Source organism: Phyllostomus hastatus, unplaced genomic scaffold (genome assembly GCF_019186645.2).
Source record: "Phyllostomus hastatus isolate PE091 unplaced genomic scaffold, TTU_PhHast_1.1 phas_contig_118, whole genome shotgun sequence".
Lineage (NCBI taxonomy): Eukaryota > Metazoa > Chordata > Mammalia > Chiroptera > Phyllostomidae > Phyllostomus > Phyllostomus hastatus.
The window spans coordinates 6,317,676-6,894,391 of record NW_025333543.1 but is presented as its reverse complement, the minus strand read 5'-3'; the positions used below and the strand labels follow the sequence as shown (position 1 = coordinate 6,894,391).

Sequence of the window (576,716 nt, the reverse complement as noted above, 5' to 3'; positions counted from 1 at the left end):
GTTGCTCACTTATTCAGGTTTTCTGATTCTTCTTGGTTGAGTTTTGGAAGAGTGTAGTTTCTCAGAATTTGTTGGCATATAGTTGTCCATAGTACTTTCTTACAGTTCTTTGTGTTTCTGTCATGTCAGTTGTTACTTCATCTCTTTTATTTGTAATTTTATTTATTTAACTCCTCTCTCTATATTTCTTTCAAACAGGTTTTTGATTCCTTGATCTCTCTCTTCTCCTTCTGGCCCCTTATGATGCAGATGTTGTTATGTTTCAAGTTGTTTCAAACTATCCTCATGTTTTTTAATTTTTTCTTTTTGCTGCTCTGATTGAGTGATTTTTTTCTACCTTATCTTCTAATTCACTGATTCAATTCTTTGCTTCATCCAGCCTACTGTTTATTCCTTCCAGTGCATTCTTCATTTCAAATATGTTATTCTCCATTTATGACTGATTGTTTTTCATGTTTTCTATGTCCTTTTTCATGTTGCTAAGCATCCTTATAGCCATTACTTTGAATTCTGCTTCTGATAAATTGCTAGCCTCCATTTCATTTAGCTCTGTTTCTGGATAGTCCTTCTGTTTTTTTCATTTGGGGCCTGTTTTTTTTTTTTATTATCTCCCCATTTTGGCTGTCTTTTTGTGTTTGTTTCTATATATTAAATAGACTGCTATGACTTCCACACTTGGTGGGGTGGCCTTCTGTTGTAGGTGTCCTGTGAGACTCAGCAGTGCAGTCTCACTGATCTCCTGAGCTGGGTGCTCTAGGAATAATTCTTGTGTGGGTTATGTTGGCCCTACTGTTGTAATTTGGTCTTGATTGCTATTGTCCCATTCATGGTGGGCTAAACCCTCAGGCTAGCTGACTGTGAAGCACAACCCAGACCACATCATGCCAACTGTTGCACAGGTGCTGACAGAACAAAATAAGACAAACCAAAACTGAAAACAGCACACACGAAAAACAAACATACCAACAAAAAAATAAGAATAAAAAAAGACAAAAAAAGAATAATAAAAGACAAGAGACAAAAAGAATTGGAGAAAAAAGAAACGAAAGAGAGAATATGAAAGGAAAGAAGGAAGAGAAAAAGAGAAATACTAATAATAAAAATAAATATATAAATAAAAATAAAATAAAGAGTAGGAAAAGAAAAATGGAAATGATAAGAAAAGAGAAAAATTAAACAAGAAAAGGAAAGAGAAAAAAGAGGTATGAAAGAGAAAATGTAATAGAAGAGAAAAAATTAAGAAAAATTAAAAAATGAAAAAGTGGGCTTTGCCCCAGCAGAGTTTAGTACCTGCTGCAATCACCCTGTGGACATGCTGTTTGGGAAGCTGTTAACTCCCGTTCAAATGTTGTCTAAAGCTGGCCATGTGGTATACAGGTCTCACGGGGATTTCTCTGGTACAAGCCAACATCAGACACTGTCCCTACCAAGCTCCTAGCAACTAGTCAGAAGCTCTGCCGGTGAAGCCCCTAGTAGTTTGGTAGGTCAGGTCTCTGGAGCCCAGAGGTTGGGTGTGCCTCAGGTCTTGCACTTTGAATATCCTTGCTCTGAGCTGCTCTCCCTTTCCCTAGGGACCTGCACTCAGTAGGGGGTATCCAGTACCTGGAAAGGGTAATTCAAACAGTCTTGGGGGTGATGACCACAACCTGATAGGGGTGGGCCCTTCCTCTCTTTCCTGGGGCTTCCAGACTGAACTCACTAGGGAGCTCAAATCTGCTTCCTGGTAGGTAACACAGCTGCAGAGCCCAGCACACACTTGTCTGACTCTTAGGCTGAAGCCCACTTGAGAAGACATAATCACAAAATCTCAGCTCTGTGTGGCTCCCTGGCACCTCTGTACCACCTAACCAAGATGGAGGAGATAAAAAAAATCAGCCCCACTTGGCACTCCAATCTCTTCACATAGCAGCCACAGCAGGGTACAAATGAGCCAAATGTCCCACTCCCCTACACTGTCTAACCAAGCAGGGCAGGCCCAAATTTCCAGTACAGTGCCATAGCCTTTTGCCTTGGAACACAGCAGGACAGGGAGACCAAAAAATTCAGCAGGTTAGGGGAAGTGGCGCCACCCATGCAGTGCAGGTAGACAAGACAGATCCTCTTTCCCAAGCCACACAGACTGGACTCCAATTGGCTGTCTGCCCAAAGTCCTTCCAGAGAATAGAGGGTCCCTCAAAGTCACTCCTGGCTATATACCAAGCAAACCCTTTCACTGCCCCAAACTGCCTAGTTGCCCCTACAGCAGTCACAGACCTGAGGGAACTTCCCAGGCTGGTGTTGTAACAATGGGATTGTTCTTTCCCTGGGATGGTGTGGTCTGAGTCTCGCAGATGTATAGAATCCCCACTGATTGCCACCACCCGATGCAACTCAGGCTCCCCTTCTCACCTCTGTGGCTCTGGATTGGGGATCTCTGCATGAGGCTGACACCCCACACTCCCAGGAGGAGGGAGCTCCACTGCTGTTATATCCCTCTAGCTTCCTAGCTGCTGCACCTGCATGAGGGGGCTCACCTTCTCTGTGTCACCTCCTGCCTTCCCCCATGCTCCTGTTTATAAATTTTCAGATTAGCTGCACTTCAACGGGTTTTTCAAGCTGATTGCTCTGCAGTTTAGCTGCAAGTCCTGTCTGGGGCGGGGAGCAAGGGAGTGAAGATTCCAGCTACTCTACAGCCATCTTGAAATTGATCTGTATACAATTTAGACTTACAATAAATTCTTCTGAGTTGGTCCATGCTAACCACTGCCTGGGCCCCCATATCAGTCCGCATTACACACCCAAAATGCAAGATGCTTCACCTCAGTGAAGCCATTGCCTTGATTTACAATGTTTAGTCTGGCATCAGTATGAGTTTCGCAACTTTTTAGTATAGTCTTTGTTATTTTTTCACTAAAATTAACAACAATAAATTTAGCTTAAGCAAAAATAAACTTTGTTAAGTAGACTATTAGAATGTTACAGGGTTTACACATCTTAAATTATATGTTTTCAAGTAATTTTTTCTTTCTTTTGCACTCATTACCACCTCTTCAAGAGAAGTAAAGGTGACCCTGGCTGGTATGGCTCAGTGGATTGAGTGCCAGCCTGTGAACCAAAGGTTCCTCGTTTCAATTCCCAGTTAGGGCATGCTTGGGTTGCAGGCCAGGTCCCTAGTTGGGGGTATGCAAGAGGCAACCATATATTAATGTTTCTCTCCCTCTCTTTCTCCCTCCATTTCTCTGAAAGTAAATAAATAAAAACCTTTTTAAAGAAAGAGAAGTAAAGAAACCCAAGAGTTCTTTTTTGGTCTAGGAAAGGATGACTAGGGTTCAAGAGAACATTAAACTTGATTAAAATGTGTCCTGTAATTTCATACATTTCTTTAGCCTATCTTTATCTCTCATGAGTATTAGATTTCATCAGGAGGCTCATTATTCTATGAATTACTTTAACAAAATTGTACCAGAAAAGGAAAGAATTATCAGAGTTATACTACTTTAAGGAATAGGTCATGTCTGTGATTTGAAAGGGGGGGGGCTATATAATTATTACCAAAAATAAAAATTGGTAATCATTTATCAATAAAAAAATTTTACATATACTGTATTAGGTAGAGTTCTCCAGACACATAGCACCAATAGAATACACACACACACACACACACACACATATATAGCAGGAGAGCAAAAGGGAGACATAAGTAAGCTCATGTGGTTATGAAAGCCAAGAAATCCCATGATATGCCATTTGCAAGCTAGAGAACCAGGAAAGCTGCTGGTGGAATTCAGTTCCAACTCGTGAGAAAGGTGTGGGACAAGTCTAAATGCTCAAGAATCAGGAACACCAGTGTCCAAGAGCAGAAGAAAATGGATGTGTCGGCTCAATTAGAAAGTGAATTCACCCTTTATCCACCTTTTTCTCTATTCAGGCCCTCAAAACAGATTGGATGATGCTCATTTACATTGACAAGGAAGATCTCTTTTACTCAGGTTACTGACTCAAATGTTAATCTCTTCCAGAGAAGCTTCATGGACACACCCAGAAATATTATTTTACCAGCTATCTGGCCAGAGAAAGGTACCTAAGAACATAGGTAATATGGAATGAGATTTTTTGTCATAATCTTTCATTATTATTATTTGAAATATTGTGAGAATTACCAAAACATTACACAAAGACATGAAGTGAGCAAATACTGTTGGAAAAATGGCAGCGGTAACTTGCTTGATCCAGGGTTGCCACAAATATTCCATTTATAAAATATGCAATATCTGTGTTCCTCCCTTCACCCAGCAGAGATGACAGGTACAAGAAAGAGAATCAGATTCTCTTTCATGTAAGCTTGAACTGGAGACGCAGGGAATAGTTAACCAGTGGGATTAGGAGAGAGCAAAATTCTCAGGGACGTGGAGGAGACCAGTTGAATGGCACTTACCTTCTTCCAACCACTACTCTGGTTTATCTTTTTTTCTTTTTTAAATACAAAATTTGCTATTTTGTTTCATTTTATGTTTTTAATTAAGGTATAATTGACAGATAACAATATATTAGTTTCAGGTATATAAGATCATGATTTAATATTTGCATATATTGCAAAATGATTACCACAATAAGTGTAGTTAACATTCATCAGCACACATAGTTAACAAAATTTTTTCTGTGATGAGAACTTTAAAGATTTATTCCCTTAGCAACTTTCAAATATACAATAGAGTATTCTTAACTACAGTCATCATGATGTATGTACATTATATCCCCAGGACTTACTTATTTTACAACTGGACGTTTGTATCTTTTGACCCTATTGACCTATTTTACCCACCTCCCTCTCCCGCTTCCGGCAACCATCATCAGTCTGTTCTCTGTATCTACAAGTTGGGGGAGGGGTCATGGTTTTGTTACTGTTTTAGATTCCATATATGGGAGTGGGCAAAAGTACATTTACAGTTGTGAGTACACAAAACACAGAGTTTATTCTTATATTATTTTATTTCTATGTGAACAACTGTGAACCCACTTTTGCCCACCCCTGTATAAATGACATCATCAGCATTTGTCTTTGACCTATTTTAATAGCATAATGCCCTCCATGTCCATCCATGTTGTTGCAAATGTCAAGATGTCCTTTTTTATGGCTAAATAATATTTCATTGTGTATGTATGTCAAGTTTTCTGTATCTATCTATTCATCTGTTAATAAACACTTGTGTTGTTCTCATATCTTGGTTATTATAAATAATGGTGCCACAAACATGAAAGTGCAGGTATCTTTTCAGGTTATTCGTTTTCTTCAGATAAGTATTGAGAAGTAGAATTGCTGAACCATATAGTAGTTCTATTTTTAATTTTTTGAGGAAACTTCATAATAGTTTTCATGGTGGCTGTACCAGTTTTCATTTCCACTAACAGTGTACAGGGGTTCCCTATTGATTGGATGTATGTGTTGCTATTTTATTGTTTTCCAGATATTTCATGATTACTCTTTTCCATTTTTCTTCTCTAGCTCTGTTTCTTTGTGATGTGATAATTTTCTATAGTGATGTGCTTAGATTTTTTATCTTTATCTTTTGTTTATTTACTATAGGGTTTTGCTTTGTAGTTTTCATGAGGTTTACATAAGAGAGTTTATATTTAAGCTGATAACAACTTAACTGAAAACTCATACTAAACTCTACATTTTTACTTCCTCTAGACCATTTTATGTTTTTGATGTCACAGTTTACATCTTTTTACCTTGTGTATTTATTAATAAATCATTATAGTTATGGTCATTTTTAATATTTTTGTCTTTTAACCTTTATACCAGATTTATAAGTGATTTACTCACCAATATTAAACATTAAAGTATCTCGAATAACTATATACAATATTTACATTTACCTATGAGATTTATACTTTCATATGTTGTCCTTTTACTAATTAGCATCCTTTTGTTTGGCTTGAAGAAATCTCTAATATTTATTTTTTGTGTATATTTTTTGTATTTTTCAATTCACTTGGCATACAATATTATGTTAGTTTCAGGTTTGCAAAACAGTGATTAGACATTCATATAACTTATGAAGTAATCACCTGGGTAAGACTAGTACCCAGCTAACACCATATATAGTCATTACAATATTATTGACTATATTCCTTATGCTGTATTTTACATCCTTGTGACTATTTTTATAACTGCTAATTTGTACTTCTTAATCCATTCACCTTTTTCATCTGCCACTCAACCTCTCTCCCATCTGGCAACTCTCAATTTGTTTTCTGTTACCATTAGTTTGTTTTTCTTTGTTTGTTCATTCATTTCATTTTTAGATTCTACAAAAAAGTAATACACACACACACACACACACACACACACACACATATGGCATTTGTCTGACTTCTCTCACTTAGCATAAAACACTTTAGGTCCATTCATGCTTTCACAAATGGCAAATTTCATTCTTCTTTTATAACTTAGAAATATTCTGTTGTATATAGGTATCACTTTTTTTTCTTTTTCTTTTTTTCCACTGTGAAACCTACTACAGTGCTTGCAGTCTACAGGTAGAGGCCAGGCAATAGTTCAAGGCCACAGTTTGCTCTGGCATGGGGCACTATTAGAGACCCAGGGATATACCTCTTCTTTCGTATCCACTTGCCTATTGATGAACACTTGGGTTGCTTCCATATCTTCGATATTATAAACAATGCTGCAATGAACATAGTGGTGCCTATATCTTTTCAAATTAGTTTTTTTTTTAATTTCTTCATATATATACCAAAAAGTGGAATTGTTAGGTCATAAGGTAGTTCTATTTTTAATTTTTTGAGGAGACTTCATAATTTTTCTATAGTGGCTGCACCAATTTGAAATCCCATCAACAGTGGCAGAATTCAAAGACAGAGAGAATCTTAAAGGCAGCAAGGGAGAAACAGGAAATAACATACAAGGGTACTCCTATAAGGCTAACAGCTGACTTATTGATGGAAAGACTACAAGCCAGAAGGGAATGGAAAGAAATATTCCATGTAATCAAAAGCAAGACTATTCTACCCAGCAAGGCTCTCAGTTAACATGGAAGGTGAGATAAGGAGTTTCTCAGACAAAAGAAGGCTAAAAGAATACACCTCCACCAAACCAGCATTGCAAGATATGCTAAAGGGACTGCTGTAAGATGATGGGAAAAAAAACAGCAAAAGAGAAAGTAACACATGTAAAAAGGGGGAAAATGAATTAAGTACCAATCAACAATAAGCTTAAATGTAAATGGATCAAATGCTGCAGTCAAAAGACACAGGGTAGCTGAATGGATAAAAAATCATGACCCACACATATGCTGCCTACAAGAGACCCACCGCAGAACAAAACATCTACAAAGACTGAAAGTGAATGGTTGGAAAAAAAATATTCTAAGCAAATAGACAGGGAGAAAAAGCCAGGGTAATATTAGACAAGTATCAGACAATATCAGACAAAATAGATTTCAAAACAAAGGCCATAAAAAGAGATACAGAAGGATGCTTCATAATACTTAAGGGAAGAATCCATCAAGAAAACATAAACATTATAAACATATATGCACCCAACATAGGAGCATCCAAATATACAGGAAAATCTTAGAGGGCTTCAAGAAGGATACAGACAGCAACACACTTATAGTAGGGGACTTTAACACCACACTGTCAACAATGGGTAGATCTTCAAAAGAAAATATCAGCAAGGATATTATAGAACTGAACCACACATTAGATTATATGGACCTAACTGACATACGTAGTACCTTTCATCCCAAAGAAGCAAAATACACATTCTTTTCAAATGCACATGAAACATTTTCAAAGATAGACTACATGAAGGACACAAAATAAATCTCAACAAATTCAAGAAAATTGAAATATCAAGGATTTTCTCAGACCAAAAGTGCTTGAAACTAGAAACCAACCTCAAGGAAAAAACTCAAAAACATCCAAAGTCATGGAGACTGAATAGCATGCTATTAAACAATGAATAGGTTAACAAGGAATTCAAGAAAGAAATCAAAAAGTTCCTGGAAACAAATGAAAATGAATACACAACAGTACAAAACCTATGGGGTACAGCCAAGGCAGTCCTGAGAGGGAAGTTCATAGGAATATAGGCCTACCTTAAAAAGATAGAAACTTTTCAAATGAACAGCCTAACCCTACATCTACTAGAACTGGAGGAACAACAACAAACAAAGCCCAGAGGGAAGTGTATAGAGGGAAGGAAAGAATCAAGATCAGAGCAGAATTAAATTATATAGAGACTAAAAGAATAATTCAAAGGATTGATAAATCCAGGAGCTTGTTCTTCGAAAAGATAAACAAAATCAACAAGCCTTTAACCAGACTCATCAAGAAAAAAAGTAGAGGACTTCCAGCCAAGATGGAGGTGTAGGTAGACACACTGTGCCTCCTCGCAGAACCAAAACTAAGGACAACAAAAATTTACAAACAAAAAAAACAACCAGAACAGAGAGCAAAGAACTGAACGAAAGTCTAACAACCATTCATCCAGACCGGTAAGGAGGGGCGGAGTCAGAGGCCTACAGAGAGGGTCAAGGGGTCTCGGTGGCTGGCAGACACGGGTGCGCAGGGCGCAGGCAGCAGTTGGTGGACCCCAGAAGCACAGGGGCAGCTGACAGACCCAGTAGCAGACCCTGGTTGCAGGAGGCAACAAGCAGACCCAGTAAGGGGCACAAGGCAGCTGGCTATCCACAGTCACACATTTGCGTGCAGATAAACTAGGTGAAAACAGGGAGCGACACACACTGCACAACCCAGGGACCCAGCGCCAGGAAACAAAGCCTAAAAGCACTGATTGAAAATACCTGTGGGGGTTGAGGCCAGGAGAATCTCTCAGCCTCACAGGAGAGCTCCTTGGGGAGACCCACAGAGTCCTAGAAAGTACACAAGCCCATCCACCCAGGAGCCAACACCAGGGGGCCCAATCTGCTTGTGGGAAGCGGCAGAGGGGACTGAAGTCCTAGAGAGAGCGGAGCAGGCACCATTGTTCCCTCTCGGACACTGCCCCCACATACAACCCAGCAACTGAGGTGCCCTGCCCTGGTGAATACCTAAGGCTCCACCCCTCATACATAACAAGCACGACCAGACCAAAGGTGGGTGGGGGGAAGGTGGCTCAAACAGAATTAAAAGCCCCTCAGCCAGTACTTTTAAGCAAATGAGAGATTGCCAACCTATCAGATGCACAGTTCAAAGCACTGGTGATCAGGATGCTCACAGAATTGGTTGATTTTGGTCGCAAATTAGATGAACAAATGAAGGCTGCAATAAATGAAATGAAGAACAATGCACACGGAACCAATAGTGATGGAAAGAAAACTGAGTTTCAAATCAATGGAATGGACCGGAATGAAGACAGGAACAACCAAACAGAAAAGAATGAAGAAACAAGAATTCAAAAAAAATGAGGAGAGGCTTACGAACCTCTGGGACATCTTTAAACATTCCAACATCCAAATTATAGGGGTACCAGAAGGGGAAGAGGAAAAACAAGTGGAAAAGTTATTTGAACAAATAATAAAGGAGTACTTACCCAATCTGTCAAGGGAAATAGACTTCCAGGAAGTCCAGGAAGCTCAGAGAGTCCCAAAGAGGTTGGACCCAAGGAGGAACACACCAAGGCACATCATAATTACATTAGCCAAGGTAAAAATGAAAGAGAGAATTCTAGAAGGAACAAGAGATAAGGGGACAGTTACCTACAAAGGAGATCCCATCAGAACGTCAGCTGATTTCTCAAAAGAGACCTTACAGGCAAGAAGGGGCTGGAAAGAAGTATTCCAAGTCATGAAAAGCAAGGACCTACATCCAAGATTGTTCTATCCAGCTAAGCTTTCATTTAGAATGGAGGGGAAGATAAAGTGTTTCTCAGATAAGGACAAGTTAAAGGAGTCATCTTCACCAAGCCCTTATTTTATGAAATGTTAAAGGGACTTATCTAAGAAAAAGAAGATAAAAAATGTGAACACTAAAAAGACAGCATCTCACACTTATTAACAACCACACCTAAAACAAAAGCAAACTAAGCAAACAACTAGAACAGGAACAGAACCACAGAAATAGAGCTCACATGGAGGGTTCGCAACAGGGGAGTGAGAGGAGGAGAGGGGGGAAAGGTATGGATAATAAGTAGCATAGATGGTAGGTAAAAAATAGGGGGAGGGCAAGAATAGTATGGGAAATGTAGAAGCTAAAGAACTTATGACACATGGACATGAACTAAAGTGGGGGGATGTGGGTGGGAGGGGGTGGGCAGGGTGGAGGGGAGTGAAGGGGGAAAATGGGACAACTGTAATAGCATAATCAATAAAATATATTAAAGAAATAAAAATAATAAAAGAGTAAAAGGACCCAAATTAATAAAATCAGAAATGAAAGAGGACAAATTACAACTGAGACAACAGAAATACAAAGATTTGTAAGAAATTACTAAAAACAACTATATGCCAGGAAATTTGAAAACCTAGGTAAAATGGACAAATTTCTAGAAACACATAATCTTCCAAAAATTAATCAAGAAGCAGAAAGCCTGAACTGACTGATAACACCTAGTGAAATTAAAGTAGTAATCAAAAAACTCCCGGTAGAGAACAGCCATGGACTGGGTGGTTTCACAGGACAATTTTACAAAACATTTAAGGAAGAGCTAACCCCTATTCTTCTCAAACTATTCCAAAAAATCCAAGAAGAAAGATGACTCCCAAACTGTTTTTTATGAGGCCAGCATCATCCTAATCCCAAAACCAGATAAAGATACAACAAAGAAAGAAAATACAAACCAATATCGCTGATGAACATAGATGCTAAAACCCTCAACAAAATATTGGCAAACCACATCCAGCAATATATTAAAGGGATCATACACCATGATCAAGTGGGATTCATCCCAGGGATGCAAGGATGGTACAATATTCACAAATCAGTAAACACAACACACCATGTAAACAAAAGGAAAGATAAAAGTCACATGATCATATTAATAATGCAGAAATGGATTTGATGAGGTACAACACCCATTTATGATAAAAACACTCAGCAAAGTGGAAATATGTTGAGGGAACATTCCTCAACATAATAAAGGCCACATATGAGAAACCTGTAGCCAACATCATACTTAACAGGCAAAAGTAAAAAGCTTTCCAACTAAGATCAGGAACAAGACTAAGGTTTCTGCTTTAACCACTCCTATTAAACATAATATTGGAAGTTCTAGCTACAGCAATCAGACAAGAAAAAAAGATAAAAGGCATCCAAGTTGGAAAGGAGGAAGCAAAACTATCATTGTTTGCAGATGATATGATAGTGTACATAGAAAATCCTATAGACTCCACCAAAAAACTAATCAACCTAATTAGTGAATTTGGCAAAACAGCAGGATACAAAGTCAATGTTCAAAATTGAGGGCATTGGTGTACACCAACAATGAAATGTCAGAAACAGAATTCAGGGGAAAAAAATCCCATTTGATACAGCAACAACAACAACAAATTAAGTACCTAGGAATAAACCTAACCAAGGAGGTAAAAGATCTATACTCAGAAAACCACACAACTGTAAAAAAAGAAATTAAGGAAGACACAAACAAATGCAAGCATATATCATGCTCATGGATTGGAAGAATTAACGTCATCAAAATGTCCATACTACCCAAAACAATTTACAGATTCAATGCAATCTTTATTAAAATACTAATGACATATTTCACTGATATAGAACAACCATTTCAAAAATGTATATGGAACCATAAATGACCCTGAATAGCCTCAGAAATTTTGAGAAAGAAGAACAAAGTAGGAGGGATCACAATACCTGACATCAAGCTATATTACAAGGCAACAGTAATCAGAACAGTCTGGTACTGGCATAGGAACAGACACATAGATCAATGGAACAGAATAGAGAGCTCAGAAATAAACCCAAGTCTCTATGGTCAATTAATATTTAACAAAGGGGGCAGAAGCATAAAATGCAGTAAAAATCACCTCTTTAACAAATGGTGTTGGGAAATCTGGATAGCTACATGCAAAAAAATGAAACTCAACCACCAACTTACATCATACACAAAAATAAACTCAAGATGGGATTTAGATACAAGTCACAATGCCATAAAGTCCTAGAGGAGAACATAGGGAAGAAAATCTCAGATATTGCACACAAAATTTCAATGACATGTCCCCTAGAGCAAGGGACACAAAGGAAAGAATAAACAAGTAGAACTTCATCAAATTAAAAAGCTTCTGCACAGCTAAAGAAAATATCAGCAAAATGAAAAGGGAACCAACCATATGGGATAATATATTTGTAAATAATACCTCCAACAAGGGTTTCATCTCCCAAATATATAGAAAAACTCACAGGACTCCACATCAGGAAAACAAAAAATCCAATGAAAAAATGGGCAAAGAACCTGAACAGACACTTCACCAAGGAGGATATACTTAGGCCCCAAAGAAATATGAAAGTATACTTGGCATCACTAGCTATCAAAGAGATGCAAATCAAAACCACAATGAGATACCACTTCACACCCATCAGAATGGCCATCATAAACAAACCAGCAAACAGTGCTGATGAGGATGTGGGGATAAGGGAACCCTAGTGCACTGTTGGTGGGAATGCATACTGGTGCAGCCACTGTGGAAAACAGTATGGAATTTATCAAAAAAATAAAAATGGATCTGCCTTTTGACCTAGCAATTTCACTGCTGAGATTATACCCTAACAATCTTGAAACACCAATTCAAAAGAACCTATGCACCTCAATGTTCATATTGGTGCGATTTACAGTAGCCAACTGCTGAAACAGCTTAAGTGCCCATCAGTAAATGCACTCATTTATCAAAAACTATGGTACATTTACACAATGGTTTAAATAATTAGGAACCTCCAAAATTCTAGCCAAACAGAAGCTCTACAAGTAAGGATATACAGAAGCCATGTGAAGACTGGTAGGAGGGTTGGAGATGCAGAATGGGCTGGTCCCCACCCATGTGTGGCCATTACAAATTGGGAGGGATAACTCATGTCCCTCTACCAGGCTGCCCAGCCCATGGTTCCAGTTCTGGGAAGAGAAGTCCCCATAACTTCAGGCTATAAAAACTAGTGGAGATTGTGGCTGACTGAGATGAGGGTTCTGGAATTCCAAGAGTTTCACTTAAAGGGCCAGCATGGACTTACTCAAACTCCCTCACTCTGAGCTCCAACATGGGTGGGGCAGCAATTCAAAAGGTACCAGAACATATGAGGATGAACTGAATTGTCTGGCTTCAAAATGAGGGCTGGATGGGTGGCTTTTTCCCAAACAGAAATGCAGGCAGAAGCCATTGTTCCATTGCTGAGCCCTCCCCCACAGAACTGGGAGGTGAGTGTCATAGCTGAATCTCTATCAACCTGGCTAACTGTTCACTCCACCCTGGTGATTCTCTGAGACTTTGTGCCACCCAATTTGCAGGCATACCCAAGCCATTTCCAGTGGCTTTTCCATATAAATGGCCTGTCTTGGCTCATGCTATGGACCTTCCTAAAATTTCTTAGATACTCAAATATCAAGCAGGCAGTATCTGGCCTTGACATGCCCCATACCTCTAGATAAGTTACTCCAAGCCTAGCACTAGCAGCAGCCAACCTTGGTTTGTAGCTTGGCCTCTCCCAGATACCACCAAGCCCAGCACAAGTAGCAGCCATCTGCAGGGCACTTTGTAGCTCATTCCAGGTGGCCCCAGGAAAAGCACAGGCATCAGCGCTTAGCCTGTACTCTCTGGGAGGCCCCAGAGCCAGCACACCTGTTGGACAGCCTCATACTACTCCAGACACCACACAACCACCTCCACAAGTGACATACTCAAGGGATGAACACACCAAAGCCCTGATGAAGGTAGTCCTGCCCAGGGGGTTCAGCCCGAGCACAACAGATCCTCCACTGTGGTCATGGAGGACTAGGTCCTTGAAATCCATCAACCTGGAAGTAAATCCCTTGCACAGATGTACCAATATCAATCAAGGCCCAACTACAACAGGAGAGTGTACACAGACCCACAAGGGGAGTGTGCACTAAGAGTACTCAGTTTGGATTGCCAGGGAGGCTGTGCCACTGGCTACTGCAAAACACTCACTACATAAAACCACTCTACTAAGACCAGGACACATAGCAGCTGTATGTAAAACATAGAAATAAGTACAGGTAGCCAGTCAAAATGAGGAGACAAAGAAACATGTCCCAAATGAAAGAACAGAACAAAATTTCAGAAAAATAACTAAACAAAATGGACACAAGCAATCTACCAGACACAGATTTCAAAACACTGGTTATAAGAATGCTCAATGAACTGAGGAGAAGAACAGATGAACTGAGTGAGAACTTCATCAAAGAGATTGGAAACATAATAATTGAGGTAGAAAGCATAGAAAAGAACCAGTCAGAAATGAAGAATATACTAACTGAAATGAAGAATATGTTATAGGGAATCAACAGTAGAGTAGATGAAGCAGAGGATCAAATAAGCAATTTGGAAGATAGAGAAGAAGAAAACACCCAATCAGAAGAGCAAAAAGAGAAATATATCAAAAAACAAGGGTAGTTTAAGGAGCCTGTGGGAACTCACATTATGAAAGATAAGAGAGAAAGCAAAAGATTAAAAATCTATTTGAAAAAATAATGATGGAAAACATTCCCAAACTGGTGAAGGAAATAGACATACAAGTGCAGGAAGCACAGAGAGTCCCAAATAAGATGAACCCAGAGACCCGCACTAAGACACATCATAATTAAAATGCCAAAGGTTAAAGGCAAAAATAACCTTAAAAACAGAAAGAGAAAAGCAGTTAGTTACCTATACGGGAGCTCCCATGAGAATGTCAGCTGATTTGTCAATAGAAACTTGCAGGCCAGAAGGGAGTGGCATGAAACATTCAAAGTGGTAAAAAGGAAGGACAGAGAACCTAGATTACTCTACCCAGCAGGGCTGTCTCTTAGAATCAAATGACATATAAAGAGCTTCCCAGACAAGAAAAAGCTGAAGGAGTTCATCACCACCAAACCAGTATAGCAAGAAATGTTAAAGGGTCTTCTTTAAGGAGAATTAGAAGAAAAATAAAAGATAAAAAAATGAATTATAAAGTGGCAGTAAATACACATCTATGAACAATTATTTTAAATGAATATGTATTAAACACTCCAATCAAAAGACATATGATTGCTGAAGGGATAACAAAATAAGAAACTTACATATTCTCTCTACAAGAAACTAACTTCAGATAAAAAGACAAACACAGACGGAAAGTAAAAGGATGGAGAAGACATTTCATGAAAATGGATACAAACAAATAACAAAGCTACAACAGTGATACTTTTATTGGACCAAATAGACTTTAAAACCAGAGACAAAGAAGGACCCAGCAATTTCACTTCTGGGTATCTATCTGAAGAAAACACTAAATTGAAACACTAAATTGAAAAGATATATATCTATATGTTCATCACAACTTTATTTACAATAGCCAAGATATGTAAATAACCTAAGTGTCCATCAATAGATGAATGAATTAAACTAAATAGTGCAAATATACAATGGAATATGACTCAGCCATATAAAAGAATGAAATGTTGCCATTTGCAACATGGATAAATTTAAAAGGTATTGTGAGAGTGAAATAAGTCATACAGAGAAAGACTAATGCCATATGATTTTACATAATATGGAATCTAAAAAACGAAAACAAAATAAATGAACAAGCAGAATAGAAACAGACTCATTGATACACAGTACACTTTGACAATTGCGAGGAGTGAAAAAGGTGAAGGGATTAAGTACAAATTGGTGGTTACAGAATAGTCAGGAGGATGTAAAGTACAGTAGAGAAAATGTAGTAAAAAATATTGTTAACTGTATATGGTTCCAGGTGGGTACTAGATTTATTGGGTTAATTACTTTGTAAGTTTTATAAATGTCCGATCACTGGATTATACACCTGAAACTAATATAATATTGTAGGTCAACTATAATTGAAACATAGAAAATTATTTTAAGTGTTTTGTTTTAATATAAAAAACAATATAAAAGAAAGAAATATAAAATAGCTTATGGAGCTAAGAGAGTCCATCATGGGGATTTCACCTGGTCAGAAGACAGAAGAAAAAACTGAATAGAGATGTAAAGGGAAAAAGGAGGTTATAAGCAGAGTACATTGCATATCCATAGGCCCAGTAGAAGAGTGCTCGTGGGGCTTTCAAAGAAACAAAATAAAGCCTGTGTGGTGAAGCTGAGAGAATAAAAGAAGTGCGGCAAGAGGTCAGCTGGAAATGCCAAAACATGCAGGGCTGAGGTAAATGAATTTAAGACCTTAGGAACTGTGCATATAATATGTGAAAGGACAAGGGGGAGTGGCAGAACATATGGTAAAAAGGAAATTATAAACCTTGCTTATAGGCATTCAAATTTAATTTGAATTTGAAACAAGATATGTGCTGCAAAAACATATGTATTTCACCATAAGCTTGTGCCCCCTATTATAGCCTTAAAAATTATGCTTGAGAATTTTGTCTCATCTAAAAGCTATGTAGGAAGCTACTGAAATTGGAGTCATGTGAGGATAGTGACATTCATAGATTTGTATTTTTAAAATTACAGCATTTTGGAAAATTAAAAAGGAAAACAAAAATAAAACTATAAATTATCACTTGACAAGATACTGCATCCATGAAACAAAAACAGGATCTCCTTCCATATGCAATATTTCAAGTGAATTATAGGTTCTAGCTAAACTTGTTGAAGGGAACACATGTATCTAATTTTCCTCCCTCACAAAACCCCACTAAATTTTTTTAAATTAATAAACACAAAACAATGGGGAAAAGGAGACAACAGCACCAGAAATTGTTGAAGATTGTTGAAAATTGTTGAGATAAGAAAGCAGATGGAAGTCCCAGCAGACTTATTGGTCCAAAAAAGCCAAATTCTAAACTAGTGGTGGTGTAAGCCCAGAGTCAGCCTCATTTGTAACCACAGAATTTTCAGGAGTCTGTGATTTGATAGTATCAAGTACTTCTGGACCTGAGGGTGAAGCAGTGCCCCCAGTCATCAGGACCAGATGCAGGCTGTGTGTGATGCAGGTAGTCCTTAGCTTCCCACTGCTACTGTGTGCTGCTCAGCCACTCCCCTATCCTCCACCCCAGGCAGAAGTCTAGAATTTTATTATCTGAGGATAGCAAAGTAAAGGGATTGAGGACTGGTAGATAGCAAGCACAGTGGAGGGTGAAGATATCGCACCAAATGTAGGGATTAAAGGAATATCTGGATGGTGAATACTGAGACATCCAGCCTTCTTCCTGTATTTGGCTTCTAAAATATTATTAGCAGGCCTTTCCTCTTCTGGCAAGAGATTAGTAGAGTATTCTCTGAGGATCCTGACAAAAAAATGAGAATCATAAAATGTCCCAATCAGATATTCCTAAAGTAAAAGTTAACTAATTATTCAAACATTCATACACATGAGCAGATAACAAATAACAGGAAAAACTCAGTAGATTAGTCAAGGCTATTATTACTTGAAAAGTAGGAGAAAAAAATATGTGAATATAGGAAAGAAAATATTTTTATAAAATAGAGTATCAACCCAGAAGGCAGAGCATATTAATAACTGGAGTAGCAGAAAGAAAGTGCAGGGAAACTGGAAGAATGAAAATAGTCAATGAAATAATTTAAGAAACTTTCTCAGAACTGACGGACCCAATTTTCCAGATTGGAAGGACCCATAAGGCTCAATAAAATCAGTGAAAATAGACCCACAAAAGTAACTTTATTTTGAAATTTTGGAATACTGAGGACAAAAAGGTCACACATAGAATAAAATCCTAAGACAGTGGAACAATGCCTACAAAATTCTGAATGAATATTCATTCCAATCGAGGATTTTAATATACCCAACCTATCAATCAAAAATGAGGGTCAAATAGATGTCTTCAGATATGTACAGTTGCAAAAATTTACCTCTCAGATACCTTTTCTCAAGAAGCTTCTGGATAATATATTCCACAAATACAAGAGTAAATAAAAAAGAGGAAGTTGTTGGATTAAAAAAATAGGAAATCTAACACAAAACAGTAGATCTCAAACAGATTCAACACAGAGTGCAAAAGGCAGCTCCAGGAGAATTATAAAGGGAGACACCAAAATGAAACCTATGAACCTAGCAAATAGGGTAACTTGTCCAGATTGGAACATAGCATGCATCAAGAAATAGGACATGTTGAGAGCCATCAAGATAAAAAATGCCTGCTGCCCTTTTATGGTCTTTGTAATGGAAGAGCTGAGCACCAAAGTGAGCCTGGCTCAGGTCTGTGTCTCTACTTGGCTTGTTTCAACCATATGTGGATGAAATTCTGCTCTTTCCTCCATGCCTATGAAGCAAGAAACATCTGCCTAGACCATCTGAGGATATCCATCTCCCCCCCCACAGAAGTACTGCTTCAGCCTAATCCTGAGAGTGGGTGGTTGGCCATTGAGAACCTTGGAAGAGAACATACAAAGCAGCAAATCCCCTTCTTTAACTTACTCCTTTAATATGTCTGAAACCTAACCTAGATTTTAGACCCAACTGTCATGACTGAGTGTTTTCAGGACTCACTCATTGCCGTGCCACCTGGCTTCCTTTGACAGAGCACTTGTAAATTCACCGAAATGCTGAAGACAGATTATAACCCAGAAGCAGTTTAATATTCTCCAGGAAGCCCTCATTGTCATTGGCAATATTGTCCTGTCCTTACACAGTGAGATATGTACTTGGTTAACAAGTACATTGTACATCCATTTACATGTAAACTGCTGTTGATAAAATTAAATATTTTATTGAAGAAATAAGCAGTATAGACTAATACTGAATTCATGGTAGTGTTCACCTCTGAGAAGGGAAGGATAGGCAGAAGACGAGATGAGAAAGGAAGACACAGGGAGTCTCAACTGTATGTGTAACTCTTTATTCATAAATATCAGATCTAAAGCAAATATGTCACAATGCTAGTTAATGTTTGACAAAACTTGACTGTGGATGTGTAGATATTTATATATCAATCTTTATTCTTATCTGCATATTTGAAGCATTTTGTAGTAAAATAAAATTTATTTTTTAAGATGAATTAGAGGAAGGTTAGACTGGAGGCTTCAATGTCACTTCTTAGGCCCTGGATGTGTAGCTCAGTTGGAAAGAGCATTGTCCAGATATTCCAAGGTTGCATGTTCAATCCCTGGTCAGAACACACACAAGAAACAACAAATGACAAGTTGAGGATGCACAAGAGGCAACCACATATTGATGTTTCTATCCCTGTCTTCCTCCTTTCCCTTTTCTCTTAAAAATAAATAAATACAATGTTTTTTAAAATTTTTTAAATAATAATTTTTAAAAAAAGAAAACTAGAACCTTTTATAGTGGACAGTAAACAAGCCTGTGCTTTGCTCTGGAGGGAGACACTATCTCCCAAGGCTGCTTGCTATGCAAACCTTATTTTACTTTTTTTAAAAATTAAATTTATTGGGGTGACATTTGTTAATAAAATTATATAGGTTTTGAGTGCATAATTCTATGCTACATCATCTGAATATTGCATTGCATGCCCACCACCCAAAGTCAATCTCCTTCTGTCACCATACACTCAACTGCCTGTATCCTTCACTACCCTTTTATCTCCCTTTCCTTCTGGTAACCACTGTGCAGTTGTCTGTGTCTATGAGTTTTTGTTTGTTTGTTTGTCTTGTTTGTTAATTTGTTGCTTTCATTCACATATGAGAGAATCATATGGTTCTTGACTTTTTTCAATCTGATTTACTTTGCTTAGCATGATATTCTCAAGATCCATCCATGTTGTTGCAAATGGTAGTATTTCATCTTTCTTATGACTGAGTAGTATTCCATTGTATATATGTACTATATCTTCTTTATTCAATCAAGTGACAATAATCAAAACATCATGATATGGGCAGAACAGGCACACAGGCCAATGGAATAGAGTTGAGAGCCCAGAAATAAACCGAGATGTATATGAGCAAATGATTTTTGTCAAAGGAGCCAAAACATACAACAGAGAAAAGAAATCCTCTTCAGTAAATTGTGTTGGGAAAATTGGAAAGCCACATGCAAAAGAATGGAACTAGACTGCTGTTTGGACCCATATACAAAAAATTATCTCAAAATGCATCAAAGATGTAAACATAAGACCCAAAACAATAAATCACGTAGATGAAAACATAGGCACTAAACTTACGGACCTTGATCTTAAAGAAGATTTCATGAATTTAACCCCGAAGACAGGGAAATAAAAGCAAAAATAAATGAATGTGACTATATCAAACTAAAAATCTTATGCACAGCAAAAGGAATACCAATAAAATAAAAAGGCAATCAACTAAATGGGAAAATATATTTGCAAACAACAACTCTGACAAGGGGTTAATATCCAAAATATATAAAGAATTCACACAACTCAACACCAAACAAACAATCCAATTGAGAAATGGGCAGAATACCTGAACAGACACTTCTCCCAAGAATACCTACAAATGTCCAGCAGATATATAAAAAGATGCACATCTTCACTAATGCAAATCAAAACTACAAGGAGATGCTACCTCATATCTGTTAGAATGGCTATTATCAACAGATATTTAATAACAAGTGTGTGGAGAAAAACAAACCCTCATTTTGTGAGAATATAAACTGAATTAAAAGGAATTTTTTAAATTCTGAAAATTAAGAATAGTTACTATATGACCCAGGAATCCCTCTTACAGGTATCCACATGAAAAATTTAAAAACATTGATTCACAAAGATATATGCACCCCTATGCAGCATTATTCATGGTGACCAAGACACAAAACAACTGAAGTGTTTTCAATAGATGCAATGTCTCTTAAAAGATAATCCAAAACAAAGTCTAGTCAGCTCTCAAGATGTGCGGGTATGTGAAAGACCCATTGAGAATGATCTCTCACTTGTAAACTCAAATCACAGTGCACATTCTCTATATTCCACATATCACAATTGTAATTACATTGTTATTTGAGTGATTATTTGTTTACTATGTGTTTCTTCTTTAATGAGCTCCATGAAAGCAGGGACCATGTCTCGTTTGTTAATTGCTACATCTTTAATGACTAGTAGAGCACTGATACATAAAGAAGCCCAAAAATGTTTTTAGAGAACTGCTTATGGATTCTTAGACTTGAGTACATTAGAGACACAAGTAGAAGAAAAATGAATGACAAGTTACTGGTGTCACAAGGTGCACGGTACTTTAATGATATTGCTTTACATTCACTTAGCACTTTTTATTTTAGGAAACACCCTTTCACACATAATTTTAAGCAAGCTTCACAATAAATTTTTTAATTAGAAATTAGATGGAGATGTTAAGAAACCTGTCCAAGATCATTGGACTTCTTAAGTGAAAAAAAAAAGGCCTGAAATTGGTTATTCTAAGCCAATACTCTTTCCTATATTTCAGAAGGCCTCTTTATCCACCACAATTACAAGGTAGAACAATGTCAAAACAAACTGGGGAAAACATTTTCAAAATGTTCCAGTTAAATGAAAAGTTAAAGATTTGTGGAAATATTTTATATATTCATTACAGTTACTAAAGTGAAGATGAATGATGGAATTCTGTTTCCATCAGACAGTGAATTACAATGCTTTATATATTTTAAAAAGTGTGCAACATTGATACTTCATTTTTTCTCACAAAACACATAAGGTAAATATCACCATTGTTTCCCTTTTAATGAGTAATTAAATTGAGGCTCAGAATGATTACACTTATTTGCAGAAATCATACAGCTAATTCTCCCATAAGTTAAAAATACAGAAATTTTCTAATGAAAACATGATACTTTCTCATAGAAAGAAGTTACTCCCATAATGCATATATCCATTTCTGCAATACCATTAAAAGCAGTTTATGTAATATGTTCTGCTACATATTAATTTTTTACATTGTCCTACTATGTCAAATATTGGGAAATCAAAAAACTGTTTCCTAAAATTAGACAAATTATCTAAGAAGCAGTAAGTACATCAACTCATAGAAGCAATCACATATACATTTATCTTTAGGATCTAGATTTTCTTTGTAAATATTATGATTAAAAATAAACATTAATAATTTAACATTGTAATGCACTTTAAATTCATACTTCAGTCATGAGATAGACAGCATAGCAGACTAAGAAATGCATAAGAGGAATAGAATTTAAAAGTCTATATTTCTTCCTTTTATCCACTGTTTCAGTATTATTTATATCTTTATGATTAAAATCAAAAACAAAAGGAGAATGACATTAAAAATTCCCTGAGCAGATAAAACCAATTCAGTCATATAAGCATAGCTTAACTTAGCTTATTTTGCGAAGCTAACTTGACTTGGATCATCTCCTGCTTATGCTGGAAATGATGAACAAAACTTGAAATGTTTCCTCAAGTAGATATCATTTAAGAAAATTCTAACATAACCAATCACTGAGAAGAGTAAACACATAAGGTTGCCACTTTTCACTATATCAACTGCTTTGTGACAGTACACCCCAGAACCTCAGCCTATGTTTTGGTCTGAGTGCTCCCAGTTTACAAAGAGTCCTTTTGATGTGTGTACAATAAACCTTTACTAATTACTACTTCAGTAATTCATTGGTTTTACCTCTACTATTTCTGTTCTTTTGACACACTCTATTTCATATGTATAAACATTTCTCATTTGTGCCATTTATTTTGCACTTAACTCATACTGCTTTGTACAGATATCTTTCCAGCCTTTCATAACCAAAATGTAATGTCCTAAAGTTAGGATGTGGATCACGTCCTATAGTTTAAAATTCTCTTTGTTTCACTTCTCTGCTTTGCACAGTGTCCAGCTCAATTTGGGTGAGTTCCTGCCTCTGCTTGCTCTATTCCTCTCCACATTGAAAATCACCTGCAAAATTAGCCCTACTCTATTCCCTGGGCTGATCGTACTGAAGCAAGAGTAGATTAATGTCCTTCCAAATCAATACTTGGGGGCTTAACCTCAAGGCTAGTTCAATCTGATGTTTGATAACTGGCTTCTTACTTGAATTTGGAGCACCAAAGCTCTGTCATGTGCAAAACCTACCATCTATTCTACCACTGTTCTCGGGTTCCTACTCTGAGAATTTTTCATGTATCAATCACTCCCAGGAAAGAGGGGAAAAGCAAATTGAGATTGGCCTGTCTTGGGGAAATCTGGAATGTAAATTACACCTTAGAGTTGTTCTAACACAAGGCTAGGAAGATGGGATTTCCTACCCCATCTCCATGCTTGTTAGCTAAGCAGCCCTAGTAACACAACAGCAAGGAATAATTGTAGGTTCCATGATGCAGACACAAAAAGCACTAACTCACAGATATAGTCAAAATGATCTGAGGGCCCCTGATCAGAGCACTTACAGTGTCTGCTATAGCTATATTCATCAGGAGCAGCAGAGAAGAAAAAGTGAAGAAAATCGCCTGGTTCACCCCACAGCCTGGGACATGGCCCAGGATCCTCCAGCCCCTACCTGCAATAGATGCAGCTAAAGTCACAATAACATTAGATTACAGGATCACTGAACCATATGTGCCATGGTGGGAACATTAGGAAAGATAGTAGAGCCACAACATTGGGAGAGATCTAATGAGATGTAGGGTAGCAGACATGATACAGGCCATTACCAAAGGACAAAGGAAGATGGTAATATAAACATCTCTGCACATGACTCACTGTTACACTCCTAAAGAACAAAGAGAAAGGAATTTGGGCAGGTACTTCTGCAATTCATTGGATTAGACTTGAGTTAGAGAAACAAAATTTTATTAGGTTGGTGTGGCTTGGGGAAACACAAACGACAAATTTCCTTCTATATTGCTATTTTTCTATTAATGAGTATAAATGAGAGCTAAAAATATTATCACATATTAAAGGTAAAAAATTAAAGATACTGACTCTAAATCTGTTCATTGTGTTGCTTCATTTTTCCAAGCCAAGAGTCTGACAATTTTTTATTCATGCTCCATAATTATATTGACATCAGTACTTTTTTTAAAGTAAGAATCTTATCTTTTCTATTTATGTTGTCTTCAAGACTATGCAAAGAAATCATACTCATTAATTCATTCCATAAATACTTTTTGAATTAAGTACCACATTAAAGGGATTTAAAAAAACAGTTTGCGTTGAAGAAGAAAGAGAATGATGAACACCAGATTCAGGTTAGTGGTTACCCATGAAAAGAAGGAAAGGGAATGGTACCTAGAAGAGGTGAACTAAGACACATTCACATATGACATATTGTGTAAAAATAGTTCACATAAATTAACGGAAATAAATAGAAGCTTTAGACTTTCCTTGCTTAACCCTGAAGAATCACTTTAGGCACTCTCTCTGACCTGTGCTTCACTGGGGACATAGTGTGGCAATGCTAAAATCTTGACTTTACAATGATTGAGAAATTAAAGAGCAGGAAATTAATTAGAGAGATATGTAAATTGTGGCTGAATGTGGAGTAGGAAAGAGTAGGAGTATTTGTATGATTTGAGGTTTTCTGGGGAAAGTGTTTATTCTCCTATTCTGGAAACCAAGAACCACACTTTAGGACAATCTCTAAACTCCATATGGTGGCTAGCTCAATTTTTCAGCTCCCATTTAAGGATGTAAAATCAAAGAACCATTCAATCATTATGCATTTCAATAAAGCTTTGTAGGCAGGAAAAGGGGGAAGGGTCTTCAGGAACAGCTATAAAGGACACATGGACAAAACCAGAGGATCAGGGGAGGGAGGTGGGGGTGGCTGGGGTGGGGGGGAGTGGTGGGGGGAAAATACAGACAACTGTACTTGAACAACAATAAAAAAAAAGCATTTATGAGCCAAAACTCTGTATTTGTCAGACAGCTAAGACATAGTCAAAGAGTAGATTGGTATTATAATATGATGATAATAGCTAACATTTATTGAGACCTTTGCTAAGGCCTGTGCTGAACACTTTATCGGCACTATCTCATTAAATCCTCACAACAGTCCTTTATGAGGGAGCTATCATTATTATTCCCAATGTATAGATGAAGAAGCCAAAGTTTCCAGAGCACATTGTCCAAGTTAACTGGAGCTGGAACTAAGATCAGAACCCAGGACTCACTGATTATAAAATCTGTACCCCTTACCACTATGGCAAAAACCCATGGAAAACTTTCTGTGGGAATCAAGATGAAATTACCAACTTTAGCTAGAGAATTCAATGCAGATTTCATACAAAAAGAAATAACTGTGAATGGTTCTCCATGGATGATTCAGCAGGCCGCAACTATGGGCAACTGGTGATTGGCAGCTTCATCATGACAATGTGTCCTCTCATGCATCATGTCTCATGCAGAGATTTTCGGTGAAACATCAAATCACCCAGGTGACTCAGCCCCCCTACAGCCCAAATTTGGTGCCCTGTAACTTCTGGCTTTTCCCAAAACTAAAATCACCTTTGAAAGGGAAGAGATTTCAGACCATCAATGAGATTCAGTAAAATATGATGGGGCAGCTGATGGCAACTGGGAGAACTGTGTGAGGTCCCAAGGTTCCTACTTTGAAGGGGACTGAAGTGTCATTGTCATATGTACAATGTTTCTTGTATTTTCTTCAATAAATGTCTCTATTTTTCATAGTACATGGCTGAATACCTTCTGGACAGGCCTCATATATAAAGCAAGTTGATAATGGCCATAAAAGAGCCACAAATAAAGGACCATGAGAAGTTATGAAAGGGAATGGCAACTTTTCCTTAAGGAATCTGAGAAGGCTTCTTAGAGGGAGTGGTCAAATTCTAACTTGGAAATTTAAAAATAAATATGTAAAAGTTCCCAATTGTATACTGAATTGCATTTTTTCACATTATCTTTAAGATTTTAATACCTAATGCAACAAAGTGAATAAATAACATCTAAAAATACTAAACTAGGAGGTGGGCGTGAAGAGTGGGGAGAAAATAATATAGACAACTGTAATTGAACAATAATACAATCATTTAAATTAAAAATAACAATAATAATAAATAATACTAAACTAATAATAATGTCAAAAGAGATAAATATTGACTAATGATGATGGGTTTACAATATTCAAAAATTTTACAGTCAGTTAAAAACATGTTGTTTTGTAACTTAAAAAAGAGAAATAACTGAACTGAATTTTAAAGGATAGGTAGCAAAACATTTCAGATAGAGTTTTGACAGAAGCTTGAGAAAATGTGATACATAAATAAGTAGCTTTGTGTGTTTCAGTGATGTGTGCATTTGGAGCTGAGACAGAGATGAATTTGGTAAGGTCGATAAGAATGAAATTATAGCATATTCAGGTGGGAGGAGGAATTGGAAAACAAGCTTCTTTAATAATACCTTAGTAGCTCTAGAGAGATACCTGTTGGCCTTCTCCAGGGCTGCCTCCTGTGTGAACCTTTTAGAATCTAGCTGAGGAAATGGACTACATGTAGGACACACTTAACTACAAGTAACCAGTAGTTTAGGCAATTATTTGATATAAAAAGATGACTGCTTTGCCCTGGCTGGTGTGGCTCAGCGGTTGAGTGCCAGCCTGCAAATCAGAGGGTCACCAGTTCGATTCCCAGACAGGGCACATGCCTTGGTTGCAGGCCAGGTCCCCAGTAGGGGGTATGCGAGAGGCAACCACACATTGTTGTTTCTCTCCCTCTCTTTCTCCCTCCCTTCCCCTCTGTCTAAAAATAAATAAATAAAATCTTAATAAATAAATAAATAAAAAGACAACTATTTTTAAAATACACATGGTTTTTGACACTTTTCTAAGGCCATAAAGAACATTATTGGAAACCAGTTATATTCACTTAACATGAGACAATAACAAACAAACAAAAAAGCACTTTTCTAATACTATTAGTTTTTCTCAGAAGTAAGGTAAGCTGTACTTCTAAACTACATTACTAGTTTTCCAGTATGGAAATACTTAAATATGTCATGTGGATGAGATATCTACATATGTATGTTATACGTATGTATACATGTATATACAACATATCATACAAAGAATCAGACATGAACCTGACCATCAAGATACTTAGGTTCTAAAATAATATCAACTAGATGTGTAATTTTTACCAAGTCATTTGATTTATTTAAGGCTCAACTTACCTGCAAGATGTTAGTCTGGCACTAAATAGACCCTAAGATTGTTATTCTCTGAAATTCTATGACCTTGACAAGCTTAAAAAATCCAATTGAGGACATACATCATATCCACAGGAAAACAGATTTAAAAGCATATGAGTAACTGAAAAACTAACACTATAGAGGGGAACGTCAAACTCATTTTCACCGGGACCACATCAACCTCTTGGTTGCCTTCAAAGGGCCAAATGTAACTCTAGGGCTGTATAAATGTAACTACTCCTTAACTAGGGGCAAGGAGCTCGGCACTGCTGCTGGGTAGAAACAAAGTGCTGGGCCAGATAAAACAAGGTGGAGGGCCGGATTTGGCCTGTGGGCCTTGTGTTTGCCACCTGGGCTATAAAGGGAAAAACTTAAAATTCAGGTTCTGGTCTGTTGCGCGTGGGTCACCGGCCAGCAGTGACCACGGAACGCTGTGGATGGCTCGACGATAAACACGCGAGAAATAACAACATGCACAGAGACAGACTAGTTTCTGTGGGGAAGTAGGGACGAAATGGCCACCCCCCCTAGTGGGGAGCGCGCTGATTTACCGTCCATACCTGCTTTTATTGGGCTCATTTTGCATAATAATTCAGGTAAAGTACAGTACTCATTAGGGGAAGTAAGGAACTATAGAAAACAAAGAACTCTGCCGGTCTATTGAGTTGGGGGGTCAAAGAGCTGTAAGACTGAGGAACAAACTAACTTCCTCCTAAGACCCTTCTCATTCAACTGAGAGCATTCCAAACAAAGAAGGTTTCACAGTAATTTACATGTTCTTTCTTAGGCCTGATCACCCCGGGAAATCCGCACTTCTCAGTACCGAGCTGTACCACCCTGTCATTGTTTCAGGCTTAGGTGGAACAAGGGAACTAGGTAACCAAGAGATAAGGAGATTTTCTCCCAGACGATGAGAACTCAGACTTTACCAAAGCCGAGGAGCGAGGGTCCATCACCCCCCTTTTGCTGCAGCCCCCCCAAGTCCTTCTTTTGGGGGGGGGGCCTCCCAAAAGTGATCGTGCCTGGCTTAGGTCGTTCCCCGTGGGGAATCTTACCCGTCTTTGGCTAACCGACCAAGCTTTTGGGGGTTCAGTCATGAATAAAGCAGCAGAAGCAGCATTCCGGCCAGGAAGATAAGCTTTTATCTCCTTGCCGGCTTACGGTTCCAAGGGCTTTCCCTTAGCCTTAGCTAGGCGGGGGTTTCAGCCTCTGATACCAGTCAGGGCGGTTCCCAACACTGGTCCAGTTAATTGGAAAGGTCAAAATTACAATACTAGTAAGCAGAAGAAAAGCAAGTTTAGAAATTAAATGAGAAAGGGGTAGAAATGTTCACATAGTAGTTAAAGTTGTCTGTGGGAGGAATATTTTGTTTCTCTTAATCATAAAAAACCTGATTATCAACAATACCAGTACCACATTTCTACTTGCATTCATATGATGATCATTCCATATTGATACCTATTTTGTGCAATGCCTTAAAATCTCCCCACAATTCCTACCTTACATGAATTATAGAATTCTGTGTAACTATAGTGTTACCAACCTCAAGAAGTTTGCCACTTGGTGTGCTCTACCAAAGAAACAGACATGATTGTAGCAAGGTAGTTTCATTTAACTTGCAGCAAGTAAAGGAGACAGGATACTTATATCCAAAGCTCTCTCTCCCTGAAGGGAGGCTTAGCCACTACTTGTATACACTATTTTGGTCAATTACACCTTGATTTCTTCTTTGCAGTTGGTTACATTTATCCTGTTCAAAGTTCCTGTCAGGCTCATCCTCATTCTGTTTACCACTGAATCTGTAAAACACTGTGTTCTATATTAACAATTAGTGAGAATAACATTTAGTAATAACATTTAGCACTACCCAGACCTTGAGACCTTTGTCCTATCTAACAGTATAAGAGAGTGGTATTGGCAAAATTTTGAAAGGATTATCAGAAATTGTACATAATTACTGGTTGTGTCACTATGGGAAGCCACATGTAATGTATCACCAAGGTTACCATTATAAGCAAAGTCTGACTCAAGTTATTGCAAAACATTACCAGATTTGGGTGAAGTTTCTAAAGGTTTCCAGAGGGCAGCCAATTAGTCAAGCAACAAATGTTTACTGAGTACCCACTGTATACAGATTATTGATATTTGATGTTGCTAAGGAAACAGAAACCCAAATGCTGAAGAAAAGAGGAAGGGGAAGGGAGGGAGGGAGGAAGAAAGGAAGAAAAGAAAGTCCAATTGATGCAGCAACATCTAGTGGTGAACAGAATTGATGGGATAGGAGAGTGGTTGTATTCATTAAGTTTTATTTGGTGGAGAGTGACTAGAATTTAGAGAGAAAGATCTCAAAGTGGGAAGAACATACCTACAGAATTAGATGCCTGGGTTCTACTTCCAACTCAGTCACTTGGGAGCTATGTAACCTTGAACAAATATTTAGTCTTAGTTTTGTCTCCTGTAGAATGGGTATAATAATGCTGCTAAAGACTTCATGAGGTTGTAGAGAGAACAATGAAGTAATGAGTTATAAACTGTAAATGATTAAAAATGTTACTGATTTATATCCACTGAGGTCCTTGGCCAAATTTTGTGGTTTATTCTCTGCCATGTCTTCTCTGCACTATTTATCCTCAACAGGATACCTGCTGTCCACTCTCCTGGCATAGCTCATGTGCTAGAGTCAAGGTGGAGGACTAGCACCAGGGCCCTGCCCCTGTGGAATTGTGGATGACCACAGTGGGGCCTTCGCGATGGGCACCATGTGTGGTAGTGGTATCTTTCAAGCAGTCAAAGGGGTTTTTTTAATTGCCCAATGGGAGTAAACCACAAACTAAGAGGCAATTTGACAGCTATTAAAACGAGGGCTCTGCAGTTGGGAGGTAGCTTTGCAGTTTGGGAAGGTCTGTTTTCCAGGATGAACTGCAGCATGGTTCAAATCAGAGAGAAGGAGGACCCCTGGACCTCCATCAGCGGTGGAGCCCTAACAGAAGCCATCCTGGCAGCAAGAAGTCCTCAGTTTGTTGAAGACCCCTCTTCAGACCAGTTACCATCCTACCTTTCAGAGACTGTTGACGATATCAATAGGACTTCTTCAAAAGAATGAGTTGCAGTTCAAGAAAGGATCTCAGAACATCAAGTTGCAATCTGTTTTAAAAACCATAGGTGGGACAACTTTGGCCAAATAGGCTACTGAAGAGACATTTGGCACTTTTTCTATTTAAAGCAACATGGAGGAGGAGGTGATGTTAAAAGATAATCCATTAATCTCTTCAAAAGAGATTAATCCATCTATTCACTCCTTCCTCTTGAGAAATTCCTCCTGTTCAAGCCTGCCGCTTCCCACAGTGGCCTGGCTTCTTCCACCGCCAAATGCTCCAGCCAGACCAGTGACTGTGGGGGTCCGGACTTGCTGCGCGACCCAGCCTCTCTGGTGTCCACAGCCTCCAACAGTGCTCACAGCCCCCGTGTGTTTGCCAGCACCTGGATTCCTCCCAGTGCCGCTCAGGCCTTGTTTGGCTGGGGAGGGAGCAGTTGTCCTGGCTCTCTCCCAAGGACTCTGTGGCAAACCCAGCAGCGGGCCCTGGGCCTGGGGCTGCAGCTCCCAGACCACACGCTGGTCCCCAGGACCCTACCTTGTTGCAGCACTCTTCTTAGGGTCCGGTTTTTCGGTTCTGCCACAATCCTTGGTCCCCTATTTTCAAAAATGCTGAAGTATGTTGGTTGCTTGCTTCTCTACTCCATAGATCGGTCAGGATTTTCTCCCCTGAGCAGAGGGAAGCCGAACCTGCTCCTTCCTACTCTGACGCCATCTTAGCCCCCTGCATTTCTATGCCTTTCATTACTTCTTTTCCTAACCTAATGTGAAGTTTTAAACTTTAGTGTAACAGGGTGCAGCCAAGAGGGGAGCCCCAAATACGGATTTGTAATAGGGTCCAGAAGAGCTTGGAGATAATTGGCTCCACACCACAGGGCCACACCGGCCCAGAATGCGGGCCCGCTGTGCCCAATTGTGAGAGGAGCCGGAAATAGGGCTGCAGAGGAAGATTAACGCTGGAATTTAAACGGAGGCACAACAGTCATTGGGTGTCTCTCTTTTTGGGACCATGTGTCTGTTTAGGACCACGCAGCTTTGGTGTCTTGGTTGGGACCATGAGGCTTGGGTGAGAGTCAGGACCATGAGGCTTTGAAAGGCTCCCTTTTGCCATGTGGAGGGTGCTGGGAGGACTGTGTGCATTTGTGGGGAACTTTAGTTTTGTTATTTCAAATGAATGATAAATTCCTTTCCTTTTCACTGATCTCTGGTATTAACAGACATCTTTCCTCAGGCGGTAGGCAAAACGAACAGATAGATGGGGAGGAACCCCTTATAGACCATAACATTAGGAACCTCAATTTCTTTTCAAAACAGAAAGAAAACAAAAACCCAAAGCAAAGACAGAGTTTCAAAAAGAAAAAGATAAGAAGGGACTAAAACTAATCTTAGAATCTTGTCTCCCATCAACCATTCACACTACCCAGTCACACAGATGACCTTTCCTAGGTCCAATTCACACAAAGCCCAAATGGCAGAGACGTGTTCTCACTTCAGCTAGATTCTACCCAGCACCAATGGCACGAAGCCCCAATGGTACAGACATTCTCTTGTCTACCCATACATCCACTGGTCTCCTGGCAGAGACATGAGCACTCACCAACTGGTCTCATGGCAGAGACATGCTCTGCCCCAAACGGCTCTAACTGACATGAACTTTCTTAGGTCCAAATGCCACAAAGCCTCAAATGGCAGAGACAGAGGATTCCCAGCACAAACAAAGCAGTTAAGTTCCCCAACCCCTGAAAAGATCAGAAAGAAAGAAACAAAACCAAACCTAAAGCAAAGAATAACTCAATCCAAGCACTGAGGATTCTTTCTTTTCAAGAAATAAATTTTGCACCCTTCTATGGCCTCTACAACCTTCACAATTCACCTCCCTTTTTTTCAGCTTTCTATATGCCTCACAACTTTCTACACACCTTCTGCAACCTTCATAGACTTTCTTACTCACTCAGGATTAACCATTTATCAGTTTTGATCCTTTTCCTTTTTAATGATGGAATGGACAACACTCAAACTCAGTATCCGGCAGCTAAAAATTCCTAAATCTGGAAACACATAAATGCAGTAAAGGAACATTGTCACTTTGCACTGGGGCCCACTCTCTTCTGAAATAGAAATTTCAGATCTCCTTCAAGAGTACAGGTACAGCTTTTCTTTTCAGCATCAACCACAGCAGCAGGGTTCAAATTCTCCTCAGCTGGTGCCCATTTTATTTGTGTGTGGTGGATACAAGCTTTAAATCCTGCAAACTTCAGAGAAGAAAATACTGTCAGTAGGACATCATAGGAACCAATCCATTGCTTGGCTAATGGCTGTTCAGTTCCTGGAGTCTTCCAAGTCTTTACTAAGACTCAGTCCCCCAGTGGAATGGGTGTACGAGCTCATCAGATGGGTAGGTAGACCTGCAATGAACAAACTCAGGCAGAATTTTCAGTGTTTTCCCTAAATGTTGTACATATTGCTTAATTTTCTATTCATGCTCCAAATCTGGGGGTGAGATGCGGGAGCATTCCCAGAACAGAGATTTGGAAGGGTCACCCATAAACTATTTCAAAAGGGCTTAAATCCACTTCTGGGTGCTACCTTAATCTGGAGCAAAGCAATAGGAAGTTCCTGGACCCATTTCAAATGTGTTTCCTGGCATAGTTTTGCAAGGGTCTTCTTTATTGTGTGAGTCATTTTCTCAGTCTTTCCCATAGATTGAGGTATCCAAGATGCATGTGGTTTCTACTTTATTTGCAGTGTCTGTCCAACATTCTGGGATATCTCTGAAGTGAATGATGGTCCACTGTCACTCTGAATGTTGTGAGGAAGTCCAAACCTGGAAATTATTTCTTTAAGTAAAAGTTTCACTACCTCAGTTACCTTCTCAGTTTTGTTGACACAGTAAAAGTGTCCACAAAAACTAATAAAAATTTGAAATTCCTTCTGGTTTTTGGCATTTCTATAAAGTCTACTTGTCAGCCCTCTAATGGGCATAACTCTTTATATTGTACTCCCTTTTTCACTGGGGTTCGTTCTGCCTTAGGATTGTTTTTGACGCATATCTGACAGGTTTGGATAATCCTCCGAACAGTCTTTTGCAAATGGGGGGTCATTCAAATGCAGCCTAATGAAGTCCATCAAAGCATCCCTTCCATAATGGATGTTCATGTAGGTGTTTGAGGATGGAATATACTAGAGCCTTGGAAAGTAAGATCCTTCCATGGGTGTTGATCTTCCATATGGAACTGGGATCAGTGTTAGTGAATCCCCATTCATGGGCCTGTTCCTCATCTCATTCTGTGCAATGAGGTTTAAATTTTGACAAGTCTGAGCAGGAGATCAAAATCCTTAAATGTGGTGGCTCTCCAGCTGCCTGTCTTGCTGCCTCATCAGCAGTTTGGTTTCCCTGGCTTGTTTAAGAACCATCCCTTCAGTGTCCTGGGCAGTGCATAATGGCAACCTGTAGATTCACTGCCACAAGCAATTGTAAAATCTCCTTTGCATGTTTAACATCCTTTCTTCCTAAGGTTAAGAGCACTCTCTCCTTCCATATTGCTCCATGGGCATGGACTACCATGAAGGCATATTTAGAATTCATGCAGATGTTAATCTTCTCTTCCTGGGATGGTACTAAGGCTCTCCTGAGGGTGATCAGTTCAGTCTTTAGTGCTGAGATTCCTGCTGCAAAGGCTTGGGCTTCTGTTTCCTTGTCTTTGATGACTACCACATATCTGGCTCATTGTTGGCTGTTGTCCATGAAGCTGCTCCTGTCTGTGCACAGCTCCCAGTCTGGTGCTACCAGCAGCAGGTCCAGTAGATCTAGCCTGTTAGAATAAGCTTAGTCAATTATTTCTAAGCAGTCATGCTGGAAGGCTGAGTTTCCCTCTGTGTCTGGGATAGACCAGCTGGATTCAAAGTTGTAGTAGTCTGCAAGGTAATATTTATGTTGTCCAACAACAGAATGGCCTAATATTTCCCCATGCACTTTTCCATCAGTCAATATGCTCCTTTCTGTTCCAATAGAGTTAGGACCTGGTGTGGCACCAGTACTGTAGTAGAGGGTCCCAAACTGAACAGCTTCCTATAAGATGTCACAGGTAGCTGCCACTGCTCAAAGGTATGGTGACAATCCCTTTGTCATGTGATCCAACTTCTTTGAAGGATAGGCTATGGGTGTGGAGAGGTTTTCAAGAGTTTGGGTTAGTAAGCCCAGTCCAATCCCTTGCTTTTCATGAATGTATAACTTGAAAGGCTTCTGTAAATTGGACAATCCTAGCATGGGAGCCAAAAACAGCTTTTCTTTCAAGGTATCAAATGCTACCTAACAATCCCTTGTCCATTCTAATGTTTCAGAGTCCAGTCCTTTCAAGGAATTGTTTCACTATGACTGCAAAGTTTGGAATTCAAATTCAGGAGAACTCTGTAATCCTAAGAACCCACAAAGTTTCAGTTTTCTGGGATTTTTGTGTAGCAATGGCTTGCTCTCTATCTACCATCAAGCTCCTAGTGTCCTGTTTCCATTGTAATCCCAGCTATGCGACCTCATGCTTGCAAATCTGGGCCTTGTAAGGTAATACCTTATATCCCTTTTTGCCAAATGATTTGGGACTGTGCTGGTGTTGAATGAGGAGTCCTGATAGGTGCTGCTAGTTATCAATATGTCATCTACATATTGCAGAAGAACTCCTGATTTCAGTTGAATGTGTCTTAAGTCCTTGGTAATATTTATTAAACAAAATCTGGGAGTTCTTGAACACTTGTTGTAGCACAGTTCAGCATTAGAGCATGGCTTTTGTTTCTGGGTCCCATCATTCAAAGCTGAAGAGTAGTTGAGCCTATTCATCTATTGGGATGCAGAAAAAGGCAGCCTTTAAGTCTAGGACTGAGAACCATTTGCTATCTCCATGCACCATGGTCAACAGAGTACAGGGGTTGGGCATCATAGGATGAACATCCAGAACAATATCATTTATGACTCTAAGATCTGGTGCAAATTGATACTTATCAGAGTGAGGCTATTTGACTGGCAAAATAGGAGTGTTATAAGGAGACTGGCATGACCAAGTTAGTCCCCATTTTAAGAATTTCTGCAATACTGGCTGAATCCCCTCTAAAGTCTCTTTCTATTTTGAAAGGATCATGTTTCTTCCATGGGATCCATGCCCCCTCTTTTAGATTAACTTTTATGTGTTGGACATTGATTGCTTTACCTGGGGCTCCATCATCCCAAATGGTTTGGTCAACCTGTTCACAGATCTCAGGTGGGAAGACTTCACCTCCTGGACCTTCCAGGCAAGTCAGGAGCACCTGGAGCTGGAGAGCATGTTCCAGTGGGTCCTCTATACATAGTTGCTGCTTTTCAGGAGGAAAGTTATTTGTGTACACAATTTGCAAAGTAAATCTCAGCCTGGCAATAGTGCAGCCAATGTGCAGAGGAAACTATGTACAATCTTTTGATTCCCAACCTGGCATTCTAGGTGTTGAAGGAATGCCTGTTTTTATAGTTGTCTAGTCACTCCAATAACCGTTACTGTATCCAAAGTTCCTTGGTTACTCTTGTATTCAGCACTGAGTATGTAGCTCCCACTCTCTACTAGAAACTCTATTAGCTTGTTCACCACCATCAACTCATGTACCCATGGCTCCTTTGGGGAGATGTCCAAGGGACATCATAGATAGATCCTGGACATCATTCCTCATCAGATATCCCTCACCTTTTTAGCATTTCTCAGTGAAGGTTTCCATTCCTACTTCCTCTTTTGAATTGTGGGCATTTCTTTCTCCAATGGCCCTCCTCCTTGCAATGGGCAGGTTGATTGGTGCCTAGTGGGCCTTTCTTTTTTTCTTTAGGGTCCTGCCTCTTCTTCTGGTCTCACCACCCTGTTTCTAAGAACATCGTGGCCTACTTTATCTTCCTTGCTTCCCTGGCCATTGTAGATTTTAAAAGCTATGTCCACCAGCTGAGAGGGATTCATTCCCAATGCCCCATGTAAACTCTGGAGTTTCTTTCTGATATCCAAGGCACTTTACCCAGTAGTAGTCATGTTCACCGTCTGCACATTCTCTGGTGCCTGTGGATCAGCACCAGTGTGCCTTCTACACTGGTGGATCCTCTCTAAAAATTCAGAAGGGTCCTTATCTGGCTTTTGCTGATAGGCCTGTATCATATTCAGGCTCTTTTTTCTTGGGCACCCCTTTCTTAAGCCCTTCTAGTGTGTACTTTCTGCAATGTTCCAGGAAGGCTAGGACCCCACCATTTGGGTTGCAGTCAAGGCTCTGTCAAGGGATTTGCCCCAGCTGGGCAGGGGTCCCATTGGGATTCTCTTGGTGGAAGTGTTGGGCCTATTCATTAGCCATATTTGTAACCAACTATCTCTCATCTGCTGTTAACAAGATATTAAGGAGAGCTATACATCTGCCCATGTTGGATGATGAGTGGCAAAAATAGAAGCAATAAGATATGCTATTCTTTGAGGATCCTCCCTACATGAGGGGTTGGAATTCTTCCAATTCGATAAGTCTGACATGGAGAATGGAGTGTGGGCCCAGTAGTAACCATTGGGCTGACCTTCCTGATTTGCTCTGCCTATCAAAGCAAATTGCCTCAAAGGAAACTGCCTTGATCCAGATAGGGAGGCTCCCTGGCCAAAATGGGTGCCCTGATGAATCTTCAAGGGGAGACTCATCCTTTGTCATAGAGGGGTAGGGCTGTTGCCTCTTTGAGCTCTATTTCAGGAGTAGGTTGTGGTAGGGGTGATGATGGAGGGGGTCCTCCTGCTATGAACCTTGTGTCCCTTGAGTTCAAGGCATTAATGTGGCCTATTACCTCATTCTCCTTCTCTTCCTGTGTACTATCAGGAAGAGGTTTCAAGGCCCCTTGCCTTCTCTGCACCATCACGTGGATCTTCATCTAATAGGTGAAATCCTATTATGCAATGACATGAATGCCTTGACATGACAGATTTCATCCCATTCATGTAACTGTTGGCAATATTGTTCCAGTTACATAATAGTACAGTAATCTAGGGAACCATCCATGGGCCCCCTTTACCCACAATCCAAAATGTACATAGCCCACACAGTATTACAGTAATAAACCAATTCTTCCTTAGACCTTGGATAATGGCTATTCATACCTGAGTCTAAAATTCTACTTAAATTCTGCTAAAATTCTACCCAATGGGCCAGGAACCAACACAGAACAGCTCCCATCGGCCTAGATGTACAAGCCTAAGGCTATGACCAAAGAATGCAGTCAAACTGGGAACATATGGGTCAAATTTGAACCCACGACTCCATTATCCCCAAGAGTACTCACAAGCAAGCTTTCTATCAATCTTACAATCAGTGAACCCAAACAATGGCCTCCCCCAAAACAGCTAGCTGTCACCTGGACCCCAGTTTGCAGCCCTAAATCTCAGGAGATCCTTCCTCCTTCCCAGACCCATTTCCTTTCCACCTGCCAGGTGCATTTAAAGGGCCAATGCCCCTAGCAGGTGTGCAGAGAAATTCTCAGCAACTGGGAAGCCCTATAGTCCCACTCCTCAGTGGGTGTTGACCTGCCACAAGCAGCTAGGGCCCCACATTGGGTGCCACTGCTGTAACCAAACTAGCAGGGTTCCACCAGCTGTTGCCCATAGGCAATAACTCTGTAGAGTCTGGCAAAAAGGAAAATGGAATTTGTATTTACTTACAGATAAACATAGTAGATTTCGTGATGCCACCCCTACCTCCACCACCAGAGGAGTGAGCAGGCTGCTGGTGGGTGGCTGCTGCAGCTGTTTCCCATGGTTTTGCACACAGGGAAGGGGTGCAGGGCTTATTACCTGGCCTCACCGCATCCTGGGACCTGCCTCCGGGGACCTGCCAGCCCAAATCTCCTCTCCCCTCCCTGAGGCGCCCTTCTTACTGGCCTTGCTCCTAGCACCTGCAGTCCTCCTGGGAAGGCCCGAAGCACTCAGGGAGGATCACCGCAGACTGACCCTCACTGGTTGCACTGGGACCATAGTCAACTGGCCCGCACTGCTGTGGGCCATGGGTGGACAGCAGCCACCACGGCTCACCGCCTGGGAAGAGGTGGGGGCTTGCTGGCCTGAGCCCACTGGCCTGAGCCTCTGCCCACCCCACCCCACCCTCCTACATGAAACCTGCTGTGCTCTGGGACAGGCAGGTCCCCGAGAGCTATGGCGCAGATACCGGAAATCCCCAGCCACACCAGTTAGGTTCCCAGCTCAGGAAACTCAGCCCCCAGCTTCAGACCCACCAGCCAGAGCAAGGGGGAAGGACAAAGCAAGGTGTCTGCCTGTGCTCTGCCTTTTCAAGACCCTTCCCATAATCCCCCACAGGGGGGAAATAGATGGGAGGGTATGTCCCTCCTATCCAGTCATCTTCCTGGTTTTTGGCACCAGTCTCGTGCACCTTTTTTTCTGTCATGTGTGCATTTTCCTGGTTGCTGGAGCAATGCACACATGTGCCTTCTTCGGCGATTCCCATTTCTGGCTGAAGTTTCCCTGTTACATTCTCACATGTGTCATCTACATGATGCAGCTGTCAGATCCATTTTGAGGACATATTTATGATGATGTTATGTCACTGTTCAAAGTTGTCAATTTTCTACTCAAGTCTTTTTAATACATATCTGTACTGACACATAACACTGTATTACTTTTAATGTAGAACATGATGATTTAAGTCTTAACTCCTATGTAAATTATAAGGCCTTGTGGGAGTTTGTTAGAAATGCAGATTCTCCAGCCCCATCCTAGACCTACTGAGTCAGCAAATCCCTAGCCAAGTCTTTGACCACATCATGGTTCTCTCGCTAACCTTGAAGCTTCAGAAGTAGGGTTGGCAGATTTAGCAAATAAAAATGGTGGATGTCCAATAAAATTTGAAAACAATGGATAATTTTTTAGTATAAATACCTCTCAAATGCTTCATGGGACATAATTATACTTAAAATATGTATTCATTATTTATCTGAAATCCAAATTTTACTGGGCGTTCTGTACTTAATTCAGAATAGGATCCACGTCTAACTTAACTTTGTATTTCCCTGCATTAGCACAGTCCTTCCCCAACTGATCAATGTATGTTTGAAAACAGGTTTCTCTGTTTTGGGTTTTGTTTTTTTTTTGCTTAACATTGTATATTCCCAGAGACTAACACATTTTCTGGCACACAATAAAGGACCAATACGTATTCTTTCATGAGTAAATGAATATATCTAGAGCAGTCTTCCAACTGTACACTAGGCTGTGTGTGTGTATTGTAATGAAACCTGAATTATTTTTCTAGAAATTTTTTGGGGGGAAAAAAAACAATGTTTTAAAAGATTCTATTCATACTGTTTTTCACACTTTAGCTGGCAGAGTTCAGGGCTTAATGGGAACATAATCAAGGGCGCAGAATGTACTTGTCGCTGACTGGGTCCATATGGTCAGTTGTGGGGAAAAACTCCCAGGCTCAGGAGGATGACAAGCCTGCAGCAGGCAGTGGCTGGCAACTGCTCCTCTCCCTCCTCCCCTCTCCCCGCTCCTCCTCCCCTCTCCCCGCTCCTCCTCCCCTCTCCCCGCTCCTCCTCCCCTCTCCCCATCCCCACGCCTCCCCAGCCCCCCTCCTCCTCCTCTCCTCCTTCCCCCCTCCTCCTCCCCCGACCCCCGCACACGCGCACTGCCGAGCTCCGCCCCGTGGGCGGGGCTCCAGGGGCGCCTGCGCGGTGGCCTGGGCTGCTGGCCCCTCCCTTGGCGGGGGCGCGCGGTGTTAAGGACCGCACAGAGAGGGGGAAGTCAGGTGGCCGCTTCTGCCTCCGCCGTTACCGCCGTATTTTGTCGCCAGAAGGAAAATGGCGGATCTGGAGGAGCAGTTGTCTGATGAGGAGAAGGTAAGAGCCACGGGGGTGGCGGAGCCCGTTGGTCCGGGAGCCAGTAGAGCCCCGGCGTATCAGCCCGCAGTCCGGCAGCCGAGGAAGGGCTTTGGTCTGTGCCCTCCGTTGCCCTTCCTTCTCTGCGCCCAAGTGCCTGCCCCTGTCAGTCACCCGAGGCCCCGCGCCGGGGCAGGTCTCCGCCTGGCCTGTTCGCTCAGCTCCTTGTAGGGCGTGTGCTCCGAAAATAGGAAGCGGGAGCGGCGCGACAGGCGTGGGCACGGCGGGCGGCAGCGCCGCCGCAGACCTTGCCCCTCCGCCTGGGCCGCGGGCCCGCGCCCGCTGGGCACTGCGGTGTAGTCCCGGCCTGAAAGAGGCTCCGGGGCACTGCCCAGTGGGCCGGCCTGGTCCGAGTGTAACCGGAGTGAGGGTTAAGGGGAAAACCCGCTTAGCAAACAGACCTTCACTTCTGTCTTCTAATTCTTCCTTCCAGAAGCAAAATGCTTTTTTTTCCTCTGGCACTTGGGGCTTTTCCTCCCTCTTTTTCTTTTTTTGTTTTTAGCTCTAAGGTGTGTAGGTCCCGTTATTAGCGGGAGTTGCGCGCTTGCACACACACACACACACACACACACACACACTCTCATCCTCACCCTCACCCTCACCCAAAACCCTACCTAGAAGTAGTTTCCTGCCCAGGTGGGCAATAGCCCTCGTTGGGGCTGATTTGGTGCCGCCCCATCATCCTGACAGGAATTTTTCTGAAGAGGGGAGGTTGTGCAACTCTTTTTATTCTATCTTGAATTCTGACAGCATTGGAACCAAATGAACGACTTAAGTTCTCAGGCATTTAAAATAAGAAATCTGTTCGTTTAACTAGTTCCCTCTTTTCGCCGTTTCTTTGGCTATGGTGAGGCCCCATTCCCCCGTGTCTGGGGAACCCTACTAATTTTGAGCTGTTCCCTGGAAATAAGATGGTCGCAGGTTTCAAAGTGTCTTCTCTTAATTGAACAGTCTTATTTTTTTGAGTTCCAAAGCAGTTACAGCCATGTAGGAATTAGAAACAAACTCATCATGATGTTTTAAGAAGGCCTAGGGTAAGCCTAAGGATACTTTCTGTTGCATCTCTCCACTCCAGGTGTTTGTTTATTTATTTATCTTTTATTCTCACCCGAGGGTATGTTTATTGATTTGAGAAAGAGAGAACGAACGGAAGGGAGGGAAAGAGAGAAACACCAACAAGAGAGAAACATCCGTCCATTGCCTCTCCGGCTCCCTGATCAGGGATCAACCACAACCTTTTGGTGCAGGGGAAAAGCTCCTACCAACAGAACCACCCGGCCAGGGCTGCTCCAAGTGTTCTTATATCCTGTGTTCTTGCCCCCAAATGTAATGTTCCATTTACTTCTTCATGTCAATGTGCAGATCATAATCATCTTACGTTTTGAAAATCTTTTTTCTCTGTGCTTTTTGCTGAAAGTGATAATCAACAAAATAGGGACAGCAACAAGGTTCCCCATAACCAGAATCTGGTAGGCAGATAGATCCCTTTATACAAAAAGTTGCTTTGCAGTTTTCACATGTGTAATATTGGTAAATAACTATAAGCTGGTAACTGAAAATGTATACTGATGTACACACGTTTAAAATTAAGTAGTGCTGAAAAGTTTCTTAAGTAGTGATTACTAAGTAGCACATTCAGCTAGAAATCTAGCTGAAGAGAGTACTCAGTGGGAGAGTTAATATAGACCTGCCAAGTGTTGTAAAGACCTAAAGTAGCAAAGTTCTTTTCAAAATTAGATAACAAGATTGCTTATAATGGGGCACTTGGCATTTGCATAAAGAAGGTGGGGTATGTCTTTAAGCTTGCTGAACACAATGTTTTAAGAATAAAGGAATGAGAACTCTAATTTGAAGGACTTTGGTGTTGTTTTTATGTCATTTTTTAAACATGTAAATTACATTAATATATTTAGTAATTTAAGAAAAATACTAACCAAACTGTTGAATTAAATTCAAGTAACTAATGCCATGGAATTCTAACACTCTTGTCACTTTAGTTGTCTAAATATTCTTTTAATCTTTTGGGAAGAGGATGTTTAGTATGGAATCAGACATAGAATTTAAAGGTGACATTTTAAAACGAATATTTATGTCATGTCACTCTTTCTGCTATTATGTCTTTAATTTTCAAAAATATGCTTTTAATACTTTTAAACTCTTGGAACTTTCATTATTGATTGCAGATCTAAGGAAGGGAAGCTATTAAGGCATACATAGTACCATACTCTTTTAAGCTTTTACAATTTTTGTTAACTCCTGGTATAATTTAATATCTGATTTTATAGACATCATCCTATAGTGAACATGTCTAATAAGTAAAAAATTTGACATGCCAGTCATTATTTTCTGCAGACTAAGCAGTAACTATTCCATAGAGCTACAGGTAATGAATGACATATACTTACTTCCTCAGAGTTTTCATACAAACCATGCTGTTTATCAAACTATCTCTCTTAATATTTAATACAGTAGAGTTAGTGTTGTAATATAATATATTCAAGAAAAAGAGCAAAGGGTAAAATGAACATGACAGATTACTAAAGGAAAGTAAAGGTAAAAAGGGGAAAGTGAAGTGTCACTGGACATTTGTTTAGAAGGAAACAGATCATCTGTGGATTTCACAAATCAAAAGGTTGTAAATTCATTGCATACAAATACATTACATCCTTTTGAATGTGAAAGCCAAGTTGAGATTAAAAGGTCTATAAACTTTAGGCCTTAAATACTACGAGTTCTTCTGATCAAAGAAGGCCACAACATTTAAGACTGTATTGCTTGATTTTATTTTACACTGGGTGGTGGGCACAAAGCAGTTGTCCTTAATAACGTTCACAGTGAGCTTTATTTTTTTTAAAGATTTTATTTATTTATTTGTTTTTTAGAGAGGGAAGGGAGGGAAAAAGAGAGAGAGAGAAACACCAATGTGCAGTTGCTGGGGGCCATGGCCTGCAACCCAGGCATGTGCCCTGACTGGGAATTGAACCTGTGATACTTTGGTTCGCAGCCTGCACTCAATCCACTGAGCTACGCGACCCAGGGCCACAGTGAGCTTTATTCAAAACATTTTTAATGCACATTTTAAAACACATATTGTTACAAATTGTTGTACAATCCAAATCATACACAGTAGCTTGGAAAACAACGTTTAGAAAACAAGCCAATGTAAAAAGACAGATTAAAGCGACCGGAACAGTACAAAGTTTACATGGCGCTGATTTTATTTTTTATTTATTTACTTTTTTACTGCATCATCAATGTCAGAAATCTGTTTCTTAGCTGGCTCCATTGCTCAAGATTTAAAGAAGTACCTTTTCTTCCTGGTTTTATCTCACCTTCTGGATCCATCCAATATTCTCTAATATCAAATAGAACTTTCTCTTTAATGCCCAAAACACTGACATACCTCATTTTCCCAGTCTGAAACATTTTAGCATCTCCGCTGCTGCTCTGCTTGGAAGATGAAAGAGGTTTTGAAGTTTCACCAGTGTTTTGCTTCTTTACAGTTTTTTTCTGAAGTAATTTGCTTTTTCCTCTTTAACTTTTTGTCAACCTTACTGTCAGAATCAGTGGCAGAAGAGCCCGAAGAAACAGGTTCCTTTGATGTAGGCATTACTTGGCTCCTGCTTCCTAACAGCCCTTGCTCACTTGCTCACAACTGTAGTACCACACTTTGTATGCACCTGGCTCAGTTAGACCATACATTCATTAATTTATTGTAAGTTGGAGATATGTTTTATTATTATCATTTCACAGATAACTAAAATAAGGTTGCAAAAGTTTTAAGTAATTCTTCCAAGGAAACCTAAGAAGGAAGTGGCAAAGGTGGTATTTAATCCCAAGTTTGTCTGACTCCAAAGTTGATGCTCTTGTGACCTTATGCTCCCTTAAGCATTTGATGATGAGACCCTTTTCTGGGTTTATATCTCTTTGTTTTTTAAAAAGTACAACCAGTAGTTCTTTTTGTTTTTAATAAAAATTGTAAATACTAAACATTAAATAGTGTTGGGTTCTAAATTTAATTTGTGTTTTGATCATTTTAGAACAAAGTATATTTAACACATTTAACAGTTACATTCTACTGGTATAGTTTCATGTGTGCTTTATTGTAGGAAGCATTTTAGAAATTAATGTACAATTAAGTCTTTGCTTTTTTAAGTCATGTGAAATTGTTCTTCAGCCACACAGTGTTAATAAGAAATAAATTATCAGTGATGTTCCTTTTAATTTTTTTCTTTAAAATCCACACCCAAGGACATTTTTTTATTGCTTTTGAGAGAGAGAGAGAGAGAGAGAGAGAGAGAGAGAGAGAAAGAAAGAAAGGGAGGGAGAGGGAGGAAGAGGCAGGCAGGCATGGGATGATGCTCTAACCCAGCTACGCTGGCCAGAGCAGCACAGTGATTTTCTTTAAAGTTGTTCATTTGCCTAGTAGTGTGTCCCACAGACTCTTTTACATAAAGAACCTCTAAGCCAAAAACAGTTTTGCTTTACTGTACAGTAAAGCATTTTTGTGAATTTGAAATTATATGAAATTGTGGCTCAAATGAAAAGAACCATTCTCAAACCCCTCTCCAGGTGAGAAAATCTAAGAAGTCACTCCAAGCTCCAGAAGGAAGACAGTATTGCTTGAAAGGGATCTTTTTTTCTTTCTGTAAACCCTCCTACCTTCCCCCAGTGATTAGAGTGATCCACTCCCATAGCTTCAACTTTTATATCTTTGTTGATGTGTGTCAGGTGCATAACTCAGCCCCAATTTCTCTCCTGAGCAATGGACATATTTTTTTATCTACTGGTCCTATTCTCAGGAGATGGTTAATGAAATGTGTTTAAATGGAAACTACGTAAAAGTAAATTTGTAAACTCCTCTCTCCCTCTACACAGAGAGGAGCAAAAATCTGTCTTCTCTTTTTTTAAAAAAATTAGGAGTGTTGGTAGGCTGAGGAATGGTTCAGAAGAGAGGAAGAAATAGAAAATGTAAGATAAATAATAGCTTATATAAGTTTTTCAGTTAATGATAGTACCTTTGAATTTGTGAGTTTCTTACAGTATTTAAAAAACAATAAAAACATATTTTAAAAAATTAATGTTGACTTCAGAAGATTACCTAGTGTAAAATGGGCTGTTTTTAATTATCATTTGAAATAAGTATAAAGAAAAAAATTCTTAAGGAAAACTTACTAGAACAGATTACCACTCTTAAGTATACTCAAAATAAATTAGTCTATAACACAGACATGCAGTAGTGATCATTTGATCATAAACTAAATGTGATACAGTTTTTAAAAGTGTTTTTCTGTTGTAACTCTCAAAAAAGCATAGGCAATTTTTACAGACTTACAGGGAAACGGTATCAAATAATTCTTATTATTGAAGTGGGAAAGTGCTTCCTCGAAATGCTTACTCTAGTGGGTGAACGCTAGCTCTTTACCATCCTTACTACCTCTTTTCAGTATCATATTCCTTAAATCCTATGGTTCTTTTCTTCATAAAAACCAAACACCTCAAATTATACATCTGCATACAGCCCCTTGTAGGGCAGTGTGTATAATACCTGGCCACCCATCAGAATCACCGGGACAGTTTCTAAAATACAGATTTCTAGGTCTTAATCTTCTGAAGATTGATTCAGTACGTCAGGAATGGGACGTAGGAATCTGCTTGGGGTGTTTTGTTTTTAAAGCTTTCCTATGCATGTAGCAGACATCCAGATTTCGGACATCTCTACCTTAATGTCTCTGCCTTGATCAAGGAGATAACTATGTGGGATAATGTCCAACATATGGAAATTAGAGGTGTGGTTGGCTGAGTTCGCAGCTAAAATTCCTGGTTAAATTTGATTTAAGATGAATTACATATGTTTTTAGTTTACTGTGCATGCAGTATGCTTTTGGATGACTTTAGAGTGCAGGACTGTTTAGTTCTAGGTAGCTACTTTTTGGGGGGATATATATGTCTGCTTTTTATAACTTTCTTTTTTTTAAGATTTTTTAAAATTTTTATTTATTTTTAGAGAGAGGGGAAAGGAGGGAGAAAGAGAGGTAGATAATCATCAGTGTGTGGTTGCCTCTCGCACTGCCCACCAGGGACTGGGCCTGCAACCAGGCATGTGCACTGACTGGGAATCGAACTGTCAACCTTTTGGTTCATAGGCTGACACTCAATTCACTGAGCCATGCCAGCCAGGACTGCTTTTTATAACTTTAATCTCCTCTCTTTTATTCAGTTGCTCAAGGCTTTAAAATTTTTTTTTTAATTTTTGTCAGCTTACTGTATTTATAGCTCTGTTGGTGAAGACTCCCATTTCCTGCTAAAAAATCAAAGTTTTTTTTTTTTTCAGATCGTTTTAATATCTAGAACTAAAGTTTTACCTTAATGTTTGCAAAAATCTTGAGAATTTTCAGTGCCCAGCAAAAGCATCAGAAAAATCTTGAGAATACATAGACACAGGTAGTTGAAGTAACATTAGTTTTACTAATAATTTACATAAATTGGTGGCAACAATTAACTGACAACCTACAATGAACTTTCCCACCCTGTTGTTCCTTCATGTTCTAGGTAGCAGTCATGAAGTTGAAGTAGCACTGCCAGATGCTCACCTTTTCCAGTAATAGACACATTTTAAAGAGGGAACATAGGCTTCTAATTACTTCTACCTCTGGCATTTCACCATGAAGCTTGGCTTTACTAAGAAAGGTGCCTTCTGCAGCACCAGTGCAGATAGTGACAGAATCAAGGACTGCAAGGCAGAACTACATATTGGAGTTCCTGAGCATCTGACCCTCCTTCCTTTGTTTTCCTTCCCTGAGAAGTTTTTCAATCTTAGCAGTGTAGGTTTAAGATAAGGTTATACATTTTCAAATTCTGTGATCTAGGTAACAGGATAGTAAAAACTTGATGTGTTGTACTAACTGATTTTTCTGGGGGATCACCCAAGACCAAGAGCAACAATTCCAATACTCTGTTGATATTTGGATCATCAGTTCATGCCATAATGACACCAAGAATTTTGATCACAGCTTCTTATACCAAATGTGCCTTATCTTCCATTTATATCTGTTGCAACACTGAAAGAACCAAGGAGTTGGAACTTTTAAGAAAAATAAAGCCCACTGCTCCACAGGATTTAGCCCTAAGTAGTTGTCTTTCTGAGTCTTGTGGCTAATGTCTTCCTATCAGTGAGATAAAAGTTTGGCTTCTTCAGATGTTTGTTCAACATAGGTGCAGATGCCACACAACCTGTCATTATAATTTGCTTATCGTCTGGAGACACTGATTTTGGTCTGTAGGCTCAGGGTGCAGGCATGGTTTACATAGTATGAGGGGCATCCTGTCTCTTGTCTGTAGTACATGAGGAACAACTGCGTGGCAGGCAACAGCATAATCCTGCATTATGCTAATCCTGTTATTTGATCACACAGTAGAGTTGCCAGTAGGTCTGAAGGTTTTGAAATGTTTAATCTACATCATCTCATAATTCAAAATCATAATTATTTTCATCTGAAAAGGTTATTAATGTAAGCTTGTACTTATTCTTAAATAACAGTTCATATACTATGAATTTTAGAGCTCTGTTTTCAAGAAGATTGTTTAGTTTTTGAATCTCAGGACTTGATTTGTAATTTTTTTTTGTTTGCTTGTTCGTTCTTATAAAGGAACGTTGTTTCCTGCAGCCTTTGTCAGGTAGGCTGAGATTCTTCCCTTTTTACAGTGTAATTATTAATCTATTCCGTCTTCCCTTCAAATCCACTGGAGGATAGAAAACTAGATAACCACACCTGCAAATTTATACCAGAAATAAAAATAACAAAGATCTGTGAAGAATCTTTCTCACATACATACACATTTATTTATTTGTTTGTTTGCTTACCTGAGTTCACTGCTTCTAATTCCCAATTACATATCTTAAATTCAAGCTTTCCCTATAAGTTTGATTTTTTTTTGTTTGCCTCCTCTTCATTCTGTTGGTAAGGGAGGTGTTCCTGCCATAGGGCTATAGGGATGGCTGAATACACACACCTGACACTGGGTAGAGGAAATGAACAGCAGTTTATTAATCACATATGCTCAACAGTCCAGGACACGCAATGCAGCATGCAGTGCAGGGCCATGTGGGGTTTGCACTCAGGAACAGAATGAATAAGCAGAGGCCATTGGGAAGCAAGGCAAGTGTCATAGTATCAAGAGGCTATAGTGATTCCTGGTTCCTGCCAGAGAATGTGATTGACTTGTTTTAATAATCCTGAAGGCTGCTACTCAAGGATAAGCAGGAATTGTGCCTGTTCCCTGTGATAAAGAGGGCTGTCTAGTTAGGGGAACCTTATCTGCAGGAGCAGAGTGAGAAGGGGAACTTACTGTTAGGCCATTCAAGTCTTTCCCAGTTTTCCCCAGATGTCAACACACACATAATATTGGCCCTTAATTTTAGGTTTTTATGTCACAGGTCTCAAAAGTATTAATCCTTTATAATTAAAGTGTTTACTAGTGACTGCTATACTAAAGAGTACGTTAAGAAGTTTTTACTAGCATAATTTGATCTTAGAGTTTTCCTTTCTGTATGAACTTCTGACAGTTTGCTAAGTTTAAGATATTTTGCTGCTGTGTACAATTTCACCACAAATAAAAATGGCCAGATCATACATGTGCAGATAAAAATGGCCAGATCATACATCTATTAACCTGAAAGACGAGAGTTCTTGTAGGAGAGACTAAACGAAGTGGTGAGGCTTCAGGACTGTGTATATGTGGAATAAGAAGAGTGGATAGGTTGTAGGAGCTAGAAAGTTGCAAAAAGATTGAAAAGGTTAATAGCTGTTATCTGAGTACTTTGTGTCTAGCCATTTATCTAAATGTCTTATTTCATTTACTGCAAGTAAGGAAACTGAATTTGTTTGCTTGTGGTAGTACAGGTAGTGGGCAATGGAGCTGTAGTCTGAATCCATAGTCTTGTTTAAGAGTTTATGTTGTTAACAATTACATTTTATAGCTTTCAGATATGGAAAATCCTTACATGTCATACTAATGACTTGGGACTTCATCTTGTTGGCAATAGGAGACCGTTAGGTGATTTTACACAGGGAAAAAATTAGAATTTAAATAGAAAAACATCAGTCTAGTGACAGGGTGGAAAATGAATTTTAATCCTTGCCCAAGGATCTGTTTTATTGATTTTAGAGAGAGAGAGGGAGGGAGGGAGTTGGGGGAGAGAAACATCGATGTCAGAAACGTGAATTGGTTGCCTCCTGTATGCTCCCAACTGGGGATCGTACCTACGTATGTGCCCTGACTGGGGATTGAACCTGAAACCTTATGCTGTATGGGACAGATGTTCCAAACAATGAGCCACCCTGCGAGGGCTGGAAAATGAACTTTAGAGAAAGGTGTGACTACAGGCAGGACAGCTGTTGTCACAACCTAGGAACAAAATCACCGATTCTGAATGGAGTGGAATCAAAGAAAAGGGAATTGGATTTGTGCAAGAGAGACAGACACTCATTATTCATGTGACTGACTGGGAAGGGGGAAAGGTGTGGAATGATTTCTAGGTGGTGCCAATATTATCAATAACAGAAGGGAATGTTGGTTTAGGTGAGAAGAGTCTCTTAGGTATCTTCGAAGCATTGTAATAGAGATTTCTAATAGGTAAGTTATAGTCAGAAAAATGGATCTTGATTGATCTTGAGAGAGGATGCAATCCATAGGAGGTATTATAGATTGAGAACTATTGTGTGGGGGTAATAGGAGCAGTGTGGGTAGATGACTATACTCAGGGTTTTCTTTGGGTCCCATGCTATCTTCTGGAAAGCCACTCTGAAAAACCTTGGACTTCTTAATTCAAATCCCCCTTCTGGATCTCTGTTTTCTCTCTCAGAGAGTAATTGTAGATAAGATTTTATCTAACAAAAGGCAAAGGTTTTAGAAAGTTAAGAAATAATGATATATTTCATCTCCTTTAGTTTACCTATTAAAAACAGGCATATAGAAGTTAAAAAATTAAAACTTGCACACTGGGTATTTGTTGGCTTTGTTGGCTTAAATAAAAACCCAGATTTTTAACTGCACATTGCCACTGTGCAGCTAGGAATCTAGTTTTTCTCCTGTGTTGCTATTACTAGGTTTTGAGGTGAACTTTCCAAGTGTGGAGAAAGAAGTTTGGTGTGTGGGAAGTGAATGCACTGCAACAACACAAATGGGTGGGCATAAGCCGCCTTGTACCACTCACTATAGGGCACCAAAATACTAACATGTAATGTGAAAATGTCTACTTCAGAGCTGTTTTGAAGAATACTGGAATGATACTAGTGCAAGTATACCTATTGTCTACTATTATTATTGCTAATATTATTATTGATAATAGTTAATACTATTATTATTAACCCAAGTTCACATAGCTAATGAATAGTGGAGATGAAAATCCAACCCAATCTGACTGGCTCCAAGAGATCATGCTTTACATTAGCATAAGTGTTTTGTGATTTTGAATATATCAACAGCTTACATATAAAAAGCCTACATATAAAATTGCAGCCTGCATATAAAATTGCATTAGCAGTAACTCTTAGAATAGTCATTTCATTGAAATACTACATCCCTGATTGTTCTAAATAAATGAGAGTTTATTCTTATAAATTTATTAAAGGCATGGTAGCTGTGTACTAAGTGAGGAGTTTAGGGCAGACACAACAGGGATCCCAGGGAGATTAAATGTTTATTTATTCAACAAATATTTAGGAACCTTCTATTTGCCAGGCATGATTGATTCTAAGCACTTAAATATAGCAGTATATAGGAAAAGTCTCTTTCCCCTTCTGATTTCTTTTTCTTTTCCCTCTTCATTTTTTTTTCCTTCCCAGTCCTAGACATTGAGGATTTTAGAAGCTGAGGGGATGGAAATTTAGCTAATTTTTTTAAAAAGTTAATTTGATAGGAAATTTTAATATAATTTTCTGAAAACAAATTTTAACATATTTGCTTATAAAATGATAAATACAATTATAGTATATTTACAGGGATTTTGTTTTGTGTTACTCTTTCAGCTGTATTTTAATAAAACATAAAATAGCGTTTTTACCTCAAATTTTATAGTTTAGTTCAGTGATTTAGAGCTGAAGTGTAAGGATTTTTTTACTCATGCATTATATTGCTTACTTGGTCTGCAGTCTTCCATAGAACATCATACTTCAATGATCAGCTAAATCTTCCCAGCAAACAGAAGCTAGTTGATGAAAACTCTGTAAGAGTTCAAAATGTACAAATGTCATTACTGTGAGATTTCTTAGGAAAATGACTTATGGAATGGTCAGCTTCAGTTTATTCAGTGTAAGCCTGAAATTTCCTTCTGATAAATTGTACACTGATAAAGGAAATAGTAAGTAGAGTAAAAACATTATCTGACCAGAGTCCTCAATTTAAGCAAAAAATGTCCCAATATTTTTTAAGGAGACCAAAGCAGATGTTCTACAAAGGAAGATTTATGCCAGCATACTACTTACTGTAATTCAGAACGAAAGTCTAAGGTCCATAATTTTTTAAGTGTATTTTATTGATTATGCTATTACAGTTGTCCCATTTTTTTCTCCCCTTTATCCCCCTCTACCCTGCACCTGGCCTTCCACCCCCTTCCTTAGTTTACATCCATGGGTCATAACGTATAAGTTCTTTGGCTTCTCCTTTTCCGATACTATTCTTAACCTCCCCCTGTCTATTTTGTGCCTACCATTTATGCTTCTTATTCTCTGTACCTTTTCCCCATTCTCCAACCCCCCCATAACCCTCCATGTGATGTCCATTTCTGTGATTCCATTCCTGTTCTAGTTGTTTGCTTAGTTTGTTTTTGTTTTTTAGGTTCAGTTGTTGATAGTTGTAAGTTTGTTGTCATTTTACTGTTAATAGTTTTGATCTTCTTCTTTTCCTATGATAAATCCCTTTAACATTTCATATAGTAAGGGCTTGGTGATGATGAATCCCTAACTTTGCCTTATTTGGAAAGCTCTTTATCTGCCCTTCCATTCTAAATGATAGTTTTGCTAAATAGAATAATCTTGAATGTATATCTTCCCTTTCGTGACTTTGAATACTTCTTTCTAGGCCCTTCCTGCCTTAAAGTTACTTTTGAGAAATCAGCTGATAGTCTTATGGGACCTCCTTTGTAAGTTAACTCCTTTTCTCTTGCTGCTTTCGAGGTTCTCTCTTTATCTTTAATCTTGGGTAATTTAATTATGATATGTCTTAGCATGTTTCTCCTTGGGTCCAATTTCTTTGGGACGCTGAGCTTCCTGGACTTCCTAGAAGTCTTAGTTCCTTTGCCAAGTTGGGGAAATTTTCCTTCATTATTTTTTCAAATTCATTTTCTCAATTTCTTGCTCTTGACTTTCTCCTTCTGCCACCTCTATAATTCAGATGTTGGAACATTTAAAGTTGTTCCATAGGTTCCTAAGCCTCTCCTCATTTTTTTGAATTCTTGTTTCTTCTGTTCCAGTTGAGTATTTTTTTCTCCCTTCTGGTTCAAAGCATTGATTTGAATCCCAGTTTCCTCCCGTTCACTGTTGGTTCCCTGTACATTTTCCTTTGTTTCACTACACATAGCCTTCACTTCTTCGTCTGTTTTGCATCCATACTCAGACATTTCTCTGAGCATCCTGATTACCAGTGTTTTGAACTGTGCATCTGATAGATTGGCTATCTCCTCATCACTTCTTTTTTTTGGAGTTTTGATCAATTCTTTCATTTGGAGCGTATTTCTTTGTCTTGGTGCAAATGTTGTATTGTAAGGGGCAGAGCTTTAGGTATTCACCAGGGCAGGGGGGCCCATTTCACTGCTTTGTGGTGCTATATGTGGAGGAGGAGTCAGAGAGGGAAGGAACTGTGGGACTTGCTCAGCTCTCACCCCACTTTCAGTCACTTCCCCCGCCACCCACAAGCAAATTGGGCCCTTCTGGTGCCGATTCCTGGGTGGGTGGGTTTGTATATGTTCTAGGATCCCATGGGTCTCTCCAGTGAACTGTTCTGTGAGGCTGGGAGTTTCTCCTGCTGTCTCAACCCCCACAGGATTTTATAGCCAGAGGTTTTTGAGGCTTTAGTTTCCTTCACTGAAACCTTGGATTGTGCAGTCTGTCTGGCTCTCCAGTAGTTTCTCCTGGTTTATCCGCATACAAATGTGGGACAGCCTGAACCACCATCCATTGCCTCGCCTGCCCAGTCCATTGCCTTGTTGCATGTCCTGTCATCTCCAGCTGCCCGTCTCTGCCCCTCCTACCTGTCTCGATGAATGTTTCTTTTTTAGCTCCTTGGTTGTCAGACTCTATACAGTTTGATTTTCTGTCACTTCTTTTCTTTTTTTTTTTTAATTTGTTGTCTTTCTTTTGGTTGTGCAATGAAGCACAGCATGTCTATCTTACACCTCCATCTTGGCCGAAAGTCATAAGGTCCTATATTTTGTTTCTTTAACATTTTACCTTTAATTTTTTTACTGTGTTTTTCATTAGAAAATCAAGGGTTGGATAAATACACTTTGTGAATTTTTAGCAATAAAAATTAATGTCAAAAGGCTTGTGAATAATTGTTTATTAGAAAACAAGCTAACAATATTTAATTCCTTAATTAGCATGGTTACCAAGTTTTTTAATTAATAAACATTTATACATAATAAGAAATAAGATACACTATCTTATATTTGAGAGAGTTGTTTTGCATTTTTTAAGTTAAGGTATAATTTGTCTGCTATACAGTGCACACATCTTAAATGTTCAGGTCAGTGGATTTTCAGAATTATATAAACCTGTGCAACCACACCATTTACTCAAAATAAGATGAAAATTTTCTGTCACCTCAGAAAGTCCCCTCATTCCTCTTTCTGATCAATCCCCACACCCTTTTCCAAACCATATTCTTTCTCACCATAGATTAGTTTTCCCTCATTTGGGATGTCATATAAATGGACTCATACAGTATATGGCTTTGTGTATGTCTGGTTCCTTTCCACTCAGTATGTTATGTTTCTTTTTTTTTCGTCTACTTGATTTTTAGGAAGAGACAGAGAGTGATTTATTGTTCCACTTATTTATGCATTCACTGGTTGATTCATGTATGTGCCATTACCAGGGATCGAAACCGTAACCTTGGTTTATCAAAATGATGCTCTAACCAACTGACCTTCCTGACCAGGGCCTCAGCATGTTTTTGAGATTCGTGAATGGCATTACTTGTATCAGTACCCCAGTTTACTTAGCCATTTTTTTCTTGATGTACATTTGGGGTAAGGCTGCTATGAAATCTTGTGCAATTTTTTTATGGACATATGCATTATTTCTATTATGTAAATATCTAGTTATAAAATTGCTGGGTCAAAAGAGAGAACTTTTGAAGTTAACAGTTTTGGTAGAGTATATAGAAAGAAGTTTTTTTGTCATGAAAATTTGTATTAAACAGTTACAGCCCTCCTCAGGCACAATTTGTGTAGTTGTTTAATGATAATTTAAAGTGAAGTTAAATATTGTTAGCCATAGAAGAGGCACCAAAAAAAATCAGCCATTCACTTTATTTTTATAAAGTCTAAACTAGAACAATTTGATTTTGGGTCTTGAAACTAATGAGTTGGTTCAAACAGTTATAAACAAACAAAAATGGTAGATATGATCATATCTTAATTAGAACTCAAGTAATTAGAATCTTCTGTTTACCCCAGAATTGCTTAACTTGATTTTAAAGAGACAATAGCTTATGGGGGAACTGCAACAGTGCTTAAATAGCCCTACTAGAATTTTTGCATGGAAAAATGAATTATTCATTACTTCCAGAGATAACCATTGGAAATCTTTAAACAAATTAAGTTGTTTATGAGAAGAAATGGAATATTAATTTAATGTCACATTATTTAACATTGGTATTTTCTTAGTGTTAGCTAGTACCTTTGTGATAACTGGGTAGTTATCTCTTCTTGCTGTCTACTGTTGTTATTGAATATTCAGAAGTTTCTTGAGCAAGTTACATCTTGCAATTACTTCCTGAATGATGACAGCTAAATTCACTAGACATTTTTTCAGAAGCATTTTTGGAATTTTAAAAAACGTATTTCATGTCCCCTGGCTGGTATGGCTCAGTGGATTGAATGCTGGCCTGTGGACCAAAGGGTTGCTGGTTCGATTCTCAGTCAGGGCACATGCCTGGGTTGCAGGCCAGGTCCCCAGTAGGGGACGTGCAAGAAGCAACCACACATTGATGTTTCTCTCACTCTCTTTCTCCCTCCCTTCCCCTCTCTCTAAAAATAAATAGTCTTTTAAAAACCATGTGTTTTGTATATCCTTGACTTTTATAGTCACTTGTGGTATCTGCTCTTTTATAAGCACAATATAATGGAACATAGTTTTTGTGCTATTTCTCTTTTGTGTATGTTATACAAAATGTTTAGATCCAAGAGAAAGAAAAGAAAAAAATACAACTCTTTCAGTTTTTAGCCAAGGTTAATACATTAAGCTCTAATTAATAGGTTAACTTTTCAAAACTATACTTCTTGGTCTAACTGTTATGAGGTACACCTGTCAGCTGCTGGTAACTAACATGAATAAGAGTTAACCTCCCATCTAGCCATCTTCCCAACAAAACCAAGGCACCCCCACCCCCAATCTAGAATTGCAGTTCAGAAATTCAGTAAAAGTAACAGGCTGTCTCCCCTGTCTTGGTTCTTGTTTTGCCCGCAAGACACGAATTCAAGTGAGAGACAAAGATGTATAGTGGAAATGAGATAGCAAGTTTATTTATGAAACACAGAGCACAAAGCTACAAGCAGGCACTCATAAAAGTTGTTAGTAAGCTTGTTAATAAGGTATTACTATACACTTGAGCCAAGGCCACTGGTGGGTACTTAGGTAATCTAAGTACCTTGACTATTGGGGTTCAGGGGTTATATACCTCAGTCCGCTTTTAGGTGCCCCCTCCTTCTCCTCTTGTAAATAATACACAGTTACAAAGGCTTTCTTTCACAGTAAAGGTTCTTTGTCTTAGTGAAATTGTTACAGAGGCCCCCTTCCCCCCTCATAGGCTCCCTCTTTCTCCTGTGTAATCCCATACTCAGTAATCTTAGTAAGATTGTTACAGAAGCCCCTTTTCTCAGCCCAGTCTCAAGGACTCTCCCCTCCCCTGCACTGTTTTTGCTCCTAATGCTTGGGACACCTAGCAGTCTTATCAAACCAAGTTCAGGACTGCTGAGTTAATTGGTTAGACATGGCTTCCTTTTGCTTCTAACCTCCTGTATTAAGTTCTTTGTTAGATTTTAATGTTGAGGGTCCTGTCGTTATTTCCTGTCTGGCTGCTCATTCCTACCTGCTACTTAACAACTCTTTGTTGAATCTGACTCCAATTTAGAAGGATTTGATTTCAAATAATATCATATGGAAGAAGATGGTTAATGCAGAAGATTCAGCAGTGGACCTAGGAATGTATCTCATAATTCACTGGGCTCTAACAGGGAAGAAAAAAAAAAAACCTATAATATTCCCAGGGGTAGATAAAGTATAATTCCATGTGTGGTAGAGAGAAAATATGTTTTGTTATTTTCAGAAATTCATTCTAGGACCTCTCATATGACCTTTTTTCTTCCTTGGGTTTAGAAATGCGATTAAGTAATTTTTGAAATTAAAAATGTTAGCTAGGAACAATGGATGTTGGGGAATGTTGCGTCTATAGCAGTATTTAGAAAATACCTTGGTAATTAAACAGTTTTTTAGGAAGCCATTGGTATACCAGACATGATTTTTTTCTCTAGCACATGAAAAATCCAGAAATCAAATTCTTTTTAGCTGGTGAAATTCGGAGAGACCAGATTTTAGGCATAGCTGTTACAATCCAAGTTGGTTTGAAAAAATCAACTAGAATTTTTAAAGTTCAACAGCTAATCACATCACTAAATATGCTATGTATGTGTGTGTATACATATATATACATATATATTGCTTACTACCAATACTTTGCCAGTTTTATAAGTAATGTGTAAGTTAATTAAGAGTTTTCAAAAATATTTGATAAAAATTGTTGTAACCTGCTGATGAATGTCTGTTGCCTGTGGTAATGATTAAGATTTTCTTTTAAACGTTTTCTAACAACAACTTACCTCAGTTAAAAGGGGAGGGAATTAAGAAGTTTACATAATAATAGATTCCAGTCTATGTTTTTTAGCATGCACTATCTTCCATACCATACATACTCCGCCCTTGACTATTTAAAATTCTTTATATTTTGCCTTCTGATTTTAGTAGTCCTATTAAATATTTTAAAAAATAATTTGAATAAATGTATTTTAATTAGAATATAGTAAGAGAACACCCCCCTTTTTATAATGACTTGCAGCCATGTATAGATTCATGTAAGCACTACCAAAATCTAGCTGTCATGCAATTGCATCATCCCCAAAATTTCCTTGTTTTCTTACTTCCCCTAATTTCTCCCTTTGGAGAAATTAAGTATTTACATAAGAGAAAAGAAACTCAGAAGAGATGGAGATTAACTCTTACCCTCCCCACCCCACTGCCCAGCTCCTGGAAACAGTTGATGTGTTCTCCATTGCTATAATATTGTTTATTTGAGAATGTCATATAAATGGAACATAGTAATTATTACTATGTAACTTTTTGAAACTGGTTTCTTTCATTCAGCTTAAGGCTCTTGAGATTTGTCCACATCATTGCATATATTTGTAATATGTTCCTTTCTATTGAGTAGTATTCTGCTGTGTGAACACACCATCGTTTATTTATTCATATACCCATTTGTGGACGTTTGGGTTGTGCATTATGTTGAGCAATTGTGAATAGATTTTTGTGTGAACATAGATTTGCATTTATTTAGGGCACATAACTAGGAGTGGGATTGTTGTGTCATATTGTGTGTGAGTAACTTTATAAGAAATTGTCAAGCTATTCCCTGCTGGGTTAGCAGTGAGCCTTGGAACGTATCTAGTAATTCACTGGACTATTCAGATTGTTTTGCATCTTCATTAGCACTTGGTATTATCACTCTTTATTTTAGCCATTCTATTACGTATGTAGTAGTATTTCATGATGTCAGTATTCATTTTCCTAATCATTAACAATATTGCACATCCTTTTGTGCACTTGTCTATCTTCTGCATATCCTCTTGGATGTGTCTGTTCTAGTCTTTTGTTTGCTATTTTCTGAACTTTCGGTTTTTACATATTTTGGATACAAGTCCTTTGTTGGACATGTGGATTCAACTTACTGATTTTTTTTTATTGAGGATTGCTTCATCCATGTTCTTGTGAGATTTGGATCTGTGAGTTGTGCTAACCTAAAAATCAAAAATATAACCAAAGTGAGAGTCACCAAGCATTATCTTAGATGAAAGAAAAATAGCTATTTTGGAAGCACTGATTCAGGCAGAAATCCAGACAGTGTTGCAATTAGGAGACAAAAGTTATTTATGGGAAAGGGAAGGGGAACAATTAACATCAGTAGAAGGAGGCATTTCTATTGGTGCAGATAAGCTAACGTAACAATGCTAACTCTAAACAATGTTTTTAATTTTCAGTTCCTGTAGCCATAATACCTGCTTTCTTGTTTTCTTTGCAAATAGTTGTTTGGGACAGTCCAGAGGTTATTTTGCCCAGTTTTAACATTCCAAATGAGGCATAATACCTCCAAGGCAATTCAGTTCCTCTGAATGGCAGCTCCAGTTCCATCTTAAATTGGCTCCGTTTATTTAGTCTTTGGTAGAGAGTCGTTCTATTCTCTTAAAATGATTTGGAAGGTATTTACTTATGTTTTCTGGAGTAAAATGTGTATAATTGGTATTTTCTGTAATGCTAGGTGTAAGAAAACCCAGAGTTTTATTTGTTGGAAGGCTTTTAACGACAAATTCAACTTTTAAAATAGGTTTAGGACCATTCAGAACTTTGGTTTTTGTGTCTTTCAAGAAATTTGTGTTTCACTCATGCTATTATTAACATTTTAAATAACAAAAAAAAATGTTTATATTTGGGCAGTTGTTTGGTGGCTATACTGTTACATTCTGCCTTGTTTGGTTTTGGCTGGCTGGATTGTACTCATTCTACCAAAACTTTTGTATCTGAGAAGCAGCATAATGTAAATAAAAGTGTATATTCAGGAATCAGACTGACAGTTACCATATTTTGCCATGTATAACATGCGCTTTTTTTGTCCAAATTTTTGAGGGCACATTTAGGTGCACATTATACATGGGTACTACTTGAAATATCTTGTATCTGTTCTTGTGTTTTATATTTGTTACATGAAATTTCTTGTACCATAATATGTTCAAAAAAATGATAAAATTCCTTTATAGTACAAAAAAACACGAAACTGAACAAATATAAAAATGAGTTAAAAGATTAAAACAAAAGATTTTTTCCTGAAAATTAGAACCAAAAACATGGGTACACAGTATACCTGGGAGTGCACTATACTCAGCAAAATACAGTACTTCTCCTGTTTCAGATACTTTATCTAAAAGTGTGCAAATATAATAGTAACTACTTCATAGGGTTGTTGTGAAGAATATATGACATAATCCATGTAAAGCGCTTGGTAAGCACTAACTAGAGCATCCTAATTTTGTTAAGATCCTCATCATTGTTAATTGCTGGTGCTATCGAACAATACTGATTTTGCTTCAAATTTTTTAATGCTCCAGACTATAAAGGCTTCCATTTTTTTAAATTGACATTTTCTCACCTCTTGAAGGCCTTGTCACATATGTGGCATCTAACTAGGAACATCTTCATTCTAGCCATATGTGCTCCTTCTTCATCTGTCTCTTCTGAAAACTTAGATGTGTGCACACACACACACAACATATATGAGGTCTGTCCAGAAGGTATCTAGCCATGTAATATGAAAAATAGAGACAATTTTTGAAGAAGATGCAAGGTACAAGAAATATTGTACACAGGACAATGACGCCTCAGTCCCCTTCAAAGTAGGTGCGTGGGGACCTAACACAGTTCTCCCAATCGCCATCAGCCATCCCACTGTATTTTCCTGAATCTCATCGATGATCTGAATTCTCTTCCCTTTCAAAGGTGACTTTAGTTTTGGGAAAAGCCAGAAATCACAGGGTGCCAAATCTAGGCTATGAGGGGCTGAGTCACCTGTGTGATTTGATGTTTTGCCAAAAAACTCTGCGTGAGAGTTTTTTGCATGAACAGGAGTGTTGTAATGAAGCTGTCAATCACCATTTGCCCATAGCTTGATCTTCTGAATCATCTGAATAGTTTCCATGGAGGAATGTTCAAACTTAACGCAAAATTTGATGCGTATTTATTGCTCTGCTCGCACAGTCATTTTGAATGTGATGGCCTTACAGTACACATGCTCACACAAGGCATCTACTGCCCCCACTGACTAGTACAGTGAAGTCATCATTGTCCATCCATGTGCATTCCAGTCCGCTTTCCTTGGCTGCCAGGTTACATCAGTGTTGGGCAAACCATTCTTGTTATTAACAATGGCTGGACTTCTTCTGGACAGCCTTCGTATGTACAAAGCTAAATATTTTCTATTCTTACCGTTATTTTTAGTTCGCACCTCAAATAAATCACAATGCTAGTAAAGTGGGAAATAAGAAAATAAGCCAAGGCTTTTGTTTTTGCCAAGGATGGTCCCTTAATTCAGTAAATACTTGAATGTGCATTAAAAAGTCACCTGGAAAGCTTGTTTAAATAGTGTTTCCTGGGCCTCATTTCCAGAGTCTAATTAAGTTGGTCAGGTTGGTACTCATGAATGCACATTTCAAACATAATCACTGGTGCTGCTGCTGCTACTGCTCCTGCAGCAGCTTGTTCAAAGACTGCACTTTCAGGAATACTGACTCATCTAAGTCAGAGATGACTGTGTAGTGATGGAAAAACTTATAAATGCTCGACTTCTTCACTCAACTGTAATATTGGACATGTCATTTAACCTCTCAGATATATTTTTGTTAGTGATTGATGATGTCTTTATCAAACACAGTCGTTATTCTGTTAAAATATGCCTGTCAGTATAGCAGTTGATATTTTCTGTCTCACTTATCTTTCAGCTAAAGTTTCCTAAGATCCAGTCAGATCTAGCCATTCTCCCCCTTTCTATATTTTTCACTAATTTATGACTTTATAAACACATAATTATGTCATCTTCATCATACCTAAGTGTATCTTATTTCTTCACACATAACATTCTCTTGATAATTTTTTTCATTTTAGTTTAAAAGAAAAATTTGCTTATAAGAAACTGTTTATGTTAGGCCACTTTGAATCATTAAATTGTTACATTACATATGTATATATTTTTTCTTTTTTTAAATTTTCCTCCTACCTCCCCTTTAACCCCAAACTCTGATAACCACCAATCTGTTCTCCATATCTATGAATTTGGAAACTTGAGGGTTTTTTCTTGTTTGGTTAGTTAGTTGGTTTAGACCCCACATATAAAAGCGATCATAAAGTATTTGTCTTTCTCTAATTTATTTCATTTAGCACAATGTCCTGAGGCCTATCCATATTGTCGCAGATGGGAAGATTTCACCTGTTTGATAGCCGAATAATATTTTCATTCATTTATTCATTCACTCATCATTGGATACTTAAGTCATTTTCCTGCCATAGCTATTGTAAATAATGCTGCAGTGAATATAGGGATGCAGATATCTTTTTGAGTTAGTGTTCTCAATTTATTTGGATAAATACCCGGAAGGGAAATTGCTGAACTTTATATGTTAGTTCTATTTTTAATTTTTTGATGAACCCCTACATTGTTTTCTATAGTAGCTGACCAATTTATATACAACCAACAGTGTACAAGGATTTCCTTTTCTCCCCATCCTCGCCAACAGTTATTTCTTGTCCTTTTGATAGTAGCTATTCTAATGGGTCTGAGACGATATCTCATTGTGGTTCTGATTTACATTTCCCTGATGGTCAGTGATGTAGATAGCATCTTTTCATGTTAGCCATTTTCATTATATCCTTTTTGGGGAAAATGGACATAATAAAGATATTCTGCCCATTTTATAATCAGATAATTTGGGGGGTTTTTTTGCTATTCAGTTGTTAGGAGTTCTTTTATGTATTTTGGATATTAGCCCTTTATCAGATTTGCAAATATTTATTCCTATTCAGTAGGTTGTCTTTTCATTTTGTTGATGATACCCTTTGCATGTTAGTTTGATGTAGTCTTTGCTTTTGTTGCCTTTGGGGGGGGTCAGATTTAAAAAGTCATCTCGAAGACGTGTGTCATGGAGCTTGCTGTCTGTCTTTTCTTCTAGGAGTTTTATGGTTTCGGGTCTTACATTCAAGTCTGTAATTCACTTTGAGTTAATTTTTGTGTGTAGTATAAGGTAGTAGTCAAGTTTCATTCTTTGGCATGTGACTGTCCAGTTTTCTCAACACTATTTATGGAAAAAACTGTCCTTTCCCCATTGTGTATTCTTGCCTCCTTTGTCTTAATTAACCATACCTGTGGGTTTATTTCCAGGATCTCTGTTCTGTTCCATTCATTTATATATGTCTCTTTATTATGCTAATACCATACTACTTTATTACCATAGCTTTGTAATATAATTTGAAATTAGGGAGTGTGATGCCTCTAGCTTTGTTCTTCCTTCTCAAGATTGTTTTGGCTATTCAGGATCTTTCGTAGTTCCATACAAATTTTAGGATTATTATTTTATTTCTGTGAAAAATGTCATTGAAAGTTTGATACCTTATAAGGGGATTACATTGAATAGATTGTTTTGGGTCATATGGACATTTTAACAATATTGATTCTTCCTATACATAAGCATGGAATATCTCCATTTATTTGCTATATTTTTCAATTTCTTTCATTAATCTCTTGCAGTTTTCAATATACAGGTCTTTTACTTCTTTAGTTAAATTTATTCCTGGGTATTTTATTCTTTTTGTTGTTTTAAACTGGGTTGTTTCTTACCTTTCTATTTCTGACAATTCATTATTAGTGTATAGCAGTGATTTTCAATTGGTATGCCAAAAGAATTTTTAAAACATGCCATACCTGTTTAGTCAGGGGCACTGACCTCTCTCTTACATTGTCAAGTAAAGAATGACAACAGCCAACACAATAGCTGTTTGGTGTGAATGCATCAGAATTATACCTGTTTTTTGTCACATCAGCAAAAAATATAATACATATTTTGGTGTGCCGTGACATTTTAGTAATTAGTTTGTGTGTGCCAGGAGATGAAAAAGGTTGAAAATTGCTGGTGTATAGAAATGCATCTGATTTTTGGGGTATGATTTTGTATCCTGCAATTTTATGGAATCGATTATTTGTTCTAACTGGTGTGTGTGATTGCTTCTCTATTCTACCATTAGACGACTATACCTAAAAGATGTCACATTATTGTAATCTTTTTTGTTTGTTTTATTGAATTTATTGGCATGACATTGGTTAATAAAAGTATGTAGGTCTCCAGGATATATTTTTTTCTGATGGAATCTTTAGGGTTTTATCTGCAAATAGTGGTGGTTTTACTTATTTGTTTCCAGTTTGGATACCTTTTATTTCTTGTCTAATTGCTATGGCTGGGACTTCCAATGCTGTGTGAACAAAAGTGGTAAGAGTGGGCATCCTTGTGTTTTTCCTGCTCTCTTAGGGAATGTTTTCAGCTTCTTCCTTTGAGTATGATATTAGCTGTGGTCTTGTCATACAGATTTTATTTTATTGGTGTATGTTCTCTCTGTATCTGCTTTGTTGAGAATTTTAATCATAAATGGATGTTGAATTTTGTCAAATACCTTTCCTGCATCTGTTGAAATGATCATACGTTTATCCTTCATTTTGTTAATGTGTTATACCATGGTGATTTACAGATGTTGAATCATCTGTGTTTACATGCCTAGAATAAATCCCACTTGATAATGGTATATGATCCTTTTAATGTATTATTGAATTCTGTTTGCTAATATTTTGTTGAGGATTTTTACATCTATGATTACCATGGATATTGGCCTGTAATTTTCTTCTCTTGTGGTGTCCTTGTCTGGTCCCAGTATCAGGTTAATGCTGGCCATTTAAAAGTTTGAAAGACTTTCCTCTCCTATTTTTTTTTGAAAGAGTTTGAGAAGGACTGGTATTAATTATTCTTAGAACATTTGGTAGAATTCGCCAGTGAGGCTGTCTGGTCCTGAACTTTTTGTCTGTTGGAAGGTTCTTGATTACTGATTTAATCTCCTTACTCGTTATTGGTCTATTCATATTTTCTATTTCATTATGACTCAGTCTTAACAGGTTTTATGTTTTTAGGAATTACCAATTTCTTTTAGGTTGTCCAATTTGTTGGCTTACAGTTGTTCATAATAGTCCCTTATGATCCTTTGTATTTCTGTATCATTTATAACAGTCCCACTTTCATTTCTGATTTTATTTATAAATCTTCTCCTTTTTTCTTTTTAAGTCTAGCTAAATGGTCTTGTCAGTTTTGTTTATCTCTTCAAAAAAACCAGGTCTTAGTTTTCTTGATCTTCTCTATTGTCTCTGTATCATTTATTTCTGCTCTAGTTTTTTATATTTCTTCTTCCTACTAACTATGGGCTTTATTTGTTCTTTTTCTTCTTCAAGATGTAAAGTTAGGTTGTTGATTACAGACATATATTTTATTTATATTTACCCTATACATTGTGATATAATAGTAAATGATTAAAACAGTAATAAACTTTAGGTGTTTAAGTGTCACTATCTTTACATGTTTCTTAAGCCATTTTCTATAAAACTTTAAAAAGTATAATTTTTCTTTTTTTTTCTTTTTGCTATTTTGTTAGAGGCCTATATAATGGGACATTTATATCTTCATTTCTATTTTAGGTACGTATTGCAGCAAAATTCATCATTCATGCCCCTCCTGGAGAATTTAATGAGGTGTTTAATGGTAAGTGTTTAATTCATAACACTAAGACTTGATATACCAAGCACTCTTTTTTAAAAGAGTGAATGATGTAACCAAAATAACCAAGCTAAGGGGGAGTATGTAGGAGAAAATACTGTGAAAATTTTTGTCAATATGGATTTTGTAATGGGTAGAATATAATGTATTTGATATACATGGTAATTGTTTGAATAAATCCTCTTAAAAGAAAAGTTATTTTAAAAGACAAGAACTTTTTAATTTTAACTATTTTTTGGAATTGGAAAATTCATTTTTGTATTTCTTGTAAAGAAAAACATACTAGATTAAGATAAACAGCAGCAGAGTGGGGAGGGGAACATTGTTTCATTATACTTAGATGACAGCGCATGTAAAAACATTTGTTATTTAAATTATATCTCATATATTAGTTTACAGTATGCTTTTCCATAAACCTCATTGACAAAACATTTTTATAATTATTCACCTGTAGATCAAATTTTAAACTCTTGTATAAATTTACAGCAACTTCTGGTTGCTATAAAAACTGTTGCAACAGCTCCTCTTGAACACTAAGAATGGTGCATTTGAAACAGTGGCCAGGAAATTGGCCTGTAGTGATCTTTTTTACAGAACTTTTCTTAAGCATTTTAAAGAATAAGCTGCCACAAACACTTTAAATGTGCTATTTCTAATTCATGTATATTTGGCCTGTACCGTGTTTTAAATTAAAATAGATTTATAGTGGGTTTTTCTGTTTTCTTTTTTAAACATTCTAACCTGGGGTAAACTATTTAAACATGTTTTTTAAGAAGTTTAATCGGTAATGTTTATTCAGAGTGTAAGATAGTGATTTTTAACCACTGTGCCACAAGAATTTGTAAAATATTCAATACCTGATTATTTAGTAAGAGATGCTGACCTCTTTTCCTTAGATTGTCAAATTAAAAAAATGACAATAGCCAACACAATAGTAGACAACTGGTGTGAATGAATCAAAATTATACCTATTTTTTGTCTAATCAGCAAAAAATACAATATCTATTTTGGTGTGCCACAGAATTTTAGTAATTTGTGTGTCATGAGATGGAAAAGATTGAAAATCGCTGGTGTAAGTTATAATGAAAACTTGCCTCAAAAAAGATTGGGTTTGAGATGCCAAAATTGTTCTTTAAAAATACCCTTGAAAATCTCTTAAATTATTCACAAACTATAATATGTGATTTAGTTTATGCAGTCACATATACTACTACTTATGCATTGAAAACTTAACCACTTGTGGTACACTTAGAGAAAGAATGGCAAGTCTACATAGTAACAAACTTCTGGAAATTAAAATAATTTTGCCTTTTAGGATAGCTGTAAAATCTGTAGTAGTGAATTTAGAATTTGGAGAGAATTCAGAAGTATTTCTTCTTTCTGTAGTTTTTAATTTGTTTTAATATTCAGCTTCTATAACCTAAATATACATTAATACATCTGATTGTTGGGGCATTAAAGAAGATAAAGAAAATAGATACAGTCTCTTCTTCTGAGGTTTAGAAGTTGACATTTACAATAACTTAATTAATGGTTAAACAGCCCTAAAATCAATGGTTATCAGACTTCTGTACAACTCACAGAGCAAAGAATAAATTATGATTCTAAGCAAGTTTTTCTTACTTTTTCCCCTAAATTAAATGCCCTACAAATTTGTTACTCAGAAAGGGCCTAAAAGAATGTATGAGTCCTAGAAATTGCTTTTCTAAGTCTCATTGGAAATTGATAATGAATTGATCTGTGTTTGAGATACAGTAAATTTGGGCATTTTGGTTGAGCCATTCAGAAGGTCTGGGATGGAGAGGGAGCTATGGAATAAAAGTGGAATATAAGATACTATAAAAGTTTTAACTGAGGGGTTATTTTAGAGTTAAAAAGTAATTAAATATTTGAGGGGCAATGTCATATCAATTCAATTATTTTCATTTTATCTTAGTTGATAACATTGGCATCAGAATGATTTCAAGCCCTGGCTGGGCATAGCTCAGTGGATTGAGCTCGGGCTGCCAACCAAAGCATCGCAGGTTAGATTCCCAGTCAGGGCACATGCCTGGGTTGCAGGCCACAGCCCCAGCAACCGCACATTCATGTTTCTCTCTCTCTCTCTTTCTCCCTCCTTTCCCTCTCTAAAAATAAATAAATAAATAAATAAATAAATAAATCTTTAAAAAAAAGAATGATTTCAAGAGAAGCCACAAATTTTAGAATTGCAGTCATAAAATCTTGTCAGTTCAGTGGTTCCCAAATTCTGTTTCCCAGACCAGCTACATTAGGGCCATTGAAACAGATTTTTGTTCTTCATTCTCAAAAACTGAAGTAGTAAATCTGGGCTGGGACTCTGAAATATGCACTTTTTTTTTTAAGCTGCCCATCTACTACCCTATAGCCTAGCCTGGAACTACAGCCTAAAATCCCTTCTTTAAGAATAGTATTTTATTCAAATACTCTATTTTTTCCACTGTACTCTGCTTATGTTAAAAGCATGGTCTGCCCCAGCTGGTGTGGCTCAGTGGACTGAGTGCCAGGCTGGAACCAAGGGGTCATGGGTTTGATTCCCAGTCAGGTCATGTGCCTGGGTTGTAGGCCAGGTTACTAGTAGGGGGCATGTGAGAGGCAACCACACATTGACATTTCTTTCCCTCTCTTTCTTACTTCCTTGCCCCCTCTCTAAAGATAAATAAAATAAAATCCTAAAAATAAAAGCATGTCTTATTTTTCAGAATAAAGCTACTTGATCAAATAGATTCTACTTTTAAATTATTTTTTCATCTAAAACTGGAAAAGATACACCAGCCTGCAATTTCACATTTAATGATTATGCTTTAAATATTGAAGATGAAAGAATTATACTACTCAAAGAGAACTTCCCAGTCTGCTTTGTGAGATAGAAATAACTATAATTGGTAAGGTTTGTGTTAAGCAGAAGCTTCTGTTGTTTGAAATCAGTTAATTTAAAAATCAAATTAGTATAATTTAGTGGTTAGCAGAAGAGATTGTTTTTAAATCAAGTCCTACTACTAAAAAAAGGTATGTGAATAGGAAATATTTTTCTTTTTGGAATAGCTTTGTTATTTTTGTAAAACTCATTCCATTGTAAAGTACTCCCCCAAAAAACTTCTAAAAATCACACAAAATTCTACCCTCTAGTTCTCCACCGTTTAAATGAAATTTCTAATGTCTCTCAATTTAGATAACACACATAACATTACATAAATATGATAGTAATGTATGTGTTGAGTTTCCCCCTTCCTGTTTGTTATAGTATGGATGTTTTTCATTGTTGTTAAATACATATCTATATTACTTTTAATGGCTACCTAATTTCACATTTGTTTATAAGAACTATAGTACATTTATATATTATTAAACCAGTTTCTTAATGGGAGATACTTAGGTTACTTGTGTTATTTTCATTTAATGAAAAATTAGGATGCATTGTTCTGTGTACTTTATGGTAGCAACAATGTAAAACAGCCAAGGTCATAGGAAAAATAATGGAAAAAATATATATGAAGATGAGTAGAAATTTGGTTGTTTTTGGTGAAATTGTGATTTTTTTTCTTTATGATTTCCATAGTGCTTGGATTTTCTAATAAGAATTATTTTAAAGTTATGTTTTAATGATTAATAGATAAATGTCTATGTAATAATTAGCACAGAATTAAGAATTGATAACCAAAATGAGATTGCTGAATCAAATAAAGCACCTACCATGTCCAACTAAATATATTCATCTTTTGTTTGAGGACAGAAATGCATACTTCTGCACTCTGTTCACAAGTGTTTCTTATTTAATCAATTTTCTATAGGGCGAGTTCATTCAAAACTCATGATAGTATTGTCAAACTAGAAACATTGTGATAAGTCTGCAGATGTTATAACACCATCTTTTTTGTTGTAGCTTATCTTCAGTTTCTTTGGAGATACATTACAGTCTGCTTGCATAACTATTAAGGGTATAAAATAAGTTGTATTTCTATTTCATTTCCTCTTCTGTTTCCTAACAAATTTTTAAATTAATACCATGATACGTTTTTGTGCTTACTTTGGTTGTCAGAGTGATATTTTGATCTTGCTTACATCTTGGGCCAGGGGTGGGGGGATGTTAAAACGTGACCAAAATAACTGCATTTATTGCATAGAAATTTCAAACATAGAAAAATAATAACATAGAAAACAATATTTATTTTACAGATGTTCGGTTACTACTTAACAATGATAATCTTCTCAGGGAAGGAGCAGCCCAGTAAGTATTCTATATTATTATAATAACATAATGAAAGTGAGTTAGGAAAAATGTTTTAAAAGTGGTTTTTAAGCACTAATCCCTGGAATAGATATTGGCACAACAAGTTCAAATATATAGAATCATACATATGTACTAGGCTAGAAGAGAAATTATCACAGAGAGAAATAAGGACATATAACATGGAATTCTCTACCCATTTTATGTTTAGCAGTGGCTTTTATACACATTGCAACATTTTGACTTTTGCAAAGTTGGATAAAATTATTTTAGAAACTTATATATTTAAAATTATGATTACTATTATTACATGCAGGTTTTACTTTTTATTATATGTTTGACTTTAATAAGAATTTTGATGGTTATGAGATTTTATTCATCCATAAAAACCTAACATAGTATCTGACACATAATTACTTACAAATATTTACCAGATTTGTGAATAATTCAGAGAACTAAGCAATTCTAAATCCCAGTACACATCTTGGAACTAATGACCACAATCATTACTTTGCCACAACTATCTTAGGATTTCAAAGAAATTACTGATTCTCTTCCCACAGCCATCTTCCAAAATAAGATCTGAAGACCCATATTGTAGGCTAACCAACTTTATTACTCACTTGAAAATGGTGAAATTGAACAGATTTTTAGGTACCTTACAAAGAGTGTTTAGTATCTGTTTAACTATTTTTATCCTATTACACTATCCAACGTGTGAAATCCTAACTAATGAAGGAAATTTGCTCTGATTCTGTGTTTATAGCATTTGAAGGCTTTATCAATCAGATTTCACTTTTGATTAAATTCCTGTTATTTTCTTTTTTTAATATATTTTATTGATTATGCTATTACAGTTGTCCCATTTTCCCCCCTTCACTCCCCTCCACCCTGTACACCCTCTCCCACCCATATCCCCCCTTTAGTCATGTCCATGTGTCATACTTACAAGTTCTTTAGCTTCTACATTTCCCATACTATTCTTACCCTCCCCCTATCTATTTTCAACCTACATTCTATGCTACTTATTCTCCATACCTTCCCCCCTTTCTCCTCCTCCCACTCCCCTGTTGCTAACCCTCCATGTGATCTCCATTTCTGTGGTTCTGTTCCTGTTCTAGTTGTTTGCTTAGTTTCTTTTGGTTTTGCTTTAGGTGTGGTTGTTAATAATTGTGAGTGTGCTGTCCTTTTACTATACATGTTTTTTCTTTATCTTTTCTTAGATAAGTCCCTTTAACATTTCATAAAATAAGGGCTTGGTGATGATGAACTCCTTCAATTTGACCTTATCTGAGAAGCACTTTATCTGCCCTTCCATTCTAAATGAGAGCTTTGCTGGATAGAGCAATCTGTTTCTTTCCAGCCCCTTCTTGCCTGTAAGGTCTCTTTTGAGAAATCAGCTGACAGTCTGATGGGAACTCCTTTGTAGGTTACTGTCCCCTTACCTCTTGCTGCTTCTAGGATTCTCTCCTTCATTTTTACCTTGGCTAATGTAATTATGATGTGCCTTGGTGTGTTTCTTCTTGGGTCCAACTTCTTTGGGGCTCTCTGAGCTTCCTAGATTTCTTGGAAATCTATCTCCTTTGCAAGAGTGGGGAAGTTCTCCTTTATTATTTGTTCAAGTACGTGCTCAATCTGTTGCTTTTTCCCTTCCCCTTCTGGTACCCCTATAATTCAGATGTTGGAACGTTTAAAGATGTCCTGGAGGTTCCTAAGCTTCTCCTCGTTTTTTTGAATTCTTATTTCTTCATTCTTTCCTGCTTGATTGTTTTTTTCTTCCTTCTTGTCCACTCTATTGTTTTGAGTCCCAGTTTCCTTCCCTTCACTTTTGGTTCTCCATGTATCTTCTTTCATCTCTTTTATGGTAACCTGCATTTTTTCATGTAATTTGCACCCAAAATGAACCAATTCCGTGACCTTTCTGATCACCAGTGTTTTGAACTGTGCATCTGATAGATTGGCTATTTCTTGGTCGTTCAGATTGGCTATTTCTTGGTCGTTCAAAATGATGAGTCCTGCGGGACTGATCTGTTCTTCTGTTGGACACATGTCTCTCTCTCTCTCTCTCTTTTCGGTCTGGTTGCTCTTGTTACGGTGAGAGGCAGAGCCTTAGGTGTTCCCCTGGGCTGGGCACCCCAGTCGCTAGATTGTGACGTTGTATGTGGGGATGGGGGGGGGGGGGGGGGTGGGGGGGGCGGGGCGGGGGCGGGAGGGAACAATGGCAGTAGCTCAGTTCTCCTGGGATCTTGGTCCCTTCCCTGGGATCCTGGGTTGCACGCTCTGCCCTGGTCCACAATGCCGCCTCACTGGGTCCGCCAGCCGCCACTTGCATACTCAGGGCCCACCGCTGCGTCCCGGAAGGCTTACCCGCTGGCTCCCGGTTGCCTTATGCGCCCAGTTCTCCCCGATCTCTGTGCGCCGCGACCGCGCCTGCTCCTCCCTCTCAGCCTCCTACCAGTCTGGATGAACGAGTCTACTTCAACTTCTTGGCTGTCCAACTTCCATTCAGATGAATTCTCTATCAGTTCTGGGTGTTATTCTGGCTCTAAATTGTTGTTGTTCTAATCTTGGTTGTGTGTGGAGGTACGGTGCGTCCACCTATGTCTCCATCTTGCCGGAAGTCCCAAATTCCTGTTATTTTCAATAGCAGTTTTTACTTACTATGTTTTTACTGTGGGAAAAATCTATATAATATAAAGTTTACCTTTTTTAATTTTATTTTTCAATTACAGCTCACATTATTATTTTAGTTTAGTTTCAGGTGTACAGAGAAATGGTCAATCATATAAGTCACAAAGTGGTCCCCTCTATATTTTCTAGGACCTGCCTGGGCACTACACATACTTATTACAATATTATTCACTATATTCTATCTGTTGTACTTCTTCATGACTATTTTGTAACTACCAACAAAATTTATCTTTTTAATCACTGTTAGGTGTACAGTTCTGTGGCATTGAGTACATTCACATTGATTGTTGTATAATCATTACCACCATCTATCTCCAGAACATTTTTCATTATCCCATATCAAAACTCCTTACCATTAAATAATAATTTCCCATTCTCACCTTCCCCAAGCCCCTTAGCAACCACTATTCTATTTTCTGTGTCTATGAATTTGACTTCTCCAGGCACCTTATAAGTGGAATCATACAGCATTTGTCATTTTGAAACTAGTTTATTCTATTTAGCATAATGTCTTAAAGACTTTGCTGTGGTGTAGCATGTGTCAGAATTTCCTTTTTAATACCTAATATGTATATTAGTACATCACATTTTGTTTATTCATCTATCAATGGAAACTTGGGTTGTTTCCACCCCTGTTAATTATTACACTAAAATGCTCTATAGAAATCAGTTTACTTTATATCTTTGATTTTGGTTGGTAGCTTCTGAGTAAATAGCCACTTCTAAGTTTTAATAAACTTTACTTAAATTATTTTGTATATTCAAGTAAAATTAATTTTCTAAAACCATATAGCATGTTAACAAGTTTTAGGAAAGTAAAGAAATATACACTATTTATGAGCTTTTAATGTTTAGAATAAACTTCGATTTCTCTGTGATAAATTAATTTGAGGGCTGTTTCAGCTAGCTGTAAAAATTAGTAGGGTTTGTTTGTTTGTTTGTTTGTTTTAAGAAAATGAGAAACTCAGCTTTTTGAAAGACGAGTTTTTCCCATGGCAGAATATAATTTAATGAAGATCAGATAAATATTCATAATTATGTAAGTAGTATGAAATAGTCATATATTTTATTGAAAAATATTGAATTTTATTTGTCCAAAGAAGTATTTACCTGATGATGATTGTTACACTTAAACTAAATAACTTGGATTTGTTCTGAAAAGCAATTGGGATGTGAATTACATTTTTTCTTGTGTTGTATTATGAACCAGATTTCAGGGACAGTAGTGGTTGGTCCACATTTCAAAGGTATACGAGGTCTGTCCAGAAAGTATCCAGCCATGCAATATAAAAAATAAAGGCATTTATTAAGAAAGATAATAAGAAAGATTATATATAGGACAATGATACCTCAGTCCCCTTCAGAATAGGCACCTTGGGACCTCACATAGTTGTCCCAGTCACCATCAGATGCCCTGTTGTATTTTCCTGAATCTCGACAGTCTGAAAGCTCTTTTCCTTTCAAATGTAATTTTAGTTTTGGGAAAAGCCAGAATTCACAGGATCCCAAATACAGGCTGAAGGGGGGCTAAGTCACCTGAGTGATTTGATGTGTCCCAAAAAGTCTGCACAAGATGTGATGCATGAGTGGGCACATTGTCATGATGGAGCTGCCAGTCACCAGTTGTCCATAGCTGTGGCCTGAATCATATGAATAGTTTCCCTGGAGCAATCAGTATTCAAGCTTAACACAAAATTTGATGCAGATTCGTTGCTATACTTGCTCAGTCATTTTGAATGTGATGGCCACACAGTATACATGCTCACACAAGGCATCTACTGCCCCACTGACTAGTACAGTAAAGGCATCATTGCTCACATGTGTGCATTCCAGTCCACTCTCCTTGGCTGCGAGGTTACATTGATGTCAGACAAACAGTTCTCATTATATTAACAGTGGCTGGAATTTTTCCAGACAGGCCTCATATACATTGAAATACTTGATATTCTGATTTTTTTTTAAAGAAATGAGTCTGTGAAGAAATAAGTAACTAATAATAAAATGTTTTAGGATAAACCCAAGAAAAAATATTTTAATCTTCAGTAGAAACTTCAGATTTTCTTACATGTTTTTATATTCTCTTAAATGATTGCTAACCAGTTGAACAAATTGAGAAAATATTGATGATTTTTTTTTGACTTCAGTAGTATTCTTGGCACAGAATTTCTTAAAAGTAAATGTTCATTTGAGTTCATTTTGTAGATATCTAATAGTAACTGTGAAGTGCAGAAATACATAATACTATAAATCAGTGTTTTTCAACCTTTTTCATTTCATGGCACACATAAACTGAAATCCTGACAACAAAAGCAGGTATAATTTTGATTCATTCACACTGGATGGCATTTGTTGTGTTGGCTGTTGTCATTGTTTTTTATTTGACAGTCTAAAGGAAAAGAGGTCAGTGCCCCTGACTAAAGAGTCAAGTATTGCTTGTTGTTGTTGTTTTTAAAGATTTTATTTATTTATTTATTTTTAGAGAGGGGAAGGGAGGGAGAGAGAGAGAGAGAATCAATGTGTGGTTGCCTCTCACATGGCCGCCACTGGGGACCTTGCCTGCAATCCAGGCATGTGCCCTGACTGGGAATCGAACCTGCGATTCTTTGGTTCGTAGCCCATGCTCAATCCACTGAGCTTCGCCAGCCAGGGCAGGTATTGCTTGTTTTAAAAGGTTTTGCAGCACACTGGAAAGTAAAAATAGTGATATCCTCATTGTTCACTAGACTTGTTTCTGAATTACTTTTCAACATCCTCAAACCTGGTTTCATATTCAAAGGATAATTTATCACCTATCACTGAAGCTGTGCAAAACTACATAAGCTTGGAAGGCATCACAAAACCAGTTTGCTATAGAATGTGTCCTAGTGGCAGTTTCACCAGAGTAAAGGGATAGCCATGGTTCCCTTCTTCAAGTGCATTTTTTTGATACTGAATTTCTTTTATACAAGTGCTTCTCTTTCTCACATAAATGTACTTCTTTTACTCCCTTTTCCTACCTTTTCCCTGTTGCTTTAAATCTTCTAGTCTTTTTTTTCTACCTTGCAAGAGGGAAAAAACATTTAAGAGTGATTCTAATTGGACATCTTGACTAAATGACACAAACTCAGTATGTTGTAGTAAAATTAGACATTGAAAAATTGGTATTCTCGGTTCTAGCATACTTAGAAACATTCAGAAGTAGCCTTTATTCAACAGACATGAATGCCAGACTTCACTGTGATGATGAGATAAATAAGGCTCTTAGAGATTTTTACAGTGGTGACTCATACATGTTCAATAACAGGCCAAAGGAAATAAAATACTATCATAACAAAGGTCATTGGAAGAAATTTTTAATTTCAGTTTAGAGTTGGTTTTTGAGCTCAGTTTAAATCATGAATAGGATTTGAATAGTAAATAAGTGAAATGATGAGGCTAACCTGAAGGAAATACATGGTGAAAAGTGTAAAACGTGATTGGAGAATGACGAATAGTAAAGGGTATAAAAGTCTAAATACAGGAACAGGTGACTTAGAAATGAATGGTTGGGCTACAAAACTCTATAAGGGCAGAGAAATAATTGTTTCATTATGTCTAATAGAGTGCTTTACACCTTAATATTTGCACAGGGGGAGGGTTAGGTGAGTGGATGATGAACTGGAAAGGACTTTGGAAGTCATTTAGTCCAAATCTCTCTTTTTATAGATGAGGTAAATAGGACCCATTGTAGCTAGTAACAGGTTTTGAACAAAACATAGGTATTCTATATTCTGATTCCTAAGTTAGTGAGTACCTTCCTGAGTCTCCTGCATAACTGTCACCTACCTGAACATTTAAGATAAAATGTTATCTGTTTTGTAGTCATTGTCTCCTTTTCAGATTTCCTATTATTTACCTACTCCCAAATTATAGAGAGATGGAGTTTGTTATTATGGGCAGTAGAAGGCCTTGGACCAAATTAATATATAAATTTATTATTTAAATATGTCTTTTGCTGGAAAATTAATACTAAATTCTAAATGATTTAGAATACAGTCATGCGCCACTTAGCAAAAGACATTTTCTGAGGTATGTGTCATTAAGCCATTTCATCATTGTACAAAAGTATACTTACACAAGCCTAGATAGTATAGCCTACTACCCACCTGGGCTATATGGTACAGCCTATTGTTCCTAGGCTACAAACATGAGAGTACAGCATGTTATTAAACAAAACAACACAAGATTAAATCAAGCACAAAACAAAATGATGCAGTCAAGAGATGTGATAAACCAGATGTGTGTGGCTGCTGGCATAACATGACATGGGTTTTATAAGTAGAAAGAGTATACTCTAAAATAATGATTAAAAGTATAGCAAGTAAGTATGTAAATGAGTAACATGTTTATTGTAACATTGTGTACTGTACATAAATACATGTTATGCTTTTATAAGACTAGAGCACAGTAGGTTTGTTTACACCAGCATCACTGCATTGCATTAGACATCACTAGACAACAGGAAATTTTCTGTTCCGTTATAACATGGGACTATCATCATATATATAATTCATCCTTGACCAAAACATCCTTACACAGTGCATAACTGTCCTTTAATCGTAAACATACTTTTGAGATAAATTCATTTAAGGGTTAGTTAGTGCCTGGCTGTGTTGAGGCTATTCCCAGGAAAATTAGAGTTTTAATGAATTAAGAAAATCAGAAGTGAATAGATATTCTTTCTCCATTCCCATTCATGCATTTCTATAACCTCTCCCCCCGCCCCCGTTTTTTTTTTTTAATGCAGTATCAGGAATTTGATGGCTGGTAATTTAATTCAACTTTGTTATTTTTACATTTACTAGTCTCCTGTTAACTCATCAATATTGCTTTGGTCAACAAAACATTCCTTTCTAAGAGTAGCTAAAACCTGAAAATGCAGTGGATGTGTTGCCATCCAGAGTAATCTGAAAAGTTTCCAAGTAGATTAGATTGGATATATTCCTAAATTTTAAAATTCTCAATACCTTTTCTGTTAAGTGGAAGAAAATTCTCAGGTTATAGATCTAATAAAACACAGTATGATCTTTATATATTTCTTGATAATTACTTGTACTAAGAGGTTTTCCTACTCTTATGTGTTATATAATTACATAATACATTATTACTCAAGTGAGAATAGAGAAAGGCTTTATTCTTGAAATTATCCTGTAACCATTTTCTAGTCCAAACTCAGCAGTTCTGGCAGTAGTTGTTTCATTGCCCTATTTGTCATACATACCGTTGCCAGATTAATCTTCTTTAGATGTAGTTTTACATTGTCCTTTTTTCAGAAAACTTCTGTGACTACTCTTTGCCTCCCAAATGAAGAAATTATGCCATCATTCAAGCTTTTCAGGTCAATTCAGTAAATACAGCCAAACACCTGTGATGTGCCAGTCATTGAGCTTGGTACTTTCTCTGATGTTGGACCTAACCTATCTTCCTGTGTATTTTGTTCATCCTGGTCCCTCTAATTGAAATATTCTTTTTTCCCCTCATCCCTCCAATTTCTGCAAGACCAGAGAGCCTACCCAGTATTTCAAGGCCATTTCTCAGTATCATCACATCCATTAGGAAATCACCCCTAATTCTCTTCTTTACCCTTCAGCAGAATCTACTTTTTAAAAATATATATTCTCCATGGTGCTTTTTGGTCATTCTCTTATGTACCTTTTATAGTACTTCATTTATATTTATGTTTATCTGTTATCTTCTATTCAACTGCATAAGCTCTTTGATCATAGGATCAGTCTGATTACTCTTTGCTCTCACAGCACTTGCCTGATTTCCTGGTATGTGGTATACTAAATATATGCCTGAATAATTTGATATGAATTTCACAGAAGTCTAACCTATATTTTCAGAGTTTTGAATGAAAAGACTAATATATTAACTAATTTAATTTTCTTTTGTTAAACATTGAAAGCTGGATATCTTCATCCATTTTAAAAGTATAAGATCAGTAATGGAGACTTACAGTTTTATTTAACTTGCTGTGTGACTTTCATTGACAGATGAGCTGTTTGTGATTTTTAAGGGTATTAAGTAATTTTAAGTAATTGCTCTTTTCTTTTTTAGTGCATTTGCACAGTATAACTTGGACCAGTTTACTCCAGTAAAAATTGATGGTTATGAAGATCAGGTATGTTTCATATAAACACAGGATCTGGCTGTTTTTGTTTTTGTTTTTTGTTTTTTGTTTTTCCATTTTAATGGCTAATGTTATCCTGCAAGAATTTGAAGTGGTATAAAAAATGTTCTTAAGATTTTAGAAAATAATTGCTTTAAACCTACTTTCTTGGTTTTTGTAGAAAAAAATCAATCCTATATTAATCCAAAATCTAGTATATTTAGTAGTAAGATTTATACGTAATTTGGTTGCTCGGAAATTCTACAGTTCTTCATGTGAATAACTTAGCATTTAGTAATCATTCTATCTTTTTTTCCTGAAGTGCAAGTTAGAATTGCTAAGCTAAGAAAGGCCACAAAAGATAACTAGCATTCTTTTAATTTTTTTAGTTTACAGTTACTAATAATTGAACCATGATTGTATCAATTAATATTGTGCTTATGTGAAGAACAGTTTATATAAAACAACATTGCTGACTTACACAATAAAAGTGAGTATGTTGGTTCATAAACCACAGAGTCCAAAGGAACTGGTAGGTAGAACATGAGAGAGTGTAACGATTAGTTCTTAATGGCTAGTTATATTAAAGCTTATATTTGGCATTACTGTGTAATATGTAGTGTTGTAGTTTCAGGGGAAAAGGAGAGGCTAGGCATAACTGAAGGGAAAACATAGCTTAAGTATAGAACTGTGTGTGTGCATACACACACACACACATAAAAAGCTATGCAGTGTTTCATTTTATTAATCTCCTAAACTTATTTTTTTCTCTCTAACAAGATTTTGGGGTTTTATTTTTATTTTTTAGTTTGTTTTTTAATATTACAAACAGAGCTGTATTGAACATCTTTGTACCTCCAGGCACATTGACTACTGTTTTCTTAAGGTAAATCACTAAAAAATTTGTTAGGTCCAGATATGCATCTTTTCAAAATGTTGGATAGCTTCCAAACTCATTTCATAAACCTAGCATAATTTTAATATTTCAATCTAATAAAGATAAAACAAAGAAAAAGCAAACTCTGCAGTAATCTTACATGTGGCTATAGGTTTTAAAACTTTTAAAAAGAAATTAACAAATAGAATTCAGGAAAAGGAGGGGGGACCCCCCCCCCCAAGAAAAAAAAACAAAGTATCTTTTGGAGGGCAGGCCATTTGTGGTATAGGCTTCCCCCACTAGGTGAGTGTTCTGGGGAACCCATCTATAGCAGCTGGTATTGTTGAGAGAGGCTGCATTCAGCTTCAGTGAATTTTTTTTGAAGACTCTTTCAATAAGTTTGCCCATTTCAGAATGGGTGATTTACAGTGCACCTGCCCACACTGTGTTGAGTGTTCAGTTTTAGGCCCAAAATGGCATGACCCCCATGCCCCACCTTCTCTATTCACCTAATCTCACCCCAGCAACCTTTTTTGTTTCCCTGGATGAAAAAAGTCAAAGGGAAACATTTTGCTGATGTGGATGTGGTGAAACAAAAAACAGCAGAAGCACTAAGAAACATCAAAATCGAGGAGTTCAAAAACTGTTTTGAGCATTGGGAAAAAAGTCTTGATAGGTATATTGCATCAGCTAACGAGTACTTTGAAGGTGACTGAAGTTTAAACATGTAAGAATAAATATACAATTTTTTATAAATAAATTCTTTTATTTTGGGTCCCTCCTTGTATATAAAAAAAGTAATATGCCATGACTAAACAAAACTTATTTACTGGAATGGAAGAGTGTTTCCATGAAAGGCAATGTATTGGTCTTTTTTTTTCCTCAGTGGTCCCAATTTAGCCTGCTGGCCATTAGTTTGCAATTTTGCGTCTGCATCTGAAACCTCTTTACTACATCATAAACTTTGTGAAAGTTTGTATACTTTAACTCTTTGTCACACTCGCTGATTATGTGTTGTTAATTCAGAATTTTCCAGCTCTTGGAAGGCATGTATTTCTAGAGTCTACATGGATTTGCAATGTACTTACAGAGTACTGCATGGATTTACATAAGTACATCCCAGATGTACTTAAAACCCTGCCTTAGAGGACCTATTTTTTTCTCCCAGAACTGATTTTTGCAGAGTGCATTATCACAGATAACAATTGAATTTAAATGTTTTGCGTACTAGAGCCAGTTCTTACTTGTACTAAACGGGTACTAAAACCCTTCCCAAAACAAACTACTGTCTTAGAGTCACTGCACATATATAAGGAACAATTTGTGATTACAGGAGTTCTTTTAACAATCACATTTATAATCGCAAAACCAACAGTTTTGTTTTCTGAACTGTGTTCACATACTGATCAAATCAACCAGTGACTGTTTATTGACCAGCAAATCAAAGAGAAAACCTTATGACATTATGACATATCAATAGGCAGTGAAAAGGAATTTGAAAAATCCAGCAGCTAGTTCATTACAAAAACTATTACAGTAAAATATGGATATAAAAATATCTCTTAAATGTAATAGATTATCTAACAGAAACCAAGAGTAAATATCATAAATTGCAAACACAGATAATATTAGTTAAAATAGAAAATTACTAATAAGTGGAGATGTAGCAAATATGACAAGAGAATGAGAACTTTTAAAGCTTTAGAAGAGAAAAACTCACAGGTGATATGATTTGTATATTTGAAAATACTGAGAGACTTTAATAAAATTAACCACACATCCAGAAACTACTAGGTTTAAAATAATTCCCTGAGGTAGCTAAATTTTAAGGTAAGTATTCAAAACTCATTAGCTTTCTTCTATTATAGCAAATATTCGAAACTAGAAATGATTGGAGGGGGTCTAGTTCCATTTTAAATAGTGGTGAAATTACACATTAATCTAGGAATAATCTTGACAAAAAATAGGTTTATGGAAAAAGTGGCTGTTTCTTGAAACATAAAAAATAGGATCTGAACAGTAGAAAGGCACACCACATTTCATTTGGAGATAGAAAGTTAAATTATTTAAAAATTAAAATATGAATGTAATGCAGTTCAATTATAGTCCTAATAGTTTTTTTTTCTATTGGTCAGAATTTTTATAATGTTTGCCTGAAAAAATAAATGCTTAAGAAAATATATAAGAAGAACAATAAGAATAATGAAAGAGAATTGCCTTACTAGATAGCTCAAGCTCTTTTACAACCATTGTATGAGGTCTGTCTGGAAAAAGTCCAGCGATTGTTAATATAATGAGAACCATTTGCACGATATCAATGTAACCTGGCAGCCAGGTAGAGTAGACTAGAATCTGTGTGCATGAACAATGATGACTTCACTGTACTAGTCAGTGGGGGCAGTAGGTGCTATTGAATGAGCATGTGTATTGTGGGGCCATCACATTCAAAATGAGTGAGTAGAGCAACAAATACACATCAAGTTTTGCATTAAGGTTGAACATTCCTCCATGGAAACTATTCAGATGATTCAGAAGGCCACAGCTGTGGGAAACTGGTGATTGGCAGCTTCATCACAACAACTTGGCTCCTATTCATGCATCATGTCTCCTGCAGAGTTTTTTGGCAAAACATCAAATCATCTAGGTGACTTAGCCCCTCTATAACCCAGATTTGGCACCCTGCGATTTCTGGCTTTTCCCGAAATTTAAGTCCCCTTTAAAATTAAAGAGATTTCAAACCATTGATGAGATTTTTAGAAAATACAATAAGGCAGCCAATGGTGATTGGGAGAACTGTGTGAGGTCCCAAGACCTACTCTGAAGGGGACTGAGGCATCATTGTCCTATGTACAATGTTTCTTGTATCTTCAATAAATGTCTCTATTTTTCATATTCCATGGCTGGATACCTTCTGGACAGACCTGTGTACTTAAATAAGGGTGGTATTATATAGAGTAGACAAATCAGAGCAGCATATTTAGTCCCAAAATACATGAAAATTTTTATGCATGGCAAGTCTATAATTTAAACAGAAATATAATGAAAGATGTTTTTTAATTTTTTAATTGATTTTTAGAGAGAGAGAAACATTGATCTGTTCTTCCACTGATTTATGCATTCATTGATTAATTCTTGTATGTGCCCAGACTAGAGATTGAAACCTCCACTTTGGCATATCAGGATGATGCTCTAACCACCTGAGCTACCTGGCCACAGCTAATAAAAGATATTGATACAACTGGTTTCTATCAAGAAAACGTTAAGTTTATCCTCTGTTTCATACAATATAGAGAAATAAATTTCAGGTGGATTAAAAATTTATAAAATCAACCAAAATTTTAGAAAACAACTCTGGCTGTTGTGGCTCAGTGTGTTGAGCATTGACCTATGAACCAAAGGTTTGCTGGGCTCAATTCCTCATCCAGGCACGTGCTTAAGTGGAGAGCCAGGACCCCAGTGGGGTGTGAGAGAGCCAACCAACCAGTCAGTGTTTCTCTCACACATCAATGTTTCTCTCCCTTTCTTTGTCCCTCTCTTCCTCCTTCTCTAAAAAAACAAATTAAATATTTTGAATAAATAAATAAATAAAAACATGTACAAGATAGGGTTTATATTTTTGGTTTATATTTTTGTAAAAGAATCTTGCCCTATTCCTTGTTTGTGTGTGATTGACTAAGAGCAATCTAAAAATAATATGAGACCATCTTAAATAAGACTGAAAACCCAAAAACTATAAAAGATGTATATTTTGCTAATAATAATTACTTTAACTGTAGAATTAAATACTTTAAATAAAGCACTCCTTAACAAGAAAAAAATAAGCAGGAGAAAAATATTAAGGAATATTTGTAGGATTATTGACTAAAAGAAATTTAAAAGGATACATTCTTTGTTTTTATGATTTATATCAGAGAATGGGGAAGTTCTGTCATAGTGGGGAGAGTTAAAGGGAAGGAAAAGGGTAATTTTAGAAATAAAATTTTAAAAGCACAAAATGTTGAATTTATGCATGTGTAATATAAATGCACTTAAATGAATAAATTATATTTCAAAAAATTAGGAAGTCATTGAAAATAACTGTCAATGATTAGCTTATAAAAACAGGAGGGAGGCACTTCACAGTGGTGAGGTTGTGTCCCCAGCAGCAGTGTAGGACACACCAAAGAGGAGTTTTGCTGGATTAAAATCGTTCCTGCAAATGTCCTCATTGAAGGTGGTTATTAGTTCCTTAGGTTTGTGGAGTAGTGTACTAATAACAGAAATAGTAAGCTGTTCGTGGTTCTTAAAAAAACTGACTCCCACAATGTGTAAGAGGTATTTTTTCCACTACAAGCTGGAAGTTACTTGTTAGATCCAGATCCAGTGATCAAGCTGAATGAGAGTAGCCTCATTGTCTCTATAGTCTACCATTTGAAGTATTGTAGTTATGCCTTACGTTGAACCCATTGTTTGAAGTAGGCTTATTTTTAATTTTAAGTAGAGAGTTTAAGTGGATGTGTATTAATATATATCAGTATTTAAATGCTATTTTATATACTTTTTTCCAAAAACAATTGAAGGTATTAATAACAGAACATGGTGACGTGGGAAATGGAAAGTTTTTGGATCCAAAAAACAGAATCTGTTTCAAATTTGATCACTTAAGAAAGGAAGCAACAGATCCAAGACCATATGAAGCAGAGAATGCAATTGAATCATGGAGAACCTCAGTAGAAACTGCCTTACGAGCTTACGTAAAAGAACATTATCCAAATGGGGTCTGCACTGTAAGTCATCAGTGTGTACTTTTTTCTTCTCCTTTATGTAAATACTACAGTGTTTTTATGATCTGAAATTAACAGTAACTTGCAGAACTGACATTTTATAATTTGCCATTCTTTTTTGTCTCGCAGTAAATATTTTTAATAATGTTTACTATTTTTTTCAAGAAATTCTAAATAGTAAATATATTATGATAACCCCAAATAGAAAATTTTTGTACCTTGAATTAAATTCAAGTAGGAATTCTCATATTGAGGAGCATGATTATTATGTGGTTCTTTAATCTCATGTGTATGACTAAACTTAGATCAAACTTTTTATTAAATTACAAAACCTTAGAACAAATTAAACTATTTGAGATTATGTCCTCATGTGTTTTATAATAAAATTTCTTATTTCTTTCATGTTCTTTCATAGGTTTAAGCTATTTTTTTTTTTTTTCAGGATGAAATATGTTAGACACTATGAGGGCTTTCTTTTTTCTTTCATAAGATTGTTTGCACTCAGATGGGCTTTTTAGTCCCCCACAGTTTGTCTTTGCTTCTATGATCTCCATAGCTGGAGTAATCCTTTGAAATGCCAATCAGATCCTGAAAATCTCCTGCTTAAAATCTTCACTGATACCCCATTGCACTTAGTATAGAAACTAGACTTCTGAACATGGCCTTCAAGGCCCTATGGACCTGGCCTCTGCCTACCTCTCCAACCTAAGGTGACCATTTATACCTGCTGTCCTAACATAATTGTTAATATTACCAACAGAACTCTATTTTACTCAGAAGTTTCCTAGTTAAAACAAAAACTCATATGGTACTCTTTAAGTATCTACTTTTCAATAATTATTTGAGAAATAGAGTGGCATAACCTAAAATACCTTAAAATTCTTTGAATTATAACTTGGTTGATTAGGATTCTTTTGGAAGAATAACTCAAAAAATACAGCGATTAGGTTGAGTTGGAGTGTCCATATCTCTTGCTGGGGGATTGAAAGGCACAATTTAATCATTACTTTTAAAGCAGTAGGCAAGAGATAAAATAACATCATCATAGCATCATAGGCATTTTCTTAAAAACCTTTCTTAGTTATAAGTAAATTAACTTTATCCAGATGCTTTTTTAAATGACCGGAGAAATTGCAATGCCTAAGATTGTGAAATAAACAAAGATGATCACAATCTAGGTCCAGTTTTTACTTGCATGGAAACAGCCAGATTGGTGTCTATATATTTACTTATCATGACACTTGTGTTTGGAATGAGAAATATGGCATGTCTAGAATGTTTATGACTACTTTAGAGTACAATCAGTTTTACTCAATAAATTGTATTTTATTGTGAGTTTTTTTATGATCAGCTAAGAATCTGTGATTAAGTGTACACATTTGAGTATTATATGTTCCTGCTAAAGTGCTTACAATTTTCAGTATTTTGTAGATGTTTAAAGTTGGACTTTCTGTGACCCTAAATTCACTCTTAATGTTTGTTTTCTTTGCTATCAAGGTATATGGTAAAAAAATAGATGGACAGCAAACCATTATTGCATGCATAGAAAGCCATCAATTCCAAGCAAAAAATTTTTGGTAAGTTAAAATTTTTGTGTATTGGGGACTTTTGACATGGTTTATATTTTTGTAAAAGATTCTTGCCCTATTCCTTGTTTGTGTGTGATTGACTAAGAGCAATCTAAACGTAATATAAAACTTCAGCGTTTTTATGACCCAGAGATTTCACTTCTGCATATCTGAAGAAATCCAAAACACTGATTTGAAAAAAAATACATGCACCTCTTTGTTCATTGTAGAGTTATTTACAATAGCCAAGATATAGAAGTCCCCCAAGTGCTCATCAGTAGACGAGTGGATAAAAAAGCTGTGGTACATATATGCAATGAAACATTACTCAGCCATAAAAAAGAGTGGAATCTTACCTTTTGTGACAGCATGGTGGACCAGGAGGGTATTATGCTCAGCACAATTAGTCAGGGAAAGACAAATAAGAGGAGGTACCCCCCCCCTCAAAAACGGGAACTATCTTCTGGAGGGCAGGCCCCTTATACAGAGACCCATCTGTATCAGTGTACCAGCTGAGGTTGTGAGAGGCTGTATTCGGCTTCAGTGAGGTTTTTTCTTTGTTTGTTTGTTTGTTTGTTTGTTTGTTTGAAAATTCTTTCAACACATTTGCCCATTTCATGATGGGTGATTTATGAGTGCATTTGCCCTTGCTGTGCTGTGTGTTCAGCAGTTTTTGACCAAAAACAGCATGATAACCCCCTTGCCTCATTCTCCCTATTCACTCAATCTTGCTCTAAGCCACTGTGTTTTGTCTCCCCTGATGGAAAAAAAATCCTCAAAGGGAACTGTTTTGTCGATGTGGAAGAGGTGAAACAAATAACAGCAGAGGCACTAAAAGGCATCAAAATTGATGAGTTCAAAACCTGTTCTAAGCAGTGGAAAAAAGTCTCAATAAGTGTAGTGCATCAAATGGAGAGTATTTTGAAGGTGGCTGAAATTTAAACAAGGATAAATACATAGTATATTATCAATAAACTCAGGGGTTTGTTTGGGTCCACCCTCATACCATACAATTTCACGTATTTGTGAAATCTAAAGAAAAAACATGGAACAAACAAAATTGAAACAGACTCATAGACACAGAAAGCTAATTGGTGGTTGCCAGAATGGAAGGGTATTGGGGGACTGGATGAAAGAGGTGAAAGGAGTAAGAAGTACAGATTTGTAGTTACAAAGTAGTCATGGGGATGTAAGTAACGCATAGGGAATATAGTCAATAATATTTCAATAACTATATATGGTGCCAGTTGGCATACTGGAAATATCAAGGGGAGCACACTGTATATAAAGCATATATGATTGTCCAACCACTAAGCTGTACATTTGAAACCCATACAAAATAAAATGTGGGTAGGGGGATCTTAAGCCTTTTGATACAAGAACAATATCTGCTTTATGACTATCTATTTAAAGGTAGAAGTAAATCCATTGACAATGAAAATAGCATGGGAAGAGTGTGGGGTGTTTTTAGAGACTAGCAAGCAGCAGCATCTTAAGGGAACATGTATGCCTGCAAGCAGACCAGTGGGAGGCCCATTTGCTCATCCTGAGAAGGGGTTGTTTCTGAATGAGACTTATATGAGGGAGGAGAACAGAGGTAGTTATAGAGTGAAGATTTATGATTCTTTTTGTGAACTTCAGAGGCTCTGAATTAGGTAATTTTCATGTGGATTGGCTTGTGCCTGGTTGGCCAATGTGAGGGAGTAATGGCATATTTTATTATGCAATGAGGCATATTACAATCATGCCTTACAAGTTGTGTACAAATCAGTCAGTTATTCCTTTTAAAAGTCTAGTCCCCCAAAGCAGTGACTTTCCCTGTTAATCTTTGATATCTGACAAGTTATTGGGCCTTTTTATTTTTAGATAAGACTATTTCTGAGGTATCTTCTCTTAAAAAATTCTGAGGCTCTCCAAGACTTTATAAGTTCCTTACCTTTATATACCTTACCTTTATATACCCCTTTTTAGTTAATATATGCTATGGTTATCAAAGTAAGTATGGTCGTAATATTTAGTTTTTAAGTATATTAGTCTTTGACTTGTTAGCCAAGTTGGCTGGTAGTGCTCCTGAGGTATCAGTAACCCCTGTGGACCACTTTGGTCTGTGGCCCAAGTTTGCTTCATTACTTAACCATCTCAGAAATAAATGCAAGGTTACAAGGTTAAACAGGAACATTTGGAAGAATGCAGATACATTATCACTGAGGGAAAATCAATTTCATATGTAAAAATAGGTGTTAATGACAAGCTACAGTCACTTAAAGATTCTGGTGTACAAAGTTACTTTTATTGACTTAATGTAAAGGTGATTTCTCCATTTTAGGCTTAAGAACTTGCACCATTATTAATCTACCAATATACTAAAGAAATAGATTTGTATAAAATCATTATTAATTTATACTCTTTGTGCAAGGATATATATAATAAAATCAATCTCATTGAAATCAAACTACTTAAGGGAAAAATTCTAAGTTTTACCTTAAAGTATACTGGAGATATTATAGTAAATTAACTACAGTATTTTGCCATATGTAATACACTCCCTTGTATAATGCGCACCCATGTTTTTGGCACAAACTTTTGGGAAAAAAAATCTCATTTTAATTTTTTAATTCAACTTTTTATTTATTTGTATTTAGAAACAAAACCAATTATTGTATTCTAGGGTATTATTGTGCATATGGATATCATTATTGCTTCCTAGAGTTATGCTTTTAATGTACAAGCATAAGTGAAAATTAAAAACACTTATGTAAATACATAATTAGTGCTACCCATGTATAATGAGCATCCTTATTTTAAAATGTGGGCAAAAATTGCACATTATGCACAGCAAAATACAGTAATTAATTTTAAAAACAATTCATTTGAGCTTTAGCATATGTAAAATGAAGATGTCTGTTCTTGAGTTTTATGTTCTCATTATTTCACTTTGCATGTCTGAATATTTTTTTTCTAAACCACCACTATGAATATTATATCATTGAAGTTAAAAATGATTTCTACCTTTTGGAAAAGAGAAAATGTATGATATCCCAAAATGCTAAGCATACATATCACAGTGATCTCAGTAAAACAATAAAATCTCAATATTTTGGTACATAGAAATATACTTTAATTCACCAAAAGAACAAAAATCAGAAAAAACTAGTCATGGATGTTCTATAGATTTCCCTAGGGACCTTCTCTTCTTGGTCTCTACTGTTTCCCTAATGTCTAGCAGTATTGGAGACTTAATAAAGGTTTTTTGAATGAACACATTTGTAATTACAGCATTAATTGAAGGGAAGGGAAGAATATAATGAGAGGCTAGAACATCTTGACTGCTTACACTGTTGATGAAAGGGTACTGTCTGCTCGGCATCATTTACCACTGTTATATAATAATGTCTTGGGAACGTCCTTTGAAATAGTTCTTAGTATTGGCCAGTGTGGCTCAGTAGGTTGGAGCACCATCCCGTAAACCAAAAGGTTGTGGGTTCTATTCCAGTCAAACCAAATGCTTAGGTTGTGGTTTGATCCCTGGTAAGGGCACGTGCAAGAGGCAACCCATTGATGTCTCTCTCCCTCTCTTCCTCCTTCCCCCTCTCTAAAATCAATAAGCACGTCCTCAGATGAGGATAATGAATGAATGAATGAATCAATCAATCAATCAATCAAATAAATAAATAAATAAATAAAATTTAAAAATGAAATAGTTCTCAAATTGGTCCCATTGCTTGATTTGGAATTTATTCCTTTTCACAGTCAGTAATGTATGCATATTATCATAATAAATCAGAAATGTATATGCTTAGAACTCACTAGTGCTTGACACTAATACATAAATAAAAGGAATAACTTCTTTTGGAATCATGAAATAAAATGAAGAGACCTAGATTCCAATTGAGCTGCTGTGGATAATTTTGGATACGTCACTAAAAGTCAAGATATGTTACACAATTCTCTTTTATTTTGTACAACATATACATTGTTCTAATAATAGCACTTTTCAGATGTTAAGTGTTAACTTGGGGTATGAGAGTATCATCATTCTACAGATTTTCACGATTGGTTTGACTGCAAGAATATTTAAAAGAATCCATAAATAATTTTTATACCAAAGCCAGTAGAGTGCTCTATTAGCCCTGTGATTATTTTAGGAATGTATAATGTTCAAAAAAAAGTTAAGAGTTACAGATTTGCATATCAGAGTATCTTTACCATGCAGAGAGCAAGTAAAGGTCAAAAGTAAAGGTGTTGCTATGGAAAGGCCATTAAGAAAAAAAAGGATCAATTCAATTCATTTTGTGGGAGACAAAATGACTAACATACCTGTTGCTTGTTTGTAACACCACAATTTCCTACCATAATGAATATCTATTAATTTGTATACCGAAAATCATTTCAAGGAGTAGGAGGAGGATGTGCCTTTTATGTGAAAATTTTAAACCTAACATTGGAAAAGGTGGCAGGAGGGACTCTGATGTTTATAATTCTTTATAGCTCTTCTTTTTCCAAACTTCAAAACCTCCTTAAAAATGTTGTTGTACTATCCATCTTTTTAAATTATTTGTTACGTGTATTACTCAATGGATATTAAACTGTGTTGATTGTATTTGCAAAAGCCCCTGATAATCTGAACATTTATTCATTTTACTCTTAATTAAAACATAAGTGAGTCAATTGAAGAAGTAGCTTAAAATTTTTCTCCAAAAGTATCACATGTTTTAGTATAATGAATGTCCACCATCCATCCCAGACATTCTCTCATACTATAACATTAAATTTAAATCTGGAACTTAAAATTTATTCAAATTATTTTTCCTACCTATTTACAGCTGCTGTTTTTATTTTTAAGGAATGGGCGTTGGAGGTCAGAGTGGAAGTTTACAATCACTCCTTCAACTGCTCAGGTGGTTGGCATTTTGAAAATTCAGGTATGAAATAAAAAGAATTTGTTTATTGATCTTTTAATGATTCTGAATAGAAAACAACTGATTCATAAGTTTGAATTTTCATGATACATAATAACCATTTCTTTTCTTCACATCTTCATGTTGAGGTAATGGGAAAAACAAGTAGTGCTGATTTCATCTTTTTAATAACCTTGTAGTTTATTCTCTATATTCATCAAAAATCTGCAAGGATAGCCAACAGAGTCTAAAAAGACAACTAAAATTAGGTGCTATTACTTGGTCTGCTCTTTATATAATTTGTTCATATAAGCATCTTCTGTTTCTTGAGTAGAGTAGGGTGAAGTATGATATTAATATATGCATGTTTAGATCTGTAAGTATATGTATTACATGTGTATATTAATATATGTACACAATACATATATAAGTATTTTCTATACTTATAGTTGGCTTCTTGTGTGAAACCCATTAGAATGGAATTCTTTGACTTTTAATGTAAGCTCAAATGTTTATAAAAAAGGATATTTGATAACTAAGACCAAATATTTCAATATAGGTAGTACTAAATAAGTTAAAGGAAAATACTAACCTTTTTCTATCTTGATTCATGCATTTGTTGATTCAACACGTGATTCAACACATTTGTTGATCAGCTATCATGAAAGGTACTGTGCCAAGAGCCATAAAAGAATAAAGATGAATTAGATGCTGCTGCTTTATCATCTGGCTCCAATATACATTTCTAATTCCTAGTCTTACATCCTAATACTTTTATGTTTTAGTGACCATCCCTTAGGGCACAGGTGGCAAACACAAGGCCCGCAGACCAAATCCGGCTCTCCACTGTGTTTTATCCGCCCTGGCACCTTGTTTCTACCTGGTGGCAGCACTGAGCTCCTGCCTCTAGTTAAGGAGTAGTTACATTTATGGTCATAAAATTACATTCAGCCCTTTGGCCTTTGAAGGCAACCTTGAGGCTGACGTGGTCCTCTGCCTTAGGGGCTAGAGAAATGAGATCAAGAGCATGGATTTTGAAATCAGACTGCCAGAGTTTGAATCCCAGTTCTGCTAGTTATTAGTTGTATGATATTAAAAAGTCATTTAAGCTTTATGTTTCGTTCCTCATTAGCTTAAAAAAAACTCATGTGACCATTTAAAGATTTGTTTATATGGATAAAATGGTTACAATTGAGGCAGACATAAAGTGCTTAATGAGTGGTAGCCATTTTTGTTGACATTCTTCCCTTTGGTTAGACCTCAGCAGCTCTTAGTTGAATAATTTGTCAAATGCTGTGCCTGTTGGACCAAAGCTTGTTGAGAGCCAGGATTGACTGGTTCACAGTTCTGCCTTCAGCACTTAGCATCACGCCTGACATGTAATTGTTTCTTTATTTTGTTTGAATTGCTGAAGCTTTTTCCGTTCCCTAATCTATTCTTTTTCCACACTGCCATCAAAAAAGATGATTTTTTAAATTTAAATCTGGATGTTACTTACCTGTTTGCTACCATTTTAGCAGTACAGTTTGAACTACTACATAGTCCAGGCATATTTAAGTGGCATTCAGACCCAGAGTTAACTTGTTCCCTACCTATTGCATCCACTAGTATCTCCAAGCCTTGCTGAACTATGCTGTTGCCTTAAGTTCAGTTTCCTTATCTTCCCTGATTAGTCAGTCATTTTGCTAAATTTGAGTGCAGTGTTGCTTCTTCTCTGAAGTCCTTTTTTAATGCTTATAGATAGAGTCTGGAGTATTATTAATGTATTGTGTACATTTTTTTATGTTGTATTGAAATATGAGTTTAGGAACTGTCCTTTTAAAAGCTATGTATCCCACTCTAGCTGGTCGTGGCTCAGTGGACTGAGCACCAGCTGAGAACCAAAGGATAACTGGTTTGATTCCCAGTGAGGGCACATGCCTAGGTTGTGGGCCATGTCCCCAGTAGGGGCCACACAAGAGGCAACCACACATTGATATTACTCTCCCTCTCTTTCTCCCTCCCTTCCCCTCTCTCTAAAAATAACTAAATAAAATATTTTTTAAAATTATAGCCTAAACTTCCAGCCAAGTAGAGGCATAGGTAGACACACTGCACCTCCTCGCACAACCAAGATAGAGACAACAATAATTTAGAAACAGAATAACAACCAGAACTGACAGAAAATTGATCTGAATGGAAATCAGACAACCAAGAAGTTAAAATAGACACTTCATCCAGACCAGTAGGAGGGGTGGAGTCGGGCAGCAGAGAGCAGAGACTGGGTGCGTAAGGCGTCCAGGGCACGCAAGACCGCAGTGGGTGGACCCTGAGCTTGCAAGTGGCAGCTGGCAGACCCCGGCCGAGGGGTGGCAAACACCAGACCCAGCAAGGTGGGAATTGTGAAGCAAGGCACTGCGCGCAACCCAGGATCCCAGCGCTGGAAAATTGAGCCTCGGGATACTGATTAAAAACACCTGTGGGGGTTGAGGCACAGGGAGAGACTCCCAGCCTCACAGGAGAGGTCCTTGGATAGTCCCATAGCATGCACAAACCCACCCACACAGGAATTGGCACCAGAGGGGCCCAATTTGCTCAGGGGATGTGGCGGAAGGGACTGAGGTCCAACAGAGAACAGAGCCAGCACCATTGTTCCCTCTCGGACCCCACCCCCACATACATCACAACCCAACCACTGGGGTGCCCTGCCCTGGTGAATACCTAAGGCTCTGTCCCTCATACATAACAGATGTGACCAGACCAAAGGGGTGGGGGGTAAGATGGCTCAAACAGAACTGAAAGCTCCAGAACCAGTACTTTTAAGTGACCGAGAGATAGCCAACCTATCAGATGCACAGTTCAAAGTACTGGTGATCAGGATGCTCACAGAATTGGTTGATTTTGGTAACAAATGATGAAAAAAATGAAGGCTACAATAAGTGAAATGAAGAAAAATGCACAGGGAACCAATAGTGATGGAATGAAAGCTGTGTCTCACATCAGTGGAGTGGATCAGAAGGAAGAAAAAAACATACAATCAGAAAAGAATGAAGAAATAAGAATTCAAAAAAAGGAGGAGAGGCTTAGGAACCTTCAGGACATCTTTAAACATTCCAACATCCGAATTATAGGGGTACCAGAAGGAGAAGAGGAAGAGCAACACGTGAAAACTTAATTGAACAAATAATAAAGGAGCCCCTGGCTGGCGTAGCTCAATGGATTGAGCGCAGGCTGGGAACCAAAGTGTCCCAGGTTCGATTCCCAGCCAGGGTACATTCCTGGGTTGCAGGCCATAACCCCCAGCAACCGCACATTGATGTCTCTCTCTCTCTCTCTCTATCTCCTTCACTTCCATCTCTAAAAATAAATAAATAAAATATTTTAAAAAATAAAATAAAATACTAAAGGAGAACTTCTCCAATCTGGCAAGGGAAATAGACTTCTGGGAAGTCCAAGAAGCTCAGAGAGTCCCAAAGAGGTTGGACCCAAGGAGGAACACACCAAGGCACATCATAACTACATTAGCCAAGGTAAAAATGAAGGAGAGAATTCTAGAAGCAGCAAGAGATAAGGGGACAGTTACCTACAAAGGAGTTCCCATCAGGATATCAGCTGACTTCTCAAAAGAGACCTTATAGGCAAGAAGGGGCTGGAAAGAAGTATTCAAAGTCATGAAAGGCAAGGACCTATATCCAAGATTACTCTATCCAGCAAAGCTTTCATTTAGAATGGAAGGGCAGATAAAGTGCTTCTCAGATAAGGTCAAATTAAAGGAGTTCATCATCACCAAGCCCTTATTTTATGAAATGTTAAAAGGACTTATCTAAGAAAAAGATAAAAAACATGTATAGTAAAAGGACAGCAAACTTACAATTATTAACAACCACATCTAAAGCAAAAACCAAAAGAAACTAAGCAAACAACTAGAACAGGAACAAAACCACAGAAATGGAGATTACGTGGAGGGTTAGCAACAGGGGAGTGGGAGGAAGAAAGGGGGAAAAGGTATGGAGAATACTTAGCATAGATGGTAGTAGAAAATAGACAGGGAAAGCAAGAATAGTATGGGAAATGTAGAAGCTAAAGAACTTCTGACACATGGACATGAACTAAAGGGAGGGAATGTGGGTGGGAGAGGTGCAGGGTGGAGGGGAATAAAGGGGGGTAATGGGACAACTGTAATAGCATAATCAATAAAATATATTTACAAATAAATAATTGTAGCCTAAATAAATAAATAAATAAATAGATGCAATGCATCCCTTGAACTTCTTAATGGGAGGCATATGTAGTGATTATTCAATTAATGTTTAGTGAATAAATTCATGTCTTTGAATTTGAGAAGTTGCATGGTTGGTAGAAGTACACAAAAGAGGAGCAGTGTTTAGGAGGGAGTATTATGAGCTCAATTTTGGAAATCTTGGGTTTAGGTACTAGCAGAATATCTGAGATAAAAATGTCCAGCAGTTATGTCAACGGAGGGCTTGCCTGAGTAATTACCAGAACTGCTAACTAGTCTTCTCACTAGATTGAGGGCAGGAAGTCTTGCTGAGGTTTGAAAAGTCAGGAGCTTATCAAAGAAGTCTAGGCTAAAGCTGGAATTGATAATCATCTACAATTGATGTTACTGTTGAAGCCATGTGGATTTTGATGGTTCTTGCCTATAATAAGGTATCTGTAATTTCTTTTTTAATAGGTCCATTATTATGAAGATGGTAATGTTCAGCTAGTGAGTCATAAAGATATACAAGATTCCCTTACAGTGTCTGTAAGTAATTAATTGTAAAATAAATTTTAAACAACCTAATACTATAAAACCAGAACGGTTTTGGAAGTAACATTTTAAGTAATATTTCTGCTTTAGATTAAGTGTTTTCAAATAGATTAAAGATGGGTAAGTAATGGAAATTGATGCCTAACCTTTTTTAACAGCTTTATTGAGATATAACTCACATACCATTCAGTTCACCCAGTTAAAGTGTAAAATGCAGTGTTTTTTAGTATATTAAGAGGATTGTACAGTCATCAACATAGTCTAATTTAGAGCATTTTTGTCCTCTAGAAATCCAGTACCCATTATCTGTTGCTCCCATTTCCCACTCCCCATACTACTCTCAGGCCTGGGCAACCACAAATTGATTTTCTGACTGTGAATTTGCCTATTCTTGGCCTTTCATATGGAACCCTACAATACATGGTCTTTTGTGACTTGCTAGTTTCACTTAGTTTAATGTTTTCAGGGTTTGTCCTTGTTGGAGCATATATCAGTATTCCATGCTTTTTTATTGCCAACTAATATTCCATACACCACATTTTATTTAGCCATTTATTAGTTGCTGGGCATTTGTGTTATTTTCTATTTTTTGTTGCTGTAAACCTTCTCCTGCAGGCATTTGTTATAATTTCTCTCTCGTATATATGTGACAGTGGAATTGTGGGGTCACGTGGTAGTTCTACATTTAACCTTTTGAAAAACTGCCAGACAGTGTTTCCAAAGTGGCTGCACCATTTTACATTGCCATCAGTTGTAAATGAGGGTTCCAGTTTTCCACATCCTCACCAAAATTTATGTCTGTCTTTTCAGTTATAGCCATCCTAGTTGGTATGAACTGGTATCTCATTATGGTTTTTATTTACATATTCCTGACAGATAATGATAATGAGCATCTTCTTACGTATTTATGGGTCACTTTCATATTAAATATTTCTATTCAGATCCTTTGCGTATTTTGTGATTGGTAATTTGTGCTTTTATTGTTGAGTTGTGGTTGTTGCTTATATATTTTAGATTCAAATCCTGTGTCAGAAAAATGATTTGCAAATACTGTCTCCCACTCTCTATTTCTTTTCTCTTGCTTACTAGTGTCGTTTGCAAAACAAAAGACTTCAGTTTTGATGTAGTCGTTCTTGGGTTGTTGTTTTTTTTTTCATTATTTACATTTTTGATATATTAATAGAAGCCTTTGCCTAACCCATGGTCATGAAGTGTTTTCTAAGAATTTTGTAGCTTTAGCTCTTAAATTCACATCTCTGATCCTCAACTTAACCCTTATGTTTGTATTGTTTGCTTTTTTTAACCCTCTGTTGAGATTATGATTTAATGAAGTTTTTCTAAAGTTCAGCTTTCAAATTCAAGAAACTCTTAACTTAGTTTTATTTCCCTGTACTTTGTCACACATTTTTTCCATTGCATGTGTAGCCATTTCATGGTAGAATTGCTTTGCCTCAAGAATGTTAATAAAATGTTAGCATGAGGTTTTCCCATGAACATTTGTGTTATGTACCTGAAAGTACCATTCAGTATAATTTAAACATCAACTGCTGATACACAAAATTAGCTGTTTTACAAATACTAAGGAAAATTTCATTTTCAATATAAGAAAGCATTTAGCATTAAGAAACATATCTGAATGTGTTAAGCCAAATGCTACCTGAGAAAAGAAGAAAGCTGTTTTTTTTTCTAAGTTTTCATGAGTACTTAGGTGATTTCAGCTTTTTTTTGCTAAGTGGTACTCTTTTTTGCAAAATTTGCCAGTAAAAGCAACTTACAAATGTCTGTTTTTCCATGAGACATTATATTCGGTATAGTTCTATATCATGAGTATGCATATAATATTATTTGCTTAACAGGATACTTGGTTATTATCTTCTTTTGGGAACTTGACATTGGGCAGAGATTCTTCCTGAAAGACATTTGTCCACATTTATAGACTGGAGTTGTGAGAGGTGGTTACTATAGTAAACTAATGTGTCAATTTGTGCTGAGTTTTTTAGGAATGTGTTTTTCACTTTATCAGTTGTTTTATTGTTTTTAGATAGAGGAAAATGGACCCATTATAGATACATAAATGTGTATGTGCAGATATATTGGGTTGGCCAAAATGTCCATTTAGGGTTTTTTTTTGTTTTTGTTTTTTGTTGTCGTAAAATAAAATACTCACTTTTCATCTTTCACCAATAACTATTGATTTGGATATTTTGAGTATGTTGGCTATTTCCCATGTGGTGTAATATTGATTGTTCTCGATGTCTCAATTTGATCGCTATCAACTTCAACTGGTCTACCTGACCATTGAGCATTGTCCATTGAGAAATCTCCAGCATGAAACTTCACAGACCACTTTTGACACACTCTCAGTCAGTCAAAGCACCTTCTTCATACACTGCAAAAATCTTTTTTTGCATTTCAGCTTTGTTTTTACCTTTCTTGAAATAATAAAGCATGATATGCCAAAAATGTTGTATATTTCCATCTTCAGTGTTAAAATGGCAACCCAGAAATTTGCCAGTTTTGATACTTTAAAAAAAATACACACTGATATGACAGCAGTCAAAATACAACCTAACAAAATTGTTTCAAATGAAGTTAAAGACATCTAAGTGTACTAGTGCCATCTTATAGAAAAAAATCAAGTGAACTTTTTGGTCAACCCAATGTATAGTTGACTCTTAAACAATGTGGAGATTAGGGGTATTGAACTTCACAGTTGAGGTGTGCATGTAACTTTTTACTCCCCCATAACTTAACTACTAATAGCCTGCTCTGGACCAGAAGCCTTACCAATAACATAAATAATTAACACATATTGTATATTTATTACATACTGTATTTTACAGTGAACTAGAGAAAACATTAAAATCATAAAGAGAAAATACATTCACAATATTGTGTGTATTTATTGAAAAAAATCCAAATGTAAGTAGATCCACACAATTTCAAACCTTGTTCAAGAGTCAATTATAAATAATAATACATGAAGTAGTATTTGAGAATTTTATATTAATACTATCTTATACTGCAAAAGTCTAAATTTCCATTAAATTTACTGTTAGCAAAACAAAACCCATATATTAGAAGATTATTTTTAACTTTCAGAAAATATTTAAATACTGCAATAAATTCACCTTAAACTTTAACACATACTTTTCCTAATTGGTAAATATTGTTAAATTTAGTTGTAGTCGTTAATTATGAATCTATGGCTAAATTCTTACCTATAAAGATTGCCTATTAGAATACATGTTGAGCGTTATAATTGCATTTTTCAGCACTGTGTATTATTAAAATTTTCCTTTCATTAGTCATTGAAACACTGAGACCAGCCTCATTCTATAGACTTAAAATATTTTTGCCTAGATCCCCTTGGATTTAGAATATTTCTCTTGTAGTATTTTCCCTTTATTATAATTTACATCTGTTATATATTAAATTATATAAATTATTAGCCATACATATATTGGCATACCTATTTAAAAATAATAGTGGTATAGTTTTAAATTAATATTTTATTGTTTTGTTTTGTTTTTTAATTCAGAATGAGGTGCAAACAGCAAAAGAATTTATAAAGATTGTAGAAACTGCAGAAAATGAGTATCAGGTATGATTTTTACACTTCTTTTATATATATTTGCTTATAAATAATGACACTGAGATTTTAATTCTAGTCATAATCCTGAATTTTTTTCATTGTTTCACTATAATGAGATGTAATCCTTCTGTGTGTATGTGTTTGCACTTGTTTGTTTTTAGTTGAAGGGCAAACTTGTGAAAATGTAGACAAAACTCAGAGTGTTGGTCAAAATATGCCAAGGTTTTAAATGGTTATTTTGTTTCTGATCAGAAATTTTAACATAGGTATTTCCCAAAGCATTTGGATTATATGTAGTCTATTTAGATAATATTTTATTTTGCACTCTGTTTTTTACATTATCTATCAGCTTCTAAACTAGACTTCTGAACATAAGCTCTTAATTTGTGGGTTGAACAAGTCTTCTGAACATAAGCTCTTAATTTGTGGGTTGAACAAGTTTTCACTCCTTACAAACAGTAATTTATGAAATTTTTCTGAGTCAATAATAATATATCGAAAATGAGGGTGTACACATGTTAACTCTTATTTACAATTTCATTTTCTGGTTTTTAATTATTCAAAATTATTATGTTTTTTCTTTTAGCTGCTTTTAAATAACTTTTAAAACCATATTTAGTTTTTTATTTGACTTTTAAAAGCAATGAAACAGGCTGCTTAAATATACATTTTTCCTAAATCATCTATGTGTTTTAGAAATTGTTGTTCTTTTATTTCTTTAAATTTTTAACTACTGTTTTTCATAGACTGCCATCAGTGAAAATTATCAGACAATGTCGGACACTACTTTCAAAGCCTTACGTCGACAGTTGCCAGTTACACGCACTAAGATTGATTGGAACAAGATTCTTAGCTACAAGATTGGCAAGGAGATGCAGAATGCATAAGATGAACATTGCATGATTGGATCATTTTAGTGTCTTTGCATTTTTTAAAAAATCATTGCAAATGTATTCAGAACTGTCAAGCTACCCAGTCAGATGGGCTGTTGCCATTTAAAAATCACTGTAATTAGTTTGGTTAGAACACAAAGCTTAGCTAATCAACCATTATTTTTCATTTCTTTTGTTCAAAGAGGATTGAAAATCATTTTAGTTTAAATGTCTTTCACTTTGTTTTATGCCTTTCTTAACAATGAGGAGATGATTCCTCTAGTTTAACATTAAAAGTTTTTGAAGTGTTTCAAAAATATTTTCCTTACCATAACCCTAAAAATTGTTGTCTTTTGGTTTATGAAGTGTGTAATTTTTGATATTTGTCCAGTTCTTTTTAATGGGGTCAATAATGGACATTCTCATTTAAGGTAGTTGATGGATTTAGCTATATATGCTGCTAAAGAAATTGTCTGCCTTTTTCTGAACCCTCGAGGAAAAGCATTTTCTATATCAATTGTGTTTAAAGCTTTCAAGAAGGTTATTTAGCTAGCTTAAGTGTTTAACTAAACTTTTTTAAACAAGGCCAAGGTCTAATGTAATGCAGTTTTGAGATTCTGGAATTAAATGAAAAAACATTTGAGAAATGCTTTTAATGCTTTTTTCTTGTGACAGTTACGCAAATTAGCTTGAATCCATATGTCCCTGAGTTATTTTTATCATAAAGCCACAAATGTATTATAACAAGGCAAATTGTAATATATATAATCCTAAACTCATGATTATGTCTCAGTTGATTTTTTTTTCTTGTATTGAAAAGTACTGAAATTCAGTGTGACATTAAAATGAAAATTTTCATATTTACTTGAGTAGAAAACCACTTATCAATGAGTCATATATTATTTTAAAATACTTTCTTTAAATATTGTGATTCTTAACTGGTTATAAGTTAGAAAAACTGGGAATACATAAATGTGCAGTTACAGTCTCAATTTATTCTTTCTGGGCATCATATGCATGTTTGTAATATTTTTAAAAATACATTTACTGATGCTACAGGAATTTCAAGCCTGTTTTGAATGTTAGTATTTACTATTGGGAGTGGGGTGGGTTATAGTTTCATCAAATGAGTATTGCTCATTATACTCCAGTGGAATTCTTTCCTCACATACTCCCGCAGATGTCTGGACCTGAAAATGTTTTTTTTAAAAGCACCACTTTTATTATGTACAATAAAATATTTCATTAGCTTGAATTGTATAGATTTTTAAAAATTTCTCAATGAAAGCATGTTATTTAATTTCTTTTTAAAAATCACTGTTGGGCTTTGAGTACATTGAAAATATAATATGAAATTATGAAAATTTTTTATTAAATTGTTTTCTCTAGTTTAGTATTTCTAAAGAAAGTGAATTGGCAAATTTAAGACATTTTCAGTAGTCTGAGGATGATTCTTTAATTAGCTCAGTTGTATCAGTTGGGCTATCATGGAATTCAATTCCTTTGGGTCTGTTTTATGATCTAAAATGCTTTCTTGAAAATACACCCTATTATTTGTAAGGTATTATGCATGTGAAAGGTAATATTTATCAAAATAATTCAGAACATACTTTGAAATTGTGCGATAGAGTAGTCTTTTATGGTCTGAGATTATTAGCATTTTATTAAGTACAAGAATGGAAACCCAGCATAACTGCAAGCTCAGGGATGTAGTTTTACTAGGACACAATGTTGGTGTTGAATAGCCTGAAGTGTGGAAGCAAGGGCAGTATCAGGGAGGACAATTAGAAGGCTATTTCAGTAATCTAGTTGAGAAAATGTTGCCTTGGCCTGAAGTCGCATAGCTGTAGGCTGTGGAGATGGTGACTTCTGGATATGTGTTAAAGGTATAATCAAGATTTGCCAAAAGACTGGTTATGGAATGTAAGATAAAGACAATGCCAAGGATTTGGGGGTTGAAAAATTAGGGAAGATTGGGGTGGGAGGGACTGGTCAGAAGCTCAGTTTAAGATTACAAGGGGAAATACCACGTAACAGTTGTATGCTGGAGGCTTTGGGTAGAGGAGTGCTCTGAGTTAGAATGAAAAACAGTTTGAAAGACAGGCAGAATGAAAGAGTCCTCAAGGTTAGTGATAAGGAATTTGTTGTGAGACCAGTTAAGTATGGCTATTTTTCTTCAGGCATATGAAGTTTTTTGGGTACAGTCATAGAGTAGATTGAATTTAACCAAGGTAGTAGTTTTGCCAAGAGAGTATGACTGACTGTATGGGAAAGAGGGCAAGGTTATAATGATAGTCTGGTGGAATTTAAGTCAGTTAAGCAGAGAAGTGAAGGCTTGACAGGAGGGGAAAGACAGTGAAAATTGTGGCACAATCCGTAGATTGTCAGCATAAGAAATGCCTAAACCTGTAAATTTTTGTAAGATTTTATTTGAACCAAACTTAAGACAATCCTCCAGAAAATGATAGTTTGCAGTTACTTTTATGTATTTGAGATTAAGGAGGGAACTTGAAGAAAAATTACATGAAGGCAGGGAAAAAAGCAGGGCAGGATGATTGGATTATAGGCTAGTTAAGATCTCTTGAGGATGTTTATTATTTCTGGTATTTCAAAGGTATATTAACCTAGATGGACAAGGAAAATGGACAGGGCTTGTTTAAGAACCTCACTAAAGAAGTTATAGGCCTGGGTGTGACCACCACCATGACCTGCCCAGTTAGAAAGGAATGATCTAGACATGTAGAAAGTGGTAGCTAGAGTGGTGTGTGCCTCAAAATGAGATTTTGAGGAGTTAAAGTTATTAGTAATGTCAAGTATGACCAAGGGGGCAATTGGCTTAATTGAAGAGAGGAGAGGGGTTCAAGCAACTATGGAGCTGGAGCCTTGGGTTGCTGAGGATACTGAAATCAAGGATTATGATTAGCATTAAGTTTATGTAGACTATACCTGGATATATATGTTTATAATACATTTGTATGAATTAGATAAATATGTGATACAGATACTCATGAGACTTTTCCTCATTCAGGATTTTGGAAACCAAAGTGAAAACAGGAACATTCAGTGAAAGGTGCCCTAGAAGTTCTGGCTCATTACAAATGTTTCTTTTTTTATTTTAGAGAGTGAAAAACATTGATTTGTTCCACTTAACACACTCATTTACAGATGTTTTTGAAAAGTGAAGTTCTTAGGGAAGTAAATAAGGACAACTGTAGATAATTCTATGAAGTATTTGGGTGGCCCTTTCTGTGGTTAAAATCATTTTAAAGTTGATAATCACACCAAGATCCTTTGAAAAGATCTTTCATACTGATAATCAGTTTGTGCCTTTGCCAGCTAGTGGGTATAAAATACTAAGTCATATTTTGCCAGCAGTTAACATGGGTGTTTTGTGTAATGCATGCATGTTATGAAACATCCTGAGAAGAATGAGTATTTTTGTTCACTTCTCTATGGTAGATTATTTAAAAGCAGAGTGACAATGTACTTACATTCCTAAATTGTAGTACTTTTGGCCTTGAAACAAATCTTTTAAAGGCAAACCTTTTTGTATAGGCATTTTCAAATTTGACATTGTATTATGTAAAAGCTACTGGAGAATATGCAAAATATTCACCAATTAAATAACCAGTTAAATTTTTAAGGTCTAATTGGTATTAAAAACTAATGTCAGGTCATTTGAGATTAATCACACTGTGTTCAGAGGATTACTCAGGCATTGTGGAGTCAGGGAAATATAAAATTGTTTCTTAAAGGTGCCTACAAAGAACTCATGGGACTACATAGCAGTGTTTTCCAAACCTTTACACATTACAACATGACATTTCACATTACAAAATGGCATTTGTGAGGCACTCTAGGAGGGCTGGATTGAGGCATGATAGTGAGAAGCTATGAAAATTGCCTGGCAAGTGGAATAGAGAAACTGAGACAGTTGAATGCAATGGCCAAGCAATTTATAGCCAGGTGCAGATGGTCACCAGGGCAGAAGGCCTCACAAGTGAGGGCAGGGTACAAAACTGGGAAAACAAGGACCTCATCCCCAGTATAACCTCTTCTCCACTGGCCTTTCCTCTCTGGAGAGAACATCTAGGGGAGAACATCTAGGCCTCAGTTGTGTTTCAGCTCCAGGCCAGAAAACAGCAAAACCAGGTGGGTGATACCAGAACCAGCTGCAGCAACTAAAGACCTGCTCTGTCACACTGACCATGATCCTGAAAGGGAACATCTGGAGAACTGATGAACATTCTGAAATCCTCCCCTGTGACCTCCCAAGATTCCTGCCTGCAAGAGAGAAAGAAAAGCCCCAAGACAAAGGACCCAGGGTGTACATGCTCCCCCACTGGGGAGCAGCCAGTACCATTACCTTCCTTCTTACCACCTACTTCTTTCTTCACAGTCACAGGTCTCCTAAACTCGAAGGCAATGGGCAGCTGACAGCTTGTTCCAGGCTGATTCCCTGAACCTGTCCCCAAAGCTCCCTTTTCTCTGACTTCCCAGTGAGCTAAGGCAACCTGGCCTAGGCCCTCCTGTTGCTGCTTCTATGCTAAGCCCTTCCTTGTTTTACTGTCCCCAGCTTTAATAAATGTATCCTCATAGGCACCTGAGCTCATGTGAAATCTTCCCTACACAAAGCCAAGAACCCACACACTACAGCTGACTCTAGGCAGCCCTGCTCAGGGCCTAGAACCTGTCCCATAACAAGATGCGGCTGCTTTCCAAGTACCCAACTGGTTGAGGGGGATCAGTGTCTAGGTACACCTTGAGCCTATTTAGCAAGGTGTCCCATGGAGAACACACATATAAAGGACTTGAAGATTGTTTATAAGTTAATTGAAAGCCTAACTTATTTAAGGTAGCTTTTAAAGTGATGTCAGGCAAAGTAAGTTTTCCTAAAAAGGATGAGTTAAACTCGAATACAACACACTAATATTTTTGTAAGTGTGTATGCATGCAGCTGGTAGAAAATTCTGTTGTATCTCGAAGCATCAAAGGTTTCTGGTACAGCTCCTTCAGATGCATCATGGTTCAAAAGTATTATTCAGTTGAAAACTAAATTTAACTTAAAAATACATGTCAATACAAAATGAAGTCACATATAACACTAAATCATTTTTGCTAGTTTTGGTATAACCTAAGAAATGTGTGCTTGTTAGTTTTAAATACACAATGTTAAAAACTATCGATTTTCACTGCAGTGTGACTATCACTAACTAAAAAGCATATATATCACATGTTACATCAGCCACTCATTCTAATAAGTCAGCACACATTAGCTTGTAGGACTCCATGAAGTTAAAGCTCATTGCATTAATAGAAGACTTAAGGAAACAAAGTTGGTATTCCTGAGATGACTTCTTGGGGAAATTTGTAAAATGCCCAGCTCTTAAACCAAATAAATATCCAAGGAGTTCTCTTACTAAAAGGATACCAACCCAACCCACCAAAGTCTTGTTGACTAAACAGTAAAAATCACTACTTCCTCTTTGCTTCAAGTTTTGTGCTAACCTGCTGACTTAGTAGAACCTAAACACTAAGCCAGTTCTCATCAGACTACCTGAAAATGAGGGCTAGCTGCTTTTCTCCCAAACGTATACTAAAGAAAAATACCAAGAATGTGTAGATCTCTGAAGTATAACTTAAACACTTAGGGAAGACTAATTCTTTTAGAATGCACAGAAAAATACAGGAGATCAGTGTTCCAAGACACTGAAAAGATCTTGAAGAAAAAGCAAAATTTTTTAAAAAAATCAAGCTCATGTTCATTTTCCCCTTTGGGGCTTTATGGCAGGGAAAGACAAAAATGTCGATTTCATGCCAGAGAATTGTCATGTGAAAACGCTAAAGCAATCTAAATATCCATCAACAGAATGAATCACAGATACTGTAGTTTAACACTGGGATAGCATGCAGCTTTTAAAAACTCATGAGCTGGAGCTTTATATAACAACATACTATAAATGTTGAGAGAAAAGTTGCAGAAAAGTAAACAGTATATTTTGAGTAAATTTTAATAATAGCAAGTGTATACGATGTGCAGTGGAATTTTTAGAAAATCAGGATAGTATATGAGGGGAGGAACATAGAAGAATGGGATTGGGGAGCAGAGGGATTCCGTTGTATCTGTAAGACTATATTTCTTAAAATAGGTGGTAGACACACAGGTATTTGTTAAAACATTCAGGTTTCTTTAATATCAGATATATTCTGCAAATTAAAATATACAACTTAGGCAGACATGTTTGTGAACTGAGAAGGAAGTAATATACAAAAAGTCATTAGACCCATATTTTATAGTGAATATTTTCAAACTTTCCATATACACACTATTTCTGTTACAGAAATTATCCTAGATGGTAGAAAAAGATGGTAGAAAAATCTATTATATGAAATTAGCATAACCTTTCAGAATAGCACCAAAGAAGGAAAACTTGAAAATTCCCTGTAAAATTAAGAGCAAAAATTCTTACTACAGTAATAACCAAAATAAATTATATTACCAAGTAGAATTTATCACAAATACAATAAAGGAGAGAAACATGTAATTCTCAGTGAATAACCATTAAAGCATTTCATAATTTTATACTGTTCTGATTTTAAACAAGCATCTCAAAAATCAGTAGGTTAAATGCACAGGAAAATGTAGGAGATCTGTGTTCTAGGACACTGGACTTACTCTACAAACAGTGTTGGGAAAACAGGGTAGCCAGCTGCAGAAAAAAGTTAAGCTGGACCCATATCTCACATCTACACCAAGTTAAAATTAGATCCAAGGTTTAATGGTATAAAGCTCTTGAAGAAATGATGGTAACAATTTTTAAAGAGTATTAGAAGACCTTTCTAAGACAAAACCCTCAGATTCCATACAATAAAGATTAATGTAGTTAATGTCACAAAAATCAAAATTTTCTATATGGCTTAGACTGCTCTAAGCAAAGACAGATCCCCCACAGAAGAAAAATGCAACTTACTTGAAAAATGGTTCATGTTCCTAAAGTCCAATTGATAGAGGAACTCAAGAGTTAAAGATTTTAGCCTTAATTGATAGGCTTAGGTGACTAATGCCTGTGGAAAGCTGTTATTCCAGGAACTGGAATGCTTGGGCAGTGACTCCAGGAGACCACCAGCAGTTCAACCTTTGTGCCCAGGAGGTCTGCAAGCAACGAAGATGGTATTTAAGCCATTGTGTTCCAGGGAGGGAAGACCCTAAGAATTGTTGACCAACAGTAAAGAAGGACTAGAAAAGTACTTCAGGACTGCAACTCTTAATTAATCTTTTCCCCAAACCCCCTACCTACCCTTTCTTCTTACAAAAAGGTCGGCTTGAAATGAGATGTTACGATGGTTTTGGAGGACACATAACCCACTGTCTTCTCAGACTGCCAGCCATCTGAATAAAGTATCCATAAAGATTCATTCCTGGTCTCTACTTACTGGTTCAGGTAGTAACAGGAAGCATGAACACAAGAGTTTTCTGGTTTCATGTTGAGCACCTACAACACAGTCATTAAGATTCTAATAGAAAATTGAAAAGCAGATCTTATGAAGTCTGAGCCCTTAATAATATGGAGAACCTTACCAGTCTTGAACTGCCTAATCAAACTCGGAGAAATAAACTTGTATCTTGTTTAAGCCACTGCTGTTTTGCCCAGTTCTGCCCCCCACCCCCTTTTAGATCTCTCTCACTTTTGCCTCATCCTACATAGAATTTGGTATCAGAGATGGAGTCCTAAGAGTACTGAGACCTAAAATGTTGCATTGGCTAAAGGCAACACACATTAACAGGAATTCCACTGACATTGGAGTAAGATACAATGTGTAAACTTTGCTCTCTATAGTATATTTATCACTTCTGCCTCAAGGCACCAGATACCAATGGCAACACCTAATCCTTGTGACAATCAAAACCCCGTAAAGGAAAGGAGTCCACTGGTTAGACCAGGGCATTGAAATTCTTGCCTCTAATACCTTAGAGAGTAGGGTGCCTTGGCTTTAACAATAGGAAAGATAACCTGTGTCTTTAGGCTGAAGATAGCTAATCTGAAAGATGAGCTGGAAGGAAGCAGTTAATACCTGTACTTAATCCTTTCCATGTCTGGGATGATTGAAGAGACATGAACCCAGTTGAACTTTCAACATCAATTCTCAAGTATTGCCGTGTACTAACTAATTTCCTGTCTAAAACTGTTCCAAAGTCACAGTGGTATTTAATAAATAATAATGATAGGTAATTTCTATTTTGTTTTATTTCTGAGCTGGGATTATTCTGGTCCTACATCTACATTTTATATTGAGTGTTTTGGGGTGGATAACATCCTTTATTTATACTTTGCTGTACAATGAGGAGATAGCATTTGATCCTGGTGAAGAGAACTACACATTCATCCAGCTGTCTTGGACTTTGAGCTGACTGCAATGAAGGGAGAGGTGTTTGGTGTATGGCAAGAAGGGTACCCTTGCAGAGGCTATAGGATCATCTGTAGCAGAAATTGCTAGTTGCCCCCTATGTCCATTTTTAGCTACTCATCTGCTCTTGAAGAACAAAGACTAAGTTTCCCAGCTTTCCTTAAAGCCAGGAGTGACTATCAGACTAAGTTCTGGCTAATTGGATAAGCAAAAGTGTTGTGGGGTAAATTGAGAACTTTCCTGTGGTTTCAATCCTGTGTGCTACCTTGTTTCCCTTTTTCCTGCTGCCAGGAACTTGGATGCCACTTTCTTTGACCATTAGGTTCAGGGACATATGGTTCGTGAACACATGGTTCATGAACCCTACTCTTCACTCTTACGGGCATCCAACCTCCTTGAACTTGAACTATCTACCTGGATTTCTGCTTGAGAAACCTCTATCCTGGTTAAGCCACTGCTATTTTGTTTCTTGTCGCCTACAACTTAATCCTAAAAGATAGAAAGAACCCCACTCCTTACCCCATTCCATCTAATTACAAAAAAAGAGAGAAAAATCCAAACAGGCTAAAAATCTAGCCAAACTAAACAGTGAATATTTTTGGAACTAACAATCTTGAATTTAAAAACAAACAAACAAAAAAACACCTCCCTAAAAAACAAACTCATAAGTCATAAAGAAAAAGATTGACAGATCTCTCCTCCCAAAGCATTTAACATATTTGACCACAGAAGGAACTGTCGGTAGTAGTTACAAACATTTTTCTCTTCAGCATTGTTTTATTTGTTCTTCAAGAAATGTTTAATGAGGTAGACAACATACTTTTTGAACATGTATTTTTGTATCACTGAAACTAAAAACATCCTGCGCTTAGGCATATTTATGTTAGGCATCTTTTGTGGTCAGAAATGTTATCACTATGTGTGTCGCTGAGCACGTCAAGATTCTGCTGAAAGGAAAAGCAGTTTGTGTTTCTGAGCATGTTTGAGTGGGATGACATTTCTGAAATTTTTACCAGAGAAATGGTTCACGTGGCAGTACCTGAGAGAAGCCAGCAGGTGTCACTGTTTTCATTTAAGGCTTGTGGCAGTTCCAGACACACTGAAAGGCTGAAATAAGGCCACCATTTGCTGTGTCTGACCACGTGGAGCACCTGGGCTTGTTGTGACTTGGCGTTTGGTTACTCGGCAGAAGGACACTGTTGGTTCTCTGGGGAAAAATTTCATAGCACCCTAGAAAAGAGCCCTTATGATGTGGAAATTTACTCTCTCTCGGAAATATTTAGCAATAAATTAGGGTAGTGCCCACCAACACTTGTAGAAAAATTTAGGTATATTCAAGCCAATAATACAGTATTTCTTAACAATCTTTGAAGTCAAGGGGTCATTTGAAAATCTGAAGAATGCTATGATCCTTCTTAGAAAAATGCGTGTGTGTCAGCACACACCTACCTACCAATCTCTGTCAACACACACATAATTCTTCATACAGTTTAAGGGAGTTCACGGTTCCTATAACGTAGTATCTCATGATCTAGGTAATGTCCATATGTATTTAATAGAAAAAGTATTTTGCAGAACCTTGCTGTTAGGGTTAAATGATTCTTTTAGAAGATTTATTTACTTATTTGTTTGTTTGTTTTTAGAGAGAAGGTAAAGGAGGGAGAAAGAGAGGAAGAGAAACATCAATTGGTTGCCTCTTGCACACCCCCAACTGGGGACCTGGTCTGCAACCCAGGCATGTGCCCTGCCTGGGAATTGAACTGGCAACCTTTTGGTTCGTGCAGGCCAGCACTCAAACCAGAGTCACACCAGCCAGGGCAAATTACTTTTAAATCATTTTTATTATTTTTAAATCAGAATTTTATTTATTTTAAAAGTTTTCCTCCAACTCCTCCCAGTGCCAGACACTGTTTTAGGCACTTAGAAGTGTGGCTGTAAATCAGAGAGTGAAAGTCCTTACTTGCTAGCGAAAAGACAGGCACTCCACAAGTCAACAACAACAACAACAAAAATGCCAGATAGGGAAACAATGGAAAAGGCCTCTCTGAAGAGAAGGTGTGTAAACTAGTAAGAGAGACAGCATAGGGACTTAGGCCCTAAAATAGAAAATACAAGGTGGTCTGAAGGAACTCAGGCAAAATGTCACACCCGTGTCCCCACCACTGCCTACTCAAAAATTAGAGGTAGCTGATTTTATCTCCCTTTTGCCTGATTGAACTACTGACCTGCATGCGCAGTTTATCAAGGTCTGACTGCTATCGTGTTTTAGGGTGGTGGTAATGAACGGTCTGCCATCTTGCCCCCCATCTCAGGCACAAACACAGTTACCAGGCAACACAGCTGGAAAAGGAAGTCTCCAGACCCTAAAATGGAGAAGTCCACAAAGTTGCCAAGCAGAGCCAGCCCCACCCCACCCCTCAAACCTTTTTGGAGGATCCAGCTTTCTTCTATGCTGCCTCCCTTGTACTTGAGCATAAGCTTAGTACAATCTGTCTGGAAATTTCTCTGGGGTTTCTCCTCAATTCCTATCTTGGGGAATCCAAGAACGCCAATGCTGGTAACAGAAGGAGTCGAAAACACTCAGGTAAGAAAATTTGTAGCAAGGGAACAGCTCCTGCAAAGTCCCTAGTATGGAATGAACTTGGCTGGATGTCCAAGTCCAGTGGACAAGAGCCATGCCCATTTCCCTCAGTTTCCCCCCCACACACACACACACATACCCAGCTGACAGCAAGCCTTGCCAATTTGATTTCCAAAATATACCTTAAGTCCAATTCTGTCTGCCACAGAGTCATTGCCCTAATACAAAACACCTAGACTATGGAAACTGCTTTTCTGCTTCCAATCTTGTTCTTTCCAATTCATTTCCTAGGATCACAGTGGAGTGATCTTTTTACACTGCATACCTTGTCATTTCCTTTCCCTACTTAAAAGTTTTCAACTCCCCTTGTTAACAAGGCCTCTGGCTGCCCAAGTCTCACATCATCCCCCTCTTTTTTTCCCCTTTTAGCTTCTGGGCTCTAGCCTCCTTTCTGTTCCTGGAAGACATTAACTGCTCTCTACCGCAGGGCATTGTACATGCTGCTCCCTCCCTCTTCCCAGATTCCCCTCTAAACCCACTTCCCCACGTCACTTTTCACATGACTTGCATTTCCTATTCTTAAGGTCTCAAATCAAATATCAGCTCCTGAGGTCTTTCCCAAATGATCTATCTCAAGTAGTCTTCCCTGTCCCCTCACCCAAGTTATTTCCTAGCCAGTCAAGCAATTTATTCCATTCATATTACTTACAACAATCTCTCATTATCTTGTATATTTCTTTGGTGAGATGATATATGAAGTATTGATTACTTTGTTTCTTCATGTTTCTTCACCCCTCCTTCCCAAATCTTACTCAGACCAGAAGACAGAAAGCAGCAACTGCCTAAGGAGGAAGAGAGCAAACTGGGAACAAGGACAAATAAAGTCTTGGATTTTACATTCCAAGCCTGGATCTCAGAGTTGTAAGACAACAGCAAATATATTGAAAGAATATTGGGTGTACCAGTTCTTCATCCTGCCCTCAATACCAAATAAGACCTGTAACCTGTAAATTCTGTGTGTGTGTGTGTGTGTGTGTGTGTGTGTGTGTAGGGGGATGTTGGTGAGGACAAACCAGTGGAGGCAGACAGAAAGACAAGTGTAAATAAAACAAGAATTAAATGCTATGTGGAAAATCCTGCACCCTGTTCCTTACCATTTTACAGTGAATCATGCTTTCAGCAGCAAGTCACCTAACACAGTAGCTCAAACCAGGGGTCCACACACTATGACCATGGCCCAGATCCAGCCCATTGCCAGGTCTTGTACAGCAGGACAGCTGAGTTTCTACATTATTAAATGGTTAGAAAAAATAAAAAGATAACATATAACACATGTGTAAAAGTATGCCACACACTGCTCCAAGTCTCTGCACTTGTTAGCTTATTTAACTGTTATAACAACCCTGTTTAGTAGGCATTATTATTCGTGTTATAGATGAAAAAACTGAAGCTTCTGGATGGATTCAGCAATCAAAGATCATACAGGTAATGGTAGTTCAGTTGGAAGTCAAACCCAAGAGGCCTGTGTTGCACTTAGCAGTTATACAGGATCTGGCACAAATAACGCACCCTTTTTATTACAAAATCATAAGCATCTAATACTGTAACAGAACAATATCACATTCAAGCACACCGTATGACAGTTTAGGTGTAATAAATAATTACACAAATATTAATACCCTACCAACCACACTTGAGCAAGTGTTAATTCTGTCAGATCCTATATTTTGAATTTTGTCAGTAAAAAAAAAATTGTGAAATTTTGTTTTTTCCTTCATACATAAATACTTACAAAATACCTTTTATTTTGCCTCTCATCCTGCAAAGCTACAATATTTACTGCCTGGTCCCTTACATAAAATGTCTGTGGAACCCTGATTTACACCATAAAGACACTTACTGTTTATTTAAGAGTTCCAGAAATAGGTGATTCCAGGGTTAGATCAACAACTCAGGGAGGATGTCAAGGACACAGCCTTTTTCTGTTTCTTTGCTCCATCATTTGCATTTGCATGCAGTTTTGTGTTGTTGTTGTTGTTGGTGGTGGTGGTGGTGGTTGGTTGGTTTTCTCATGATCACAAAATGATAGGTGCACCTCCAAGCTTTGCAGCTGATAAGGAGAAATAAATTTAGACTATGCATTTAAAAATGAGATACCTCTGCTAGTGTGGAATAGATGCTGATGGCAAAAGACCAGGATTAGACAATTGCACAGTGCTGCCAAAGCCCGTACAGACCAGATAGAAACTGAGAGGTAGATAAGACCTCCTCACATAATAGTAAAGCACAGCATAATCCTGGGGCTTAGAATTAATGCTAATGAAAAACAAGAGGCAGATAACAGGTTACTATTGTATATGTAAAGAACCCTAAAGATTCCACCAAAAAACTACTAGAACTGATAAATGAATTCAGTAAAGTAGTAGGATATATAACCAATATTCAGAAATTGATTACATTCTTATATAACAATAATGAACTATCAGAATGGAAACTAAGAAAACAATCCCATGTACAATGGCATAAAAAAGTACCTAGGAGTAAATTTAACTCAGAAAAATCATAAGGCACTGAAGAAACTGAGCAAGATATAAATTAATGGAAACATACACCATGCTCATGTATAGGGAGAATTAACATCATGAAAATGTTCATACTACTCTCTGTAGATTGAAGGCAATTCCTATGCAAAATACTAATGGAGTTTTACACAGAACTAGAACATGTAAAACTTATATGGAACCATAAAAGACTTTGAATAACACAGCAATCTTGAGAAAAAAGAACAAAGTTGGAGGTATCACACTCCCTGACATCAAACTATACTATAAGATTACAGCTATCAAAACAGCAGGTACTGGCATGAAAAACAGACACAGAAATGAATGGAATAGAATAGAGAGCCCAGAAATAAACTCACATCTATATGGTCAATTCATATATGACAATGAAGGCAAGAATATACAATGGAGTAAAGACAGTCTATTTAATAAGTGGTGTTGGGGAAATTGGACAGATACATGCAAAAAAATTAAACTAGACCTTCTTATACCATATATAAGAATAATCATAAATTGGATTAAAGACTTAAATATAAGACTCAAAACCACAAAACTCCTAGAAGAAAATATACGCAGTTAACTCACATTTCTCTTAGCAATATTTATTTTTATGTATGTCCTTGGGAAAAGAAAACAAAACTACAGAAACAAACAAAAAACACAAATGACCCCTGGCTGGGTAGCTCAGTTGGTTAGAGCATCGTCTCAATATGCCAAGGTTGTAAGTTTGATCCTTGGTCAGGGCACATATAAGGATCAAGTAATTCATGGGAAAGCAGAGCAACAAATTGATGTTTCTCTATCTATCTTTCTCTTTCTAAAACTGCATAAATAAAATAGTGTTTTAAATACATAAATGGGGCTATACCAAGCTAAAAAGTTTTTGCACAGCAAAGGAAACCAACAATAAAACAAAAAAACCTACTGATTGGGAAAAGAAATTTGCCAATGATACATCCAATAATATCTAAAATTTATACAGAACTCATATGACTCAACACCAAAACAACAAGCAATCCAATTAAAAATGGTGAAAAGACCTGAGCAGACACTTCTCCAAAGACATACAGATGACCCATAGACATATAAAAAGATGCTCAAGGTCACTAATTATCAGAGAGATGCAAATTAAAACCACAGTGAGATACCACCTCACACCTGTCAGAATGGCCATCACCAGTAAATCAACAAACAAGTATTGATGAGGATGTAGAGAGAAAGGAACCCTTGTGAATTTCTGGTAGAGTGCAAAGTAGTGCAGTCACTGTGGAAAGCAGTATGGAGGTTCCTCAAAAAATTAAAAAATGAAACTGCCTTATGACTCAGTGGTCCCACTTTTGGAAATACCCTACCTGAAAAACCCACAACACTAATTTGAAAGAATTTGTACACCTCTATGTTCATTTCAGCGTTACTTAAGTAGCCAAGTTCTGGAAGCCCCAGGTGTTTATCAGTGGACAAGTGGACAAAAAAATTGTGATACATATATACAACAAAATATTACTTGACCACAGAAAAGAATGAAATCTTACCATTTGTGACAATATGGATGGACCTAAACAGAGGCTATTATTCTCAGTGGGAAAAGTCAGAGAAAAACAAATACAATATTACTTATATTTAGAATCTAAAGAGCAAAATGAACAAAATTGAAACAGACTCACAGACACAGAGAACAGACTAGACTGATGATTGCTAAAGGGGAAAAGAGTTGGGGGGCTGAGTGAGAAAGGAAAGTTAGAATAGGGAATGGAGGCCTCAAGCTCTGTCCCTCCCCTTTTCCATCTTGGCAAATGGAACATTGCAGATGCAACCTTCACTGGCTACCTGCCCCCTGCTCCCCCCTACCCAATTTCCTTTAATTGATATGATCAAAAAAGAAAAGAAAAACTAAAAAATGAAACTGCCTTTTGACCCTGCAATCCCACTGTTTGGATTATACCCTAAGAATCCTGTAACACCAATTCAAAAGAACCTATGCACACCAACATTCATAACAGCACAATTTACAATAGCCACCTGCTGGAAGCAACCTAAGTGCCCATCAGTACATGAGTGGATCAAAAAACTATGGTACATTTACATGATGGAATTCTATGCAGCAGAAAGGAAGAAGGAACTCCTACCCTTCGCAACAGCATGGATGGAACTGGAGAGCATTAGGCTAAGTGAAGTAGGCCAGATGGTGAAAGACAAATACCACATGATCTCTCCTTGAAGTGGAACCTAATCAACAAAACATACAAGCAAGCAAAATATAACCAGAGACATTGAAAAAGAACTAACTGACAGTAACCAGAGGGGAGGAGGGAGAGGGATAATGGTGAAAGAAAGGGGAAGGCTCATCAAGGAACATGTATAAAGGACCCATGGACAAACCCAAAGGGGGGAAGGATTGAGGGTAAGAGGTGGGGGTGGTTGGAGCAGTGGAAAGTAGTGGCAGGAAAATGGAGACAACTGTAGTTGAACAACAATAATAAATAAAGTTCTTGCATTATAAAAAAATTTTTTTCAAAAAGAAAACTTCTGAAAGTGACAAAATTAATCTGAACATCACTAGAAATTAATCTGGATGTAATAGAAATTAAGTTGTCAATGATAATAAAGTCAGCTGCATGGGGGCAGATATTTGTCTTGTTCACTACTGTGGCAGACACTGATTGCCAACTCAAAATGCTTCCTTTCTTTCCCCTCCTTCCTTCTCTTTTTACAATCTTTTGTCTTTTCCTCCCTCCCTCCCTTCCTTTTTTTTTTCTAAAAAAATCACTGAAGTATGCTGGAAATGGCAATATGCCTGGTTAAAATACACATTTACCCAGTTTCCTTTGCAGCCAGGGCTGCCCATGTGATGAGATGTAAACAGAAATAGCTGGGGCTTTAAGAAATGGTCTTTTTTAAAATTTTATTTTATTTTAATCATTGTTCAAGTACAGTTTTCTCCTCTTTAAAAGAAACAAGCTTCTGATTTGCTCTCTTTGGACTTTTGTCCTCTGCCCTTCTTCCTCCCAGGAATGTAGACCTGTGTCTTGGAGATGTGGCTTCCATCTCACGGCCATGGGAGTAAAAGCTGCTCAGTGTACCAGAAGCAGAGCAGAGCACCTTGCAAAAGGAACCTGGAGTTGGGTATCTTCCTTGAGCAGCTGCATGAATCCTAGATGCTAAACTTCTTTTATGTGAAAGAAGAGTTCCCCTCCAACCTGCTGTATGGTTAAACTAGTTTATTTAGATTTTCTTTTATATTAGCTGAACACAGTCTTAATGAAAATCTGAATCCCCAGCTCCAAAAATGGGACTGCTGTTGAGGGTTCCCAATTATTATTCATAGAATGAATGAATCAAATACAAAAGCCTTATGCCATAAGGCTTATAGCAATAGATGATTTTGTAGAAGGCAGTTAGGTAGGCCCAGGGCAGAGGGTTACTAGGGCAAGAAGCCCTCAGTGCCTAGAAACAGGCAAAACTACAAGTCCTTGTATGACGACCCCCTTAAGCATTAACCTCTGGAAATGACATTTGGGTCTCAGCTGTGTTCCAGCTCCAGGCCCAGAGAAGCAGCAAAATCAGTTGGACCAGCTGCATTGGCTGATGACCCCCTGCCCTTGCACTGATCAATCAGTGGAGACCACAACCCTGAGTGGGCACACCTGAAAAGCTGATGAATATTCTATTGAGATCTTCTCCTGAGATGTCTAGATTAATGCCCTTATGACAGAGACCCCACACATACTCTCTCTGGTTTTTTTTTTTTCAGAGTACACCTGTGTCTTTCCTCCCTGTTTCATCTCTCAAGGCATTTCTCTCTCTCCTTCTCCCTCTCTCTCCCCCTCCCCCACCCCCAAGCTCCAAAAGCCCTTCTTTTGCCTCTGCAATTCCTTTCCTGAGCCCATTTCTTCTACAACTCAGTTCTTCCATCTCTGTGACTTTCTAAATAAACTTTCTCTTATAGTTTGAGTGTTGGCTCTGAAATCTTTCTTAGTCAGAACTCAAGTACTGAGGTTGCTGAACTGAGTCTAACACCTGGTGCCCTTTCACTGCCAACAGTTTTAAGATGATGACAAGAACCAGAGAACTCCTTGCCATCTTTGTGAGCAGCTCTCCTGGAGTACAAATTAGCACAGTATGAATACCACCTCAGAAATTATGCATCATGGAGCACTGTCTAGATCATCCCAAATGTATGTACCTTGGTTTTTCATGATTATCACATGAATGAAAAAACATAATTCAAAAGTTCTCCTAAAATTTCTTTAAAAGCTCACAGGTCTCCAAGAATATTTTACTCTAAGATATAATGTCCAGAAGGGCAATGTGGCTCCAACATTCTCCATCACAAAGAGGTGGCCACATAACCCATGAAAGGCAGGAGCCTCCTTTGAGTACTCTTTATTCGTTGCCATGAGCATTGTTTGCTATCATCTAGTTGTATAACTAGAGACAGGAAAAAAATGTCTACGTGTGCCTCCTCTTACTAAATGTTTAGCAACTTCCAGGTTAGATGCCAGCAAAGTTCAGTGCACAGGATGGAACCACACTTTTGTTTCAGTTACAGCATACCTACTAATTAGCACAACAGATTTCTTCACTCGTAAAGCCCTTTTCATCTACAGTCTAAGGTAAAACTGTTTTGGAATTCTAAATAGGCATACGAGTATTACAGCTTATTTTTATTAGGTACTCTTTAAAAGCAGCCCTTCCTCCCTGGCTGGGTAACTCAGTTGGTTGGAATGTTGTCCTGTGCACCAAAATGTTGCTGGTGTGATTCCTAGAACACATTCCTAGGTTGTCAGTTTGAACACTATTTGAGGTGTGTATGAGAGGAAACCAATCAATGTTTCTTTCTCCCTCTCTTGCTTTATTTCCCTTTCTCTATCTTTAAAGTCAGTAGAAGTATCTTTGGGTGAGGATTTAAAAAAATTTTGTTAAAGCACCACTTGCTACCTTCTTAGGGCATCTATGAATATCTACAAAAAACAAGCTGATATACAAGTCATTCAGCAAATAAACCATTTATCATAAAGAGTTTAGTGAAAGAAATATGGGGATTTCCTTTAAAATGATGGTGTGTAGAAAGAGTATAAGTATATAATTCTTGTTTATTGTCTTCCACCCATCCTGCCCTCCTGCAGCCCACCTGTCCTAGGATGTAAGCTCTGTAGGGGCAGGGGTCTATGTTTGGTTTAATGAAGCCCACACACCTAGAACATAGACCAGCACTTAATAAATACTTAGTGATGAAAGAACGAACAAACTGGAACAGAAGGCCGTGTAATTGCGTATTGCACAGCCAGCAGTCCCTAAATGTTTGGTGTTTGAAGTATATATAAGATTACATGATTTCATCCATAGAATACTATCTATTCTAAATTGTGAAATATATAGAAATATTCCTAGAAGCATTTTCATAAAACTATCCATACTGTAAGGCCCACTTTCACCCATACTTATCCCTTTGCCTTGTTTTGTTTTTTTTCCTCTACCTGTATGACTGTCTCGAGTGAGGCAGGAGACAGCATGGGAAGAACTCTGAGACTGCACTGCTGTTACTGACCAGCTTCTAGTACCCTGGTTGCCAGGAAACACCTTTTACCAATTAGGTAGAATAAATAAGTAAACTGAGGCAGGAAGGAGACAAGTCTCACGTGCTAACTCAGCAGTCCTAAGCCTGGTCTGCTAATATTGCCAGGTGTTCCAACATCACAAGAAACACTATGTTAGCAAGAAAGAGGGAAAGTCCTTGAAATTCTATGTAACATTTCCACTATCTGGGAAAGAAAGCCTTGAAACTGTGCTTTCATCCCAAGGCCTGAATGTGGGAGAGGGTCCACGGTGCCCAAAGAAAGAGCCCATAAAACAACTTTGGTTAATTGCCTACCTCTGGTCACTATCTGTTTTATGAGGGAGTCCCTGATGCTTACAGAAAGAGCCCATAAATAACTCTGGAAAGTGCCCCAATTTTAATTAACTGCCTCCTGTCACGTATCTGTTTTTCAACAAGATGACCAAATGGAGTCTGGAGCAAGATAAGGCTTCAGGCTAACAGACCCCCACACACGCCTAACTTTGGGTAGTCACATTCCCCCAGAAAAGCTGGAGCCACATTTGCCTGTTAATCAATATGTAACTTTTTTCTCCTATCCCACCAAGTATATAAGTCCACAAAACAAAGGACTCGCTCTCTGTTTTGGGGGCTTGGGACGCTCTTGGCACTCGAGGCTCTCTGGCCACTGGGCCTCTAGCCACCCGGCCTCAGGCCACCCAGGGGCTTGCCATCCTGGTCTTTAGCCGCTCTTACTTTTGCCGCCCTGCTTTGCCCTGAAACTTTGCCTTTCACCCTTCACACTAGCTAGTCTCATTTTCTTCCATGTGAATGGATCACTAATAAACTGATTACACACTAATAGATTTGCTGACCTGTAATTCTTTACATGCATCAGCTAGAAGAACCAGGTCTCTCCCATCAACACAAGCAATACTCTAACTTTATGAGTATACATGCTATAGTCTTTCCTATAAGCCAGCCTCTGGCTTGTAGGAAAAAGGCAGACCTATAGGCAGCACCGGCACCAAGGAATAACAGTGAGTCAACACAGGTGCTATGCTATTCACTCAGCTTTTATTAATGCAGGCTCAGTCCAAATCTATTATAACCCAATAGCAATAATAATCACTCAGAAATAATCAGCAATAATCACACAAGAGAACTGAGGAATAACAAACCCAAGTCCCAAGAGTCCAGGTCAAGTCCAGGTCTGGGAAGTAGCTGGTGAGCATCTTGCAAAGCAGAGTCTACAGCGGCTGCAGAATCAGCTAGAGCAGGGTTGATCAGAGCAGTGGAGCACCTTCAGCAATCTCAGCTCCTCTCAGCTATCTCAGCTATCTGTTCGAAATCTTTTGCTTTCATACTTTCATATGATGCTGTGTTGCATCAGCCTTTGATTAACACACATTGTTTTGTGCCACCTTGATAAGCATGTGTTTATTATGTCCCTCTACTGCGCATGCTCTGAGAGGGTGGTGTAACCCTTCAGATGAGCACATATTGTCTACCATGTTGTACTGCGCAAGTTCAAAGGGTTGCATCATCCTTCTCAGTCATTGTTATACTGTGCATGCTCTAAACATGGCTTCTTAGTTGATGGGATTGATGCCATCTTAGTTCAGTCTGCTCTCCACAATCCCCTTTCTGTAAGTCTAAATTCACCCATACCTTAAGGATTAACTCAAGGGATAGACTCTCTAAAAAAGCCTTTTGCAAACTGATTTCTCTCTCTTTTTGAATCCTTACGATACTTAATCTGTATTTCTCTTAAAAAGACTCATTCTATTATAAATTTTTTACAGTTATTTGGGGGCATCTTAATGGACTGTAAATCCATTTACCCTCACCCCCAAAACAACAAAATGAACAAAATATATGAAACAACAATTTCCAAGACACTGGACATAAGGCAATAAAGGACAATGATTCCCTAAGGGTTGAGAATCAAATGAAATGAGCCCTACAGTTGTTCCAGGCTACTGCTTGGAGAGAGTTTCCAAAATACAGTGCATGGAAGGCAGACTGGGGCAGAGCCTGACAGTCTGAACTGAGGAGATATTACTGAGAATGTGGGAAAACCAAGACAGCTAGAATTCATGGAAAAGAGTGCTGGAGAGGAGAGAACTACACATTGAAACCACTGGAGTTCTGCAGAGGAGCCTTCTCATGTATTTGGCTGAGTACTGATCAGTGTATGTGTGAGGAAACTATGAAATGCTGGAGAAAGGCACCCTAACCTAAGGGTTAGATGAACTAATTAATACCTAGTGCTGACAAAGGGCTAGAATATTGCCTGTTCCCATCAGTCAAACTGGAAGACCTCATAATTCACAGAGCATTGGGTAGACAATTCAGAAGAGTCTTTCCTCAGTACTGGGGAATAATTAGCCCTCCACTAAGCACAGCTCTGCTCCTACTTAACAAATCTTAAAAACAAGACCCAAAAAGATTGAACTGTTTTCGAGTAGCTTCACTATATCCCGAAACAAAGCTCAAGAATACAAAAGTACCCAGCATCCAAGAAAGTAAAATTTGCTATATCTGGTATCCAATAAAAATTTATTAGGCATAAAAAGAAGCAGGAAAATGACACAACCACTGGCCTGCAGTGACTGCGGAATGCTGCGGGTGGCTCATAGAAACACGAGAAAAATATACACAGAGACAACCAGGTCCTGTGGGGAAATAGGGATGGAACAGCCACTCTCTCTAGTGGAAAGCTCCTCGGCCACCCTCCCTAGGGAAGAGCGCCCGTACTCCCACCCGAGCAGGCTTTTACTGGGTTCGTTTACACAGGAATTCAGGTAAAGCTCATTAAACATTGCCAGGAAGTAAGGATCAAACAATAGATAACAAAGAACTCTTAGGGCCTATTTTGAGTCAGGGTCAGATAGCTAAAGAGCTGTAAAACTTTGAGAAACAAACTTACTTCTTGCTTGGACCCTTATCAGTTAACTGAGAGCATTCTAAACAAAGCAGGTTTCACAGGATTTTACATATTCTTTCTTAGGTCTGATCACCTGGGGAACCTGCCCTTCCCATCACAGGGCTGCACCACCCTCTGTCACTGTTTCAGGCTTAGGTGGAGCAAGGGAAGTAAGGCAGCTAAGAGATTAGGAGATTTTCTCGAAGACAATGAGGACTCAGGCTGTGTCAAAGCCGAGGGGCGAGGGTCCATCCCCCCCTTTTGCTGTAGCCCCCAAAGTCCTTCCTTGGGGGCCTCCCACGTGATTGTGCCTCTCTTAGGTCGTCCCCCCTGGGGGAATCTTACCCGTCATTGGTTAACCAACCAAGCATTGAGGGCCAGGCAGGGTGAAGTAAAAGGAGCAAAAGCAGCACTCCTGCAGGGAGATAAGCTTTTGTCTCTTTGCTGGCTTACGGTCCAAGGTCATTCCCTCAGCCTTAGCCTTGGCGGGGGTTACAGCTTCTGATACTAGGCAGGGCAGTTCCCAACAAAAAAATGTGACCCATAATGAGGATTAAGGTAAATCAATAAAACAGACCTGAAACTGACCCATATGTTAGAAAAACAAACACTTTAGAATAAAATTTTAATAAAATTGTTACAAGTATACTCCATATGCCCTCACTGCTGTAGCTCAGTGGGTTGGGTGTTGTCCTGCAAACCAAAAATTGTTGGTTCAATTCCCTGTCAGGGCACATGCCTGGGTTGTGGGTCAGGTCCCCAGTTTGGGGAGTGAAAGAAGTAACTGATTAATATTTCTCTTGCACATTGATGTTTTCTACCCTCTTAAAGTAAGTAAATAAAATCTTTAAAAAACCCTATACTCCATATGGTGAAAAGATTAATCAAAGACATAGCACATTTGGCCCTGGTCAGTGTGGCTCAGTTGGGAGCATTGTACTGAGTATCAACATGTTACTGGTTTGATTACTGGTCAGGGCACATCCCTAGGCTGCAGGTTCAGTCTCAGTCAGGGCACATTTGGGAGGAAACTGAAAAAAATTCTAAAAAAAAAGACATGGCATATCTGATAAAGAGACAAATCAAACTCTAGAGATTAAAACTATAGTGTCTAAAATGAAAAATACACTGGAAAGACCAATCAACTTGAAGACATAGGTGTAAAAACTATCCAAAATGGAACTGAGTGGAACTATGGGATAACTTCAAGTGGCCAAAGGAAAGACAAAAACAGAAATAATGTTTGAGGAAATAATGACCAAATATTTTCTAAATGATGAAAACCATAAATTCTTAATTCAAAAAATTTTAATGAACGCCAAGTACAAGAAACATAAAGAAAACTATACCAAGTCACATATAACCAAATTTCTTAAAACCGACAAAGAGAGAAAATCTTAAAAGTAGCCAAAGAACAAAGATATGGATGACATGTGATTTTTCACTGGAAACAGTACAAGTGAGAAGTCAGTGGAGAAACATCTTTAAAATATTGAAAGAAAAATCTGTCAGCCCACATTTCTGTATATCTAGTACAAATATCTTTCAAAAATTTAAATAAAATTAGAATTTCTTCAGACATAAAAAGCCAAAGGCATTTATCATCCGTCAGTCTGCAGTACAAGAAATGTTAAAGGACTTTCTTCAGGCAGAAGGAAAATTGATGCAGGCACAGGCCCGCGCATCATTATGGATGAAATGAGACATTCACACAGACTACTGAGTCCTGTGGAGGAAAAGGGACTACATGACTTTTCTCTCCAGGGGAGCAAAAGCCTTGGCCCTTGCCGTGACCGGCCTTTATTGGGTTTCTCAGCACATTACATGATGGTCCTCATTTACTATGCACAGGTTTGCTTTAGGTGGTTACCTTTTACAGAAAACAAAAGAGCCAATGCTGCTAATCACATCACAGAAGAGGGATATTTGCAAATGAAAAGGCAAAAGTGGTTGAACCAGTTATACTCATCCTTGGAAGGTTTAGCGTGGATTTTAGGAAGTTACTTTGCAGTAAATGTCCTCAGTTCAGGGTGAGGGAGTTTTTTAGCAAGAGAAAGACTCAAAGTGGCCTAGACACATTGCAGGCCTGATTCCCCATGCAAGAACTTATCCCTGGGCGTGTGTCCTGTGCATCTCCGAGTAGAAGCTGGGCCCATGCCATGCAGAATGGTCTACTACAAAAATGGTGCTAGTTGAGAATACAGGTCTGCAGAAAGGGATGGAGAGCACTGGAAGCAGTAGCTATGTAGATCAATACACAAGGGCTTTTGTTCTTTTCTTATTATTTAGATATCTTTAAAAGATAATTGACTATTTCGACCAAAATAACAATATATTATGGGGGGTCTATAACATTTATAACTTATATCAAGTAAAATATATGACATGGATAGCATGAAGACTAAGATGAGAAAAATGTAAGTGCACTGTTCTAAGATCTTTATTCTTTTATAGGTATTTTTGTACCTGAATTATCTTTCCTAATAGTCTGAGAGTATAATTCCTTTATGCTAGGATTCTGTTTATTCATTTTTAATAGCATTCTTAATTTACTGTTATTATTTTTTAAATCCTCACCTGAGGATATGTATTTTGTTGCTTTCAAAGAGAGAGAAAAAGAGACAGGGAAACTTCAGTGTGAGAGAGAAATATTGATTGGTTGCGTTCTGTAGAAACTGGCAGTCTAAGTATGTGCCTTGATGGGGAATAAAACCCACAACCTTTTGGTGTATGTAATGATGCTCCAACCAAGTGAGCCACCCATCTAGGGCCCTGGTTTTTCATCTTTTAAATTATGTGTTGTGAAGTTCCAGCCAAGATGGAGGTGTAGGTAGAAACTTTTTGCTTCCTTGTACAACCAAAAGGAGGATAACCACCAATCTAAATTCAACAAACAACCAGAAGTGCCATAAAATCAAACTACATTAAACTCTGACAACCAAAAAATTAAAGAAACAGTCAACCAGAACAACCAGACTGGTAAGACAGGCCAGATGGAGAGAACCCGAGACAAGGCATCAGACCATGTGGGTGGGGCTGGCTGAACGGAATACTGAGACTCAGAGCTGACTGTGGACTGCAGCGTTTGCCACGGTGGGAGAAACTGCCAGTATCACACAAGAGAGTTCTTTAGAAAATGGGCTAGAGATGATCAGGGGAGCTGCATTGTTCCCTCTCTGGTGCCTCTCCCACAGGCAGAGCAGGAAGGAGGGTTGCCCTGCCCTGGTGAATACCTAAGGCCCCACCCCCTTACAACTTAACAAATGTGCCGAGACAGAGAAATGGGGCCAAATGAAAGAACAGAGCAAAACCTCAGAAACAGAACTAAGTGATGAGGAGATACCCAACCTATCTGATGGAGAGTTTAAAGCTCTGGTAATCAAAATGCTCACAGAACTGATTGAGCTTTGTCAAAAAATGAAAGATACCCAAAATGAAGTAAACCAAAATATTCACAGAACTAACAGTGACAAGAAGGAAACCAGGACATGGATCACCAATTTGGAACAAAAGGAAGAAATAATCATCCAAACGGAACAGAATGAAGAAACAAGAATTCAAAAAACTGAAGAGAGACTTAGGAACCTCTGGGGAAACTTGAAATGTTCCAATATCCAAATCCTAGGGGTGCCAGAAGGAGAAGAACAACAGCAAGAAACTGAAAACTTATTTGAACAAATGATGAAGGAAAACTTCCCAGATCTGGTGAGGGAAATAGACTTCCAAGAAGCTCAGAGAGTCCCAAAGAACTTGGACCCAAAGAGGAACACATCAAGGCACATCATTATTAAGTTACCCAAGATTAAAAACAAAGAATCTTTTTTTTAAAGATTTTATTTATTTTATTTTTGGAGAGGGAAGGGAGGGAGAAAGAGAGAGAGAAACATCAATGTGCGGTTGCTGGGGGTTATGGCCTGCAACCCAGGCATGTACGCTGACTGGGAATCGAACCTGCGACACTTTGGTTCACAACCCGTGCTTAATCCACTGAGCTACGCCAGCCAGGGCAAAGACAAAGAATCTTAAAAGCAGCAAAATGAATGGAAAGAGTTACCTACAAAGGAGTGCCCATAAGACTATCATCTGATTTCTCAAAAGAAACCTTACAAGCAAAAAGGGTCTGGAAAGAAGTATTTGAAATCATGAAAAATCAAGACCTACATCCAAGATTACTCTACCCAGCAAAGCTATCCTTTAGAATGGAAGGGCAGATAAAATGCTTCCTAGACAAGGTAAATTTAAAGGAGTTCATCATCACCAAGTTCTTATTGTATGAAATGTTAAAGGGACTTGTCTAAGAAATTGAAGATCAAAAACTATGAACAGTAAAATGATAACAAACTCACAACTATCAACAAATGAACCTAAAAAAAGAAAAATAATGGAAGCAATAACTAAGCAAACAACAATTACAGGAACAAAATCAGAGAAATGGACATCACATTGGAGGGATTTCAGTGGGGAGGGGGAAAGGAGGAATAGCGGGAAAGGTGCAGGGAAGAAGCATAATTAGTAGGCATAAAATAGATGGGGAGAGGCCAAAAATGGTATAGGAAACAGAGAATTCAAAGAACTTGTATGTACAACCCATGGACATGAACTAAGGGGGGGCACGATGCTGGAGGGTTGAAGGGTACAGGGCAGAGGGCAGATAAAGGGGGGAAATGGGACAACTGTAATAGCATAATCAATAAAATATACTTAAAAATAAATAAATTATGTGTTGTAAAATAGTGTAATATACAATGAATTAGCCTTTGCTTATGAGTCCTTTTTTCCTGTTTGCCTTCCAGGTGAGTAATGGGAAGGGAGAGGAAGAAAGGGCTGACTAGATGGCAGATGGCTTTGCATGTCCCCCAAGAATTACTGGGAAAGCTTTTTCACAAGTATCTGCTTTGAGCCAATGAACACCCTATTTCCTTGCCTAGGTCTGTTACTTACCTTTAGGCTAAACTGCATTAATGATAGCCCTGGCAAACTCACAATCTGAAACCGTGAAAATAAAAAACAGCAGAAAAAATATGTTAAAAAAGTCTTAAGTCAACTAATAAGGACCAAGAGAACTGTTAGGCAGTATAGATGGCAAACCAAGGCAGGAATGAGGAAGAAGATGTGCCTCACCCCTTACTCGCAGTTCTAAGCCTGGTCAGATGATTAACTCACATCTTACCCATAAATTCAGCATTCCTCAGCTTGGTCAGATAAGATTGTCAGATGTTCCAAAGGTCACAAGAAAGACCCTGATAAGTGCAGGAGGCAGGAGCCTTTGAAATACTGTGTGCATTGTTTCCACTATTTGGGAAAGGAAGCCTTTGAAGCTCTATGTTAATCCCAGGGCCAGGAGGAGGAGGGGTCGCCTGGAGGCTGGTTGCAGACATATAACCCCTAAAACTCCAATGTGTGGAGCCCTCAGACTAGCTGGGTGTCCATTTGCAGCTTTGTGCTCAAGTGTATTTCATAAATAAAATTGCTACCTTATTTCCACTATACTTTTTTGTCTCTCACCTGAATTCCTTGTAAGCGAGATAAGAAACGAAGAGGGGAAGCCCCCCAACTTGGGTCTTCCCAGTAACATCTTTCCTGGTGTTACAGAACAAACAAGGGGGGCCTGGGACGATATACTATTATTGAAAGAAGGCCCCGGGTCCGTTATGTCCGCTGCCCGAGGAAAGATGTCTCTCAATGCCAGAGATTCGTGAAGAGGAAAGGAAATGTTTATTTAATGCTATACAAACTTCAAGTAGTGACCTAATGTCTTTATCAAAAATCCTAAAATCCCTAAAAACACCCACAAACAGACACAGTCCTTCCTTCCTTCCTTCCCTCCTTCCCCTTTGCCCAGTCCAGAGTACCGTATCTCAGGAAAGGAAATAGAAGTCCATGGCTCAGGCAGTCCTCTGGTTCTTCCCAGTTAGGACTCCATCTCGACTGAGAGACCTCCCTGGGTTCCCGGCACCCTCCGCTGAGTTGCCAGGATCTCTGCTAAAACCAGGTGGTGGTTCCCCCTTCTAAAGCTGCGGGGGTCCCCACTCTGGCAAAGGCACGTGGCCCTCTCTCCCAGGGCCACAGGAGTCCCCACTCTGCCAGAGCCGCGTGGTTCTCTCTCTCAGGGCTGCGTGAGTCTCCACTCTATCAAGGCCGCGTGGTTCTCTCTCTCTCTCAGGGATGCCGCATGGTTCCCTCTTTCAGGGCAGCGCATGGTTCTCCTTCCTAAAGCAGCATGGTTCTCCTTCTCAATGGCTGCTGCCTCTGGGTTTTAAATCCCCGTGCCTGCCTTCCTCTGCAGCCCCATTTCCAACTCCTCCCACACTTGGCTTCACATGCCAGAACTCATATCCTTCCAGCTTTACTGGGCTGCCATCATGAGTCTGGGCAGGTGTGGCCCCATGTCCTGGAGCCAATCATCTCCAAGCTCCCACGCAGGTGCTGTAACTCGGGGGATCTGCCCCCCAGTCCCATCTTGGGGGAGATCCCTTTCCATCCCCCTGGCTCAGAGCATGGCCACAGCTATTTAACATATCTAAGCGACCAGCCAAAGGCTATAGATATGTTAAATGACCACACCAGAGGTTAGCTGCAAGGCTGTTGCTATGCAAAACAGCTCTCAATGTCCCTGCTCCATTTGTCCCCTCCCCCAACCCACACCCTTGGTGGGGGGGGGGGTGGTGAAGACATCCTAAAATCTCCTAGATACCTTGAGTTCTGGACCCCATTTTAAAATGCCCACTTGGGGTCCCCACCCTTGGCTGCACCCTGTAACACTGGTGCCATTGCTGCTCACACTTTGTCTCCAGCTGTTCTGAATGCAGTGAGTTCAGTTCCTCTGGGGATGTTTTGTTTGTTTGTTTTTGTCTATTTCACCTTCAGAGTTGAATAGGGGGTTGCAGCACTGTAGGAGGGGGATTATTCGAACATACTAGGCTTCTGTTTGGAGGCAGAAACAAGGATATGATCTAAAATGAGCCTTGGCTGGTGTGGCTCAGTGGACTGAGTCCCAGCCTGCAAATCAAAAGGTTGCTGGTTCAATTCCCAGTCAGGGCACATGCCTGGATTGTGGGCCAGGTGCCCATTTGGGGACAGGGAGAGGCAACTGATGGATATATCTCTCTCACATAATGTTTCTCTCTCTTTCTCCCTCCCTTCCCTTCTCTCTAAATAAAATAACCAACCTTCAAAGATTGAAGAGGCATGTCCAAGTATCCCTATGTAAATAGGGGCCTGGTGGAGATGGCGGAGATGTCTGGGGTTTAATTGTAATATAAATTCAGCTCTTCTGTGGATGTCCAAAATAAGGGTTGGTCACTCAGCACTCTGAGCTCCTGGGTTTTCTTATAGCCAGGGAGAAACCAATGGATGCACTTAAGACAGTTGGGACTAAGACAGTTGGGGATGAACAAAGGTGTAATGGCCTTTGGGAGCCCCATTCACAAATAGCACACTCAGACCCACTACACAAATTCCCTAGTCTTTTCTCCCTCTAAAACATGTCTGGGGTGGTGGGCAGGGGTGGGGGGGATAAGTTTAAATCATCAGCCTATTGTAAGTTTGCTGCACCTCCCCACTCCAGATTACTTCTGGCAACTCTATTTGCATCTGTATTGCCCTTGTAAAAGCTGCAAAGAGGAGAAATGTTGTGTATGTTAGGCAGCAAAAAAGAAAAATAGCTGGGTACCCCGCAAATTTCAGAGATACTGTCCGAAAAGCCAGAGGAGTTCCGCCCGTAGGTTGCCTTTGTAAGCATTGTCAGGAAAGGCATTGGTCAGAGGTCATCAGTGCATCTGTGGTAAAAGTCTGTGGACAGAACATCCCAGGAAGATTTTGATGGGGCAAATAGAGGGGAAGGTTTTAAAGCTTTTCTTAGGTTGTTTAGGGCCTCTCACTCTACCCCATTAACCCAGAAACTGGTCCCCCATCTGCTATAGAACAAGTGGGATCAGGGTATTTTTTTATGTACCTCCTAAGAGCCCTTATCCCAAATTATAGCACACATTTATGATTTATTTAATATATAGAAAAAGTTGATATAAAAAACTGTTACAGAACACAACAAGGGGGGCCTGGGACAATATACTATTATTGAAAGAAGGCCCCGGGTCCGTTATGTCCGCCGCCAGAGGAAAGACGTCTCTCAATGCCAGAGATTCGTGAAAAGGAAAGGAAATGTTTATTTAATGCTATACAAACTTCAAGTAGTGACCTAATGTCTTTATCAAAAATCCCAAAGTCCCTTAAAACACCCACAAACACAGTCACAGTCCTTCCTTCCTTCCCCCTTTGCCCAGTCCAGAGTACTGTATCTCAGGAAAGGAAAACGAAGCCCATGGCTCAGGCAGTCCTCTGGTTCTTAGTTAGTCCTCCATCTCGACTGGGAGACCTCCCTGGGTACCCGGCACCCTCGGCTGAGTCGCCAGGATCTCTGCTAAAACCAGGTGGTGGTTCCCCCTTCTAAAGCTGCGGGGGGGTCCCCACTCTGTCCAGGCCTCATGGTTCTCCCTCTCAGGGCTGCGGGAAGGGGAGAGTCCCCACTCTGCCAAAGCCGCGTGGTTCTCTCTCTCTCAGGGCTGCGCATGGCTCTCCTCCTCAGGGCTGTTCATGGTTCTCTCTCAATGGCCGCCAAGTCTGGGTTTTAAATCCCCGCGGCCAATCTTCCTCTGCAGCCTCATTTCCGACTCCTCCCACACTCGGCTTCACATGCCAGAACTCATATCCTTCCAGCTTTACTGGGCTGCCATCATGAGTCTGGGCAGGTGTGGCCCCATGTCCTGGAGCCAATCTTCTCCGAGCTCCCACGCAGGCGCTATAGCTTGGGGGATCTGCCCCCAGTGGCATCTTGGTGGGGAAGTTACTTCCATTCCCCTGGCTCAGAAATGATCACAGCTATTTAACATATCTAAGCGACCAGCCAAAGGCTATAGATATGTTAAATGACTACGCCAGAGGGTAGCTGCAAGGCTGTTGCTATGCAAAACAGCTCTCAATGGCCCTGCTCCATTTGTCCCTTCCCCCAACCCACACCCTGGGTTGGGGGTATGGAGACATCTTGAAATCTCCTGGACACCTTAAGTTCTGGACCCCATTTCAAATGCCCACTTGGGGTCCCCCCTCTTGGCTGCACCCTGTAACATAAGCAAAATGCCAACTTTGCACACACAAGTTTTGTAGGGGCTCTACACAAATTTGGGGAACTAGTGTAAATGCCCCTCTGGATGTAGACCAAGAAGGGAATACTACAACTATTCAAACATCAACCACATTTAGTCCCTCAAGGCCCACAACATTGGGAAGTGGCCAGACACTGCCAGGTGTTTAGGATCCAACCAGTTTTTCTAACAGAGGGCAATATCCCATAAATTCAGAGACCAGAGAAGGACTACAGCAAATTGTCACTACAGTTCTACATCATGGATTGTTAGTAGCTTATAATTCTCCCTGTAACACTCCCATTTGACCTATTAAGAAGATGGGACCTGTAGATTAGTTCAAAACCTAAGTGTAGGAGGGTGCAGCCAGAGGGTCCCAAAAGAAGGATTTGTAATGGGATCCAGAACTCAAGGTGTCCAGATTTTAGGATGTCCTCACCGCCATCCCCCAGGTGTGGGTTGGGGGAAGGAACAAATGGAGCAGAGCCATTGAGAGCTGTTTCCCATAGCAACAGCCTTGCAGCTACCCTCTGGCGTGGCCATTTAACGTATCTATAGCCTTTGGCTGGTTAAGTAGATATGTTAAATGGCTGTGGCCACTCTTTGAGCCAGGGGAATGGAAGTAACTTCCCCCAGTTACAGTGCCTGGGAGGCAACTCCCCCTAGTTACAGCGCCTGCACCTGCCTGAGAACTTGGAGATGATTGGTTCCACGACATGGGGCCACACCTGCTCAGACCCACAATGGCAGCCCAGTAAAGCTGGAAAGATATAAGTTCTGGCATGTGAGGCCGAGTGTGGGAGGAGTTGGAAATGGGGCTGCAGAGGAAGATTTGCGCGGGGATTTAAACCCAGACAGGGCAGCCCTTGAGAAGAGAACCACGCAGCTTTAGCAGAGTGGGGACTCCCGCAGCCCTTCGAGAAAGAACCATGTGGTTTTGGCTGAGTGGAGACTCCTGTAGCCATGCAAGGAGAGGGACCATGCGGCTGTGGCAGTGAGGAGAACCACGTGCTTTGGCCATAGTAGGGGGCTGGCATGGACAGGACGGGAGTCTCCGCAGCCCCCCGCCCGGCAGCAGCCCACAACCACCACCCACTATGCAGCTGCCTGCAGCTCCTCTACCACCTGGCTCTGAGCCCCAGCCAGCTCTGTAGCAGAAGCTGCAAGAAGGGGCCACCAGTAAGTGACTTGGGAGCACCGGGTCACTGCCCAGCTGCCACAGCCACCGCCAGGCCTCCTCACGCTGCACCCACGTTCTCACCGCTCGGCCTCTCAGAGCCTCAGCCAACCTCTCAGCCACCTGCTCTAGGCCCGGGTCCAGGACATGATGAGCTCTTTGCTTGCCCTCTCGGCGCTGCTGCCATCGCTCTCCCAGAAAGGGGGACCCCCCGCCCCCGGAGCCATGAAAAGAATCACCACACTTTAGCTGAAGATCCCGGCCACACAGCTGATGGTGCTAAGAACCGAGGGAGGCCTACCAGCTGAGCATGGGTTGCTGGGAAGAACCGGGAGCTGCCTGAGCCACGGACTGCTATTTCTTTTCCTGAGATATGGTACCCCAGACTGGGCAAAGTGGGGAAGGAAGGACTGTGTGTGTTTGTGGGTATTTTAAGGGACTTTGGGATTTTGACGAAGACATTAAGTCATTACTTTTAGTCTGTATAACTTGAATAAATAATTCCTTTCTTTTTCACCAATCTCTAACATGGAGAGCTATAATTCTCTGGCTTAGGGAAAGGTGAACCTAGTACAGGGGGACCCCAGGAGAAACAAGGGTCAATTCAGTAGCATTGTGGGACCCTCTTCCCTGGTGGACAATCGGGGAGGATCATGGGAGACCACAGGCACAGTAGCTTTAAAGTAATACAACTACTTGTACACGCGCAGTAAAGCCCACCAAAACTAGCCAGGAAGGATCCGCCCTATAAGAATAAAGTCCCTCCAGCCCATGAGGTCAATCTCTGCTTGGAGTTGGCCTGCTCCCATGTTCTCTGCTATAAACTCTGGGTGTTCGGTTCAATTCTTTGTCCTGATCACTAAGAACCTGGTTACCTATGCCCACCTGTGACATAAGGACAGCTAATGAGTCTGCCATCCTTATATATCCAGTGGTGCCTAACGCTTATACTTTCCTAGGACAAATTTCCTTCCCAAACCCAGTAGTTTTATGTGCTGGATTTAAAAGATATCTTTTTCTGCTTTCCCTTGGGCCCAGCTTCTCAATTTCTATTTGCTTCAGAATGGACAGATTCACTGGGACATAAACAACAACTAACCTGGACTGTCATCCCTGAAGGATTTGGGAATAGCTCTCATTTATTTAGACAGACATTGGCAGAACACTTAAGGGTCCTATCAGTTGAGGGGAATGGGCAGGTAATACAAAATATAGATGACCTATTAATCTGTTCCCCTACATAGGAACTGGGCCATAAAAATGTAATACAGACCCCAAATTTTCTGGCAGCTGGAGTATAACAGATCCAAGGATAAGGCTTAGAAACTGTAATAGAAAGTAGAATATTTAGGCCTTATGTTAACCCCTGGAAAAAGAATGCTACCCTCTAGGATACAGGCCATTTTAGGCCTCCTTGAATTCATCACTTGAAAACAGCTCTAAACATTCTTAGGATTGATTGGATATTGCATGTTAATAGATTTTAGAATCTGGACAAAAGGCCAGACCCCTCTAGAAAGCTTAAAAGAAAGTACTCGACAAAAGCCAACTAACTTGATTGGAAAAGTAAACAACAAAGGGCTCTTGCATAACTACAAGAGGCTATTACATAGGCACCAGCGCTAATTCCACCAGATTTGGATAAATCTTTCCAACTATATGTTAATGAAAAACAGGGAATAGTATTAGGGTGCTTGACTCAGACCTTAGGACCCACTAAGAGGCCTGTAGGTTATAATTCAAAAGAATTAGATGCTGTGGGCTGAGGCTGACCACACTGCCTGAGGGTAATAGCAGAAGCAGCTTTACTTCTAGTAGAAGCACTTAAAATATCATAGGACAAGATATAACTCTATATACTTTCCATCAAACTGGCCCATCACTCAATACTATAGGACCTCACTGGCTTCCCTACTTCTCTTACTCCTTTTTGGACCTTCTATTTTTAATAACCTAGTCCATTTTGTGTTTTCCAGGCTAGGAACAATTTGCCTACAAATGGCCTTCTGATCAGAATATTCAAGCATACCTCTTAAAGTCCTAGATCAGTTGGTTACAAAACCCTAACAGTTACCTGCCCAGAAAAGGAACAAGTGATACTGTCCCAGAACCAGTTCTGCAAGCCTAATTAGCATGAAGTTGATGTGGAAGACTGACCTTTGGCATCCCAAAGGCACTTGGATGGCGTCACTTTAGGGAGAAATGTTAGGCAGGATAGATAGCCAACCAAGGCAGGAATGGGGAGGAAGACATGCCTTACCCATTAACTCAGCATTCCTCAGCTTGGTCAGATAAGATTGTCAGATGTTCCAAAGATCACAAGAAAGACCCTGATAAGTGCAGGAGGCAGGAGCCTTTGAAATACTGTGTGCATTGTTTCCACTATTTGGGAAAGGAAGCCTTTGAATCTCTATGTTAATCCCAGGGCCAGGAGGAGGAGGGGGAGCCTGGAGGCTGGTTGCAGACATATAACCCCTAAAACCCCAATGTGTGGGGCACTCAGACTAGCTGGATGTCCACTTGTAGCTTTGTGCTCAAGTGTATTTCATAAATAAAATTGCTACCTTATTTCCACTATACGTTTTGTCTCTTGCCTGAATTCCTTCCTATGAGCAAAACAAGAACTGAAGAGGGGAAGTCCCCCCAACTTGGGTTTTCCTAGTAATAGAACCAGCTTCTCAGGAATGAAGAAGAAACTAACACTTTAGCTACTGTTAGAAGCTTTACATGGGGAACTCATTCAATTCTGTGAATGATGCATTATTTCAACTGACAGATGAAGAAATGGAGATTCAGATAAATAAAGTAGCTTGTCTAATATCACACAGCAGATAACTTCAGAGTTCTACCCACTGAAACTATCCTTAGAATTTTCAGATAATATAAAAGTCAAAGGCAGTATTTTTAAGTTAGGTATTCTAAATTTTATTTAAAAGTCTACCATGAGAAATTACCTCAAATGTGTTTTTTATATAGAATGTACAAATAAAATTATAAGATGTTTAAAAATTCTCAAATTTTATACAAATATACACATTTTTTACAACTTAAGCTTTAATGTCAGAGAGAGTTATCCTAAGCACATAAGTGTTTTTCTCTTTTTCTTGGCAAAAGTTTTTTGAAGTCACAAATTCTTTCACTTATACTTAAAAGGAAAACTCAAGGGAAATATCAGGAATAATAGAATGAAAATAATTGCACAGCAAATAGCATTGCATCATATTTCACTACTAATCTGAAATGCACACTTTATGAATGCTGAAGATTTGAAGAACTTTTCAAAGCTCCAAAGTGGAAAATCTCAATTGGTTCTTTATTATAATAACCTAATTTCTTTAGTTGCCATAAGGTTAAGCCAAGATAATAGCTTTTTATTATAAACAGATTCCACATCTTGAGACTGTTGTTCATGATTAAATTGGATGATATAATTGGTTAAATGGTGACCCCCAAAGGGTATGTTCACATTAAATCCCTAGAATCTGTGAATATTAATTAATTTATGATAAATAATAGTAATAATAACCTGTGTAATAATATTTATAATAATAATAGTCTTTACAGATGTAATTAAGTTAAGGATCTTGAAATTAGATAATCCTGAATTCTCTGAGTGGGCCCTAAATACAATGACAAGTAGTGTTAGAAGTAGAAGACAGAATGGGATTTGACACAAACAGAGGAGAAGATACAGAGAAGGCCATGTGCAGATTGAGGCAGAAATTGAAGTTATTCTGCCACAAACCAAGAAGGGCAACAAGAAGATGGAAGAGGCAAGGAAGGATTCTCCCTTAGATCCTTTGGAAGGAGCCTAATCATGCTGTCACCTTGATTTCAAGTTTCTGGCCTCCAGAACTATAAGAAAAGAGAATCATTTGACCTACCAAGTTTGTGGTCACTTGTTAAAGCAGTTCTAGAAAATTAATACAGACAGTGTATGCAGTTTAACCAATCTGTTAAGGGTTGCTCCTCCGAGTGAATCTTCATTGACTCTTTCCTAGGCAATGAATAGATGAAGACTCTTGAGAGTAAAACATAGTTTCCAAAGGGGATGATGTGTCATTTTGATGACTCAAGGTTAAGTGTTGCTTGCAGTGTACAGTGATTTAAGTTTTCAAATTTGGAATTTTTCTAATGATTGATAGAGGATAACTATTGTTCATTGAGGATTAAATTATTTTCTATTGTAGTTTGAAAAACTTAGAAGGGAAACTTTTTCATTTTATCAAATCTATAGTCAAATTCCCACATATTTTACTCACAATATCAATTATGTAGCTTTGATTAAATAAATGGAAAAGACCCTGGCTGGTGTAGCTCAGTGGATTGAGTGCGGACTGCAAGCCAAAGTATTGCAGGTTCGATTCCCAGTCAGGGTACATGCCTGAGTTGCAAGCCATGACCCCCGAGCAACCACACATTGATGTTTCTCTCTCTCTCTCTCTCTCTCTCCCTCCCTTCCCTCTCTAAAAGATAAAATAAACAAAATCTTTAAAAAAAATAAAATAAATGGAAAAGAAAATTATTTACAGTAAAGTTAGGCATCTATCTCACCAGCAGGACTACTTGTGCCACAGATCTGATTTAGCTGAATCACAGGGCAAAACTCCTAATACATGTTGCACAATCATTTTCAAACATGCTGTAACTTCAAGTTGTGATTATTTAGGATTTTATATAGTCAGGATGAGTGGAGTTTTTAAGAAGTGTTTTTGAAGAGCATCAGGGCCACATGTGTGAAGGAACTTTAAAATGTTCTTAACTTTGGAGACAAATAAAGATGGAGGTGTAGGTAAACAAGACTCACCTCCTCACACAACCACATCAAAATTACAACTAAACTATGGAACAACCATCATTTAGGATCATCAGACAGCAAGCTGAATGGAAGTCTTACAACTATACAATTAAAGAAGAAACTACATCTAGACTGGTAGGAGGAGTAGAGAAGTGGAACAGAAGTGACTGTGGCAGATAAAAATTGGGAGGGTATCTCAGGAGTAAAGAGTCCCAGCCCCACACCAGGACTCCAGTCCAGGGTTCCAGTGCCAGGAAAAGATGTCCCCATATCTTCTGGCTGTAAAAACAAGTGGGGATTGAAACTGTCAAAGACAGAAACTGCTGGACAGACTTACTTAGACATTCCCTCTTGCTTCAGCGTGGGGGCAGCAGATTGAAAGGCATCAGAGGCATAATGGGAAGAACTGAATTATCCAACATCAGGGTGAGATCTGGGAGGCAGCTTTCTCCTAGACAGAAGTGTTGGCAGAGGTCACTGGTCCTTTGCTGAGCCTTCCCCACACAGAGCTGGCTGGTGGGTGAATCTCCATCAACCTGGCTCACAATGTTTGCCCAATCCTGGTAATTCCCTGAGGCCTTGACCCCCCCACCAACTTTGCAGCCCACCCAAACTGTTTCCAGGGGCTTTTCCATGCTAATGGCTTATCTTGGCCCATGTTTCAGATTTTCCTAAATTCTCTCAAACTAGAAACATCTGGCTTCGGCGAGCCCCATACTTCTCACTAAGTTGCTCCAGACCAGGCACTAACAGCAGCCAGCCTTTCTTCACAGCTTGGTCTTGCCTGGGAACATCCAAGCCCAGCACAAGTAGCAGCCATCTGCAGATCACTTTGTAGCTTATGCTGTGTGACCCCAACAGAATATAAGCAGTGGGGAACCTTGGACATGCCAACATCAATCAAGGCTTAATTACAACAGGAGGGTGTACACAGCCCACACAGTGAGTGCACCTCAAGTACCCAGCTTGGTTAATATGGAAGGCTGTGCCACTAGACTCTACAGGACACATACTGCAGTAGGCCACTCTACCAAGCCTGGGAAACATAGCACTTCTACCTAATAAATAGAAACAAACAGAGGGAGGCTGCCAAAATGAAGAGACAAAAAAACATGGTCCAAATGAAAGAACAGAACAAAACTCCAGAAAAAGAACTAAACAAAATGTAGACAAGCAGTCTACTAGGTGAAGAGTTCAAAACAATGGTTATAAGGATGCTCAAGGAACTTAGTGAGAACTTCAACAGTATGAAAAAGGACATGGAAACATTAAAAAAAAATCAGTCAGAAGTGAAGGATACCTAACTGAAATGAAGACTAATTTACAGGGAATCAACAGTAGAATGGATAAAGCTGAAAATCAAATTGGTGATTTGGAATATAAGGAAGCAAAAAGCAACCAATCAGGACAGCAAGAAGAAAAACGAATCCAAAAAAAATGAGGATACTGTAAGGAATTTCTGGGACCAGACCAACAGTCCCATCATGGGGGTCCTGGAAGGAGAAGAGAGAGAGAGCAAAAAATTGGATATCTATTTGAAAAAATAATTACAGAAAACTTCCCTAACCTTGTGATGGAAATAGACATACAAGTCCAGGAAGCGCAGAAAGTTCCACACAAGATGAACTCAAAGAGGTACACTCAAAGACATGTCATAATTAAATTGCCAAAGTTTAACAACAGAGAATCTTAAATGCAGCAAGAAAAAAGCAGTTAATTACCTATAATGGAGCTCCTATAAGACTGTCAGATGATTTCCTAACATGAAATTTTCAGGATAAAAGGGATTGGCAAGAAATATTCAAAGTGATGAAAAGCAAGGACCTCCAACAAAGATTACTCTACCCAGTAGAGCCATCATTTAGAATTGCAAGGCAGACAAAGAGTTTCCCAGACAAGAAAAAGCTGAAGAAGTTCATTATCACCAAACCATTATTATATGAAATGTTAAAGGAACTTATTTAAGAAAAAAGAGAACATCAAAACCGTGAATAATAACATAACAATAAATACATATTAATCAACAATTGATCTAAAAAACAAAATAAGCAAACAACCAGAACAGAAACAGAATCATAAATACAGAGAACATTTTGATGGTAACCAGAATGGAGGGGAGCATCAGGAGGATGGGTGAAAAGGGTGAAGGGATTACAAAGTACAAATTGGTAGTTACAGAATAGTCATGGGTATGTAAAGTACAGTATCGAAAGTAGAGCAGACAAAGAACTATATGTTTGACTAATGGATATGGACAATGGTGTGTGGATTGCTTGAGGGAGTGGGGAGGGGTGTTTGGTGGAGAGGGTCAAAGGGGAGAAAATTGGGACAATTATAAATAGCATAATGGATAAAAAGTAATAAAAAATAAGTAAAGTGCTCTTAACTGTGACCACCAAATCCACTTCTGTATATCTATCCCAATAAAATAATCATAAATTTAAAAATGAAAAGTTATAAATGCAGTGTATTCATTATGGAATTATTTAAAATGGCAAAATATTAGTGTAGTCACAAAATGATTTTAAAATTTCATATCCTATGGAACTAAATATGATGCTTTTGAAGACTATATAGGATTAAGGAAGATGTTGGAGGAGTGAATGGAAGTCACACTGACCTCCTCCCAGGACCAATCTGGAATTACAACTCAGTTGTGGGGAAACCACCTGGAGCAAACAACTGAGCAATAACCAGAAAGACACATATAACTTTGGACATACGGAACCAGCTTTGGCACAACTGGTCTGGTAAGGAGTCTGGTAGAGACCCAAGAAGCCTAGCTGGGCACCCACAGGCAGCAGTGCTAGTGGGATAATTGAGCGGCCAGTTGGATCCCCTAGAGAAGATTGGGATCTAAACCCCAAGCTAGAAATTCCCAGCCTAGGATGCCAGAGCCCCCAAAGTCCACACATAACAACCAGCAGCGAAAGCAGCGAAAGCAGCAGGTTGCTCTCTGCCAGAGGCAGACTGTTGGAGACGAAAGGGCAGTTTAAACAGCCAACATACAAATTTTCATTTCAACCACTGACCCAGGGCTCCGGCAAAGGTGTGGGCAGAAGGGGCTGGAAGCACTTGAGGAGAGATGGGGGATGGAAGCCTTGGGGAGAGAACTGAGAGAGTAGCCGCTGGGATCCCAGTGCTAATTCATCCCCCAGATGGCAGCAGGCTTTGTGCACAGGCAGACCATTCCTCTCTGAGTGGCAGTAGCCTGAGGGGAAACAATATCGCCAAACCCAGGAGGGTCTCTGCCCCAGCCCTTTGGTGCTTAAGCCTAACTGCTGAGTCCTAGTGACCATATAACTGAAGGAGATGGCCAGAAACAGTAGATCACTGGCAAAAGCAGGGCAGAGTGGGCTAGAGAAACTTGAGGAAAGACTGGGTATGGGGGCTTTTGAAGAGAGCAGTGAGAAAGTAGCCACGAGGATCTGGTGCTGAGCCAACTGCCATAGCAGCATCCATCCTGCTCACACAAGCCAATGCCCTCCAAGCAGCAATAGCTTGAAGGGAAACAATAGCCCCCACTCCAGGACAGATTCAGCCTCACCCTACTGTGCTTAAACCTGACTGCTAAGTGAAGAGTGACCAGATTAACAATTGAAGGAGACTACCTGTGACAGCAGATCACTGGAAGTATTGAACAGGATGCCTAAGGTCAGAGGAACTCAACATCTGACATCATCAGAGGCAGATCCAGAAATAAAAAAAACAGTGGTAAATACAAGAGGCTACCAAGACGAAAGCCACTGTGGTCTTCATGATTTGTGATATTTTCTTTCCATAGTTTTTTAACATTCATTTCTTGTCCAGCAAGTTTGTATATAAGTCACTAGATTTTCTACTATAATGTATTTCAATTAACATATTTTGTCCCTCCCTCTCTTAACCCATTTAACCTTCCTCTTTCCTTGAAATATTCTCATTTCAAATTTGGTTTTCTCTCTAGCTACAACTTGTTTCCATTCCACACTCTTACTGTTTCTCCCCTATCCAGACACTCAAAATGAATTTTCTTGTCAAGGATCATTTCACATCCTTTTGCCCAGTTCTTGAAATACTTGAGTTCTCTCTATACCTATAACAAACTTTTCAGGTTGGTTGTGGGTAGGGTAGTTGTTGTTGCATTGTTTTTTCAAGATTATCTTTAGAGCTTCACTAACTCTGTAATTTTGTTATTTCAAATAACAAATTTTACTGGACCCCCTCTCCTACTCTTTTTTTTTCTTGACTCAAATTTTAATTCTGTCATCTAAGCCTGTTTTTTTCTTTTTCTTTTTTGTCTTTCTTCTATTTCTCTTTCATCCTGCCCTTTATCTTTCTTTATTCTCTTTTTTTCTTTTCCTTTACATCCCAAATTTTAATTTTTCCCTCACATAGTCTGTTTTTTTTCCTCACTCTTAGTATTTCCTCTCCCTCTATTATTACAAAATCATTTCCCATTCCTCTAAATGTCTCTTAGACTTTTTTTGTTTCTTTTTTTCCTTCTTATTGCCATAGTACCTATATTAATTTTAGCTTATTTGTTGTTGATGATACTGTGGTGGATCCTTCTCTTCAATATGGCTCCTATATTTTTATTAATTATTTAATATTTTCCTTCCATTTTCTTTCTCTCTCACTTTATTTTATTTTATACTATTTTAATTTCTGTTTAAGCCTAATATTATATGCTTCCCTTCTCATACTCCATTCCACACTCTTCATTCCCTTTCTTTATTCATGAGGTAAACTTTACCTTCTTTCCTTCCATTGCTCCAAATCCCAACTCTTATTAGTGCTCCTCCCTCTACTCTCTCAAAATAATTTCTCTTTCCATAGGTCATCTCATATCCACTGTCTTTTCTTATAATAGTCTTAATCTCATTACACCCTTATTACTACTGGTTCATTTCCTATTGAGAGTGGAATTGTGGGGGGGGCGGGTTATATGTGTGGGTGTGAGTTTGTTTCTTGGGCTTTGTGATTTTGTTCAGGCAGTGCCTGCACAACAGCACACAAAACATCGTGGGTGAACTGATCCCCAGACAACCAGCTGCAGGGAAGGACCCACAAAAGAACAATCCAACAACAATCAAAATCCAATTAAATCCAGAAAACCAACATATAAGGCATAAAAGACATCCCAAGAACATCAAGTTCAGGTGATTGAGGAGACTGCACCATGGTATCTCAAAGGCCTCTCAGCATAGAAGTTCATACCACAAACTCAAGGAGTCAAAACAGAGCAATTTAAGAAACAGAAGCAAACAAGAATAGTCCCAAAAATTATGGGAAGACAAAGAAACAACCCTCAACCTAAAGGAAAGGAGGAATCCTCAGAAAAAATGCTAAGTGAAATAGACTCAAGTCAGCTATCAGATATTGAGTTCAAAACGATGGTTATAAGGAAGTTCAATGAACTCAGTGCAAACTAGCAAAAACTACAAGGAAATTACAAGGAACTTACTACAAACTATATCAGCATAAAGAAGGACATAAAAACAATCAACAAGGACCAAGAAGAAATGAAGAATACAATTTCTGAATTAAAGAACACAGTAGAAGCAATCAAAAGCAGGCTTGATGAAGCAGAGGATAGAATCAGTGAGTGGCAGGACAAAGTAGAAAAAACCTCCCAAAAAGAGCAAGAAAAAGAAAAAAGAATGAAAAAGAATGAAGAGGGGTTAAGAGAACTGCAGGACAACATGAAACAAAATAATATCCATATAATAGGGATACAAGAAGGAGAAGAGGAGGAGCAAGGGATAGAAAACCAGTTTGAAAAAGTAATGATGGAAAATGTCCCTAATCTGATGAGAGAAGAAATCATACAAGTCTAGGAAGCTGAGAGGGTCCCAATCAAAAGGAACTCACAGAGGCCCACTGAAAGACATATCATAAATAAACTGGCAAAATTTAAACGCAAAGAGGGAATCCTAAAGGCATCAAGGGAGAAACAGGAAGTAATATACAAGGGAGCCCCGATAGGGCTAGCAACTGACTTCTCTACAGAAACATTACAAGCCAGAAGAGAATGGCAAGAAATATTCCAAGTAATGAAAAACAAAGGCCTGCAACCAAGGCTACTCTATCCATTAAGGCTCTCAATTAAAATGGAAGGCCAAATAAGGAGTTTCTTGGACAAAAGAAGGCTACCAGAATATACCTCCACCAAACCAGCATTGCAAGATATGCTAAAAAGACTGCTTTAAGAGGAGGAAGAAAAACTGAGAGAGAAAGGAACAAAGGTACAAAGGGAGTAAAATGGCAATGAGTAAATACTTATCAATAATAACATTAAATGTAAATGGGTTAAATGCTCCAATCAAAAGACAGAGAATAGCTGAATAGATAAGAAATGATGACCCACACATATGCTGTCTACAAGAGACCCACCTCAGAACAAAAGGCCTACACAGACTGAAAGTGAAGGGATGGAAACAAATATTCCATGCAAATAGACAGGAATAAAAAGCTGGGGTAGTATTACTTATATCCAACAAAATACACTTCAAAATGAAGGCCATAAAAAGGAACCCAGAAGGTCACTTCATAATACTCCAGGGAAGAATCCATCAAGAAAACATAAACATTATAAACATATATACACTGAACATAGGAGCACCCAAATACATAAAGAAAATTTTGGAGCACTTCAAGAAAGATATGGGGAGACACACTTATACTAGGGGATTTTAACACCCCACTGTCAAAAATGGACAGATCTTCCAAACAAAATATCAACAAGGACAAGGATACTGGGACATTGAACAAAGCACTAGATGAAATGGACTTAACTGGTATATATAGAGCCCTTCATCCCAAAGAAGCACAATACATATTCTTTTCAAATGCATATGGAACATTTTCAAAGATAGACCACATGATAGGACACAAAGCAAGCCTCAACAAATTCAAGAAAATTGAAATCATACCAAGCATTTTCTCAGACCACAAGGGACTGAAACTAGAAACCATCCCCAAGGGAAAAAACCCGAAACACTCAAAATCATGGAGATTGAATATCATGCTATTAAACAATGAATGGGTCAAGAATGAAATTAGGGAAGAAATCAAAAAGTTTCTGGAAACAAACGAAAATGAACACACAACAACCCACAACTTATGGGATACAGCCAAGGCAGTCCTGAAAGGGAAGTTCATAGCGATACAGGCCTACCCAAAAAAACATAGAAACATTTCAAACACACAACCTAACCCTATGACTACAAGAACTCGAGGAACAACAACAAAGACAGCCCAGAGCAAGTAGAAGGAAGGAAATAATCAAGATCAAGTCAGAATTAAACAACATAAAGACTAAAAGCACAATTCTAAGGATCAATAAATACAGGAGCTGGTTCTTTGTAAAGATAAACAAAATTAACAAGCTTTTAACCATACTCATCAAGAAAAAAAGAGAGAAGACCCAAATAAACACAATCAGAAATGAAAGAGGAGAAATCACAATGGACACTACAAAAATACAAAGGATTGTAAGAAATTACTACAAAGAACTATATGCCAAGAAATTTGAAAACCTAGGTGAAATAGATAAATTTCTAGAAAAATATAATCTTCCAAAATTGAATGAAGAAGCAGAAAGCCTGAACAGGCCAATAACAGCAGATGAAATTGAAGTAGTAGTCAAAAAGCTTCCAACACACAAAATGCATGGACCAGATGGTTTCACGGGAGAACTTTACAAAGCATTTAAGGAAGAGCTAACCCCCATCCTTCACACCTTATTCCAAAAAATTCAAGAAGATGAAAGAGTCCCAAACTCTTTTTATGAAGCCAGCATCATCCCAATCCCCAACCCAGATAAAGACATAACAAAGAAAGAAAACTTCAGGCCAATATCGCTGATGAACATAGGTGCTAAAATCCCCAACCAAATATTGGCAGACCGCATCCAGCAATACATTAAAATGATCATACACCATGATGAAGTGGGATTCATACCAGGGATGCAAGAACGGTACAAGATTCACAAATCAATAAACACAATACATCACATAAACAAAACGAAAGACAAAAATTACATGATCATATCAATAGATGTGGAAGGGTACATTTGATAAGGTACAGCACCCATTTATAATAAAACACTCAGCAAAGTGGGATTAGAGGGAGCATTCCTCAATATAATAAAGAAAATATGTGAGAGACCTACCGCCAACATCATACTCAATGGGCAAAAACTAAAATCTTTTGCACTAAGGTGAAGAAGAAGGATGCCTGCTTTCACCACTCCTATTCAACATAGTATTGGAAGTCCTAGCCACAGCAATAAGACAAGAAAAAGAAATAAAGATCATCTAAACTGGAAAGGAGGAAGCAAAACTGTCATTGTTTGCAGATGATATGATAGTGTAAATAGAAAATCCTATAGACTCCACCAAAAAACTGCTCATCTTAATAAGTGAATTTGGCAAAACAGCGGGCTACAAAGTCAACATTCAGAAATCAAAGGCATTTTTGTATACCAACAATGAAATATCAGAAATGGAAATCAGGAAAAAAATCCCATTGATATAGCAACAAGAAAAATAAAATATCTAGGAATAAACCTAACCAAGGAGGTAAAACACCTGTACTCAAAACACTACACAACACTGAAGAAAGAAATTAAGGAAAACATAAGCAAATGAAAGCATGTACCATGCTCATGGATTGGAAAAATTAGCATCATCAAAATGTCCATAGTATCCAAAGCAATTTATAGATTCAATGCAATCCTTATTAGAGCACCAATGACATATTTCACAGATATAGAACAAACATTTCAGAAATTTACATGGAACCATAAATGACCCCAAAGAGCTACAGCAATTTTGAGAAAGAAGAACAAGGTAAGAGGGATCATAATACCTGATATCAAACTGTATTACAATACCATGGTAATCAAAAACAGCCTGGTACTGGCATAAGAACAGACACATAGACCAATGGAACAGAACAGAGAGCCCAGAAATAAACCCAAATCTCTATGGTCAATTAATATTTGACAAAGGGGGCAGAAGCATAAAATGTAGTAAAAATAGCCTCTTCAACAAATGGTATTGGGAGAACTGGACAACTACATGCAAAAAAAATGAAACTCAACCACCAACTTACACCATAGACAAAAATAAACTCAAGATGGGTAAAAAGACTTAAATATAAGGTGTGATACCATAAAAGTCCTAGAGGAGAAGATAGGCAGGAAAATCTCAGATATTCCACTCAGCAATATTTTCATTGATATGTCCCCTAGAGCACAGGATATGAAGGAAAGAATAAACAAATTGGACTTCCTCAAAATAAAAAGCTTCTGCATGGCTAAAGAAAACATTAGCAAAATGAAAAGGGAACCAACCATATGGGAAAACATATTTGTCAGTGATATCTTAGACAAGGGTTTCTTCATCAAAATATACAAAGAACTCACATGACTCCACACCAGAAAGACAAACAATCCAATTAAAAACTGGGCAAAAGACTTGAACAGACACTTTTCCAAGGAGGACATACAGAGGGCCCATAGACACATGAAAAAATGCTCAGCATCACTAGCCATCAGAGAGATGCAAGTTAAAACCACAGTGAGACACCACTTCACACTGCTGAGAATGGACATCATAAAGAAATCTACAAATAGTGAGGGCTGGTAGGGCTGTGAAGAAAAGTGAACCGTAGTGCACAGTTGGTGGGAATGCAGACTGGTGCAGCCTCTGTGGAAAACAGTGTGGAATTTCCTCAGGAAACTGAAAATGGAATTGCCTTTTGACCTTGCAATTCCACTGCTGGGAAATACCCTAAGAATCCTGAAACAGTAATTCAAAGGAATGTATGCATCCCAGTGTTCGTAGCAGCACAATTTACAACACCCAAGAGTTGGAAGCAGCCTAGATGCCCATCAGTAAATGAATGGATCAATAAACTGTGGTACATTTACACAATGGAATACTACGCAGAGGAAAGAAAGTAGGAGCTCCTACCCTTCGAGAAAACATATATGGAACTGGAGAGCATTACGCTAAGTGAAGTAAGTCAAGCAGTGAAAGACAAATACTGTATGATCTCACCTATAAGTGGAACTTAACAAAACAAAAAAGCAAGCAAAATATAACCAGAGACATTGAAATTAACAACAAACTGACAGTAACCAGAGGGGAGGGGAGAGGAAATAACATGGGAAAGAAGGGAAAGGGTCATCAACAAACATGTATAAAGGACCCATTGACAAAGCCAAAGGGGGGTTGGATTGAGGGTGGCAAGTGTGGGTGAGTAGTGCGGGGGAAAGTGGTGGTGGGAAAATGGAGACAACAGCATTCAACCATCAATAATAACAAAAAGACTATATAGTATCGTGGAAATTATTTTAATAATAATATGTAAGAACAATTTGCAAGTGTGAACATAGAGAATGATTAAAACAATGTAAACATTATGCATGGAAAAACTAAAGGGACATATACTAAGACATTAACTAACAGAAGATTTATAGGGTCATAGTTTTTCTTTATTTTTATCTAATTTTTCTTATTTTCCAAATATTATTGCGATTGTTTAGGCCCAAGTTGTGACCTGACCAAAGCTAAATGGGCCCTGTGCAACCATTGCCTTCTTTTTTGAAAGGTGGGAGATTGATATTAATAGCTATGAAGAGTTATATGTAGCTGTAGGTCTTCTCCCCCTCCTTTTCTTGTAGCCTCTACATTCTAGCTACCAGATAATATCTTAAACTGAGAGCAAGTCTCAGACCAAAATTCTGACATGCATTAGAAATATAACTTGTAAGCTAGATGAAGTCTCCACTTTTTGAAATTTTTGGTTCTCTGCCACCCTTACATGAAAAAACTGCCTGGAAATAAAGGATTCAGTTAACTATATAGTTGGCATGAAGTTACAAAAAAGAAACAATAAAAAAAACCCCTCCAACTACCAACTGGTCCCATAATTGTTTAGAAATAATATTTTTTGCACCATCCTTCCCATTTTGCTTCTTTCTGGTATCCTGGAGCACGTATGTGTGTTTAAATATTTTAGACAGTCTCATATCTTGACTGCCACTAGTTTTATAAATGAAAACTCATTTTTAACCACCCCACACAGCCTACCAGAGGAACAAGGAAATCCTCTCTAGTAGACCACAATGTCATCTGGAGCAGCCTTTATAATTCTTTCTTTTTCTTCTTCTTTTTTTACCAGACTCTTTTTTAAAATATATTTTATTGATTATGCTATTACAGTTGTCCCATTTTCCTCCCTTCACTCCCCTCCACCCTGTACACCCTCTCCCACCCATATCCCCCTCTTTAGTCATGTCCATGTGTCACACTTATAAGTTCTTTAGCTTCTATATTTCCCATACTATTCTTGCCCTCCCCCTGTCTATTTTCAACCTACATTCTATGCTACTTATTCTCTGTACCTTTCCCCACTCTCTCCTCCTCCCACTCCTCTGTTGCTAACCCTCCATGTCATCTCTATTTCTGTGGTTCTGTTCCTGTTCTAGTTGTTTGCTTAGTTTCTTTTGGTTTTGCTTTAGGTGTGGTTGTTAATAATTGTGAGTTTGCTGTCATTTTATTAAACATTTTTTTAAAAATCTCCTTTTCTTAGATAAGTCCCTTTAACATTTCATAAAATAAGGGCTTGGTGATGATGAACTCCCTTAACTTGACCTTATCTGAGAAGCACTTTATCTACCCTTCCATTCTAAATGAAAGCTTTGCTGGATAGAGTAGTCTGGGATGTAGGTCCTTGTCTTTCATGACTTGAAATACTTCTTTCCAGCCCCTTCTTGCCTGTAAGGTCTTTTTTGAGAAATCAGCTGACAGCCTGATGGGAACTCCTTTGTAGGTTACTGTCCCCTTATCTCCTGCTGCTCTAGGATTCTCTCCTTCATTTTTACCTTGGCTAATGTAATTATGATGTGCCTTGGTGTGTTTCTTCTTGGGTCCAACTTCTCTGGGGCTCTCTGAGCTTCCTGGATTTCCTGGGAGTCTATTTCCTTTGCCAGAATGGGGAAGTTCTCCTTTATTATATGTTCAAATACGTTTTCAATCGGTTGCTCTACCTCTTCTTCTGGTACCCCTATAATTTGGATGTTGGAACGTTTAAAGATGTCCTGGAGGTTCCTAAGCTTCTCCTCGTTTTTTTGAATTCTTATTTCTTCATGCTTTCCTGCTTGGTTGTTTCTTGCTTCCTTCTGGTCCACTCTATTGTTTTGAGTCCCAGTTTCCTTCCCATCATATTGGTTCCCTGTGCATTTGCCTTCATTTCTTTTATGGTAACCTGCATTTTTTCATGTAATTTGCGCCCCAAATCAACCAATTCTGTGAGCTTCCTGATCACCAGTGTTTTGAACTGTACATCTGATAGGTTAGCTATCTCTTGGTCACTCAAAAGGATGAGTTCTGGGGCACTGATTTGTTTTTCTGTTTGAGCCATCTCTCTCTCTCTCTCTCTCTCTCTTTTTGGTCTGGTCGCTCCAGTTACGGTGAGGGGAGGAGCCTTAGGTGTTCACCAGGACTGGGCACCCCAGTCACTAGATTGTGACGTTGTATGTGGGGGCGGAGTTGAGAGGGAACAATGGCGGTAGCTCTGTACTCCGTGGGACCTCAGTCCCTTTCCTGGGATCCTTGGCTGAGCACTCTGCTCTGCTCCACAATCGCTGCCTCACTGGCTCTGCCAGCTGTTGCTGGCGAACTCAGGGTCCACCTGCTACAATCTTGCACCCCAGATGCCTTACATGCTCCTGGTTGCCTTATGCGCCCAATTCTCCATGTTCTCCACGTCGCAGTCGCGCCCGACCTGAGCCCGGCTGCATGTCTCCGCCCCTCCTACCAGTTTGGATGAACGGGTCTATTTCAACTTCTTGGCTGTCCACTTACATTCAGGTAAATTTTCTATCAGTTCTCGGTGTTATTCTACCTCTAAATTGTTGTTGTTCCAATCTTGGTTCTGTGTGGAGATACGGTGCATCCACCTCTGCCTCCATCTTGCTGGAAGTCCTCCTGTTATCTATTTTCATCCACTAATTTATATATGTGCTAAGGAAACTTCTAGAAATGTACAGCCTCAGTGGAGGTTCAGACATAAAAAGTCATATACTGATGAAATGGGCCATTGCAAGAAATCTGTGTAGTCGGGATGAGGCTTAGGTGACAATGATACTGCTTGGGTCACTCAGATGAGTCAGCAAAAGAGATCTCCATCCAAACTCATTGAAGAATTAGCTGTGGTAGGCAGCAATGTTATGTGATTTAAGGGAACCAGCCATAATGAAGAAATAGTCAAAATATTACTTCTTCAAACTCCTGATCCTTACAGTGGGGTGCAAGCAGTACAGAGATACATAGATATCCAATGAGTTTAAAGAAGGAAATACTAAAGCATATTTATATTCACCCCACCTTTGAAATGCCTATGTACTTATTTTTATTGTGTACATAGTATATAGGTATTGTGGAATATACTAATTTATTAATAGATATACACAGTTTGGGGTGAGTTTAGATTTTTTTAAAGTATATTTGATTGATTATACTATTACAGTTGTCCCATGTTTTTCTTCCCTTTATTCCCTTCTGCCCTGTATACCCCTCCGACCAGTATTCCCCAACCCTTACTTCATGTCCATGGATCATACATTTAAGTTCTTTGGCTTCTCCATTTCCTATACATTTTTAACTTCCCTCATCTATTTTGTTCGTATAATTTATGCTTCTTAATCCCTGCACCTTGTCCCCCATTTTCTCCCTGTCCCCTCCCAACTGATAACCCTCCATGTGATGTCCATTTCTGTGAATCTGTTCCTGTTCTAGTTGTTTGCTTAGTTTTTTTTTTAATTTCAGTTGTTGATAGTTGTGAGTTTGTTATAATTTTACTATTCATAATTTAGATCTCCTTTTTCTTTCTTTTTTTTTTTTAAAGATTTTATTTATTCATTTTTAGAGAGGGAAGGGAGGGGGAGGGGGGGAGAGAGAGAGAAACATCCATGTGCGGTTGCTGGGGGCCATGGCCTGCAACCCTTCCATGTACCCTGACTGGGAATCGAACCTGCGACGCTTTGGTTTGCAGCCCGCGCTCTATCCACTGAGCTACGCCAGCCAGGGCTGGATCTCCTTTTTCTTAAATAAGTCCCTTCAAAATTTCATATAATAAAGCCTTGGTGACAATGAACTCTTTTAACCTGACCTTAGCTGGGAAGCACTTTATCTGCCCTTCCATTCTAAATGAAAGCTTTGCTAGATAGAGTAATTTTGGATGTAGGCCCTTGCTTTTCATGACTTGGAATACTTCTTTCCAGCCCCTTCTTGCCTGCAAGTTTTCTTTTGAGAAATCAGCTGATAGTCTTATGGGAATTCCTTGGTAAGTAACTTTCTCCTTTTCCCTTGCTGCTTTCAAGATTCTCTCCTTGTCTTTCATCTTGGGTAATGTAATTATGATGTGCCCCTGTGTGTACTTCCTTGGGTCCAACTCCTTTGGGACTCTCTGAGCTCCTGGGACTTCCCAGAAGTCTATTTCCTTTGCCAGATTGGGGAAGTTGTCCTTCATTATTCTTTCAAGTAAATTTTCAACTTTTCTTCCTCTTCTCCTTCTGGCACCGCTGTGATTTGGATGTTGGAACATATAAAGTTGTCTGGGAGATTTAAAATTTTCCTCAGCCTCTCATTTCCTTCCTTCCTTCCTTCCTTCCTTCCTTCCTTCCTTCCTTCCTTCCTTCCTTCCTTCCTTCCTTTCTTTCTTTCTTTCTTTTTTTTTTGGTATCTTATGTCTTCATTCTGTTCTGGTTGGATGTTTATTTCTTCCTTTTGTTCTAAATTGTTGATTTGAGTCCTAGTTTCCTCCCTTCACTGCTCATTTCCTCTCTCTCTTCTTTTAAATTTCATTTTGTATAGCCTTCATTTCTTCCTTCATTTTCTGGCTGAATGCATTCATTTCTGTGAACATCCTGATTACCAGTGTTTTGAACTCTGCATCTGACAGGTTGTCTATCTCCTCGTCGCTTAGTTTGTTTTGTGTAGTTTAGATCTGTTGTTTCATTTGGGGCATTTATCTCTGTGTGGATACAACAGTTATGCTGTAAGGGGTGGGGTGTTAGATATTCTCCAGGGAGGGGAAATCCACTTGTTTGCTTGTGGTGCTGTTTGTTGGTGAAGGGTCAGAGAGGGAACTATGCCACTTGTTCGCCTGGTCAGCTCTCCCCCCACTCTTCATCTCGTCCCTCATTTCCCACAAATGGATTGTGGCCTTTCAGCTGCTGACTCCCAGGTGGGTGGGTTTGTATATATTCTAGGATCTCATGGGTCTCTCCAACAGACTCTCTTGTGAAACTAAGAGTTTCTCCTGCCATTGCAACCCCCACAGGTTTTTATAGCCAGAGGTTTTGAGTCTTTAGTTTCCCAGGCTGAAACCCTGGGTTGCAAGGTCTGTCTTGCTACCCAGCTGTTCCTCCGCATTGATCTGCACACAAATGTGGGACTGCCCTGTCCACCAGCTGCCACTTCGCCCTCCCAGGCTGCTGTCCTGCCAGGTGTCCTCTCTGTCCTAGGTGATAGTCTCCGCCCCTCCTACCAATCCGGATGGGTTTTTAAAATTGTTGGTTGTCAGACTTCCATGCAGTTTGATTTTCTGGAAGTTTTGGTTGTTTTTGTTTTTAAATTGGTTGTTATCTTTCTTTTTGGTTGTGTGAAGAAGTGAAGTGTTTCTACCTATGCCTACATCTTGGCCTGAACTTCTCAATTTCTCATATTGAGGCAGGAGACAGCATAGGAAAAACTCTGAGACTGCAATACTGTCAGTGACGAGCATTTAGTACCCTGGTTGCCAGGAAACACCTTTTACCAATTAGGTAGAATAAATAAGTAAACTGAGGCAGGAAGGAGGAAGGAGACAAGTCTCACATGCTAACTCAGTAGTCCTGAGCCTGGGCTGATAATACTGCCAGGTGTTCCAACATCACAAGAAACACTATGTTAGCAAAAAGGAGGGAAAGTCCTTGAAATTCTATGTAACATTTCCACTATCTGGGAAAGAAAGCCTTGAAACTGTACTTTCATCCCAAGGCCTGAATGTGGGAGAGGGTCCACGGTGCCCAAAGAAAGAGCCCATAAAACAACTTTGGTTAATTGCCTACCTCTGGTCACTATCTGTTTTATGAGGGAGTCCCTGATGCTTACAGAAAGAGCCCATAAATAACTCTGGAAAGTGCCCCAATTTTAATTAACTGCCTCCTGTCACGTATCTGTTTTTCAACAAGATGACCAAATGGAGTCTGGAGCAAGATAAGGCTTCAGGCTAACAGACTCCCACACATGCCTAACTTTGGGTAGTCACATTCTTCCAGAAAAGCTGGAGCCACATCTGCCTGTTAATCAATATGTAACCTTTTTCCCTCCTATCCCACCAACTATATAAGCCCTGAGAACAAAGGACTCACTCTCTCTCTCTGGGCCTCAGGATGTTGTTGGCTTTTGGGCTACAGGGCTTCTGGCCACCTGGCTTCAGGCTACCCAGGGGCTTGCCACCTTGATCAGCTCTTACTTTTGCCGCCCTGCTTTGCCCTGAAACTTTGCCTTTCACCCTCTACTCTACCCAGTCCTGTTCTCTTCCATGGGAATGGACCACTAATAAACTGATTACATACTACTAGATTTGCTGATCTGTAATTCTTTACATGTGTCAGCAAGAAGAACCAGGTCGCTCCTGTCAACAATATTACTTGCTTTAAAAAATAGAAGAAAAAAGAAAAAAGAGAAACCAATAGCTGTGGGGTTGGAATTAGTGAAAATATGAGAATAGTTCTATTATGTATGCCATGATTAAGTCCTACATGTAAAGTTAAAGGAGCTTGTTTTATTCTGAAGGAAACTACAAGTAAGCTAAGCAAAATGTAATAAAATAAAATAAAATATTCTGCTGAATACTCAGAATTCTAAAAGTCTTGGCTGTAGATGGGATAACCTGCAATTGCTTCATTACCATCTAATACATAGAAAGTAAAATTATTTATAGACAGAAACAGACTTTACATTTCTATTTGGTAAAGGCAACATTTTATTTAGCACTGACAAAAAAAATCTATGGGTTATTTCTTGTTTAAAGTAGCCAGTTCAGAATAAGCCAAAATTATCTCAGAGAATTGTTTATATTAAAAACAGGCTAAGAGTTGTTTGAACTGTGATTGCCCCCAAAATTGGAGGATAAATAAACATTCTTTGAAGACATTTCTTTGGGAAACCCCGTGGTGATTCAAGGAAGCCAAAGCAAAGGTAAACCATGTGTGCAACCCAAATCTTGACTTAGATTTCTCTTCAGGCATACCAGCCTGTGGCAGGAGCACATACATCTTTTTCTAGTTGCCCATGGTTTGTTCATCCCCCTGAGCCTGAATTCTGAGAGAAAGAAACAGAGTGAAGGGTTTAGGACCTCTGCCCTGGCATCTGTCATATTGCAACTGAATTCTGCCCCAAGTTAAAGGTAAACTAGTCAATCGCGTTGTGCCTCAGTTTCCCTATCTATATAGTGGGGGGTCATTGAAGGATTAAATGACATTATACAGAGCTGTTCCTCACATTCGATAAGTCCTCAACATTTGTTATTATCTCGAGTTTCCCTCAGTGCCCCCTCGAACTATCTAAATATGTGCATATTAAATATAGATGGCATCAGACTGTGAGGGGGCAGGGGCCACGTGATCCTTCCACAAAAGCCATTTTTACAGGCTTCTGAAAATTAGCAATAAGGCTGGAAAAGGGAAGGCAAAACCGCCTGTAGCCGGAGGGCGATTTCCCGCCGTGCCTGCTACCCAGGCAGCAGGCGGGCGGGCAGGCTCCGGGCGTGCAGGGGCCGAGGCTGCGTGAGCGGCGCCTCGGGGCGGGTGAATCATTCCGGCAGACAGCGGCAGCAGAGAGCAGTGCTGAAAAATGGCTGAAGCGGGCACAGGCTTTCTGGAGCAGCTCAAATCCTACATAGTTTCGTCTTGGACTTATCTCTGGGCCGTGTGGTTCTTCATTGTTATCTTCCTAGTCTACATCCTGCGCGTGCCCTTGAAAATTGACAACTGGAGCACAGGTAAGGCCGGGGTAGCCGGGCCTCCGGGGCTCGCCCCTCCCCCGCCCCGGAAAGTTAGTGCAACTCGCGCGGGGGCCACGGCCCACGGGGGTGGGGGGGGCCCACGGGGGCGGCGACCGGGCACATGCTTGGGGGACCGCGCTAGGGCTCGTGCTCTGGGCACCCACGACCACCCGCTGAGGACATGCCGCCTCTGGTAGCCAGGCTGTTCCTCCGGGCATTTGGGGGCGGCCCGCTGCTGTCCGTATTCCGGACCCGGGGGACAGGCGCCTGGCACACGCCGGGAGGTGGGCCTGGCAGGCGGCGACAGCACCTGGGCCCAAACTGGCCGCTAGTCGCCCTCCCGGGTGCTAGTTGGCGGGCGCAGGAGGGAGGCTGAAGTGGGGGGCGAGGGAGTTTCACATACACGCCCCCACGATGTCTGCGTGTGACCGCCTAGGACTCCTCAGAGTTATACCTTGCCATTTCTCACACCCTCTCAGCTGTGGGTGCTGAACGTCGGAGGAATAGTCGGGTGAAGTGTCCCCACACCAGTGGGACACTGCGGCCTCGAGCGCCCCCTGGGTTGCTTGCTCACCAGCTAAGCCCCCCAAAGGGGCTGTCTGGGACCCCAGGGACTAGATGGTCCCGGGTGCCCTCCATCCTCCCGTTTTAGCACCTTGGGTTTGGAGTGGGGGCGGCGAGGGTCGTTGCTCGGATTGAGACCCGGAGAGGGATTCCCGAAGGTGCTGTGAAGGGTTTAGATGACGTGTCTGGTTACCAAACACAGTGTCGGAGGGACGGATAGGGAGACGCGCGAAACCAGTGATCTCTGCTCCTTTCTCCCCACTCTCTACTCCCTCTGCCCCCTCCTCGCCCTCCTAAGGCTCTGGTAACTAGTCAAGCCCTGCAAGTTTCTTCCAGGATCGCAAGTACAGAAAGTAATTAGAATAGGATCTTTATAAACTTGCAGTCAGCCAACTGAGTCATTAGAAAACAACCACAAAGAAAACTGACACCAACAGTAACTCCAGAGACGCAAAGTATATTTTGCAAGAAGGGTTACAGTCTTGAAGTCTGGAAATAGTGGGACTGGTTAGATAGATTATATATTTGTCTTTGTGTTTTAATGTCCCAGTTATTTTGGGAAATTCATACAGTCTTGAATCTATGTATACGTCCGTGTATATGTATATTTTCTACCTAGTGTGTGATTTATGTAGTCTGGGAGTCCAGGTCTGCAAGTGCATTTTCCTGTGTGGTGCTAACTCTACTGACACAATTTTTAAAACACTTGAGATAATGTACTCACTGTGTTAGTACTTGTGCTTTTAAATATAAACCTCGGACCTCTTGATTACTTTAACTGGGACTAAGGTTCACATTTACATTGGTTTCATAGTATCCTGTGGGTGAGGACCCATGCCACGCAGATAGGATTCTGCACCCCAGAATCACTTACCATTTTAATAGCCACTGCTTAGCCCTTGGATTCAGTCAAACCACAGACCATAGTTTTCTGGCTTTTCATCTTTAGAGTGGCTGCTTGTCACGACACTGTCTTCTTGCTTTATGTAAATACACCTCTAGATACTTTCTAGTTCCAAAATCCTGTAATTTTAAGAAGTTGTTTGAATATACGTAGTAAGAGAATGTTACATTTATTGGTAAGCGGGTTTGATTTTTTTCCTCCCAAAACAATTCATTGTAGGGTTTTAAAAATGGGAGTGTTCCCATTTAAAATTTTTATTTTAGAACACACATTTGTATACTACATTTTCTTAAAGTAGGTCAAATAATCATCCATATGTGTATATGTGTGCATGTGCCAATAAATACTACATATCAATGCTTTATGCAGAACAGGCAAAAAGCGAAGTACATGTTGGGAATGTGTGTAGTTTTTAAGAAAGAAGTTGTTAGGTCTTCTTACAGCAATTTTAAAGATTTTATTTGTTTACTTTCAGAGACAGGGGAAGGGAGGGGGAAAGTAAGGGAGAGAAACAGCAACCTGTGAGAGATACATCCATCTGTTGCCCCTAGCCCACCCTCAACTGGGGACCTGGTTTGAAACCCAGGCATATGCCCTGGGTGTGGGAATAGAACCTGTGCCCTTTGGGTTGCAGGCCAGAGCTCAATCCACTGAGCCACACCAGGGCACCTTACAGCAATGTTAGAGCTAGCATTTCTCGAAAAGTACCTTTGTTAATTTGAATAGGTCCATTTCTCACTTGAGCTTATAGGGAAAAAATGTGAAGAATTGCAACAGGCCATCTGGATTCAACCTCATCAGATACATGATAGGTGAGCCTGAGGCTGTTTTCCCCAGTGACGCCAAACTTCTGTTTTCAAAATGGTTTTATGCATAGTTTAGTCATAAAGGAAGGTAAAAGGAGAAGCACACTAAGAGCAGCTACCTCTGCTGTTTCTCTGAGAATTAGAGGGAGAGGCAGACCTTGGACTCTCCCATGGTGGAACTTGCTCTTGCAGGGAGATGTAAAGGGGTTCTAATGGGACACATTTGCTGTTGCTAAGCCCTGTGGTGCTTGCTCTTCCTGGGAGGTGAAGGCAAGTGGCCCTGGAGAGGCAGCTGAGTCCAAGGCTGCTTTTAGGGAGCTGTGGGTGTTGCAGGCCTTCTTCCTCAGGAAAGCTGAGGACACCACTGCAGTGGGAGTAGATCCGTGAGGCAGCCAGGAGCCAGGGCTTCCATGACACAGGCCCGGCTATGCTCTTACAAGGTTGTGAAATCTGGTAAAAATGTTCCTGAGTTGTTCTGGATGTCTGCTTGGCTTTTTTTTTTTTTTCTATATATCTTTATCAGTGATGGAGCTTTTAATATTTCTAACATCATTTGATCATATTTTGTGGTAAATGTGCTAAACCCATCAGAAAATTTCTTGAAGGCCTTCTATGCATAAGAAGTGCTATTGTGACAGGTGCTATGATGGGAAAGATAATACAAGTTTGTAAAATTCAGGCTAAATAAAGAGTTTACAATGTGAGTACACCTTGCCTTAATGCAAAGTGGGAGCTTCTCTTGAACTGAGCCTTGGAGGGTAAGAATCCCACAGTTGTGACTTGGGAACACAGATGGGCCTCCCAAACAAAGGCCCGAATATGTGAAAATGCAGGTGGGATCAAGAGAACTGTGAATTGCCCTGGCTGGTGTAGCTCAGTGGATTGAGCACGGGCCTGTGACCAAAGGGTGTCCAGTTCAATTCCCAGTCAGGGCACATGCCTGGGTTGCGGGCCGGCTCCCCAGTTGGGGGCTCATGGGAGGCAATCACACATTGATGCTTCTCCTCCTCTCTTTCTCACTCCCTTCCACTCTGTCTAGAAATAAATAAAGAAAATCTTTTAAAAAAAAGAGAACTGTGAATTATGTGGAATTTAAAACAATAAAGGAAAAGGATTAATGAACAATGAAACTTTCCAATTCTCATGTCATGTGTAGTTTTGCAAGTAAAAATACCTTCAAGGTTGTTTTCACGCTGTGCCTTAGTTTCACTGTTCTCCTCTCTTCCCACCATATAGATTTGCTTGACCTTCATTGCATTGAGCTTGTGCGAGGGATAGTTTAAAGAATTCCACAGTATTTGGTTAGACTACACAGAGAAAACTTCATATAGACAACCAAATCTTATAATGAAAAATGAATTTTCAGAAGGAAAGTGGAGAAAGCAAGCATATTAGGAATAGCATACACTGGTTAGCTTTGATAATTTGCTTCTTTGATACTCTGCCCTTAAGTTGGATAGGAGAGTGTTAAAATAGTTTTATAATTTACTTAAAATACAATGAACTTTTAACAAGATTTCAAAAAGCCTCTGAATTATATCCTTACTTGTCAGTTTTCATGTGAGTTAACATCCTAAAACAATGCTTTTCCAGAAGGGCAGAAATTTAATAAGTAGAAGTAGCCATGCAGGATATTATTCAAGAAAAACAATAAAATAGACTCAAAATCTTACCACAACTTACTTTATACTGTGATATTGGTAGGACTTTCTTAGATGCTGAATTTAAAACACTTTGCATGATAATGCCTTTTCTTAAAATGTGCACCTTTGCCGTTTTTGTTTAATGCAACTTTAGTGATTTTCCTTTTTTTTTTTCTGTTTCCTGGGCAGCAAGTTTTCAAAGACCTTTGAAATCCTATTTCATTCCTTTTGGAAAACAAATGTAATAGTCTGACCTAGGCTTACTGTTGTTTATATTATAAAACTTTGTGTGTGTGTGTGTGTGTGATTTAAAGTGATAAATACAGATACAAAATTCTCACATTACTGAACTGAAATGGTACAATATGTATTTCGCCATGTACAATGTGCACCCATGTTTTTGTGTGCATTATACATGGGATTATGATACATGGCATGTAATCATTATACCCGTGTATAATATACATCCTTATTTTTTCCCTCAGAAATTTGGGCAAAAAAGTGCACATTATACATGGCAAAATACAGTGACTTCAGGTATAGCTCAGTTTTGAGTATTTTCATATTGAAAATAGTTGCTCTAAATTTAATTAACACTGGACTTCTCATCTGGAGGGGCCTGCTTTCAGTTTATCTATGTCTTTTGCTCCTGCTTTGCCTGCTTAAAATCTTCTTCCATCTGTAAATCCTACCAATCCTTCAAAGACTACCTTTTGTATTGCCTTCCGATTGTTTCTGTTGAAAGAAATATTTCTTCTAACTGTTACAGTGCATTATGTGAAATGCATGTTACTAATGTTTACCTTGCATTGTATATAAAAGTGTGTACAGGTCTCTCTCTTTCTGTATACATGTTTCATAGCTACTACTAGAGTAGTTCTTCATTTCCCAATACAATTCCTTATGTGTAGTGGATCCTTACCATTCACTGCATGAATGAATTTCCAAGTTATTGTGTACTCAGTGACTTGGGATAGGAACAATGGAATTGATCAAACACATTACTAGGTGTGTGCAACATCTGAGTTTTCAGCTTTAGATTGAGCTGTCACAAAAACTTTAAAATTCTCTAATGAGTCATATGCATCTAATTCATGGCGATCCAGTGTGTGAACATACAGAAGGACAATTTTCTGATTAATGTCAGCTTTGAGTTGAGGATATATCCCAGACATCTTAGTTGCTCTTATTTTTGGAGACGTTTTTCTCAGCCATCAATGAAGCAACCTGAATGATGCCTTTTTTTCTCCGACCCTCAGTTGCCATAAATGTAGAGTGCTAGCTTTACATTCCTTCAAGTTCTTTCTGGCTCTAGGATTCTGTTTCAGTCTCTTAGGATAAATTTCACTGAATGCAGAGTATAGAACCAGACAATTACAAGGACTTAATAATATGTTTTTTCCAGTTTGGACTCTAATTCTTACTGGATACAATTCCAGATTTTATGTGGTTTCTTTCAGTGGCTTTCCTTCTCAAAAACAAAATCCACAGGTACTATCCTGGCTTGCAAAGTCTGATGATCTGACCCCTTTCCACCCCTTCTGTCTAAATTTCTACCATACTTTGTGAAGGTCAAAACCCTCCAGATATGTTGTGATTCTCTCTTATTCTTAAATATGTCTTGCTTGACCCTCTAGCTTTTGCACTAGCTATTCCCTCTACCAGAATACTTTTTACTTTATTTTTGCAGGATAGTCTTAAGTTTACTTCTTTTTTAAGGGCTTTCCCTTGTGATTCAATCTAAAATGACCATCCAGTCAGAGTGGTTGAATTCTCTGCAAAGCACTGAGCATGGTTTGATACAATTCATGTTTGTTTATTTATTGCAGGAGTCAGATCATCAGACTTTGCATGCCAGGGTAATAGTTGTCCCCCATGTGACTATAAACTCGTTTGTCTTGTTTTGTCTGCCTTGCTGTGTATCCCCAGGATCTGGAACAATGAGTATTTGGGCCTAACACTTACAGAGTATGCGCTTATCGAATGAATGAAAAACTATGTAAGTTGGTTGCAGTGACTCAGCAGTAATACTGTCTTTAGGAAATGATTTTGAAATCTATCATGTAGTCATTTCTTATGAGATTGAGAATTGTGTTCATTGACTCTGAATTACAAAGATTACCCCAAAATGTTAACTGATGTTCCAAAATATTAATGTTTTGATCCATTCTTTAGGGGTAGAATTTAAGGAAGGCTTATCCTTCTGGTTCATATTGTAAATTAAATTTAATATAAAGAATGTTGAGTCACATATTGATTGCATTGGGAGACAATTTGTGTAACATAACCTGGAACTTCAAAAAGAGGTAGCACATTTGCTGCATTTACCATAAAAAATTTGCAAATTTAAGTACCTCATATTAATTGTAAGGATGGAGCTTAGGGTTCTACCAATGTCCATATTATTTCTAAAGAATATCCCAAAATTGCACTAAACAGGATAATGGATTGTTTGTAACCACACTACTGAAGGTCTGTTTGTCTTTGGGGAAGGATAAGGTAGAGAAAAGTATATCTGGGAAAATTTTCAGAACAATATTGGCAAGCATTACGAAACTTAATCTACAGAAACATAATTTGAAATGATGAGAAATATTTAAGCACAATTTTAAGTTCATGTATTTGCACATCCTTTCCTTAACTATAGAAACCATTTCTGAGTTTATAGGAGAAGCCAGAGTGAAAATAGTTTTAGAATTATATAAAATTGCTTTATTACCAATTTTACTGGAATATTTCTTTCTCCATAAAGTAGTGCCATAGTTATTGAAAGAACAAAATACCAGCTGTGATGTGATGAAAAGGACCATTGGATTTGGGAATTTGAGTTCAAATCCCAGGGCAATAATCTTTCATAGTTTTATTTGAATTCTAAATGAGATATCCTTTAGCATTGACTGCTGAACAGAGCACATAAATATTATTAGCAAGTACATATTGTATACCTGATTGTTCTAGTCCATTTCACTGACTCTGAACTGTGTTTATTCACTGGTTAATTCATCTATCCATTGGTTTGTTTAGTCATTCATTTGGAAAAGCAGGTACTTGTAAAACTGAAACTACAACATTCCTCTCAGTTATTATTGGGACACACAATCCCATGTCAGTTGTATTCCTTCCAATTTCTGTACTCGTTTTCTGTACTGAACAAGTAATATTCCTTAATGTACTGTCATGTTCACTAATGCATCCAAGTATATTTTGCTCCCTATGAACAAGGATCATGCCTGGTTGAAATTAAATCTTAAAAATAAGACTGAGTGTAAATCTGAAGATTGGAACTAGGAAGGGACAGGGAATTAACATTTATTGAGTTCTTACATGAGCCATGCATGGTGCTGCCTTTATCACTGGTTGTTAGGCTTCCCGAGCTTGTCCACAAGTCTGTTTATGTCCCATATAAAGAACTATATAGATGACATTTTCTTTTTACCTGTGGAGTGAAAATTGTTCAAAGCAAAATTAGTACTGTTTTGTGATGTAGTACTGTTGTCCTACTAAGGGAAGCAATATAAGTGAACACATTTAAACTTGTATTTTAATGGGAACACAGCTTAATTTATTAATGAAAATGAGAACTTGGTGGACATTTTTGGAAGGGACTCTTTCCTTAGTAGATCCAGAAGAGCTTGAGAATAGGGGTTATGGCATTTTCATCTTTATATTTCTATCATATGGCCATTGCTCAGTGATGATAGATGAAAAGAGGAGTGAATGGATACTTAGGGTGTTTTTAAGGCCTTCCAAGATTGATGGCACTGGTGGTCATTATTTCACTTCACCATCTAAGGTTTTTCTTTCCCTTGGTTCAGATGATTATTGCTAATACTCCACCCTTCAGGCTAGGCTTATTATTTGGCTCACAAATGAAGCTCAGAGACATAAAAGGATACTTCTGAGGTAACTGGGGAAGAATTTGAAGACAAGGGGAGGAAAAAAGTGTTCTGGTGTACTAAGAGGATAAATTCAGAGCAGGAAAATTCTGTGGGCAGGAAGGGAAAATATGGTATAAGCATGATTGTTCAGATGGGTCAGGACAATTTAGTGACTGTCTAGATGTAGGGCTGAAATGGGATTGACAGAAAGTATACACCTGGGTCTGGCCAAGATGGAGGTGTAGGTAGATACACTTTGCCTCCTTGCACAAACAAGAGAAGGACAACAACAAATTTAAAAACAAAAAATAACCAGAACTGCCAGAAAAATCAAACTGTACAGAAGTCCGACAACCAAGGAGTTAAAGAAGAAGGATTCATCCAGACCAGCAGGAGGGGTGGAGACAGGGTGCTGGGATGGAGAGGACTCATGGCTAGGTGACAGTTGGAGGACCCGGGTGGGCGAGGTGGCGTCTTGGCAGAGCGGGTGGTCCCATGTTTGGGTGCAGATAAACTGGGAAGAACAACTGGTGAGCAAGACAGGCTGCACAACCCAAGGCTCCAGCATGAGGAAATAAAGCCTCAAAACCTTTCACTGAAAAAACCTGTGGGGGTTGTGGCAACGGGAGAAACTTTCAGCCTCACAGGAGTGTTTGTTGGAGGGACCCACAGGGTCCTAGAACATACACAAACCCACCACCTGGGAATCAGCACCAGAAGGGCCCAATTTGCTTGTGGGTAGTAGAGGAAGTGACTGAAAGCTGGTGGAGAGCTGAGCAAGTGGTATTGTTCCCTCTCAGAACACTCCTGCACATACAGCTCTACAGTGCAGCAATATGGGTTGCCCCGCCCTGGCAAATACCTAAGGCTCTACCCCTTACCATGTAACAGGCCCACCAAGACAAAAAATATGGCCCAAATGAAAGAAGAGATCAAAGCTCCAAAAAAAGTACAACTGAGCAATGAAGAGATAGCCAACCTATCTCTTCAGGTGTAGAGTTCAAAACACTGTTAATCAGGATGGTCACAAAACGGGTTGAGTATGGTTGTAAAATAGAGAAATAAGTGAAGGCTCAGAAAAGTAAAATAAAGAAAAATATACAGGGGACCAACAGTGAAAGAAAGGAAACTGGGACTCAAATCAATGATTTGGAGCAAAAGGAAAAAATAAACATTCAACCAGAACAGAATGAAGAAACAAAAATTCAAAAAAATGGGGAGAACCTTAGGAATCTCTGAGACAGCTTTAAATGTTCCAACATTTGAATCATAGGGGTGCCAGAAGGAGAAGAGCAACAGCAAGAAATTGAAAACTTATTTGAAAAAATAAGGAAGGACAACTTTCCCAATGTAGCAAAGGAAATAGACTTCTGGGAAGTCCAAGAAGCTCAGAGAGTCCCAAAGAAGTTGGATCCAAGGAAGTACACACCAAGGCACATCATAATTACATTACCCAAGATGAAAGATAAGGAGAGAATCCTAGAAGCAGCAAGAGAAAAGGAGACAGTTACCTACAAAGGAGTGCCCATAAGACTGTCAGCTGATTTCTCAAAAGAAATCTTGCAGGCAAGAAGGGGCTGGAAAGAAGTATTCCAAGTCATGAAAGGCAAGGTCCTACATTCAAGATTGCTCTATCCAGCAAAGCTATCCTTTATAATGGAAGGGCAGAGAAAGTGCTTCCCAGATAAGGTCAAGTTAAGGGAGTTTATCATCACCAAGATATATGAAATGTTAAAGGGACATATCTAAGAAAAAAGATAAAAAATATGAACAGTAAAATGACAACAAACTCACAACTATCAACAATTGAACCTAAAAAAACAAAACCAAAAATAAACTAAGCAAACTCCTAGAACAGGAACAGATTCACAGAAATGGAGATCACATGAAGGATCATCAGTGGGGAGCGAGAGGGGGAAGAATGGGAGAAAAGGTACAGGGAATAAGAAGTATAAATGGTAGGTACAAAATAGGGGAAGGTTAAGAATAGTATAGGAAATGGAGAAGCCAAAGAACTTATATGTTTGACCCATGGATGTGAACTATGGTGGGGGAATGCTGGTGGGAGGAGGGGTACAGGGCAGAGGAGAATAAAGGGGGGGAAATGGGACAACTGTAATAGCATAATCACTAAAATATTAAAAAAAGAAAGTATACAAGTGGACAAATACTACTTGAGTGTTCATACTTCTTAGATACACTGTAATAGGCACCACCGTGGGCATTCTTGAATATTTGTGTGGTTGAGGTAGTTGCCTTTGGCTTTTCAGTTTGGTGAATAATGGCTCCCTCCACTGGAATGCAACTTCACAGGAGATGGTAAAGTGAATGGACAGTACTTTGTAGATTGTAAACTACTATTTAAATCCAAGGTGTTATAATAACTTGCTTCTGTAGAAGATTGTATTCTAAGTGCTTTGTCTGTCATCAAGAAATGACAGGTTAAAATACAGTGGGATCTCATTTATCCTGCATGGTCTATCTAAAGACTGTCCAAAAATTACACTAAACAGAATAATGGATTGTTTGTAACCACACTACTGAATGTCTCTCGTAAACATGAAAGAATGTCTCCCGACACCTTTATTCTGTTTGATATGTTATTGTATAGGTATCTATAAAGGGTTTTGGGTTTCTTGGAAGAGAGAGCATACAATGAAATTCATTTTTGATGTCACAGTGGAACAGGATAGTTGTCCATGTGTTTTTGTTACCCGTCCTTCAAATAGCAGGAATTTCTGCACTACTTACTGTGCTAAAATTAGAAACTGACAGGCCCAGTTAGTTCTAGCAGTTTTTCATATTAGGCTGTGTCTGTGGCCAGAGGAATCACTGTTTAACTGGGGTTATTAAACCTCTCAGCAAAATAAGGCAACATTTATCTGAGAGAGAATTATTTTTCCCTTCTGAATTTTAGGAAACTGAAAGTACACTAGTCATAAGAATACTTTTTGTTTCTTGACTTCCAAATCTAATACAGGATTTTGGTTGTCAGTCTTTATGAAAATTTGAGCAAGCTTGTTGAGGATTTTAAAGGAATCTCTTAGGTGAGTGAGGAAGGCTTTTTAAAAATTAAATAGAAAAGCTTAACAATGTAAAATAGCACAGTTATGTGAAAATTTCTGAGGCGTAAAAAGTCTTTAAAAAAGAAGTGGCTTTTAAAAATAAGCACTTTAGATTTATGTGTTGTTTAGAGTTAGAAGGTGATTTATGGTTTTGTTTTAAAGTCAGTTATAATACCATTCTAAAGTGTTATTTGATTAACAATAGGTAATAATAGAATGCTTACAGTTCTTCCCTCTGTTAAGTTTTTTCACTTTCTAGTTTCTTCTTGGGAATAAGAGAATGAAATTTACTTCTTTACTAAATTGATCTTTTTCATTTGATAGGTACTATTTATTGAGCATTTTAAATAGAATCAATAAAGTAATTTACTTCAGGTGTTTCTCAATTTATTACATTGACTTGACTCAGTTGTTTTCTTTCTGTGACATACATTTAGATTGTTATAGTGTCACATAGTAAGAACTGGTGTGATCTGGTTTGCACTTTTTCCTTGGGCTCTGTTGGAGGGGGAGGGGAATTCCTATCCTCATTTATATCTTTTATTTAAAATAAAACAAAAGTTATATTTTTCTCAGTTCAGGCTCAGAGTGCTGGACATTATGGAGTAGAGAGAATTTTTTTTTTTAGTTTATTTGGCCCTTTTAGCAAAGTGAGGGTTTTAAATTGTTACATTTACATTTGAGAGATGAAGTGTGAGAGGTTAAATTGTGGTTTTTAAGTATTACAAACTTGCTTCTCAGTTGTTTTTTTCCTCTAAACTGGAAGTTGTATATGTGCATTATCATAAAGTAAAAGTCTGAAATGTAATATGAAAAATCAAATAGCAAACACAATCAGTTGGAAAAGCCATTCTAAGAATAAACTTTTCTTTCTTTTACATTATTTGAATGATCATATTCTTGGAGGGAGATACAGAGTGATGACAACATAACAATTACGTTTGAGCAAAGATTCAGACATTAATTAGTTTTGGATATAAAAGTATTCCTAAGAATGTTTGTTTTTTGCATGAATAGTTATTTTTTTATTGCATGCCTGCAGAAAATAATGTAACAATATCTGATAATTTTTAAAAACAAAGGAATTATAGTTCTTAAAGAGGAGCATTTTTTTTTTTAAGATTTTATTTATTTATTTTTAGAGAGGGAAGGGAGGGAGAAAGAGAGAGAGAGAGAGAGAGAGAGAGAAACATCAATGTGCGGTTGCTGGGGGCCGTGGCCTGCAACCCAAGCATGTACCTTGACTGGGAATCGAACCTGCGATGCCTTGGTTCGCAGCCCAAGCTCAATCCACTGAGCTACGCCAGCCAGGCGCATTTTTAGTTTTAACTGTGAGAATATATGTGATGGAGAACAGAAATAAGAACTAAAGAAACATAAGACATGTTTTTGCTCATGCTGGAGAGGATGTAAATTCAAAGCTTGGGTGAAAACCATCTCCAGCTTCTAAGAGAAAACAAAGATTTATTACTAGTTAGCCAACGGGACAACTTAAATGATATCAGTAAATATAGTGATTAGCAGGCTGGGACTAGCCAGGGAAATGGAATTATGTAACAATGCTCACAGGCAAGAAAAACTCTTGTCATGTCTTGAACTTTATGGCCATCCATTGTTTCATGTCTATCTCACTTTCTGGGAATAAACATGATTTAGAAGTGAAATGCAAAGTTGTTTTTAATATGTATTCTTTTGTTTGTAATGCCTGTGAAAACAAAAGGTATAAAAGTGCTTAGACATTAAGATAGTATCTTATTAATGGATTATACTACTTTGTTGCTATCATTTTGATAGATGTTATATTTCCTTAAAAATACTCTATTGATATGTGAATGCTATTAATATTTAGCTTTATAGAAATCTCTTTTTAGCATTGTCTAGCATCCCAAAGATAGCAAAATGGCAGCTAGACATTGTCAGTCCTTTCAAATAGTTTTATTTATTGGGGATTTTACACAGTTTGGGGAAAGTTCACAAATTGTCCTAGACAGAAAGCCCAACTGTATTTGTGAAATGACATTATTTTCATTTTGCATTTAAATAAAAACTGTTCTCTCCCAGTCCTGCCACATTGCTTTCAACCTCCTCTTCTTAGAGGTATCAATGAACAAGTAACCGTTGCTTCTTGTAGCACAATGTTGTATCCCTATGATTACCTGTCCTAGCTTTCTTACCACAGGATATAGTGTATTATACCAAATGGAATGCTAAAATTCTCAAATCAATAAAAATTAATGTATCATTATTTTTGAAATAAGATGGCTATTAGTAAATCAAACCACCCATGATGTGATAAATAAAGTGTTGTAAAATATTAAGGGATTCTCTCTCTTTTTTTTTTTTAAGAGCTATTCACTTTTTTTTTAAAGATTTTATTTTTTATTTTATTTTTTAGAGAGGGAAGGGAGAGAGACAGAAACATCAATGTGGGGTTGCTGGGGGTCATGGCCTGCAACCCAGGTATGTACCCTGACTGGGAATTTGGTTCACAGCTCGCGCTCAATCCACTGAGCTATGCCAGCCAGGGGATTCACTTTTTTATTTGTGGGTTTCTATCATTTCTGTCTCCTTTTTTGCCCTGATCACAGTGTAACTCAAATAAACCTGGATTTTTCAGGCTATACTCAGCAGAGGGGTGGAAGACTAAAGATATGTTAGTATGAATAAATAGTAATAATTCTGAACTGGAATTGTCCACCAGTGCTCTGGTGTCCCTACTGAAAGCCAGTAGTTCCCCCTGCTGCCTGTGAGTGTTCAGGCTGCACTGTTGTCACTTCTAGCTCTTGGGGCTCAGGACACTGTCCTATCTTCTCTTGTCACTGGTTCTCGTTGCTAGGGACATTAAAGAGTGGCTTTGGTCAGGCAGCCTGTGCAAGTCGTGATCCCAGGGGCAGGTCTGCAGATCCAGCTGGTCCAGTGTTCTGGGAGGCCCATGGGACATTTTTTTTCCCTTCTGTTAATTGTATTTAACCTTGCCACTCCAAATTACTGACTGTAGTAAAATTGTGTTGGTACTCTTACCATATTTTAGCACACAATTAGTGTGGGTTCAAGTCATTTACCATTTCTGGGATCTTAACACTGGTTATTCTTTATCTGTATTTAGGATCATAGGATTAAATGAGATAAGTAGGCCTCAGCAGAATACCTGCCACAGTCTAAGTGCTGAATACATTTTAGACATTTAGTTTTAGCTACTGTTTCTGCTGCTACTATAATATTGACCTTGTTCTATAATTCTCAGTGCCTAACTCAGTCAGCTTTTTCTTTTGAGTCAGCCTCTAGACTAGTAGTTCCCTTTCTTCCCTCCCTTCCTCCCTCTTTTCCTTTCTTTTCCTTTTTTTCTTTCTTTAAATTTATCCATTCTTCTTCTTACATACATATTTGTCTCCATGTTTTCTGTTCCCCTTCAATTTTGAGGAGACATTTATAACAGTAGCAATAGTAGCTTCATACCTGGTTAAAATGAATATACTTTATTATCTGTATCTTACTTTTACTCTTACTTCTTTGTGCTTTATATCCATTTACATAATTTTCCTGCAATGCTTATAACTAAAGGGTAATTTAAAGCCAAATTTGCTAATTTTTTCCCAGATCTTGTTCTTATTGATATGTTGCACTGTAGAAAAGGATGTTTTATGTTGATCCTCTAGTCTCTTGCCATAAAATAATATTTATTGAGTCATACTGTTAGCAAGTTACAGTATGTGGTGTGGGTATAGAGGAATAGCAGGATGACCAAGTTATGGTCCCTTTCCTCAATTACTTAGTGCAGAGAGGGAAAGAGAGAAACACAGCCAACACAAATCCAAAATAAAATGTGTACAGTACAAAGGAGCAGAAAAGTACCATACAAGGGGATGAGAGAAAGTTTTACATTCCTGTTGGTAGTTACTGAGTTGGACCTTGGTCACAGAAACCCTAAGCTAGTGGAACTGCATTAGCAAATGAGTGTCATACAGCTAGATGACTTCAGAAAAGGCAAGTATGGTTGAAGAGAGGGTAAAAAGAGAGACAAATGAGAGTCTGTTGGGGTTAAATTGCAATTCATTCTGAAGGATTAAAACAATTGGAAAATTCTAATTGCTATATTTTACCCATTTAGAAAAGAACAACAATATAATTGGGTAACCTATTACCCATGTTTGAACATTATGTTAACATTTTCCCACAAGTATGCATATTGCTTTTCCTTTCTCTCTTTTTACTATAAAGTATATAAATTATATTTTGTAGAGAACATTTTTAGATTTACAGAAAAATTACTGATAGTATATAGAGTTCCCATATACCTCACATGCAGTTTCCCCTGTTATTAGTATCTTATATTTATATGATATACAGTCAAACCTTGGTTCTCAAATGTTCCCATCTTGAACAATTTGGTTCTTGATCATGTTGTTCACAGAAAAATGTCTTGGTTGTCGAACAAAACTTCAGTTCTCGACCTAACAACCCAATCATGCTGATACCTGTATGATCAGTCACCTGTATGATTCTGTTTTCTAATAAATCACCTCTGGAACAGCCTTCCAGAACAAATTAAGTGTGAGAACCCACTGTATTTGTTACAATTAATGAACCAGTATTGACACATTATTAGTAGTTGAAGTGCATACTTGATTCAGTTTTTCCTGAATGTCCTTTTATGTTCCAGGATTCCATCCAGGATATCACATTACATTTAGTAGTCATGTCTCCTTATATTTTTCTTGGATGTGACAGCTTTTCATACTTTTCTCATTTTTGATGACTTTGATAATTTTAAGAAATACTAGTTAGGTATTTTGTGGACTGTCCCTCAGTTGGGATTTGTCTGTTTTGTTTTTTTTTCTCATGATTTTCCTGGGATTATGAATTTTGGGGAGGAAGACCACACAGGTAAAATGCCACATCAAGGGTGACTATCAACTTGACTTACCACTGTTGATGTTAACTTTGATTAGTTGGCTGAGGTATTGTCAAGTTCTACACTTTGAAGTTACTCCTTTTACCCTTTCCACTGTACTCTTAGAATGGAAGTCACTCTGCACAGTCCATGCTTGAGGAGTGAAGAGTTTTGCTTCTTTATGTGGACATAAACAAGTGCCACCCAAATGAGAATACTTAAAGGCTATTTATTCAGAGCTTGCCATAGCAATGGAGTCAGGCATCATCACATGTTTTTGGCAGGGACTCAAAGGCAAGAAGACAAGTAGGAAAGCTTGACAGTAGAAAAAAGGGAACACTTCAGATATGCCCTGATTAGAGGCTGTGGCATGGGAAAGCTGGAGGCAGGCATCTAGAAGCAGAACATCCTATGCCATTGGTTAGGGGAACATACTTGGCTTTTTTGGGTTGATTTTAAATTAGAAGCGGGATAAAAATTAGGAAAACTGTCAGTTATTGATCAAGTTGTGACTATTTGGGCTGATTACTATAGAAGTTGTGGTTTGACTTTCAGGACTGGTGTTGCAGGCTGTGGGTCAGAGTTCTGTTTTTATTCACGGTTTGGTTATTGCCTGTTTGTGTGGTCAGTCTGTCAGTCTCCTTCAGGGTGGAGTATTTACAGAAATAATTTGGAATTCTTCTGCATGGATTTGTCTTGTCTCTTCTTTATTTATCTATTTATTTCAGTATGGAACCTATTTTATATTTCTATTTTGGGTTGTAATATAATATGGCTCTCTTATTTTGTTGTTCATACTGCTTTATTTATTTTGTTGTTTATATTATTTCAGTTTTGGCCACTGGGAGCTCTTTCTGTTGGCTCTGTGTCCCTTTGACATATCCCCCTCACGGTGGCTTTTTTTTTTTTTTTGCTTTATTTTTGAGTACTTCTTTCCTCTTTAGCACTGCAAGATGCTCCAGGCTCATCTTGTATATTTCCTGTCCCATTGCCCTCTTAAAAGAACAAAAACAAACTCTTACTTGTACAGAAAAAGCTGCACCATAATTCTTTTTCCCTGTTCCTTCTCTATGGGTAACTATTTTCCTGAAGTTGGCATTGTTCCCTTGTTTTTAATGTATTCACAAGCAACACATAGTAATTTTCGTGAGTTTAAAAAAATGCATAAATGGAACTTCTGGCCAAGATGCAGCTCAGGAAAAGCTTCAAAACCTCTAGCTGTAAAAACTTGTGGGGGTTGTAGCAGTGGGAGAAACTCCCAGCCTCACAGCAGAGTACACTGGAGAGACCCAGAGGGTCCTAGAATGTACACAAAACCACTCACCTGGTAATCAGCACCAGAAGGGCCCAGTTTGTTTGTGGGTAGTGGGGGAAGTGACTGAAAGCCAGCAGAGAGCCAAGCAAATGGCATTGTTCCCTCTCTGACCCCTCCCCGCCATATAGCATAACAGCGCAATGAAGAGGGTAATAGCATAGTCAATAAAATATACTTTAAAAACACATAAATGGACTTATGCACATACCTTTTTGCAAATTGTTTCTGTTATCAGATACTAGGAGATTTTTTTTAAAAGATTTTATTTATTTATTTTTAGAGAGGGAAGGGAGGGAGAAAGAGAGAGAGAGAAACATCAATGTGCGGTTGCTGGGGGTCATGGCCTGCAACCCAGGCATGTACCCTGCCTGGGAATTGAACCTGCGACACTTTGGATCACAGCCCGAGCTCAATCCATTGAGCTATGCCAGCCAGGGCCTAGGAGATTTTTTTAATATTGTAGATCTACTTCATTTTATTTATTTACTAATTTATTTTTAAATTATAAGAGAATATTTATTTAGGAAGTTTCGGAGGTCGTAGAAGTGACCCAGCTGGGCTGTGTAGGCTCAAGAAACAAGTTACAGAAACAAAAGAGGAGTCCTTGGAATTTAGGAGAGAAAGGCAAGGGTAACTAGCTAGTGGGGAAGGAGAGGGGGAATGGAAAAGCCAGATGTGCACCTGAGAGGGATAGTGCACGACTTCATTTATTTTAATGTTATAGTATTCCATTGTCTGCATATACCATGGCACATCCATTCCACAACAAACAGGCAATGAATGTTGTTGCATGGACCTCCTTGTACTTGTGTTCTGTTTATCTAGGGAATGGGGTTTTCAGTGGTGATGGTCCAAAACAGGGGAAGTTTGGAAATGGGTAGGAAACATTTTTTTCGTTATTGCATTATTGTACTGACAGGGTGAGGACAAGAGATGCTTGATGATCTGCAATGTGTGTGTTTGCCTGTGTCACACATAATTTTTACATACCATTGTTAGGTATTCATATAGGCAAAAGTTCTATTTATTATGATCTGATTTTAGAACCTCCATTTTGCATGTAAACCTGAAGTATTTTTGTCATAGTTTTAGCATATGCTATTGTTTCTAAGAATTCAAACAACCATGTAAACTGAGAAGACTGTACTTTTTCTAGAAATTTACCAAGAATCGTTCACTATTTTAGAAACATACCTTCAATAGCAACACCATTCATAGTATCTGAGCCACTGATACAGCACACAGTATCAGCCTATACTTGTAGGTTTTGCATCCATGCTGATGCTATGTGGGTACAGGTGTCTTTACATCATTAAGACTTCTAAAAAAAAGTCATGAATATATTTGCTTTCTGAATCCTATTGTATTATTTAAAACAGGGCCAGGACTAGTGAGGTGCTTAGGTGCAAAACTTAAGGAGATACTCTCCGAGTCCTGCAAGTACAGCTTCAGCACTTGAACAACTTTGCCTCCTCAAATTTTCTACCTTAGACAACTTGCTTATCTCATTCTAGTCCTGATTAAAAATTATGTTCTGTTTATTTCTTCTTTACAGTATAGTTAAGACTTTATGTTGATTTTTTTGAAATTTATATGTAAGAGTAGATAGACTATCTGTTATGTTTGTTACAGAATAGAAAGAGGGTATTTAACATTATTTGTTTTAAAAAGGAGGTGTTAAAATTAGTTGAGCTGAGAACCACTGCTTTAGGGGACATACTTGGAAGTGTCCATTTTTGGGGTATATGAGCATCTTCAACTTGATTGTATATTGCCAGATTACTTTATAGATGGTTGTATTAGTCAGTGATTGCTATAATAATGCAACATAAAACAAAACCAACCAAGGAAAAATGCTTTGAAACTTAGTGGCTTAAAATAATAATATTTACATTTTCCCTTCTGATCTATGGATTCATTGCAACTCAAATGAGCTAGGCAGGATTTCAGACTCCAGATTCTGGATTCTACTGTGTAGGCTGCAGGTTGGGTTCATGTCTTTCATTCTCAGACAAGCAACTACCCATTTTATTCTCCTGGGAAATTGGAGGAGCAGAAAAGAGGCAAGTGGAAATATATACAACTTCACATGGGTCATATATAGAACTTGTACTCACCTTCCATTGGCCAGAACAAGTCACATGGCCATGCCCACACCTGTGGGGGTAGTGAAATAATTCATTCTAGTGGGTAGTACTGCAAAGTTATTTGGCAAATATGTGTGGATTATAATTCTAATAAAGGAAGGGTGAGAAACGAGTTATGAACAATGAATTGTTCAGTTTACCACAATGGTTGTATCATTATATATCTTACTGCTAATGTATGCAAGCTACTAATCTTAACATCTTCACCAAATCTTTACTGTTTTTGCTAGTTTGATGAGTGCTAAATGATATATTGTTATTTTAATTTGCATTTCCAACTGTATACATCTATTCAAAATATTTACTATACATTTGTTTTAAAGGACTGTTTTTTTCCTCTACTATAAACTAGTGAGCATAAGACTTTTTGTGATGAAAACAAAAATTTGGAATCTGGGATTGTAAGTTATAATTAGATACAAGTATTAACTAACAACTTATTTCTGTTTCTCTTTTGTTTCCATGTTGTCCACTATTCTGGGGAGCATTAAAAATGTCTAGACTTTTTTTTTGAAAGGCCCTTGTAGTTCCAACATTCCAATTCTATAGGTATGATGCATTCACAATTTTCCTTCCACTCTGTGATCGAAGTCTGTTGAATCCATTTAGTAAGCAAGGTATAGGCTCTGTATTCCAAACTACACTTTTGAAAATGTGACTGTAGGTAGCCCTGGCTGATGTGGCTCAGTGGATTGAAAATGTGACTGTATTCCAAAATATCTAGATTTTGTGAGTTTTAATAAATGGATTTCTGGAAAGAAAATCCATTTCTCTGTTTTTCTGGAAAGAGAGTTTCATATTTATTGGAATTTTTATGGTGTACAGGTAGCTCTTGTGGGAAAGAAAATTCATACTTCCAGGTCAGAAAGAAGTAGGAAGGAAGAAAGGCGCCCACAAAGCATCTGGTTTGTAACTATAATCTCATTTTTGCCAGATCAGACCAGTTATTCCCAGAATGGTGGTTTTTGTTAATCCTCACCAGAGGATATGTTTATTGATTTTAGCGAGAGGAAGGGAGAGAGGGACTGGAAGAGGGAGAGGTGGGAGGGAGGGAGGAGAGATGGGGAGACAGAGATCCGTTGCCTCCTGTACATGCACCGTCCCCACCAGAATCAAACCCACAACCTAGGTATATGCCCTGACCAGGAATGGAACCTGCAGCCTTTTGGTATATGGGATGAGGCTCCAACCAACTGAACCACCCAGCCAGGGCATGGAAAGGAATGTCATTCTATACTGTTGTATCTTTTTTTTAAATACATTTTATTGATTATGCTATTACAGTTGTCCCATTACCCCTTCTTCATTCCCCTCCACCCTGCACACCCTCTCCCACCCACATTCCCCCCTTTAGTTCATGTCCATGTGTCATAAGTTCTTTAGCTTCTACATTTCCCATACTATTCTTGCCCTCCCCCTGTCTATTTTCTACCTACCATCTATGCTACTTATTCTCCATACCTTTTCCCCCTTTCTCCTCCTCCCACTTCCCTGTTGCTAATCTTCCATGTGATCTCCATTTCTGTGGTTCTGTTCCTGTTCTAGTTGTTTGCTTAGTTTCTTTTTTTTTATTTTGTTTGTTTTAGGTGTGGGGGTTAATAATTGTGAGTTTGCTGTCATTTTACTATACATGTTTTTCATCTTTTTCTTAGATTAGTCCCTTTAACATTTCATAAAATAAGGGCTTGGTGATGATGAACTCCTTTAACTTGACCTTATCTGAGAAGCACTTTCTCTGCCCTTCCATTCTAAATGAAAGCTTTGCTGGACAGAGCAATCTTGGATGTAGGTCCTTGCCTTTCATGACTTGGAATACTTCTTTCCAGCCCCTTCTTGCCTGTAAGGTCTCTTTTGAGAAATCAGCTGACAGCCTGATGGGAACTCCTTTGTAGGTTACTGTCTCCTTATTCTGGCTGCTTCTAGGATTCTCTCCTTCATTTTTACCTTGGCTAATGTAATTATGATGTGTCTTGGTGTGTTCCTTCTTGGGTTCAACTTCTTTGGGACTCTCTGAGTTTCCTGGACTTCCTGGAAGTCTATTTCCTTTGCCAGATTGGGGAAGTTCACCTTTATTATTTGTTCAAATAATTTTTCCACTTGTTGCTTTTCCTCTTCTCCTTCTGGTACCCCTATAATTCGGATGTTGGAATGTTTAAAGATGTCCTGGAGGTTCCTAAGCCTCTCCTCATTTATTTGAATTCTTATTTCCTCATTCTTTTCTGAGTGTATGTTTTTTTCTTCCTTTTGATCCATTCCATTGATGTGAGACCCAGCTTTCATTCCATCACTATTGGTTCCCTGTGCATTTTTCTTCATTTCATTTATTGTAGCCTTCAGTTTTTCATCTAATTTGCAATCAAAATCAACCAATTCTGTGAGCACCTTGATCACCAGTGCTTTGAACTGTGCATCTGATAGGTTGGCTATCTCTCGGTTGCTTAAAAGTACTGATTCTGGGGATTGCATTTGTTCTTCTGTTTGAGCCATCTTTTTTTTTTTTCTCTCTCTCTTTGGTCTGGTCTCTCCTGTTACTTATGAGGGGCGGAGCCTTAGGTGTTCACTAGGGAGGGGCACCCCAGTGGCTGGGTTGTGACACTATATGTGGGGGTGGGGTCCGAGAGGGAACAATGACACTTGCTCTGCTCTGGGTTGGACCTCAGTCCCGTCTGCTGCTTGCTGCATGCAAACTGGGCCCCCTGGGGCCAGTTCCTGTGTGAGTGGGCTTGCACCCTGTGGGACTTTCCAAAGATCTCTTCTGTGAGGCTGGGAGTATCTCCCTGCGCCTTAATCCTCACAGGTGTTTTCAATCAGTGCCCCAAGGCTCTATTTCCCAGCGATGTGATCCTGGGTTACAAGCAGTGCCGTGCTTCACAGTCTTCGCCTTGCTGGGTCTGCCAGCTGCTGCTTGTGCACCCAGGGTCTGCCTGCTGCGGTCTTGCACACCCCAGATGCCTTATGACATGCCCGTCCCAACACTCTGCTCTCGTCGCCACGACCCGCACCTGGCTGCCTGACTCTGCCCCTCCTCCTGGATGAACAGGCCTATTTTAACTCCTTGATTGTCCGACTTCCATACAGTTCAATATCTGTCAGTTCTGGTTGTTATTCTGTTTCTAAATTGTTGTTGTCCATATCTTGGTTGTGTGAGGAGGCACAGTGTGTCTACCTATGCCTCCATCTTGGCCGGAAGTCCTCTCATTCTATACTGTTGTATCTTGAAGGAGATATAGTTCATTAACCCCAGTAGTGTTTCTGGTATCCCTTTTGTCTCCTGTTTCTCATATTTTACTGCTGTCCTTGGTTCTCTCTCCTGTTCTAGTCAGCTGGGCTTCTACCCTCAGAACTTAATTGCAGGCATTGATTCAATCTCTTTCCAATAAGCCTTTCTCTTCCTCCTTCTCTCTAAGGTCCTCCTCTTGCTTCTCAGGTCTAGTCCTTTGCCTCCTTTTTTTTTTTTTAAATTTTGTGTTACAAAAAGCCTGGGAACCATGGACTAGGAGAGTCTCTTGGATTGGTGGGGGTGGGTGAATTAAGGTCTTGGTAGAGTATGAATTTGAAGTCTTTTTTTGCAGGTGATGGACAGGGTGATTATATCTATGCACATGCTAACATTAGTATCTTTTGTGCTGTCACACAAGGAAGGAAAGGCTGGTTTTTGGCTCTAGGAGTATGTCCAGTTCTCCATAGTATTCAGTAGCCTGTGGTCAGGAGCCATCCTTGATAAAGAAGAATATGGGTAGGAGTCTAGTATATGTAGAACAGCATGTCTCTTTCCAGGGAAGTGGAGGCTGCTTTCTGATCTGCAGGAGTAAGCTTTTCTGATGCTTTCAGAGTTTCTTCTCCATGGAGGTACCAGTTTCCACAGGGTTAGTGAGAATGAATCCTGTTTCTGATGTCCTGGAGCTCAGCATCCAGGACAGTTAACAGAAGAGACCAGGGATTGAATGGACCAATTATAAAAAGGCTGTTGACTAGAACTTAGTATAAGGATTTTTTTTTTTTGAAGTACAGTGGTACCTTGGTACTCGTTGTTATTCATTCTGGAGTTTGTGATGATTGCCCAAACTGATGAGTCCTGAACGAATTTTTCCCATAAGAAATAATGGAATTAGCCCTGGCTGGTGTGGCTCAGTGGATTGAGTGCCGCCCTGCAAACCAAGGGGTTGGCAGTTCAATTCCCAGTTGGGGCATAGGCCTGGATTGTGGACCAGATTCCCAATAGGGGGTTCATGAGAGGCAACCACCCATTGATGTTTCTCTCCCTTTCTCCTTTCCTTCCCCGCTTTCTAAAAATAAATAAATACAATCTTAAAGAAAAACGAAATAGTGTAACTAGATATAATTCGTGAAAATTCCCCAGAACTTTCACGTTGTATTGGGCTAATATTAAGTAATGAGATTGTTTTGTACTGCAGAACCTTAAAACTAAACAGATATGGATAAAAAAGCAATTAATTACATAAAATTAAAATAAAATTTAACTTCACTTTACCTGTACTGAGAGGAGTTTCTGGCATAATGGGATGGTGGCAAGACAGAGGAAGAGGAGGAGAGGCTTCACTGAATACTGTTGGAGACTTAGATTTAGGGAGTTTCACTAAAAACCTCTCAAGAGAAACTTGTTTCTGTCTTCAGAATGTTTCTAAAGTATAATGTTATTCATTAAACAGGTCCTCATTTTGGTTTGCTAGAGCTTTGCTGGGTGATACTTTTCCACAAAGGTTTGAACTCCAACCCATTTACTGCACATTTCTTTTATCAGTGCAGTAGACATTTCCTCCCTTCCCTCCTCCTCATCTGAAAAAATTTCCTCAGCCACTATCTGTTGCTGCTCTTTTGGAAGTTCCTGCAGCTCCTCACTGCTCAGCTCGCTCTGTGCTCCTTCACTAACTCTTCCACCTCTTCATCACTGACCTCTGAGCCCATGGGCTTGCCCAGACACACAATATGTTCCACTATTGGGCTACCAGGACCATCCTCAAAGCCTTGAAAGTCCCTTGGAGATACAGCCTTTGGCCACAATTTCTTCCAGGCAGAGTTCATGGTTTTGTAAGAAACTTCCATCAGGCTTCATCTATGAGAGCGACACAGTGGAGGATATTAAAATGGTCCTTCCAGAACTCTCTGAGGGTCAACTGTGTTTCTGAGGTTACTTCAAAACACCTCTGTAAAAGGTCCTTTGTATAGAGGTTTTTGAAGTTGTAAATGACCTGCTGGCCTATGGGCTGGAACAGAGGAGTCGTGTTAGGGGGGCAAGAACTTCATGGCTATGAAACTGAATTCCTCCAGTAAGTTGTCCTCCAAGCCTGGAAGGTGGGCAGGAGCATTGTCCATAATTAACAAAGCCCTCTGAGGCAGTTCGTTTTCCTGCAAATATTTTTTCACACTGGGGCCAAAACCTAGTTCATCCACTTTATAAAGAACTGCTTCATTATCCAAGCTTTAATATAGGCACTTCACGTCACGCGTAACTGACTTTTTATCACATACTTTCTCTAGAAAACTTGTGATATACTAATAGATACTTGCATTGTGATAAACTAGTAGAAGTTTAGGTTTTCAATCCCCACTAGCATTCCCACACAACAACAGAGTTAGCCTGTCCTTAATCAGCTTGTGCCCTGGCAGTGACTTTTCCTTTTGAGTGATGTAGGTTCTGTCAGGCATTTTCTTCCAGAACAAACCAGTCCTGTCACAGTTAGACACTTGTTGGGGGACAAAACCCTCAGCATCCACACACTCCCTAAACTTGGTGACATACTTTTGGCAGCTTCTTTATTATCACTGGCTGCCTCTCTATGCCTCACCACACTATGAATGCTGGTTTTCTGTTTCAGATTTATCGAACCATCCATGACTGGCTATAAATACTTCAGTGCTCTCTTCACTTGTTCCAGGCTTGTCTTTTAACAGATCAGCATGCAGTTGCTGAGCTTTCTCTCAGATTATTGCCTCAGAAATGCTGTCACCCATTAACTGTTTTTCATTAATATAGATTTAAAGCAATTTTTCAGCTTTCAATGTCTGTGAATGTTGCTTACTCACAGACTTTGAATGTTTGTGAACATTGCTTACTCACAGACTTTACACCTTTAGCAACACTTGCTTTAATCATTTCCTTATTTTTCACTGTTGTCAAGGTCTTTGTTCTTGGCATCTTGAACATAAGAGTGATATCAGTCACACCTACACCACTCTCATACTTAGTTACGATCTTTTTTCTTTTTGATTGAAGTTCTTATTAACTGCCTTTTAGGCTTAGTGGTATCACTCTTAACCTTTTTTCGACCCATGATTACCACTTAAAATGCACAAAAGTACAAGACAGTAATGAGGAATAAGTAGGGGTTCTGCACTGCTTGTGAGCTACTGTGAGGCTGATGCTTTGACCTCTGTTTCATTGTGATAGAGGGGTTCTGAGTAGCAAGCTAGTGATGAGTGATGAAGCATTTTCTCTTGTGAAGCAGCATGGTGACTCTTAAAAGTTAAACAGGTGCAATGAGTCCTGAGCAAGTGCCAAGTGCTGAAACATTTTTTCCTGTCAGAATGTGACGAGTACAGGGTTTGACAAGTTCTGAAGTCAACGAGTACCGAGGTATGACTTTATAAGGATTTTTGAGTGGGGGAAATTAAATGTTTGAATATATGTTACGGAGAATAATTGCTGGAGAAGATAGGGCACTGTGTTAATAAAGGTTTCAGCAGGAAACAGAGCATACATTCAAATTGTTAATTGAGAAGAATTTAAGGTGTGGGTAAGGTAATAATAAAAGATATTTTACTAAAACATAAGACTGTAATACCGTGGAGCTAGGAGCAGCAGGGACCATTACCATCTAAGGTATGTAGGGACAAGGGGAAGCAGCAGTTAATGGAACCTGGAGAGGTAGGTATGCAGAAGGACTGTGGCCTTCACTAGAGAGATAGGGCCAATCTGTGACTCTGAGATGACACCTGATTAGGAGGCAAAGGAAAAATGCTTTGCCCCTAATTTCCTCCTGCCCTCTTAATTCCTTGTTGGGGTCTCTCATTGGCTGAACCCAACCAGATGCCAGAGGGCAAGCAGGGTTGGGGAAAGATGGTAAGTACACCTGGAGGGGCAAATGGAAAATACCTAGCATAAGGCATTTTTCTCTGACTCCTTGAACCATTTAAAAAAAAATGGTCTCTATTTCCTAACAAGAGGCATTTCTCAAGGTTATGTTTTCAGCAATCTTTTCTTCTTATGCTGTATCCTTCAATAATCTCATATAGATGGAAGTTAGATCTATATTTCTTCTCTGAACTTTTCCTAACTTCCAGGTTTGCATTTTCACCTGCCTATTGCATTTTATTGAGCTACAGATCACTAGCTTCATCTCTTCTCCCAACATAGCTCAATTTCTCTTAAGGATCCTGCCACTTTCAAGGCTCATAATTATTTTCATCTGTGCTTTGCTTTACATGTGTTCAGCTGGCAAAATCTGTCATATTTTAGTGCCACAGGAATCTCTTCAATTACTACTTCTGCCTATATTTCAGCTTTTATGATCTTATTTCAATAATCTTCCAACTGATCTTCCTGCCTCTAATCTGTGCTAATCGATCCTACATATTGGGATTTTGTTTTCAAATCCTTTAATGTATTTCTGTTGCCTAGCAAATAAAATAGAGACATCTAAACCTAACATTCCAGACCTATTGCCATTAGCTTTGGTGAACCTTTCTTGCATGATATTCAATACTCACCTTCAAGTTCTATGCTCTATTCAAAGTTTACTTTACTCCATATATAATACTGTCATGTTCATACTCTTAAATATCTTTTTTAAAAAATATATGTTGTTGATTACGCTATTACAGTTGTCCCATTTCCTCCCTTTATTCCCCTCCATCCTGCATACCCCCTCCTACCTGCATTACCCTGTTTAGTTCATTTCCATGGGTCATATATGTAAGTTCTTTGGCTTCTATATTTCCTATACTATTCATAACCTCCCTCGTCTATCTTCTACCTACCATTTATGCTACTTATTCTCTGTACATGCCCCCTACCTACTCCCCTGCTGATAACCCTCCATGTGATCTCCATTTCTGTGATTCTGTTCCTGTGCTAGTTGTTTGCTTAGTTTGTTTTTTGTTTTTGTTTTAGGTTCAGTTAATAACCGTGAGTTTGTTGTCATTTTACTGTTCATATTTTTAATCTTCTTTTTCTTAGATAAGTCCCTTTAACATTTCATAAAATAAGGGCTTGGTGATGATGAACTCCTTTAACTTGACCTTATCAGGGAAGCGCTTTCTCTGCCCTTCCATTCTAAATGAAAGCTTTGCTGGATAGAGCAATCTTGGAGGTAGGTCCTTGCCTTTCATGACTTGGAATACTTCTTTCCAGCCCCTTCTTGCCTGCAGTGTTTCTTTTGAGAAATTAGCTGACAGTTTTATGGGAACGCCTTTGTAGGTAACTGTCTCCTTTTCTCTTGCTGCTTTTAAGATTCCTTATCTTTTATCATGGGTAATGTAATTATGATGTGGCTTGGTGTGTGCTTCCTTGGGTCCAAGTTCTTTGGGACTCTCTGAGCTTCCTGGACTTCCTGGAAGTCTATTTCCTTTGCCAGATTGGGGAAGTTCTCCATTATGTTTTCAAATAAGTTTTCAATTTCTTGCTGTTGCTCTTCTCCTTCTGACACCCCTATGATTTGGATATTGGAAGGTTTAAAGATGTCCCGGAGGTTCCTAAGTCTCTCCTCATTTTTTTGAATTCTTGTTTCTTTATTCTGTTATCGATGAATATTTCCAAACCATTGATTTGAGTTCCGGTTTCTTTCCCTTCACTGTTGGTTCCCTGTACATTTTCCTTGATTTCACTTAGCATTGCCCTCATTTTTCATTTAATTTAGGACCATATTCAACCCATTTTGTGAGCATCCTGATTGCCAGTGTTTTGAACTGTGCATCTGATAGGTTGGCAATCTCTTTGTCGCTTAGTTGTATTTGTTCTGGAGCTTTGATCTGTTCTTCCTTGGGCCATTTTTTTTGGTCATGGTATGCCTATAATGTAGTAAGGGGCAGAGCCTTAGATGTTCACCAGGGTGGGTAACCCACGTCGCTGCCTTGTGATGCTATATGTGGGGGAGGGGTCCAAGAGGGAACAATGCCATTTGCTCTGCTCTCTGCTGACTTTCAGTCACTTACCCTGCTACCCACAATCAAATTGGGCCCTTCTGGTGCTGAATCCCAGGTGAGTGGGCCTGTGTACATTCTAGGACCCTGTTGTTCTATCCATTGAACTCTCCTGTGAGGGTTGGAGTTTTTCCTGCTGCCTCAAGCCCCACAGGTGTTTTCAATCAGAGGTTTTAAGCCTTATTTCCCCACACTGGAACACTGGGTTGTGCAGCCTGTCTCACTCTCCAGTTGTTCCTCCCGGTTTATCTGCACATGAATGTGGGACTGCACAGTTTGCCAGCTGCTGCCTTGCTGGGAGTCCTCTCTGTCCAGTTGCCTGTCTCTGCCCCTCCTACTGGTCTGGATTAATGTTTCTTCTTTAACTCCTTGGTTGTCTGACTTCCATACAATTCGCTTTTCTGTCAGTTCTGGTTGTATTTTGTTTTTAAATTTGTTGTCCTTTAGGTTGTACAAGGAGGTACAGTGTGCCTTCCTATGCCTCCATCTTGGCTGGAATTCCTTAAACATCTTAAAAATCACTCACTTTTCTCATCATGGACACTAGGTGATTCATCTGTAAGTTTACCTGAATTCCAATGGTTCCAAATACCCCAAATTCTAAATGCCCCACTTTATATATCTCATTAGCTCCCAATCTCTTTGTCCTGAGAAGAGTTTCCTTCAGACTGTGACCTGTTCTTCCAGAGTCTTACACTCCTATCTTACAGCATGGTATGTTCAGGCCTGTCAGCCTCTGGACTCTGGGGCCTAGGTCTCCTACCCCTAGGTGCATGTTTCTTTACAAGCTGAGCCCTTCTATTTGGTGTTGGTCACAGGAGCAACTGATAGTCTGGGTGGGGGCTTCTCTGGCAGTCTTGGCTCATTGTTTTTATAACTAAACTTTGTTTGTAAAATAATTTAAAACTTACCAAAAGTTGAAAGGACAGTACAGTTTTTTAAAAAAATTTTTTCCTTTCAGAACCATTGGGGAGTGCATTGCTGATGAGGTATCTTATACTTTACTTTCGTGTGTATTTTCTGTAAACAAGGATGTTTTATATAACCATAGTAAAACCACCAAAATCAGAAATTACATACCACCACCTAGTTTCAGACCCTATTTGAGTCTTACCAGTGGTTCCAATAATGTGCTTTATAGCAAAAGGATCCAGTTTGCAGTCATGCTTTGCGTTTAGTTGCTCTGCCTCCAGTTTTCTTTGATTTGGAACAGTTCTTCAGTCTTTCCTTGACTTTTGTGACTTAGGTACTTTTGGTGAATACATGCCACTTTTTTGGTAAAATGCCCTTCAATTTGGGTTGTCCGTTGGTGTTTCATAATTAAGTTCAGGTTATGTATGCATCCTTGGCCACAATATCAGAGTAGTGATTCTGTGTTTCCCTCATTGCATCCTATCGGGTAGTCTGTGATTTTTATTTGTCCCATTATGTTGGTACTCATTTTGACCACCTCGATTAAGGTGGTATCTGGAGGGACTCCTTACTGTAAAGTTATTCTTAGTCCTTATGTAGTTAGGATTTTGTGGAGAAGCACTTTGAAACGAAATTTTTCATCAGACTTTTAAGGTATTTATTTATTTATTTATTTATGCCAGAGTAGACTCCTGGTTTCCTATTTTATTCAGTGGGCTGTAATTTGTCACTCTCTTTACTATTTCCATACTCAGATTGTCCCAGGTTTGGCCAGTCTGAGTACCTTCAAGCTGGCTTCTATACCTTTTTGACATAATCCCTGACATTCTTTGAGGACTTGGACTACTTTCTAACAAGTTTCAGTCTCAACTTGTACTTCACTTGTTATAACTTTTGGAATGAGTGATTTTTCTAATAATCTCATTTTCTTTTTACTGGAGAAAATATTTAGAAATCAAGATATGGGCACAAAGTGTGTTATTGCCATTGGGTGTTGCTGATTGATCCCAGTCCTCTCTGAGGATAGAGTAAGGGAATCTATGTATATGCACACTTACCTGTATATTTCTTTATATCTATCCATTTCCTGTCTCTTTTGAAATCATGAATTCATGTTGATATGTACCTCAAATTCCAACCTAGTAGCCCCAGGATAGGTTCTCAGCCTGTGGGCCTTGGACCTGTACTAGTCCCTGGCCTGTTGAAAATCGAACGGGGCTGCCCAGCAGGAGGTGAGCAGCAGTCCAAGCTTTGCTTGCGTTACCTTCTGAGCTCCACACTCCTGTCTACCCACCCCCACCAACCCTTGCCCCTGTCGTGGTCCCTGGTGCCAAAAAAATTAGGGACCACTGCTCCAGGGTTCATTACAGTTGCTTTCCTTTCCATATATTTTCTCTCACCCTCAGTGAGAACCTGGATCCTATTATCCTTAACATGTTTACTTTTTTGTTCAATATGCTTGTATGTAACCAAGTGTCTCTTAACATCCCCTCTCAGCTCATTCTGGATCTGACATGGTTATGTTGTAAACCACAAGCTGAGCAGCCCTGCTTTGAGGCCTCGCTTGATGTTTGGGCTCCTATACCCAATACCTCCACATGACTTTCCTCTTCCTCACACTACTCAGCTCTGACACTGTATGCGGGGTCACTCCCTGTTCTTATACTCTTCTCACTCTGCTTGGGACTGGACACCCCAACAGGGCTTCTCCCATGCATGGATACTCTCCTCACCCTGCTTTGGGCCTTCGTGCTGCCTCTACCCGCTGCTGTGTGTCACCACCCCAGCACAGTTGCCCTACCTTGGTTGGCCTTACTTCAGAACTGAATTATTTAGGAATGGTAAGAGAAGAGGTGGACCTACTTTTATGGCTGACCCCCCACAACTTTCTTTCTTTTTGAAAAATGATCCAAATAATGTATTAATCAGTGTTTTAAAGGTTAGGTTTAATTTTAGTTTTTTTATTTTTTGAATTTTATGGAATGTTAATTATATTAAAAATTATTTTTCAATTACCATTGTCATATATTACTTTCAGGCGTACAACATGGTGATTATACATTTATATAGGTCACAAAGTGATCACCCTGATAACTCGGGAACCCATCTGACAACGTACAATGTTATTACAATATTATTGACTATATTTCCTATGCTGTACTTGACATCCAGTGAATATTTTTATAATTGGCAATTTGTATTTCTCAATCCCTTTTACCTTTGTCACCTAGTCCCTCACCCCCCCCCCCCACCCCACACACACACACTATCTGGCAACTGTATTAATCAGTTATTAATCAGTTACTGTAGAACTGGAATTTCACTAGCTCTGGCTCCAAAGTCTTGTCCTTTTTGATTAAGGTTTGCTACTATCTATTGGTTATATCTTTCAATTCTTAAATGGAACTGATCTAAATCTGTGAAGATGTAAGGACTTAAATAATTGAACCATATTGTAGAGGGCATGTCTGCTGGAAAGCAGAAGTTTAAAGTTGGTGAAGTTGGTGAAGTTCCAGTTTGCACATATTCATCTCAGTTGCATGTGTTGTGTGTGTGAGAGAGAGAGATAGGTGGAGAAGGAGAGAGGGAGGGAGAGAAAGAGTTCTTGTGAACAGCAAGAGAGGGATGAGGGAGATGGAGAGAGAAAATTTTGAAAATTGGGAGGAGTAATTTATAAAGCAGAGGTATCAAAATAATTTTCACCAGGGCGACTTTAACCTCGAGGTTGCCTTCAAAGGGCAGATATAATTTTAGGACTGTATAAATGTAACTAAGGAGTTGAAATTACATTTGGCCCTTTGAAGGCAACTGTGAGGCTGATGTGGCCCCCGGTGAAAATGAGTTTGACACTCCTGTTATAAAGGATTCTCTTGTGACGGTAACAATCTTTACACAATTAAAAATCCTTTTTGCCCTAAATGAGCTTATGGATAAGTGGCCTCTCTCAGTTTGCCAAAGGACCTCCTTGTGTGTCATCTTATCTACTAGATTGAAAATTATTCAGGGGCAGGAATGTTGGTTCTGTGCAAGCAGGTTTTGTCTGTGTGGACACCTGTGTGTCTCCAGCTCCAATGCTGTGCTCTGCTAAAACTCAGTTAATATTAGTTTGATAACACTGGTTTGAGCTTAGGCCCTGAGACCAAAGACCATGAGCTTTTCTGCTATACCTCACTATGTTCAGGACAAATATGAGCTCTGTCTCTTTTTAGCTAGCTAGCTGCGTGATTGGTTTCGAAGTCTGAGGGATAATCTGTTATCTAACAGCACATTTCTCTTGTTCATGTAGGATTGGAGTCAGTTATTTAAGGCCCAAACTAAGTGCTTAGTTAGGCTGCATACACTTCATTTATTGTATTACTTTATTTTTCCCAGGTACCCAGGAATAGAGTTATGAACAGTAGATGGGGAGGTGACTTCATCACTTAATGTTTGTGTGATTTAATATAAATTATTTACTATCTGAGGATCAGTTTCCTCATTTGTACAGTAGGGATTCTAGAAAATTTCTTACTGGGTTATTGTGGGTTTAAATGAGATATAGCATATGTGAATGTGCCCAATACATGGCAGAGTGAATGCTCCATTTTAATTTTAAGAGATTCAATTGAGAACTTTGAAACAGCTCCACCTGGACTGTGCTAATGACCATTTAGTCTTAATTACTTATCTTAAAACTGGTATTACTCTTGATTTAGTAGTCACATGGTTATCAAACATTTTAACAAAATTGCATCCTGAATAATAACTGTCCATGGTTTAGATTTTGGTAGATAAATTTAGATATATGCAGCCTGTCCATTAAGTATAGAGGCATTTATTGAAGAAGATACAAGAAACATTGGTCATAGGACAATACTACTTAGTCTCCTTCAAAGTAGGCAGGCACCTTGGGACCTCATACAGTTTTCCCAATTGCCATTAGCTGCCCCATAGTGTTTTCCTGAAACTCATCGATGTCTGAAATCTATTCCCTTTCAAAGGTGATTTTAGTTTTGAGAAAAACCAGAAGTCACAGGGCACCAAATCTGGACTGTAGGAGGGCTGAGTCACCTGGGTGATTTGATGTTTTGCCAAAAAAACTTTGCACAAGTTGTGATGTATGAGTGGGCAGTTTGTTGTGGTGAAGCTGCCAATCACCAGTTGCTCATAGTTGTGGTGGCCTTCTAAATCATCCAAATAGTTTCTGTGAATGAATGTTCAAGCTTAATGCAAAATTTGATGAGTATTTGTTGCTCTAACCACTCAGTCATTTTGAATGTGACTGCTACACAGCACACATGCTCGCTCAATGGCATCTACCACCTCCACTGACTAGTATAGTGAACTCATTATTGTTCACACATGTGCGTTCCAGTCTGCTCTCTAGAATGAGAAGCTGCTAGGTTACATCAACGTCTTGCACAAACTGTTCTCATTATATTCAATGGTTGGACTTTTTCTGGTCAGACCTTGTACAGTTGATGGTAACTGTTTAGCTGGAGTAACTCTTTCTGCCACTAGGTGGTGCTTGTCTTTGCATTTCTAAGGCTCTCCTATGCAAAGTTACATTGTTGGGGAAAACCACATCCTTTTGACCTTTGAGAATTCTATATGTGGTGCTGCTACTCATGCTCAATCTGTTGATTAGAAATTCTAAGGTGAAACTGGAAGGTAGAGGCAGAAATTAGATGGGACTTTAAAAGACCTTCTAGATCATTCTGTTTATCCATAAATTCCCAACTCCAAAGTTTATGCATAAGATAGTTACTAAAGAAAGAATGAGATGGGAAGACTAATATGAGCGAATTGGTATTCATATTTTTGATATGTGCACAAAATTTGACCTAAGTTAAATCATGAATTAACTAGAAATATGAAGATAATAAAAAAGTACTTTTTAGGCCCATGTATAATTCCCCCTTGACTTTTCAACATGATCAGAATAGCTTAACAGCCAGTTGATACTCATATATATTAGTAGTAGATAACATTATATTAAACTTAGAGTGCGTATAATTTGAAGCATGGTGATTGTTTTAAATCACCATGGTGAATGCTTTAAATGTAAAGCATTTTCTATGTTACTTTCTGATAAAATGTTTAATTTATCAAGTCTCCCTTACATGGGGATACAGAGATGAAGAGACATGGCCTCTCTCTTTTATGAAGGCATACATAATTAATTGTTTGACTGAGGCTAGCTGTTACAATGGAGACTGTGTGGCATCGAGGAAGGGATTATCAGAATTTGTGCTACAAGACTATGTTAGATGAGCTGCAGGGAGAATCCTATGAGAGATTTCCTACTCACTGTGTTTTCTCCATGAACCAGCTGGACACAACCAGTCTGGGAACAAATAGTTTGGTGAAAGATAATTTTAGTTCTTAGAGTTTTTCTTATTATACAAAACAGGCTTGGGCATTGTGGTTAGAGTCTATTATAATGGAAAGCAAGAAAACTGTATGTTCACCCTATCAGATGAAAGGAGTTTAGGGGACAGGGCTTAGTGGCCAGTGGGAGATGGCAGTGGTAAAGCAGAGTCAGCCCGCCCACTGAGAGATGGTGGTTATACTGTGTAAGGGGTTTTAGTTGCAAGCAACAGAAATTAACCCTGGCCAATGAAAGGAAAGGTAAATTTTTTCTGAATTAATGAAAAGCTGACAAATTAGATTTTAGAAAGGGCAAAATCTTTAACATCTATAGGGATCTAGGCAGCAAGAACTAATGAATAGTTTTCTCAGATGCCACTGTCTGAATGAATGAGTTCCAGTTACTTCAATTTTTTTAAAAATCATTGTTAACTATCAGATTTTTTTTGAAGAGAGCCTTTCCAAGTGAGAGCCTTTATGCTCCCATCCCAGATGGCATCAAATGAGATGGGGAAGGCTACTTTAGGAGGAAGGAGGAGCAGGTTTTAGGGGAAGCCTAGTTTGGGGTTTGTTAATTTGGAGATATTCAGATGTTCAAATGGACATGTCAGTAGATAGTTGAATATATAAATCTGGGAATAGCCACAGATAGATTTTTGTACACTCTATATAGGTAGTATTTTAAAGCCATGAGATTAGACAACATTACTAACATTACTGAAAGAATGAATATAGACACAGAAGAGAAGGGGCCCTACATTGAGGTCTGAGGCTTTTCAACTCAGAGAGTTTGTGAAGAAGAGGAGGAACCAGGAAAAGAGACTAAGAAGGATGATTAAAAGATTCTTCTGCAGTTGGACCTTTTACTGAGGATTCTGGTGTGTATTCTTATCCTTTGAGCCTTTTCACATAGTCTATCTATCCACAGTCTCCAATCTCCAACCTACTAGCCACCAATCCTTTAGAATTATTCCTTTCAAATACTGGGTTCAGGGCATTAGCTATTTAGCCCCTGTTCTGTCCTGTAAAAATCTAAAGTATTTGAGACAATTTTATAATTCTGTAGAAGCCCTCATAGGTATTTTCTTGAAGCAGCTCATCTCCCAACTCCACTACTTGCTTGGATAAATTTGATAGAGTGTTTTTGTGGGAATATTTGGACTGACATTGGTGGCAAATTAGGTTGCAAGTTGGCTACTTTAATAAAATGGAATATTTATTGATATTTTCAAAATGACACCAAAGGATATTTTTCTCTTTAACTTCCTTTAGTTAAATTAGATTACTTGAAGCTAGTATGTTATCTGTAATATTTAGTTTTTACTCAGTTTTTCTAATTTTTTAAACATAGGTACAGATTTCATAGTTAATTTTATTTAAAAATTTATATAAAGCACATGGATCTTTTTGGACAAATGTGTCTATACTAATATGAACACTAGAGGGCAGATTTTAAAAGGTAAGGTAGTTGATTTCATTTGTTGATTTTAGAAATCTCTGTGATCATAGCTATGGAAATAATTCAGGGTAGTGATTAAAATGATCATTGTATTCTAATAAAGTATGGGAGGAATAAATCATGATTTATAAAGTGTACCAAAATATTTTTAAGTAATAAAAGATAAGAATAGACAATTCAAGTTGAATTGCCTCAGGGTGCACTTTAAAAACACATACTTCCAAGACCACACACTTGGAGACTAATGCTATGAAAACTTGCATTATTTGTTTATTAAGTAAATACTTACTGGGGATCTACTATGTTTTCTGCTTTTTAGAGGACACAAGAATTATTTAGGTACAGTTCTTGTCCTCAATGAATGTGTATAATCTAGAACAGTACAGCCTAGTAGGAATATAATTTACCAGTGACACACACGCTACATATAAAATTAAAAATTTCCTAGAAGCTGCATTAAAAAAGTAAAAAGAAACAAATGAAGTTAATTTTGGTAACATATTTTATATAACCCTATGTATCCAAAATACTATCATTTCAACATATACTAAATATAAAGAATTATTGGTGAGATAATTACAGTATTTATTTTTGTGCTAGGATTTAGAAATCCAGTGTATACTTAATACTTATTGCTCATCCCAACTTGTTTTGCCACAATTCAAATGTTCAGTAGACACATGCAGCTAGAGGCTTCCTTTTTTGGATGGCTCAGCTCCCATTCCCAGCATTCTCATTAGTCTGTATTCTGGGAATTTAGGTTAAGGCCTTACTGTCTTTGGGGAGGTATCATTTATATACTAAGAAATTCACTGATTGTAAGTGAAAAATTCTGTCCTCCCCTTTTTAAAAATAACATTTGTTCTTATTTAAGGATCTAATATATCTCTGAGGATATATATTATTATTATTATTATTTTAAATACATTTTATTGATTATGCTATTACAGTTGTCCCATTACCCCTTCTTCATTCCCCTCCACCCTGCACACCCTCTCCCACCCACATTCCCCCCTTTAGTTCATGTCCATGTGTCATAAGTTCTTTAGCTTCTACATTTCCCATGCTATTCTTGCCTTCCCCCTGTCTATTTTCTACCTACCATCTATGCTACTTATTCTCTGTACCTTCCCCCCTTTCTCCTTCTCTCACTCCCCTGTTGCTAACCCTCCATGTGTTGTTCATTTCTGTGGTTCTGTTCCTGTTGTAGTTGTTTGCTTAGTTTCTTTTTGTTTTGTTTGTTTTGGGTGTGGGGGTTAATAATTGTGAGTTTGCTGTCATTTTACTCTACATGTTTTTTATCTTCTTTTCTTAGATAAGTCCCTTTAACATTTCATAAAATAAGGGCTTGGTGATGATGAACTCCTTTAACTTGACCTTATCTGAGAAGCACTTTATCTGCCCTTCCATTCTAAATGAAAGCTTTGCTGGACAGAGCAATCTTGGATGTAGGTCCTTGCCTTTCATGACTTGGAATACTTCTTTCCAGCCCCTTCTTGCCTGTGAGGTCTCTTTTGAGAAATTAGCTGACAGCCTGATGAGAACTCCTTTGTAGGTTACTGTCTCCTTATCTCTGGCTGCTTCTAGGATTCTCTTCTTCATTTTTACCTTGGCTTATGTAATTATGATGTGTCTTGGTATGTTCCTTCTTGGGTCCAACTTGTTTGGGACTCTGAGTTTCCTGGACTTCCTGGAAGTCTATTTCCTTTGCCAGAATGGGGAAGTTCTCCTTTATCATTTGTTCAAATAACTTTTCCACTTGTTGCTCTTCCTCTTCTCTTTCTGGTACCCCTATAATTCGGATGTTGGAATGTTTAAAGATGTCCTGGAGGTTCCTAAGCTGCTCCTCATTTTTTTGAATTCTTGTTTCTCCATTCTTTTCTGTTTGGTTGTTTCTTCCTTCTGATCCACTCTATTGTTTTGAGTCCCAGTTTTCTTTTCATCCTTATTTGTTTCCTGTGCATTTTTTTAATTTCATTTATTGTAGCCTTCATTTTTTCATCTAATTTGCAATCAAAATCAACCAATTCCGTGAGCACCTTGATCACCAGTGCTTTGAACTGTGTATCTGATAGGTTGGCTATCTCTCGGTCGCTCTAAAAGTACTGCTTCTGGAGCTTTCATTTCTGTTTGAGCCATCTTTCCCCTCCCCCCGGCCTGGTTGTGCCTGTTACTTATGAGGGGCAGAGCCTTAGCTGTTCACCAGGGTGGGCACCCCAGTGGCTGGGTTGTGATGCTGTATGTGGGGGTGGGGTCCGAGAGGGAACAGTAGTGCCCACTCTGCTCTCTCTAGGACCTCAGTCCCTTCTGCCACTTCCCCTGAGCAAACTGGGCCCTTCTGGTGCTGATTCTTGTGTGGGTGGGCTTGTGCACCCTGTAGGACTTTTCAAGGACCTCTCCTGTGAGGCTGGGAGTTTCTCCCTGCACCTCAACTCCCACAGGTGTCCTCAATCAGTGTCCCGAGGCTCAGTTTTCCAGCTCTGGGATCCTGGGTTGCACACAGTGCCTTGTTTCAGAATTCCCACCTCACTGGGTCTGCTGGTTGCCACCCCTCGACCAGGGTCTGCCAGCTGCCACTTGCGTGCTCAGAGTCCACTTGCTGCGGTCTTGTGTGCCCTGGCTGCCTTGTGCTCCCCAGATGTCTTACGCACCCGGTCCCAACACTCTTTGCTCCCTGCCCCGAGACTCACGCCCAGCTGCCCAACTCTGCTCCTCCCACTGGTCTGGATAAATGGGTCTATTATAACTTTTGCTTGTACGACTTCCATTCAGATCAATTTTCTGTCAGTTCTGGTTGTTATTCTGTTTCTAAATTGTTGCTGTCCCTATCTTGGTTGTGTGAGGAGGTACACATCCACCTATGTCTCCATTGTGGTTGGAAGTAGTTTCCTGTTATTTTACTGTTCTTTTTTTATCTTCTTTTTCTTAGGTAAATCCCTTTAATATTTCATATAACAAAGGCTTGGTGAAGTTGACTCCTTTAACTTGTCCTTATCTGGGAGGCACTTTATCTGCCCTTCCATTCTAAATGAAAGCTTTGCTGGATAGAGCAATCTTGGATGTAGGTCCTTGCCTTTCATGACTTGGAATACTTCTTTCCAGCCTCTTCTTGCCTGTAAGGTCTCTTTTGAGAAATCAGCTGATAGTCTCATGGGAACTCCTTTGTAGGTAACCCTCTCCGTTTCTCTTGGTGCTTCTGGGATTCTCCTTCATTTTAATCTTGGCTAATGTAATTATGATGTGCCTTGGTGTGTTCCTCCTTGGGTCCAACTTCTTTGGGACTCTGAGTTTCCTGGACTTCCTGGAAGTCTATTTACTTTGCCAGATTGGGGAAATTCTCATTATTATTTGTTCAATAACTTTTCCACTTGTTGCTCTTCCTTGTCTCCTTCTGGTACCCCTATAATTCGGATGTTGAAACATTTAAGTATGTCTGGATGTTCCTAAGCCTCTTCTCATTTTTTTAATTCTTATTTCTTCATTCTTTTGTGATTGGATGTTTCTTTCTTCCTTCTGGTCCACAGCCTTGATTTGAGTCTGTTTCCTTCTCATCACTATTGGTTCTTTGTACATTTTCGTTTATTTCACTTAGCATAACTTTCACTTTTTCTTCTGTTTTGCAACCAAATTCAAATAGTGAGCATCACTATTTGTGTGCATACTGATTACCATCGTTTTTAACTGTGCATCTGATAGGCTGGCTATCTCTTCGTTGCTTAGCTGTGTTTTTTCTGGAGCTTTGACCTGTTCTTTGGAGCTTTTTTTTTTGTCTTGGCCCTCCTGTTATGTAGTAATGGGTGGAGCCTTGGGTGTTCACCAGGGCAGGGCAACCCATGTCTCAGCTTTGTGACGTTGTATGTTGGGAAGGGGTCTGAGAAGGAACAATGGCTCTTGCTCCACTTTCTGCTGGATTTCAGTTGCTTCCCCCGGGGAAGCGAATTGGGTCCTTATGGTACTGATTCCTGTCGGGGTGTACTTGTGTACATTCTAGGAGCCTGTGGATCTCTCCAGCTAACTTTCCTGTGAGGCTGGGAGTTTCTTGTGCTGCCTCAACCCCCACAGGTGTTTTCAATCAGAGGTTTAAAGCTTTATTTACCAGCACTGGCGCCCTGAGTTGCGTAGACCATCCCACTCCCTAGTTGTTTTTCCCAGTTTAGCTGCATGGGAATGTGGGACCTCCTGCTCCACAATCTGCCGCCTCTCTTGTCCTCCAGCCACCACTTTGCCCGCCCTGGTCCACCAGCTGCTGCCTTGCTGCAAGTCCTCTCTGCCCAGCTGCCCAGCTCCACCCCTCAAATCGGTCTGGATGAGTGTGTCTTCTTTAACTCCTTGGTTGTCAGACTTCCTTACAGTTCGATTTTCTGTGGGTTCTGGTTGTTGTTTTTTTTTTTTAATTGTTGTTGTCCTTCTTTTGGTTGTGCAAGGAGACACAGTGTGTCTACTTACACCTCCATTGTGGGTGGAAGTCACATAATTTTCATTTTTATCTTCAGTTACTTTTGTGCTCTATCAAAATAATTGAGTTACTAAGAAAAGCTTCTTTGGAGCTTTGTATGACTTGTTTAAGTTGGTGGGGGAGGGAAGTATAAGGGGATTAAGTGGTATTGGGAAGAAAATGTAAAGATTAAATTAAAAAAGGAAATCAAAAATAAAAAGGTGATAGGGAAATACATTGTTAAGGTTGGGAGGGCAGAGTGCTCTGCCACTAGGGACCATGTGGAAATGTATGTGTGGATTTCCTGTTGTCACAAGGACAGCATTGTTACCAGACTTTAATGCCTGGGGCCAGGGGTGTTGATTGTAATATTAAGCAGCTTAAAATACCCATAGCTCTCTCACTGAGACATGCCGTTGGATCTTTTTAATGGTAAGAGTTATAGTAATATTAGAAATCTTAGCATCCAAAACAAAAGGTTATCTTTTCTCTGGAAAGCTAAGATGTTTGGAAGACATTCTTTAAAGCTCCTGGCCATGAGGTTTTTTATGTTTATGTTTTCTGAATCTAGGCCTCCTTTTCAGCACCAACCAATGAATAGAACATTTGAATGTTGATGTTGGAAAACACTGAAGGAGATATTTGACATTTGTTTGGAGCAGAAGCAGTGAACCTGGCACTTTATCCTGTATGCATAAAAATCCAAAAGGATGATTGAAAACTATTCTGCTGCAAATGAATGGAAGAAAGTGAGAGGTCTAATCATCGTCAGGTGAAACCTCACCCAGACAGTATTCACCTGTTTTCATGTTGAAAGACAAATCAAACTACTGTGGTGTTATGTAGAGAAGAAGGCATGGAAATAGAATATATCTCCAAATTTAAAGGCCACCTTTTCCCCAAAGAATGTAGTAGTAGGAAAGAAACTACCAATGATTAGTGCAGTTGGATGATTGTACTGCTGTTTTCTGTTAGAGTCCCTTGTGCTCAGGTGTTTGCTTTCTTGGAAAGGAACTTTTCACTTGATAAATGAGCTGGAAAGACAGGTGTCTTATGTCTGTGTGAGTTTCAAAAAGGGCTAGTAGTTAGTGAAGGTGGTAAAATTTTCAGGGGTCAGGTAATGAATGATGCTTTTAGAATCAACCCATGTAGATTAACAGAGCTGACAAGCCTTTAAAATTGTTCCTGGGCCAAACTTGTTAGAAAGTATGTCTTGTGTAACTGTCATGGTAACTGGGGACCATTTTTGATACAGTTTGCTGTTACTATGCTTTTTTTTATCACTGTGGAGGATAGACTGATAATTGCAGTCATATCAATATAGTTAGATTTAAAAAGGAAAAGATGACCAATTTTCCTTATTTTTCATCTCAATACATACTAGTAATGGCAGGATCCTATTTTGTTCTAGCAAAATGTTATCTGACGTCTCTCTTGCCTAAAGACAAATTATAATAAAAGTGAATGGAAACCTAAAAAAGCATCACATTTTATGTCTTTCTTAAACATTGAAGTATATTGAAGTAATTTTAGCTGGATTTCAAGAAAATCTATTCTTTTTGGGGGGTGAATTTCAAGTTTCTGATACAATATTGTTTTTTTTAAAGATTTTATTTATTTATTTTTTAGAGAGGGAAGGGAGGGAGAAAGAGAGAGAGAGAAACATCAATGTGCGGTTGCTGGGGATCATGGCCTGCAACCCAGGCATGTGCCCTGACTGGGAATCGAACCTGCGACACTTTGGTTCACAGCCCGCGCGCAATCCACTGAGCTACACCAGCCAGGGCCTGATACAATATTGTTTTTTTTTCAGCATTTGGTTATGTTCACAAGCTTTGTTAATTACCATTAGTTGATATTTGTATCTCTTTCAAATTGGTTAAGTATGTGGAACCTCTGCTCGCCTCCCTAAGGGTCACGGTGTGTGTTGGAATTCCCTTATTATGAACCATTAAATGAAAAAATCGTGCAAATCAATAATAAAATAAAATTTATTCCTTTTCTACACTGCAATGCCAGATGCATTTGCTGAATTAGTTTTGTGTTTCTCCCCCTCTCCCTATTTGTTCCCCCCTTTCCTTAATGAATTCTGAATGAATTTTCTGTAGGTCATAATTGCTACTTACCCAATTCATGTCACTTGGAGGGTGTCTTTGCAGGGTGACTGCAGTCTCTGTTTTAGAGGTCTCTCTTCCATTTTCAGTTGTTTCTACAAATGTGAGGTCAGGGTCTCTCAAAAATGATGCTACCATCCATTATCTTTTGTTTACTTTTTAAAATGAGAAAACTGACTTTTGTGGTACCCCACTATAAATTCTACTTAGGTTTTTAGTTTCTGTACAATTATATGGATGAATATTGTATAAGTAATATACTTTTTGAGAGAATAAGCTGATCCAGATGGAAAACGATTGCCTTTTGGATATAAAGCAGTAAAATTGGTAAATTAGGGAGGACAGTACCCAATGTCCTAAAAACGATTTCTTGAACAATGATAATCAGAGATGTAGGGGAGTAGCTAAAGGATTCTTTGGCCTTCTTTTTGTATTATGAACATGGTTCAGAATTTGACCATTTCATTCTGTTGTCCATATCTGGAGAGAAAGGATGAAATATTCAGCTTGGTGAATCTCTTAATTAAAAAATGTACCATTCAAAAATGTTATGTATGTTGAAAAGAAATTAATAGCCTATAGATAGACATTTAAATAATTTTAAATAAGCCCTTGATTGACTGTTTTATGTCTTTTAACATAGAGTCCATCATTTTATGCCAAAAATGGTGAAAATGATTATGATATGTAATATATGAAATTTCTTTCATAGTATTTCTGTTTCTGTAACACATACTAAAGTACTCAATGTTAGTTTTTATCTTTCTTTTTCTTTGAAAACATTTTCTGTTGTTGAAAATGTAAAGCAAGCATTTCTAGGAGTAATATATGCTTTCTGCAAATATATTTACATTATAGTACTGAAATGAACTATCGAAAAAGAATGCCTCAGTCTGAAGGCACTGACTCCAAATTCAAAGGCTTCATGCCTCCCACATACTTTATCAACCTAATTGAGTGGATTTAGGGGACTTGTGCAACCAAATTCTTGTTCTCTGCTCAAGGAGAAAAGATGAAGCTATCATTGAACTATCCCTCAAATGACCTTAATAGCCACCTTTAAGAAATCTGTCTCCAAATTAACATTGATTGTGGATGATTATCTATTGATTATTGAAATAAAACATTTTCTTTCATACTTATTTTATATTTTATATTTAGTGTACTTATACTTTATATGTAGAGTTAAAGAATGTCTTTGAGCCTTTATTTTTTATCTTATAATGCTTTAGAGATAAGTGCTTTAGTATAACTTAAAAATGGTACCTAATTTAAAAAAATGGGTAAGTTACAGTAAACTATTAAAAAGATGACATGTCTTTCATGAACTATTTTGGATAGGAGAAAACATTTATGATATTTTATATTTCTATAAAGACTTGGTTGAAGTACAATTAGGAGTATTTTAGGTAAAGAGTATATGGGAAGCTTAACATTTTTATCTTTGAATTTCCTCAGATATTTTGAAACATGGTTATATTTAAGTGTATTGCTACTGTATAATGCTTGGAAGTTTTACTAGTCTCTATTTTGTGTATTGTTATAGGATCTGTCTTCAGGGTAAGTTTTTTTTGTTTGTTTGTTTTAGAGAAACACAGGTACATTTCTAGAATCTTTTACATTCTTGATGAAATGCCAAGACTTCATTCAGTCTGTTGAATCTAATTTTACCTATGATTTATTATGAGAAAAAAATTTTTAACATTAGTAATTCACATTATATAAAAAAATTTAATATTTTTTAATGTTGTACAGAGCAGGAAAATATAAAAGCTGATGATCCTAAGTCTAGCCCTGTTTCAATTTGCTTCACCTTCAGTTATTTCTTCTGATAATGAGTCATAAGTGGTCCTTGGTTTTCCTCAGACTTTACATTGATTATCACCATTAATATAAAAACATTTCCAGTTTTCATGAGTAATTATGTGTGTCAGGTTTTTATGAAATGCTAGAGGACATTACTGATAGACCCCTGAGATTCAGTTCCTTGTTTGCATATCACACTTCCTGCCTAAGAGCTAATGGACTGTGGAAATGGTGATGAACATGAAGTGTTGTTTCAAGACCCAGTATGCTGAATTTCCAGACATCAATTTAAAAATAAATTATGCTTATGAAAAGTATATAGGACATGTTTCTGCTAAAAAAAAAGTTCTGGGAAAAAATTTGAATTGAATTGAGAGAGTTGGAGTACCATATAAAAGAATGACTCATTCAAGAGACAGATATTTGTTACTTTTTTATCTTTAATTAGAAATTTAACATATTCAAAAGCTGATGCATTTTGTTTGTTAAACTTAAAAATTACATAGATCACAAATAGAAATGTTTCAGAGATGTTTTATTACTTAAAAGAAAGTGAAAAAATCAATACTAGTAATTTACTTAAGTAATACCATTTATAAGGTGCTTTCACCTGAATCTCATGTGCACTTCACAGCAAAAACTATTACCCATATTTCATGTCTGTGAAAACTGAGGTATGGTGTTGACTAAAGCAGGATCCCAAAGTGGATCTTGCTCTAATTCTAGTAATTTTCCCACCTTATACCCTTTTTATTGTTGATTTATAGGAGAGTCAGTGTGCTTTTTTAAAAGACAGTGTCCATATTTTATTGAAATAATAGAGCTTTAAAAGGAAAAAAGTTGTTACAGGTCTGTCACCCTCTTCTTTTAAAGTTCCAGCAATGAGTTCTTTCCTTTCCTAGTTACTGCCCTTGTGTTTTAGGCATGCTGCCACCAGCAGGTAGCAACGTAATATAATTATTCTGAATGCTCTGTACATTTCCTGGGATTCAAGAGTTGCTTTTTACTTGTTTGTTCATTTATTCACTCAATAATCATTGCTAGGCATTAGAATTAACAATGAAGTTTTAATTTTTTATTTGTATTTTTATAATACCTTTGTATTTCAAATAAAAATTTAAATAAACTTTGCAAAATGTCATTTATAATGAATATTTCTCTACAAATTTAAGAACAGAAACATACTTCATTTTTACCAGTCCTTTATCATTCTTTCAGCTAGTTATTCTGGCCCTAATTATATGTATAGTTCATGATTATAGTGTTTAATTGTAATGTGTTTCAAGACTTATTGGACCCTTAGTTGCTAGATATCACAACTTTCAGGCTCTTAGGCTTACTTCACTCATAAAATGAAAATACCATTTTTTCTGGGTTGAACGTTTTTTATAGTGAGCTTGTTCTGCTTTTGCAACAATGACAAAACAAAGCAGAAAGTGAAAATTATCAGTAATTCTACTACCAGAGATATATACTGTATGCTTCTAAAAAGTGTGTTAAAATTTATTTTGTTTTTTAAAAATGTATTTAAAATTTTTAAATTGTGGTAAATACATAACATAAAATTTACCATCTTAACTAGTTTTTAGTTGTATAGTTCAGTAGTGTTTGGTCCCATTGTTGTGCAACCAATCTTCAGAACTATTTTCATCTTGCTAAAGTACTATACCCATTAAACAACAGTTCCCCCTTGCCTTCCTACCATCTTCTGGGAACTATCATTCTGTTTTCTTTATGAATTTGGCCACACTTGGTATTTCATGTAAGTGGAATATTGCATAGTATTTGTCTTTCTGTGGCTGGCTTATTTCACTTAGCATAATGTCCTCAAGGTTCATCCATATTGTAACATATGTCAGAATTTCCTTCCTGTTTTCCCACTGTATGCTTAAAAAAAAAACCCCTCCAAAATCCTATCATATTATTTCTGTTGCTTTGTAAGTTATTTTTTCAAACCCAACAAAGTGTCTTCCCAAAGACATCAATATTTATACACCCATTGCTACTAGGAATAGCATTCCTGTTCCACAGATGGAGAAACTGAAGCTTGGAGGTGAATAACTTTTAGTTTGTTAGTTGCAATGTCAGGGACTAAATCTGGGTCTGCTTGATTCTAGAGTCCGATGATAGTGTGGTTTCTATAGGCCAACGACATGATTATTGTGGAAAAATGAAGCAATTTTGAAGGCAGATTTTTCTGGTAGCTAAAGGACCTGATGGTATACTTTTGTTATGAGAAACTCCACAACTTGAGTATTATGGTTTCAGCAGGCACAGATGTCTGTCTCTGGAAACATCTTTCAAATGTTATATTGCTTTTATATTTTCTCTTGTATTACTCATATCTGTGTTAGGACTGGATTACTGCTAAGAGGGCAGCAGTTGTCTTGATCAGAAATATATTTTTAATGACCTTTCCAAAAGCCAGAGATAAAAGAACAGAGAGGAAATTACTTGCCTCTTATCTGAAGGATACTGAAAAGTGAAAAATGCTGAAACTTTCAGTGGTTTAGGCTGGATATCATGATTAGTGTAACTCATTCCAAGCATTTTAGAGGTAGGAAAGACCACAGAAATAATAAACCTACTTCTTAATTTCATAAATGAAGCACTGTTGTGAAATGGTTAACTAAGTAGTTAACTGTACAGTTAGGATGAAAATCTTAAGTTTCTTGTTTCTCAAGAATTCTTTTTAGCTATTGGTGAACAGGGCCATATTTACTCTTACCAAACTAGATGTTAATTGCATTTTATACTGTGAGTGTATTTTGAATAATATTTCTGGCTTATGGCACAATTAAGGATATTTAGAAATCTTTTTTAGCCCTGGCTGGTGTAGGTCAGTGGATTGAGTGTGGGCCTGCAAACCAAAGGGTCACCCATTTGATTCCCAGTCAGGGCATATGCCTGGGTTCTGGGCCAGGCCCCCTGTAGGTGGTGTGCAAGAGGCAACCACACATTGATGTTTTTCTCCCTTTCTTTCTCCTTTCCTTTCCCAGCTCTCTAAAAGTAAAGAAATAAAATAAAATAAAAATAAATCTTTTAAAAATTATTTATTTATTTTTATTGTTATTCTATTACAGTTGTCCCAATTTTCCCCCTTTGTTCTGCTCTGCCCAGCCCACCCTCCACTGCCAGTCAATCCCCACACCATTCATTGTCCATGTCCATGGGTCATTCATATGTTTTTTGATAGAAATCTTAATGAGTGATTTTCATTTTCATAGAAATTTTGAGGACTAGAGATAGACATGTGTGTGTTGGAAATGTTTTTGTTACCCTGAAAATAGCTGATTTCTGACAAGTCAATTCAGCATTTACCACTAATTCTAATTGACAGGGAATGAACATTATAGTGTGGGCTGTTGAGACTAGGTGTTGCTCATTGTATCACTAGAAATGAAGGGAATTGGGATGACAGTTTTCTTGATCTGATCCATCAAGCAGTTGTTGGTGGAAATGTTTGTGAGTCTTGTCAATGGCAGAGTCCTAATTGAAGATCAGAGGTCTTTCAGAGAAAGGTCAAATCAACCAGAGTAAAGGTTATAGAACAGGGGTTGGCAAAGTATAGTCCAAAAAGCCACCTGTTTTTTTATGGCTTGCAAGCTAATGTTTTTTTTTTTTTTAAGTATTTTCAAATGTTTGAAAAATTCAAAAGAATAATATCTCATGATACATGAAAATAATAAGAAATCCAATTTCATAGTCTGTAAATAGAGTTTTATTGGAATGTAGCTATACTTATTTGTGTGTTGTTTATATACTTTTACACTAAAATTGCAGAGTTGAGTAGTTGTAATAGACTGGATGGTCCTACAAAATACAAAATATTTACTGTTTGGTCCTTTATAGAAAAAGTGTGCCAACATTTGATATAAAACATAAAGAATGATTTATGTTTTGGAGTACTATGGAAATTTGTGACGTTCTTTGCTTACTAAAACCTAGCTGAATCCTACCATATTTCTTTAATTTCTCCACTTTTTTTTGCCTCTGGGAAAACCCACAATAATCCATTCATGACTATTTTCCTTGACTTTGCTATTTTCCAGTGGCTCCTTTCACCAGCTAGGTGAACAGACCAAAACCACATGGGGGGGGTGGTATGTGGTTTGCTTAAAGAAGCATCTACAGAGGGATTTTTGTCTGGCTTGGGTACCTCTCTGTTTGTCGTGGAGGACCTGGATTTTTATTGTGATATTTCCAGTAAAGCTTTGATTCAAATGTATATAAAATAACCCTCACATTTGTAAAATAAAATACAGGGTGTGGCACAAATAATGCCCCTTTTTCGTTACAAAATCTTTTATTACAAAATCATAAGCATGTAATTCTTTAACATAACAGTATCACACTCAAGCACACCATGTGACATTTTAGGTGAAATGTTAAAATTAAAACAGGTCTTACTTCTCCCAGACCCTATATTTATTATTGGGTCTGTATTTGTAGGGAAAAATCTTAGTCTTTCATGTTTTTTTATCAGGCATTTTATAATTTTAGTCATATTTCTTATGACTCTTAGTTTTATATAAATATCAATTTTTACATATATATGTATAACTGTATATTATTTTTTATTTTGGTTGGCCTTAACCATTTAAAGCAATGTCTCTTTTTACAGTCATCTTCTGATGGAGTTCAAAGATAAAAGAATCAGTAGTTGGGAGACTATACTCCACCTCTTATAAAAGTTATTGCCCCTTTCTTTCCAGCTATGGTTACTTAATATGAGTTCTCTTGGTGCCTATATAAGAAAAGGGTGGCCCTGCTATTTTCTAAGAAGTCTGAGTTTTATAGCCACTGGAGAGCTTTGAATTTTGCCAGGATTGCCATCATTCTTTTAAAGCATAACAAATAGGTGTTGTCTATCCAGAAGGAACCCTTACCTGAAGGTTTGGAGTTTGGTCAAGTAGATCTTTGATGAGGTTTCACCATGACTTTGGTTATAATTGTGCTTTTGTGCTTGCTGAAGGTGATTCTTAACTTTGCCATGGAGAATGTATAGTACTGGTCTGGGTGATGGTATTGAGTTGAGCAGTTGAGTACCCTTCTTACTTCATAGAACTGCTTTGTTACCTGGTTGGTGCTTGATTTTTCTCTCTTAGCTTACTTAAAAATTTTGAGGAATGTGGGGTAGAGTTCACTCATGGGAGGAGTTGGGCTCACTCTGTTCAAATCTTTTTTCAAAGAATCTTTTTTGCAGTAGAATATTCTCATATTTTTAAAAAGATTTTATTTATTTATTTTTAGAGAAAGGGGGAGGGAGGGAGAAAAAGAGGGAGGGATGCATCAATGTGTGGTTGCCTATTGTGCACCCCCCAGATGGGGTGGTTGCAGGCTGGCATTCAATCCACTGAACCACATCAGCAAGGCTGAGTCTCTCATATTTTGAGGTAGTCTTGGGGCATCATAAGTAAAGCTAATCAAGGACAACAGAACATGAAAAGGAAATGCTGAGGCAGATGCAGCCTCAGGTGGGTAATAAGAAGCTTGGGAGAGCAGCAACATCTTAGATAAAGTCTCTTCTCACTTAGAGTAAGGGGAAGTTGCGATCTGACTTACCTCTGACTTGTTTGTGAGGAGGGTAAGAATAGAGATTGGAGGGAAAATCCATATTATTTCTGAAATTTGGAAAAATGGGGTGAGTGTTTATAATCTGATCCTAACGTTTTAACATGTGCAATAAAGTGAATTATTGTATGGGTCAAGAATATGATACAAGTATGGTAAAATTATGGTTTTAGGGTTTAAGAGAGAGAAGTAAAGTAGAGAGACATGCTTATTATCCTTCTCTGGGATGGGGCGGGGCTATGGACTCAAAGAGCAAGAACTACTCCAGGTAGGAAAGCCACGAAAGGGAGAGAAGGGAGGGAGAGAGAGCTTTGTTTCAGCCCCTGAGCTGTCCTCTACAGAAAACTTGGCACTCCATGCCCAGGCTGTCTCATTCATGTTCTGCTTTCCTGCAGAAGCTTTACTGCTGGCACACAGGCCTTATTTTCCTAAAGGTGTGACCACTAGACCATGAAACTTTCAGTAGGCAGGACCTACAAAAATTATTTCTATGTGTGTTTCATGTTTGTATATGTTTACTCGTTTCTAGGTTAGGGGCCTGTCTAGAGAGGAACAGTGGGCCTATAAACAGTCAGAGGCTCTCTGGGAGCGTCATCCATTCAGTGTAAGTGCACTGGATTTGGACAATGTACCTTGGTTCCCTGGCTTCCCACACCTGAGGTGGGGTGTTTTCAAAGCCCCAGCAGGATGGAAGAGGGGAAGGCTGGATGAGGAGCAGTTACCTATAGGAGTTTCTTGAGTTTTCTCATCCAGCTGTATTTGGTTTAAAGTTGAATCCTAGATCCTTAGAGTCAGATGAGATTTTAGGGATCATCCAGTCCAATCTCCTTATTTTATCAGTGAGGGAATGGACACCTACAGAGGTTCCAGGACTTAGACCAGAGAGGTAATGAGTGGCAGTGCTGAGGCTAAGTCCCTGGTCTCTTGATTCAGTGACTATGCTTCTAGCCTGGGTCATGAAGGGTTAAACTGTAGCAGAAATCTGGGATGGGGTTTCTAGGGTGCAGTGTGAGCTACTGCTGAGTTAGTTGCAGTTAGGGCAGTGGTCTCTGGGCCATAGGTTACAGCAAGTGACCCTAGAAGACTCTGACTCTGGCGACTTGCTGTTGCGTGGTGGGGAGCACAGTGATGTGGTTGTTGTTGTGGACAGGGGTATATCCAGGCATATATATATGATCCAGTTTCCTTTGCTGAGGGTGAGGTGGGGATACAGAAGATTCTATATGGGGGGAGGAAGGTAGAGAGATTAGTTGAAGGCTCTCCTAGTTAGTGAGCTTTGAAGTTAGAGGAAACTGTTCAAACTCTTTTTTTAAAAGAAGATTTTATTTATTTTTAGAGATAAGGAAAGGGAGGGAGAAGGAGAGGAAGAGAAACATCCATGTGCGGGAGAAACATCAATCAGTTGCCTCTTGTATGCGCCCCACCTCAACCAGGGACTGAACGCACAACCCAGGCATGTGCCCTGACCAGGAGTTGAACCAGTGACCTTTTGCTTTGCAGAATGATACCTAACTGAGCCACATCAGTCAAGGTGAAACTGCTCAAACTCTTTAGAAACTAGGCAAGTTATATACTATGATATTTGGAGAACTGAAAAATCCAGAAGGAGGGACTTAGTGGTTGCTGGGAGTAGGGGACAGTGTAGTATAGGCCTTTTATGGTTACAACTTTCTGCACTTGAGTACTTCTGCTTTACAGGCTAATGCATCCCTCATTGTAAACTATTGCAGGGACTTTAGGTGTTATCTCTTTCATTCTGTTTTTCTAATTTTTCCATCTATTGAAATTGGATATAGAGTATAAAAGAGATAATTTTTATAAACTCTGAACTAAAATATTTGGCAAACTGCAGAATTTGTTTTATTGGAAAGAATGAACCTTTTTTTTTTAGTGATTTTTCTTGTTTTGCTTCCATTTATTTATCACCTACTCTGTAGTGGTTAAGCACCAAGGACTCTGAGCTAGGTTACTTGTATTGAATCCTGGATTTGGTATGTATAGTATATGACCTTAGGTAAATTATTTACCCTCCATGCCTCAGTTTTCTCATTTATAAAATGAGGATAATACTTCATAGAGTTGTTGTGTTAAGTAAGTTTATACATGAGTTAGAAAAATGTCTGGTACACATTAAATGCTGTTTACATATCAGCTGTTATCATGTTCCAAGCATTCATCTACGACCATTGTCACTTAATATATGAGCAGTCAGGCTTAAAGAGATTTAAAAACTTGCTTAGGATCATCCATCTAATAAATGGTGAAGGTGCAACTTGAACCTTATCTGTCTGACTCAAAGCCTGTCTTTCAACTACTCTGCTGGATTTCTGAGGTGTGTAGATTACTTAACTGTAGATTGTAGATTTTATAGATACCCATGTACCTATTCATCTATTATACTTTCTAAGTTAAATTTTCATTATGTTCTCATTTTGTTAATAATGCATATATTTACACCCTAGCCGGTGTGACTCTGTTGGAGCTTCGAACACCAAAAGGTTGGAGGTTCAATTCCCAGTGAGGGCATATGCCTAAGTGGTGGGTTTGATCCCCAGTTGTGGTGCATATGGGAGGCAACTAATTGATGTTTTTCTCTCATGGCAATGTTTCTCTCTCTCCCTTCTCTCTCTAAAATCAATAAGCATTATTAAAATTTATTTAAAAAATGAATTTCCTTAAAATATCTGTAACTTAAGAATTATAAAATATAAAGGATAAAAATAAAACAATTTTTTAAAATAATGCTACTCAAATAATTAGATAAGAACTTTAAAAATCCATGTTAACAGTACTAAATTGTGGAAGGCATGAAATGTCATTTTATAAGACATCTGATAATGGCTATCAGTGTTTGCACAAACTTGAAAATTAAGACAGTTAATATTAGGCATTTTGAGCTTACCATTTTAAAACAATCATGGCATTAATGTTTTAGCCATTTGCATATCTTAATTACCAGGAAGAAATGACCATATCAAACTTTTATGGTTTGTGGAAAGCTTTCCAACCTGTAAGGTAGGTTAAGGTAAAGAGAATTAAGGTCTGGGAAATGAGGTGGGTCCGCTGAGCAACAGTGTCAGGAGAGGTTGATGAGAATTAAGAGCTTTTGACTGTTACAGTATGGTGGTGAAAAGAGGTCTGCTTATGGTAGTGAAGCATTGACTAGACAGATGAATGAAATGATGCTGTCTCATTTATTTTGTAAAATTATTGGGGAGATCAGTTAAATGATGATATTGAGTCCAGAATTTTTAGATTTCTGTACTATCCATACTTTTGATATTATGTTGAAAATTAGAAATCACATTTTATAGTATTGTCAACTTTGTAATTATGGAGAAACTTATTCAGTGGAAAGCAAAGTAGCAAAATCAAAGCAAAACAAAGCATGACACTATTCCAGAACCACTCTAAACAACTAATACCATATCTTCCTCAAAGTAGTTGCAATTTGGGGGCATTTTTAATATATCTCTAAATTGGAAATTGTCTAACCATTCAGGTTGCTTGAAAAAAGAAAGCTGTTAAAATTTTTTAAAAAATTATTTATATCTTGTCTCTGGGTAAGGTATAGAACTGTATCAAGATGAAGTAGAAGTAGCCATTGTGAAAGTTTAATTTAAAGTTTTAGTTAGGACACACTGAAGATCAAAACATTTGGCAATGAAGGAAATGATGCTCAGTGTTCATTGTAATGTGACTTTAAAGATTATATCAGATAGAGTGTCTCAGGAATGACCATATATCCTTTCCATCAGATGTCTATTTCAGGACTCAGACAGATGAGTTGAAGGTTTTAGATATGTGTTAAAGGATTGTTTTTTAAGCACCTTTATTTAGTGTGTTTACAAATTAATCAAATGTTTCAAATGGATCAAATATGCATACTATCAAATGAGTGAATATATAGGCATAGGCATACCTCATTTTAATTCACTTTATTGTGATTCACAGAGATTGTGTTTTTTATAAATTGAAAGTTTATGTTAACCCTGTGTAGAGCAAGAATATTGGTAACATTTTTTCAATGGCATTTGCTCTCTTTGTGTCTGCATCACATTTTGTTAATTATTGCAATCTTTCAAACTGTTTAAAAGTTATTTCTGTATTTGTTTTAATCTGTGATCAGTGATCTTTGATGTTACTATTTATGGGGACTGAAAAACATAGTGCTTTTCCTCTTCTAAATTCTTCTTGTTGGGTTAATAAATTAACAGAAACAGATTAACAGGAGAAAAAAAATTTAATATATGTGCATGGGGAATTCACATAAGCATGAAAATTCCACAGACGGTGAGCCAGCATTGGGTGTGTATGACATTTTGAATAAAAGAGAAAAGGGGAGGATGGGGGTCCTAGATTTAAGAAGTGAGAATAGGCAATTTATTGGTAGTTGAGGAAGAGTGGGACACATATGGCAGGCAAATTTTTGCTAGGCAAACCAGAAACAATGGAATATAGTCGGTATTTTGCTAGCAGGCCCTTGCTGGATGCCCTCCTATTTGTTATACTTAATTTTTATTAAATTAAGGTGAATGTCCTAAGATTTCTTTCCTGGAGTAGGCCTTTCCATCTGAATCTCTTAGGCAGGAAGGGAGAGGGTCAAAGATTCTTCCTGAATCTTTTGTTTCTTAAACAGCTTAAAATCAGTATCCCAGAATGTAGCTTCAGGATGGCAAAACTTTGGTCCACTTTACTTTTGTGATTGTTTCTGGGCATCTCAGGCTGTGGCCATTTAAGATGGCTAAGTTAATAAATGTGTATATTCTGACTGCTTCACCAATCTGCTCTTTCTTGTGTCTCCCTCTCCTTGAGCTTCCCTATTCCTGAGACAATATTGAAATTAGGCCAAGTAATAACCCTATATGGCCTCAAAGTGCTAAAGTGAAAGGAAGAGTCACATCTCTCACTTTAAATCAAAAGCTAGAAATGAATAAGCTTACTGAGTAGGGCATGTCAAAAGCCAAGAGAGGCCCACATCCAGACATCTTATGCCAGTTTGTCAAGTTGTAAATGCAAAGGAAAAGTTTTTGAAGGAAATTAAAAGTGTTACACGAATGCTAATTTAGCGAAACAGCCTATTACTGATATGGAAAAAATTATAGTGGATGAAAGATCAAACGAGACAAATTGTTCCCTTAAGACAAAGCCTAACCCAGAGCAAGGTTAACGATTTGCAGTTGTATGAAGGCTGAGACAAGTAAGCAAGATGCAGAAGAAAAGTTTGACTCACAGAACTTAGTTCACGAGGTTTAAGGAAAGAAGCCGTCTCCATAACATATGGGTACAACGTGAAGCACCAAGTGCTGATGTAGAAGGTACAGGATGTTATCCAGAAGATCTAGCTAAGATAATGAAAGTGGCTACACCAAACTACAGAGTTTCCATGTAGATGAAACAGTCTTATATTGGAAGAAGATGTCATTTACTACTTTCTTAGGTGGCTTCAAAGATGGTTATTTTAAGTTGAAGCCAGTGCTCATTTAGCTTATTTACCATTCCAAAAATCCTAGGGCCCTTAAGAATTATACTAAATCTACCTGTGCTTTGTAAATGGAACAACCAAGGCTGGATGACAGAGCATCAGTTTAGAACATTGTTTCTGAATATTTTAAGTCCACTATTGAGACCTACATCTCAGAAAAGAAGATTCTTTTCAAAACATCACTGCTCATCAACATTGCATCTGGTCACCCAAGAGCTGATGGGGGATTAATGTTATTCTCATGCCTGCTAACACAGCATCAATCTGCAGCCCATGGATTAGGAATAGAGTTTCAATTCCTGTTATTTGAGAAATACATTACATAAAGGTATAGCTGCCATAGAGAGTGATTTCTCTGGTGGATGTGGGCAAAGTAAATTGAAAACCTTCTGGAAAGAATCATTCTAGATACCATTAAGAACAACTGTGATACATGGGAAAAGGTCAAAATATCAACATTAACAGGAGTTTGGAAGAAGTTGATTCCAACCCTTATGGATGACTTTGAGGTGCTCAAGACTTCAGTAGAGGAAGTAACTGCAATTGTGGTAGAAATAGCAGGAGAACTAGAATTAGAACTGGAGCCTGAAGATGTTACTAAATTGCTGGAGTCTTGTGATAAAACATATGAACAGTTGCTGCTTCTCCTCCCCTTCTCCGTCCTTCTTTTTCTTTTTAGTAATCCTCACCTGAGGATATGTTTGTTGAGGTTAGAAGGAAAGGGAGGGAGAAAGAGAGGAAGAAACATCAGTGTGAGAGAGAAACATTGATGGGCCCTTTCCTGTATGTGCCCTGACCAGGGATTGAACTCACAACCTAGGTATGTGCCCTGATAGGAAAATCAAACCTGCAGACTTTCAGTGTACAGAATGACTTTCCAGCTAACTGAGCTCACCCATCCAGGGCTTGAGGAGTTGCTTCTTATGAGGGAACAAAGAAAGTGATTTCTTGTGATGGAATCTATTCTTGGTAAGATACTGTGGAGAATGTTGAAATGACAACAAAGGATTTAGAATATAACATAAACTTAGTTGGTGAAGCAGCAACAGAGTTCGAGAGGATTTGCTCCAGCTTTTAAAGAAGTTCTACTGTTGGGTAAAATGCTATCAAACAGCATTGCATGCTACAGGAATATTGTTTGCGAAATGAAGTCAGTTGATGAGGCAAACTTCATTGTTGTCTTATTTTTAAAAATTGACACAGCCACCTCAGCCTTCAACAACAAGCACTCTGATCAGCAGAAATCAGCATTGAAATGAGACCTTCAACCAGCAAAAAGATTTCGAATTGCTAGAGGCTCAGTTGATAATTAGCATTTTTTAGCAATAAAATATTTTTAAATTAAGGTATGTACATTGTTTTTTTTAGACACAATGCTATTGCACATGTAATAGATTATAGTATAAACATAACTTTTTTATCTATTTATCTATCTATTATTGTTCTATTACAATTGTCCCAGTATTTTCCCGCTATACATAACTTTGATGCTCACTGGGAAACCAAAATTCATGTGATCTTCTTTATTGTGATACTTGCTTTCTGTAATGAAAAAATTATATTCTTTTGAAAACTTTGTACACTGAATCCTTTCAGGTTATGTGAGTTTATAAGACTGAGTACCAGGTTGAAGTGTAGCTATCTTGTGTTGTTACCTAGGGAAAGAAAAGGATTTTTTTCCCCTAGTTTTAAACTAATTTTAGGAATTAAATGGGAAGAAACAGCTGTTCTTTTCTAAGAGAATCTTTTCTATGATGACTTTAAAAGAACAGGCGAAGGAGAGCAGAGCCATGGCTGTTGAAGCTGGAGTGGAGATAAGCAGATGCGTGCATGTGCTGTGTCACATGGCAAGGCTCCCCCCAGGGCACTTTGTTAGGGGGCTGTTTCATTTCTAGTCCAGTAGAGTCTTAACTTTGGAAAATACTTGGTTTCCTGCCTATTGCTTCATTATGGATTATACAGGTAAAATTAAAATATTTCCCAGCCATGTAGAATTGCTTAAAATATATTTTAAATTTGTATTTAAAAATTATGTTGTCAGTGTTTAGACTTGAATAAATATTACACATGAAGTTATTCCTATGTATCACTTTGTTGTATACAAATTGTGATAATTTAGGATAAGCATTTAAGGGAATTTTTCAGACATACCCTTGTTTTATTTATTTCAATTTGGGTTGTACTCAACAGTCTTAAACTACAACTTATAATTGATCAACATTTCTCCCCTCTGGGCCAGAAGGTTCAGAGTATAAACATCCGAGTGCAGGTTATGCCACAAAGAGAATAAAATATGCAGTCTACAGTAGGGGTGTCAAACTCCTTTTCGCCAGGGGCCACATCAGCCTCATGGTTGTCTTCAAAGGGCCGAAATAACTTTAGGCCTGTATAAATGTAATTACTCCTTAACTGTTAAAGAGTTGAAATTACATTTGGCCCTTTGAAGGCAACCTTGAGGCTGATGTGGCCCCTGGTGAAAAGGAGTTTGACACCCCTGGCTACAGAGAGTTTGTGTTTCTGTAAAACATTTTTGGCACTGTGGTGGTTATTTTGTGCATGTGTGTGGCCTGATCTTATAGGTGGAATTAATGTAATGAGGTGAATTGGAGAATTTCAGTTTTTATCCTAAATCTTCTCAGGGTTAACTTAACTGTCCAGATTTTTTTCTGATGGATAATGAGCCTCTTTTTAAAACTGCACAGCCTTGTCTGAATCTCTAGGTACACTAAATAGTAAATTGGTACTGGTTTAGGAATAAAGTTAAAGTTAAGCTAACCATGGGTGGTGGTTGCTTGGTGAGTGAGGGATTCCCTTAGACTGGATGGGGTGAAGATGGGGTGAGAGGTCAGGTGCTGACAGGAGGTAGGGCACGAGTCTTGGCACAAAATGTGTACAACTAATTCAAAATTATATTACACTGAATTTGAACCTTTGGGTAATGGTGACACGGTTTACTGACAGATCACTTTTCAACTTAAAGAACAAAGGCTTTTGGAAGATTTTTCACTAGGACAGAGACCCACTTTCCATACCTAGTATAATGACAAAATCCCAGTGGATGGGCCTTTGGCAGGACAGCTAATTATGGTGTACAAATCAGATATTTGTGAAATCAATAATTTAAAATGCAACTTTTAGGAGTTTGCTATGTAGTACATTTGTGGTGAATATTTTTGAAGATAAAACATTTTAAAGTAATTAATTGCCACATAATTTTTTATAGTTTGTATTTCCTATTTGAGTTCCTTTAAAGCTAGTATACTAGTACCCAATTCCCTCTCTCTCTCTCTCTTTTGTGTGTGTATTTTGAATTCATTTCCTCTTAAGATTAGTATACTAAAATTTTTGTTCTAGGGCTCAGAAATAAAATACACTTTCCTCTTAGAAGGCTTACTATATGTGTAGTACTGTGTTGAAGCAGGAAGGAACACACTTTATAGCCATATGCAAAGAAATCGTTTTTCTAAGATCATATCTGGGAGCTATGCTATGAGTATGCTTTTAATTATAAATTTGTACTGGTTTAAACAAAGAACAGAATACTTGATTCTTTCATTTTTATGTAGTTTATATACTGTCATTAAAATACTTTTTTCTGTTTTTTTAAGTAATGTTTTATAAATGTGTAAGTGGTATTCTAAAGGACAAACTTTAACATGCTAAATAGACATCAAGAGGAATACTAAGAAAATAAAACTTTAATATGAACAAAGGGGATGGCTTCAGAGAAAGTCGAGATGTGGCATTTTAAAAATTAGTTGTTGTGTCTACTCCAGAGAGAATAATACGTGGCTTATGTTTTTACCACATTAGTAGTACATTAATTAAATTAGTTGTGTGATGTGGTAGGAAGCTACTTTGAATGTTGTCTTCTACAATGATTTTTACAAGCATTTATATACTTGCAAATATAGGTATATTTAGTCTCTTAAACTTTAAAGAGAAGAACACATGTTTTCAGTTCATGGGAGAGTGAAATCTTTAGATTAGAAAAGATAATTTTTTTTTGCTATCAGCACAGTTTAGCACTACCATGTATGACATCATGATAGCACTGAAGGGGATATCCTCCAGTGGAACACTGATTCTTAATGATTCAAGAATAGATTTATGTTTCAGTTTTTTTTCTGGAATGTTTTTTCTCTCATGTGATTTCCATGTTATTCATGTGGTTTCCCCTCAGTTTTTTCAGGTCTCTGTTGAAATGCCATCTTTTAGAAAGGGTAGCATTACCTGACAATTTCCCCTAAAACACCCTCCCATTCAATCACTCTTCCTCTTCTAATTCCTCTTATCTTTCTTTTTAACCCATACTGCCACTTGACGTATTACGTATTTGTTTGTCTTTCTCACCCACTAGAATAAAAGCTCCATAGAGGAGGTAGATGAGGGAGTCATGGCTGTGCCCCTACAGTACAGAATTGTAGGTTGCCAGGAAATAGTTGTTGAGGGAATTTGTGAATGGGGCTTCATCTAATAGTGACTCTATTAACTTATTTGAAGATTTCACTATTATTTTTCTTTATCAATAGTATTCTAATTTAACAGTAGTTATTTGACCACTAATTATTTTGAATATTGATATTTTCTTTCATTGCTAATTTTATCCTGAAATTAACAGTACTCTCTTAACCAGTGGAAGGGCAAGGTTGCAGGCAGGCAGGCATAATTAGAATTGATAATTTAAAGATCATTTTGCTTTTGGAACATATTAATGTGATATATTTGGAGTGTTGTGGAGCACATCATATCAGTTTTATTCGTTCTATTTCTTTTTCCTTAGGCAACACATTAAAATTTGTCTTCATTCTGTGAGCTCATGCCAGTTAACTAGAGGAAGGAATTGGAGCAAACTAAATTTTTGGAATCTGTTTTGTCAGCTATGGATCCCAAGTGTTTAGAAACACCTCAGGCCTTCAGAGATTATAGAAAACTTAATTTTAATAGGAGTCAGATGTTGTCATTTGTGTCCAGTTTTGCTAGCAAGTGAGATACATAATGTTTTTAACATAGTTACAGTTTTCTAAAATACAGACTTCTTGAAAAATATTACAGCCTTTTACTTCTCTTAGAAGTTTGTTCCAAGAAGTAAATATAGGTGCTCAGAAAAATGCATTTATATGAGCATACATACACTCTCATGTATGAGCTGAGAAATGAGCTCTATCAATGAGTCAGCAAAACAATTATCGTATTTGGACTCTGGCTTCTGTATGAAAATCTCTCTTACCCAAGGGTCATTTTTTTCATTCGACTTTTCCTCTTGCCTTTCTGATGGCCACGTCTATCCATTATTTGTGTGACTTATTCCTGTGTAACATCTGATATGCAATTAAAATAGATCTTATGTAAGATAACATTCTGGTTTCAACCCTTTGGAAGTATATTGCTCTTTCCCACTTCTTACAGGTGTATCTCAACACTGTTATTGATATTCCCTCCTGGTTGTTGACCTGACTGATTATTTTGGGAGGGATATGTTTTTCTTAATTCTTATAATTTTTGGTATAGTCCTTTCTGTCATTTTCCTTTCTCTTTTAAGGACTTTTTTCTTCCACATTTTAAATTAATTTCTATTTTTTTTCATTTTAGTTGAATTCTTAAAGTATAATTTTGGTAATTATGTATTCATATCTTAAGAGGCATTATGGGAGTGTAGTTAAAAGCATGTATTTTGGAAGCAGATTGTCTAGGTTTGAATCTTAAGCTTATCATTTACTACCCTGAGTGGCCTTGGCAAATTATTTCACCATGTATCAAGTGTGGATAATAATGGTATCTACCTTGTAGGGCTATTATGATGATTAAATAAGTTAATATGTGTGAAGTTCCTAGGATAGTATCTGACACATAGTAAACATTCAGTAAATATTAGTTATTCTTTTCTACAACAAAATATTTACTCTTCAACTTATACATATTTTCTTATTTTCAGTGACATAAAGGTCAAATTACCTTGAATAAATTATGCTCCACACAGTAGAATATTATACAACCATTAAAAGGATGAGATGGATCTACAAATACTGACCAGAGAAGCTGTTATGATATTTTACGTGGTACTTTTCAGTTCCATATTTATATCAGAATTTAATGTTTAAAAGCTGTATTATATAAAGGCATCTTTGTGTAAACATAAGAAAATATTGGAAAAACTATATACTTTGGATGAATGGATGGAGAGGAAATGAACTCTTGAGCTTCCTACTTTATATGATTTAAAAAGTGTGTAATTATGGGAACATATATACACACATACACTTTGTATATTTCAGTATTGTTTAAAACATTAAAACCAAGTTTCTTTATTTGTGTTGGGTAGACATTCTGAGAAAGTCTGTATACTTCTACCTTTAAAAAAAAAGATTTCTAAGAGTAAAGGTAATGCATAAATGCTTTTATCTGTTCAGTGAATCAAGAGAGAAATCATTAATATCCCCAGTTATTTCTTTACATGGGTAGGTCAAAAACAATTATGTTAGTTGTTCATAAATGCCCACTTACAAACAGGTGTACACAGGTGTGTGCACATAGCCATAAAATGATTGAGTTACTCTGGAAAATGACAGGAATTCTGATCAGAAATAATGAAGAAATATAAGGTGAAAGGAATAGGATGAGAGAAATACATGTACATAAATATATTCAGACCAGTGTTTCACATTTGAATAATAGTTGCAAAATAACTAATGATGTAATCACTAATGTTTGAGTGCTCACTTTGTGTCAAGCAGTGTTCTAAGCACTTACACTGTTATTTGCCTGCTATCTTTGTATTTATATGCTCAAAATATGTGTTCAATAGTATACATATTTGTACATTTTTGTGATTGAGTATCTAATCCTTGATCTATCAGTCTACCATCAGCCTAGAGTAAAAAAGAATGAGTTCTATAGTTATTTTTAAAGGTAGAATATTTTCCCATTTTTGATATTCTTATTTCTTTGCAGTTCTACTTGCTGCACAAAACCAAGAACACTGCTCCACATTATACTTTTGTGGTTAGTTGCCATAAAGCCAATATTTAAATTTCACTGAGGTCTCTTTTAGTGCTGGGTATCACAGGATGAAGATCTTGTCAGGAGGGAGGATATATATATATATACCTCTTGGATCTTATGCATTTTGTGACAAAGGAATTCCCCCTTGAATCCCCTGTTCACTTGAAGGCCCTGGAGCCTCTGGCTCAGCAGCGCAGTTGGTCTGTGCAGTGTCTCTGACGTCATCAGTGTATGCATAAGCCCTGCTATTGTCTTACTGCCACAGCAGGGCTGGGGATTGCAGTATCCTCTGTTGCTGCTGCTCCCAGTCCTGCCTCTGCTGCTACCTAGTCTTGCCGCACCGCATCCCAGAAGAGCCACGTCGGCCTGCCTTTCCCTATTGGATTTCCAAAAGCAGCTCTTTGGTTTTGGTTTGTGGTGCTGTAGGAAACCTTGCTTCTCAGTCACAGGGGAGAACACTGAAGCTTGTAAGAGGAGAATCTGGCAGCTGGACACAGCTTGGATTGCATTGTCTGTCTCCAGAACCCCTGCTGTGTAGAGGCTCATCTCTTCACTCTTACACGCACATTCTCCTCAATTTTTCTTCCTTTTCTTTTTTTCCCCTTTCTTCGATATTTTTAAAGCAGTCTTTGGAGCCAGCCATGTTTGGCACCGAATCTTCATGTAAGTAAAGGGATTCCACTTATTTGCTGTTTAGAAATCTGCTTGCTGTCCTGATTTCATTGGCTTGGAGTTCATAACACTTTGCCTTAGGTCATTAACAGCCTTTGTATTTTTGCTCTAATTACAAAGGAATTGATGTCAGGGAAGGGACTGTCTCTTAACTGGGTTATTTATACTTAAGGCCGGGAATGTCAGTGTGGCCAAAACCAGGCCTTCAGAAGGGAGGGAGGGACGTAGGAATCCAGGCAGCCTCCCTAGAATGTGTTAATTGATAGGATCAAGTCTGTCATGAATTGTTATGGGTTCTGTAAGGGTCCTTAAACCTTAAAAGAGATACAGGGAGAATCAGTGATGATGGTTTTTATTAGAAAAGAAAGAGGGGCTTACATTTTTTTAATCTAAAAGGATAAAAAGGTATCATTATAACCTCTTCTTCCATATTTTTATAAAAACATAGGTATAGACATTTTATGTGGCTTAAAAAAGAACAAGAAATATGCTTTATTTTTGAAGATGGATTTTTAAATTTGCACAGTAACTTCAATTTTGATATGCTGGTGAGCATCACAGTTGAGCAGCATCATATCTGTCTTAAAACTTATGCAATGAAATTGTTTTGGTGCAGAAGCAGGCCCTGCACAATGGGCTGGGCTGGACAGCACTTGTAGACAGCTAAAATTGGTTATTTATAAAATAACGACCAGCCTAAGTAATTTGAGGATTATTTTATATTCGATGTAGACTAATATAACTTGTCAATGCAGTTGTACAGGCTCAGCAGAATATTTGGTCATATCTGTAAGCAAAGGTGTGTTCTAAAGAGACTCAGTCTGCTGGCCTACAACATTTAAAATTGGCCAGACACTATATCTTTGAGAGGAGTAGGGGTCTAGGGCAAAAATTGAAGAAACACATTTCTTATGAATTTGTTATTTGACCTTTTCTTTCTGATCTCAGGTGATCAGAGTGACTATTTGTGCACAGTTGATGATTATTTTAGAAGAGAAGTACTTCAAGAGAACTTATAATCCTTTGTTCTTTAGTTTCTTGATTGACTTTTTAGAAGGGTTATTTTTGTTGTTTCACATGGTAGCTTCCCATTTCTGAAATTACCACATTGTCTAATCAAGGTCAAGATACATTAACAATAAGATGCAGTGTCTCATTTAGCATGTGACAATATTATTTTCTAATAATTAAAAATAAATTTTGAATTCATTTAATGGTACATTTGGAATTATTGTTGTGGGGGGCTAAAAATATATATATGTAATACTTTTTCTCCCACCTTCTAAGTTCTAACTGGGCTAATAGTCAAATTAATAGAGTCAGGTTAACAGGAAAAAAAACCAACTTTTAATACATGCTTGTAGGGAATTCACAATAAGGATGAAAATTCCACAGATAGTGAGTTAAAATTGGGTATATATGACATTTTGGACAAAGGAGAAAAATTGCAGGGGGAGGATGGGATTTTACGTTTGAAAAGTGAGAATGGGTGATTTACAGGTAATTGAGGAAGAGCAGAACACATATAGGAGGTATTTTTTTTTTGTTAGGCAACCCAGAAATAATGAGACATGGGGTAGTCTAGTAAACAGGCCTCTGTTTGATGCCCTCCCATCTACCATACTCAGTTCAAATTAGACTGCTAAGGCGAATATCCTAAGACTTCCTTCCTGGAGTAGGTCTTGCCTCTGAATCTCATAGGCAGGAAAGGGGGGAGGGTCAAAAGGGTCTTCTGTTTCTTAATAAACAGCTTAAAAATCAGTATGCCGAAAGGCTAAATAAATTTTTGATCTTCTTCATTGTCATCTCAGAAATAGAAACAGATTATTAAGAGGCAAAGACCTTCCAGTTTCATTTCAGTTATGGAATTTTGTTAATGTAGGAACCTAGGTATGGACAGAAATATTTATCTACTAAAGGAAAATTAGTATTATTGTGTAGCTGAAAATGGAAGCTGAAACTCTTCCTGGGGGTCTTAGACTAGGGGCTCTAGTCTGGCCAGGTTTATCAAGCAGATACAGCCTTTCTTTTTCTTTTTAATCTGCACTTGAGGATATATTTTTATTGATTCTCTTTAGAGAGTTGTGGATTTTAGAGAGTGGTGGGGAGAGAGAGAGAAAGAAAGAGAAACATCCATGGGCTGTTTCCCATTTGAGCCCCCATAGGGGATGGAACACACAACCTGGATATCTGCCCTGACCAGCAATTGACCCCACATCCTTTTGTTATACTGAACAATGTGCCAACCAAGTAAATCACCTGGCCAGGGCAACATAGCCTTCCTTCCTTCCTTCCTTCCTTCCTTCCTTCCTTCCTTCCTTCCTTCCTTCCTTCCTTCCTTCCTTCCTTCCTTCCTTCCTTCCCTCCTTCCCTCCCTCCCTCCCTCCCTCCCTCCCTTCCTCCCTTCCTTCCTTCCTTCCTTCCATTTTATTTTTAGAGAGAGGGAAGGGAGGGAGAAAGGGAGAGAAATGTCAGTGTGAGAGCTATGTCAAAAGTTTGCCTCTTGCATGCCCCCAACTGGGATCCCAGCTCACAACCCATGCATGTGCCCTGACTGGGAATTGAACCAGTGACTGACCCTTCAGTTCGTAGGCAGGTGCCAAATCCCCTCGATCATCAAACCTGATATTTTGATAACATCACCATGTGCTATGTGAAAAATGGTTGGTTTTGGTCTCCATGGCAAACAAACTACAGAAGACGGAATATTGCCAATGTAAGTTTTTCTTTTTCTAGTTCAGAAGGGATCTTCCAAGCCATCTGGGTTATTTTTACTAAATTTTTATAATAAATTAACTATATTAACTATATTAACTATATTAACTATAGTCCCTGCAGTGTTAGATCCTGGAAAGTTGTTGTTTTCTAATTTTCAGATTTCATGAGTCTTACCTTTTATTCTGGTTGTAGTACTTTGCTTATATTGGATGCTTATACTTTTTTAAATTGAGGGATGGTTTACATAAAATAAAATGCATTAAGTCAAAGTGTGCAGTTCAGTGAATTTTTGCTTATGTTTATGCTCATGGAACCACTACCCAGATAAAAATACAGAACATTTCTGTTACTTCAGAAAGTTCATTGTAGTGACTCTTCCCAGTCAACATACTTCTCATCTAAAGGTATACACTATTCTGACTTCTGTTGCCATAGAGTCATGTGTAACTGGGCCTTTTAAATTTTCTTTCTCTCCTACTTGCTCTTTGTTTATAAGAGAAGGAAATGTCAATGTCTTCATTTTTAAATACTGGATAGATTAAATTGACATTATCTTTCAGACCTTGGAGGTCAGGAACTTCCAGTAGCCTGAGTATCACATAATAACATGTTCTTTTTAAAGAACATTTTTATTGATTATACCGTTACAGTTGTCCCTATTTTTACCCCTTTGTCCCCCTTCACCTGGTACCCCCATTCTATCCAGCAGTTCCCCCCTTAGTTCATGTGCATGAATCCTGCATATAAGTTCTTTGGCTTTTCCATTTCCTATACTATTCTTAACATAGTCCTGTCTATTTTGTACCTACAGATTTATGGTTCTTATTCCCTGTACCTTTTACCACATTCTTCCCCTTCCCCCACCCAACTGATAACCCCCCAGATGATCCCCATACCTATGATTCTGTTCCTCTTCTGGTTGTTTGCTTAGTTTGTTTTTTTTTAGATTCAGTTGTTGATGGTTGTGAATTTGTTGCCATTTTAATGTTCATAGTTTTGAGCTGCTTCTTTTTCTTAAATAAGTCCCTTTAACATTTTATGTAATAAGGGTTTGGTAATGATGAACTCCTTCGTTTCCCTTGTCTGGGAAGCACTTTATCTCCCCTTCCATTCTAAGTGATAGCTTTGCTGGATAGTGTAATCTTGGATGTAGGTGCTTCCTTTTCATGAATTTGAATACTTCTTGCCAGTCCCTTGTAGCCTGCAAAGTTTCTTTTGAGAAGTCAGCTGACAGTCTTACAGGAACTCCTTTGTAGGTAAATGTCTTCTTTTCTTGTTGCTTTTCATATTTTTATCTTTAGCCATTGGCATTTTAATTATGATGTGTCTTAGTGTGGTCCTGTTTGGGTCCATCTTATTGGGACTCTGTGCTTCCTGGACTTGCATGTCTATTTCCTTCACCAAATTAAGGAAGTTTTCTTTCATTATATTTTCAAATGTTTTCAATTTCTTGCTCTTTCTCTTCTCCTTCTGGCATCCCTGCTTCAGATATTGGTAGGTTTGGAGATGTCCCAGAGGTTCCTTATACTATTCTTGTTTTTTTGAATTCTTTTTTCTTCTTGCTGTTCTGGTCAAGTGCTTATTTCTTCCTTAGGTTCCATATCGTTGATTTGAATCTCAGCTTCATTGACTCCACTGTTGGGTCCCTGTAGATTCTTCTTTATTTCAATTAGTATAAACTTCATTTCTTACTGGGTCTTTATGTTGTTGAGGTACTCAATGAGTTCTTTTTAAAAAAAATACATTTTATTGATTATGTTATTACAGTTGTCCCATTTTCCCCCTTCATTCCTTCCCACCCTACACCCCCTCCCACCCACATTCCCCCCTTCAGTTCATGTCCATGTGTCATAAGTTCTTTAGCTTCTGCATTTTCCCATACTATTCTTACCCTCCCCCTATCTATTTTCTACCTACCATCAATGCTACTTATTCTCTGTACCTTTTACCCCTCTCTCCTCCTCCCACTCCTCTGGTTAGGACCAGGGGAGTGGGAGGAGGAGATGTGATCTCCATTTCTGTGGTTCTGTTCCAGTTCTAGTTGTTTGCTTAGTTTGCTTTTGTTTTTGTTTTAGGTGTGGTTGTTAATAACTGTTTGTTTGCTGTCATTTTACTATACACGTTTTTTATCTTTTTCTTAGATAAGTCCCTTTCACATTTCATATAATAAGGGCTTGGTGATGATGTACTCCTTTAACTTGACCTCATGTGGGAAGCACTTTATCTGCCCCTCCATTCTAAATGAAAGCTTTGCTGGATAGAGCAATCTGGGATGTAGGTCCTTGCCTTTCATGACTTGGAATACTTCTTTCCAGCCCCTTCTTGCCTGTAAGATCTCTTTTGAGAAGTCAGCTGATAGTCTTATGGGAACTCCTTTGTAGGTAACTCTCTCCCTTTATTTGCTGCTTTTAAGATTCTCTCCTTATCTTTAATCTTGAGTAATGTAATTATGATGTGCCTTGGTGTGTTCCTCTGTGGGTCCAACTTCTTTGGGACTCTCTGAGCTTCCTGGACTTCCTGGAAGTCTCTTTCCTTTGCCAGATTGGGGAAATTCTCCTTTATTATTTGTTCAAATAACTTTTCCACTTGGTGGTCTTCTTCTTCACCTTCTGGTATTCCTATAATTCAGATGTTGGAATGTTTGAAGATGTCTTGGAGGTTCCTACGCCTCTCCTCAGTTTTTTGAGTTCTTATTTCTTCATTCTTTTGTGATTGGATGTTTCTTTCTTCCTTCTGGTCCACTCCATTGATTTGAGTTCCTGTTTCCTTCCAGTCACTATTGGTTCCCTGTACATTTTCCTTTATTTCACTTAGTGTAGCCTTCATTTTTTCATCTGTTTTGCAACCAAATTCAGCCAATTCTGTGAACTTCCTGATCACCAGTGCTTTGAACTGTGCATCTGATAGGTTGGCTATTTCTTCGTTGCTTAGTTATATTTGCTCTGGAGCTTTGATCTGTTCTTTCACTCTGGCCATTTTTTTTGTCTTGATGTGCTGTTAAGTAGTGAGGGGTGGAGCCTTACGTGTTCACCAGGGTGGGGCAACCGAATGGCTGGGTTGTGACACTGTATGTGGGGTAGGGTTCCGAGAGGGAAAAATGGTGATAGCTCCGCTCTCTGCTGGATTTCAGTTACTTCCCCTGCTTCCTACAAGTAAACTGGGTCCTTCTGGTGCTGATTCCCGTGTGGCGGCTTTGTGTACATTCTAGGACCCTGTGGGTCTCTCCAGTAAACTCTCCTGTGAGGCTGGAAGTTTCTCCTGCAACCTCAACCCTCACAGCTGTTTTCAGTCAGTGTTTTGAAGCTTTATTTCCTTGCTCTGGGACCTTGGGTTGCCTGTTCTGTCTCACCCCCCAGTTTCACCTGGTTTATCTGCGTGCAAATGTGGGACCGCCTGGTCTGCCAACCACTGTGCGTGCCTCACCCCTTCACAATCCACTGCCTCGCTGGGTGCCAGCCGCTGCTTTGCCACAACCCCTCTCTGCCTGGCTGCCTGACTCCTCCCCTCCTGTCGGTCTGGCTGAATATGTCTACTTTAACCCCTTGGTTGTCAGACTTCCATACAGTTCAATTTTCTTTTGGTACTGGTTGTTTTTTGTTTCTAAATTGTTGTTGTCCTTAATTTTGGTTGTGTGAGGAGGCACAGTGTGTCTACCTATGCCTCCATCTTGGCTGGAAGTCAGTGAGTTCTTTTAGCATCTTGATAAGCAGTGTTTAAAACTGTATCCAATAGGTTGGTTATCTCAATTTCATTTAGTTCTTTTTCTGGGATTTTGTTTTGTTCTTTGATTTGGGTGGTATTTCTTTTCCATTTTAATATGGCAACCTCCCTGTATTTGTTTCTGTATGTTAGGTAGACCTGCTTTGACTCCCTCTCTTATTAGAGTGGACTATTGTAGAAAAGGCACCTGTAAATTGTGTGGGGTAGAGCCTTAGGTAATTGCCTGGGTAGGGCAACCTGCTTCACTGCTTTGTGGTTGTGTATGTGGGAGGGCTTGGAGAGGAGACAGTGCTGTTGCCTAGCTTCTGGAGGTTTGCCTGGCGCTTGCCCTGTTTACAGTCACTTCACTTAATTCCATTATGTGGCTGGTGCCCTTCCAGCTATTGCCCTGGTGCTGAATCCCAGAGCGGGTGGGTGGGTCTGAGTACATTCTAAGTCTGTGCAGGTCCTTTAAGCAGAGTCTTCTGATAATCCAGCAGTTTCTCCCACCTCCTACCCCCCACTGGTTTTTACAGCCAGAAGTTATGGGGATTGGGGATTTATCTTCCTGGCACTCGGACTCTGGGCTGTGCAGTCTGGTCTGGGACTGAAATCACTCCCTCCTGAAGTATCCCTCTCAATTTTTATCCATGACATGTGAATGTGGGACTACCTGTTCTGCCACCACTACCTCTCTGTGCCATCCACAGTGCATTTTCTCACCTCTCTGCCTGTCTGGATGAATGTGGCTTCTTTAAATCCTTGGTTGACAGACTTCCATACAGCTCAATTTTCTAACAGTTCTGGTTGTTATTTATTTTGAGGTCTGGTTGTAATTTTTTCCCTAGTTGTACGAGGAGGCAAAGGATGTTTACTCATGCCTCCATCTTGACTGAAAGTCCTGGACAACTTTTCAATATCAGCCCTCATTCTTATTAAATACTTGTATCAGTGATTGCTATTTTTGCTTAGTGTGTTTCACATGTTAGCACTATATTTTGTTTTCCCCTTCATTAGTTTCAAATGAAACTAGGTAATTTAGGAACACGCCATTTTTTAAAAATAACTTTAATCTGGTTATTTAACTGTTGTATTTTAAATGCTTTCACATTTCTTAAAAATACAAATATGTAAGTATATACACAAACATAAATCACAAAAAACTTCTGAGTCTTCACTTAGAGCACTGAATGTAAAAGAAATTATTACATGACTTTAGATAAGTAGAATACTACAGATTGCTAAAATAACAAATATGGAAAAATAATTATAGATCATAGAGATTTATGTTGGGACATGGTCATACAGGAGCCTGAAAGCTAAAGCACGTATAACATTTTTGACTCCTTCTGACAGCATAAGTTCTTATGTGAAATTTCCTTTTGGGTTTCTTGCCTATTAATAGTTGACATCATAATTTTTATTACCAAGATCATATTTTAAGCTAAATAAAATAGAAAATTTAATTTCTTCTGGATATTTATAGACGTATTCTGTTAGTCCAGAAATAGAACAAGATCCAGTGGGTAATTTTAAATTCTCAGGTTACTTATTTTCACTTGAGTATTGGTCTCTGTAATTATTATTCTGTAGTTTGTTTAGCAGAAGTTACACATGAGTTTTCAGTGATCTCTTGTTTTCTTTGTCACAGTGGAGCAGATTCATATCCTGTATAAACTGTGGGGAGTCTGTGGGGGAAAATTACCATATATGGAAACTTTCCTCATAGAATCCCCATGGAATTACAGACCATGTGAATAGGATTCATTTTTGTTATGGATTCTGAGCCAGAAATGTCAATGATAATGTGTATTTTTAACATTAATAAGTCACTGCATTAAATTATGGTGAAATACTATTATATTTTTAATATAAGACCATATGGTATGCAAGACTAGGAAATATATAATCATTTAAAAAGTTTTTGAAGAATATTGACATCCCTTCTTTTTTTCTAATAAGCGTAGAGCATTTATTAACATACTTATTAATGTGTTTTTAATTAGAACACACTCATGTTTGGGGTTATTTAAAAGTCCTATGATATAGTCACATTTGCTGTGCTAGAATAATAAATTGTAGTATTTTCTTCATAGAGATTTACTTGTATTAATAATGGATTCAGATCATTATGAACTGAAGAACAAAGATGCAGTTTAATATATGTAGAAATGGCAACAACCACATGCCAGGTGCTGTGACTAATTGCAGAGGCTCTGGTGCTTAGTTACCTGGATTCAGATTAGGTCTGTACCACGTTCTGCCAGGGTTTGGCCATCTACCATCTAAGCACTTCTGGCCCAGATTGTTGCTTCCAATGCCCTCTTGGTGTTAGGGGAATCTGCCTTTTTGGGCCAGCACATTGCACTATGGTGGAGCTTTTCAGGGTTCATCTGTGGAGAGTAGACCCCAGCAGTGGGAAAGACTGGCTGAATGAAGAAAGGGAAATGTTACTTCCTTGGACTGGATAGAAGTCCATCATGGGATCATTGAGGGGATGCAGCAGGAGCTCTGAAGGAAGGAGACTGCATGGACCTGGATGTACTGGGTCAGGGCTGACAAGTACCCAGAGCATTTGTCACTGCTGGTGCCTCTGTGGCCACAGCACTCTTGTAGGATTGGCTTAAGCCACCAAAGGTTGGGATGTTTTCCACATTAGTGTGAATAATAGTCACATAAATAAATATTTAAACAAACTTGCAAAACTTAAGAAAAAGAATTAGGAATCTTAGGTGTTTCAGTAATATCTGTTTAGATGTGAAACAAACACATTATTTTTTGTTATATTGTGGTTCTTGGTAATGTCAATGGGTTAATAACTCACAACACCACTGATCTCTTTTGAATGAAATTTGAAGACGTATCCCCATAGTATAGCAGGGTACCTAACATATGCTAAGCACTCATTCTTCTCAAATTTGAATCTGCTGTGCCTTAAGGTAGTATGATGTGTAGACTTTATAGGGGGTTAGTAATTGGGTTTAATTAAATTTTCTAGGCTATGGAGTTTATCAAACATAATTGACACGTCAGTAAAAAACTCTTACCTGTCACTCTTTGGAGCAGGATCAGGAGCAGGTGACACAAACACAATTGCAATGGACTTTTATTACTAAGTTCAGATGTGTTAGTGGTAAACTGCTATATACTGATAACAAAAAGATTCCTTTTGATGAGACAGTGTGGTAAGATCACATTGCAGAAGAACAAGTAGAATGGAAAATATTGTAGTGGCCATTTTAAAAAATACAGTTTGCCGTAAGCAGTTTCCATGAAGTTGGGGATTATCTAAATCAAGGCTCTGCAAACTTTTTCTGTAATCACCCAGGTGGTGAATATTTTAGACTTGTGGAACCTACAGTCACTTTTGTAACTACTCAACTGTGCTATTGTAGCTAGTGCAAAAGCAGCCGTAGACAAAAAAGGGTATGGTGAGTATGGCTGTGTTCCAACAAAATTTTATTTATGGATACAGAAATTTGAATTTTAATAATTTTCACATATCAAAAATATTCTTTTTTCCATCCATTTGAAGATGTTAAAAAAAATCGTAGCTCAAGGACCATACAAAACCAGGTGGTTGGCAGGCTTGGGCCCATGGACCTTAGTTTGCTGATGTATGCTCATAATATTTGATTTCAATTTCATTTTTAATTACTAAGAAACTAAACAACAGAAAATTCACATATTAAAAGTAACTGATTTTGATATATTGGGTACTGATACATGAGCTTATATTCTCATTTGTTTAATTTATTATTAAATAGTATAAATTTGTCTTTATAAATGTATATATGCTTTGCATATTGGCTTTTTCATAATACTTTGATAAGTTGTGTTAAAAGTGAGTGAAAGAAAAAATTAAACAAAATCCTAGGACATTTGATGAAGTCTTTAATTCTAGTCTGTTCTCAGAATAGCACTAGGTGACAAAAGTAAGACAGGATATGTTTGATTCACTTTGACAAATACTTATGCAGAGGAATAGCATGTGATAAGAAATAAGAGAGGGAAACTAAAGAAATTTAAAGTTCATCTGGATATGGGAATGTGGCAGTGGGAGAGGAAGGAGAGAGAGGGTAATAATATTAAAGCTATGTGTTTCTTATTCAGTGAAGGCAGAATAGATGAGATTGTTTTTGACACTGGTGTCCATGATTCAAAGAAAAAAATTTGCTTTTATTGGAACTGATGTTGTGTAATTTGCAGAACATGGCAAAGGAAACCTGTTTTTTTCTTTAAATGATTTTATTGAAGAACAGTTTACATATGTTGAAGTGTAACCATTTGAAAGGTACACTTTGGCCCTGACTGGTGTAGCTCAGTTGGTTCGTGTAGTTTTGCAAAGCAAAAGGTTGTCAGTTCAATTCCCTATCATGGTTCAGTCCCAGTCCGGCACAAACAGGAGGCAGCCAATTCATGTTTCTCTCTTATATTGATGTTTCTCTCCCTCTCTTTTCCCCTCCCTTCCCCTCTCTCTAAAAATAAGTAAATAAATAAAATCTTTAAAATATAAAAAATACAGTTTGATGAATTTTGACAGATGTATACATATGTATATGCATCATCATCATATACATACACACATATGTATAATCATCATTGTCATTGCAGTCAAGATATAGAACATTTCTGTCATCCCAGAAACATTCCCTTGCACTACTTTGCTGTCAATCTCCATGTCTCTAGAATTTTATATAAATGGGACTACATAATGTATACTACTTGTGTATATGACTTCTGTTCAGCATAATGTTTTTTGCCATGTTGTGGTGGCTATTGGTAGTTCATTTTTTAAAAACTACTGAGTAGTAGAAGTAATTGGCTCAGCCATTTGCCTGTTGATGCTGAGTTTCCTGTTTTCAGGTCTATGAATAAAGCTGCTATATTTACTTACAAATAATTTTCTGTGTGGATATATGTTTTCATTTCTCTTGGTTAAAGACCTAGAAATGTAGTTCTTGAGAAACTAACTGCCAAACTGTTTTTTAAAATGGTTAAACTTTTCTACATTCTCATCAACAATCTATGGGAGTCAACTTGCATCATATCCTTGCCAACAGTTGGTATTGTCAATCTTTTTAACTTTAGCTAATTTAATGGTCATTTGGTATATATTGTGATTTTAATTTGTATTTCCCTTATTCTAAAGATGTTGAACTTGTAAACTGTAATTGGGGAAAAAATGAATAATAGTATAAGGGTTAAAGCAGATGGACTGCCATAGATGCAGTTTCTTCCTGTTAACATTTGAATCCAAAGAACATTATGTTCACAATTTTTGAGCTTTTTAAATATTTGAGCTTTCAGTATTTGTTTGCTTTGTGTTCATGTAGATTGTAATTTTCAAAATACAAATTGTGCCATGTATTCAAAAAAAGAAAAAGATGTTGAATAGCTTTTTATGTGTTTTTTAGTTATTGGTATATCTTTAGTTATTTTTTTATCCTCACCCAAGGATACATTTATTGATTCCAGAGAGAGAGGAGAGAGGGAGATAGAAAGGGAAGGAAATATTGATGTGAAAGAGAAACATCAACTGGGGACCGGATCTGCAACCTAGGCATGTGCCCTAACTGGGAATCGAACCTGCAACCTTTCAGTTTACAGGACAATGCTCCAACCAACTGAGCCACACCAGGCAGGATGCCATTAGTATATCTTGATTGATGAAGTGTCTGTTCAGCCACTTTTTCCATTTTTAAAATTGAGTGATTTGTCTCATTATTGAATTTTGAGAGTTCTTTATATATTTTGATATAATTATATAATTACATATTGTATAGTCCTTTGTTAGATATATGTATATAGGCATTATTTTCTTAGTTTGTAGCTTTTCATTTTTAATGGTGTTTTTAATTTTGATAAAGTTCAGTTTTTCTATTTCTTGTGTCCTATATAAGAAAATTTTTGCCTACTGTAGGTCTTAAAGATTTTTTCCTATATTTTCTTCCAAGTGTCTTATTTGTTTTGCTTTTCTGGGTATTATGATTCACTTGGAATAAATTTTTATTTATAGTGTGAGGTAATGAGGAATGTTTATTTTTTCACCAAAGTTCAGTTGTTCCAGAAGCATTTCTGGAAAAGACAGTTTTTCCCCCCAGTGAATTGGCAACTCCATCAAATATCAATCAACCCTGTGTTTCTGGTTAATTTATTCCAGATATTTGTGTGTTTATCCTTAGGTGGATACCATTGTCTTGATTGCTATAGCTTTATGATCATCTTTGAAATCAGGTAGTGTAAGTCTGCCAGATCTGTTCTCTTTCAAAATAGTCTTGGCTATACTTGATCCTTTCACATCCACAGAAATTTTAAAATTTGCTTGTCAATTACTACAAAAAGTCTTGCTGCAATTGTGGTTGAGAATATATTTAGTCTATATATAGATTATAGACTAAAGTCTATAGACTAATGTCAACTCTCCCCTAAAGCACTTTGGGGGAGAGTTGACATTTTAATAACATTGAGTCTTCCAATTCATGAACATGGTATATATGTTTTTAGATTTAGGTCTTTAATTTTTCCCAGACATAGAAAATGTATTATGAAATTAAAAGAATAGTTAGGATTTTTTCATTGATAGAAGAACATTTGTCTGTAGTAGAGTAACTTACCTCACCCACTGAGATTGTATGTTCCTAGGGAAAGTATAGTAAAATGTAAAAGTGCTGGTATTGGTAACATTTCATTATTTTGGATTTGGAGAACTTATTTGAACTTGTGAAATGTCTTAAACAGCCTGAAAAATGATACTTCACTAAACAAAGGTTTCCATTAAGAAGATTTTGGGGGTATGTTTTAACAAATAGATAAGAATGGTTTGTCAACAGAACACTTAAAATTATGTTCATGTAAAGTGCTGCCTTTATGATCATTAAAACATTTGTTCTCTCAACAAGATGAACTGATTCTTCCTCTTTTTGTTATATCTTAGGAAATCACTTTATTATATTTTAGAAGTAACTTCACTCCAGTTTTTTGCCTAAATATTCACATTCTTTAAGTAGAAGGATCTGAATTTATGAAGTTTGTGAAGATTTTTACTTATATATTTTTAGAGGGGAAGAGAGGGAGAAAGTGAGGAAGAGAAACATCAATGTGTGGCTGTTTCTTGTGTACCCCCTACTGGTGACCTGGCCCACAACCTAGGCATGTGCCCTAGACTGGGAATTGAATCAGTGACCCTTTGGTGAGCAGGCAGGCACTCAATCCACTAAGCCACACCAGCCAGGGCTGAATTTTTGTATTTGGATATAGGATCCTCCTTCTTATGAAACGGGTCCTATAGTCCTGTCAGGGTACCAGCCTTTTGAAGAACCCGATAAATCTACAAATTAATGATTTCTAGAGATCTGAGGCTTACCACTCTCTAAAAACAGATTCTGGATGACATTTGTCACCTTTAAAAAATTAGACTGAACTTGAATTGACCTTATTTTTTTAAGAAGCTTTTCTAATTAATAGGTATCAGTTGTGATAATTTCCAAAAAGTCTTCAAACTTCACAAATCCAGATCTGATGATTTAATTGACTTGAAATAACATATTATATATGTGTTATTATAAATGTGAATTCAGAAATACTTATGTAATGCCTAAAGCAATTAATGTCAAATACCCCCATCCTTGTTTTAAGTACCTTATAGAAGAGTAGTTAACTAATGTAGTGGTGAAAACTATGGGGAAGAATACACAATAGATTATGGGTTCATCTGTACTGATTTTTTCACCATTTTTCTGAGTTAGTTCCAGGTACTCCTACTTTGTTAGTTATTTTTGGTGTATGTAGCACAATGCTTAAGAACCTTTACTTTGTGATAGGCAGACAGGAGACCTTGGGCATCTTGTCTCTTAGCCTCAGTTTGTTCATCTGTAAAATGGGACATTATTATAGTAAGCAAAATAATGTCAATATTGTTTTTATTAAGGAAAATGTGAATGGAATTAATACCTTTGCAGTGTACCATGTTTAACTTATCTTAAGCCTGCTATTAACAATCTTCTAAATACAAATAACCATTTACTAATCTATTTGGATTATATGTTTGTCTTTTTGTTAGATTTTCTTAAAATTATGAATGCCTATAATTTTTAATGCTTTATGTTACTTTGATATAGATGCTGCAGCATGTTTTGCATTGTTCAATCTCCACTTAAATTGATTGAGTGGCATTTTCTTCTCTAAGGAATTTGATAAACTGTTCTTGATTCTTAATTGGGATGGGAAGAATTTTCACGATAGAAGAAGGAATAATAGGGAAAGAAAAGACCTATGAGTTTATTGTTTAGTTTGTTTCTTGTAAATTTTATACTAGCATGTATCAGAAATGTTTTTGTTGGCTATGTAAGGGTTAACAGCCAGCAGCATTGCCACTCTATCAAGTATTTGTGAATATTAGGAAAGACTTTTACTGTGGTGTTGCAACATGTCTAGTTCAAGCTTTCACTAAGCAAAGGCATTCTGTGCTTACATTCGATTCTATGCTGAGGATCTGAGAGTTGGGTTTTTTAGGTATAAAATACCCAGATCCCTTGGGTCTTCATTTGCTGAGTAATCACCATCTGCACACCTGACTATAGTCTGTTTGTTTTTAATATTAAATTGACCTTTTCCAGGCTCTCTTGTTGAGGAAATGGGAGTCTCCATAACACCAGCTGTGTGTGGTGTCAGAATAGAACAATAATTCAGGGATGCTGAGTATGCCTTGCCTTTGTTTCCAGAAATTGTGCATTGATTTCTTTTGTCAGTAGGATATTTCAAATGAATGAAAGCAACATTTTCTATTTTTAAGTTTTGTGTGTGTGTGGAGGGTAGACTTCTTTTAAAAGCAAATATTTCATCTGCAAATTCAACTTTTAGTATGTCTAATTGGCTTAAAGTAAAACACATATGTAGTAGAAATTTTAACTGTGTCTTTGCACCTTGAATATTTATTATTATTGTCTAGGCTTTTTCATTTTTAATAAATAAAGGAAACATGTTCATTCTAATTATTGTTGCCAGCATGAGAACAGTTTTTTTCCATGAATATTTTCAGGATTTTCTCTGACATTTTTTAAGAAGATAAAACTGAATTATGTTTACAAAGTTATTTATTTTTCCTTTCCTTTGACATTGAATGTAGTATGCTGATTTGTAGCTTCAAAATAGTAGGGTTAGTTTTTTTTTTTTCTGAATCAGTTCTTTGTGGAATAGAAAATCTCAAAGAATTTGTTAGTTCAGGATGTAATATGAATCAGTATTTTCTGCTAACTAATATGAACAACCAGGTGACTGGGAATTCTTGAGAAGCTTACAAAGAAATGTATAGTTTTATGCTTACTTTACAAATCAATCTGGAGGTTCCTTAGGATACTAACATTATAAACCTGAGATACTGATTTTTCTTTTTCTTCTTTTTTTTTTTTTTTGGTGGGGGGTACCAGTGACCTGATGGAGAGGGGTCAATGCCCCAGAGAAAAGCTGATGCCAGCCAGCTCATATCAAGGACTGTCGTGAGACCAGGGACTCCTTGCTTCTCTCCCCAAAGCTATATTATGACTGATAATTTTCTATACAGATTGTTTTTTTCCTAATTTTATTTTAATCATTGTTTAAGTATAGTTTTCTGTCCTTTACTCCCATCCCAGCCCACCCACCCATCCCTCCCCACTTCTCTTCTATCCTCCCCCCGTTTTTGTCCATGTGTCCTTTATATTTGTTCCTATAAACCCTTCCCATTCTCCCCTGAAATTCCCCTGAAATTCCCTCCCCTCTCCCCTCTGGTCACTGTCAGCCTGTTCTCTATTTCAGTGTCTTTGGCTATATTTTGCTTCTTTGTTTGTTTTGTTGTTTAGGTTCCTGTTAAAGGTGAGATCATGTGGTATTTGTCTTTCACTGCCTGGCTTATTTCACTTAGCATAATGCTTTCTAGCTCCATCCATGCTGTTGCAAAGGGTAGGAGCTCCTTCTTTCTTTCTGCTGCATAGAATTCCATTGTGTAAATGTACCATAGTTTTTTGATCCATTCATTTACTGATGGGCACCTAGGGTGCTTCCAGCACTTTTGGCTATTGTAAAATTGTGCTGCTGTGAACATTGGGGTGCATAGGTTCTTTTGGATTGGTGTTTCAGGGTTCTTAGGATATAATCTTAGCAGTGGAACTGCTGGGTCAAAAGGCAGATCCATTTTTAGTTTTCTGAGGAAGTTCCATACTGTTTTCCATAGTGGTTGTATCAGTCTGCAGTTCCACCAACAGTGCACTAGGGTCCCTTTTTCTCTACAACCTCTCCAACACTTGTTGTTTGTTGCTTTGTTTATGATGGCCATTCTGACTGGTGTGAAATGGTATCTCATTGTGGTTTTAATTTGTATCTCTCTGATAGCTAGCGATATTGAGCATCTTTTCATGTGTCCCTGGATCTTCTGTATGTCCTCCTTAGAGAAGTGTCTGTTCAAGTCTTTTGCCCATTTTTTAATTGGGTTGCTTGTTCTCTTAGAGTGGAGTCGTGTAAGTTCTTTCTATATTTTGGAGATTAAACCCTTGTCTGAGGTATCATTGGCAAATATGTTTTCCGATACAGTTGGTTCTCTTTTTATTTTTTTAAATATCTATACTGCTTTTGTGGAGGTCCCGGGCTGATAAGTATAATAGTTACTTGCTGTCTAATAAATCTCTCTGGGAAATTTATTGTCATTTGGGAACTTCATTACATGCATTTCCAATGTTTTATCAGATAGAATTCTTTACTTCTGAAGCACTAAAATGCAGTTGAGCCACCTCCCTCATTGTGAACAGTGCTTTGCACCAATCAAGTCACTGTTATCAGTGATTAGCTGTCAGCCCAAACGATGCAGCTTACATTTTATCATTTGTATTGTGTAGGGCTCCCAAAATCACATCTGGAATAAGGGACAGCTTGACAAATATTGTGAATCAGTAGAATATGGATAGGAAACTACTTAGTATTTTACTCATTTAGGTGACTGGACTTTTATTTATCTATTTATTTTTGGTTTTGAAAATTGATAGTAGAAAGAAGGCTAAGTACCAGCTGTGCTAGGTTTTGTACTCTTAGTTTTTTTCTCAACCACTGTGAAAATGAGACATGATCATTTAAGCTGCCTTTTGAGAAAACCCTGTTGAACAGGTGGTAATTATGGCTTTCCCTAGGGCAACCATATATCAGATTCATATAGTGTAGGGTTTGGCTGCCCATTTAATATTTTGAAAAAGTAGTTACATAACAATAGAATGCCGTACATTTGGTAGAAAAATCAATTGCTTGAATGTTCCAATGCCATCTCAGTTTAAAATCCTTCCCTAACCCTTCGTGCTATGCTCAGTGGGTTGGGTGTCAAGTTGCCAGTTTGATTCTCCATCAGGGCATAGGCCTGAGTTGCGGGGCATGTCACTGGTTGGACCTGTGAGGGGCAATGTTTCTCTATCACATTGATGTTTCTCTCCCTCTCTTTCTCCCTTCTTTCCTCTCTCTCTAAAAATGAATGAGTAAAATCTTGAAATAAAAAGTCCTTTCCTAGGGGTAGGAGTAGGCATAATAATAGTGTCAGACTTTTTTACCCCCATGAACATTGTTCATTACTTTAGCCTAAGGCCAGTTATACTGTTACAGAATCTAAAAGGTCACTTCATAAGTTTCTTTTTTCCTCTAACCAGATTTAAAAGCTATTGGGTGGACCCAGCATTCTGGCTCTAGGAACATTGTCATTACTAATGGAGAGAAGAGATTAGCTCTGCGCTGAACAGTTGCCATGGATGCCTCATGGGCAGCCAGAGCAATTGCCTGTGTCATGTTTTGTGAAACACCCTTCCCCTTAACCATTAGTGTTTTATGCTAGTGATTAGAAGAATTTGACATTTGGAAACAAGGTCCTTTTGACCTTGTATTTTATGTGTACACACACAGCCTTATGTCCTTAATGTACAGTCACAAAAGCTTACTGAAGAGAGCTGATTTCAAGCTGAAGAAGAAGAGATTTAAACTGAGCAAGGCACTCGAATGTAGTAAATTAGAATGAACTGAAAACAGACCAGCCTATGATAAAAGACTGATCCAAAAGGTTTGAACCAGCCTCTCACCATCATCTCTCAAATTGTTTGGACCTGAGTTACCAGTAGACATTTCTTTTTGTTTTTTGTTTTTTCCCCAGAATCAAGATAATTTTGTACTATGATCTTTTCAAATTCTCATATTGGATATGGAGAGAATAGTTTATTCAGTTTTTGTGAAACTTAAAATTATCTATTACTTATTAAGCACGTTGTATTGTACTTACTTAAAGATTTGTTTATTGTTCTTTTGTTCCCTACAAGTTTTTACTGATGGCCTATGCTTCTGAATGTGTGAGGGAGGGATCAAATGAGACTTTTAATTATATGGCAAATAGCATAACCTTGAATTTCATCAAATTATTTTTAGATAGTGTTGAATCCAGTATCTGTTATTATAGTTTAGCTGATGACTTCCAGCATTTAAGCTGCTTAGTTTAATAGTAAATGAATGCTTTGGAAAATAACTTACTGCAGTAAGCTTCTGGGGATATTAGTGTTAGTCCAAATCAGAACAAGAGCAACTCCAGACTGCACTGAAATTGTTGTTTCAGGTACTGTGCTCAGCATGTGGAGATACTGAGGGGAGATTTTTTTGATATAAACTCTTAGTGCCTTATGTTTTTTAGGGGTTAATGATGAGTGGCGAAGATCTATCCGTACAACCTTAAATGAAAAAACATCTCATGATAAATGCTAGGTGTTAAAAAGGTAGTCTAATGTGATAACTCTTTAAAGGAACAATTATACATAGACCTAATGTGATATCTTTTTTAAGGTGTAATGTTTTGTAATTTATCTGGAGTCCGCTTTATTGCTAAGGATCAATCCTAAGCTAATTGGAAGAGTCCCAGTATGCTAACTAAAGGTGACCACAGTGAATGGCACACTTGGGTAGTTTCTACTGCTGGGAAAGACTTGTTGACTTCAGTTCCTGCAGTAACCTCTGTGGACCAGTTTTAGTCATCCTTATAGATTTTCCCTGGTGAGTATTGACTGATACTTAATGACATTTTTATTTCTCAAGGCTAGGCTAATGTGAGAGCTATTTTTAAAACACAAAACTATTTTATTCTGTATGGTATACACCTAAAATAACATTGTTTCCTTAACACACCAGAGTTCCTTTTCAATGTATAAATCTTGAATAATACGAATAATGAAAAAAAGAGAGAAAGAAGAAGTAGAAGTCTTTGTGCTTTGGAGGCAGACAGATTTGGGATTGAATGTTGGTTCTACCTTTTATTGGACAACATGATCTTTGGTAATTTTATAATCTTTCAATTGAGAACAACATTCAGCTCATGCTGAAAGGGTATGAGAATGTATATGTAAATGGCTTAAAACAGTATTCCACATATAATAAGTGTTGACTATGTAGTTATATGAGTATAAATGTATTTTGAGTGTTTGTAGGGCAGAGTACTGAATGGTTTATACCGTACATAGCTGTGCGTGTGTATAGAAAACCCAATGACCATCTCTAGCTCTTTCTTTAGAGTGCTGGCCTCATAAAGAGGGAGATTTTAATGGTTATTAATAACATTCCAAACCTTCACACCTGGTGACAACTTAACGTGTCTAACATAAGGTAGTCTTTGAGTGGTATGTATTCTGTAGACATTGCTTTGCAATTTGATTTTTTTTTTTAAATATGAGATTGTTTATTTATTTTTTAAATTTTTTAAAAGATTTTATTTATTTATTTTTAGGGAGGGAAGAGAGGGAGAAAGAGAGAGAGAGAGAGAGACATCAATGTGTGGTTGCTGAGGGCCGTGGCCTGCAACCCAGGCATGTGCCCTGACTGGGAATCGAACCTGCGACACTTTGGTTTGCAGCCCATGCTCAATCCACTGAGCTATGCCAGCCAGGGCTGCAATTTGATTTTTAAAAATTTAACAATATTCTATAAATATTTTGCCACAATGCCAAATTTAATAACCACAGAGTAGTGTGTTGGAGCTCAAAACACAGTTAATTAAGTCTTTACTAATTTTTTCCATTTTCCTCCTATAAACAGATATGATAAACATTCTCGTGGTTATCTTTACACAGCACCATGTTTTTATCCTTAGGATAAATTTCTAGAAATTGATTTGGAGAAGGCATGCAAAAATTTTAAATACTTGGTTTCTATTACCAGATTACCCTGAGGATTTGTACTTCTTTTGTATATATTTCAAAGTATTTTTATGGAAACTCAGAAAGTATAAGGTCTCAGAAAGATGCTTTTAATTATAGTTTTAAAATTTCTGTTTTTGTGCAAAAGAAAGGTGGCTTAAATTAATTCCTCTTCCCCACTCTGCACCTGAGCAGTTCTCAGGGGCAGTTGGGGCTTTTGGTTGGGCTGTGATCCTGGTAAGTCTGGCTTGAGCTCAGTTTGGGCCAGTTGGCTGACCTTTTTGTGATTATAGACCTCACTGCTTATAGCCCAGCCAACTTCTTGTAAGTCTTGGACAAAGCAGTCCCAAATAATCTGTTATGTTAGCTAGAAGAGCTCAAGAAATTTCATTAATGACATGCTTGCAAGTGAAAAACAGTTCATTACAAGAAATTCAGACACAGTCAGTTGATGATTAAGTATCTATTTACTCTATGCATTATAAATTCTCTCCAACCCTGAGTGGCACATTTAAACTTAGCAGGTTGCTTCATTATATGTCTCTAGAGGATGGTCTTAGGTAAACTTCACTTTAAAGACTTCAGTCTTAGTCTGGTGTTTCCAGTTCATTTCTTTATCAATGGGCCCAGGTGTACCTGTTTGTCACTATGGAGTGCTGATAGGTGCCAGTTCCTTTTGGGAAGCCATCATTGGTAGGGAAAGTTGCTAATGTATTTAGACTTTCATATTTATAGTTAATATATGATATTAATATGCAATAGCATTGCCAAAAGGATCTAAAATTAACTCTGAATTAACCTTATGTCTTGAAGAATATTTTTCTCTAGTTTCATTCTGTAGAACTTAGTTTAATGAATTACAACCACCGCCCCAATCAAACCTTCCTTTTTTGCCTCCATTCTTCCCTCCTCCTTCCACTATATACCCACTCTTTCCCTCTTCTTTGGGTTGAATTAGTTACCTTCATTAGAAGATGCTTTTGGGAATGTTCAAGGATTTCTCTGGGAAATGGTCTTCAGGGGCTGTATCTGCCTTGTTGTGTGAAGGCTCTGTATATAAGCAAGGAAGCCTGGATGACATGTGTGCAAGTGTGTTAACTGATTTCTATTTAAGGGGCTCAGAAATGTGTCATCCTGAGCAAGGTTAAATTTTTACTGAATATTCATATTTTCTATACCAAGAGTGTAATTTTAGTAGATGTGCAAGCAGATTGGTTTTTCATTGCAAATTCTGCTGTTGCTGGAGTGTTCGCTTTCTCCTCCAGTGAAGCCTAGATAGACATGTTTATGTGCCAGGGATCCTTGTTACCGTCACTAAATTAGCCAGAACTATAAGACAGTGGTATGGATACTTTTCAAGAATTAATGTTAGCAAAGAATAAAGATCACAAAGCAGTAGCTACTGGGAAAGTTTAATTAATGCTTGGTCGTAACTGGATTACCCCCCCTTTTTTCCTTACATCTTCTTATATATTGTTTCACATTGCATTAGTACTATATATTCCTATACAGGGTCTGGCAGAAGTAACGTCATTGAGTGTGGTTGGTAGAGTACATGAGTGTCTCACATGAAATGAACAGCAATTTGAACATTTCACTTAAAATGTCATATGGTGTGCTTGAGTGTGATACTGTTATGTTACAGAATTACATGCTTTTGATTTTGTAATAAAAGATTTTTATGTAGTAAAAAAAGGGTGTTATTTGTGCCAGACCCTGTATATCTTCTTTTAAAAAGATCACTTTACCCATACATAAATACCTCTTCTATCTGCTATGTTCCATTTTTTTTTCTAAAGTTCTGTGTAGGTGATTTCAGCAAAGTATATTTTGACTTAAAATAAATTCTTTTCCCCTAAACTGCATGCCCCCATCCCTGGAAAACAGAATAATTGCCTCTGAAGATGTCCATGCCCTAAAGCCCCAGAACCTGTGGATATGTGACATCAAGTGGCAATAAGAAATTAAGCTATCAGATAGAATTAATGTTGATAATAAGCTGACTTGAAATATAGAGATTAGCCCTGGCTGGTGTGGCACAGTGGATTGAGTGCCAGCCTGTGAACCAAAGCGTTGCCAGTTTGATTCCCTGTCAGGGCACATGCCTGGGTTGTGGGCCAGGTCCCCAGTAGGGGACATTGATGTTTCTCTCCCTCTTTCTCCTTCCCATCCTCCCTCTCTAAAAATAAAAAAAAAAATCTTAAAAAAATTAAAACATAGAGATTATCCTGAATTATCTAGGTGGGCCCAGTGTAATCACAAGGGTCTTTAAATGCTGAAGAGGGAGGCAGAAGAAGAGGTCAAAGTAATATGATATGACACGAACTCAACCTTCTGTTTCTGGCTTTAAAGATGAGGGAAGTACTACAAGCTAAGGAACATGGTGACCATATGTAATCTTCCAGAAATATTTTTGCAAAATAAATGTGTATATAGTTTTCCTCCTTTTCTTTTACATAAATGGGAGCTTTTAATCCAACATATTACTTTCTTTGAGTCTTTTTTGCTTTTTTAATCAGATCAAATGTTGAAATCAGATGAAAGACTATCAATTATATTGATTGCATCCTTTTTAAAAAACAGCTCTATGGCATTCCTTTATAGGACTACCACAATTCATTTAAATACTCCTCTATTGATGGACGGTTGGGTTGTTTCCAGTTTTGGCTATTACAAGTTGTCTTACTTCATTCAGGCTGCTATAATGAAATAGTGTAGACTGGGTCCCCAGTAGGGGACATTATTATTATAAATAATAGAAATTTTTTTCTACCAGTTTTGGTGGCTGGGAAGATCAAGATCCAAGATTAAGGTACTGGCATGTTCAGCTTCTGGTGAGGGCCCGCTTCCTAGTTCATAGACTTTCTTCTTGCTCTATGCTTGTGTGGCAGAAATGCAAGGGAGCTCTCTGGGGTTTTTTTTATAAAGGCACTAATCTCATTCATGAGGGCTTGCCCCTCTTGACCTAGTCACATCCCAAAAGATTTACCTCCAAATACCATCGTCTTAGGGGGTAAGATTCAACATGAATGTTATGGGGACACAAACATTCAGCCTACGGCACAAGTTTTTGCAACAAGCATATTTGCAGCATAAATTCCTAAAAGTTGTGTGGGTGGATATTCATGAATTTAAAATTTTGGTGGTTATTGCCAAATTACTCTCCAAAGACTCCATCCACTGTCTACTCCATTTAATAGACTTGGTCTGGACTAAATTGTAGTATATTGATTGTTAGTGAAAATGAAGTAGAAAGTGCAACACACTAGGAGACAGAGATCAGATAGAGCACACATGGCAAACACAAGGCCTACAGGGCGAATTCAGCTCTCCACTTTGTTGTATCTGGCTGGGCACCATGTTTCTAGTTGGTGGCAGCACTGAACTCCTTGCCCCATTAAGGAATAGATACATTTATACAGTCCTAAAATTACATTTGGCTCTTTGAAGGCAACTGTGAGGGTGATGTGGCCCCTGGTGAAAATGAGTTTGACACCCCTGAGATAGAGGATCAGTCTCTCTATTTCATATTAGATATAATGCCAGACATTGTTTTTTGGTTGTCAGGATGATCTTGGTCTTACAGCCAGTGTGATTACTTTGGCAGTGTTGCAATGGTGAGAATGGGTCAGCAGTTGGAGTGCCATGTCCTGCAGCATAGTTCCTGTGGGTTGACAAAGCAACTCCAACATGGGGGAAGGGAGGCTGTATGGCATCCAACCTTGTCTTTTTCCTTATTTGGGATAGTGATGGACATAGAAACGTGGTATTTATATTGTGCACATGGTTCCTGCATGTAGTTCATTTGTTTTGGAAATATATAGCCTGTCTCAATGAAGCGCAAAAGATTTTGGCATATCTTTATTTTTTCAAGGATAGATAAGATGTTGGTATCATGACCAGGAAAAAAAATCGCATAGCAATAATGCATGAAAAGACTTGCTTACCTCAACTTTAAAAAATGACAATTCTACCACTTCCTAGCTTTGTGATATTAGGAAAATTGCATAGTTTTCTTATCTATAAAATGAGGGTAATAGTATATAGGAAGCATGATAAGTTTTTACTATTATTGTTACTGTAAATCTTTGTCAGTCTGATGGGTAAAAATAATACCTCATTTAACTGTGTTTCTTTAATTATGAATGAGGTTGAACACTTCATTATGTATGCATATTGGCTCATTGATGTATACTTGCTTAATTTATATTAAGAAGGTTAATTATTGTCTGCTATATACTTTGCAAATGAATTCTTTTATTTTGTCATTTGTCTTTTATACTTAGTTATGGCATTCTTCTCATGCAAATATTTTTAGTATTTATGTAGTCAGATTTATAATTTTTTTGTTTGTCATTTGCATCTTGCCTACAAAGCTCTTCTCTTTTCCAAGATAAAAAAAAATTATTAAAACCTCCTATATTTTCTTCAAGGACTTCTTTTTTTAAGTATATTTTATTGATTATGCTATTACAGTTTTCCCAATTTTCCCCCCTTTATCCCCCCTTCACTCTGCACCCCCCAACACTCTAGCATTCCCCCACCCTAGTTCATGTCCATGGGTTGTACATATAAGTTCTTTGAATTCTCTATTTCCTATACCATTTTTGACCTCTCCCTGTCTATTTTATGCCTACCAATTATGCTTCTTCTTTCCTGTACCTTTTCCCCCTATTACCCCTCCCCACTGAAAACCGTCCATGTGATGTCCATTTCTGTGATTCAGTTCCTATAATAGTTGTTTGCTTAGTTTTTGTTTTCATTGTTTTTCTTTTTTTTAGGTTCATTAGTTGATAGTTGTGAGTTTGTTGTCATTTTACTGTTCATAGTTTTTGATCTTCTTCAATTTCTCAGATAAGTCCTTTTAACATTTCATAAAATAAGGGCTTGGTGATGATGAACTCCTTTAACTTGAACTTATCTGAGAAGCACTTTATCTGCCCTTCCATTTTAAATGAAAGCTTTGCTGGATAGAGCAATCTGGGATGTAGGTCCTTGCCTTTCATGACTTGGAATACTTCTTTCCAGCCCCTTCTTGCTTGTAAGGTCTCTTTTGAGAAATCAGCTGACAGCCTGATGGGAATTCCTTTGTAGGTAATTCTCCTTTCCTCTTGCTGCTTTTAAGATTCTCTCTTATCTTTAATCTTGGGTAACTTAATGATGATGTGCCTTGGTGTGTTCTTCTTTGGGTCCAACTTCTTTGGGACGTTCTGGGCTTCCTGGACTTCCTGGAAGTCTATTTCCTTTGCCAGATGGGGAAGTTTTCCTTCATTTTTTGTTCAAATAAGTTTTCAATTTCTTGCTGTTGTTTTTCTTCTTCTGGCACCCCTATAATTTGGACATTGGAATGTTTCAAGTTTTTCCAGATGTTCCGAAGTCTCCTTCCATTTTTTTGAATTCTTGTTTTTTAATTCTGTTCCAGTTGTTTGTTTATTTCTTCCTTTTGTTCCAATGGTTGATTTGAATCCTTGTTTCCTTCTTGTCACTGTTGGTTCCTTGAATATTTTGCTTTACTTCATTTTGGGTATCTTTCATTTTTTGACCAAGCTCAATTCTGTGAGCATTTTGATCACCAGGGCTTTTAACTCTCCATCAGATAGGTTGTCTATCTTCTCATCACTCAGCTTTCTTTCTGGAGTTTTGCTTTGTTCTTTCATCTGGGCTCTATTTGTTTGTCTCAACACACCTGTCAAGTTGTAAGGGGGTGGGGCCTTATGTGTTCACCAGGGGAGGTCATCCTTCTTTGCTGTGCTGCAGTGCTGCTTGTGGTGAAGGGGCCAGAGAGGGAACAATTCAGCTCGCCACTTCTTTTCTAGCTCACTTTCCAATGAACTCTCTTGTGTGAGACTGGGAGTTTCTCCCACCACAGCAACCCCCACTGTAGTCCATAGCCAGCTCTGAATCTCAGTTTCCTGTTCCCTGCCTGTGCAGACTGCTGCCTAGCCTTAGGTTCTCTCCTTCCGTCCGTCTTACCTGTCTGGTTGGTCTGGTTGACCGTTTCTTTAATTCCTTGGTTGTTGGAGTTCCATGCAGTTTGGTTTTCTGGCACTTCTGGTTGTTTATTGATTTTAGATTGGTTGTTATCTTCCTTTTGGTTGTGTGAGAAAGTGAAGGGTTTCTACCTACACCTCCATCTTGGCCAGAACTCTTCCTTCTAGGATTTCTACACTTCTTTGCTTTTGAATCTTAGATCTATTAATGGATTATTTTAAGGAGAAAAAATCGTTTAATTAAATATAATATTTGGCACAATCTATAGGGTCTTTCTTTACACTAAATAATAATATATTTTAGTAGAGTGGTACCACTCATATATACACTTTCATGAATTATGGGAGTTAATAATTTTTGTACTTCTGACATTTTCAGTATAACTGTTTAGGGGTGGAAATCAGTAATGTTTGTACTGTTATAGCAACACACAAAATAATTTAACCTTTTTGTTTTAGAATTATCATAGTGGTTCATAAAGAATTACTGTATTTTGCCATGTATAAAGTGCTCCTGTGTATGATGTGCAGCCATGTTCTTAGCCCAAACTTTCAAGGAAAAAAATCTCCTTCATTTTAATTTTTCAATTTAATTATTTATTTATATTTAGATACTCTTTTTATATTACAAAGGGATTTTAGCACTTATTTTTGAACATATGGTACAGGAAATTTTATATAACAAATAATTACAAAACACAAGAACAGATACAAAGTTTTTCAGATACTACTCATGTATAATATGCATCCTTATTTTTCTCTCAAAAATTTGGGCAAAAAAGTGTGCATTGTACATGGCAAAATATGGTATAGAGTCAAGAATGAGTTATTGAAGCAGCGCAAAGCACATGCTATTAATAATCAGTCTTCGAAACACCTTGCTGTTAGTTCTGCTTTTTCATGTCTGATTACAGAAGCTTGGGTCTGGAAAATATCTTCAGTTTTAGTAATTTTTTAATTTTGACTTGAGCTTTCCAGCAGGAAAATAAAGATGAATTATTTATGCTTTATAGTCTTAGAGTTGTTGTTTGAAATGGGTGTTGATAAAATAGTGACTAATGAAGCAAGCATTGATATATATTGCTGCTGTGCTTGAGACTATTCCTTTTCAATTTTTTCATTGTGGCCTAACAGTATTCTGTTCTATGTGAAGAAGTCATATATTTGAGACAAATTAAATTTTTAGGTTAAGAAATATTTTCTTGATTAAACACATATTACTTCCATAGTAACTGCTTTGTATTCCTGATCAACATGACCTCTCAGAGGAAAACAGGGAGTTTCCAGTATTAATTGCCTTTAGCCAATGTAGGCTTGTCATGAGGTGGGTCTAAGGGAGCTTGACCTTACCTCCCAAGATGAGGAAGTGATTGTCTATACCATAATGATACATAAATGTTGCTATTCAGGGAAGTCCCTCAGGCTATTCCATAAATGTTATTTCAGTTCTTCTGTTTTATCATTAGTGCTATTATTTTTTAAGTCCAAACTCGTAAAATAATACCACCACATCCTTGTGAGAGAGCAAATAATATTTTTGTTCCTAATTGCAGAGATTGCAGTTGAGTGACTATTAGCATCTGCTTAGTTTGAGGATGAAGATGCCAGTCTCTGTTTCTTAACTTCCTGGACAATTTTCCTTAATTACATTTGCAAGGGTCAGAGAGTTTTTGCAAAGGTGATAGGCAACACACTAATTTCTGTGATGACAGTAACTCTGAAGGGGAAATAGTTTTTAATGTTCTGCCTCTTAGACTGTGTCTTATTATTATTAAGTTTCGACATGCATTATTCTTTCACAATACTCAGTCCCAATGGGTATTTAATGTCTTCCTTTTTCCTTTTCTCTCAGATGTCCTCTTTTCATGGCTTCATAAAGAAAGCAAAGAGAATTGTTGCAGTTGTGATCTGCGTATCTGATAGGACCTTTCTTTTTTAAGGGAAGGGATAGAGCAGGCATGAGGGAGGTGGGAGAAAGGGAAAAGGGACCCTTATCTTTCTAACAAAACACTTGCATAATATTCATTTGCTTAAAAACCTATTCAACCTAGTACCATTTGAGCACTTGACACCAACCAAGAGGAAATGGATTCAGAAGAGCAGTAATGAAGCTTGTTTTAGTTCACATAGTGTCTGAGTCATGAATCAAACTCAGAACTTTATGACTTTAAAATTAGTGTTTGTTTATTTATCTATTTCTTATGGCTCTAAGTACCATTTATGTACAGATGTTTCCCAAATTTATATCTATAGACCTCTAAACCTAGTATGGACCTCTCTAGACAAGATCTCTCCTCTGAACTTCAGACCTGTTCATTGAATGGTGTACTGAACATCTCCATTTGAATGGCCCATAAATACATGAAACTCAATATAGTCTGCAATTCCTGATTTATAAGTGCCTCCTCAGCCTACTACTCCACCCATTCATTTCCTTCTCAGGTTGTGACTGTTCCATCCTTGCAGTTGCTCAGGGCACAAATTCCTTAAAGTCACTGATGACTCCATATGCACTTTGTCAGGAAATCTCATTGTCTTTACTTTAAAACTATGTCAACTATTACCTCCTTGGTCCAAGATGCCATTTTCTGCCTGAGTTACTGCAAAAGTCTCTTGAATGGTGATCTTGCTTTTATCCTTGCTTTCCAGTAAGTCTAGTTTAAACACATCAGCTAGAGAGACCCTTTTCAAACTTCATTCTGATTTCTCATCATTTTCCTCAAATACTTCAGTAGCTTTTATTTACCTTTAGAGTTAAATCCCTATGGCATCTGGCCTGTTACCTCTCAGACTTACCTTTTGTTGTGTTCCCTCTTGTTGATCCACTCTAGCTTCACAGGCTTTCTTGCTATTCCTTTACATACCAGACACACACTGCCTTAGGGTGTTGGCACTTCATGTTCATTCTTTCTGGAATGCTGTTCTTCCAGATACTGGCAGCACTCACTCCCTCATTTCCTTCAAGTCTTAGAGCATATGATACCCTGACCACTCCACTTGCTGGCATGCCCCCATCTCCCTTTACCCTGTTTAAATTTCCTCCATTCCACTTATCACCATCTAATAGATTAAACAATTTATTTATTAGTGCATATTGTCTATCTCCCCCACTATTGACTCTTTCAGTGACAACTGAAAGCTCCATGAAGCAGGGATTTTTTCCATTTTGGTTGTTTTCAGGGTTTTGTATGCCTAACAATTATGTCAAGGTCTGGCACATTGTTGGTGATCAATGAAATCTGTGGGATGAATAAATGTATTCACAAACATTTATCAAGCTCTGCCTAGAGCGAGGAATCCAGGGGCCATCTCTGGTTTTCAAGCTTCTAATTGATTACACTCTTAGGAGTTTTATCTTTTAGTTAAAGAGAAATGAAGATGAAAAGAACTAGCATGTGTTCAGCAGTTGCTTTGTATCAGATGTTTCATATAGATGGAATGTATTTGTTTACACCTTACAGCAACCTCATGAGGAATGTTATCTGTGTGGTGCAAGAAACTGATTTAGGGATATTGTCCATTCTTACTAAAAACCCACGAAGTGACATAAGGAAGAGTCAGAGTCATGTCTGTTGTCTGTCTTTTCCTATTCTATACACTGTCTCTGTAAAAGCCCCCCATTACTTGTGGGGTGAGCCCCATTTCCTAAGCATGGCACATAAGACCCTTTTATACATACTGTTGCAAAAGGTAAAATTTTCTTCTTTTTTATGGCTAAGTAGTAGTCCATCGTGTAAATGTCCCATAGTTGTTTGATCAACTTACTTACTGATGGACAGTTGGGTTGCTTCCATATCTTGGTGATTGTAAATAACACACTGCAAAGAACATAGGGGTGTTTCTGTTCTTTTGAATTAGTGTTCTGGGTCAAAAGACAGATCTATTTTTAATTTTTTTAGGTACCTCCAAATTGTGCTCCACAGTGTCTGCATCAATATGCATTGCCACCAACAGTGCAGAAGTATTCCCTTTCCTCCACATCCTTGCCAGCATTTATTGCTTTTTTGATTTGTTAATGATAGCCATTCTGACAGCTGTGAGATGATATCTCATTGTGGTTTTAATTTGCACTCTCTGATAATTAGTGACACTGAGCTTTTTTCATGTGTCTATTGGCCATCTGTATGTCCTCTTTGGAGAAGTGTATATTGAGGTCCTTTGCCCATTTTTTAATAGGGTGGTTTGCTTTTTTTGGTGTTGAGTTTTGTGCATTTTTTATAAATTTTGGATATTAACTCCTTATGAGATGTATTGGCTAATATGTTTTCTCATTCTGTGCGTTGTTTTTTTATTTTGCTGATGCTTTCCTTTGCTGGGCAAACACTTTTTAGTTTGATGTAGTCCCATTTATTTTTTCCTTTCCCTTCCTTTGCCTGGGGAGATATATCTGATAAAATATTGCTACAAGCAGTGTCTGAGATTTTGCTACCTATGTTCTAGGATTTTTATAGCCTGGGATCTAACATTTACGTCTTTGGTCCATTGTCAATTTATTCTTGTGTGTGGTGTAAGAAGGTGGTGTAGTTTCATTGTTCCGCATGTATCTGTCCAGTTTTCCCAATACCACTTTATTGAATAAACTATGTTTAGTCCACTGTATGTGCTTGCTTCCTGTGTCGAATATCAATTGACTATAAAGGTATGAGTTTATTTCTGGGCTCTCTATTCTGTTCCATTGATTTATGTGTCTGTTTTTATGCCAGTACCATGCTGTTTTGATTACTGTGGCCTTATAGTATGGTTTGATATTAGGTAGAGTGATTCTTCCAACTTTGTTCTCCTTTCTCAGAATCACTGTTGCTATGCAGGGCCTTTTCTGGTTCCATATAAATTTTTGAAATATTTGTTCTAGTTCTGTGAAAGACATCATTGGAATCTTGATAGGAATTGCGTTGAATCTATAGATTGATTGCTTTGGGTAGCATGGACTTTTTAATGATGTTAATTCTTCCTATCCATGAACATGGTATGTGCTTCTATTAATTTATATCTTCTTCGGTTTCTTTCTTTGGTGTCTTATAATTTTCCAGGCACAGGTCTTTTACACCCTTGGTTGAACATTATGCTAAGTGAAATAACCATTCTGAGAAAGACAAATACCAAATGATTTCATTCATATGTGGAATCTAATGTCAAACTGAACTAATAAGGAAAATGGAGCAGATTCATAGAGAGCAGGATAACAGATAGTGGCGGTTGGGGGATGGGTAAGGGGGTGGAGGGACTGAGCAAAGAGGAAAAGGAGTCATGGACACATGACAACATTGTGGTGATTGCTAGGGAGGTGGGGTATAAGGAGACTATATGGTAATAGAATGAAATACAATAACGATTAAATTAGAAATAAAGATCCTTTCAGTCTTCATTCAGCCTGTGTGGTGAGCCTTAGTTTTTCTCTTTCTCCTGGGGCCCTGCCAACTTCAGCTTGTCTTTAAAGTCTTGTTTTTTTACCTAATAGTCATATGTTGGTAATTTCACACCTCTGCGAAGTGTTTTTCCACTAACGGGAACACCTTTTCTTCCTTTTTTTGTCAGGGGAGTCTTTGTTGGTTCTTGGAATCCTAGCTCGTGTTTACTTCCTCCATCAAGCCTTTCTTGGCTTCTCTTGGGGAGAGAGTTGGTTACTGCACACTGCTCCCAGAATGCCACATATCGTGTTGGAAGGGAATTACCGATCCTTTACACGATGTTCTAGTTAGTGCCACAGCAATGAAGTTGTCTTCTATTTTCTTAGTACCTAGGATAGGGCCTAGAATTGACCATATACTACGTAAATGTTTTTCTTCAGCAACTTAAAGATATGAACTACAAGTGGTAACAGAAACACCTAGGGATTTTGAATTTAAAAACAGAAGAATGACAATTATAATCTGAGAAAAGTCTGGAAGATACCCCAGAAATGCTCTGTCTGAAACATTCATTTATGCATTCATTCATACAGAGTAGTTATTAAGAATATTGACTTAATGAGTTCAACATCCAGTCCTGCCTCTTACTTAAGGCTTAAGTAACCTTGCTAAGTTACTTATCTCTCTGAACCTTCCTGATCTACAAAATAGGGAGCAATATTGGTGACTACCTAAGCGTTCATGGTAGGACTTAATGACAATGAATATAAAGAGATTGCCATATATTAAGCACTAAATAAATAAATATAATTACAGCAAAGCTTTCTGGAAGAGTTAATATTTTTATTATAAGGTCTTAGATTTCAATTACATTGAATAAATTTAGTAAAATACTAAACTAAGGACATTGGTCATAAAAAAAAGCCACTTTTTTTAATGTTACTTTGTGGGTTCGTCCTTCAGAATTATTTCTGATTCTCTTTTTTTTTGTACATAGAATTTTCATTTGAAGTGGTAAGTTGAATTTTTTTTTTAAAGATTTAAATGAAGGTTTAAAAATGGTCATTATTGTAAGGGAAACAGTTGGAATCTGAGAGTTGTGTTTTATCAGAACAATTTAATCACAGGCATAAGACAGTCTTAGCATTGTTTATGAGATGGGTTAGGGAGAGGTTTTACCAAGTTGTTAGAACATTTGATTGCAAGAACTGAAACTTGCCCAGAATCTGTGTGGCAGGTCCTCTGATTTGGTGTGCATATGTTAGAATTATGTTTCAAGTGTCCTCTATGAAAATTATAAAACCATGCAAATATGCATGCCAGTTGCAGTATGATTTTACATTGGTTTATGTCTGGCACTTTATATTCTCTGTGCATTGTTAGAAAACTTCCTAGGCTGGCAATATTAAAGTATTTGGATTAAATGGATGTAATATGAAGTCTGTGGCATTTGAGGATAAGTTAGCCAGCTTAATACCAGGTATATGGAAGCAGGGAATGTTTTTTGTGGTTATAAGTTTCTGTGCCAAATGTTTATTCTTAAAATTGATTTGAGAGGGCATGCTGAGAAAACAAATATGAAGGAGGACTCCCCCCCACAAAAAAATGGAATTATCTTCTGGAGGGCAGACCCCTTGTAGTAATGGCTTCCCCTGCTAGGTGAGTGTTCCAGAACCCATCTGTATCAGTGTACCAAATGGCATTGTTTTGAGAGGCTGCATTTGGCTTCAGTGAATTTTTTTTGTGAAGACTCAATGTGTTTGCCCGTTTCACTACAGATGATTTACAAGCACACATGTTCACACCATGCTGAGTGTTCAGCAGTTTTTGACTCAAAATGGCATGACCCCCATGCCCTATTCTCCCTATTCACTCAATCTTGCCCTGAGCAACTTTTTTTTTTTGTCTGGATGCAGAAACCCCTCAAAGTGAAAGTTTTGCCAGTGTGGAAGACGTGAAACAAAAAATGGCAGAAAACACCGAAAGGCATCAAAACTGACAAGTTCAAAAACTGTTTTGAGCAGTGGAAAAAAATATCTTGATGTGCATTGCATCAAATGGAGTGTACTTTGAAGGTGATTGAATTTTAAACATGTAAGAATAAATACACAATTTTTTTATAAATAAAATCTGAGTTTCTGGGTCTCCCTCATATGAAAGTTAAAGAATGAATTAAGCAGTGATCTTAGAAGTTAGGGATTTATTTTCCCTGTCCTTTTAGAGCATTTATATACTTGTAGAAATACCACAAATTACAGATGAAACAAAATATTCTGTAACTAATTAAATTGTCTTGCGTTTAGTTGCTAGCAATCCAATAGTGAACAAGATAAAAATGGTCCATCCCTGCACACCTCATGGAGTTTATAGTTTTCTTTAAAAAAAAAATTATTTATTGCCCTGGCTGGCATAGCTCAGTGGATTGAGCGCGGGCTGCGAACCAAAGCAACGCAGGTTCAATTCCCACTCGGCATGTGCCTGGGTTGCGGGCCACGTCCCTGGTGGGGGCCACGTGAAGAGGCAACCACACATTGATGTTGCCTCTCTCTTTCTCTTTCTCCCTCCCTTCCTCTCTCTAAAAATAAACAAAATCTTAAAAAAATTATTTATTTATTTTTAGACATAGGGGAAGCGGGGGAGAAATAGAGGGAGAGAAACATCAATGTGAGAGAGAAACATCAATGGGCCACCTCCTGCACAGTGCCCTGACTGGGGACTGAACCTGCAACTCAGACATGTGCTCTGACTGAGAATGGAACCAGCGATCCTTTGCTTTGCAGGACAACACACAACCAAGTGAGCCACACAGTCCAGGGCATAGAGTTTATAGTTTAGTAGATAAAGCACACGTCAATATTTACCAAATGGTGCAGAAGTTGAGGATAACTGGACTTTACAACAGATAAGATGGTCAGAGAAAGCTTTCCTGAGAACTTGAGAGTTGAGGTGCAGGATTCCAGGCAGTCAGCTTTGATAAAAAGAGCATTTTAGCCAGGGAGGGGCTTAGCCTACGCATAGGCTCTTATAAGCCTTGCAGGTTTGGATAAGGGGCCAGTTTGGCTGTAATGGTGGAGCTGGTGTGGAAGCAGGAGACCGATTTTTAGGCTGTTGTGTAAGATAAGCGGCGATGGTGGCATGGATCATAGTGCCTGTTGGTGGAGAGATGTTCAGGGTATATCTGGAGGGTAGAACTAGAGGGACTGTTGAATTGGGTGTGGGGTGTGAGGCAGATGGAAAAACTGAGGGGGACTCCCAAGTTTCTAGTTTGAAGAACTGAATGGATGAGAGTGCTGTTAATCAAATAAGAGATCATTTGAAGGAGACAGAGAACGCATAACAAAGGCCGAAGGAAATGTGAAGGCTGGCAACCCTTAGTAGAGTCTAACAACCCACATGTTTTTATCCCTGTTCTCTTGCTTTTTACCAAAATAAAAGCTTTTTATCTGCTGTAGACTCTTTGAACACAGTGCAGCTTCTATGTCATCAATAATTTATGCAGTGTTCTCAAGGAAAAGTGTTAGTGTGCAAGGTCTTGTGATTCTGATCTGGTTTCCCAGAATATTTCACAGGCAGATATGAAAGTGAAGATTTGGACACAAGTAATGCCATCATTTATTAGTATGGTATAATTTAAAGGTTCATAATTAAATTTCACCCAGGATCACTCTCCTTTTTGTAGGTATATAATTTAACTATAAAGGTTGTGTTTTTTCCAGGACCTGTTGTATTGTACTAACACCTGTAACCTATTTATAGGAAACTAAATGGGTTGATTGTTATGTTTTGCTTTCAGCTAATTTTTTTTAACTATGTGTACCATCGCAAAGGCTTTTTCAGAGGTATAGCTTTGCAACCTTCCAGGTGACATCAGCAGTTACTTTTTCAGAAAAGTAGTTATCCTCATTTATTCTTACTCTTTTTTTTTTGGTTTGCTATTCACAAGAGTATTATTTTCTTACATTCACTTTTTCATAAGCAATAATACATTGTACAAAATGCAACATAACAAAAGAGTCAGTGGTGAAAAAGAAATCTTCCACATACTCCCATCCTTCCAGCTTTTTCCTCCAGACATGACCACTGCCAACTTGCTTCTTTGCTATGGCAGTATTTCTGGCCACCTTTACCCAGTTTTTTTTATTTTAAAAAATTTATTAGTTATCCTTATTCTTATTATTTAAATAATATTTTTAAATAATAAGTAACTTTCCTTGTTATAAATATAATACCTTCACTGTAGATATTTTGTTAAGTAGAGTTAGACTATCCTTTGTAATCCCAATAATGAAAAGTAATGTTTACTTCGTCTTTTAAAAAAATTAATCAGTGTAATGCTTTACTCTATATGCAGTTTTGTATCCTCCATTTGTTCAGTTAACTTTTTTTTTTTTTTTACAGTTTACTTTCCATTTCATTTTGGTTTCAGGTGTACAGCTTAGTTATACAATCATATATGTACTTTACAAAGTGTTCCCCTCAATATTTCTAGCACCCAACTGACACTGTATCTAGTTATTACAATATTATTGACTATATGAGGTCTGTTCAGAAGGTATCCAGCCATGTAATATGAAAAATAGAGACATTTATTGAGGAAGATACAAGATACAAGAAGCATTGTACACAAGACAATGATACCTCAGTCCCCTCCAAAGTAGGGACCTTGGGATCTCACACAGTTCTCCCAGTCACCATCAGCTGCCCTGTTGTATTTTCCTGAATCTCACTGACAGACTGAAATCTCTTCCCATTCAAAGGTGATTTTAGTTTTGGGAAAAGCCGAAAGTTGCAGGGTGCCAAATATAGGCTATAGGGGGACTAAATAACCTGGTGACCTGATATTTCACCAAAAAACTCTGCATGAGATGTGATTCATGAGAGCATGTTGTGATGAAACTGCTAATCACCAGTTGCCTATAGCTGCAGCCTTATGAATCATCTGAATAGTTTATGTGGAGGAATTTTGAAGTTTAATGCAAAATTTTATGCATATTTGTTGCTCTACTGGCTCAGTCAGTTTGAATGTGATGGCCACACAGTACACGTGCTCACTTAGTGGCAGTTACTGCCGCCCCCCCTTCCCCCACCACTGACTAGCACACTGAAGTTGTCATTGTTTATGCATGTGTATTCCAGTCCACTCAGTGGGCCTCTTTGGGTTCATCTTGCTTGGGACTGTCTGCACTTCGTGAACCTGTGCATCTTTTCTCCCACCAGATTAGGGAAGTTTGCAGCCACTTTTTCTTCAAACAGGTTATTGATTCTTCCTTGCTTTCTTTCTTCTTTTTCTGGTACCCCTATGATATAGATGTAGTTATCTTTCATGTTGTCGCAGAGTTCCTATAGCCTGTCCTCTTTTTTTAAAAGTCTTTTTTTTGGTTCTTCTGATTGGGTAGTTTTTGTTACCTTGTCTTCCAAATCACTGATTTGATTCTTTACTTCATTTACCCTGCGGTTGATTCCTCCTAATGCATTTTTCATTTCGGATATTATATTCTTTATTTCATTTCTTTAATCCTCACCCAAGGATATGTTTTTTAAAAAATTGATTTTATAGAGAGGAAGTAGGGTGGGAGAAAGAGGCAGGGAGAGAGAGAGAGAGAGAGAAATCAACATGAGAGAGAAACATTGATCAGTTGCATTCCATATGTGTGCCAACCGGAGATCGAGCCTACAACTTTTTTGTACATGAGATGATGTTCCAATCAACTGAGCCACCCAGCTAGAGCTGTATTCTTCATATCTTAAAAAATAGTTTTGTGTCTTTTTTTATGTTTTCTATCTCTTTGTTAAAGTTCTCACTAAGTTTATTGAACATTCTTATAACTGTTGTTTTGAACTGTCTTATCTGGTAATTTAATTGCCTCCATTTCATTTAGTTCTTTTTCTAAGGATTCTTCCTGCTCTTTTATTTGGGGCATGTTTGTTTGTTTCCAAATTTTGGCTGCCTCTCTGTATTTGTTTCTGTGTGGTGGCCTTTTGTAGCAGGTGTCTTGTGGTTCTTAGTGGAGCAGTCAACCTGATCACTTGAGTTAGGTGCTCCAGGAATATCCTTTGTGTGGTTTATGTGAGCTGTACTGTTGCAGTTGAGTCTTGATTGCTGTTGGCTCTTTCCATGGTTGGGTTGCCCCTTCACTGTCTATGAACATTGACCCAGAGTGCAGTGTTTGAGCTGCTGTATGGGGACTGACAAAGCTAAATTTTCACCAGCAGGGTCTGGTTTCTGCTGAGATCTCCCTCTGTGTGTACTGCTTATGGAGTTAAGTGGATCATATACCAATGTGGTCTGAACCTCTGGGTGTGTTGATTTTGGAGTCACTTGGGAGGGGAATCCAGTGCCTATCAATATCAGGTGCTGCATGTGACTGGCCCTGGGCTACCTGTTTGGAGCTGTAAAGTGATCCACAGTTTGTGGCTGCCTCTGCTGGGCTGCATATGCACAGTAGGAGCTTAGTTATGCACCAACCAGTTTCTACCAGCAGTTTCTACTTGGAAACACCCAAGGCTTCCCAAGATCTGCCTTTACCTGTTAACTGCTTGTTAATCTCAGTCACTGGAAGAGCCTCTGCTGGTGTGTGAGTTACATGAGGGAGGCTCTCAGTGAGTCACCAGGTAGGGAAGGGTGGTATTTATCAGACTGATACAGATTCAAACTAAGAGCTAGTGCTGGTTTCAGGCCACTCAGCAACAGTCTCAGGGTACACCAAAGTCAGCTACAACCTGCCAAATACCTGCGGATTTATGTGGTGGAGCAGTGTCCTAGGGATTTATCAGGGTAAGGCTGGCAGTGTTCATCAGGACCAAACTGACCAAAATTTGGTGGTGTGAAGGGAGAGTTCTGCACAGGAACGGTGGCACTGGTTTGCTCTGGGATGGAAAAAAATGGACTTGCCCAAGAGCCACATAAGTCAGTTTTTCCCAGAGTCTGCCCAGACCTCCTAGAGTGTCTTCTGCATTGGGAGGGTTTGAGGGGATGAGGATGACCAGGCTGGCCACAGTGTACTGACAGTATTTCCAAGCACAAGCTCAGCAGGTCAAGGCTACTGAGAGTCAGGAGGATAGATTTAGAGGTTCTTTCCTGTTGAGGATAGTGGATCTGTCCTGGGTGTAGGGGACAGGCGATACTACTCTGGTCTGCAGGGGATGGCCAGCTGCTCTGGTGCTACAGACACATGGGGCAGCTACTCTGGGCCAGCCGGTGATGGGATTAGGAGGAGTGGGGTGTTGGAGTGCTGCAGGTGGCATTGCTGCTCTGGAGCAATGTGGGGTAAGGGGCATGACTTCTGCCCCAGAGCCACACAACTGTCTTTGATTCTCCCTGAGATTACTCTCAAGATCCCTTTAAGAAAGTTTATACCCCAGGCTCAGGCAATAGACTTTTCTGCATAGTTGAGCTGAGCAGGCGGGGAGACAGGGGACTGGGAGGGTGGGGCTTGTTCAGTCCCTCCAGACCACTGCAATTTGGAGGGGAGTGCTTAACTCAGGAAATATGGTGTCTGTGGGCCATTTGGGAGAGGGACTCAGTACAGGGACCCTGGTGACTGATCCTTGAGCCTTCTCCCCACAGCCACACAATCCAGTTTGTCCTTACCTGACTCTAGTCTGCTCCAAACTGCCCTCCCTCTGCTGGAGCCCAGGGTGTGTGGCTGCAAGGGAGACTTTGTACCTTGGCTCTTTAAGAGGGCTCTCAGGTTTCTAGCAGACTCCCATTTCTCCCAGGCAGACGGAATCCCCACTGATTTTATGTGGGCCCCTCTTCCTGGCTCTGTTGCTCCAGGACAAGGAGCCTGGGTTGAGACCCCACCTTCCTCAGGGGGTCCTTTGCAGCTGAGATATCTCTCTAGATTCTCAGCTGCCACATGTGATGTAGGGCCAGCCCTTTTTGTGTCTCCATCTTATCAGTCTCCATGTGGATTCTTCTGTAAGACTTCTGTTCAGCTAGTCTTTAGTTAGTTATTGAGGTTGTTGATTGTTCTTTAATTCAGTTGTAATTTCAGTTTAGGCCTGGGAAGAGGTGAGTGTAACTTCCTGCTCCACCACCATCTTCTTCCCCTGTCACTTAACACTCTGTTGTGACTGTTTTCTATATCTTATTAACTATTATTCAAAGATGACATTTTAAATGGCTATGTACTATTACCTGGCATGGAACATTTAATCATTTTCCTGTTTGGCATTTAGGTCATTTGCTGTTTTTTGTAGAGTAATTTTAAATTAATGAAAAGGTCAGATAATTTTTACAGAGCACAGTGTTTTAACAAAAGAAACAAACTTCTACTCAAACCAGTGTCTTCTGTAGTCAGCTTCAGAGGAATGATCCTAGTCTCCTGGACACTGCTCTTGCAGTGCTTCTGTGCCCTGGGAGTTGCAAGAGCTACACATGGACTTCCTTTGCTACGCTCCTCAGCACCATTGCTCACTGGGATCTTTGCCCTGGTCCTATGAAGTCTCTCTGTATTTCCATTTGTAGCTGGCACCATGGCATCTTTCCTTGCAGTAGTGGCTGGAACTGGGGAGAGAGATAGGTATAGCCCTTTTACCACAGTTTTGGGCTGCCAGATTTGCATTGTTTTGTCCTTGGCTCAGTCCTCCTCTTTGGCCGTCCCCTGGATCTCAGCAGGTCTTCCAGCTATCTGTCCACTAAACAACTATATATTGAGCACCTACCATATTCTAGAAACTGGGCTAGATATTGGGGATATGATGGTAAGACAGAACTCTCCTTATAGTTTATGCTTGGTGGGAAGTAACTACATGGGAGGGAGTATAGACTGTTAGGTATGGTTTGGGAGAGTGATGTACCAAAACAGAGTTCTCGGTAGTTCATACTTCAGCTTGCTTTCCCACACACTCTGAGCACCCTCTACATATTGTATTTTAGAACCTGTGCACACACATCTTTAAATATGAGTTACATCTGTTAAAATGAGACAAAAAACAGTCAGTGAAGCAGAGCATTGCTTGGTAATGCTGTGTTTCTCTGCTAGCCTTTTGCATTATTGGAATTATAAGGCTAGATCCCTAAGTCTGAGTTCAAGAACTAGTCTTCCCATCTGTGCCTATGATATGCCCCATAATAAAGTTGGGGGTGGGTAAGACTTGGCTTGTAGTGTGCCTAGAAAGTGACTTTTATTCTTGTTGTTTCCTTCTTCCTCTTAATATGTGAATTTTGCCTTTGTCTGGTCATTGCTTTGTTACACTCAGTCTATACTGTAAATGTGATGTGCTTGAGGGCAGGCTACCATGTTGTGCTTTTGGTTTGGTTTGGTTTGGTTTATTTGGTAATTTGGCAAATACATCTTCATGGGTGAGGAGCAAAACAGTTTCAGCTGCTAAGTTCCGTGTGAGGATTTTCCTGGCTCATTAAATAGTTTTTTGTTTTTTTTTTAAACAACCAGTGTTTTTGACAGATGTACGTACCTGCTATGGAATTATCTGCTGGACATATCAGGGAAATGGAACAGACAAGTAAATTTGAATTTTAGAAATATATCCATCTCATGGTATTACTTTACAAAGATGAAGAAGTATGGGCTAGATACAAGGAAAGACAGATGAATTAGGAACATTAGGTGTTTTATTTAGTGGTAATGTGATTGAAGGAACCTTAGTGACACATTCATTATCCCTAAATTGACACTTTTACTCCACCTCCTATTAGCTGTGTGGCCTTGGACCGTTTAATAGTGACAATTGTAATTATGTACGATAGTGGTTGACATTTATCCAGTAATTGCTCAATTACTCAATAGTAATTTACTCTACTAATGATTTAACTTTTTAATCCTCATAAGAGGATATGTTTATTGATTTTAGAGAGAGAGAAAGAAAGAAACATCGATTGGTTGCCTCTCATATGCATCCTGACCAGGGATCAAACCCTCATCCTAGGTATGTTCCCTGATTGGGGGATCAAACCCACAACATTTTGGTGTGCACAACGATGCTTCAACCAATTGGGCAACTTGGAGGGCACTAATTATGTAATTTGATTGATTTAGTTCTCCATGAGATGTAGGTACATAATATTCCCCAGTTTGTATTTGAAGAAACTAAGGTGAAAGAAATTGAAGAATCACAGATCATGTAGCTTGTGGTTGCTGGGTCTGGGATTTGCACTCAGATCATTGTGACTAAGCAGTCCCTGCACCAACTAGTGTGCTGTACCTAACCCGCCTTAGCCCCAGCTTACTCAGTGGGGTAGTGGGAATTTATTTATGTGATAAAATGTGAGGTGCTGTTGTTTCAAGTTTCCGGCTCTCTGGTACACTTTCTTCTTAATGTTCAAATTGGCAGTAGGACTTTCTGTTCCAGTTTAACCAGCCCGGTAAGATGGGAATGCTGATTTTGTGTTAGGTGAAAAGTGGGTTTCAGTGCTTGACTAATGAGTATTTTTCTTGCTCAAAGTTGTGAAAGTTACATGAGATAAAATAGGAGAAAATGTGAACTGGAGAGATTTGCATGAGTAAGGGATTCTTTTACATCAGAGTCGTTCTGAGGGAGGATACTGGTGTGTATCACAGAGTCCCAATTTCTTTCCTGCCATTTCAGCAGTGTGTTAGTATCTGAATGAAGTAAATAGAGGGGATGCTTGTGTTTGACTTGTGGATGATCGCTGTAGATTTCATTTTTATTGATTATGTATATTCTCTAATGATTTGAAAGGTAGAGTATTTAAAATATAATGATTTTATTTTATTTTTTAAAGATTTTATTTATTTATTTTTAGACAGACAGGAAGGAAGGGAGAAAGAGAGAAAAACATCAATGTGTGGTTGCCTCTTGCATGCCCCTCACTCAGGAACTCGGCCCACAACCCAGGCATGTTCCCTGACTGGGAATCAAACCCACGACCCTTTCCTTCGCAGGCCTGCACTCAATTCACTGAGCTACACTAGCTGGGGCTAAAATATAGTGATTTTGAATTGTGGCCAATTTAAAACTTCTTGTAAACATGCTTAGAGATGTATTTCACTATCTAATTTATCTCATTATGGTATACATTTTAATTGATATATAATTGAAATATAACATTGTATGAATTTTAGGTGTACAACATAATGAATTGGATATATATGTATATATACATATATATGAATATATGTATATTCTTAACATGTCTGACTGAATTTGCTTTTCTTTTGCTTGTATCTTTGAATGACAGCTGGCTCAGGATAAAAATTAAAACTAGAATTTAAAATTTAAACCCAAGACTTTCTTCTAGTTTTTTGTTTTTCTCAACATATGTTTTAGTTATAACTAATACTGTTTCCATAATGTTGAATTGATATGAATATTTAAAAAGTAATAACTAAGCCTTGGGAATTATGAAATACTTGTTTACATGCTTTGAGATTGTATCATCTCAAACATGTCTATGCTTGATGAGTTGCTTCAAATGCCTAAACCAAGCAAATAATAGTCTAATTGAAGACCTGTAACATCAACTAGTTCTTTCAGACCCATAGTAAATCATCAGTTTCAGTGTAGTACAAGGACCTTATTTATTGGGATTTATTTTTCCTCTTAACACAACACTTGATAAAAGATAATGGCATAGTAGAAAGAATTAAGAGATCTGAGTTTCATGACCAGTAGTATATGAATTTGAACCTGTTGCTTAACTTCTTGGGGCCAAAAATTAGTGCTATAAAGTAAGGGTTAAACATCCAGATCCCTTCCAGTTCTTTTTCAAGTCCTGTTACCATCTGTAGAGTCTGGAGGCTACAGTAATACTATCAAATGGGAAATTTTGCAGAACCAAGGTTTGAGGCACTGCCTCTGGCTCAGGATAACAGCTATTCCTTTTGTGTGGGCCACAGATTCCAGGATTTATATAAGCTGCCATTACAAGGCAGGCTCGTTTTTCATGAGTTTTTATTTTTAAACTCTTAATTGTTGTTTTTGGAATTACTGTGTGTGTGTGTGTGTGTGTGTGTGTGTATCTCTGGGGAGTACAAATCCTTTAGAGATAGCTTGTGGATGCTTGGAGAAATAGCTATGGATAACGAAGGTCAAATGGGTCTGAGAGCTATGGAATCAGCTGAAGCTAGAAATGCAAACAAGACAAGAAGAACACCAACTCAAGACTGTAACACCATTGTATAAGACAAAGGTTTCTAATTACAGTGCTGAAACTAATTTCCCTCTACCTCTTTCATGATCCCAGCTGAGTGGAAAACCTTCCCTCTTTCCAGGCATTTTGTAGCTAGAAGAGATGGTCAGCCTTTAAGTATATTCTGAACTAAGTAAAGGCTGGACATGGAAATAGTATTATAGAGAACTTCTTAAATACCACAACAGTCTTAGGAAATGAGTATGAAGCTCCTTCACTCTCAGAGGAACTAAAAACATGTTTGTAGTATTTTAATTTATAAATCACCTTTCAAAGTTAGTTTATGCATGTAATACCATTTCAGCCAAAACTATTCTGAGATTTTGAGGGGAACTTGAAAGGATAATCTAATGGAAAAATAAACACAAGAGCTTTCCGAGGAACTTTCCAAAAGGAAGAGCAATGAGTAATAATGACTAAAAAGTATAAACATATATCTATGGAACAATATTTGAATCTAGAAATAGATTCAGTGATTATATAAATAAAAAAGTAAAATGTTTTCTCCAAAAAAGGAAGGATTACAGTGGTATTGGAAGCTGAGTGGCAGTTTTTAAAAAGTAGTTATATTAACATCTTTTACTGGCTACCAATATAAATTTGAAATAAATTAGTGAACTTGATTAATTAATGAAATTAATGAAACAAATAATGTTACAAACCAAAGGAAAACAGAATAGAATATATAATAGAAGCATTAAAGGATAGTCTTTTTAGTTTTTTTTTTCAATTTTATTTATTTATTTTTAGAGAGAGAAGGGAGGGAGATAGAGAGAGAGTAGGGAGAGAGAGAGAGAGAGAAACATCAATGTGTGGTTGCTGGGGGTTATGGCCTGCAACCCAGGAATGTACCCTGGCTGGGAATCGAACCCACAACACTGGTTCGCAGCCTGCACTCAATCCACTGAGCTACGCCAGCCAGGGCATCTTTTTACTTTTAAAAGGAATATAAAACATAAAAAGATTTGTAAATATTTTATTTATTTTAAAGATTTTATTTATGTATTTTCAGAGAGAGGGGAAGGGAGGGAGAAAGAGAGAGAGAAACATCAGTGTGTGGTTGCTTGTCACGTGGCCCCCACTGGGGAACTGGCCTGCAACCCAGGCATATGCCCTGACTGGGAATCAAACCAGCAACCCTTTGGTTCACAGCCCATGCTCAACCCACTGAGCTATACCAGCCAGGGGCTGAAAATATTTTAAATGTATGTTCAATGATAACAGTCTTACTAGGACAGTAGCAAAGTGAGAAAATAGATTTTCACCAACACGACAGGAAAGAATATATGAAATATGAAGTGCTTGTTCATTTTTATATATCAAACATTGAGACTTTTATTGCTAAATGGACAAAACAGATAATTTATGTCAAGGGAAATAAAATTAGTAAAGTGAACCTGGAAAAATGTTTATCATACTTTATGATCAAAGGTCTGGCTCAAACTTATAGCACATAGAAATCATTTTATAATTATTGAGGTAACCCCCCTCTTATCACAAAAAAGTATATCTCATGGGAAAATTTGCAGTAACATTAGCCCAGTCCCCTTGTGGGGGAAAAGGCAAATTATAGGGAGAGTAAAAAATTGACTCAAATTCTTTAGCCTGGCAATTCTATCTCTAAGGAACCTGTCCCATGAAATATGTGCGTAAAACATGATCATACCTTATTGTTTTCCTCAATAGCAAATGATTGAAACTAACCCCATTGTTTGTCAAAGGGGAACTGGTATATTAGTGATGCTGAATCAGTGTGAAAGAATCTCATCAAGTCATTACAGTGAGTAGTATGAATACTAAATACTTGGGCGATATATTTAAGGGGTAATGTTAAAATAGAATCCACAAAACAATTTGCAAGGATAGTAAGTGTGTGAAAGCTAAGAGGCAATAATGAAAGAAATTCCATTAAAATGATAGTGTGGACAAAAAAGAGGCTCTATAATAAATCTAACTGAAAGCATCCTCATAGGGTGATCTCATAATAAATTTCTAAGTGGGCAGGTCACAGTGGGTAGTAACACCCCAGGCCTATAAAAGGTTTATCATTGCCCTTAAGCAAGCCCTGTCTAATGTTTCTGTGCCTTTAGGAAAGAGGCATTCCAAATGGAATGCCTCTTTCTCAGACTCAAGAAAGCACAAAATTTTGTTAAGTATCCTGTAATGGCCCTGCTTTCTTCCACTTCCATGCAGTCTTCTTTATGTTCCCTCCTTAATTCCAAATGTATAAAAGAAACTGCAAGCTGTCATTCTGGGAAGCATTTTTTTCTCAGTCTATTGAAATATTGCTTCTAGGGGTGTCCTCTGTTTGGCTCAAATAGGATCTAGTAAACTTTTGTAGTGGTTTAGACATTCTCACGTCAATGACAGTTAACGGGATAGTTTAAAATAAATAAGATGTTTAATGCAATATTGCCATTCCTATAATAAGAAAAGAAATCTAATTCTTGCCCTTGTGAAGTCAATGGTAAGCATCATGAAAATGAAATTACAAAACACAGAGTTTCATGTCTTGGGGTGAATGAGTGTTAGGGAATTAGATATATTGACCATTTGTCGTCTTTTCTGAAGTCCAAGTTTTGCAATTCAGTTCTAAAAACCCCTTCACTAACAGGGGAAGCAGGGAAGGCAGGTTTCACAAGACTCAAGCCCAACTAGTCCAGCCTTTTCACTGGTAAGCTTGCTGAAATTTATTTGAACTTTACCCTCTAGTACTGTGTGTGTGTGTGTGTGTGTGTGTGTGTGTGTGTGTGTGTGTGTGTGTATTGGGATGGGGGAAGTGGGAGTAGTAGAAACAATTTATGATGCTGTTTACAAGTAATTTGATGCAAATGATTTATCATGTAAGATGCTTAGATACCCAAAGAACAACTTATATAAATGATCTCAATCTCAGATTTAGGTTAAAAAACCTTGGTGAAAATATTCTGCTTTTCATATAACATTAGTCCGAGAGTTTGCATTTTACTTCTGAAAAGATACAGAGGGAGAATATAAGTTGAAGTAGTACTGTAAATGGCAGCTCTGGAGCTACAGGCATAGTGGAGTGGCAGACATGTCAGTACTGAAGGTGCCACTGACATTAAAGGGAAATGTATAGTCATTGCTATACTAGAAAAGCAAAATAATTGTTACACTTGTTGTTACTGGACAATTAATATGTAGGACAAAGCTTAAAAATTTTCAGTTTTGTCCTGTATTCAAAATGGTGCCTTGTTTGTCACAGATCTGATGGACTATTAGTCATCTCAGGCTGCCATAGCAAAATACCATAGCCTGGGTGGCTTAAACAATAGAAATTTATTTCACACAGTTCTGGAGGCTGGGAATCCTAACATCAAAGTGTGGTTTATTTCCCTGGTGATAACTTGCTTCTTGGCTTGGAGACAACCTCCTCCCTGCTATATCCTCACATGGCAGAAACAGAGAGAAACCTATTTAATGTCTTGTCCTACAACGGTACCAATCTGATCATGAAGACTCTACTTGTGACATCAACTAAACCTAATTACTTCCCAAAGGTCTATCTACCAATGCCATCTCATTGAGGATTAGGGCTTCAACATGTGAGTTTTAGGCAGATGTAGTTCAGTTTAAAGCAGGTAAGTAATCTTGCCAACAGAGACTGTATTCTAAATGTTTTATTATTATTTATTTATCTTTATTGTATTTTTCCCATTACCATTTAGTCCCCTTATGCCTCCTTCCCCTGCAGCAGTCACCACACTGTTGTCCATGAGTCCTTGTTCCTTTTTACTCAATTCCCCCAGCCCCTAACCTCCCCCAACCCCACTGGCTGTCATCCTGCTCCCTGCTCTCCACCTATGAGTCTATCATTATTTTCCTTGTTAGTTCAGTTTGTTCATTAGATTCCATATATGAGTGAAATCATATGGTATGTGTCTTTCTCTGACTGGACTATTTCACTTAGCATAATGTTTTCTAGGTCCATCTATATTGTAAAGGGTGAACATTTCTTTTTTATGGCCGAGTAGTATTACATTGTGTAAATGCCCTATAGTTGTCTTATCCGCTCAGCTACTGATGGGCACTTGGGCTGCTTCTATATCTTGGTGATTGTAAGTAATGCTGCAAAGAACATGGGGTGGGGGGACTTCTGTTCTTTTGAATTAGTGTTTGGGTTCCTTCAGATATATTCCAGAAGTGGGATCATTGGGTCAAAAGACAGAACCATTTTTAATTTTTTTAGGTGTCTCCATCAATCTACAGTGCCACCAACAGTGCAAAAGGGTTCCCCTTTCTCCACATCCCTGCCAGCACTTGTTGTTTGTTGATTTATTGATGATAGCCATTTTGACAGGTAGAATATGGTACCTCTTTGTGGTTTTAATTTGTGTTTCTCTGATGATTAGTGATATTGAGCATCTTTTCATATGTCTGTTGGCCATCTGTATGTCTTTTTTGGGGAAGTGTCTATTCAGGTTCTTTATCCATTTTTTAATTAGGGTTGTTTGTGTTTTTGGTGTTGAGTTTTGTACATTCTTTATAAACCTGGGATAATAACCCCTTATCAGATGTATTGGCAAATATATTCTCCCATTCTGTGGGTTGTCTTTTTATTTTGTTGATGCTTTCCTTTGCTGAGCAAAAGCTTTTTAGTTTGATATAGTCCCATTTGTTTATATTTTCTTTTGCTTTTCTTGCCTGGAGATATATATCTGATAAAATATTGCTATGAGCAATGTCTGAGGTTTTGCTGCCTATGTTTTCTTCTAGAATCTAACATTTAAGTCTTAGATCCATTTTGAATTTATTCTTGTATGTGGTGTAAGAAGGTGGTCTTCCAGAAGTGGGATCCATTAAGTCTTTGATCCATTTTGAATTTATTCTTGTATGTGGTGTAAGAAGGTGGTCTAGTTTCATTGTTCTGCATGTATCTGTCCAATTTTCCCAATACCACTTATTGAATAAACTATGTTTAGCCCATTGTATGTGCTTGCTTCCTGTGTCAAATATTAATTGACTATAAAGATATGAGTTTATTTCTGGGTTCTCTGTTCTGTTCCATTGATTTATGTGTCTGTTTTTATGCCAGTACCATGCTGTTTTGATTACTATGGCCTTATAGCACAGATGGCAAACACAAACATCCCTCTACCTTGTTTTATCAGGCCTAGCACTTTGTTTCTACCAGGTGGCAGCTCTGAGCTCTCACTTAACTGTTAAGGAGTAGTTACATTTATACAATTCTAAAATTACATTCAGCCCTTTGAAGGCAACCATGAGACTGGTGTGGCCCCTGGTGAAAATGAGTCTGACACCCCTGCTTTACGGTATAGTTTGATATTAGGTAGTGTGATTCCTCTACTTTGTTCTTCTTTCTCAGGATCATTGTTGCTATGTGGGGCCTTTTGTGTTCCATACAATTTTACCAAACATTCTGAGAAGAACTAGCCCCTCTCCTTCACAAACTATTTCATAAAATTCCAGAGGAGGGAAGGCTCCCAAACTCATTTTACAAGACCACATTTTCCTAATTCTAAAAGCAGATAAAGATACTACAAAGAAAGAAAAGGATATTATCTATGATGAACATAGATACTAAAATCCTCAACAAAATATTAGCGAACTAAATACAACAATACATCAAAAAGAGCATACACCAAGTGGGATCACATGGGATTTATTCCAAGAATGCAAGGTTGGTACAACATTGGCAAATCAGTAAATGTGATTCACCAAATAAACAAAATGAAGGACAAAATCCACACAATCATATCAAAAGATGCAGAAAAAGCATTTGATAAAATACAGCACCCATTTATGATAAAAACTCTCAGCAAAGTGGGAATACAGAGAACATACCTAAACATATTAAAGTCCATATATGATAAACCCACTGCCAGCACCACACTTAACAGGCAAAAACTACAAGTGTTCCCCTTAAGATCAGTAACAAGACAGGGATGTCTGCTTTCCCCTCTCTTATTCAACATAGTACTGGAAGTTCTAGCCACAGCTGTCAGACAAGAAGAAATAAAAGGCATCCAAATTGGAAAGGAAGATGTAAAACTGTCTTCATTTGCAGATGACATGATACTATGTATAGAGAACCCCAAAGATTCCACCAAAAAAGTTAGAACTGATAAATGAATTCAGCAAAGTAGCAAGATACAAAGTTACCCTATTTTTGCCATGTGTATGCGTTCACATGTATAATGTGCACCCATGTTTTTGGCCCAAACTTTTATTTTTAAAAAAGATTTTATTGATTGATTTATTTTTAGGGAGAGGGAAGGGGAGGGGAAAGAGAGGGAGAGAAACATTAACATGTGGTTGCTTCTTATGTGCCTCCTCCTGGGGACTTGGCCCGCAACCCAGGCATATGGCTTGCCTGGGAATTGAACCTGTGACCCTTTGGTTTGCAGGCTGGTCCTCAATCCATGGATCCACACCAGCTGGGGTGGCCCAAAGTTTTAGGGAAAAAATCTTTTGTTTAAATTTTTAATTCAATTGTTTATTTATATTTAGATACCTTTTTTGTATTATAAGGGAATTTTATCATTTATTGTTGAACATATTATGGTACAAGAAATTTTATGTAACAGATAATTACAGAACCCAAGAGCAGATACAAAGTATTTCAGGAAATACCATGTATAATGCATATTTTAATTTTTCCCTCAAAATTTTAGGGCAAAAAAGTGCTCATTAGACAAAGCAAAATAGTAATACCCAGAAATCAATTGTTTTTTATGTGACAATAATGAACTAACAGGGAAAGTAAGAAAATAATCCCATTCGCAGTTGCTTAAAAAAAATACAGTACCTAGGAATAAACCTAACCAAATATGTAAAAGACCTGTATTTGGAAAATTATAGGACACTGAAGAAACTGAAGAACATACAAATAAGTGGAAGTACATACCATGTTCGTGGATAGGAAGAATTAACGTCATTGAAATGTCCATACTGCCCAAAACAGTAGATTCAGTGCAGTTCCTCTCATTTTCCAATGATTTATTTCACAGAACTGGAACAGATATTCTTATTATAAATGTTTTAAATCTCCAAGTAGAGAGCTCATTGCACATGTGCTGTCATGGAGGTCAGAATCAGTATTGGTTAATTAAAGGTGGTAGCTTATTAATCTTTTGCTTATTGTGCTATGAAATTCAATCACACTTTCACAGTAATTTATGGAATTTATTTCAGTGAGTTAGCCTTCTGTTAGAGTAGCAGTTCAGCTAATGTATTTTAATTCTTTTCCTTTTCTAGGACATTAACATATTTTATATATGCTAAATTCACTTTTATAAACATATTATGGTACAAGTTTATATTTTACCAGTTTAATAATTATATTTTATTATTATGCTATTACTGTTGTCCTGATATTTCCCCTTCTGTCCCCCTCCACCCAGCACCCATACTCCATCAAGCAATCCCCCCAACATTGTTCATGTCCATGTGTCATTCATTGGCTACTATGTTTTCCTATATTGCACTTTACATCCCCATGGCTATTCTGTATCTCATATTTGTACTTCTCAATCCCCTCACCTCCTCACCCATTCTCTGGCAACCTTCTGGTAGCTACTTTTCTCTTATTTTAAGAGTCTCTCTTTATCTTTAACGTTTGGCCTTTTAATAATGATATATATTGGAGTGGGTCTCTTTGTATCCACCATAACTGGGACTCTGCACTTCCTGGACTTGCATGTCTATTTCCTTCACCATATTAGGGAAGTTTTCTTTCACTGTGTTTTCAGATAGACTTCCAATTTCTTGCTCTTTCTACTCTTCTTCCGGCACCCTTATGATGTGAATGTTGGACTTCTTGAAGTTGTCTTAGAGACTGTTTATACTATTGTCATTTTTTTTTTTGGATTCTTTTTTCTTCTTGTTCTGATTGGTTGTCTTTGACTTCCTTATGTTCCAAATCATTGATTTGATTCTCGGCTTCATCCATTCTGTTGTTTCCCTATAAATTGTTCTTTATTTCAATGAATGAATCCTTCATTTCTGACGATCTTTTTTTATGCTGCTGAAGTCCTCACTAAGTTCCTTGAGTATCCTAATATCCAGTGTTTTGAACTCTGCATCTGATAGTTTGCTTATCTTCATTTCATTTAGCATTTTTTTCTGGACTTTTGATCTGTTCTTTCATGTTGGCCTTGTTTTTTTGTCTCCTTGTTTGTTTCTATATATTAGGTAGAGCTGCTTTGACTCTGTGTTTTGGTAGTATAGCCTAATGTAGTAGGTGTCCTGTAGAGTCCAGTGGTACAGCCACCCCTATCAACCAAGCTGGGCATTTGAGGTGTGCCTTTTGTGTGGGCTGAGTGCACCCTCTTCTTATAGTTGAGTCTTGGTTGCTGTTGGTGTATCAATGGGAGGGATTTACCCAGGCCAGTCAGCTGGGAGGACTGGCTGGGATCACTGACCACCAGCCTCCACCCTCTGTGGAGGATCAGCTGTGCAGGGACAGGGTGGTGGTGCTCCAAAATGGTCTATAGCTGTCCACTGGGTGAATTGGCCCTAGGGTTTACCAGGTGGTGCAGACCAAGGTCAGCATCCACCTGTGTTTTGCCTGGGGCACCGTACCTTCCTGAGATGTCTGCTACTTGTGCTGGGTGTGGAGATTCCCAGGTGAAACTAAGCTTTGACTCTACTCTGGCTGCTACTAGGGCTCACTGAAGCCAGCTGTTGCTTGTTTGATAGCCTTTAGGAACCAAGATTAGCCATTCTTATGGAAAAGCAGCTTGGGTGGGCCTGTACATTGGGTGGGGTAGAGCCTCTGTGGATCTCCAAGGTGGATCATACAGTGTTAGCCAGGTTGATGGAATCTCCAATATGGCACCAGCCTATTGGCTGTGTGTGGGGAGGGCTCAGCAAAGGGACAATGGCCTCTGCACACCCCAATGCCAGATACTTCAGTCTCTCCCAGTATACTATTGGTGTCCTTCCAGCTACCATCCTGGTGCTGGAGCTCAGAGGAAGTGAGTCTGAGTAGGTGAGTCTGTGTGTGGGTTCTCCAAGTGGAACTTCTTAGGGCTCCAGCAGCCTCCTCCTCTGACTCAATCCCCACTGTTTCTCAGCCACAAGATGTGGGGACTTACCTTTCTGGCACTGGAATCCTGAGCTGGGGGTCCTGGTGTATGTAGGTCTGGGATTTCACACTCCTGAGATTTCCCTCCTGAATTGTTATCCTTGTGAGGGTGGGGGCAGCCCGTGCTGGTCCTCTTACCAGTTTGGATGGATGTGGTTTCTTCAGTTCCATAGTTGTCAGACTTCCATTCAACTTGATTTCTGATGTTCCTGAGTGATGGTTATTCTATATTTTAGTTGTAATTTTGATGTGGTTGTGCAAAGAAGCAAGCTATGTCTGCCTACATCATCATCTTAAACCAGAAGCTGCTAAATTTTCTAAGATACAATAAATTTGTGAAGGCACCTCAAAAGATATAATTACATTAATTTTTCATAGATAAGTTAAACTTAGGTTCTTTGTAGGAAAAAACACTATGTTTATTCTGTACATCAAACATTGGATAAACTTCAGGAGAAGAAACAAAAGAAGAATTGGTTTATTCTGAGGTTAGTCAGCACTTCTTGTGACCAATATATTATGTTTTGTGCCAAAAATAATGACTTAGTTCTGTCACTTCAGTTAGGATTATTGGTAGATAGTGTGTAGCAAAAAATGGGAATTTTCCTTTAGTTTTTTATAGCATTCAAGAGAAAGAAAAGAGAAAATTAAGAAATCCTTTCCTTTTGACTTTTGCTGAGACTTTCTTAATCTATATTTAATGATATTTTAGAGTACTGATTTTTAGGCAGGTTGTAATTGGTGTATTATACTGTACCTGGAAAAAATCACAATAAAAATGAAAATAACAGTAACTGGAAATAGAATCTTTAGTATTTGGTGTTTTTGTTTGCTTGTGGTTTTTCTTTCTTTTTTTTTTTGTCAGTTGTCTTTTGTGGTCCTAGACAGAATTAAATTAGAAAGAAAACCTGGATGATATGTTCTTTTTATAATATTCTCATGATTTTACATAAATGAGAAAATACAGTTCCAATTCTTCCTTTCTTCCTTTCTTTCTTTTTTCTTCCTTTTTGCTTTAAGTCCAGTACAAAAATAAAAGGTTTTCAGAATGGTAAAGTTTTGTTTTCATTCACTGCATTTCCTTTACTGAAAAGGCAGCGGAGAAAGATTTTTATACCTGTATTTGCATAAAATGATTCCATATGCTGCTTTCTTGGTGTCTGTCATTCCCCCCCCCCTTTTCTATAGAAGCATAATTTATTTGTTTCTTTAAAGGAAGCAAGATTTTGAAAACCACACACTAACTCAGAAAATGCCTGTGATGTTTATCCTCCAGTGCCTCCTTTCTTTCTACCCAGGGGATATAATTTTATGGAAATTTGTGGCATTTATAGTAATTTCCAGCAGGTATTATTAATCTTTATCACTGTCTCTGTATATTTGAAGTACAGTAATTTTCAGATCATTAAATCCTGTTCAGGGAAATAATTAAATACCCTCCTATTTATTCATTAATTAACATAGCTGTAACAACATAATATGGCATTTATTTAAAGATTTTTTGATTTGCTACCTTTGGCTTTATAATATGGTATTTTATTAAGCCATGAAAGAAAACCTGTCTTTTTCTGTTGAAGATAAAAATTTATGTGACGATGTACACGGAAAAGGTTTTTTTTAAAATTATCTGACTCAATATACTAGTAAATAAACACATATTCCTTTGATTTTTCTCTAAGTTAATGCTTTCTTAGAAATTTATAAGAACTATGATGTGATTATTGTAAAAATCATCAAAAACATTAATGAAATATCGAGGTAATTAAAAAACTACTTTTCTATGGGTTGCTATCAGGGGCTTCCAGAAAAGTCTCAGAAGAATTTGCTTTTTTCACAACCATTTAATTAACTTGAGAAAAATCCCAAGTGTACTCTTATTACAAATATGCCTCCGAAAAGGTGGCGACTCTAATATGTACAGAGGTGTTGTCACCTTCATCAGCAAGACCAAAGTGTTGGGTTTTTCAGGTGGAATTTGGGTGTAATTTATAAATCTTAGCAAAAGTTGAAACATTTAAAAAAGATAATTTTGTCATAAACTTTGGAAGAATATCTCCTAAAATCAACCCTCATGTTTGTTCCTCTATAAACCTATTTTATAACAAAATGTTCACTGCTTTTCTCCAGGTCAATATATTCCCTGGCCTGGGCTTCTTTAGCAAAAAGCTTTCTTCAAATAACACTTGCTCCCCAGAGATGGGCCTCTGGAAGAGGACTTTTACCTGCAACAGCTCTAAGGGTTTCCCAGCAAGTAAGTGCTATGGAACAGAAGTAGATGGATTCCTGCTGTGTTCTGTATGGGCTGGAGTATATTTAAGAAGCTTAATGCATGTTCATTAAAGGAAAACAATGGAAACCAACTTGTTCTTTAACATTAATCATGATCTGTATTTTGTTTTTGAGTATTTTCTCTGGCACTTACAGAGTACACTGCCAGATACCTTGCAGGCACTTTCACATAGTTGTCTTAGAGCAGGGGTGTCAAACTCATTTTCATTGGGGGCCACATCAGCCTCACCGCTGCCTTCAAAGGGCCGAATTAATTTCAACTTCTAAACAGTTAAGGAGTAGTTGCATTTATACAGTCCTAAAATTACCCCGATGAAAATGAGTTTGACACCCCTGTCTTAGAGTATCCTGTGAGGCAGAGAACTCTTATTCTAATTATACTGATAAGGAACTGAGGCTTGAGGAAGATATATTTGCCAAGATTCCATAGTTGGTTGGGAGTAGAACTAGGAATTTGAGGGCTTTTTGATTAAAGTCTGGTATGGTATACTTTTTTCTACACTGTAGAGTCTATAGCATGCTCACCCTTCCTTTTATGTTCTATCCAGTGCAGGCTGGGTATGTAAAACAGAAAGCAAGAGATTCTGCTGCAAATTCTTCTTTTCATTTCTGAATCGCAGCTCAGGATCACACTTGGGATCTTTACCACAGCATAATCCAAGTCACGAATACCTTTCTCCTGGAATGCAGCAGTAGCCTTCTGACTGCATGTTCTTCCCCCGTGGAAATATAATTTGGATCATACCCTTCTGTTTAAAAGCCTTCAGTGATTTCCCATTGTACTTAGAATAAAATTCAAAATACTTATTTTGTTCTAGCTCCTGCTTATCTTTCCCTCACTTGTTTAGTGTCTTCTGACCTTACATCGTTCCTGGAATGCCTCACACCCTTGATTGCCTCAGACTTTTGTATTTGCACTTTTCCTTTGTTTGCAGTTCTTTGAGTTTTTTCTGACTCTGTTCAATTGATCCATCTTTCAGATTTCAGCCTAAATGTCATTTCCTGAAGAGAGACTTTCCAATCTGAGCTCTCCTGCTTTCTCTCTCCTGGCATTTATAACTTGCCTTTATATTTACTTAATAATAATAACTAACAGTTAGGGTTTCCTTCCAATATGCCAGTCACTGAATATGGCCTTTAACTCTGTTATAGATGAGGAAGAAAATAGTTTCCCAGATAACAGTAAATCATGAATCAAGATTTAAACCCAGGCTTCCTGTACAAGACTAAAACTTTGGGAGTGGAAGAACCATGTCTATGTATTGTTTTATTCCTAGTGCCTGGTATATATATAGTAGGCCCTCAAGAAATACATATTGAACAAATTACTTTTTTTTGTTTTGGTAAAAAATCAAACATCAAAAGAACACTTTAATTCCAGCCTAACTGTTCCAGGCACAATGTCTGGGGACAATCTCTGGGTACAGTGTTGTTTGACCACTCACTCACACAGGAGGCTCCAAGAATGCCCTTGAGGGGGGATTTACCTTCAGGGGGCTGAGCTGGGGGAAGTGGGGAGGTTCCCTAATAGAGTAGGAGCAGGCATGCGGAAAAGGAGCTACTTCTTGGCAAAGGAGATCTCCATTGAGTTGTTCTGGGTGATCTTGAAGCCCTTTGGGCATCACAGAAGGGCTTGAACTGCATCTCATTGCGAACTTCCACAAAGGTGATGTTGCACTGCCCTGGAATCAGCCGGACCTCCTTGAAGCCAGGAACTGTTTTAAAGCATGGACAGCATGAGCTCATTTGTCTCCTCTGGCAGATTGTAGAAACAAGATATAATTTGGTGGGTTTTCTGAAAGAGGCTGGGCAGGTGGCATCTGGCCTAGTAAGCTGCTGTGGAGGTATGGCCCCAGGTGGGATATGGCTGGTGCAAGGATGGAGGTGGGATCATGCCAGGGGGCAGCACATAGGGGGGCTCACTCTACATGTGGTGTATAATTCAGGGTGCCTGTGTCAGGCCCTGGGGCTATCCCCACTATGGAGGTAACTGCCTGGTGTTGCATTCCCTTCTTCGCAGCTTGGCTCTCCTGGCTCTTGTGTTTCCTCTTCCTTTTATGATCTCACTCCATGAACGTGCCCTTCATCTTGGCAATGATGTCCTGAGACAGGCTTGGTACTGGATGTTCTTGTGCTTGTAGAAGGGGAAACCCTTTGTGGAGTGTAGGGCATTGGTGGCTCTGCTGACCTGGAAGATTACAAAAGCCTGGCCCCTCATCTTTAGGCTCCATGACACCAGGATATCCAGGATCTGGCCAAACTGGAGAAGATGGCATACAGGGACTTCTTGAGCTCATCCTTCTTGATCTTCTCATTGAAGTTGTTGATATAAATAGTGTGGTTGTGGCAGGTCTCAGGAGCTGCCACGGAGGGAGGTGCCGAGGTAGGGCAACAGAGCCGCTGCTCTGGCAAGTGGATCTTGCTAGGTTTCTGAGTCAAATGACTTTATATCTATGAGCTTTTCTGAAAAGTAATTCACATACAGTAATACCCTTTTGAAGTATATAACTTGGTGGTTTTTAGAGCTGTGCAACTATTATCCTTACCTAATTTAGAGCATTTTCATCACCCCCAAAAGAAATTCCTGCTCTGCAGGGCCGGACTGCCTCTCTGGGAGGAAAGTGGAGGCGCCCCCCACAGAGGAGAGCAGCAGGGCTCAGGGAGTCAACAGTCCCCAGAAAGACTTAACTCAGTGGGGGAACCAAGTTACCCTGAAAAGACTTTGAGAGTTCCTAGCACCTAGGACAGGAAAGAGTGAGAAGGTGGTGTGTGAGTTCCCCATAATTCGTGCACCTCAGGGACAGCACAACTGCTGGACTGAAGGTGTAAGCCTGGTGTGGAAGGGCACTGGAGGCCCAGCAGTGAACTGAGGAACTGGGTTGCAGGCTGGGCAACTGTGAAGAGTGAGGCTCAGACCAGGCCCCCCATCCATACAAAACCACAGGAAGGGAGAAAAGTGAAACCCAACTCCTCTTAGCCTGCTGCATCCAGGAAGACCAGCAGAACTCCTTTGGCCAGTGCAAAGCCAGCAGGAGGCTTTTTTTCCATCCCTCTCTCTTCCCCACTGCCCCACTACCCCAGCAAGTGAGACAATAAGACCTGAAGCTGTGAAAGGACCAGAGTTAGACCCAAAGAGGGATCATCAACTGAGAAACTGAGACAAATTTCACTTTGCTATTCCAGAGAACTGGCAAGTTATTGTTTATTTGTATTACTATTTTTTTTCATGATTTTTACTTTTTATTAGTAATTTTTAATTTCTCTTCTTTCTGTTTAGTTTTCTTTGTTTTGTTTCTCCAAATTCATTGCTTGACTGGTTTTTATTGTTCTCTCTTGCATAGTATATTTTTAGTTTTACATCTTTCACTTCACTTGTGTTCTAATAGCACCCTACTCTAGGTCATGTACTTCCTATACTTGTCATTCGGATCACATAGATTCTGTCATATGACTATTGCTCCATTACTATTGTAAATAATTGTTGTTCCATACAGTTGTAAATACTACACAGCACCCTTCCTGGATCTTAACTCATTACACTGTCTTATGGAACTTTATTAATGTTATGGTTAACTCTGTTCTCTCACACACTACAGCTATTTTCTGCCCTTTACTATCACTATATCTCATAATCTGACCTCCCACAATCTCACTGCTTTATAGATACAGCTCATAATCCTCCCCCATTAACAAGAGTCTTATCTTTTTTCCATCCTGTCTAAAAATGATTAGTTGGGTGAAATATCACAGTTAACACTGTACTTACCGAAAGGATCTCCTGTCTCTTCTCTATGGGTTGGTACCTTAAGTCCCATAGAATACACTACTGCTGTCTTAATCCATTTTGCCTTCCCTATCCAACTGATCACATAAAAGACTAAGTTGAAGCTATGAACACCAGTATACCTGATGGAAGGGAGAAACCACCAACAAAGGAAGCACCCACAGAAGAAGGTGAAGGAGTGAGTGGAAGCCACATAACCTCCACCTAGGACCAATCTGGAGTTACAACTAAATGGTGGAGAAATTATCCAGAAAAAGCAACTGAAAAATAGCGAGAGAGAAGCCTCAAAACCTTGGACAGACCGAAGAACCAGCTTCAACACAACCTGTCCACACCTGCACAACAGCATACCAGATGTGGTGGGCGGAGTAATCCTCACTGAACCAGCTGGAGGGAAGGACTCACCAAAGAAAGACCCAACAACAATCAAAACCCAAAGACATCCAGAGAGCTAACATAAATGACAGCCCAAGACGAGCAAGCTCAGGAAATCAAGGAGACTGCACTACTGAATCTCACAGGTCTCCTACCATAGAAGTTCACACCATAAACCCAGGGAGTAAGAACAGATCAATTTAAGAAGCAGAGCTAACAAGAAGAATCTCACAAACAATGGGAAGGCAAATAAATGATCCCCAAATGGAAGGAAAGGAGGAAGCCTCAGAAAGAATGCTAAATGAAATAGAGGCAAGTCAATGATCAGATATTCAGTTCATAGCAATGGTTATAAGGAAGCTCAATAAGCTTCCTTAAATGAGAATTTCCAAAAACTATAGGGAAACTACAATGAATTTACTGCAAACTATATCAACATGAAAAAGGAAATAGAAACTATCAACAAAAGCCAAGACAAAATGAAGAATACAATTTCTGAACTGAAGCACACAGTAGAAGGAATAAAACACAGGCTAGATGAAGCAGAGGATTGAATCAGTGAGCTAGATGACAGGGTAGAAAAAAAATGCCCAGAAAGAGCAAGAAAAGGAAAAGAGGCTCAGGAAGAATGAAGAGGGGTTAAGGGAAATGGAGGACAACATGAAACATAATAATATCTGTATAATGGGGATACCAGAAGGAGAAGAAGAAGAGCAAGGGATAGAAAACCTGTTTGAAAAAGTAATGATGGAAAACTTCCCTAATTTCATCAGAGAAACACTCACACAAATCCAGGAAACACAATGAATCCCAATAAAGAGGAATCCTAAGAGACCCACTTCAATATACATCATAATTAAAATGACAAAATTCCAGGACAAAGAGAGACTCTTACAGGCAGCAAGGGAGAAACAGGAAGTAACATACAAGGGAGCCCCGATAAGACTAGCAGCTGACTTCTCAATGGAAATGCTCCAAGACAGAAGGGAATGATAAGGAATGTTCCAAGTAATGGGGGGCAGGAAGGCCTACAACTGAGACTACTCTATTCAAGTGAATAAGAAATGATGACCACCACATATGCTGCCTACAGGAAACCCACCTCAGAACAAAAAAACCTACATAAATTGAAAGTGAAGGGCTGGAAACAAATATTACAAGAAAATGGACAGGAAAAAAAATGCTAGGGAAGCAATACTCATATCAGACAAAATAGACTTCAAAAAAAGGCCATAAAAAGAGACCCAGAAGGTCACTTAATAATATTCAAGGGAAGAATCCATCAAGAAGACATAAACATTATAAACATATATGCACTCAACATAGGAGTACCCAAATACATAAGGAAAATCTTGGAGGACTTCAAGAAAGATATAGACAGCAACACTATTATAGTAGGGGATTTTAACACCCCCCTATTAAAAATGGATAGATCTTCCAAACAAAATATCAACAAAGATATTATGGCATTGAACAATTCCTAGATCAAATGGACTTAACTGATATATATAGAGAGAGCCTTTCATTCCAAAGAAGCAAAATACACATTATTTTCAAATGCACATGGAACATTTTCAAAGATAGACCACATGATAGGACAGAAAACAAGGCTCAACAAATTCAAGAAAATTGAAATCATAGAAAGCATTTTCTCAGACTACAAAGGACTGAAACTAGAAACCACCCTCAAGGAAAAAACTCAAAAACACTCAAACTTGTGGAGATTGAATAGCATCCTCCTAAAAAATGAATGGGTCAAGAATGAGATTAAGAAATCAAAAAGTTTCTGGAAACAAATGAACTCACAACAATCCAAAACTTATAGGACATAGCAAAGGCAGCTCTGACAGGGAAGTTCATAGCAATACAGGCCTACCTGAAAAAGGTGGAAACATTTCAAATAAACAACCTAACCATACATCTACAAGAACTCAAAGAACAACAATGACAATGCAGAGCAAGTAGAAGAAAGGAAATAACCAAGATCAGAGCAGAATTAAATGACATAGAGACTAAAAGCACAATTCTAAGGATCAATAAATTCAGGAGCTGGTTCTTTGAAAAGATAAACAAAATTGACAAGCCTTTAAGCAGACTCATCAAGAAAAAAAGAGGACCCAAATAAATGCAATCAGAAGTGAAAGAGGAGAAATTACAACTTGATACCACAGAAATACAAAGGATTCTAAGAAATTATTATGAAGAACTATATGCCAAGGAATTTGAAAACTTAGGTGAAAGGGACAAATTTCTAGAAAAATATAATCTTCCAAAACTGAATGAAGAAGCAGAAAGCATGAACAGACAAACAACAGCTGACAAAATTGAAGCAGTAATAAAAAAAACCTCCTGACACACAAAAGCCCTGGGCCAGATAGTTTCACAGGAGAATTTTATAAAGCATTTAAGGAAGAACTAACCCATATCCCTCAAAGATTATTCAAAAGACTCCAAGAAGATGGAAGTCTCCCAAACTCTTTTTATGAAGCCAGCATCATTCTAATCCCCAAACCAGATAAAGACATAACAAAGAAAGAGAACTTCAGGCCAGTATTGCTGATGAAAATAGATGCTAAAATCCTGAACAAAATGTTGTCAACTGGCATCCAGTAATACATTAAAAAGATCCTACACGATGAATAAGTGGGATTCATCCTTAGGGATGCAAGGATTGTATAATATTCGCAAATCAGTAAACATAGTACATCACATAAACAAAACTAAAGACTAAAATCACAAGATTATAGCAATAGATACAGAAAAAGCATTTGATAAGGTACAGTACCCACATATGTTAAAAACACTCAGCAAAGTGAGAATAGAGAGGGAACCATTTCTTAAACTAATAAAGGCCATATCCGAGAGACCTACAGCCAACATCAGTTAATGGGCAAAAACTTAGCACTTTCCCACTAAGATCAGGAAGAAGACAAGGATGTCCGTATACAGCACTCCTATTCAACATAGTATTGGAAGTCCTAGCCACAGCAATCAGACAAGAAAAAAATGTAAGGCATCCAAACTGGAAAGGAGGAAGCAAAACTGTCATTATTTGCAGATGACATGATAGTGTATATAGAAAATCCTATAGACTCCACCAAAAAACTACTCAACCTAATAGATGAATTTGACAAAACAGCAGGATACAAAGTCAATATTCAGAAATCAAAGGCATTTTTGTATATCAACAATGAAATATCAGAAACAGAAATCAGGAACAACATCCCGTTTGATACAGCAAAAAGAAAAAGTACCTAGGAATAAACCTAACCAAGGATGTAAAAGACCTGTTCGCAAAAAACTACACAACACTAAGGAAATCAATTAAGGAAGACACAAAGAAATGGAAGCATGTACCATGCTCATGGAGTGGAAGAATTAACATCATCAAAATGCCCATACTGTCCAAAGCAATTTATAGATTTAGTGCAATACCTATTAAAGTACCAATGGCATATTTCACAGATATAGAACAAATATTTCAAAAGTTCATATGGAACCCTAAATGACCCCAAATAGCTTCTGCACTTTTGAGAAAGAAGAACAAAGCAGAAGGGCTTACAAAGCCTGATATCAAACTATATTACAAGGCCCCTGTAATCAAAACAGCCTGGTACTTGCATAAGAACAGACACATAGACCAATGGCACAGAATAGACAGCCCAGAAATAAACCCAAGTCTCTATGGTCAATTAATATTTGACAAAGGGGGCAGAAACATAAAATGGATTAAAAATAGCCTCTTCAACAAATGGTGTTGGGAGAGCTGGACAACTACATGCAAAAAAATGAAACTTGAGCACCAACTTACACCCTACAGAAAAATCAATCCAAGGTGGATAAAATACTTAAATATAAATTGTGACACCATAAAAGTCTTAGAGGAAAACATAGACAGGAAAATCTCAGACATTGCATGCCGGAATATATTCACCAATATGTCCCCTAGAGCAAGGGACATAAAGGAAAGCATAAAGAAATGGGACCTCATCAAATTAAAAAGCTCTGCACAGCTAAAGAAAGCAGCATTAAAATGAAAAGAGAACCAACTATATGGGAAAACATATTTGCCAGTGATACCTCAGACAAGGGTTTGATCTCCAAAATATATGAAGAACTCGCGTGACTCCACTCTAGCAAGACAAACAACCCAAGCAAAAAATGGGCAAAGGACTTGAACAGACACTTCTCTAAGGAGGACATATAGAGGGCCCAAGACATATGAAAAATGCTCAGCATCACTAGCCATCAGAGAGATGCAAATTAAAACCACAATGACATACCACTTCACACCGGTGAGAATGACTGTCATAAAGAAATCAACAAACACCACGTGTTGGAGGGGATGTAGAGAAAAGGGAACCCCAGTGCACGGTTGGTGGGAATGCAGTGGTATAGCCACTGTGGAAAATAGTATGGAATTTCCTCAGAAAACAAAAAATGGAACTGCCTTTTGACCTGGCAATTCCACTGCTGGGATTATATCCTAAGAACCCTGAAACACCAATCCAAAAGAACCTATGCACCCCAGTGTTCATAGGAGCACAATTTTACAATAGCCAAGTGCTGGAAGCAACCTAGGTGCCCATCAGTAAATGAATGGATCAAAAAACTGTGGTACATTTACAGAGTGGACTACTACTCAACAGAAAGAAAGAAGGAGCTGCTACCCTTTGGGATGGAATTCCTGGAACTGGAGAGCATTATGCTAAGTGAAATAAGCCAGGTGATGAGGGACAAATACCATATGATCTCACCTTTCAGTGGTACCTAATCAACAAAAGAAACAGGCAAGCAAAGTATCATCAGAGACATTGAAATTCAGAATAATCTAACATTAACCAGATTGGAGGTGGGAGGTGATAATGGGGGGAAGGGAGAAGGGTTTTCAGGAACAACTATAAAGGACACATGGGCAAAACCCAGTGGGGGTGGAAGCAGGGGAGAGAGTGGGGGATGTCTGGGGAGTGGTGGGAGGTAAGTGCAGACTACTCTAATTGAACAACAATAAAATATTTAAAGAAAAGAGAAACACCCTTTAGCAGGCACTTCCCATTCCCTCTTCCACAACCCATTAGAAACCACCAATCTATTTTCTGTCTCTGTGGATTTTATTCTGGAAATGTCATATAAATGGAATCATACAACATACGCCCTTTTGTGAGACTGGCTTCTTTTGCACAATGTTTTCAAGGTCCATCCATGTTGGGGCATGTGTCAGTGCTCCATTCCTCTCTATTGTTGAATGTCATTCTATTGTATGGATATACCACATTTTATTATCCATAGTGATTTGGGTTGTTTCTTTTTCCTGGCCTATGAATAATACTGACATGAACATCTGTAGACAAGTTTTTGTGAGGATGTATTTTGTCTGTTCTCATGGAAATCCTGTGGTAACTCTATGTTTTACTTTTTGAAGAAATGTCAAAATTTTTCCAGACTGGCACAATTACTAAAACCTGTGAGAGAAAACCAGAGCTGGATGGTAGTTAGAGCTTGAAACACAAATTTCATTTAGACCATTTGCAATAGGGAGAAAGAGACCTCAATATAGAACTGGGCTCAGTTTTGGTACAAGAAAAAGTGGGGATTTATAGCCAAGAAGCAGAGTGGGAGTAGAGGGATGGGGACTCCTTAGATGGAAAACTGCTAAGAGGGTAAGGCAATTTTTTTTTTGCTAAACTTACCTAACAGGATTTTTGCTGAAGGCAGGCCAGGATGATCAGCTATTACTTGGTCAGATAGTAAGGGTAATCAAATAGTAAAGTTTAGGGATTCTGGCTAAAATTGAGTGATAAAAGGGCAGACGGGCAAGTTTAAATGTCAAGGCCCAGTTGGAAGAGGATTCAGAATATCCTGATTAAATTCTGGGCTTTGTAGGACCCATTACAGATAATTCAGGAATTGCCTTTCCAGTGTTTTTCCTCAACTGTATTAGCAAGGAGGTTCCAATAAATTCTTTTAAATTCCCTTAAATTCTACACAGTGACATTTCATTTAGCATCCAACAGATACTTATTGACATGGTGTTGGGTTATGGCTATTTTCTTGAAGCTCATGAAGCTACTTTATTTTTAATTTCATACAAATTAGGGTTTTTTTGGTTTGTTTTAGGTCTGTATAAAAGCATTTAGCACATCAGATAGTTTAGGCCTTTTTGATATTCCCATTTATGCTATAAAGACTGAAAGGCAATATCATGTATTACTGTGGGGTTCATAGTTAGGGACCTATGTCTCATTTAAGTGAATGACTATTCTTGCCATAAATGTACATTTTAAGCTTAATGAATAGCTATTTCTTTTTTTTCCTTTGTCACTATTCTTCTCTTGCATAAAAAGAATTTTCTTTCTATGCTTCAGGGTGGTGGTGGCTTTGATGCAGTACTAAATTGTTTTATTACTATTATTACCCTATCCTACTTACTGAAACTATCCCACTTGTTAGAGTAGATTGTTTATAAATTAACCAGCAATGGTCAAGAATGATTTTAACTTTCTCACAAAGTGTTCAATCCTGTGTTTTTTCTACTTAACTACCACCCATTTGCAGTATGTCATGTATCTTCGATTAATGCAAATTCAGATTCATTTTGAGAATTTAGCAATGCTACCAAAAATAATTGGCTGTCTTAGGAATCCTGAGTTTTCACTCAATTAGAAGAATGAAGGCATCATCTAAATGACTAACGTAGAGGCTCCCGACCTTCACCAAGGTTAGCTGCAGCCTCTTCTGTGAAGTTCGTAACTAATGTGTGCCAGCTCTCTTTGTAATGATTATAATGCTTGGGTTACACTAATATTCATGGCACATGCCTCTCACCTGTGTGGTGTTCATTTTCTGTTTCTTGGACTAATGTACCATTTTGCCTTTCATTTTGGTGTGGGGAACCACAATTTTAGGGGATATAAAGCAGAGAGCAGCTGGGGGAAGAATGAATACTCAGAACATAGTGATGCAGATTCTGAGAAGGGATCGTTTGAGACAGGTTAAAAGAAAACACCAAGTAGAAATGAAGTCTGTCTTGCCCTGGCATATGATGCTAATCAAGGAGGTACTTGGCTTCCTTCTGCTGCATTTCATTCTCTGGTTGCCAGCTGTTTCAAGCCAGCTGCTTAGACACAGCTAAAGTAAAGGCAAGAAAATGGTCACTATATATTCTATGTTTGAAAATCTGCCACTAACTTCTAAAACTTAGAATGTTGTGGAGGAAAGGAAAAAACTTAGAGATCCAAAAGGAAAATAGGGTACTTTTTTTTTTTTGGTGCCTCTGCAGAATTATTTTTCAAAGGTTGTGCCTTCCCTCTTTGGCTAATTTTTAGAAGAAACATTTTTCATTTTCACTCTTCAGCATGAATAGATATAATTGGATTTTATTAAGTACATTGCAAAAATGAATGGACATACAGTATTTTACATTTCATGGATTTAGAATTTGCAGGAAGAAGAAGGTGGCCATCCTACCATCGCTATGACCATCCTTCTGAGTAGGAGCGTGATATGTAATTCAACTGTTCTCTGCTACAACCTTCCCAATTTCACATCCTAAACTTGATATCTACTAATAGATAATATCCCTTTTTGTGTCCTTCTGGTTGATTATAATTACTAAAAGACTCTCTTGTTCCTTTTATGGATTCTTAGGATGCTTATTGAAAGACACAGGTACTTAAGGACATGGTATGAATCCTCCCAGTACATGTAGAAGTACAGTTTGGTTCATGGTTTACCAGGGTGCTCCTCTTGACTGGTGTCCCAGGTCCTAGTATAGCTTTTAGGATCTTCCCTTCCAGGCAGTGTTTCTCAAGTTTCCTTGTTAGAAGTCCTGGAGACAGGTATGGAATAAGATGCTGAAACAGAATCCCTTTGAAGTCCTTTTAAATTAAGTTAACTTTGCATCTTTCCTTGCAATAGATCCATGATTTTTTAAATATCAAAGTATTTAATTATCATTTTGCTCTGGCCAATGTTGCTCAATTGGTTGTAGCACCGTCCTGTAAACTGAAAAGCCAGGGTTTGATTCCCAGTTAGAGTGCATGCCTAGATTGCTGTTTCAGTCCCTGTCAGGGTGTGTAAGGGAAGGCAACAACAAATCGATGTTTCTCTCTTACATCAGTGTTTCTCTTCCTCTTTCCCTCTCCCTTTCCCTCTCTCTAAAATCAATAAGCATGTCCATGTGTGGGGATAAAAAATTTAATTATCATTTAATGAAGTAAAATTGATGCTCTGGGAAGGTATGGCATGTTTGAATTGGGACTTTCTGATGTTACCTGCACCTCAGTTTGGAGAATCCTGGCCTGAGTGTGACTTTGGGGAAAAGTATTTTACCTAATAGTCCTTAATTTGAAGGGTACCTGGTAGATACCAGGTGTTTTCAGAGCATATGGTGGTAGGATTTGTATAATTGCTAGATTATTTCAGCTGTCTACTCACTCTTCGTGTTGTGAAAAGAGGTCAGACTGAAAGTTTAGCAGCCTGAGTTTCTAGGCCTGGCTCACTATCAACTTGTGACATTGGAAAAGTTACTTAGCATCTTTGGGCCTGTTTTCTCACCCATAAAGTGAGGGGTGAACTATTAGAGATAAAGCAGCAGTTTCCAAAGAGTATTTTGTAAATTATCATTTGTTAAAGGTATTCTAAGGGTAGATGCCAAAGGCTTGGAGGAGGGGGAAATAGGGAGTTGTGGTTTAGAGTTTCAGTTTCGCAAGGTGAAAAGCTCTGGAGATTGGTTGCACAACAGTGCGAACATACTTGAGACTACCGAACTGTACACTTAAAAATGGTTTAGAAGATAAATTTTATGTGTATTTTACTACAGTTGAAAACAATATTTTAAGGGCTTCACCCTTAAATAAACATTAATTGTGTGTTATACTCCCCTTCTGCAGTCACAGTGCATGCAGTATGTAGAAGCTTCTGAGATATTCTGCCCCAAAATATCTGCTTAACTTTAACTTAGCATTTTGCATATTGCCTCTCCCTCAACTAAATTAACATCTCTTAGTATCCCATAGAACTTATGTTTGGAAGAGCCCCGTTTGGGAAGTGGTGATTTGAGATCTTTTGCAGCTCAAATATGTTCTCATTCTTCAAAGACACCATTATTTGCCCTATGCTAAAGTAAGATGTAGATAGTCTGATTGACAAAGATGAATTCTGGGGTTTTCAACCTTTCCCACATCATGGCATACATAGAAAGTAGTAGTATCTGAATGGCATGGTAGGGTAAACAGAGGAGGTGGCTCAGGGCTGGGAGCTGAGTAACTTAATCAGTACAACAGTTGGGAAAAGATCTGGTAATCAGATCTATAAAAAGTTATCACTGAACAAACTTTGTGCAATGTCTAGTTCTTCAGATGTTATGTTCATCCTGAGAAAGAGGCACCAGAGGCAGAACATACAAAAGTTTGATCCATTTGCTTTGTCTTGGTAGCAGTATCTATTTTAGGTAAACCAAAAACTCTCTTGATTATCTGTATGGCCGTGGTTATTACTGGTCTTTAGATGTAATTGAAAATCTCCCTTGGTGTGACAGTGAGGGATTAGAGTTTTCTAGTAGGATAGTACTCTTCCATTGCTTATTTAATACACTTAAGTGATTAATTCAACAGCCTCTTAGTTTTATTTTTTAAAGTATATGCTATTGATTATGCTGCCACAGTTGTCTCAATTTTTCCCCTTTGCCCCCCTTCGCCTAGTACCCCCTTTCCCTCCAACAGTTTCCCCCCTTAGTTCATGTCCATGGGTCATGCATTTAAGTTCTTTGGATTCTCCCTTTCCTATCTTATTCTTAATACCCCCCCTGTCTATTTTGTTCCTACCAATTACACTACTTGATCCCTGCACCATTTCCTCCTTTTTCCTCTTGCCCCTCCAGGTTGAGAACCCTCTAAATGATCCCTGTACCTATGATTCTGTTCCTCTTCTGGTTGTTTGCTTAGTTTGTTTTTATTTTTGTTTTTTAGATTCAGTTGATATTTGTGAGTTTGTTGTCATTTTAATGTTCATAATTTAGATCTTTTTCTTAATTAAGTTTTTTTAACATTTCATGTAATGATGGTTTGGTGATGAATTCCTTTAGCTTTATCTTGTCTGGGAAGCACTTTATCTGCCTTTCCATTCTAAATGGTAGCTTTGCTGGATAGAGTAATCTTGGTTATAAGTCCTTACTTTTCATCATTTTGAAGACTTCTTGCCAGTCCTTTCTTGCCTGCAAACTTTCTTTTGAGAAATCAGCTGACAGTCTCATGGGAACCCCTTTGTAGGTAACTCTCTGCTTTTCTCTTGCTGCTTCTAAGATTCTCTTTTTATTTGCAATCCGTGGCATTTTAATTATGATGTGTCTTGGTGTGGTCCTCTTTGGGTCCAACTTGGTTGGGATTCTGTGTGCTTCCTAGATTTGTGTGTCTATTTCCTTCACAGTATTAGGGAAGTTTTCTTTCATATTTTTTTCAAATAGATTTACAATTTCTTACTCTTTGTCTTTTCCTTCTGGCACCCCTATGATTACAATGTTGAGCCTCTTGAAGTTGGTCCATAGGCTACTTATACTATCGTCATTTATTTGGATTCTTTTCTTGTTGTTCTGATTTGTTGTTTTTTGCTGCCTTATGTTCCAAATTATCGATTTCATTTTCAGTTTCATCCACTCTATTATTTTCCTGTAAATTGTTCTTTATTTCAATGAATGGATCCTTCATTTCTGACTGGATCTTTTTTATGTTGCTGGGGTCCTTACTAAGTTCCTTGAGCATCCTTATAAACCAGTGTTTTGAACTCTGCATCTGATAGTTTGCTTATCTCCATTTCGTTTAGCTCTTTTTTTTTGAGTTTTGATCTGTTCTTTCATGTGGGCCATGTTTCTTTGTCTCCTTGTTTTGGCAGCATTCCTGTGTTTGTTTCTATGTATTAGGTAGAGCTGCTTTGACTCTGTGTTTGGGTAGTATAGCCTAATGCAGTAGGTGTCCTGTAGGGTCCAGTGGCACAGCCACCCCTATTTCCCAAGCTGGGCATTTGAGGTGTGTCTTTTTTGTGATCCGAGTACACCCTCCTCTTGTAGTTGAGCTTTGGTTGCTGTTGGTATATCAATGAGAGGGATTTACCCAGCTGGGAGGACTGGCTGGGATTACTGACCACCAGCCTCCACCCTCTGTGGAGGATCAGCTGTGCAGGGACAGGGTGGTGGTGCTCCAAAATGGTCTATAGCTGTCCACTGGGTGAATTGGCCCTAGGGTTTACCAGGTGGTGCAGGCCAAGGTCAGCACCCCCCTGTGTTTTGCCTGGGGTACTGTACCTTCTGAGTTATAAAGCAATCTGAGGAGGGTGCCTCTTGTGCTGGGCTTGGAGATTCCCAGGCTATTCCAAGCTGTGAAACTAATCTAGCAGCTGCTAGTGCCTGGCCTGTGGCTCAGGCTCTTGTTTGATAGGATTTAGGAAGTTGTGAAGCATGAGCCAGCACCAGCCATTCATATGGAAAAGCAGCTTGGTGGGCTTGTAAGCTGGGTGGGCAGAGTCTTTGAGGTCTCCAAACAGCCTCTTATTTTTTAAAGTGAGAACAGATGTACTAATGTCATATGTAGAATAGTTCTCATTTAATAGAACAAAAACATTTTTTAAACCTCACATTTTTCAGAGGAATAAATATATTCCTCTAAAGAAAAGCATATTCATATTAATGCATTCTTAAAAAAATATGGTATAGATCAGTCAGCGAAAGTAATGCTTTTCACCTTCAGGCCTCTTATTGAAGTCATCTGTAGCCCTCCTCTAATACTGTATCTTCTGAATGGCTGGTTTACTTAAAGATTCTAGATTGAAGGAAAAAAACCAAGAATATATGTTGGGTTTGAAAACAACCTGTGTCAGCCCTGGCCAGGTTGTTTAGTTGGTTAGAGTGTTGTCCCAGTACACCAAGGTTGCTGGTTTGATTTCCAGTCAGGGCATATACAAGAAGCAACCAGTGAATGCAGAAATAAGTGGAACATCTCTTCTCTCTCTCCCTCTCTTTTTTGCTCAAAACAACAAATAAAATAAAAAAAAACCAAATGTTCTATGTCATTGTTCAATTAGTGTTTCTATTCAGCTCACCTAGAAATGGAGAGTTGACATGATCCATTTAAATAGATGTTTTGGTTTCAGAAATGCCAGGTCCTCTCAGATTATCTTTTGTACTTATTATTAATTTTCCCTTAAAACAACTCTTATTTTTGCCTTTATTAACTCTTTATGATTTTCTCTAAGAATCCTGTTGGAGAGCGTTCAGGTTTTAAAACTAAGCATGAAACTACATCCTGCTTAGTGGCAGGGGTCCACTGAGAAATTCCATTGAGACCTTCTTTTGGGCATTTGAGGTAGAAGTGTAATTACTACATTTTCATGGAGTTTAATTTTTTACTTCTTGGGATCTGGCCAGGCAGAGCTAAGTCCTTCTAACAGAGCGATGCATGTGGGCAGAAGCCAGAAATGGGCGAGAGATGTCACCACTACAACTGGAAGGAAGTAAAGGGTGTCAGCTCAAGTCCAAAGACCAAAGAGGTGCTCAGGCAGTCATTGCAAAAGGGAGTGTGACAAAGAAAGGGAGAGGATAGTAATTCAAAATCTCAGGCTTACTACTCTTAGAAGTCTATGCAGGCTGTGCTGGAAACTATCAGGTAGCATTGAGGCTAAGCTTTAGTTACCCCCCCCCCCCCTTCAAATATTTTGTTTAATTACAATTGATATTCAGTATTATTTTATATTATTTTCAGGTATACAGCATAATGGTTAGATAATAGTACAGTTTATAAAATGATTACCTGATATTTCACCCACCTAGTACCATACTTAGTTGAGCTTCAGTCTTTGAGGTATAGGACTGAAAAGGGGTAGGATTTTAGCAAGTTATAGGAATGAGACCTTGGAAAAAAAGCAGGAGAAACTCGGTAATAAAAAGTGGAAGAGCCTTGGCTGGTATGAATCAGTTGAGTGTGGTCCCATAAGCCCAAGGGTCATGGATTCAATTCTTGGTTAGGGCACATGCCTGGGTTGGAGGTTCAGTGTCTGGTCAGTGTGTGTATGAGATAACCAGTTGACATTTCTTTCTCTCATTGATGTTTCTCTCCCTCTTTCTCACCCTCCATTCCCATCTCTCTGAAAAATCAGAAAGCATGTCCTTGGGTGTGGATAATAAAAAGAAAAGGGAGAAATCAACAAGTTTTTAACCATATTCCTAAGCATCCACACAGTCTAATGCTGTGTAGCATTTTAAAGGAAAGAGGTAAGTCTGGATGTTTTGAATGAAAAACTATGATGTATTAAGTGAAAATGCATATTGCAGTATATTATATAATGTAGTTTTTGGGAAAAATGTACTATCTCAGTGAGAGGAAACTTGGAATGTGGTAATTAGAACTCTGTTAAGATGAATAAATGATACAGATGCCTTAGACATACTTTATGGGGTCAGATAAGTTGTTTGCTGTTTTCTTTTTAATACTCAGCTGAGGACATTTTTTCATTGTTGAGAGAGATAGAGATAAAGATAGATAGATAGATAGATAGATAGATAGATAGATATTGACTGGTTGTCTTCTGGTGCATGCTGTGACTGGGGACTGAACCCGCAACCTGGGTATGTGCCCTGACCAGGAATCGAACAGCCTTTTAGTCCATGGGACGAACCTCCAACCAAGTAAGCCACACCACCCAGAGCTTTGCTGTTTGTTTTTAATTCTTCTGTTCCCCTGGGAATGTCCACATTATTAAATAATAAATGCCTTCAGTGACCAAATGTTGCTGGTACTCCTAAAGAGAGGCAGTATATTGTGGAGACCAGTGCATAAGTGGTTAGGAGAACAAATTCCTGATCTGGACTCCCTGGGTGGTTAGGAGAACAAATTCCTGATCTGGACTCCCTGGGTTTAGATCCTGCTTCTACCACTAACTACTTGTATGACTTTAAGTCATTTAACTTCTCTGTGCCTGTTTCACCATCTGTAAAATGGGGACAATAGTAGTACTTACTTCATGTGGTAGTTATGAGGATAAAATGAGCTAATATTTGTAAAATATGCAGAACAGTGTCTCTGCCATACTAAGCTCTCTACAAATGTTTGTTAAGCAAACAAAAAACATAACTTCACAGGTTTCAGGAATTAGTCAGGAGCTAACCTCAGATTTTCCTTTGCATCTCATGTACATGTCGTTATCGTAGGACATTAAATTTGTTTTAAAAGTATTGTTTCAAACACTATAGAAAAATATAGTTAAAATTCTTGTCAGTAGGTCTTTGCATTGGATTTTTGACCTTAATCTTTCTGAAATTAAGAAAGAAATCACATTAGTTATTTTAAAGTGTCTGGCCTATGCCTTTGTATTCTGTGGTATAGTATGTACCAGTATTGTTATATGATTTTTTATATATAGTTAATGTTGCATCTAGTTTGGATGGCTGGTCTTTTATCCCTCATGGGTGGTGCTTTGATAGTTAGGGAAAGTAATCTATAACAAAACTGTTTTCTGGCTTTTCCCAACCCCTCCTATCATGAGCTAGTCTGCTAGAAGATAAGACATTTTATATTGTTGACGAGGCCTGATTGGTATTGTGTTGGCCAAAAATTTATTTAGTTTTTTTCTGTAGGATGGCTCCAGTCGTGCTTAATTGTCTTTAACTTCATTTGAAACAATTTTGTTAGGTTGTATTGTGGCAGCTGTCATATCAGCATTCATTTTAAAAAAAGCAAACAACAAAGTTAGTCAATTTTTGCATAGCTATTTTAATATCAAAGATGGAGAAAATAAGCAACATTTTCAGTGTATTATGCTTTATTATTTCAAGGAAGGTAGACTTCCAGGCAAGATGGAGGCATAGGTAAACACAGCTTGTTTCCTTGCACAACCACAGTAAAAATTACAACTAGACTATAAAACAAATATCATTCAGAATAATCAGAAAATTGAGCTGTGTGGAAATCTGACAACCATGGAATTAAAGATATCACATTCATCCAGATGGTTAGGAGGGGCAGAGACATAGAGATGCATGGAGAGGCATGGAGACCTGGAGACATGGAACAGGCAGCCCCTCACCCATTTATTGTAGACAAAAATTGGGAGGGATACCTTGGGAGTAAGGAATCCCAGCCCCACGTTAGACCACCAAGCCCAGGGCTCCAGTGCTAGGAAGATAAAGTCCTCATAACTTCTGGCTGTAAAAACCAGTTGGGGTTGGAAAGGCAGAAGAAACTGGGATTCTCAGGATTCTCTTCTTAAAGAGCCTGTAAGGGACTTAAGACTTACGAAGACTCTGCCTCTGGGCTTCACCATGAGGGCAGCAACTGGAAGGGCATCAGAGGCATATGGGGAGAAATTGAAGTATCTGACATCAGGGCAAGTGCTAGGGGACAGTTTCTAACTGGACAAAATTCCAGAGGTCAGGCAAAGCCATTGTCCCCTTTCAAAGTCCATCTCCCCACAGAGCCACAAAGCAGTGACACTATATCAGAGGCTCCATCAATCTGGTTCACACAGGTTGCCCGATCCTGGCAATTATCTAAGACTCTACCCCATCCATTTTACCAGTGTGCTTTTCCACAATATGCCACGTTATTAAGATAGGGAGTCAAAGCAGCTCTACCTAATACATAGAAACAAACACAGGGAGGCTGCCAAAATGAGGAGACAAAGAAATATGGCCCAAGTGAAAGAACAGAACATAATTCCAGAGAAAGAACTTAATGACCAGAGATAACCAACCTATCAGATGCAGAGGTCAAGACACTGGTTATTAGGATGTTGAAGGAACTCATTAGGTACTTCAACAGCATAAAAAAAGACCCAAGCAGAAATGAGGGTTACACTAAGTGAAATAAAGAAAAATTTACAGGGAATCAACAGTGGAGTGGATAAAGCTCACAATTAAATCAACGATTTGGCACGTAAGGAAGAAAAAAACATTCAACTAGAACAAAAATAAGAAAAAGAATTTTTTTAAAATGAGGATAGGCCAAAGACCCTCTGGGACATCTTCAAATGTACCAACATTCAAATCATTGTGATGCTGGAAGGAGTAGAGAAAGAGCATGAAGTTGAGAACTTACTAGGAAAAATAATGAAAGAAATCTTCTCTAATTTGGTGAAGAAAATAGATATACAAGTCCAGGAAGCACAGAGAGTCCCAAACAAGATGGACCCAAAGAGGGCCACACTAAGACACATCATAATTGAAATGCCAAAGGTTAAAGATAAAGAGAATCTGAAAAGCAGCAAGACAAAAGTGTAGTTACCTACAAAGGAATTCCCATAAGATTGTCAGCTGATTTCTTAAAAGATACTTTGCAGGCTAGAAGGGACTGGCAAGAAGTCTTCCAAGTGATGAGAAGCAAGGACCTACAACCTCGATTACTCTGTCTAGCAAAACTATCATTTATAATGGAAGGGCAGACAAAGTGCTTCCCAGACAAGGTAAAGCTAAAGGAGTTCATCATCACCAAGCTTTATTATATGAAATGCTAAAAGGACTTAAGAAAATTAAGATTAAAACTATAAACATTAAAATGGCAATAAATGCACAACTATCAACAACTGAATCTAAAAACAAATTAAGCAAACAAGCAGAACAGAAACAGAATCATAGGTATGGAGATTATTTGGAGGGTTAGCAGTTGGGAGGGAGAAGGAAGAAAATGGGGGAAAAGGTGCAAAGATTAACAAGTTCCAGTTGGTAGGTACAGAAAAGACACGGGATTTTTAAGAAAGGTATAGGAATGGAGTACCCAAAGAACTTACATGCATGACTCATGGACATGAAATAAGTGGGGGGGATTGCTGAACAGAATGGGGGGTACAGGGTGGAGAGGGACAAAACGGGGAAGTTAGGACAACTGTAATAGCATAATGAATAAAGTGTGTTTTTAAAAAAGAAAGGTAAAAATGCTACTGAAATGCAGAAAAGGATTTGTGCAGTGTATGGAGAAGATGCTGTGACTGATCAAACCTGTCAGAAGTTGTTTGTGAAGTTTCTTGGTACTATGGACATTTTTGTCAAATAATTCTTTGCTGTGGGGCTGTCTTATGCATTGGAAGATTTTTAGCAGTACTCCTGGCCTCTATGCACTAGAAGCCAATAGTGGGAGAAAACCAGCATACTCTTTCTTTAAAAAAATATATTTTATTGATTATGCTATTACAGTTGTCCCATTACCCCCCTTCATTCCCCTGCACAACCTCTCCCACCCACATTCCCCCCCTTTAGTTCATGTCCATGTGTCATAAGTTCTTTAGCTTCTACATTTCCCATACTATTCTTGCCCTTCCCCTATTTTCTACCTACCATCTATGCTACTTATTCTCTGTACCTTTTTCCCCTCTCTCCTTCTCCCACTCCCCTGTTGCTAACCCTCCATGTGTTCTCAATTTCTGTGGATCTCTTCCTGTTCTAGTTGTTTGCTTAGTTTCTTTTGGTTTTGCTTTAGGTGTAGTTGTTAATAATTGTGAGTTTGCTGTCATTTTACTATACATGTTTTTTATCTTCTTTTCTTAGATAAGTCCCTTTAACATTTCATAAAATAAGGGCTTGGTGATGATGAACTTTAACTTGACCTTATCTGAGAAGCACTTTATCTGCCCTTCCATTCTGAATGAAAGCTTTGCTGGACAGAGCAATCTTGGATGTAGGTCCTTGCCTTTCATGAGTTTGAATACTTCTTTCCAGCTGCTTCTTGACTGCAAGGTCTCTTTTGAGAAATCAGCTGACAGTCTGATGGGAACTCCTTTGTAGGTTACTGTCTCCTTATCTCTTGCTGCTTCTAGGATTCTCTTCTTCATTTTTTCTTGGGTAATGTAATTATGATGTGCCTTGGTGTGTTCCTCCTTGGGTCCAACTTCTTTGGGACTCTCTGAGCTGCCTGGACTTCCTGGAAGTCTATTTCCTTTGCCAGATTGGGTAAGTTCTTTATTATTTGTTCAAATAAGTTTTCCACTTGTTGCTCTTCCTCTTCCCCTTCTGGTATCCCTATAATTTGGATGTTGGAATGTTTAAAGATGTCCTGGAGGTTTCTAAACCTCTCCTCATTGTTTTGAATTTTTGTTTCTCCATTCTTGTCTGTTTGATTGTTTCTTTCTTCCTTTTGATCCACTCTATTGTTTTGAGTCCTAGTTTCCTTCCCATTACTATTGGTTCCCTGTGCATTTTCCTTCATTTCTCTTATTGTAGCCTGCATTTGTTCATCTAAAATGCGACCAAAATCAACCAAGTCTGTGAGCATCTTGATCACCAGTGCTTTGAATTGTGCATCTGATGGGTTGACTATCTCTTAGTCACTTAAAAGTACTTGTTCTGGAGCTTTCATTTCTGTTTGAGACATCTTTTTTTTCCTTTGGTCTGGTCACGCCTGTTACATATGAGTGGCGGAGCCTTAGTTGGTCACCAGGGCGGGGCACCCCAGTGGCTGAGTTGTGACGCTGTATGTGGGGGCAGGGTTTGGGAGGGAACAATGATGCTTGCTCCGCTCTGCATGGGACCTCAGTCCCTTCTGCTGCTTCCCCTGTGCAAACTGGGCCCCTCTGGTTCTGATTCCTGTGTGGGTGGGCTTGTGCACCCTGTGGGACTTTTCAAGGACCTCTCCTGTGAGGCTGGGAGTTTCTCCCTGCACCTCAACGCCCACAGGTGTTTTCAATCAGTGTCCTGGGGATCCATTTTCCAGCGCTGTGATCCTGGGTTGCACAAGTGCCTTGCTTCACAATTCCTGCCTTGCTGGGTCTGCCGTTTGCCACCCTTTGGCCAGGGTCTGCCAGCTGCCACTTGGGCGCTCAGGGTCCACCCACGGCAGTCTTGCGTGCCCCAGCTGCCTAATGCGCCCAGTCCCAATGCTCTCTGTGCCATGACCTACACCTGGCTACCCGACCCTGCCCCTCCTACAGGTCTGGATGAACAGGTCTGTTTTAACTTGTTTGTTGTCCGACTTTCATACAGTTCAATTTTCTGTCAGTTCTGGTTGTTGTTCTGTTTCTAAATTGTTGTTGTCCCTATCTTGGTTGTGTGAGGAGGCACAGTGTTTCTACCTATGCCTCCATCTTGGCCGGAAGTCCTCAAAAAAAACTAAAAAGACTTTTGGCCAACCCAATACATGGAAAAGAAAAGTCATGAGATATACTGTGACTTTAAATAATGTGGCTTTTGTTTTAGTAACACTTTGAGAAATTAAACCTTTGAAACCTTTGTAAGGCCATTAGGTAAAGTTAAGGAAACCAACACCAGATAGTAAACAAACAAACAAACAAACAAACAAACAAACAAACAAACAAACAAACAAGGGTATTCTACCTGGAACCCCTGCAAAATTTGGAAATTTGGCTTTTCCTAAGTTTGCTATAGTTGGCTGACATGTTTGCTGATGAGTAGTGATGCTGTGGTGAATAATGGTCTTCTTGCTTTTGTACTGTTTTTGGTACAGGTGTGCAATTTCATTGAATGATTTCAGATTAATTAGCAATGAACCTAAAGTATGAGATGATACCACGGTTTGGGTCATTGAGTGAATTTAGTAATTTTAAATGTAGTTAATTCATTATTTCTAGCTTAATTGCTAGAAACTGAACACTTTAAAATTATCCCTTGGTGAAGGTAATACCAGTGTGCTTACATGGTGAGAATAATTCTTATCCCTTCCTGAGGGTTTTTATGAAGAAAGAAGATGAAAATATGAGATCTGTCCAGAAGATATCCAGCCATGTAACATGAGTGATAGAGACATTATTGAAGATACAAGATACAAGAAACATTGTACATAGGACAATGACACCTCAGTCCCCTTCATAGTAGGCACCTTGGGGACCTCACACTGTTCTCCCAGTCGCCATCAGCAGTCCTGTAATATTTTCCTGAATTTCATTGATGGTCTAACTCTCTTCCCTTTCAAAAGTGATTTTAATTTTGGGAAAAGCCAGGAGTTGCAGGGCACCAAATGTGGACTGTAGCAGGGTGAGTCACCTGGGTGATTTGATGTTTTGCCAAAACACTGTGCAAGATGTGATGCATGAGTGGCCATGTTGTTGTGATGAAGCTGCCCATCACCAGTTGCCCATAGCTGCAGACTTCTGAATTATTCAAATAGTTTCCATGGAGGAAAGTTTAAGCTTAACACAAAATTTGATGTAGAGTCATTGTTCTACTCACTCAGTTATTTTGAATGCAATGGCCACACAGTACACATACTCACTCAATGGTGTCTACTGCCCCCACTGACTAGTATAGTGACATTGTTATTGTTCATGCCACGTGCATTTCAGTCCACTCTTCTTGGCTGCCAGGTTACATCAATTATGCAAACTGTCCTTGTTATATTAACAATGGACTTTTTCCGGACAGACCTTGTAATTACTGTATAGCAACTTGCAAATCCATTCAACTATATTATATTCATGAAAAATTATACTAACTAGTATCCTTTGTTTTGCTTAAATGTATAAGCACCCATAGTTTTTGTAATTTATTATGAATTTCTCTTATGTGCCTAATGAGCTCATGATGATGACAATATTTACTTTCTATATGGCAGAAGTCTGCCTACAGAAATAAAGGAGTGGAGGTGAGTAGAGATGGATTGAAGCAGAAGCTAGATAATATAGGGGCTCTACATTTCTTTACACTCAAATTAAGATATTTGGCCTAATGGGAAGACGAAGTTGAGCCTCTCTATGCAACCCATTGTTCTCTCCTACAGCCACTTCCTTGGGCGTGAGGAGAAAAAATAAGAGGTAGAAAGGTATGTTTCTGTGAATTCCTCTGCTGCATACCATCTCTTGCACCCAGGCCTGTCGGGTAGGGTGAAGCCTAAGCCCGTGTGAAAAGAGCTGGAGCAAGACACTCATCCTCCCATCTTTAGGGTTTTCTAGAACACCCTAAATTGGAGGAGACTCCTAAAACTAAATAATATCTTCTCATCTTCCTTAGAAATACTCGTAATGAGAGAATTTCGGAAGATACCATTTTAAAAATCAATTATAAAATAAAGATGCAGAAGAAAAGAAAACAAAAATGCACAAAATATGTCATAAAACTTGTGGTAAAACTGAAAGTACATTTTTTTATTTCTAGATTACCAACTTATAATTTAGCTAATGAAGGGACCAATTTTGAATTTATCTAATCCAATATAAACATGTATGAATATGCACATATATAAAAACTCCTTTAGTATAAGTATTTCTTATTGGGAATTCTGTGTGATTTATAAATATTGCCTCATTATTTTCTATAAAATCTTTAGAATGGTAGAAGTATAAAATGTACATTTATGACTGTGTTTGGCTAGCACACGAATTTATTCAGGATCCTTAAGGACCGTCCTCCAGCCAGAGAGGAGTCACATTTAGGAGTCCAGAAACTATACTTTTATACTCCTGTAGACATGTTAAATGACTATTGTAAGTTAAGCCATAATAGGTCTACATTAGATTTTCATGGAATTTAATTATTCAGAGTGAATAATATATAGCAGCAGCAGTATTAATAGTAATAGCAATAATACCAATAATAATTATTATTATTATTATTATTATTATTATTGACAGCATTTGGGTTTGTCTCATTTTAAGCAAGCCTAAAAAGATGCATGTTCTCAAACTCTTGGATTTTTGCTAGTCTAATCAGTGGCAAGAGGTTATCTTGTGTGGGTTTGAATTCTCTTGTGAAAGAAGTAGTTAGGAGCTTTTATTAGTGAGATTAGCCCTGTGCAATATGAGTTACAAAATTGTGTGGGTTTTAGCTTAAATATTGTGCTACATTTGTCCTTAGAGGTATGTCTTTTGTTTTAGTGTTGAAAAGGACCGCTTTTCAACTCTGGTTCAAAATTGCTTGTTCAGAGACATTAAGCTACTTGATCAAGAAAGCAAATCTGATCCCCAAATATTTTCTTGGGAGTAGTATTCTATGTAGATAAAAGGAATTCATGTACAGGGAAGAACTCTTAGTTGCAACTATGTTTATATAATAGTTTTATACAACGTCATGGAATCAAAAACATTTTTTGTAGTTTTTTAATGTTGAGACAGTACAACTCATATTTCAATCATTTAATGGTAGAATAGAAAACATACAGATTTCAAGAACTATAATCATTGTTTTTACTCCTTAGTTTTAGGAGCATTGCTGATTAGATGTGTTAATTCAGCCATCTGGTGACACAAATTAATTGCACTTATTGAGTTATAATCATTGTGAATCCAAGTTATCATGCTACTTTCATTTTTCTAATGGAGTTATGTGATTATTAACTTATTACTATGCAGTAACTTAGGTTATTTAAACAATGCTGTTTAAAGCCCAGGATGAGGCATAGAAATTCTTATCCAGTTGGAAAAAGCAGAATACTAGCTACAATGGTAGCAGGATAGATAGATGCTCTGCATCAGGGTCATTTCTATTATGAAGCTTGAAAGAATGGAACAAAAAGGAGTCATGGTTGTGCAAATGCCTTTATGGGGATAAAGTTTGATTTAGCATATGCAGGGCATTCTAAGACAATTAACATCCACTCTGTAACAGTTAATTGGTTGGGATGAATTCTCTGGTAGTGTTTCATGTGCCTTATAATTAGCTGTAGCTCAGCAATTAAGTCATGTTACCAGCCTACTGTGACACTGAAGGATGGTAATAGTTCTTGGGTGGGTGGCATTGCTGTGAGCAGACTGTGCATATTAAATCAGTCTGGCTTGCTAAATGACTCTCCTTCTATGACTTGGAAACAGTGCTTTAGGTTTTTGCATAAATCTGTGTTATCCATTTATGCAGCTATAAATGCTCTGAAATAAATAAGTCCATATGAGATTTTGTGACTGTAGCACTGCAAATATTAAAAACCATTCACTGTTCATGTACCATCTAACACTGGAATTTACAAACATATAAACATATATAACTTTTCATATTTAATTCTTCTAGAAAATTTCTTAATAAAGTTAGGAAAGTTTTGCTGTTGCTGTTGTTGTTGCTACTATTAATCAACTTATCCTTTAATACCTCATTTTAAACTAAAATAAATTGAAATATTCTTTAAAAAATTCCCCTAAATTTCTGCTTTAGGAAAAGTCTTACTCAACGAAGTAAAAATTAGTGTTGGTTGTTTTTAAAACTATACTGTTTGTACTCCTTAATAGAGAGCAGGGTGACAGCTCTGAGGGGTGGGTTTAGGGTGGAGGGATTAAGCTGAAAAGAAAAAGAACTCATGGACACAGACAGCAGTGTGGTGATTGTGAGGGGCGTGGGGGATTGGTGGAGGTGGAAGAGAGTATAGGGGGATAAATACTAATGGAAAAATACAATAAAGATGAACTGTTAAAAATAAAATAAAAAATAAATAAAACTATATACACTTTTATTGGTTACCTGAATAATACATGTGTATAAATAATTTAAGACTATAGAGAATACAGCACCCTGGCTGGCGTAGCTCAGTGGATTGAGTGCAGGCTGTGAACCAAAGTGTCACAGGTTCGATTCCCAGTCAGGGCACATGCCTGGGTTGCAGGCCACGGCCCACCGCAACCGCACATTGATGTTTCTCTCTCTCTCTCTCTCTCTCTCTCTTTTTGCCTCCCTTCCCTCTCTAAAAATAAATAAATAAAATCTTTAAAAAAAAGAGAATATAAAGAGTATAAGACAAGTTTCATTAATTCCACCCTCCAAAAATGGTTTTCTAGTTTTCTAGCTGATAATAGCACAATGACTCCATTAGAAAGAATAAAAGTGCAGTAACATGATAACTTGGATTCACAGCTTTACGGTTCCTAGTTGTATATCATGCTTTGAAAATCTTTTCTCCCCTTATTAAAAAACAACACACATAGTAGAAATTTTCCATTATAGTGAAGCAAAAAAAATTCACATAATTCTACCACACAGAACATTTTCTTTGTACCTTTTCATATTTCTTTCCATGTTTAGAAACTATACATATTGTTTATGTGCCTACATAGCACATGTATTATCTATGAATTTTTAAAAAGTTTTCAAATTATACATAGTTACATAATATGCTTTTAAAACTAAATTATGATTATTTTTTCCATGTCATATATAATGTGATTTTTAATAGCTGCATACTATTCTATTATAATGGTATATAATATTTAGCCATTTCTCTTGTTGGATATTTCAGTGAGGTTTTTTTTTGCTTTTAAAAATAATATATTTGTAGCCCTGGCTGGCGTAGCACAGTGAATTGAGTGCGGACTGGGAACCAAAGTATCCCAGGTTCGATTCCCAGCCAGGGTACATGCCTGGGTTGCAGGCCATAACCCCCAGCAACCGCACATTGATGTTTCTCTCTCTCTTTCTATCTCCCTCCCTTCCCCTCTAAAAATAAACAAATAAAATCTTTAAAAATATATATTTGTAAATATATTTTGCTGAATATACTTCAAGATAAATATGTGCAGAAACTCATTATTATTTCCATTGGATAAATTCATAGGTATGTAGTGACCTTTAAAAGCCAACAACGGTGTGCTCAGTTCATGTGTACAGATTTCTGGGATTGACAAGTGGATGAACAAGATAGCATCATATTTTTAGAATGAGTTTAGTAAGTAAATTTGAAGATTCCAAATTAAAGCCTTTTACTTTATATAGATAATCCCCTAGGTTTAAATATTTTGGGTTTAGGTATTCAGATCCTGTGGTTGAGTGTATAATCACTGCATTTGTGTAAGGGAACCTTATTGTGCATGTTGTTTTTGTTTTTTTTTATAATACATTGCAATTTTATTTTTCATTTTTATTTTTCAAATGTATTTCACTTTAAAAAAAAAGGTTTTATTTATTTTTAGAGAGATGGGGAAGGGAGGGAGAAGAAGAGGGAGTGAAACATCAATGTATGGTCTAGCACACCCCATACTGGGGATATGGCCTGCAACCCAGGCATGTGCCCTGACTGGGAATCAAACTGGTGATGCTTTGGCTTGAAGGCCTGCACTCAATCCACCAAGCTACACCAGACAGGGCTATTGTGCATGTTTTAATACCATTCTTGTTTATGTCTCTGAGTTTTATATCCATTGAATATTTGGAATTGTATATGTCACGAGAAGATCCAAATCCAAAGTGAAAAACAGTCAAATTCAGGTTTTATGGGATACTTAGTAACAATTGTAGCTCAGTTTTCTTGGAGAGAAAGGATATGATGACTTCTCAGGATACTTTAAATTTCTTTCTTATTTTATAGACCTCACACTAGAAGAAAATAAATTATATTTTGTTTTAAAATAAAAGAAATAATTGTCATAACTTGAATATGTAAAAGGGGACTACCTCATGTGTTGATTAAAGAAATAATTATATGACTCAAATAAAACTATAATTTTGTGAATGTAGTAACATTGTAGAGAGCTTATATTAGATGTCCAGCAGAGGCCTAGGAGCTTCTTCCTGTTCTTATTAAGTCCTCATTAAGTCCAGGGTAGTAAGGTATTTACGGCAGGCCTGAGTATTTTGATTTTAAATGCTCCTCAAATTATTCTTTTTGATGTTTTGGTTCCAGAAAAATGGAACCTCAAGTAGTTAGACTTTCTTAGTCTACTAAAATTTTCTTTAGACCATAGCATTTTCATAGAAACTGTTTGAGGTGTGATTTGGCATAACATGTAAGAAAAGTTTTAATAATTTTATCCATCTTCTTCTTACTGTCATAGTTTCTCTAAGATATAAAGACTTTCCAGAGGGGAGAGAAGAGGGAATTTCAGGGGAGAATGAAAAGGGTTTACACAAACAAATTTAAAGGACACATGGGCAAAAACTAAGGGGAGGGTGGTAATGGGAGGGAAGTGGGGAGGGTTGGGTGGGTGGGCTGGAATGGGAGTAAAAGAGAGAAAACTGTATTTGAACAATAATTAAAATAAAAAAAACTTTCACAATTTAAATGACCAATCAGTTCTCTATGCTTTCAAGTAGCTTTTATTTAGCTTGATTTTACTTTTACAATTTAGGTTTATGAGATGGAAATGAGGAATTCAGATGTAAAGTTTTCAGGAATGGCAGCATTATTTCAATACTGATTATTTTCCCACAGCATTTGAAGGGGCAGATAGTTACAATTTTTAAGTATATGCTTCTCAAATAAGTTTATGACTCCTCTGGAGTATATACTTAAATTTTTCTGCCATTAGAGGAACATTAGTAGAAAATACCAGAGAAGCAATGATTTTATTTAATGTAGACATGGGGTCAGCAAACTTTCTGTAAAGAGCTAAATAATACTTGTTTCAAGCTTTGTACACCACAGAGTTTCTGTCATGCTGTTCATCTCTGTTGTAGCATGAAAGCAGCCATAGACAATACATAAACTAATAAGCATGGCAGTGTTCAATGAAACTTTATTTACTGACACAGTCTGGGTTTTGTCTGCAGGCTGTAGTTTGCCTACCCTTGATTTGCCCATCTCTAAAGTAGATGTATTAGTGGTGAAACAGTATCAGAATGTTACTGGTGATTGGACCTTGGTTCAGCAACCTTGGTACTTGAGTTCTGGCTAAGGAAGAATTCAGAGCAAAGACTCAAATACAAGCAAAAATTTATTTAGAAGTTACAGAGGTAGAAGAAGTGAGCTGTGGAAGATGTGAACCAGCTGGGCTGTATGGGCTCAGGAAACAAGTTACAGAGGCAAAAGAAGGGCCCTTAGAACTTAGGAGAAACCAAGCAAGGATATATGTGCCTGGGGTAAGGAGAGGTGGGGAAAGGTGAAGGAGTGCTCCAGAGAGGGAGCCACTGTGGGGAAAGCAGAAGCACAGGCATGCTTGAAAGAGAGAGCCACACTGGGTCCTCTGTCCTCAGGTATTTTTGTCCTCTCTCTAAAGGTGGGGGATCTTAGGGTAGGTCCCAGGAGAGAGTCTCAATAGTATATTCATCAGCTTTTCCAGTTGTATCCTTTCAGGGTCATGGTCTCTACAGATTGGTTGGCTCTAGGGAATGAAGTGATTAGTCATTGCAGTGGTTCTGATGTCAGCCATGATGGCCTTTCTGGTTTTCTGGGCTTGGGGCTGAAACATAACTGAGGCCTAGATCTTGTCTCTACTTTGACCAAAACTCTTTCTTACTGGTCAACAGACCCAAGGCTTTGTTTATTTGATGTGGTCCAGAACCTCATTGTCCTGAGGACTTAATGCTTAAGGGAGTGGTCATGCAAGGGTTTGTATGGGAATAGTATGAAGCTGTTCTCTGGCCCCCTTGTTCCTCCTCTAAGGGGGTCAACTGTATTACTAGCAACATGCTAGGGGGAAAAAGCTCAGTGTAGAGTCCAAACCACATGATCAGTGATATGAAAGGTTAGGGGTTTAAAGCATATTACCAGCAATATGCTAGGGGAGGAAAGGGCACTCTGGGAGTGGTCTTTGTTTTCACAGTTTTTCCCATTGCTAGGTATCTGCAGCTTTCTGCCTGTTGATATTCCATATCTGGCCTGTTGTTCCTGCTGTGCTCATGCCTGTTTATCTGTCTTCTACAGATGGTCTGGTGTGTTGATTAAAGTAATCACTTACTGTGCTTATAATACTGTACGTACCTAGTAATAGGACATATTTCAGCATGATTTAAAATGTTAGGAATTGATCAACTTTATTGAACATCTTCTATTTTCCTCTATGTTAATAAGAACTGTGGAGGAATCAGAACAAATATAGGCATGGAACAGTGTCCAGTCCTTACGGAATTAAGATTATTATATATAAAATTGTTAGCAAATAAGATATAATAATATAGGGTTATATGGTATGTAGTTTATATGTTATCTATGGTTATATAATGTTATATATTGACTTCTTTATTATGTATACATGAAATGAGGTATATTCCCCCAACACTTAAGAAAGAAGAAAGTAAACTTATATATGTGTTTGTTTTGTGTCTCAGCACAGAAACTAGGCCAGGTGTGGAGATTTCCATGTGAGCATATGGAGGCAGCATTGTAAGGCCAATTGCTGATTGCCAGCTTCCTGACCTTGGTTCCTCCCACCTTTTTCTCTATATTAAATAATAACAACAACAAGAACAATAACAATAATAATAAAAGAAGCTCAAGAATTATTTGAGCTTATATAGAGAGGATATAGGCATTTGTTAAATTCACAGGCATCTCAATATTTGAGTTCTAGATTCTAAATTCATGGGCAGAAATGATACATTCTGCTCTAACACTAATAAATAATAGTTTAGGCACAAAATAAGGAATCTGGAGATTTTGCTAGTACCTAGAAATATGACCTAAGGAATGATACTTAACCATGTTTGGTTATTTTCTTCATCTGTTTTTAGTGTTGCCTATGGTAGGGATCTTTAAGCTGGAGCCTATCAGCTCCTATGAGTTAAAGAGATGACTAAGGTCTGTACCTTAGTGCAGGGTAGGGAATGGGTTAGACTGAGCTGAGAAGTGGCAGCAAGGAGACAGTTCAAGGATATGAAAATCTAGGCAAGAGAAAGGAGGATGGGACCACTGAGGGATGTGTGATGGAAAGGAATGATCTGGCTAGAGACTTGTGGAGAGCTGCTGTGGGATTCATTTAGTGAAAAATGTGCTTAGAACAATGGTTAAGAACTCAGGCTTCAGAGCCAGTTGTGCTTGAATTTACATCATGGGTATTTCACTTTCTAGCTGTATGATTTTGAACAGATGACTTAAATGATTTAATCTTCACTATTCTAATCTGTAAAAATGGACAGAATAATAACAGCTCATGAAGTTGTAAAAATTAACATAGACAATGAATGTGAAGCATTTAACCCACTGTTGGGAGTCTTATAAAGGTCCCATAAATGCTTATTGCCGTTGTTATTATTATTTGTCAGAGAAAATCAAGTTTTAGTGCCATTGAAAATTTTCAGCCATTTAAAAATTGTGATTATAGGTTTTGGGAGTCAGACATGCTCTGTTTTCTGATAAGAAATATTGGGAGCAAATTAAATTTAGGCTGTCATTTTTTCTGTTTTCTGTTTTTTCAGTACTACATAGAACACCTGTTATGTGTAGTCTGGGTATGTTCATGTAAAAAATGTTAAGTTAGTCCTGGGACTTATTCCTAAGGAAGTCAGAGGAAATAAGAGAGAAGTACATAGCCATTGTGCAGAAGAAAAAGAGGAAAGTGAGGCAGAAAACACCAAAAGGAAAAAAAAAGTAGACGCCAAGTCACTAGTGCTCTGTGACAGAGTTTCTATTTCAGATTAGACCGAGGTATATAGTTTAGAGTATTTTTAACCCCAGTACTCTGCAAGCAGATTTATTTTTCTGAATATTTCCTTTCAGCTAGATTCATTACCTCCTGTTTTAAGAAATGTTTTCTCTCTATTTCAGTGTCTTTGGTTATATTTTGCTTGTAGGGGGAGGGAATTTCAGGGGAAAAGGGGAAGGGTTTACAGGAACAAGTATAAAGGACACATGGACAAAAACTAGGCTGGTAGAGATAGGAGGGAGGTGGGGAGGGCTGGGGGAGTTGTCTGGGATGGGAGTAAAAGACAGAAAACTGTACTTGAACAACAATTAAATTAAAAAAAAAGAAATGTGAAAAAAAATAAAAAAAGAAACCCCTAGGGGAAAAAAAGAAATTGTTTGCTTTTCTCTGCAGATATTAATTTGTCTCATGTTATACTGCTGTCATTTCTAAATCGGCTTTTGTCTGTGACAGAGCCTGAGAAATAGCTTATTTTGATGGTTTCTGTGTTTTGTGACTTTGTTTTGCATTCTTCAGGAGACACTTAAACTATTATCCTTCTCATGTGATTACATGCCTCTCTGCATATGTGAACAGTATTTATAGTTTGTGTGTGTGTGCCTGCCCTTGCTATAGCTTTTTGCTGTGAAGAGCTCTGTGAAGCTCAGTGCATTAACTTTTCTTCTTTTTTTTTTTATCCTCACTGGAGGACATGCATACTGATTTTGGAGGGAGGGGGAGGGAAGAAAAGAGAAAGGCACGGAAACATCAATGTGAGAGAAAAACATCAGTTGATTGTCTCTTATATGTGCCCTGATTGGGGACTGGACCATTAACCCAGGCATGTGCCCTGAGCTGGAATTGAGCCCACAACCTATTGGTCTATAGGACAGTGCTCCAACCAACTGAGCCACAGTGGTCGGGGCTGTAGTCATTTCTTCTTGTTTTGTTTTCTGCATGTCATCAAATATTCCTAGAGTGTCCCACTTTCTAGGTCATAGACAACTACAAGATAGCAATGAACATTCCAGTAAATTTTACTCTCTAGTAAACTTTATATAGTGTTTTCCCTCAGTAATGTTTTCCTCCTGAGCCCTCAGCTTTTTTAATAGAAAATACTTTGTTGAAATTTTGGAAATAAAACTGAAACTATTAAAAGAAATCCTGGGGAAAATTGCATCAAGTATGACAGACAAAAGGTTAACATACTAAAGAAAGAGCTCTTATAAATCTGATACCTCCCAATGGAAATATAAGCAAACAACATGAACTTATAGTTTCCAAAAGAGTAAACACTAGAGAAAATAAACATGAAAAAATTTTAGCTGGTAATCAAAAAATTTACTTCCTTTCTTCTTCTTTCTCCCTTTCACTTCCTCTCACTTTCCCTCACTCCTATTTTGGTAAAGATTAACAACACATAATACTTAATTTGATGAGGCAAGTGCTCTCAAACACTGCCAAAGTGGGAAGTGGCACAACCATTTTGGAAAGAAATTTGATGATATGAATTGAGATTTTAAAATGCTCATAACTTTTAGCCTATTAATATTTCTTTTAGGAATCCATTCTAAGGAAGTCATTACAGATGCTATGAAAACATTACGTACAAGGGCAATAACTGTCATTTCTAATAGCATTGGAAACATCAAAAACTGTAGAAACAACCTAAATTTCCAATGACAAGTGGTTACATAAATTATTAAAAACTTCAGAGGGAATATTATTATGCATTACTAAAATCATGCTCTCAAAGAATGTTTAATAACATTGGAAAATGTTCACACTATAATTTATGTAAAGACGACTGATGCCTAAAAAGAATCAGAGAAAGGAGCCATGTGTTTCAATATCCATAGTTATGTCCTGACCATTTGCGCCTACTGCTTCTTTCTGTATCAGATATCTGGCCTTGGATTTTATCTGACCCACAGTAAGATAAATGAACAAGATAAACAATGAGATAGAATATTTTATGAGACAGAATTGAAATGGATAGGATAGAATGCATCAGGACCTGCTGCCTTTGAGTTTGGGGCAGCCCCTTGCTCTCAGATCCCATAGAGCCCAGACACAGGGCCTGGCCCTGTAGCAAGCACCAGGCTGCCATTTCAGAAGAGACAACGAACATTGAAAACTTCAACCAGCAAACCCAAAACTCGGGTGGTTCTTTTGTTTTGTCTTCCCATATGTAGTGTCAGTTACCCAAAAGAAATGTATATCCATGTGGAAAGAGCATTGGATTTAGAATCAGGCACAACTCTGTTCAATCAATGTTTAGCCCTTAATAGCTGCATCTTGATAGGTGAATTATTTAAGTTCACCAAGCCTCAGTTTCATCCTTATAACATAGGGCTAATATAGCTAACTTTGGAGGGCCATGGCAGGAATCAAATGATTAAAAATACACGCTAGACACCTAAAGTAGTGCCTGACACACTATACCACTTAGTAGACAGTCAGTAAATATTAGCCTTTCTCTCCACAGTGTGTGTTTGTTGAAATGAAACATATATTTAAAAGTATGGCCTGATAAGACCCTTTTTTTGGTCTTCATACCAACGGTATTGGTCATTTTACAGATAATAATTTGACTTATATCGAAGGTGGCAGTTTTGCAAATCACTGTACTTATTGAGTAATCATGCAAAATATATCTTTGTGCTGTAGTCTCTACATCTGTCAATTTGTATGATTTTATCTTAGTAATTATTTCTAAGAAAAACATAGCCTGTGTTATCAGCAGTGCTGGTAGGCTGGTTTTTCTTTTTCTTTTGGTAGTGTGGGGAGGGAGGAGGAGTGATTTAAAATTGTTTCTGTATTTTTAGAATGTTTTGGAAAAACTTTAAACATTAATCCACTTTTTTATTTTAAAATGGGATTGTAATGTGATGATGGGCATCCCAGTGGTAATACTCATTTGTAAAATGAGTATTGTGGCCCTGGCTGGTGTGGCTCAGTGGATTGAGTGCGGGCTGTGAACCAAAGTATCGCCAGTTCAATTCCCAGTCAGGGCACATGGCTGGGTTGTGAGCCAAGTCCCCAGCAGGAGACACGGGAGAGGCAACCACACACTGATATCTCTCTCTCTCTTTCTCCTTCTCGTCTCCTCTCTCTAAAAATGAATAAATAAAATCTTTAGAAAATAAAATGAAGGATTTCTTGGTATGAGGTTCAGTGACTCATTCAGACCCAGGCCTGTGGTCTCCTTAACCTTGAGTTTTAACCAACTACTGATCTACCTGGAGGTAAACTGCCTGGACCATAAGGATCTATGCATTGCATTAGACAGTTGCTCATTAAAAACATGCAAATTAATTTCCTTCCTTCCCTCCTTCTTTTTTTTGTAGGTAGAAAGATGTCCCTTTTATTATTCTCTTTTTTTACATTACAGATGAGTGGGTCATTTATAGAGAGACTTGACAATGTCTGAAAACTATTCGAGACAGAATTGATTTAAAAGGGAAAAAAGGGCCATCCACAGGGATTGGGAGCATTTGTATTAGGGATGGCATAAGGCATCTGGAATTTGTTTGCATCTTTTAATAGATTTTAAAAAACCCGGCTTACCAATATTTGAAAATAGCAATGCTCCAATTCCCACTGACTATCACATGTATGTATATAGATGTTACTCAAAATCAGGTGTATTTGTGATTTACCACTTACAATTTGCTGCCAGCCCTGGACATGAGGAGATAATTGCAGTTGCCCTCTGGAATAGTAACCTGCCATGTGATGCAAATGGAAAGGCAAATATAGTTTCTGGAATTGGAAATCATAAAGCCTTATTTTGGACAACCAGGCAGTTAGAGCAGCTGACTGCTAAAATATTGGCCTGTCTAGTGGTTTCCCCTGTGGCTTGTTATCTCCTTGGTTATACACCCTCACCCAGAGGGAAAAACACAGTTTTCAGCAGACCTTCTATTATGCAGCAGCTTTTCACTCAAAAGAGAAGCTACCCATTGAACTGTTGGAGAATGTAATGAAAAGAAATAACTAACTTAAAAATCCAATTTGAATTTTACTACCCCATGGCTTCTCTTTGCTTCTCTGGCCCAAACCATTATCTTCCTGTGAGGCAGACATTTTAGCTGTAAGGTAGCAGAGGGTTTCAAAGCAGAGGAGGTAAATTAATAGAAAGTGCAAAAATCAGAATAAATAGAATAGGAAGTAGATTTATTTTTACTTTGTTGTTTAATCCCAACTGATAAAATAGGAATATATGTATGTGTAATTGTAAGGTTCAAAATCTGTCATGTAAAATGCTTCATTCTGTTTTAGTCATTATTTTAGGATTTCTTAGGAGGGCTGATCTTGTTACAGTGAAATAAATGTTTGAGTTTTATTCCTAATTCACATACTAACTAAGATGATGCTGTTTATATTTTCTTTTAAGTCACACTTAATGATAAACTCTCATCTCTTTCCTGTCAGACTTCCTGTAGAAGTAGCCTGTGCTTGCTGCCATAATTTCCTTACCACTCACTGTCTCTAATTCCTTGCATTTTGACTTTGGTCCCACTTAACCAACTTTCTCCAGACTCTCACCCTTTTTGTCACATTGTTAAGAACCACATCCTGTTGAATTTACCTCTGCAACATGTAATGTGCCCAACCTCCCACCCTAATGGTATTACAGGAGCTCCCCTCTGAAGTAACTCCCAAAGCTGTACATGTTACACACTGCTTCATCACTACTAAACAGATCTGTCTTGGTCACATCTCTGTTCATGAATGGCAGGTATCTTCTCACTATTTGTGAGAAGCCTGAGTACCTTGACCTGGCATTTGAGCCAGCATTCCCTCCCCCTGCTTCTCTCATCCGCCCTGCATGCCTACTCAGTTCCTTTGTGTGTGCTGTAATATCAGTGTGGAATCCATACTATCTCTTCTCTGATCTCATGCTCAAAGTTCATCCTTTCAAAGCCCAGAAGGAAGTATCATTCATTGAGATTCTCTGATCCTTCTACTTGGAAGTAATATTTTCTTTAGATTTTATCTGTACCTCTCTTCTAATATGATTCATATTCTGTTCTGTGTTACTTGTGTGAACATCTTATTTTCCCTTCTCAAGGGGAGGGTCAGTTTCATCTTTTTATTTTTCAACTCCAGGGTCTGCTTGAAAATCTTGTACTTTTTATAAGCTAAGTATATTTGGATAAATGAATGAATAGGCTGATATTAATAGATATAGAACATTTACTGGAAAATGTTTTAGAATATGGGTGGTTATTCCATTATTCTTGTTACTGCCAGTTTTATTCTTACCTTTCTTACTTATTTCCATGCATTTTAAGATTTAACAATTATCTTTTCAAACAGCAGATTACCACAAATATTTTGAACACTTAGGTGCTTATCTCCATTCTGGCCCATTAGGTAATGAATTGCTACATTCAACTTTGCAAGCCTTCTAAAGCTTTTGTATTTTTTTAAAGAACTTCTGGTAAAGGAGAAGTAAATGAGAAGTTGGTGAACACATTCTCCTCAAGCAGCTGGAGAAGTTCAAGCACATTTTGTGTGGCTAATGCAGTAAAGAGCCTGTTGGAGCACCAGTGCGAACACAAGAACCTCTGAAAGTGTTCTTTTACAACACTGATTACAACAATCCTATAGAATTACTTATTACAGCTCACTGTGGTGATACCTGACCTTCCTAGAACTCAGCAATTCAGTGATTTCAACTCCCCAAAACATCAAGCTCTAAGGAAAAAAAGCCAGGGTACATAGCACAGACAGATGAAAAGAGTTACCAAAAAGAGACCCAGGGTCTTATTTTACACAGTTCTAATGCACATCCTTGGGGCTCTACTTAGCAACTTTCTCATTCTGTCCCTGACCCCAGTCCAAGGCCAAATTAGAAATATGAACTCTATTTTCAGAGCAACACTCAGAATTGTAATTTGTTTCTACATCTGTCTCTTCCACAAAACCCATAGCTCCTTTAGTGCAAGAACTATGTATCATATATCTTTGTATCCCCAACATTTTACATAGCCTGGCATATATTAAACACAAATATTTATTGAATGACCAAAGTTGGTTACCTGCCTTTGAAGTAGCAGTAGATTTTTAAGTAGAATGTTAAAGAAAGAGAGAGAGCAGTTTGAAGCAGGCACGCAATAATCTGATAGCACGTCAGGCGACAAAACTAGTACGTTAAAGACTCAAAAAATACATTACACTGGGATCACTTCATTTTGCCTGCAAAAACCATAGAGTACTTGAAGAGTTTCTGAAAACATTGATGCATGTTTGCACAGTACTATAGTTCATTTTGATGACTTAGAGCCATCAAATAAAGATTGAAATATTTCCAGTATATTCTGTTTAAAGATAGTCAAATATAGAATGCATTTTGGAAAGATTTCTCTGTAAAATTTCTTTAAAAAGAAGAGTGTTTTGGCATTTAATAGGGTAAGCCCTTAAGTATCCCAACTGAATGATTTGTGAGGGTTCTGTAGCCAAGATCTTGCTGTGTGAGGATAATATAAGTATATCTTGGACTGTCTCAATTTATCAATGAGGACAGTCATTCAGTCTACCTAATGAACATCTCACACTGTAGAAATACTGTGGGTATAGAAACACACACACACAGACACACACACACACACAGTCTCTCAGAAGATAAGTTCTCAGCCATCAAAGACTTTCAATTTTGCCAGATATGTGAAGTTTTTTAAAATTAGAAATCCTGGGGAATGGTTGTTGCAACTTTATCACCTAGCACTCATTTAGTGTTCATCAAGCACTGAGTACCTCTCTGGACCAGGCTCTGTGCTGGGTGCAGCAGGATTGAGTACAGTGAGTGCCTGTAAGCTAGAGGTGCCCAAAGCCCAGAGTACTGTCTCTCCACAAGGCCTCTGTCTCCTTGCAGCATCACTATGAGGAAGGTCTTGTCTTCTTAAAGACAGATACATCTTTTTTTTTCTTTCTGATGTTGAACAGTTCATGAGAAACAGAAAGATTCATAAAATGGTTCTTCAACCCTAAATCAAAACATAGTTTAAATAGCTAAGAACGTAATTAGACTTTACAAGCTTTCCTTCTGTTCTTCACCACAGTATAGTTCTTCATTATCAACCTGCTTGTAAATAAAAGCAGACAAATAGTATAGGATCTTGCTTCAGTTGTCCTTGAGGGTTACTGAGGTTTGTAGGCAATGGGCTTTGGACAGTTGTTCATGGCTTGACAAATGGCTTTCCTCCAGCAAGGGTCAAGGAGCCATGAAGGCTGAATGTGGCTTCAGTGTAGTTCTCCAGATCACAGCTGACAAAAGAAAGAATGTGTCCTGCTCCACTCCTCAATGGAGGCAGATGCCCAATAAAGCAGAAACAGTATACCTGTGAAGTTGCCAAGGCAACATCAAGGATACAGGAAAGGGTAGATAGAATGATTTATGAGTTTCTTGCCAGAGGAGTAGCTCTAAAAATATATCTTTATGTCTTTTTTCCTCACAAGGATAAATGCCACAGGATTTATCAAGAAAATTGTGATGCATAAAAACTGAAGAACTTATAAGAAATTGCCCAAGGAAACCAGGGTGAAGGGCAATGAGAAGGGAAGCAGAAGCAACAAATTAGAAACAGTGCACAGCATGGTTTCAGTCTTCCGTTGAACTGACACCGTGATAGGTTTTTCTTTTTGAGGTTTTATTTTTTAAACATTTTTTCATTGTTGTTCAAGTACAGTTTTCTGCCTTTTTTCCCCACCCCTCCTCACCACTCCAGCCTTGCCCACTTCCCTCCCATTTCCACCCCCCCACCCTTGTGTCCTTTATAATTGTTCTGCAAACCCTTCACCCTTTTCCCCTATAATCCCCTCCCCTCTCCCCTCTGGTCATTGTCAGCCTGTTCTCTATTTCAGTGTCTTTGGTTATATTTTTCTTGATTGTTTGTTTTGTTCATTATGTTCCTGTTAAAGATGAGACCATATGGTATTTGTCTTTCACCGCCTGGCTTATTTCACTTAGCATAATGCTCTCCAATTTTATGAATGCTGTTCCAAAGGGTGGGAGCTCCCTTTTTCTTTCTGCTGCATAGAATTCCATTGTGTAAATGTACCATAGTTTTTTAATCCATTCATTTACTGATTGGCATTTAGGTTGCTTCCAGCACTTGGCTATTATAAATTGTGCTGCTATGAACATTGGGGTGCATAGGTTCTTTTGGATTGGTGTTTCAGGGTTCTTAGGATGTAATCCTAGCAGTGAAATTGCTGGGTAAAAAGGCAGATCCATTTTTAGTTTTTTGAGAAAATTCCATACTGTTTTTTCCATAGTGGTTGTACCAGTCTGCAATCCCACCAGCAGTGCACTAGGGTTTCCTTTTCTCCACATCCTCTCCAACTTATTGTTTGTTTCTTTGTTTATGATGGCCATTCTCAATGGTGTGAGGTGCTATCTCATTGTGATTCTAATTTGCATCTCTCTGAAAACTAGTGATAATAAGCATCTTTCACATGTCTTTGGACCCTCTGTATGTCCTCCTTAGAGAAGTGTCTGTTCAAGTCCTTTGCCCATTTTTTAATTGAGTTGCTGGTCTTCATAGAGTGGAGTCATGTGAGTTCTTTCTGTATTTTGGAGATTAAACCCTTGTCTGAGGTGTCATTGGCAAATATGTTTTCCCATATGGTTTGTTCTCGTTTCATTTTAATGTTTTCTTTAGCTGTGCAGAAGCTTTTTATTTTGATGACATTCCATTTGTTTCTTCTTTCCTTTATGTTCCTTGCTGTAGGGGACATATCAGTGAAAATATTGCTGTGTGGAATATTTGAGATTTTCCTGCCTATGTTCTCCTCTAGGATTTTAATGGTGCCACAACTTATATTTAAGTCTTTTATCCACCTTGAATTTATTTTTGTGTAGGGTGTAAGTTGGTGCTCAAGTTTCATTTTTTGCATGTAGCTGTCCAGTTCTCCCAACACCATTTGTTAAAGAGGCTATTTTTACTGCATTTTATGCTGCCTTCTTTGTGGAATATTAATTGACCATAGAGGCTTGTGTTTATTACTGGGCTCTCTGTTCTGTTCCATTGGTCTATGCCTGTTCTTATGCCAGTACCAGACTGTTATACCAGACTGTTTTAATTACAGTGGCCTTGTAATATAGTTTGATGTCAGGTATTGTGATCCCTCCTACTTTGCTCTTCTTTCTCAAAATTGCTGAAGCTATTTGGGATCATTTATGGTTTCATATAAATTTCTGAAGTGTTTGTTCTATATTTGTGAAATATGCCATTGATACTTTAGTAGGTATTGTGTTGAATCTATAAATTGTTTTGGATAGTATGGACATTTTGATGATGTTGAAAGGTTATTCAAAAAGATTTGAATAATCTTTTGAATTAACATTTTGATGATGTTAATTCTTCCAATCCATGAGCATGGTACATGCTTAATTTCTTTGTGTCTTCCTTAATTTCTTTTTTAGTGTTGTGTAGTTTTCTGAGTATAGGTCTTTTACCTCCTTGGTTAGGTTTATTCCTAGATATGTTATTTTTCTTGTTGCTATATCATATGGGATTTCTTTCCTGATTTCTGCTTCTAATGTTTCATTGTTGGTATGCAAAAATGCCTTTGTTTTCTGAATATTGACTTTGTATCCCACTGTTTTGCCAAATTCATTTATTAGGTTGAGCAGTTTTTTGGTGGAGTCTACAGGATTTTCTATGTACACTATCATGTCATCTGCAAACAATGACAGTTTTGCTTCCTACTTTACAATTTGAATACCTTTTATTTCCTTTTCTTGTCTGATTGCTGTGGCTAGGACTTCCAATACTATGTGAAAGTGGAAAACTTTGTCTTGTTCCTGATTTTAGTGGGGAAGATTTTACTTTTTGCCCATTGAATATGATGCTGGCTATAGGTCTCTCATATATGGCCTTTATTATGTTGAAGAATGTTCCCAGTATTCCTACTTTGCTGAGTGTTTTCATCATAAATGGGTGCTGTACCTTATCAAATGCTTTTCCCCCATCTATTGATATGAGCGTGGGACATAAATAAAAGAATAAACAAGTGGAATCTCATCAAAATTCAGTCTCCATGTGATTTTTGTCTTTGCTTTTTTTTGTATGATGTATTACGTTTATTGATTTGCAACTATTGTATCATCCTTGCATCCCTGGGATGAATCCCACTTGGTCATAGTGTATGATCTTTTTAACGTATTGCTGAATGCCATTTGACAACATTTTTTTCAGGATTTTAGTGTCTATGTTCATCAGTGATATTGTCCTGAAGTTTTCTTTCTTTGTTATATCTTTATCTGGTTTGGGGATTAGGATGATGCTGGCTTCATAAAAATAGTTTGGGAGTCTTCCATCTTCTTGGAGTTTTTTGAATAATCTTTGAAGGATATGGGTTAGCTCTTCCTTAAATGCTTTGTAAAATTCTCCTGTGAAACTATCTGGTCCAGGGCTTTTGTATGTTGGGAGTTTTTTTGATTACTGCTTCAATTTTGTCAGCTGTTATTGGTCTGCTCATGCTTTTTGCTGCTTCTTCATTCAGTTTTGGAAGATTATATTTTTTTAGAAATTTGTCCATTTCACCTAGGTTTTCAGATTCCTTGGCATATAGTTCTTCATAATTTCTTATAACCCTTTGTAGTTTTGTGGTGTCAGTTATAATCTCTCCTCTTTCATTTCTCATTGTTTTTATTTGGGTCTCTCTCTCTCTCTCTCTTTCCTCTATTTTAAATATATTTTATTGATTGTTATTACAGTTTTCCCATTCCCCCCTTTTTCCCCTCCACCCTATATACCCTCTGCTACCCACATGCCCCCCTTTAGTTCATGTCCATGTGTCATACGTTCTTTAGCTTCTACATTTCCCATACTATCCTTGCCTTCCCCCTGTCTATTTTCTACCTACCATCTATGCTACTTATTCTCTGTACCTTTTCCCCCTCTCTCCTCCTTCCACTCCCCTGTTGCTAACCCTCCATGTGTTGTTCATTTCTGTGGTTCTGTTCCTGTTCTAGTTGTTTGCTTAGTTTCTTTTTGTTTTTTGTTCTAGGTGTGGTTGTTAATAATTGTGAGTTTGCTGTCATTTTACTATACATGTTTTTTATCTTCTTTCTGTTAGGTAAGTCCCTTCAACATTTCATAAAATAAGGGCTTGGTGATGATGAACTCCTTTAACTTGACCTTATCTGAGAAGCACTTTATCTGCTCTTCCATTCTAAATGAAAGCTTTGCTGGATAGAGCAATCTGGGATGTAGGTCCTTGCCTTTCATGACTTGGAATACTTCTTTCCAGCCCCTTTTTGCCTGCAGTGTTTCTTTTGAGAAATCAGCTGACAGTCTGATGGGAACTCTTTTGCAGGTAACTGTTTCCTTTTCTCTTGCTGCTTCTAGGATTCTCTCCTTCATTTTTTCTTGGGTAATGTAATTATGATGTGCCTTGGTGTGTTCCTCCTTGGGTCCAACTTCTTTGGGACTCTCTGAGCTTCCTGGACTTCCTGGGAGTCTATTTCCTTTGCCAGATTGGGGAAGTTCTCCTTTATTATTTGTTCAAATAACTTTTTCACTTGTTGCTCTTCCTCTTCACCTTCTGGCACCTCTATGATTTGGATGTTGGAATGTTTGAAGATGTCCTGGAGGTTCCTAAGCCTCTCCTCATTTTTTTTGAATTCTTGTTTCTTCATTCATTTATTTGGTTGTTTCTTTCTTCCTTCTGGTCCACTCCATTGATTTGAGTCCCAGTTTCCTTCCCATCACTATTGGTTCCCTGTGCATTTTCCTTCATTTCACTTAGCATAGCCTTCATGTTTTCATCTAATTTATGACCAAAGTCAACCAATTCTGTGAGCATCCTGACCACCAGTGCTTCGAAGTGTGCTATCTCTTAGTCCCTTAGTTGTATTTGCTGTGGAGCTTTGATTTGTTCTTCCACTTGGGCCTTTTTTTTGTCTTGTCGTGCCCATTATATATGAGGGGCAGAGCCTTAGGTTTTCACCAAGATAGGGCAACCTAGTCACTAGGTTGTGATATTGTGTGTGGGGGCGGAGTTTGAGCGGGAACAATGGCTCTTGCTCTGCTCTCTGTTGGATTTCAGTCCCTTCTGCTGCTTCCCCCAAACAAACTGGGCCTTTCTGGCGCTGGTTCCTGTGTGGGTGGTCTTGTGTATGTTCTAGGACTCTGTGGGTCTCTCCAACAAACTCTCCTGTGAGGCTGGGTATCTCTCCCTGTGCATCAACCTCCACAGGTGTTTTCAATTGGTGTTTTGAGACTATATTTCCCGGTGCTGGGACCCTGGGTTGCTCATTCTGTCTCACTCCCCAGTTTTGCCTAGTTTATCTGCACACTAATGTGGGACTGCCTGGTCAGCCAGCCGCCTTGTGCACAGTGCCTCGCTTCACAATTGCCACCTTGCTGGGTCTGCCAGCTGCTGCCTTGCTGCACGTCCTCTCTGTCTGGCTGCCTGTCTCCACCCCTCCTACAGGTCTGGATAAGTGTTTCTTCTTTAACTTTTTGGTTGTTGAACTTCCATTCAGTTCGATTTTCTGTCAGTTCTGGTTGTTTTTTTGTTTTTAAATTGTTGTTGTCTTTCTTTTGGTTGTGGGAGGAGGCACAGTGTGTCTACCTACACCTCCATCTTGGCCGGACATCTGATTTCCATATTTTAAAAAATGTTTTCTCTCAGCTTCCACTTTAATGTTAGTGGACTTGCAACCACAGTTGCAGATGAGCATGTGGAATAACATGTCATAGCAGCAAAGTTAGAACGTGCATTATATTTATGAAAGAAGCTCTTCGGGCAGATAGAGTTGGCATGTCTTAACACCCTTTTTGGGCATACTGCTGAGTTGTCAGATGTCCACATGATTTTCATTCTCATAAATTATACATGATTGGATCAGTTTTATATGCTATATAACAAACGACTACAGATATAGCAGCTTAAAATAACACATTTATTATTATCTCCTGATTTCTGTGGGTCAGGAGTACAGGCACAGTTGAGCTGGTCTTTGGCCATCAGTCTCACAAGTGTGTAATCATGGTGTTGACCAGGCTGTGATCTTATCTGCAAGCTCACCTAAAGGAGAATCTGTTTCCAAGTGCATTCTGGCCATTTACAGAAATCATAGCTGCAGAAATGAGGGCTTCATTTTCATATTGGCTGTTGACCAAAAGCTACCCTTAGCCCCTAGAGACTTCTTGTAGTCCATTGCCACATGGGCTTCTCAGTGTGGCCACTTACTTAATTGAACTAGCAAGGAGAATCTCTACATGTCTCCTACCACGATGGTGTCTTACTTATCGTTGTTAGAAGCGAGTTGCATGTCTCATGCACATTCAAGGGGAGGGAATCGCATCAAGATATGAATAGCAGAAGGTTTGGGCACCTTAGAGTTTTGTCCATCGAGTGTCAAGTTGTATAATTTCAAAAGCTGCACAATCTGGAAATCTGTTCAAAATTAGTACGTGTGTAAGCTAAACTATTAAAATGTCTATTTCACTCTTTGGTAAATGAGGAAGGGCAGAAGTGGAGTTGCAGCCTTAATGGAAGCTGACAGAAAGGAAGAGTAATAGGTTTGAAAGAACAATGAAATGAAAGAAGAGAATATTTCCTATTGTTACCAGAAAAAATGCAAATGATGAATTAAACTCTTCTAGTATGTTACCTAATCCACTTTGGAAGTGTGAGAAAACAATTTGGTAGAAGGTTCCTAATAGACTAACATGTCCCTTAATGTGCTTTCTATGACATGAGACACTTTGTGTACTTTCTATAACTAAATGAGAACTGTTGCTTTGCATGAAATTAGCAATCTCACAATGTACCTTGATGTCTCTGTGTCAGGGCCCGGAGGGTATTGTGGCTTTGATTATTTGTCCCTTGCAAGGGAAATATTTGCAAATCAGCATACTTGGTTTATGGTTTTTAGGCTTCAATATGGTGTATGTCCTACACCATAAGGACACTTGAAGAACACTAAGGACAGGATTGCATGTGGTTCCCACGTAGCCTGTGGCTGAATTGTTTTTTTCAAGGACCCTTCTATCAACTGGCTCTTCATTTGTTTTGTAGGATATCCATGTTTAGCACGAGGACAAATCACAGTGCAGGCAATTTGCTCCTTGTGCAGTAGTTTGTAACACAGTGCTAGACACATAGAAGGTGCTCAGTAAATGCTAGTACGGCTGCTATTACTCCTATTATAATGTATATATTCTGCTCAGTCTTCTCTGAAATTATTGTAAGATACCAAATTGCTAAAGGAAGAGTAACATAAACATGAATAACAACAGTAATACATATCATTCAGTGAGGTCTGCTCTGTTAGGCAGTTTATCTACGTTAACACATTCAGTTTTCACAACAACTCTGCAATATAACCATTATTCATCTTATTTTATGGACAATGATACAGCCTGTGGTGAGATGAATGTTACTTATGTTTATTTACTGAGAAAAGTAAATAAACCAAAGTCCCTATTCCTTAAGCATTTTTTTGTGAGGGTTAGGTTACATTATTTCTCTGTAAATACTTTTGGAGAAGACCAAACAGAAGCAGATATTTCACTTTTAGAAATACAATTTTGACCTGTTCTAATGGTCTCATCTGAGAATAGCCATTTGCTACCAGTCAAGCAATATTCCATGTATTTGTATACCGGGCACTTTAGGAAGTAATTTCACATATCTAATAGTAATTTCCCATTAGTGCCTCAATTTACACATGCAGCTCAGTGGCACCTGTACTACTCTTCTCCTTCCATGGGCACCCTCAGGCCCCTGGGCTGCACTGTTCTGAGGAGTTCTCCACAGCTCTACCTCTCACTGCAGCCACAGTAACTTCACCTGGGTAGCTCCTGATTCCTTATTCTACAAGTCTCAGATGGAATGCTTTTTCTTGGCAGGAATTTTTCTTGATCTCCTAATCCCTTTGGGTGCCCTGTGTCCTTATAACTTCCTAAGGTGACTTCTTTGATATTTGCTTATCCACCTACTTGTCTGTCTCACCCATTAGATTGTGAGTCCCTCTGGGGGCAGCGGCAGTGCTCTGTTTGCTGTGGTATCCCCAGCATCTGGCCCAGGTGTGCATTCAGCTAGTGTGTCCTGAAATTACTAGAGAGAGCAGCTCTGGGAGGGTTATAGGACTCTTCTGAGGCTACCACACCACCACTGGTTTCACATTTAGAGACTAAGTCTCCTAATCCTGATCTTAAAACTTTTACATAAAACATCTTTCATTTTTTTCCATCCAGCCTAAATAAGCTTAGTTTCTTGAACCTTTCTTTCTAGACATCTTTTGTCTAAGTCCCCCCCTCCCCTCCCTTTTCACATGCCATATTTTAGCAGTGCAGTGAAGGGAACACAGGACAAAGCAGACTCTTATTTTGGGGTTTTGTAGAATTTATTATGCTGCATATTCAGTTCTGTCTAGTCACTACCTCCAAGTCTTTGATGTCACCTTAACCTTTTCATTCCAGAGCTTTTCTGTGTGAGGTACACTGTGGCTACGGAGACAAACTCACAGGGTTTTCCACAGAAGGTCTTCTCCAGGAGTGTAACTTGAGAATAGCTTGTGTTCTCAAGAATATGGAGGAAGGCTGTATACTCTCACAAGGAAGGGCCAGAAATGACTGGCTTCTCACAAGCAGGTCCCATAGGCCCACTGCATGTGATTCCTGAGTAAGCCTTCTGGTTTTCTACAATAGTTCCTGCTTGCAGGAGTGTTCCTTCACTTTCCACAGTTGATCTGTTGTGTTGTATTATCTTCTCTCTTCTGTGATTCATAAGGTCACTTCATTTTTAATGCTGTATCTATTGCTCCTACCAAGTTTCCTTTTAGAGCCATACTCTGTTCCTTCCTAATTGCTGGTTAATTAAATGAGAAAATTGTGTCAAGTTAAAATTCAACATCTTCAGAATGCTGCATGATGCAGTCCCAGAGGCTGCCCTGATATAACTGACAGCATATTCTTGAATATTCTTTGAGCAATGACCTGATAGGAGTGCTCACCTGGATCAAATGAAAAGCCTTCCGATTTATTAATTTTGTCTTTGGACTAAAATAAGACATTAGAAAAATTTTACAAATTTATTGTTCACAAAACTAGATTAGTCTTTACCTGTTTGTTCCTGAATTTGTTTTGCCCAGCCCCAGCAGGTATGGAGGTTACATTGATGTCCCTGTACATTTCAGGAAAATCTAGTTGATGTTTCAAAGCACATGCCCCAATTTTTAGGTACTGGTCCAATTTTTAGGTACTTTATCAGGCCTCGGGTATCTTCAAACATAATTGCTAGTGGTCCTGGTAAAACCATGCAAGATAGTCCTTGGTTTTAAGGCAGTCTGAACTGCAGTGTGCAGCCCTAATGTAATGGGGAAAGCTTTAACTAGATTCTTCCCTCTTTCAGAGTGGCTTCCTGCCTTTCCTCCCCGGGGCAGCATACACTGGTGATAAGATGACACTGGACTTACTTTTAAAGGTCAGAGGTAAAAATAAGTCCAGCATTAAAAACATTCATTCTTGCCCTGGCTTGTGTAGCTTAGTGGATTGAGTGCCAGACTGCAAACCAAAAGGTTGCTGGTTTGATTCCCAGTCAGGGCAAATGCCTGGGTTGCCAGCCTGGTCCCCAGTAGGGGGAGCATGGGAGGCAACCATATATTGACATTTCTTTCTTTCTCCCTCCCTTCCCCTCTGCCTAAAACAAACAAACAAACAAACAAACAAACAAATCTTAAAAATTTTCATTCTTTAAAGCATCCCTTTTCTAATGAAAGGCTAATATTTTCTTTTTGCTATTTTGTTCCTTAATACTTTCATCAGTATCCTCATGTGCACGCTGTCATGCCATGATCCTGCACTTTGAAGGCGGGACTTCTGGTGTTCAGGTCATTGCTCAGACTTCAGCTGTGATGTAGGATGAACAAAAATATTGACTTTAGCAGGTATGGAGTTGAAGTGAAAGTTAAATTCTGTAATATGTGAAAGTGCTTTTATTGTAAACGTTATATAATAGGTAAATAGATTGAAGTTGCAAGTACGAAGTATTGATATTATACCCAGAATTGCCAAATGCCATATCTCAATGATTTTAGCCAGAATATCCAGTAAGACTATAAAATTAATAGATTCTCAAATGAGCACCTTCTACTCTCTAAATGCTTCTGTGCCTGCTTTTCTCTTTGTCTCTCTATTTCTTTTAATGCCCACCATTATCTCTCTCAACTCTAGTCAGCTTTCTATAACTAGACAGAACAGAGAAGTGTGTTCTACTTATTAGTTACTATTGCTGTACAATCTTAATGAAATAAAACCAAATGAGTGAAATGTTTACTTTTATCTCTTTAAAACACTAAAATATTTTTCACTTATCAATTAATTCTTCATAATTAGTGGATCAGTAAATCAGTGATTTTCAGTAGAAAAGCTTTCCCCTTCATTGCTTTATGCTTTGTTTCTGGGGCATTAACAGCAAGGCTACTAGTGTACTTTTAATTCAGGTAAACCTTTCTTTCTGTCTTAGAAGTGTAGATTTCTAATTCTATGTTCAGTTTGTCCTAGAAAGGTACTGAAAAGTATATGGCACAGATACAAATGTTCATAGCTACAGAATAGTAAACAAATACTCTGTTTTGGTGACTTTTTTTAAATAATGGGAAATGTGAAATCATAATGTAAGAAGGGGAATTTTGAGAATTTTAGGCACCTCAGAATCAGACTGCCAGTTACTAGCTCTAGGTTTGTAATTAAGTTTGATTTTTTTTCTTTCCTTCTTTGAAGTCTGCCTCCTTCCACAGACTGTTGAATGGGAAATAACAAATCACTGTGTTTTTGTTTTTTTATAATGACCAAGCAAAGCCACCTCAGCTATACCTACTTTTGTCTTACAGCTTTAGGCTGATTTCTTTTTTCTATGCCTTTTTCTAGTGCCTGGAAAGCATCCTCTTAATAAAGTCTTTGACTACTGACTGAGCACATTGTGTTAGTCCAGACTCTTGTGATTAGAAATGATAGACCACAAGTCAATTTTATTTTAAGAGGGGTACAGGAAGAAGAGGATTTATTGAGAGGATGCCCAGTAGCCAGGAAGGATGGAATCAGTGTATTCTTCCACATCTGCATCTTTGCAAAGGGTTCATACATAGCTCAAGCTTCTTTCCTCCTCAACCAGTGTGATTCCTTAGAAAGGTTGTGCTGTTTGCTCAGCACCTTGAAGCAGACCCCATTCATTTGCTCACATTGCCATTCCATCCCTCCTCCTGCCTGCTTTTGTCTGGTTAAGGCCTACTTATTCTCCTTGACCTCTTTCCAGACCCCCAGCCTGAGGTGCATCCCTTTTATGTGTTTCATCAAATTCTGTATACAGGAACTATATATACATTTATCCCACTTTATGGCAATTGCTTGTTTACTTGTCTGTTTCCCAACTAGACTTCGGCCTTGTGGAAGTGGGAACTGTGTCTGATTCGTTTCCATTCCATGCTCTCATTCATAAATAGAGAAAGTTGAATGAGCCTCGGATCTCTATTCATAATAGTGACTTTGATTTTTTGGGCTGAGCTCAGGTCAGATGCCAAAGCCCTTTCTGTTAATGACATCACAATTCTGCTTCTAATACCCTTCTTTGTAAAACTGGGCTAGATATGATCCCCTTCCACAAACAAAAACAGTAAACAAATAGGAATATGTGCACAAAAAGCCCTTTAGGTCATTGTTGTTTTGGTAATAGTCAAAGTTTCATGTAATATCTATATATAAATGATAAGGACTAAAATATATTTATAAAATATATATCTAACCTACTTATTTTATTTTTCAATTACAGCTGACATTCAATATTATTTTAAATTAGTTTTAGGCATACAGCATAGTGGTTATGTTACAGGGCAAAATGTAATCTGACTGCCTGCTGCTGTAGACAACCATAAAACTGAGATTGGTGGGGAAGGAAAAAGTCTTATTAACAGTTTGCCAAATTTGAGGGAGCTGGGATCACTGCTGCTCCAAGCCATTCTCTTGTGCAAAACACAGAAACCCCCTTGTTCTTCAAAAGACTGAAGTCCAAATCCATGCCCAGAGATCCCCCTCCATTCTTATCTGCCCTTTTAGAGCCCAAGGCTGCCACACAGATGGGTGTTTGTCTCTCTAGCTCCAGACTCTGTCTTTCTCTGGAGCGCACACTTGTGGGCCAGCATCTCCATTGTCCCACCACAGCTTTCTCCCTCTCCTGGGGCCAGGTTGCATGGCCAGATCACTGTAGCCAGTCATGCTAGGGGCTCAGTCCAGTGGGCCCTGGCATCCAAGACTGCTCATGCCTTGGGGCCATCAAATGTTCCCGGCTCACCCATCTGTGTGTCACTCTGAGAGTGAGAGAATGGAAGCAGACCAGGACCCGTGCCATGTGGTGCAGGGCTGCAGCATCCCACCCAAGCTTGCTGCTGGTGAGGTATGCATCCCATGTGAGCCTACTTCAGACCGTATGAACAGAGCTATGAGCAGGGCCTGGCATCCCATGGGCCTGCCACTGATGGGGTGTGCATCCTACGCATGCCACTCAGCTTCCATCAACTAGCTCCTGACTCTGCAAACAAGGGGAAGGAAAAAGGGAAGCACTTACGTGCACATTCTGTTTGAAATCTTTCCTGCAAAATTCTGTGCACTGTGGGAGTGTCAAAATTCCCAGCCAGTTCCAGGCCAATACCCACCATAAGTGTCAGCCCACACTGTAAATCAGCCCTCTTTCAGCCACCATTATCCAGAAGCAGGCGGGAGGGTTTTCTAGCTGCACAAGGGCACAGCATCTCTGCCCAGGGCAGGGTGTCCCCTTGTTACAGGTGTGTTGTGACCTTTTCCAGGCCCCACAGGCTCTGTGCAAGCAGTGTCATGAGCTGCGTTAGTTGTTTACTGTTGCCTCGGGAATACTGTATGGAATTGTACCCTGGCTCTGGTTTTAATCCTGGGCTGCTTTTGGCACTTTTCACCCATCTCAGGGTTCCCCCACTTCTCCAGCAAGGCAGTCTTTTTCGCCAGCTGCTGCTTCAATCTGCTGTCTTGGAGTTTCTGTCAACCCCTCCCTTCTCTGGAGGGAGCAGGCTCTCTTGCTAGATTGGGTTTCTCCCCATCCCCCAGTGATCTGGCCAGACCCCCCTGTTACAGTTAGACAATTATGTAATTTACAAAGTGATAGCCCTGATAATTCAAGGACCCACATGGCACCACATACATAGTTATTACAATATTGTTGACTATATTCCTTATGCTGTACTTTACATCCCTGTGACTATTTTGTAAGTACCAATTTGTACTTCTAATCCCTTCACCTTTTTCACCCAGTCTCCCAAACCCCTCCCATCTAGCACAACCATTGGTGTGTTCTCTGTATCTATGGATCTATTTCTGTTTTGTTCATTTATTTTGTTCTTTAGATTGTACATACAAATGAAATCATACGGCATTTGTCTTTCTCTGACTTATTTTACTTAGCATAATATCCTTTAGGTCCATTCATGTTGTCTCAACTGGTAAGATTTCATTTTGTTTTATGGCCAAGTAATATTCCATTGTATATATATGTACCACATCTTTGTTTTATATTTTAAAAATATATTTGATTATGTTTTTACAGTTTTTCCATTGCCCCCTTAATTCCCCTCTGTCCTGTATACCCTCTCCCACCCACATTCCCCATCTGTAGGTCATGTCCATGGGTCACTGGACATGTTCTTTGACTTCCACATTTCCTATATTATTCTTAACCTCCCCCTGTCTATTTTGTACCTACCATTTACACTACTTGTTCCTGTACCTTTTCCCCCTTTCTCCTCCTCTCCCTCCCCGACTGATAACCCTCCAGGTGATCTCCATTTCTGTGATTCTGTTCATGTTCTAGTTTCCATACTTGTTGTTTTTTTAAGGTTTGGTTGTTGATAGTTGTGAATTTGTTATCATTTTACTGCTTATAGTTTTTATCTTCTTTTTTCTTAGATAAATCCTTCAACATTTCATATAATAATGGCTTGGTGATGATGACTCCTTTAACTTGACTTGATCTGAGAAGCACTTTATCTGGCCTTCCATTCTAAATGAAAGCTTTGCTGGATAGAGCAATCTTGGATGTAGGTCCTTGCCTTTCATGACTTGGAATACTTCCTTTCAGCCTCTTCTTACCTGTAAGGTTTCTTTTGAGAAATCAGCTGACAGTCTTATGGAAACTCTTTTATAGGTAACTGTCTCCTTTTCGCTTGCTGCTTTTAAGATTCTCTCCTTATCTTTAATCTTGGGTAATGTAATTATGATATATCTTGGTATGATCCTCCTTGGATCCAAATTATTTGGGACCCTCTGAATTTCCTGGACTTCCTGGAAGTCTGTTTCCTTTGCCAGAGATTGGGGAAGTTCTTCTTCATTATTTGTTCAAATAAGTTTTCAACTTCTTGCTCTTCCTCTTCTTCTGGCACCCTTATAATTCAGATGTTGGAATGTTTAAAGTTGTCCCAGAGGTTCCTAAGCCTCTCCTCATTTTTTTTTGAATTCTTGTTTTTTCATTCTCTTCTGGTTGACTGTCTATTTCTTCCTTCTGATCCAAACCATCGATTTGAGTCCCAGTTTCCTTCTCTTCACTGTTGGTTCCCTATACGTTTTCCTTTGTTTCACTTTGGATAGTCTTCACTTTTTCCTCTATTTTGAGACCATACTCAACCAATTCTGTGAGCATCATGATTACCAGTGTTTTGAACTGTGCATTGATAGGTGGGCTATCTCTTTGTCACTTAGGAGCTTTGATCTGTTCTTTCATTTGGGCCTTTTTTTTTTTGTCTTAGTACAACTGTTAGTAAGGGGCAGAGCCTTAGGTGTTCACCAGGGCAGGGCAAACCATGTGGCTGTGTTGTAGTGCTGTATGTGGGGGAGGGGTCCAAAAGGGAACAGTGTCCCTTGTTGGGCTCTGTGCTGGCTTTCTGTCACTTCCACCACTACCCAGAAGCAAATTCAGGCCTTCTGGTGCTAATTTCTGGGTGGGTGGTTGTGTGTACATTCTAGGACCCTGTGGGTCTCTCCAGTGAACTCTCCTGTCAGACTGGGAGTTTTTCTGGCTGCTGCAACCCCCACAGATTTGTTCAGTCAGAGGTTTTGAGGCTTTATTTTCCTGCACTGGAACCCTGGCTTGCACAGTCTGTCTTGCTCCCCAGTTGTTCCTCCCGGTTTATCCACACGCAAATGTGTGACCCCCCATTCTGCCAGCTGCCTCCTCACCCTGTCCACCAGCCACTGCCTTACCTGCCCCAGTCCTCCAGGTGCTGCCTTGTCTTGTGGTGAGTCCTCTCCATCCCAGCTGCCCGTCCTTGCCTCTCCTACCACTTTTGGATGAATGTTCCATTTTTAACTCCTTGATTGTTGGACTTCCATACAGTTTGTTTTTCTGTCAGTTCTAGTTGTTTTTTTGTTTTTAAATGTGTTGTTGTTCTTTTTTTGATTGTGTGGGGAGGCACAGTGTGTCTACTTATGCCTCCATCTTGGCCAAAAGTCTTGTACCACATTTTCTTTATTCACTTATCCTATTGATGGGGACTTGGGCTGCTTCCACATCTTGACTATTATAAATAACACTACAATGAACATAGGGGTGTATATATCTTTTCAAATTAGTGTTTGATTTCTTCCGATATATACCAAGAAGTGGAATTGCTGGCTCATAAGGGAGTTGTATTTTGAAGTTTTTGAGATACCTCCATACTGTTTTCCATAGTGGCTATACCAAAAGTGCACAAGGGTTCCCTTTTGTCCACATCCTGGCCAACACGTTTTTTGTTGATTTATTAAGGATAGCCATTGTAACGGATGTGAGGTACTATCTTATTGTATCTTGAATTTGCATTTCTCTGACAATCAGTGATGTTGAGCATCTCTTCATATGTTTATTGGCCATCCGTATGTCATCTTTGGAAAAATGTCTTTTAAGGTCCTCTGCATATTTTGAAGTTGGACTTTTTTTTTGTGTTGAGATTTATAAGTTCTTTATAAATTTTGGATATTAGCCCCTTATCAGATGTATCACTGGCAAAGATCTTCTTCCGTTTAGTAGGTTGTGTTTTGTTATGTTGGTGGTTTCCTTTGCTGGGCAAAAACTTTTTGTTTGATGTAGTCTCATTTGCTTATTTTTATTTTGTTTCCTTTGCCTGAGAAGACAGATCAGAAAAAAATATTACTGAGAAATGTCAAAAGTTTTTTGCCTATGTTTTCTTTTAGGATTTTAATGGTTGCAAGTCTTACATAGAAGTCTTTAATTCATTTTAAATTTAATCTTGGATATGGTATAAGAAGGTGTTCTAGTTTCATTTTTTTTTCACATATCTGTCCAAATTTCTCAACATCATTTGTTGAATGGACTGTCTTTACTCCATTGTATGTTCTTGCTTCCTTTGTAAGTGAACCTTTCTTAACGGGCAACCAGATCAACAGTATAGTTGATATGGAGAGAGTACCAGGAACCAAGTCAGGAAAATTCCTGGTAGTGAACATTAATTTTTAATGGCTTATTATTCATTTTTTCTATTGAATCCAATTATTTTGATGATTTGTTAGTAAGCTGAAAAAAATTTACTAATATATGCTTACTTTTGTCAGTTTGTCCTTCCTTTTTAGGGGTAGTATAATCTTTAATAACCATTGAGTGTAGTTATTTTCCATTTGTCTTAAAATTGAAATACTGCTGTTGTTTCATCGAGGATTCTGATGTCCCACAAAACATACAGGGCATCTTCTGTATTTCACTGATAGTTATAAACAGTTTTGATTAGACTTTTCAGTGGTTAGGAATCCATGGAAACCATTCACAACAATAGTTTGAATAGGCAAAAAACTAAAAAAGCTGCTCTTTTATTCTTGTATGTAGCATTTTTCTTTCAGGGTGTGTAACTTAACACCTAGTATTCTGAGCTTGTGTAGTGCTGAACCAATTTAATAGGGGTTTGCTGTGGTTCTAAGAATTTTTATCACCAGAAACAAAAGATTTCAACAGAAAGAAAAATGAAAATTGGTTAGCATACTCATGCATTCCTTGTTCTTCTCTCCCTCTCTTTTTTTTCAGTGAGCATGTTTTTGAACACGTTAACACCGAAGTTCTACGTGGCCCTGACAGGCACTTCCTCACTAATATCGGGGCTTATTTTGGTAAGTAATGGAATTCTTCCTATTTAAAAACTTGTTTATTATCAATACACATATATATTAGTATATGTACGGGGAAAAAATCTGAAAGAATACACACTAGCAGCTTTGCTATTATCTTGCGTGTGTGTATATGTTGGGTTGGCACACAGAGAGGCCTTTCACTACTTAGGTTACATATTTCTAAAATATTTTTTAAAAACTTTAGGCAAAGCATATATTATTTTTATCGAATTGAAAAACAGGAAATAGAATATAAAGGAAAATGATTCTGTGTCAAATTCTAGTGTCTAAGATACTGTAAAATAAATGACTCAGTTCAAGTAAAAATATTTTCATTACTCCTTTTACAATAAATTACAGAATATAATTAAGATCAGCAGAAAAATAGCTCAGTTTCTTCAAATTTATTGACTTGGGTATGACAGTTCTAAGCTTTTCCCCCGATCTCCTATTCTGGTAAAATTTGCATTTATTTCCCTATTGTTTCTTTTTAAAAATTTCTAAATAGGTGAAAAACAATATAATAATCATATCTGTGGCTCTATTATACTATGCTTGAAAATAGTTACAGGTTTAAGAAATTGTAACACCTGAAGTCATTTCCTTTACTTTAAAAGCGCCTTAGATAGGATCATCTAAACTCAGAATCATTCTCCTATAAGTAAATGACCTTTAAGGAGAAAGTGGTTTTAGAAAGTTTTTTTTTCTCTATACATAACTCTTTGATTATTAATTATTATAGAAATAGGACTAGAAAGATATTACAGGGTTTATGTTAAGAGAATATCTGTAGAGAAACAGAAGTTTTGGGGGAAAAGGGCACCAAGATGTGGAGCAAGAACACAAGTGAACCTAGATGAACAGAGGATTTCAGAAGCTTGAGCTTATAAGGTGCAGAATGAAAAGGTGGAGCAATGTGTACAGGGCAGAAACCTGCAAACAAATGAGAGTGATGGTGATAGTGTGGGGAACACCTTTTTTGTGGCCACAGCCTGTTCAGGTTAATCATGTGGGTTGCTGGACTCAAGGGAAGATGTGTTTAAAATTGATACATTGGACCAGGAATGTGAAGAACATCAGCAAGGGGCACTCCAAGATTGTTATGTAAGTGGAAATCCAAATAGAAAGCCCAATGTTGACTGCAGAGACCAAACCTAGGTGAGGGGAAGCATATTAAAGTTCCTTCTTGAAATGGGTTGAAATGAAGTATATGTATAATTTGTACCATATTGCAGCTCACATGCAGAACTGCCCGCCTGTTTGTGTCTGAAGTCTTTCTTATTCTGTGGGGACATGAGAAAAATAAAGGCCTCACAGGGAGTTGTTCATAAAGGTGTAAGTGATTTGCCTATATTCCTGTTGTTGATTTGTAGCAAAGCCAGATTTAGAGCCTATGTCTCTGGTTTCCGCCTTAATATGCTTAATGGACAAAAGAAACTTTAAACTTGGAGAATGCTTTCACATGCTTGATAAATTATTAATGAGTATATGCTGAAAACACAGCAACCTTTTAGCATATATATATTGGGGGGGAGGGAGTGAGGAAGTATTACAAAATCTCTGTCTAATATCACTTACATATAAAATAATACTTTAGTATTTTTTTCTAAAACATCTTTTAAATCTTTTTTGTTTAAACAAATAAAACATGGTGGACATTTCTGTATACAATTTGAATAGCAATTTTATAGTGAAACCAGTAATCTACTGTGATATGGAAAGGTAGGTTTGTGCATTGCTCTCAGGGATGTTCACTTAAGAACATTACCTACTGAGATGGTACTTAATGTGTGCCAGGCAGTGATCTAAGCACTTTAAATGCTAACTCATTTACTCTTCCCAACAGTACAGTGAGGTAATTGCTAATGTCATTTCCATTATGTTTATGCATAAACTCAGTGGTAGAGTAGGCAAGTAGGCAACCTGCCTTAGGTCACATAATTGGTAAATCGTGAAGTTGGGCTTCTACCCAGGCAGTCATGCTTTTTAAAAACATTTTTTATTTATTGATTTTTAAGAGAGAGAAAGAGAGAGAGGGAGAGAGGGAGAGAGAGAAAGAGAGAGGCAGGCATCGATTTGTTGTTCCACTTATTTATGCATCATTGATTGATTCTTGTGTGTGCCCTGTCCAGGGACTGAACCCACAACATCGGTATATTGAAATGATGCTCTAACCAACTGAGCCGCCCAGCCAGGGCCAGTTGTGCTTTCTCACTCATTTCACCACCTCTTGGTTAACTTTTTGGCTGTTTTTCTGGTTTGCTAAATAAATGGCAGGTCTGGATTTTATTCTAGCAGTATATTGGTACAGAGCATTAGGCTTTAAATTAATTACAAGAGTATATAGGTTATTTGTTTTCACTCTGGTAAGTTAGGCCCCCAACAGTCATGTTTCCTTCTAACTCAGGGATGGTGAAGTCTCATCAGCTTATTTTTCTTGTTCTCCAAATAAAGGGATTTCCCTAGCCCATGGCCATTTTTTGCAGATCCGGGCTGGTAAGGCTCTCTCCCTGGCCTGTGGACTGCAGCTGCTGAAACTTCATCACTGTGGTGCTGCCTTATGGGATTGTTGCATTGCATTATTCTCAGGAAGCAGAGGATATTGCTGACTGATGTGGTACTTTGAGCAAGGGAAATCCTCTAATGTGTGAGGATTTTTAAAGGCCTTTCTCAAAAATGCTTGATCTGTGCTGAGGGCAAAGTAACTACAACGTAGGAGTAGCTCTTGATAGTGTTAGACGTCTGCTTTAGATTGTTGACACTGGCGTTGTCTAGCCTTTCGGGGCTCAACTTTGCTAACCCTCAAAATGGACCTAGGATGGAGGTTTCTGTTCAGCCACAACTCTTTTCTGCCAAGTGCGTTTCATGAAGAAGCAGTATTGAGGTAAAGGAAGAGGTACTTTGAAAAATAGCTGCTTAGCAGTTTGTTTCCTGGCACCAGGGAGATGATTATCTAACTCTTCTCCCTTGAGCAATGTTAGAAGAGCCTGCTTTGAGCATTCAAAGAACAGTGCTGCCCCTGGGGAAATTGCTTGTTTGAGGACCTCAGGATTCCTGTGCTGGAGGCTAAAATTATCATGTGATGTGATGTCTTAGGAGAAGAGAGGTAAAAAGAAACAAAAAACCCTGGTATTTCTCTTGTGAAGAAAAAGTCAATTAAATGAACAACTAGTCATAGAAATAAAATGGGTTTGCCAAATGTTGCTCTCTTTCACACTAATGTGTTTAAAAATAAATGAGGACTAATCAGTATGCATTTTACTAGATGTCACAGCTAGTTCTTAATTTCCCAAGTTAAAAACCTGCGGTGAGTTCTACCATCTACCTTTCTCTCTTCGCTTTGTTTCCTGTGCCCAGGTGCCCATCCAGCCAGCTCACTCTCTTCACTTCAAGTTGCCTCTACTGGCTTGGTACAAGCCTTTTCACCTCAGTCCTGTTCTAGCCACAGGAAGTGCAACTGTCGTCACAGCCCAAATCTACCAATTTTGTCTTTTATCTGCTCTAGCAAGGACATATCTGTCTGCTTAAAGTAGCTTCTGTGGGCAATGTTTATTTCAATGGAGAAAATTTCTGGGTTTTGTTTTTGCTTTTGAGAGTGGTCAGGTGGATATGTGGAGAAAATGCTCCGCACACTTTTCTTAAAATGTTGGTAGAATGGAGAAAATGCTGTATTGACAGTCATGCCTAGATCCCTGTATCCTCATGAACATATATATATATAGACAAGCACCTCCAACTACATTTTACAGATATTAAATGGAGAGATAGAAAGTAGGCATCCAGAGCATAATTTTTAAAAGTGAGAATCAAGAACAAAAAAATGCAGAAATTGAGAATAGTAAATAAAAGAATTAATTAGTTTATGGGTTAGATGTGAAAAAATTATGTTTTGGGGAAAATAGTAGTAGAGATAACAGATCAGGTGGGGAATTTGTTGTAACAAAGGTCCAGTTGTTTGGGTTTCCCACTCTATTCTGGGTACTGTCTTAAGCACTTGGCGTATATTATTTTGTTTAATTCCCATTGAAATTCTAGGTGGTAGATATAACCAATGCCTTTGTGCTGCTGAGCAGAAACCTACACACAGTGTAAATAATTTGGCCAAGGTTATGTAGCTGACAGATAGTGAAATTTGAATCTGGGCCTGTTGGATCATGCCCTCTATCCCCTCTTGTTCAAAAGTAAGGGAGTGGGACTTGGAAGATTGTTATGGCTCCTTTTGACTTTTCTTCACTTATCTGAATAACTTGACCTGCACTTGAGGTAGTACTTTGATAGGGATATGGATCACCCAAGTGATTCTGTGGTAACAGAAAAAAGACTCAGGAAAACTTGATTGGAAGGGCTCTTGGGGTGTGGGAAGTACCATATAAATAAATACCAGGTTGTGTCCATTATGAAGCAGCTCGTATGTTGGCTCTAGAATAAAGAATGAGAGGGTTGCTGTGGAGGCTAGATTGCTGGGGAGCCTACAGGCAGTGGGAGGAAACTAAGGCCTTATCAGATTGCAGCTTCTTGGGGTCACTATGAAAATTAATGATCTTCTGCAGGAGACCAAGTGCCACAGAGTAGATATATGCCTGTCAGGGTCTGACTGTGGACATGAGTGGATCAGATTAATGATTAGACTTGGTGAAGGAGATGAAAATGCTAATGGCAGAATAAGGAACAAAACCATTTTTTGGCATTTTTTGTTTATATTTGAGCAAAAATTGAGAGGCTTGAAAATTATGCAGTTGGAGGGTTGGAGGTGAGAACCATCAAAAGCCATGCAATTGAAACCAGGAAAGACCTAAGGACTAGGTATCCGAAAGTTTATGACTTGGCCAGGATATCTTGCTAGTTAAGGGTGGAGTGAGGCCTAGGATTTCGATTTCCACTGCTTTTCCACAGCATCATTCTGCCTGTCATGAAGGCATTGACTAGGAAGGTGGATAGCCCCAGTGCCTAGCAGTTGATGTTTTCATGTTAACAGACTTAACTGAAATAGGTCAGGTAGACAAAAAGGGGGGCAGGGTAGAAAAGAAAAGAAATGAAAAAAGGAGGGAGACTTTAGCCTTTTCTGGAGGAGACACTTTTTTTCTATTTTCCCAATTGGCTATGGATTAGGTCAAATTTGGCCAGTCTAGAACATAGATGAACACTTACCACACTTTACATTTTTTGTTTCATCATTTATTGTTTTGTTCTCTTTATAATGGAAGTTTCACAAAGGCTAGGACAATATCTGTGTTTTTGTAGATGACTATATAATAAGTAAACACTTAGGAATATTTGTTAACTGCACAGAGATCCAGTGAGTAAAGGAATTAATCAACGGCGTCAAAATTATCTGGACAGTTTTATTTGTATTTATTTATTTTCACATGTATATTTCCTTTTATTATAGTTTATTTTTTGTATTTTTTTGCATTACCATTTATCCCCCTTATATCCTCTTGCACACCTACCCATCTGTTCCTCCTGGCAATTACCATGGTGTTGTCCATGTCCCTGAGTTCTTTTCCTTTTTTGGTTGATCCCTCCACCCCCCCAAACCTGAAGAAGAGCTGTTATCCTGCTCTCTATCTGTGATTCTGTCTTTATTTTGCTTGTTAGTTCAGTTTGTGCATTAGATTCCACACATGAGTAGAATCATATGGTATTTGTCTTTCTCTGATTGGCTTATTTCACTTAGCATAATGTTCTCCAGGTCCATACATGTTGTTGCAAAGGGTAAGAGTTTCTTCTTTTTTATGGCCAAGTAGTATTTCATTGTATAAATATACCGTAGTACTTTACTACACTCATCTACTAATGGATGGCTGCTTCCATATCTCGGAGATTGTAAATAACGCTGCAGTGAACATAGAGGTACATATATTCTTTTGAATTAGTGTTTTAGGTTTCTTTGGATAAATTCCAAAAAGTGGAATCACTGGGTCATAAGACAGTTCCATTTTTTATTTTTTGAGGTAACTCCTTACTGCTTCTCACAGTGGCTGCACTAATCTGCATTCCCACCAACAGTGCAAAAGGGTTCCCCTTTCTCCACATTCTGGCCGGCACTTGTTGTTCGTTGATTTATTGATGATCCCATTCTGACAGGTGTAAGGTCATTGTGGTTTTAATTTGCATTTTTGACAGTAATGTTGAGCACCTTTTCATATGTCTATTGGCCATCTGAATGTTCTCCTTGGAGAAGTGTCTATTTACATCCTTTGCCCATTTTGCAATTGGATTGGAGTTTTTTTTGGGGGGTGGTATTTTTTGGTGTTGAGTTTGATAAGTTCTTTACAAATTTTGAATATTAACCCCTAATTAGATATATTGGTGAATATGTTCTTCCATTCAGCATTGGTTGTCTTTCCATTTTGTTGATGGTTTCCTTTGCTGTGCAAAATTTTTTAGTTTGATATAGTCTCATTTGTTTATTTTTTCTTTTCTTTTCCGAGCCTGAGGAGATAAGTCAGAAAAAACATTGCTACAAGCAATGTCTGAGATTTTACTGTGTATGTTTTTTTCTAGGATTTTTATGGTTTTGAGTCTAACATTTAACTTTTTAATCCATTTTGAATGTATTCATGTATATGGCATAAGAAGGTGATCTAGTTTCATTTTTCTGCACATATCTGTCCAATTTTTCCCAACAAGTTTATTGAATAAACTTTATTCAGCCCATTGTATGTGTTTACCTCCTGTGTCAAATATTAATTGACTATAAACACTCTCTATTCTATTCCACTAATCCATGTGTAATTTTTATGCCAGTACTAGGCTCTTTCTATTAAAGTACCTTATAGTATAGTTTGAATTTAGGTAATGGGATTCCTTCAACTTTGTTTTTATTTCTCAAGATCACTATTGCTACTCGGGACCTTTTGTTGTTCCATGTAAATTTTGGAAATATTCATTCTAGTTCTGTAAAATACATCATTGGTATCTTGATAGGAATTGCATTGAGTCTTTAGATTGCTTTGAGTAGTATGGACATTTTAATGATGTTAATTCTTCCTATTCACAAACATGGTATATGCCTCCACTTACTTGTATCCTCTTCAGTTTCTCTCTTCAGTGTCTTATAATTTTCTGAGTACAGTTCTTTTACATTCTTGGCTAGGTTTATTCCTTGGTATTTTATTCTTTTTGAAGAAAGTTTGCGTGAGATTGTATTCTTAATTTCCTTTTCTGATAGTTAATTATTGGCATATAAAATGTAGTTGATTTCTAGATACTAATTTTATATCCTGCTACTTTGCTGAATTCATTTATCAGTTGTAGTAGTTTTCTGGTAGAATCTTTAGGATTTTCTATGTACAATATCATGTCATCTGCAAATAATGATAGTATTACTTCTTCTTTTCTAGTTGGGATGCCTTTTATTCTTTTTGTCTGATTGCTAGGGGTAGGACTTCTAGTACTATGTTGAATAAGAGGTGAAGGTGGACTTCCCTGGCTTGATCCCGATATTAAGGGGGAATATTTGTAGTTTTTGCCCATTAAGTATGATGCTGGCAGTGGGTTTGTCATATATGGCCTTTATAACATTTAGGTATGTTCCCTATATTACCATTTTGCTGAGAGTTTTTTTTTAATCATAAATGAGTGCTGGATTTTATTAAATGCTTTTTCTGCATCTGTTGACATGATCATAAGGATTTTATCCTTCATTTTCTAATGTGGCATATCATATTTATTGATATGTGACTATTGTACCAACCTTGCATCCCCAGAGTAAATCCCACTTGGTCATGGTGTATGATCTTCTTGATGCATTGCTCTATTGAGTTTGCTAATATATTGTTGAGGATATTTGCATCTACATTCATCAGGGATATTGGCCTGTAATTTTCTTTTTTTCTAGTCTGTTTTTTGGTTTTGGAATTAGCATGATGCTGGTCTCATAAAATGAGCTTAGGAGTCTCCCCTCCTCTAGAATTCTTTGGAATAGTTTGAGAAGGAGAGGTGTAAGTTCTTCTCAGAATTTGGTAAAATATACCTGTGAAGCCATTCAGTACAGGGCATTTGTTGGGAGTTTTCTGAGTACTGTTTCAGTTTCATTAGTTGTAATATTCAGATGTCTATTCAGATTCTCTGATTTTTCCTGATTTAGTTTTGGAAGATTGTATGTTTCCAGGACTGCAAGACTCCTTTCCAGGACTCCTGTGTGTTTCCAGGATTGTATGTTCAAAGGACTGCAAGAAAATATTATGAACAACTATATGCCAACAAATTGGACAACCTGGACAAAAATGGATCCAAATGGATCCATGTTGGCATATAGTTGTTCATAATATTTTCTTGCAGTCCTTTGTATTTCTTTGGTGTCAGTTGTTACTAATCCTTTTTCATCTCTGACTTTATTTGGATCCTCTCTCTTTTTTTCTTGATGAATCTGGATAAAGGTTTGCCAACCTTGTTTTTTTTTTTTTTTTTTTTAAAGAACCAGCTCTTGGATTCATTGATCTTTTGTAGTGTTTTTATTTTTTAGACTTGATTTCATTGATTTCTGCTCTGATCTTCATTATTTCCTTCCTTCTGCTCACTCTGGGCTTTGTTTGTTGGTCTTTTTCAAATTCCTGTAAGTGTCAAGTTGGATTGTTTATTTGAGCTTTTTCTTTTTTCTTGAGGTAGGCCTGAATTTCTGTCCTAGGACTGCTTGGGTCCCTTAATATCCACCAAGAGTTGGATTACATATTTAGGTGCTCCTATGTGGGGTGCCCAAGTGTTTATTTACTAGGGTTATATCCTCTATTTGAATTGTTCCCGTTATCATTATGTAGTGTCCTTCTCTGTCTCTTACTATAGCCTTGGTTTTAAAACCTATTTTGTCAGATATAAGTATTGCTACCCCAGATTTTTTTCCCTTTCCATTTGCATGAAATATTTTTCCATCCCTTTACTTTTTGTCTGTGTGTATCTTTTATTCTAAGGTGGGTCTCTTGAAGACAGCATATATGTGCGTCTTGTTTTCTTATCTATTCAGCTACTCTATGTTTCTAATAGGGTCATTTAAAGTGATTATTGATATATGTATTTATTGCCATTTCTTTTTAAAAACTATTTTCCATTGTTCTTCTTCCTCCTCCTCCCCCTCTCCCCTTGTTGCAGTGTTGGTGTGGTGGTAACAAACTCCTTTATCTTTTTCTGGTCTGGAAAGCTTTTTATTTCTCCTTCAGTTTTAAATGATAGCCTTCCTGGGTAAAGCAGCCTTGGTAATAGGTCCTTACTTTTCATCACCTTGAACTTTTCATGCCAGTCCCTTCTGGCTTGAAATATTTCTGTTGAGAAATCAGATGACCTTCTTGTGGGAAGTCCCTTGTGGGTAACTAACTGCTTTTCTCTTGCAGCTTTTAAGATTCTTTCTTTGTTTTCAAGCTATGCAATTTTAATTGTGATGTGACTTGGAGTGGGCCTCTTTGGGTGAATCTTGTTTGGTACTCTCTGTGCTTCTTGGATTTGTGGTCTTTTTTGCTTCACCAGGTTAGGGGAGTATTTGGTCATTATTTCTTTAAAAAAAACAATTAAAAATATTTGATTATGCTACTACAGTTGTCCCCCCCCTCTTTATTCCCCTCCACCCTGCACACCCTCTCCCACCCGCATTTCCTGCCCTCCTTTAGTTTATGTTGATGGGTCATACATATAAGTTCTTTGGCTTCTCCATTTCCTATACTATTCTTTTTTTTTTTTTTTTAAGTTTGACTTTTCTTGTTGGATTATTTATTTATTTATTTTTAGAGAGGAAAGGTGCGGGGGAGAGAGAGAGATCAATGTGTGGTTGCTGGGGGCCATGGCCTGCAACCCAGGCATGTGCCCTGACTGAGAATTGAACCTTCGATGCCTGGTTCGTAGTCCGTGCTCAATCCACTGAGCTACGCCAGCCAGGGCTCCTATACTATTCTTAACCAACCCCCTGCCTGTGTATTTCTACCTACCATTTATGCTACTTATTCTCTGTACCTTTTCCCCCGTCTCCCCTTCCACCCCCCGCACTGATTACCCTCCATGTGATTTCCATTTCTGTAATTCTGTTCCTGGTCTAGTTGTTTGCTTAGTTTGTTTTTGTTTTTTAGGTTCAGTTGTTGATAATTGTTGTCATTTTATGGTTCATAGTTTTTTATCTTCTTCTATTTCTTAGATAAGTCCCTTTAACATTTCATATAATAAGGGCTTGGTGGTAATGAACAACTTTAACTTGACCTTATCTGGGAAGCACTTTATCTGCCCTTCCATTCTGAATGAAAGCTTTGCTGAATAGAGTAATCTTGGATGTAGGTCCTTGCCTTTCATGACTTGGAATACTTCTTTCCAGCCCCTTCTTGCCTGCAAGGTCTCTTTTGAGAAATCAGCTGACAGTGTGATGGGAACTCCTTTGTAGGTAACTGTTTCCTTTTCTCTTGCTGCGTTTAAGATTCTCTCCTTCATTTTTACCTTGGCTAATGTAATTATGATGTGTCTTGGTGTGTTCCTCCTTGGGTCCAACTTCTTTGAGACTCTCTGAGCTTCCTGGACTTTTTGAAAGTCTATTTCTTTGCCAGATTGGGGAAATTATTCTTCATTATGTTTTCAAATAAGTTTTCAATTTCTTGGTTTTCCTTTTGTCCTTCTGGCACCCCTATGATTCAGATATTGGAACATTTAAAGATGCCATGAAGATTCCTAAGCCTCTCCTCATTTTTTTGAATTCTTGTTTCTTCATTCTGTTCTGGTTGAATGTTTCTTTCTTTTTTCTGCTCCAAACCCTTGGTTTCCTTCTGATCACTATTGGTCCCCTGTAGATTTTTCTTTATTTCACATAATGCAACCTTTATTGCTGCCTGGGTCTTTTTTATATGGTTGAAGTACCCAGTGAGCTCCTGCAGCATCCTGATAACCAGTGTTTTGAACTGTGCATCTGATAGGTTGGCTATCACTTGGTCGCTTAGTTGTATTTTTTCTGGAGCATTGATCTGTTCTTCCATTTGGGCCAATTTTTCTTTTTTGTCTCCTTGCACCTTTTATATAGTAAGAGGCAGAGCCTTAGGTGTTCACTAGAACAGGGCAATCCATGTGGCTGTGTTGTGGTGCTGTATGTGGGGGAGGGGTCTGAGAGGGAGCGATGCCACTTGCTCCACTCTCTGACGGTTTTCAGTCACTTCCTCCACTACCCACAAGCAAATTGGGCCCTTCTGGTGCTGATCCCTGGGTGGGTAGGTTTTGTGTCTGTTCTAGGACTCTCTGGATCTCGCCAACAAACTCTCCTGTGAGGCTGGGAGTTTCTCCTGCTGCCACCTCAAGCCCAACAGGTGTTCTCAGTCAGAGGTATGAGGCTTTAGTTCCCAGTGCTGGAGCCCTGGATTGTGTGGTCTGTCTTGCTCCCTAGTTGTTCCTTCTGGTTTATCCAAGCGAATGTGGGACCACCCAGTCCACAAGCCACTGCCTCATCTTGTCTGCCAGCTGCTGCCTTGCCTGCCCTGGTCCTCCAGCTGCCACATTGCCGTGACTCCTCTCCACTCAGCTGCCTGTCTCTGCCCCTCCTACAGGTCTGGATGAATATTTCTTCTTTAACCCCTTGGTTGTTGGATGTCATAGAGTTCGATTTTCTGTCAGTTCTGGTTGTTTTTTGCTTTTAAATTTGTTGTTGTCCCTCTTTTGGTTGTGGGAGGAGGCTGTGTGTCTACCTATGCCTCCATCTTGGTCAGAAGTCTGGTCATTATTTCTTCAAATAGGTTCTCGATCCCTTCCTGTCTCTCTTCTCCTTCTGGTAGTTCCATGATGCAGATGTTGTTACGTTTCACATTGTCCCTGAGGTCCTTTAAACTATCCTCATTTAAATTTTTTTTTTCTTTTTGCTGTTCTGCTTGGGTGTTTTATTCAACCTTGTCTTCCAAATCACTGATTTGATCCTCTGCTTCAATCAAACCTACTATTTATTCCTTTCAGTGTATCATTTATTTCAGCTACTGCATTCTTCATTTATGAATGATTCTTTTTTATGGTTTCTATGTCTTTTTTTTTCCATGCTGTTGAGTACCCTTAAAAGTATAACTCTAAACTCAGTATCTGATACATTGCTTGGCTCTATTTCATTTAGCTCTTCTTTTGGAGAATTCCCTTGCTCTTTCATATGGGGCCTGTTCCTTTGTCTTCCCATTTAGGCTGCCTCTTTGCATTTGTCTCTGTGTATTAGGTAGATTTGCAAAGACTCTTGTACAGTTTTATGTCAGATGCTGCCTGTGACTGGCCCTGGGCAAGTGTTTTGAGCTATCAGTGATTCACAGCTTGTGGTTTCTTCTGTTGGGCCTGAGTGTGTGCTGAAAAAACCAAGCTGTGCACCATGGCTGGGTTTTGCTAGCACTGTGGCTGGGGGGTGGTCTAGGGAGCTTATTTAAAATGATGGATTCTGAGTACCACTGTAGACCATGAATATGAGCTGGCAGGACTTGGGACATATGGCACAGACTGGCTTCTCCCAATTGTCTGTGGTCTCCATAATTTCATTCCAGGAGAGTGGTCTTTCTATCTTAGCCACAGTTGGTAATGCTAAAAAGGAAAATCTCATCCTGTGAACATACAGACACTGAGGTGGGATGGATCACTGACTGTTGACCTAGAAGAGAACCTCAGTTCTTTGTCTTCTCTCTCTTTTTTAAAGGCAATAGGTGACCGGGAAAGAGGGTGGAAGAGCATGAATACCTGATCTTCACACAGCTGCCTTAATTGTTTAGGGAAATAGGTGACTGAGGAAGTATCTGTGGAGATCAAAGAAGCAGGAGATCAAGACCCCCTCTTTAACTCTTCAGTATTCCTAACAAAACAGACAGGATCCAAGACTTAAAAAAAAAGTTTGTTATGAGAGATTAGGAGGGACTTTGAGAAGGTAGGTGAGTATGGTGAAAGGAATATACTTGAAAATTCTAAGAAGACACTAAAAAGTTTATGGATCTTACTATTTATAATTCATGACAACTGCCTTAGTTTGTTTCATTTAAGCCCAGAATATTCCCTCTTGCCAAACCGTTGTTTACCATCAGATATATTTCTGAATATTTACAGCAGTTGTCAGTTTGGCTGTTTTTCCATAGGAGTAGACAGCTAGAAATTTTCATATTTCCTCTTTAATCTCCACTGTCACTGTGTCTACCCTCTTGTGTTGTCATCATCTACTTTAATCTTCAGGAAGCACTTAGTCAACTAAAGACTGTGACATTTTTGTATTTCCCATGGGTTTAATGGAATTGGTGTGAAACTACTAAGGTGCTGCTATATGGGAATCTTGGAGTATTTTTTTTAAATGTGATATAGGGAATAGAGAAGTCCCCTGATTCATGGAGAGAAGTCTTATACATAGAACACACAATTCAAGAAGAGGAGGGCTTATCGATTAGGAAGTATCTAGGCATTTTTAGGAAGGGTTTAGCTTTTAGGTGTGGAACACAGATGGAAAAGTCTTGCCTATTATCCCTTTGTCAGATTTTTGCTCCTTCCCTATGGTTGAAGATGAGACAAATTTGCACCTTAGGCCAGCTGCCAACCTGTATCTCCATCTCCAATCCCCAATCCCAGTGTTCCTTAGTCATCCTCTCTTCTTCTGTCAATAATAAAGGAGGTCACATGGCATTGTTAACTGAGACCTTGACTAAATGGGTGTTTGTTTTAAATATGATCTGGGTCCTGAGTTTAGCTTATGGCCCTTCTGTACTGCAAGGTATAGATCCAAAACACTTTTCCCAAAACCACTTCTTCCATCCTCAAATTCCCAATTCCATTTCTACATCCCTTACCCAGAGGATAAACCTTATTTGAAATCTACTGAGATCAGTGTCACCCACTTTTTATTCCTTTGTTGACTTCTTAATGTGAAATAGCTCATATCACACTCTACTTTCCAAAAAAGAATGTATCCCTCTATTCATTGATCCTTCCCCATTTTTTTCTGGCTGAAAGCAAAAAGTGGTAAGTTACTTTTCAAGGCAGGGTAAGTGTATTTCATTGGCTCTTGGCATCTTGTCTCTTGGTTAGTTGTACTTTTGCATCTTCAGGTTCTCTCTTTCCACTAGTTTCTTTCCTGTTCCACAAATCTATGTAGGCTTCTTTTTTATAACAAACAAAATGAACATAAGCCCTTTCATTGGTCCTAATGTTTTTTAAAATTATGTCCCACTAAATCACCAGGCCAGTCCTTATCATCCACCCATGCATCCACCGTCCATTCTTCCTTCTGTTGATCCACCCATCTGTCCGACATTAACTGAGTGCTTACTCTGACCTTATTTTACACAGTAGATAACTGAGCCACAGAGAATTAAAAGAACCAGCCAAAGTCATACAACTCAGCTATCATGAACTGTATTAGAATTTTTACCTTTCAGCTAGATGGTAGGGTCACTGTTGGCTTCCTAAATGTTAAACCCAATTGATGCTTTTTAGTTTTCATCTCACTTGATCTGTATAATCCTTGGGGTATAACATGAGTGGAAAAAATAATAGAAAGATTACATTTTTAGGACTATGAATTGAGTAAATTCATACTTTTATTATTGTCAGATTAAAAATTGTTTTGGCCCTGACCAGGTGGCTCAGTTGGTTGGAGTGTCTTCCTGTACACGAAAAGGTTGCAGGTTCAATTTCTGGTCAAAGCATGTACTTAGGTTGCAGGTTTGATCCCTGGTTGGAGTGCATATGGGAGGCCCATGATTGTTGTTTCTCATATTGATGTCTCTCTCTCTCTCTCTCTCTCTCTCTCTCTCCCTCCCTCCCTCTCTCTCTCTACCCCCCTCTCTTTCTCTCTCCTTTCTTCTGTCTCTCAAATCAATAAACATATCCTCCGGTGATGATTTAAAAAAAATCTGTTTTGTTTCATTGTGCCAAGCCCAGTTAGCTAATAGCATGTCTAAAAACTAATTTTAAAATTTAAATTTGTTTATGAGAGCTTTGTAGTTTACATTTTTGGTTATGCACCATGGAGAAAAATTCAAAGTGACAACAAATATGTGCAGATTAGGTAACACCATCTGCCCATTTGGATCAGTGCAGCTCTTCCAAAATACTGTGACATGCTAGCCCAAAGCCTGTCATATTTCAGGATAAGGGGCAGATTGTTATGCTAAGACCCCAAATTAGAAGACTTGGCTTGAAGGCTTCAAGTCCTTTCCTTCTTCCTTTCAGTAGTTATTTATTCACTATATATTGGAGCCTCTGTTCTAGGGTGTTGGGGGCACTAGTATAAACAAAGACAATGATGGGTAAGAAGCCACTTCTGCTATGACAAGACAGTCCTGAAAAGGCTGCAAAAATAACGCAGTCTTTACTGAGGTCCATTATTCCTACTTTAGAAACACTGTGTGGAAGGTCTGTCTCCTATTACAGTGTAAATATCCTGTTAATATGAGTCATTTACATCTTAGGATGAATTATCTGATCCCATTTGATAGACTACTTCTGGATTGATTTTGACAGCTAAGAAACCTCAGGGGACACAGCCAAGTGGAGATTTAAAAAGGGAAATGATAGGTGATATCTGTCTGTGTTTGTTTAAATGATCAAGAGAGTTATAAAAAGATACCTTCTTATAGGGTCCTGGTAAGATTAGTGGCACAGATCTGCGGCTTTAGACTAAACAACTACTTGATTAGCTGTGTGACTTTGGTCAGGTCACTGTACCTTCATGTATAGAACTTATTCCTTATCTCTTAATGGAGACTGCACACGGTTCTTTAAAGTCCTTTTTAGTACTGAACATTCTGAGATTCTGCTGGAGTAACTGAAAAATCTGAGTGCCACAAGTTGTTTTCTTGTGATGGGTACAGGCCATGCTACGAGTAACCTATAGGAGGTATTGTGGATCTGTGGCATGGACTAATAGTGGCAGGGGCCACATCTGTCGTCTGCAACAGCTCATGCCAGCTGTGCAGTATTTAGTGCTGTGTGACTAAATGAATGGACTAAGGCCTGGCAGGCGCCCAAACAGCAGAGTAGAGGAAGTACAGCAAAGAGAGCTCTCCACCACAGGTGACTGAGAGCCACCTGCAGTTCTGTGATCAATGTTCTCAGTCTCCTGGAGTTTTTCTTCTCTTCTAAAGGCAAAGCTGTGAATCTCTTCAGTGTTTTGTTAGGTGGTTAGGACTGAATGGTGAGCAGTACCTTTTTTCACAATGATTTCCAGGGTGTTCATCCAACAACTTAGTAGCAAGACAAGATGCTGTGCTAGCCTGAATTGTAGACTGGCAAAAAGAGGGGTGTTATAACAGTATGTGAGGTATTATGCTGCCTATGAGAGGTATATCATCAATGCAAACAATGACATCATTGCTGTTACTTTTGAGAACCGTCTATGCAGCAAGCACTGAACTAGGTCTTTTATATGGAGATTGAGACAATGGCTGTGAAAATTGAGGGCCCTCAACACTAAATGTATTCTTTTTCTTTTCTTGTCCTCATCCAAGGACATGCTTTTTGATTTTAGAGAGGGGAGAAGGGAGGGAAAGAGAAAGGCAGAAAAACATCAATGTGAGAAAGACACATTGATTTGTTGCCTCTTGTACGCATCCTGACGGAGGACTGGACCCACAACCTAGGCATGTACCCTGACTGGGACCTGTTGATTTATGGGACAGAGCTCCAACCAACTGAGCCACACTGGGCAGGGCAATATATGTATTCTTAATAGTAAATGTAACTTATGACAAATAATAAATATGATGTCCACTTGAAAGTTAAAGAAACTGATGTTCAGTTAGGTTAACTCACCTAAGGTAACAACTTCTCTTCTGGATCCATGGTTTGTAAATTTACTGTTCTTAAACTTTCTTCCCTCTTTAAGCAAAATCTCTTATTATAGACTAGTCCTGTTTCTTTCTACTTCCATATCATATTCTTCCATCTACCCAGTGAAATTACTTGAACTTGAAGTCTTAATATATAGAAATTCATATGGTCAGAAGGGATAGCTCTTTGCAATTAAATCAAGTTGCCCTATTAAAGGTTTGGAAACATTTGGTCTAATTGACATTTTCTTTTGGTTATTCATAAATATTCTTTCTGTCTTTTTATTTTTAGAGAGGGAAGGGAGGGAGAAAGAGAGAGAGAGAGAGAAACATCAATGTGTGGTTGCTGGGGGCCATGGCCTGCAACCCAAGCATGTGCCCTGACTGGGAATTGAAACTGTGATGCTTTGGTTCGCAGCCTGCACTCAATCCACTGAGCTACACCAGCCAGGGCCTATCTTTTTGTCTTTTTAAAATAAATTTTGGTAGAGCAAAAGAGAGACATCAACTTTTTAAAAATATATTTTATTGATTCTTCTATTATAGTTGTCCCATTTTTTATCCCCTTTATTCACCTCTGCCCTGTACCTCCCCCTTCCACCATCATCCCTCTACCTTAGTTCATGTCCATGGGTCATACATATAAGTTTTTTGGCTTCTCCATTTCCCATACTATTCTTAACCTCCCCCTGTTTATTTTGTACCTACCATTATGCTTCTTGTTCTGTACTTTGTCCTCCATTCTCCCCCCTCCACTTCCCTGCTGATAACCCCTCCATGTGATCTCTGTTTCTGTGAATCTGTTCCTATTCTAGTTATTCTAGTTGTTTGCTTAGTTCTTTTTTGTTTTTGTTTTTTAAGGTTCAATTGTTGATAGCTGTGAGTTTGTTGCCAGATTAGTGTTTGTGTTTTTGATCTTCTTTTTCTTAGATAAGTTGCTTTAATATTTCATATAATAATGGCTTGGTGATGGTGAACTCTTTTAGTTTTACCATGTCTGGGAAGCACTTCATCCGCCCTTCGATTCTAAATGATAACTTTGCCGGGTAGAGTAATCTTGGATGTAGGTCCTTGCCTTTCATGACTTGGAATACTTCTTTCCAGCCCCTTCTTGCCTGTAGGCACTCCTTTGTAGGTGACTGTCTCCTTTTCTCTTGCTGCTTTTAAGTTTCTCTCCTTATTTTTAATCTTGGGTAATGTAATTATGATGTATCTTGGTGTGTACTTCCTTGGGTTCAACTTCTTTGGGACTCTCTGAGCTTCCTGGACTTCCTGGAAGTCTATTTCCTTTGCCAGATTGGGGAAGTTTTCCTTCATTATGTTTTCAAATAAATTTTCAGTTTCTTCTTGCTCTTCTATTTCTCCTTCTGGCACCCCTATGATTTGTGTGTTGTAATATTTAAAGTTGTCCTGGAGGTTCCTAAGCCTCTCCTCATTTTGTTGAACTCTTGTCCTTCATTTTGTTCTGGGTGAATGTTTATTTGTTCCTTTTGTTCCAAATCATTGATTTGAATCCAGGTTTCCTTCCCTTCACTGTTGGTTGCCTATATTTTCCTTTATTTCACTTTGCATAGCCTTCACTTTTTCCTCTATTCTGTGACCATACTCAACCATTTCTGTGAGCATCCTGATTACCAGTGTTTTAAACTCTGCATCTGATAGGTTGGCTATCTCTTCATCCCTTAGTTCTATTTTTTCTGGAGCTTTGATCTATTCTTTCAGCTCAGCCATTTTTTTTTTTTTTTGTCTTGGTGGGCCTATTAGATAGTAAGGGGCAGAACTTTAGGTATTTACCAGGGTGGGGCAACCACATGGCTGCATTGTGGTGCTGTATGTGGGGGAGGGGTCCAAGAGGGAACAATGTTGCTTGCTCATCTCTCAGCCAACTTTCAGTCACTTCTTCCACTATCTGCAAGCATATTGGGCCCTTCTGGTGTTGATTCCTGGGTGGGTGGTTTGTGTATATTCTAGGACCCTGTGGATCTTTCCAATGAACTGTCCCGTGAGGGTGGGAGTTCTCCTGCCACCTCAACTCCCACAGGTTTTTTTCAGTTAGAAGTTATGAGGCTTTATTTCCCTGAGTTGGAGCCATGGGCAGCATGATCTGTCTCGCTCCCCAGTTGTTCCTCCTGGTTTATCCATACCCAAATGTGGGACCTCCTGCTCCTCCAGCCACTGCCTTGTGGGATAGTCCTCTCTATCCCAGCTGCTCGTCTCTGCCCCTCTTACGGGCCTGGATGAATGTTTTTTCCTTAACTCCTTGGTTGTTGGACTTTCCATACAGTTCGATTTTCTGTCAGTTCTGGTTATTTTTTGTTTCTAAAATTGTTGTTGTCTTTCTTTTGTTTGTTTGAGGTGGCAAAGTATGTCTACCTACGTCCCCATCTTGGCTGGAAACTCCAGAAGACATCAATTTAAAAATAATAGCCCAAATACAATTCTAGAGTAGATATCAACATCTTGTTAATAAATAAAGATAAAGGCAACTAATTCTATGTTAATTTCACATTCTCTATTATCATATTACTATGAGACTGAGATATAGGTGTTTGTTAAATTTCTTCTGTATAATGACTAGTGACTGCTTAAGAAACATATTCCAAATCAGACAGGGAGGAGAGGAGAGGAAGTGGGAGAAAGCAACTTTGAACAGTGGTAGTAGGAAGGCAATCACTGGAGGGGCAGAGGAGCCAGGTAAGAAGGGTGGTTGGGAGAGGTCACCTGTCCTCTCCAGGCTTAGGAAGTCCTGATTTTAGTCTAGTCATGTGAGTATCATTGCTTCTTTCCTTTTATTAATGAAAGTTATTTCTTTTCTCCTTTGCAACCCATACTACATAACAATTAGTGAACTTGTGAACTAAGAAACATTAGTGGTAGACAACAGGTGCTTATGTTTATAAAGTACTTCTTAGCAAGTGGGATATTGCTGAATTTCTTAGTAGCTGGGTGCTATACATAGATGAAATGGGATGCCCTCCACTATTTTTGTAAAACCAGTGTTTCCCTAAAGAGATAGTTTTTAAAAAAGATTTTATTTATTTATTTTTAGAGAGGGGAGGGAGGGAGAAAGAGAGAGAGACATCAATGTGCTGTTGCTGGGGGCCATGGCCTGCCACCCAGGCATGTACCCTGACAGGGAATCGAACCTGCGACACTTTGGTTCACAGCCAAGATAGTTTTTTTTAATGAACTTTTTGTATCTTAATTTTATAGAGGTATAGTTTTATCAGAATCTAAGGTGCCAAGAATTGGAATATTTTATAAGTCATACTTCTGAAGGTGGCTTCTTTGTATATATTTCTGGAGTTCTGTTTCAGCTATGATAATTTTGTTATTACAATGATATGTAAATTTGGAGGAAAAGAATATTGAGCAACTCTTACAGTGTTCTTTAATCCATGGTTGTAGCTATAGATTTTCTCCAAAACCAATGTTAAGTGGAGAAACAGCATTAAGAGTTTAAAGTGTAATTGGTGTTTTAATTTTTATAAACACTGCAATTTTTAGAATAAATTAAACAATTTTTAGCATAAAAATGGTTTAATTAAGTGTAAGGTAGATATAATTAGTAAATGCAGCCTATTTTATGGACATGTGTACAAAAATTATAAACAGTAACAAGGACCATAATCACGCTTATTATTTTTCTATTCTAGATATTTGAATGGTGGTATTTTCGCAAGTATGGAACATCATTCATTGAACAAGTCTCAGTAAGCCACTTGCGCCCCCTCCTGGGAGGTGTTGACAACAACTCCTCCAACAATTCTAATTCCAGTAATGGGGACTCAGATTCCAACAGGCAAAGCGTCTCAGGTATGCAGAGCTCTTCAGTTTGCATCAGTGTTTGCTTACTCCTACTAAATTATTATAACTATATGACCGTAAGAATGTTATTTAAATGTTTGACTTTAGGGAAAAATCTGTTTATTTCCCTGAGGAGATGACAACCTTTACAAAGAACTGGCATATAAGCATCCCAGGAAAAGGAATATTTATCTTGTTTAATTTACTTTTTTTTCATTTGATTTGGCTAATGGTCATTTAAGTCAATGTTCCCAACTTGAGTCTTCAGCCTCCTTGTCCCTAGTTTCTCAAACTATTATTGAATGTATCCATTCTTTGTCATGCTAATTACAAAATCTTAAGTCTAACTAGAGCTGATAGCATTGCTCTTCTGCTTAACAGGCTTCATTGATTCTTATTACACTGAAGATAAAGCCCAGATTCCTTCTCACAGCATAAGCTGCTTCTAACTTATTTTTGCCAACCTTGGTTTCTGTCACAATCTAGTCTCTTTCCTTTACATTTCTTGAACGTGCTATGTTTTTTGAAGATCCTCTGCCTGGAAGACTGTCTCCCTGTCTCCCATGTTTGTTCAGCTTTCACAAGTCAACTCAAGTGTTCTCTTCTAGGAAGCTTTCTGTGATAGGTTGTAAACATCTCTCACATTCATTGACTTAACATTTTTATCTTTAATAACATTGATCAAATTATACTATAATTTTTAAACTGTCTCATTACTGTACCTCTAGCACTTTGCAGTGTCTATTATATGATAGAAACTCAATGAATGAATGAATGAATGAGCACATACAAGGCCTGTGCTTTCTCCACTCTTAAAAGAAAGAAGAATATAATTTTCTGTTATGTTTTTGGTCTTGTCATCAGCTCAGTAAACATTTCCTAAGTCCTTAATATGAACCTAGCCTTGTACAGGTTCTTATAATATTATGTCCTTATGGAACACTCCTGTCTACTGATGGAGGCAAAGTAATACGTTTTCTGACTGTATGAGGGAAACATCCAGAGCTATGGAGATCAAAAGTGGGATTCTTGACTCAAACTGGAGGAAATCTTTTGCTTTTTGATGTCCTGAGACTTGAAGAATGAAGAGGAAGAAATTAAAGAACTAGGTTAAATGTTTTTTCCTTCCTCTCTAGAATAACTCAGTCCATATTACATAGTGGTCTAGCCAGGAGATAAGTGTCAAATAGAATTGTGTATGTATTTTATTTCTGATGTTGATTTCAATGCTCTTTTAATAGACCCTTTGCCAGGTAGCCATGACTGGCAATAGGTAACTCTAGGTACACATTTAACTTCATCCTAAATGGTACATGTGTAAGAGATGGCACACCGAGGTGACAAAATTGTCTGGAACTTTGTAAACTCATCTACTTTGTGAAAGAAACAGAAAGATACCTGAGCAAAATGAATCATTACTTCAACCAGCTACTCTAATGAGTGTGGCATATTATGCTAATGAGTAATCTTGATCACTCAGTCATCATCACAAAAGCAGTTGTGGATAATTGTTATCACTTTGCATCTGCTGTGAAGAGATTAAATGTACTCTTGTCTGATTACTGTAGTCTTTGAATAATGTAAGATATTATAGAAAATTAACAGACTGAAAACAGAAAGCTGCTTCATTTGAGGCCATTCTTTATTGTGAATACATTTTTATTCTCATTAAAATTACTTCTCTACCCAATTGAAATCACTGATGTCATTCCTTAATGCAATAAAGACCTCATGCTCTTCTTATTGTCACTATAATTTTGCTATCTCTCTCTGTGAATGCCTTGAATAAGCTCTTTATAAAAATATAGTCAATAATAATAATTATAGAAATCAGGGAAGTTCCCAATTTTATTTATACTAAGTTATTACCTGGAAAAAACTGAGCTTTTGAATATTATTAATACAGTTCCACTAGCATTTACTGAATGTCTACTACTAGACCTGAAATATTTCTTTTCATTATATGTATATGAAAAGATGTATATATAGAATATATATATAATGACATATATAGTATTTATGATCTGATCTCATAACAATGTTTTGTTATGTTTAGGAAAATGGAAATCATCTTAAGTATTTATAGGGCTCAATATGCCCACTTTTTGACATTTGGATTTCTAATATTTGGCTCTCTTAGCCCAGCAAACATTTAGTTGATATGGAAGTACCAGATACCATGGGACTAATGCCATTTTCCTCATCTTTTTTTCTATTTTACTTATTTATTTTTATTTCTTATAAGAAAAATAGTATAAAATAGTGTGTATCTCTTAAAAACTTTTTGTATTCTGGCTTTAACTAAGTGTAAAGACAAAAGAAGGTCAAAACCGAGGATCATCAAAACATTTTCTTAAAATAATTTTTTTAGAAATTCCTATTGCCTTAATAATAATGAAATGACTATTGCCTTAATAACAGAAGGGTGAATTTCTATTGAATTTCTCGGAGCAACATAAGACAATTATTTGCTGAATCTTACATGAAATACAATATGGCTAACAAAGTCCCATGGACATTGACAAACACACTTTATGTGACAATTATTTGCTGAATCTTACATGAAATACAATATGGCTAACAAAGTCCCATGGACATTGACAAACACACTTTAAATGACATTATTTAAGAAAAATCATTGAAAAAGCTAAAAATAAACTGAAAACATTGGTTTATATGAAAACTCATAGTGTAGCTGTTTTCTTCAAGAATCATTTGTTTTGATTAAAAGCAGAAAGAACTGGCTTACTTCAGAATAATTTTGGGTGGGGAAAATAGGGTGTGAGAAGTTTGTGATTGTTATAGGGCAGACTGTTCATATATTTGTTTAACTTTTGGATTTGTGTAAATTGACCTGAGTATAGACCTCAAAATTTGCAGTAATCTTTATCTTAATGTAGCCAAATTTCAGATTGGTTGACTTAAGGTAACATTTATGAGTATTTCACTTGTTTTGGATTATTTGGGAGTTAAACTACTGTTTTTCTCACAAATATACAGTTTCTGATAAATCCTGCTGATATATTTTCCATGTCACCATGTTTCTTGCTGCCATTTCTTAATTCAACTTAGCTTTTGCATAGGGATTTGAAACATGGCCAACTTTTCCCTGTCACAAGGAAATGAATTCTCAGGGCCCAGAAATATTCTACATTTGGGTTTATGGAAACACCTGTTTGATAATTTGCCCTGTTTTCAAATGAGATGCCATAAAGACAAGGTTTGCAGCACTCAGGTTCTTCAAGATACTTGGAAAAGTGTAGGGTGTTCCATCATGTGAGAAATATAATCGTCAAAGTCAAGTTTAAATTCTCTGAGACACTTTGGTAGCCTCTTATATAGAACTGGATCTTTAGACAAATACGGTTACAGTTTCTTGACTTCCTGTCACAAATCATCTCATTTTAATATTATTTAATCAATATAAGATATATATCTTTTTAAAGATTTTATTTATTTATAATTCACTCAATTATAATTCACTCAATTAGAGAGAGGGGAAAGGAGAAAGAGAGAGCGAAACATCGATGTGTGAGAGATACATCGGATCAGTTGCCTCTCTCATGTCCCCCAACTGGGGACCTGGTCCAAAACCCAGGCATGTGAATTGAACCAGTGACCATTCAGTTTGCAGGCCAGCACTGAATCTACTGCGCCATACCAGCCAGTGCTAAGATATATATCTTTTATATAAAACTTTAAAAAAGAATTTCACCTGGAATTTTAAAGTTTATTATATTGCAAAACCCATTCAAGCACTGATTACGTACAGATAATTAATTTAAGAAAAGCAGTGGAGATGAAGAAACTCAGAATGCTAAGATATATTCTAAGAACTTCATAGATCTTTGAATTCTCCTAACACCAGAACAAATTTTCCCCAGGGAAAGCCATACAGTTCTAATAATGATAACTAATACTCTTAGTGCCTACAATCAGGTTTACATCTATTAACTCATTTAATCCTCACAATAACCTTATGAAGCAAATACTGTTATTATCTCTATTTTACAGTTAAGGGAGTGAGGCGCAGAAGGTGAAGTCATAATGTAACATTTAAGGTGAAGGAGAGTTTTTATCATAAATGGGTGCTGGATTTTTTTCAAATGCTTTTTCTGCATCTATTGATATGATCATGTAGATTTTATCCTTTATTTTGTTTATGTGGGATATTATGTTTTATGATTTGCCTATTTTGTACCAACTTTGCATCCCTAGAATAAATCCCACTTGATCATGGTGTGTGATCTTTTAAAAATATCGCTGGATCAGGTTTGTTGAGGATTTTAGCATTTATGTTCATCAGGCATATTGGCCTATAGTTTTATTTTTTTTTCTAGTGTGTTTATCTGGTTTTGGAATTAGAAAAATGCTGGCTGTGTAAAATGAGCTTGGCAGCTTTCCCTCTAGAATTATTTGGAACAGTTTGGGAAGGATAGGTGTTAGTTCTGCTTTGATGTTTGGTAAAATTCACCTATGAAACCTTCTGGTCCAGGAATTTTGTTTGTTGGGACTTTTTTATTACTGCTTCAATTTTGTTAGTTGTGATATGTCTATTCAGATTCTCTGATTGTTCCTGATATAGTTTGGAATTATTGTATATTTCATTTGTCCAGGTTGTCCAATTTGTTGGTATATAATTGTTCATAATATTTTGTTACAATCTTTGTATTTCTTTAGTGTCAATTGTTACCTCCTCCCTTTCACTTTTTCCATGAGTTTAAAATTTATTTTTATTTTTAAATTATATTTTATTGATTATGCTATTATAGTTGTCCCAAGTTTTTCCTCTTTGCCCTCTTCCATCAGCACACCCCACTCCCTCAAGCAATCCCCACCAGCCAGTGGGGACATGGGTTCATGTCCATGGGTGATGTGTGTAAGTTCTTTGGCTACTCTGTTTCCTATACTGTACTTTACATTCCCACAGCTATTCTGTAACTGCCTATTTGCTTCTTAATCCCCTCATCTGTTCACTCATTTCCCCAGATTCCCTCCCATCTGGCAGCAATCATCAAAATGCTCTTCATATCTGTGATTCTGCCTCTGTATTTCTTGTTTGCTTAGTTTGTTTTTTAGATTTAATTGTTGCTAGATAGGGATTTATCGTTATTTTATTGTTCATAGTTTTGATTTTCTTTTTCTTAAATAAATCCCTTTAACATTTCATATGATAATGGTTTGGTGATGATGAGCTCCTTTAGTTTTTTCTTGTCTGGGAAGCTCTTTATCTGCCCATTGATTCTACATGATAGCTTTGCTGGGTAGAGCCATCTTGGCTGTAGATCTCTGATTTTCATGACTGAATATTTCTTGCCAATCCCTTCTAGTCTGCAAAGTTTCTTTTGAGAAATCAGTAGGTAGTCTTATGGGAACTCCTCTATAGGTAACTAACTTTTTTCTCTTGCTGGTTTTAAGATTCTCTCTTTATTTTTAGCCTTTGACATTTTAATTATGATGTGTCTGGGTGTGGGCCTCTTTGCATCCATCTTGTTTGGAACTCTCTGTGCTCCCTGGATATGCATGTTTATTTCCTTCACCAAATTAATGAAGTTTTCTTTCATTATTTTTTTAAATATGTTTCCAAATTCTTGCTCTTTCTCTTCTCCTTCTGGAACCCCTATGATGTCAATCTTGGACCTCCTGAAGTTGTCCCAGAGGCTGCTTACACTATCATTTTTGGGGGGTCTTTTTTCTTATTGTTCTGAGTTGTTCTTTGCTTCCTTTTGTTCCAAATCATTGATTTCATTTTGGCTTCATCCATTCTACTATTATTTCTCTGAAAATTGTTCTTTATTTCAGTTACTATAATATTTGTTTCTAACTGGGTCTTTTTTATCTGTTGAAGTTCTCACTAAGTTCCTTGAGCATCCTTATAACCATTGTTTTGAACTCTGTATCTGATAGATAGCTTATCTCCATTTTGTGTAGTTCTTTTTCTGTAGTTTTGATCTGTTCTTTTATTTGGGCCATGTTTCTTTGTTTCCTCATTTTGGCAAGCTCCCTTTGTTTTTTTTCTATGTTTTAGATAGATCTGCCCTATCTTGGTAGTGTGGTTTAATATAGTAGGTGTCCTGTAGGGTTCAGTGTACAGCCTCCCCTATCAACTAAGCTGGGTGCTTGAGGTGCATCCTTCATGTGGGCTGAGTATACCCTTCTCTTGTAGTTGAGCTTTGATTGCTGTTGGCAGGTCAATGGGAGAGATTACCCAGGCCAGTCAGTTGCAGAGACTGGCTGCGGCCACTGACCATGAACCTCTGCCTTCTGTGCAGAATCAGCTGTGCAGGGGCAATGTGGTGGTCTGTAGCTGTCCAGTGGGTGTGCAGGCTCTGGGGTTTCCAGGGTAGTGCAGGCCAAGGTCAGCCCCCACCTGTGTCCTACCTGGGGCCACCCTGCCTGAGCTATAAAGCAATCTGAGATGGCTGCTTCTTGTGCTGGGCTTGGAGATTTTCAGGCAAAGCAAACCTGTGAATCTAGGCTGGCTGCTGCTAGTTCAGGTCCTGGGACCACTTAGCAAGAGGTATAGGGGCTGGGAGCTCACTGAGGCCACCTGTTGCTTATTTGAGAGGTTTAAGAAATTGTAAAGCATGAGCTAGGACCAGCCATTCATTTGGGAAAGACATTGGGGTGGTCCCATAAGTTGGGTGGGATGGAGTCTTGGGATCTCCCAGATAGGACAAACAGTGTTAGCCAGGTTGATGGAGTCTCAGATATGGCACCTGCCTGCTGGCACTGTGACTCTGTGGGAGTGGGGTTAGAAAAGGGACAGTGGCTTCTGCCTGCCTTTCTGGCCAGTAGATATCTGTCCCTTGGCTCTTGTCTTGATAACAGACACTTCCGTTACTCCTTGTATGCTACTGGTGCCTTTCAAGCTGCTACCTCAGTGCTGGAGCTCAGAGGGATTGAGTCTGAGTCAGTCTGTGTGTAGGTTCTTTAAGAAAAACTGGTTGGGACTCCAGAAGTTTCTTCCACTGTCAATCCTTGCTGGTTTTTGTAGCCAGAATATCTTCTTGACATTGGAACTCCGTGCTGGTATGGGGCTGGGACTCCTTGCTCCCAAGATAATCATCCTGAATTTTTATCCACCACACATGGATGTGGGACCAGCCCACTCCTCCTCTCCCCACCTTCTATCAGTCTGGATGGATGTGGTTTCTTTAATTCCACAGTAGTCAGACTTTATTCAACTCAATTTCCGATGGTTATGTGTGTTGATTGTTCTATATTTTACTTGCAATTTTGAAGTGGTTGTCTGAGGAGGCGAGCCTATGCTGCTATCTTAACTGGAAGTCTCTTATTTCTGATTTTATTTATTTAAGTTCTCTTTCTTATATTCTTGATGAATATAGTTAAGGTCTGGCAATCTTGTTTATCCTTTTAAAGAACCAGCTCTTGGTTTCATTCATCTTTTATATTATTTTTAATACTCTATTTTGTTTATTTTTGCTCTGATCTTTATTATTTTGTTCCTTCTAGCTTTGGGCTTTATTATTCTTTTTCAATTCCTTTAAGTGTAAAGTTAGACTGTTTATTTGAGATTTTTCTTCTTTCTTGAAATAGGCCTGTCATGCTATTAATTTCCCTCTTAGGACCACTTTGTTGTATCCCATAAATTTTTGGTTTGTGTTTTCATTTTCTTTTTTTTTTTGAGGGTAGATTTTATTTTATTACATTATTTTTTAGAATGATATTTTTTATTTTTTATTTTTATTTTTTCCATTAATTATTACTTATTTTTCAACTACTATTGACATACAGTATTATATTATTTTCAGTTGTGCACCCAGTGTTTAGGCAGTATGTAACTTACTAAGTGATCATCTCAATAAATTTCCTGCCCTTCTGACACCATGCACAGTTATTAGAATATTATTGACCATATTCCCTATGCTGTGCTTTACATCCCATAACTATTTTGCAACAACCAATTTGTATTTCCTAATCCCTTCACCCTTTTCACCCATCCCCTCAAGACCCTCCCATCTTGTAACCATCAAAATGTTCTTTGTCCGGCCAAGATGGAGGCATAGGTGGTTGTACTGTACCTCCTCGCGCAACCAAACCTAAGGACAACAAGAATTTACAAACAAAAAACAACCAGAACAGAGAGAAATGAACCGAACGGAACTCTGAATACCATACATCCAGACTGGTAAGGAGGGGCGGAGTCGGAGGCCTACAGAGAGGGGTCGAGGGGTACCGGCAGGAAAAATTGGTGGCTGGCAGACGTGGGTGCGCAGAGTGCAGACGGCAGTTGGCAGACCCCAGAAATGCAGGGGCAGCTGACAGACTGGTGGCAGACCCTGGGCATGGGAGGCAATGAGCAGACCCAGTGAGGTGTGCAAGGCAGCTGGCTGTCTGCAGCCATACACTCTCACGCAGACAAACTAAGCAGAAACGGGCAGTGACACAGACCATGCAACCCAGGGACCCAGCGCTGGGAAACAAAGCCTAAAGGCACTGGCTGAAAACAACTGTGGAAATTGAGGCCAGGAGATTCTCTCAGCCTCACAGGAGGCTCCTTGGGGAAACTCACAAAGAGTCCTAGAAAGTACACAAACCCACCCACCTGGGAGCCAGCACCAGAGGGGCCCAATTTGCTTGTGGGAAGCAGCAAAGGGGACTGAAGTCCTAGAGAGAGCAGAGCGGGTGCCATTATTCCTTCTCAGACCCCTCCCCCACATACAACATCACAACCCAGCAACTGGGGTACCCTGCCCTGGTGAACACCTAAGGCTCTGCCCCCTCATATGTAACAGGCTCGACCAGACCAAAGGAAAAAAATTAAATAAAATAAAAAAGATGGCTCAAACACAAAAGCCCCAGAGCCAGTTTTTTTAAGTGACCGAGAAATATCCAACCTATCAGATGCACAGTTCAAACCACTGGTGATCAGGATGCTCACAGAATTGGTTGACTTTGGTCATAAATTAGATGAACAAATGCAGACTACAATAAGAGAAATGAAGGAAAATGCACAGGGAACCAATAGTGATGGAAAGAAGACTGTGTTTCAAATCAATGGAAGTGACTAGAAGGAGGAAAGGAACAACTAAACAGAAAAGAATGAAGAAATAAGAATTCAAAAAAATGAGGAGAGGCTGAGGGACCTCCAGGACATCTTTAAATGTTCCAACATCTGAATTAAAGGGGTACCAGAAGGGGAAGAGGAAAAACAACAAGTGGAAAAGTTACTTGAACAAATAATAAAGGAGAACTTCCCCAATATGGCAAGGGAAATAGACTTCCAGGAAGTCCAAGAAGCTCAGAGAGTGCCAAAGAGGTTAGACCCAAGGAAGAACACACCAAGGCACATCATAATTACATTAGCCAAGGTAAAAATGAAGGAGAGAATTTTAGAGGCAGCAAGAGATTAAGGGGACAGTCACCTACAAAGGAGTTCCCATCAGACTGTCAGCTGATTTCTCAAAAGAGATCTTACAGGCAAGAAGGGGCTGGAAAGAAGTATTCCAAGTCATGAAAGTCAAGGACCTACATTCAAGATTGCTCTATCCAGCAAAGCTTTCATTTAGAATGGAAGGGCAGATAAAGTGCTTCTCAGATAAGGCCAAGTTAAAGGAGTTCATCATCACCAAGCTCTTATTTTATGAAATGTTAAAGGGATTTATCTAAGAAAAAGAAGATAAAAAATATGAGCAGTAAAAAAAGACATCAAACTCACAATTAGTAACAACCATACCTAAAACAAAAGCAAACTAAGCAAACAGAACAGGAGTGTAACCACAGAAATGGAGATCACATGGAGGGTTAGCACCAGGTGAGTGGGAGGAGGAGAGAGGGGGAAAAGATACAGAGAATAAGTAGCATGGACAATAGGTAGAAAATAGACAGGGGGAGGGCAGGAATAGTATGGGAAATGTAGAAGCTAAAGAATTTATAACACATGGACATGACCTAAAGCGGGGAGCAATGTGGGTGGGAGGGGGTGGGCAGGGTGGAGGGAAGTGAAGGGGCAAAATGGGACAAGTGTAATAGTGTAATGAATAAAATATATTAAAAAATGTTCTTTGTATCTATGAATCTGTTTCAGTTGTGCTTGATAGTTTTTTTTTATATTCAACTGTTGATAGATGTGTATTTATTGCTATTATATTGTTCATATTTTTGGTGTTTTGGTTTTTTCTTCTTAAGGAAGAACCTTTACTATTTCACATATACTGATTTGGTGGTGATAAACTCCTTTAGGTTTTTTTTTGTTTGGGAAGATCTTTATCTGTCCTTCAATTATTTTTTTTATTTTATTGATTATGCTATTACAGTTGTCTCATTACCCCTTCCTTCCCCTCCACCCTGCACACCCTCTTCCACCCACATTCACCCCCCCTTTAGTTCATATCCATGTGTCATAAGTTCTTTAGCTTCTGCATTTCCCATACTATCCTTGCCCTCCCCTGTCTATTTTCTACCTACCATCTATGCTACTTATTCTCTGTACCTTTTCCCCCTCTCTCCTCCTCCCACTCCCCTGTTGCTAACCCCCCATGTGTTCTCCATTTCTGTGGTTCTGTTGCTGTTCTAGTAGTTTGCTTAGTTTCTTTTTGTTTTGTCTTAGGTGTGGTTGTTAATAATTGTGAGTTTGCTGACCTTTTACTATTCATGTTTTTTATCTTCTTTTTCTTAGATAAATCCCTTTAACATTTCATAAAATAAGGGCTTGGTGATGATGAACTCCTTTAACTTGACTTTATCTGAGAAGCACTTTATCTGCCCTTCCATTCTAAATGAAAGCTTTGCTGGATAGAGCAATCTTGAATGTAGGTCCTTGACTTTCATGACTTGGAATACTTCTTTCCAGCCCCTTCTTGCCTGTAAGATCTCTTTTGAGAAATCAGCTGACAGTCTGATGGGAACTCCTTTGTAGGTGACTGTCTCCTTATGTCTTCCTGCTTCTAGGATTCTCTCCTTCATTTTTACCTTGGCTAATGTAATTATGATGTGCCTTGGTGTGTTCTTCCTTGGGTCCAACTTCTTTGGCACTCTCTGAGCTTCTTGGACTTCTTGGAAGTCTATTTCCCTTGCCATATTGGGGAAGTTCTCCTTTATTATTTGTTCAAATAACTTTTTCACTTGTTGCTCTTCCTCTTCTGCTTCTGGTTCCCCTATAATTCAGATGTTGGAACGTTTAAAGATGTCCCGGAAGTTCCTAATCTTCTCCTCATTTTTTGAATTCTTCTTTCTTCATTCTTTTCTGTTTGGTTGTTTCTTCCTTCTGATCCACTCTATTGTTTTGGGTCCCAGTTTCCTTCCCATCACTATTGGTTCCCTGTGCATTTTCCTTCATTTCTCTTATTGTAGCCTGCATTTGTCCATCTCATTTGCGACCCAAACCTACCAATTCTGTGAGTATCTTGATCACCAGTGGTTTGAACTGTGCATTTGATAGGTTGGCTATTTCTCAGTCGCTTAGAAGTACTGTCTCTGGGGCTTTCAATTCTGTTTGAGCCATCCCCCCCCCCCTTCCCCTTTGGTCTGGTTGTGCCTATTCCATATGAGGGGTGGAGCCTTAGGTTTTCTCCAGGGCAGGGCACCCTAGTTGCTAGGTTGTGACGTTGTATGTGGGGGCAGGGTCTGAGAGGGTACAGTGGTGCCCACTCTGCTCTCTCTAGGACCTCAGTCCCTTCCGCCGCTTCCCCCGAACCAACTGGGCCTCTCTGGTGCCAATTCCTGTGTGGGTGGGCTTGTGCACCCCATGGGACTTTCCAAGGACCTCTCCTGTGAGTCTGGAAGTCTCTCCCTGTGCCTCCACCCCCATAGGTATTTTCAATCAGTGCCCTAAGGCTCTATTTTCCAGCGCTGTGATCCTGGGTTGCACGCAGTGCCTTGCTTCACAATTCCCACCTCGCTGGGTCTGCCCTTTGCCACCCCTCAGCCAGGGTCTGCCAGCTGCCGCTTGCGCACTCAGGATCCACCCACTGCAGTCTTTCACACCCCAGATGCTTTATGTGCCCAGTCCCAACACTCTCTGCTCTCTGCACCATGACCTGCTCCTGGCTGCCCGACTCTGCCCTTCTTACCGGTCCGGATGAACGGGTCTATTTTAACTTGTTGGTTGTCCAACTTTCATACAGTTCAATTTTCTGTCAGTTCTGGTTGTTATTCTGTTTCTAAATTGTTGTTGTCCCTATCTTGGTTGTGCGAGGAGGCACAGTGTGTCTGCCTATGCCTCCATCTTGGCTGGAAGTCTGCTCTTCAATTCTAAATGACAGCTTTGCAGGGTAGGGTAATCTTGGTTGTAGGTCCTTGTTTCTCATTACTTTGACTATTTCTTGCCACTCCCTTCTGGCCTGAAGTATTTCTATTGAGAAATTGGCAGATAGTCGTATGGGATCTCCCTTGCAGGTAAATAACTAACTTTCTCTCGAAGCTTTTAAGTTTCTCTTTTTGTTTTCAACCTTTGCCATTTTATCTATGATGTATCCTAATGTGGGCCTCTTTGGGTTCATCTTCTTTGGAATTCTCTGTGCTTCCATGACTTGTGTGTCATTTTTCCTTACCTGGTTCTAGAAATCTTGGGTCATTATTTCTTCAAATGGTTCTTGATTCCTGGATCTCTCTCTCTTCTTTCTGGTACTAATATGATGCAGATCTTGTTGTGCTTCATGTTGTTTCAAAGGCACCTAAACTATTCTCATTTTTTGAAATTCTATTTTTATTTTTGCTGGTTTGATTGGATTTCTTTTCTACTGTTTCTTCCAATTCACTAATTTGAACCTCAGCTTCATCCAATCAACTGTTTCTTCCTTCCATTGTGTTCTTCATTTCAGATACTGTATTTTTCATTTTTGATTGGTCTTTTTTATGGTTTCTGTGTTCTTTTTCATGCTGTTGAGCATCCTTATAACTGTTACTTTGAAATCTATATCTAATAAATTGCTCGCTCCATTTCACTGAGCTCTTTTTCTAGAGATTTTTTTCTGTTCTTTGATTTGGATACTCTTTTTTTGTCACTCCTTTTTGGCTGCTTCTTTGTGTTTGTTTTTATGTATTAGATAGATCTGCTATCACTTTTGGTCTTTTGGGGGTGACCTTAATGTAGTAGGTGTCCTGTGGTGTCCAGTGGTGTCATCTCCTTGGTCACCTGGGCTGGGCACTCCAGGAATGTCCCATGTGTGGGTTGTGTGGGCCCTCGTGTTATAATCGAGTCTGGATTGCTGTTTGCCCATACGTGCTTGAGCTCGACCCTCAGGTTGGTTGTGAAGCTCCGCCTAGCCACACCTCACAAGCTGCTCTGCAGGTGCTGACCACAGGAAGCGTAATTCACCTCAGCAGTGTTTGGTGCTTGTGGACATTTCCCTTTGGATATGCTCCTTGTGAAGCTTATTGGATCCTGCTTTGATGTTATTTGAATGTGGCCACTGTTTGTTTTGGTTCTGGGCCTCCTGGGAGGGACTCTGGTGCACATTAGTGTAAGATGCTGCCTGTTTCTTGTCCTCAGCAACCTGTTTGGAACTATAAGTAATCCACTGTTTGTGACTTCCTCTGCTGGGCCTGAGTACACATGGGAATGACCAAGCTACACACCATGACCACTTTTTATCAGCACTGGGACAGGGGGCAAGTCAGCAAAAGTCCCAGGGCACCTTAGTGGGTACTACCTATGCCTGACTAAGCTTCCCAGCTACCTGTTAGGCTCATTCACTGAAAGAGCCTCCAGCTGTACTCCTCAGCTGAGCATAAGCTCCACAGGGTGGCATATGGGGAAGTCCAAAGGGAGGGACTATTGCTTTCCCCCAAGTTGCACAAGGGGGAGTGCTCCAACCAAGAATGATGGCATCTGTGTCATGGGAGGATGACTCAGCACAGGGATCCCTTCAGCTCCCTCCCACAAACCCCAGACTCTCCTCACACAACTCTATTCTACTTTGCCCTCCCTCTGAAGGAGGCCAGTTTTAGTGCTGTGAACAGAATTTTGTTTGTTGGCCTTTTAAGAGGGTGCCTGTTTCCCTAGTTGACTGGTAGACAGAAATCCCACTGATTTTTACAGCCAGATGTTATGTGGACACCTCTTCCTAGCTCTGGTGCTCTGGGCTGGATAGTACAGCTCATGGTTTACACCCCACACTTCTCTGGGGGACTCATCCGCATCTGTGATATCTATCTAAAACCTCAGCTACTGTTCGCAGGAGCAGGGCCAGCCCTTTTCATATCTCTGCCCTTCCTACCAATCTGAATGTGGCTTCTTCTGTAAATCCTTGGTTATGAGACTTCTCTTCAGCCAGTCTTTCCATTGGTTATTCACGATGTTTGTTCAATAATTTAGTTGTAATTCCAATTTGGTCCTGGGAGGAACTGAGTGTAGCTTTCATCTACTCTGACTGTGTCTTGGATTGCCCTATGTAGCTTTTCTATGCCTTACAGTCTACTTCTGTAAAAAGGGTCTACTATATGCTCCCCTTGCTAACTTATGTAGGGATATAGATCAGGGGTACCTAACACTGTGGTGGCAGACTGGTACCAGTCCGTGGCTTGTTAAGAACCAGGCCATGAGTGAAGCTCTCCTGAGCTCTGCTCATTGTCTCATGTCCCCCATTCACAGTAGGCAAGCAAAGTTCATGTGAGCTCTGTCTCCATTTATATCCCTCCCCCATCACCCACAAAAGTGATCCCTAGTGCCAAAATGGTTGGAGACTGCTAACATAGATGACTTGAGCTTTAATTCCCTTTATTAAAAGGCTCAATGAAAATAAAGCTTGTAGCTATAATAAAAGTTGTTATGCTGTTCATAATAACATTTACCACACTTACCAGATTTTAGACTCTGGGAAGAGGTGGTAACTTGGTAACTGTCTTCCTAGGCTGTGAATTAGTAATTTGTCTAGTTAAGAATTCCAGGAATGGAAATTCTAAATTCTATCTTTTAACATTTTTTTCATTTATTTTTATTTTTTAAGAGAATCTTTTTTTTTTCAGTTTTTAAAATGTATTTTTATTTTTTGATGGAGGGGAAGGGAGGGGAAAAAGAGAGGGAGAGAAACATCAAGTGTGGTTGTCTCTCATGCGTCCCCTACTGGGGACCTGGCCCACAACCCAGGCATGTGCCCTGACTGGGAATCAAACCAGCAACCCTTTGGTTTGCAGTCTGGCACTCAATCCACTGAGCCACACCAGCCAGAGTTGTGTATCTTTTTCTTCCTTCCTTTCTTTTTTAAAAAATTTTATAGAAAAAAATGTTTTCACAGTTAAGTTGGATGTATAATAATATTTTCTTCCATGTTACTAGAAGTCCTGTGCCATTAGACTCTTTTAATTTTTTTTAAGAATTGAGTTCTCTTTTTCTTTGAGGATTGTGACAAAGGGAAATTCTTTGGTTTTCTCAGAACATTTATTCCTTCTATAGAGCTTCAGTTGGACGTCAGATAATGATTGTTCAATGCCCTTTTCATTTTCCTACCAAGGCTATAACCTCCTCTCTGCATAAACTGTATCTTTTTTTATAACACAGGGTTTAGTGCCAGGACTAATGCGTAATAGCCGCTCTATACATGTTTAAACCACATTGTCCTATGAGTGATAGGTGAGCATTCTAGAGAAGTACCTGAGCATGAAAAGTCATGAAATAGCATCATTGAGATGGGAAGTTTTAGTAGGGAATGGTGAGAGGGAAGACTGGAGAAAAGATTGGAGCTTGATTTTGTAGTCCTTGATGGTAGGTAGCATTTTTTATGTTCTTTGTGTCCTACACAGAAACTTATCATCCTATTATGACAAAGGAGAGAATCTGTCCTGTAGGCTTTGGGAACTAAACAAGTGCTAAACATATTATTTACCGCTTCTCTTTGTCTAGTTGCATTCTTGCTAATGTGCTGAGATCTGAACATTCCTGTCAGCAGCTCGGGGCAGATACTTGACTGCGGGCTGCTGTGAATGGAACCACAGAGAAGGTGTTATTGTTTCAAGGCCATATTTTTAATTGAACTATTAATGATATTAGCAAATCCTTGAAGGATTCCTAGTCAACTTTGAGTGTTCTAAAGAGGATTGAAATTGTTAATATTATGGAAAATGAAATTTTTTTTGGGGGGGAGGTAAACTTTTAATTGTGACTTAGATAAGGAATTTATTCCTCAAAGTCACAAATAAGATAAGAATCTTGACCTCATGTGGAAAAATTTTACTGTCTAGAGACCTGAATTTAATTTCCTGACTTAAATCTTCATATTTTAATATGTTTGGCATATTCAACCTTTGTCCATATCATGAAACCATCAAACAGTCCATATTTATGGGTTAGGTTCCCTAGAGTGATTCCACACTAAGTTTTTGTGGTAAAGATAAGATTATAAAACAGAGCAGCACGGAAAAAATTAATGTAGCTATGACTTAATTTGAGTGATACATTCACTCATATATGTTCATATTTGACTTCTAGATTACTTATTCTTAAAGGCAAATTATACCTTCCCGGCACCCTCAATTTGAAGGATATAGCTAATGAAGACAGCTAATGAAGACATTATGTATTTCCTCATCACATATTTTTTCTCACTTAGAATATTTTATATATTTTACAATTATTAGATTCTAATTCCCAAGGTTCAGGGATAGTTCAAGACACTGGCTACAGACCACATATATGACACTGATGTTAACAATGATCTTTTTGTTTGATTTTTTTACTATAGTGTTTCAGTTTAAATATTATTAAGTTCTTTTTTTATGAAAGGTGAAGACTCTGCCCATTTCCCTCTCTCCAGTTCTTGGTTAGGTTAATTGTATTATCCCTTTTTAAAAAATTATTTTTCAATTACAGCTGATACACAATATGAGATTAGTTTCAGGTATACAGCACAATGAAGATGAAGTGATCACTCCAATATACTCATCTGACACAAAACAGAATTACAGTATTATTGACTGTACTTCCTATGCTGTTCCTTACATCCTCATGACTATTTTTATAATTGGCTACTTGTACTTCTTAGTTTCTTTTTTAAAAAGGTCAGTTCTCTAAGAGAAGTCATAAAAACAGTATTTCAAAATATTTGTAGCACCCCCTGCTGGCTACATGTGTCTCTTCCTAAATAAAGATAGCATATTTGGATATTGCTCAATAATACTTTAGATACACACACCATTTCTCTTTGGAATTATTTTTATTTAGAAATAATTGTATTCACATCTAATATATAAAGTTGTGTTGAAATTTTAATTGAAGGCAATTTGCTTTGTAATTTGTCGGTTGGTATTTGAACAGTGCTTATCCTTGAAGGCAATGTAATGATGTATTGGCTGGAGACAAAGTATTTGTCATAGCCTTTTTAATAATATTTCAGAAGAATTCTGTGAGGGAGAGGCATCTCCCCAAGTATACCTATTTTACTGTAAATAATGCCACCATGAGCATCTTTGTACATAAACCTGTGTGCATGTTTACTGTATGCTAACTACAAAGCCTGCAATATTTATAAAGTTTTAAGAGAACCACTTTGGATCTTGAAAGACATCTGAGGAGGGGTTGGGAGTGGTAAGGACCAAGGAGTTATAAAACTATAAGGATGTTGTCATTGTTGTTTGGCTCACAGATGTGATTCAAGCCATGATCTGGGTGGAGTACATTAGTACACCTCTTAGGGGCTTTTCATTTATGGAAAAAGGTAATTATTTAAAAGAAGCATAATACTTTAGTTGGCGACAGCCACTGAATTTCAGTTTATTAAGAATAAAATTCATCCTGGCTGGTATAGCTCAGTGAATTGAGCACAGGCTGCAAACCAAAGGGTCGCTGGTTTGATTCCCAGTCAGGGCACATGCCCGGGTTGTGGGCCGGGTCCCTAGTGGGGGCCACGTGAGAGGCAACCACACATTAATGTTTCTCTCCCTCTCTTTCTCCCTCCTTTCCCCTCTTTCTAAAAAAAAGTAAATAAATAAAATCTTTTTAAAAAAAGAACAATAAAATTCAGAACTTCTGGCCAAGATGGAGGCATAGGTAGATATGCTCTGTTTCCTTGCACAACCAAAAGAAGGACAATAACAAATTTAAAAACAAAAAACAACCAGAACTGCCAGAAAACTGAACTGTATGGACGTCCAACAACCAAGAAGTTAAGGAAGAAACATTCATCCAGCCTGGTAGAAAGGGCAGAGATGGATAGCCGGAGTAGAGAGGATGTGTGGCAAGACGGTGGACCAGGTGGGTGAGGCAGCAGCTGGTGGACAGGGTGGTCCTCATTGGTGTATGGATAAGCTGGGAGGAGCAACTGGGGAGCAAGACATCCCATGGACCCAGGGTTCCAGAGTGGGAAACTTAAGCCTCAAAATCTCTGGCTATAAAAATCTTTAGGGGCTGCAGCAGTCAGAGAAACTCCCAGCCTCACAGGAGAGTTTGTTGGAGAGACCCACAGTGTACTAGACATACACAAAACCACCCACCTGGAAATTAACACCAGAAGGGCCCAATTTGCTTGGGGGAAGTGACTGAAAGCCAGCCGAGAGCTGAACAAGCAGCATTGTTCCTTCTCTGACACCTCCCCCACATACAGTACCACAACACAGCCAAGTGGCATGCCCTACCCTGAAAATACCTGAGGTTTCGCCCCTTACAGAGTAACAGGTGCTCAGACAAAGAAATATGGTCAAAATGAAAGAACAGATCAAAATTCCAGAAGAAGAACTAATCTATAAGGAGGTAGTCAACTTATCAGATGCAGAGTTCAACACACTAATCATCAGGATGGTCACAGAAATGATTGAGTATAGATGCAAAGTAGAGGAAAAAGAGAAGGCTATGCAAAGTGAAATAAAGAAAAGTATATAGGGAACCTACCGTGAAGGGAAGGAAACTGAGACTCAAATCAATGGTTTGGAACAGAAGGAAGAAAGAAACATTCAATTAGAACAGAATGAAGAAACAAGAATTCAACAAAATAAGGAGAGGCTTAGGAACCTCTGGGAGAACTTTAAATATTTGAACATCTGAATCATAGGGGTGCCAGAAAGAGAAGAGGAAGAACAGAAAATTGAAAACTTAGTTGAAAAAATAATGAAGGAAAATTTTCCCACTGTGGCAAAGGAAATAGCCTTCCAAGAAATCCAGGAAGCTCAGAGAGTCCCAAACAAGTTGAACCCAAGGAGAAACACACCAAGGCACATCATAATTACATTACCCAAGATTAAAGATAAGGAGAGAATTTTAAAAGCAAGAGAAAAGGAGACAGTTACCTATGAAGGAGTTCCCATAAGACTATCAGCTGACTTCTCAAAAGAAATCTTATACAGGCAAGAAGGGGCTGCCAAGGAGTATTCAAAGTCATGAAAGATAAGGACCTATATCTAAGATTTCTCTATCCAGCAAAGCTATAATTTAGAATGGAAGGGCAGATAGAGTGGTTCCCAGACAAGGTCATGTTAAAGGAGTTCATCATCAGCAAGCCCTTTTATATTAAGTGCTAAAAGGATTTATCTAAGAAAAACAAGATCCAAACTATGAACAGTAAAATGACAATAAAGTCACAACTGTCAACAAATGAATCTAAAAAACAAAAACTAAGCAAACAACTAGAACAGGAAGAGATTCACAGAAATAGAGATCACATGGGGGGTTATCAGTGGGGAGGGGATGAAGAGGGGGCAGGATAGGGGAAAAGTTACAGGGATTAAGAAGCATAAATGGTAGGTATAAAATAGACAGAGGGGGTTAAGAATAGTATAGGAAGTGGAGAAGCCAAAGAACTTGCATGTATGATCCATGGACATGAACTAAGGGGGAAGAAAGTTGAAGGGAGGTGGGGTGCAGGGTGGAGGGGGAGGAAGGGGAGAAATAAAATGGGACAACTATAATAGCATAAGCAATAAAATACACTTAAAAAAGAATAAAATTTAAAGATGCTGAACCAAAGGAAGATCATTTCCTAAATGACAAGATAAGTGACTGAAAATTTAGGGCCATAGTTTATAAAGATTGAGCAAATTTTCAGTGAGGTGTTTTCCTAATTTAAAGGTAAATTTATGTCTTTTAAAAAAACATGTCTTCCTGTTATGTGTACATCCTTTATTCACTATTTTAACAACAATTTATTGTGATTATGCAGTGTTTTCATAGTACTTTATGGTCTTTATTTTCATACTGTATTATAATAATAGTTTACTTGTTTGTGTCCCCCATTGGTTGCTCAGTGCTGATTGGATGGATAGTTGGATGGATGGATGGATGGGTGGGTGGGTAGGTGGGTGAAAGAATAGATATTGAATACACTGAACGTAATACACTGAATGTAGAATCTTAATGTCTCACCCATGGTTTTTAATGCTCCTTTGATTTTTACAATAATTGCTCACTTTTATGTGTATATGTCTTTAGGGGTGTTTTTTGGCTGATGACACACATACAGATGTTTTAAGTACTGTTACCTAATTTTATTTTCTAATAAAACATTGTTCATCCAAAGAAATGTAGTATTCTGAATCAGTAGAAAATCTTAATCGTAGGCTGTCTTAATAGAATTGTAGCATTTTAGTCATACATATACTATTACACAATCCTAAAAAGTAATGATTGATTTTTCTAAGTTAAGGTTCTGTGGTTCTAAATTTCTGTGATTCTTATATAACAAAGATGTATAATCTGTTAGTACCTGCTAACATTATGATATTAGTATGATTATTAATAATGTATCAGTATAAGTGAGCAATGTTAATTGCTTTAAAACCATTTATTTTCACAGCATTTCCCCGAACAATAATGTTAACTGTATTAATTTTCCTATCACTCCTTTATGGCATTCTAAAAAGCACTTTGGTAAATTATCACAAAATCAATATTAACATAGATCCTAATTTAAAATCTAAGGCTCTTTTAATATATACTGTAGAGTTTTAAGTTTAGCTTGTCATATGTAAAGTTGTTGTAAGGTAAATTTTACAGTAATCGAAAGTAGTTTTACTTCTACTTAAAATTTTAGAAGCAAACTTATAGAATCTGTTTACACTTCTTAAAATGATCGTAGAGGTAATGAACTAGCTGATTTTGGCACATACCTTGATTTAGTAAATGAGGAAACTTGGGCCCAGAGAGATTAGGCGAAACTTTCCAAACTCCTGGTGCCTGAGCTACATTTCCTGAAATTTTCCACGTTGCTTTTCATGTAGAGGATAGAGAATAAAATTATCTTATCAAGTGGCCAGGAAGGGTGTTTTGCTGAATTAATTAGCTTGTAGCTGTAGTGTCTCTGAACTATGTGTAACATTTTCATATTTCTCTTTGTTTCAGAATGCAAAGTATGGCGAAATCCACTAAATTTATTTCGGGGAGCTGAATATAATCGGTAAGCATTTTGACAGCTTGGGAAACAAATGAGTAGTTCAGAGAGCAAAGACAACAGAAAATGTTTTTGCTGGTTCATTTAGGGGTCATTGTAAGTGTTTATTTAGTGCTTCCATTTTTTGATATATCCTCAAATGTTTTGACTTTTCTGTTTTATCAATATCTTAGCACTGAAATTGGGAAAATGTACAAAAATAGTAGTTTTTGGAAATTTTCTGTTATCGTTATTCTTTTCATTATATATTATACAGTCAAAATATTTTGAAGCTTACCTGGAACATGGTTATAAAGATGCCACAGAAGTGATGTTGAAATTTAATTTTGCAGAGTAATTAGGCAAGTGAGAATTATAATAGCTTTTAGGAAATGTTTGTTGATAATACTAATTAGGGAAGGTTTTCATTAGCTAGTGCTAGTGAAACTTTGATACAAATATGGGGAAATGTTTATTTCTTTCCTACTGATGTATTTCCTAAAGGAAGAATAAGATGATTAAAAAATATTTTTTATTCATTGGCAAATCTGTTTTAGTCCTTGATTAATGCTTTATAGTTCAACTTGATGCAGCTTAATATTGTATAGGTCTTACTTTCCTCTCTCATAGGTGTCTGACCATTTTATTCCCCCTTCACAGGTATACTTGGGTGACAGGACGAGAACCTCTGACTTACTATGACATGAATCTCTCTGCTCAGGACCACCAGACATTCTTTACTTGTGACTCAGACCATCTGCGTCCTGCAGATGCGAGTATGGAAAATCCTTTAGTTAGTTGCTGGGTGGGAGGGCTTTTTGGTCTGTTTTAAACAGTAAGGCTACTTTTAGAATATCTGCTTTATAAAAACTCCAACAAATAAAAATTAAATTGGACATTGACTATAAAACCCAGAATTCTGATACCTAAATAAAGGCTTTAATCACAATGAAGTAGTGATGTAGAAATTAGTCCCCTCATTATAATTTAAAGTATTATTAAAAAAAATACTGAAGTTTGCCCTGACTGGTGTTGCTCAGTGGTTTGGGTGTTGTCCTGGAAAATCGAAATGTTGCCAGTCCGATTCCCAGTCAGGGCACATGACTGGGTTGCCAGCCACGTCCCCAGTTGGGGGTGCATGAGAGGCATCTACACATTGATGTTTCTCTTCTTTTCTTTCTCCCTCCTTTCCCTCTAAAAATAAATAAATAAAGTCTTTAATAAAATAAAATAAAATGTTCCAAAATCCAGAGCTTGTAGCTGGTGTTTGGGGGAGTGACCAATAAAATTATATTGTGTCTAAGTAGAAGGAAGAGATTAGTAGCAATGTCATCTCAAAATGTATTAAAATAATATGTATTTTTAACAACAAATAACATTAATGAGCAAAAGAAATATTAAATCTCTATTAGAGTGCCTTTTCTTGATTAAGAAATCTTAAGATTATCTCTATTATAGACTATGAATTAGTCTATAAGATTTAGATCTATTGTTTTGTGAGTACAAGAAAGATTGGATATCAGCAATTGAAGGACAGTTGGATAGCAAGTTTAAAATGTATTTGGGTGACTTTGCAGGTTTGGGCTGGGCTGAAGTTTCTGTTAAGTGAAGTATTCCCTTGTAATCGGAACCTAAAGCTACTAGTTGAGCTATTGTCCTGTATTGATTGACTTGCTTTTTCCCTCTTTTTCTAAAATAGTAATGCAAAAAGCCTGGAGAGAGAGAAACCCTCAAGCTAGGATTTCTGCAGCTCATGAAGCCTTAGAGATAAATGAGTAAGTGGGGGAAGACTTTGCTTTTAAAAAGGAAATCTTATTCTTTGCTGAATGTATTCAGTTGCCATTGATGGGATACTGATATTAAGCTATGCATTTGAACTTGAGCATTATTAGAGGGGACATTAATTTATAAAAACTTTTTGTGAAGGTGGTGTTAGTCATTTTAGAGAACAGTTCAGTGGTTTGCTCTAACCCTAAAATGCAGTTCTTTAAATATCTAAAACATTTTGTGGAAATAATTATGGATATAGAATGCTCATCTGTGCCATCACATTTTCAAGACAGAACTTCTTCTAGTGGGAAAAACATAGTAAAATCCTAAAGTGAAAATATTTACACTTTAAAAATATTTCAAGATCAAGGCAAAGATAAGAGGAAATGCTGTGCTTAGTGTTGTGAAACATCTATGGGTTACCAAGGAAGACTGGGAAATCTGGCGATCTCAGAAAATGAGAAAGACTCTTAAAGTTGGAGTCATAAAAGCTCAGGGTTGGCAGAGACCTTAAAGGTCATTTAGCTCAGCCACCCATCTGGTACTTGAGTCACCTCAACACTCTCCCTGCCAAGTGGTCATTGTTAAACTATTTTATGATTTTTTTTTCTGAAGAAGTTTACAGAGTCTTCTTCAGTGGTCTCAGAAAAAATATTCATTTGAGAGTTGAAAATCCTGCCATTATAACCTACTAATCTATTTGGTTTCTGATTCTGTCATGCAACATATTTATTTTCTAATTACTTGTCATCTGCAAAATTGATGTGCTTGTCTTCTATGTGTCATCCATGTTTCTGATAAAAATATCAGGGTCAGGGGTAGATCCCTGTGACGTGCCATATAAAAACCACCCTCAAGTTTCATGTCTTCATGAATTATTATCCTTTGGTATTGTTCAATTAATTACTAAGCCACCAGCTACACTATTATTCAGCCCACATTTCTCCATTTTGATCTTAGGTTTTAGCTATGGTTCTTTAATGGACAGTAAATCTATTAGAGTAAACTAAGCTAGCACAAACTGATTATTTAGTCTTAGTGTTAAGCTAGCTCCGGTGTTCACTTTCTTTTTAAAATGCTTGGAGACTTAATAATCCTTTAGAATATCTTTCCAAATCACTGTTCTGTAGTTTGGGAAGTCTGCCTCTTCCCCTTTTTGGACATTTATACTACATTTGTCATCTCATCTTCTAGTACCTCTCCATTCTTTGTGAGTCCTTAACTGTCCACACAGCAGTTTCTTGGCCTGCTTATGTTTTTTGGCTTCCTGGGAGTTGCCTATCCCAGTATAGTAGTTCATTTAGTATAGACCAGTTATTTGCTATCTTACATCTTTTTACCCATTTTAGAGTTAATTTCTTCTCCTTTTTTCAGTCTGACAATCATTCTCCTTGATGGAGAAGCCAGGAACAAAATAGGAATTAGAAAGTTGTGCTTTCTCTTTATTTGCTGCCACTAACTATAAACTTTCCTTGTTTTGATGTTGTTGTTGTGTTGTTTGTCTTTTTTGTTTATTTTTGTGATAATTTTGGGGAAATGGGGGTGGTGAGAGAGCCTTACACATAATTTAAAAACAGGGAATAAATTGTGTCTTTTAGCATTTTGTTTTGTTTTGTCTTTATTTTGTTTTGTAAGCTTAAGCTAATTTGGCATTTTAGCTCTCCTGACATTATTCTTATAAGCCCATTTCACTCTTTTATAGTCCTTCATTACATGCCCTCTTTCCATCTTTTTTTACATGTCCTTTAAAATCTGACCTGTTGAGAGATCTCTGTGCAGTCATATTGGGTACTTAATTGTCACCCTTCTTTTCTTCCCAAGAGGATCATAGTGATTGCAGTTACAGTTGGATATCTGAAAGCTACCCAACCTTCTTAAACCATATTTCCTTCTGAGTCTCATGCCATTGAATCATGCCTCTTTTCTTTGAATTTTTTGAAGTTCACCTTACCCTCTTTGATTACCCCAAACTCCAAAATGACAAGTAACTCTCTCTGAAAGTTCCTATCAATTTTCATTTCACCAACTATTTTTTTCTTCTTGGTCAGAATTAGGTCCAGAGTTGAAGTTCCCCTAATTGCTTCCTCTACCATCTGGGAGATAAAATTGTTACCAAAGTAAGTCAAGAACCTGTCGGGTTCCCTACTTCTAACCAAATGAGACTTCTAGCAGATATCTGGATGGTCAACACCCCCATCACCACACTTTCTTGCTTCTGTATGTGTATTGTGTTGTGACAAGGATGCGTCATCTATATCTTTCATCGAGCTGAGTAGTCTGTTCTGTACTCCCCAACCATTAGCACTTCTACTACTCTTTCCTTTCTCCTTCACTCACAAGCTTTTAGCATGCTTCTACTCCAGACTCATGAATTCCCACATAGATGTATATTTTCTTGGCCAGTAGTGCTACTCTGCCTCTCCTCCTAAGATACTATTTGAAATATAAATGACCAAGCAAACAAAGTAGCCCCAACCTGTCTTGAGTTTCCAGCCCACCAACCATAATCTTATAGCTATTTTCTCAGATACTGAATCTACCACTCAGTATTACAATCTCGATTTTCACTTCATTACCTTTGACCTATATTTATATGTCAGTATCTGAAGACTTAAGTATTGCTTCCTGATGCCTGTCCCAGTTATTTTCTCTAGTGAATTACTGGGCAGTTTCAGCATCATTATTGTTCTTTTCAAGTCATATCTACTGCCCTCCATAGTAATTGGCTTACAGCTTTTTTTTTCTGGACATTTTTCTCCCTACTTCATCACATTCAGTTTAAGCTCCATTGATCAGTCCTGCCTGAAACTGAATGGACTGGCTAAAGAACTTACAAGGCCCCTCCTCAAAGCTAAGATTAACTAGTAACCTCAAACCTCACATTAGCCATGGTTCAACTTCCTTTTCCTAGCTCGCTCCTGCAGTTTATGAATAGTAAAAGTAACATTGGTTTTACTTTATGTTTATTTTCTCTCTTGTGGTCTGATGGAGGTTCTGTTAAGTAGGGAAATAACCACAAGAGAGACAGCGGAGAAGAAGGAAACCAAAGGGATCTGTGCAGACTAGGACATGTGTTGTCTGCTCCGGCCTCAGCCTTTCTCTATTACATTCCCTTTCTTTGGAAGTTGGGTTGTTCTTAAATGATTTCGAAGGTTTCAGTTTCCAAGTGCTTCCCTTGTTCATTAGTAAACTGCTTATCCTTTCTGGCTTCCTACCTTAGGGGGTTATTGAAAGGATTAAGTGACACAATGTATGTTAAGGGCCTGGTACAGTGCTTAATATATACTAAGCAACAAGTGGTAGCTATTATTGTTAAAGGCATGAATGAGATTGAACTCTTATTTGCTACTGAAGCTGAATCAGATTTTAAGTTCTTCAGAAAGGATACTGCTTGCAGGTTCTAGAGTTCTGTGACATAGAAAATCAGTGCTAACTGTAATGAGATGTTGAAGCACTGTTTTCTTCAATGTGTAACTAACTTGATTACTGGACCTGTGTTTGAGAATAGAGACTCTATGTTTAGTAAACTGAAGTAAACTTTTATATATTACCTCTAGTTTTGAGTGTTGGGAGGAGATGTTTAATAATAGCTATTATCATCACCACCGATAGTTGTCATTTACTGGCATGTACCACATGCTAGCTACTGTACTGAGCACTTTACATGCATCACGTTACCTAACCTGCACAACACTATGAATAAATAGATTCCATGTTGTTCTCCATAAGGGAGGCAGAGTAATAACTTTCCCAAAGTGACCCACTAATAAGGGGCAGAATCCACATGTGAGCCCCATCTTCCTCACACTTTGCTTCCCACCTCTCAAGCTAAAATACAGACATTTCTTTTGTACCATTACTTTGTGTCAACAACTACAAATGGGTGCATGAACCAGTAGGCCACTCTGCATGTTTTGATGTTAACTCCTTGACCTCTGCATGCACTCCTACAGCCATTACTTGTCCTTGAATTTGTAATTAATGATGGCTATTATCTGAATGGACAGGTGTGCAACTGCTTATATTCTCTTGGCTGAAGAGGAAGCAACAACCATTGCTGAAGCAGAAAAGCTGTTTAAACAGGCCCTGAAGGCTGGAGATGGCTGTTACCGTCGTTCTCAGCAGCTACAGCATCATGGATCCCAGTATGAAGCCCAACATAGTAAGGTTTCCTCCAGGTTGAGGTATTGGGGATCAGAAGTGATTAATCAGAGCAAATTTTTAAGCCAGTTCAAAATATGATTCTCCTAGATGGGAATAAAACCTGGTTTTGCCTTTCTTTGTTTTTATTTTTTCCTTCCCATGGAACATAATACATAATTATCTTATAGCTTCATTACTGTTCAAATTAATGTTCGGATTCTCTTTTCTTCCCATAGATTTCTAATTCCAAAAATAAATGATAATAACCATTAGTGGTAACCTTTTTCTCCCCAAAATTCTTTCATATTTCTGTTTATCAGTTGCTTCTCTGCCCCATAATTTCAAGTACTAACTGGGAAATAAGACTTAAATTAGTGTTGATGTTATCTAAGGCTTTATTTTATGGGTCTTCTACAGCATGGGTTGAAATAGGGCCATTAGGACTGTAACAGTTATTTGTGATTGTCAGCTCTTATTTAGGAAGTATTGATGTTGACTTCCAGAGAGAAAGAGCCATGAGTTCCTAATTTATCTCTTTTACATTAAAAATGATGACTTCTTTTATTTAATATAACTTTAAAACAACATCTTTAACTTCAGTAGAGTAAACTGAGAGTCAGTGATTTTGAGTAATGGTATAAAAACAAGACAACAAAATCATTTCTGGAATTCTTCTAGCCCCCAGATTTGTCAGTTTGTTGGTGTTCAACAGAAATTTAGCAGTCCTTATGAAAGGGAGTATTTTTATCACCCAACTTAACTTTGGGTTGTTTCCTTAAGGTAGAATTTCTCTCACTTCATTTCTGCCTCCTGCCACTTGGAGAGTAAGAGTGGATCTCCTTCATATTTAAGATTATAAAAGAAATTTTAGTTTTAAACTTGGATTTGGTGCAGAAACTGAATGTGTTACTCCCTATGACTAGGGTACCAGCAAAATCTTTTCATGGCCTATGTATACATGAATAGGTCCACACAACATATTAATACACAAGTTTTATTTTTACTTTGCAGTAAGTATATGTTAATCAAGTCTCTAATCACCATCTGTCTTGCTTTTAAAAATGTATATAACAATATATTCTGACATATTAGTAAAAGTCTATTTTGTGAACTAAATGAAGATTAATATATAAAATTATATAACCTACAGTATAACTTAAGAAATTTTCTTTATTTCTTTTCTTCTGTAAATTAAATCTTTTCAACCTCTTGCCTAAATATATCCAAAAAATATAATCACATGTTTAAAATAATTTGTAGTTACTTGGCAGATTTTCAGCATGCATCTTGTTCTCATTGTTTAAAACTTGAAATGTTAGGACTTCAGTCTTAACATCTTTTAATAGCTGCATATTATACATATACTTAATCTATAACAGGTGTGTCATACTTTTCTCAAACATGGTAATTTTATTGAGGATTAAGCATATGCATGTTCTCATTGGTCTGGAAACATACCCAAAAAGACATAATTAAATAAAAGATTAAGGCAAGAAGTTGTTAATGTACTTTTTAAGAGCCATTTTGGTGACTGTTATTATACCTATTTAGCTTGTCAGTGTTTTCTCTAACACTAGGGTAGTTTTTCATTTTGTTACATACTCTATTGTCATATCTGGAATGTGTTACATTGCCATCTAAAATCAACTGCTTTTGGGACCTGGAGATGATTATGATGTCACTAGTGTTTGGGAAAGAATAATATAAAACAGAAGTTCAAGATGAGGCTTCTCCAGGCATAATGTCAAGAAGGAAAAAAAATAGTTCATCAGGATGCAACCTGAGATTCACCTCTTGCATCTTCACCAAAAGCATGCACACTTGAAGAATGTCGAATTCTTGCTCGTAAACCACATACAATGTGGGTATGTTCACTTTCCCAGCACTTTGTGGCAGATGATTTTATTTACCAAATATTCAACATACTAACTGAAAAGCATGGATTAGAGAATCAATCACATGATTTGACCTTTGGAAGTCTAAGTACTTTGACTTTACTCTGCGTGCATTCTATTAGCAAAGCTGTCAGTACTCCTGGAAATAAGGTAAAACAAAGGAGCGGTCTGTTTTCTCTGGGGTTTGACATTAAGGGCATGGCAAATGGATCTCTGTATTTTTTCTTGCTGATCAGCTGAAAGCTCTTGTTTTTTTTTCTATTTTTCTTTTAATTTGGTGTTATGTATCTTCCTTTTCAGGACGAGACACCAATGTCTTGGTCTATATCAAAAGAAGGCTAGCAATGTGTGCCAGAAGACTCGGGAGGACCAGGGAAGCTGTGAAAATGATGAGAGATGTGAGTTTGAATTTATGTTTGGGAACAGTAGCAATGAACCTGACTTAGAGAAGGAGGACTAGGGATGGTGTGATGGTCCCATGAGCATTCCACATTATTTGGGGTACAGCTCTAGCTCCCAAAGTACTAGATGAGTGATTTGGGCAAGTTATTCAACTTATTTGTGCCCTGTTTCCTCATCTGTAAAATAAGGATAAGAATAACAATACAACAATAATAATAACTACTAGGAATTGTTGCAAAGCTTTAGTGAGATAATACATGCAAAATTTTTAATAGAGTGACTGGCATGTTAAAGAAATCTTAATAAATGTCTCTACTCAACTTTTGAGTCTGTAGCTAGAAGCCAAGGATAAGATCAGCCATTTTAGCTGACTGACTTTTTTTGTGTAGTTGTAAGACTTGAATAAACTATGGGTCAATTTGCTACCCTCAAATGGAATAATATTGCCCTGGCCAGTGTGGCTGAGTTGATTGGAGCATCATCCAATATAGCAAAAGGTTGGAAGTTTAATTCCCCATCAGAGCACATAACCTAGGTTGTGGGTTCAATTTCTGGTCGGGGTGTATATGGGAGTCAACCAACTGATGTTTCTCTTTCTCTTTCTCCCTTCCTCTCTCTTTAAAATCAATAAACATATTTAAAAATTATTTTAAAAATAAATAATGTGATCTGATTTTATTGCAGTCATTTCGGGCATTTTCCTATGTTCTCAAATCAGGATACTTTATTAGTAGTAGTATCAGTATAAGAGGAGAAGAAAGAGTTTTAAAATGAAAGAGAACAAAGGAGGTGAAAATCAAAACAGTGGTTTTAAGGGAGACCAGTTGAGGAACTTTTACTTCTCCACCTTTTTTAAATAAATACTTTTTTCTAAAGATACTGAAACCAGTGTGAATTGTATTTATAAGCTATTTTCTTTTTAAAAAACATCTCAGAAAACCTTGTTCAGCAATTCATTCTTCTGCTGTCTTCCTGGATTAGGAGACTAGGTACACCTGTTCATTGTAAAAATGGAAGAACCAAGGGACAAGATAAAATGGCATCTTGTCCAATTCTCAACTTTTGGATTTGAGAACAGGACTGTGTAGACTTAGTGAGTCCTCTCAGTTTGTCGCTGGAAGGTCAGTGATTCATGCAATTCCCCGTCACTCTGTGGAGGCAGGGCCTGTACTACAGGCCCACTCCTGGTTATTTCTGCAAGTGTAGCATCGTGTAAAGGCCGGAGTGAGACACATGCTGCATTCTGGCTACTCCATATACAACAGCAATATTGTCTCCAGACCTGAGGATAAAGACAAAAGGAAGAGGATTCTGAAGTAATTTTATTTCACTGAAGTTGACAGATACACTGCAAAGGGGATCTCTCAGGATAAAATTCTTCTGGTTGATGGAAGAATTTAATGTTTTATAAAATATGAGCTAATTTTAAGAAAAGGAGATTTCTGCAGAGACATGGCCTGGTCTTCAAGCTTTCTAACTTGCAGAAGTTTCATACCTTGACATAGCAAAGACACTTTTCCAGTTCCTTTGGCTCCAAAAGAGCTGAGAATTTTATGAAGTTCAGGGTATTTCTCTGTTCTAGTCTGGCACAGCTGCATTCAGCCTTTAACTGGTGTTTTGTATTTATTGTCTTTTCTTAACCTTAATTAGTCTGGTACAGGCATGCATGGAGTAGCAGATTTTGGTGATTTTCTGTATTATATGCTTAAGCAACTTTATGAGAAAAACAAACTTGGGTAATTTGAATTCCATTGGTTTTTCTATCAGTTTCATTCTGATTATATCATTTTTAGTATATACATATAAACTGTCACATGATCAAAACCAATACATCTTTATTATGGTTTGATTTTTATTCAATATTATTTTACACTTGCAATTCTATTTATTGACCTAATCCAAATACATATCTTAGGAGAAAGTCTGGGTTGCAGTGGAATAAATGCTGGGCAGGGAGTCAGAAAACCTGAATGTGAATCTTATAGCTCTACTCTCCACTAGCTTTGTTACCCAGGGCAACTTATTTCCCTCTTATGGACTTTTCATTTGTCTTAAGTTAATTGGGCATAATGATTCTCACCTAAAAGCACACAGAGGGAGTGGTGAGGAGGATGAAATGTGATTATGTGAAAACAGCTGGCACATAGTAGATATGCTTACAGTTTTCCCCCCAATTTTTTCTCTATTATATTAGTATACCTTAATTTTGACATACTGCTGATTTCTTTTTCTTGAATGAATCAGTCAGTCAAGCCATCTGTCTCTTTTTTTCTACATATATGTATAAACTTCTATGTATGTGTGTATCTGTATGTATATGTGTTTGTTTCTTGGCTTACTTTTCTTAAAAAGTCTATCATATCATTAGAATATCGATACATGTAGCCTTTGACTGGGTTTGTAGAGCATCCATTAGATGTGGGTCCTACTGTTACAACAGTCCTGTGAAAGACACTGTTGACATGCTGGAGATGTGTTTTGAAGAGAAATATTCTGAGTGCTTTTTCCTTCAGAAATTCCTGGCACCTAAATGGAGAAGAGGAGTTTGAGGATCTCTCTCTCTGTTAAAACTGCAGTTGGTCCCAGCCTTGAAGGAGACAGTTGTTGGTTGGGTCTGACTCTTCTCAGGTCAGAGTTCATGTATAAACAGGGACTGCACTGCAGGGTTCATTCCTTTAACTACATGCACTTAAACCATCTTGCTGGGAGGAGGCTTCCTCTGATAAAAGAGCACTGTGGATTCCAGGCAGCGTGCTGATAAAGCCTTTAGGCAGGAGATTCTATGGTAATTTTTCATTAAGACATAGCCATCCTCTTTCCATATGCATTGGTTGAAACTTTCCTAGAGCAGATTTTTTAAAGTGGAAATAGAAATGCCAGAGTCAGAACCCCTTCCATCAAGAGAGTAGACTCTCTAAAAAACTTTCTTGGGAACCCTTTAAGGAAGGGAGAACTTAATTGGTTAGATATCCTGAAAGAGAATGAAAGAAAATTCCAGCTATAGATGATTATAGGCCTAATAAAATATTGATACTGGAAGTGAAATATTGATGAGGTAAGAACACATAGGTTCCTTAATGTCAAGATTCATGGCTGCCCATTTTTTAAAGTAACAGATGAATTATTTTGAATTCCCAAGATGTTTTCCCCACAAAATTCACTTTGATTACCTTACTTTTGCAATCAAGGAAATGAAAGCACCTTACTGAAGGAATATTTTGGCAGTGAGTAGGTCTAAGAGAGCATGCTGCCTGTTGAACTTCACTGTAAGGTGTTAGTATTTAAAGGGAAAAGGGTTGCATTTTCTGCTTTCTAAAATTTAGAAATAGTTTGCTTGTTCTCCTTTTTGGTAATTGTGCCTTTTTTAACATTTGATATATGGCACGATTTCTTTTTTCTCTCTAACTTTTACCATTTAGCTAGCCTCAAGCTTTTCTCTATCTTACCCTGGCCTATTTGAGTTGGCTTGGAATAGAATTCATAAGGCTGACTGTTTGGTCTGGCCCCTTAGTCACAATCAGAACTGGTGTAAACTGGTATGGATAGGATTGTTTGCCTGTATAAAAGAAACCAAAAGCTCCTCTTGTCTCAGGTCTAGAGCAGGGTTTCTGAGTCTCAGCATTATTGACATTTTGGACTATATAAGTCTTTGTTTTGGAGAGCTGTACTTTGCACTGCAGGATGTTTAGCACAATCCCTGGCACCTGCTCACTGCCAGGAGCACACTGCCCCCTTTCGCTCCCCATTGTGACAATCAAAACCATCTCCAGACATTGTCCAGTTGGGGGCAAAATTGCTCCCTCTTAATAATCAGTGGTTTAGAAAATCCTCAAGTGATACATCTGTTCAAGGCAGACATCAGGTTTTATTCACTATTTGTTAGTAGTCTGAGCTCCCCCTACTGTGGAACAAGTCTGTAAAGCATCCCTAGATTTGATTAGTTTCTACTGGAACCCTTCACCTGGGACCAGGATGGTTTGGGGGCCTGTTTTGTCTCAGGTGGGATTCCCTGAAGAGGTATCCTGAGGTATGAAAAATAAATGAACTAAAAGGTTTTGGTGTGGCTCTGTTTGGAGGGATGGGGAAAGAGAGAGGAGAATGTGAAGGCCTGATACAGGGTAGTGGTCTTCCTTGCTTCTTGTGCATGCTTCCAGATCATTGTCTGCCTCTCTTCCCTGAAATCTACAACTCTTTTGAAAGTTGAAGATAGGTTCTTAGACTTTCTCACCTGTTTTCTCACCTTTTTGTAGTTTTCTGCAGACTTCTATTTCCTCTCATTATTGTTTTACTCTATTTCTGCAATACTACCTCTTTCAATAGCCTGTCCTCTCCATTGACACAGATCATCACTGCCTTCTAGAAACATTTTATTTGCTTGATTTTAGGAACCCATGTTCTTTTAGCTCTTCTAATATCTCAGTCTTCCTGGTAAGATTTTCCTCAGCTTACTGACTTCCAAAATTAGGCTTATTCCCTGGCCAGTCTTGAGCCTTCTTTTCTATCTTCGTCTATAGTCCTGGATGACTATATTTGGACTCAGAGTTTTAAATACCATCTAAATGCTGACAAATTACAATGTTTACTGTGTCCTAACCACTGCTTTAAGTGCTTTACAGATATAAACTCATTACTTCTCATAACAACCCTTAACATAGGTCCTGTTCAAGTTGTAGGTCCTGTACACAGCTAGTGAGTGTTTCTGAGAGTGGGGTCTACCAGTCACCTACATCAGAGGTACCCAGGGTGCTAGTTGAGTACCTACCTTATAGGGCTGATACAGTAATAAAATGGAATAATCCATGCAAAGCACATGGCACAGGACTTCATTAATAGTAAACACTCAGTTAGTGTTGTTTTTCTTATCATAATTGCCCAGAATATACTGTGAAGTGAAAAGGAAAGGTATAAATAGTAGGTATATTTTTATTATATATTTTTTCAATTAAAAAGAGCAATAAGTTGAAAAGTTATTTGAACAAATAATAATGAGAACTTCCCCAATCTGGCAAAGGAAATAGGCTTCCAGAAAGTTCAGGAAGCTCAGAGAGTCCCAAAGAAGTTGGACCCAAGAAGGAACACACCAAGGCACATCATAATTACATGACCCAAGGTAAAAAATGAAGGAGAGAATCCTAGAAGAGAAAAGGAGACAGTAACCTACAAAGGAGTTCCCATCAGACTGTCAGCTAATTTCTCAAAAGAGACCTTGCAGGCAAGAAGGGGCTGGAAAGAAGTATTCCAAGTCATGAAAGGCAAGGACCTACATCCAAGATTGCTCTATCCAGCAAAGCTTTCATTTATAATGGAAGAGCAGATAAAGTGCTTCTCAGACAAGGTCAAGTTGAAGGAGTTCATCATCACCAAGCTCTTACTGTATGAAATGTTAAAGTGACTTATCTAAGAAAAAGAAGATAAAAAACATGTATAGTAAAGTGGCAGCAAACTCACAGTTATTAACAACCACACCTAAAACAAAACCAAAAGAAACTAAGCAAACAACTAGAACAGGAGCAGAACCACAGAAATGGAGATCACAAGGAGGGTTAGCAACAGGGTAGTGGGAGGAGGAGAGAGGGGGAAAAGGTACAGAGAATTAGTAGCATAGATGGTAGGTAGAAAATAGACAGGGAGCGCAAGAATAGTATGGGAAATGTAGAAGCTAAAGAACTTACGACACATGGACATAAAGGAAAGAGGGGGAATGTGGGTGGGAGAGGGTGTGGAGGGTGGAGGGGAATGAAGGGGAGAAAATGGGACAACTGTAATAGCATAATCAATAAAATATACTAAAAAAATAAAAATAAAATAAAATAAAATTACCAAGGACTCACCCTGGCCAGGTAACTCAGCTGGTTAAAGCATTGTCCCAATACATCAAGGTTACAGGTTCAATCCCCAGTCAGAGCACATAGAAGAATCAACCAGAATGCATAAATAAATGGAATAATAAGTTGATAGCTCTCCTTCTCTTTCTCTGTATCTCTCTTCCTCCTCTCTAAAAACCAGTAAATAAAAAAAAACATTAAATTTACTAAGGACACCAAAACTTTTGTATTTGTGGGTTTATCTATTGATACTTATCACTTTATCTAACTACAAAGGTAGTTACCATGTGTATCATTTTTCAACTGAAACAAGTTTTAAAAATATTTATTTCAAAATAACAATTAGAGATGTTACATGTTAACACAAATAACATTTTTATTGAAAGCAACTTTTTCAAGCAGAAAAATTTATGAGAAGAATGATATTGTTTTGTCACTTTTGCAAGTCTTTTCAGTGTCCAGCTGACTTGGAGACAATGGGAGTTTCTTATCTGCTCTGCGTTTACTCTAGTGTTGTGTCAGCCAACATATGGCCTGTGCAAGTGCCCCTGTGTATACTCATGAAAAGAGGAGAGTGCAAAAGTAAAAAAATACATTATGCAAATAGTTTTGACCTAAGGATTCCCTGAAAAGGTGTTAGGAATCCTCCTCACTGTACTTTTGAGAGTCACTGTATAAATATGAGAAAAAACCTTGATATATAGAGAAAATGGCAGTAAGATTATAGCTGTCTTTCTACTTTATGAATTTATGTAACTTGAAATTATTAAAATGAGCATGTTATTTTATCATGATAGAAATAAAACTTAAAAGTAATGGCTGAGATCACTTTCAAAAAAGCAAAATAGTGGATGCAAAAAGGTTAAAAATGGGGTAGACACAGGAAGGCGCAGCAGATAGCGAAGAAAAAAAAATCCACCTACCTGAAGTTTTAGCTTAATACCAACCTGTGATATGTATTAATTTCCCAGCACTACAATAAGAAAGTACCACAAACTGGGTGGCTTAAATAACAGAAATTTGTCCTCTCACAATTCTGGGGACCAGCAGTGCAAAATCCAGATGTGAGCAGGCATACTTCCTCAGAAGGCTGTAGGAAAGAATCTTTTCTTGCTGTTAATCCTTGGCATTCCTTGACCTGTAGGTGCATTACTCCAGTCCCTGCCTCTGTCTTCACATGGTGCTCTCCCTGTGTATCTGTATTTCACTGTCCAAGTTTTCATAAAAAACACCAGTCATACTGGATTTAAGACCTCATCTTAACTTGATTATATCCACAAGGCTCTCTATTTCTAAACATGGTCACATTCATAGACACCAACATTTAGGATCACAATATATCTTTTTAGAGGACATGATTCAACCTACAACGCCAGATCCTATATAAAATCACAATATAGATGCCCTGTATATACTTTCATTCTTTCCAAAACTTCACTACCTATATCAGGCCGGCTGAAGGCATGTTCTGTATTTCTTTGACCATGTCAAAACCATGCTCAGCCTAGCTGGTTTTGAAAGATAATAACTGTTAACCATCCTTCTTGTGTTCTTCGTTATGACTTGTGAAAATAGCCTGGTAAAACTGCAGTTACCTCATCCTTAGGCTTGGGTCCTTCCTGTATTTTCAACATTTTCCCTAGTTTAAAGCTAGAGGGTTTTTGGTTTTTGTCATCAGTAAGTAACATAGTATTACCAAGTGCCAGACACTTTATTGAAAAGTTTATGCAGACCATTTCACTTAATTCACACACACCATGGGTATCCTATTAAATTATAGAAATAATTTATACTCATTGTAACAAATCAAAGAAGAAGGAAGTTAATGATATCCTCTCCACTTCTACCATGCTTTCTCACTGAAGTAACCAACACTTATAGTAGAACATATATTTTTCTACCCTCTTTTCTTTGCTCCTGCAAATACATACCTGATCATGTAAGGATTTTGAAGAGTTGATTTGTATCTTACCCAACTTTCCATATGAAAACTAAGCTTTCATGGGGATGCTTAATATCTGAGCATCTTCTGTAGGGCTCCCTCACTAAAGAATACATAAATTTTGAGATAATGTAGTACCGTTTCTTCTCACCTCTTTTTTTACAATTCTACTTTTTTTAAAGATTTTATTTATTTATTTTTAGAGAGGGAAGGGAGGGAGAGAGAGAGAGAGAGAGAGAGAGAGAGAGAAACATCAATGTGTGGTTGCTGGGGGCCGTGGCCTGCAACCCAGGCATGTGCCCTGACTGGGAATCGAACCTGCGATGCTTTGGTTTGCAGCCGGCACTCAATCCACAATTATTCTTATCTTCGGTTTTTGTCTCACATCACTTACTCATGTGATCCCTTCATTAAGGAGAGATTAGAGGTAAGTGAACAGAGAGAGAGGTTTTTTCCGAGCTGAATTTTAAAAGCATACAAAAGGATAATTGAGTCCCAGCCAGGTGGCCTAATTGGTTAGAGTGTCATCATGTATCCCAAAAGGTAGCAGCTCACTCCCTGGTCAGGGCACATACCTAAATCGAGGGTTTGATCCCTGATTGGGGCATTTGAGAAGAACTCCAGACTGGGTGTTTCTCACATCTCTCTCTCCCCTGCTCAAACATATCCTTGGGTGAGGATTAAAAAAAAAGGATAATTGAAGTTCATTAGATTTTGAGCTTCTAGAGTGCTGGTATGATATTTATATTTCTTTTGTCTCCCCCACCCCCCAGCCCACTATACAACATCTTGTAGATAAACATAGTAAAAAAATTTTGAATTGATGAGTCAGAGTTATGGCATACAAATTCCCAGTTACAACTTTGTACTTGTGACCTGTACCCAGCTTCTTGTTAATTATGACACTTCTTTGTTACTGGTTTAATTATATTGATTTTCTACCTTCATTAGAAGGGGTAACATTTATTTTTTAAATAATGTAAATTAAATGAGTTCCATTTAGAAAATTATAGTTGTTCATGACATATCCCTATTAGGTCATTAGAGATATCCATGGGTGTGAGCAATTGACCTTTGGAAATTAGTTGAGTATTAATAGTAAGAGGATGCCTTTTAAATGATTTTTTGAAGAGGAGCACTTCTAAAGAAAGCATACTTTAGGAAATGTACATCATAGGGACTAATCCAAGCCTTTGGAGCATTCAGGACTATTGATTTGCATTTTTGCTTACTTATGTTCATGGAAAAAATGTCCTAATTAGTCAATGATTTGTAAAAAGAGAACTATTATACCCTCCCCAAATTGTTTTTAAAATTCATTTTAGGAAATATTCTGCAAGAGAAATATTTTGCTCTTACTGCACAGGTAAAGATTTTTAGGAGGAAAATTCTAAATGAATATTTTGGGTGTTAATTTCTGTTCTCTTTAATATGCTGTGCCTCATTCTTAAATCCAGTAATTTTGTTCCTTTTCTCTCCTTATTCATTACACAGGTCACATTATTTCCCTTTTATTCAATATTTATTCCTTTTAAAATTGTCACAGATTGTTATGGATAATTTGGTTGATGAATTGATTTAGAAGATGTTAAGCTTGATTATTGAAGGCAGTAAAGAACCGTTATTTGGTCTTGGGGGATGGGAAGAGTAGTATTTTAATATCTTCAGGCAACCAAGAATCACTTGGACACAGTTAATACTTCAAAGCTTTTAAGATAACCAGATTTATCATTGAACTAAAGACAAAATATACAGTGAATAATGTTAATTCCTAGTAAGTGTTTCTGAAGTGATTGTTGGCAAGTTTCTAATTCTGTATTTGCTATACTTACAAATAAAGAAAAAGTAAACCTTGAAAGCAAGTACTATAAATAATAACTCACTGATCTTCAAAGTTAGATTTTATCTGAACACTTGATTTCCTTTTTATCTTAATTTGCTTTTCTGGGTTTGCCTGATATGTTAAGTTGACTTGGTAAATTATTTGCAAATAGTGATTTATATAGAAAGGAAAAGTATTTAATAAGAAAAAATAGCAGATTTATTAATTATTGATTTATCTTGTTGCATCAGTAACAGTGTAATAGGTCTTTATCAGCATTGTACTCTGTATTTATTATATAAAGTGAAGAGCAGGTGGAAAATAATCCCTGGTGTGATTGAGAGTTTTAGGTAGAAATAGTGTTATTTTATTTACCATTATGTATTGTCATTTACATGGAGGTATTACTCATGGCATAATGAATACACACTTGATAACCTAAACTGTCACTATTGGGGGTTTTCATATTCCAGGTCCACATTTTTCAGTGCGGTGCATAGGGTCCACTACTGAGTAGTGTATGGGGCTGGCCTATGAGCAATTCTAGACAGGTGCCTTTTATCTGGGAGATTGATTTAGCTTCCCTCCTCTAAATTTCTGTTCTTGACCTCCCTTGTCCAGTATTGATCTTTGGCCTCTGCTTCCCAACTATGTGTTCAGACAGTCCTCTTAAGATTCCTGCTGTCCTGCATTTCACCTTGCTAGGACTCCCTCCTGGTTTTATGCCGTGGCTCCAGTCATGCTCACTGTTTCTCTAGTTTCATGTTTCTCTTCATCTTCCCCCACCGCCTGCAGTTTGGTCTTGCTATATCCACATCGTACTAAACCATCCAGTTATTCATCCATTTACTCATTCAGTGAAAACATACTGAACAAACCTCCATTCTACTCGAGTGCCTGTTCCGGGTGACTGGTATAACCAGTGAACAAAACATAGACTCCTGATGCTGTGCATTTTCCATTCCAGCAAGGAAAGGAGACAAAAAAAAATAAACATAATCAGGTATTCTTATATTAGAAATTGGTAAATTCTATCAAATATGATAAAGTAGAATAAGATAAAGAGGATTAGGAAAGCCAGTGGGCAGAGTGAGTAGGGTGTAGAAATCACAGTTTTAGTAGGATGGTCAGGTACTTGTAATAGAGAAGGTCACATTTTACCAGAGACTGAAGGAGGTGTGGAAGTTAGTCATGTGAAATATGCACACAGGCCCTGAGGTAAGAGTATGCCTGGTGTGCTCAGGTAACAGCAAAAGAGTCCAGGTGGATGAAACAGAGTGATCCTAAGGAAGGAAAGGGGGCAGGGAGTTACAGATCAGGCAGGATTTATGGGCTGTAGTCATGCCTTCAGCTTATATCCTGGGTGAAATGGGGAACCTTGGAAGTGTTTGAGCAGAGAAGTGCTGTGACTAGTGTTCATTTTTACAGGCTGCTGTGAGGCAAGGGAGAAGGGGGGAGGTCAATCAGAAGGCTCTTATATTAATCTTGGAGGGAGACAATGGTGGCTTAGGCCAGAGTTGTAACAAAGGAGGTGGTGAGTGTTCAGATTCTAGATGTATTTTGAAGGTAAGACCAATGGAATTTGTTCATCCTCGAGAATTCAAGGATGGTTCCAAGGACTTTTTCTTTGAATGAAAGGAGTTTCTATTAGCTAAAATGTGGAAACCTGCATGTGCAACAGTTTTTTTTCAGTGGGTGGGGAAGGTTAGGAGTTCAGTTTTGAACATACTGCATTTGAGAAAGTACATGTGCATTTTTATCTTAAATAATGGCTTCTTGACATTTTTGTGGACCATAACAAAATTTTGCCTTGTTGAGGTGATGTAGCCATTAAGAAAGTAATGGGAATCTGGATTTGATACAATCTCTTCTAAATATAGTTGGTGAAGAGCCAACTATAGAGTACCAAGTTAGAATACCATTCATTTCTAAAATGCCAGGAAGATAAAAACTTAGTTGATTTCAGAGAAATCATGACTATCACAGTTTTGTGAAATAGATAATGCACTGGCATGTGTGTGTGTGTGTGTAATTTACCTATCGATTTTCTCTTTTTCTTACTGTTTTCATTTAGTCATGTATTCAAAATAACTATTTTCCAGATCTATCCATTTTGCTGTATGTACATTTAGTATTTAACTTCTAGTTTTTAACTTGTACATCGTATTTCATATTATACTCTTACTCTATCTTACTTAACCTGTCCCTCACTGAAGAACCCCCAGGCTGCTTGCCACTTGCCATTATTCCAACAGTGCTGCAGTGAACATCCTTATCGACACGAGAGAGGCTCTTCACTATGGTGTATATCCAAGAGTAAGATTTCTGGATATTAGGGCATATGCATGTTTGATTCCTACTAGTACACTCTCCAGAATGGCTGCTTATGATTGCTTACGTTTTCATCAGTGATACATTGCTATGCCTATGTTTTTCAGTACTAGGCTGGTTTGATATATATATTTCAAACTTGTTATCTCTAAATTTAAAAAAGTACTGTTATTTTTTCTTTCATTTCATTTTATATTCTCCTTTCATTTTATATTCTGTTTATTTGCATTTAAAAAAAAGATTTTATTTACTTTTAGAGAAAGGGGAAGAGAGGGAGAGAAATATCAGTGTGAGAGATATATTGATCGGTTTCCTCTCATACACCTCCAACTGGGGATCTGGCCCACAACCCAGGCGTGTGCTCTGAGTGGGAATTGAACTGGTGATCTTTTGGTTATCAGGCTGGTGCTCAATCCACTGAGCCACACCAGCCAGGGCTGTTCACCCTATTTTTCTTTCTTTTATATTCTCTGATTAGTCTTGCCAGAGGTGTGTCTATTTTATTAATCTTTTCAAAATAACTAAGATTTGGTTTTGTTCATTTTCTTAACATTTTTTTTCAGTCTTCTCTGCCCATATTGCACTATTTTTTCTTTTCTCCCCTATTCTCCATTGCCTTTTTTTAACCTATTTCTTAAATTGAACACTTAGCACGATTTGATTCTAAGTATTTCTTTATTCCTTTATAATTTTATCTTATCCTATATATTATATTTTTAGCCCCTTGTCATTGATTTATAATTTTTTATATCATGCTTAGAAAACATAGATCATATGATATTGGTTTGGAGAGGATTTATGGAGGCTTACTCTGAGGCCTACTACATGGTTAGTTTTCATAAAAGTTATGTCTGTGTTGCAAGTAATATGGTCCCTGTTGATTATTAAAGTTTATACATATTTACTAGTTTGATCTTATTACCCACATTGTTCAAATTTTCTGTATCTTAGCTTATTTTGTTTGCTTGTTCTTTCAGTTTCTGAAAGGGATATGATAGAATATTCACTTCCAATAGTTTATTTACCTGTTTTTTTTATGTTACATTAATTGTTGCTTCATGTATTTTGAGGCTGTATTGTTAGATGTATTTATGTTGATGATTATTCTGATGACGTATAATTAAGAGTATATATGCTCTTTCTTTGTCCTTTATATTTTTCTGCCTTGATTTCCTTTTTAACTTGTAGTAATAAGATGAGCTACACTAGTTTATATGGATTTGGATTTGCCTGATATATTTATTCCCAGATTTTATAATCAGGTTTTCTACAACTTTGTGATGGATTGTTTGGATATGTAAAGTTTTTGCTGAATATTGTCTTTATGCAAATTTGAGAGCTTTGTACTTTTGGTTAATATATTTTACCATTTGTGTTTATTGTCATTATTCTGCTTAGTTATTTTTGCTCTCTTTCATGTTTTGTATCAATTATACTTTCCCTCTTTTTTCCCTTCCATTGAATAAATCTGCTGATTCAACATTTAAAAATTAAATTTTTTTTCTTTATTTTGGTCCCTACTTACTAAGATTCATACTTATATTTACTGTATTTTTCAGACTATAAGACACACCCCCCCACCAAAATTTGGGAGGAATAATGGTTGTTAATGCTGCTGTTGAGTTCTGTTTACATTTACATTGGTGAAATATTATGTTATTTATGTTATTAAATACTTTACCACATTTTTTGCTTCAAAATTTTTTTCCTACTTTCCTTTAAAACCTAGGTGCATCTTATGGTCCAAAAAAACACGGGTATGTCTATTGATTAATTACTAAGCTTATCAATATCTATTATCTTCTTCCTAAATTATAGTTAATTTACCCTGTGTCTGCCCTCTGTATAAACTCTCAGCAGCCAGGGAAATTTGTAAGCAGCTTTTCCTTCTTTGAGATGTGCAGAAAACTCTCAGTGTCTAAGTCTCTGCTGGCCTGGCTGATTCGCTTCTATAGCTAGTGAAACTATTGCCCTCTCTAGTGAGCAGATACATTATCACTGAAAACAGACATATTGGCTGACCTGTGCTAGGAACTGAGACCACAAAGCAAGGAAAGCCAGTAATGCACATGCATATGATGACCAGAGAGGCCAGTGAGTTGGGTCTCTTGGGTTCTCCTTTCTGGTAGTCATCCCCCTCTGCGTGGGGCTGGGGGCTCTGCTTTTGTGACTCAAGAGCCACTGGTGTACAAGGTTACTTTCTGAGAACTGAGTCTCGTCGAGCCCTTTAAATATACCATATTTTTTGGACCACAAGACGCACCTAGGTTTTAGAGGAGGAAAATAGGAAAAAAAATTTGAAACAAAAAATGTCATAAAATATTTAATAACATAAATAACATAATATTTCTCCACTGTAAATGTAAACAGAACTCAACAGCAGCATTAACAACCATTATTCCTCCCAAATTTGGGGGGAGGATGCATTTTATAATCCAAAAAATACAGGTAATCTTAGTCTCTAGTAGGCACCTTGCTAGACTCTCCCACCAGGAAAATTTTTACTGTGTAGGTAAAATAAAAGCTGTTACTGATCTTTTCCTACTCCCAAATACTATTTGCTTCACCTTCCACATTCAGTTACTGCGTGCCCTAATGCCACAATATATGCAGAGTCTGTTCACCTCTTTTCAACTGCACTGTTGTGATCCCCATTCAGGTCACCATTTGTTGATCTCCAGGCTTTTTCTGTGGCCCTCTAGAGTCCCTTCTGCAGAAAGTAACCAAGTAACTTTTTAAAACTCAGATCAGAACTTGCCACTTTCACGTGTCAGTAACTCTGGTGTTCTCATGCATCCCTGATTACAGACGGGGAAATTTATTTAGACCTTTCACTAAAGAATAAGAGTTCATTTTGTGCTGCTGCAACTGATTACAGGTTCCTTTTGAAAAGAAAGAAACGTCACTCCTGCCTTGTACAGTTTCTTTTTTTAACCTTTCCTTCTGCTCTTCAGTAATGAAGAGACATTCATATCCAAATGCTCTGGGTTTAATTTAATGGATTCTGGTGAAACAACCCCAAGTAAATTCTCAGTCCAATTTGAAAGATTTAAGAGGAATAGTTGAGAGAAGTTGGAGACTTAATAAGTGTTTTGTTTTTATTTTAACTTTCAGATGTTGGGTATTGTGAGAGAAAGAAAGAGAGCAGGAAAGAGAAGTCAGTCATAGATGACTTCTGGATTTCTTGCTTGGGAGCTGGGGAAATAATGGTATTATTATAGGGTTTGAGATTGTAATGTAACTAGCTGGTTTGGGTGGGGGTGGGTAAACCAGGAGGAATTATTTCAATATTAGATATGCTACTTTTGCAGTGCCTATGGGTTATCTAAGTGGAAATATACAGTAGGGAGACCCTAAGCTCAGGAGAGAGACCTAGGCTAAAGGAAGTTTTTGTTCAATGACTCTACAGGCCATTCTTTCCACACCCTGAGCTGCTTTCATCACAGGTATATATTTGTCTCCTTTTGTACCACTTTGCTGTCATTTCAAAAGTTTGGCAGCAGGGAGAGGAGGTAGACATGTTTGTTCAGTCTTGTTTTGATTTGTAAGTCCTTAGCTGAGTTCTTTTACTGCACTGATAGGGATACAGAAGGCTTGTAGAGACACAGGGTAACTGGGGCTGGGCTAACTTAGACAACTGCTCTAGAAGGATATCCATGAGGAGGTAATAGTGTTGAGACCTGAAGGTTAAGAGAGAGCCAGCCTTGTGAAGATTAGGGGATGATTTCACAGAGGATGAGCTAATGCAGAGACCCTGAGACTAGAAAGAGTTTGGTAAGTAAAGGGAAGGTCAGAATGAGATGAATTTGAAAAGGCAGGCAAGGCAGGAGCTCTGTCATTCTGGACTTTGAAGGAATAGGAAGGAGTTTACATTTCATTCTAGGAAGAGTGGGAAGCCATTAAAGTATGTAAAACAGAGTAGGGGTGTAATCTAACTTATGTGTTTTAAAGAGTACTGGGTGCATTGTTGAGAATGGAGGGCAAGAATGTCAGTAAGGAGTCCAGGTAAGCAGCTATAATAGTAATTCAGGCATGAGCTGATGAGCATGTGGAATTGGCAGTGGCAGTGGAGAAGCAGATGGATTTGAGACATATGTGGACATAGGATCAACAGGATTTGACTACTGTAAATTCTGTTGGCTCTACCTTTCAAACATATTTAGAATCCTATCACTTATTACTATGTCCACGACCAACCTCTCCATCTAAAGTGTCATTATCTCATACTTGGGTTGTAATAACCTTCCAACTGGTGTCCCCCTTCTACTCTTGTCTCCTTGGAGCTATTCTCCATGGAGCAGCTAGAATGAGCCATTTAAAACATGTCAGACCATGTCTTTCTTTGGCTTAAAACCTTCCAGTTGTCTCTCATCTCACTCAGAATTTAAACTCAAAAAGTAGCCTATAAGGCTCAATATAATCCAGCCCTTGTTTCTGCCATGTGTTCACTGTGCTCCAGCCATACTGGTCTTGCTGTTTGTTGAACCTGTCAGACTCACTCCCATCCCCAGGGTCTTTGCACTTGCTGGAACCCTTCCGTAAATGTTTCTCTTCTAGACATTCTGATGACATGCTCCCTCAACTGCTTCAGTTTCTGCTTAAATGTTATCTTTAGAATCTTTACAATATGTCTTCCCTATCCCACCTTCGCTGACTGCTCTATTTAAAATTGCATCTGCATGCTACACCAGCATTCCCTAACATTGTTCTCTGCATTATTTATTCTCCTTAGAATGAATCACCATTTGACAGTCTGTATATTTACTTATCTGCTTATTTTCTCTCTCTCTCTTCACTAGAATGACACTTTCAGGTGGGAAAGAATTTTTTTATCTGTTTACTACTTTATCCCAATAGAACAGTACTGGGCACATAGTAGCTTCTCAATAACCAATTGAAAAATTAATTACTGAATGATTTGGCTGTGAAAAAAGAAGAAATATAATCAAGGAAACCTAGGAGTCCACAGGTTTCTAGCCTGAGCAGCTTGGTGATGGTCATACCATTGATGCAAAAGAGGACAAGAAGAGGAACAGATTATTGTTGTAAAGCAGGGATTCTATTTTGGGCATCATGTTTGAAATGGCTATTTTACCTCTAGGTGGAGATTTCATAAAGACAATTGGATATGTGTCTGGAACTCAGGGGTTAGGAATTTGGGAGTTAACTATATATATGTAGGATATGAAGCTATGGCAAGGGAACATGGATCAGACTGAAAATGACCAGAGGGGAGGAAGGAGGAGGAAGGAATGGTGGAAAGAAGGAGATGGGACTAGTCAAAGAACATGTGTGAATGACTCAAGGATGTGGACAATGGTGTGGGAATTGACTGTGGGAGCAGGGTGTGGGATGGGCAGAGGAGGGCAAAGGGGGAAAATTGAGTAACTGTAATAAGATAACAATAAAAAATGATAAAAAATAAAGTGATGAATAAAAAAGTAAATATAGCCGTGGTATTGAGATCATGTATGTAGAGATGTAGATATGGAAGAAAGAAAGTTAAAAAGTGAGCCCCAGTGGTCTCCAACATTGACAGGCTGGGTAGAAGACAAACATCTAATGACTTTTGAGAAGGAGCACTTGGAAAGCTTGGAGGACCACCAGAAGAGTGTGATATCATGGAAGCCAAAAGAAGAAAAGAGTTTAACAGTAATGGTAGTGGCCTGGGAAAGATAAAGACAAAAAATAAGTGGAGAGGATAAGACAATGGTGGTCTTGGTGAAGTTAAAGAGGAAGTTTAGTGTGAATAATGGTAAACATAACTGGAGATTGGTATATTATGGTCAGAGAGTTATATATTTTAGATGGAACATGTCTAGATGTCAAGGTCCAGGTTTTGGCTATGGCCTTGGGTTACTTAAGTGTAGCAGAGGGACAGTGTTTTGCTTTGAAATGGCAAAGCAATCAAGAGCGTAGGATATTAGGTGGGATATTTACATAGACTGTGATCATCTACAGTAAGGGCAGCCCTTGAGGTTAAGAGTAAGACTATGGAGCAGGGTGCCAGAGTTGTCAGTGTATGTGGGTCTGTTAATTGGGTAGAAAATTTGGTCAAAGGATGGGGACAGATGTCGGAGCATTATGGCATGAACTTTGGAGGAACAGGACCTGCCTCTCAGGGTCTGAACAGTAATGGTTTCAATATGCTTTGGCAAACTGGAAGAAGCCAGCCCTACATCTAGCCTGGTAGGTACAAGTTCCATGGTCAAGTTTAATGGCTGCAGCAGAAGCAGTGAACTCAGGCTTGTGTTCTGTGAATAACTTATGGATGTGTCGGGGAATTTGTATGTCACAGAGCCAGGTTCTAGGAGAGTACTGTGGAAAGACTGGAGGAGGAAAGAGAATATTGGAATGTAGAGTGATTACAGAGGACTATCAGAAAGAATGTCAAAAGTACTGACCTTCTGCCTATTGCTATAAAAGGATCTTTTGGAATAATTAACTTTTATAATGACCCCATTGTGAAATGCCTGCCAGGGTGAGCATTTATTAACTGTGCCCCAGATAACCAAATGAGTTAATCTATTGAATAGTTATTTACCATAACCCATGTGAATGTGGAAGGGTGTCTGCCAAACATACTTGGTTTTTTTTTTTTTGGCATAAAATGTCCTTTCTGACAGTAATTGTTGGCTGGTATGCTTAACTGCTTGTTGAGACCACTCCTGGGACAGAAGAGTAATGCTCTGTAATCACAGAGGGAAGGTGCTTGTCCTATTTTCTGTTACCGGGACTGCTTCCGAGCCATTTGAAATATGCATTAAATCGTTCAGATTTGTTCATAATCTCAGGGCCAGGGCACAGTCCTAATTGAAACTGTTTAAGGTGATAAAGCAAATGTTATACTCAAAGTGTCAACCTTTCAGTTTTTAGGAGGATATAAATCATTCTTTTCCCTGAGACAGGATGAGGCTGATTTCTTCCCTGATCTCTCCTCCACTTTCACCCTTGGGGTTCTTGAAGCTGCAGTTTCCATGGGTTCAGACAGCAGATGAAACAGTCGTGCTATGTCTTGAAATGAGGTAAAGAATTACTACTGAGGAGGGTAAAGGTTGAAGAAGGGAATCTTTGAAGATTTCTAAGTTCTGAGTGGGGTTGTGCTTGTTTTATCTGATTAGGCACATAAACTTATTAAGGAACTGATAGTATAGCAAAATGGAAGAGGAACCTCATTTTATACTGAAATGCAAAGCTTGCCTCATTCACTAGAAATTTTTCAGGAAAATTTCTCTCTCTGGAATGAAATGAGCATAATTTTGACAGGAAAAGTAGATGATTGTTTATCTAAGTTTCTAGCCTTTTGATTCTTCCTGTAATACAAAACTGTCATTGGATGATCCACCATTATGCCTACAACTGTTAGTTATCTCTTTGGTTGTCAGTGATGGATATATTTATATGATGTGCTCAGTTTAGTGAAGGACTAGTTAACTTATAATTTAACTGTCCATATAGGTCATATATTAATCATGTTACTTTTCACTAGATGCAGCTTCATATTTTCCTTTAGATTAGCCCTGAAAATGATATTTTATAAAGTTTTTATTTATTTATTTATTTATTTATTTATTTATTTATTTTTAGGGAGAGAGAGGAAAGGAGGGAGAAAGAGAAGGAGAGAAACATCAGTGTGTGGTTGCCTCTCATACAGCCCCCATGAGGGGCCTGGCCCACAACCTAATTATGTGCCCTGACTGGGAATTGAACCAGCGACACTTTGGTTTGCAGGCTGTCACTCAATCCACTGAGCCACACCAGCCAGGACACACTTTCTTATTATTGTATACTTAAGCCTCCCAGGACTGCATTTTATGTAGTTGTCTGTGTAAATGGAACTCCCATGGGCCAATGAGGACTTGGATAAACAATTCATCCTTTCTTTTCATGGTCCTTAGTGTCAGTAAAAATTACTGACAAAATAATAACCATGCAATACAGAGTGTCTTTTCTATTTTCTGTTTATGCTTTTATTTGAATTATAATTAAGTAATGTCAAACTTGCAACTACAACAAAATAGTATCTGCTGTTTGAATATAATACAGGCCAAATTCTGTAAACTTTAATTAGGCCAAGCTTGCATTGACCTCAGTAGGAATCTGGCTGAGGATCTCTTTTAATTACCTCTTCCTTAAAATATGTAAGAATTTTCACCTTGCTTTTCTCACTCAAGGAACAAGGCATGGATAGCCAAACTAATAAAATGTTTAAATAGATACAAATATAACTTGAAAGGTTTAAACAGTTGTTTTCATCCTGTAAATCAGCTGAGAAAAAGCATACATACTATAGTTTTAAATTATGTCTGTGGAGTATTTCAGATCCACTGAATTAACTCTCCTTTTTTTTTTCAATTTGAGCTCATAAATGTTAACCTCAGAAGTGCCTCAAATTCTTTCATTGAAATAAACTTGAACTGACAATAGCCAGATGATGTAAAATTGAAACTGAAATTCTATCCTTTGCCCATCCCATGTTCTTTCCCATAGGTATTAGAGGAATCATAGGAGACTTAGTGTTTTTGTTGTATGTAATCTGTAATACTTAGAGAAAATGGGGCATTTACATTTCTTATTGCCTGGAGAAAGCAATTACCAGTTTGGAGAAGATAGCTGGCAATAAATAACAGAACTATGCTAGACAGTGAGCAAATTTAAACATATATTTAGAATGACTTGGCTTATGGAAAACAGGCTTTTATATTTATCATCTGCCTTCATTCAAGTTTCTTAATAGAAAGGACAATTATGTCACCAAGCCATTTTATATGTTATTTTAGAATAAATAAATAAATTGAAATATGCTGTATTGTACAACTAAAACCAAAATGGGAACTGGGCACACAGTTCCAGCAAAACAAACAATAGCACTTTGAAAATGTGATAAACCTATATTACTGTTATTATGTAAAGATAATGAAACCCCCATGTTATGTTTGGGTGTACTGTGAGCTGGGAGTTATCCTTATTTTGCAGACAAAAAAAAGTCAGTTCACCTGGTGCTAAGAAACTCCACTGTCCCTGGATGTGTCAACGCAGATCTATCTGATTTCAAAGGTGGCAGTGCTCTTGACTTCTGTATGTGCCACCTCTCTAGCCTCCCCAGTGCTTTCTCTTTTATTTTTAAGTCAGTGTGTCACAGGAATCTTTGAAGTGGTCTTGGAGAGGAAGCAAGAAGGAATTTTATGACAGAAGAGTTTTCTTATTTGGTAGTCATGTCTGAGCCTAATCTTAAAGGAACTTACCTTATAGTCAGTTTAACTCTGAAGATTCCTTCAAGATGAAACAATAGTTTTTATAATTCTTCTCACCACATCTGTCAGCAAATCTGCTCTCTGTAACTCAGGTGGAGAAGAGTGGCTAAGCTGTGGTTTATCTGAGATTAGCAATTATTATCTTGATATTGTTACAGAATTCAAGTGCAGTATATTAAAATCTATACAATCAAATTACTTTTTGAGGAAATTCTTGAAATGTTGTTTAGTCAGACTTTGACCTATTTTTAAAGACTCTGACAATACTTTAAGGAGCTACAGACTCAAAGCCCCAAAGGGAAAGAAAGAATTTTTGTCTCAAAAGGCATTTAGAAAATAGGACCACAAATCAAAATTTAAGTGATGAAAAGAACTGTTCATAACTTGAGGTATTACAAATGAAAAGTACATCTAATGGACATCCTATGTTTGAGGAAGCACTTAAACATATACATAAATAAATAATAATATATTAAAAACAGCCCCACTTCCCACAATTAGTAATAAATAGTAATAAATTGGTAATTAACTAAAATTCTTGTCATCCTTGTTTACCTTCTTTACTGAAAAGAAGTAAAACAGAGACTTCCAGTCAAGATAGAGGAATAGGTAAACAAAACTCACCTCCTTACACAACCACAGCAAAAATTTCACCTAGACTACAAAACATATATCACCCAGAATCATCAGAAAATCAAGCTGTACAGAAATCCAACAACCAAGGAATAAAAGAAGCCACATCCATCCAGATGGGTAGGAGGTGTAGAGACACAGAAATGTGGGTAGAGATGCGGAGACATGTGGAGAGGCTGAGAGGCATGGAGATATGGAACAGGCAGTCCCACACCCACGTGTGGTGGATAAAAATCAGGAGGGATACCTCGGGAGCGCGGGCTTGCAGCCTCATATCAGACCACCCAGCCCAGGGTTCTAATGCCAGGAAAGTAAGTCCCCATAACTTCTGGCTGTAAAATCTAGTCAAGATTGGGGCAGTAGAAGAAACTGCAGGATTCTCAGAAGTCTTTTCTTAAAGGACCCACAACAGATTTGGGACTTATGGAGACTAACTTCCTCAGAACTTCAACACCAGGGCAGCAGCTGGAAGGGCATCAGTGGCATACAGGGAGAAATTGAAGTGTCTGAAATCAGAGTGAGTGCTGTGGGACAGTTTCTAACTGGACAGAACTCCAGAGGCCAGGCAGAGGCATTGTCCCCTTTCTGAGTCCTCCCCCAACAGAGCCACAAAGCAGTGACCTATATCAGAGGCTCCATCGACCTGGTTCACACAGGTTGTCCCATCCTGGCAATTACCTAAGGCTCCACCCCATCCATTTTACCAGTGTGCTTTTCTACAATAGGCCATGTTACTAAGATAGGAAGTCAAAGTAGCTCTACCTCATACAGAAACAAACATTGAGAAGCTGCCAAATTGAAGAGACAAAGAAATATGGTCCAAATGAAAGAACAGAACAAAATTCCAGAGAAAGAACTAAATGAACCAGAGATAATCCAACCTATCAGATGCAGAGTTCAAAACCCTGGTTATTAGGATGCTCAAGGAACTCATTGAGTACCTCAACAGTATAAAAAAGACCCAGGCTAAATGAAGGTTACACTAAGTGAAATAAAGAAAAATGTATAGGAATCCAACAGTAGATGAAGCTGAGAATCAAATCAATGATTTGAAACATAAGGAAGAAAAAAAAATCCATTCAATCAGAAGAGCAAGGAGAAAAATAAATCCAGAACAACAAGGATAGGCTAAGGAGCTTCTGGGAAAACTTCAAATGTACCGTCATTCAAATTATAGGATGTCAGAAGGAAAAAAGAAAGAGCAAGAATGCCAAAGGTTAAAGATAAAGAGAGAATCTTAAAAGCAGCAGAATAAAAGCAGTGAGTTACCTACAAAGGAGTTCCTATAAGACTGTCAGCTGATTTCTCAAAAGAAATTTTGCAGGCTAGAAGGGACTGGGAAGAAGTATTCAAAGTGATGAAAAGCAAGGACCTACAACCTAGATTACTCTATCCAGCAAAGCTATCATTTAGAATGGAAGGGCAGAGTGCTTCCCAGACAAGGTAAAGCTAAAGGAATTCATCATCACCAAGCCATTATTATGTGAAATGTTACAGGGACTTATTTAAGAAAAAGAATATTATGAACATTAAAATGGCAATAACTTCACAACTATCAACAATTGAACCTAAAAAAACAAACTAAACAAGCAGAATAGAAACAGAATCATAGATACGGAGATCATTTTGGAGGGTTAGCAGCTGGGAGGGGGAAGGGATAGAATGAGGGAAAAGGTTCAAGGATTACGAAGTACAAATTGGTAGGTACAGAATAGACGGGGATGTTAAGAACAGTATGGGAAATGGAGTAGCTGAAGCACTTATATGCATGATCCATGGACATGAACTAAGGGGATGGATTGCCAGAGGGAATTGAGGGATACAGTGTGGAGGGGGACAAAGGGGGAAAACTATAATAGCATAATCAATAAAATATACTAAAAAATAAAACAATATAAAGCCATAGCCCCCATGTGACCACCACTTACACCCTTTATCTCCCTTGAAGTGCAACACCAAACAAGCTCCAAACAAGGCTGGCACAGTAGACAGGGACTTGTCACAGGAGCTGTGTTTGCTCTGCTGAGCATTTATATCCTCACTTTGATGAGAGGTCAATATTCTTATATATAGTCTTTCCTTCCCAATTTATAGAATGTACGTATACTTCTTTAAAAATATTAGAACATATGGAAAAATGAAAGAAGAAATAAAACTCACCTTTAATCTCACTAACCAGAAATAACCACTGTTAAAACATTTGGTTCATTTTTACCAAGTGTGTTTCTATACATATATATAAAAAAGCGTGATCTAATTGCACAATATAATTTGCATTCTGCTTTTTCTAATGTAATTTTGTATGTCAGCATTTCCCACGCCATGCCATTAAAAATTATTTGAGAATGTAACTACATATAATAGATGTAGCCCAAAAGATGACTATATCTCATACTTAAGTGCCTCATAATGGATTAAATTTTAAGTTGCTTGATTTTTCACTATTATAATGTTGTGATAAGCAGCCTCATTTGTAAATTTGTATTCACATTTGCCCATTTCCTTGGGATAAGTCCATCCATGTCTGTGGTTTAAGCAGGGGTGTGATGGACTCCAGTGTGTATATGTGAAAACTTGTTATGACGGCAATGTGAAGAGTGATTTGGAAAGAGATGATCCAGCCCTGGCTGGTGTGGTTCAGTGGTTGAGTGCTGGGCCTTTGAATCAAAGGGTCGCCAGTTTGATTCCCAGTCAGGGCACATGCCTGGGTTGCAGGCCAGTTCCCAGTAGGGGGCATGTAAGGGACAACACACATTGGTGTTTCTCTCCCTTTCTCCCTCTCCTCCCCTCTCTAAAAAATATCTTTTTTAAAAAAGAGAAAGAGGTGATCCAGAGGCAAGCAGAGAAGTTTAGACCAAGTATGAGAGCATAAACTGGGGTATTAGTGGTAGGGTCAGAGAAAAGAGGAGATGGTAATGATTCTTAACCATCATGTTTGCTTGTTTATTATTTGCATAACAGCTTTCTGTGAACCTGATGAAAGCTATTGGCAATTTTTACATATTCCGGGGTTTTGGGACCTCTGAGATGGCTGCATTGGGTAGGGTGAAGAGGGTAACGGGGTTAATGGTTTTCTTCTCTGAGGTTGGAAATACCAAGGGAGAAGAACATGTTTGAAGGGTTGGCTGGGGGAGGAGGAACTTATGAGTTTAATATTAAGTGTATCAGGTAAAACTGTAAGGGAGATAGTTTATATATTGACCAATATATTCACTTAGGAGGAAGGTCAGAGCAGGATGTGAGGATGGGGGAGCTACCCCCACAAAAATGGTGGTATTGAGACCCTGGACACGAAAGTAGTCCTATAGATCAGGGTATTAATGAGAAGAGTGCTTGGGACATAACTGGGAGACAACTTACTCGTAAGGGACAGACAAGTGGGAAACTTGAGAAGGAGCTAGGAGATAAGTAAGAAGAAAACCAGAAGAGAATGGTGTCAAGGAAGCCAAGAAAGACAAGAGTTTCAAGGAAAAAGTCATCAAACTTTTGAATATTGCAGAGGTCAAATACAAAAAGGACTGGAGGGTGTCCATGGAGCAATTTAAGTCACCTGTAAATGTGGGACAAGCTGATTCAGAGGAATTGTGGGTCAGGAAGGCAGATTGTAGGTATGTTGTGAAGAGTAAAGAGGGCCAAGGGAGTAGTGTTCATGACTTTATGAGACAGTTTGATGTGAAAGGCTAGAGAGGACAAGTTAATAGCTGGAGTGAGATGGGGCAGCAGAAATATCACTTGTTCTTGTTTATTAAACAAGGAAAGCTTGATTTCCAAATTGTCATATGACTTCAATTGCCTCCCCAACAATTGCTATTTACCATGATTAAAGGCCTTTAGTTGGTGATTTTGGGAGGTGGGGCATGATATACTCTGTCCAAGCTTCCAGTGAAAGCACAGCTGCCCTAGCTCCTTGCATCTTTCTTCAAATTCTGTTTCAACAAGCCAAGATTCCCACGTTTGTTCATACAGTCTCACTGGATTTTAATAAGACACCCTCTCAGTTTTTAAGCTTTGACATACTAATATTTGGGATTGCAGTTTTAAAAATGCAGAATATGACTTGTGTCCTTGACATTTGATCTGTACCCGAAGAACTGGTGAAAAATGCTAAATGTTTAAATGTTGCAGTTTAGAGAATGTCTTTACTGTGTTGCTAAATGCTGAATGACAGAGAGCTTTAATTCTAACAAGTACTAATTAGGAGAGAAAAAAATCAAAGGGTGATGTCAACCAGAATCAAAGTAAACCAGAACAAGAAATACTTTTATTGGTTACAGAACATCAACAATGTGTGGTATAGTCTTATTCACTTCCTTTACTGGCAATAAAAACACTGCATGCTGTCTCTAGGGGGTTCAGTCTTATTGAACACATAATCATTTTGATAGATGTTTTTTGTTGGTAATATAATACTCTTTGGGGCTGCAGAAAATTATTTTTAGAACTATGCTAAATGATTCTTGGCTTTAAAAAACAACAACATGGCAAATGTTTCTAATGTGAAACAATAGTGGATTGTCAATGCAATGTATCCAGTGGTTTCTTGCTTAAGGGTGAATTAGCCTATTTTTGAGTATTATTTCTCTCAGCACAATTGCTTTAATGATGTTGATGTCAAAAAGTTATCACATTTTTTACAGGTTATAATAGAAAACAGTTATCCATATAGGAGATTAAGTAGGTGATATATACACATACATTACATATATATAATTTTTCTCTGTAAAGAACCAGCTTATCTTTCCCTTAAGATGAGATTTACCTTTCTTTCAGATAAAGATTTTACTCTGAAATCTTGGTCCTTTCTTATTTCTCTTTGCTTTCCAGTGAAGTTCAGTATTACATTTTTTTAATTCCTTTTGGACCTCTCTTCCATCCTGCCTAGCAACTTAAGGCCATTCATTCCCTTAATCATTCTTTCACCATTCTTAACTCTCTTGCTCCTTCACTTTACATCGCATCTAATGCAGTCTGCCCAAGCTGAGCCTAACTCATTTGACATCTTTGCTAGTGGACCTGGACTTCTGTCAGCTAAAACTTGACAATCATGCCAATTGTAGCCTCTCTAAATTCATCATCTCCAAATTCTTAGGCCCTCAACATGGCCTTGGCATTCCTTAACTCTTTTCCTAAGCAGTTCCCCTCCTTTGTGGCCATTCTGCACTTACACCCCCATCTTCAAATCTCCTCCCTGCCACCTCTTCCCTCAGTCTCAGAAACTGATCTTGGTTCCTGTTTTGTTGAGGGCACCAGATAGGACTGCTGCACACCCAGTCCCTTTACTACCACTCCCCAGCACGACTTACATATTTTCTCAATCCATATCACCTTCTTTATTTTCCTGCTTTTTCTCCTTAACTTTGTCAACAGGCTGCTTGAAAGAGTAGTGCAGGGTTGTCGAACTCATTTTCACCAGGGGCCACATCAGCCTCGAGGTTGCCTTCAAAGGGTCAAATGTAGTATCAACTCCTTAACAGTTAAGGAGTAGTTACATTTATATAGTCCTAAAATTATTTTGGCCCTTTGAAGGCAACCATGAGACTAATGTGGCCTCCAGTGAAAAGGAGTTTGACACCTTTGAGGTCATACCTGCCCACTTCCCCTTCTGTTCTCTAGCTTCCATCCAAACTGTTCTTCGTGATGTTGAATTGTTAACACCTGAGAGATAGTTTTCATCCTTCACCTTATTTGGCCTCTATGGTATTTCAAGATTACTGAGCACTACCTGTAAGCATCTTCCTCAGTTTTTATGAAACCCCCTTTCTTTTGAATTTTTCTCCCACCTTAGGTTCTCACAAATTCAAAGTTGTCGTTTTTCTAAAATAGCAGGAAAAATATAAACAGTGAATGATTTACAAAATAATAAGTGGTGTGAATACTTATAATTCAGTATTAACTGTACTTCTAAAGTTATATTATATATATATTACATAAAATATTGCTATTCAGTATTAGTTATACTTTTTAATGAGAAGTATAGATTACTCATTTCTTGGTTTCTTCTTTCCTAGTTAATGAAGGAGTTCCCCTTGCTAAGCATGTTCAACATCCATGAAAACCTTTTAGAAGCCCTTCTGGAACTACAAGCATATGCTGATGTTCAGGCAGTCTTAGCAAAGTATGATGGTAAGTCCTTGGATGTTTTTATCTATTTGAGTATTCCTCTTTTTGATGTATTTTAATGATTAGATTGGAAGGATCATGTTAAATAGCATAGTACTCTGATAATTATTCTCTTAGAGAATTGTCATCAACAGTTTTATGATAGCATTTATAGAATCTTGAAATTTAAAGGTTAGTGGGAACCAGAAAGGTTGAGTGTCCCATGCCACATTCCTTTCTTTCCCTCCCAGCAGGTTCCTCTCATACTCTCCCTGTCGACAAGTTTTGTGCATGTTCACTTTAGTACCTTAGGAATAAAGGAATCCCTCAGAATCCCTGCAGGCAGCGCAGGGCCTGCTGGGACAGCATGACTGTTCAAGCGCCTGCTGTGAACCCCACAAGGGTTGACTGACCACTACCTGTTGCTCATGTTGATCCTTTGAAGCAGTTTTGAACAACTACCAGACCATGCTCCAGCCCTTGTGACAACTCAGTAAATATTTGAAGATAAAATTATGTCCCCTCATCCTAGGTCTTCTCCTCATTAGCAGGATACCCCCATTTCTTTACATGAGGGGCTTTGAAGTCTCTTAGCCATTCTGGTTGCTCACCCATGAGCTTATTTCATTTTGCCTGTCCTTAATAAACCAGAAAAATAAACTGACAGAGCCTAGAGATTTGAAAACTCTTCTACTTATATTGCCATTGTCTGTGAATCACTAGTTGATCAATGTACAAAAATTATCCATGTGTTACCTGCCATATGTGGCTACTGAAATCTCTGCAGAATTTTATACTATTCTGCCTTATTTCATTTACTCTGTCTCCTAAATAAACATGTTTGCTTATAAAATGGATGTTAGTGGGTGATTACTTATATTACATGATCATTTTGTATTTTATAAAATATTCTTTCTTTACTAAGTATTGCTAGTGTATTTAATGAATTATTCAGGTCAAAATTTCCAGGGATTTGTCAGACATATAGAACAAACTATATCATTTAAGGTTCATTTTCAACACAGAGTTTTTCATGAGGAATCTCTGAAATAGGCTGTAGTTGTTAGCCCCTACAGGTAGGGAAACTGAGGAATTATAAGATTACATTTGTTTTGTTTTTTATTCTTGCTCAAAATCATGGCAACTTGAAAGCCCTCTGCCAGTGATGGCATCTCTTGGTCTGTGCAAACATGAGCACCCAGTGTAGCAAGGTACATACTACCTAGCATGGAAGTGATTTAAGAAAAAGAGAAAAGTGTTTGTGCCACACTGTGTAGTAAACAAAACAAAGACTGTTCGGCCTTCACATCAGCTTACTTTTGTTTTCTGTTTGCTTGACTTTGGGAGTCTAAGCCATGAAACTACCTTATGAGCAAATTGTTCATACCTACATTGAGGGTCTTTTGGTACCAAGGGAACCTAGCCCCATGCATTTGGGTTCAGGTGCCTGCGCACTTTTCCAAATCCCACTCTGTAGCCATCAGTGCCACGGCAAGGTTCCAGAGTTCTCATCCCCAGTGTCAAACTGTACTCAACCTCATACATCAAGGCTTGAGAAAAAAAGATTTAACCACTAGAACCTTTGAGATCTCAAGTCCTTTAAGACTCCTTCCATGAAGATATGTGTTTGTTAGAGAAATCTTCAGCTTTGTGTTACAAGACAGATTGTAAAATAAAGAAATGAACTCATTTGCTGATCTCTGTCATCAATCTTTATCCCATTGCATGACCTCTGTTTTATAACAACGGAAAGCTGATTTATTAGATTCTGATAACATGTGTTCACATTATTTGTTACAATAGCCGCTCCACCCTGTACCAGAATTTGGCTCACACATTGCAAAATTCCTTTGTTGCAAGTGGACACACTCACCATACCAAGACCCTTGTGTTGAGCTTTGTTTATGTTGTATACCTGGCAACAGAGATGATGTTCTTGTTCATTATTCATGGAAAAAGAGCCTCATTAATGGCAGGATACATACTGTTACTGAGATGCCTCGTTAGGGCTTTTGAGTTCAACAGTTGTCAATAGACTGCAGATGACCTAACTTGGACTGAATTCTGAAGGGTGTTTTGGTGAGGACTTGGCTCATGCCTGTGTCATTTACAGTAGAGATATAATGAAGTGGCTGCTGAAGTTACTGTTCTTGAGGAGCGAGCTGCAACTATACAAGATTATTAAAACCTGCCTCTTGTTTCTCATACTATAGCATAAAATGGGCTCTTTCAAGTTCATCCCTGCTGCTTTTCCTTGGAGACCCAAGGACTTCTACTGAGTTGTCCCATTTTCTGGCCCTGTATGAGGAATGGGGTACTTTAGAGGGCTTGGAATATAGACACCAAGTAGGGGTGCCCTGCTTTTCACTCTTATTCAGACATCATAATTCTAATCCATGAGATGCTGGAGACAGCACTTTGAATCCCAGACTTTCCATCCCTTTCCATAGAGCCACACACAGAGCAGCAGGATTATATGCTGTCTTTGCAAATCTGAATGCTCTGTTTTGGGTAATTGTTTCTTGGGTGGTGTATGGGTACAGCAATCCTTTACTACTTTGGCTAGGTGGCCAAAGTTTTTTAGTATGTTTGGAAGTGACACAGTGGGATTAGTACTGCTTTGCTGATCTTTGAAGAAAGGATTTAGAAATATTAAGGCATAGGGTGGGGGTACATGGAAACATGTTCTGAGGGAAAGAGGAAGGCAACATGTATTGCCTTTCCTCATTCTTCTTCACTGATTTTGGTGTGTGAGTGAGTTTGACTTTGAGTTTTAAAAGTGACATTCACAAACTCCTTGTATAGTGAAGGACTTTGGAAGCCCTGGATCTCTAGAAGGATTACCAGTTATTTGGTCACACATCCTTGTAATCTGAATTCTAATTTTAATTTTGCCCTTGAGGTAACTTCTCTATTCTAGCCATTAGTGTGAAATGCTATCTTACTGCCTTCAGGGGGTTTCATACTCTTTTAGTTTGAATGTGTTAATGAACATTATGGGTGAGTACTTTTTATCCAGGTGGTCAGTCCTGGTTTTGGAGTATCCTTCACTCAATGACTAAAATAACACCAGCAGCAACAGCTAGCATTTATTCCACTCTTACAATGTGTCAGAGTCAGACATGAGTCTAAGCTCTACAGGGACAAACTCATTTATCCCTATCACAATCATATGAGGTGGATACTACTATTAGCCCCCCCTTTACAGCTATGGTAACTGATGAAGAGAAAAGTTAAGTAACTTGTTCAGATTAAAAGCCTCAGTTGTCAAAGTAAAGCCATGAAGATATCATGTTAAGAGAGAGAAGAGATAAACAGAGAACATTCTTTTTTCAAGAAGATATGTACTCTATGAAGAGAAGAAAGCCAGGATAAAAACTGAGGTGGGCTGACTCCAGGCCCAGGGACTTAACCATCACACTTCACTGTCTGCCGTTGGCAGTTTTTATTTATTGTTTTTTTCAGTGTGGTGCTTGTTGTTATTATTAGCTACAATTTATTGAGAATTATCATATGCCAAGCATGTTATACACATAACCTTTAACCCTCACAATAACCTTGCAAGGATGTAGTTATTCCATTTTTAGCAGGTGCAAAAACTAAGGTTTGTAAATTGAAGTAATTTTCAAGACCACATTCCTTGAAAACTGCAGAATTGGGATTCAAATCCAGGACTAACTGGATCTAAAAGCCCAAGTGTTTTCTATAAACATAAACCCTACTGTCTCTCTCACAATTCTTACAAAGGTAAGAATTAGGCAGGCTGGAATTGTGGTACAGAATTTCAGGGATGCCAGATTGTCTTTTAAGGTCCCTTTTTAACCATTCCTTAAAAACAAGGTATGTCTACCTTTGCTTGTCTTTCTGAAACTGTCTTCAAATATGGTTTTCCATCTTCAGTCAACTTATGTTTGGTTTCTTTAGTCACAAAGGAGATTTGATGTATGGTATGCATTTAATTTGAGATTTATCTTCTCTTTTTTTCCAGTCATACATTTACTATGAAGACAGAAATGTTTTTAAGGTTGTTAAGTCATCAAAACCTTCTTTTAGAAGCCATTATGAAAGTTGTTGCAAGCTTTGGATTGCCTTCCAAACAAATTTTTAGGCTACCTAGGTTGAAAACTGATGTCTCAAAGATTAGGGTGGTAATGTGGAGAAGAATTCATGTGTTTCTTATTTATTATCATTTGTGCATTCCAGTTTTTGAAGAATATCATAGAACAAGTAAGAATGTGAATGTGAGTGCTACAAGCTACCTTTGGGAGCATCTGTTTCTGTCTGTCTCCTAGAGATACAAAGGCAGTCCCTGGTGATGGTGAACAGTCTAGCCCTGGTGGCAGCCTGCTGAGATCAAGCCTAGCTCTGCCTCACTAGCTGAGTGAATTCAGCAAATTGCTTCACTTTTCAAACCTTGGTTTCTTTCTCAGAAAATGGAATGGAAGCTTAAGAAATGTACGTAATTTACCCAAGATCACCTATCTGGGAATTTGTTATGAGGATTAAAGTAGTTAATCCATGTTAAATGTTTAGAACAGTTTGGAGCACACAGTAAGTGTTCAGTAAGGATTAGCTATTATCAAGAGCCAAGATTACAACTCCTGAACTTCACCAATTTTCTCAATCAATTTTGTTCAAAATTGTCAGTTAAAATATGAGAATAAGAGTCCAGTGCTGTGTTCCCCAAAAGGCAATGTTATGGCCTGTTATTAAAATTAATTATGGATCTAATAGGACCTATGAATAGATTTTTGATAAGAACAGAAATGCTTAGTTCTATCTACAAACAATTCTTAAACTTTTGGAAAGCTGACAGAAAAATGCCACAGATTTTTACTCCTCATCAAAAGATAAATTGTTTCAGTCTTGGGACAATTTGTACCAATGTAACTACAAGTCCAAGCCTTTTTGAATATTTACTCTGTTAGGTCATTTAAGGATTGTCCTAAATTGGGGGAAACAACTTCCCTGTGATGGAGAGCTGGCCTCTTTTGCAGTCATGAATGTTATATAAATGCGATAACTGTATCAAGACCATTTTACTGATGACCATCTTTAATTAAAGTTGGTATTTGCCATCTGGTAATGTGAAAATGGTATATTTTAAGGACAGGATATATTTCTAATATTGGGGAAAATACTTTCATTGCAGGAAATTAAAAACAAGTTCTAAAGAATGAACTTCTAAAGAAGTTCTAAAGAAGTTCATGGAATGATTAGGGAATCATTCCATGCTGACTCAGAGAATAAGCTTTTTGCTGATATTGGTTGGTAGAGTCCATATGTAGTTATATTTAAGTCAAAATTTCATAAACCTTGTTCATTGCCTAAGGCCTTATAACTAGCACAAGTTATTTGACTGTCATCACAGTTCCTTTGACATGGTCACTGGATACCCTGTATTTTGGTTAGACTCTCTTCCATTCATTTGAGGAGTAGGCAGAACAAAAGGGATTTGAGATACCAGGAGCACCAGTGAGTAAAATCTCTATTTAGGTTGTCAGCGTCAGGCTGTGCAGACCAACAAAACAGTGCTTTTCAGTCAAGTACACAGATATTTGGTACCACAGGTATAAGCAGTGTCTGAGACATATCCACTGCAAAATTAGGCTGCAGTTGAAAAGAAGGATTGAAATGCTGTCAATCCCTGGCAACAGATTCTAAGCCTAGTCCAGTGCCCTTCCCTGGGCTGGTTCCTATGGAAAAGATCAAGGTTACCAGGCAGATGTTGAAGTAAATTCTTGTGTAAAGATGGGCAGATGACTCACATTACTGCTTCAGAAAAGGAAAAAAATTATAAATAATGCTGCAATGAACATAGGGGTGCATATATTCTTTCAAATTAGTGTTTTGGGTTTCTTTGGATAAATCCCCAGAAGTGGACTTTCTGGGTCATAAGGTAGTTCCATTTTTAATTTTTTGAGTAGCCTCCATACTGTTTTCCACAGTGGCCACACCAGTCTGCTTCCCACCAACAGTGCAGAAGGGATTCCTTTTTTCCTCATCCTCACCAACACTTGTTGTTCGTTGATTTATTAATGATAGCCATTCTGACAGTTGTGAGGTAGTATCTCATTGTGGTTTTAATTTGCATTTCTCTGCCAATTGGTGATGTTGAGCATCTTTTCATATGTCTATTGGCTATCTGTATGTCCTCTTAGGAGAGTGTCCTTTAAATTGGATTGTTTGTTTTTTTTGGTGCTGAGTAGTATGAGTTCTTTATAAATTTTGGATATTAACCCATTATCAGACATGTTATTGGTGAATATGTTTTCTCCTTTAGTAGATTGTCTTTTCATTTTTTTTGATGGTTTCCTTTGCTGTGCAAAAACTTCAGCCCAAGTGTCCATAAATGGACAAGTGGATAAAAAAGCTGTGGTACAATTCTGCTTGGTGTGGCTCAGTGAGTTGGGCATCAGCCTGTGAACCAAAAGGTTGCTGGTTCCATTCCTGGTCAGGATACATGCCTGGGTCACAGGCCAGGTCCCGTGTTGGAGAGCTAAGCGATGTTTCTCACTCACATTGATGTTTCTCTCCCTCTCTTCCCCTCTCTCTAAGAATAAAGAAATAAAATGTCTTTAAAAAAAAAAAGCTGTGGTATATATACAATGGAATATTACTTGACCATGAAAAAGAATGGAATCTTAACATTTGTCACAGCATGGATGGACCTAGAGGGTATTATAGTCAGTGAAATATGACCGAGAAAGACATATAACATATGAGTTAACTCATATGTGCAATCTAAAGAACAAAATAATGCCCTGGCTGGTGTAGTTCAGTGGATTGAGTGTGGGCTGCAAACCAAAGTGTCGCAGGTTCAATTCCCAGTCAGGGTACATGCCTGGGCTGCAGGCCATGACCCTCAGCAACCGCATATTGATGTTTCTCTCTCTCTGTATCTGTCTCTCTGTCTCTCTGTCTCTCTCTCTCCCTCCCTCCCTCTCTTTCTCCCTCCCTTCCCTCTCTTAAAATAAATAAATAAAATCTTAAAAAAAAGAACAAAATAAATAAACAAAATTGGAACAGACTCATAGATACAGAGAACAGACTGATGGTTGCCAAAAGGGGAGGGGGTTTGGGGGACTGGGAGAAAGAGGTGAAGGGATTTGACGTACAAATTAGTAGTTAACAAAATAGTCATGGGGATACAAAGTACAGCATAGGAAATATCATCAGTAATATTGTGTTAACTATGTATGGTGCCGGTTAGATACTGGAATTACAGAATTATCAAGGGGAACACTATATAAAGTATATTGTCTAACCACTAAGCTGTATGCCTGAAACCAATACAAAATAATATTGAAAGTAAACTGTAATTGAAAAATAAAAAATAAAAGTAAATTTAACCAATAAAAAGAAAGTAATTATCATCACTATGCCTTCAGGCCTGTAAACACAAGTCACTGAGAAACCATGGCCCTCTATAGCTTTGCACTGGGTGCCCTGCAAGGCTGGAAACTAAGAGGTAGATCTTTCAAGAGGACTAGGCCTTTGAAGTTATAGAATAATTCACTGTCAGGCTATGCATGCAATGAATAGGAGTTCTGATGATATATGTGATTTCAGTGAAGACTGTGTGCATGAGAAACTTCTACTGTTTCTGATAATGGAAGGTGTTTTAGAATGCACACATCTATAATTTACATAGTTGGCACATGGACAAACCCTCTAAACTTGTGGTATCTTTAGTAATTCTTATTGCTCAGTTATCATAATTTACCAAGGTAACATCCCTCTCCAACCAGCCATTACCATAACATAAACTGCAGTGTTTGGCTTCAGGGCACCAGCCACAGAAGAGCCTTCTGACGCAGACCTTTAGGAGTTGTCCAATCCAAAAGTTGTAAATAATATCTGGTATTAGACTTTGTAGCATAAAATGAATTTTTCTGGGTGTAGTTCAATCCATGTTGCTTGCCTGTCCCCTTACCCCAAATTGAATCATTGAACTCCCAGGGGGCACATCTTTCTGAGGTTCTGGTATATCCTTTTTATTTCTTCAATGAAGTTTTACCTCTTGGTTAAAAGAGGACCTTGGATTGGCATTTTGATGGTGAAACAGAAAGACCTCACACTTCCTGAAGCTAAAAAACAAATAAACAAGTATCTACACTTCTTTTGTTTTCTTTGTATCATATTATAAACAGGAGTAAACAAAAAAGACAGCCACAAGGAGGACAGTGTCACATAATGGAACAGTAAGAATACATCACTGTCCATAAACAGGTTAGGAAGGAGAAATGGCTGCATTTTTGTCATTTTTGTTTGTTTGGTTGGCCAGTTAGTGGCTCCAAAAGCATCTGTCAAGGCCACATGTGTTTGATTAACACAGACTTTAAGTATATGAATTTGTTGCCCATCCAAGAAAACAGATACTTGATACTCCATAATCTTGAATGATTACAGAGAATAATTAGGTCAATTTTTTGAAATTAATTCAGCAAGGATCTATCAAACCCTTCTGTTGAAGATATTAACTTTTAGGTGCTTCCAGATTTAGAGATGAATATGATTTATTCTGTGTGGCCAAGAAGCTTTCAGTTTAGTGAAGAAAAGAATGAAAAAAAAAACCATAGTAAGTTGAGGCAGGACAAATCAGTGCTCAGTGAATCTGATAGAAATGTGCTATGGAGAGTGCAGAGAAAGAATCCCTTTGAGAGCAAGCCCTGTGTTGTCTTCTCAGACACTCATGTACTAGGGTAAACATTCACAACATCTATGGTAAATGGATGACTTGTTAGATGAAGATGCTCTGGACATAGTGTCCTCATGTGTGAGGAATTGTAGGACTTATCTTGCTTCTACCCCTAAAACACGTTTAGAATTATAGATATGAAATTGACCTTCAGTTAATCTATCTAATGCATGGATACAGCAATAGTCCTTTAAAAACTATATCTGGTTGTTATTATAGGTGAACAAATGGGAAGTAGGTCAAAAAGACTAGCACTGAAAAAATTGGTCTATCCTATCTAAAGTTTTACCCCATGGGTTTTCTGAGACATGTTAAATTACAGTTTTACTACAATTACATAAATTTTCCCCAAGATTATTACACTAAATTTCAAATTTGTTATTATGAACCATTTATGACTTTTGAAAAGTTAGGAATCATTCTCCCTGAGATGACCTGTTCTTTCAGCAGCATCATTCCCATAAACGGTCTTTGGGAGCCAGAAGAGGTATTTACTTTCTTGTTTCTGGCCCGAAGTTCTACTTGTCTTCAACCTTGTTTCAGCTTTTACTCTTGCTTTCTTCCTGCCCCACTTTTTTATTCCACTGCTGTTTCAAATACACATCTAGTACAATTTCTTGCATTTTGCGAGAATGCCATAAGCAAAGATAAATGTAATACATATGTTGAGAAATAAGTCCTGACTCCCTCGTAAAACACCCATCAACACATTACTTTTGGCTCCCAGAAGCTAAATTAGATGTAGACGTTTACACATTTAAAGGAGGTACTATCAAGTAATATGAGATATTAGTATATTAATTTAGGACTTCATTTCGCAAACACTGACCACCAACAATTGCTAAGTGTTTCATTTAGCAAACACTGTTTGTGTTGTGGGTACAAAGTGACACAGCTTTTACTCAAGCACATCATGTAAGTAGAAGAGGAAAATGCGAGAACAGACAATTGCTATAAAGAGTAAAGATTGTGATAGTTTAACCCCAGATGAAAGGGACTCCTCATCCAGGGGGAGTGAGGGAAGCCTTCCCCATGGAGATGGAATCTGAGCTGAGCCAGACAGTGAGGGTGCTGGAGGCAAAGAGAGTATGTTGTAAAGTTTGGGGCAGGATGGATATCTCTTGTTTGGAGAACTCTCTGTATCCCACAGAACAGAGAGATGGAGGGGGACTCCAGTAAAGAGCAGAAGATGATTTGGGTGAATTAGATAGGGGATGAAACCTTGAAGAGCTTTGGATCTAGGCTGGATTTTATTCTGAAGCCCGTGGACAGACGTGGAGGCCATTTCAGCAGAGTAGGGAGTTTAATCTGATCATGAAGTGAGGAGGGTGGCACGATGGATTCATACCCTGCATCTTTTGACTTGAGTTGGTTTAGAAATGAACACAGTACAAAAGCACTAAGACATGAAGGAGCAGTGTGCCACTGAATAGACACTGGGAAGAAGCAGAATTCTGTCCTTTAGGGAGACGCTTGCTGTATTTTGCAACCAGTAAATATAAGAGTTATTACAGTTTGATTTTCTCATTTAAACAATCCCAGTGCACAAACTTTTTTATTTCCTGGGTGATCAAAACTTCCTATTTTAAACATAATCACTTAATTTCTTTTGCTTTCTGGTGATCTTTCAACTATAGGAAACAGACCTCCATAGACCCATCATAACCCTCAGATACTCTGTCTTTGGGGGTGGTGTAACTAAGACATAATTAAGAGTCTGCCAGGACTTGTGTAACCCATTGATACCTATCTACTTCTGCAAATACATAATACTGACACTAGGAGAACAAAGTGGAATGTGGGGAACCAGTGCAGTTTTTACCTAGTTTTTCGAGGTTGTGAATTTGGAGACAGTGGAATATGTTGTGTGAATGGCTGCATGTGTAGTCATCTGTAAGAAGTTTCACTTGCTAAAAGCAAAGCATCTGATAAACTTTTGCCTTAGTAACACTTCAATTACTACTGAAGTAAACAAAGCCTCAGGGTAATTAATAACCTGGATTTAATTCTTACCAAAAAGGAAGACTCTTAAGAGAAGGAGACCATATTATCTTATAGTTCATAATAATAAAAGAAGGGATCATAAGTCATAAATATATTCCCTGAATCTAAAAGCAAACAAAAAGCCAAAGCCACACTCTTTTTTTAATTCAGAGGAAAAACAAATATAAATCCATAAATGGAGGTTCAATAAATGACTTAACTTTGTGATGACACTATTTGGCATAGGAGCTACAGAGTTTTTCTCTTTTTTATTTTGGTGGAAATTGGTTCAAAAAGGATGGGAGATTCTAAAAGATGATATTATAGTTGTTTCCAATGGAAAAAATATAAAGGAAATACAAATGATTAAAGTATATGAAAAGATCAGCTAAATAAGAATACATATGCAAGTGAGGTAGAAACCAGTAAGCAGTTATTCAGGGGTTAAAGTCCAGAGGAAGCAAAAGTCTCAGTGTTTTAATTGTAAACGTATTTTCTAAGCAGAATGGTAAAGAAAGTATAAGAGAATAATGATAAGGAAAGTAAAAGCAAGTACCACATTTGTAGTATGGGATGGTGACAAAGACATGGTATTATAAGAACAGTTCTGCCACTAATTAGTTAAGTGGCTCTTAAGTATATTGTTTAGTTTCTCTAGGCCTCTATTTCTCCATCTATAAATAAAAGATTTTTTCAACTATTTATTTTTTAAATTATATTTGTTGATTATGCTATTAGCAGTTGTCCTGAATTTTCCCCCTTTGCCGACTTCCACCTAGTACTCCTCACTCCCTTAAGCAATTAACCCACCATTGTTCATGTACATGGGTCATGCATGTAAGGTCTTTGGCTATTCCATTTCCTATACTGTACTTTACATCCCCATGGCGATTCTGTAACTACCTGTTTGTATTTCTCAATCCTCTTACCTCTTCACCCATCCCCCCACATCCTCTCCCGTCTGGCAACCATCAGAATGCTCTCCACATCCACTATTCTGTCTCTGTTCTTCTCATTTGCTTAGTTTGTTTTTTAGATTCAGTTGTTGCTAGATATGTACTTATTGCCATTTTATTGTTCATAGTTTTGATCTTGTTTTTCTCAAATAAGTCCCTGTAACATTTCATATAATAATGGCTTGGTGATGATGAATTCCTTTAGCTTTACCTTGTCTGGGAAGCACTTTATCTGCCCTTCAATACTAAATGATAGCTTTGCTGGATAAAGTAATCTTGATTGTAGGTCCTTGCTTTTTACCACTTTGAATAATTCTTGTCAGCCCCTTTTTGCCTGCAAAATTTCTTTTGAGAAATCAACTGACAGTTTTATGGGAACTCCTTTCTAGGTAACTCTGCTTTTCTCTTGCTGCTTTTCGGATTTTCTCTTTAACCTTTGGCATTTTAATTATGATGTGTCTTGGAGTGGGCCTCTTTGCATCCATCTTGTTTGGGACTCTCTGTGCCTCCTAGACTTGCATGTTAGTTTCCTTCACCAAATTAAGGAAGTTTTCTTCCATTATTTTTTCAGATAGATTTCCAATTTCTTGCTCTTTCTCTTCTCCTTCTGCAAATGTTGGAACTCTTGAAGTTGTCCTGGAGGCTGCTTATACTATCCCCATTTTTTTTGAGATTCTTTTTTCTTCTTACTGTTCTGATTGATTGTTTTTTGCTTCCTTATGTTTCAAATCATTGATTTCTTGGCCTAGTCCACTGTACTGTTGTTTCCCTGTAAATTGTTCTTTATTTCAGTTAGCATATCCTTCATTTCTGTCTGGATATTTTTTATGCTGCTGAGGTCCTCATTAAGTTCCTTGAGCATCCTTATAACCAGTGTTTTGAACTCTGCATCTAATAGATTGCTTATCTCCATTTCACTTAGCTCTTTTTCTGAAATTTTCATCTGTTCTTTCATTTGGGCCATGTTTCTTTGTCTCCTCATTTTGGCAGCCTCCTTGTATTTGTTTTTATGTATTAGGTAGAGCTGCTTTGACTTTGTGTCTTGGTAGGTGTCCTGTATGGTCCAGTGGCACAGACTCTTTTATCACCCAAGCTGGACACTCGAGATGTGACATTTGTGTGGGTTGTGTACACCCTCCTCTTATAATTGAGCCTTGATTACTGTTGGCAGGTCAGTGGGAGGGATTTACCCAGGTCAGTCAGCTGCAAGGACTAGTTGTGACCACTGATGACCAACTTCTGCCCTCTGTGGAGGATCAGGGGTAGAGAGGTGGTGCTCTAACATGGTCTGTAGCTGCCCACTGGGTGCACAGGCTTGGGGGTTTCCAGGGTGGTGCAAAGCCTGGGGCCACCCTGTCTATGCTATAATGCAATCTGAGGAGGCTACTAATTGTGCTGGGCTTGGAGATTCCCAGGGAAGTCAAGTTGTGATTCTAGGCTGGCTGCTGCTAGTGCTTGTCCTGTGTCTCACTGAGGCCAGCTGTTGCTTGTTTGAGAAGATTTAGGAAGTTGTGGAACGTGAGCCAAGACCAGCCATTCATATAGAAAAGCAACTTGAGTGAGCCAGTAAGTTGGGTGGGGTGGCATCTCTGGGGATCTCCAAGGTGGGGCTAGGGGATCTCCAGTGTTAGTCAGGTTGATGAAGTCTGCTTGCCAGCTCTGTGGCTCTGTGGGGGGAGAGTACAGAAAAGGGGCAATGGCCTCTGCTCACCTCAATGCCAGACACTTCAGTTTTTTCTTGTAGGCCACTGGTGCCTTTAAAGCTGCTACCCCAGTACTGGAGCTCAGAGGGAGTGAGTCTGAGTAGGTGAGTCTGTGTGTGGATTCTTTAAGAGGAAAATGCTTGGGGATCTAGAAGTTTCTTCTACTAACTCATCCCCATTGCTTTTTGTAGCCAGAAGTTGTGGGTACTTATCCTCCTGGCACTGGAACTCTGGAGTGGGATGGCCTGGTATGTGCCTGGGACTCCTCACTCCTAAGATATCACTCCTGAATTTTTATCCACGTGGGTGTGAGACCAGCCTGTTCTGCATCTACACCTCTCCTACCAGTCTGTATGGATGTAGTTTCTTTAATTCCATATTTGTCAGACTTCTAATCAACTTGGTTTCTGACAGTTCTAAGTGATGGTTGTTCTATGTTTTAGTTGTAATTTTGATGTGGTTGGGTCATAGCCATATCTATCAACATTGCTATCTTCACCGGAAGTTCTCTAAAAAGATTTTTGAGGATGACCTTCATAGTTATGTGCTCTTGTCCAATTCTTTGATCTATCTTGTAGTAATACTAGTTGGAGAAGAAGGTAATGTGTTACGCAGTGATAAAAACATGCAACTATTTATTCCTATTTTTGATGGCCCTCAATGCTTTTGATTCTATTTTTAAAGAATTTAAATAAATAAGTTAATCCCAACAAAATTCTAGAAGTGATGATTATGTGGTTTATCAACATGTAGTGAAGAAAGAAGTGATTAAAGACCCAACATGGATTTACAAAGGAAATTTTGCCAAATAAAAACAGATGATATAGTGGGTGTGAAACCATTTAAAGTCTATAAAATAGTACTTAAATGTTTTTATTAATGTAAGTAGCCATTTTTCTTCATATTTCTGAATTAAAGGATTGCTACAGAAGTATAGTTGACCCTGAACAACACAGATTTTACCTGCATCAGTCCACTTATATGCAGATTTTTTTGCAATAAATATATGCAGGGTTTTTTTTTTCCAGTAAATATGCAATTGACCCTCCATGTCCCAGGGTTTTGCATCTGTTGTTTCAACCAGCCTTGGATCAAAAATGGTTTTTTGATCCCTCAAATGCAGAGAACTGACTCTACACATTGTTTTATGCCATTTTATGTAAGGGAGTTGAGTAGATTTTCTACAGATTTTGGTATATGCACAGGTTCTGGAATCAATCCTCCATGCATACTGAGGAACTACCATTTTTAAGTTTTGAGGAAGTCAAAGGTTACACCAGAATTTTTGGCTGCAATGGGGAATCCATGTCCCTAACCTTCCCATTGTTCAAGGGTCAATGGTATTTATATCTTTATTAAAGAAAGCATTTGATAATGTTTTTTATGCAATCCTTTTTGTAATGTAAAGCAATGTGGTCATAATACCTATTATACTATTAATTAATTGTATAATTTAATGATATATAATAAAGAGCTGCATGTGTATTATTGCAGACCATTGCAAATTTAGGGAGGTCTCTTGAATACGATTCCTGAATTTGAGGGAGAGGGTATTGCTATGGTCATTATTTTTAAAAAATGAGACCTTATAGACAACATGACATGGTTAAAAATCATGTATTCTGGGGACAACTTGTGATACAAATTGTGATACACAAATATGTGATATTGGTGTATTTTTTAACTATTGTATGCCTCGCTTTCCTCATCTCTGAAACAGAGCTAACACTAGGTCCTATCTCATAGGGCTGCTTTGAAGATTAAATACATAATGTGAGTAAGTGATTAACACCAGTGCCTGGCACTTAAGCACTTGAAAAATGTTACCAAGAACTTTGATGATGATAGTGATCATATGAGGAAGAAGGTCATATGCTTATGAAGTGTATGGAGCAAATCTGTAAATGGTAGCTTGAGTTAGAATGGTAGATGGGATGATACAATTAAGATTTAATGGTTTGGATTTTATTTTAAGATTTAAAATTTAATGGAGTCAAGTGGGAAACCCTGCTTATAGTTTCCAAAGTTTTCATGGCTTAAGTAAAAGAGAAAAGACATGGATTTGGCTGTAGTCAATTTGAATAGAATATGGGAGGTTTTGTTGACTATACAGTTGTTGGAACAAAGGAGTTCTAGTTGCTCAATTCCAGGGCCATCCAAGTCAGTATTCAGAGAAGTGCACGGCTGTAGCTCCTCAGACTGTACTTTCACTTGAGCTCTGTACTGGCCAGGTTTCAGGGATTTAGAGGGTTATGTCCACTTCTAATTCTCATATTTTGAAATCACGCATGGCTCTGTAACAAAAATAAGTGAGAGGTTCTGAAGAATATGTCATTGAGGAATGAGAAGTATTTATTACAGAGAAAATTAGGTTTAGAGAAGATTTTTTTTAAAGCTTGTTTTTTTTTGAAATTTTATTTATTCATTTTTAGAGGGAAGGGAGGGAGGGAGAGGGAGAGAGAGAGAGAGGGGGAGAGAGAGAGAGAGAGAGAGATCAATGTGCGGTTGCTGGGGGTTATGGCCTGCAACCCAGGCATGTACCCTGGCTGGGAATTGAACCTGGGACACTTTGGTTCCCAGCCTGCGCTCAATCCACTGAGCTATGCCAGCCAGGGCTGAGAAGATGTTTTAACTTTCTTAATATTTGAAAGCCTGACTTGAGAAATAACCAGATTCTCTTTTGTTATAGAAAGCAAAACTAGTAAATAATTTTTAGATAAGGACTTGTAGTGAGAATAGAGGGAGCCAGAATCATAAAAGACAAGTAAAATGTTATGGAAGTTAGATTGGAGAGAAGATACCTTCAGGTGGCACAGGATTGTAGGTTTTTTATATTTCAATTTTTTATTGAAATACAAGTTATATGTAGTGGCATGTACAAATCTTAAATGTGGAGCTGGATGACTTTTCACTTACGTATACCCCTTTGTGATGACCACCCAGGATCATAGAACTTTCCATCATCTCAGAAGGTTACGTCAGACTCCTTTCTGGCCAAAAAAATGCCCTTCACCCCAGAAGTAACAATTTTTCTGGCATCTATCACCATATCTTAGTTTTACAAACTTCATGTAACCAGATTAAACACAACATGCACCTCCTGACTCAGCAATTTCATTTCCAGTTACATATCCAAGAAAAATAACATTTTTTTTCATAAAAAAAAGCTGACACAAGAATGGTCACAATAGCTTTATTTATGATAGCTTCAAAATGGAAAACAGTCCAAATAGCCACTAGCAATAGAATAAGCATATTGTAGTAAATCCACACAATGAAATACTACTGAGCAATAAACAGAAGTGAAGTGCTGATACATGCTGCAACATGGAAGGAACATCATGCCAAGTGAAAGAATCTGGATGCAAAACAGTATATGCTCTAAGATTACTATTGTATGAAGTTCAAGATTGTAGATTTTAAAGAGAAACTTTCATGACAATTTGGTTTTGCATCCCTAAGACACTTGGAGAATGTTCTTCCCTTTTCAGAAAAGGACCTGTATGAAACACAAGATGGCAAAGAAGTGGAAGGACAAATAAACTAGTACCTATGAAGTGTATGGAGCAAATCTGTGAATGGTAGCTTGAGTTAGAATGGTAGATGGGATGATACAATTAAGATTTAATGGTTTGGATTTTATTTTAAGATTTAAAATTTAATGGAGTCAAACGGGAAACCCTGCTTATAGTTTCCAAAGTTTTCATGGCTTAAGTAAAAGAGAAAAGACATGGATTTGGCTATAGTCAATTTGAATTTATTTAGCATTTCTTGTTTCTGCAGTGAGTAATGGAATCATACAATACCTCATTCTTTTCTTTTCTCTCCTCCTTGGATTCTAATTATTAAGAGGACTTCCTGGTAATAATGGCAGCCACATGCCACCTATAAAAGACAGAATGGCACTGCACAGTATCTATTCATACAAAATTAGACTTAGAATGATTTTGATAGTCTTTTCCTCTGAATAACATTTCTGAACATATTACAAGTAATACTGGAAAACAGCTGATTTGTTTTTATTTCTGGCTCAAAACTTTTTGACTTCAAATAATTTTTTATTTTCCAATTACTGTTGACTTACAATATTATATGAATTTCAGGTGTACAACCCAGTTATTAGACATATAACAATAAATAGTCCCTGATAAATCTGTTACCCACCTGACAGCACACATAGTTATTACAGTATTATTTACTATATTCCCTATGCTATACTTTATATCCCCGTGACTATTTCATAACTACCAGTTTGTGCTTAGACCTTCACCCTTTTCACCCAACTCCCCTACCCCCCACCCATCTGGCAACTGTAAAAATGTTCTCTGTATCTATGAGTCTATTTCTGTTCTGCTAGTTTGTCTATTTTGGTTTTTAGACTCTACATGTAAGTGAAATCATATGGCATTTATCTTTCTCTGTCTGGATTATTTCACTCAGCATAGCACCTTCTAGATTCATCCATGTTATTGCAAATGGCAAGTTTTCATTCTTTTTTATGGCTGAGTCACATTCCATTGTGTATATGTACCTCTTCTTCTTCATCTGTTCACATATCTATCAACACTTAGGTTGCTTCCATATCTTGGCTAATGAAAATAATGCTGCAAGGAACATATGACTGCATATGTCTTTTTAATTTAGTGTTTTGGGTTTGGGTATTTTTTTTTCCGGATAAATACCCAGAAGTGGAATTGTCAGATCCTTCTTGGTCTCTTGTTATATAGCCTTTATTTTAAAGTCTTTTTTGTCTGGTATAAGTACTGCTTCCCCAACTCTTTGTTTGTTGTTCTTTTTGTTTCCATTTTCATTAAATGTCATTTTTCATTTCTGTACTTTCAGTCTCTGTGTCTTTCCATCTGTAGCAAGTCTCTTGCAGACAGTATACATAAGGATCTTGTTATTCACTCAGCCTCCCTCCATATATCTTTCGATTAGAGCATTTGATCCATTTGCCTTTAAAGTAATTGTTGGTAGATATGTACTTATTGACATTTTATCATTCATGTTTTTGATCCTCTGTTCTTCTTGAAAAAGACTTTAACATTTCTTGTAATACTGCCCAGATAGTGATGAATTCCTTTAGCCTTTTCTTGTCCTGGAAACTCTTTACCTATCCTTTGATTCTAATTGATAGCTTTGCTGGGTAAAGTAATCTTGGCTTTAAGTCCTTGCTTTTCATCACTTTGAATATTTCTTGCCAATCCCTTCTGGCCTGCAAAGGTTCTGTTGAGAAATCAGCTGACAGTATTATGGAAGCGCTTTTGTAGATAACTAACTGCCTTTGTCTTGCTTATTTTAAGATTCTGTCTTTGTCTTTAACCTTTGGCATTTTAATTATGGTATGTCTTGGTGTGGGCCTCTTTGGGTTTATCTTGTTTGGGACTCTGCACCTCCTGGGTGTGTATGTCTATTTCCTTCACCAGATTAGGGAAGTTTTCTGTTATTATTTTTTCACATAGATTTTGAATTCCTTGATTTTTCTTCTCTCCTTCTGGCACACCATGATGTGAAAGTTGGTATGCTGAAAGTTGTCTCAAAGGCTCCTTATGCTATATTTTTCCTCCTCCTCCTCTTCCTTTCTTTTCTTTCTTCTTTCTTCTTTTCTTCTTTTTTTTTCTTTATTGATTGGGTGTTTTTTGCTTTCTTCCAAATCTTGACTTGATCCTCTGCTTCATTTACTCCACAGTTGGTCCTTTGTAATGCATTCTTCATTTCAACTAGTGTATTCTTTTTTTCTAACTGGTTCTTATTTATGTTTTCTGTCTCTTTATTGCAGTTCTCACTTGGCTTATCTGGTTGTTTTTCCTCACCCAACAATATATTTAATTGATTTGAGAGGGAGAGAGAGAGAGAGAGAGAGAGAGAGAGAGAGAGAGAGAAGCATTGATGTTAGAAAAATTGATTGGCTGCCTGCCATATGCGCCCCAACCAGGGATTGCACCTGCAACCTAGGTATGTGCCCTGACTGGGTATCAGTCCTCCAACCTTTTGGTGTATGGGACAATGCTCCAACCAACTGAGCCACCTGTCTTGGGCCTTATAACCACTGTTTTGAGCTCTGTATCTAGTAGATTGCTTGTCTCCATTTTGTGTAGTTCTTTTTCTGGACTTTTGTTCTGTTCTTTTATTTGGGGCACATTTCTTTGGCCCCTCATTTTGACAGCCTCTCTGTATATGTTTCTATGTATTCAGTATCTGCTATGTCTCCCAGACTTCATAGAGTGGCCTAATGTAGTAGGTGTCCTATATGATCCAGCAGCACAGCCTCCCTAATCCCCTGAGCTGGGCACTCCAGGTATGCCCCCCATGTGGGCTGTGTATACTCTCCTGTTGTAGTTGAGCCTTGATTGTTGTTAGCACCTCAGTTGGAGGGATTTACCCCCCAGGGCAATCAGCTGTAAGGACTGGCTTTGACCACTGTACAGCATCAGCTGTGTAGGGGCTCACTCCATGTAGCAGTAGTTATTTCAGTGGGGCTCTAGTACTTGCTGAGTCCACCCCTTGAATGTATCCATTGTGGAGAAGATGGTTGAGGGATGCTTTGACATGATCTGAAGCTGCCACAGGGTGCACTGGCTCTAGGGCCTTCTGGCAGGCGCAGGCTAAGGTCAGATACCACTGGTTCCCTGTCTGGGGCCACAAGCATAAGCTGCAAAGCAATCTGCAGATGGTTGCTAGTTGTGTTGGGCATGGAGGTGCCCAGGGGAAGGCAAGCTGCAAACCAAGGTTGGCTGCTGGGCCTGGGGCCAGTTAGGAAGAGGTGTGGTACACTCCAAGGCCAGATGCTACTTGTTCAAGAGGTTTTAAGAAAGGCTAAAGCATCAGCCAAAAGAGCGGCCAGTTATATGGAAAAGCCACTGGAAACAGTTTGGATTGGCCTGCAAGTTGGGTGGGGTGGAGCAGGGAGTCAGGGAATCTCCAGGGCACAGAAAACAGTGTTAGTCAGGTAGATGGAGACTCAGATATGGCACCAGCCTTCAGGCTCTGTGAGTGGCAGGCCCAGAAAAGGGGTAATGGTCTCTGCCATCACTTCTGTCGGGAGGAAAGCTGCCCCTACAGCTCACCTCAATGATAGACCACCTGGTGTCTTTCAAGCCACTGACTGTCCCAGTGCTGGAGCTCAGAGCAAGTGAGTTTGAATAAGTCTGTCCACAGGCTGTTAAAGAGGAACTGCCAGAAGCCCTCTGTCTCAGTCACAGTCTCTGCTGGTTTTCACAGCCAAAAGTTATGAGGACTTCTCTTCCTGGCACTTGAACCCTGGGCTGGGGGACCTGGTGTGGGTCTGGGACCCCTCACTCCTCATCTGAAATACCTTCTCTGCATGTGAAATACCTCCGCTGATTTTTATTTGATTCATGTGGGTGTCCCAGAGCCAGCCTGTTCTGCATCTCTGCCCCTCCTATCAGTCTCCTTATAGCTTCTTCTTTATATCCTTAGTTGTGGGGCTTCTATTCAGCTAGATTTCAGGTGGTTCATTTGTTCTGTAGCTTAGTTGTAATTTTGATGTGGGTGTGGGAGGATTCAAGTACTACATGTACCTATGCCACCATCTTGACCACAGTCCCCTCAAAATTTTGATACCATCAGTTTGATACTGCTTTTGGCCACTCTATTACCCTTATCATTTTATATATTTCCCTAGTGGTAATAGCATAAAATCATAGTTGGCAGGCAAAACTATAGAGATAGGAAACAGATTAATGGTCACCAGGGGACAGAAGTGGGTGGGAAGGGTACAAATAAAGCTGTAGCATGAGAGAGTTCCTTTGCAACAGTTGTGTATTTTAATGAGGATGATGGTTACATGGATGTAGCCATAGGATAAAATAAAATAGAACTCTATACTCACATACCACACAAATGCATGTAAAACTGAAGAAGATCTGTGATTAACTTGAGTACTGATCAATGTCAATTTCTTGATTTTTGATATTGTACTTCAGTTCTGTAAGATGTCATCATTAAGGAAAGCTGAGGGAAGCATTCATAGAACTCTGTGCATCATTTTCACAGCTTCTTGTGAGACTATAATTATTTTAAAATAATAAATTCCAAAATTATAGTAGGTGACAGCAACCAAGTCTTGGCCTATTGTTTTTTAAAAAATCAAAGAGGTAGTGCTAATGAAGCAACCACCTGTAATAATTAGCTTTGCCCTAAAGGTAGTGTAAATGTTTTTTTCTTAAAAATGAGTCTAAACATGCAGTCCCTGCCTCTGATTTAGATGTTAGACAGGTAATGCATGAAAATATATTTATTTATTGTTCTTTTTAAAAAGATTTTATTTAATTTTAGAAAGAGGGAAGAGAGGGAGAAAGAGAGGGAGAGAAACATCATTGTGTGGTTGCCTCTCATACACCCCCAACTAGGGACCTGGCCTATAACCCAGGAATGTGTTCTGACTGGGAATCAAACCAGTGACCCTTTAGTTCTCAGGCCGGCACTCAATCTACTGAGCCACACCAGCCAGGCAGATGCAAATATATTTGAGTGCACACTACAAAAGGAACATACAAACTTTAACAAAGGTATGTAAGTGCACCCCATAGATCTACAGGCTAATAGCTCTTTCTGTTCGTTGTACCTTTGTCTGTCTATGCCGTCAGTGTCTGGCTCCACTAAATATTTGTCTAAGAACATGCTTCAGATAATTTATACAATTGAATTCTTCCATTTAGCATCATTGTGTTTTTTTTTTATTCATTTACACATCACAGGAAGCTCTGGAAGTACAGTTAAAAAGTAGAGAAACATTGCCTATAATCCATGACCCAGAAATAAACATTATTGATATTTGATATATATAATTGCAGTCTTTTTATCTCTGTGCATATAAATGCTTTTTAAAAATATATGAATCATAATTTTTGTATACTTGTTTTACTTATTGATGTATACACAAAACTGTAGCATTTACCTGGTAATTAAAATGCTTTTTAACTATATGATTTAATGACTACATACAACTGTACCCTCTGGATGTAAGATACCTTAACCAATGTCCTATATTTGGACATTTAGGCTATTTCCAGTTTTCTACCATTAGAAATATCCCTAAAGCTAAAACTTCATGCATAGTCATGATTATGTCCTTTAAGACAAAGTCTCAGAAGTAGAATTGCTAGTGAAAAGCAAAATGTTAAAGCTTTGATTTATATTGCCAAAGAGAAGCATCATTTTAAAAAAGGACGTAAACAAAAATCTTATTTGAACAACAAGATGCTTTACCTGAAGGGATGTAGAATCAGTTTCTTTTGCCTAATAATGCATCCCTTCTTAGAAACAAATTGCCATTACCAAGTACACATACTGCTTTGACAGAATGAAAAGAAAAATGTTGAAAATATAGTTGACCCTTGAACACCATGAGTTTGAACTGAGCTTATATGCAGATTTTTTCAATATGAACATATAGTACTATAAATGTATTTTCTCTTCCTTATGATTTTCTTTTTTTTTAAATAAGATCTTTTTTTTTTTAGATTTTACTTATTTAGTTTTAGAGAAGGAAGGGAGGGAGATAGAGAGACGGAGAGAAACACCAATGTGCCGTTGCTGGGGGTCATGGCCTACAACCCAGGCATGTACCCTGGCTGGGAATTGAACCTGCGACACTTTGGTTTGCAGCCCGCCCTCAATCCACTGAGCTACGCCAGCCAGGGCGATTTTCTTAATAGTAGTTTCTTTTCTCTAGCTTACTTTATTATAAGAATATAGTATATAATACAAATAACATACAAAATATGTTAATCAACTATTTATTAATAAGGCTTCTGGTCAACAGTAGGCTGTTAAAAAGTTGTGTGTGGATTTTTGACTTGCGTTAGGGGTGGCACCCCAAACCCCACATTGTCAAGCATCAACATAAACAAGTTATGCAAGAATTTTAGCTACTTTTTATTTTTGTTAAATAGTGAGAGGAAAATAATATGCTGGGGTAAAAAGATAGCAAATAGATTGAACATACTTCACTGGGGCTTGGGTATTTACATTTCCCTCTTCCCTCATTTGATATTGATTAAAATATATTTTTGTTATTTTTTAAGCATTTTCTTAGTTTGAATATAGTATCCAATTTCAGGGTTACAAAGACCTATTTCCCTTTCTATTCTATGTTGATATTTTCTATGATTATTTGTATTTTATCACTGTCATTGAAATTTCCCTCAAACACAAATTCCTTATGCTGGAATTGATGGTAAATATTTGCTGTTAGAGGAGGGATTTTTTTATGAAATTATTTTCTTCTGCTTCCGTCTTTTGGCTAGTTGTGGGACTTCCCTTTCCATTCCTACTGTAATATAATTGAGTTGAAAACAGCTCTGGGAAGAAACTGATGAGTCATTACAGGTGGCATAGTTCCTCTAACTCAGAGAGAATTTTGTAGTACTGGGAATGGCATATTTTTACCTGGTCTGAATTAAGAAGGTATTCCATGTCGTAGCATAAACTAGGTTGAGTACTAAAGAACTAACTATTCTAATAAAAAATCATAGTTTAAAAACAAATTTACCTCAAAGGGCTGCTCTCTTTGAGTTTATCTCAGTTGTACCCTGTACTCTTACTTCCCTGTAAACTCATTAGCTGAACATGTTACCCACTCCAACCTCTTCATCTGAGATATTCCACACAAACTGAGAGGAAGTTGTTCTGGGAAACAAATTAGGGTTTACATGAAAGGGGATTGAATGAACAAAAATTATATAGTTTTTTAAAACAATTTCATATATATCCTTATAAATATTTATAAAGATTTATCGATTAGATAATATATAATATATGTTACCTTTTTAGCAAAAAACTGAATATGAACTCTTTGAAATTCCATTCAAAAGAAATCTGGTTTAAGCTGTGTTGTTTTGCTTGTTTTGTTTTTTAATCCAGGTAATATTTTTTTCTTCACATTAAATATTTCACATTGAGAAATTTTTTAGGTCACAAAGAGGTCCTGTTTGCCTTTCATGATATCAAGGGTATTCATATAACATTTAAATCAATATATTTATAGCTATTTTCTGCTTAAATAAATTCAACATATAAAAATACACAATTTGAAATAGATGATTTCTCTAGTCTGGTGTATTTTAAACATGAATTATTTACAAAAATGTAAATCGCCCTTAGTTGCAAATACCACCCTGATACATAAGGGACAGCTGTGTACTATGTGTATTAAAATATTCTTAATTAATACTTTGTTAGACTTACATGATTAAAATACAAGTGTATTAAAAATTAGTGCCCCTTGTTTCAGCAAACTTACAACAGTTCCTTTCTTTTTTCTCTAACAGATATAAGCTTACCAAAGTCGGCAACAATATGCTACACAGCTGCCTTGCTCAAAGCAAGAGCTGTCTCTGACAAGTAAGTGAATGGGTACTGAATGCCTGACCTGACTTAAGGAGCTGTGTTGCTCCTGAGAGTTTCTCTGAAAGTTTCTCTTAGTCTGTGAGACCACTGCTATGAGCATGCATTTTCCAAAATCTGCTGATCTTTTCTTTCACTATAAGAAGGAGGGAATTTGTACCCTGAGGTATTGTAGGGGTGTTTGAGTCCCTAAAGAGGGATTTATATGCAATTCCATGCCTCTGAAGTGAAATTTTTTTATTTATTTTTATTTTTTGGTCAGATAATAGATACCCAAAGACCTGCTTGGGACTTAAACAAAATGCCTTCCTTTTATTCATTAAAAAATTGTTTTTGCATATTCCTCTTCCTTCAGCAGTAGAAGGCTGGGTAGTAATATGGCAGAGGGGATGGTCATCTCCCTTTCTTTGCCTCATCAAATTCCAAACTCACTCCCAACCCAGGGTCTGTTTACTTTGAGTTGCCATCTCAGTGGGACATTTGCCCACTTTACTCAGGCAGGTGACTGTGGCATAGAGAATTTCCATAAATATCCAAGATATGACTGGCAGGTGAAAGAGAATAGATGGCTTAACTGTTTTTCAGTTTAGGAATGCTAATACTGCCCCAAAACACTCCCTTGGTAGCATTGAAAATCAGATAACAGGAAAATAGCCTCTGCTATGTCAGACAGGATTGCTGTTAAGTGTGTGTGCACTTCAAGACCGAAGTAATTGTCTTTCATTCTTTTTTATCCTGTAGATCGCCAGTACCTACTGCAACATCTTTTCTCCCTACACAGCGACTCCAGCTTGGGAGGGCAGGGCCAGGGTTGTCACAGCTTCCCCTGTGGTGTCTGCCTGCCAAGCACAGCTCTGGAGTTAGCCCTGGGTGTGAGGTGAGAAAGAGATTGCATGGTCTGGTTTTTTTCATTCACTTGGGCAGGTGTCTCGCCCACAGTTTGGGCATGCACACCCCCCTTCTGGAACGGCCCCAAGCAGGCTTTGCTGCTGAAGCTGCAACAACTTAACCTCCATGGCAGCATTGACATTGGGTTGGGAGCCTCATTTAAAATTCTCCCCAGTTCTGTTTTTAACCAAGTGAGCTCTTCTGTAACCTAGTTTTCTCTTTTTCCTACACTGTCTGCCCTTGTCAGTCCTGCCCCCTCTCCTGAGCTAAGCAGGTACCCATAGAAAATTTAGATTAGCTATTTAGCCAGAGAGACTTAACAGCTGTATTTAATTCCTGCCGCAATTAGATGCAAACATGCTTTCTGCTTCTGCTGGGGTTTTTGTTGGCCTCAGTCTGAGGGGTCACTCAGAGGTTTCATGTAGTGGAGGTTTGGAAAGGTCATGCCATTGGCTCGCTGTGGTTTTATGGGCCCTTGATGTGTAGATGCCTCTCTGGTATGATGCCCAAGCAGTGTTTCCAACTGGATGGTGTTTGTCTTTCTGCTTTTCAGATTCTCTCCTGAGGCTGCATCTCGGCGGGGGCTGAGCACAGCAGAGATGAATGCAGTCGAGGCCATTCATAGAGCTGTGGAATTCAATCCTCATGTGCCAAAAGTGAGTATGTGGAATCCCCACAGGAACTCGTTATGATAGCAGAGAAGTGTTCATGACCACAATATCATGTTTTGAATGCAAACAGTTATAAAGAAATGAATTGCAACCATCAAGTGTTGAAGCCCTGTGTAGTCTAAGATTAGCCTCATTTTAAAGCAAAAGCTACATTCAAGTGGATTTGGGGGTGATTTCCAGGCTTCATATAATAAGGATAAATTGATAGACCTAACTTAGGCAGACCAGATCAAGAAGTCTAAAATAGGCAAAATATGGAGATCTCAAGGGTATTTGACCAGTTTTTAGTCTTACGTGTACCCAGCGTGGGAAATTAACCTTGTTGTTGTGAATAAAAGTTTTAAAAAATACTTACCAAACATGAGCTTCTGTGTCTCTATAAATAAATGATAGTTAATTAGTATTGGCAAGAAAATAATAGGGGAAACCTCAGAGTATGAAAAAGTATTTTTTAACTTGTGAGTGCCATTTTAGTAAGTATCTGTAGTAGGTAATATTGGTCATAATTATTAACCATATGATTAATCAATTTATAACTGTCCTTAATAAATACCAACTTAAAATTTCTCATATATTTTTTTCTGAATTTGATTTTAAGGGAGTCAGATATTGGTAGTAATATAGAGATAATTCTTTAATCTTTCATTTAGGGGATGGATATATATTTATGATTTATCTGGATTTGAGTACCTAACTGTATGATAGGCACATCACTTAACATTTTCAGTTTCTTCATATTATAAAGCACATCTTTACTTCTAGGAAACTATTCCTGCAGTTCATAACAGGTACTGCAGGGAATAACGTTCTTGGCAAAATGTCTGATGAAGACTTTTACTGGTGAAATGACAAAAGAAGGCTGTTTTATTTTTTCTTGTCTTGTTACAGTACTGGAACAAAAGGGTACAGTGTGTGTGTGTGTGTGTGTGTGTGTGTGTGTGTGTGATTATGGAATTACCTATTTCGATTTATTTTGTTGATATCCAGAGTGACAAACATAGATGATCTAATATCATTTACTCAGACCATGATCGTCCTTTCACAAAACAGGAAACTGAAGAGTGGTGCACGGTGCCACTGTGGCAGAAAGGTGTAATTATCCACTCTAGTTCCAGTGCATAATACCCAGCATAGTATCTGTAAGCTTAGGTATTGTATATAGAGTGCAATAAAATGCATCTCTTTACTTAATATTTTTCAGCTAACTTAAAAATGGTCATTCACATTTTATTAAAATTGAAAACTAATCATGAAAATATTGTTCTGAATTATGGTAAACTAAAGTTATCAATTAATATTTATGAATGCCATTCTTTAACTACAGAGCTATTCTTTCAGCATAAATAAGACTCTTTTAGAAGTAGTATTGGCAATAAAGTCCTAGATTCTGAGTCAAAAACTTGCATTCAAGATCTGGCTCTTTTATTTATTAGTCATGGGACCTAGGGTACACAGTTCAAAAAGACAAGGAAATCTCTAAATCATTAGAGGATGTTTTACATTTAATAGGATTAAAATAGAGGCTTTGAATTTAAAGGGACTATTCTCCATTTTTTATATTTCATTCATGTGATGCTGGACAAATGAAGGTCATGCTACACTCATCTTGGTTCTATAGCTACATCTATATGTTGTTATAGTTTATTGGATTTTTAGTTGTAGCTTTTTTCCCCCCTGCTTTCCCTGAAAATATGCTTCCCCACCCACCCTGCTCTTCATTGTCAATGTTCAGGTTTACATGAGGGAGGGCATATTTCTCCCAGTGATTCATCACTCTGCATATATCTGAGTTTTCACCAGTGCTGTGTACTCTTAGTGTGCTATATCTACATTGCAAGACTTTCCCTGTGGAGAGACATATATTTCGTTTAGAGGATATTACATTAACCCTTTCATGGCATGAAAGAGAAATTTTCATTTACTGAGGTATTTCCACAAAAAGAATGAAGTATTGGTGTATTACTCCTAGTATTAGGTATATACTAATTAGGTATGTACCTCTGTGGTGGTGTTGTAAAAATAAATTCTTTTTTATATTAGAGAAAAGTATAAAGAAATCCTTCATGATCCCATCATATAGTCATCTTTCCTTCTAGCCTTTTCTTTCATACATTTTTAAGTCTTAGGAATCATGGTCACAGCATATTTATATTTTCAGAAAACATGGGGCTCTTAGCTTGGACTTTGAGGATGGATATTGGGAGTATATCTTTTCTTTCTTGGGGAAGATCATCAGATTCTCCTTAACAAAGTCTCTCCTCTAACTTAACATTAAAGTTCAAGTCTTTTAGCCATGTGCCTTCAAAATATTCTCAGTTAACTGTTTTCTAGATGACTTACTTTCTTACATTTATACTGTAAAAAACACATTATGAAATCTACCATTTTAATCAATTTTTAAGTATACAGTACAGTGTCGTTAACTATATGCACTTTGTCATACAGTAGATATCTAGAACCTTTTCCTCTTGCTTGACTGAAACTCTATATTATTGAACAGCAACTTCCATTTATCACCCCCTCGCTCCTGGTAACCACCATTCTACTTTCTGCTTCTGTGAACTTTAGATACCTCATATAGGTGGGATCATGCAGTATTGGTCCTTCCGTGACTGGCTTTTTTCACTTAGCATAATGTACTTCAGATTCATCCATGTCATAGCATTGGGCAGGATTTCATTTTTTAAATCCTCTTCCAAGGATATGTTTATTGATTTTGAGAGGGAGAGAGACAGAGAGACGGAGAGACAGAAATCAATCAGTTGCCTGCCATACATGCCCCAACCAGGGATTGAATCTGCAACTTTTCAGTGTATGGGACGATGCTCTAACCAACTGAGCCACGCGGCCAGGGTAAATTAATATTCCATTGTATGTATGTATGTGTATCATCTTTTCCTTATCCATTTATTCATTGATGGAAATTTAAGTTGTTTACACTTTTTAGGTATTGTGAATTATGCTGCAATAAACATGAAACTGCATGTATGTCTTCAAGATATTTTTTTCAGTTCTTTTATATTAATAGCTAGCAGTTAGATTGCTGGATTATATGGTAGTACTATTTTTTTTTTTGAGGAAACTCCAGACTGCTTTCCATAGTGGCTGCATTATTTTACAGTGCATAGAAGTTCCAGTTTCTCTGCTTCCTTGCTAGTATTTGCTATATTTGTTTTGGGTTTTTATTTTTTACTTTTTTTGAATAGTGGCCATCCTAACATTTGTGAGGTGATACCTCATTGTGATTTTGATTTGTATTTCTTTTGTTATTAGTGATGTTGAGCATCTTTTCATGTACCTGTTGGCCATCTGTATGCAGTGTTTGGAGAAATGGCTGTTTAAGTCCTTTGCCCATTTTTTAATGAAGTTTTTACCCATAATGAAGTTTATAATGTATAATAAACTATATATATATATAGTTTTCAAATATTTTCTCCTATTGCATAGGTTGCCTTTTTATTCTTGTTTATTTTACTGTGTTGATTGTTTTAGCTGTGTAGAAGCTTTTTATTTTGATATAGTTCCACTTGTCTATTGTTGCTTTTATTGCTTGTGCAATATCCAACAAATTATTGTCAAGACAAATGTCATGAAATTTTTAATCCTATGTTGTCTTCTGGAAGCTTTATAGTTTCAGGTCTTACATCTAAGTCTTTAATACATTTTGAGTTGATTTTTGTGTATGGTATAACATAAAGGTCTAATATTTCTGTATCATTTTTTAAAAGATTTTATTTATTTATTTTTAGAGGGGGAAGGGGGGAAGGGAGATAGAGAGAAACATCAATGTGCAGTTGCTGGGGGTTATGGCCTGCAACCCAGGCATGTACCCTGCCTGGGAATCGAACCTGCGACATTTTGGTTCGCAGCCCGTGCTCAATCCACTGAACTACACCAGCAAGGGCTCTGCATCATTTTTTGAAGAGAATGGTTTAATTCTTGTGCTTTTATTGCAGACATCAGGTTGTGGCCCACTTAAATAGTGAACTTTTGGGGGCATAAAGATTTTTTTGGTATTTAGGATTATTTCCTTAGAAGAGATGGGAATTACTGAGTAACATATAGGAACATTTCAGGCCTCTTGATATTTATTGCCAAATTGCTTACCTAAAAAGATGGTGATAGTTTATACTCCATCAGGAGGTGATTCCTTTACTATTTCATCACACAGCATTGAACAGTTTATTTAAAACAGAAAGAAGAAAGATATATTTGAATTTGACAGTGGAGTAGGTAGAATCTCCACTCAACCTCCTCTCAGGACCAAACTGGAATTACAATTAAATTAAAGAATAGTCATCCTGAATAACCAACTAAAGACTAGCTGAAGACAAGTCTTATAACCAAGGATTTACAAAAGAAGCCACATTTAGACTGGTAGGAAGGGTAGAGATACAAAAAAGGACTGGCTCCTCTCCCATGGGTGGTGACTGGGGTTCTGGAAGTATATCTCAGCTGCAGGGGTTCCCCCTAGAAGCATGGGGTCTAAACCTCATGCTGGACTCCCAGCCCAAAGAATGAGAGCCAGGAAGAGGCACCCACATAATATCCAGCTGTGAAAAGCAGTGGGGTTTCTCTCCACTAAGGAGAGACTGAGACTGCTGGAGACACCAGCACCCTTTAAAGGGCCAACACACATAATTTTGTTTGCAGTCACTCACCCTGGGCTCTGGTGGAAGGAGGACGGAACAGACAAGAGTTGCCTGAGGAGAGTCAGGGGTTTGTGGCTCTGTGAAGGGATCTGTGGGGACAGCCACCAGGATCCATGTACTGAGTTATTCTCCCATGCCACATACACCATCTTTCTTGAGGGGAGTACTCCCCTCCATGTGACATCAGCCTAGGGGAAAGCAATTGCCGCACTCTCTGGAATTCTCTTGCCCACCCTGCAGAGCTAAGCTCTTACTGAGGAGTTATCTGCCTTGTCCAGGGTGGACTCAGAGGGTGTCAGTGACTGAATTATCTGGCTTTGGGGTGGGGGCCATTTGCCCCATTTCCTGTGAACCAGAGTGGTGCTTCCTCTTCACAGAAGATCTGATAGAACCAGCCTCCCAGCTTCCAGCAGACCCAACCTCCAAGCACTGGAAAGCCCACCCACCCAATTCCTAGTGGCTCTGCCCTGCCAAGTTTGGTGAAAAAATATGGGAAAGATTGAGTCTGTGGCTGTGGAACAGGGACCACACCCACCTACCCTGAAGCCTGACCAGCAACTCCTCCATATAGGAAATCCACTATCCCCATCCTTTCAACCACACAAGTGGCTCTTTCAGTGACTGACACTAATAAGCAGCCAGAAGGTGGAAGTAGGTAGAAGCAGATCTTGAGGTGCCTTGGGTCTTTTACTGACCAGCCCTAGCATCAGGTGCTGGAAAAACCAGGCCTTGGTGCGCAGTTTGGTCCTTCTGGTGTACACTCAAGCCCGGCACAGTCAGCCACAAACTGTGGATCACTTGTAGCTCCAAACAGGTTGTTGAGGGCCAGGCACAAACAATGTCTGATGTTAGCCTGCATAAGATTCCCTTGTAGGAGGCCCTAAAGCAGCACACATAGTGGCCAGGTTTACATAACATCAGAGCAGGATCTAATAAGCTTCATAGACAGCATATCCAAAGGGAGATCTTGGCAGGGACCATGCTGAGGCAAATTCCCCTTTGTGTGGTCAGCACCTGCACAGCAGCTCACATGATGTGATCGGGATTAAGCCTCACAGTCAGCCAACCTGAGGGTTGATCCCATGAATGAACAGGCCAATAACAATCAAGATTCAGTTACAATAGGAGGGCCCACATAACCTATGAAAGGGACATTCCTAGAGTACCCAAACAGGCAATGAAGGAGACTGAGTCACTAGGTCCCACGGGAGACCTACTATATAAGGCCATGCCATGAAGACTGACAGTCATAGCAGATCTGTCTAATACATAGAAACAAACACAAAGATGCAGCCAAAATGGGGAGATAAAATAACAGGCCTCAAAAGAAAGAGCAGGAGAAATCTCCAGAAAAAGAGCTCAATGAAATGGAGGCAAGCAATTTATCAGATACAGATTTTAAGTAACAGTTATGAGTAGATCAAGGGACTTAGACCTGCAACAGCACAAAGAAGGACATAGAAAAAAATTTTTAAAAGGACCAATCAGAAATGAAGAATACAATATCTGACATCAGGAATACACTGGCGCTGGACAGATGGTTCAGTTGGTTGGACTGTTGTCTTGTACACCAAAAGGTTGCAGGTTCAATCCCTGGTCAGGGCACATATGATAGGTAACTGATTGATGTTTTTGTCTCACATTGATATTGGTCTCTTTCTCTCTCCCTTCCTCTCTCTCTAAAATCAACAAAATGTATTCTTGACTGAGGATTAAAAATAAAAAGAATAATACACTAGAAGGAATAAACAGTAGGTTAGATGAAGCAGCAGATTAAATCAGTGATTTGGAAGACAAGGTAGAAAAAAACACCCAATCAGGCAACAAAAGAATAAAGAATTTAAAGGAATGAGGATATTTTAAGGCAGGGGTCCCCAACCACTCTTAGGGGTCCTATTAGGAACTGGGCCAACAGCAGGAGGTGAGTGGAGCTTCGCTCACATGCATACATGCATTACCACCTGACTGCATGAGCTCTGCCTCCTGTCTCCTCCCCTTACCTCCACGAAACCAGTCTCTGGTGCCAAAAAAGGTTGAGGATTGCTATTTTAAGGGACCTTTGGAACAACATGGAGCATAAGAGCATTTGCATCATAGGAGTACCAGAAGGAGAAAAAAGAGAAGAAGGGATTGAGAACCTATTTGAAGAAATAATAACTTAAAACTGCTGGTGAAGAAAAAAAGAAAACCACACAAACCCTGAAAGTAGAGTCCCAAACAAGATGAACCCAAAGATTCCCACACTAAGACACATCATAATTAAAATGTCAAAGGTTAAAACAAATAGAATTTTAAAAGTCATAAGAGAAAGATAGTTACCTACAAGGGAGTTCCTATAAGACTGTCAGCTGATTTCTCAACAGAAACACTTCAGAACAGAAGGTATTGACATGAAATATTTAAAGTGATGAAAAGCAAGAACCTACTACCAAGACTACTTTACCCAGCAAGGCTATCCTTTAAAATTGAAGGAGAAATAGCTTCCCAAACAAGAAAAAGCTAAAGGAGTTTGTTAGCACCAAACCATTATTATGAGGAATGTTAAAGAGGCTGCTTTAGGAAGTAGAAGGGAAAGAAGAAAAAAAAAGCAGAGTAACATAGTTAAAAGAATAAGTGGCAATAAATATGTACCTACCAATAATCACTTTAATGTAAATGGTCTAAATGCTCCAATCAAAGTACAAGAGTAGCTGAATAAACAAGAAAACAAGCCCCATTTATATGCTACCTACATGAGACCTCAGAATGAAAGGTACACACTGACTAAAAGTAGAGGGATAGAAAAAGATATTTCATGCAAATGGAAATAAAGAAATGGCTGGGGTGCAATGCTTATCTAACAAAATAGATTGTGAAACAAAGGCTATAGTAAGAGAGAAAGAAAAACATTACATAATGATAAAGGGAGCAATCCAACAAGAGACTATAACCCTTGTTAACATTTACGTACCCACCATAAGAGTATCTAAATATGTAAAGCACATCTTGAAGGACACAAAGGGAGAGACCAACATTAATATAGTCATTGACATCAATGGATAGATCTTCCAGACAGAAAACTAACAAAGAAATAGTGGGCTTAAGTGACACATTAGATCAAATGGATTTAATTGATATCTTCAGAGCATTTTACCCCAAAGCAGCAGAATTACACATTCTTTTTAAGTGCACATGTAACATTTTCTAAAATAGACCACATATTAGGACATAAAACAAGTCTCTATAAATTTAAGAAGATTGGAATCATATCAAGCATCTTTCTTGACCTTAAGGGTACAAAACTAGAAATCAATCACCCCCTCCCCCCCAAAAAAGAAAGAAAAACTACACAAGATATGGAGGCTAAATAACATGTTACTAAACAATGAATGGATTAACAATGAGATCAAGGGAAAAATCAAAAGACCTTAACACAAATGAAAATGACAACACAACAACCCAAAATCTATGGAATACAGTGAAAGCAGTCCTAAGAGGGAAATTCATTGTATCCGAGGCCTACCTCAGAAACAAGAAAAATCTCAAATAAACATTCTAACTTTATGCTTAAAGAAACTGGAAAAAGAACAACAAGCAAAGACTAAAAGTGAAGATGGAATTAAATTATAAAGGTCAGAGTAGAAATAAACAAAATAGAGTTTTAAAAAACAATACAAAATCAATTAAACCAAGAGCTGGTTCTCTGAATAGATAAAGAAGATTGACAAACCTTTAACCAGGTCCATCATCAAAAAGAGACAGAGTACCCAAATAAATAAAATCAGAAATGAAAGAGAGAAGTAACAACTGACACTACAGAAATACAAGAGATTGTAGTAAAATATCACAACTAACTACATGCCAACAAATTGGACAATATGGAAGAGATGGATACATTCCTAGAAACATATAATCTTCCAAAACTGAATCAGAAAGAATCAGATAATCTGAATAAATGTATTACAACTAATGCAATTGAAGCTATAATTTTTTAAAAATCCCAATAAACAAAATTTCTGGATGAAATGGCTTTACAGCTGAACTTTACCAAACAATCAAAAAAGAACTAACACTTATCTTTCTCAAACTATTCCAAAAAATTCAAGAGCAGGGAATACCCCCAACATCATTTTGTGAGGCCAGCATTATCCTAATTTCAAAGCCAGATAAAGACAATACACAGAAAGGAAATTAAAGGCCAATATCCCTGATGAACATAGATTCTCAACAACATAGATGTTTAAATTCTCAACAACATATTAGCAGCCTGGGTATAGGAATATATTAAAAAGATCATACACTATGATCAAGTGGGATTTATTTCAGGGATGCGAGGTTGGTACAATTTCACAATCAATAAATGTGGTACACAACACAAACAAAATGAAGAATAAAAACCACATGATCATATCAATAGATGTAGAAAAAGCATTTGTAAAAATACAGCATGAATTTGATAAAAACTCTCAGCAAAATGGGAATAGAGGGACTATAACTCTATGCAATAAAAAGCCATGTATGACAAACCCACAGCCAACATCATAATCAATGGGCAAAACCTACAAGCATTTCCCTTAAGATCAGGAACAAGTCAGGGATATCCACTTTCCCCACTCTTATTCAACATAGTACTAGAAGTCCTACCTACAGCATTCAGACAAGAAGAAGACATGGAAGGCATCCAAATTGTAAAGGAAGAAGTAAAACTCATTATTTATAGATGACAAGCAACTGTATATAGAGAACCCTAAAGATTTCACCAAAAAGCTACTATAACTGATAAATAAATTCAGTAAAGTAGCAGGATACAAAATAAATAACCAGAAATCAGTTGCATTTAAAAAAAATTTTTTTTATCCTCACCAGAGGGCATTTTTTTTCATTGCTTTTAGAGAGAGGGGAAGGGATAGAGACAGACAGACACTGATCTAAGAGAGAAACATTGATCAGTTGCCTCTTGTATGCACCCCCACGTGGACTAAACCTGCAGCCTAGCTTTGTGCCCTGACCAGGAATCAAACCCATGACCTTTTGGCTTATGGAGCAGTGCTTCAACCAATTGAGCTACAATGGCCAAGGCTACAATGCATTTTTATACACCTATAATGAACTATCAGAAAGGGAAACTGAGAAAACAGTTGCATTCACAATTGCTTCAAAAAGAAAAAAAAATACATAGGAATAAATTTAACCAGTGATACAAATGACCTGAACTGTGGAAATTATGACACTGAAGAAAGAAATTGAAGAAGATGCAAATATGTGGAAACATAAACCGTGTGAATAAATAGGAAGAATTAACACCATCAATATGTCCATACCCCTCAAAGCAATCTATAGATTCAGTACAATTCATATCAAGATACCACTGCTGTATTTCACAGACTAGAGCAAATATTCCAAAAATTTATATGGAACCACAAAATGTCTTGAATAGCAACAGCAATCTTGAGAAAGAAGAACAAAGTTGGAGAAATCACACTACCTGGTATCAAACTATACTACAAGGCCATTACCAGTACCATTACCAGTACCATTACCATTACCAATAGCCAGTACCATGCTATTTAGATTACTATAAAACAGACACATAGATCAATGGAATAGAATAGAATGCCCCAAAATAAACCTGCACCTTTATATTCTGTTACTTTTTTGACAAAAGAGGCAAAAACATACAATGAGGTAAAGATATTATATTCAATAAATGGTGTTGGGAAAGTTGGATAAATACGTGCAAAAAAGTGAAACTAGACCACCTTCTTACACCATACACATGAATAAATTCAAAATTAATGTAAGACCTCAATGTCAGACTAGAAACCATAAAAATCTTAGAAGAAAACATAGACAGTAAAATCATGGACATTTCTCATAGCATTGTTTTTTCTGATCTATATCTTGGTCAAGGGAAACAAACAAACAAACAAAAAACAAATGGAACTGTATCAAACTAAAGTTTTTGCATGGCAGAGGAAACCATCAACAAAACAAGAAGACAAACCTCTGAATGAGAGATCATATTTGCCTATACATCTGATAAAGGCTTAATATCCAAAATTTACAGGGAATTTATAAAACTCATCACTGAAAAAACAAACAGTCCAATTACAAAGTGGGCAAAGGACCTGAATAGATGCTTCTCCAAAGAGGACATACAGATGGCCAATAGTCCTATGAAGGGATATTCAATGTTACTAATCATCAGTGACATTGCAAATACAATTAAAATGCAAATTAAAACCATAATGAAATATCACCTCACACCTTAGAATGGCTATCATCAGATGGGTGTAACCACTGTGGAAAGCAGTATGGAGTTCCCTCAAAATATTAGAAATGGAACTGCCTCCACTTCTGTAAATTTATTCAAAGAAACTGAAACACTGATTGGAAAGAATATATGCACCCTACATTCACTGAAGCACTATTTACAGTAGCCAGGATTTGGAAGCCGCCCAGTGTCCATCAGTAGATGAGTGGATATAAAAGCAAGCAGTGAAAACAATTAAAAAAAAAAAGCAAGCGGTGGCACATTTACACAATGAAATACTACTTGGCCATAAAAAAGTAGAAAAACTTTCCCTTTGCAACAGTATGTATGAACCTCAAGACATTATGCTAAGTGAAATAAGTCAGTCAGAGAAAAGCAAGAACCACAAGATTTCACTATATATGGAACCAAATGAACAAAATGAACTAACGAAGTGGAGACAGACTCTTGGATACAGAGAACAGACTGATAGCTGTCATAGGGGTGAGTGTTGGGGTTGTGCAAGAAGGGTGAAGGTATTAAGCAAAGAAGATAAAGACTAGAATATAGACAATAGTATGGTGATTGCCGAAGGGAAGGGTGGGTGGAGGAGATGGAAAAGAGTAAAAGGAGGATAAATGGTGTTGGAAGGAGACTTGACTTTGGTTGGGGAACATACAGAACAATATGCAGGTGACGTACTGTAGGATTGTATACCTGAAACTTATATAATTTTTACTAACCAATATCACCTCAATAAATTTGATAAAAAATAAGTATTTAAAAAAGAGAAAAGAAGAAAAATAAAATGCATTTATGCTTTGATTAGTTACAAATTGAATTCTATTCTTTTAGTTTGTATTTTTTTTAGCTACTACTAGTAAGCAAATTATGTAGACTACCTATTATGGAAAAACATACTAATTATAATGATGGAGCAAGAGGTAGCAAGATAAAGGCAAGGCAGACCTGTGAAGTGTTACTGAAAAGGTTCTGAAGTATGTGAGAAAAGGAGTCCCACTACTTCCTGTCTATGCACCAGAGGGAACTGTGGGAAGGAGGAGTTGTTTAGGTCTTTGCCAACTTCCTTTTCAATAAAATGGGGATAAAAATAAAGGCTTCATAGGGTTAATGAAAAGTAAGTGGAATTACATTGTGTAATTCATCCAGTACATAGTAGTTTCTCAAATCATGTTGGCCCCTTCATCTTCCCTTACACCTTCAGCTCTATTTCTACACATAGAGGCTAATTAGAAACATGCATTAATTGGTATTTCTTGGGCCACCCAAGTCTGATAAGGTCACTCAGAAAGTGTAACAGTGGCACTGTTATGCTGTTGGCCTTGAGTACTCACAAGGCCCTTTCAGGCCTGCAGATTTGAGGGGAGTCTCTAACATGTTCTGACAGCAGTTGTCATCAGGAATTCTCAGTTTGTATTTGGTAAGTCCTTTTTTGTGGCTGATTAAAGTTATCCATTTCCAACCTCTGGTTTATACAGGGTGGGACAAAGGTAGGTTTACAGTTGTTCATATGGAACATAATATAATAATAAATATTAATGCAGGATAAGCTGTTTCACATACTGACTTCACATGTAAACTTACTTTTCCCCATGCTATATTGTTTTAGCATAGCCATCCAGGGATGCAGGAGAAGAATGCTCAGAGGTGCAAGAGTGACACAGAGAGAAGGTAGCAGGGAGCCAACATTGCCCCAAGTAGGAAAAGTGGTCAGTGGGATCCAGTGATGAGGAGAGACAAAATAGCATGCCACAGAAACAAAAGCCACTGAACAATAATGCTTTATTACTATTTGTTAGAGAAATAAACATTTTTCCTCTTAATATAATCTTATATGAAACCTTAATGAACAAAGTAAGTAAAAGTAGAACTGGTCTGGCTGAAACTGGGTTGAGAAAGCAGGTAGCCCAGAAACCCCAAGGCACCTCTGCATTAAGTTTAGAAAAGAATGGGAACCATCAGCACTACCACAGGCCAATCCCAAGCTTTCGAGGTCCCACCCATAGAACAGGTTGCCCCACACCCATTCTGAGCAGCAGCAGAGGGCAGAGGGAGCCCTAGTTGCCTAGGATGCCTGAGTGTTGTAGGTACAGCTGTTGAAGGAGAAAAATCAAGAAAAGTCTCCAGCACCAATGAGGGAAAGCTTTCATCTCCATCTTGCCTGAAATCCCAGCACTGTTAAACCATGGCTTTTCTCACTGGGCCCACCCTGTAGGGAACAGGAGGTGCAGTGGACTACAGGAGTCCCCTTCCCTGTAGTGCTTGGGGAAGGGGACTTGCCATTTTTCTGAAGCTAGTTTTATCAACAGAGAAGCCTGGACTTGACAGAATGTTAAAGTGAAGACCCCCTAATAAATTTTGTTTTTAAGTTGTAAGTCTAGGAGTGTAGAAAGTCCTAAGAAAACTGAGGAAAGAATATAGAATGTTTTGACAGCAATATATTCCCATTAAAAATTGCTTTAAAAAAATGCTCATCTAGTGTTAATCTAGAATCTTGAATTTCATGGAGTTTATGGGGGAAAACATCCTGTAATTGTATATGCTAATGAGTATCCACAGGACCTTGTTAGAGTGATGGAAACTCTATTTCATGCAAACGCTAGCACAATCTTTATATGTTGGCAAAGTTGATTGGCAGAATGTAAAATTGCTTATTAACCCAATTTAGGGTGCAAAACATGCAGTGGGTTTAAACATTTAAAAATGCTTGAAGCATGGAAGCAGAAATTCAGAATTACCCTCACAGATTGTCTATGATACTATGTACCAACAGTACATTACAGAAATATTATTTCAACATAAGTTTCTTTGAATTGAGTCATATTCCAAAGTTATTTTTGAATTATAGTAGGGGAATGTATTGTGGAAATAGAACCCAGGGAAAATAGAGCAGAAATGAGAATTTAGCCACATTTCACAAGAATAATAGGTTTCTAAGAGGTCTCTTTATTTAACAGAAGGCACTGTAGCTGCTCCCACGAAGGTCATTACCACCAAGGCCACCCACATCTTAATCACCAGATCCTTTGGCCCCTGTTCAAACCTCATGCTATTTCATCTCTCCTCAGCATTGGGTCCCACTAACCACTTTTTCTATCTGGAAGCCATTTTGGCTCCCTGCTACCTTCCCTCTGTGTCACTCCTGCATCATTTCCTCCCCTGCCCATCCCTTGGGCCGCTTCTCTGGGAAGCACCATTGCTTGAGGTTCTCCTGAGAAATCTCATGAGCTCCCACCTCTTCAGCTTCCAGCATGCCCAGCCCACCGTAAGCCATGTCTCCAGCTTCTCTCCCAAACTGTCATAGCCAGCTGCCTTCAGGCCATTATTCCAGGGATGTTTTGCAGGCACTTCCAACTGTGTTTGTTACCTTCCCACTGCTAAAGGCTCCCCAGGGGTCTTTATCTTAGCTATGTATCCATCTTGTTACCAGGCAAGGGGCCTGGCCCTGAGTGGGGCTGCCTAGGGCCAGCGGTAGTGTGTGGGTTCCTGACTTTGTGTAGGAAAGATTTCACAACATGTGTCAGGGTGATTATGAGAGTATGTTTATTGAAGCTGGGGACAGTGAAACAGGGAAGGGATTAGGGTAGAAGAAGATACAGCAGAGAGCCTAGGCAGGGCTGCCTTTGCTCACTTGGATGGCATAGAAAAGATGGACTTGGGGACAGGTTCAGTGGATCAGCCTGGGACTAGCTGCTGCAACACACTGTATTAGAGTTTAGGAGCTGTGTGCCTGTGGGAGGAGAGAAGGAAGAACAAAATGGTGCAGCTGGGCCCTTTGTCTTGAGCTTTTTCTTTCTCTCTTGCAGATGGGAATCTTGGGGAAGTCTCAGGGGGGTGTTTCAGCAGAATATTCATCAGTTTTTCAGGTGTGTCCTTTTAGTGTTGTGGTCTTTACTGATTGGTCAGTGCCAGGGTAGGGGGTCATTAGTCATTGTAGTTGGTCCTGGTATTGCCCACCTGGTTTTGCTGCTTTGCTGGGCCTGGAGCTGAGATACCACTGGGGCCAAGATGTTATCTGTAGGGAGGGGACCTTTTGTATCTGGTTGAAAATTGCTGGGCCATTGTTTTTCAGCTATCAGTCTGTTTTCCTATTCCACTTGCCTAGGAATTTTCCTAGCTTCTTAATTATCCTGTCTCAATTCCACATTATTCTAATTTCCGAAAGTAGAAATTTTATAGTCACCCTGATTACTTCTCTCACCCTCAGATTCAGCCAGGCACCAAATCCTAGAGAAATCTGTCTCCTTGGTTTTGTTACCTCCTCACCCAGACCCTGACAGGAGCTTTCTAGGATTTTGCTAATTTCAGTTTCTTCCCCATCTGGTGGTCCATTTCTTTAAAAACCAGAAACTGTTCTAACTCACTTCCCAGTTGCCACCTGCAGCAGTTTGTAAACTGTCTTCCTTGAAGACATAAAGATTCCTCAGACCTTTGAGTCCCTCCCAGCTTTGTTTAACATCAGGTTCACATATTTTAAGTTTCTTTTTTTTCCCTCAAACAAATTTTTTTGTGTCTCAAAGTTTGAAAACCACAAACTCAGGGAATGATCACACTCTGGAGCATATTATGGGAGGCCTTTTACAACCTGCTTTTCCAGCTTTGCTCCCTTGAAGAACAGCATGAAACCTGAGTTCCATTGCGGGTTCTCTCACATACAACTTGTTTCACTGTAGGCAAGCTACTTATCATATTTTGCCATGCATAAATGCGCTCCTGTGTATAATGCACATTCATGTTTTTGGCCCAAACCTTCAAGAAAAAAATCTTCCATTTTAATTGTTTACTTCAATTATTTATTTATTTATATTTAGAAACAAACCCGATTATCTTATTCCAGGCTTTTATTTTGCATATGGATATCGTTGTTGCTTTATAGAGTTACACTTTGAACTCATAAGCATAAATAAAAAAATTTAAAACATTTATATAGATATGGAATCAGTATTACCCTTGTAGTACTAAGGCACATTCTTAATTTTTCCCTCAAAAGTTTATGCAAAAAAGCGTGTATTATACATGACAAAATATGGTAAGTTCCCCAAACCTCCACTTTTCCATCTGTGAAATAGGAATAATAACACTAGCTTTCTCACAGAGTTGTAAGGAGTACCTGAGAGAATGTTTGACACGTCTTAGTGCTTAGTCAATGTTGACCATTATTATCATGTTAAAATTCAACTACCTCAAGATTACAAGCACATTATGCTTAGATGCTTTGGTGACACTGCCTAGCCTTGCAGTGGCTTCCTCCTCCTCCTCTCATCTTGATAGGTGTACTCATTTATTTAATGAGACTAACTCACATTTCCCTTTTTCTGTGAAGCCTCAGTGGTAATGTTCTTAGGAAATTTGTTTCCTAAGTAGTAAATGTGTACCTCTTACTAAAGGAATCTTCATGTTGAATTTTATTATTTCTTTGTACATACACACTTACACTCCTACAAAGATTAGGTATCACCAAGGTAGGGACCTGATCTGATTCATGTCTATGCCCTTGAGGTGAATTGGGGTGCTCCTGTATCTGTGTACTTGGGGCACACTATGGATGCTCCCATAGGTGTGTCATTAGAATCCACTGTGGGCATTGCTATATCTGTGGTCTTGGAGTACACTGTGGTACTTCCATATATTTCCCCGGAATATACTGTGGACACCAACTATATTTTTTGAATAAAGCAAAGTAACTGATGAATAGGTAATTGAACCAGCAAGGAGCAGCTACCTTGTGTAGAGGACCCTGAGTGGAACTGTAGATCACCAAAGTCAGCTTTGTTTTCTGCTTGATACTGTATTGGTTAATGACCTCTGGTACCCAGTTTTCTTCAGCTGATCTGCTACTACTCAACTATTTTACCTGGAAACAGACTCAGTTATCTGTGAGACACACATAAACAAAAAACATAACTTACCTCCACAGCAACATGGACACTTCATTTATTTGTTAGAAGAAAAGCTACTATTTAGTGAACATTTATGTGCCAGGTGATGTGTGAATGCTTTACCTGTATTCTCCCATGTAATTCACATGTCAAAACTGGCAAGATGTTTATTTTTATTTTACTTTAACAAATGAACAAGCTAAGATTGAAAGAAATGAAATAACGCGCCCTAGTTCTCATAGTAGTGTAGTTAGAGCTGAGATACAAGCAGTGGTTCAATGTGACAGAGGGCAGATAGGGAGAGAGACAGGGGCTGCAGTTCTTTTACCTCATTCCCTGTAATATCCTGACCTGAGCAAGCCGTGGTGACTTGTGGTATTTTTGCCCTAGTCCAGTGTGTGTCTTAATGAGCCTAAGGGTAGACAACATTAAAACTCAGAATATGTGTCATGTCTTATTCTCTTTACTGATGTGCTTTAAACATCCTTTCTGGGCTTACATACTCTTTCAGAGCCAGTTGCACCAAAGCACTGTAGATATACAAAAAATGTCTGTCTTTGGTTATCTTTATTTGTTTTTCTTATAGTGTGGTTCACTTTTTTTATTATTTTAAGCTTTGTTTTCCAGTTATAGTTGACATACAGTATTATATTAGTTTCAGGTGTACAACATAGCAATTAGACATTTACATACTTTACAAAGTGATTACCCAACAAGTCTAGTACCCACCTGACACCATTCCCTGTGCTGTACTTTACATCCCCATGACTATTTTTATAACTGGCAGTTTGTACTTCTTAATCCCTTTCACCTTTTTCTGTGATTCACTTTTTGTGTTTTTGATTGAAAGTCTAGAAAGTAGGTCAGTATTACATATATATACATACATGCACATATATGTAAAGAGAGGGGGACAGATGGAGGGAGGGAAGGGGGAAGAGATAAATAAAAATGCTTATTGCAGAAAACTTGGAAAGCATAGGAAAAGCACAAAAGAATTAATTTCCCATAAAATCAAATATTTAGCCACCATTAACATTCAATATAGACCTTCTAATGTTTTTAATGCCTACCTATACATTTTTATTACCAAAATCATAATCTGTATGGTATACTGTTTTATTTAGTAATATATTATGAAAACTTACTCATGCTAATAAATATTCTTCTACTATCTGCTTTTTGGGGAACAATTTGATAGCTATCATTTAATGTGCAGTAATTTAACCTATTCTTTCTCATTTTGTTTATTCCCATATTTTTGCTAATGGTTTTCATATGATTTCTGCTCTTGTTGGTACTGAAAATCCAAACATTAGGTATAAATCAATTCCTTAGCATTAATATCTAGATGAAGGATAACTTTGAGATCACTTTCACCCAAAGTATTACAGAATTTTAAGACCTTAACAGAAAAGATCTGGGCAGTCACCTGGGATGGCCTCTGACAGACTGAATTTTCTCCTGGAGCTTTCCCGACAGGTAAACCACCCTCTGCTCAAATACCTCTGTAGGTAGGCACTACGTAGCTCCTCTTCATATGTTCTAAATCTGTATGTTCCTTTATTGGGCTTAAGGAACTAGATTCTGACTAATAGATTTGGAAATTTGCTTCTGAAACCTTTAGAAGCCTCTACTTCGAGATCAGTGTGATTTGAGAATCTGGAAAGGAAGTTAGAAGCAAGATAGCAGGCAAGATAGCACGGAATGCAGGCTTAACTACTAACTACCCCAAATAGTTATTATAGACAGGCAAAGAGTATTCTCTGATTTGTTACAGTTATTCTAATTGATTTCTGCCCTTTTCCATTTATTTTTCACTTGACAAGTAAGATATGAAATGTTCCATGCCTTTTTAATTTAAATGTTGCATGTGTTGAGAACTGATCTTGCCAGCCATTTTAAGCCTGGCAAAAAACATAACACATTGTTGTTATTAGCCTTTGTCATTTAGTTAGAGCCAATATTTTGTTTGGAACCATACAGGCGTATAAATCTCCTTTATAGGCATAACGTATTTCTGCCATACAGTGGATGTGATGAGGATGCAGCTATGTTTCCTTGGTGAGTTGCTCTGGTTAGCCTCATGAAGCTCTTAGGCTAGGGATACTCATTGAGACTTCTTGGGAAGTGAGATTCATGCTCTCGAGGATCTTATGATTAAGCTGAGGGGAAGGACACATGGATAACTAATAAAGGTATTGTGTGAGAAGTACACATATGCGAAGATCAGAAGGAGCTTAGGGGATAAAAAGAGCATTACATCACAGCCCACGTTTGGGACTGTGAATGATGTCCTTGAAGCCACATGCACCACATTCAGCCTGCAGGCTGGGTGAAATGTCCATCTCACACACATGTATTATTTTCTCAGTATATGTAAATGCCCTGGTAGCCACAATGCTTTTGAATGAATTCTTCTTTTATTACATTTATTGTAGCTTTTGCCATATCATATATTGTCAATCAGTAGATGCAATACTACACTTACAATTCCTATAATGGGCATCTAGACAATTTTTTCAAGTTAAGAATTGTTTGTTACTTGAAGATTTGAAACTTCCATTGTAGCAGTAGTGCTGTCCAGTAGAATTTCTGTGATAATGGAAATCTCTCTGCATTGTTCAGCATGGTCGTCATCAACTACACATAGCACTAAGGGACTTGAAATATGCCTGGTGGGACTGAGGAATTGAATCTTTAATTTTATTTGATTTTCATTGGTTTAAGTTTCAGTAGCCATATGTGGTAGAGGCTTCCATATTGGACAGTGCACATTTATTATATCTCTTTGTAGGTAATTTTCTAAAAATTCTCATCCCCAAGTTTCCTCAGCCCCACCCCCTCCTGATTTGTTTCAACTTCCACCAACAGATGTGGGTGGCTACCAGGCTCACTTCTTGTCAGGTACCTCTATTCCTAAAGGTTCCTTAGGCCAAGAGAAGAGTTTTCTAATAGATGCTTGTAAAATGACTTTGAAAGCTTTTCCTAATCATGGAAGTAGTTTATGCTTTTTTTCAGCCATTATCTGATTACCAGGAACTTGAAGAGATTTCTGTATCCCTGTGCACGTGAGCTAGTGGTTTTCACATTTACTGTTTCAAAGTTCACACAGCATGATCCTTCTTTTAAAATGGACTATTTGGTAGTCAAGGAGGCTATAAATTATTAGAGAACTCAGAAATCAAAACCTTATTCTAAGGCTTTCCTTAAGTAAGAAATTTTTCCTTTTATTCTCTTGATTATTAAGAATAACCAAATGGTCTTCCTTCTTTAATATGCTCTTAATACAGCTCATAGCACTTTATAAGTTACATATCTTTTTCGTGACTCATAGCCTTTGGGGTCTTTAAAGATCATCCTGGGTAGTAGCAACATGCAGTCTAATGGCTTTTATTTTGGTAACAAAATCACAAGAGGATAGTCAAATATCTCTGAACATAAAATTCACCTTTATATTTATATTATGGCTTATATTCATTATAAATATAGTGCTAGTTGGATTACCAGATAATTCAAAATCATTATTTTTTTCTAAAAAATTTTTTTCCTTGTGCTGTTTTAAAACAAGATGGGGAAGGAAAGCAGTAACTTGTAGAATTAAAAAAGACATATGACCAAAAGCTGTTTTGGAACTCATATTTGAGGAGTTCCCATCAAAATAATAAACACCTTTCATGGAGTAGCCTGGGAAGAGGTCTTTCTGCTGAGGAAGCCCTTCTTTCCCACCCACCCCCCAAGTGTGATGGCTCTGTCCTTGTTTTCTACAGCTTTCTGGGTGGGCTCTCCCACTTCCTTAGTCCTCCTGCTTTGAGGCCTGAGGCTTAGAGGTTTCTTCAAATATCAGAACCAGAGTGAGGAACGTTTCATTTGTTGAATCAAAAATGTGTGCCTCCTGCCTCTTGTGTGCCAATAGGATAGGAAGCTCAAAGGCCAATGCACACAGCAGACCCAAAGCATCTAAACCTATGGCGAGATGATAATGAAACATTGATAGGTATACTATAATCTCCATTCCATATACCAAGATTCACCTTTATATTTACCTTTATATTTATATTATGGCTTATATTCATTATAAATATAGTGCTAGTTGGATTACCAGATAATTCAAAATCATTATTTTTTACCTTCTTTACCTTCTTTCATAAATTTCCATTGACAGTTAAATCCAAAAGCAGTTTTTTTTGTGATGTTAAAATTGTTGAACATCTCATAGCACTATTTGTTTGCTGTGTTTGTTCCATGTTAATTACACATCCATCATCCGCTGGTCACCATATGAAAGGAAGTGCATAGATTGGTGTGATAGTGGTTGGTGGTGGTGGGGTAGGGGTGTGTGTGTGCTGGGGACAAATGCAGAGGGGAGATCATGGGTAACAGAGCACAGGGAGGACAGCAGACAACAGAGAGAAATTAATGTTTGCAAAATATACCATCCTAGATTTGTTTCCCTTTCTGTTCTAAACAACAACAACAAAAAAAAACCCTACAAATGGAAACAGCCTTCTCTGAGCCTCCAGAAAGAATATTCATTCTTGCCTTGTAGTCTCACCTCCTTTGTAGAAGATAGGAATGAAGAGGTGTAAGCTGAGAATCCTCCAGTCTTTGGGAAAGGACCTAAAAGGACATTGAAGTTTGGGGTTTGTACTGCTCCCCTTCTTTGGGCCTTCCTATGCTCCAGGGGCTACCCTGCTTCCCTCCAGCATCTGAGTAGTGAAGGGTGGCCCTGTGCACAGCCTAGGTCCTTTTCCTTGATCCATCTGTATAGAAAAAAGTAATGGGCAGTGCTTGTCAATCTCAAGTCTCTTCTGGCACAGTTGGTTTGTCATATGACTTCCTACCCTTTATGTATCCATTTTATATATTTTCATTCTGGGTACAAAATTATACCAAATTGTTGTGTCATCTAAATTTTCCTTTTTGCTGTTTGAGTCTGTATTTATTTCTTTGATTAGACTATCTTAGCCTGAAAGTCTCTGATCTTCACTGTATTAAACTATTACAAGGCTAATTATTTGTCAACAAACTTTGGATTGCTGGATATTTTACTAATTGCCTTCAAATGCAGGTTTGATAAAATGCTTTTGAGTGGTGGATTTTGGGAAATCAGCCTTTCTATTTTCAATATTGAATTTCATATTATGATGTATTAATGTTTCTGTCTCCTGCCTTTTTTATTTCAGTACCTACTAGAAATGAAAAGCTTAATCCTACCCCCAGAACATATCCTGAAGAGAGGGGACAGTGAAGCAATAGCGTATGCATTCTTTCATCTGGCACACTGGAAGAGGGTAGAAGGTGCTTTGAATCTTTTGCATTGTACCTGGGAAGGCAGTAAGTAATTCTCTTTCTTTGAAACATTTTTTAAAGCATGAAAAGATGCTAAGACTGTTGTTACCCTGAGTGTCCATGATAAATAATGAAGATCTGCACATCAATAGCTGTTCCTCTCTGTGATGTTTCACCACTGAGAGATCATGAATCCCTCAGGCTATCCAGTTCCAGTGGTGGTGGGTGTAACTGTGGTGGTGCCATCTTTACAACTCAACAAGGCAGGTTTATACAGTGGATGGGATGCATCAGGACTATTCCGTCAGAGGAGCATTCCGCAGATGGAAAACCCTCTTTGGAGATCTGGACAGCCCCTGAGCATCGTAGGAATCTTTGGCCTGGGGTTAGGCCTCATCCTAGGCTCTGATTATCACTTCTAAATGGTCTCTCTGGGAGAGTTGGCTGAAGAGCCACAGTTCTACTTTACTGGAGCCAGATGGCCAACACAAACAAGCAGCAGTTATGTTTCAGAACAAGAACAGTGGCCATTGAACCTTACTGTTTGGTAGCAGGTTATATTAGATGGCTATAGTATGTTAGCTATCTTCATTTGGTGTAAGGAGAAGAGGTTCTGATGGTGGGTGAGACATGCCCCCTGCCCTGGAGAAGTATCTCATCTAGTTGGGAGCAGTAACCAGCAACATGTAACAGCTGCCCAGTGATTCTTCAAAACAGAGAGGTCTGTGAGGTGGAGCAGTCATGTGTAACCTTATGGATCATATGGAATATGAACCAAGCCTTGAAGAACTAGGACAGTATTATAAGCAAGGACACTGGGAGAATATATATCAAGAAAAAAGGCAAGATTATAGATTATTGGACAATATGTGTGTTGAAACTCTGTTATCATTAATTTAAGCAAAACAAGTAAAACATGTAGCATGAGTCCCCCTTACCCTTTCCTTGGGGGAAATAAAACAAATATTAGAGTCTTCTATTAATTTTTTCTTAGTTCATCCCCACTCTGATTAGCCTCACAAATGAATGTCTTTTTAACCCCTTTCACTCTGTTTATCTTAGCTGCTTCCATTTTCATTTTGATAATCTTTTGCTCTTCCCTTTTCCTGTCCTTCCCTAACCTAACAGTAATCTAAATTGTTGCAGGAAGTGAGCGGGGGCAGCCAGATGGGGTGGGGTAAAAGTAAGTTGACAGAGAGGGGACTCAAATTGATTGAAAGTTTTTTATTTAGTTGTTTTGAAAAAAATTTTCAAGGTCTAAATAGCAGGTCTACTTAAATAATTTACTATTTATAACTTGAGGGATGTTGACTTGGCCAGTGCTTCCACCCCCAACTCCGTAAGTTCATTAACGTACTCCAGGTGTCCTGGTCCTGGTATTCGGGTGTGTTAAGACCACACACTCTACTCAGGCATGTGTGGGCAAATGTACAGTCCTCTCTGGCTTGAGCTTATTATTATTGCCTTTAAGGTATTCTTCCCAGATAAGACAAAAGGAATTTTTATTTAAACATGAGAAAAAAATAAAACAGAAAAATTCAGCAAGATTGAACATGAGAGGCTTCACCTAAGTGTTAGTTGTGGAAAAATTAAACGCACAGATTGGCTTACCAAATAAGAATATATTTATACATCAGCATCCTGGAAACATAGTATAGAAGCTTAGCAGTTGGATCTGATAGATGAAAAAAGTTAGCAGTCCTATAGAAAGGATCAAAAAGAGTGGGCAGCTGGGGGCGGGGCAAGAAGTGAGAGACATACTGTGTTGAGAATGGCATAAGCATAAACAAATCCAATGAGAACTAACTGGAAGTTCTATTTGGAAATTAGTTACCCATAACAATGGACAGATGCCTTGGATCAACTGGAAGGACTGTTTTAAGAAATGTAAAGTAACATAGTGAGCTCCAAAATCAAGCAGAATAATAATGGAGGAGGAGTGTAATTATTTCGTATTACATGGGCAGAACACTTTATTAGAATTAAAAAGATGAATTTTTAGACATAAAGCAGTATGGCAAGGCAACCAGAGACCTATAGGAAAGGAAAATTGTATACTTAGTTCTCACCAATAAACAAGAACCACTCTAGGGAGGTTACACTGCTGTTCAATTTTTGGAAAAGAGATCCGTGAGAGTGCTTACTCAGTACTAAATGCCTTGTGACAGAATACCAAGAATCTTAAAGAGTGTGTGTATAACTGGGCAGTTTTACAGAGTGTTTGTATTTCTGTCACTTCATGTACTGTCCTGCCGATGTTCTGAGTTAGGCAGGACAGAGGTGTCTGTCTCAGTTGCTCAAAAGAGGAGCAGATTCACTGAGATGAGTAACTTGTTGAATGTTGTGCAGCCATTGCTGTTAAAGCCAGGAGTGAACCCAAGTTCGCTTTTTCTTCACTCCTCCTTCTGTACCAGGTCTTTAGGCCTTTCCTGAATAGAATAAGGATAAGAGGGTCGGTAATCTTTGAAACATTTGCTTGGAAGGCTTCTTGCATCACTACTTACAGGCTAGGGTATACTTACTCCCTTCCTAGTGTTTATAAGTTAATCATTCTATATGAAACCATATTTTTATTGTTGAATACTGACTTAAATATTTTAAATATAGAATGAGCCCAGTTTTATAACAAAGAAATTCTATGTGTAAACAAAGACTGGAAATAAATACATACTTAAGTGTATTATAAGTGATATCTTTTTTCCTCCATATTTGTATTTTTCAAATTTTCTACAAGCAAATATATTTTCTACAAGCATACATGTGTGTATATATGGGTATGTGTATGTATATATGCATATATTTGGAAAATAATCTTTCATTACAAACACTTTCAGTCCTTTTTAAAAACAAAGCTATAAATCTGTTCTGCAATTTAGATGAAAGAATTACCACTCCAGTTTCAGACAATTGGTGTGTAATCTTTGGCCATTACTTCTAGATCTGTGTCCTTTCAAAGTCAAATGGAAGCATCAGAACACCAGGTTTTATTTTATTTTGATTTATTTTTTAGTGTGGTCTAATGGACCTATAATGTATTAGTTTCAGGTGTGCGATGCAATGATTGGATATTTGTATATATTTAACATGCACTCTTAGCATCTTTCAAATATGCAGTACAGTATTATTAACTGTAGTCACCATGCTGTACATTATTATATCCCCATCACTTATTTATTTTGTAAGTGGATGTTTTTTCCTACTGACCCCCCTCACTCAGTTCACCCCCACACCTTTGGTAACGACCAGTCTGTTCTCTGTGTTTATGATGAGCTCTGTATTTATGATTTTCAGTCAGAGGACTTGAATTAGAATTCTGACTTGGCTGCTTACAGTGGTATTTACTTACCCAGTTTTTGAGCACTCTGAAACACTGGTGATATTGAACACTATCACCCTCCCTCCCCCAGTGGTGGGCATTAGTACAGTTGTTCTGAGTTGCTCAGGTGGTTGCAGTACCTGAGCTCCTTCTTCCTCTTGGACGTCAGTGCCCATCCCCTACCCCAACCCTCACACTCCCAATGCCTGTAGTCTGTACTGGAGCGCAAAATGCTGCACTTCCTCTAGTATACCACATGGTGGAGCCTTTTGACATCTCCAGACTCTAGGTTTTCTCCTTTAAATCATTTTTTTTCCTTCATTCTGAAATTTAGAAAGGGAATTGATGGAGGAAAGTAACAGTACTTAATTTCACTATTTTCCACATTAAAAATGAGTATTCTTTTAGTCAATTTATCTTTTGAAGATTAAAAAAAATTATCAGTAAATGTTGTTTAGAGGTAGGGATGGAGGTATATTTTGCTTTGTTTTAATGTTGTTTTTTTTTTCTAAATGTTGGCGCATTAGTCATCTTGTGGAACTAAGTGAGTTTCCCAACAATCCAGCTGAAATAACTCACATTTTTGATAAAACCCCCAGATCCAGCTGATGCATGGCAGAGATTCTTTGGGTTTGAAACATATGGTGGTTTAAAAAAAAAAAAAAAGCCCTGAAACCACAAATACATCAGCATTTCAAAGGTTTCTAAAATGTTTGATTCATCACTGTCCCAACCCCTGAAATTACACAATATGTTCCTCAAAGTCAGGATAATCAAGAAAAAGGAAAAGTTTTAATTTACAAGGTTTAAAAATATGTTTCTTAGTTTATTACACAGCTGCCAGCTTATCTGAATTATACTTATTTTAAACATTGTAGGTTCTGGTTATCCTCTCTCTCTCTCACACACACACACACACACACACACACAAGACTGAGCAAAAAGGAAAAAGGACTCTTGGACGTGGACAACAGTGTGGGGATTGCTAGAGGGAGGAAGTAATAAGGGGACTCAATGGTAATGGAAAAAATACAATAAAGATTAAATCAAAAAGTAATAAAAAAATAAAAATGTGAATGTATGAATGCAGGATTTCACTTGAACTGGGTCCTATTTACAATGGTACTGTGCCTTTTGGGGCCCTATTTTAAATGGCACATCTTCTGTTTTACCTGTGCAAAGTACTGATGTGGCCTTATCTCCCTCCTACCTAGATCTTTTCAAGGCTGCTCTGGCTGTATTTATTTTATAAAGCGGGGTAGTCTGCTGACTTCCACTGTGAAGTTTAAGATTTAATTTTCTAGTTCTATATATCAGAAGACTAGAATGTCATGGGGTATATCACTTAGCCTTTCTTTGTTTCCATTTTTTTACACTTGACCAAGTAAGACACTTTATTTTCTTTTTGGAGATTTTTCCCCCAAAGAATTCACTAAATAATGTATAAGATATGAAGGTGGTGTTTTTTAGAAGGACTAAGGCAGAGTATTTCCTTTGAGAGGAGAAAATAGCCCATTGTTGAAGCATAGGATGAAATTCTGATTCTAATTTATTCTCTTTGAACCTAATGGTAAATGCTGCTTGCTGTAAGATGTGGGCCTTAGGGCATTTCCTCTAACTAAACCTTTACTCCAAGAGGCTGGCACCTTTTGGACTGCTGAGGAGAGATTCCCACCCCCACCCCACCACCCTATACATCTAAGATTTTGTTTCTTGGGAGAAAGCAATAGTCAGCTGAAGTCCCTGGTGATGGTTCCTGTTTACTAACAGCCAGTCTCCTGGATGATGCTCACCCGCCCTCTTCCCAGGGGACCATCTTGCTCCTTTCTCTGTTCAGTCTTTGCGACTGACCACAATTTGGATCCACCTGAGGTTTTAAAGGGAAAATTCTGCTCTTCTTGATTGTGCATTAATTTGTTCATTCCTTTTCTCAACAAAAATATATTGAGTTACTCTTTGTGCCAGGCATTGTGTTGGGGATACCAAGATCAATAAGACTGAAATGCTTTGGGAGAAACATGTGTATATGGATATGCAGATATCCTCATATGTACATATGTGCACACATGTGTGTGGGTGTGTGTAAGCAGTACTGTCATGAAAGTAGGAACAGAGTGTTAGGGTTACTAACAAGTTAGGAATCTGCTGTAGAACTTTAGGATTTATCTTCAGAATTAGAATGGAACATCATTTAATCTAACTAAGGGAAAGTGATTTTCCCAAGGCCACATAACTAGATACTGAAAGAATGTGGATCAGAACGCAGGGTTTCAGCGTTTGTACTTCCTTTACTGTAATGTCCAAATGCCTCACAAAAGACAGCTGGCCTTCATGGCAGTTGCCTACAATGCAGTAAAAAGTGAGAATTTGTATTTTGACAATAATTTTCTAGTCTATCGTTTGTACTTCTAATTGTTTACAAACAAGCAGCATTTTTATTTGTAAGCTAGAGTATGCCCTAGTACAGAAAGTATGAACTTTAGGGTTAGTGGAAAGGGAGGGTAAAGAGGAAACTAACTTTTATTGAGCAGCCTGGCACTGTGTTTAGACACCCTTGACATCTGTTCTCACGTGTACTTCCTTTAACAGTTGCGAGTTCTGTGGTATTCTCATTTTTACAGTTGAAGAGACTGGTTGCAGACTAATGACCCACCCAAATACATGCAGTCATTAGCCTAGTCAACTTCAACCCATCCTTTAGCTGTTACCTTTACTCCTCCTTCTTTAGATATGCACAGCCTCACTGATCTCTCCTTCTAGGAGCTATGATAGTGGGAACTTTCACACATATTTTTATGATTATTGTATCATTGGTTTCTGCCCTGCCTGATGAGCTCTATCAGTTTAGGGACCATGTATGCTTGGCTTAATTTTCTATCCTTGGTGCATGAGGAAGACAGTCACATTTTGTTTATTTAGTTGTCACTGTTACGAGTAATCTGTATTAAAGGTCTCTGAGAGCCTCTTTGAAAGACAACATAGACAGACAAAACATCAAACACTGAGTGGCCTAGATTCTTTGTTTTGTTCTTGAACAAATACATGCATATCCTTGCTTGGAAATGTGTGTTTTCTCAGAAAAGATGTGTAGAATATTTGTGATCACTCATGAGATAGATCAAATAGATCAAATTCATAAAATAGATCAAATAACACTTTTTCATTCTTACTTGCACTGCCAATTCAGGGTGTTAACATTTGCTATTACAAAATTTCTGGACATTCAGTTAAAGCCATGAGGTTCTTGTGGAGCAATTAACACACATATCTTTGCAGTAAAAGGGACCAGGAGGTGTGAGGCGAAGCTGGAAAGGCAGAAGCACTGCCTCTTTCCTCTCTCCCCAGCCTCCACTGCTTATCTCACACTTTGCTGACCCTGCACAGCAGGGTGGCTGAAGGATGGAATCGCAAACAGAAATTGGATTTGCTTTTGTTTAGTGAAGCCAAAAGTCTTAATATTACTTTATGAACTCTATGTAGATAACAACTGACATGAGAAAAAGCAATTTTTAAAAGCACCATAAGCATCTTTGCAATCAAGGAAGGGAGGACAATATAAGAATTTTGTGTGTGTGTGTATTGTTTTTAAGTTGTATATAATCAATGTCTCCATACTCTCTCTACAGAGAGCCCAGAACTGATTAAAAGAAGAAGAAGGCCAACTTAATGCATAAAGTTCAGTGTGCATGCCAAATACTGGAGTAAAAAAAACATTTATTATCTGACTGAAAAAATACCAACTAACCATTTGATTTCTATGGTTGAACATTCTCAAGATTCTGCATTCCTATTGCTCCCTGAAGTACAAACTAACTTCAATTTTTTGAATAAAATCTGGCATTCAAATTTATAGCCACTTTGAAAACTGAATAGATTCTTAATTACAGCAGCCCAGTTGCACATGGAGAATTCAGATTTCAAAAAAAATAAGTAAATAAATAAATAACAACCTTCCACATAGGTTTTCCACATTTTTGGGATGCTTCCATAGGTGCCATCATTTATGGGGAAGGCTATTAAAGTCCTTCCACACTGCAGTTTTAAATTTAAATGCACCACTTCCCCTAAGAGATTTTAGTGTACCCTATAAAGACACTAAAGGGGTTTTTTGGTTTTGCAATGTTTTTTTTCCTTCTCTTGCAAGCTTTGTTCTGTTGAGAAAGATGTGGTTCCTTCAAAGATGTGGTTCCTTGTGATCTTTGTGTGTTAACAACCTGTGTGGGGAGCTCTTCTCTTGGCTGCTTGTAGCAGGCAAAAGTCATCTTTGTTTGCATGAAAGTTAAGGTCTGATTGAACTAGGGTGAGCCTTTCATTTTAAGAACAGTTAAAGATTGGGGTATTTCTAATGTTTTAATCTCTGTTTAAGAGGTTTTTGTTACAAGAGGAAAATTGATAACATTTTTACCTCAGCAAACTGCAAGCAAACTGGCTCTGCTCTAATCCCATGTTTATAGTGATTTATATTCTCCGTGGCAATGCGCTGTAACCCCAGAGTGATACCACTGTGGTGTAGATTGACTGCATTCCGAATGCTGGAATCACATACATAATGTTTTTTACTTTTAAATAATATTCAGACACCAGAATAAATACCATATGTGCACCGATGCTGGTTACAATGGAACCTTGTCATTTCTTGTGAGGGAGAACATTCTTCGTTTCTGATTCCTGTTTGAAATAAGTATGCAAAAGATAAATATGTACATTGACAGCATTTTGAGAAGGCTTAGATAATCACACAGCTAAGAATGAAGCTACAATTCCTTGAAATGTTGTATTTAAAACTGAAAAGGGTCCTGTGTTGCCTCCACCCCTTTTGACACACATGAAGGCAAGGATTGATATCCAACATTCCCAGTGTAGGGCTCAGTTTTTATATTTTATATCTACAGCATGCTGTAGTTAAAGGACATCTGTTGAAGAAAAATCGCCTCTATGAGCAGTGTTCATAGGAACAGTGAGACTAACATGCTGATGACATTGTAATAGGGAGAGTAACACATGTGATAATAGGAGGGATGGATGGATTAGAAAGCCATAATTCAGCGTGAGACCTCATGTTGTATGATGCCACAGAAACAGAATTTAGGTGGCCTGACCTCAAAATGCAGTTAATCAATCTCTCCTAATACATTTTTTCCCACATGATATTGAAGATTTAAAAATTTCATAAAGTTTAGAAGTACTTCCCAAGTCATACATTTTTAGATTTTTTATTCTATCCATCTTGGTTGGAATTCTAATCCACACAGACATATTTTCAAAATAGGCATGGTAGAATGCCTTTCATGTTTGCACATCTGTAACAGTCTCCAAGAAGTCAGTCCACATTTGCTTCTTGGGGAAGCATTTCAATCCAGGTTTGCGCTATTGCTGTCAGTTGAGTTATATTGAATTAGTGCTCATGACATTTTGATAATATTTTGTAGATGAGGAAACCCCAGGCATTAGAATTGATGGCTTCCTTACTCCTCTGCACCCCATCCCCACCCAGTTTTCTGAGGTTTGCCCAGAATATATAGTGTGAGATTAATGTGTGAGTCATACATCATAATGCACCTCTGACAGTTTATCTGGCACATGCCTCAGAGCTTGGGGAAGTCTTGCATCCTTTCTGGGAGTTATTTGAAGAAGTATTCCCCATTATAAAAACACTCAAAAAGCCCTTTTTGATGTTAAGAAGTTAGGAGACGAATATTGAACCTCTAATGTATTGTCTCTCCTTTTCAGCTTTTCGGATGATCCCCTATCCCTTAGAAAAAGGGCATCTGTTTTACCCTTACCCGATCTGCACAGAAACAGCAGACCGAGAATTGCTCCCGTGTAAGTCTCACCTCTATATTTTCTCTTCAGCCAGTGGGGGATACGGAGAGTCAGGAATGATACTTGTTTATAATGTTCTTGTGTTTTATTACTCTTCTTCCAAACCCTGTCCTTATTTGATAAGGACAAATGCATTAAAGTGAGTTTTGTGAGTGGGTTTGACTTCCTGCTCCTCCAAATCTCTTCAGATTCATCAAAGAGAAAGACCCCAGAAGACTGAAATTTAGATGAAGAGGCATCATGTTGGCCTGAGCACAGAGATCTCTAGTTTGGGGCTGATGTTGACTGGGCTGGTCCAGCAGGCAGGGTGCTGGTGGGGCCCTCCACTGGTTAGATGCAATCTGCACGGACTGGAGTTTGTAGAGGAAGTACTGACTTCAGAAGGAGCTGCAAATGAGTCACGGGTGGGAGGGCAGCACCAGGACCCTAGCATCATTGCCAGAGGTGGAGTCGTGGGGTGGGGCAGGCGTGCTCTCTGCAGTGACGCAGTGCTCTTGGCCAGAGGGATTTCCCGTGAGCATCTCAGGGGTTGCGGGCGGTATGTTGATACACCATGTGCAGAGCACACATGCAGCCTCAGCACCGTATACAGCACAAAGAGGGGTCCCAAACCTCGAGCGCTGTACAAGCTAGCAGTCTGGTGGCACACACCACATGTGGAAAGTATGATTTGGTTTATTGTGGTACAACATTGTACCACATTGTTTTGATAGTTCTGGCTAACTGGTTATTATCAAATCATACTGTGCACAGAATCATGTCCAGGCTCTTCATGTGGCCCTGACTGAGGACATATTTTGCTCCCTCAGATAATAAGCTCCAAATTTAGGCTATTCCCTTTTCCCCATCCACTCTCCTGCCACCCCTTCCTTTTTACCAGCCCCAGTTATATCATACCTCATAGCTATAACATATTTAAATACTTTGCCCAGAGGAACGGTGTAACTTTGGAGCCCTGAGTGCATAGTAAATTGTCCAACACCAGCGTTATTGAGTCAGTCATAAATCTCCAACATGGTGGGGTCTGGGTGCAAAACAAATCACTGTCTCAAATTGAAGTAGCAGGAGGTAGCTTACATGTTTCCTTGCTAGCCAGCCCTAGTGTGAACTTTGTTACTTAGGGAACTGGGAAATCACAGTGACATGTTCCTCACTGTCCAAGTGTTTTTGTGAAAAGGTCTGGCGTCTCACACTATGTTAGATTTGATTTCAGAAGTCCCTGTTAGGAGCCTGTACTTTCCTTTCGATTTCTCTTTCATGGAGATCTTTGTTAAAGTTTCAGTTTTCTGGTATAGATAGTTTTCTGAAAAGTACTGTTTTAAAATGTCTTATTTGAGTCCAATTAAGTTTCCATGGGGATAGATTCACTATTAGAACAAAATTACAGTTCTTAAAAGAAGCTCTACATGCTTATAAGCCTGAAATAGAAAATTGTGGCTCATATTTATTTAATTGAATGCAATGATCCAAGTCTGATCTGTCCTCATAATTTCTTAGTGGGGCTGGGTTTTGAGGGTGGGATACAGAAAGGGTCAGTTGTTTTAAGTGCTACCCACATTTCGTACACCAAAAGTACCATTGTTGCCAAGGTGGCCCCAAGGCATGGGGCCTCCACCCCATGTTTAAATCCTGGCAGGTTGACTTCCCTGGATTCAGGTATATGTGCTTATTTGTGCTTTGTCCCTCTCTCCCTCCCAGCCCCTCTCCACCCTCATTTTCAGCAGAGCAGATTACTGTTGAGGGATCTAAGTAATGAGAGCTGAGTGGTAGAGGAAAGGCCTTTAAGGTCTTGGAGTTCCTGAGGAAAGTGGAGCACTCAGATAATTTTGGTGCAGTGCAGGATTGCTCACTGCAGTTTCCCCACTTCTCTGCACCAGCACCTCGGCAGCTGCTACTTTTCTCACTGTCAGGCCCAGGGCACAGGCAGCCACAGAGCCCCGGGAAGGCAGAAGTCAGTTTTCTCATTTTTGTGCCACAGTTTTTTAGTTTCCCCAAACCCAACATTTGAAATTTAAAAGGTGCTCTAAAGAGCACCAGTTACTTATTTTTTGGTGGAGGTTGTGAATATATTAATCATCAAGAGCCTCCTACAGTTGTGCCAGATGACCCTCACAGTCTTTATCTCCAACCCTGGAGATTGAATAGGCCAGCATACGAGGTTCTTGCTGAATGTCTCTATCTGGGTGGCCGCTTCCATCAACATACCTAGAGTGTGCCAGGAAAAAATACAAGATAAACTAATATCGCTGCATTTTAATGATTAAAAATTACAGGAAGGTGAAAATCTAGAGACAGGATTTTTTTCCAGTATGCTTTATTTTGGATTTTCTGGGTCTTCTACAATGAACATTTGTTTTATAATTTGAATAGTTTTGTTTTATTTGTATTTGCTTTAAAGAAAGGAAAGTTATATATTAGGCATAGGTGGTGTTACTGTCCCTGACCATGAATGTGTGACATCCCCAGATGAACTGTATCGTGCTTCTAGCGGGAATGCTGAGGGTTGAACGTGGACTTGGGAGAGGTGGGAAGGCAGCCAAGATCAGCTCCCATGTTGACTCTGGTTCATTCAAGTGCCCTGCCTTTTTCATCTGCAACAAGCTTTAGCCAAAGCTGTAAGGAGTCCATCCCACATAGATCAATTCCCTGAGAATGCATTTATTCCAGCTCTGACGTTTCCCTTATGATCTTCTCCACAGCTTTCCATGAAGTCTCAGTTTACCCAAAGAAGGAGCTCCCCTTCTTTATTCTCTTTACTGCTGGATTGTGTTCCTTCACAGCCATGCTGGCCCTCCTAACACATCAGTTCCCGGAACTTATGGGGGTCTTCGCAAAAGCTGTGAGTATTTGCCAGAGGGAGGCCTCAAGGAAGGGGCAGAAAAGCAAGAGAAGCAACATAAGAGAAATGGGGGAGTGTCATGTAGAAATGGATATGCCTGTAATGATCATTTGCTCACTGTATAATTTTCATTATCATCAGTGGAATCAAAAGGTTGAGGGTCAAGTGAGAAAGTATAGATTATTTGTTAATGTATGCCTTTGCCTTGTTTCATTCACAAGAAAATTCTCAACAGTTCCCCCAAAACGCATGAAGTCTAAAAGGATTAAATTAGCATAATTAAGGGAATCCTAGGAAATGAAAAGTATGTGGGAGATTATTCAGTTTTGTATAAATTGAATGACTTTATTTCCAATCTTTATATATTGTGGGTCTTTTTCCAAGAAAAATGAGATTTACATTTTCAAAGATGATTTAAATTAAAATTTTAATATTTACAAACCTTTGGCTTGTTTGAGGAATGAATTAAGAGGGTGTGAAAAGCTTATAGTGGTAAGATGTGTTCAGACATGACATTTAGAAATATGGAAATCCATTAAGAGTATTTAAGGAGGGTTGTGGAGAGGAGCTTGAATCAGAAAGGCTGTCTGCATTAACAATCAAGAACCATTGTTTCCTTGTTGAAAGCTGACCCTGACAACTTGCACAAACAGTGAGGGTAAGTTTACTGATTTTGCCACAGATGAGTTTCAAACAGAGGGAGTAAGGAAAAGTATATCTATTGTTTTCCTGGAACTCCATTCTGATTTCAAGGTGAGTGCAGTGTGAAAGGATGATTTCTAACTTGGCTGGGTTGATTTAATCCCTTTCCAGATGATTGACATTTTCTGCTCGGCAGAGTTCAGGGACTGGAATTGCGAGAGTATTTTCACGAGTGTTGAAGATGAACTGGAAATCCCACCGGCACTTCAATCTCAACATTTCCAAAACTGAACTCATCACCCTTCTTCCCCCACCACCAAAACCGCTCTCCTCCTGTATTCCTGATCTCCGCCAGTGGCAGTGCCACTCACTCAGTTACTCAAGCCAGAAACTCAGCAGCCCTCCTGAGCTCTTCCCTCCCTTGCTCCTCACATCCCATTTTTATTGGCCTCTAAAATCTGGTGGGTGTAACCTGCTAAGCCACTAGAACTTCAGTCAATGTAATTCACATCTCTTTCTCCCCCATGGCCTCTCTCTCAATTTAGGTCTTCATTATTTCTTGCCTGGACTCCTGCAAAAGTCTTAATCTGGTCTCTTTGCTTCCATTCTAATCCTTTGCCAATCTTTCTTTTATACTGACATAGAAATAATCTTCTTAAATTGCAAATCTAAGCATGTTACTTCCTTGTTTGAATTTCTCCAATGATTTTCCACTATCTTCAAGATAAAGGTACCTGCTCTTTATGATCTGGCCCTTGTTTGCCTCTTCAGCCTCATCTCTCCCAACTCTTGCATTTGACACTGCTCTTGGGCCATAGTAAATTACCCACCCTTCCCAGATGCACCACTGTCTTGTACACCTCAGTACTGTTGCACGTGTTATTTTCTCTGCATGAAATGTTCTTCCATATCACCACTCCCACTTGTCCACTCTACTAATGCCTGTCCATTCTTTTATACTCAGCTCTCTAAGTTTCTCCTAAGCTGAGTTAGATCTCTCCTCTGTGATCCCACAGTATTTCATTAATACCTATAATATCACATTTATTGTAATATTACATAATTGTTGAAAACTTGTCTGTCCCCCTTTTAGAATGGGAGCTCCTTGAGAGCAGGACTGTGTCTTCCTCATCTCTGTATCCCCAAAGCTTTGCACAGTGACTTGCACATAGTAGGTTTTCAATAAATGATTATAAATAAATAAATGGTTGGTTTCTGCAGAAAAAAATCAATGTAAAACTCAGATACAGCCTAACATTTCTTCTTTTCTACTTATAATCATAGATTCTTAAAGTTCAAAGGGACCTTAAACAAATTGCCTTCAATAGTAGGTCAGTTTGGAGGTCATCTAGATTCATATTGAATACTTTTACCAGTGGAGAGCTCACCCATTTAACATTGAAGCCCATTTCATTGTTGGATTACTCAGAAGTTTTCTTTACAGTGATAAAATTGGCCTCCCTCTAACTTCCACTAGTTCTATTTTACCCTCTGAAACTATCAAGCCTATTTCCTCTTGCAAATTCTTAATACAGCCAATACATTTATGCCCACCTCTGACCTCTAACTGACCACCTCCTCTTTTCTCCAGGCAGAACAGCTTAAATTTTCTTATGCCGTCTTCTGTACATGGCATGATTTCTGTACCCAATATCTTCCCAGTTGCCTCCTTGGATGCTCCCTATTTTATTAACACCTATGCTATTCATTCTACCCCTAAGCCAACCTGTGAATAAAACTAGTTGCCAAACGTCCAATAGCACTGGGTGGTAGTTTTGGATCCGACAGAGAGTCTCAGGTTCTAGTGTACATGAAATTCACATGGCCTCACCACCAGAAATTCAGAATCGTGAGTGTTAGCACCCAGAAATCTATGTTTTTAACAAGCACCCCAGCAGATTCTGAGAACGGGTTGAGGACCATATTTCCTTCTAAGACCATGTACAGGTGTGTGGTGTGCTGTCAGAGCTGTTGAGGTGAGCACTTTTTAGGGATCAGCGGTTTCACCCTGGCTGCTCCCTGGAATCATTCGGAGGGATTAACAGTTACTGATGCCGCCCCCGACCCTGGTCCCCAAGGGAGTAGTATGACTTGATTGGTTTGGGACACAGCATGGGTATCTGAGTTTTCAGAGACTCCCCAGGTGATTCAGGTGTGGAACCAAGACTGAGAACCTTTGCATTGAATGAAGTGACTAATCACCTGAAACTGATTTAACTAGGATGGGATTGGGAGGATGAGAGAATAGTAAATAGAATAAGACTGGGTATTCTCTAGGAAAGGCTGTGCAGCCTCCAGAGTATTGGAGAGATATGTTCATTATGGATGTTAGACAAGGGAGCACTCTCCTTATGTAGTGTTCTCAAGTTTTGGTTTTGAGTCTAAGATCAAATGAATGAGATACAAATTTGCCTTCACCAGACCCATGTTTTATATGCTATCAAGGTGTGGTCATTTGGCCAGCTACTTAGAATTTTCGTATGTAGTTTAGATAAATTTGCTTTTAAACCTCTGTCTGGATGGCCACATTCATCTTGTCCTTCATTAAGGTTTATAGCTGTTTCCAAAATGTCTGGAGACACTTCATGGGGAAGGAAGATGGATGGCCTGAAAGAGATGAGCTGCGTAACCCTCCTCCTTCCCCACCACCCCCAGGGTCTTCTCCACATTTTTACCTGTGTTATTTCATGGGGTCCCTCACGAAGCACCCGGCAGGTTATCACAGCTGCCCTACAGGCTGCCTCCAACCATTTGCAGCTTGTGAAAATTATATTCTCATTCCTCGCCTGAGATATGTCCCTGGGATAATGACTTTCAGTAGATGCAGAGATTGCACTGCTGCCCCCTGGGCCACATGCAGCTTGGGAGTTCTCCAATGTGTTTACATGTTGATACGCAGCCAGTAAGAAAGCCCACAGCAAAGTGTGAGCCACTGGAAAATAGTAAAATGAGCGGTTTCGGCGGGCTTTCCCCCTAATCTAATCTACCTCAATGACTTAGGACTAACTCTTCCTAGAATGTTTGGTTACCAAGATAAGGTTGCTCATATAAATAAGTTAAGTTCCAAACGCAGCCCCTGGCAGAATGTGGGAAGGTCAGCACTCTGACCCCTTCTGCTTTCAAGGGCCCTGTCTTTACTCCTATAGACTTTCTCCTTCCTTCCCTGAGACTGAGCCCGCTGACTTTTGACTCTCATCTTCAGTTATAGGCCCTGACCTCTTTGAAGTCTGATATTGATTACAGTGAAATGTCAATTGTCTGATTGCAATGGGGCACCTGGAACTTATTCAGATAAGTGGAGGCATTTTGAATGTTAATGAAGCATGGGAGCCATGACCTTCTAAGTAATGGTGTTTCAGAAAAAGGAGTATCAGGCGATTGAAGTGTCACTCTCTCTTTTTTACTGGTTCAGTTGCTTTTTTTCACCACAAGACCCTGGTTGAATCATAGTGTATTTCAACCATGTATATCTGCCCTCTGGACAGCAGTTTTGGACACAGAGAGATGAGCTGTTCCAGGGTTACCTGGGGTTGCTCATTCAGACAATTCTTCCAGCAATTAATTTCCCAAGCCTATGAGTGAAACTGCTGTTCCTCTATGTGCATTGGTTGTGTCTCTGACCAAAAAAAAAGGACTGATTTTCAAACATACAAAGAAATATAAATTAGTACTCCAAGCAAGGCAGGTTCCACCAGACTTTTTTAATGACTCTTACTGAAAACTGCTGACCTTTATTTGGTTATTGAATGAAAGGACACAGCACATTATGACAACTTATTACATTGTCTGCTGCTCCCTGTGGCTGATGTGTGGGAAGGAGGATGTGGAGCAGGGTGCCAAGGAGGAAAGTAGCTTAGTGATAAAAGGTGCACATCACAACTGGGTGCTGTGAGAGAATTAGGGTCTCTAGGAAAATGTTCAAGGGAATCTTTTCTTAATTTCCCAAAGATAGGACCTTCTAGATGTAAGGGAGAACAGTCAATTATCACGCACTCTGGAGATATGGGGACTTATGTCTCTTGACAAAACTTGTTGAGAAGGCAAGTGTAGTCTAGGGAGGCAGGTCCCATTGTGTCTTGCTGTGCCGTGTGGGAAGAGGGGCAATTACAGACATCACACAGGAACAGAGGATCACATCTTGATTTCCAGAGGCCTTGCCTTTTGCACTTTTTATCAAAGTCAGGTCAGTGCCCAAAACAAAAAGAGCAAACAGGGCTTTAACCAATTTTGTGACAACATCCCCATTCATTGTGCTGCCCAGGCTGAGGCTCCCTGATGTCCTGCATTATAGTGCCCGGTATCATCTGGCATGCAGGCTTTGAATGATGCCCTTCCATCCAACTGCACGGCTCGTGCCAACACTTTAGTAGTTCCTTCCCCTCAATCACAACTTCAGCAGTTCTAAATCTATTTTTTGTCAAGTTGTTAGGGTTTGATAATTTCACTAGCAATATCACCTTGTTAACTGAGCCCCATCTTCCAACCCTTGTCAGCATCTCTGGTTTATCCAGACCACTTTAGTACCTCACTGCTCTTCGTGGAACTGAGTATGATAGGCAGATGCTATGATTTATGAAGCATGGTGGTCTCTGAACAATATAAATAAGTAAAAAAATGGGTATGTATTTTTAATTTTAATAATGTTATCATGTTGGTTTAATGTGATCAGTGGACTTGTTGCATATTATCCTCTCATAACCAGGATTTTACAAACTCAGAGGCAACTTGGGAAGTAATTATTCATTTCTGGGCCAAATGTCTTCCATGATGCTTACAACTGCATCCAACCCTAAACTGGAAAGGGTAGGCAGTCCATTCTATAGGGTGACCATCTCCAGCAGTTCTGTACACTCAAAGGATAATTTCAAAAGGTTATTGGAAATTGTCATATATCTAACACACACGAGGAAAGAAAGAGCCATCCATCTTTTCTGCAGTGCTAACATGGCTACTTACTTCTTAACTACAAATCCAGCCTGGCCTTCAGGCCGTCACCAGTGTTTGGTTACTTTTAAGCTCTATCTGTAATTTTTCCAGCTAAGCTAAACTATTTACTATCTTCTGGTTGTACCAGTTGTTTGTTTTTCTTCCAGTTGTTTATTGAGCCTGGAGGGCCTACCTGCTCATATTCTTTGCTTGTCACCCCTACCCCATCTCTGTCTTTTGATATCCAACCACCCATTGGGGTCTGTTTCAGCTGCCTCATTTTAAGTTTTTCCCGATCCTTTCAACAGAAAGGATTCTCTCTTTCTGAACCCTCCTGGTGCTTCTTTAGTTCTCTCATGGTCTATCTGGGATTGTTACTTTGCTGTGTACAGGTCTTAGTGCCCCCTCCCAACTCCAGGCTGAGAGGTTTCCGACAGTGGGAGATTGGCCCCAGACTCCTTTATTTCTCACCCAGCACTATGGGCCTTACTGAGTAAATATATTTTATCAGTGTAAAAGACACAGCATGGAGAAAGACTCCAAATCTTATACTATCTTGACTTTCCTTTACCTCCTCACACTTGGTGATCCAGCTATGATGTATTACAGGCCTTCTCAGTTTGTATTCTACTGGTTCCTTTAAAAAAGAAGGAAAGATTCTGAGGTCAAATGAATTTGGGAAACTTGCCTACCATACCCTTGAAGATGCACAATCCACAGATCATACAACCAGTGGAGAAACCTGTACTGTCCACTCATTTTTCGACCATGTTCCTCCTCTGCATGTATATTCATATCCTAGTATATTTCTATGGGGAATTCTCCGTGTTGTATATAATGATGTGCTATAGACAAGGGATTAGGACAAAGGACTCCTCAGTACACAGACTAGGTATTGAACCCGAGTGAGGGGATACCTTGGTTTTGAAGAGACAGAGGGACGGTGAGGAAAGCTTCCAAACACACTTATTATGCCTGGCTGGATGCGGGTACCTCTTCTTCCCAGTACTGGGTGGTTTGTGAAGTGAAGCTGATTATTCACAAGAACATAATCAGAACAGTTTTGAGATTATGTTAAATGAGTCTCAGGTGAATCACTTGGCTTTCTTAAAAGGGAAGTTCATCTGCTAAATTATTCTCTACATGTAAAACAGGAAGGAGTTTAATAACCAAATAAAATGGATCCCAAAGATCTCAGCGCAGCACCTCTTCAACAAGACATGCTGTCCGTGGACTGACCCATTTGCTGCCTCCCCCAGACTCCCATGAGGCATGTCACTAAGCAGGTAGTTCAGAAATGACATGGGCCACTCAGGTGTTTGGGAGACTGCAGGATCCCAGAGCAGTTCACAACCATACAGCAAACTTGGCTGTTTAAAAATTCCCTTTTTTACTTGGTGAGTTATATACCCAGCTAGGTAAGCAGGTAGTCACCATTTGTTAACTCCTTTGTCACCATTTGTTAACTCTTTGCAACGTGCTACCCATCTCAGTCCCTTTCAGTGGTCATCTATGTGAGCAGCTAGGAGATCCTAAAACTAACTGGGAGACCTCAGAACTGTGGGGCAGATGTCAAAGGGGTAATGGGCCAAGCCAGCAGACAGACACTTATCCCCTTTATCTCCCATAGCTAGGGGCCGGGGACTGGAATGTGGGTTTGATCATCAGCTGGTATTTCCTATGAACATAAATACAAAATTGTAGCCTTTTGAGACTTTTATAATGCAGAGACTTTAGGTGAAGAGCTGGGGAGGATTATTTTATAAGCTTGAATGAGATCTCTCCTGACATCTGTTCCTCTGTTTCTTTGCAGTTCCTCAGCACTTTGTTTGCCCCCTTGAATTTTGTCATGGAGAAAGTGGAGAGCATCCTCCCATCCAGTCTCTGGCACCAGCTGACTCGAATCTAGGGAAGCCCGTCCGTCTTTCCACTCCCTGCACCCAGTGTGCTGCCACTATCTCTTCCATGCCAATTCCTCCCAGAGTGCAAGGAAGCATGACTGAAAAAGGGAAGCCATTCTGAGATTTTAAAACATTCATGGACTGTCTGTTCCATACTGAAAGCTGTTTTGTTGTACAAGATTTGTTGATGTTTATTTCTATTATATTTTGCCTTCAAAAAAGAAAAAATCACTAATAAACTTTTGTGTATTGCAGTAACCAGTTGTTACTGTCCTGTGTCTTCCAATCCTAAAAGTTTTGGTATCCCCAAGAAACATACATATTTACATTTAATTTACAAGGGACCCAGATCTTCTGGGTGTCACACAGTGATTTTCTTTGCTCATGGAACTCAGCAGGCTCTTAGAACTTCTACAGTTGGTAGCTTGGAAAATTAAATGTCTTTGGTTCAAAAGTACTGTCTTTTTCAGCCCCATACTGAGTGTCCTCATGGGCCAAATGCACAGGAAAAAAGCTTCCAAAATAAATGACAGGAAGTGTGACTGAAATGACATGTGTACCCTAACAAATTCTTCCAGTTCAGAGAGTCTACTCAGTTAATGGAACTCAACACCAGTCCCAGGAATCATTTTGGTTTTGCTTTCTGCCAGTTTGTTGTGAGAAAACTTTTAATAAGGAGCTAGAGACTCAATAGTTTGTTGAAGAACCTGACTACTTTACCAACATTGCCATTTTAAGATTCTTAGAAGGGTACTTTTTAAAATATGCTTGTGTAGCTTGGAATGTGAGAGTTCTTTGAGTATTTTAGTGATTGGAACCACAGTGACCATGGATTCACCACCTTTAAAAGCTGTCTACATGATTCACACCTACCAAGCAAAAGAAGAAAAATAATCTGAATCCTCTATCTGAAGTGAAAAATACCTCTATTTAAAATTTCAATCCGGTGCTTTAAAAAATAAAGGAATTGTGCTTTACATAACTTGTTTTCCCTTTTATTTAGAACCCTGAATCTTTCCCCAGGAGTGTTAAAATAGGCAGCATGTGGGGAAAGCACCACACCACATCTTCACAGTTGGACTTTCTGAAGGCTCCTGGTCTTCATTCAAGAGCAAAGTCAAGTGGGCAGGTAATGTTTTGACAGTCAAGGGTTTTTCATGCTTTTGGTAAGCTCTTTGTCCCTCTTTTGTGCAAAGGGGACATACAGCTGGCTCCTGCTCTTAGGAAATTTTCTTCGAAGAGGCTGAACTTATATGCACACCAGTAGTGCTGCTCTTGAGGGCAAGGGCCATGTCTGCCTTGTTGGCCTCTTTACTGCTTATTCCCCCAACACAGCCCTTGACTAGGAATGAATTATCAACTGATTCATTGAAGAAACTGATCAATGAGTGACAGATATAAGTAAACCTTTGTTTATGTTTAGAGGAGAGAGGTTGGTTCCAGCAGAGAAGGACCAGGGAAGGCATAGAATTATAATTTTGAGCTGGAAGAATAAGTTATCAATACAATTATTTGATTTACTAGATGGGGAAACCAAAGTCCAGTGATTTTGAATTGCCTGAGTAGGGAACTCTGGATTGTGATAAGCCTTGCACGAAAGGTTATAGAACCTATATAGCAGTGGCAAGTGGAATTGGCCCAACATGAGTAGATGTTAGGAACCCCAGTTCCAGGAAATGCAGTAAAGAAATGTAACAGAAGAATTTAAAAGTACCATGTAAATTGAATAGACTTTAGAGCAGTTTCTTGAAGAAGGGAGGCAGAAGTTAGACTTCAAGGACTAAAGGGAGTGAATGGAAGAGTTGAAAGTGGAGAAAGGTGGTGACAGAATGAAGAAACCAGCTGGAGTAATGAGATTGTTGAAGGAAACGGGTCCAAGATACCAGAAGGAGCTAATCACATGAGGATGAGAGAGACATCTTCTCTAAACTTGTGTGAACTAAATAGCCCTTTCATCTTTTAACCCAGAGTCATTCTTCAGACAGAGGCTGTGGTGCTCAAAGCTCCCTTTTTTCTGTCTCTCTCTTCAACTACTCTGCTCAACTCTTGAGAGCAATCCTGACTCACTCTTGCCCTTTTGGCCTCACTGGGGCTGGATGCCAGAGAGGTTCATGTCTTCCCAGCTCCTGCCTGTTTTGCTGTCCCTGAGGACAAGCATTCAGGTCCTTTTTGTTTTGAGACTTTTATACTTATCTGTGGAGAGGAAGAGCCAGAGCAACCATTATATAACAGCAGTTTTTTAAAATAATTTTCTTAAACATGGTTCTTAAACTTCTCAACACAGGTTCACAGTTCCTGACAGTTCCTGACTTCTTACTGAAGTGGCAACTGGAATTCAAGTTGCATTCCTGCCTTCTGGTTTTATTTCTATATGAGGCAACATCAAAATCCATTCTGATGGGCTTTCTTCTATGAAGATCTTCCCACAGAACAATAAGTCTTGCTTAGTTTCAACTTTTATGTGTTGGAATACAAATGCAAACCTTCTAAATGAAATATTAGAATCTCATACAGGGAACAATCCAAAATGACCAAAAGAATCTCGAGGCTTTTCTTTTTAACTATCTTTAAAAAACTGAGGATATTTCTGTATTTAAAAATTTTTTTAAATATATTTTATTGATTGTGCTATTACAGTTGTCCCATTTTTTGCTTCCCTTTGTTCCCTTCTGCCCTGCACACCCCTTCCCACCAGCATTCCTCCACCTTAGTTCATGTCCATGGGTCATACATATAGATTCTTGGGCGTCTCCATTTCCCATACTATTCTTAACCTCCCCCTGTCTATTTTGTACCTACCATTTATGCTTCTTATTCCCTGTACCTTTTCCCCCATTCTCCCCCTCCCCTTCCCCACTGATAACCCTCCCTGTGATAACTATTTCTGTGAATCAATTCCTGTTCTAGATGTTTGCCTAGTTTGTTTTTGTTTTTTAGGTTTGGTGGTTTATAGTTGTAAGTTTGTTGTCATTTTACTGTTCATAGTTTTTATCTTCTTTTTTTTAGATAACTCCCTTTAACATTTCATATAATAATGGCTTGGTGATGATGAACTCTTTCAGTTTTACCTTGTCTGGGAAGCACTTTATCTGCCCTTCCATTCTAAATGATAGCTTTGCTGGGTAAACTAATCTTGGATGTAGGTCCTTGCCTTTCATGACTTGTAATACTTCTTTATAGCTCCTTCTTGCCTGAAAGGTTTCTTTTGAGAAATCAACTGATAGTCTTATGGAAACCTGCTTTGTAGGTAAGTGTCTCCTTTTCTCTTGCTTCTTTTAAGATTCTCTCCTTATCTTTAATCTTGGGTAATGTAATTATGATGTGTCTTGGTGTGATCTTCCTTGGGTCCAAATTGTTTGGGACCCTGTGAGCTTCCTGGACTTCCTGGAAGGCTGTTTCCTTTGGCAGAGATTGGGGAAGTTCTCCTTCACTATTTGTTCAAATAAGTTTTCAATTTCTTGCTCTTCCTCTTCTCCTTCTGGCACCCCTATGATATGGATGTTGGAACATTTAAAGTTGTCCTAAAGGTTCCTAAGCCTACCCTCATTTTTTGGAATTCTTGTTTCTTCATTCTGTTCGGTCAACTGTTTATTTCTTCCTTCTGGTCCAAACCATTGATTTGAGTCCTGGTTTCCTTCCCTTCACTATTGGTTCCCTGTACATTTTCCTTTATTTCACTTTGCACAGCCTTCACTTTTTCCTCTATTTTGCCACCATACTCAACCATTTCTGTGAGCATCCTGATTACCAGCATTTTGAACTTTGAATCCGATAGGTTGGCTATCTCTTCATCACTTAGTTGTATTTTTTCTGGAGCTTTGGTCTGTTCTTTCATTAGGGCCATATTTTTTGTCTCACATACTAAGGGGCAGAGCCCTGGGTATTTGCCAGGGAGGGGAAGCCCTCTTCACTGCATTGTGGTGCTGTGTGTGGGGGAGGGGGTCTGAAAGGGAACAATGCTACTTGCTCAGCTCTTGGCAGGCTTTCAGTCACTTCCTACACTACCTACAAGCAAATTGGGCCCTTCTGATGCTGATTCCAGGGTGGGTGGTTTTATATGCATTCTAGGACCCTGTGGGTCTCTCCAATGAACTGTCTTGTGAGGCTGGGAGTTTCTCCTGCTGCCTCAACCCTCACAGGTTTTTTCAGTCAGAGGTTTTGAGGCTTTATTTCCCCATGCTGGAAACCTGGGATGCCCAATCTGTCTCACTCCCCAACTGTTCCTCCTGGTTTATCCACACACAAATGTGGGACCACGTGCTCCACTAGCCACTTCCTTGCCCAGTCCATCATCCACCGACTCATCCGCTCTGGTCCTCCAACCAGTGCCTAGCCATGAGTCTTCTCCCCAGCTGCCCATCTCCACCCCTTCCTACTGGTTTGGATGAGTGTTTCTTTAACTTCTTAGTTGTTGGACTTCCATACAGTTCAACTTTCTGGCATTTCTGGTTATTTTTTGTTTTTAAATTTGTTGTTGTCCTTCTTTTGGTTGTGGGAAGAGTCAAAGTGTATCTACCTAAGCCTCCATCTTGGCTGAAAGTCCAGCAGATTTCTGTATTTTTATGTGGCCCAGAATAATTAACACTGATCATCAAGGATTAGAAAAAAAACTCAGATATGAAACTCCTCATTCATGCTTTATGATAGATCATGCTTAATGATAGATCTATGATCATGTTTCTACTATCTGCTATGGTGATCAGTACATTTTCTTATATTTAGGTTGTATATTTTTTAGGAAATATCCATTTTTTTCTAGCCATTCAAATGTATTACCACAGGAGTTTCTAAGCAGCATGAGTGCGAGTTAGGATTCCTGGAATTGGTGGGGATTGGGTCAGGGAATGAGGATGGCATCATGCAAGGTCAGGTGCTGGTAGGAAGAGCCAGCTGTCAGGATTTCTAATGTGCCTCAGTCAGCATATTCACACTTTAAGCCAACAGATCCAGAGACAATGACCCCTATGGAAAGGAGCTTGAAGGCATCATCTCGAGTAAGTGAAGTGAGATTGTTGACAGCTTTGATGAACCTCTCCGAGTGTATCTTGGAGTGCACACTCCTCCATGGCGTATATGCTTATGGTTTTGAGAAGCCCTCTGCCATCCAGCAGTGAGCCATTCATCCTTGTATCAACATTATGATATGATCACTCTGTCTGGGAAAGGAAAAATGGCCACATTTGCTATAACAATTTTGCAACAGATTGAATTGGATCTAAAGGCCACCCAGGCCTTGGTCCTGGAAGCCACTAGGGAATTGACATGACACATACAGAAGGTAGTCATTGCTTTAGGAGATTACATTTAGGTGCCTCTTGCCATGCCTGCATTAGTGGTACCAACGTATGTGCTGAGGTGCAGATGCTGCAGGTGGAAACTCACCATATCATCATGGGCACCCCAGCTGTTTGTTTGACATGCTTAACTGCAAATACCTATCTCCCAAATAGATCAAGATGTTTGTACTGCGTGAAGCTGATGAAATGTTAAGCTGTGGACTCAGGGACCAGATCAATGACAAACAGCTCAACAGCAACACCCAGGTGGATTTGCTGTCAGCTACAATGCCTTCCGATGTGCTTGAGGTGACCAAGAATTTAACAAGGAACCTCACTTGGAATCTTATCAAGAAGGAATAGTTGACTCTGGAGGGTATCCACCAATTCTTCATCAATGTGGAATGAGATTAGTGGAAGCCATATACTGTGGGACTTGTATGAAACCCTCACCCTCATCCAGGCTGTCAACTTCATCAACACTTGAAGAAAGGTTGACTGGCTCACTGACAAGATGCATGCCTGAGACTTCACTGTAAAGATGCATGCCTGAGACTTCACTGTCTCTGCCATGCATGGAGATATGGATCAAAAGGACTGAGGTTTGATCATGAGGGAGTTCTGCTCTGGCTCTAGCAGAGTATTAATTACCACTGACCTGCTGGCCAGAGGCATTGATATGCAGAAGTTTTCTTTAGTCATTAATTTATGACCTCCCCACCAACACGGAAAACTATCTCCACAGAATCATTGGGTTGGAGTGGATGTTTTGGCCATAAGGGTGTGACTGTCAATATGACAACAGAAGAAGACAAGAAGTCTTTGAGACATTGAGACCTTCTACATCACCTCTGTTGAAGAGATGCCCTTCAATGTTGCTGATCTCATCTGAGACGGGTTGGCCTGCCACCTCATCCCAGCCAGACTTCAGTTCTTGAGGGGATGAGAAGGAGTAGAAAGGGGAAGGGAAGAGAGCCAAGGGATGGGCATCTTGTCATTTTTTTCCTTTGAATAAGTGTCACTTTTTAAGGCAAAGAAGGAAGAGTGACCATTTTAGATACCCTTTCCTTTGGGGTAGGCTCTTGACCAAGGTGCCATCTCTTATCCCCAAAACACTAATCCACTTCCCTCACCCATTTTTACACTGTTTTGAATAGTACTTATTGATTCAGGAAACAAATATAAAATTCTGACTGAAATTACTTGGAAACTGAAAAAAATTATGTTACCAGAGTAACTTGGGTATATAATTCATATTACATATTTAATCTCTGCATTTCTGATTATTTCTCTTTTCTCACAACTAATTTTGTATATTTTTGCTGTCTCTGTTCTCTGTATTTTCCTCCTTTAATCAGCCTCACAATGTTTGTCTAATATATTCTTTCAAATGAAAAAGTTTTGGATTTACTGGTAGATTCAGCCATATGAGTGATCACTTTTAGGCATCTCCTAATAATTCATCTCCATTACTGCCCTCAAGGAATTTAGTTTTAATGTTACTTGGCAACATCTAATGAAAACATCAAATATGTTCAACTACCTGCCCCCAAATATAGTAAACCCTGATACCTTACACCCATGGATTACTTCTAAGTAAACTTTTGGCCACTCTTTCAATCATTTAAAAAATACATCTTTCACATCCAGTCAAGATGGAGGCATGGATAGACACGCTTCGTCTCCTCACAAAACCATAGAAAAAATTACAACCAGATCTCTAAAACAAATAACACTGACCCATCAGAAAATCAAGCTGTATGGAAGTACGACAACCAAAAATTTAAAGAAGCATTCATCCAGATAGGTATGAAGGGCATGGTCACAGAACCAGGGCAGAGAGGGGTGGAAAAGATGTGCTGTGGCTCGGAGAAGTGGTGTTGGGGGATCAGATGGTCCCACATTTGTGTAAGGTAGATAAAAATTGGTAGGGATATCTTGGGAGTGAGCGATCCCAGCCCAAGGCCAGATTGCACAACCCAGGGTTCCAGCACTGGGAAGATAAATCCCCATTACCTCTGGTTGTAAAATCCAGCAGGGGTTGGGGCACCAGAAGAAACTGCCGGATTTTCACCACTTAAAGGGCCTGCACAGGCTTAGAATGTACACAAACCCCAAAGCAGCTGCTGGAAGAGTGCCAGTCACATACAGGATGAGGTGACTAGAAGCAGGGTGAGTGCCCAGCAGGCCTCCAGAAGATAGGCAGCAGGTTTGACCCCTCCCCAACACCTTCCCCCCACAGCGACACAAAGTAATGAAGAGGGTTTCCCCACCCTGGCAATTACCTAGGGCTCCACCCACACAATTTACAGGTGCCTTTTCTACACAGGCCATGCTACTAAGACAGGGAGTAAAAGCAACTCTACCTAAAACACAGAAACAAACAGGGAGGCTGCCAGATTAGTGAGGCAACAAAATATGGCCTAAGTGAAAGATCAGAACAGAACCCCAGAAAAAACTAAACAAGATGGAGATAGCCAACTCATCAGATGCAGAGTTCAAAACACTGGTGATCAGGATGCTCAGAGAACTCACTGAGTACCTCAACAACATAAAGGAAGAAATGAAGGTTACACTAAGTAAAATAAAGAAAAATCTATAGGGAACCAACAGTGAATGGATGGAAGCTGGGATTCAAATCAACAATTTGGAACATAAGAAAAAAATAAGCATTCAACCAGAACAGAATGGAAAAACAAGAATACAAAAAAAATAAGGAGAGGCTTAGGTTCCTCTGGGACAACTTTAAACTTACCAACATCCGAATCATAGGGATGCCAGAAGGAGAAAGTGAAGAGCAAGAAATTGAAAACTTATTTGAAAAAAATAATGACAGAAAACTTCCTTAATCTGGCAAAGGAAATAGACATACAAGTTGGAGACATGGAGAGTTGCAAATAAATTGGACATAAAGAGGACCACACTAAGACACATCATAATTAAAATGCTAAAGGTTAAAGAGAAAATCTGAAAAGCAGCAAGAGAAAAGCAGAAAGTTACCTACAAAGTAGTTCCCATAAGACTGTCAGCTGATTTCTCAAAAGAAATTTTGCAGGCAAGAAGGGACTGGGAACAAGTATTCAAAGTGATGAAAAGTGAGGACCCAGAACCTAAATTACTCTATCCAGCAAAGCTATCATTTAGAATGGAATAGCAGACAAAGTGCTTCCCAGATAAGGTCAAGTTAAAGGAGTTCATCATCACTAAGCCATTATTACATGAACTGTTAAAGGACTTGTTTAAGAAAGAGAAAATCAAAACTAACATTAAAATGACAATAAACTCACAACTATCAACAACTGAATCTAAAAAACAAAAACTAAGCAAACAACAAGAACAGGAACAGAATCATAGATATGGAGATCATTTGGAGGGTTATCAGCTGGGAGAGGAAAGGAGGAGAATGGGGGAATCCCTATACCTTTTGTACAGGGATTAAGAAGCATAATTTGTAGGAACAAAATAGATGGGGGAGGTTAAGAATAGTATAGGAAATGGAGAAGCCAAAGAACCTATATGCATGACCCATGAACATGAACTAAGGGGAGGGATTGCTGGAAAGAAGGGTTGTACCAGGTGGAGGTGGGCAAAGGGGGAAAATTGGTACAACTAATAGCATAATCAATAAAATATACTAAAAATAAAATAAAAATATGTCTTTCTTTAATGTGAAACTTCAGAGGCAATGTTAAAATGTTTTAAACATGTTTTTGTTCTGCTCACTGTTCATATTGTTTTTCTCCTTGCCCCATGACCATGCACTACACCAGGCTAAGTCAAATCTATGTGCTGAGTAGACACAGGTGAGGGTACCTCTGAATAGGTGCTGAAAATGAGGAGAAGGGATGCCTGTATGATGTTTCCATCACATATGTTGGCTTCTGCTCTGCAGTAGTGACAGCTTGAGCTATACTAGGAATTGACATTTGGTGAGGATTGCGGGGAGGGGACTGGACAGGGTCATGAAGGAACTAGTCTTGTAGTTCTGCCTTGAGAGTCAAGAGTGGCTGAGGTTGAACAGACAAGGACTGTCTGAAAAGGGGAAATATCTAATGAGGGGTGGGTTGGCCCTCTATCAGGAATGCTCTAGAGAACTGCAGGGAACTTGGGGAACCTTCAGGTACTCGGGGAACCTTCAGATGACCTTCAGGTAATGTCTATTTCCTTCCAAATAATATTTATATTTCTGTAGCAGGAGCAAAGAGGGCATAAACTATGTAGTTTCTCTTCCCCTCTTTCTCCAGCTTGTCTCATGTCCAGCTGTAGCTAATTTCAGTCTCTTGGTTCTTCAGCCTTGAAGCTTGTGTGTTGACCAGACTTAGAATTGAAAACCTCAAATGACCCTCGTCAAAAGGCAAGCAAACTCACCCTGGCCAGGTGGCTCCATGGTTTGGAGCATTGGACTGTATACCAAAGGACTGTGGTCTGATCCCATGTCGGAGCGCTTATGGGAGGCAACCAATCGATGTGTCTCTCCATCCCTCTTCCTCTCTCAAATCAATAAATAAATCCTTGGGTAAGGATTTTTTTTAAAGGTAAGAAAACTCAGGTTATGCATTTGCCTAAGGAAGGGGCAGTAAGTTATACTTTTAGACAATGTACTAAGAATAAAATAAAAAAAATATTTTTGCTAACCACCTACTTCCTGCTCAGAGCCCCCATCCCACAAAACCATGTTGTGCTGGCCTGAGACAGTATCATTATGCAAGTCCACAGTGCCCCTGAAGTCCGGTTGCTCTCTGCTTCTGTGGCACACATGGGCTGAAGGACGTGAAGTGCCCCCGTACCAGGCCCCCACCCTGCCGTGTGCATCTAAGCCACCCTTTGTGAGATCTGGGTGCTGCTTGCAGGCTCTCATCCCATACCTTTATGCCTCTCAGCTTCTCCACTCTCCCTGGTGCACACCTAGGACAGTCTCTACAATGGGAGCAGGTCCTTCCATACACAGGCTCTTTCAGTCTGCTTCCTTGATAGTTATCTGAGGCAAAGGACTGCAAGATCTGTACACTTAACTAGAAATGATAAAAGGGAGAATGCAGGGAGAACATATAAATTAAGATCACAAGGATATTTTACCCCTTGAATCAGTGATAACCTCTTTTACATCAGTATATATTAGATTCATTTGTTCACTCTTTCCTTTACTCAGCTGAAATATGTTGAGGACTCACTGTATGCTGAGAATATTGTCTTGTTCTCCCAATTGCAGCTTGAATTGTAGTGCTTAGCATGCTGTTTTACTTGTACTTTTACTTATCTGCCTCCCCGACTCAACCATAAGAAATTCAAATTCCACATTATGGTATTCATCTTCATACACTCATGATCTAGAACTAGATATTCCCTCTTCTAGAATATTAAAGAGGAGAGGAGTGCACTAAAACAGAAGTGAACACTGTATTACAGAAGTCCAGGGAAAATGTTAAAATGAAATAAATTTCATTTTAAAATTTATTTATTTCATTTTGGAACAGTAGTTAGAGAAGTTTTGTAAAAACTTTGCCAAATTTTAATTTTGAGACATGTCATTTCTTCTTATCCCATGTTCCCCAAATGATCATTGTTCTTCCTCACTGTGCATGTGAGGAATGCACTGTGCATGCACTTCAAGTGCATGATGCCTTGCAATTCTCCAAACCACTCTGTGAGATGGTACTAATGTCATCCACTCCAGAGTTTTGGAGCTGGGTTTCAACTCCATGCACCTGGACACTGTCCATGACACAGCTGCCTCTATCTCCCTACCTACCTGGTCTCCCAGTTGATCCTCAGACCTACAGAAAGTGCAGCAGGGACACTGCCTCTCAAATCCCCTGAAAAGGTGTAGACCCTGAGCAGATCTCAACAGACAAGGTAGACTTCACGTTTTTCTTCACCATATGTGTTACGATAGTAGATGGGGAACTAATGTTTCTAGAATAGACAATAGAAGCACAAACCCAAGTGGGATGCTGTGTATGGATTTGAAACAGGAAGAGGATCCCTGTTGCCAACAAATACAGACCAGTGTTTCCCACAATGGATTTTGAGAAATGTCAGTCCAGTAAAATGCTTTTCTGGGAAACATTGTGACTTTTACCATTCTCTTGGAAATCACAATGTTAGGAAGCCCTGAGAAGTCCCCTAGTAAAGATATCTGTTTAACCAGCACTTCTAATGAGGTCATAGGACACCCTCCCCTTTTATAAAAGATACATATGAACATTTCACAACATTTACTTTGGAAAACATTGGACAAGGTCTATGCTGAATCAAAAGGAAGGTCCCACAAACTAGATGTGTTGTCCTTCTGAACATCTAGTTTATCCTAACCAAGTGGGGACTTCCAGACAATTCCAAGTGGGGACTTCCAGGAATTCAGGCTGCACCGGCTGTGCAATGATGCCCTGGTCCCCAGCTAGGCATCATGTGCTTTGTGCCTACTCCTGGCCTGCCTGTGGGTTCCCCCCTGGTGCTGGTCATGTGCTCCCAGGAGGGGCCTGGGGCCTTTTAATTGTCCCCAGATACCAATGTAGCTGAACAGAGTCGAGGAATTAAGGATTGGGGCAGCTGTTCAAGTGTTCTGCTTTTTCTCTAGTCACCCAAGCAAATCCCAGTGATGGTACCTGAGAGAGCCTGTTGAGATCTGTTGTTTTGGCCAGGGTGACCAGTTAGTAACTATCACACTCCTGGGTGACCAGTTAGTAACTATCACTCTCCTGGGGGCCACTCTCTTTTTCACCAGCCAAGGCTATGGGTCTTCTAGATAACACATATTTTACATTATTTTTTTAAAGCTGGTTAGTGACAACTAGGATGGTCCCTCTGCAGTCAGAATCTGTTGTCAGAGTGAGAAAATCCCCTGTTCACTGGAACTCCCATATCACTCACACTGTATTAATAATAATTATTCTTCCTCATTGTTTTATTCTTTAAAAAATGGCTCCCCTGGTTGCAATGTTATTTTAAGCATACTACAAGTTACTCCAAAGTCAGTTCATATATTACAGGTCGTTACACTTCTGGGTATACATTTCTGAATAGCTCTCACTCCACAGCTCCAGGTCCATGTTAAATATGGGCTGCTGTGAGTGAGCCTGAGAGGGTTGTCTGTTTACTCCAGGCTCCTTGTTTTTCCTGTAAGTTTTCTCCCCCCTCTCTTCTATACCCCTCAGGGAAGATGTGGCCTCTAGTAAGAAAAGTCTACCTGGAGAAGGTAGAAACTATTTTCCTCTAGAGTTTTCTGGAAGGGAGTTAGACAGTGGCAGCTGTTCAGGCAGCGTGCTTGGCTTTCTGTGGAGGCCAGCAATTCTTTAGAACATGAGTGGCCATACGGATTAGAGGGGGCAGCAGATGCCAGAATCCATCAAGACCATTGATGAAAAGCCACAACATCTTACAACACCTTTTTTCCTGCAACGTGAACATCAAAATGAGTTTTTGTCTTCTTTAGCCATTAGGTTTTTGTCTTCTGTGACTAGCATGATCTTAGGTATCTGTGATGTAGCATTACTAATAGACATGTAAAATCCCTAAAATGTCAAAATCGAAGCACAAAGTTCTAATGAGCCACCAGCTTCTTTCTCTGCTCCAAGTAGAGCATTTATTCATTCAACATATATGATACATTGAGTCCCATCAAGGAATAAGAAAAAAAATCCAGTGTGTAAGGGCCACAGGCCTTTGGGGGCAATACCTCTTGGTTGTGGCACCTGATATAAGCAACACTAGTGACCCTCCCATCTGGTGTGGCTCTCCTAAATAGTAAACAAAATAAATTGGCTAGCCAGCATGTCATACCCTAGGGGGGTTAGGAAATTATTCTTGATGGGCCCCAAAAGCTCTCAAAAGGTGAACAAGTCAAGAGCCACTTTCCTCTTGTGCAAGTTTGCTAGTTCTGATCTCCCCACATGGCTTCTTTCAAACTATCTTAGCCACTGCCCTACATGATGTGACAAGCGCCAGGCACCTCTCTTCTTCAAGATAAGGGAGGATCTTCAGAGGAAAAGTGACTGCCACAGGGCCAGGATACAAGGGCCTCTGGAGCCCACTGCTGTCTCCCTTGGCTACAAAGGCAAAGGCCTGAGACCCTTGAGAAATGAGGATCAGATTGTGTCCAAAATACATCTCAATCTCTTGGGGCTGTCTGTAGCCATATAAGGAGCTGGTCAAGAGCTATTTATCAGAAAAGTTCTTGAGGGCAAAGAGAACCTACATGGCACTTCAATTAGCTGAGCAGCCCCTGGGCCAGCTTTCATGTGCCTGTAGCTGTCACCAGGAGGGATATCGGCTATTCAAATGGCACTGTTATGATTTCATATGCAAGGGCTGCATAGGGCCCCTCTCTCTTTCCCCACTCCTTTGAGCATCTTTGCCCATATTTGCACAGGGACTTAGACTCTAGGAAATGTTAGTCTAAAAATAGCCAAGCTATAGGCAAGTAGGTGTTTTAATCACCTACTTTAATCAAAGCATCAAAAGAGAGGGCCCAACACTCACTGGTCACCACAGCCAAAAAAGCATGTCTTAAAAGGGTCGTTCAGGTAATCCAGCCCCTTTCCCCCACATGATTCAAGCAAGACCAGAGAATGTGAGTCATGACAGCTGCCCCAGGCTCTAATTTCTCTGCCTTGCTCCACTGTCACTACATCCACTGACAGCCTCAAACCCAAGGGGCCCTGCAGCATCCACAGCAAGACTAACAAGTTCCGTACGAATCTCAGTAAGAAATGTTTTCATAGATGAAGATTTTCAGCATGCATATGAATATTTGCCTTTGGAAATATCTCTAGATGTCTTTTAGTTCAGAAAGATGTCACCTGATAGTTAAAAAGCACATTAGATTTCCAAAACCCAGAAGGTCTACACATCTCACAGCTTGTTTCTGCCACAGAAAGAACTGAACCAAGCTTTGAGATAATTGTTTCAATTTTATCTCTACAGAATGTTTTGTCCGTGTCTTCTATGAAATATCTGAATTTCTCTGTCTTATAAAGGAAGGTTTTTCAAAATTTCTTTCTCTGTTGATACCATTATGATGGCACTCAAAGTTTCATATTTTAGTGTCTCTTTCTATCCTCCTATTAGATTATAAACTTACTTATCTTTGAATTTCCAATGTTTAGCACAGGTTTGCATTGGTGGTGATTAATAAATGCTGAGCAGAAGGAAGGAGGGAGGGAAGGGGGGTGGTCAAGGATGGAGAAGTGCTTTCCTCCCAAGACAAATCATGTCAGAGCTTCAGCTCCCAGGGCTCATGGCTCAGACCCTGGCACACTCTGTAAAATGTTGTCTGGTGAATGAAATTAAGCCAATTTATAGTAGTCACCTAAAAATTGTCTCCACATATGAGTGGCAAAGAGCAAGACCAGCCCAAAAAAAGGTGTGAGGCTGAAACTCTTCAGAAATCCCATATCCTTCACTTGTTTCACACACCTTATACATAGCCCATATCTTACTGTACACCACAGACTTCTGGAACTGAAAAACATATAAATAGTCTGGAAGGATAACAAAGAACTATCCAAAAAAGAAGTTTAGAAAACAATCCCGTTTACCAAAAAGAATAAAATACTTAGGAATAAATTTAACCGAAGATACAAAGACTTGTGCACTGAAAATTACAAAATATTGGTGAAAAAATTAAAGACAAATAATTTAACTGGAAAGACATCCTATGTTTATGGATAAGAAGACTTAATATTGTGTAAATGTCTAAAGTGACCTACAGATTGAGTGAAATTCCTATCAAAATCCCAATGACAGTTTTTACAAAAAAATTTTTAAATCCTAAAATTCAAGGAACCACAAAGGGCCCCTGACTAGCCAAAACAATCTTGAGAAAGAAGAACAAAGGGTGCTGGAGGCATCATACTTCCTTATACCAAAATATGTTATGAGGTGCAGTAAATAAAACACTATGGAACTGGCATAAAAACAGAGATATAGACCAACTGACCTGAATAAAGATCTCAGATGTCAACCTATGCATATATAGTCAACTGATCATCTATAAGGGTGCCAAGAACACTCAATGAGGAAAGGATAGTCTCTTCTAAACGGTGTTGGAAAACCTGGTTATACACATGTAAAAAAATAAAATTGGACACTTATCTTCCACTATACATAATAATCAACTCAAAATAGACTAAAGATTTAAAGTGAGACTTGAAACTGCAAAACTCCTAAAAGAAAACATAGGGAACAACTTCATGACATTGGTCTTGGCAATGATTTCTTGGGCATGACAACAAAAGCATGAGCAACAAAAGTAGAAATAGATGAATGGGACTACATGAAACTGAAAACTTTCTTTCTGAGGAGTAAAAAATCAACATAGTGGCAACACAACTTACAGAATGGGAGGAAACATTTGCAAACCCTATAACCAATAAATGGTTAATATCCATAATATATAAAGAACTCATATAACTCATTAGCAAAAACAAAAACAAACCCCCAAAACACAGAACTTGATTTAAAAATGGGCAAAGGACTTTAATAGACATTTTTCTAAAGATGTACAAATAGCCAACAGGAATATGAAAAGATGTTTAATATCACTAATCACCAGGGAAATGCAATTGAAGACCAATGAAACAAAAACAAACAAAAAGTAAAACCCACAAGATATCTCAACCCTTTTAGGGTTGCCATCATTAAAAAAACAAAACAAAACACTAATGTTGTCGAGGATGTGGAGAAATTGGAACCATTGTACACTGTTGGTGGGTATGTGAAATGGTACAGCCACTATGGAAAACAGTAAATAATAATAATAATAATAATAATAATAATTAAAATAGTACTACCATATGATCCAACAATCCCTCTTCTTTGTAGCATGAAAAAGAAAGTTGTTCCCTTAGAACAGGGTTTCTCATCCTCATCAATATGACATTTTAGGTCAGACAACTTCTTTGTGGTGAAGGACTATCCTGTGCATTATAGAATATTTAGCAGCATTCCAGCCTCTACTTATTGGATCCCAGGAGCAACCCCTGCCCCACAGTTATGACAACCAAAAATGTGTCCAGAAATTGTCACATATCCTTTGGGGGCCCAAATCACTCCTGGTTCAGATCCACTGCCTTAGGAAGAATCCCAAGAAGCCTAGCACTTTGGCACCCAAAGTGTCAATGGTGAAGGTAAAATGCCAAATTTGCTGGTCCTTTTCTCAAGAGTGAAACATGCCCCACTCAGAGGATGAATGTCCATCCCCTCCGGACTGACACAGCCTAAATTAGTGAGGATATCCAAAGCACACGTGGGTTTCAGTTTTTACATCATTTTCTACTTCAAACTAAATGAAAGGAGTATAGTATTCTGTATTAGTTTCCTATGGCTGCAGTACCAGATTACCACAAAGTACATGGATTAAAACAATAGACATTTATTCTCTCATAGTTCTGGTGCTCAGAAGTTTAAATCAAGGTATCAGCAGTGTCATGCCCTTCCTTGCTTTTCCTGTTTCTGGTGGTTCCAGGTCCTTCCTCTCTGTGTGTTTTCTTCTGTGTCTATTATAAAGACACTTGTTGGATTTGGGGCCCACCCAGATAACATAGGAAGCTTTTATCTTGAGATCCTTAATCATATCACAAAGATCCTTTTTCTACATAAGTCCATATTACAGGCTCCAGGATGTGGATATACTTTGTTGGGGCCCTCCATTCAACCCATTACATACTCTAAAACAAAGTTCTTTTTTAAACTTGAGGCTGATATTTTTATATTTTATGTTTTTTAATATTTGAAACAAAAAATTTACAGAAAAGTTTGAAGTGTACATGATTCCTCATAACCCCCACCCCCTTCAGTGTGCATTTCCTGCAAACAAGGACATTTTTCTACTTGACCACAGTGCAATTGTCAAAACCAGGAAGCTGCACTGGTGCAGAGCATCCTCCCTCCTCCACTCAACAATCCCATTCAAGTTCCTCCAACTGTTCTGTTACTGTTTTTGTAGCCAAAGGACTTATTTAGAATCATGCATAGCATTTAGTTGTCACGTCCCTTCAGTTTTCCTCACTCTGGGGCAGAGTCTAAGTCTTTCCCTGGGTTTTAACTTCTTAGCACTTTTGAAGACTGAGAGCCTTACTGGGTAGAATGTCCTTTGGTTTGGGGTTGTCTGATATTTCCTCATGATCAGATTCAGGATATGCATCTTTCTAAGGGCTACTCCCAAAGTAATGCTGTGCTCTTCTCATGCATCAGGTAACATGTTTTCAATTTGCAGAATCCCTGGCAGTGAAAACTTCAGTCACTTGATTACGGTGTGTCAGTCAGGTGACTCTTCCCCTCTCCCTTGTAATTAATAAGTATTTTGCAGGGAGAACTTTGACACTGTGCAAATAGCTTATTCCTCACCAACTTTCAATTTATTACTGGGTTTATCTGTATCTGAAAAGACTTGTGAATTCCTACTTTATTCAATAGGTTATAATCTGTTATGATCATTATTTATTTTGATGTTAAAATTGTGCCACATTTGGCTAGTAGAGGTCTACTCAGTTTGGCTCTGTCTTTTTGACATGTCCCCAATATTCTTTGATCAATTCTTTGCTTTCTAGTGCAACGAGACATTCTAAGTTTATTCTGTACTTTCTTTGCCCCTTGAAGGAGCTCTGGATTCCTTTTAGTGGAAAATGGTCTGTGTTTCAGTAACAGTGGGTTTTCTTTTGCTCATTTTCCAGACCATTGTTGTGACAGTTTCTTTCTGGGGCTTCTCTCCTCACTCTTTCTACATACTGTGTTTTACCACCAGCACCCCTCCCACTCCCTCTCTTACCTCTGCCCCCACACAGCCCATTCTGTTTCTATGTTGATATTTGAAAGCGATAACCTTGTGGAACAGGCAGCCACACAATAAGCAGGCCCATGCCCTGAGAAAAGCTGGCTTGTTAGCTGCACTCATGCTGGGCAAGCAACCGGCTGTGGCTGGGAGAACCTGGATTGGAGATTTCTGATTACACAGCTTCAATGAGCTTAAACCTCTGAACATGTGAGAGTTATAGCTAAGCCCCCACAGGATCAGAACCAATGGCTGACTTACCACTTCACATTGTGAAGACAACTGACTTCTTGTTTGCCTTAGTTCAGCTTTTCAAAGAGATGTCCAGACTCTAAATTTTGAGATTGTTGCCAGGTCTTCTCTACCTGACATCCTTTTTTTTTCTAAGAAGAAAAATTTGAAAGGCCTGCTAATCCACACATTCCCAGCTTCTGCTCAGTTGGAGGGCTTTTACCCAGACTATACCCTGAGCAGGGCTACTGGGTTCCCTCAAGGCTAGGAATACAGCTTGGAGGCTCACATGGGCTAGCATCCCACACAGTGTTCACACTTTTTCACCCTGTCCTACTAGTCTGTAACCCAACCCTGCCTACTTGATCTGCCATGACAACCCAAGATGTAGCCACTGCCATCCAAATACTTCATCTCCTTCCTTGGGCTCTCTGTCCTCTGCCAACCTTCCCTTAGGTCTTTCTCACTGTGATTTCTTATTTTTTTTAATTAATTTATTTCTCTTTAGAAAGAAGGGAAGGGAGGGAGAAAGACAGGGAGAGAAACACTGATGTGAGAGAGAAACATCCATCGGCCACCTCTTGCACGCACCCCAACCAGAAACGCACCCAGCTTTCACTCACTTTGACTCCACTTCATCTCTTCTGAGCTCCTGACCTACATTTCCACCTGCCAGAAGGATATCTCATTTCGAACTTGACATGTCTCAAACTGAGTTCAGTGTCTTTCCCCTAAAACCCCTCCATCGTGTATAAATAATACCAATGACTAGCCATGCACATAGAGACACTGGAGGGTAAATTCCCACAGTGAAGCAGTAGCTCATAGGGCCAGGTGGCCATATGGTTTTGTGTCCATTCTGTAATTCAGAGACTAACTCCCCTTCCCTAACCAGTTGCCATAACCCTTCACTGGTTTGCTTGCCTCCAAACATAAGTTTAATGACATTACTTCTGCCTCAGCGTTAGCCCTGATTTCTCATTGTGAGCAGGGAAAGGCTCAGACTCCTCAGAAAGGCATTCAAGGACCTCTGCGTTATTATGAACACATCTCCCATCAACACTCTCTGGGCCCCTCAGTCCTGCAACACGAATCTCCTTACTGATCCCTAAACCCGCTCATCTTTATCCCATGTTTCTACATGTTGTTCCTTCCTTTAGGAAGGTATTTATCATCATTTTCTGCCAATCTAAATGGATCCTCCCATAAGTCAAGCTCAACAACTGGCCACCTCTTTGGTGAAGCCTTTTTTGATGTTCCTTGGACAGAAGTAGCAGTTGCTCCCCTTGTCTCCTTTAGTGCATTACTTCTAGCACTTAATTGACTCTGCTCTGAATTATTTTTGGTTATTTTTATTTCGATGAGCTTTAAAAAAAATAATAATGGTTTATTGAGTGACATGTATTCTTTGTTTTTATCACCTCATTTAATATCTTCAAAGTGGTGTTGGTGTTTCCCTTTGTCAAGGAGGAAACTGGGCTCAGAAAGGTTACATTTCTTCTTAAGGTCATATAGCTGGTAAGTGAAAGGACCTGAATATGAACCTGGGTCTGGTTTACTCCAAAGCTCAGTCTCTTTTCCCTAGACCAGTTTGTCCCAGTCTTTACTGTACATTAAAATCACTTGGGAAATCTTTAAAAACTACCCACCCAGTATCCTGATGATGTGGTATGGAGTGTAACCTGGATGTCAGGATTTGTGTTGTTTCTTAAGTTGTACAAGTGACTCCAATGTACAGAGTTTGGGATCCACTACTGTAGGCTATTCAGTGTTCCCAGTATCTGGGAACATAGTGTGTTTTATACATGTTTGCACTAAATCTTTTATCTCCACCTATTTCCTTGGTACACTGGTTACCATATCCCTGAATCCTAAGGTGGGCAAAAATTCAAAAGCAGAGAAAGAAAGTAATTGTGTTGCTAATATGAGCCCCAAATAGTGTGGCTAATGAAATTTCCCTAATCAATATAAAGAAGTTAGGAAGTACAGGCCAAAGTTAATTTTTAACTAATGAACACTCAATTGCCTTTCTTTGGTGAGAGAAATCTGCCTCCTTGGTGTCTTCTGGTCCCCCCTTTTTTTCATCAGTCCAGAAGCTGCACGTTGATATGACTTGTCTTTGCAGATTGATCCCAAGGCAGAGCCTACCTTCTTTGGAAGGGAAGATGAGGCTCTCGGGGAAAGCATGTATGGAAGCTGCAGACTATGGCAACAGTCAGGTCTCACTCCCTGAGTCCTCAATGCTGTTCCTCTGGCAGTAGTCATAGCCATGCACTGTCCCCAAAATTGCTGGAGATAAAGAATCCTATGGGTTCAGTCATGCCCATGCTGCATTCACTCTCCTCTTTGAATAATTTTAGGCTATTTAATTACAGCCAAATTTGTGGAAGGAAGTTTGAAAACTAGACTATGTCTTTAAATAGTTTTGTCCCATGAAGACATAACTTCTAGTATTAAATTCCACAAATAAGAAAATACCTGATAAAGCTGTGCTGTCAATTTACATGAACTTCCTAATGAGTAGGATAATGAGTAGGATATACATTCTTATAAAATTATGTTAAAGCTTCTATTTTCCTCCATCTACAGAGCAAACAACTCAGAAGACCTTTCATCTATGAAAGCCATAAAACTCAGAAGAAACAACTCAGAAGACCTTGCATCTATGAAAGCCATAAAACTACTCTTTTCAGATGTTATTGGATTCAGAATTTGGACATTACTAGTAATCTAGAATAGGAGCGGTAATGTGCATCCTATGTTCTCAAAGTTCTTGATTAACAAAATAATTCATTCACCAATTCACCAAGCTTTATTTGGAGTCTTCCCAACATGCTCACACACACACACAGACTGTAATACAGAGCCAAGTACTGTTCAGAGCCCCATGAGTCATACAGTAGTGTCCCTTTACAAAGATGCCTGAATTAAACAGAATCAATTAAATGGTATCCTAAAGCAGTAATTACAGAGATGTCTCAAAGTCTCAAATGATTGGGGACTAAGTGAATGGCTGAGGTAGGTGGCTTGTTGTGCAAGATAGGTGAGAGACCCAGGGGGAGGTCCTGCCTTTTACTAGCTTTTGAACCACACCTTATTTGATTGCAAGACAAGACAGTAATATCAGAAATTTTATCATCCAGGGCAATCCCAGCTTTCACCTGTGGTGAGTAGAGCATCTTTTCAGAAGATAGGATGGCTATGGAGGCCTTCTTGCAGTGAGTGTATTGAAGTTGAGAGAAGGAAAGTATTAGGAAGGATATTAGCCACAGGCCAGTCAAGAAGCAAGCATCACACCTGTTAATATTAACAGAGAATTTAACATAAAGAATTGAGTTCCAGAGAAGTGTTCTTCTCTGAAGAGCAAAGCCCTGAAGTGTTATAGACCAGGGATGCAGGAAACATTACCACCCCTAGGAGCAGAAGAACAAAGGGAAGTGGTTGAGATTACTAGAAAATAGAAACTTGGAGAAGAGGTCCCAGAGCTGAAGCACGGGTCCGTGTCTCTTAGAACCACAATGAGGGTGCTTATGCAGAGTGCAGGAAACCTGCAAACTGGAACCAGCTGCTGCTACAGGAAGAACTGTTGCTGAAATAACATCCACTGAACAGAAAGAATATCCCATTCTCCTCAGGCCTTGCAGTCTCCCTCTAGCACTTTCTTCTTGAAGAGCCTATCAATGAGCAGCTAGCAAAGCTGAAACATAGTTTGCAGCCAAGGCCTCAGCCCTGAGCCAAAGCACAAAAGGGTGGGTTTGGAGCTGGGAGACAACAGTCTAATAACAAGACCTGGTAGGAAATAGGAATAGGGTAACTATAGGGAAATTGTTTAAGTAGTAATAATATCCATCATGTTCAAGGATTCACTATGTATCATCAAACCCATTTACTCCTTAGTTCTCACACAACCTTGTGAAATCAGTATTGTTATTTACCTGTGGCAAAGGTAGAGTTGTAGCTCCAGAGGTTAAATAATCTCTCATGCTTACCCAGCAAGGGAGGTACAGAATGTGAATCAGAACACGGATTGTCCCATTGCAAAGCTCTTCTCTTCACAGGATGTGGTGTTTGCTGAAAATGTGTTTGGTGCATCCAAACAGCCATGAGTCATTTGACTAGCAGTATGGGAAGTAGATTAGGAAAGGTGAGTTTTGGCTCCTTTGTGGAGGGCTCTTAAGGGATTTGAGTCTTTTATGCCATGGGAACCAGTAAAGATTTAGGAAAAGAGCAGTGACATGGTAGAAACATATTTTAAGAGAATTATTTGGAAAGAGCAAGATGGCATGAAGAGAGAAATTTCCGGTGCCAGAGGTCCTAATTGTGAATTAATTAAAATAATTTAGAAATGAGGTGATAAGGGCTTTAGTTTGAGAGGTGGCAATGAGAAAGAAAAGGAAGGGGAGAAATATTTGGAAGAAAGAATAAAAAGGAACTGTTAGACAAAGATGCTTTATGAAAAGTAGTACTCAGAGATAATTCTAAAGTTTTGGGGTCTAGAAAACTAGCAGAATAATGGTAGTTACTGCCTTCAGATATAGAAATCCTGGGAATTCTAGAATATTTTTCCTCCTAGAATGCAGTCTCTGCTTCCCTGCACTGTGCTCATTCCCACAACACACCATGACAACAGTGTTTCCAAAGCTCTGCTATCTCATCCTGAATTGTCATCAGTATAATCGATAGTTTACAATTCACTGAGGGGTAACCACTTACTGTGTAGCCAGGGAAAATATTAGATTGGAGATTAGAAACTGGATTCTACTATCCACCTGCTCTTATTCACTATGTATCTGACTTTATGTTATTTTACAGTATGGCTAAGAGAATTCATGGGATATCAATGGTTCTCTAACTTTAGCATTCATCATAATCATTGGTTCATCTTGGGAGCTTTTAAAAGTACCCACAACTGGATGTCAGAATATGACTGAATTAATCTTGAGATAAACTATTTTTTTTTTTTTGGCTGAGAGTAGACCTGGTTAGGGCAGATGAGAGTAGGGAGGTTGGGAGATAGGAAGAAGGGGCTATGGAGGACAGCTGAGACCTAATTTTTTTCTTCAAAATTATTTTTCATTTATAGTTGACACAACATTATATTAGTTTTATGTGTACAACATAGTGGTTAGACATTTATATAACCTACAATGTAGTCACCCTGATAAGTCTAGTGTCTACCTGGCACCGTACGTAGTTATTACAGTATTGTTGACTATATTTCCTATGCTGTCCTTTACATCCCTATGACTGTTTTTATAACTGGCAAATTCTACTTCTTCATAGCATCTCTGGTTACCTAGTTGGGTGCATTCTTGACTTACCCCAGAGAATTTCACTAATGCAAACCCCAGGCCCAAAGGTTATCAGTACAGAAGACCTTTACCCAGGACTGATTTAACCCATTAAGGAATATGGTGAGCATTTTGCAAGACAGAGAGGTTACAGAAAAAAAGACGTCTGCTTGCCATAGGTTCAATGAAAACACATTTAAAATTTAAATTGGACTTGTATAAGAAGAGAATCCAGCACTCTGTCTAATTTGTTGTGGGCACCCTGGGGTTCTCTGAGAGGGACAGGTTTTGCATATCACTAAAGTTCTTAAAAGGGAAACATATTATATTTAAGTAGACCACCCAAAAGCAGTAGAGACCCAATTTACTCAGTGGCTGGGGACTAAACTCAGAACTTAAGGCAAAGTAGAATCAATACTACCCTTGAAATTCCCTTGTAATATTTTATAGTGGAGTGCTGCTCACATAGTTTCACACAGTTTGCCCTCCAGTGTTGAAACATTGCTTATTCTTCCTGGAGCCCTTAAGGAATGGTTACTTAGTGTTTAAAAAGAGCCATTTGTACCTATGTCCATTATCTTTAATATAAGATTCACACTGAAAGGGCTCTGAAGCTCAGGTTGAGAGAAGCTGTGGCTTAGAGGTAAGGAGGCTCAGTGAGGAAAGCTCACACAGTAGGAGGGTGGCCTGCTCCTCCATAGTGCATTTTACCTAAAAGCAGATTGTGGGGATTAAAGAGTTTAAATTTTTTATCCCTTTACTAAATAGGAAATTATGTATTTTTTGTTTAATTGTTATTCTTTTTTAAATATAGTTTATTATTTATGCTATTACAGTTGTCCCATTTTTTTCTCCCCCTTTTCCCCCTCTGCGAGGCAATCCACCTCCCTCCCACATTTCCCCCGACTCAGTTCATGTCAATGGGTCCTACATATAGATTCTTGGGCTTCTCCATTTCCCATACTATTCTTAACCTCCCCCTGTCTATTTTGTACCTACCATTTATGCTTCTTATTCCCTGTACCTTTTCCCCCATTTTCCCCCCTCACCCTCCCCACTGATAACCCTCTCTGTGATAACTATTTCTGTGAATCTATACCTGTTCTAGTTGTTTGCCTAGTTTGTTTTTGGTTTTGTTTTTTTAGATTTGGTGGTTTATAGTTGTAAGTTTGTTATCATTTTACTATTCATATTTTTTATCTTCTTCTTTTTTTTAGATAAGTCCCTTTAACATTTCATATGATAAGGGCTTGGTGATGATGAACTCTTTCAGTTTTACCTTGTCTGGGGAGCACTTTATCTGCCCTTCCATTCTAAATGATAGCTTTGCTGGATAGAGTTATCTTGGATGTAGGTCCTTGCCTTTCATGACTTTGAATACTTTCCAGCCCCTTCTTGCTTTAAGGTTTCTTTTGAGAAATTAGCTGATAGTCTTATGGGCAATCCTTTGTAGGTAACATTCTCCTTTTCTCTTGCTTCTTTTAGGATTCTCTCTTTATCTTTAATCTTGGGTAACTTAATGATGATGTGCCTTGGTGTGTGCTTCCTTGGGTCCAACTTCTTTGGGACTCTCTGAGTATCTTGGACTTGCATTTCTAGCTCCTTTGCCAGATTGGGGAAGTTCTCCCTCATTACTTGTTCAAATAAGTTTTTGATTTCTTGTTCTTCCTCTTATCCTTTGATTCCCCTATGATTAGGATGTTGGAATGTTTAAAGATGTCCTGGAGGTTCCTAAGCCTCTCCTCATTTTTTTGGATTCTTGTTTCTTCATTCTGCTCCATTTGGATGTATATTTCTTCCTCTTGTTCCAAATTGTTGATTTGAGCCCCAGTTTCCTTCCCTTCACTGTTGGTTCCCTATATATTTTCCTTTATATGGCCTTAACTTCTTCCTTTATTTTGCGACCATACTCAATCATTTCTCTGAGCATCCTGATTACTAGAATTTTGAACTATGCACCTGATAGGTTGGTTATCTTCTCATTGCTTAGTTCTTTTTCTGGAGTTTTGATCTGTTCTTTCATTTGGTCCACATTTCTTTGCCTTGGATCACCTGTTATTTTGTAAGGGGTAGAGCCTTAGGCACCAGGGCAGGGCAAACCACTTTACTGCATTGTAGCACTGTCTGTGAGGGAGAGGCCTGAGAGGGAACAGTGCTGCTTGCTGAGCTCTTGCCCCAATTTCAGTCACTTCCCCTACTTCCCACAAGCAGATTATGCTCTTTTAGGTGCTGATCCCTGGGTAGGTGGGCTTGTGTACATTCTATGACCCCCTGACCTCCATATCCAATAGACTCTCCTCTGAGACTGGCAGTTTCTCCCACTGCCAGAATCCCTATTTTAAAAAAACCTTTTTTTAAGATTTTATTTATTTTTAGAGAGGGAAGGGAGGGAGAAAAAGAGAGAGAGAGAGAGAGAGAGAGGAGAGAGAGAGAGAGAGAAACATCAATGTGCAGTTGCTGCAGGCCATAGCCTGCAACCCAGGCATGTGCCCTGACTGGGAATTGAACCTGCGATGCTTTGGTTCGCAGCCCATGCTCAATCCACTGAGCTATGCCAGCCAGGGCCAGCCAGCAGTTTTGAAGCTTTATTTCCACACTGGAACCCTGGGTCATGCAATTTGTCTCATTTTCCAGTTGTTCTTCCCAGCTTATCCACATGCAAATATGAGATATCCTGGTCCACCAGCCATGGCCTTGCCTTCCTGGTCTGCTAGTCACCACCCTGTCACATGTCCTCTCCACCTCAGTTTCCCCTCTCTGCCCCTCCTACCAGTCTGGATCAATGTTTCTTCTTTAACTTGTTGGTTGTCAGATTTCCATACAGTGTAATTTTCTGGCAGTTCTGGTTGTTCTTTGTTTTTAAATTGGTTGCTATCCTTCTTTTGGTTGTATGAGGAAGTGAAGTATACCTACCTACACCTCCATCCTGGCCGGAACTCCTAATTGTTATTCTTAAAATTTTAGCATGTTTACTTAACAGAGGCTAAAATTTATTAATATTTCTATTTCCTTCTGAACAATATAAAAAATTTAAAATGCTTAAACTTGATGACCTCCCTTCTATCTTGATATTCTTCTAATACTTTATTTCACATTTTTTATTCCAGAAAGCAGTAATTACTGATTAGTTTTACATATTCCACATTGTAAATGTAACTACGTGTGTATAAATTTCTTTGCTTATCACTTTCTCTTCCATTCCTTTGGAATACAAGTATATTTCCTTTTTCCTGAAGTTCTTATACATAGGGTCTACTCTTAGTAGATTTGTTTCTCTGAAAATGTCTTTATTTTGCTTTTGTTCAGCTGGATATAGAGCTATAGATTGATACCATTTTCTTTTAGGGTTTAAAAAATATTATTCCATTACCATCTTATTTCCATCATTGCTTTGGAAATGGAGCCTGCTTTTGAATATCTTCTTTTTCTTTTACTCTCTACTTTGTATGCAATATGTTTTTGGTGTGTATTTATTTTGTTTATCCTACTTGGAACTTCCAGTCTTGAAACTGAAGGGTTATGTTTTTCATCCATTCTGGAAAATGCTCATCTTTCTCATTTTCTCTCTTCATTCTTCCCAGAATTCCTATTAGAAGATATATGATGAATCTATTCATTCAACCTTCCGTCTCTCTGAACTCCTTTCATACTTCCTATTTCCTTATATCGTGAGGAGCATTCTGAGTAATTTCTTTTTAGCTCTAGGTTCCACCTCACTAATTTTCTGTATCTACTTTTCTGTTCACCACTGAATTTTTTGTTTGTTTTTCAGTCCCTCCCAGCTTTATTGAGGTATGATTGACAAATAAAATTGTAAGGTATTTAAAATGTACAATATGATGATTTGATATATGCATATGTTGTGAAAGTATTCCTACAAGCAAGTTGTATAGTATATTCATCACCTGACATTTACATTTTCTTCCAATGAAAATGCTGAAGATCTACTCTCTCAGAATTTCTTTGTTTAATTATTTATTTATTTTTAGAGAGAGGGGAAGGGAGGGAGAAAGAGGGGAAGTGAAACATCAATGTGTGGTTGTTTCTAGCACACCTCTTACTGGATACATGGTCTGCAACCCAGGCATGTGCCCTGACTGGGAATCAAACTAGCTACCCCTTACCTTGTGGTGTGATATCCAACCACCTGAGCAGCACTGATTAGGGCTACTGTCTGAGAATTTTAATACAGTATTATTAACTATGATTATCATGTAATATATTAGATCCTCAAAACTTATTCATGAGCTTTTTAAACATATTTAATCAGCATCATGATCAGATTATTACATTTAGCAATCAACAGGTGAACACAAAAAACACATTAATAACTTTTGTTGGAATGTTTTGCACTTTCCAAAGAACAGAAACTAAAATACCTGTTTTTAAAAAAATTATTATATAATAATGACATCATCATTAATTTTAAATAATAATTTATATAACAATAATTTAATTATATATAATAATATGATTAATTTATATAATAATATTTTTATTGTTGTTCAATTACAGTTGTCTGCATTATTCCCCCCACCTCAGACAAACCCACCTCCCTCCCTTGCTTCCACCCTCCCCCTTAGTTTTGTCCATGTAGTTCCAGAAAACACTTCCCCCCATTATCCCCTCCTGTCTCCCCTCTGATTACTGTCCAATTGTGCTTAATTTCAATATCTCTGATTATATTTTGCTTGCTTATTTGTTTTTTTTTGGTTAGGCTCCAATTAAAGGTGAGATCATATGCCATTTGTCCCTCACCACCTGACTTATTTCACTTAGCATAATGCTCTCCAGCTCCATCCATGTTGTTGCAAAGGGTAGGAGGTCCTTCTTTCTTTCTGCTGTGTAGTATTCCATTGTGTAGGTGTACCATAGTTTTTTTTATCCATTCGTTTATGGAGGGGCACTTAGGTTGCTTGCAGCACTTGGATATTGTAAATTGTGCTGCTATGAACATTGAGGTGCATAGGTTCTTTTGGGTTGGTGTTTCGGGGTTCTTAGGATATAATCCCGTTGGTGGAATTGCTAGATCAAAAGGAAGTTCCATTTTTAGTTTTCTGAGGAAATTCCATACTGTTTTCCACAGTGGCTGCACCAGTCTGCATTCCCACCAACAGTGCACTAGGGTTCCCTTTTCTCCACATCCTCTCCAACACTCGTTTGTGGAATTGTTTATGATGGCCATTCTCACCAGTGTGAAGTGGATCTCATTGTGGTTTTAATTTGCATCTCTCTGATGGCTAGTGATGCTGAGCGTCTTTTCATATGTCTCTGGGCCCTTTGTATGTCCTCTTTGGAGAAATGTCTGTTCAAATCTTTTACTCATTTTTAATTGGGCTGTTTGTCTTCCTGGAGTGGAGCCATGGGAGTCTTTATATATTTTGGAGATCAAACCCTTGTCCGAGGTATCATTGGCAAATATGTTTCCCCATACAGTTAGTTCCCATTTCATTTTGCTGATGTTTTCTTTAGCCATGTGGAAGCTTTGTAATTAGACGTAGTTCCATTTGTTTCTTCTTCTCTTTATATCCCTTGTTCTAGTGGACATATCAGTGAGAATATTGCTGTGTGAAATATCTGAAATTTCCCTGCCTATGTTCTCCTCTAGGACTTTCATGGTGTCATGACTTATATTTTATTTAAGTCCTTTACCCACTTTGAATTTATTTTTGTGTATGGTGTAAGTTGGTGATCCAGTTTCATATTTTTCCATGTAGCTGTCCTGATCTCCCAAAACCATTTGTAGACGAGGCTACTTTTACTCCATTTTATGCTCTTGCTCCCTATGTCAAATGTTAATTGACCATAGAGACTTGGGTTTATTTCTGGGCTCTCTATTCTGTTCCATTGATCTATGTTTCTGTTCTCATGCCAGTACCAGGCTGTTTTTATTACAGTGGCCTTGTAATATATTTTGATATCATGTATTGTGATCCTTCCTACTATGTTTTTTCTCAAAATTGCTGAGGCTATTCAGGGTCATTTATGGCTCCATATACATTTTTGAAATGGTTGTTCTCTATCTGTGAAATATGTCATTGATATTTTAATAGGGATTGCATAGAATCTATAAATTACTTTGGGTAGTATGGAAATTTCAATGATGTTCATTCTTTCAATCCATGAACATGGTATATGCTTCCATTTTTTTGTGTCTTCCTTGATTTCTTTCTTCAGTGTTGTGTAGTTTTCTGAGTACAGGTCTTTCACCTCCTTGGTTAGGTTTATTCCTAGGTACTTTATTTTTCTTTTTGCTATAGCAAGTGGGATTTTTTTCCTGAATTCTGTTTCTGACATTTTGTTGTTGGTATGCACAAATGCATTCAATTTCTGAATAATGACTTTTTATCCCACTGTTTTGCCAATTTCACTTATTAGGTGGAGTAGTTTTTGGTGGAGTCTGTAGGGTTTTGTATGTACACTGTCATGCCATCTCCAAACAATGACTGTTTTACTCCCACCTTTCCAATTTGGGTACCTTTTATTTCTTTTTCTTGTCTGGTCACTGTGTCTAGGACTTCTGATACTATGTTGAATAGAAGTGGTGAAAACACACACCCTTGTCTTGTTCCTGATCTTAAGGGAAAAGCTTTTAGTTTTTGCCCATTGAGTATGATGTTGGCTGTAGGTTTCTCATATATGGCCTTTATTATGTTGAAGTATGCTTCCTGTATTCCCACTTTGCTGAGGGTTTTTATCATAATTACATGCTGGATTTTATGAAATGCTTTTTCCATATCTATTGTTATGATCATGTGATTTTTCCCCCTTTTTTTATGTGATGTATTCCACTTATTGAATTGCAAATATCATACCATCTTTGTACCCCTGGGAAGAATCCCACTTGACCTTCCTGTATGATCTTTTTAATGCATTGATGGATATAGTTTGCCAATATTTTGTTGAGGATTTTAGCATCTATGTTCATCAGTGATATTGGCCTGAAGTTTTCTTTCTTTGTTCTGTCTTTATCTGGTTTTGGGATTAGGATGATGCTAGCTTCATAAAAACAGTTTAGGTGTCTTCCCTCTTCTTGGACTTTTTGGAAGAGTTTGAAAAGGATAGGGGTCATCTCTTCCTAAAATGTTTTGTAAAATTCCCATGTGAAACCATCTGGTCCGGGGATTTTGTATATTAGAAGTTTTTTTATTAATGCTTCAATTTCACTAGCTGTTCTCAGTCTGTTCAGGCTTTCTGCTTCTTCTTGATTCAGTTTGGGAAGATTATAAGTCTTGAAATGTGTCAATTTCACCCAGATTTTCAAATTCCTTGGCATATAGTTGTTCATAGTAATTTCGTGCAAACCTTTGTATTTCTGTGGTTTTTATCTGTAATTTTATCCTCTTTCACTTCTGATTTTATTTATTTGGGTCCCCTTTCTTTTTTAATTGATGACTCTGGTTAAAGGCTTGTTGATTTTGTTTATCTTTTCAGAGAATGAACTCTTGTATTTATTGATCCTTTAAATTGTTCTTTTAATCTCTTTGTCATTTAATTCTGCTCTGATCTTGATTATTTTCTTTCTTCTAATTGATTTGGGCTTTGTTCTTGTAGATGTATGGCTTGATTGTTTCTTTGAAATGTTTCTTTATTTTTAAGGTAGGCCTGTATCGCTATGAACACACCTCTTTTGACTGACTTTGCTTTGTCCCATACGTTTTGTACTGTTGTGTGTTCATTTTCATTTGTTTCCAGATACTTTCTGATTACTTCCTTGATCTCATTCTTAATCCATTCATTGTTTAATAGCATGCTGTTCAATCTCCATGAGTCTGAGTGTTTCTGAGTTTTTTCCTTGAGGTTGGTTTCTAGTTTCAGGCCCTTGTGGTCTGAGAAGATGCGCTTTCTATGATTTCAGTTTTCTTGAATTTTTTGATTTCTTGTTTTGTGTCCTATCATGTGGTCTATCTTTGAAAATATTCTATGCATTTGAAAACAATGTATATTTTGCTTCTTGGAAATGAAATTTGCTTTAGTGCACCATTCAGAGCTACAATATCCTTGTTGATATTTTGCTTGGAAAATCTATCCATTGTTGACAGTGGGGTGTTAAAATCCCCTACTATAATTGTGTTGCTGTCTATATCTTTCTTGAAGTCCTCCAAGATTTTCCTTATACTCCTTATATTTTGGTGCTCTTTTGAATTCTTGTTTCTTCATTCTGTTCTGGTTGAATATTTATTTTTTCCTTATGGTCCAAACTGTTGATCTGAGCCCCAGTTTCTTTACCATCACTGTTGGTTCCCTGCACATTTTCCTTTATTTCACTTTGCATAGCCTTCACTTTTTCCACTATTTTGTGACATACTCAACCATTTCTGTGAGTATCCTGATTACCAGTGTTTTGAACTATGTATCTGATAGGTTGGCTATCTCGTCATTACTTAGTTGTATTTTTTCTAGAGCGTTGATTTGTTCTTCCATTAGGGCCTTTTCTCTTTTTAATCATGATGTACCTGTTATGTAGTAAGAGGTGGAGCTTTAGGTGTTGGCCAAGTCAGGGCAACCCATGTGCCTGGTGCTATACACAGGGGAAGGTTCTAAGAGGGAACAGTGCTGCTTGCTCTGCTCTGGCTGGCTTTCAGTCACTTCCTCCGCTCCCCACAAGCAAATTGGACCCTTTAGTGCTGATTCCTGGGTGGGTGGTTTTGTGTATGTTCTAGGATCCTGTGGGTTTCTCCAATGAAATCTCCAGTGAGGCTGGGAGTTTCTCCCGCTGCCATGACCCTCACAGGTTTTTTCAGTCAGAGGTTCTGAGGCTTTATTTCTGTGCTCTGGAACTCTGGGTTGCCTGGTCTGTCTTGCTCCCCAGTTGTTGCTCTCAGTTATCTGCACACAAATGTGGGACTGCCTGGTCCACCAGTTGCTGCCTCACCCAGTCCGTCAGCTGCTACATCACCTGCCCTGGTCCTCCAACTGCTGCTTTGATGTATGTTCTCTCCACCCTAGCTGCCCATTTCCACCCCTCCTATCAGTCTGGATTAATTTTCTTTAGCTCCTTGGTTGTGGGACTTCCATATAGTTTGATTTTTTGGCAGTTTGGCTGTTTTTTCATTTTTAAATTTGTTGTTGTCCTTCTTTTGGTTGTGCGAGGAGGCACAGTGTATCTACCCATGCCTTCATCTTGGCTGGAAGTCTATTTGTGTCTTCTTGATGGATATTTTTCTTGATCATTATGAAGTGTCCTATTGTGTCTCTTTTGGGACCTTTTTTTGAGGTCTGTTTTGTCTGATGTAAGTATTGCTACCCTGGCTTTTTTCTCTGTTCATTTGCTTGAAATATTTTTTTCCAGCTCTTCACGTTCAGTCTGTTTAGGCCTATTATTCTGAGATGGGTCTCTTGTAGGTAGCATATGTGTGGGTCATGTGTTCTTATCCATTCAGCTACCCTCTGTCTTTTGATTAGAGCATTTAATCTTTTTATATTTAAGGTTATTATTAATAGGTACTTATTCATTGCCATTTTTACCCTTTGTACCTTTGTTCGTCTCTCTCTCACTCTTTTTCTTCATCTTCTTAAAGTAGTCTCTTTGGCATAGCTTGCAATGCTGGCTTGGTGGATGTATATTCTTTTTTTTAATATATTTTATTGGTTATGCTATCACAGTTGTCCCATTTTCCCTCCTTCACTCCCCTCCACCCTGTACACCCTCTCCGACCCACATTCCCCCCTTTAGTTCATGTCCATGTGTCATACTTATAAGTTCTTTAGCTTCTACATTTCCCATACTATCCTTACCCTCCCCCTATCTATTTTCAACCTACATTCTATGCTACTTATTCTCTGTACCTTTTCCCCCTCTCTCCTCCTCCCACTACCCTGTTGCTAACCCTCCATGTGATCTCCATTTCTGTGGTTCTGTTCTTGTTCTAGTTGTTTGCTTAGTTTCTTTTGGTTTTGCTTTAGGTGTGGTTGTTAATAATTGTGAGTTTGCTGTCATTATACTATACATGTTTTTTCTTTGTCTTCTTTTCTTAGATAAGTCCCTTTAACATTTCATACAATAAGGGCCTGGTGATGATGAACTCCTTTAACTTGACCTTATATGAGAAGCACTTTATCTACCCTTCCATTCTAAATGAAAGCTTTGCTGGATAGAGTAATCTGGGATATAGGTCCTTGTCTTTCATGACTTGGAATATTTCTTTCCAGCCCCTTCTTGCCTGTAAGCTCCCTTTTGAGAAATCAGCTGACAGTCTGATGGGAACTCCTTTATAGGTGACTGTCCCCTTATCTCTTGCTGCTTCTAGGATTCTCTCCTTCATTTTTACCTTGGCTAATGTAATTTTGATGTGCCTTGGTGTGTTTCTTCTTGGGTCCAACTTCTTTGGGGCTCTCTGAGCTTCCTGTATTTCCTGGAAGTCTATTTCCTTTGCCAGAATGGGGAAGTTCTCCTTTATTATTTGTTCAAATATGTGCTTAATCTGTTGCTTTTCCTCTTCCCCTTCTGGTTCCCCTATAATTCAGATGTTGGAATGTTTAAAGATGTCCTGGAGGTTCCTAAGCTTCTCCTTGTTTTTCTTGAATTCTTATTTCTTTATTATTTCCTGTTTGGTTTGTTTTTTCCTCCTTCTGGTCCACTCTATTGTTTTGAGTCCCAGTTTCCTTCTCATCACTGTTGGTTCTCCGTGCATCTTCCTTCATCTCTTTTATGGTAACCTGCATTTTTTCATGTAATTTGGGCCCAATATCAACCAATTCTGTGAGCTTCCTGATCACCAGTGTTTTGAACTGTGCATCTGATAGGTTAGCTATTTCTTGGTCGCTCAAAAGGATGAGTTCTGGGGCACTGATTTGTTCTTCTATTTGAGCCATCGCTCTCTCTTTTTTTTCCTGGTCTGGTGGCTCTTGTTATGGTGAGGGGCTGAGCCTTAGGTGTTCACCGGGGCTGAGCACCCCAGTCGCTAGGTTGTGATTTATGTGGGGGCGGGGGCCCCACTCTCCTGGGATCTCAGTCCCTTCCCTGGGATCCTGGGCTGCGCACTCTGCCCTGGTCCACAATCACAGCCTCACTGGGTCCGCCAGTTGCCGCTTGCGTACTCAGGGTCAACCCGCTGTGCGCCCCAGATGGCTTACTCGCTCCCAGTTGCCTTAGGCACCCAGCTCTCCCCCACACTCCACGAGCTGTAACCTGCGCTCATCTCCGCCCCTCCTACCAGTCTGGATGAACGGGTCTACTTCAACTTCTTGGCTGTCCGACTTCCATTCAGATAAATTCTCTATCAGTTCTAGGTGTTATTCTAGCTTTAAATTGTTGTTGTTCTAATCTTGGTTGTGCGTGGAGGTATGGTGCATCCACTTATGCCTCCATCTTGCTGGAAGTTGGATGTGTATTCTTTTAGCCTTCTTTTGTCTGGGAACTCTGTAATTTTGCCTTCCAATTTAAATGAGAACATTGCAAGGCAGAGTAATATTGGTTGCAGGCCTTTGCTTTTCATTACTTGGAATATTTTTTCCAATACCTTCTGGCTTGTAGTGTTTCTGTTGAGAAGTCACCTGCTAGCCTTATTGGAGCTCCGTTGTATGATGCTTCCTGTTTCTCCCTTGGGGCCATTAGGATTCTCTCTTTGTCTTTGAATTTTGCCATTTTAATTATGAGGTGTCTTGAAGTGGGCCTCTTGACTAATGCCTTTTGTGCTTCCTGGACTTGTGTGACCTTTTCTCTCATGAAATTAGAGAAGTTTTCTATCTTTACTTTTTCAAACAGTTTTTCTATCTCTTGCTCTTGTTCTCCTTCTAATATCCCTATTATACAGATATTGTTATGTTTCATGTTGTCCTTCAGTTCCCTTAATCCTCTTCATTCTTTTTGAGTCTTTTTTCCTTTTCTTGCACTTTCTGGGAGTTTTTTCTACCTTGTCCTCCAGCATGCTAATTCAATCCTCTGCTTCATCTAATCTGGTTTTGATTACCTGTACTGTGTTCTTCAATACAAAAATGGTATTCTTCATTTCCTCCTGACTCTTATTGATAGTTTCTATGTCCTTCTTAATGCTGTTGTAGTTTGCAGTAAGTTCCTTGTAGCTTCCCTGTAGTTTTTCATAATTCTTACTGAGCTCATTGAGCTTCTTTACAACCATGGTTTTGAACTCAATATCTGATAGTTTACTTGCCTCTCTTTCATTTAGCAGTCTTTCTGGGGATTCTTCCTTTCCTTTCAATTGAGGGTTGCTTCTTTGTCTCCCAATTTTAGGGGAGACTCTTCTTGTTTGCTTCTGCTTCTTAAATTCATCTGCTTTGATTCCCTGTTTTTGTGTTGTGTACTTCAATGGTAGGAGACCTTTGTGATTCATTGGTACAGTCTCCTTGATCCCCTAAACTTGATGCTCTTGGGAAACGCATTATGCCATTTATGTTGACTCTCTAGACATAATTGGGCTTTGACTGTTGGGTGATTATTTGGTACATCCTTCCCTCCAGCTGGATGACTGAGGGTCATTCTACCCACAGTGTCTTGTATGCTGTTGTGCAGGTGCTGCCAGAACAAAACACAAAATCCAGGACACAAACACACATCCACAAAAATAGCTATCCCCCACAATCCCACTACTAACAGCAGTATTAATAAAGGTGTAGATAGATTAAGACTATCATAAAAAAGAGAGTGAATATGAGATGATCTACTAAAAGAAAAATAATTTTGAGAGGGTAGAAGAAGGAGCACCAATAAGAGTAGGGAATTGGAGCAATGTGAAAGGAGAAAGCAAAATTTACATTATAAATAAAAAAGAGACTATAGGAGGAGGAATGGAGTAAGATAAGGGGAACATATAGTATTAGGTTTAAAAAGAAATTAAAAGAAAATCATGAGAGAGAGAGAAAATTTTAAAAGTAAATAAATAATTAAAAAATAGGAACCAAATTGGATAGAAATATCCACCACAGCACTATCAACAAGAAATGAGTTAAACTTAACATGGGAGGATTGGAATAAGAGGGGAAAAAAAGAAAACTTTAAGAGATTCCTAGAGGAAAGGAAGTGATTTTGAGATGATAGGGGGAGAGAGAATACTAAGAGTAAGGAATGAAAACCAGGCTAAGACAGGGAAAAATTAAAATTTTAGATGAAAAGAAAAAAAAGAAAAACAAAAGAAAAATAAAAAGTCAGGATGAAAAAGAAAAATAGAAAAAAGCAGGCTAAGGCAGGGAAAATTAAAATTTCTGATAAAAAACAGTAGGAGAGGAGAATTGTAAAATTTGAGATTTTAAATAGAAAATTAGTGAAGATCTTGAGATAAAATGGAAAAAAAGCAACCACAACTACCCTATCCACAACCAATAGGTAAAGATTGCTGAAGATGGTGAAAGGACATGGGTATTTTAAAAATGGGAAAAAGAATATGAGATGATATCAGGTGTTGCGATACCTCCTACTTTGTTCTTCTTTCTCAAAATTGCTGAAGCTATTCAGGGTTGTTTGATTCCATATAAATTTTTGAAATGTTTGTTCTATATCTGTAAATATGTCATTGGTGTTTTAATAGGGATTCTGTTGAATTTGTCAATAGCTTTGGGTAGTATGATGATGTTAGTTCTTCTGATCCATGTACACAGTATACGCTTCCATTTGTGTCTTCTTTAATTTATTCTTCAGCATTGTGTGGTTTTCTGAGTACAGGTCTTTTACCTCCTTGGTTAGGTTTATTGCTAGGTACTTTATTTTTCTCATTGCTATATCAAATGGGATTTTTTCCTGATTTCTGTTTCTGATATTTCATTGTTGGTGTACAAACATGCCTTTGATTTCTGGATATATACTTTGTATTCCACTGTTTTTGCCAAATTCACTTATTAGGTTGAATAGTTTTTTGATAGAGTCTACAGGATTTTCTATGTATACTATCATGTAATCTGCAAACAACAACAGTTTTACTTTTTCCTTTACAATTTGGATGCCTCTTTTTTTTCATGTCTGGTTGCTGTGGCTAGGACTTCCAATACTATGTTGAATAGGAGTGGTGAAAATGGACATCCTTGTCTTGTTAGGAGGGATCACAATACCTGATATCAAACATAGATCAATGGAACAGAATAGAGAGCCCAGAAATAAACCCAAGTCTCTATGGTCAATTAACATTTGACATAGGGAGCAAGAGCATAAAATGGAGTAAAAGTAGCCTCGTCTACAAATGGTTTTGGGAGATCAGGACAGCTACATGGAAAAAATATGAAACTGGATCACCAACTTACACCATACACAAAAATAAATTCAAAGTGGGTAAAGGACTTAAATAAAATATAAGTCATGACACCATGAAAGTCCTAGAGGAGAACATAGGCAGGAAAATTTCAGATATTTCACACAGCAATATTCTCACTGATATGTCCACTAGAACAAGGGATATAAAGAGAAGAAGAAACAAATGGAACTACGTCTAATTACAAAGCTTCCACATGGCTAAAGAAAACATCAGCAAAATGAAATGGGAACTAACTGTATGGGGAAACATATTTGCCAATGATACCTCGGACAAGGGTTTGATCTCCAAAATATATAAAGACTCCCATGGCTCCACTCCAGGAAGACAAACAGCCCAATTAAAAATGAGTAAAAGATTTGAACAGACATTTCTCCAAAGAGGACATACAAAGGGCCCAGAGACATATGAAAAGACGCTCAGCATCACTAGCCATCAGAGAGATGCAAATTAAAACCACAATGAGATCCACTTCACACTGGTGAGAATGGCCATCATAAACAATTCCACAAACGAGTGTTGGAGAGGATGTGGAGAAAAGGGAACCCTAGTGCACTGTTGGTGGGAATGCAGACTGGTGCAGCCACTGTGGAAAACAGTATGGAATTTCCTCAGAAAACTAAAAAATGGAACTTCCTTTTGATCTAGCAATTCCACCAACGGGATTATATCCTAAGAACCCCGAAACACCAACCCAAAAGAACCTATGCACCTCAATGTTCATAGCAGCACAATTTACAATATCCAAGTGCTGCAAGCAACCTAAGTGCCCCTCCATAAACGAATGGATAAAAAAAAACTATGGTACACCTACACAATGGAATACTACACAGCAGAAAGAAAGAAGGACCTCCTACCCTTTGCAACAACATGGATGGAGCTGGAGAGCATTATGCTAAGTGAAATAAGTCAGGTGGTGAGGGACAAATGGCATATGATCTCACCTTTAATTGGAGCCTAACCAAAAAAACAAATAAACAAGCAAAATATAACCAGAGATATTGAAATTAAGAACAATCTGACAGTAACAGAGGGGAAGTGGAAGGAGATAATAGGGGGAAGGGGGAAAAGTCTTCAGAAACAACTATAAAGGATGGACACATGGACAAAACCATGAGGGGGTGGAAGCAGGGGAGGGAGGTGGAGATGGCTGGGGTCAGGGGGGAGTTGTGGGAGGTAAATGCTGACAACTACTTGAACAACAATAAAATAATTAAAAGAAAAAAGAGAATGTGAGATGACCCTTGACAAGAAAATTTGTTTTGAGAGACTGGAAGGGGGAGAAACAGTACGAGTGTAGAATGGAAACAAGTTGTAGCAAGAGAGAAAACAAAATTTAAAATGAAAATAATAAGAGGAAAGAAGGTAAAATGGGGTAACAGAAAGGAGGTACAAAATATGTGAATTGAAATACACTATAGTATAAAATCTAGTGACTTAATATAATATGTACAAACTTGCTGCGTAAGACATAAATGTTAAAAAACTATGCAGGAAAGAAAATACCACAAATCATGGAGAAGACCATGGTGGATTTCCTCTCACATCTAGTATTTACTACTTTTTTTTTCCTGAATCTGCTTCCTGTGATGTCAGATAGTGACCCCATTTGATCTTAGGCAGCTTATTTGAGACTACCAGGGATCTACTGTCTATGGCTGATTCCTTCAGTTGTTATTCTAGTCACCCTGCACCCAGTAGTCAAGCTTAAGCACCGTGGGATGGGCAGAATCTTTCCTGGTGTGGGTGCTATTTTTGCCCTTCAAGCTGCTGCTTGGAGGGGAGTGGGTTGTCTGAGCATGATGGCTGCTGCAGTATGGGGGTTGACTTAGCACCAGGATCCCAGTGGTTACTCTCTCAGTTCTCTCCCCAAAGCCTATGTCCCCAGTCTCTAGTCCACTCTTCCCCCACCCCTTGCCAGAGCCCAGGGTAAGTGGGTACAAATGGAAATTTATGCATTGGTGCTTTAAACAGCTCTTTGCATCTCCAGCCATCCATCTCTGGGAGAGAGCAACCCTGACACTTTCTGCAGCTCATTGTTATTTGTATATTTTTGGGGCTCTGGCGCTCTAGGCTGGAGATCTCAGCTTAGGGTTTAGACCCCACCTTTCTCAGGGGAAATTCAGGTTGTGCTGAAGCTGATTCTTCTGTTTGTTCGAGGTTATAAGTCTTCTTGCTCCCTATTGTTCAGCAGTTTGTTCCAGGTGATTTCTACACAATTTAGTTGTAATTCTAATTTGGTCCTGGCAGGAGGTAAGTGTAACTTCCACTCACTCCTCTGCCATCCTGGATCTCCTTCAGTATTTTCTTTACTGCCATTTGTTTATAGGTAACTGGGCACCTGGTCTTTGAAACCTTCTCTTGAGACAGTTCTCATTGGTTCTACAGCTCTTCCATTTTTCTTTTGTGGCTTTGCATTCATGGCTATGTCTACTTGTACTCCAGTGACATATATGACAGACCAAAAACTACTGGAGTGCTTGGAGTTTGGGTCTTTCATTCTTGTGACTCAAATGGCTCCTCACTCTCTCTTTGGTTATCTTGAAGTTCAAATCTTTAATGAAGAATTTCTGCAGTTCTGTGGGCAACTCTGATTGGACAGCAAGAGTAAAGAGTTCAATAATGTTTCCTCTGCTGTGGCCACAGGAATTTTTAATATTCGTGGTTGTATTTTTAATTTATGGATGTTCTTTTTATTTTTCAAATATTTTAATTTTCTCCTTTAAGTACTAAATGTCTTATTCATGTTTATTATTCCTTTTTAATCTTCTTTTATCATTCCTAGACAGATTTGTTTTATAGTGTATGTATAGTAATTTTACTATCTGATATTCTTGGGAATCTGAATTTATGGTTTATTTTTTCTGTAATACTCAAGTTTAGTGGCTTACCTCTTGGTGTGTTTTGTAATTTTAGATTATGAGCTCAGGTTTGGAGAAGCTTTATCTGTGAAAATACTCTGCCACCTGGTTAAAAATGTGACTCTCAAAGAGGTTTTGTTCTTGCATCTGCCTGGCACCTCAATCTAGAACTGCTCTGTTTTGTTTTTAAGGTTAATTTTATGGGGAAGCAATTTCTTAAGCATACAAGTTATGTAAATTCTAACACCAAACTAAGGTGAGAAGAGGCTGGTAGCTGTAAATGGTAAGAACTGTACATTTATTTTAATTAATTATTTTTCCCTACTAATTCCATTTCATAATAAACTAGTTCTTAGTTTATCCCCTGTGCTGATTGTCAGATTTTTCCTTTATTAAATGTATAACACTTTGAAGGTTCTGACTTTATGTAGGAAGGGAAAGAATGTTGCATCCTAATTCTAATTTCTCACTTTAAGAAAGCCTAAGACCAGTGCAGTCTCCTGCACTGACAGAGACTTTAGAACCCTATTTTCTAGAAAGGGAGATTAAGTAAACCTCTACTGTGGTACCAGAGCTTAAGTTTTTCAGCTTCCTCTTTATTTTTGGCTTTTGGAGCTTTCCTGTATTTGAGGGTGTGGCTGGGGAGGTTTTACTCATACATATCAAAGAATGCTTTTTTTACCTGATGTCAAATTTCTAGGATTTTCTTTGCAACAGGAGTCTTCTGTTTTGGATATTTAGTCTTCCATATTACCAGAAATATAAGACTCAAATATTTCACTTAGCTTATCCAATGCCGTTTCCCCAACATAGGAGAAAATATTTGGGAGATGATAAATTGTGCCAGATATTCATTGAATAAATACTCATTGAATTAAGGAATAAACCTAAATAACATTAATGCATTTTAAAAGAAAATTTCCTAAAATAGGTTCTTAATCTCCAGGTACTATTAGTAAGGGTAAGAATTTTAGGTCCCATTTGAGGACCATAAAAAGAAAATGACGTTTGGTAGTGAGTTGTCCTCCACCACATAGTTGTCAACATAATCTACCTTGGGATCTGATTCTGCTATAGTTGTTGTAAGGAAAAATGCTTACACGTCCAAGAAATAGGAAAATTGCTTTTGGACATAATCTCACTGTATTTATTGCTCCAAAAGAATGAATCACATTCTAGGCAGGATTATACTCCCTAGATTTTATTTATTTATTTATTTATTTATTTATTTATTTATTTATTTATTTATCTTAAGGACCACCTTCTCACAAATTAAAATGCATGTCTGGGGACAGTTATTTTTCATCATGAATAAACATAAGTATAAATCTATCCCATATACTTCTAGAGTAATTTCAATAAAATTCTCCACCCTCTCCCCTGACCCATCATTTAAAATTCCATGTAAACAAAGTTTCCTTCTTACTCTCTTATACGTTTCAGATATTCATGTAAGGACTTGTTCCTGGTTCCCTTACATTCTGAAGAGATGTTCCTTTTGCTGATTTGGCCACCATCAGAAACAATCCTAACCACAAGTCTGGCCTAAGTGAGCAGTCCATTAAAGATCAACCGAAGGTCAGTGCCAGCCACATGTATTGCTCCAGTCCTGCTGGACTGTTACTGATCAGTAAATAGAAGAAGATCCCCTATTATTCCTAGAAATATTAGCTAATAATCTAGGATTATACCCATCTTCTCAGTTTGCTTTATGGAAGACTACACATAGTTCATGTTAAATGAGGTGAAAATATTGCTAGTAAATGTTCATATCATATTTATATATATTTTGTACCTTCAAATCTATTTTGTAAATAGATTTGAATATAATTCTGAAAACAATAATCTTGGGGCATTGTTGCTAAGAAAATTTTTACTTTTTCCCTTATTCCCAGGGTTAACAGATGGTCACTGGTGCCAATTTAATGCCAACAGCATCCCCCAATTTCAGATGCAATGAAGAATGGAAGTTTATTCAGGCAAACAGGTCAACGGTGAGACAGCATGGCTGTGAAAACAGCTCTGCTATGGAAAGTCTCAATGGTGAGGCAGTGTGGCTGTGAAGTGGCCCTGCTCCAATTTACTCTGGCAAATGTCTTCAGTATTTTTAGCCAGAAAGATGCAGTCCTCAGTCTTTGCTGGAAAGGGAAAGTGGGCTCCCAGAGCCAGGGGCAAGCTGGCTATTTAGATAGGGGGACCAGCTCCTGGTCCCTAATTAGTCTATCCTCCAAATAAGGACCCTGAATCCTTGCCTTTTGGCCAAAAAGGCTCTGTCTTGATTGGTCAAAATAGAGCCACTTGATTGGCTGAAGCTGTGCAGCTCTGATTGGCTGGGAAAAACCTCAGTCCTACTGGTTGAAATAGGATTCTCCAAACACTTTCTAAGGGCGGGCTCACATGGCAGAAATACAGTGCAAGCAGGCAGTATAGTGCAGAGGCCTCTTCACAAAGTACAGTTTATGGGAGAGGCCCCTATCCAGAAATGGCTGCTAGGCTCTGTGTTTTGTTTTGTTTTTTTCCTTTTCAAATTTGACCCAGTTAGTCTCCAGGAGCCCTTCTTAGTAGGTTTCTTTTTTCTCTCTCAGGGTTCACATGTGTAAGAGGGCAAGACATATGAGAAATATTTTTTACAATTATTGACATGTTAATTCAATCTGGGTAATGAAACATTAGGTAGAACTTTGGGGAAAATGCTTAATAAATAAATCATGATTCATACCATGTTTGAGTTGATACATAATATTTTTGAACAATCTTCAGTTGTGAATTGAATCTATACCTGACAGTAAAAGTAGATTTCTTATGACCAGTATAACAGATTTTCTAGGAGAATATCAAAACTACTTCATTTAAATAAAAGTACATTGCTTAATGTATAGCTAAAAGTCACCTGCTTTTTGGTAGAGTTTTGTTAAGTGTGTGTCTACATATAATTTGCTGTCTGGATTTCACATAAATGAAATCAGCACAAAAATCCTCCTGCAGTCTACCCATCCTCATTTACATTTGGGGAATATGGTCATGAAATCGATTAAGTAATTTTCAATAGCCCATTGGACAGAATACTTCTCACTGAGTTTTAATCAAAGGGAGCTCTGATATGAATGAATGTAAAGAACATCAGAGAGTTAGAAAACGAAATATTTGAGTCCAGGCTCTGCCTCTTAGAAGCCTTCTTATGATGTTAGGCAAATTACTAAATCTTTCTGAAAATCGTCTCTTTTCAAAAATGAGGATAGTTATGTTGATACCTAAGGGTGGTTCTAAGGACTAAATCCCATCATTTATGTGAAAGTACTTGTAAAGTAAGAAGTATTGTGCATGTCTCATGCTAGCCCTACCAGAAGGCTCTGAGCAAGACCACTTCTGTCTTAGTCACTGTTACATTTCCCGTATGTAGCATAGCAGTTGACTCACAGGAGATGTTCAATACATTCTCACTGAATGAATAATAACTGCTCTTCTTTGAAGATGATTCAGTGCCTTGTTTACATTACAGTCCAAACCATGAAATTGCTTTTGTTTTCTCATGAATCAAATGTGAGGAGGTTGGAGTAACTTATGTGCATTGTTCCTTCCCAATGTGACATTCTGATTCCATGAATCCTCACTCTCAGGATCCTGGAAGTGTCACAGAACCTCACTGCTCTGTTGAAGTCCCATATCTATATGATAAAACACCATAACTTTCAGAAACTGATTAATAACATGTCTAAAAATGCAAATCAGAGGGATCATTTGACCCAATTATTCAGTCAGTTCAGAAAAAAAGAAAAAAAAATCACCAGTGAATGAATCATTAATAGCCAGAAAAAGTCAAATTTGTTTGTCTTTATAGATTGTCTACTGAGTAAGAACTCCAGTTACTAAACCCTGTAGAAGAAGGAACTTTCTCATCTGTGAATCATGATTCTAATAAAATCTCCAAGGGCTGGTGAAAATACTTTAAAAAACACTAGTGCTTATTATTTCATGAGAGTTGCTGAGAAGATATAACATATTGTTTATAGTTACAGCAATATGTGGGAAAATTAATCCTGTCTCTTTCTACCTGTATTCTTAGGCTGAGAATATTTGTGTTGATTAAGGATGATTCCACAATGATGATGACTCAGAGTTCAAGGTCTTTCATGAAGTCTTTATTACTATTGGAGAATAATTACCAAGGAGCAGATGCCAAAGTTTATATGGGTAAGTAGACTTTTAGAGACTCCAATTCAGATTTCGTTTTCTGTGTTCCTGCTATTTGGCTGGTGCATGACCTCCACCTGTAACATGAAGCCCCTAAACATTTACAGATAGGTTTGCCAAGCTTCCCAACCTCTGCTGAAGTAACCAGTATGAATAATGTGGCTGAGTATATACTGGATGCATCTTCATCATTATTATTTGAATTGGGCTTACAGGTAGTAATGTTATTCCTCTCATTTGTGGAACTTAAGAAAAGATTGCAAGACTATTAAAATAGGATTGGGTGGCCTGTCTGAGGAAACACAGAGCCTGTGACTCAATTACAGGGGCTTTCATAGGGTCACTCACTACTTGGAAATTACAAAATCGAGTTAGTTACCAGTCCAAAAATAGTCCAAATGGTCAATTGATCATGTTGATCAGATTTCAATCATGCTATATTATCTAGAACTAGATAATAGTATGAGGGAACAGGTAAAGAGTTATTTATTCATCTAAATGGTTCCCATGTGCTCACTTCTATGGGCAACTAGAAATACAAATTCAGTTGGGCCCATGAAAATTTGTCAAGGTAAGGAAGACAGAATTTCTTCTTCCTTCTTTCAGACAGTTATCTCTGCCCCAGGTTTTTAGCCAGTGGGATTACCTTTTATTTTTTCTATTATCCAGGCTTCTTTCTCTTTCTCCACTCTACCCCATCTTGCATTAAGCCTGTGCTATCCCTTCCCACCTTTGCTTGCACATGTTAGACAGCACATTGATTCTTTCATGCCACTAAAATACCATTCATACAGGCTAGGGTTACCTGGGACAAGGACATCTGGGAACATTTATATGTGCTCTGTGTGTGTGTGTGGGGGGGGGCCTTTTAATGAACAACCCTCCAGATGATGCCCCTACCCTACCTTAAACTGGAAATTCTCACTGTTTCTTTGCTTGGAATTTAGCTCTGTCCAGTGATGGGGATGATGATAAAGATGACTCTGAAGAAGAACCTATGGAGGTTGTACCAATCAAAGGCAAGAAAGCTGCAAAAGCTGTTTCTGTGAAGGCAAAAAGCACAGCTGAGGATGAAGATGAAGAGGATGTAGACAAAGAGGAGCACGATGAAGATGATGAAGATGATGAAGATGAGGAGGAAGAACCTGTCAAAGAGGCACCCGGAAAACAAAAGAAAGAAATGCCCAAACAGAAAGCTGCTCCTGAAGCCAAGAAGCAGAAAGTGGAAGCCACAGAACCAACTACAGCTTTTAATCTCTTTCTTGGAAATCTAAACTTCAGCAAATCTGCTTCTGAACTAAAAATGGGTAACAGTGATGTTTTTGCTAAAAACAATCTTGCTGTTGTGGATGTCAGAATTGGTATGTCTTGGAAGTTTGGCTATGTGGATTCTGAATCTGCTGAAGACCTAGAAAAAGCCTTGGAACTCACTGGTTTAAAAGTCTTTGGTAATGAAATTAAACTAGAAAAAAAAACAAAGGGAAAAGAGAGTAAAGAAGAAAAGAGAGTAAAAAAGATCGAGATGCAAGACTTGTGGCTAACAGTCTTATAAAGTTACTCAGGACAAATTAAAAGAAGTGTTTGAAGATGCTTCAGAGATTAGATTAGTCAGCAAGGATGGAAAGAGTAAAGGGATTGATTATACTGAATTTAAGACAAGCTGATGCAGAGAAAACCTAGGAAGAAAAGCAGGGAACAGAAATAGATGGGCAATCCATTTCCCTGTACTACACTGGAGAGAAAAGTCAAAGTCAAGACTATAGAGGTGGAAAGAATAGCAATTGAAATGGTGAATCAAAAACCCTGGTTTTAAGCAATCTCCCCTATAGTGCAACAGAAGAAACTCTTCAGGAAATATCTAAGAAGGCAACCTCTATCAAAGTGGCCCAGAAGCAAAATGGCAAATCTAAAGGATATGCATTTATAGAATTTGCTTCATTTGAAGATGCTAAAGAGGTTTTAAATTCTTGTGATAAGAGAGAAATTGAGGGCAGAGCAATCAGGCTGGAGTTGCAAGGACCCAGGGGATCACCTAATACAAGAAGCCAGCTGTCCAAAACTCTGTTTGTCAAAGGTTTTTCTGAGGACACTACAGAAGAGACATTTAAAGGAGTCACTTGATGGCTCTATTCAGGCCAGGATAGTCATAGATCAGGAGATTGGATCTTCCAAAGGGTTTGGTTTTGTAGACTTCAACAGTGAGGAAGATGCCAAAGCAGCCAAGGGGGCCATGGAAGATGGTGAAATTCATTAAAACAAAGTCACTTTGGACTGGGAAAAGCCTAAGGGTGAAGGTGGCTTTGGGGGTCATGGTGGAAGCAGAGGTGGCTTTGGAGGCAGAGGTGGTGGCAGAGGAGGCCAAGGAGGAGGATTTGGTGGCCGAAGCTGGGGAGGTTTTGGAAGTGAAGGAGGCTTCCAGGGAGGCAGAGGAGGAGGTGGCGGCCACAAGCCACAAGGAAAGAAAACAAAGTTTGAATAGTTTCTTTTATTTTTGTCTTTCTTTCTTCTATTTGAATGAAAGGACTCTGGGGTTTTTTACTCTGTTACCTGATCAATGGCAGAGCCTTCTAAGGACATTCCAAGACAGTATACAGTCCTGTGGTCTACTTGGAAATCCGTATAGATAACATTTCAAGGGAGATACCCTGTTGGTTTTGACTGGATATTCATATCAACTTTTTAAAGAGATGAGTGATAGAGTTAACCCCTATCTGTTTTAAATGTATATTGTTTCTTCCCATGTACAAAACCATTTTTTCCTACAAGTAGTTTGTGTGAGTGTGTGCATGTGTGTGTTGGGGGATATAAAGGAAAGCAGAATGTTTTAACATGATTTTGCTTCAGCAACTTTGGGACAAATTAAAAGTCCTAAACTCTGGTGCCTCAAAAAAGAAAGAAAAGAAAAAAGAAAAGGAAGGAAGGAAGGAAGGAAGGAAGGAAGGAAGGAAGGAAGGAAGGAAGGAAGGAAGGAAATTTCGACTTTTTCCATTTTTCAGTGTTCCTGCTTTGTTATTACCCTCCTATCTGTCCTGAGAAACTCAAAATTACCCAACTATTTAAGGCACGGCTAGACTATTCTCACTCCTCCACACTCTAGGCCATATCTTGGGCTTCTTTTTCCCACTGAGTGTTGTGAAACTGAAGAATTCCTAAGAAGAACACTGCTGCCAGCTGCTAAAACCGCATTGTTTCTCCTTGCTAAACTTCCATCCTTCCTTTGTTTCTCATCATCCAGGGACATACAGTGTGGCCTAAATGAGCTTCAAGTCTTAGCCTGTCTCATTCTGCCCATGATGTTGAGGGGTTCTACAACTATGCTTTTTCCAAAAGTTTCCCTCTCAACTGGCCTGATACACTAATACTGAGAACTCATCCTGTTAAACTAATACTCCCAGTGAGGTATTTCTAACTGAAAATGGCAGAGATGACTCACATTTGCATAAAGGACTTAACCCAACATGTTAGATCAGTGGTTCTCAACCGGGAACAGCTTCACTCTCATTCTCATCACCTCCTACTTTCACTGAGGACATATGGCAATGTCCAGGGACACTTCTGATTGTCCCAGCTGGGGACCAGTGGAATTGTTTCTGGTATCTAATGAGTAGAGACCAGGGCTGCATCTAGAGATCCTACAATATGCAGGACAGCCCTCTCACCCAAAGAGCTAGGTAACAAGGAAATATTAACAATGTTTAGGCAAAAATATTTGAGGCAATGCTCTTTGCAAAACACATAAAGATACATGTGACACCACTGCTTCTTCAGATCATCTGAGCAAGGGAGTTTCTGGAAGGAACCATGGAGTCCTAGAGGGACAGTGAGCTGTCTGACCATGAAGCCACCTTGGGGTGTCTGAAGTGCAGAGTCAGCACCTTGTTTAGTTAGGTCACCCCAAAACATAGTTCATCAAGGGGAGAAATGGCGATGGATTTCTTTTGCTGGGGAGAGTTTATTTCCATGTTCTGAGCTTTTGCTGCTTGTATATAAGCAGCACACCTAGTCAGGATACACAGAACTCAATAAAGGGGTAAGGGATTTTGTTATGTTTTTAATCAAGCTGAAAAATATTATTTCAGCCCAGATCAAATATGTACATAGAAAGCAATAGTTCAGGGAAGTCATCGGGGGTGGGTCTAGCTGCTGTGGAGAGACACTGAATTTATAAGCACCACAAAGCATTCTGGCACCAAGAGGGTGCAGGCCTTACCTGGTAAGCACAGGAGAACAAAGGGTAGAAACCTGGAATAGTTTCTGAATCCAGAATATGCCTTCTGTATTAACTCACTAGAGTAGTTATGAGTAAGGTAAGTCAATGACTTCCCCCAAAATCTTTACAAACTTGAAAGACACCTCTTGATTAGGTTGTGTTAAGTGTCCTGAGAAGAGACAAGGGGATAATTCTTATAACCTGCAGGGATTTCTGCTCACCAGAGGGTTTGGCAAGACATCACAAGCATAAAATAACAAAGTCAACACTGAAAATTCACTTTATTATGTTTTGATTTCACAGAAAATGTAGACTTGTAAATAACAATAGTTCTTTGTAACAATCTGCATGACACTTTTATTAGCTCGTGGAAGTGGGAGGTTTGGTTAAACAGGAATCCATGTGAATATCAGTGAAAAAAAAATCCTAGAGCTGGAACAACAATGATTTAGAAAAATAATGATCATGTTGGGCTTTGCAAACCACCTGTCACCTCGCTGATCCCCAGAAAAATGTAAAGAACATTCTCATGGATGACTGAATATTTTCTCTGCGGATGTAAGGAGAAGGTCAGAATAAGCACTCCTTAGCTGTCAGTTTACACCAGTGCACTGCTTTTCAGAAGTTCAGCACAGACTTGACAAAAGCAATTCACCAGCTTTGGAACTGGTGAGGTCTATTTGTTAAGAGTACAACTCTTGCTCTTAAGATAAGGAAACCCAGATTGAAGTACAGTAAATAGACACAAAAGGATGGTTCTGGTCCATTGGATGCTTCTCTGAGCCTTTATTTTGAGAGTGGGCAAGAGGGGAGATGAATGTTCTGCAGCTGAGCGAGACAACGCCAGCCCTGGGCCAACCTTTAATCAATGGGAAATAATAACAAAATCCTGGCCTGAAAATGCCATCAAGCTCAAGCACAAGCATGGTCATGTTGGCTGCTTCTGAAAGGCCATACTTCAGGTCTCACAGACTTGATCTACAAGTCTATGATAATAACCTTAACAAGTTAATAAGACTGAGGATGTCAATGTGAAGGTAGATCTTCTGACTTTAAAGCTATCTTTTTTGAAAAAGAAATGTGATACCTGATATTTTCAAGCTACATAGTAACTCCAATGAAAAGGAATATGGTTGTGATGATTATTGGCAGCCTCTAGCATAGCTACACAGTAGGTATGGAAGGTCTGGGCAAGGCCCGAGGCCCTGAGCCTCGAAAAAGGTGCTGGGAGGGGACAGGGGAACAAAAGTAGAAGGAAGGGTGGAGGCTACCAACAAGGGCTGAAAGAGCCAGTCTCTGCCTTCACCAACCTCAGCTGACCACTAAGCTACCTTGTTTTTTTCCTCTCACTCCCTTTCCCATCATCTAGCTCCATGCAGACTACACTGCTCTTTGACAGATCCTTCTGGGATGCTCATTTTAATCTGGTGACACTTGTAGAAGATAGTCAGTGTTCTGAGGTGTTCTAAGCCCCTCCACTCCCATCCTGAGTCCTCTGTGGTCCAATAACATGCCAGGGCACTCCTCCCCAAGGCACACAGAGCCAGAGCCATGTGTGGTAATGGCATGAGGGGCTTTTGTGCTTGAGCTCAAGCCATTTGAGGAGGTAAACGGGCTGTCTGGGAGCCTGTTAACTAAATGTACCTTGACAAGCGTGCTCACAGAAGACAGATCAGTCTGCATCACAGACTAATTTAGGGAGGCAAACTATTGAAGAAAACAACCCATTTGCTAAGTCTCAGAGTCATGTGCAGATTTTATCTTTATGGAAGAAAACTCCAGTGAGTTAGTCAAGATCTCCTATTGGAACTTTTTCAGATATTGCAGAAAATTAATGAATATAATCTTGGGATTAAAAACCTTCAATTTAAAATAAGATTTCTTTTAACTGGGAAGTAATTTGTAAGAGGATATGACCTGAATAGAATCTCTCATTTTGTTTTGGGTAATTCATGCCATGCATTCCGTTAAAAGCCTCTGATAGTCAAGAGTTTAGTATATTTTAGAATCAAGGAACATCAATCCTCACTAAACCCTAACAAAATTGAATTTGAAATTATCTTCCCCACTTTGTTCAGTGTTTTAAATAATGGAGATTCCCTCTTTCAGAAGTAAGAGCAGGTAAAAATACTTAATTCTCTTATGCTGTCCACAATGGCCACGTTCACTGCCACTGGAGATGGCTGCCAGAGTGTCCCTTATAATTTTGGACAATTTATTCAGGTTTTTACATGGATATGCTTTGTCCCCTTCTTCTCTACCAGGAAAAATGCATTTCAGCACAAAAGAAAGTCAGATCTAACCATCCCAGGAATAAGAAAAATGAACATTGCCTTTGGATGCTAAAATTTAGTATCTACTGAGTGGATCCTGAGACAAACTAGTTTTACTTAGTAGATAAAGTGCTTCACTTTCCTGAATACTCTTGGAGTGTGGGCCAGTCTGTGCCAGAGCACTGGGGTAATGGCTGACACTTGCGCAGACCCCTTCACCTCTATTGGTCTCAGTTCCCTCAGACATAAACTGAGGGCAGCTGAGATGTTCTCTAAATATTTCCCTTGATTTACGACTTCATCATTCATCCAGTAGGAAAAAGGGCTCCCATGAGAGTCCCTTTGTCTTCCCAGGAAGGCACTGACAGCGAGCCTCAGTGTTATTAAGACTGAGCCCGCTTGCCCAGCCTTCCCACTCCCCATGGGCCCCACTGAGCTTAGAGCATCTGCTGTCACGTGCCACTCCTCCCAGCTCCGAATCCATAGGACAAACAGAGGGAGGAGCTGCTTTGGAAAAACCAGACAAGTAATTCTGGGTTTGGGAAGTGAGGAAAAAGAGATGAATGCTGTCATTTTTAAAAGGGTTAGAAGGCAAATCTCTCTAATGAGAAAGTATTCCAGCAGGTTGTTTTTCACAAACCTCAGTCTAAATATCCTCCGTGAAGCGAGGATAGAGAAAGCAAAGGCCAAATTAGTAAAGAATGAGCAAGGATGAATAATTTGACACTAGAAGCATATGAGGAAATGTCCTGTTAGTCAACACAGCTCTGTGAAGAGATCACATTTTGAACAAGAAACTAAATGCAGGAGGGGACATGAGAAGTAGCTTTATATATTTCATTTTTTTCCATATAATATAGAAAACGGGTGAGGCAGCCTCTCCACTTCCCCTGGATGTCATCTTTTAGCTCATGGCAGAAGCCAAACACAACTTGCATAGTGATGCTCCCATAATTACAGCTGGATCTTTTAAATATAGTCTCCAAGTTATGATTTGTTTGCAATATAATATACTAGGGTTACCAATTTATAAGCAAGGCTATGTGTCATTTGCTTTAGGCTATGGTACTTTGTCATCTTGTAAGCATCAAATGAACACAATTATATATGACAGGTCTTTAAAATGTGCTTGAAGGGTGATGAGTACTAGTTGATATTCCTCTGCACACGTGGCCAACTTCTTTTAGGCATCTGCTTGTGGCAGAAGCTGTCTGGGCATGACTTAGCTCTGGAAACCTTTCTGTCAGCATTTTGGTTCCCTGATCTTGTCATCCCAAAAGTTTTCATTCTCAAAGCTGTTTGAGTTACAAAATTCCATAGGTCACATGCATCATACCAGATAGGAATTTTATTCCCTCCCCTTTAATCTGTACAGACACATTTTCTGATACTCTACTCACTAAATTATTTTCCTCCATCTTCATCTGATAGTTACAGAATACCATCAGATGTCAATTTTCTTTCTAACTCTCTTCAGATCCTAAGTGAGAAAGAAGTCTATTCCCTAAAAGTCCTTTATATCAAGGGGGGCAGTAATGTAAAGCAGTCACTTTCTGAGGCTTTTGTTGTTGCACAACAGCACACCTTGTTGCATCAGACTTTAATATGGCAATAAATGCCTTGAAATAGATGCATTTTAAACCTTAAATTTATTGAAAGCCACCCTTCTCCAGGTAATTACAAATTACCCCAGGAGGCTGTGAAAATCGCTTGATAGGCAAAAAACCTTGCTTGGTCTTTTTAAAAGTTGGAGGTAATTCAGTGGTAGTTGATCCTGCTTTCTTTACATTACCCTCCACTGAGAAGTATGGAATTGAACTTGAGCACTTGCTGGAAAACACGGATAAAATTCTTCTGAGATACTCTCCTCCTGGCCAGCTGCTCTGGAAAATGCAACTATCTAGGTGAGTGGAGAATAATATGGGCCCACACCCCTTCCCCTCCAACAGCCTGCCACAACCAGGAAGAGATGTGTCCCAGAACACCGGAAGTGGGGAGGGCAGGCATGTTCTCTGTGCAGCATGTGGCCCCAGTCCTGGGGCTCCCGGTGAGGGAGGAGAGGCTTCTGTTGAGACAAAGGCCACATGGCTCCTGAGAGTACCCAAAGGCCCAGTGTCCTTGCAGATCCAATGGAGTCCTTGAGGGAGGGAAGGTGGATGGTGACTTCCCCTGGGGTCATGTGGGAGATGCCCAGTCAGCACTCTTAGGGGCCTTGCAGGTGTGCACGTCCAGGGCCTCCAGGCAGTCCTGACAGCGCACAGCGCAGCACCAGTGGAACTTACACTCACACTTGGTCATCCGAGTGACCCGGGAGGTGTCATAGCCTCTTCCACAGCACATGACTTCACAGCTGTCCATTCCTCGGGAGGTCAGGTTGCACACACGGCCAGCTGTACCCAGGGAGCCTGGAAGACAAGTGGGGAGGTGTCACTGAAAGGTGTGGGTGGAATGCCACATGTGTCAGGAGAAGAGTTACAAAGTCATCTCCAGAAGAAGGCCCTGACCCCTACTCACCATAGTCTGGGGCTGTACCACCAATTCTGGGGTCCAACCACAGGGAATGCAGTGGTCCCAAGGGGGCCACGTCTAGGAAGAATGGATGTGAATGGAGCTTTGGATCTGCCTTGGGCAATCTGACTCCAGCATTCCCACTTCTGAGTTAGAGAAACCTTTCAGATCATCCTTACCTAGCCTTGGATTGATAGATAACTGACTGATGGACCACTGATTGATGGATCAGAATGAAAGAGGGATCTATCCTAGTCCCCTCTCCTTGCCTCAAACCACATTAAGTGAACTGTGGCCAAAGTTGGCTCTCTCAGAATTTGTCAGGGTGTAGCCCTCTCAAAGGGAGGTGATTCTGTGTCCCTAGACCTGATTACTCTGGCTCCTTTGAAAGCACAGAGAACTCTGGTTGATGAAGAGGCAGTGTGGGTATCATCTGCATGAGACCTTGAGGAGGGATATATACCTTTATCCCTCCTGGGGATACCTTTTCTGGTTTCTAGTTAACCTTTTAGGCTGGGCCTCACAGGCCATCTGGATGTGTGTGAGACACTTGGTTGAAGCCAGGAATCTAGGCCTTTGATGAACAAAATTGGCATAAAGAACCCATTTCTAAGAAGGACCACTGGAATATCATCTTAGTTAATTAGGGTGATGTTTGCTAAATTTATGTATTTCTTCCTGAAATAGAGCCTCCGAAATAGGAAGCCTCTTAATTTGTTTCGTTGGTTTGGCCAGAAAGGCATTACATTTTTTTCTGTAAAATACAAAACACGTTTCTTATCTTCACCAATTACTTTATTGATTTGGATATTTTGACTATGTCGGCTATTTTGACTATCTCCTGCTATTGGCTTCTAGTGGGTAGAGGCCAGGGGTGCTGCTAAACATCTTCCAGTGCATAAGAGAGTCCCACAGCAAAGAATTATTTGGCCAAAATGTCAATAGTACGGGGAAATTTTGCAAACCACTTTTGACATATTTGATCAGTCACAGCACCTTCTCCGCACACTGACAAATCTTTTTTCTGCATTTCAGTTGTGCTTTTACCTTTCTTGAAATAATAAAGCCTAATATGCCAAAAATGTTGCGCATCTTCTTCCATCTTCAGTATTAAAATGGCTGCACAAAAATTCACCAATTTTGGTAAGTTTTTTTTAAATGCACACTTATATGACTGCTGTTATAATACAATCTAACAAAGTTGTTTCAAATGAAGTTAAAGACAACTAAGCACTACTAGAGCCATCATATAGGAAAACCTAAATGTACTTTTTGGTAAATCCAATATTTTGGCAGAAGCACCCAGAGTTCTTTTACAAGGGCATTATCAGACAAGGGCACCAAGTACAGTGGACATTTTCAGAGTCTGCTCAGCTTATAATGATCCTTTCTGCTTCTTCCTCCTGAAGAGAGGTGGGTTCCTGGCAGCCATAACTGACCAACATTACCTCACTCCACTTTGCTGGTGGTAGGTGATTGGACCAGGAGTGGGCATCTGATTTACACTGGGTAAATTGGGTGTATTTCCCTGGGGATTTGTGACCTTTTTAAAATTTTATTTTTCAATTACAGTTTGCATTCAATATTATTTTGTATTAGTTTCGGGGATACAGCACAGCAGTTAGACAATCATATCCTGGGTGATTTTGATGGACATGGCCAGTCTTGCCAAGTATAAACTCAGTAGCCATTGGTAGCCAGTAAGGCTGTGGATGAGAGTAGGTCCACAGAGAGACAAGAACAAGGCAGATGTACAGGGGCAGGGTGGGTAAGATATGGAAAGAGAATGCTGCTCAGATCCTGGGCTGTTTTCTAGTCCCTTCTATATCTAACCAAGGTCTGGCTGCATTCCAACCTTTGGATTGCTACAGACTTACAATAAATTCTCCTTTTTAGCTTAAACCACTCCAGTTTCTATTACTTACAATCAACAATCCTAAATAATTAACAAACCTAGAAAAGCCATACTCTTTATTTTTTAAAAAAATCCTTTCATCAAGATGAAAAATGCAGTGACTTAATTCATTTTCCCTTCTTCCATTCATGTAACTAAGAATTTCTCCTCTTCATAACTCCTACAGTGCCTCGTGACTCTCTCTGTGTTTATCACAATCTGCACTGTGTTCCAATTATCTATATAAATGTCATGTTGCCCTGACTGTCAAGAATGACCAGAGAAGCAGCCAGGTTCAAGCAGAGCGTGGGGTCAAGAAGAAGAGTGGGAGGGGCAGAACTTGAGTTGCATGATCAGGCCACTGACAGCAGGAAGACAGGCAGGGGAATTTCATGAGGAGAGGAAGGATGGCTGAGGGCTGGGGTCAGGGTGGTGGGTGGGTCAGCCAGGGATGGCCTGGATCCTACGTTGTGCTGAAGAAACAAAGGGTTAGAGGAGGCAGCAGCTGGGCCTGGATTTGCAGCAACCATCAGGACAGTGCTCAAAATTACTGATTGTGCAAAAAGGACGCACTGCCAAATGCTGCCTCTTAACAGCACACCCATTTTTTATTTCAATAAACATTTAGTGAACACAAACATGTATAAGACACTGTGCTGGCTGCTTGGAGATTTTGTCTGTTTGCTGAAAGCCTGTTATGGTAAAGTTTTGTGCAAAGCACCGCTATAGACAAAGCTGAAAGATGGGAGAGTGAGGCTATTTAGGGCTTGAACAAATTGGGGTTCAAATCCTAGCTGTCATGTATCAACTGTGTGATCTTGGGTAGGTCTAATCTCATTAAGCTTCCGTTTCCTTCTATGCAAAATTGGGATAAATACAGTTCCTTCCTCATAAGGTGATGGTGAGGAATGAATGAGATAATGCACAAAAGTGCCCGACACAGTAAGTGCTCAATAAATGGTAACCATTCATTCAATTAATAGGTATTTATTGAGTGCTTACTACGTACTAAGCACAGTTCTGGGAGCTTAAAATTTATCAGTGAACAAAACAAAGATCTTGTCCTGCTGAGTTTATGTTCTAGGGGAAGTGAGCCAAACATATATAATAATATTTATTGGCATTAACATTAATAGTAACAAACAGGATTAGAAGAGGAGATGTTAATGGCATAGTTTTATAGAAGAGGTGGTGTTAGAAATATGACATAAATAATGAGTAGATTTGCAGGAAAAATGGAATGAAAGGCATTCCAGGCAAGAAGGAAGCTCCCAGTCACTGAATTTGGGGGTGGGTGGCAGGGGGTGGCAATTAGAAAAAGACTGAAAATGTTCATTTGGCTCAACAGTAAGTAGGTAACTGGTGCCCGTTGAAGAGGGTGGCTTCAGTGGGATGATATGGATGATGCAGTGGATTGGAGAGTGAATGGGCAGAGAGGACAGGTGACACTGAAAGGAGACAATTTTCAAGAAGCTTGGTGACAAAGCAGATGAAAAAACATAGCTGCATGGAGTGATGAGGCTGAAGATGGGACTGGATGGTTATTTTAGGCCATTAAGCTTATTGGCACCTTGTTAGTGTAGCAGGAGATGTGTCTGACACAATTCTGCAGGCTTATGTTATTAGAAGTTAGGGTAGTGATTTCTCTGGTGGGCAATGGAAAGGGGCATGAAGGAGGCTCCCAGAACACTGGTCCTCTTTTGGGTTCTTCATCTGGGCACATGTTATGTGTGTACACTCATTTGAGACAATTCACTGAGCTGTGCATGTGTGACGTGCACTTTACTGTATGCATTTTATTTTTCAATAACAAGAAGAAGGTAGAGGAGGAGGGGGAGAAGGTAGTCACAGTACAGAGACCTGGATATGTGTGAGGAGCTGAGAAGCATTAAACATGGCTGGGATGCAGCATTCAAAGGGGAGACTGGCAAGAGATGAGTTAAAATGGTGGGTAGAAGCTGCATTGTGTAAGTCCTGTGTAACAAGTTAAGGGGGTTAAACTTTAATCCAAAGCCAATGGAATGTTACTGAAAGTTTTTACACAAACAGACAATGAGATTTGACTTGTGGGTCAGAAGAATCACTATGGGTGCTGGGGTCTGATGGCTCACAAAGGCCAGAGTGAAGACAAGGAGGTAAGTTAGAGACCAATAAAGTGCTGTGGGCAGGACACAACGTGGCCTGGATGGGGACAGTGTGGGTGATAATGAAAGGAATGCACGACTCAAGAGATGTGGTGACTGACTGGTGACTGAGAGGATGAGAAGTCCTCCTAGGTTCTTGGCTTGAGTGACTGAGTTTATGCTGGTGACATTCCTTGAGGTGAGGGCCACCTGGAGAGGAGCAGGCTTTGAGAAAAGATAATGAATTTACCTCTCAACGTGTTGTGTTGAGTTTGCAGTGACTGAGTCATCCAGGTAGGAATGCTTGCTGAAAATGCTCTCTAGGACTCAGGAGAGAGATCAAGGTGGAGATGCAGATAAGGAAATCTTTTGCTCAGAGGCCATGGGTATGAATGAGACCCCCAGTGGGTGTGAAAAGCACTCTCACCTGCTATCCCAGAGGCAACTCTAAAGTTTTACTTTTTCATGGTTTGTTCATAAGCCCTCCACACCAATTAACATTGTTCACTTCTACTGAAATACACTTATCAAAATATGAATATATTACCATTCAATTAGAACTTTGTCTCCCCCTTGGATCTGTAGGGCACGGGGGTCAGGATAAGGAGATCTCACTCCTGAATCAGGCTGAGGGCCTTTTCCTGACATTGAACTCAGCAGTCTTTCCCTAGGGGCTTACAGCCTGAGGATGTCTGAGCTGGTGATCTGACTAGGACTTGAGTTAATGGTCATGGTGGTTTTTGTCTCCCAAATGTGGAAAACTGAATTGGACTCTGAATGAGAAGGATTGCTGAGTGAAGTAACCTCAACCCCTCAAAACTCTGAGGAGAGCCTACAAAGCAATGGCCACTGACAGAACTTAACCCAGAACTGGTTTCAGTAAAGGAGGAAAAGATTCTGGCAATGGGGTATCTCAGCAGTTCAATGTTCACTTATAGAATGCCGGAAAATACGATTACTCTGAACACACCTCTATCCACTGGCTGCACAATGAGGGCCCAGAACCAGGAGGAAGATAAGAGGAGTCTTTGAAGGTTGATAGCCACTGATGTGAGAACAGGGTGGGGGCAGTCTAGAGTGGTAATGGGCCCCTTTAAGGTGTCAGCGGCACCCAGGAATGGGCCACCACAGCAGGGATTGGCAGGCTCTGAAGTTCAGGGAGAGGATGAGGCTGCACAGCAATGCACTGCTAATGGGCCTTGCTCTAGGGTTTAGATCTTATTAGATCTAATGACAGACCGTAGGGCAGAGGGCAGTTTTGACATTTGCTGACACCTGAGCAGAATATACTCATTGAAAAGGCTGAAAAAAGCATTTCCAGAGTGGAGACCTATATAAAATTTGTGGATATTGCTTTCCTTTATTGGAATTATATAAGGACTTGTTATAATTGATAGCTATAGGGTGCTGCTTCAGTGATCTCTCACTAGCCTTTTCAAACCTAAAAGCATCACCATTATTCTTACAAGGATAAGAATCAAGACTATCATGTGCAACATGCACATTCTCTTTAGAAAGGAAGCCACTCAGTTTTATGGTCTGCCCACTTTTTAAGTTCTGAATATTTAGGCCATATATTTTTAGATCTCTTATCTAAATAACATATCAAGTTATTAATGAGTCACTTCTGCCTGGGCCACAACAAGAACACAGAGGGAAAACAAAACCAGCTATACCTATCAGCCTTGCGCTCAGAAGGGACAGTCTGAACATTTTCAAAGCCAAATAGACCTAGGTTCATTTATCCTTCTTTTCATCTCTCCCCCGCCCTCATTCTTCTTCTTTCTTCTCTACCTTCTTTTTATTCTCTTTCTCTTTTTTCTGTTTATAATTGGGGTCGATATTTATGGAGCACTGGTATGGGCTAGGCCCTGTGATAAGCATTTGCCCACATTGTCTCAGTTAGTTCCCATAAGCTTATAAAGTAGGTTTTATTATCATCACGATTTTGGAAATGAGGACATGGAGGGTCAGGGATCCTAAGTGACTTGCCCAAGATTGCACAGGTAGCAGGTGGCAGGGTGAGGATATGAAGACCAGCTTGTTGGACTCAGGTTGAACTCTTGACTACTGTGTTGCTGAGCCTCTCAGCAGAGAGCCCTGTCCTGATGGCCGCCAGGCCCAGGAAGCAGGCTGGCGGGTAACAGTACGTGATCAGTGCTTCAGCATATTCTCACTCCTTTCCATTCATTATTTTAACAATTTAAGAACTTATAAAAGTCTTGATATGTAACTTTTGTTTTTAGAGGGGACCTTTTCTCCAGCTCATCATATACTTATCAAGACTCCTAAAGTTACATGAAAAAGTGAACAAGTCTAGTTAACATGGTGTTAGTAGCTTACACTGCATTTTTCCTGTACTAATATTCCTGTCACCTTTTTGAGGAATGAGACTAATTACATTGTAATACCAAGATGACATCTCTACAACATGTGTGCCCTCAAGGTGGTTTTAAAGTATGTCACTGGTGTGGCCACAGTCAAAGACTTTGGGAAGAGCCCTCGCTAAGCAGAACTTCCTGTCTCAGGAAAGCCCATAGCATCAACTGGTGTTGCACCAAAAATGGAAGGACAGCCTGATCACTCACCAGACTCTCCATGATTCATCCTGATTCTCTGAGCCATTTCCAAAGACCAAATTGATCTTTATAGGTCAAATATTTGAATCATACAGTATCTACAAAAGCATGTGTGGCTGGCTCTAAAGATATTCCAAAGGAGAAATTTGAAGTAGAATTTTTAAAAAAGATTTTATTTATTTATTTTTTAGAGAGGAAAGGGAGGGAGAGAGAGAGAGAGAGAGAGAGAAAGAAACATCAATGTGCAGTTGCTGGGGGCCATGGCCTGCAACCCAGGCATGTGCCCTGACTGGGAATCAAACCTGCGATGCTTTGGTTTGCAGCCCACTCTCAATCCACTGAGCTACGCCAGCCAGGGCCCAAAGGAGAAATTTAAAAATATTATTGAGCCCTGGCTGGTGTAGCTCAGTGGATTGAGCATGGGCTTCAAACCAAAGTGTCACAGGTTCGATTCCCAGTCAGGGCACATGCTTGGGTTGCAGTCCATGGCCCCCAGCAGCCACACATTGATGTTTCTCTCTCTCTTTCTCCCTCCCTTCCCTCTCTAAAAATAAATAAATAAAATCTTTAAAAAATTAAAGAATTTACAGTTAAAAAAACTATTATTGGGTAATAACCCTATCATTAGTTTTCCAAATTGATATATTAAAATGATAAACACACATTTAGATACCGCACATTTAATTTATTTATATGAATAAATTACATTTATATGAATGATTAAGATTTTTAAGATCATTCATATTGCTTAAAAATGAAATCTCTTACTGCATTTTAATGTACTCAATTGACTTAAGAGAAAGTGACAAGTTAGAAGCTCTTTTCCCTGACTTCCCTTTGCTTTCTGCCTGTGACATGTGCCCAGATGTGTGGCCTGTGTAGGCACAGGTCTTAGTCCCTAGAGAGAGGGCTGCAGACTCAGACTTGGTGAGCCCACCCTTCTGTCATCTTCACACTGTCATGAGATCATTAGCCTAGACTCAGTGTCAGTAAGATCCATGCAGCTTGTAATGTCTATGCCATGGGAAGGTGTGGGTTCCAATCCAACCTATGCTTTTCCTTTCCTTAGGTACTGTCTTCACCATGACTCACACGAGAGCTCACATATGCAAGGGAAAAAGGATGATGAAGAATCAGAGTTTCTATATCACCTGAGTTTGTGACCACATCATGTGCTTTTGGTGAAGCAATGCTGAAAGAACTTTTCAGTATCAAACATCCCTTCTCCAGAACTATAAAATTAATAATGGAGTCAGGGTTTCTAGTGCAAAAACATTTCTGTCTCCACCAACATGCATCTTCCTGACAGCCAAGGAGGATGGAGGGCTTTTGCTAATAGTTCCCAGACTCACACCTCTGGGACCTGGAGGAAGGGTGCTGTCTCGTGTTCCTTTTCTCTGTGGATGGGCCTGTGTCTTTGGAAATTCCTGCCACTCCAAGCTGACAGAAGCCCATATGTTGACCATTAGGGTGTAAAGCAACATTCACTTAAGCCTGTCATCCAATACACTGTTTCTCCTCTGATAGACTTACACGTTGTCACTAATGACACAGATTTATCGAGGAAAGAAAAGAATGTTAGAGAGAAAATGCTAGAGACTGCACATTCATTCACTCACAAGGTTTACCCCTTCCTTGCATTAAGAATTGCAAAGTAAAGCTAGGAAAGACTATGTCTCCACTTAGATGATTTTATTTAATGTTTTCATAATAACTAGGAAAAATGTGACAGGCACAGGAAATCATGTCCCATTAAATTAGCAAATGCCATCATGGAATTAAAGTTGCTGAGGTCAGATTCTTTAAGGTTTTCCACATCTGGCACTAACTAGCCCACCCAAGGTTATTTCCCACTGCCTCCCACCTGTGTCCTCTAATCAGGCCATCTTCTCACCATCCCACTGAAGTGACTTTCTGATATCACAAGCTGGTAGACTGTTTGCTCATAGGAATTATTCTCATCTGCTCCTCCAGACTTTCCTCTGCCTCTAGATTGAAAACTTTCCCCTCCTTCAAGATTCAGGCCTGACTCTGCACCTTTCATAGAGCTCTCCCTGAGTGTTCCACACTTAGTTGATGTCCTTTCTAAGTCTTACAATGCATGTCATGCAATAGGGCTCATTGCTGTTTGTTTTAAAATGTTTGATGAGCCCTGGCCAATGTGGCTCAGTTGGTTGGAGTGTCATCCCATATGCCAAAAGGTCTTGGGTTCGATTCCCACTCAGGGCACATACAGGTTGCAGCTTTGATCCCTGGTTGGGGCTGGGGTGCATATGAGAAGGCTACCAATTGATGTTTCTCTTTCTCTCCCTCTCCCTCTCTCCCTTCCTCTCCCGTCCTTTCTAAAAGCAATGAAAAATAAAAATGTACTCGGGTGAGGATTAAACAAATGTTTGATGATTTCTCATGCATCTTGTATCCCCAAGGACAGGGATTAGGTATTATATTTCTTTTACATATTGCATGGTGCTCAGGTGGCCAACATATTAAATTTAATTTTAAAAATTAAGATCACCCTTCTCTTGCCAAATGAAAGCATACTTCTCCAGGGAGCAGTCACCCAGTTCTCAAGCACAGGGGTGAGAGTGGACTAGCTAAAAAGCCTATTTTATTCAATTTATCTCACTTGATATATATAGAAAACATGTAAACACTGTGGCTCATTTGTAAATGATAGATTTTAAAATGACAAATTAGAGTTTGTGGCATCAAGTTTAGGTTCTGTTATTGCAACCAGAGTAAAATTAATTAATAACTCATTCACTTATTGAATCACAGGACCCTTATGAATTTCTAGGTGAAACATATCTTAAGAGATCCAGAGAAGTTAATATGTCCATGGTGACCCAATTAATACTCAGTAGAAATAGTAATAGGCAGCAATAGGCAGCCCCCAAATCTCCTAATCCATAATACAGGGCTCTTTTCCAAGGAACAGGAAATGAAAATACTATGCATTTGAAAATATTCATTTTTTACAAATATATAATAAATCTATTATACATTTAAATAAATGGCAATTTGATGAAGTGGACTTAATGTTATGGATAAAATGACTTTAAAACAGTTGGATTTTTAATCAATGATGAATTGGTGGGTTTATCTGTAAGTTGTTAAATCTGATGGCCATAATCTAAACCGACCTGGAACTGCTAATCTATCCATAGGCTGTTCGTAAGTGGCTCTTTCCATTCTGATGGATTATGTTTCTCCTCAGCCAGTAAATTAACCTATTAAGATGAAGTCGACAGGTATGCCAGCTTACTCCATTCCCTTTTATATTTTTTCAAGGAAAACAACTGACAGCATTTATTGCCAACGATAAAGTCAAGATTTCAAGCAAAAATTAGAATTTTGGAAATATATGGTGTCTACCACTGTGAGCTTCACAGTTTTCCAATTTTTTCCTTTTTATTGAATTTATTGGGGGTGATACTGGTTAACAAAATCATACAGGTTTCATGTGCATAATTCTATAACACATCATCTGTATACTGTAAAATATGCAGTTGGAATTTTTTTATCTTCACTGAGGACATGCCCATTGATTTTAGAGTGAGGGGAAGGGAGAGAGAGAGAACGGCAGAGAAACATCTATGTGAGAGAGAGAGACACTGATCAGTTCCCTCCTGCATGTGCCCTGACTGGGAATCAAACCCGCAAACTTTCAGTTTACAGGACAATGCTCCAACCTATTGTCCAGGGTTAAAATGTGCAGTTTTAAAGGAGATTTACCACACCAGCACAAAATAGGTTTTATGCAGAAAGCTTAATCTAATTAAGTAAATACATCATTTTAAAGTACTTTAACAGCAGTCTTTTGTTTGCAACACATTAAGATGCTAATTAGAAATGAATTTTTCTACTTCCAGCCAAGATGGAGGCATAGGTAGACACACCGTGCCTCCTTGCACAACCAAAAGGACAACAACAAATTTAAAAACAAAAAACAACCAAAACTGACAGAAAATCTAACTGTATGGAAGTCCGACAACCAAGGAGTTAAAGAAGAAATATTCATCCAGACTGGTAGGAGGGGTGGAGACAGGCAGCCAGGGAGAGAAGACTCAGGCAAGGTGGAAGCTGGTGGACCTGGTGGTCCCACATTCTCATGCAGATAAAGCAGGAGGAACAACTGGGGAGCAAGACAGATTGTGCAAACCAGGTTTCCAGTGCAGGGAAATAAAGACTCAAAGCCTCTGACTGAAAACACCTGTGAGGGTTGAGGCAGCAGTGGGAGAAACTCCCAGCCTCACAGGAGAGTTCATTGGAGAGACCCACAGGGTCCTAGAATGTACATATCCACCCATCTGAGAATCTGCACCAGAAGGGCCCAATTTGCTTGTGGGTAGTGGAGGAAGTGACTGAAAGCTGGCCAAGAACACAGCAAGTGGCATTGTTCCCTTTTGGACCCGTCTCCTACATATAGCACCAAAACGCAGAGATCTGGGTTGCCCCAACCTGGTGAACACCTAAGGCTCTACCCTGTACTACTAACAGGCACACCGAGACAAAAAAAAATGGCCCAAAAGGAATAACAGATCAAAGTTCCAGAAAAAATACAACTAAGTGACGAAGAGATAGCCAACCTATCAGATGCACAGTTCAAAACACTGGTAATCAGATGCTCACAGAATTGGTTGAATATGGTTGCAATTAGAGAAAAAATGAAGGCTATGCTAAGTGAAATAAAGAAAAATGTACAGGGAACCAAAAGTGACATGAAGGAAACCAGGACTGAAATCAACGGTTTGAACTAGAAGGGAAAAATAGCAGTCAACCAGAACAGAATGAAGAAACAAGAATTCAGAAAAATGAGGAGAGTGTTAGGAATCTCCAGGACATCTTTAAATGTTCCAACTTCCTAATCATAGGGGTGCCAGAAGGAGAAGAAGAACAACAAGAAACTGAAAATTTATTTGAAAACATAATGAAGGAGAACTTCCCCAATCTGGCAATGGAAATAGACTTCCAGAAAGTCCAAGAAACTCAGAGAGTCCCAAACAATTTGGACCCAAGGAAGATCACACCAAGACACATCATAATTACATTACCCAAGATTAAAGATAATGAGAGAATCTTAAAAGCAGCAAGAGAAAAGGAGACCCTACAAAGGAGTGCCCATAAGACTGTCAGCTGATTTCTCAAAGGAAACCTTACAGGCAAGAAGGGGTTGGAAAGAAGTCTTCAAAGTCATGAAAGGCAAGGACTTACATCCAAGATTACTTTATCCAGCAAAACTATCATTTAGAATGGAAAGGCAGATAAAGTGCTTCCCAGATAAGGTCAAGTTAAAGGAGTTCATCATCACCAAGCCCTTATCATATGAAATGTTAAAGGGACTTGTCTAAAAAAAAGAAGAAGATAAAAAATATGAATGGTAAAATTATGAACAACTGAACCTGAAAAAAACAAAAACAAAAATGAACTAAGCAAACAACTAAAACAGGAACAGAATCACAGAAACAGAGATCACATGGAGGGTTATAAGCAGGGTAGTGGGAAGGGGAGAGAGGGGGGAAAGGTACAGAGAATAAGTAGCATAAATGGTAGGTAGATAATAGACAGTGGGGATTAAGAATAGTATAGGAAATGTAGAAGCCAAAAACCTTACATGTACAACCCATGGACATGAACTAAAGGGGGGGGAATGTGGGTGGGAGGGGGTATGCAGGGCAGAGGGGAATAAAGGGGAGGAAATGGGATGATTCTAATAGCATAATCAGTAAAATATATTTTTTAAAAAGGAATTTTTCTCTACTAAGAAAGGACATTTATTTTGTAAATTGTTGTTAGTAGTTGAAGTTATGTCAAAGACTTCAAAATAAGAAAATAAAAATTGTGTTTCTTTTTCTATAAAATTTTCTTATGTTTTGAAAAAAATAAGTTTTTTTTTGTTTTTTGAATTCACAAATTGAACCTGATTGCCACTGTCAATTAATTCAAATTAGGGCACTTTTTAGTATATACTAAAAGTACAGAAATTCTAGCAAGTTTATGTTCTGAAAAGTAATGCAGATTTATAGATCATGTCTATAACAAAATAGAATTGGGTGGAAAAATATTTTTGCTCATGTTAACAATGAAATCAGATGAGCTACCCTGTAATCTTACTGATAATAGTAAATGAAAAAGGCGCCCCCAAAAGTAAAAGAGTTGAGTATTTGGTGGCAGCTAAAAAGAATAGATATAGACTGCCACTGCATTTGAGAGTTTTTATTTCATATGGGGGGATGTGGACAGTCATCAATAGCTTCAACTCTGCAAATGCTCCATCTATGCACTTGAATATTAGGAAAAGTTCCATTTAATACTTCAGTTGAGTTTAAATAGGAATTTTCATAAGCTGTGTATCATAAAGTAATCAGTGATGAGTGAAGATGTTCTTAGTGGAAGCAATCAAGATGTGCCTGTGGAAGAAATCAAATCATCTTTAAGCTATGACACTACACCAACATAACTAAGAATTCAGCTAACATTTTGATGAATGTATTTCATGTTATTTATATCTTGCCATTCAATTCAACATGTTTATTTGATAGATTCTGGGGATCCAGTGGTGAACAGACAGATATAATAGTCCCTGCCATCATGGAATCAAAGTCTAGTGGGACAGGCAGGTAACAAACAAATACTTAAACAAATTAGCTAAAACTTGTGGCATGTGCTAAGAATGAAAGAGCAAGGCTTTCTGGAATGGAGAAGCAGATGGATGGTTGATATTGCATGCAGTTTAAGAGGATGTGGTGATGGATGGATATGGAAATAGGAAAGCAGTGTAACAACTGACTTATAGGCTTACAGCTTGATCAGTGGAATGGATGGGTGTGCCATTTTCTGAGAGGAGGAAGCCTGAGGAAACAGGCTTGGGGGTGGGACAAACCAGGAGTTCAGTTGTGAACAGAAATAGTGTGATAGAAATGTGAGCAATCTGAGTGGAACTGTGAAAAATGGTATTGGCTACAAGATGAGGAGAGAGAACAGAGATGAGAACTGAAATAGCAGTTAAATGGAGGAGACCACCCAAAGAGAAATTATAGAGAGAAGAGGGTGTAACTGAGTCCAGAAGATCTTCAGAATTTGTTTGTTTGTTTGTTTGTTTGTTTGAGTTTATTGGGGTGAGTGTTAATAAAATTGTATAGGTTTGACTTGTGCAATTCTATAATACATCATTGGTACAAGGCTATATTGTATTGTGTGTTCACCACCCCATATCTTTAGACTTTAAAAGCAGAAGGAGAGGAGCTAGCAACTAAAATTGAGAAGAGCTAGCTACTGGGGCAGGAGGAAAATGAGGAGAATGTGGTGTTACAGAGGAAAAGGAAATAGAGTGTTTTAGGAGGGAGAACCTAATTACATTATATACCACTAAGAGTTTGAAAAGATGGTCCATTGGTTAATAATTAATATTAATCATAAAACATAATTAATTGCCTATGAAATGGTGACTTATAAGCTTCACAAATATGTTCTTCATATTGTTCTTCTCTGGTCTAGCTGTCTTAGCACTTTTTAGATATCGATTCATGAATGTCTACAATAAATCTCAAAGCAGAAAGTGAGGAATAACTTTTTCAAAATGGCAGATGTAGGGTAAGACCTTGTAACAGAGCAATGGAGTGAGGACTGACCTAAGAAACACCACTTTCTTATCCAGGCTTGAGAGCTGTGTCCCACTGCCTGCCAACCTGGCTCCTCTACAGGGACTGGGAGGCCAGAGAAGGTATGGACCACGTCTATCTTCCTCATCTTTGCATTCCTGAGGCTTATCATATCGTCTGGCATATAGAACAGGCTCAAAAATTATGTGTTCTGTGAAGAAATGAGGGACTTAAGATGTACTGGTGAGAATTGTACATTTAGTATCAAAATAACATCTATCTGTTGCTATTTGCTCATATGTTGCTCCCTTGTTTTTAATCAGGTCACAGTCACAGAGTTCAGAGGTTCTGCAAATCTGGCCACACCAAAGGGCATGTCTATAACACCAATCTCTGTAAACCACGGTTGGCATTACGTTCCCATGGATTCTGAGGTGTTTGCAAAATATGATTTATCTGGAAAAAAAACCCATGATGCCTGAACGCTTACACCATTCACAGCCTACCGCTGTCAGACAGGTATTGGGCTTTCAGCAGGTTAACGAGTTAAACAACTGTGGGACTCCATTTGTTTTCTGAACTTGACTGGAGAAGGGTGGAGGACTGCTTGTCTCCTCTACTTGATGAAGAGACCTCAGGGTGACCTCTGGCCCAGGTCAGGGTTTTTATATCATAACCAGTGAAAGTGGCTGTGATTAGGTGCAGACGCTACTCTGGAGAGGATAGCAGCATTCCTTAGTGAGAGATGAACCTATCTCTAACTTAAGGGCTTCTTTGATTTATGGATGCTTGGGGCAGTAACACAGAACTGCCAGAATACTCATCCCAGAAGCCCAACCTCCAGATCTAGCCTCCAATATGGCCTGCAGAATGTCACGTGCACAGCATCACACAGTTGTGTGCACTCTTCAGATCGAGGGGAGTGTTTATAGTTGAACATCAGAGCCCTCATTTTTTTAAATTGAAGACTGGGGGAAAATGCCTTTTGTTGTTGTTGCCATAAGAATATCTTAACTGGTTTTTGAACTTTTCATTTCTTAGCAACTATTAACAACATTCACACTCTTCAAAACTTGAAGGGCTTATAACTGAAAGGGGAGTCAAGGCAACCTGAGCCAAAGGTGGGTGAATGTTGAGCCTGCCCACTTTCTACCTCCCCACTTTGCAGACATTTGTGTCCTCATGCTGCCTCTCTATTACACGGATCTCCCCACCCCTCCCAGATTTCAAGAAGTAACGTGGAATAGTGGGAAAAGTCTGGATTTCTGTTTTGATTGTTTAAAAAATTTGTCTTGTTTACCACTTACAGGCCACAAAATCGTGGGCAAGTTCAATAGCTTTTTAGAGCCTTAATTTCCTTCTCTGTAAATAGAGGGAACTGCTATGAAGATTCAGAGAAAGTGCATGTGAGGTTTGTAGCACAGGGCCTATTTCTGAGCAGAAATTCACTCCAGGTTCCCCTCACCCTTCCTCACCTGGGGTCTGCATCTGGCCTCACCCAGGTGTACCTCAAGGTCTTGACTCACCCTTCTGCATTTCTCATCCAAATTCATCCTGGTATCATTATGTCAGGACTTCACTACAAGGTTGACTTGATAACCTCTGTCAAACTAATTCCAGGGAAAGCTTGAAGGCTGAAATTATTTTAGTGTACTTACTCACAGTAAAAGGGTTTTGAAAATACTGGGCCCAAATGTGAAAGAATACTCTCTTATACTGGGAAACCAGGGGGAGGGTATTTTGCGGGAGAAATTTATTTAGAGATTCTCAAATAAAAAAAAAACATTTTTCCTTTGAAAGAGGTCAGGTATTCCCCCCAAAATAAGGTCTCCCTGGATTTCTTCTTACCTAATACTTATGGGAAAATTAAGAATCATGGATTATCTAAAACATTGATTTTTCAAACCTTGATGTATTTAAGTTTGAAATGCATACAGAATTTCAGGAAAAACACCCAGAGATTTTGATTCAATAGGTCTCTGAAGAGGCCCTCACTTTGGAAAATAGTGGACTAGACCTGTAGACTTTATCTGCAAACCGAACTGACAAAACAAGCCAGCTCACTCCAGTTAAATCATGTGTTAATTTTAACAGGAAACAGGTGCTGACCAGCAAGAGTAAAGGCAGTCAGTTCCAAGTATCTATTACTTGACAATATTGTACTTGACACCATCGATTTTCCAGTGCTGGCAAGTCAAAGGTGCCCAACAAGTTGAATATTAAATGTGCATGATATTAAAAAAGCAAAATAAAGCAATATGACCACAAGACAGCAGATTGGGTGGTATGAGATGTACTCTAGGGAAAGGGTATGTGGATCCTCATAGAGAAAATTAAAAAATCAATATATACATTAGCTGCTTTAATTTTTTTTTTAGTTGCTTTAAATTTTACCGCAAACTTCTGACTTTAGAGCCTGGGTACATCTGATAGTAACCCATTTTGAACATGTGGGAGTTCCATTTACCAGAAAACAGGCCATTTGTAATGCAGTATGATTGTAGTGAAGGTTCAGTGATGTGCTCACTCAGTGACATGTGCATGCTGACGGGATGTTAGCCTTGACCCAACACCTTTGTTTCATGATGGGAGAGCCAAGCTCAGAGAAGGAATGTCAACATGTGTTAGACACAGAAATCTCCTCTTCTCGCAGGGCTCGAACTCTGTCACCTCACTGCCTCCACAAAGAAAAGTTAGAAGCTGCTCCAGGAAGATTCTGAGCCATACTTCTTTGACTGTTTGGACTGACATGCTAGGATGTGCACGATGGCCAGGATAAAGCCTTGTCTTTAGAATGCCACAGATTACACAGACAGGCCCTCAGCAGCTTTGTGGGTTAAAGCAGGCTTTCTCAGGGAAAATTTCATCTCATACATGAGGCTATTTGTACCTGACTCCACATATGAACAATGAAAAACATACTCTGTCAACAACCTGAACTATTGCTTACATGATGTCAAACGCCTTGAATCATATTTTCACTAAAATGATCATCTGACAATCAAGAGAATTAAAAAGAAATAATGCAAGTTTGCATGGATGACTTTAGCATTTTCTTAGGTTCAGCTCAAAAGGGCATTAAGTATAGTTCAGGTAATTTATTAATAATCTAGGAATCTTAATGAGAATTTGATTCAATATGTTGGAACTGACTATTTTTTAAAAAAAGAGTAACAGGATGACTCTCAATTAAGCAACAGAAACCATTCTCTTCTTTTCAAGTCAACTAGGCTAAAATGAGCCTAAGAGAGAAGAGAAGTAAATGAAGAGAATGAATGAATTATACAGCTTCCCTCAAAAAGTCCATACCTGCATCTGTGTGCTTTGTGGCTGGCATATCTGAAGGCAGAATAAAGTGATGAAAAGAATGGATGAACTCAGTCTCAGGTCCTTGCTCTCCCTTGTACCTACTGAGAGTGCTTGGGCAACATCTATAACCTGTCTGTCAGAGCCTCAGTTTCCTCTACCCATAAAATGAGATAATAACATACCCACCTTAGAGATATCCCATGAGAATCAATGTGAGAATGTAGATCAAGCCCTAACATGTGGCAGGTACTACAGATGTGTTTCTTATTTTAGGATCAAGAAAGATAATTGTGTTCTAATATAGGGAGTAGAAAAAGTGTGTCAGAATAACAGTATGTTGATGATGCATCAGGGGTTAGATTCAGAATCTCCTCTGTGAGGAAGAGAAAATAAGGTCTTTATTTCACTGAATATTCAGGAAGCAGTTAAATGGTCATTAAGCATAACTGCTTACTTTACTGTGCAAACTACTTCAATTAAAAAAAAAAGCAGAAAAGATATTCCAGAAAAGCAGGTCCTCTCACACTTGAAATGAGGTTTTTGCTTCACAAGGCTGCTTCACATACATTCCCTGGGAGACAGGGAGGGACAAGTTGTATTGTCAGGGTCAAGAGCACAGGCCACAGAGTCAGACAGCCAGGCATCTCTCCCCTCCAAGACCAATGAGATCTTGAGCTGGTCAGTCACTTTTCTCACCCATACAATTGGGATAATGACATCTAGGGCTGCTTATCTGATTTTAAAACATAAGATGTTCTTCCTTCTTCCCTCTCCTTCTATTTTTTTTTTCAGTAACCAGTTCCAATGCACTGACGTCATAGGGCGGCTCTAAGGACTAAATAAAACCATGTGTGCAATGATCTTAGCCCAGTACCTGGCACATAGGAGTCAATACGTAGTTCCTGAAATGACCCTGATCATCATCCCCATTTCTGTCTGAGGAGCCTGAGGTTAAGTAGCTACTTAACAGCAAGAGGGACCCAAGCCTCTGGGACAATCTGTATTAAAGCACAGGTTTTATGGAGATTCCACTGAAACTGTGGCCTGACAGGAAGGATGACTTGTTAGAGGTCCCAAAGCATGTCAGGAATGTAGCAGTGCACAGCATCTGGCCCTCTTTTCTGGGTAGTTATTAATCCATAGACTGCATGTACAAACCTGCTCAAGTGCTGCAAAGAACTAGCTCATCAGCCATGAAGGAAATTGAACCACTCAGGACAAAGAAGAGGCTTTGGACTTCTTGTGACATTCCCCGGTAATCATGCTTCTTGGTTAGTCTAATGTTAGGAGCTGGCAGCCATCTGCCCTGTTTTACTGGTTCCTTTGCAATTACTTTGGAATGTAAAACAAATGCAGAATTTAAATTTGAGGATATTTTTCTGATAATGCATTCCCTTGCTCTCTACTAAGTCTGAGAAGTTGGCTTAAGCCAAAGTTGGCTGTAGGCTCCCTATCACCTCCTTTCCACTGAGACTTTTACTCATTCTTATTTTGTACCAGATTCTTTACAAAGACTGTGCTAGGCTGAGTTCAGTGCTGACTGGGAGGGGTGAGAGGTGGAGAACAGCAGAGGTATAAAATGCACAGGGAACCACTGTGTCAAGGTTGATGGAGCTGCTCCTGAGAGAGCTCATGACAGGAAAGGTGCTGTGTGCAAGCAAAGGTGTAGCCTTAATAAATGCAGTTCCTCCTACACAGCCCTCAACTACTGCCCACCAGCAGCCAAGCCAGTGGGGATGAATTCTTTTTCTGGTATATGGGAACTTCTGAACATATTGGAGAATGCAAGGAATGTGAAGTATAGGAGATTTCAAAAAGGGCAAACCTCAAAGCCCTGGGACCCTCTTCCATAGTCACAGAAGCAGGATTTGTAAAGGGCAATATACACTGCAAAGCTATCCTCTCATCTTCAGGATCACAGGAAAGGTGCTGGGCTGCCATAAGTTGTGTAGATTAATCCACCAATTTGAGTTTTGTCCAGGCTGAAGAATTTTGCAAATCTGCATATTTTGAGTTTTTGCCACAAACCTTCTTGTTAGGTTCCCATTTCTCCAGAATCTTAGAAGAGCTCTCTGTGCACTTTAAATATGAGTGATAAGAACATAGCTTTGACCCTGAAGGCAGCAGGCTGTACTTACAGAATTGGCAGGCTGAACATACAGAACTGCATTTAAATCAGGCAGTACTGATAGCTGGAAGAATTAGGTGCTGTGAATAAAGTATTTTGAACTTACCTGCATCTCGGTCCCTGATACAGTAATCTGGAGAATTCTCAAAATACACCAGGTCATTTTTCGTTGGCTTCTTAAACCTCTTGTTAGCCACAGTGAAACCAGTGCCATCCTGGTTCATGACGACCTGGATGGCCCCGCTGTACTTCTTCCACAGATAATCGCCTGTTTTTCTGAAGTCAGCCATGGCCAGCCAGCATGTCCTCAGCGTACATGAGCCACTCACACCATGACACTTGCACTCTTGTTTCAAGAACCTCTTCACAGCCTGCCAAAAAAGACAAGAAAGGTCAGTGGAGCTAGACTCAAGCTTGTGACACGTGCCACAACTTTCCAAACAACCAAGAAGTGACCGAAGACACAGGACCCCAGGGCTTAGGACTGGGAGATGTCTGAGGTCACTTGCTGGTCACTTCAGCCACACTGCACTGACTACAGCATGCAGGGAGGTGGGCGTGAGGGGCAATGCTATCAATATAACAAAAACCTCACTTATTTTAATTTAATGGATATGGGGCCAGTTTGAAGAGTAAGGCAATGAATTAGAGTATTTTCTAGATAAATATTCATATATCATATTTAAAATGTATGCTATTACTCAAACTAGGTGAACAAAGTAATTGCTAAGCCCATAATAGGGACTGTTACTATTTACGGTGTCCTCAGGAAAGTGCTAATGCTTTCTACACTCCATCTCAATGAACTTAATCTTCACAACAATCCTATGCTACCATTCTATACTTATTTTCACATCTTAGGAGCAAAAGGTCCTGGACAGGTGGGACCCACATGGAGCAGAGTCAGGGAGCCAAGATGGCCCTCCTAGGGTTGTGTCTGTGGCAGAGGCCTGCCATCCAGGACCCCCACAATATAAAGATATGGGGGCAGGGGCACGTGGGGGACTTGTAGTTCCAGAACAGAAGTTCATTCTGATGTCTTTTAAAAATACCCAGGTCCCTGTAACCTGGCATACCAAACTAACAACATTCCTCCTGCTCACTTTGCTATCCTTGCCCTCCAAAGCTGGCTCATGAGGACAAGGACAGATTCCCAACGTAACAGGGCTCAGTGCACTCTGATGAGCTAGGTAGGAAACATCTAGGTGATGAGGCCCAACCTGGGAAGGATGTGAGTGAATTAACAACCTCAGGGCCACTATGATGTCTTGGCTCCTTTGGCTCTAGAATGATTTTGACACATTTCCAGGCATCTGAATGAATTGCTGGAATGAAGAACATTTCTGCACATTTTGTTCTATTGAGCCTTGGTCAGAAACTGAGTCTGTGGAAAAGACAAACCAGGTTTGAGCACCAGGGGTAACTTACCTGGGGTGCAGCCCTGGGGAGGGGCAACCTGGAATATTTAGATTCCTGTGTGTTTGGAGGATGGGGGAGGAAGTTCCACCTGGGCCACTGCTGGAGCCACCCACTCACGTCACACACTCATTACCCTATACCAGAATCTCAGGGAGTAGGCAGAGCAGGCTTCCAATTACTACCTTTAGATTTGTAGAACTAATTCTCTCAATATGCTACTCTAAGAGTTTTGTTCAGAGTAACACTTTGCAAAATGTCAGGAAGGGGATTCCTGCCCCCTCTGTGCCCACCCCAGATAGCCTCTGTCTTGAGGGTCCAAATTCAGGATGGGGACTCTCAGCAGGGGGTTTCTCCTCCTTTGCTCTGTGACTGAGCCAAGGACCAAAGTCATGGTCCTGTGAGATTTCCAAAGCTGAGCACCCTCCTTCTCCTTCTCATGTCACTTTGAGTATCTGATGGGGGTACCCCCCATCTACACATAGTTGTCAGTTGAGATCTCTCTTGAGCTTGGGAATTGATTATGAATGCTCATTCTTCACAGTTGATTCCTTTTAAAGCTGAGTTATTTACTCCTAAGTTAATACTCGTAGCTTTAAAAATGACTAGAGATATTACTCCCTTCCTTTTACAATGCTAAGTTACCAGGTTGCAAACTTCAAAGTTGGGATTTTTATATGATTAGTTGGAGGATTTGCATATTAATTTAAGGTTAGATCTTAAAGATGCACCTTATGAGTCCCTGAAAATACATGTGGCAGTGGTACCCATTGTTGATCATCACAATATTGAGTGAAAATGGCCATTCCCTTCTTCCTTCCTCATTTTTTTCAGCTGTTTGACAGCCACATGCTTCAGAGCAGACCAAATCAATAATATTAATCTCATTGTTCTGCCCCTGACTCTTCTGTGGCAGACAGCATGTGATAATTCATTTTGGGCCAATGTGATGTCAGGACTAATCTGTCAGAGGACTTATAGGAAAGGCTTCTTTGCTCTTTAAAAAACGTATTTAAAATCCTAATATAAATTGGATTGTGTTTTTCTCAAGTTTTGAATTATGCATACTCTGCTTCCCTCCATTCTTTTGAATAAATCAATAATTAACTGGATAATGTTTCAAACTTATTATAATAGGGAAAAGTAGAGAGAGAAATATGGGGGATTGCATTGCATCTTCCAAACTCATAGTCATCAAAAATCTATTAAACAGGCCATTCACAGAAGAAATACAAAGTACTAACAAAAAGACATTAAACTTCACTAGTAATGAGAGAAATGCAAAGTGAAACACCATTTTTTAAAAGATGGAGACATAGGTAGATACACTTTGCCTCCTCACAAAACCAAAACAAAGACAACAAATTTAAAAACAAATACAACCAGAATTGTCAGAAAATTGAACCATATGGAAGCCCAACAACCAAGGAATTAAAGAAGAAACATTCATCGAGACTGGTAGGAAGGGCAGGGACAGGCAGCTGGGAGGGAGAGGACTCTTGACAAGGCAGTGGTTGGAAGACCTGGGTGGGTGAGGTGGCAGCTGGCAGACCAGGTGGTCCCACATTTGAGTGCAGATAAACCAGGAGGAACAACTGGGGAGTGACACAGACCATGTAAACCAGGGTCCCAGTATGGGGAAATAAAGCCTCAAAACCTCTGACTGAAAAAACCTGTGGGGATTGCAACAGTGAGTCCTGTCAGACTCTAGTCTGACAGGAGAGTTCACTGGGGAGACCCACATGGTCCTAGAATGTACATAAACTCACCCACCCAGGAATCAGCACCAGAAGGGCCCAATTTGCTTGTGGGTAGTGAAGGAAGTGACTGAAAGCCAGCCCAGAGCAAATAGCATTGCTCCCTTTCGGGCCCTTCCCCCACATACAGCACCACAAATCAGCCATGTGAGTTGGCCTGCCCTGGAAAATACCTAAGACTCTGCCCCTTACTACTAAAGGCATGCTGAGACAAAAAGCCCCAAATGAAAGAACAGATCAAAGCTCCAGAAAACATACAACTAAGTGATGAAGAGATAGCCAACCTACTAGATGCACAGTTTAAAACAATGGTAATCAGAATGTTCACAGAATTGGTTGAATATGGTCACAAAATAGAGGAAAGAGTGAAGGCTATACAGAGTGAAATAAAGGAAAATATACAGGGAACCAACAGTGACAGGAAGGAAACTGGGGCTCAAATCAACAATTTGGTCAAGAAGGGAGAAATAAACATTCAACCAGAACAGAATGAAGAAATAAGAATTCAAGAAAATGAGGCTTAGGAACCTTCAGGACAACTTTAAATGTTCCAACATCCTACTCACAAGGGTGCCTTAAGGAGAAGAGAAAGAGCAAGAAATTTGAAAACTTATTTGAAAAAATAATGAAGGAGAACTTTCCTAATCTAGCAAAGGAAATAGACTTCCAGGAAGTCCAGGAAGCCCAGAGAGTCCCAAAGAAGTTGAATCCAAGGAAGAACACACCAAGACACATCATAATTACATTATCCAAGGTTAAAGATAAAGAGAGGATCTTAAAAGCAGCAAGAGAGAAGGAGACAGTTACCTCCAAAGGAGTGCCCATAAAGCTATCAGCTGATTTCTCAAAAGAAACCTTGCAGGTAAGAAGGGACTAGAAAGAAGTATTTGAAGTCATGAAAGGCAAGGACCTATGTCCAAGATTACTTTATCCAGTAAAGCTATCATTTGGAATGGAAGGGTAGATAAAGTGCTTCCCAGATAAGGTCAAGTTAAAGTAGTTCATCATCACTAATCCCTTATTATATAAATTGTTAAAGGGGCTTATCTAAGAAAAAGAAGATCAAATACTATAAACAGTAAAATGACAAAAAACCCACAAATATCAACCAAACCTAAAAAGCAAAAACACCATTTTTTTGGCCTAGAAGATTAGCATACAGTAAAAATATTGATAATAGGAGTGTTGGTAAGAGTATGGGGAAGGAGATGCTTTAACAAACTTTTGATGGGAGAATAAACTGATGTTCCACTTAAGTGGAGGGAATTTTTGAAACACTGTATTTTCAATGTACGTGTCATTTCACCTTGGTGATTCCACTTTGGAAACAACTGCACAGTTTTGAAAGATTCACACGTACATAAATGTCCATTGCAACATAATTAGCAATAGCAAAATACTAGGAAAAACCCCAAATGGCATCAATAGAAAAATGGTTAAGCACTCTATGGCATGTGCTTACTGATGGAATATTATGTGGTATTTGAATAATGAGGTAGATCAGTCTTACAGGCATAAAAGAAAGTCAAGTGATGGAAACAAAAGGCAGAACAACATATGTGGTAGGTCCCACTTTTTAAAGGCCTGCATGTGTGTCTACACACAAAGGAGGAAGGGAAAGAATATTCTTTTACAATTTGGCTACAGTCTGAGGGGTTGCACAGTCTGGTAAAAGAGGTAAAAACAGAGTCCAACTATCTGCACAGTAAACTACATGAATTTGGGGACTGTTCTCTGGCACCTGGAAAGAGCAGAACAGTGGTTCTCATTCTGGTTACATATTAAAATCAGCTGGTGATGTTTCCAGCACACAGACACCACCTCTCCCTGAACTGAACAAATTAGAACCTGGGAGGGGTTGGGGGCCCAGCCTTGTTCTCAGGTGCTTCTTATAGCTGCCAAGGTTGAGAGCCTCTCCTCCAAGCCCAAGAGTGCTGTGGAGGAGGAGAATAGCCACAGCACCACCACCCGGGCCAGGGCCGAGGAGAATCAGAACAGGTGGGCTATTCCTGTGAACGGGGCGGCATTACCGTCCTGGGAACAGGGATATATGACTAGTGAATTAGAAGTTGGGTCCGACCCTAGGCCTTCAGGGAAAAGATGGCCACAAGCAACAATTTACCCTAGTGCTTTTTTGGAGGGAAAGAAAGATGATGCTGGCCAGTGGGGTAAAAGCTCAGCACTTTTACAGGAACAATCTGCAGAGAAGGTTCCTGAAAGGACGCATGCCCACCCCCACCCTGGGGGCCTTGGGAGGTGCTGGGTGAGGGGTGGGTGGGTTTCCACACAGGCCGCTGATGGAGTGGCTGCAAACATTTCATCTGCTCTGTAAAGGAAATAGTGAGCAAATAAGAACCTGGGGATGTCCCAGGGGCTGCCAGACACTCTGGGGCTTCTTGTGTTTGTGTGTCTGTGTATATGTGTATATCATTTGTTTTATCTTCATCTGAGGAAATTGTTTTCTTCATTGCTTTTAGAGAGAGTGGAGGGGGAGAGAAAAGGATTGCACCTGGTGCTGTGGATCGACTGCAGCTTAGGTATGTGCCCTGAAGGTGAATCCAATCTGCAATTTTTGAGCTACAGGATGATGCTCCAACCAACTGAACCACAATGACTAGGGCATGTTTCTTTTTAATAATTACTTTCAAATTTTTAATTAAGGAAATATGTGCACATGATTTTAAAATTCGCATAGTCCAGAGAGAATCAGGGTGAAAAGCAATAGCCCTCTGCTGTACCCTTCTCCTCATCTCTCCTCTCTTCACTCTCTTCCCTGCCTGGGGAGCCCAGCCCAGAGGGGGTCATTTTTAATGAATTCTGCTTTAGTCTTTTGGTGGCTGCTGAAATGCTTCTGCAGCCAGTTCTCGCTAGCTGAACTTTATGAGAAATAGAAAAAGGCATCCCATCCTCAAGATACTTGATGGACATCTGGTAGAAAATCGCCGTCATAACTAAACAAATGTACAATAGCAAGAGGTGAGTGGAGCCCTCTGGAGAAGCACAGTGCAAACATGGCACAACTGAATGTGGCAGCTCTGCATGTCACCGTTTATTTATCTACCAGTCAATGTTCTGTATTTCTTCATAGACTTCTTATTATAGAGAGTGAGAACTTCACCTCAGCCTCCCTTTCCTCACCCCAACTCCCAACATGCTGCATCACAATTCTGGTAATCTCTGCAATTTCAAAGAGCAACCTTACATTTCCTTTCTTGTTCCAGAAGTCACAGGTGCTGTCTTTTATGAGGATATTGCAGTCTTTCCTCCCTTTCACCCCACTCTCAGTCAGAAGCACCTGTCCTCTTGTAGGGACAAAGATGATAGCATTAACATTCTCCTCTGTAACTATGGTTAAGTTGCCCACAATATATCTAGACTTTGATGCTATAAACTGGAAACAAAAAATATTTATGTAATACTGATAACTGCACAACCATGGACAATGCCAGGATTGAATTTTACAATGTATGGTCCAATATCATAATCTCTGTGACAAAAGAAGAATGTGTCTGAGTGGAGTTTGGTGTTTTCTCATTTTACTTGCAACCAATTGCATTTACTATAACAATATTTTCCACTCTCTCGATCATTCCACCTACTCCATCACTTCTCCTGATATCCTGGGTGTGGGGGAGCAGTCCATGGTCCTCCATCTTCTTATTCCAATGTGGACTGGCTACACAGCTGAGACCTACCATCATGCTGTCCTAAGGTGGACATGCTCTGCCAGATGCCATGTTTTCTCTTTTTTTCCTCCTTTATTCCTTTGCTGCAGCCCCTTCTTCATTAACTCCTTCAAGGTGCACAGGGGATACATTTTCTGAGCTCTTGTATGTCCAAGTTGTCTTTATTCAGCCATAACACTTGATTAATAGTTTGATTCATATCTATTAATCAAACTAACTAACAATAGTTTGGCTAATAATTTGATTAATGGGTACAGAATTTGGGGTTGAAAATAATTTTCCCTGAAAACTGTGGAGGTGTTGCTCCATAGGCTTTGGCCTGTAGTGTTATGGATGGGAAGTCTGGTGTCTCAGTGATTTTTTCAAAACTGATATTTTTCACTTTGTATTTTTTTCTACACAAAAGATTCTAGAACCTTTCTATTATCTTTGGTGTGCTGAAATGTCACAATGATATACTTAGAAATTAAAAAAATTAATCCTTCTGAGCCTTCAGTGGGCCTTTTTAATCTGGAAACTCATGTCCTTCGGCACTGAGACATTCTCTTAACATTTTATTTCCCTCTACTTTTTAGTCTCTTTTATGGTATTCTAATTACTCAGTTGCTGAACCTTCTGAATCCATCCTCCATGTCTCTTACATTTTTCTCTTTAATATTTTTAGTACATTCTTCCTGGCTTCTTGAAGAAGAAATTCCATTAGAGTAACACTCTTGGCTCTCCCCACCCCCCTTACTCATTTCTCTCCTGGAGGTGAGGAAGTGCCTTGCCCCACTGGTGAATTTAGAGGAAGGGGCAGGACTTGTGTGCCTGGGTTCCTTCTCTTCGGGCATCTGCCAAAGTGAGATGAGTTATAATCAGTTCCTACCCTCCAGTAAGGGGTTCCCTGCAGAAGCTCCAGTGCACAGGCAGTGAGAGGGTAAGTAAGCTTGCACAGCTCATGAGATAAAGAACATGAGAAAGAATCCATTACGATGACTTGCTGTCTCTCTCCAGTGAGTGATGCTGAGAGCATTTTCCAGAAACTTGGGCCACAGGCAAAGGCACAGTTAGGTCCCATTTTCTATTTTGACTTGAATCTTTGCTAAAGGGTCTCTTGTTCTACTTCCTTTTTCTCTGATTCTTAAAGCAAGCTGCTGTCAATATTCCATGTTCAGCCTTGTCTTTTGCTCCTCTCTTCACATTCTCACAGCTCTCATGGCTTTTTATATCACCCTCTTGGGCAGCACAATTCTTTAGCAGCCCTTCTCCCCTCACCATTTGCTTTATCCCATCTAATATTTACTCTGTGGCATCCTGTCAGTAAATACTTGCTCATTTGACATGACTACTTTTAAAAAGACTCTTGGTGTTTAGCCTCATGGAAACTATTGTTAGCTTGACATAATTTTCTCAATAAAAAACCTTCAATAAGCTCATAATTGCTTCAATGCTGATATTTCAGCAAATTTTTTGTTTCTTAAATCTTTGATTTTGAGCATTTTAAGCCTTCAGGTCTGCAAAGGCTACTCTCTTAGAATTTAAGAAACTTGTAAATATTAGCATTCTATACCACAGACAAGTCTGAACATAAAAACAAGCTATGGAAGAAGTATATACATTCACTGTTCAGGCTAGAACAACCCTATTTTATATTCATCTGCCTCAGCTTACTGTCAGAGCATAATATGGCATAGTATCATTAGGATCTCACCAATATCAAATATGCGAAGTACTTTATTTTCACTATTTTCATCCCACCGTACAGATGAGGTTATTCACACAACTGGAAGCTGAGGACCCATGAAGGATGTAACCCATGCCCATCTGACACCAAGTCAACACCTTAAATCACTCCACCAGTGTTTCTAATACTGGGGTTTGCCAACCCCTGGGGGTTCATGTTCTCTGGGTTCAGTGGATTCTACGAAAGCTTTTACACTTAGTGTTTGCATATCTAATTAGTCTACAAAGAATTGTTTTGCCAGTTATAAAGACAAATTTCTCCCAAGGAGAATTAAATTTTGGTTTCTTAAGTCAACTTTTCTGAAGACTGAGTCCAAGCAATGCTAGTGTGTCTTTGTAAAACTTTTTACATGAGATATTTTTTCTTCTAAGTTCCTGCATTTTGCTAAGTTTACAACTCCTGCATTGTGCCACAGGGATTCATCTCCTGTCAGAAAAAGGGCAGTCCACCTGTTTGAAAAGTATGCCAACTTAACAACTGACCTTGCCTTAGAAATCCTGCCTAAAATTTATTTTAGGTCCTTAGATGGCATGTTTTAACTAACTTATTAACTTGAACATTCAAAGGAGTGTTAGTACTTCACTTTTAGCTGGGTGCATGCCATAAAGCAACTAACATATTTCTGGACCTATATCAGTTTTCCTGAGGGAAATACACATTAACAACATTATTTAATTTTCAGATGCTGGCTTAAAGCCAAGTACATTTATTAACAGTTAAATTCTTTTGACAGGTCCATGTCTCTGTGAGTAACTGAAAATCAGACTAACTTATATCTTTCAAACATTAAAATTAAGAAAACAAGCTCTAAGCTCTAAAATTAAGAAAACAAGAAATGTTTATTACTGTACTGTGCAGTTGATTTGCTTATATAGTCATTTATTAACTTAGATAAGACACTGATTTCTTGAGCACTGTCATTCTTTAAAAACAATGATGGCAGGTGGGCTTAGGTAGGAAATAGAAGATGTGGAATTTATAGAACATTACTGTTGACTAACCATATATATAATAATTCTTATTGACTAATGAGGCAGTCTCTAAAACATTTTTCTGTAAGTGATAGGACTTTACATGGAACTGTAATAATTTTGCTAAGAGTTATTCTCTACCTCGAGACTTTAATTCTGGTTAGTTTTTAATTCATATGTTAAATAAAGATCTACAATATCAAGCACATTCTACTTTTGGGTCCAACAAGATGGAGGTGAGGCAGGTAGAGGTGGTCTCATTTTTTAAAATACATCTAATTTTGTGAACTAAGGAGACCAATCAGAAAACACACATCTAAGTGAAGGTTGTGCCTAATAAAGATGCTGAACACTATTTAAGGGAGGGTTAGGATGAATAGGAGGTTAAAGCTAGCTGGCTCTGTAGTTTAGTTCAGTATTATCATTTTCTTCTCTATTGATAATTCCCTTTTGAAGGTGATTGCTTTTGAATCCTGCCCAGTTCTCTTGGTTCAGACCCATTATTTATTATGTATCTTAAACAGGATCTATTCTTGGAAGTCTTCATTAGGCCCTAGGTTTACTTGCCTATAAGACTGAGTTTACATCTTATACAATACCAATTCCCATTGATTTCGGAGACATTTTCTGTAGACGGAGCTTAGAAGTTTTCGCTTAATCTGGGTGCCCCAATCAGCCAACCACAGCACTGATCTTTAGTGCTGGCTTGGGTGGGGCATGAAACTAGAAACTCTGGATCCCTTCACCCTCTGAATTTCTTCCATATAAAATACAGGGTGTCAAGTAACGCTAGAATTTCAGTTAGCAAATAAATTTAATTTGTTTGCTAAGTCTGTCCACCCTATATACCTTCATCTCTTCATATGCAAAGTGTGGATAATAATACTACCTACCTATTAGGCTTGCTTAAAACCTGGTGCATATGTGTATATATTTTATCTTAGATAGCAATTCTTGTTAGGTAACTTGTCCAAGATCATGTTGAAATATTAGAACCAGTGTTCTGAGTCCAAAGCCCCAGCCTTCATATTGTTTCAGTCAAGATGATGTTAATAGCTAAGAACCCCTAATGAGCAAAGTAGCCAACAATAATGTAAACATTATATTAAAAATATAAATATCAACACAGTTGTCATATGCCAACTTTTAATTAACAAACATTGGGAAGCTTACTATCTATATCAAGCCTTCTATTTTTATTTAATGTTGAAAATAAAATGCAAGAAGGTAGGAATTTCTCATAATTTTTCTAGTAAGTCTATTTTTAAGTCATTAGTTCAAACATCACAGAAGTTTGAACTCTGAAATCTATCACTTAAAGTGGACTCTAGAGAAATTAGCAATGCATAAGAATGAAACTTAAGTATTCAATTTCCCCCCTTCTACCATTGTTCATACCTGCCTATTGCTTCACAATGACATCCAAGTATCTTAGCATAACATTCAAGGATCTCCAGATCTGGCTGAGATTTCAGTTTGCAGCCTCAGTTTCTATTAATTCGCAGTTATGATCTCCACCTGAGAACACTTGTCATTCCTCAACTCTGATGTTCTTTCCATCCCAGTATGTTTTTTGCTCCTGTAGTCCCTCCATCCTGAAAAGCATTTTCCCTGTCTCAACCAAGGAAAATCTTTATTTCCAGCTCAAATACCCAATTGTTTCAGATAAAACCTTTCTCTCCTCAGCTAACTGGCCCTTTGGCCAATTTTTCTGTTCTACCACCCAGCTTAGAGCTTGCCTTGCAGTTGTGTTTCATTTGTCTCTGACTAAAATTTAGTTTCTTGTAGTCAGTGGATTCTTTGTCTTAGTCTCACACTTATAACTTATATAACTTAGTCTCCACATATAACTTAGTGGCACAAATAGTGATTTTCCCAGAGTTAATTCCCTAATAAATTAACCATTAAGACAAATTGAGTCCAGTAACATATAGGAATAGAGTTCTCAAACTTGTAGGGTCATTAGTTGAAATTTTGTGAATCCACTGAAAAAGGCTAAATTGAGTTGAGCAGTTCACAATTATTAGCAGTTATGTATCTGACATTTAAAATGTTTTCCCTGTTGCTTAAAAAAAATAACACATCCCTGGCCAGCTGGCTCAGTTGGTTCAAGCATCGTTTCATACACCAAAAGGTTGCAGGTTTGATTCCTGGTCAGGGCACATACCTAGGCTGTTGGTTCAATCCCCAGCTGGGGAGCATATGGGAGATAACCAATTGACCTCTCTCTCTCTTTTCCTCCCTCTCTCTCCCTTTCTCCCCTGTCTCTTCTCCCTCCCTTCCTTCCTCCCTTCCTCTCTTTCTAAAATAAATAAACATTTAAAATAAAATATAATTTAAAACCATATTTATTATAGAAAAATAGTAAAATAAAGATACACACAAAATGAAAAAAATAATTGGTAAACTACTTTTCAAGTGTGGTGGCTGCTGCTGCTTCTTTTTTAAAATAGAGAAATACTCTGTGTGTGTGTTTCTCAGAAATTCTCAACAGAGACAACGTGGAAAGGTAGGTAAGAATGTAAGGGTGAATATAACTGGGTTTGAACCTCCAAGCCCAGTACTTCATAATTGTGTGACCCTGGCTTAGTCACTTCATCCTTCTGAGACCCAGTTTCTCATTTGAAAAATAGGACTACTTGTAGTAGACCATTCTGTGTGGTGCAGGCCCAGCTCCTACTTGGAGATACACAGGACCTATTTCCACAGATAGGTTCTCCTGTGGTGAATCAGACCTGCAATGTACCTAGGCCACTATGAGTCTTGCTTTTTGCTAAAACTCCCTCACCCTGAATTGAGGATATTTACTGCAAAGCAAATTCCTAAAAACCATGCTAAACCTTCCAAGGATGAGTGTAACCAGTCCAACTACTTTTGCTCTTTTAGTCACAGATATCCCTCTTCTGTGATGTGATTAATAGCATTGGCTCCTTTGTTTTCTGGATAAGGTAACCACCTAAAGCGAGCCTATCCATAGTTAGTGAGGACCTTCTTGTAATGTGCCCAGTAAGTCAATAAAAGCTCATTGGAGCAAGGGCTGAGGCTTTTGCTCCCCTTGAGAGAAAAGCCAAACTGTCCCTTTTCCTCCACTGGACTCGGCAGTCTGTGTGAATGTCTCATTTCATCCATAATGACACGGACCCCATGAGCCAGGGTCCGCATCAACTACTAATACTGTTTTTTTGTTCGTATAAGGGTTTTTGAAAGATCAAATTACAAAACATTTGACAGTATTTTGCACATTAGCAACTATTATATGACTGGTTTTTATTAGTATGTTAAACTGTATCACATATGAATTTACGGACACATGCAGTGATCAGATTGAATAGTTTGACCTGAACTAAGTAATAGTTAAAATTGAATTTGTGCCTACCTCTATTACCTAAGTTATAGATAATCTTCACTTCACTAAAGGGAAAGGAACAAACTTTTATTGAGCACCACAACCTGCCAGGTTCTCTGCTATTTGCCTTACACTTGTCTTCCCACAGCACCACATAATATACTTTTACACATGACAGAACCTGAAATTCAGTGAGCAAAGCCACTGGTATTGCACAATTAAGACTAAGGTAGGTCTCATTTCAAATTCCATGTTCTGTTTTTACCATAGTAATAGATACCTTTTAGGGAAAGTATTTTTATGGAATTCCTCTTGTTCTTATTATGAAAATGTCCAGCAATTAAGGGGTTGTGTTTGGTTGGATACATGGGTTATTTTGACGGAGATTCTCTTAGAAAAGTTAAAGGAAGTTGTGATTATTCAATCTAGAGGAAAGAGTGGCCTAATTTAAAAGCCATTTTTGAATTCTGAAAGGGAACAAATGGCGGCTATCGATCAAGTATCTCTTGCTTGTAATTTACCTAAACCTATCCTAAAATATAATTTAGAAGTTTTCATAGCATGGCTTCTTTAGACCTAAAAAGAACTGCTAAGAGAAGCTGTGGAATGTCTTTCTTGATAGAATGTTTGTATTGAACAAGGTAAATTTATCTTTTTAGAACTCTTTGGAAGTAGAAAACAAGACCCAATCAAAGATGAGTTTCAAGTAAACATGAAGGAAAGAAACGTCATTACAAATTCTGCTAAAGCTGTAATTAAAGTAAAATGATAAACAGCACCAAAGATCTAAAATGATATTACCATACTGAGACACATGAGGGTGCTCTAACCAGCTGTTATAATAAATGAATCAAAATGCTCAAATATTAGGGAAAAATTAAGGCCTTTTGTGAACGGCAGTGTTGAATTCCGAATTACAGCATTGGTTACATAGGATAATCTTGGAATAGATGTTTTCTCTTTTAAATAACACGTATTGGTCCCCCTCCCCCACTCCCATTTTAGAAAGAAGATATTCATAGTGAACAACTTGGGAAATACTGAAAAGCACAAAGAAGAAATAAAAATGAACTGATGTTGCAGTCAGCCCTGAGTGGATGGGGTTTTCTAGAGCCAGGCCAGTTGGAGGCTTAACTCAGGAGGCCTGCCTTCAAACACAAGCCCAGCCTGTTCTCATTTTGATTCCAGAGACCTTCTGCTTGCACGAAGAGGGAGTAGAGACTGGGGGTCTAATGACTGCAGGAAGAGAATTAGAGATGCATGTTTATCTAAATACATTTACTCTCATTAAAGTTCATATTCACTGACATCATGCATCTCCTTGAAAAAGTCTGCCCACCCACCATTAATTAAAGCCACATTTTAAAAAGTCAGTGTGTGCACTTTTATTCCAATCCAGTGTAGCCTCCTCAGTTTTGCAGAGTAGGCAGGAGAGTATCTGAGGCCTGACAGCTGTTCACCGATACACAGTGAGGAATCACGTGATTTACATTAAAAGTCATGTTTACTCAGAGCCTACAAGATAATAGCTAAGGTCTGTTGTCTTAAAGAGTTGAAACATTCAATATTTAGTGACCTATTAAGTAAAATTAACATTTATTTTGATGAGTCAACATTCTTTTGGATGCAGTATATGACAGAATGCTTTTATCTTTACAAATAATCTGAGAGATCTGATGATATTTCCTGCTTGAGCAATTAAGCAGCATACTCCTATCGAAGACACCACACTTTATAACTTATACATGCGTTATCAATGTCAAAACAAAGGTCAATGTAAATTTTCCTTTATCCAAACTATTGCACAAACAGTAATTACCAATAGTTGTAGGATTGTGCAACCATAGTCTATATTTTTGGCAGCGGTCACTATAAATGCTTAAATTCATGAAAATAAGTAACACTGACTGTTAAAGTTCAAGAAAGCTACTATTTGTAAACAGTTCAGGTCACACACATCTCATTCCATGTTCTAAACAAGACCTCTTTCCTTCCTACTCCTGTTAAATGAGATGTTGTGTCTCTGTGAGCTTAGTAAAGGAATTTCCATCCAAACAGATCTGCACTTTTTCTATTTTTTTCATATTAAAGACCCCCCAGATATATCAGTTTTATGCTGCTCTTTCTTTATATATTAATATCAAGCACATTTTAATTTTGTGTTGACAAAAGACAAATTATGATTATCTTTTCTCATTGGCAGTTACATTATTTGAGGATTGTTCTGACTAGCATTTGATTACCCTAGCCAGTTTATGCTTTTTACCAAAGGCATAATGTGCAGCAGATTCTCCAGTTATTCTGGTCATGCCACCATGCAGAATGACATGGCTTATCAATGGATCTGAGCACTGCCATCTTAATGGTTTCATCCTAGGCCATGGATTCCTTGGGCTAGGAGTTGAAAGCTGAGATCTAGTCCTGACTATTTCATTGACCTCCATGTAACCTTGAGCAACTGTGGGCCTATTTCCTCATTTATTAAATGGGTGGTAGAGAGTGAATACTGACCAGTGAATCCACAGCCCAGTAGGTTAGTAAGGACTAGGGGATGAGGGACTAAAGTACCACTTTAGGGCCATGTTCTGCTTCGTCTACTTACTCATCCAGTACCAGGAATCCCAACGTAAGTTTGGTTCTAAAAAGAGTATCCCAGACTCTAGAAAAGCCAGTAAACCAATGCCTAGAGAGTTGCTTTCATGATATGATTGAGATAAGATGTTCTGAGTTTTCATACCCTTCAGATACAAGCATTCAACATCCCATTGGTGCATGGATGAAGCACTACCTAGCCTCATCCACAGATTATATCTTCTGTCTAGACGATATAGTATCCAAAGGGACCATAAAACACTTGACTCTACACAATGCCAAAATCAGTGGGTGGACTCCTTCAGCTCAGCTGCGGGAAGGAGGGTGGAGTATGAGTGGGATATTTCAGCCCAGTTGGTGGTATTCTTTAGAACAAGTAGTTTGGGGTTGGAGGACAGTGGGAATTTGTGACTATATGGCATTTTTATCAACTCCATGAAAATTTAAGATAAGCACAGTGCGAGTACAAGGCCGTACAGACTACAAAACGAGCAGTGGTGCAGTCCATACCTTCCTGCCGGCTCTGTTGTTGTGCAGATTCATCAGGGCTCTGGCATCCTTGCCTTGCCTTTCCTTGGCGTCCACAAATGCTCGGGCAAATTTGATCCCATAGTCAATGTTATCACTACAGCCACCCCAGTCGAAGGTGCCCTTGTTGTCCCTGGAGCTTCCCTTCTTCTTCGGGTCACAGGAACAGGATTTTAATTCTCCTTGGCTACAGGCCCTGGTGATGGCAAATACAACTCCAGCTGAGGAGATGGCGTAAACAAAGGCAGATTCCCGACTACCTGAAACAAAAACACTTTTCTTAAAAGTGGTTCTGGAGTTACTAGTTCTGGATAACTTTCACATGATGGCTGTTTAATTCTGACATACTTCAATACTAGACCAAAAAGTACTGATCTTTTTGAAGGATTCTCTTCTAGATCCAAGGTGGTCTTTAATATAATCATTACCATCTAACATAAGCTGTTGTCAATTAGGATATCTGTATGAGAACTGTCCTTTCTTGCAATATAGATTATAAAAGAAAATGCAACAAAAGCCTGCCTTGCCCAGCTTCTGACTTCACGTTAGTCTCTCATACACCTGCTTGCTTAACCTAGAATCCTACATGCTCTAGAATAGGGGAGTGTAACATCTTTGTTTTTCATCTGTAACATACAGTCTGAATTTTACAATTCTATTACTCCATAATGTATTTTGGTATTCATGCTACTACATGAATAAAACCTCTCAAGCCTCTAGGCATTACTGAGGACATGAATATGCATTTAAATGGTCAAGATTGAAATACTGAATTCAAAAAACCTAGGGACTGAGATGGGAAGAGAATGCAAGGCAGTAACCAGCCCTACCAGTGGAGAGCTCTGACTTGGCATCAACTTTCACAAGTAATGGAGAGATTGTTGCAGGCAATATGCAATATCTCAGAGTTACATAGTATGTCTAACTATTACCGTGAATTTACTTTCTTCTGGAACACCTGCACTAATCACTGGTATTGGATAAAAGACAGTGAAAAGCTTTTCTTTGGTTTTTCTGGAAGGAAACAAATTTACCGCCTATAATAATTAGACTTGGGCAAGAACCCTTTGGGGTTCTTTCTTAGAATTGTTCTTTATTAGCATAGGCCACTTTCACTTACAGGCTGAAAGGTACATATTTCAGTGCAATAACTACATTAAATTATTTTAATAATCTGTAGTAACTCATAACACGGTGTTGTGGTATAGTGACAGATATAAGGCTCTTTAGGGTCTGAGTGCACCTCATTTTTCAAGTGGAGCTATATTTCATTGTTATTAGCATGCCTTTTTATTAATGGTTGCTGCAGCAAATATATTAACAACCAAAATAGAAGCTGAACAACCTTTTGCCAAAGCAAGGCAGAAAACAGAAAGCCATTTGGTGATTCAAAATGTCAAGACGAGTGTGACTTTTTGAACCACACAGCTGGGAGAACAAACCACCTTTTCGCATCGAAGCCCTGCTTGGTTCTGTTTGTCATTCAGTGCTAAAATTTATTATGCCCCTTGCAATATTTGCTCTGCTAGTCTCATTATTAAAAATCAGGGAAACATATCTACACCATATTAAATGGCACTTACCTCAGCCTTCCAAAAATATGTCCCCCCAAACCTTTAACCATCATAGAAAGAAATCAGTCACACTCTGTAGTTAGGTAAAATCAATGACATGAATATTTGCCACAGGTAGCAGGTATGTTCTCCAGAGAGAAATGCGATGGTTGTGAGAGCTGTTTTAGAGTTCCAGGTTATATTATAAGGATCACAGATTTTCCAAGTGGAATTGAGGTGTTTGTAAAATATGGCGACTAACAGATGCTAATGTGGCTTAATCTCAGGTGGTGGCTCTCAGATAAATGAGATTTTTATTATACCCATTTTACATTTAGGAAAATATCTTGCCAGCAGTCACCCCACTGAATTGCTAAAGCCTGGCTTTGGATTGGAGTTTAGTGTCCACATTTAGAGATACCACACAGAGGGAAAATTCCTAAATGCTTAATGTACTTAGCACTAGGCTGAAAGAAAAAAAATCACTTAAAATCTGCTACATTTCAGGAATAATTTTCAAAGCACAAATATCACCTTTCAAAATATTTGTCACTTATTATTCAGACACATTACTAAATAGCTAGATGTTTATTTATTTATTTTAAAAATTTAGCATGTGGACTGGCTTTTCATTGTACCCCCAGATGTTTTGGTATCATGTTAGATGTGGCCTTAAGATGTTTTCAGTTAAGTGTCTTAGATGAATCACTAAAATGCTATGTGTGAAATAGTAGCACATTTCAAGAGTTGGCTTTCTAACAAAACAAATTTTGATTTTTCAGACTCTTCTTAGAAAAATGGATTCTTTTTAGAGACCTCACAATAGGAAACAAAATCCAAATCTAAATAGTGATATTTAGACTTCCTGATGTGTTACTATTGAAGTTTCTCTAATTTTTGGATTGAGATAAGTCAAGCAATGTCTATTAAGTGCATAGGCATAGTTTTTGTTTGGGGTGGGGGATTGTTATATGGAAGGGCAGAACATTAGAAGCTAGGTTTTCCGGAAGGTTATGGGTTCAACTCTTTTTAAAATTTCTTGCTTTTTAATTTTTAATTTTATTTTTTACATTTGTAGGAATGAGACCTAATCACCTTTTTAAAAGGCTTATTCTAGAATTCTAGGGATATATTCTTGCAGAAATATTTATGGGTTTAAGTTTCTCTGCCTGTTATTGGTGACAGTCTGTTGAATGAGTAAAATGCAAATGTTCCTAAAAATCACTGTCTTACTCTAAGTTGTCTGAAGCAAAAGAGGCAAATGTTCTCCATTTCTCGTGACACTGGGATATACCAGTAACTTTTATGTTCTCCCTGTAAACAGAATTGGTCTTTGCCTTCCTAGTTATCTATAAGGACATTTAGGTTTCTATAGGCAAGTTCTAAGATTTGAATTTCCTGCCAGGCAATTAATTATAAAAATCTTTGGATAGCTTCACTGGAATTTCATGATTATTTCCAGGATAAGCTACCTTAGGCCAAATTCGGCCCTCCCAGACCCAATGCAAAATCATCACTGACAGTCACACGAGTTTACATAAATGTCCAGGAGAATCTGGCCTTCTGTGAAGAATGGAAGGAAGTTGTGTAGCATGAGCGTTTTAAGTTTTGAGTACTTTGGCAAAGCATTCAAGCTTCATCTGAAAGAACTCTGAAGAAGTACAAGAGGCCTTAGACTAGGTCAACCTCTTCATTCTCAGCTCTGAAGAAACAAATACCATCAAGATTAAGTTAAGTATTTTATGAATGAATCCTGAGATCTGGCAGACCTTTAAGATCAGTGATCAAAATTACATCCTTTGATTTGTGATTTAAAAGGTTTTTTATTTTCCATATAGAGACATCTTAATAGATTTTCATAGACAGAATTTGGAGGTGATCATTTTATAAATGAGAAGGACCTTTAATTTGTACACATTGGGAAATTGTTGTGAGGACTTTGGAAAGGAAAAACCATAATACATCTTAAACATCAAGAGCCTGTACATAATACATTTGAAGCTGTCTTGTGCTAAATATTTGCAAATTCTCTTTGTCAAGTTCTGGTACTTTAATTGATTGGTGAGCTAATCTAGGTGATGTCTGAAAATTCCATGTTGTTGAAATTTACTATTAACCTTTCAAAAATGTCATATCAAAACTCAAAATGGAATGCAGAAGAATATAGTTCTTAAACTAGAGAATAAAATTGCAGAATATGGCAGTAAATTTACTTCAGGGATACACTGAGGGTGAGTGCACTACGCCCTTGGGGGATTTCAGAGACATTCAGTTATGCATTTGGCCTCATAAAACCCTAGGGCTGTGATGATTACATGATAGAAACACCCTCTGTTAAGCATTACCAAGTGCACAGCCTGGATGATTTTCTTAGGAACAGGGGGATGGGGTGGGCAAACACAAGTGTAAAGTTTCCTGTTTCTGGGGTTCACACAAAACCTTTTTGTGTTTTCGATTAGATTTCTCAGTACCAAATGGGATGGTGCTATTTCTTGGAAAATGGTAGTAACATGAGGTGAAAGAGCAAATATTTTTAGAAAGTAAAATGTGATTTTAAGTTAATTTTCTCTGACTACATACCAGCTAGTGGGCTACTTTCCACATTCACGACTTTTAAGAACTTTATTATGTACTTAGATAATGCTTAATACTCTTTCTAAGTATTAATAGTTCATACCCCTATCCTCCATAAACACCCTTCTGCCTAAAATATACCTGGGAAATAATAGGCATTCACTACAAGCTCATCCATTCATTCATTCACTTAACCATTCAATGAATGAATGGAGTCTGCAATACGCAAGGCACCAAGTGAAAAGCAGAGATAGCAGGCTAGTCCTGCCATATAGAATTTACAGTCTACTAAAAGAAAATGTTTAATTCAGACACAGTGGGACCCAAAGCTGAATAGCTGGGTGGGAGATCAAAGGTGGTGTGCAGAGATTTGTCTCTGGTTCTCAGTAACATGAGTCATTGAAATAATGACTATGACCAATAAAAGATTTGGGCATTCCATCCTCATCTTCCGCTCAAATCTTTCTGGAAGATTCAAGTCCCAGAAAGAAGAGTTAAAAAGTCAAAAGTGCCCTATGGCTGCTGCCTCCTTTCTCCAAGAGACAAAATCTGAACCTGGAGGGACAGGCAGGGCTATGACATCACTGGATGGACAGAGCAAAGAGTAAAAAGACACCAGCCTGGAGTCTACATTCCAATCTATGACTAGCCTCCTACAAAACTTAAGACAAGTTCCTTGATTTCTTAAGTCCTCATCTGCAAAACAGACAATACTCCCAACAGAACAAGCTTCTGATTGTATAAAATGCAAAAAACACACACACAAAACAAACAAACAAAAAAAAACCTGAGCAGAGACTTCAAAGAAAAAAATAAAAGGGAGGAGTGTGTAGGGGGAGAGCCCAAAGAGCTGCCCAAAGGCAGGAGACTTACTTCGGAGCAGGACCCTGCCAAAGAGGCTGTGGTCCCTGTCTAGCGTGTTGCAGTTCCAGCGGTGCTGGCGGAACTGGTGCTGGCACTCAGCCGTCCACTCGGCCACGCCCAAGCCAATAGCACGCATCACATCTGGGTTTCGGTGGCACAGCTGCCGCTGGCGGCTCACCAGGCCTGGCACATTGTCACACATCACCCTGGAGGAGCCGCCTGTAGCTCTCATGTACCTGGGAAAGAATGACACAGGGGTGAGAACACTGAACTTGAGGTCCCAAGCCATGTTTCCCAGGAGACTGAGGGGTTCAAAACACTTTTCAAATATCAATTCCTTATCCTTTTGGGGATATCAGAAAGCAAGGGTTATTTAATTTTAGTTCTGTGGAGAAGTGACACTGTAGGCATGGGAGTAATATGGTAGAAGCCACATAGAAATGGAGTGATGACTGTCTTGGACATGAATTGAGCATCAGCAACTGATGCACTGGGCAGTCAGGAAACAGAATGAGTGGGGAGGGGCAACATCTTTTGGGAAGAACCTTCAAAGGCTGTTCCCAAGAAGGTTCTGATCTCAATGATGAAATGTGTCTGGACATGGCACTGGGGAAAGCCGACCTTTAAAGCTCCTCACTCCCATTTATTTGACCCTAATGTTTAAATGTGTTAAGAAACTGTCTGCATCTGTCTAATCGACACCTGCTGGTATCTGATGTTACACACTCCTCATAGACATGCCATTCTTTCCTCAGTAAAGAATCCTTTATATATTTCCATTTTCCAGCTCTTCTTGGCTTTTATAGAAGACCTTTGGGAAAAAAATATTTCTATTGTTATTAAGGACACTAAATGTTTGGAAGAATCAAACAGTGTTATAGCTCCATAAAGTACTTTTGAAAAGAAACTTTAACAAAAAAAATTACATCATCATCTCTGCCCAGATGTTCTCTATTAGTTTTGAAATGTTTAGAAAGGTACCTTTTATATAACCCAAGCTGCCATAGGTGTCTTTTGAAGCGATCAAACAAGGAGAATGTATTTTCTTATATTTTCATTATTTTATATAATCATAAAATTGTTATAGCTGTGATTTCCCAAAAAATATATTTAAGTGACAGCTGAGAGACAATGTGACAAAAAGCCTGGGCAATAAGTAATGTTTATCATGGAAACAGAAATAGTCATTTTATTGAAAAATGGTCATTCTGATAAATCAATCTTTGATCCTATGTCAGCAATGTCAAGGCTAAACGCCTTCCTTTTTGAAGCGTCTTAAGAAGGAATTGAATCCCTTTTCCCATCAATGCTCTTTGACGTTCCTTTGAAGAGTTCCACTGTCCTCCTGAAGTTCCCTGCTCTAGCCTTTCATTTGGCTGAGACTCCTTACTTTTGCCAGATTCTTGAAAAACACCCCAGGGTAACAGATCTTTCTGAATCAATATTAATATCTTTTGAGGCAGTTTTAGATGTAAGACCGTTAAAGGGCTCTTATTCCCCTCTCTTTTCAAGATCTTTAAGTCGGGAGATAGAGAAGAGTTTCTGAGTGGGTAATCTTTTGGTAATGACCTGTTACATTTACTGTGCAAAATAAATAAATAAATCGCTGATTGACGTTCACAGGACAGCAGCAAAGTTACTCTTTGAGGGGTCTGTGGTCTTTAAGCACGCTACCTCGCTCCCCACCCCCGCCCCACCCCAGCCTAAGCTTCTCACTGAGGTGGTAGGTCTCTACCTGGAGGCAGACAGCACAACGTTCTCCCGTCTCACTGGGGCCAAGCATTAGGAATGTGGAAGGACGGGAAATAATAAAAAAAATCACACGCTTTGGGTTCTACAGCTCCTGACTGCCTGCCTGAATGGGCCCCTAGGTTTATCTTGAGGGCTTTTTTTGCGGGGGCGGAGGAGGCGGTGGGGGGACGATTGTGAACACACTCACACACACACACACACACACACACACACACACATCTGAGCTAGAGACCCGGCTAGCGTGTCTCTCAACGGGATAAGAAATTGCCTGATTTTGCTGCCGCTCAGCTGGATCCAAATAAACTAAACATCAGAGCTCTCATTTGAGGGGAAATGTGGATTTTTTGGAGTTGTCAAAGTTGGAATGGTCTTCAGAGGAAAAGAGAAGGCGCTCAGGATGAGGCTATAGGACAGGGCAGCAGCCAGGGTTTGGGATGGAATCCGTGACTGCTGGGGCCAAGGAGGAGCGCCGCGGTAAATCGAAAACCACCACCCCCGCCGTGCCCTCACGCATGGACTTACCACCATGAAGAGCTGACCTCAGGGCTGAGCCAGGTCAAGAGCAGAGGGAGCCAGAGACAGATTCCACTGAGAGGGGCGTTCATATTAACCCCCTTGCGTCCGCATCAGGTCAGACTCCGTGTGCGGGCGCCATACGTGCCCAGAGCAGAAGCGCTCAGCACCCTGAGCGCCTCCTCACCACCGCCTGCGCCTCTACGCGCCCCCGCCCCACGCTCGGTCTGCGGAGAGTGGTGAGACTCGCTGATAAAGTTTCAAAGGACTAGCGGGGCTAGCGATAAAGGCCAGTGCTGGCCGCCTCGCCCACAGCCCAATTCCCCAGGCGCAGAGAGCGCAGGCAGCCGGAGAGCTCTGCGCACCTCCCGCGCACCCCTGTCCGCTCAGCTTCCAACCCGCCGGGGCTCAGTCAAGGGAGGGGGCGCTCTGCCGGGCGCCGGCGGGGAGGGGCGCGGGGTTTATCCAAGGGTGGATGAAACGATGGCAAGAGATGTCTGCAGGCGAAGTGAGGTGGGGAAGAAGGAACACCTCTGCACGGCCCAGGGCTCCCGTGCAGGCAGGCACCTCTCGGGAAGCTTCCAACCAAAGAGCATCAGTGGGCTCCGGCCACAGGGACCAGCATTCAAGATAGGCTAGGTTACCCTCAGGCAAAGAGAAGTCTTGGAGTGTGGGGCGTAGGGAATCGAGGGAAGGGATTAGGAGAGAACTGTACAGAATGCAGGAACCCAGAGACGATTTTCAAGGCATCGCTCTCCCTAACGCTGAGAAGAAGAGTGAGGAGATGTATTGTACATTTGGAGCAGCTGAGTTTATGCAGGGCAAGGATGGGAAGGGAGGGGCCAGGCCTCAGGAAAATGAAGACTTGGTGGCCTTGACTCCTGGTGCTGGTCTTATGTACAGAGCTCGCAGCGAGGGGAGCCGGGAAGGTCCATGACCCTCCGGACCTCACCCAGGCGTCCTCCGCCAAAGCGCCCTGGGAAGATGCGGGTTTGACGGTTTTGACGCACACCCAGCTCCTCCCCCGGCGTTGTGGAGCGCAAAAGATCACGGAGGGAGGAACCCAGGCAGCAAGGGGCCAGCTGGGGGTCTTACCTCCCGCAGCCCTGGCACTCAGCCCTTGAGATTTGCGGAGGTAAAGGGACCCTCTCTGTCCTGAATCTGGGCCCCCACAGAGACGAGATTGAGAGAGAGGCTCGGGCTGCGGGTGTAGCATCTTGAGCAGCAATTGGCTCGTAGCCCCGCCGTTTATCACCGGAAAGGAAGACCAGGAACTCGCAGCGGCCGTGAACTGTTTCACTGCTCTTTTCCTGGGGCGGAGGGACCCGCCGCCCGAACAGAGAGCGTGCCTGGGGGAACTGGGGGTGTGCGGAGGGGGGGGGGAGTGTGTGGTGGGGGCGGGTGGAGAGCGCCGCATTGTTCACAAGGCGTAGAGGGGTGGCCCTCCAGATAGGAAGAACCCGCTCTTCCCCCACCCAGTCCTCCGGCGAGTGCGGCAGCCCTGCCGGGCGCGAGAGCGGTGAGGGGCTGGAAGGGGCGAAGCTCAGAAATGCCAAAAACCTGAAAGATGCTGTCATCGCCACCCCTTTCCCCACGCCGGTCCCAGGCAGGTCCGGCCCCTCCCAGACTGACCCAGATACATCCCCGTTTGGGTCCGGAAAGGGAGGGGAGGGAAACAAGGACCGCGCCACCCACGACTCGGGAAGAGCAGGGCTTCGTTCCAGGGCTGCTCCGTATCGCTGGGCCACGACCCAGGGGAAGTTCTGGTCGGTCTGTGCCGGTCGCTAGGGAGGGGCGGCTGCGTTTCTTCTCGAAGTGTGCGCACACACTGGTGGAGATGGTGGGGAGTGAGGGGGTGTGATGTGATAGGCACCAAGCAGCAACACACATCGCATTTACCTCTATACTTATGCTCACAAACCGCTTTTCTGGGTGAAGCAGAAGAATAAGCTAAAATTTAATTCCACCCTCCTTTACCCACAGTCTCTTCCAGTAAAACCCAGACACTTGGGACATGTAGAAGAAATGGGTGGCTCCAGAGAAACCAAAAGTTGCCAACATTCCACCTCTACCAGCGAATAATGTAGGGGTGTGGATGTGTATGTTGGAAAACATAGGCGTTTGTACGTTTCTGTCATAGACAGGGAGACCTGAAACTGAAAAACTCAGCCCACCTGAACGTATTGTGTCCTCACAACTAAGGGCAGTGTGAAATACATAGAATGTGACTCTCAGCGTAGGGGCCCTTTCTATCTGCTCAGGGAATTTATCCACTGGCCAGGAGATCTGCCCTTCAGTGGTTGGTGAGGCCAATGGCATGACCTAAACCTGAAACAGACCTCTGGGAAAAAGAATGGACGGTTCCCCCAGGCCAATTAAATCCACCCCAAAGGAGTTCATACTGGGGCAGGAGGAGAAGTAACACATGACTGCAGAGAAGAAATCAACCTTGGTGAAAGGCAAAAGGCTGAAAAAGTTCAAGAGAAGCTAAGTCCAGATGTAAAAAAAGGTCCACCCAAACACCCCTTCCTGACCTGTCTAGAGGCAGTTTAGACCAGATGACTTGTTTCTTCCGGATTTGTGATTCCATTTCCCTCACATTGTCCACTCCTATTCACTTATGATACGTTATTAGCTCTGTACAACTTCTTTTCATGCCGAACAGGTCTGACTTTCCTATCTCTCCTGTACCTGTTATCTTAATGGACATTTCACTTTGAAGATAAGGCATTTACTATTAGAAGAACTTTGGAAATGCTCAAGAAAATAAGGAGGAAAAAGAATTATTGCGAACTTCACTTCTCTTGCAATAAAACTACTATCCTAAAGAAGAGTTAATAAATAATGAAGTAAATTACATATGACTTCAGTGTTGCTATAGCAGATGATGAGGAAAGGACAGACAGGGTTCAGAGTGCCTTTAAATCTATCTATGAATTTAATGCCTGATTTTTGGTTTCTTCAATGAGAAATAATAGAATTGACTGTAAAACTCACTTACAGTATACAGAATACAGTTCTTTTTCTGAATATTAATGTTGGTTTGCTTGTAACTTCAGTATAGCATTGAAGCCAAATGAGTCAGTCTATTTTTTTAGTTAGATCCATTGTTTGTCTAATCTCCCAGGGCAGAGAGAAAGAACTAATTTACTACCAAACCATCTCCACCCTTTAAAAATGGAGAGTTACTTCTAAAACCAAATAGTCATTTGCCTTTCAGTCTGAACCAACTTCTTAAGGCAGTGTCTCCTAATTTAGCTACTCACTAACCAGTGATTCAAAGGTCAAATGTCTCAAACTTAGAGTCCATGACCTTAAGAGAGAACATTGTGTATTAACAAGACAGGTCAAGGATGGGAAAGAAAAAATGTGTACCTTTTTTAACTTTCTTCTAAGAGTATCATATACATGACAACATAGGTTAAGTTTGAAATTTGAAGTTTGTCTGCAGTGCCCTTAAAACATTGCTTCCTTTCCCCTTTAGTCACTTGTAAAATTTTTATTAAGCACACTTACCTATTTTTTTTTGTCAGAAATTTCTTTTAGGAAGAGTTCTAATA

The 576,716-nt window shown here is 38.5% G+C and overlaps 3 protein-coding genes, 1 non-coding gene and 3 pseudogenes across 9 annotated transcripts; 4 read left to right on the top strand and 3 right to left on the bottom strand.

Annotated features, from left to right (window-relative positions):
- Positions 1–6,486: 6,486 nt before the first annotated feature.
- LOC123824820 lies at positions 6,487–6,617 on the bottom strand. Its single transcript, XR_006786764.1, has one exon. It is a non-coding gene; the product is annotated as a small nucleolar RNA SNORA42/SNORA80 family (small nucleolar RNA).
- A 33,396-nt stretch (positions 6,618–40,013) lies between these two features.
- On the top strand, positions 40,014–100,391 carry CAPZA2 (capping actin protein of muscle Z-line subunit alpha 2). Its single transcript, XM_045847675.1, has 10 exons — positions 40,014–40,174; positions 65,036–65,099; positions 69,309–69,360; positions 78,130–78,193; positions 83,618–83,824; positions 85,319–85,398; positions 90,233–90,311; positions 94,963–95,034; positions 98,582–98,644; positions 99,382–100,391. Exons 1-10 carry the CDS (start codon positions 40,136–40,138, stop codon positions 99,520–99,522), a joined length of 861 nt encoding a protein of 286 aa, XP_045703631.1. The 5' UTR covers positions 40,014–40,135; the 3' UTR covers positions 99,523–100,391.
- Positions 43,446–43,838, bottom strand: LOC123824493 (annotated as a pseudogene).
- Positions 100,392–154,367: 53,976 nt separating the features above from the next.
- ST7 (suppression of tumorigenicity 7) lies at positions 154,368–476,694 on the top strand. 6 transcript variants are annotated; one of them, XM_045847588.1, is made up of 16 exons: positions 154,371–154,680; positions 330,655–330,737; positions 351,121–351,280; positions 372,498–372,552; positions 373,186–373,301; positions 374,225–374,300; positions 376,344–376,412; positions 378,303–378,457; positions 380,634–380,731; positions 408,551–408,665; positions 433,279–433,351; positions 434,796–434,898; positions 456,884–457,034; positions 466,036–466,128; positions 468,828–468,967; positions 476,349–476,694. In XM_045847588.1, the coding sequence occupies exons 1-16, from the start codon at positions 154,533–154,535 to the stop codon at positions 476,442–476,444; spliced, it is 1,731 nt and encodes a 576-aa protein (XP_045703544.1). In that variant the 5' UTR covers positions 154,371–154,532; the 3' UTR covers positions 476,445–476,694. The 6 variants fall into 6 exon arrangements, 5 of the variants coding, with proteins under 5 accessions (XP_045703544.1, XP_045703536.1, XP_045703547.1 ...); XM_045847580.1 differs by lacking the exon at positions 476,349–476,694 and adding an exon at positions 469,781–471,143; XM_045847604.1 differs by lacking the exons at positions 154,371–154,680; positions 476,349–476,694 and adding exons at positions 217,538–217,854; positions 469,781–471,143.
- Positions 476,695–477,478: 784 nt separating this feature from the next.
- Positions 477,479–482,604, top strand: LOC123824239 (annotated as a pseudogene).
- A 38,558-nt stretch (positions 482,605–521,162) lies between these two features.
- Positions 521,163–523,732, top strand: LOC123824231 (annotated as a pseudogene).
- Positions 523,733–525,725: 1,993 nt separating this feature from the next.
- On the bottom strand, positions 525,726–573,477 carry WNT2 (Wnt family member 2). Its single transcript, XM_045847660.1, has 5 exons — positions 573,166–573,477; positions 570,901–571,127; positions 565,883–566,160; positions 549,985–550,249; positions 525,726–530,141 (listed from the first exon to the last, which is right to left on the bottom strand). The coding sequence occupies exons 1-5, from the start codon at positions 573,246–573,248 to the stop codon at positions 529,912–529,914; spliced, it is 1,083 nt and encodes a 360-aa protein (XP_045703616.1). The 5' UTR covers positions 573,249–573,477; the 3' UTR covers positions 525,726–529,911.
- Positions 573,478–576,716: the final 3,239 nt, after the last annotated feature.

Bases quoted from the DNA above. Each gene is read 5' to 3' on its own strand.
- WNT2 (XM_045847660.1), bottom strand. From the start codon at position 573,248: ATGAACGCCCCTCTCAGTGGAATCTGTCTCTGGCTCCCTCTGCTCTTG. The intron at 571,128-573,165 runs GTAAGTCCATGC...ATTCTTTCCCAG, and splicing joins GAGGTCAGCTCTTCATGGTG to GTACATGAGAGCTACAGGCG. The intron at 530,142-549,984 runs GTAAGTTCAAAA...CTTGTCTTCCAG, and splicing joins TATCAGGGACCGAGATGCAG to GCTCCCTGGGTACAGCTGGC.
- CAPZA2 (XM_045847675.1), top strand. From the start codon at position 40,136: ATGGCGGATCTGGAGGAGCAGTTGTCTGATGAGGAGAAG. The intron at 78,194-83,617 runs GTATGTTTCATA...AAACAATTGAAG, and splicing joins TTGATGGTTATGAAGATCAG to GTATTAATAACAGAACATGG. The intron at 95,035-98,581 runs GTAAGTAATTAA...TTTTTAATTCAG, and splicing joins AAGATTCCCTTACAGTGTCT to AATGAGGTGCAAACAGCAAA.
- ST7 (XM_045847580.1), top strand. From the start codon at position 154,533: ATGGCTGAAGCGGGCACAGGCTTTCTGGAGCAGCTCAAATCCTACATA. The intron at 372,553-373,185 runs GTAAGCATTTTG...CCCCCTTCACAG, and splicing joins CGGGGAGCTGAATATAATCG to GTATACTTGGGTGACAGGAC. The intron at 374,301-376,343 runs GTAAGTGGGGGA...CTTCTTGGTCAG, and splicing joins GAAGCCTTAGAGATAAATGA to AATTAGGTCCAGAGTTGAAG.